This window comes from Dipodomys merriami, unplaced genomic scaffold, assembly GCF_024711535.1.
Source record: "Dipodomys merriami isolate MVZ:Mamm:240054 unplaced genomic scaffold, mDipMer1.0.p SCAF_14, whole genome shotgun sequence".
Lineage (NCBI taxonomy): Eukaryota > Metazoa > Chordata > Mammalia > Rodentia > Heteromyidae > Dipodomys > Dipodomys merriami.
In genome coordinates, this window is record NW_027202715.1 from 32,722,725 (window position 1) to 33,276,818 (window position 554,094).

The following is a 554,094-nucleotide window of genomic DNA, read 5'->3' on the forward strand; positions in this document are numbered from 1 at the left end:
GCTTTGTAACTAAGATCAAAATGTCAGGAATGCTACCTCCCACAGATTTGCAGTGGTTATTTTTGTCTTTGCTGAACAAGAAATCCCCACTCCCCTCACCCCCATGACCATTTCAGATTTGAGTGAGCCATGCTGCCTCCTTTGGAAAATGCTGCCTGAGTCTAATCTCTGACTCAAGTAAGTACCATGCTGATTTGGAAGCATTTAAGGGCCATTTGTCTAGTTTCAGCATTGTGAATACTTTATTTCATTCCTAAACTGCTCTTCAATGCTCATTTCTATTGGTGTCTTAATTCTACCTCCCCCAGCCCCCCACCCCACTTCCTCCAGCAAGGGAAGGAGGGAGGGAAAGTCAGCCTCAGGTTTTTCTGCCTATGTCCTGTTTCTTTTCAGTGGTCAATTCTGTTCTCCTTTGCCCTAATGTGTGACTCCATCTGAGAAGATCTCTGTGTTATTCAAGTTTTTCCTACTTATAAACAGAAATTACTTCTTCCCCCCTGACTACGGTTCCTATAGACTATCCCAAAACTGCTAGCATGGGTTTCTATTCAGCATTTGTAGTCAAATGGATGCTCTTATTTCTTAGTTCCTTTTGACTTCTACTCATTAACACTTCTGATTACATTAATCCACATAAGCTTTTAGCATGGAAGATTCTTTTTGACTTCCATAGTCCATTTCTGTTTTAATACCATCTCCATAGGACTCCATCAGCTCTAACCCTCACCATTTCCCTTCTCATCAGCTCCAAGATCTATCCTCTACTCCAACTCCTTCTCCCCCTCCTTCTTCTCCCACCTTTCCCCCCTTTTACATAGACTTGTTTTTGTAGCCCAGGCTAGTGTTGAACTCATGATTTTCTTGCCTCAGATTTCTGAATTCTGGGATTAAAGGCATGTACCATCATGCCTAGCTCCTTTTGACCTTATATATTTGCTTTTCAGACAAAAGTTAGAAAGGATTAGTAGTGAGCGTGCAGCAGAATTAAGTAAGAAAAGATATCCAGGATGACAGCATTACTTTTTCTCTAATCAATAATTCATTTTTAACCAGAGTGTTTGAGGAACTTGAGACTTGGCCTTAAATAGCTCTTCACAAACAAAAGAAAATGAGCAGAAGTCTAAAACAAAATATAAATTGGGACCTGAACCAAACAAAATGAAAACATCTCACAGAGTGATGAAGACTGTGTAAACTCACTTAGGATTCAATACGATGGCTCTTGCAAGTTGCCAGACATGGCTCATGTTTTGTTTTGAAATGTATCTGTATTACATAAACAAGAAACCATGGCTTTTGACTTGTCCTTGTATAAATGGAAGTACCCTAAAATTTTACATAATTTGAATCTTTAACTTCACTGGAAGTCAGTTCCAAAAAAGGAAAAAAAGAAAAAGAACACGTTAGGGTAGCAAAGAAAATTCCCAGCAAAGAAGACTGCTACCGACATCTATCTATCTATGCATCTATGCATCTATGCATCTATGCATGTATGTATGTATGTATGTATGTATGTATGTATGTATGTATGTATGTATGTATCTATCTATCTATCTATCTATCTATGTTTACCAGGTTAAACTTATTTTCCTGTGCAGAAATTTTCCAGGATCAGAAATTTCAAAACAGCTTCCTATACCCAAGGTGCCCATAAAGTAGAATGACATACACTTTTCCACCTCCACAAAAGGCATCTTTTGTTTCTAAACAAATCTATGTCTTGCTTTTCTGGTGCATCTCCCATGCCCTTATTCTTATTGGATTTGTAGGGGCTCATGGTTAGCTAGTTCCTAGTGTGCCCTAGCCTAACTGTCATGCTCTGAGTTATCATACCTGAGGTTGGTCTTATTTATGGAGCCCCAAAGCCCTGAGGTCTCAAGAACATGTTCCAAGTTCTTCCTGCTCAAGCCTGTCTCAGTAGGACCAAACCTCCTCTGCCCATGTTGTCTATGGAATCTCATTCCCTTCATTACGCGTGCGCACGCACACACACACACACACACACACACACACACACACACTTTATCTCTGAGCATCAATTTAAAAATTTGTTTTTTTAAATAAGTTTTTTATTGTGAAAGTACTGTACAGAGGGGTTACAGTTGCATGAGCAAGGTAATGAACACATTTCTTATCCAGCATTGTTGCCTCCTCCTTTGTTTTTCCCCTACCATCCCTTCCCTCCGGCCTCCTCAGATACACCCCCCCACACCAACACCCTCCCCACCCCCTGCCTAAAGTTCATTTTTCAACATAGCGTTTTGTACATCTCATGTTGCAATGGGTCAATCTGTATCCCTACTTAAACAATTTGCTTTTTCCCTTCCCCTCCCCAAATTATACCAACATTGAATACAGTGAAAACAGGGGTTATACCATGGGGGAGGGACATACAAAGCAACAAAAAATCACCTTTTAAATATGTTAGAAACAATAGCAAGGAAGAAAGAAAAAACACTTGTGTCCCTATCTTGGGGTTCATTTAGCCTAACACCAACTTATCTGACCTTTTCTGCTTGTTCCAGACATATACTAGTTATTGCAAATAAGGGAAACCACGGGACCTATGTTTCTTTGTGCCTGGCTTACTTTACTTAATATAATTTTTTCCAAGTCTTTCCATTTCCTAACACATGGGGCAATGCCATTCTTTCTGATGGAGGCATAGAGTTCCTACACACACACACACACACACACACACACACACACACACACACACACACACACACACACACACACACACACACACACACACACACACACACACACGGTGAAAACTTCCAAAATTCATGACTTTTTTTTTTTTTTTGAACAGGAACATGATAGAGAAAAATAGAAAATTCCATACCTGATCTTATGTAATGGTTCACATTCAAAACACAATAAAAATAATACTGGATAAAATTACATCCAGACTAAGTTTATCAGGTGTCTATTGTACAGTTCAAAATCCAAACAATCTGAAGTCAGAAGCATTTTAGGCCCCAAACATTTCAGATAAGAGTTACCCAATTTATTTTCAGAAGGCTTTGTCAGATATTGGCAGATTTCCTCACCCCTTTTCCTCTCTGTCCTTCAAACTCTCTTTTTGTACCTGATGATTAAGAGCTCATATATGTACTTCAGTTTATATAAAATATCTGCTAGGAAATAGCACTGTCATTTTACAATGAACTTAAAAATTGTTTTTCTGTAAGTAAAGTAAACCACCAGAGCTTGAACTTTTGAAAAAACCTAGAATTTGAGAACAGAACCTAAATGGTAATGGCATGTGGGAAAAAATGAGGAAGAAGGACAGAGCTTGGCCCTACCTGTAGCCCTCTTCCCAGAACTCTCCTATATTATTGCTGCTTGTATGCTACCATCCCTACCCCAACTCTTGCTCTCTAGTTTTGGGATTGCAATCAGGGCCAGGCAATTGTTGGCAGGTAATCTACCACTTGAGCTATCTTAACCCTCAGCCATTTTTGTCTGTAGTTTTTGTTGTTGTTGTTTTTGATTTTTTTTGTTGCTGTTGTTGGTTGTGGGGCTTGAACCCTGGGCCTCGGCACTGTTCCTGAGCTTTGCAGCTCAAAAAGAGTGCTCTACCACTTGAGCCACAGCACCACTTCAGGTTTTCTGGTGGCTAATTGGAGATAAGAGTCTCACGGACTTTACTGCCCTGGCTGGGTTTTTTTTTTTAATTTAATTTAATTTTATTTGTGAACATACTGTACAGAGGAGTTACAATTACATGGGCAGGATAATGCGTACATTTCTTACCAAGCATTGCAGCCTCCTCCTTTGTTTACCCTTCACATCCCTTCCCAGCCTCCCCCCTCCCCCCCAATCCCAATCCTTCTACTTCCTCCCCTTCCCCCCCCCCCCCCCCCCCCCCCCCCCCCCGCCTCCCCGCACCGACATTGTAAAGCTCGTTTTGGCCCTGGCTGGTTTTGAACCACCATCTTAAGATCTCAGCCTCCTGAGTAGCTAGGATTACAGGCATGAGCCACTGGTGCCTGGCTATCTTTAGTTATTTTTTCAGATAAGGTCTTATGTTTTATCCTTGAGCAAGCCTCAGTCTGCTATCCTCCCATCTATGTCTCCAGTGTAGCTAGGATGAAAAGTAAATGCCGTGATTTCCAGTTTCCAACCTATAGTTTGGAAGAGATGCTTCCACTTCTTTGTAGTGCAGACTCTACCCTAATGTCATCTTCATCAGCAAAGTTAAAGCCCTTTCTAAAAACAAATACAGACTAATTTTCCCAGCAGGGGAGGAGATTAATTAATTCAGCTTCCAATGACATTTCTGACTTCCAGGATGAAAGTTCTTTAATTATGTCCTTTTGACAAAGCATTTCCTAAGACCAGCCTCCTGTTAATGACAAGAAGGTTTGGAAGGCTCGAAAGCAATATTCTCTCACTGATGATGATAGGACTGGCAGCACAATTTACTCAAGCAACACACAAAATGAAAATAAATAAAAAATTAATTAAAATCGGTAGTAGAGACATACTAAGGTCGTTGGAAACTGTTCTTTACTACGCCATGTGTGCCAGAGTTCTTTAATTGTGCTTTGCATACCAATGACTCTAGTATCATTCCTCTTTGTTGTCAATGGATGCTGGCCATCTAGTTTCCCATTCCATTCTTACCATCCAGTTAAGAATTTTGACTGAAGAAGAAGATTGCAGATTTCATTTTCTCATGGGAAGATAACTATCTTAAATCAAAATTATAAATTCTAAGTTTTAAGTAATTTTTACTGTGAATGCCATACTTCTGACACTGGGTGACAATTTTTTTTTGTAAATACTTGCATTTTCAGCCACATTCCTTATGAACATCCCTAGATCTAGAAATTATTTTGAGACAAACAAAGATATTTTGTTATTAAGCTTTGTTTTCATGACATCTACTATTTCTGCTTTTTATCACATCTGTATTCCATACACATGGAGAGGTGTTACCATTTTGGTCCTGACTTTTTTGTAACTTGATTTGCTGTTGGCTCTGCAGATCCTAATAATAATTGAAACCAATTTCTACTCCATTTATTTGTTGTCTATTTAGAGTCTGCTAAGAAAACAGCCCTGTCACAGCAAGATAAGCACAAAGATTGTATGTCTGTACAGCATTTAATTCCCCTCCTACTATCTTCACACAGTTATATCCAGCAACATTCATTCCAGTAACGGATGCCTTTTCAAAGTCCAATTTGACATATAAAGGCAACCAGAAACATAAAATCAATAGCTCATATTTTCTCACACTGTTGTCATTTAGAAATGATTCAATAGATATTGTTGCAGTTGAGTTTGTTTGATTTGTTTCTTACCCAAGACCTACTGTCAGTCCTTACTGGTTTTCTTTTTGGTTTTATTTGGCATCATTCTATGGCCCAGCACAAGAGAAGTTTAAAAATAAGTTTAAAAATAAAGCTACAGTATTTTTTTTGTTTGCTTCAACTATTGTTTCTATTTTATTTTATTTAAAAATTAGTTGTACAAAGGGGCTTGAATTCAACATGTCAGTTTATGAGTATGATATATCCTCACCAATGTCACTCTTTTCATTGTTTTCCTCTGTCTTTTCCCAAACTCTCCCATCCCCACAAGTTACTTGGCTCCATTTTAACATAGGCACATTGAATATTATGACTGTATTAGCTCACCTCTTCTCTCTCCATTCATCTTCCCCCTTACTTGGACTTCTTCCTTTACACATGCAATCTTAAGGAGACATCTGTGTTATTTAGAGTGTAAAAATGAGTTTGGAATTACAAATGATGGAGTAAAAAAATTAACAAAAATGAAAATAGATGATCCTAGACAGCAGATTATGGCACAGGAACATTTTTGAAGGGAATTTTTAACTTTTTCAGAAAGACTTAATGTCTGATACTGAAGGCCTTAGCCATAACAAAAAAATATATGCATGGTTGTTCTGAATACATCATAATTCTGCCTAAGGCAGTGACCCTGTATCTCAGAATAACCTACATATTATCTGTTCAACATTAAACTTCAAGAGAATAATATTACTAGTCAAAGGTGCAGATTCACACACATATTTTTTTCTGATTCTTTCTCCCCATCGCCAGGAGTACTTTGCAACCACATGCCCAGCAAAAGTCATCTTCCTTGGATCAAAAGTCTAGACAACATTTGGCTCCTTCTGGAATCCTCAATAACAGATTTAAGGAAGGGCTTGGATCATTTCTTTGGAAAGCTGCAAGTAAGGTATTTTGTAGCTAGAGTTTTGTCCTTAGACTACAAATTTTCAGATCTACTTCCTTAAACTTAAGGCCTAAAGTTCAAAAGGCCAGAACCTTAAGATGGGCACTGGTGCTCAAGCCTGTAATCCTAGCTACTCAGGAGGCTGATATCTGAGGATTATGGTTTGAAGCCAGCCAAGAAGGAAAGTCTGTGAGACTCCAATAAAGTACCTCCCCAAAAAGCTGGAAGTGGAGCTGTGCTCAAGGGTAGAGTACCAGCCTTGAACAAACGAAGCTCTCTCTTTCTCTCTCTCTCAATTTCTCTTTCTCTTTCTCTCTCTGTCTCTGTCTCTGTCTCTCTCTCTCTCTCTCTCTCTCTCTCTCTCTCTCTCTCTCTCTCTCTCTCTCACATACACACACACACACACACACACACACACACACACACACACACACACGCACACAGAGGACAGAAACCCAGACAAAATATTACCACGTAGCAAAGAGCACATAACTTTAGATAGGAGCTAAGATGGCTGTGTGATTTGCCTTGTTTTTCTTTGTCCAACTTGATTTCAAATATACTACATAATTATAAAAATTTGGAAAATTAGACACATTGAGAGAGAGAGAGAAGGAGGAGGAAGAGAAGGAATAGAAGAAGAAGGAGGAAGAGGAGGAGGAGGACGACGATGAAGGAGGGAAGAAAGAAAGATGAAGAAGAAAAAAGAAAGAAAGAAGAAGAGAAGAGAACAAGAATAAAAGAACCCTAAATTTCACCACCCAAGAATAATAACTATGACTTTGGGACATTATCCTTTATCTAGCTCTATGTAGTCTCTATTTCTGTCACTAGGAGAAAATTTGTTTCTTATTTCTGATTTCTCTTTCTATGTTAAGGAGCACTCATGAACACTAACACTACTAGGATCTTATACTACCCTTGCTTGATGCCTGGGGAGGAGGACCTCTATCATACTGACTATTTTGGAAGAAGAATCGGTAATAAACCCCTTAAACTCCTGCTTCTCTTTGTTTTCTGGAGTGTGCTCTGCCAAGATCCCGTGTTTCATTTTCTGCCAGTCATTCAGGAAGCTCAGTGTTAGGTTTATGGAAGACTTGTGGGTGGCCAAGAGGTTAAATTCTGGTTGGTTAGGAGTTCAAGGTTAGGAAATTCACTTACTCACCAATGTAAGCTACAATGTGTCAGAGTTATTTGTTGATCAGCCTTGCCAGCTATGAAGTTACATATTCTCTACCTTCCTCTTCTGTAACCTGATGTAGACATTAGCAGGAAAGAGAATTAATGCTTCTGCCCTCAACACCCAAGTTTTACACCTTTCATCTCACCTTCTGGTATTTTCAATGGGTGGAGCCAAAGACACGATGCAGTTAGGGCTAAATAAGTGTTCCTGCCTGTCTTTTTCCTTGGAAATGCCATCTATTTGCACCTTATAATGCTGAGAGTTTTGCTTTGTTATTGGTAGGGGAGAAGAGAGTTTGAATTGATGGGGAGAGGAGAGAAGTTAGTGTGAATGGTGTAGTATCTTATCCCTGCCCCAACTTTTTTTTATTATTTTTATTGAATTTAAACTTTTTATACTTAGAAGAATGAGGGCCAAAAATCACAGAAGTGTTTGACAGGCTGCCAGTCTCTGGGAAAAGCAGACTGCTGTGGGGCTTAGTGACAAAGTGCGGTACAGAATTGGAAAGGGAGTCATTTTTCCCACCTCTGAAACAAACCCAGTAGTATTTTGGATCTTTTAAATATTGGAAGCGAATTGTTGGCACAGATGGCAGGGTTCTGACTGTAATCAGTGGTGATCCCCATGTTTGATTCAGAGAATGTGGGCAAGTGAACCAGGAGAGGAGGGACGGGGAGGATGCCCTGTTCTTTGGAGGCTTGCGAAAGTTACTGAGGAATATTTTGAAACGACTTCATTTCTAGGAGTTACTATGGCTGAGTCGGCACTGTGGCTGCTGCCATTCATTTATCTAAGAAATACTATGAAATTAAAATAGGGGTGGGGGGTATCCTGTAATCCCACTACTTGGGAGACTGAGGCAGGAGTTGCTCAAGCTGTTCCATTTAAATTACATAAAATTGAAGACCAGTCTGGGCTACACAGTGAGACGCTGTAAGAATATTGAGGTGCACAATGTATACAAAGTTGTTCTTTCCAAGGAACATAAAGAGGCAAGTTTATTATTATTATTATCTTTATTGTCAAGGTGATGTATAGAGGGGTTACAGTTACATAAGTAAGGCAATAAGTACATTTCTTGTCAAACTTGTTACCCCTTACCTCATTTTTTCTCCTACTTTCCCTCCCCCCAATCTCTCCAAGTTGTACAGATCATTTCCAACATATTGTCTTGTATATGTCGCTGTTGCATTGGTTCTCCTCTTGTCCTTTGCCTTACCATTCTGTTGTTCCCTTTCCTTCCCTAATTCAGATAAACATCTATACAATATCAAGGTACCAAAATCGAATACAGTGACAACAGGGGATATATCATAGGGGAAAGAACATAAAAAAGAAACAAAAAAAATTCACATAGTACATTAACAACAACAACAACAAAGAAAAACCTCTTGTGTCCATGTCTTGGAGTTCATTTCACTTAACATCATCTTTTATGGTCATATGTACATAGCTATTGAGCTATTCTGCTCATCTGATAAGATTATCCTAGATGTATACTAATTACTGCAAATAAGGGAAACCATGGGATCTATATTTCTTTGGGACTGGCTTACTTCACTTAATATGAGTTTTTCCAAGTCTTTCCATTTCCTAACAAGCGGGGCAGTGTCATTATTTCTGATGGAAGCATAGAAGACCATTATATATGTATATATACCACATTTTCTTGCTCCATTCATCTACTGAGGGGCATCTGGGTTGGTTCTATATCTTAGCTATGGTAAATAATGCTGCAATAAACATAGTTGTGCTGGTAGCTTTAGTATGGTCTTGTTTGTGATCATTTGGGTAAATGCCCAGGAGTGGGGTTGTTGAGTCATAGGGGAGCTCTATATGGAGTCTTTTGAAAAACCTTCATACTGCTTTCCAAAGTGGTTGAACAAGTTTACACTCCCACCAACAATGTAGTAGGGTTCCCTTTGGCCACATCCCCTCCAGCATCTGTTGTTCGATTTCTTGATTATAGCCATTTTAAAGGGTGAGGTGGAAACTCAGTGTTGTTTTGATTTACATTTTTTTATGACCAGAGAAGCTGAACATTTCTTCATGTGTCTATTATTCTTTTATTATTATTATTTTTTATCTGGTAATGTCTGGGACATCTGTGTATGACATTGTGTATATTGTAAATACATATGTATACACATACACACACATATCCATTTATAGGTCATCCCACAAATGCATTATAGATCTTCACAAATTTAATATATAAAATTCGTATAGTTAACTGCCAACTGAGTACACTATTTTTAATGCTGATATACTATTCCTGCATATTGAATGGCCTACTTTTACTACTTTTACATTAGAGATATTTGGTGCTTTGTATTATGAATTTTGATGTTTTATGTAAGACTTGACTCCTACCTCAAGACTTACCACTTTACATCCAAAGCTGGTGTACTTGTACCTAGAAATGATCCCTTCCCTCAGTCTTGACTGATGCTTAGTTGCCTGACCCTCAGGATGGTGCCCTATATGGTTTGAGCTGTGTCACCATCTTCCCTGCTGTTACAATGCAGTATTTCTTGCTAGTGGTTTCCTAAGGTCCTCATGGGGCCTGAGTTATACTGTCTTGTGGCAGAGTAGGAAGAATAGCTCTTCTCTTCCACATGTCTTACATTCTCCCCAAAGGTTCCCAAGGCCATGCTCCCTGATTCCAGAGAACCAGAGTTCAAGGAAACAAGTCTCTCAGCTTTCCTTTCTACCTCTACCTCTTCCTTAAACATGATTCTAGGTTAGAGGTAAAGATGGATTCCAGATAATATTTTCCATTCTGCCTTATCATCCCTACATCCCCCTAAGGCTGCCCTTGACACGCTTGACTTCTTTTCCCTCTGACGGTGCTGCGGCTTCCTAAGATACTTTTGGTCCCTTGATCACCTTGATTATACCTTACCCTCTACTGCTTCTTTGCCATCATTGGTTTCCTGGGTATGTGTAGCTCTTCCTAAAGCTCACCAGTAAGCATGATTCAAATTGTCTTGCTGCTGGTTTCACTGTGTTCCAACCTTCAGCAATCACATGAAAACAGCCTTGCTAAGATAAACTAATTAATAGCACGTTCATATTCATCTATGTATGGCTAGAGCATATACACACACATAGATATGACTGTTCTTTTGAGACAAAATTTCTCAAAGTAAAATGCTTGAGTCCAAGGCGATGAATATTTTTTAAGGGTTTTGATACATGGGCCAGGCTGATGCTAGCAGGTAGTGTTAAATGAACAGAAAACAGGCACAGTATCCAGTGCCAGGTCTGCGAAAAAATATCAGCATCCATCTGTCTTTGGTTGTTCAAAGATGAACAGTCTCCAAAGACTCAAGACCATTGGAGAAGACAAGACATGTGTCATTGTTTTTCTGTCAATAAAACACCATCCTGGTGGTCATGTGATTCCACAGGTCTTCTGCCTTGTAAGGTGGGAGGCCTGTTTTCAAACCGCTTGGAGAAGGGTGGCTTCAGAGTTACTTGTGCAGGACACAGTCTGAGAGGCAGTCATCCTTAGCTAGAACTGGCATTGATGCTTCCACAGGGCAGCCCTGTGAAAGCAGTCCCATGCATCGATCTAAAGGACAGTCCTTTAATATGTCTTTGTTTTTCTGAAAACATTAGTTAAAGAGGTCTTCTGGAAATAGTATCGAGTGTCTGAGAATGGTGTTCGCATGAAAGGAAGCATGGCTAAAACAGACCCTACTTAGGCTGAAAGTCCTTCCTTGCTATGTAACAAGCTCTTGTGATTGTCTCAGAATAGTCATTAAGCATTGTATAGACTAGAAAATTAAGGCAGTGGGCCATTCTGTTCCGAAATAATTACCAGTCCTGCATTTCTCACTTTTGATGGGCTAACAAGTTAGTGAGAAGGTGGAGATATTGAGTCTGGGGGGGGGGTAGTCTTGGTTAAAACAATGCTGAAATCATCTTGGTTTGGAGACTAGCGCTCAGATACTCTCTTTCTGTTGTCAGGTCTCTGGTCTGGGAGAGGAGAAATTCATATGCCTCCCCATGTTCCATTTTTCTCATCTGTACAACCTGAATAGCAAGCGTTCCTTCCCCGCTTCACAGAATAACTGCAGGGATCAAATGTGGTGTTTTTGCATAAGAATGCACTTTGTAAGCTTTGAGAATTTGGGCAACTAATGTGATTTCATTGTTCTAAGGCATTTGTCTGTGAATGATATGTGGGTCCCCATTATGATATATTCCATTTATTCTGATTTCATTTCTCATCCTTACATTCAGTTGGAGGTAAACAGCCACATCCAATGCTTCAGATAGAGAATCTGAGACAGAGTAGGTGAAGACTGGTGGATTTCAGGGGCTGCTGGCATGCCAGCCTGTGACAATGCAGCATTATTCCTTCGGCTGTCTACAGGTAACTCTACAATTTGTGGGCCTTTTCCTTTCTCATGGGAGGAAGGTTGCATCTGAGGTGAAGGTGGACTGAAGATGAATTCTATTCTGTCATGCACAAAGCAAGCTTTTCTAAAGAGCAATCAGAAAATGAGTCAAGAATGGCAAAAAAAGAGAAAGGTTGCCTTTTTTTCTTGTAGTCTTCTTCTTTTTAATTTTTTTTTCCATTTTGTAAGAGCTCAATTTAGTGAAATGGGCCTTTAATGGGATGCGTTTTAAATGAGACACTCTGTGGAACACAAAACACGATGGGCAATGTGAATTGCTTTTTGTGTTCAGGGTTTTTGGTGCCCACATTTGCCTGACTGCAGTTCACTACTTGAGAAAGAGAGGAATAGAATGGAAAATGCTGTAGGCACTACAGAGGGCCCATTATCTCAAAATAATTCTTCCCTTTTAGAAAGTCACCGCAGCAAGGCTGGGGGCAGAGAACAGATGTGGCTCCTAGTCAAGAATACTTAGAACCCAAACCAGAAATTCAGCCATGGGAATAGCTGACAGTCAGGACAAAAGGCCATCGTTGACATGGTTGGTACTGAGCAATCGCATCTAGCTCCTCAAAATGCAAATGCTGTTTGTTCTTTGCTACACAAAAGCACTGATTTTCCCTTCAACAGAGCTCACACTATTAAAATAGCATGTCCTGTGTGGAGTTGCCGCACATTCTTTCCATTTTTTTTTTTCCTTTATGAGTCAGAGTGCAGCTTCTCGACAAGGCCGAAAAGAAAGAAAGCCATCTAATTTACATGGGCACAGAGTACCCACATCTGGATGGAGTTAGAGTGAGCGGGAATTACTTGCAGCATTTAAATATAGGCGTGTAGGGGCTTCTTTCTTTTGACCATATGAGGCATTCACATATAATTCCATGAAAGCAAAACCTAAAAGCCTATTTATTAAAAGGAGCTGTTGCTAGTTTGATTCAACTATTACAGAAACTGCCCTCCCCCAATTTACAGGAACTGACCCAAACCTAGAGGATGACAATTAATGGAATGAGGCCCCAGCACTCAGATGCCCAGAGTGATACAGACTACCGAAGGCATGCTAGAGCCCCTCATGTCTGTGCCAAGAGGCTGGCAGGATGTGAGATTTGTCTCAGCTGGAGATCTCAAGGATGGTTGTGTGCTGCAGATGCTGGGAAAAGCCGGATGAAAATCATTGATCCTGTCAAGCCCATGCTGGAAGAGTGCTGTAGGCTCTAAGACCAGCACTGACCGACATGTTTCCAGTACAAATAAATGCGAGAAAAGAGAAGATGAATAATAGATACTAAGCATCAGGAAAGAGAATACAAACAGCTGTTCTGGGCGCCAGGAAGACTAGGGGAAAGACAAATGTCTGCCTTCTGAAGCTAGAGGTTCAACAATGCCTAATTACTAGCATCCAAGGAAGAGCTATGCAGACTGATTGATATGTCATTGATATGTAGATAGTGGTGATATTGCTAAAGACCTTCATGAGGAAACTGGCAGATAAATATAGGAGATTATATTTTTAGAGGCTAACCAAGCAAAAAAAATAAACACTGATATATGGAATTGTCTCAAAATGACTCACAAAAGAGTACACCAAGAGTATATTAGCTTTGTGCTAGTATACTTTTTGTTGAGTTCTCTTTCTATATTAGGCTTCTGTCGTGATATTCAATAAAAATGTAAATATCTGGCCTTGACTTCTATCTCCTTTTCTGGGTCCCTTGATGTGCTATGATAATACTGTCTTTGAAATGCTATTAATTACAAAGATATGGTTATTTTGTATATCATATGAAAAATATACATAGTCCAACAGTGAGACAATGCTGAAATGTCATGATTAAAAGATATATCCTTATCTCAAACTTTTTTTAAAATGAAAATCCTTTACCTTTAAATCACATCACGGAGACCTAATAAATTATTTTTGTTTAAGCCACTGAACTTTGAATTTTTCATCACAACAGTGTATAGTTCCTATACCTAAACACAGAATTCATCATCAGAAGTGAGATGCTTCAGAGTGAAGCCCCAAATAAGTGACAAAGAAAAACATTGTGTGTAGTCTTGTGACTTGGCAAAATATTCAGAAAACATGTTTCCAAATGAAACTTTGAAAGGTAGATTGCACAAAATGCCAGAAGTAGCAACTTTCAGAAAACTGGTTGGGACAACTGCGAATGCCCATGTATTCTAGAAACTTCCTGTTAATTTTAAATGGATGACATAAAGCTAGTCATAAAAAGGTGACTCATTCTCAAAGGAGGTCACTGTAGCAGATGATAGTGCGATAGCCCAAATATTTCTCTGTTACTTCCAGATAAAACTTCTGAGTCCAAACACAGCAACAGAAGCTAAAATCAGATTAGGGCTATTGCTTTCCCTTATTGATTCAGATGGTTCAAAGGAAGCCACAATGGATGTGTGTGTGTGTTTGTGTGTGTTTGTGTGTTTGTGTGTGTGTGTGTGTGTGTGTGTGTGTGAGAGAGAGAGAGAGAGAGAGAGAGAGAGAATGCATGCACCAGTGAGAGAGGGAGAGAGAGAGTAAGTGAGAGAACAAGATCACAAAGACCAGTTAATTGTAAGATCAGTATGAAAACACTATTTGAATGGGTTCTTTGGCAATAGTTATGTATACATAGAACCAACTGGTACTAAATAGCCAGAAAACAAACTTTTTTTTCCCCCGAGGAACTTAATTGCCAAAGGAACCACAAATCTAGTATCCAAAAGCCTGTAATTCTTTCATCCTCGAAACAACCCAATCCCTAAATACACGCCAAGCAAGAAGCAAGTTGCAAAATCTCTGCAAACTTCCCAAGGAGGCCATAGTCTTCATCACGTTTTTTTCAAATGTGACAAGTGAGAACAAGGAAAGAGGAAGAACTTCTCAGCAGGATCACATCAAGAATATGTGATTACCTCCCAGTCAAGGAAGGGTGCTTCAGTAATTATTACAAAGCATCGCTGCTGCGTTTCTTCCTTTTTCCTTTCTTAATGCTTGTGTAATCATAGTTCATGGATTCTACTTTACCAGGGTAGACTGTGTGTAGACGCATGCACAAGAGCTTATGCATAGAACTGGTCTGTAACTTTCCCACAGGCTCCCAGGAGCCATATTTAGACTTGATGGAAAAGACAGCTCTTCAGGGAAGAGCCCACATGTGGAGCTGGATCCAATAATGAAATGGAATATTGTGTTGCCCCCTTCAGGGATGGGGCAAGAATGTTCCAACTCAGAAGAGTGTGAATGGATATTTGAATGGCTGGAGAGTGTCTTGTGATAGGAACTGTTGGTGCTCTCCAACCTCCATTTTCTCTTTCCCTTGCTTAAAGGATTTTGGTTTTTGTTGTTAGACAACTCAATCAATGACTCTGATTCCAGCTAGACTCTGATTGCAGCTAGTTATGCAAGGCAACAAGTAAGTACTGTAAGGCAAAGAATGAGCATAAATGATGACTGCCACTTGCACAATGTGACTTTGAGCATGGGCATGAGCTGGGTCTCTTATTCCTCCTTTCTTGCTGCCTGGGACACAGATGTCACTCGAAGCTAGATCAGTCACCTCAGACTCGGCATGAAAGCTGTTCAGGGAAGAATGGCTATACCTTCTTTGTTTTGGAAACATCTGAACCATTACTTACGCTATGTTTAAGCTATTTCTGTTTTGGGCATCTTTCTTACAGCAGCTTAGACTGGACTGCCCCTGCTCCACCTAAGAAATACAAACACTAGCAGAAAGCACATCTTGCAGAGAGTCTCTGAGTTAGGGATCCAGACCAAACCTTATCTATATCTCAAGGAGCAGATGAGGAGAGGAGATAAGTTCTATCTATGTGGGCCATCTAGTTCCCAGAACAGACTAGAAAATCCTAGACAGGAAATAGAGAGGCTAATATTGCCTCAGCAGCTGCTGTCCTGAAAGCTGTCCAAGAGGCAGTGGGAGCCTTACTCTGTCCAAAAATGTGGGTAATTTTTGTAAGTGAGATGTCATCAGGCCCTTTACTGACATTATTTTCTATAAGCCAGTACTTTACTACAGTCAGGGAAAGCTGACAGAGACCCAAACACCTCTTTTCCCAACAGATTAAAAAAAAATGATTCAATAGCTTTTACTGGGGCTTTAATTCAGGGCCTGGGCACTGTCCCTTAGCTTTTTCATTCAAGGCTGGTACTCTACTACCTGGAATGGAGTCACAGCTCTACTTCTGGCTTTTTGGTAATTGATTGGATAAAAATGCCATGGGCTATCCTTTCTGGTCTAGCTTTGAACCACAATCCTCAAATCTCAGCCTCTTGAGAGTCTAAGATTACAGGCCTGAGGCACCCGTGCCCAACTATCCAATAGTTTTTAAATAAAGAGGAATATATATATATATATATATACACACACATATATATATATATATATATATATATATATATATATATATATATATATATATATATATTTGAAATTGTTAGTCACTGGATTAAACTGGGAAAGTTCTGTTATTTGTTTCTTGAGGTTTCTTATACAAAAGTATAACATATGTTGGGACTCTGGGAGCAAACTCTCAGCATATAGGTCGCTGGATTCTCTGCTAGCCACATCTGAAAAGAAAATAAATCTTTACTACCTCCAGGCAGTCTATGTAGGAAGTATTGCTAAGGACTCCTGAGCAGTCAAAACATACAAGTGTCAAATAAATGCTGATATGCCTGTTTATGATCAACCTACAAACAGGAAGTGGAGATTACATATTCACATGAGCCTTAAACAATCACCTGCTTCTCATTCATCAAAAACTTAAGTGTTTTGTTAATTAGGGACAACAGTGAAACTGGGTCATATGGTCTCTTGAAATCTAAACCATTTACTTGCTTCAGCAAGTCTTCTGGGGACCATGTCAGAATGGAGACAAATGGGTGTTCCATTTGAATTACATAAAAAAACTCTGAGTTGGACTTTGGTAATATCCATCCCTCCATTGAGGGTAGTAGCCATTCACTCATGGAACAATATTTATAGAGATCCACTATGAGTCAAATGCTGTTGTAGATATTGAGGATAGAGCATTGCATGCAGCTGACAAAATAATTTCTCTCCTCTTGCAACTTACATCACAGCAAACACAGCAAATGATATTAAAAATATGTTAAAATACAACAGAAAAAACAGGTATGGGGTATGGAAGCACCAAATTTGGGGTAGTGGTGAAATTTTAAGTTGGGTCATCAAGGTGATTTTCACTGGCTAATTATTACTACCTTAAGTCTTGAAAGAAAAAAAAATGGATCATATATTTTAGAAGAGTCATGTGGTCTTGGGAAAAGCCAGGTCTCTCTCTCTCTCTACCTCTCACTCCCATTTCCATTTCTTCTTCCCCTCTCTGGTTTTCTCTTACCAATATGATCCTTTCCATTGTTCTATTACAACTAGAAATAGATTAATGACATATACTGGATGGTGGGTGCTCTAAATGTTCTTATGTTTATTTGATGTGGGTCTCACAACAGTTGTAAGATGTTGGCGATATTATTACAAATTGGGGCATGCAGAAGTGAAAGAACCCACTGATGGTAACATAGCCAGTAAAGGTAAGAGAGAGAATTTGAACTCAAGGAATCTGGACCTCAAAGTTTCAGTATGAGACCCACATTATGGTCTTGATCCTAATACTATCATATGCCCCACCCGTCTGCTACCGGTAGGACATAAGTCTTCAATCGCATTTCAGAAGGTCAGACCTTTTGCTTTGTCTTCTAAGAATGAAGCCCATATTTGGTGACTGACTCTAAGTAATGAGCCAGAGAGTGGAGGTGGATCTTCCATAAACAAGAATGATTGCTGAAAGGAAAAATACCCAAGTTACATGGGAATATACCACATGATTTTTGTGAATTGAAGTCAGTTTGGCACCAACAGAAATAACCTTAGGAACAAAGTTTGTATACAGTATGTTCTTAACGAAACCACAGTTAGAATGTAGAGTAAACTGTTAAAGACTGGCCCTTCTGGAGTTGTATTAACTGTCTGTGGGTGGGGATTGCAAATTGTTTCGTTTATAAGCTTCGTACATCAAAAGCTAGATCTGCTTACACTTTAAAACCAAAAGGAGGAGAAAGACTTATTTTTAGCTATCTGAAATTTAAACCAAACCCAACATTGACATATGGAATTCTCAGCCTGCACCATGTCAGAAAATTTCTCATAGATGACATTAAACAACAGCATATTATTGCAGCTGTAGGAAGCCAGTGAAGTCCGTCCTTCTCTCATAACTCGGTTTAATAGCTCTTGGGCCACTGAGCTAAAGAAAATGGATTTCTCAGATTTGGAATAGGCTGGCTGCGATTAGGATCATCTGTGGAAACTGGGTTCAGTCCCATGAGAAAAAGGATATAATCATATGTAGAAGAGACATTTTTAGTGCTTAGGGTGAGTAAGTTGGTCAGCTAAGGGACAAGCTCCTTCAGTCTGTAAGAGAAAGCATTAAATTTCAATTTACGTGAGAGTGCATTGTAAATGCTATACTTCTTCATTGTAGGTAAGTTCTAAACTATATATTAATTTAAAAATGTTCACCAGAAATCCCTAAACTTAAAATAATCACTCAACAATTTTGGGTAGACTTCTTTGCTTAAATGAGTATTGAATGAATGTGGAGGGATCAATATAAATATATAAACATGCCAAAGTATAGATTTTGCTCACCTTATGAAAAATAGAATGAAACTACTCATCTAATTAGGGAGATCTTTTTTGTTTTGATATTTTTTCCCATATATATTTTTTATTGTAAAAATACTGTACAGAGGAATTACAGTTACATGAGTAAGGTAATGAGTACATTTCCTATAGAGCATTGTTACCCCCTCCTTTCCCTCCCTACCTCCCCAACTCCTCCCTCTCCTCCCCAATTCCTCCCTCTCCTCCCCAACTCCTCCCTCCCCCCCTTGAAATTGTAAAGTTCATTTTCAACATAGTGTCTTGTATATCTCATTGTTACAATGTAGCAACCTGTATCCTTAATTAGGAAAATAAATATACAAGGTTCAGGGGACCAAAATCAGATACAGTGAAAACAGGGATTATACTGTGGTGGAAGAACAGACAAAAGAGACAAAAGAATCACATAGTGCATTATAAGTACCCTGTCTTGGGGTTCATTTTGCTTAACATCATCTTTTTTTTTTATTGTGAACATACTGTACAGAGGGGTTACAATTACATGGGCAAGATAATGAGTACATTTCTTATCAAGCATTGCAGCCTCCTCTTTTATTTACCCTTCCCATCCCTTCCCAGCCTCCCCCGCCCCTCTCCCCACCCAATCTTCCCTGCCCCCCCCCCCCCCCCCCCCCCCCCCCCCCCCCCCCCCCCCCGTCAAAGTTGTAAAGTTTGTTTTGGACATGACAACTTGTACTTCTCATTGTTGCAACGGGTCCACCTGTAACCTTAAACGACTTGTTTTTCCCCTTCTCCTCCACAAATTATACCGACATCAAATATAGTGAAAGCAGGAGTTATACTGTGGGGGAGGGACATACAAAGCAACAAAGAAATAATCTTATAAATGCGTTAGAAAAAAATGCATGAAAGAAAAAAAAACATTTAAATACATATCTAAGGGTTCATTTTCCTAACATCACATTATCTGACCTTTTCTGCTTGACTCATACATATACTGCTTAACATCATCTTATATGGTCATATGTACATAGCTTTTGACCTTTTTTGCTTGTCCTAGACATGTACTAGTTATTGCAAATAAGGGAAACCATGGGACGTATGTTTCTTTGGGCCTGGCTTACTTCACTTAATATAATTTTTTCCAAGTCTTTTAATTTCCTAACAAATGGGGCGATGTCATTCTTTCTGATGGAGGCATAGAATTCCATCATATATATCTCACATTTTCTTGATCCATTAGTCTACTGAGGAGCATCTGGGTTGGTTCCATATCTTAGCTATGGTGAATAGTGCTGCATGGTTGTGCTGGTAGCTTTGGTATGACCTTGTTTGTGATTATTTGGGTAAATACCCAAAAGTGGAATTGCTGGGTCATTGGGGAGCTGTTGTGGAATTTTTTGAGGAATCTCCATACTGCTTTCCAAAGTGGTTGAACAAAATTACACTCCCACCAACAATGCAGTAGGGTTCCCCTTTGGCCATATCCCATCCAGCATCTGTTGTTACTAGATTTCTTGATTATAGCCATTCTAACTGAGGTAGGTGAAATCTTAATGTCTTGATTTGAATTTCTTTTATGGCGAGAGAAGATGAACATTTCTTCATTTGCCTATTGGCCATTCTTTTTTTTTTTTTTTTTGTCAGTCTTGGGGCTTGAACTCTGGGCCTGAATGCTGTCCCTCAGCTCTTCAGCTCAAAGTGAGTGCTCTACCACTTGAGCCACAGTGCCACTTCTGGTTTTCTGAGTGGTTTATTGGAGATAAGAGTCTTATGGACTTTCCTGCCTGGGCTGGCTTTGAATTGTGATCTTCAGATCTCAGCTTCCTGAGTAGCTAGGATTACAGGTGTGAGCCACCAGTGCCTAGCTCTATTGTCCATTCTTATTTCCTCTTCAGAGAAGTCTCTAAGTCTTTAGCCCACTTATTAATCGGGAAGTTGTTTCTTTGAGGATTTGTTTTTGAGGGATTTATTTTTTTGAGTTTTAAGTATATTTTAGATATGAGACCCTTGTCTGTTGCATGGCTAGTGAAGATCTTCTCCCAGTCTGTGGGCTTTCTTTTTTTTCTTTTTTCTTTTTTTTTTTTTCTTTCTTTCTTTCTTTTTTTTTTTGGTCAGTCATGGGGCTAGTACTCTTGGCCTGGGCACTGTCCCTCAGCTCTTCAGCTCAAGGCTAGCTCTCTACCACTTGAGCCATGGTGCCACTTCCAGCCTTTTCTGTTTATGTGAGGAATCGAACCCAGGGCATCATGCATGGGAGGCAAGCACTCTACCACTTAGCCGCCTTTACAGCCTCAGTCCATGTTGATCTTGCTAGCTATGTCCTTTGCCATTCAGAAGCTCTGCAGTTTCATGCAATCACATTTGTCCAACCTTTCTTTGATGTGTTGTGTTTTTGCGTCTTTATTAAGAAAATTTTGGCTTGTTCCAAGGAGCCCTAGAGTTTCTCCTATTCCTTCCTGTAATGTTTTCAGGGTGTCTGCTTTTATTTTGAGGTCCTTGATCCATTCGGAGTTGATTCTAGTGCAGGGTGATCTATAAAAATCTAGCTTTAGTTTTCTACAGAAGTTAATTTTGCCAGCATTATTTACTAAAAAGGCTGTCTTTCTTCCATTCTATTTTTTTAAGCTCCCTTGCTAAAGATTAGGTGGCTATATGTCTTGGGTTCATTTTTGGGTCTTCAATCCTAGTCCATTGGTACTCATGTCTGTTCTTGTACCAGTACCAAGGTGTTTTGATTACTATGGCTTTGGAGTAGAGTTCGAAATTTGGAATTGATGTTCTTTCTGCTAAGAATTGTTTTTGCTATTTGGAGTCTTTTATTGTTCCATATGAGGTTTTGGATTGCTTCTTCGATTTCCTTCAAGAATGAGGTTGGGATAGTGATAGGCATCGCATTGAATTTGTATACAGCCTTTGGCAGCATTGTCATTTTCACAATGTAAATCTTCCCAATCCAGGAACATGGGAGGTTTTTCCACTTCCTTTTTTGTTGTTGTTGTTGTTGGTTGTGGGGCCTGAACTCTGGGCCTGGCGCTATCCTTGAGTGCTTCAGCTCAAGGCTAGTGCTCTACCACTTGAGCCACAGTGCCACTTCCGGCTTTTTCCATTTATGTGGTGCTGAGGAATCGAACCCAGGGCCTCATGCATGTGAGGTAAGCACTCTACCACTGAGCCACCTTCCCAGCCCTTTTTCCACTTCCTTAGTTCAACTTTAATTTCCTTTTTCAGGTTTTTAAAGTTTTTATCATAAAGGTCCTTCAGTTCTTTAGTAAACTCCTAGGTATTTTATTTTTTGTGGGGCTATTACAAAAGGGGTTGCTTTCCTAATTTCAGCAGAGCTCTTCTCGTTATTGGCATACCGGAAAGCCATTGATTTCTGATTGATTTCTGATTGATTTTATACCCTGCTACTTTGCCAAAGTTTCTGATCAGCTCAAGTAACTTGGGAGTGGAGTCCATCAGGTTCTTTAAAGACAAGATCATGTCGTCTGCAATGAGAGAGTTTTACTTCATCTTTCCTTATTTGGATCTCCTTTATGTTTGCATCTTGTCTTATTGCTGTAGCTAGGCATTCTAATACTAAGTTGAAGAGGAGTATAGAGAGTGGACATCCTTGTCTAGTTCCTGAATTTAGAGGAAATGGCTTTAAGTTTTCACCATTAAGTATAATGCTGACTGTAGGTTTGTCATACACAGACTTTATTATATTGAGGAATGTTCCCATGGATTCCTAGTTTTTCCAGAGCTTTTGTCATAAAGAGGTGTTGGATCTTGTCAAATGGTTTTTCTGCATCTATTGAGATAATCACATGGTTCTTATCCTTGCTCTTGTATTTTGATATTTTTCAATGTGATTATCTATTTAATCTATTGATCATCTATCCATGTATGTATCTATGTGTCATCTATTATCTATCTATTTATCTATATAGGGTATTGCTATGTAGCCCAAACTGGCCTCAAACACATGATTCTTCCGCCTCAGCTATTCATCAATAATATTTTATTTAACATTTTTTGTTATTAATATTTTTAATACAATCACTTTTATTTACATTCCCTTTATCTCACTCATAATCTATGCTTTATTTAGCTGATATCTTACTGCAGTAGGCTCCCCCAAATCAGCATGACTTAATCCTTAGAATCTCTGAATATATTAGGTTATATGACGAAGGGAATTTTGCAGAAAGAATTAATAGAGTTAGGAATTAGATAGAGTTTCTTGAATTTTATGAATGCAATGTAATTGCACTGATGTTCACAGTGGGAGAAAAGAGGCAGAACAGGTCAGAGAGAGATACATAGAAAAGACTGCTTTGTAGAGGCTTTGTAGATAAAGAATGGGGGCCAGGAGACATGGAAAGTGCTAAAAGCTGACAAAGGTCCTCAGATAAAAGCCAGGGAGAAAATGAGGAGCTAAGTCCCACTCTAAAAAAAACAAAAACAAAAACAAGGAATTTTTCTCTCCTACAACCTCCATGAGAGAATGCAGTACTGACATCTTGATTTTAGCTTGGTGAGGTGACAAAGCAGAGAAATTCAACAGAGCTACTGAAATTGTGTCCTAGGGAACTTAATTTGTACTTAAAACCTTAAATCTGTGGTAATGTAATATAATATCAATAGAAAACAACCACACTTATAATTGATTATCTAGGATATTTTAGATCACTAATTAAACAAAGTGTAGTTAACAATATACACTAAAATGTACACATTTGAGTGATTCTTTAGAATAGCTTCAGTTAAAGATCAGTTGTTATGAATTCTTTAGGCTTTTGTTGGGAAGAACACTGTCAAATTATTTTCTGTTTGGGACTAGGACAAAGAGATAGAGGGAGGCCAACTTTAAAAACAATTCAGTTATGGGTTTTGGCTATTTGGTTTCCTTAATGTGTACAGCATAACTCTCTTCTCAGCTGGCAATAGGAGCCTTTGTGTTTTCTCTGTAGACTGAAATATTTGCTGCATTAGTGGAATAATGGCCAACCAAGAGCTGTTTGGGATGACCTCTTTGGTGAAGTCGCTCCCTAAAGTTTGGAGCATTAGTCAAAGTGCATCAGAACAGCCTTGGGACTGAAATGGAATTTGCTTTGCTCTTCAAATACCACTTGTACTGGAATTATGTGGGGGGTGGGCCAAAGATCCATTACTGGGCAAACAACTTGAAGTATGTTTATTTTATGGGGTTCTCTCGATATACATTAGTCAGAGTTGGTCAGAGGCTAACTGCCTTTTATGAACCTCAAGGGTTGCTGTGCATAAATACATTCGACCACATCAGAACGCAGAATTGTAGATTGGGAGTTAGTTAATATGAACGAAGGATTTAGAAAAATATATCATCCTAGGTGCCCAGGTGTACCTAAGCTATGTTCCCAGTTCTAAGCCAGCTCTTGTGCTTCATGCTTAGGATGGCTTAAGTTTAAGACAACATTAGGTTTCAGATAACATACTTAACATTGTGACTATTTATTCTTTTCTGGAGCTACGTACAGATCACATTTTGTTTCTTGATTCCAAATGCATGATGATAACTCAGCTAATATTCATACCTGAAATAAGGAATAACCAATATAGAAGCTAGTCACATTAGGAAATGATGCACTTTTGTGCTGTGCCCATGAATGAGAATATCACAATGAGTCCCTCTCATATTATAAATGTATTCAAAAACAAAATAAGAAAATTTTCACTTTACAAAAGGATTTCTTCCTATGTTCTTTCAAATGTTGAGTCTCAGAAGAACATGACATAAGCCAGAATTATATTCAAGAGTATACATTAGAGGGTTCTTTGTCTTTCTATCTCTATCAGTCTCACTCTCTCTCACACACAAAGTCAAATCCATATTTCCCTTTGGATGTAAGTTGTGATGGCTTGAATGTTTTGAACATAGATGGAGACAATCAAAAACAAGGAATAAAGGAAATGAGATGGAGGCAATCAAAAAACAAATAAGGAATAAAGGAAATGGGAAGCCTTTTTAACCAATTGCACTTAACCAATTGTACGGTACATTCATGTCAGCTAAAATATGAAGTTTCTCTAAAAAATAACTTATCAGACAGATGAAGTCTTTTTTACTTTTCATACAATTTCACAGATACTTAGAAAGCTCATTTTTATATGAATAGCCTCAATAAAATCCACATTTTTTTTACAAATATATAATTTCAATCCATTTGGAAAGCTATGAAAGAACATTTTTTCTGATCATCGTCTGATGTATGACTTTCTTTTTTATGTTTTTTATTGTAAAAATAGTGTACAGAGGGGTTACAGTTACATGAGTAAGGTAATGAGCACATTTCTTATTGAGCATTGTTACCTCTTCCTTCGTTTTTCCCCTATCATCCCTTCCCTCCCCACATTCCCAACTCCCCCCGCCCCAAGTTGTAAAGTTAGTTTTCTATATAGTGTCTTGTACATTCATGAAAGAACATTTTTTAGGGGATAATTGAAATTGAATAGCATAAAAACCAAGAGACACTGCTTTGCTAAATATCTTTAACATTCTCTGAACATTTAAAATACTATTTATTGAAACAAATTCCCATGGAAACATGGGTTTTGTTTTTGTTTTTTGTCTTTGTTTTTGGTTATTGTGGTCAGTGGTGGTAGTGGTATTTATTTTTGCTTTTGTCTTTTTCTTTTAAGGGTGGCAAAGGGGGAACTCAGAAAGAGAGGGAAGAGGGGTGAACAAATGTTCAGTAAAATCTATGTAGAAAATGAAGTATGTAGCAAGGCGCTGGTGGCTTATGCCTATAAACCTAGCTACTCAGGAGGCTGAGATCTGAGGATCATGGTTAAAAGTCAGACACTTATCTCCAATAAACCTCCAGAAAATCAGAAGCGGCACTATAGCTTAAGTGGTAGAGAGCTAGCCTTGAGCTGAAGAGTTGAGGGACAGAGTTCAGGCCCAGAGTTCAAGCCCCATGACTGACAAAAAGAAAGAAAGAAAGAAAAAAAGAAAGAAAGAAAGAAAGAAAGAAAGAGAAAAAGAAAGAAAGAAAGAAAGAGAAAAAGAAAGAGAAAAAGAAAAGAAAAAAATAAAGAAGTATGTAACTTGTGTGCATAGATGGGAGGGGGTGACACTGTCCAAAAAAGAGATGTCCTGTGGTGACCTCTCTGTGCAACACAATAACAACAATAAAGTTATTTTAAAATCTTTAGCATTTTCCCATGTTTTGTAGCAAAAATTACTATTTTATTCATCTTGTCCTAATATTCCTTATCATAGTTTTCATTTTTTCATGAAGCTATCTTCTGTTCATCTCAAATTGGTTGCTACACTGCACCTCTCTTGTCTCTCATTTTTGGCAGTATCCAACCACAATCATCTACGGTTTAGCCCCGTTTCCTAGATACATGTAACCTTGGCTGCATTGATGAGTATGTTTTAGCCTCTTGACTGTGATGATGGTTAGCTACTGTTTAGCACTTTCCTAAATGTAAAGAGAAGAAGAGCTAATAAGAGATGGACAGGAATAGTTTTCTGGTTGTGGTGCTTCTTTTGAGATGAACCCTGGAGTGACATAGACAATGAATTCACTATTTGGAGCTAGTTTGAATTAGCTGCTCTGTTTGATCAAGATAGGTATTTTTGATTGAAGCTCGTGGTTTAAAATTTCCAAATATTCTGTTTCTTCTACCCACTGAAGATCTGTCTTCCCTTGAATACTTAATTCAGTTTTTAGGTTGGTGATACTGTTGTATTCAACTACCCAGGCCTTGGGTGGTCCACATCCTGTAAAACCCATTGACAATTTGCATATTACCTTAAACATTCATGAACCATTCTGGGCATATTTCTGCTTTCTGATCTCTCCACTATCTTGCATATTCTTCAATAATAGGTTTTATTGTGGAGTAGAACTGAATAGTCAGTATGTCTCTCTTTTTAGGCTTGATTGGCTAATCATGATAGATGACAGGAAAAGTCTCTTCTCCCTTCCCTTCCCCTCTTCTTCCCACTCCTCCCATTCCTTTCCTTTCCCTTCCCATCTTTCTACATACTTATAAGAAATTGTGGCCTTAAGTTCATTGAAGTACAATGAAGTATGATAACTAGGGTTATTTTGTTTGTTTTGCTTTTATTTTGATATTTTGGAAGATAAAAAATTACTTGTGCAAAAATTTCAAAAAGATTGCTCAGACAATGCATAAAGTTGAAGGTAAACTATAAAATTATTTATGAAGTTTATGCCAAGCTAATCTAGTGAAATCCTAGTTTATTTCCAGAGTTTGACTCTCTGGAACACTTGGCTGCATCCGTAAATCTTCCTGAGGAAGGGTGCCTGTGCAGTCCCAAGACACTCTGCATCTTAAGTGCTTGGGTAGCTTGTTGTCCACCAAGACATCAGCGCTCAGAGCCCAGCGCTCAGATTCACGGTGTTTTTAGTAATCCTATATTCTTCAGCATTGGTGTCTTGCTTGGGCTCACTTCTAAGGCAATTGAGATAAGGGAGAAACTGAGGTTTAGAAATCTCCAGTCACACTACGTTGAAAACGAACTTTACAACTTGGGGGGTGGTGGATGAGTTGCGGAGGAGGGGTGGGAAAGGAAAAACAAAGGAGGAGGTAACAATGCCTGATAGGAAATGTACGCATTACCTTATTCAAATAACTGTAACCCCTCTGCATAGTATCTTTACAATAAAAATACATAGTTAACAATAATAAAAAAAATCCACAAACAAAAAAATCTCCAACACTCTGCAGTCTAACATCAGCTAATTGGAAATATAGTCACCTGCTCTACCTACAGATTATCAATGATTCACTAAATTCAGATGCCATTTGCCAGAAAAATAAATATGGAGGAAAGAAGGGATAGATCTGGAAGTATTGTTTTTGCTTTTCGCTAGCTATATAAAAAAAGAACTTTATTAATCACTTGTCTCTGTCATTTCACTTTCTAGACTGTACTACTTCTAGTTCATCGGTCACCAAAGTCTGTTCATTTCAATTTGAAATACCTCCTGATTTAGCTTTCTCTTCCTTTTTACTACTACTGAACTCTCTTTGGTTTCATTTAAATCTCTTTGGTTTCATTTAAATGTTGCTCTAAGCTTTCTCTCTTATGTTATTTTTCCAATACATTAATAAACACAGGACAGTACATCATCTATGCCTGAGAACTCTGAACAGCTTCCACATGCTTTACCTTTATGTCTTCACAATCTGACTCTGACCTTTTATATCTCTCTTGTGTGTGTGTGTGTGTGTGTGTGTGTGTGTGTGTGTGTGTGTGTGTGTGTGTGTGTGTGTGTGTGCATAAGTGATGTGTATGTTTGTTCTCAGACTTAAATTTAGGGTCTCCAGCTCAAGCTCTCACTTGATTTTGTTTTTAGCTTTAGTTTTAGTTTTTCTGCTTAAGTCTGGTGTTCTACCACTTGAGCCACATCTCCACTTCCAAATGTTTTTTAATTCAATAAACCTTGATTAGACCCTATAAATCAACCAATGTATCCTATCCAAATTATCTTTATCCTGTCCACATTATCCTAGCTATTTCAAGATTATATGATAAGGAATTAGAGGAAAAGGTAGACAGATTTATATTAATAGGGTAACAAGAAAGATAAAATCTGCCTCACTGTATCATTGACCTACAAAAAATTAATATAATACTAATCTTTTAAAATAAAACTTTACCAAGCACATTGGAAAAAATTGTGCAGAGCTGGAGATGTGGCTCAAGTCATAGAACACCTGCTTAGCCAGCAAAAGGGTCCGAGTTCAAACTCCAGTTACATACACACACACACACACTCATACTCACACACATAGAGATGATGATGATGACAACAACAAAACCCCCAACATCTTCTGGCCTTTACTTTTACTAATAAATTTTAATAGAGATACTTTTCTCATAGGTCTGATAATATTCCCAGGAAGGAATATTCTCTTTTCCTGGAAAGTCTTGCTCAACTGTGTATTTCTAATGAAACAAGCCCAGAGATTACAAGGGAAGACCAGAGGAGATAAGGAAAGTAAATAAGTTAAATCTTTTTCTAAAGTGAAATAAAAATGTTTTCCAGCTCTTTCAGCAAAGACAAAGCAGAAAGTGTAAGCAGACTTAAACCCACTACTTTCTAACAGAAGAGCAAAGGGGAAATTAAATATGGAATCCTGGAGCTAAGAGATGATGAAAGATGTTGTGTTTCAAGACCACTCTTTTATTATTGTAATTGTTAATACTTATAATTACATATATTCATGGGCTGCACTCATTTGCATAGGTTTCATATTGTGCTTGAATTGCATCTACCTTTCCTATTACCATCTCTGACTTTCCACTTTCCCCAATGCCTTCTGGTCCCTCTGTCATTTCCTAGTATTTTCCCTAAACAGAATACCACCTTTTGTATCAGGCATCTTAGCAGAACAGTCAGAGTGAAATTTGCTTAAACCATTTTTAAACCAGCAGGGAGTTAATTTCTCCTATAAACGCATGGTCAAATACTCACGCCTCAGCTCAATTCATGTAACACCCCCTCCTTTCCCTCAAAGAGTATGTATTTCACACATGTCATCTCTGTTCAGCTCTCAGCTCTTTGTGGAAACCCAGCAGAAAAACACTGAGTGACTCAATCAAGGTCACAGCATGAAAGTGCTGGGGAGCTGGAAAGGAACACAGACACCACCCAGTGCCATGCATGAGAGCTCACTCTGCTAGGTGAGGTATATGGAGTTTGCCTGCCTGTTTCACTGATATACCCGTGCTAAATGGTAACACATGTAATGCTTCCCACTTAAGATATGTTCTTGGCTAACTCTGTTGGAAAATATTATATAGAGATTTCGCATGGCAATTTTTTTCTTTGAGCAAACTTTAAATAAAAAGAACATGATCTACAGCCCAGAATATTCCCGCCCCCAGTTTTGTTCCAGGAATGGTAGGGTCTCCAGCAACTTACTTTACTAAGGCTGTTAAAAAATGAAGGCAGAATCACACTGTATTCTTTCTAGGGAGAATCATCAAATAAACGTAAACACATACATATCTTGAAATAGAAAGCAGTGGTGCAAAGCAAACTCTGTATGGAACAGAATAAAACTTTTTTTTTCTTTTAGAACATTGAGCACTCCAAGTTTTTAAATGCCTAACCAGAGTCCTTCTGGGGTTAGAAAATGTGTAGATACCCCAGGAGTTGACAGAGAACCAACACAGAAGAGCTGGATTCTTTTGCAGGATTAAAAGCACTGATGTTTGCTGGTAAGGTAGGTGAGGGCTGAGGACATCCCACAAATGCAGAGAGGTTCTTGGGTATTTTGTTGTGGGTATAAAAGAATCACTTCCTGGTACTCATGTGGGCATTACTCAGCCCAATATATTGAAAGAGGGCTGAAGAAACTTCCTGAGGAGAACGCTTGGGATTTGGTTTCACATGGACAAAAGCGAACATTTGTAGTTTTTAAATGTGTATTTAATGTCTATGGATACTTAATATTGACTTTAGATTGAATCCTTGCACTATTGTCCCTGGAATCTCTGTGTGCTATATGCCATGTTCTTTCCTTGAAATTAAAGTCTCAACAATTTCTCTTAAAGTCCTTTAAACGCATGTCAACTGACTTCATGCTCAGTAGATCTCACTCTTTTCTCCTTGTCTTTCTTTCTTCCTTTCTTCCTTTCTTTCTTCCTTTCTTCTTTCCTTCCTTCCTTCCTTCCTTCCTTCCTTCCTTCCTTCCTTCCTTCCTTCCTTCCTTCCTTCCTTTCTTTCTTTCTTTCTTTCTTTCTTACTTTCTTTCTTTCTTTCTTTCTCTCTTCTTTCTTTCTTTCTCTCTCTTTCTTTCTCTCTTCTTTCTTTCTTTCTGGAGAAACTGTTCAGTTGTGGAAGCATTACATGTATTTTACTTAGTATTTTTGATGTCAACTGTATTTTCTTGCAACAGCTCTTTTTAAAAATCAGGCTCTACAATCAGGCTGTTATATCATAAGTTATTGTCAAACAGAGATCACAATTCCATGATTTTTCCCTTTGGGCCAAATTCCAATGGCACTTGAGCTATAAGGGTACTCTGGGTAAATGGTCCAGACAATGAACTGGTGACTGAAATCTCGTACATTTACAGCCTCAGAACTAATTTGTATGTCTTTTGGGGTTTATTGCTGTTTTTTTTTTTTTTTTGTAAATCTAGCTTCAACTTCTAGGAAATGCACAATACAAACAGTCATTACTGGAGCTGGGAAGGTGGCTCAGTGGTAGAGTGCTTGTCTTGCATGCCTGAGGCCCTAGGTTTGATTCCTCAGCACCACATAAGCAAAAAGAAAAAAGCCAGAAGTGGCACTGTGGCTGAAGAGCTGAGGGACAGTGCCCAGGCCCAGAGTTCAGGCCCCACAACTAGACCCCCCAAAAAACAAAACAAACAAACAAACAAAAAACCCAGTCATTACTATTGTCACCAGCTGAACAAGGAAAGTAAGAAGAACAAAATATTTTAGAATCCATTTTTCATCTGATTTTTATCATTATGCTTCTGGAGTCTCTTCTTCACTGTAGCAAGGTGTAAATTTTAACTTTGGACCAAGTCTTAACATGATGCCTTTGGACCCATTTCTTTCCTGGTAGCTCATAGATTTGATTATGATTGAGTGATTAGCCAGAATTCTGTTTTCCTTTCTCAAAAATTTCTTGAAGTATGTCAAGTTCTAACATTCTAATGATCCAGAGGACCACCTGTATGAACATGTGTGTATTAGTGCATGTGTGTCTGTATGTGAATATGCATGTTTATAGGGACACAGATACATGAAAGTAGGTATGGTATCTCAATGTTTAATAGATGACTTTAAGAGCTGTCAAGGGAGGCTAATACTTGAAAGCTATTTTCCTAGCACATTCATCTTACAATTAATTGTATTCTTTTTCTGAGTCATCAGTAACATTCTATTTTGGTATGCAATTTAGGTTGGAAAACAAGCACTAGTAATGATTTGTATCTCTTCAGGAATGTAGCAATAACTTTGGTATCTAGAAACCTGATGAACCTTCCAAAATAAAAAAAAAAATAGGAAGAAAAGAAAGATGAAGGAAGATAGGGAGGTGTCATCTCAAGGCTAGGTGGATAGCTTCACAATGCCTGATTCTTCAGTGCATTCACACCATCTGTCCTTGGGCCTGGAGTGTAGTGGAAAGTCAATAAATATTTGCTGACAGAATGACAATTTTAGAGTTCTGGTTTTAAATCATTCTTAGCTCTAAATAAATCTTTGATCAGGCATACAAGACAGCAAAGCATAAAGAAGAGAATGAACATTTTTTTGACATCTATGTTGTGCTTAAGATGTAAGAAGCATTCTTTGTACCTTCTCTGCACCTTTCAGTTGTGGAGACCAGTGGTGGAGTATCCATCCTCTCTGTAGCCCTCTTCTACAAAACCTCATAGCCAGAATCATGTCTCCTTCTGGGAGTAAGCAATGACTAAATGACATTAGGAAGCCTGCCTGTAAATGAGCTATATGTCTGAGATTTCCGCTGTGTGTTTGGTTTCTTCAACTTTTCTGACTTACTGAGCTTTGGTTCTGCCCAGTCCTCTTCTTGCAGAGCTGTCTCAGTCCTCAAGCTGTATTTGTCTATCTTGAGTTTTCAACCCATTGTCTGCTCTGATGTAGAAGAAATACTTCATCTTTCAACTTCTCAGTCCCGAACTTTATCATTTTCCATGTGTTCTGACCTTGGCAATGCTCCTGAGACACCGAGCCATGTCTGACACCCTAGTTGTGCACATCATTATCCAGAGAGCTTACCTAAGGAGGAGAACAAAGACAAATAAACTGAAGCAATTGGGGAACAAGGAACAGATAGAAGAAAACAATGTGACTTGCAGAGATTAGCGAAGAGTTCTTAGTGGAAGAGGTAGGACATGAAGTGTTGATTGGCTTCCTTTTCCATCTTTATGTTGCTCAAAAACATTGCATGGACTCATATATAATAAAATAGAATTTCTTTACCATGTGATAATATTGAGTTCCATCATTCTTCCTCACCAACCTTTGTAATTTGCAAGTATGATAAGATCTCTGTATTTCTCTTCTGTGCTCTAAGTAAGCACTTTGTGATTAGACTTGATAGAGCAGGATCCTCTCTGTCTCTCACTTGCTCTTGCATACCTCTGCATATCCATCATCTCAAGATTATGGTTCATGGTCTGGGAAGCTCATCACATAGACTGAGTTTTTCTCTTGGGGACCAATGAGTCAGCCATGTTTGCTCTATTGTATGTAGCCATTCACACTAAATACTGAGCAGGCACTTATTTATTAGGTCTAGGGTAGGTCTGGTGGAGGGCAGAGGAAAACTTTCAGGGCCCAGTGAAGTACTGTTCCTGCTCTGCCTGGCCTGATACAGAACTTGGAAGGGGAGGCACAAAACCATCCCAGGAGCTTTCTCTAAGGGTTCCCAGCAGGCCGGGCTCAGTGACAGTGACATGTGTGGGGGCACGATTTATGCTCTTTTCCTAGGGATTTTGGCACTTTCTGCAGCTGTGGGGTGGCTCCCTAGGCTTCTCGCCCACACCAGCCTTCAACAGGGCTCAGCTCTTACCTCCCAGCAACTCAGCAGTGCTCTTCTTTTGGATGATTGTTATAATGTGTGTCTACCTGTGATGGTATATAGCAACATTCCCGAACTCACTGCAGCACTCTTCACTGTAGCCAAGGTATGGAATCAGCCCAGATGCCCTTCAGTGGATGAATGGATCAAGAAAATGTCACACACGCGCACACACACACACTCACACACACACACACACACACACACACACACACACACACACACACTCTGAAATTTTATTCATCCACTAGAAAGAATGATATTCATCATTGGCAAAGAAATGAAAGGACCTGGAAAAAATTATGTTAAGTGAAGTAAGTCAGGCCCAGAGAAACAAAGGTTGCATGCTTTCCCTCATATGTGGATGCTAGAATTGGTTTATAAATGTATAAGTAAATACCTTGGGTTGTATGAAAGTGTACATAAATGTATTAACTGGAATGCAGTCGATTTAGGGGAGAAAAACAGTGCAATTCCAAGAAATCATAGTTCAACAAAATAAACACCAGGAAATGGGTAATTGAAAGGATTGAGTTGTGGTCAAGCAGAGAAGGTAGATGAATGAAGAGAAGTGATGGAGAATGTAGTAAAAAAAAAATCAATATATATCCCGCAAAATTTTAAAAAAGCAAAGGGTTGGGAAGGATGGGTGAGAATATTGAAAGGAGTAACATTGAATTGAGACACATTGTTTTCATAAACTGCTTTGTTGAATGGTAGCTCCTTTGTACAACTACTTAAAGATAATCAAATATTTAAAAAAGAATGTACTCCCTGTACTGGGATCTCAGGGAGCTCTTCCTTTTTGTTTTTGTTTCTACATATATTATTACTTATTTACTTATATTTTAATTAATATTTTTACATGGAAAACAAAATTTTTATGGTATATAAGATGAAGTTTGATATGTGTATGTGTTATGGGAAAATTAAGTCATGAAAATAACATAAGCAATTATCATGATATATCATAACTTTGCTTATGTTGGTTTAATGCTCAGCAGAATATAAAACTGGTGAGTATTAATAATGCTAGGAAATAATGTCCTCTGTCTTCTCAAATATGTAACTTAACAGCTAGGGATAGAATTAACTTTTCAGAGATTAAAAAAAGGAAGAAAAGGGAAATTAACCAGGAGATCTGTAAGATGAAATGTACTTTGCTTTTAAGAAAAATATTCCAGATCTTTTGGGGTTCTTTTCCCCACTCTCACTTAGGGTAACCAAATGTAGGTACTGGAGTTTCCAACAGGAAAAGAGCTGAACTGTGTCACTGAGCTATATCTGTCCATGTTACCACTGTTATCAGTAAGGGATTACTTTAGTACTCGGAGTAGCTTAGTTTAAACGACTCCCAATCTTTGAAATGAGTAACAATATGGTTATATGTAGGAAAAGTTCTTAGACCTGAAAAGAGGAACTCAGTCATACTTAAGCAAGTAGGCAAGACAGGTTCTCTCCCAAGCCCCAAAGGGGGCAGCATGGGTCATACTCTCTGAAGCATTCTCCAAGTTAGTTGGCTTGCAATGAAACAAGGCATAAAATCTCTAAGTTCACTTTGAATAGGATTTCTCAATCTCAGCATGTTTGGCATTATGCCAGAAAATTCTTTGCTGTGGATGGTTCTCCTGTCTGTGGATAGGGATGTTCAGCATCTCCTTGGTCTGACCACTGAATATAGTAGTATTCTTTTCCATCATAACTCACTACCCCTTGACACTGTGCTAACCCGGAGGTCTCCAGTCATTGTTAAACACAGTAGGTTAAATCACTCCTGGTTTAGGAGCACCGGTTTAGATGTCTTAAATATTTTATTCCGAGTTCTGTGATAAGGTGGCTCAAATCACCTTCTCTAACAGTTTGTGTGTCTGTGTGTCTGTGTGTATGTCTGTCCATCTTTCTCTCTGTCTCTCCCTTTGTTATTTGGAACCCAACACAATGAAAGGAGCCAGAGAAAATCAAATGCTTTCTGAAGAACAGGAAAAGGTAGTACATTGTCATTTATGTACTGGCAGGAAACAATCAGAAAGGTGACTTTCAAAGTATTGATGATGAATCACATTTTGACGGGAAGGGATTAAAAATGAAAAACTCTGAGCTATTCTCCTGGCTTACTGAATTGGAACTAGAATTTATAACAAACTCCCAAGAGGATTCTTATGTACCCAAGAATTTTAGAACCATATTGCATAGCAGTGCTTATTTATTGGTTGTTTTTAAATGTTTATTTTTAAATAACCAGAAATAGAGCTATAAATAGCAAACAAAAAGGAAGTAGGCCTTGATATAATAAGTACAGTACCTTAACTTTGTTTTCTTTTTCTCTTTTCTAACCTAACAGCCTCCTGAGCACTAATAGCATCCATATGTTCATGGAAAAAAACAATCCTAGAGTATGAAGTTGGTCAGCATGCTTCAGCAAGTCTGTCTAACTCTAGGGCCTGGCGGACATTGAACCCAAATTCTCTCTTCAGTACAATGTTGGCATCCAATGAAATTACCATCCTCCTCTTCTAACGTGTGGTCTGTGCTTCTTCTTTTTCTTGACGCAGGAGAAGATTATTTTTGAGACTTAAAAGGAAAAGTAAAAAGGAAAGCAAGCTCTGATAAAGTGCTCTTTGGCAAAAGAATAGAATAAAGTGCATTGTAATTGCCTCTAAATTAGTTATCTTATCTGATTTGGATTCTGTGTTTTTATAAGCAAAGCCCCAAACTCTTAACCCCTGGATCTCCCAGTCTTAGTGCAACTAAAACTGCAAGAGATCGGAAGCAACGAGTGGATAGACTGTTTCCAGTACAGAGAACACATTTTTTTTATTTTCTTCCCTTCCTTACCACCCTCTATTGCCTAGCAACAATGTGAGATGCACCATGGGAGATCTACAACCACTTGCTGATTGGAAGGGTCTATAGTTTTGGCCAGAAAGGCTTCTAAATACTGACTTGTATCATACTACAGAAAGGATTATTCTATATTCACAGGAAATTGGGAGTAAGAGAGTACTCAGATGTTGCATGGACCCCAAGAAAGAGCTCATCTATTTCTTTATTTCTTGGAAACTGCAATAATTGGTACTGTAGAGCTTGCCTGAATAAGGCAAAACAAAAAAATGATACTGGGGAGATCTTTGAAAAGGCAGGATCGTTTAGTTTTCCAATGGAACTATGTCTCCCCAGTTCTGTCACAGCTCCCGCAATTGGCAAAGCTAAGCCAACACAAGGAAATCTAAATACAACCATATCCAGTAATTGACACCACTGGAGGCCTACCCTGACTTTCTGCCTTAAAAGCTAGCTCCAGCTCTTTTCTCATTTATGTTTCTACGGACTTCCTTCTTCAGTTTTCTCAGGGCACTCATTCCTAATGGTCAAGCAGTTGGGCTGCTGTCTGTTTGTAGATTACAGAGGTGAAGATAAAATACCAAATGGGAACGCTGAGACCCAAATTCAGGACACATTTCACCCCACCCCCAAGAAAAACAAAAACAAAACAAATTTGCCACACACTTTTATAGATGGCTGAAATTTGAGACTGGAGAGATCTCTCTTTTTAGCCAAGCTTGCCTAATATTTTGGCATCCTACAATTTTGTAGACTTTTTAAGGAAAAGGAAGAGGAAAGTGGGAGGGTGGGAGGGGTTGTCTTTCATTATCTCAGCTGGAGAAATGAGGAAATGTGGTATTTTATTCCTAGGCAAAGCCCTCTGTGGCAAATCTTTTGACAATTAAGTGGGATTTTATAGATCTTCTCTTTCCCTCTCCACTCTCTTTATGTGACCAGCCCCCATTTCTCTTCCCACACCAGAAAATGTCTCTGGTAGATAGAATTATTGGCCTCAATTCTTCACTGGTTCATTTATCCACGATCATTGCCATGTGATTTTTGTAGTCTCTCTTGCAAAAGGCACAGTCAATTTCTACTCGCTCTGCCAAAGATAGTACGGGCGGCAGTGATGATGTGCCAGTTCTGGATTCAAGTTGTGAGCAACAACACATCTCCCCCATCTCTGTTCGAAGTGCTTCCACAGGTGGCTTCTCCTCAGCCTGAGACAATGACTTATTGAGGGGTCTGTTCCCAGCACATTGAGCCAAGCGCAGTCAGATTTATACTGAACTGAGCTCAACTTAGATGAACCAATACCCACTTGCAGACTTGTCAGCAAGAAGAAATGGTTCTTGTATTAACACACTGGAGACAAGTATTGGTTACTCAGCAATTAGGTAATTGATACAAAATCCTTTTTTTCTACCATCCCCTCAATTTATGTAGCATTCTCAGGGATGATTCTTTTTTTTTTTTAATTTAATTTAATTTTATTTGTGAACATACTGTACAGAGGAGTTACAATTACGTGGGCAGGATAATGCATACATTTCTTACCAAGCATTGCAGCCTCCTCCTTTGTTTACCCTTCACATCCCTTCCCAGCCTCCCCCCTCCCCCCAATCCCAATCCTTCTCCTTCCCCCCCCACCCCCCCGCACTGACGTTGTAAAGCTAGTTTTGGACATGACAACTTGTACTTCTCATTGTTGCAACAGGTCCACCTGTATCCTTAAACAACTGGTTTTTCCCCATCTCCTCCACAACTTATACTGACATCAAATATAGTGAAAGCAGGGGTTATACTGTGGGGGAGGGATATACAAAGCAACAAAGAGATAATCTTATAAATGCGTTAGAAACACATGCATGAAAGAAAAAAACATTAAAATACACATCTAAGGGTTCATTTTCCTGACATCACATTATCTGACCTTTTTCACTTGATTCATACATATACTAGATATTACAAATAAGAGAAACCATGGGACCTATGTTTCTTTGGGCCTGGCTTACTTCACTTAATATAATTTTTTCCAGGTTTTTCCATTTCCTAACAAATGGGGCAATGTCATTCTTTCTGATGGAGGCATAGAATTCCATTGTGTATATATACCACATTTTCTTGATCCATTCATCTACTGAGGGGCATCTGGGTTGGTTCCATATCTTAGCTATGGTAAATAATGCTGCAATAAACATAGTTGTGCTGGTAGCTTTAGTGTGGTCTTGTTTGTAAACATTTGGGTAAATGCCCAAAAGTGGGATTGCTGGGTCATAGGGGAGTTCTATGTGAAGTCTTTTGAGGAACCTCCATACTGCTTTCCAAAGTGGTTGAACAAGTTTACATAAAGGGATGATTCTTTTAATTCTTTTCTAATTGTTCAAAAGGTTGCAAGAGTCGATCCTACAATCAGTTTCAGTGACAATATGTTCAGCTTCTCTTACCAGCTAATAATGACACTGAGGGATGGACCACACATTCCAGTCTCTATGTTCACAACGCTGACTTTGTATGTGAGACTGAAATTCATGACTTAAGGCTCCAAATGTACTGAAACTGAATCAAGCTTCCATTACTTAATCATTGTATAACTTTGGCAAGGCCATTTAATTTCACTGAATCTCAACTTCCCCCATCTGTGGAAGAATGTTAGTAGAGAAAATGTGTACAGAGTAAGTGCTACATAAATGGCAGCAGTTTTTGTGTTCGTGGACTAGATCCTAATAAAGGCTATTTCCTTTCCACATATAGGTGACCTAGTTCCCTTTATAAGGTAACTGCATCTTTCTGCCAAATATGTTACCTTTCTTGGCCACTTCCTGAGGCTTGACTACTGAAGTCTGATATTGCATGTCAGACTCTTCTTTTCCTTCCTTGAGTCTCTGCTCAGTAAGAACCTTTTATGGTGAGTGTCAAGTATTTGACTGGCCATCCTGGATAGGTGATACCAGTACTCATAACCACTCCCCCCGCCACACTACAACAATAGCCACATTATTTGTAGACAGTTACTAAGTGCTTTCTAGATCCAAATGTTTTACAGAGGTGATCTCAGATTCAAAGAAATCCAATGCTCAAAAATGGAGTTGTGTTCATTCATGGTCAAGTTCGTACCCCAAATATGATTATATTTGGAGATCAAATCTTCAGAAATTATTATGGTTAAATGAATTCATAAACATTGGCTCCCAATTCATTGGGAATGGTGGTTTTACCAAAGGAGGAGAGATAGAAGAGAATAGCAACTCCTCCTCTCCTCTCCTCTTCTCCCAGCCCATCCCTTCCTCTCCTATCTTCCCGTCCCCGTCCCTGGTTTCACAAAGGAAGAGAGCATGTAAAGGCACAGTGAGAAAGTAGCCATGTACAAGCCAAGGAGAAGGCTCACACCCAAAACCCATCCTGTTGTCACCTTGATCATGGAGTTCTGGCCCTCAGAAAGTGGAGAAAGCAAATTTCTGTGGTTCAAGCCTCCTGCTCTGATATTTTCTTAATGTAGTATGAATGACCGCAGCAGGCTATTCAGTTGATATGATCATTGTGACCATTTTACAGCTTAGGAAGCTGAAGTTCAGGAAGATGAAGTCATTGAACCCTGGGGCCACCTCCAGCACATGTTAGAGTCAGGATTCTTCCAAGCTGGTGCTTCTCGTCTCTCTGTTCCATATATTAGCTCTGGGTCACCTCACTTACTGCAGATATTTTTCAGGCCTCGAGCAGAGAATCCACACAGTCCCCAAAACTGTAGAAAGCCTGAAGCCAAGAATGTATTCCTGTGTTTCAGTGTTGGGCAGACACAGGAATATGGCCCAGGCTACTTCTTTCTAGTAAGGGAAGAACTTTAGGGAGCAGGCCAATAGTGTTAAAGGAGGCCACTTGGAGAAAAAGGTGGTTGCAATAAATTCTTTATAGTGTAAGTAGTTCTACTCAATGTATATTTTATCAAGTCTGATGCCAGGCATAAGGAAAGTAGCTGGTTATATAATATTTATTAATATTCATAAAAGCATAGAAGTTATTTTGGAAATCTCCCTGTTTATCTTCCTACCATGATGTCAGCCTCTCTTTGTGTCCCCAGTGTACCGTTTTGGCCCTAGGGAAGATGACCAGTCCTAAAGGAGAGGAAGGAAATAGTGTTGAGGAAGTCTCTACCATGCAGGAAAGGCTGGGAAAGCCCAGTATTTCAGCATCCAGTGAAAGATCAGTTATCTGGCCAGGAACATGGAGAGTCAGGCAGGGAGGTGGGTGAGACGTTTTCTCCTTATCTGGTATCTTTTTCAGTCTTTGAATATAACCTAGGTTAGATGGAAAGGGAGAACCACTTTGGGGCAGAACTATCTAGGGAAGTTTCAGGAAGATGGAGAATCTTGAGCCTAATGGCTTGATTTCTGAGGGTGGCAGAGGGGTGCCATGAGCCTCTGCACTGATTTTTCTATACTTTAGCAATGTGGCAATTTGGGGTCAGAGAATTCTTCATTGTTGGTCAGCTTTCTCGAAGTGAAGGATGTTAAGTAGGACCTCTGGCTAGTTGTACCTCCCATATTGTGATAACCAAAAAATGTCTCCAGATATTACTACATATCTTCTAAAGGGAAAACTGTGACCTCTTCCTTTATATAGAAACCACTGTCCTGAAAGACTTTCAGCATTTGGCTCAGGGCTAGAACCAAAATGATAAGGAATGAGGAGGGCTCCCAGTTTTCCAGGTTCTGTACACAGCAAGCAGAAAACCAGAAAGTTCCCACATACCCTGATGATAGGCCTGGGAAGACCTATGGCCCTGTAGTGGTCTGGAAACAGCCGGATGAGCCACAACTGACAGCACTGTCAATGCTTTTCCAGGAGAAGGCATAGCTGACTGCAGAGATAAAACAGAGGAGAGCACAGGGGTCTCTGGTCTTCACTTCCTGTTTGCATTCTCACTCTACTTCTGGTGAGGAGCAAAGGGAAGGGAAGAAAATCTAGATGACTTCGATAAGATGAAGTCATTGTCCTCTGAAATGCATGGAAGCCGGAATCACTAAATGAATTATTTAAAATCTTCTGTTCCCACCTACCCAATGGGGTAGGGGATACCTGAGAAATCACATCTCAGTAATGGGCAAAGGAAGGGACTACATTTGCATTAGACATCTGAAGAGCAGACCAAGTCTGTGCTATGGTGGTAACAGGAAAGACAATGGCAGCTAACACATATCAAGGTTGTACCGAATGCCTGGTGCTCCGCAAGGATCCTCTCATGTTTCCAACTGTGATCTATTCCTGACTTATTATCTTATTATCAGATGAAGTGATGAGGCTTAGATAAAAAGCTAAATGAGGTGACTCTAGCCCCTTGTGAGATGCCTCCTGATTCTGCTGTACTGTGCTCTTCTTGCTGTAGCGCTTCTTTGTGTCAACACCCCCAAATCAAATCTATTCATTTACTTCTTTTGTGGTACTTGTAAGGACAAATCGTGCCATTCCATTTCTTTTCCGTAGCTATGTTTAAAGAGCCTTTCCAGCATTTAATTCCGATCAAGTAAGTGATTTCTTTTCTCCCGGGAGCAGAAAGCTCTCAACAGAAGAAGCTAAAGGGAGCATTTGTTGTAGTGGATTATTCATGGTAAAGAATTTGCTACACTCACCCAACAAAGGACTGCTTGTGTGCAGACTGCAAGGGTGGGATCTGTGTCGCTCTGAATACCATAAGCAGAGCCCTGAACAATGAGCTTATCTCCTGGCCCTCTGAAGTGGACCATAGGAACAATGCTTTGTAGAAGGCATTACTGACCACTCTCAGCCTTCCCAGTACTACTCTTTTCTGAAACGGGCAGAGACAAAAGTCAATTACATAAAAATGAATCTGCTTTGTTTTATTTTTCTCCTCAGCCATCCGTATCTATTTTAAAAAACAACACAGCTTTGGGTCTATTTACAGTGTCTTCCTATCTCTGACCTTTGTTAGGAATCAGCTTCTTGTCTGAGTGTGAAAAACAGAGGCTGAGGAATAATCTATTAAATACCCAACATTGTGATTTTAAAAAGGCCGACTCTTTAGAGTTCCACGAAAACAAAACAAAGCAAAAACAAAGGAAAAAAAACACCGCACCACCGTTTTCAAAATATCTCTGGTGTTGATAAATTCAATCATGTTGGACATAAATTTCTATTTTCTATTTTCAGGCTAATTGGGGAGGATTAACGAAGGCTGGAAGATGGGTGGTATTTACTCTGTGAGCAGTGGATTCTAGTTCTTGTCCATTTGAATCTGGCTTGGCTTGTGTTGCTCTCACCAGAATTCAGTGAAAGGCACATGATGCCAGCTCTGAATGCAACTACCCCTGAGTTAGGAGCACGGTGTTCAAGGCCCAGTGACCTTGGGTGGGATTGGGAAGGCTGTGCTGTGAAAAGCAGACGCATTTTGAGAGGGGTCTTAGATAGTGACCTGGACAAGGGGTAGGAAGATGAAAACAGACAAACGACATCAGATGGGTGAATGAAAAAGCTGTCTTAAGCGCTTAGAAATAGACCCTGTAAGTGCTACGGAATCAGAGATGACTCACCAAGAGAGATCTTCCTAAATTCTTGATCTACTGAAGCATGGACAAAACAAGTTATTGTCAATGAATTTGGAGGTCGTTTGTGATGCAGACATACACAACTAACTTTTTCCACTTCTATAGATTGTTATAGCCGAGCTGAAGAAACTTTGCAGGGATAGGTTAGACAAAAGTAATCATTCTTAGGAGGTTAGAGCTGGAAAGAGAGAAATCAGCAGTTCTGGAACCTTAAAAAAAAAAAAAAGACACTGAAACGCAGTGTGAAAACGCCAAGCCACTCTTGGCCACTTAGTCATAGAGCTTTGCCACTGTACCAGGTAAGAAAACCTTTTGGTCTCCAAATATGAAGATATTTGTTGTGGCCACTCAATTCCCAATCTGTGTCTTGATTCTCCATCTTGTCCCACACTTCTCACAGCACTCTACATTCTCCTTCTGAGAAGATACAGCCCATTCCCAGGACCCAGGATCCTTCTTTTGTCCTCCGTCTACCTCATTCACAAGGAAAGTTTATTCAACTTCAAATGTAGGGAGGGCACAAAGGATATGGTGATTCCAGTTAACAAGTGAGTTTCCTTCCTTCAGAACAGGCTCCTGGGATGTTCCACTGGGAGCCAAGAAAGGGCGAACCCCAGGATTTCAGGATCAAAAGCAGGGAAGGCTGCTGCATTATCTGGCTCTTAATCAGGTACCTGGGTCCTTTTGATTTTGATTTCACTTCACATGGAAAGTGGTGGTGTACTTGCTAGTGGCTTACTAGTGATGCACCAAGGCCTGAGTCCCTCTTGCAGCCCACACAGCTGTGTTTCTGTGGACACATTCTGTGAAAAACTTGACCTCATAGTTTTCCACTTAACAGTGAAGGGGAAACTCACAGGGGACCCAGGATACTGTCCTGTTCAAACTGCTCTCCATGAGAGAAAACCTCTAGAGGAAACCTTTCTAGTAGTCTCTGGAATTTCCTAGCTGAGAACCAGGATACAGTGATCACTAATACATTTGTTATTCAAAGAAAAGGCATTTCAGCCTTCAGAGACTGAATAATTGCCTGAAATGGCAGGGGGGGGGGCTGGGACTGGGAAACACCTATGCAAATGATGAGACTCCTCTGCTTAGTGAGAAAACTGGGAAAAGAAGTTAAAAGTTATCCCCAAATGGGCAGGAATAAGTAATATATTTTAATAGGGCAAATCCTAAATCTTCAGTCAGAATACTTCACAGTGCTCCAAAAACCATTTTCATGAAAATACTTGTTAAAAATAAGGATTCCACAGCTTGTGGATGGTGACAACAGGAGGAAAGCAGAGGAAATTGAAGGAAGAGGTGAGATTGTCCAAAAGAGAAATGCACACATTCGCTGAATTGTGAAATGGTAACCCCTCTATACAACAGCTAAATAATAACAATGAAATTACATTAAAAAATAAAGATTCCAGAATTCCATCTTCACCTTAGTAAATCAAGCTCTCTGTGGCAGACATATGCATTTCCAGTGGCTTCCATGTTGCTCTTGTGCTCATTAAAGTTTGAGGAAGATTGCTTTAAATTTGTAATTAATTAATTAATTAATTTGTGTGTAGATACTGGGGCTTGAACTCAGGGCCTCCCTAGTGTTCTGTTGATTTTTTCTTTTTTGCTCAGGACTGGGATGATTCTACCACTGGAGCCACTGCCTCCAGTTCTGGGCTTTTACTGGTTAATTGGAGATAAGAGACTCACAGATTTATCTTTCTAGCCTGGCTTTCAACCTTGATCCTCAGATTTTAACCTCCTGAGTAGTTAGAATTACATGTATGAGCCATGGGCACCCAGCACCTCAGATTTCTTGTGCAAACAAATTTTGTTAAACTCAATTTTTTTGAGGAGTTAATATAAAGCTCAGCTCTCATTTCCTGTACATCTTCCTAATGTCTGCACACACTGCTTTTTTATGCGCTTCTAATGTAGATACTGTGTGAAACACTGAAGAAAGGCGAATGTAAATCTTTATGTGTGTTTTTTAGACCTTCAAGACCCCATCCCCCCCACTCCCTTACCTTATCTTCTTCCTTTAACATTTCTTTTATGCATGAAACGCTCCCCCTTAGGGTTTTCTGGCCACCAGGGAAATTCCCAGGTGCAAGTACGTTCAGTCCTCAGCCTCAGGAAAGACTCTGATGTGGATCTTTGAAGATGGAGGAACTTAAATATTAAAAGATCCAGCAGGTGCTGATAGAGTTGAGCCAGCAATCCCAAAGGGGAATTTGTTTTCAATATAAATACTAATAATATAGTAATTGTGAAGCAAATATTTCTAAGTGCATTGAGTGTTCTGATCAGCTCTGTCCTCACTTCTTAAGGGATTTCAGGTTGAGTAAGTCAGACAAAATATGGGAAAGCTGTGCGGGAGTGGGAATACATGCTGAGCCTGCATTCTTTCTCTCCTTCATCCCTGACAACTTTTCGTTTTGAGTCTCATCTCCATTTAACCATTTCACTTCAGAGACTTCTGCTAGTCTTGTACATTAAAGACTATAGAACTTGGATATATCTAGAAACCTGGAAGGTTTCTAGATAAAAATGTTTACTTTCTTTCCTTAGGTACTTAGTATTGGTTAAGTAAGTGCTCCTCTTTCTTCAAGAGTTAGCTTCTATGCCAATCTCCATGGAGCACTTATCCTATGAAAGTTAGCATTATCCTATTAGTTTTATTGATTGACATGACATCAATGACAGGAATGCACAGATGAATGTAGAGATATACTAACTCTAATATATTAGTAGTGTTATTATGCCATATATGAATACCTATAATAATATTACTATTATCCAGTTAAAATAATAGTAGCTTGCAAATAATAGCAACCACAGTAATAATGGCCAACACTTATTGAGCACTTAATAGACTTTATGTTCAGCCTTCCATAAGTATTTTTTCATTTAATGCTTACTTCTATTCTGTAAGATGAATGGCATAGGAGGAAAGGTAATTTCACCTCGCCTGTAAATGGCAAGAGAACAGTTTGAGCCCAGAGCCCATTCCCCTATCAGCAAGTCATTCCTCTTCACACTTTGAGGTCCAGATCCTAGTCTGTACTTTGGCCAGAGCACTCGATCACATTCTGCTTTTTCCTACAGTGACTGATGAGCTGCCAGCTCCTGGAAGGCAGGCTGGGTTTAATCTCTGAAAGCTTCAGAACCCTGAGCCCTGAGCCTTGAATATACAGATAAGTGTCGTTCAGATGCCTGTCTGAATTGGTTAAAATTCCATGCTCCAAACAGGGTCAGACTTGCTCATGGCAATGATAACCCATTCATTCCTGCATCCAGTTCTCAGATGGAGCTGCTTCTTTATGACACTTCTAGTGAGAGCAGAAGGTAATTCTGATGTGATTTCCATGCTCATTTCATCTACCAACAGCCAAGGCAGTTATTCCTCAAACATCTACAAAATGTCAATCAGGTTTCAGGTGAGTTCCAATAAATATGGTGATAGTGAGAGGGAAGACTGAATACTTATCATAGGTCAAGTACTTATTACATCCTTTGCAAAAAACAGTCTCTTCATCCTATCACAATCCTGTGTGCTAGCTATCATCGTCTTTCTGTACATGAAAATTGAATAACTTGTCCAAAGTCACTCAGCTAGTGAGTAAAAAGGTGTGAATTTGAAATCCAGTTTGACTTCAAGTCTGTACCTTTCATAATTTTACTATATTTTGTCCTCTCTTCAAACCCCTATCCATAGTAGATATGGCGCATGCTTCCCTTACTTAACTAGGTCCCTGCAGACGAATACAAAGTAAACTACATTGAAATGGCTACCCTTCTCTAAGATAGGCAATGTGTTTGCGATTAAGTCAAGTGAAGTTAATTTTTTCTTCCTAGACAAATTGTCATTTGTTATGAATTCCCATGTTCTAGTGTTCCTCCGTGTGAGCAACTCAGAAGACGCTCGTAAGATCATCTGTGTGCCCCAAATAGTTGTTCCTAGTACTGCTATATGGAGTTTGCCAGCAAAATTATTCCTCAGTTCATCTTCATGTAGATTTCAAGCCTGTTTCATGTTGGGTTAGTTGAAAGAATCAATCACTTTGTGTTTGTTGTAGTAAACTGATTAAGAACTACCACTAAATACTCAAGCAAACACAGAGAAGCTTAAGTTTGGGGTTATGAGTGGAAAATCCAGTATGTGAGGTCCATGGAACTCAGACCTTAAGTGCTGATTTGCTGGAAATTAGAAGGTATTTAATGTCTGGGTGCTTTCTTGGACTGCTTTATTTGTTTAATAACAGAAACATAAAGATGTGGAATGTCTTGGGAGGAGCGTGAGCCATCTCTGTGTTAGTAACACTGCATGTGCTCAGAGGAGAGATGATGGGTGTTTAGAACCACATTCTTTTTAAGGACAAGGGGAACTTTCACTTCTCTCACAATGCCATTCACAATGGCCTTTGAACAATCAACACAACAACTGACCAAGTAGCGGAATAGCTAGCTTTATGCTTCTAGACCCAAACTGGCATTTCAGATGTAGTAGAAGTATGTATTTTCAGAGCAATGGAACCCAATGGTCATCAGATCTTCTTTGGACTTCTGATGTTCCATGATGCAGTGATTACAAGAAGGTCCAGGAAAGCTTTCCTCAATACCTTGTTGCTATGTTTCTTGGTCTTTTGTTTTGCTTTTGACTGCCCATGTACAGTGACATGCTTCAACCTCAGGGCTGCCAGGGCATATCACAAGTTCTGAATGGTGTCAGTGTTTTTAAAAAAAGTGTTCTTGTGAACAGAACCGAAGTGTTGATGTTTTAAATAGAAGACCACTCATTCTCTGCATTGTGTGTGGATTGGATTTCCACAAAAATACCAGAAGAACCAAGAACACAGTTTCTTTCTGTTGACTATACAAAAGTCTTTTTTCACCTTTGCCCAGGGACAGAATTTTATCTCTTTTAATTTTTTTTTAAACACTATCCTAGAGAGCCAGTGTTAAGGAAGCACATTTAATTAGTCAAGAGCTTTTGAAACCTTTTTTTTTTTTTTGGTTTTTGGTTTAACATTAAAGAGGAAAGGGCCCCAACTGGCAAAGACACTAATCACCTGAATGTGAAATTTAAACATGAAAGTCGGCTTCCCTGTGTCCTTTCCCCTAATTCAATCCCACCCACATTTTCTCATTAGCGCTCAGTAGTAGTTGGCTACTGCAGTAGATTGTTTATACATCTTGCTAAAATGAATACTATTTTCATCTGACCAAAATTCCAAGCATGTCCAAACTCGAGAGAACTAAATCATTACTTGTTCTTTTGCTCAAAACTCAATAAAAGTACTCAAATAGCTCAATAAGTTTTTTTTTTCTTTTCTTTTTAAGAACTTGATCTTCTAGGTCAGACCAAGATGACTAGAGAAAGACTAACCTCAGATTTACCGCCACCCCCACTTTTGGCAATATGCTGTGTTGTAAAGAAGAACAATCTTGTTCCTCTTGAATGATATCAACTTAGCAATGTGAAGGACTGTCCGTCAAATGAAAGGTGGGCTACAAGCTAGATGGAACTCATAGAGGTCTTCAATTTAACTCAAATAGACCGTTCATTAAATTTAAAATTATTTCTGGCATTTTGAAATGGGGAAAACATCTAAAAGAAAACAGAAGAGAACTTCTATTTTTATACTCAGTGATATCTAAGTAGAACACGAACATCATAATCCACAGGAAAAGAAAAAGAAGATAAGTTAGATTCCCCCAAATTAAAAAGTGATGTTTTTGAAAGACAATGTTAAGAGAATAAGAAGACAAGTTATAGATTAGGAGGGAATACCTAAAAATCACATATCTGATAAAGGGTATGTGCACAGATCATATGAAGAACTGTCATAATTTAAGAATAAAGCAGTCAAATAAAAATTGGTAGATGTAAGAAGATAACTTCATCAAAGAAGATATACAAATAACAACTGAACACATTAAAAAAAACTCACTCAAATAAAGTGGCTATTAGAGAGTTTAAAGAAAGTGAAAAACAAAGTCAGATACCAAATATTCAAGAGACCTTGCTATGTATCAGCAAGCATGCAGAGCAAGGGAGACTCTCCTGAGCTGTTGAGAAGGTAAAATGCCATGGTGGTTCTAGAAACAGGTGGGCAATTTCTTAAAAGGCCATATAGTTGGCTACATAATGCAGCTATTTTGCTTCTAGGTACTTACAAGAGACACTAAGCCTATGTCCCAAAACTTAAAAATCAATTCTTATGACAACTTTATTTTTGGTAGCCCTAAAATAGAAGCAATACAAATGTCCATTAACAGATGAATAGATAATACAAATTGTAGTTGTGTACACATAATGGAATACTACCTGGCAATAAGCAATTGATATACATAATTACTCTGAGATTAAAAAATAAATACCACACCAGAAAGAGTGCATATTCTGAGATTCCATTTGTATAAAATTCTAAAATCAATGTACATAAATGAATCTTTAATTCATATCATAGTCCCGTGTTACCCAGGAATGGGAATGAAAGTAGAAAAGATGGATTATAAAGTGACATGAAGAAATTCTTGGGAGGAGTAATGGGTTTGTTCATTATCTTGATTATAGTGCTGGCAGATTTTACCTCCAAAGCTCAAGCTGACATTTTAAATATATGCAATATATTGAATGTCCATGATACCTCAATAAAATTGATTACATCTTTTTTGTTGTTGTTATTGCTGGGTTTCTCTTAAAATTAAGTAACTAAGGTTTGGGAAGGTGGTTCAGTGGTAGAGTGCTTGCCTTGCATGCATGAGGCCCTGGGTTCGATTCCTCAGCACAAAAAGCTAGAAGTGGTGCTGTGGCTCAAGTGGTAGAGCACTAGCCTTGAGCTGAAGAGCTGAGGGACAGTGCCCAGGCCCAGAGTTCAGGCCCCACAACCAACAATAAATAAATAAATACATAAATAAATACATAAATAAATACATAAATAAATAAATAACTATAGGACTTTTGTTTTCCCCTGCATGCTACTTGTAGGCTAGTGCTGGAGAACCAGTGCAATCGTTTTTTTTCATTCTGCGCATTAAACAAATTCCTTTTTATCTATTAAGGTTATCTGCTCAGCCCTTGCAGGCATTTGGGTTGCTAGCTATACCTCTTGAAAGTATTTCACTTCTCAAGTGCTTTTAAATGCCAGATTAAGTTCCCCTTAGATAAATTTTGCAAATGTAAACCTGATATCAAAGATCAACATGAAGGAAAGGGATTTGAGAACTTTGCAGGGGGTGGGGTGGGTTGGTGGGGCGAGAAACACTTCTTTTGGCTTCCACCCAAAACCTGAGACAATTGTTTCCTCGCCTGCTTGGGAGACCGTCTTTAACTCTTCAACTCCTAACTAATTCAGGATCCTATGAGCCAAAGGAATGTTTTATAAGAGAAGCAACATGGATAAAGCCTATAGGATCTACTACAGCTAAAAAATGTTGCAGAGCATTTTTCTACATGACAGTTCTTGAGTGGAGTTGTTTTTGTTTTTGTGCTTTTTAATGCTGTGCTCTGTTGGCCGAACAGTTCCATGGTGCCCTGTTGCGGATTCTGTAACACCTGTTTGCCTCACTAGGACTCTGAAAAATCTCCTTAGACTCTTTTTGGTACAAGAAATCCAAGACTTTTGGGCTGATCTGAAACAATTATAACCTTTCCAACCACCAGGGCCAGCTTAGAACATCCCAGCTTTTGAGTTTTATGCCTTCTGATTTGACACAGCTGCCTCAGCAGATGCAGAGGGTGCATGTAGGATGGGGGTCATCAGATCTTCTCAGCCTGACATAAGCTATTCCTTTGAGGCTCAGAAATTCCTTTGAAGTGCTGGGACCTGCCTCATGCATGCAAGGCAAGCACTCTACTATTTGTGAAGCTATATCCTGAAATCTTTTTTTTTTCCTTTTTCTTTTCCTTCATGACGAACTGGAATATTGCTTACATGGAAAATTCTCATCATTTTGAAAATGAAAGTTCTATGATACTCTCAGTCTTCCTGAAATATCTGTATGTATCCCAAGTTTACCTTCAATGGAATGGTTTCTTCTGAGATTAGAAAATTTCCTGCTCCATCAAAAGAAGGAAATGTTCTTATTTAGGCAAATTTGTGGTATTTCTGCAAAAGCACACTATAACTACACAAAGTTAGAGAGTGGAAATGAGAAAGGGAATAATTCAGCTTGAATCTTTTCTAACCACATCACTGTTTTGGGGAGGAGGGTTCCTGGTTCTGGGGCTTAAACTCAGTTTTGGCACTCACAGTCCCTGAGCTTTTTAGCTCATGGCTAGCACTCTACCACTTGAGCCACAGCCTTCACTTCTGGATTTTTGTGTGTGATTAATTGGAGATGAGAGTCTCCAGAGATTCTCCTGCCTAGTCTGGTTTGATCCTCAGATCTCAACCTGCTTAATAGCTAGGATTACAGGTATGAGCCACTGGTCCCAGCTTGGGCAGATCACATTTAATGAAGGACTTTTCTTTCACTGCTATGCTCAATGTCATTCTCATTGTGATCATCATCATCATCATCATCATCATCATCATCATCATCATCATCATCATCATTTATCATTGTTAGCAAGATTTTTCTAAACTGTTTCAGATAGGTGTCAGGTGATAAGCATAGACATCCTTGACTATACTCTCTATTACATGCTCATAGTTGGGACAAAAGAGTAATTTAAGCCAAGTTTTAAGAGTCATAAGGACATATACACGAAGTCAGATACAATGGATTTCACTAAATCATAATAATGGCTAAGCCATATTTTCCAAAAATCTGCTAGTTACTACTATCTGAAACATATCTGATTTTTTTCTCTTTTTCTTTGCTTGTTTTATACAAAACTGACATGAGTGATTTTTTTAATGTCCTCAAGAATGATCAAAATTTTGTTCTTCTAGAGTTTGATTTTGTAGACTTGGAGGTGAATACTGTTCTCAAAATTTATGTCCTTTCAGAAATTCAGAATATGACCTTATTTGGAAATGAGGTTTTTGAAGATGTTGGAAAGAGGTCATTTAAGATTAGGGTGGGTCCCAAATCAACTATGACTGGTGTCTTTATGTAGAGAAGAAAAAAGATAAAGAGACATACAGAATGCCATATGATAATGAAGACAGATGTTGGTGTGATGAATCTACAAACCAAGGGATATCAAGCATTGCCTCATTCATCAGATTTAGGAAAAGACAGAGAAGGCTTCTACTTAAAATCCTTTAGGGAGAAGAGAGAGAGAAAGAGAGAGAGACAGACAGACAGAGAAAGAGCAAGAGCAAGAGCACATAGTTTTGTGAGTACCTTAACTATGAACTTGTAAGTACCAGAATTATGACAATACATTTTTTTGGTTGTACTTGGGATTGAACTCAGAGCCTCATGCTTCCTAGACGGGCACTCTATAGCTTGAAGGATGCCCCTAGCTGCTTTATTTGTTTAGGCCACTTAAAGTCTAAGACTTTGCTATGTTAGCTCTAAGAAGCATCACCAGTGGATGGTTAAAGGAGTATGCAAGGCAAGGCATTGTGCTGCTGGTTCAAAAACTTCCATCGTTCACTGAACAAGATTGATTTTCATCCCATAGACCTAAAACTGAACTTAAATGACACCACTGATAATTTAGTCTGTCCTTTGTGGCAAGCTGCCTCTAAGCCTAGATCTTTTATTCTTTATCTCTCTGACCCTCAAGTATCTGTACAGGGGTATCTTACCTCTCCTTACAAGAGAAAAGTCCTGAGGCATGAATTAGGAAATCTGCTCTAGCCATGTAGCTGTAATGGTCAGCATTCACATTTTATACTTTTTTCACTATGCCACATGCTTTTCAAAGCCTGAAGACAGCTTCCAAAAACATTTGAGCAATAGACATATCTGTGAATTAATTTTACCATGCCCCAAGGCAACGGATTTGCAGAACAGCTCTCTTGAACAGTAAATTCTGGTATTTTTGTTGTTGTTGTTAAAAAATTCCCTGTCATTACAGCCACACCTTGTCTATATTATGTTGGATTCTTTGCCTGCCAACTTATATTATCACTCCCTTGGGAAGGACTGAGACCTCTTTTCCATCTTGTACAGAGTTGAAGAAGCTGTCAACACTTAGTAAATAATCAGTATCCAAACCAGCACAGTGATCCCTACAAATTATGACCCTCAGGCTCTGAAGACAAAGAAAAAGTTCCATTGTGCAATTTTCCACTCTTCTAGTAGTCTTACAAATTATGGGTTAAGTTAATTCCAGTTTAATATTATTATCCAAACAATATTTGACTCGATGCAAGTGAGGCTCAGGGATCACCTAGGTCAGTATGTTTGGAAATAACTTTTGGTAACTGGTCACATGATTTTTGACCAGTTCAGTTCTTTCCAGAATAACAAACTGCCTGGGCTTTTTGTCTATTCTCTGGTTACATGATACTTACCACACACATGATAGCAGAACAACGGTGGTAATTTTACATTTTTATTTTTTTTTGTTTTTAATATTGTGAAAAAGGGTCCTCTCAGCCTTTCAGGTTAGGTAGGTCAAAACCAGCTTGCCTGATGCTGTTACTAATGGTGGTAGAGTCAAGCTTGGGAGTATCTATCTCTAGCCAGCTAAGAATCTTCATAATTCTCTGTCCCAAATCAAAGCAGTGTGGCTTCAGTGGAAAGGGTTACTGTCAAACATCCGTGGAGCTTCACGTTGCCTTTTCTCAATGTATGAGGCATGCATCGGAATTTGTCCCATGGTTCACACAGGAAGTTCACAGAGGGAGGTTAGCTTATGTGTGGTTCTGATGACCAGTTTTAGATTGAAGCTCATCTATGAAGTGCTCAAGTATATTTTCCGTCAAGTATTTCTAGACTGAACATTTGATTTCACATCTCCCTTATTGAACCTTTTGCTTCTTTCTTCCTACATATTCCCTTCATATATAAAACCAGTTGTATCTATTCTTTCTTTTGAATCTAGTTGATCATCCTCCACTTTGTCACACTTTGTACTTAAAATTGTTTAATCATTAGATGTTTCAATGCAAAATTCAGAATCTTTGGTCTACTATTCCAGGCCCTTCACAGTGCTGTTGTCTCCCAACTTATTTGTATTATACATAATATCCATCCATTTCTTCCAACAAAATTTCATCAGATATCTAACAAGTGCCAGATTTTGCACTTTGTACTTAGAATAGAATGTGATGGATACATGCCTACTCCATTTCTCATGGAACTCACAGTCTGGTGATGAAATGGGACATTAAATGAAATCGCACAGTGCAACCAAGTGCAAGTGGGAGGAAAGAATGTAATGAGGGGGCCATGAACCCAGGCTGAAAAGCCCAATGACAGTTTTCAGAGGAAGTGGTATCTAGGCAGAAATCTCTGAACAGGACTTATCCAGGTGAAAGGCATAGGAAAAGTTTTTTTTTTTTCTGGTGGACAAGATAACATGAATGAGACTCAGAGGTGTGGTCATGTAGCATACCCCTGGAATTGAAAGAACATCAGAATAGCTGGAGGTAGACTGAGGTAGGGAGGAGAGGGAGAAGGTCAGAATTAGAGGAAGAAAGCATGCACCAAAAACCCTCTGGACTTGAATGTCTAGTTAGTTAGGATTTCCTTCTAAGGCCAACAAAAAACCACAGTAGGGTTGCAATCAAGAGAGTAAGATGATAAGATTTATCTTTTAAAAGCAACACTGTTGCTGCCTGGAGGACAGTTAGTTGATCAGAAGAGATAAAGAGGCTGAAAAATCTACCCAGAGTCTGTAGTTCAGCAAGAAATGATTATGTGACCAGAGCATCGGAGCAAGGACAAAAGATGTAGATATATTAGAGATATTTAGATGTCAGTCTGGCCCACAGTCTGTCATATGCTTGTATTCACATTACACATTCCCTGGCTAGGCACATTTATTTAGGCACATAGGTTCTCCATAGTGCTGTCAATGCCACATGAAGTCTTTTTGGACTCTCAGCCTGCAGAAACTTCTGAATTATTTGCAAGATATGCCCTTTATTTCGACAAGAGAACTAATGGCATAATGCCAGTCAGCCTTGTTTTCATTGTTTACTTCTGTATGGCAAGTGATACAATAAGAAACTATGTTGATGCCTCTTTCTATCTTCTTCTACTACTTCCTGTTCAAGATGTGCTTAAAGTATTCTCTAAGTAGTTTTTTTCCCCCTGTGGGTCATGGGGTTTGAACGTAGGGTTGGGTTCTATCCATGAGCTCTTTTGCTCAAGGCTAGCACTCTACCACTTAGAGTCACAGCACTGTGTCCTGTTTTCTTGTGGTTAGTTGGAGATCAGAGTCTCATGAACTCTCTCTTACCTGGGCTGGCTTTGAACTTTGATCCTCAGATCTCAGCCTCCTGAGTAGCTAAGATTACAGGTGTGACCCACCAGTACCCAGCCAAGTAGTTATTTTCTAGGTCTCATTTTAAATGACAAAAACGAATCAACCAATGTGACTTATTTATTTATTCATTCAGGCTTTTATTCCTCACTCAGTGCCTTCTATCTTCTACAATTGATTCTCTTCTCACGGACTTGCCTATTTTGATGATGATGATGATGATGATGATGATGACCTCTTCTCTGAATTGTCCTTATAAAATAAGTATTTAATGTACTGGACATGTTTTTCTGTTATAAGCACAGCTTAGCATATAGTAACCAAGTGAGCCATCTTATGGCATGGTTAGAAACCAAGGTGTGGAATGATTGCTTTGGAACACTGGCCTTTGTAATTGGCAAATGTCTTGTCCAAAAGACCTAAACCTTAGTATTTAAATGTGTGCTGGACTGAGTTAATCCTGTCCTGTGGTTTAAACAGTTCCTGATGTGAGCCCAGCAGAAGCAGAACTAAATACTGCCAGATATTCCAAATGCATGCTTCAGAAGAATGTGAGTCCTAAGGCAGAGCTCTTAATGTAAAGAAACATTTTGGCTTTTGTCTCTGTTGTCTCTCTCTAGCCCTCAACCTGCCATCATCCTGAGCTCCACTCAGCCTGGAAAGAGCACTGTGGTTGAGTTCCCAGATTCTTATAAACCATGCTTGTCCTAAGTGATTTTTTTTAATGCTAGCGTTGCATCAAAGCCCCCTTTTTTTGTGTATGTGTGTGTGTGGGGGGGGAGCCAATACGTTGCCATATGAGATTAAAAATAATTTTGGGGGCAGGATTTATACCAGGAATTGAACAAACAATGTACTGTCCTGAGTGGGTTCCAAATTCCTGATGCATCTGTTCTGTACAGGCCCTGTTTCATAAAACTACAATTCCTCATTTGTCTGAGTTCCCTCTGCTTGTGTGCTAGAAGAATCACACCCCTTTATTTCTAGCCCTAAGGGCTTCCTCCCAAGTTTGGGAAAAATCTTCTCAAATAAGTAGTCATAGAAGCTTTAAATAATGTGATCATTGCAAGTATCTTCATTCAACGTTAGGAAGTTACCCCATTACTTCGCCTGATTGGGGCAGATGTGAAACAGCTGGCTGCTCAGCTAACTGAGCCTTCTCAAGCGCTACTCCATATTCCTGTCAAAGGTGCCATCTTGAATTCAGAAACCTTCTCTAGTTGCTCCTCCCACTCTTCAATCGAACACATATGGCCACACAACATAAATTGGATGTCTTGTTTAATTGACCAGGGTGCATCATGATTCAGTGAATTGATTTATAGAAAATTTTGGGCACAACAGGCTGTTGAGTTTGGCTTTACTTTAAACACACCTGTAGAAATATCCCTGATTTACTAATGCATCATTTAAAGACAGATATTTCTTGATTTTTTAAAAAATCTGGGTCTTTATATAATTTTGTCACTTTCATTTGCAAATAACAAAATCCTAACCAAAGCATCATAAATTAGAAAGCAGGGTTAAACTCAGCTGGATTCAAGGCTCTGAGAGATTATTAGGACTCAGTTTCTCTTCATTCTGCTGTTGTTGGCTTTAATTTTATGTTTCATGGGCAACAGTAGTAACACATCCTCCAATTTTCAGGTCCTGTCAAAAAAAACCCTGAGTTTCTTCTCCCAAGGTGTTAAATCAACACCCAAACCTGATACCCCTGGCCAGATAGGTTTTCACTTACCCAGCTCTGAAATAATCACTGTGACTAGAGACTAGAAGCTAGGGCAAGACAAAGAATCCTAAATATAAGAACCCACCTCAGCCGTCTTTTACTACAAGATAAACTGGGCAAATGTGACTTTCTTTTCTCTTTCTTTTACCCTCCGTAGCATCCAGGTTTGAGCTCAAGAATGATCTGATCCTGTGAAACCATTTAAAATACAAGTATTGGAGTCTAATCATATAGGAGTAGCTAATAGATTGATATTCATTGCTATTACTTTCTATTCCTGTTTGGTTAACCGTGGCATAGTTTTGTTCAGTATTTAATCTTCATTTTATGTCTTGTTTTTTTACATTATATTTCTATTACCTTTAAGTAGATGTACAAAGGGGTTACGATCTAACATGTCAGTTCAGGAGTGCAATTCATCATCGTCAATACCACCGTTTATCACTCCCACAAGTCTTCTTCCACAAAGTTCATATGGCATTCGGGGTGCAACTTGCAGAAGATGAAAAAATGAATGAATTTTCTTGTGTTGCTTTAGTATTTGTGTAAAGTTTATCTAATCTGGCTATTAAGAGGGATCTGTTAGTATTTACTATATTGAAGAAAGCAGAAATTGGTGTAGATAATCTACATGTTAGAGAAATTCAGTGAAGTTGATATACTTTGTATTAGACTCAAGAGAATTGGCCTAGACATCCTTGCTTTCTTAACACCAGGTTAAGAAGACATAAAAACTTATTTGTGGCAGTTACTTTTAATGTTATTTGCAGGCCTAAAGTTCCCATTGTACTACACATATAAAACTTAAATAGGAGTGAACAAACTTCTACACTTCCTTATTATTACTACAGTTACTATTACCAATTACACACATTATAATTGTTATTAATAAATATAGTAATAATGGATACAAGTTATTTACTGCTTGCTATTGTGGGGACACTTCATGTCCAAACTATATCACTTAAACTATATATAATGTGTCCCTGAGCACCCTTTTGGGAACTGGGTACCTGTTTTGTGCATCAGACATATTCTATGTTGCTGCTTTTCATATTTAGACATCTCATTATGTGTCATTTCTTACAACGATAAACCATCTGTAACTTTTGCTACTTGTCTATTATATGGTCATATTTACCAAAGGAAATACTGAAGAAATGATTTGAATGAGTTGGAAATGATTGTGGAGCTCATGAAACTACATATTTTTAAGTGAGTATTCTAACCAAACAAGAGAAACGAATGTTTATCATGCTTTCTCTGGAACTCAGGGCCTTCATCTGGAAATCATCTCTGGAATATTGTGCTCTTGAGACATTCTCTTAGGTGTGAAGGTCACCAGAGAAAGGTACAGTGTGCAAGCTGATCTTTTGGCATTTCCTAGGGTACCTTAGATGACCTTTGGGCATCTAGCTGTCCAAGTAGGCCTAAAGAGTGTAATATTTATGGTGAGAACATGTATGCCAATGTAGGTTCATGGAAAGAGCAGCCAGTAGGCCTGAGGAAAACCACATTGGTTTTCAAGCATCCTTTTCAGAGGTTTATTTAAATGAGATTTTCAGAATACTTTTAAGACCAAAATTATGCTATATCCAACTGACTTGGATTCCCAAGATGTGACACTGGGCAATAACCTGTGCTATTACTAGTGGCTAGATTAAAAAAAAGAGCAGAGCAACAAACTATACCAAGCAATACAAGACAGTCAAGAACAGGAAGAACATGGGTAGCACTGACATAGCTACGGGGCTTTGGGTGAATAGGAGTTGATACATTTTGCAGAAACCATTTTTTCCCAACAATTGGGTAAAAATATTAAAACTCTCTTTGGTTTTTGTTTCAGCAGTTTTAATTAAAAAGAAAACACAGCTCCAAAGAAAAATATTGGCTTCCCAATGGCAAAAGCCTGATTCTCACCAGGGAAGTATTATCTGCTACAGAAAGTTAAACAACAACAATAACAACAAACCAACAATTATGGCTTACAGCAGGGCAACCTGGGTATATATCACTGGATATCACTGGGTAACTGATAAGCCCAACAAGCTATTCTCGGCTATAAGGAGAAACATGTTGTGCAGAAGCTCTAGAAATAGAACACTGGACAGAGCAAATAAAAGTTCTTATTGCCTTTGTAACTTCAAAATACTTAGTTTGGTACTCTAGAAAAGTTCTTCTTGACTTTAAATGAAAGAAGATGAAGATAAAGAAGAAGACAAAGGAGGAGGAGGAGGAGGAGGAGGAGGAGGAGGAGGAGGAGGAGGAGGAGGAGGAGGAGGAGGAGGAGGAGGAGGAGGAGGAGGAAGAAGAGGAGGAGGAGGAGGAGGAGGAGGAAAAAACGAAGATGATGAGGAAGAAGAAACCTTGAAGATGCCCCATTTGCTGGTTTCCTATTCTATGATCTGTGCCAGAGATCTGGGGCTAACTAAGACCACCTGGGAATGGGTGCCTTGCCTGGCCACTGTGGCCAGCCCTCAGCACGGCCTGCAGACTAACAACCACTCCTGTGCCTGTCCGTATATAAATGAAGGATGACATATGGGATTAGAGAGGGATCATGGAACCTCAGACATTTCCAAGAAAAATGAACAATGTAAGGCCAGGCCTGGAATGGCCTGCATTTCATTAATCGCTCTTCTCCACAATGGTGGGCGGGCTGTGGGGGATGTGCTCTGCAGATGGGAAGCACACTTTGCTGGGGTTTTGTTCTTGTCTCCAGACTTCTTTTAGGCACCATAAGTATTCCTTTCTTGGCATGAGCAGGGATTTGGAGCTCTGGTGTCTGATTTGCTCTTTCCATGGCCTGAAGAGTCTAGCTGCCTTTGGAGTGGTGGAAAAGGCCCAATGAGAACACACTGGTATGACAGACTACGCTTGACTCAGCTTCCCAGTGCTCTCTCTTCATGTTTAAATCTTTGACTTCCCCTTACTCAGTTCTCCTGCATCCAACCATCTCTCCAAACATAGTGGTAAATGCATTTTCTGTTTAAAGTAGGAGCTCCTGCTAGGTACCTGTGCTTCACACCTGCAATCCCAGATACTCAAGAGGCTGAGATCTGGAGAATCATGGCTCAAAGCCAGCCTGGGAAGAAAAGTTCATTAGATTCCATTTCTAAAATAATCATAAAAATCTGGGATGGAGGCATGGCTCAAGTGGTAGAGCAAGCATGGCGTCTTGAGTTCAGACTCCAGTACTGGTCAACAAAACAGAACAAAAAGGTGTATGTTGGTGGGGTGGGGAGGGGTTCTGTCTTCAATATCAGAAAGGTTTTCTCTTCTTTGTGTCCAGGAGAGCATTTGAATAGTTCTGTCTTAGGCTAGTGTCCCATGCCTAATGCTAAACACTCATTCTTCCCTTTACATCATCGTCAATTGTGGAAATCAATCTCTGCCTCTGTCTCTGTCTTCCATCTACTTGCGTTATGTAGACATTTTCTCAGTTCGCAGAAAATTTTTCAGCAGGTTGCTTCAACTCCTTGGGCAACTGGTTGTGTCTTATTGTTTTGTTCCTTTTGGCACATTTTTATACAGCTGATAAGAGTATTTCTTCCTCTTTTGCGCCTATCAGAGGGATGAACATAAAGCAGGTCTCTGGTACTTAATTGCTGAGTAAAATAACACATAAAATGATAAGGGATAGTGCTACATAAACCATTCTTGACTTACAAGTAAAACAAAGATTAGAAAGATGACAACCCATTTCCATCCTTGTTATTTCCAAATCTGATCTGCCCTTAGGTTCACATGCTCTCCCTACCCCTTTATAAGCTATAGCAAGGGAGATTTTTCATCATCATTTTCCTGCTGTCTATCTTCTGCCTAGAAATCTACAGTGATTTCCTATTGGCACTCATGTTCATTACAAGGGGGCTCTTTCTATTGCTGTGGTCTCATGACTCCTTTTATCAGCTCTGGCAAACTAATCTGTTTGATTCCTGTCTCCTACTTTCTAGTTCCTTCCTCATTTGTGAGGACAGTCAATTAGCCTGGTCAAATGCCTGTGTTCCCTGCCTCATGGACATAGAACTACAGCCTTCTGAAGTTTTGTTTAAATATTTTATTTTATTGTAAAGGTGATGCACAAGGGGTTACAGTTACATAAGTAAAGTAATGAGTACATTTCTTGTCTGCCTTATGGGCATAGAGCTACAGCCTTCTGAAGTTTTATCTTTAAAAGCCATGCAAAAGCTTGTCTCAAGTTGAAATACTAAAAGGAAGAGAATCAGAGATCTGATTTGCCATTCAGTGTCTGTAACTTGTTGAGATTAAAAAAAAACAGCCAAGAAAACCCCCAAAACTAACAAAAGCAGGCATATTTAAAGCATTAAAGATACATCAATTACTTCCAGCTTGCGCTATTTCCTTTTGAACTCTCATGCTTGGTCTGGTAGTATCTCCTGTTCCTGAGTTCCTTTGCTTCCTCCTGGAAAGTCTGTCGATTCCTGAGTTGAGCTGGCACCATGACGGCTTAGCAGACCATCCTTCTGGACAGGCCAGTGTCCACCTGAATGTTTCCAGGAAGGTCAACATTGATGGAAAATTGACTTTCATGGTGGCTAAACAGCAAAGCATAATCTCTCTTACGGGAAGACCTTGAGTGGGCTGGAAACAGAAAGAGGATGCTAGTGGTGATACGAGTTCATGGCCATGAGCACAGGCTGGGAACATCTTCAAGCCTCACTTCCATCCTTTGACTACACCTCATTGTAAAATCTACTTCCTGTGGAATCACCTCCAAGAAGGAGCAGAGTATTTAAGGACTTGGGAGAGGGCAGAATCAAGACTTCAGGTGTGGTTTAGCTGAAAGACTCTGGAGGTAAAAAATGACATCCTGTGAACTTCTCTAACACACTAGTATCTGCCTAGGCAGCCCTTACATATTGGATGTTTTAGCTGTTTGAAATGAAGTGGGAAAAGAACATTATTATTAAAAGAAACCTGAAAAAATATGATGTTTTTACATGAATGAGAAAATTGGAGTCTCGAAGTTAATGTAGAAATTCTTCTTGGATTTTCTCATTCATTCATTCAGTAAATATTATTTATCTTACAGTGCACAAGTCAGAAGGTCCAGTGTATTTATTACAGAGCAGGGACTGGAACGTCTTTGTCCAAAATTGTTTCCACAGCAAAATATGCTAGCATGTTAGTTAATTTCATGACTTCATCACGGAGCACCTACTAATAGTCATTGAAAATGGCATAATTATCTCCCTCAACTTATATACCATTCTGAAAGACAGAGTTTTATGATGAAGAAACTGAGTTCCAGGAACTTGCCAGGGCCTTCTGTGTTTAGGATATTGCATTGAGTTAGGATTGCACTGAAAAATCCCTGGAAGGGCAACATCATGAGCTCTTTCCACTACAGTATATTTACTTCTCAGTTGCTCCCAAGTCTTCCCAGAGCTACCATTTGGCCAGAAAAATCTTTGGCTGTTCAGATCTCCTGAACTGGCACCTCTTCCTTTCTTCCTCTCTACCTTTGCTTTTCTACTTGTCCTTCAGGGCTCGCATCTTGATTAGCTCATGCTTCAGGAATGTTTAGAGCTGATGAAATCTAGCCACCAACGTTCACTTTAGCTGAGCTTGCTCTTTAGAGAGCCATCATCATTCCTTCAAATGCCTTTTATTTTGTCAGATTTTACTGACAAGCTCAGGTCAGACTAGCAAACAGTCTCACTACATAAATGTTTGTCACTGGCCCTTCACAAAAAGAATGCAGCCTTTGACCTGTCTTCTTTTCTCTTGTCTGGAATAAATTGCTCCTTGCCTGGAGGAGGGTTATTTGCTCTTATCCAGCCTAGTCAGGGAATGCTCTGAATAATCAGATATTGCGATGAATAGAGTACATTACAGGGGTCAGCAGCTTTCAAGGAATTAGAATGAAACACACTTAACACAAATACTGTTCTAAGCATAATGTAACTTTCTTGCTTTTTTTTTTTTTTTTGCTGCTGATCTTGTGAACACCAATTATCACTTAGCAGGAGCTGAGGTGCCATAGAAAGAGCCAGGTAACTTCCACTACCTTGCTAAGTGATTCCGAGCACTAAAGCTTTATACTTTAGAGTGCTCTTTGTTCCTCTGTAAAATGAACATACTGGACTAGATTCAGCCTCATATACATATTGCATGTGTCTATGGTCTCCGTGCCTGGACCTGTGTCAGGCATCACTAATCTTCCCTGTCCTTTTCTCTCCTCTTCAGAAACATATTTCAGCTTTTGATTTCACTGCAATTTCCTCTAAAGAACATCAAGAAAAAGCATTTAAAGAAAATCAATTTATTGATATGAACAATGAGTTGACAAGGGGCTTACCCCCACATCTCCCCACTCCCTGTTAAGTGTAAGAGTTGAACCATAATGTAGAAGTGAGCAAAAATATTCCCACCAAAGGAGTCCAAAGCATGCTGGGTATGACTGCTGGGGAAAGGGGTCAGGAACATCATATAATGCTTAGTGAAATGTAGAAAGGCCAGAGTTAGGCTTTTATTTGAAACATGATCTTCATTTTCTTGCCAAGTAAAATAAAACAAGTATGAAACATGCACCAACCATGCCTGGAAGGTGTTTCCCCCAAAGACCTGGGCATAATGCAAAACCAGAAATTTATATGTTGCCCTTTTGAAAAAAAAAAACACAGGGGCATGAACCTTTAACGCAGACATGACTTTTAGTTTTCTTTTCCATGGTGGGGAAAGATTTGCGAAGGAGCATTATCAATTCACTGCACAGTTTTCCTGAAGACTAGAACCTACAGTAGTACGTGATAATCATGTTAGCACACTTGGGGGCCCTCACTCCCCACGCTATCGATTCTGTTGTCTAAAATGATCTGGTCGGTACCATAGACTAGTTCAAGAAGACTCGTTCTTTTAGGAATTTTAAGTCACAGAGAAGAAGATCCCAGTGGGCAGAATTACAGAAATGGAAAGAAAATGGGAACAGACATTAAATTAGCTTACAAGAACATTCAGAGACCAAAAGGTAAGGTAAGAAAGAGACAGGTGGAGATCTAAAGAGAATTCTACTTTGTTCAGTTTGCCATAAGAAAATACCTTTGACTAGTAATTTGTAAAATAATTATAAAATAAAATAATTTATAAAATAAATAATAATTTATAAAATAATATAGTGTTCACAGTTTTAGTAGACTGGAAGTACAAGATGCCAAAAGATTCAGTGTCTGATAAAAACTGTACCCTCACAGCTGGTATCTTTTCTCAGTGTTTGAGGAGGGCAGATGGCAAGGTAGCTGCCTTCTATCTCAGTTACCACCTACAGGCTCCACCTCTTAACCATTAGTATCTACAAGGGATTGGTGCCTGAATTCATAGCTACAGACATCTCAGAATGTCTGTTTGATAAAATGGCACAGTATTTGTGTGTCACCTACACACATCTTCCTATGTGTACTAATAAGCTACCTCTAGATTATCCTCAATACCTAACCAAATACAATGTTAAACTAAGCTGTCTAGGGGACAAATGACTAGAAAAAAATGTCTCTGTATCTTTATATGTGCCCTAATTTGCCTTAAATACTCCTGTGTCTTGGCAGACATCTGTTTGACACATTGTTCATGAAATAACCCTTCTTTCTTGGTCTACTTTGAGTAGTCATGCTCCTTACAACCAACAGAGCTTTTACAGCTGATGTAGAGGTTTATCATTCATTCTAACAATTGACTAAATGTTCTTAATTGGAATTTGTGGAGTTCTTTTCATTACCCCAATTAAATGCAATTTTTTTATTATAGAATACTGTACAGAGGAGTTACAATTACATGGGCAAGATAACGAGTACATTTCTTATCAAGCATTGTTGCCTCCTCTTTGTTTCCCTTTCCCATCCCTTCCCATACTCCCCCTACTCCCCCTACCAGATCCTCCCCCCCCCACCAAAGTTGTAAATTCATTTTTCAACATAACGACTTGTACATCTTATTGTTGCAATTTGTCCACCTGTATCCCTAGTTAAACAATTTGTTTTTTCCCTTCCCCTCCACAAATTATACTATCATCAAATACAATGAAAGCAGAGGTTATACCGTGGGGGAGGGACATACAAAGCAACATAGAAATCATCTTATAAATATGTTAGAAACAATTGCATGAAAGAAAAAAAAACAATTTGAATACTTATCTTGGGGTTCATTCCCCTAACTTCAACTTATCTGACCTTTTCTGTTTGACTCAGACATATACTAGTTATTGCAAATAAGGGAAACCATGGGACCTATGTTTCTTGGGTGTGGACACAAGGGAACCTTACTTCATTGTTGGTAGGAGTGTAAACTTGTTTAACCACTTTGGAAAACAGTATGGAGGTTCCTCAAAAGACTCCACATAGAACTCCTCTATGACCCAGCAAATGCAATTTTATGTATATAACAATGGCCATTCTTTGCTTCCTCCCCTCCTCCCACTTCTTGGGAGAATGTTTGCTTTTAAGAATTGTGGAGGGGAAGGGCAAAAAGAAATCATTTAACTAGGGATACAGGTGGACCCATTGCAACAATGAGATGTACAAGTCGTTATGTCGAAAAACGAATTTACAACTTTGGTGGGGGGGGGAGGATCGGGTGGGGGGAGAGGGGGAGTATGTGAAGGGATAGGAAGGGAAAACAAAGAGGAGGCTACAATGCTTGATAAGAAATGTACGCGTTATCTTGCCCATGTAGTTGTAACCCCTCTGTACAGTATTCTCACAAAAAAATAAAAATAATAAAAAAAGAATTCTTATGTAAGTCTTTCTCCATCTTACCTGTGCTCCCACTATATTGGAGAAATCTATGCTTTAAAGGAAGCTTAATATTCTCTCCTCCTCCTGGCTCATATAGCTCCAAGAAGGAAGAGTTTTGCTGCGAGTCATGAGATCTATATGAATTTTTCACGTGGAGACAGAAAAATGGTCAGAATGTGAGTCCAGCCAGTTGGCTTACCTTCTGCTCTGTGAGCTCTTTTGTTTGGTGAAAGGATGTTAACAATAATTGAAACTAATAACATTCAACTACTTCCTGCCTGGAAGAAGGTGCCCCTTATATGAAGAAAGGCAGGTTCTTTTTCCTATCCCAGGAAAAATAAATGCTCACAAGGACCTAAGTCAGTGCCTTTCCGATCAGGAGATCAGGCCCAAAATCCAGGGATACTGATTAAGTCTTCCTTTACCAGGTCTTCTTAACTGACCCTCAGTGGTGACTTTTTGAGTAGGAGAGAATTTGTAATCAACATCCTATCTAATATCTTTCAGCTTCCTAATTGAGTAGGTAAAAATTTAAAAAATTATTAGTGTTTGTAACCAGTCAGAAGCAAAGCTCAGAAGGACAGTTATGCTTATAATAGACAGCTTCTAACCATTGGGTTGGCACTAGCAGATAAAGCAATGTAGGTAATTTTGTTTTCTATTTTAGTGTCAGGGGAAACGCCAATGACTAAATTATCATTGATTTGTTTCATGCTACGATAGGAAGTGTGTGGTCAAGATGTCAATGGAAAAGAATCTGTGAGGATATTTGAGCTTAATCTGTACTTCTTTCATAGTTGGCAAAAAAACCCAATTATTAGTTTCTATACCCACTAAATGAGGAATACTGATATCCACTTCCTACGACCTCAATGATGAAAACTCTTCATGAATGTACACACACACACACACACACACACACACACACACACACACACACACACACACACACACACCCACACCACACCCTTGAGCTTAGCTGTTTACATTTTAGATTCATGGAGGCTTGAAATGACATACTCTGAACTTTGCGGGGAGAAAATCCACAGTTATTACTCTTTATGAAGGAAACTTCAATGGAAGAAATTGAAGTTTGAATAATTTGTTTCTCTATTCTTTATTTCCTACTCAATAAATAGTAGAATTATGGTTTAAAACAATTAGAGTTGTTAATGACCTATTATACTAAGTAACTATTTAACATTATAAAATTTAATTATTTAACATAAAATAAGTCATATTTCAGATTAAAGGGCAGTGATACAAATCAAATGCCATTAGATGTACAAAATATGTATACCAATGTCTTCATTTTTTCATATTAGAAAGAACTGGTTAATGAATTTTGTAAACTATTGGTATAGGAAAGTCACATAAGGTTACAATTAAAAGACAGAAGGTAGGTTTTATTAAAAAACATTATTGCATAGAACCAAAATATGTACAATTTCCCCAACTTTTTTTTAAACTCAATTCTGGGGTTTGAACTTATGGCCTGGGTCTTGACCCTGAATCTTTTTGTTCAAGGCTAGCTCTCTACCACTTGAGTCACTTCTTGCTTTTTTGATGGCTAGTTGGAGATTGGAGTCTCACAGACTTTCCTGCCTGGGTTGGCCTTGAACGGCAATCCTCAGATCTCAGCCTTCTGAGTAGCTAGGGTTATAGTCATGAGCCACTGGCACCTAGCAATTTCCCCAACTTTTGAATTGTTGTACTTCTGCTCCGAGACATTGCTTATAAGTGAAGAGTTTGGAATACTAAGTCACTGCTAGGCATTTCTATATCAGACATTTATTCAGCCCAATGTCAAGGATATCAAAATAGTCAATTTTAGCTTTTTATCTATTCATGGTTCATGAAACCCTTGGTTATCCAGCATAACAAGTATTAATTTCAGTTTTCAATAAGTAACTCAACTCAGGCATATTCACCCCTGCAATTAATGTCTATTGCAACTAACCATATGCTTCTGGATGATGTTGGAGAAGAATTTCAACTAAGACTCATGAGGTCCCAGCTCCAGCTGTGGCTTCAAATCATGTTTTCAGGGCACAAAGAACACTTGATAAAGTCAGAAATATTTTTCAAAAATATGTCACCCGGAAGCTTTGGGAGTAATTTAACAGAACCATCCTACAGGGTATGAATTTAACTTTTGATCTCTGAAATGAAGGTCACAAATTTGTTTTTACTCTACATATCTTATAATCAATTTAATGTCTGGGTAAATCAGTTCCTAAAGAAGAGTCTGTATTTGCAGATAAATGATACTTTCCTCCCTCTGTTTTTTAGCCATTTAACTCTCTTTTCTCTGAATTGCCTCAATTTTGTATGTGTGCTGGGGGTGGGGGGTGAAGAATAATCACTTCAAGTGCAGTATTTTAGAAGGGGAAGAATATCTTTAAAAATTTTTTTTCAGCTAGCAAGATTTTTTTCTTTCAGATATTTCTTTTCTGTATTTCTATATTTCTATATTTCTAATAGAGAAACACATGGAAAGATGCTGTTTTTTTTATTTGCCAGTTCACTTGACACTTTCTTGCTAATGAATACTTTCAGGCAGGGTTGTTGATGTAGAACCCACTTAGTGAAATCCAGCCTATTGACTGTTTAATTGACTGTCTAATAAAGTTTTGTTAGATTACAACTAGTTCATTAATTTAGGTATTATCTCTCCCTACTTCTTCTGCAGTACAAGAAGTTAAGCAGTTGCAACAGAGTATATATCTCAGGAAGCCTAAAGTTTACTTTCTGGCCCTGTCCTTCCAAAACAAAAATTGTTTGATTACTACTACTATAAATAAAAAAAAGAAGCATAGAGAGGTAATATTGTGAAACTATATCCTTAGCCCTTATACATAACAATAGCTTACAGGTAAAGAAGAGTGGACACAATTTAATTTGAACACTGAAACAGATACTTAGCATGATATCAAGCAGATAAAAATAATAATAGTGGTGTGTGTGTGTGTGTTTGTGTGTGTGTGTGTGTGTGTGTGTGTGTGTGTGTGTGAGGAATAAACTATGTTTATTCCTCAGATTCTCCAGCAGCCTATCTAGGAAACATATGACATGGTGAAGATGAACCCCAAGTTCTCAGCAAATGTCAGCCATTTGGGAATGAGAGTTCCTTCTCTGTAGCAGATGTGTGGCTCAAAGTTCATCATGAGTGCATGGAGGAGAGAGCACAGCATGTGTTATTCTGCAAGGGACCAGCACTGGGCTGTCAATGGAATAACTAATTTAGTTAAAGGACATAGGCAAACAGTGGGGGTAGGGAGGTTAAAACTGAGAAGAGCAATAATTTTAACCCTTCCTGAATATGTACTCATTTCTTTAACAATGTTGATTCTGTTCAAGATCTCTCTATAGATTTACACCCACAGAATGAAAAGCAGCCTGTACCAACTCCTTGCCAGTCATCCTACATGGAAGGTTGCCAGGAGGCTGATACGTAAAAGCCATCATTGCACGCATGGTTATTTCAGGCATAGACGCTCGTCATCCCTTGAAATTGTTCCATGCCAAGGATTCCAAATTCCAGCTTCTGCTTGCTTGTCTCAAGAAGTCAAGTTCATGGACCATTGAGGGTGAACTCTCTCAACCTTCCTCTCCAACTCAAACTGCCCAGGCATCCATTGTATTTCTGAACTCCCCCTTCCCTCTTAGAGACAGGGAAGAGACTCACCATACAGTATTACTGCCTTTTCTGGGTTCTTTAGAATATTACCTTTTCATCTTTAATATTATTTTCCTTAGTACGACATTTCCTAACACACATACTGAAGCGGGCATTATTCTCCACAGAAATATGAAACAAAAATCAAACACACACAAAAAAATCTTTGTTCAGGTTTGCTCTTCTCTTTGATCACTTTCCTACTTTTCTTCCCCTTTAGTTCCTAACAGCATAGATAGAACTATGCTGTGTGTTCATAAGAAACAATCCTCCTATCTCCAGCTTATGAAGAATGTATTTCTTGTAAATAAATAGCCATGTATTCATTGCACTCAATGGCTATGTATCAGGCAACTTCAGGGACTTAGCTCTCAAGGGTCTTCATCCTTTGGTTTTTTTCATCTACACACAGAGCCCCACCTTGATCAGTGTGGCAGAGAACCAGGCACAGACTTTTCATGCCTCAGCCTTGAAAAGTGACCCATTTCACATTTCACACAGGAACACCCACATGGCTTTTCTCCTTATGCAAGAGCATGAAGAAGTCCCACCTTTCATGTGGAAGAGAAGTGGGTTCAGATATTGGTGAGTAGAATAACACTTTCCATAGTCACCGAACTTCTTCAATGGGGTTCCACTAACTCATTAGTGTCCTTCCACTTTCTCCTCTTTGTTTGACAATGCTCCACTGCTTGTCTATCTAATTGTGTTGTTTCTGCTACTTCCACTCTGGCTTCTTTGTGGCACAAACACGAATGCTTTTCTTTCTGACTTGAATTCTTGGCTTGTGCTATTGTTTGGATAAGTACCTCTCCCCACCCCCAGGTGTTAATGGCTCAGTCAGCCTTTGGTGCTATTCTGGGAGGTTGTGGGACCTTTCAGAGGTGGAGCCTAGTGAGGAGTCTTTAAATCATTGAGGGAAACATTATCAAAGGGGTGTGGGTCTCTGTTTTTCACTTCCTGTCTGTAAGGAGAGCAGCTTTACTCCATCATGTGCTTTTTTGGGGGGGGGGGCTGGTTGTGGGGCCTGAACTCTGGGTCTGGGCGCTGTCCCTCAGCTCTTCAGCTCAAGGCTAGCACTCTACCACTTGAGCCATAGCACCACTTCCGGCTTTTTTTTCTGCTTATGTGGTGCTGAGGAATCGAACCCAGGGCCTCATGCATGCAAGGCAAGCACTCTACCACTGAGCCACCTTCTCAGCCCCTCATGTGCTTTTATCATGATGTCTTCTCTTCCACAGGCTCTCAAAGAGACAGAGGTAATCAGCCCTAGACTGAAGCCCCCACATCGTGGTGGGAAGCAGAGGTAGAACACAAAACAAAGCGAAATGGAGTGATGTAGATAGAGGGAGGAAGAGAGAGCAAAAAGAAAGGAGGCGTCATGAACAAAATACATAGTTTAAGAACCCATCCTGGGAACCTCTAGCTAAGTTCTGCATTGCAAAAGTTTTCACCACCTCCCAAGAGTCTCTTCAGCTGTGAATCCATCACTGAATCAGTCATGATCCAGTCACCCCCTTCCAACTTTCAACATTGCTATATTGGAGCCCAAGTTTCAATACATGAATGTTGGGGGAACATTTCCAATCTAAACCACAGCAAACAAACTCATAGCCTGAAGGTAATTTTATACAGTAATTTTCATGTGCCTATGTTTGCCACCCATTACTTGAAGTCATATGTCTAATTTTTTTTACTTGTGACATTATATCAGTGCTCAAAAGTCTGAGAATTTGGAGCATTTCAGACTTTGCATTTCAAATGAGAGATTCTAGTCCTATATTTCCAATGAGTAAATCAAGGCTAATAGTGTTTCCTGGGATAACAAAACCAGTAGGATATCCCCTGACAATTTCATTCTTGTGTGCCAACACATTTCTGAGTCTTTGCCTTGTGCCATCTCTCTTTTCTCCTTCCCCTTTTTCTAACCTCTGATCTTACTCATGCTGGTGGCAATCTCTCCCTTTATAACCATATATTACTTTGTTTATATATCTCTTAAGACACTTTCTATTTGCTGCTATATAGGTCTTCTCTGAAGGAAGTCAAAGGAATTAGCATTTACCATGCATTTACTATAGATCTCCTAATCATTTATGTTCCTGTGTCTCTTTTGTCCCTACTGGGTCAGATACCATAGAGCAGGCATCGTGGTACCGGTTGGTGGGATGATTCCTGAGGTTCTGGTTGGGATGAGAAAATGGAAGTTATACAATAGGAAAATGTTGGTCACAGAAACTTGAGTATGAATCTCAGTTTCTCTGTACCCATCTGTATGAGCTATGTTACTTAACCTATTCCTTGTGTCTCTTCAAAATGCACATACTGAAAGTCTTAACACTCATTATCTCAGAATGTGACTGTGTTAAGAAATAAGGTCTTAAGATGGCAAGTAAGTTTAAGTGAGTTCACTAGGGTAGGCCCTTAGGACAACAGGACTTGTCTCCTTGTAAGAAAAGATTAAGACATTGATCTGCATATACAAAGGAAAGACCACAGTGAGCACTTTATCTACAAGTCAAGGAGAGAAGCCTAAGAAAAAACCAACCCTGCTGACATCCTCCAAAACTCTTAGGAAACAAGTTTCTGTTGCTCATACCATCTAGACAATGGCAGTTAGTTGCAGAAGCCCTGCAACACCGATATACTTTTGGAGCCTCAGTCATCTCCTCTGTAAAATGGGTTTGCTCAATCATTTCATGAAATAAAATTTGCACAGTGCCAGCTACTCCCTTGTATAATAACCAGCGGGAGGCATTTTCTCCTTCCTGTTATCCTATGGTAATACCTTGAGAACAGAGTTGGTAGCTTAAGGTTGAAATCCCTGACTTCTGGTAAATAAGAAGTTGAGATGAGCTTAAAGGGTGTCAGAAATTACAAATGGCCACATTCCAAGATCAAGCACTGGGCAGATACAAATTGACAAGGAGCCACTCTGAACTGTATCCACAAATAACAGAAGCCTGTTAAACAGAATGAGGCAAAGAGTGGTATGTGGTTAGCTTCCATCTGAACATCTCAAGAGTGGATAAAGGAACTCAAAATATTCTGAGATCTTCATTTTTTTCTCTCTCAGATGACAGAGTTCCTTGAGCTCCAGTTTTCTTCTTTAATAGACTTCATGTTTGCAGTGGTAAGATGTCCACAGTTAACTCTAAGACCCTACTTCCTTTCAATGTTTAGGAAGAAAAAGTCCATACATCTTTGAATACCCATGTAAGGCTGAGACTAGCTGTCAGATGGATTAGCTTTGTCTGATCACAGGTCTGATTAGTCATCTCTTCATCAGATTGATCTGATTGGCTTAGGCCAGAGCCACGAAGACCTCTGCGGAACCTGAACAACCAAAGAAGGCTTGAGGAGGGGAATAGAACAATTACCAGAAAAAACAGTGACTTACAGGCAGTTGCCCCAAACACATTACCGCTATATCAGTGTAAGCAAAGAAGTGATTGGAAACACAAAGCCAAGAAACTATATCTCTTTCCATCCCTTCTTCTTTCTTCCCCTCTTACTCTTTGTTGTTGGTGTTGGTGGTCGAGGCCCCTGAGCTCTTTTGCTCAAGGCTAGTAGTGCTCTACCACTTTGAGCCACAGTGCCATTTGAGGTTTTCTGATGGTTAACTGTAGATAAAGAGTCTCATGGACTTTCCTGCCCAGGCAAACTTTGAACTTGAATTCTCAGATCTCAGCCTCCTAGGTAGCTAGGGTTTAGTCATGAGCTACAAGTTCCCAGCCCTTCTTATTCTTTATGTTGCTTTTCTTTCTTTTTTTTTGGAGACAGGATCTTACTATGCAGTTCAGTCTGTTCTGGAACCAATGATCCATCTCCCTTGGCATGGGATTATAAACCGCCATTCTCTGAGTACTCTCATTCCTTACAGTAGTCTACTAGTCTACTCCTAATAAAATTTTGTAGCAAACAGTTGGGATAAAGTCTTTGGGAAAGAGATGGAACCATCTTTAAGTTATTTCGTCCTGGTATATATATAAGGGCTTAATATGGTTTCCTAGAAGTTGTGTTCCTACATTCTAAGTCTCAAACTCTAATAGACTCAATTCTAGTTGTGATGTGATACATTTATGAGATAAACTAATAACAAAGTGGTTACTATTAAAGGAGTACCTACCATGGTATGGCATGCGACAAGTATAATAAATACTCTAGTCTCCTGTTACTCCACACACAAATTCATGTTGTATATACAGAAACAGATGTCCAGAGAGGTTAAGAAACTTGCCTGATGATTCACAGGTAAAAGAAATGGCCAAGCCAGAAACCAAATCAGGTCTGCCTTACTTTGAGCCCTACCATAATCCCTTCTCAGCTGATAAGACAGGTTGGACTTCAGTCTGCAATCTCTTAGCAAAAACCCCAGCAAATCCAAGAACAATCCAATCTGTAAAGAGAGGAGAAAGCCATTTTGAAAGAGAAAGCCTTTTTCCTCCCCAGCTGCTACAAGCAGGGGGGACGGGAGGAGGAGGCGGGGCCAGTTTGCCTTAAGGCTGCTGAAGGCATGGAAGTGCAGAATGTTCACTGAATGTTCATTCTCCTGATAATTTTCCTATGCCATGGAGCTCACACTACAGGGTAAATGCAGGGTCTGAGTTGAAATGGCCAAAGCCATTCAGCCAGGGCTTTAAAAGACACTTTTGCTGGTGGAAATCTTTTTATTGCCCTGAATTTCCATGTTTTTAGGACTTCCTGGTTAAAAATAAGTTAAATTAGTTAAATCTGAATTTCAGATAGTTTGGTTACATACCATACGTAACCAAAATATGTTCTGTTGCTTATATGAAATCCAAATTAAACTAGGAACCCTGCATTTTTTTCCAGTCCTAGAGCTTGAAATCAGGGCCTGGACACTGTTCCTGAGCCTTTTGTGCTGAAGGCTAGCACTACCACTGGAGCCACAGCTCCACTTCCAGCTTTTTTGATGCTTATTGAGAAATGAGTGTCTCATGGGCTGTCTTTGAGCCTTAATTCTCAGATCTCAGCCTCCTGAGAAGCTATAATTAGAAGCATAAGCAACCAGTGCCTGACAAGAGTTCTATATTTTTATGTGATAAATTGTCAACCCTGCTTGTTCCCTTTCTGCCTTGCTGTCCCACTAGAATCATTCTTGTCATGGAAAGAGAATGTCAGACACTTTCTGGAAGCTGCACATTTATGCTCATGCTTGCTTTACCTTGTTCCTTTAAGAAAAAGTAAAAAAAAATGATGTGGGTTTTGTAAACAATAATAGTAATGGTAATAATGACTCTCTCAGATCTGGGAAGTGTCTTGGGGGTTTTCAGGGAATCAACTTGTCCACCAAAATTCCCGGAAACTGGTCAGTATAATTTGGATTTAATAAAGAGCAGTAAGCACCGCCACCACAGCATCTTGTGAGAACATCACACAGAGGAAGCGAGAGAGGGCTGGACCTCCCCAGGGTGGAGACCTTTCCCTGGGAATTAGTGCTCAATTCCAAACTCTGTAGTACTAAGTTTGAGTAGAGGACTAGGTGCTGCAGGAAGAGAAGGAAGAACACAGAAGACAAAGAGAAAGGCAGAGGTAGAAGGCTTTACTACATGCTCAACACCATTCCTCTCATCTGTATGTCAGAGAGCACATTCCTGCCACTGGAACCCTCCTAATTGTCCCCTTCTCTTGTTCCTTGGTGCAGTAAATCTGGCCTGTTGCTACTGAGACGGGCCTTTCCAGGGAGCACCTGTCTAAACCAACAGCAGACCAATTGTCAGAAGAGCCTCTTCAAAAGGAAAGTCACCCTGGGAAAGCAAGTATTTGCCAAATCACTAAGTGTCGCCATGTTTGCAGGTGTTTAGTGTATGTTTGAGGGTGTGCACAGGGAGGAATACAAGGGCCTATTGTGTCTTATACTGTGAAGCTGGCTGAGGGCCTGGTAGCCAGGCGTGGGGGTCATGATTCACTGCAACTCAACACATTGTTATTGAGCTCCTGGGATCAACACCCTGCGATCAGCCTGTAGGAAATGTAAAGATAAAGCTGATCCTTGCTCTCAAGTGCCTTAACATCTAATAAAGGATAAAGCAATGAGATAGTCTCAAGTCAATCAGACCAGGAGAAGCATCTTCCAGAGAGTAAGGGCTAAAGTTTTATAATGTCCAAGACACAGAGAAACTTTTCCTTGGGGAGAAACCAAGAAAGACTTAATGGAAGAAGCCACCTCATAAGGTAGTCATGGAAAGTGGGTATATTGGGCAATTGTGTTGTATTGTGTTTCAATAAATTCAAAGTGAATTTCACTAATGGTATATCTGCTGATATCAGAGGTAATATCCAAAGTAGAAAAGCACGGCCAATATTATTTTTTGAGGTTCTTCCTTGTAGAATTCCCTAGGTGTCATTCACTAACACGGACAGCTAAAACAGTACACCAGAGCCACATGCCAGACACCAGGCTGTAAGGTTACATATATTTTACTGGAATTAATTTCAGCATTCTGAATACCACTGTTATCTAAGTTGAGGCATTAAAGGCCACCATGTCAATTGATACAACCCTATTCCATCTACCCAGTCATGCAGGTTCAGGAATTTTTCCTATTAGCATTATGCTAATAGAGAAAATTGGTCTGTTAATTGCCAACTAAGTAAGCAACGAAGTATATTTTCTTCCAATTATTTTCACTTTTCTTATTGTGCATCTTTAGTAAGAATAACCACTAGGGACTAGGATATAGTCAATTACGTTTTTATAATCTTCAATTTATATGATAAAGCAGTGCATAAGTAGAATCCTATTCTATAATTCTATAATAATTCTAATAATATTTTATAATGTAGGGTTTGTAGTTGGGAGTTATGTGCTATTTGAAGATCTCATAACTGTGGCCTGCTCTCTATATAACTGTAACACACTTACTTAAGAATTTAAGGGTTCTAAGAGCCAGAGCTTAAATAAGAAAAGAAAAGGAATATATTATAAATGGTGAGATTTACTAATTTCTGGTCTACCTCTTAGAAAAATTTGATGACCAACTACTAAACACCCATATTATGTAAAATACTTAAGAAATGCAAGGTCCCTCAGATATTCTGAGGAACTGTGGTGTACCATTGTTTGGTGATGGTTGAGTTTTACTGAATTGTATCATTGGGCCCTGGAGAAGGAAAAGCCTTGGTTCCTTTAAGAAAGAGGTGGAGGCTCTGTTGGCACACTATCCTTGTAGAAATGGTTTTCCAAATCAAGGAAGTTTTGATAAAAGAGGAGGAGGTAGAGTTCTGAGCTGGCTTTATGGGGGCCTAAGTAAGCATTTCCTGATTTAGGAAAAAAAGGTCACAGGGAAACACAATTTTATAGGTCTTGATGGCTTAGCTTTCGTTTTAGCTAATTCTCAAGGGATGGAATGAGTTTCTTTAACCTTCCAATGAAAGGAAGGGCTGCTTTTGAAAGTAACTTTTGAGATCTAAAGCAGAGGGTGGTGCAGAAGTTGTTCAGCTCAGAGACTGGTCAGAGAGGCACAAGTTCAGTCTACTGAAATCTCAGATACCTTACTTTATCTCTTCCTACTTCAGTTTCTTCATACATTGTGCTGTTACTTTATAAGGCTGATCAGATAATTCATGGATTTGGCAAAATGTATTGAACACCTATCAGGTGCTGGCATTGTACAAATACAACAGATGCATCTACGAAGAGTCAATAAATGCTGCAGTTGAGCAGCTAATCCACAAGTAACAAGTATCACATCTGCTGAGGTGCATCTCAGGCTCACCCCAAAATATCCCAGGCCCATCCAGATTTCTGTCTTGAAGAACACCCCTACTGCAAGCACTTTTTAGAACAGAGTTGCCTACTAGAAGTTCTAAAATTTAGAAGAACTGAGTTTTCTTAGGCTTAGAAATAAAATGGAATTAAGCAAAGTGGTTATTGATAATAGCAGAAGTTTTATGACAAAGTGTACTCAGTTATATTGCAGCAGTTTTTTTCTTTTAAATTTCCTATATTGATATATTTTAAATGTGTACATACCCATAGTTAACCAGTGATTCATATATATATATATATATATTTTTTTTTTTTTTTTCCCCAGAGTTTCTTTTTGGCGGTGGAGGGGAGAATACTAGGTATTGAACTCAGGACCTTGTGTTTGAGAAGAGCTCTCCCATTTAAGCCATACTCCTAGTTGTTGTTGTTGTTGTCCTCCTCTTCCTCCTCCTCCTCCTCCTCTTCCTCCTTCTCCTTATGTAGATAAGGTCTATGCTAACGTTGCAGGGCAGGCCTCAGATTCTGATCCTCCAAACTCTCTCTTCTAAGTAGCTGAGGTTCCAGGCCTGTGCTACCACATCTGGTCCTCTTTTCCTTCATTCTTCCTTTGTTTCCTTCCATTTTTCTTTCATTTTCTCCTTTATTCCTCCCTCCCTCTCCTCTTCTGCTCTTCTTCCCTCTCTCAAAAACCTTGTTAACTCTCAAGATGGGAGTTAACGCCCCATTCCTTAGTGACCTGAGCCAGGAGTGAAGAGCTTTGGCTCATTAGGAAGGAGGGATTATGGGGCATGTTTCAGAGCCATCCATGTTTTATGAGGCTGGGAAAGAGTTACACAAAATGCCGTAGATGGTGAGAGGAAGATGTTTGGAAAGGTTTTTTTTTTTTTAATTTCTGTTTAAAACTTCGAGATTGCAAGGATTTTCTTAGCTCTATGGGATCTCTCTAACTGCTCAGGGATTTCTAGGTTTCTAAGCAGCTTGAGGTGGCTGTTGACCTAATATACAGTTGAAGGGAGCCAAGATAGTCACCCTATGCCAGCTTTGTGGTACATGTCCTCTTAAAAGACTCTTTAAAATCAGGCATGTAAGGGAATCCTTCTCTTTCCTGAAACTAGGTCAATAGCTCTCATCCTCATTTTCCTGTTTGCTTTGCTAAAGTAAAGTACAGTGTAAGCAAATAAATATCAATGAATAGCTTAATGATTTTCATAAGGCTCCATCTTTTCAATGCAAGGGGCTCTCCTGAAATGTTTGATCTGCTCTGTATGAATCTGTTTTCCAAATGGCCAGCACATGTCGAGGCCTGCTGTCCTCTGGGTTACAGGAAGATGCCTTTGATGGGTTAACCGCAGAGTAACTGAACTCTTTTCAAGTGCTTTTCAAAAGTTCTTTTGTCCTGCTGTGGATCTTGCCACTTGGATTGGATCAGCAGGAGATTGCTCCTGGCAAAGGGTTCTAGTACATTTTCTCTCGCCCCTGATCTGAGTTTGGTCTCTTGGTAATGCCAACTGGAATCTGATGTCCTAAAGACTGAAATATAAGTACCAGGCAGTTATAAAACAGTTACCCAAATTCTAGCTGGGCCCCTCAGAATTTTCTAGCACGTTCCAGCCAATTCAAGCCTAGATAAATTTCTTTGGAAACAAATGATATCACTATCATTTTCTGCCATCTTGGAGAAGACTGGTCATATCATGACAAATCACCTCACTGGCTGCTAGATGCTGATACTTCCTTCAGTGGTATTACTGGGATGACCCTTCCTTATTCTATAATTGTATGCATTCATTTTAGCCAGTCACTGTCTTTGAACATAATAAAACAGTGACTTGATTTTGTTTGTTTCTATAGATTTTGATACACATGCAAGTTATACCATAATGGGTGGGACATATACGGGTATTGTCCATTTGAGAGGACAGTTGAGAGACATGTAGGAGGAAGAAGAAAAAGGAATTCTGGTGGGTAGTGGTATATGGAGTCTAGAATATGGAGGCAGTGTCTTGGGCATAGGAATCCCTGAGGACTGAAGCATTATTATTTTTTATAGAATTAAATCTTTTGCAAACAAAGATTTGTGTTTTAAAGTACTAAAGTTTAAACCCAGAGCCTGTGCATACTAGGCAAATGCTCCATTATGGAATTTTACCTTCCGTCCTTTTTAAACAACATTTACTTTGGGATAGGTCTTGCTAAGTTGCCTCATCTGGCCTTGTATTTGTAATGTTTGCGCCTCAGCCTCCCCATGCCATGTTACTAGCAGGTGCTACCTATCCAGCACAAAGCTTAACTTTCAGTGCAAAACTATAGTATAGAGCAAGAGTTCAGACAGAAATGTCTTTTCTTCTTTGCTTTGTTTTAGTGTTAAAGTTATGGTTCTCACTAACCTGTTGTGGGGAACTACCAGATTCTAGCTTTTTAATATACAGTAAGTAAATCTAAGATAGCCTTTAGTTCTTTTCTTACCTCTGGGTGTCCTAAATCCTCCTTTTGTAACTGATCCATACAGTGATCAAACTGCTGGTTGTTTTGAACTCGTTCAGCAAACATTTATAAAGTGATGTTTCTTTGCCAGGTGCAGAGCTAGTTTGAGCTGGAAAAGGCCATTATGCTCCTCACCTCTTTCCTCTCTTTCTCTTGATACTAATCTAAATCCAGTGATGACAAAGCACTTTTTTTAAAAAAGGTTTCTGGCACACAATCCTCTTAAATTGTTATTTCACTCCTCATGCAAGAAAGCCTTGCTAATTTTGGGAAAACCTTCAAGCTATATTTTCTATTTTGGTTAATTGAATTACCGTCTACCCAGCTACTTAGTTGAGACAACTGAAAATCCTAACAGTCTCCTTTTTCTTTATTATAACCTCCACCCACATCTAATAGAGCATCAGACTTCATCAGTCCTCACTCTTAATTGTCACTGAAATCTACCCTTTTCTCTCTGGCAACTGAAAGGATTTTCTTTCCCACAGCAAATGACATCTCAGGTATCATACCTGGATGAACCACAAAATGACCAACGCTTAATCATCTTCTCTGCTACTGCTCTCATTCCTCCTCCAAGACACTCATTTCCTTTTCCATACAAAGCTTAAATTATTTTCACTTGAATTAAAATATAATGATTAATGATTCAGTGGCACTTGCATGAAGCTCTGGACAATAAAAGAAAAAAACAATTGGAAGAAAGAAAAGGAGAAAAAAAGTTTTATCTTTGAAGCAAGAGGGAGTCCTCATTAGATACTTAGACATGCCTGTGAACTGAAGAATGAACTAGAATTATAATGCTAGAATCTATATCTATCTATCTATCTATCCATCTATCTATCTATCTATCTATCTATCTCAAAGATCTTGCAGAATTTTTGACTTTGGCTGACCAAAACACTGTCATTGTGGAAAGATTCAGAGACAAAAGAAAATAAATCAATACAACTAAATAAATTAATGACTAAGCAATCATGGATCTATAATTCAAACCAGTTGACAGTTGAAAAACAATGAACACTTCCCATTATCTATGTAATACATCAATGTAATAACATATACTTGAGTTTTTAATGTTAATGATTTTTGAATTCCATGTGTAATTTGATTTATGGTATTTCTATACCTAATCAATATGGATTGATAACACTTAGTATTTTCGCACATGTAAAATGAATTTTCATTCCTTAGCTTTGAAATCAGAGTTACAATATTTACGAAGACATTCTAAAATGTTTTTTCTATTCACTGTAAAGTTAAAGGCTATGATTTCTTCTTTTAATTTTCAAAAAGAAAGCTGTCTTCAAACACCTTTGGGATCAGTACTATTTTGTGGCATATTTCTGACTATTGACTAATTTTTTCTCTTTTACTGGTTATAGGTTTATTCCTTGTCAATTTCTTCTCGCTAACATGTATAATTTATGGTTTCTGGAAAGTATGCAATGTAGCTGAGTATGGTGGTACACACCTGTAATCTCTGCACTCAGGAGAATCATGAATTTGAGGCCAACCTGGGCTATAATGGATAAACCTTGTCTTTAAAAACAAAAAGCAAAACCAAAACAAAGTACAGTACATTTAAAATTTCAAATATATTGGCCTAAAGTTGTACATGTGATTATTTTATGATTTTTAAATGTTTAATTTTTTTGTTTCAGTGTACTCTTTCACATCTAGCATTGTTTATTTCTGCCTCTTAAAAAAATCAATCATACCATGAGTTTGTCTACTTTATTACTTTTTTGAAACAATCAGCTTTTCATTTTGTTGATCAGATGACCAGCATTTGGTAATACTAGCACAGGAACAAATTTTAAGGAACTTAAGTCCACTGTTTAAAACCTCTCAGTGCCCCCCCCCCCCCATTATTCATTACATCAAAGCTCCAGTCTCTTTACAACTCCGCTGGCTCATTTCACCTTACTTACTCCTTCCAATTCCTCCCCACAGAGCATCAGATTCCTCCTGAGCTCCCAATGTCAGCCCGTTTTATGTTCTGTCCCTTTGTCTGGACTCCCCCCCACCCCTCATTATCTACTTGGTCAAAGTTTTAAAATGCAGTTTGTATTTTCTTTCTTTGTAAGGAATTTTCTGGCCCTCGCCTCCCCCTCTCCGCCTCCTCATTCTCCTCTTCCTCCTCCTCCTCATCTCCTCCTTCGTCTCCATCTCCTCCATCTCCCCCTTTCCTCCTCTTCTTCTCCCTCATGGCCCCCCAACCCATCTCTCTCTTTGCCTTTATGTGTCTTACCTCCGAGGCAATGAGATCCTTGAGGGCCATCAGTGAAAATTATTTTTCATCTCTGTGTTTATATAGAACTTTTAACTTATTCTTCCTATCCTCATAGCTTTCTTTTTCTGAACAAGAAGAGCAAAACAACAACAATGACAACAACAAAAATAAAAACGGAAGAAAGATTATATTATGCCCCTTACCTTTATTTTAGGGGATGCTGACATTCAACAGAGATGCTAATTAGATTAGCTTTCTTAGGCTGGAAAGCTGTCTGCTTGCCTAGCATTCATGAAGTCCTGGGTTCAATTCCTCAGTACCACATAAACAGAAAAATCCAGAAGTGGTGCCGTGGGTCAAGTGGTAGAGCATTAGCCTTGAGCACCGAGAAGCTCAGGGACAGAGCCCAGGCCCTGAGTTCAAACCCCAGGACCAGAAAAAAAAAATTAGCTTTCTTCTTCCTGCCTGGTTAATATGAACTTAGCACTGAGTCACTTCTTTGCTAACATGTAACTTTCCAATGTTTGAAGCCAATATTTTCTTCTTATAAGATCCAAACTATGAGCCCAGTGTGCTGGGGCATGCCTGTGCACCAGCAATGTGGAGGCTGAGGCAGGAAGGATTTGAGTTTGAGACCTTGTCTCAAAAACTAGCAACCAAACAAAAACAATCCAAACTATTCTATGCAACATGCTTACACATTTTAATAGAGCATAACACCATGGCCAAACATGTGCATATTAAAATGAAAAAAAAATCTAAGGATCAGAAATGCTGTTGAACAGATTATTTATTAACTTATTTAATGTTTAATCAGAAGTGATGAAAATATTTAATAACCAACTTAAATACATTTTAAAGTCTTCATATGTGGGCAAACTATCTTAAGTAGGTAATTTAAAGAAACTTCAGTCTTATAGTTTTTCTCATCTGGGGGACTTTATAACATTAAACTTACCTATGAGAATATAAGACATGGTATCAAATGACTATGAAACTCCAGGGGAGTTAGAAAAGCTGGATTTGAATTCCACCACTAAGATATATACTTTTATCTGTTTAAGTGATCATATCATATGTGGAAAATGCCTTGTACAGGGTGGAACAGAGCAGATACTACTCACTAACCTTAAATTTAACTTTTGTGATGGGGAAGTACAAATGTGCTTACTTTGCCGATGATAAATTCACATTTACAAGATTATTACTGAAGGAGTCAACATCAGCCTAATTAGAGAAAATCCCATTTTCCTTGAAGCTCTACTTGATTCTGAAGTTTTGGACCTGGAGCAATGACCTCCTCTAATCTACTTCATTTTCATTGTTTCAATCAAAGGACAGTTAGGCCCTGGGATCTGGGAGTTTTGAGTTCCATTTTGAGTATATGCAGTTCAGTGACCTTAGAAAGCAAGGAAATTTTTTTGTGTGTGTGAATTTTTTTTTTTTAACATTTCTCCAAAAGCAAAGCCTTAGACTTCTTCCTCTTTTCTTTCTGTTCAGCAGTTCAGCACAACTTGGCAATGTTACTCCTAATCAGAGCATCAATGTTTTAATTCACAAGAAAAATCTAATTCATAAAATATCTTTATCCCTCTGTGAGCAATGGAGGGAAGAAAGTAACTGAGTCTATGTGTTTAGCTCCAAAACATTCTATCTTTTTTAAGTCCAGAAACTCCATGACACTTCATTTTGTTGTTGGAAAGAAAACCTTTTCTCTGTTCTCTTGCCTCCACCTGAACTACCTGGTAATTGAAAGTATATCATTTCTCCAGTTGCCCTCTGCAGCTGTGTGCACACTGCCGATCTGGATGCTCCCCTATCTGAATCAGGGAGATGAGAAAAGTCCCCAAGGGAAGCATGAAGAGGCAGCAGCTGCCTTGGGCCAGGACAATTGAACCTCAGCCTGCAATTGGCCCAATCCCAGGACTGATAAAGCTTTTACTAACTCTAGATTTCCCCAGCATTTGTGTGCAAAATAGAAAGGCTGGTTCTACCTGTCCTACAGATCTCTCTCAGTGCTATTTTGCCTTGTTAACTTTTTGGGCAGGAAGACGGTGAGGTGGGACAATGTTGGGCGAGAATCTGGGTCCTATCTGGGATATACCGGCCTGCATCTTGCCTCAAGGTATCCAGCCAAAGGTTGACCAATATTCTCAGAGATACATGCCAGATCTGAGTAGGACGTAACTGCGTGGGGGTACAGCCTGTTCCTTCCTCGTCTTCCTCTTTTTCATCCTTGTCCTCTTCCTCCTCCTACTCTCCTTCCTGCCTCAGGCAAGAGCGCAGCCAGGTCTCCAGTAAGTTGTGTCTTATCAGCTTGATGATGACAGGGCCCTGGGGTGGGGGTAGGGTGGAAATTGGAGGGGAGCCCACCACAGCCTGAATTTGTGGGCCTTACCTCATTGTATTCACTCCAGGGAAAGCATAAGTAACTAAAAGGGTAGAGGAAAGTTGATCTCTTCTGTTTGAACCTTTTTTTTTTTCTTCTAGCCATTGTTTTTAGAATGTTTTGTGGTGTTTCTTTATAGGGTAGGCAGATGGCAGGATCCCTGAGGTGTAAAACAGCTACAAAAACCAAGATGATTCAAACAGAAGGAATATGTATAAACCCTGCTGAATTGTCTCAATATTAATCAAGACACTTGGCTTTTCTCCTCCCTTTGCATGATGTTTAAAGTTTCATGCATTTTTTTCTATTTCTGGAAGGACATCATGTATAAATAAGGCCACTTTGAGTCACTGGCTGGGAAAATGGGTGTCTTTTTTTTTTTTTTTTTTTTGGCATTCAGCTAATTTTGAGGACAAATCTGATTGGAAGATATTAGAGAAAGACCACTCACTTTGAGTAGATGAGGAAAGGGAAAATGGAATCTCCAGGAAGAAAGCCCCAGCCGAGAGCAAGGATTGGTGCCATGCTAAGTACAGAAACTTTGCCTAAGAGATCATTTCAACTTGAGTTGTGGTTTACCACAGTGTCCTCGTGATCAGTCAAATGGTCAGATGTCAAGGGTGACTGAAAATAAGTTCATGTTCCCACAGTGGAAAGAGAGAAAAAAAGAAGAAGCAGCTTTGCCCATATGAAACAAATCCTTCTCCATCTCAGAATTTGGCTGGAGCAGGCTGGGGAATTTATCATCATCCATGTGACTTTTGTGAAGTAATCTAGAGTAGCAGCAATAGTTGAATTTGATTAGCATAAAATCCCCCCACCTCTCCCCCACCTTCTTTTTTTTCCCTAATGGTCACAATTTGCCTTTCATGGCATGATTACTTAGCCACATAGTTTGTCCAATTCAACAGATCTGGGAGAGAAGATTATGTGTCTAAATTATTATGGAGCTGGTGGGAAGAAGAGAGGGAGGGAGACAGATGCATCTCAGGTGAAGAGCTTGGGATCATGGCATTAGCATGTCAGTATGTCTTCCTAATTCAACCTGTGTAGCAGCCTGGCTTTTGGGTAGGAGCTTCAGGACTATCTTTTTGTGCTGTGTGTATTCAGGAGGACTCTGGGATCCAAAGGGTCAAGGTGACATCTGAAATGGGAAAAATGGTTTAACCACAAACTCATCCTATACTGGCCTAGTTATATGTCACTCTGTGTGTGTGTGTGTGTGTGTGTGTGTATGTGTGTGTGTGTGTGTGTGTGTGTGTGTGTGCAATTTTTTCTCTTTTAAAATATATCCTCTTTCATAATCTCATATCCTAACATGTACCCTTTATAATTTAGCAAGAAGGTTCTCTGGTCTCCAGCAGGAAGAGAACAGAATGTTTTCTTCCCTCACACGTGCTAGTAAGACACTGAAAATGTCCAGGTTGAAAAATGCAGAACATCAAATCGTAGACTGGAAGATAGAAAGCTGAACACCTCAGGCAACTCCAAATCTCATCCACCCTGAAGGCTTTTCTTTCTGTTCATTTCTTTGTTGATAATTCGTGCATCCTAACCTGATCGCCCTCCCTCACTAAGCCTGAAGCACCTTGAGCAATTCAGTGGCTGCGAAAATCTCCTGCTGACTTTGTTTTGGCTGGAATTGCAACCCACATGTGGGAGAATTAAGCTAAAACATCACAGAGCTAATAACACGCCTCTGTGCTGGGGTGGGCAGATCAGTAGAAAAAAAGGTGACATCATGGATATTCTAGGACTTCAGGTCTGCCGTGCAACGCAGCTTCCTTGCTACACATCAGTCAGAGCCTGGATTTGAGACAAAAACAACTCTCCCTTCTCATAAATATCTGCTCTGGGGCTCCAAAATCTTCTAAGTGCAATGGCTCAGAAATGGTCCTTTTCCCTTGGAGACCCATCCGATTTTCCAAATCCAATCACAAACTTTTTAATAGCATGTCATGAACCTCTCAGCTCATTATTTCTCTTTAAAGCGCTCCAGTTTGCCAGCTTAGAGTCTGTGAAGTGTTGTTTGATGATGTGCCGCACCATAAATAAGCACACAGAACATGCTAAAATCCATCCTTCACTACTCCTGAGTTTCCCACCAGGAATACTGCCATATAGCCAGGGATTTGTGATTTGCAGCAATTGCTCTGCTTTGAAAGGGTCTTTCCCCCCACCCCCACCCCCTGAACATGTCCACTGTGTAATGTAGGTAATATAACAGATTTATCATGTTTATATAAATCTCATTTTTTTCTTCCTGTTCCTTCCCCTTTCTTCCTGCTATCTCTAATGGCTAGGATATTGGAAGCAAGGAGAGTAGACATATAAACAAGTCATCTGAAATAGCAGTCACAATTTTCACCATTCTTGACTCCAGAAAATCAATGCATTGGATAATTTACCACATCTCTGATAGTCAGTGTTTCCTCTGAATGTCTGTAAGTTGTGAGCAGACAGCCATTTTACATGTGTAACCAACCATGAAGGTGAGCATACAGAGTGGAGGTTACTGTTGTAATCAAAGAAAGCACACACAAGCTAATCTGACATATGTTTTGACTAACTTTTTACTGTACAGTAATTAGGCAAACATGGTAAGGCACTGATCTAAGTAACCACCATTTATAGTGTTTTTGTTGTGAATTATGGTGAGATAGAGACAGTTTGGGGTCAGGGACATGAAGGCATCTAAATGCTATTCTGCATCAGACCCCCTTACCCTGAACAACATGGAAAAAATATATGCAAGGAAAACAATGTTACACAAAGAGACACTATATTAATGCATAAGGCTGCAGATACAAAAATGGCCTGAGAAGCAACACTAGAAAGATTACCTTGTTTTGGAGTCTTCTTTGTTCCAGAATAGGACCAAAACAGTATAGGTCTTACTACTTGATGTACAGTCTGTATCACTTATGAGCTTGTTAGAAATATGGGTTCTTTCAAAGTGTTTAATTAATTAACAGCTAATTGGAAATGCTAGACCTTGTATTTGTTAAATGATCACTTTACCATCTTAGCCATACCACCAGCCCCAGAAATATAGACTGCTCCTCTCACCCCATATCCCTAATCTCAGGAACAACCAAAATATTTATTACAAGATCCTGAATGATTTCTAGGAACATTCAACTCTGAGAAACAATGGCTTAGCCAATCTATTCTATTCTATTCTATTCTATTCTATTCTATACTATTTGCTGTTCCTGGAAGCTTTCAAAGTGTGGTTTCTGGATTGCAAGTCAGAACAGCTGGGAATTTGTCAGGAATGCATATTCTAAGATCCCAGCACAGACCTATCAGAATCAAGAAACCAGGGGAAGGTCTAGCAGTCTGTGGGCTAAAAGGCCCTCCAAGTGATTCTGTTGCCATTAAACTTTGAGTGTTGCTGATATAAGTCCTTCATGAGTATTCAAATCACTTAAGGAATTGGGGAGAATGATGAAAGGGGTGACATTGAACAAGATGCACTGTACTCATAAACTGATATGTTGAACTGAAATCCCTTTGTACAACTACTTAAAAGTAATAAAACCTCACTTAGGGAGCTTTAAACTTGCTCAGGCAGACTTCAGATCAACCAAGTCTGAATCTCCAGAAGTAAGGCACTAACAGTCATAGTTTTCAAAATTCCCTATGTGATTCTAATGTATAGCCAAGTTTGAAGCAAGTGCTTCTGAAACTTTAGTGAGAGTTGAGAAAAACTCAGAGATCAAAACATTTTTCCTATTTCGACAACCATGGGTTCCAGGTAGTAATGATGAAAGTTTGAGAACCATTCACACTGCTATTCAAAGTGTGGTCCAAACACCAGCATGGTTGGCATCTACACACCTCCTGGTAGGATCTTGCAAATTCCTAATCTAACTCTGATCTATGAACCAAGGAATCTCTGCAGAGGTGACTTCTAGTGATTCAGATAAACAGGGAAGATTGAAACTCACCTTCTCATTTCTTTGTTTTACAGGTTGGGTTCAGTAGTACTAATCTGTGGAGCAAGAAGTAAGAGGAAGTAACCAGCTGGGCACAGAGGCATACACTTGTAATCCCCAGCACTTGGGAGAGTGAGGTACAAGCTTTCTAGGTTTAAGGTCAGTCTTGTCTCATTACAGAGTGAGAATTGGTCACAAAAGCAAACAAACAAATAAGTGGTGGTTATTAAAGCATAGGCTCATTTATCCTTTTTCTGCTATTGCTCATGTGGTTTCTTCAGTGCCTCATTTTGACTAATCTTGCTCATAAAAGTGGAAAGTAAATGAAACATCATAAATTGAGATTCAAAACCTTTTGTACAGCTGCTTAAAGATAATATAAAAAAATTAAAGAGTGGAGAATAGCAATGGGAAGAGAGAAGAGTCTTGAACTTCTTATGAGCATTGAGGGCAAGAATGTCACAACTTCCCAGTATTTCTGAATAGAATTAATTGATAATTTCTCATGTGCCCTCAAGGTAGGTTCAAACTCTATTATTTAACTAATTTAATGAGGATTGGCTGATTCTTATTACTAGATATGGTATAGCATTGTGGAATTTGGTCTAGTAGCAGAGATGATATTAAGCACACAAATGCACAAATAGTCATACAATTACAATCATAATATCATGTTAGCATCATGAAGGAAATACATAGCGAACCAGAAGGTTTTATGCTGGGCCCTCTTTACTCTTGAGTGACATATAAATTGGGATCTGAAGAGTGAGCATTTAACCAAGCAAAGCAGTAGGAAATCCATGTTACAGGAAAGATGTGAGAAAATTCTGAGTTGGAAGGTGTTTGGTGATATTTCAAGTTGCTGAAAGAAGATGAGTATGTCTAGAGCAAAGAAGAAAGCAGACAGAGATTTGGCTAGGGGCTTGATAAAGATGAGATTTGTGTGAAAAGATAGAAAGGCACACAAATATGTAAGCATAATTATATATGTGTGACAGAGGTTCCTGGTTCATTTGTGATATCAGAGAATGCCTCAGAATAAGAGTTTGACAAATGAGAAGAAGGTAGCCAAGTGAAGAACGGGAAAGTGGGCCTGAGCAGGGAGAAGGATAATTACAAAGGCCTTAAGATGGAGAAGAATATGATGAGTTTATAAAACTAGCTAGCAGAGCAGGGCAGGCCTGGCACTGAATTCATGGCCTTCAATGTCCCGGGCCATGGATCTACTACTCTGTCTAATTCCCAGTTTCTTTATTTGTAAAATGAGAATAATAAGAGCACTTCTCTATAGGGCTGAGGTGAGGATTAAATGAAGCACATTAAACCCTAGCATATAACTGCTTGTGGTAGGCACAATAATGCCCTCCCCAAAGTTGGCTATATCCTAATCCCTGGAACCCGAGAACAAGTTATCCTACCTGGCAAGGAGCCATTATGGTTACAGATGGAATTAAGGTTACTGGTCAGCTGACCTAAAAATAAGATTATCCTGATTACCTGGGTGGGTCCAAGATAATCTGACCAATCCTTTAAGTGACTTGGAGGGAGGGAGAGAGAGAGAGAGAGAGAGAGAGAGGGGGGGGGTGACTAGGAGTCAGTGTTGGATTGCTCTAATTGGAGACTCATTCTGCCATTATGGCGTTTTGGATAGACAAGACTGCCAGGCAAAAAATGTAATCAGCTTCTAGAAGCTGGAAACAGAAGAGAGTGGATTTTTACCTGAAGTCTCCAGACAATGACACAGGGAGAACCTATACATGTAGAAAGAACCATGTAGTACTTTTGACTTCTCTAACTGTAATATAATAAAATTTACTTAAAGCTACTTACTTAGTGTGATAATTTTTTAATCAGCTACCTTGATGAATGAATACAGTAACAGTTTTCTAATGTTTTATAGGAGATAACATTGGAGGTCTACTTTTCTTAGGGCTTAGAGACCTGGGCTAAACACTGTTGAATTGAAAAAGTTGTTGATAATAAGAGTTTCAACTAGGATAGTCATAGGAACAGAAAGGAATGGATTCCAGCATCAGGACTCAGAATCTTTCATCGTTGGCCTTAAATACTCACTCAAAGCCTCAGACTGAAGTGATTTTTAATTCCTGGAGCTTTGGTCATATATAGCTTTGCTGGACATAAAAGCAGCGTTTAAGGGAACATTTGGGCAATGTCTCAGGGCAGCCAATGCAAGCAATTTCAAAAACACTGTGTCCCCTACAGGCACTGCTGTGGATATGATTTACCCTCTGCATTTCAGAGCTTCAGTCCCTGTCCAGGAAGGAGTCTCAGGGGTCTGTCTCTGGGGTAGGAGTTAAGCTCTCACAATGCTCACAAAGTTGCCTCATAAGTCTTTGGCTTTAACATGACAGTGACCATCTGTCCTACCCAATCCCTGAGGGAAACATTAGCAGAAGAAGCACACTGACATTCAGGCTAGAAGAAGCAGGGTGCCAAAGACTAAATGGAAAGACTTTTCCCCGGTTATCCTCACTGGGCCCAGGAGTGGGAACGGGGGACAGAATGCCAGATGGGCTCAGAGGCTGCTGGAGTGGGCGTGGGACTGTTTCTATAGAAACATTTCTATAGGATGTCTGTAGGGCCTTTGGAAATTGGTACCGATTTTGCTCTAAAAACCGCCTGGTGCCTTTTCACAATCTTTCCAGTGCCTTTTTATTACCAAAAGGAGTTTTCTAGTAGTTTCTCTGTCTCTGGCCTGGAATGTACGGATGTTCTGTGAAAATCCAATGAGGGTTTCCGAATTTTGAGCCTGGTTTCTGCTTTTCCAGGAAGACAGGGCCTCACTGTCCACACAGTGTGAAGAATGAGGAGCCTGCCCTTGGCATGTTTTTCCCCTGCCTCTTCCCTCCCCCTCCTGGCCTTGGTCTGTCCCCCTGGGGTCTGGCTCTCAGCCAGTTGTCAACTAATCCTTGCTAAGGTGTTAGATGGCAAAGGCTCAAGGGTTATTAATCCTTGTAGGAGCTTTCCACATTCAACAGTTTTGTTATTAAATCAAAAGGCATTAAAAAATCATCACCACTGCACCAAAACCATTTCTTTGTGTTCCCTATAAATCTTTACTTTATACTATACTATACTTAGTATAGTTTATGAGTACAATATACATGGGATATAATTTTTTCACAAAAAACATTTTATACATTTCTTCCTATTTAGAAGCATCCCATTTTTGTGACCATCCCCATTTGAAAGTACCTTTTGCAGCATCTGTCCATTGTGTGATGGCTTCTCCCTCTCATGCCAAACAGCGTTCTGCATCTGCTGCCTCATGGGGCCCATGGTGTCACTTGACCCCTGCTTCTACATGTACCTGGTCCCCACCAGCTGAGTAAGCAGAAGCAGCCCTGGCTGCAAGTATGTCATTGGAGTCTCTCTGATAGAAATGTGGCGATGAGGACAAGGGAAAGGCTCATGCTGGTCTCTTTTGGAGTAGTTCAACTCTCATCACATCACTGTGCTGAGAGCCTGAGAAACATGGAAACTGAGGGAAAGGCAGAGGGGACAGAACTTCCTGGAGCCCGAGGTCCATTCTTGTTCTTTGTTTCAACAAGACACACCTGTAGTTTTTGCTTAAGCCAGCTTTGTTTCATTTTTATCACTTGCAAACAAGAGACCAAACTAATTACAGTCATGATGACAATTTTGACTGTACCGCACATTTGCTATGTGTCAGATTCTTTACCCACATTCATGTTTAATCTTTTCAACCTTAATGAGCTAGCTCAGAGATATCTAGTAATTCTCCCATGGTAATTTACTTCAGTGGTCTGGGGTTTGAATCCTGATCTGTATGATATTACAGTCTATAATTTTAACTATTCCCTAATGTGACCTCCCAAGGTAAGTGTGTGATTACTGAAGTGGGTTGAATAGAAGGAATAATCAACGTGCTTTCCAGCAGTAAACGTGAAGCAGCTTACGGATGTGAGAAAGAAGATATTTTGAGACAGAATCCCTTTCTTGTTCAGTTCTCCCGCATCGCATTCCAGGTAGATGGCTTAGCATTCCTATGTCCTGGTTCACAGGTGTCCTCATCTGTTCCCTGGTAAATCTGCAAGCCTCACCCCTTTCCCAAGCAATGGAAACTTGTGTTGAGTCCATTTCTAACGTGTGTGCACAATCCGCATGTGTTTAACCATCCCACATTTGTAAAGGCTCTCCTCTTGCCGTCAACCAGCTACTTGAGCCACTTTTCCCTGCCTTGAGATGATATATTTTCAAGCAGTTCATATTCGTGCTTACTACTCATGTTCGGAGTCACGATTTCTACAATGACAGTTGGCCACAATCCTGGGCCTATCCTAAGCCTGGAAATACAGAACCAATCAAATATCTTGGTTGTCTCCTTAAGAGCTCTTAGAGGCATTTGAAGACAACATCATATACTAATACCATAGCAGAGGCACACACAGCTGCTTTGGCAACTCCCAAGGGAGGAGTAACTAAGTCTGCTTAAGGAACTGGTGAAAGGCTTAAGGATGAAATTAATGCGGGAGACTGTGAAATTTTGTAACCAAGTAGAGCAAACATAAAGTCTTTGTCTACAGTGATAAATCAGCTTTTGACAACCCATACTGTATTGCAAGGCTAATTCTCTCCTTGACTTCCTTCAAAGGTAACATGATCTCAGAAATTGATAGTATTGGTTCCACCTTGTTATATGCAGGGATTCTCCTTACCAAAGACTTGGTTTCATGCTTCTTCATAGCAGTACATCTTTTAAGAATCATTGATCCAACGGAGTGAAAGGGACCACAAGTTGATCACATGGTGTTTCTTCAAAGGTGGCAAATAAGGATGATTGTATGCAGAACTTTTTCTTCCTTCAGCATGGGTGGATATAACAAAGCGACATTTTTGCCATTTATGAAAGACAGAAAACAGAATTTCAAGAAACTCAGATAAAACCAGTCTGTAGGATTTTTAAAAATTCTAGATGAATGATGGTAGGAATATAGTCAGTGTTCTGGTGTAAAGGATTTCCCTTCTTGCTATTAATCTTGCAGCACTTCAGAGAGCCTTGTGCAAGGAAATGGTCACTCTTTCCTTTTACGTAACATTCATAAATGGACAGCCAAATGAAATGTGTCATAGATGAAATTACCAACCCTAGTACCACCCAACTGTCTCATGTGAGCTTGGCTTATGGAGCCAGTGTTCTCCAGCAAGCATCACAAATCCACATAATGTTCCCAAGTGCTAAATTTGGAGTTCTGATTTAGCTGACAGATGTTTAAAATCACATTTAGTTGGACAAGTCCCTATGGAGGACACAGCTGCAGATGTGAAAGAGAGCAAGTTATTCCAGTTAAGGTTGGCGGGAACTCGGTCTGAAAAAATTTCTTACCATCTCTCCTTCTTCTATGGGATTATATGGGCAAAGGATTAGTTTCATGCTGATTCTATCAAACTCTACCTCCTGTTGAATTGTTGCCAAGATAAATGTGGAGGTTGTATTTTATGGGAAGTAGAGGGTGCTACCCTTAACCTTAATTGAGTACAATAGGGGCTACTAGCTTTTTGCAACCAGACACGAATCTCTATTCCAGAGTCTGTCTTGTTCTTCTAGTGACATCTGAGGCCCACAAATGAATGCAATGCTGGAGTTTTGCTCTTCGGAGTCAGTTATTCAAGTGTCAACCATTCTGGAGAGGTTGAAGGGCCATTTATCCTCCCCCATTCCTCCCACATCCCCAGCAGTTCTTCCTTCATTTTTGAAAAACAAAATTAAAATTATCCTAGAATCTTCTTTGCAAAATCAAATACTTAAGTCTTGTTTGAAGACTCAGACCGAAATGGATTTGTTTTGTAAAAAAAAATCGTCTGTGTATTTGATGTGGGAGACTAGTGACCTTTGGTATTTTGTGTAAAAAAAAAATGTTTGATGTCTAAAATTTCCCCTCTGAGCTTGCATTGTTTCTGGTCTCTCTCTGTGATGTTTTCCATGTTCCATCATCCCCCACATTCAAAATAAGTTCTTTATTTACTCAACAGAGGTTTTGACAAAGTTATGAGCTCATGCTGATGGCAGCTTTAGATCAATGCCATTCACACTATGATGTCAAAATTGAAGTGATGTAAGTAAAATGATTGTAAAAACAAATTTAAGACAGACCCCCAAGAGATACTCTTACACTGTCAGGAGAATGGCAGGGTAGGAATTAATGCATTTATATTAGAGTAAAGCAGAATACAACAAGACTTTCCTCCTAATTTAAAGATTTTATAGTATCATCTTTAAAGACCAGAAAATACCCTTTGAGGAAGTTGTTGGGCATCTGGCTAGGGTAACAGAGTGGGCATGACTCATAATTTTTCATACATGAGGATGGACAGATATGATATCAAATGGGTAACACAATGAGGATGCACCAAGCGTGTCTTGCTTCTATGAAGCTCTGGAATCTTACTTGCATTTGGCCTGGAAAACCAAATCAAGGCAGGGAGAGTCAGGCATGGGGAAAATAGGGCAGGCAGAAATAGACTCCAGGTTAGGTGAGAGAATCTCAGCTGGATTCCTGTGATAAAAACTGTAAAAAAAAAAAAAAAAAAAAAAAAAAAAAAAAAAAAAAGCATACCTACTAATTTCCAGGAAGAAGTATCTTTTACTCCATGATTCAGTCTATGATATTATCATACTATGGATTTGTATAGATTGGGGCGGGGAATAAACTGGTCTACTATTACCAGTAACTTTAGGACTATGTGACTGAAGAAGAGGGTGAGGAAGAGTGACCTCTAAAGCAGATTCATAGCATTTTGTTTATTACAACAAATTCTTATTCTAGTACCTTAAAAATTTAGTAAACTCATAGAACCACCCATGTATAAGCACATATCCCCATTAACAAAAGTAATTTCATGGGATGAATAGTCAGAATACTTGACAACTCACTAGGCAAAATAGTTGACTTCTGTGAACACCAGTTTCCTTATCTCAAAGAAATCATGGTATTTCTGAGAGAATAAAATGAAATAATAGATATAAAAGGTATTTTGAGATGATGAAAGGGGATTTGGAATAGAAATTGTTGTTTTCTTCTGGTAGGACATAAAATTTCTAAGAATGGTACATGGTGCTTCTGATGCTAATTTCTGTAAGATTATTTTAGGCATATATTTTCAGAAGACTTTGAACATTGCATATAAATGTTCAGGGCTATGCATTCTGGATCCTAATCTGGGCTATGGAAAGAGGAGAATTTTTAGATAAATTTGAGCCCTGGCTCCATTACTCACTTGCCCTGATACCATTGAGTAAGTTAGTTCCTCTGAGCTTTAGTTTCAATGCCTGTAATAAGATGATATGATAGCCTTTTCTTTTTCTCAGTGTTGTGGGAAGCATGTGATATGTTGCATATAATCCCTATATCTTAGTATGCATTTTAATTGTGGCTGTGCCCATTGTTGGGAGACCTTCATATGAAATGAAAACATTATTTAATGACTGAAAAATGTTCATGTTTGCCAGTGGACAAAATTAGGCAATGGGAGTATAGTGTATCACAACCTTAAGGTAGTGGTTAGGAACAAATCTCAGACCCCCAAGAGCTGGCCAAAAGGACATGATAGGATGTTTGATCACTCTCTGCTGAGGTACTCTGACATTGATAATTTTAAAATTATAGCCATTTTTATGATGTCTTGACAGTAAGCAGAAAAGATAGGCTCAACCCTTTACCAGAACCCAGGGTGCTGTGCCTCAAAGATTTTGAATACATGGAGAAAGAAATAGTCTTCAATGTTTGGCTCCCTATAAACTCAAATAGCTTTAGCTATAGAGCATCTTAATTTCCCTAAATCCTTATACAATCTCCCAATGGACTTTAATCCTTTTTTTTAGAAAATTAATTCTAAATACTGTGTAAATCATAGCACAGGCTACTATACTCCGATCCTTCTTACTTAAAGTATGTCCCAGAATATATGATTTTAACCATCATTTACAAGGGGATTGATTTAGAAAAGCACGAAAGAGCTGACTTAACCAGTTGGTTGAGAATCATGTCTGAGGGTCTCACCTTGATTCCAGTTTGCAAATGTGAAATGCAAATGACAAAGGAGGAAAAAGCTTTCAAAGATTGCCTTTTCATCAGAGAAAGATAATCCACAGTTCTACTTTGGCAGAAGCCATCATATCAGTGCTACAGCATGCTCATTTTATTATTTATTTAGGTGTTAATGTATGTATGTATTTTGCCGGTCCTGAGACTTGAACTCTGGGTCTGAGAGCTATCCCTGAACTCCTTCTGGTCAAGGCTTACCACTTGAGCAACAGCACTACTTCAAGCCTTTTCTGTGATTTAATTGGAGATATGAGTCTCTCCGACTTTGCTGCTTAGACTAGCTTCGAACCATGATCCTCAGATCTCAGCCTCCTAAGTAGCTAGGATTACAAGCATGAGCCACCAGTGCCCAGCTAAGATGCACGTTTTAATTGGAGCCAGAAGAATGGTTTAATGAACAAAGATAAATATATTCTATCACTGGGCACAGTAACTTCCAGTGCTAAACCTAATGCACATTTTCTTGATATTTATATCTATATCTCTATATAAATTGGCATTGGGTATGTATGCAAGGACAATAAACAAAAAAGTTCTATTTGGAGACATTCTAAATGTTTATCTACAATAAAAAGTTATAAGCATAAGACATAAAGGATAATGCAGAAATCAGTCAGACAAGAAAAAAGAGTGGTTTTGGCTAGAAAGTATGTATTAAATTCTAGCAATCCCTATGCTTGGGCCCTTAAGAGAACCCAATTTCTGCCTCCACCTAACACCCTCATAACTTCCTGACCAACAAACTGCCCAAAAGAACAGGAAATGTAAAGATAAGCAAAGTCAACTTATTTTTTAAGTACTCTAGCCACTTCCTTGTGGCACTATTTTTATTTTATTTTAACCTAAGCTACACAGATGGGCAGGGATTCATTTATGACTTACGTAATATTAATTTTCACATGTCTATCCTAATACATTGTGTCTAGGTATGAAGAGGGTATGATGAAATACTCAAAAGCTATTAAAATATGGGGGAGGGGGAAAAGAAAAACAGTAGAAGGGTTAATATGACTAAAGTATAATATATATTCTGCAGTAATATACACTAGTAAAATATTAGGTTATCTGTAGGGCAATAAAAAGGCTTTTTCTTCATGATGCATGTAATGATGTAATCCTTATAACACTCATATCAAAGTGATATGCTTTACCAATTTTGCAGATGAGAAAACTAGGGTCTAATAGGTTAAATAACCAATTCACAGCCATAGAGGAGTAAGAGACAGAGTTTGGACTACAAGACAATTCTGACTGGTAATCCTTCAAGGAAGATTCCTTGAGTGGAATTAGACCAACAGTGGTGTTTTCTTTAGCTTTAAGTTTGTATTCTCCTTCTCTAATTTTGCCAGCTTAGTGATACCACTGGCAAAGAGTGCTGACTCTCTGCTCTCCTTGTAAGTGGGAAATGTAACTTGGTTCAATAATATCCCAGAATTGGTTCATTATCATGTGAAAGGAATGAGGTTCACGAGCTCTGTGACCATTGCCATCTTACCATTCCAGCTGTAAATGAAATGTTTGAGCCAGTTATTTACAGAGATTCTTCATACATTTAAATGTAAGATATATATCTTGAATTTGTACGCTCCATGTTGTTTTAATCCTAAGAAGTGGTCCAGCCCAGTTTGACTAGGTAACTTTATTCCTCATCTCATGTCTTCAGGTGCCATTTCTGATTAGCTACTAGTTTTCAGTGGGCGACACATCTTTCTAGCATAGGTAGTTTAATGGTGACTACAGAAGTAGAGTACTTATGACAAATCTATGTTGGGACCTGCCACATATATCCTTTGTACTTCAAAATTTGCAACTTGGAATAAGGTATCCTTCATACCATGTCTCAGAATTGCTAATTCAACTCAAAAAATACATTACTGTGCCTTGCCTCCCCCCCCCACCATTATTCAGAGGTATCCAAAAGGAATTCTGAATACAGTCTGTGTTTCACAGAATAACTAGTCTCATACATGGTACTTTATGAAGACATTAGAACCATTTTAGCCTCTATGAAGTCTGCTGAGTTAATGTCTGATGTGCCTGGGCTATTTTATTTATTTTACTATTTTAAGTAGTTGTACAAAGGAGTTGCCATTCAAGGAAACAGTTTATGAATGCAATGCATTTTGGTCAGTGTCATCCCTTTCAACATCCTCACCCCTCCCTCCCAAGCTGCTTCTCCCTCACTTTTCTTAAAATTTGTAGGATGCATATTGAAGTTTTGACTGCATTTTCCTCCTCTTTATTCATCTACCTCCTTTCCCCTTGACCCCATCTCTTCCAACTATCCATTTCTTGGTGTTTATTTTGTTGACTTTTTAAAAATATGTTTTTATTGTAAAAATACCGTACAGAGGGGTTACAGTTACATGAGTAAAGTAATGAGTACATTTCCTATTTGTTGACTTTTGATTTAGCTTTTCTGAGGAATTACACCACCGAGTTCCCAACTGAATCTATTGTATTACTGTTAATATTTGTGTCTACTTGCATACCTCCTCCCAAAGTATTTACTTATATATTTATAGACTAATTCTAGCTTCCATATATGAGCTATTTAAGGCTATTAAGGTGGGTAGACTGTTAAGTCTATTTGACCTACAATGTAGTTTATTTCTGAAGTTGCTTTGTTGATTTTTTTTTTAACCTGGATGATCTATTGGTGACAGTGGCATGTTAAAGTCACTCACTGTTACTGTGTTGGAGTCCTTCAGTTTTTTGTTTTTGTTTTTTTGTCAGTTGTAGGGCTTGGATTTGTGGCCTGGGCACTGTCCCTGAGCCTCTTTGTGCTCCAGGCTAGCACTCTACCACTTAAACTACTGAGTCACTTCTAGTTTTTGTGTGGTTAATTGGAGATAAGAATCTCAGGGGGCACTTTTCTGCCTAGGCTGGCTTCGAACCGTGATCCTCAGGTCTCAGCCTCCGGAGTAGCCATGATTAAAGTATGAGCCACAGATGTCTGGATCTTCAGTGGTTTTTTTCTAGTAATATTTATCTTATGAGATTAAGTATATTGACATTTAATGCAAAAATATTTACAATTACTATGTCCTCCTGCTGGATTATACCTTTAGTCAGTACAACATGATCTTCTTTGTTTCCTCTGACTAATTTTGGTGTGGACTTTCCTTTGTCAGATATGAGTACAATTACTCCTATTTGGTCTGGCTTTTGTTTATCATCTGCTTATAATTTTTCCCCAGTCCTTTTATTCTAAGCTGATGCTTGTTTTTGCACTGAGATGTATTTCTTGTAGGCAGCAATTGGCAATGTTTTACTTTTTAATCCAGTCTGCCAGTTTGTGCCTTTTGATTGGAGAATTGAGAAACTAACATTCAAAATTATTGTTGGAAGGTATGCAATAATTCCTACGATTTTAGTTCTTTTAGTGTTTGATTTTTCCTTACTTATTTGCTTATTTGCTAGTCTATTGAGATTTATTTTTTTCTATATTTTCAAGATTGTATTTATCTTCTTGTTCTGTGCATAAGATTTTTTTTAAAGTAACTTCTGCTATGCTGGTTTAGTGGACATGATTTGGTTTAGTTTTTGTTCATCATGGAAGTATTTTTTTTGCCTTTCTTCAATAATGAATGATAGCTTTTCTGTGAAAAATATTTCAGTGTTTAAAATAAATCTTCCCATGTGCCCATGTTTTTAAGTACCTGTTAAGAAATCTGTTGTTATTCTGATGAGTTTCCCTTTATGCTTTCTTTGGATACTTTTAATATTCATTTCTTATTATGTAAACATACTGTTTTAACTATGGTATGATGTGTGAAATTCTTTTATCTGTTTGGTATGTTAAGGCCTCCTATTTGGATGTTCACCTCAGTCTGGGAAGTTATTTGCCATTATTTTGTTAAATATATTTTTCTATTCCTTTAGCTTTATACTTCTTTTTCTTCTTTCATACACATTATTTATTAGTTTTGTCTTTTAGTAGTATCCCAGATATCTTACATATTTCCTTAGTATTTTTTTTTCTGTTTCCATACACAGGTTCTAATATATTGATTTTCTGTCCTCAATATTGTCCATTTTACCAGACTGGTTTCAATCAAGTTTTTTTTTTTGCCAGTCCTGAGGTTTGAACTCTTGGTCTGGTCTCTGTCCCTGAGCTTCATTTTGCTCAAGGCTACAGCTGTACTACTTCAGCCATACCTCCACTTCTGACTTTTTTCTGTGATTAATTGGAAATAAGAGTCTCACAGTCTTTCCTACCTGAGCTGGATTTGAATTAGATCTCAGCCTCCTGAGTACCTAGGATTAGAGGCATGAGCCACCAGTGCCTGGCATTCAAATTTGTGTATATTTATTAACTTTGTCTTTCATGCTCTGCAGTGTCTTTTAAAAAATCTCACTCAGCATTAATTGGATTGATTTAAAATTATTTAGGCATTTATTTGTGTCCTCTTTAATTTCACTGATTCTTTTTTATTTTTTTGGTCGGTTGTGGAGCTTGAACTTTGGGCCTGGGCGCTGTCCCTCAGCTCTTCAGCTCAAGGTAAGTGCTCTACCACTTGAGCCACAGCGCCACTTCCAATAATTTCACTGATTCTTGTAATCAATTTTTTAAATTCTTTTGAATTCTTTGAGAGCTTATCCAGGTCACTATCAATAGTGTATGTTATTATGGAGTTGTTGAATTTTGAAGAGGTCATGTTTTGCCTTTTTTTTTCATATTTCTCTGTTTTTGGTATTTGTGCATCTGAAGCAAAGTTGTTGGTTGGAAGTTTTAGTTATTTGCAATCTTTCAGTATAAAGGTAGGGTAGTATAGTAGCTGGTTGAAGTGCTATTTGTTTTTTTAAAATTTTTTTTGAAGTGCTATTTCTCACCATAGGACTGGGAAAATAGCTCAGCAGCCAAACATTTACCCATAAACTCAGGGTACTAGGTTTGATCCACAACATTGCTCAGATCAAAGAAAACTAGATGCATCTGTCTAGGCTGTGCTATAATACTCAGAGATGAGGGGAATGAAAGAATATTTTTCTTTACTGGGGTTAGCCATTCATAGATTTAAAGTTTGCAAGTGATGCTTCATTATCTTTCAGGTAGAACTGCCAGTTGTCATCTAACTTATCATGTGATTGTATCTTTAGCTTTTTCTACCTCTCTGGGTAGGTGAAAAGGAGCTTAGAACTATTTATTTCTTTTCTCTGTTGCTTCTTTTTCTCCATACTGTTTTTTTTCCTTTTTTGCTGTTCTGCTGCCTCTTTCATAATTCCTAATGCTCTTCTTCTCTTTTCACTCCAGAATAAAGTCTCTCTTGTATTATTTAACTCTTCTTATTCAGAGTCAAAATGGTTGCCCCGTCTGTCCTAAATTTCTTTTTTATTCTTCTATTAAAGAACAAAAACAGTAATAATCAGTTCTCTTTTCAGATCTTACCACTTTCACCTTCTAAGGGCTTGTCAATGGTTCTCTTGGCATTTTGGGTTTGTTATTTATTGTGAGATGAGTAGTCTCATGCCTTTTTAAACTATTGAACATCCTTGTCCTGTTTCTATCAAATTCCAGTTGTACTCCCACTTCTTAGTCATTATGACGACAGGAAAGCTCTCCATACTGATCCAATTACTTTCCCTTCCTTTAGGGAGGTGGCATCAGGATTAATTAATAAAAAGGAAGAATTTGAGGACTGGGAAGGTGGCTCAGTGGTAGAGTGCTTGCCTTGCATGCATGAGGCCCTGGGTTCAATTCTTCAGCACTACATAAGCAGAAAAAGCTGGAATTGGCGCTGTGGCTCAAGTGGTAGCACCAGCCTTGAGCTGAAGAGCTGAGGGACAACACCCAGGCCCAGAGTTCAGGCCCCACGACCGGACCCCCCCCCCAAAAAAAAAAAAAGAAAAAAAGAATTTCCACTGACTGGATATTAACAGAATATGTAATGGGCTGCTATTTGGGATGCAAACCAATTAGTCCCCATTTATCTTCTCAGTAGAACAAGACTAATGATTCAAAAATGAACAAGAAACTAGATCCAAAACTAGATCTGGCTCACTTAAGCCAGAGGAGAATTTATTGATTCATACGAGTAAAATAGGCAGAAATCAGAGATTGGATGATGTCATCAGGTTTCAGTTTGTATCCATCTCTTTGCACTACGTTCCATGGTGTTAACTTTATCTTGACTTTCCTTTCAGGTCCCTGACAGCTCCAGGCTTGCTCCATATAATGTAATGCCTACAACTCTGGTCTTAAATCTTTCATTTCAGGTCTACTGGGAAACTCTTGTGTAATGTGAGCTTCTATCTCATAGAATAAGTTTTTTTTTTTTTCACAAATATTTCACCCTTGAACCAGTTTGTGTAGTCAATAGGGTAGGACGCACTGAGTAACTCAGTTCTAGAGGTTATGCCTTACCTAGGGCCCAGTGTTTTTTGCCCCATATTGGATCACAAAGACCAAGGAAATGAAGGAAAAGTACTCAAACAAAATCTTTGAAACAAAGGCAATAGATGTAAGGGGGAACAGCAGATAAATGTTCACTGAATCATTGGAGTCTATAATAAAAGATCAGTGAAACTTAAGTTTCCATATCTTTTGGTCATAGGAAGCAATATACTTCAAAATTCAATCCCTCAGACTTCTTTGGGCACTTAACATAATTTGATAACCATGAGATAGCATAGAACTTTTTCATGCACAGAACCCTAGTTTGGCATTCACAAAGGAGTGGATATGAACTGATACTTTTCCAAGCTAAGGAGTATTTGAAATGGGCTTCCTGAAAATAGGTTGCCCATATATAAATAGAACATGATGCACACAAGTGTTTTATTACTTTCCTCCTCCCTAATTTCATTTTTATTTCCCTTGCTTGCTTGATGGTTTGGAAGAAACTCAAAACAATAGCATATTAGGCCAGGTTGAAGTTGTCATCATGCCCATTTTTAAAACGAGGCCTGCCCTATCTCATACCTAGAGGAAGTATGCGTTAAAACAGAAAACTCTGGGTTTTTGAGATTTTGACATGGTGTTTGGATGACTGCTCCAGAATGGGCCAAAGATAAAAGTCATGAATGCCTGGGAGGCATCTTTCACAGGGTCTCAGAACTGTGTAGCAGGAACCTGGCAAGTCCTCTTGTTGGAAGCTTAAGACATTCCTCAGAGAAACTCCTGCTGGGTTCTGAAGAGTTACTCCTCTTTTATGGAATGAATTTTTAACTATAGAAGGTTATGCTGGAAATTTAATTTGAATAATGACTTCCAGGACTACAGAAAGTTCAATATCTGCTTATCTTACTGAAATTCTTCATGTTTCTGATGAAGGTCTAAGAAGTGGAGCCATTTCTGTAGGGATTCTGCAAATATGTCACTTAAACTTTGGGCTATTTTAGGAAGAGAGATTACCCCTTTGACAAGAGGAAAGAAGGGGAAACGAAACAATGACACGTTCTTCTGCCTGTACAGATCTTTGTACTCCATGATTAGTCAACAGATCTTTGCACTCCATGGTGAGTCTTATGGGACATGCAAATTGGATCTGTTGAAATTTCTTGTGTGGTTGATTGGGTCAAGAACTATCTATAGAGCATGAGGTTTCATCTTCTGACTTCTTTCTATACCTGGTCTTGGGGCTTGAACAGAGCCTGAGTACTGTCCCTAAGCTTTTATCTCAAGACTAGCTCTCCAGTCATAGCTTTTTGGGTGATTAATTGAAGATAAGGATCTCATGGTTTTCCTGCCCAGTATGACTTAAAACTTTGATCCTCAGAACTAAGCCTCCTGAGTAGCTAGGATTGCAGGTGTGAGCCTGTCTCTCCACACCTTTTATTCTGAAGATCTAGTTGACTTTGTCTCATTACTCAGAACAGGCACTCTACTGGCAATACAAAGGCCAATTCTTATTTTTATTTATCTTATTTTTTATCTTATTTTTTCATATCAAGAAAAAAAGCCTACAAGATAAAGAAGTGTTTTTTTTTTCAGGGTACTATACAATATGTTTTGACCTAACAGTAAATAGGATAGGATATCATAGTTTTAGAATTCACAAATGCCTTTTGTGACAAATACATATTTGGTCCTTGTCCTTGTTTCTGGCATCCAACTTCTAAACCCTTTGGAATCTCTGTGCTGATGAAGATGAGTGGTTTTTTTTGTATGCTAATGAGGTAGCTAGTGGTTGGGAGCTCTTAAGAGACTTAGGGATGAAGATTGGCTTGATTGGAAGGTTGAGACTTGTAACCTCATCCTTACTTCCAGGGAGAGGAGAGTGGCTGCAGATGGAGTTGTTCGCCAATGGCCAATGAATACAATTCTTGCTTTTAGAAACTCATTCCCTTAAGTTACAATTATGGTCTTGTATCTCAAAGTTTTCTAAACTGGAAGTGGTGGCCTGGGAGCTTTTGAGTGCTGTGACCCTTTTCTAGAAGGGAATCCATACATTTCTCCATAGCCCACCTAGCATCCTCTGAGAACTCTGTGCAATGCTTGTCCCACAGCAAACTCTCCCCAAGTTTTGCTGATTAAACTCATCACCAAAAACTGTACACAGATGAGTTTCCTTATATTTCAGTGCATATTTTGCTTGTTGGCAGACAACCACAAACTTTCAACTGCTAATATCTCAACATTGGACAGGAAATACACAATCCAAACTCCTAAGCAAATGGGAAATGTCTTTTCTGGATTATTTTATTTGGAAGGACTTTCTTCATTTAAAGAAAGGGGAATAAACTCTTATGTTAACAAATAAAAGGACAAATCCTTTGGATTTCTCTCCTGAGTCTTGCAAAGAGCCGAGTCCCTGCAGCCTGAGGTAGCTTCCACAGTATTCCTACGTAAACTGCTTATAGCAGGCTGGTGGCTCCTTTGATAGTCTAAAGCCAAGTAAAGATTCAGCTTCCAGGGGTCACCAAGAGGTCATGGTCTTGATCATTTCCTCTGTTATTTATCTTTGGCTTGTGGTATTGGAGACTGTCTTTGATAGTGGGCATTTTTTTTTCTTTTAACCACAATTGCCTAGAATCAAGGGTTTCAGTGATTTGGCCTAAGGTGGAGGAATTTGGCTTTCGATGTGAAAATGTCACCACATACATCTGAGAATAACTAACTCTTGTCCTTCTTTGATGAACAAATTTGTAACTAGTAGGGTTATCACTGATTCTTCCCAGACTTGGGTCAGAAATGGAATCATGCTGGTGAGGTTTGCATTTGAGTAATCGCATTTTCAGTTCCTTGTGAGCCACTCTTCTTGCTGTGAACCATAGACAAAAGCTGAGTGTCTTCATGTCTGGAGTGCATGTCTACTTTTGCACACTTTATGACTCACCTATGATTTCCCTCAATGCCCCCAAGTGGGCCATTTATGCTGAACTAGCTTTTGGATTTCTTTTCTTAGTGACAGCACAGCTTGTGTGCCAGTTGACAAGTAAACCACAGGAACATCCCAGGGCTACTCAGTTCAGTCAGTAGGCTGTTGAGTTCCCAGAGTGCTTGGGAGGACTCAGTTCATCTCATGTGTGTTTGTTAACCACTTCCCGTTTCATTTTGATTTAAAACAACTGGTATCTCTCATCTGGGTCATCCAGTGTTGGGTGCATATGATTCTGAACGATATGATGGACCTGAATCAAATACATAGTACTTTGGCCTGAAAAACTTGGTTTGTTATGTCCTGTGTTTCTGTTTCCTCACAATGCTTCCTAGAAAATGGAAACATTCAGTCCCAGAAGTCCCCGCTTTGTTTGCTGCTCCATGCCTTTCATGGAGTGCCAGGTCAGAGAGGATGGCATGTTGCACCACGTTTACCAAAGCAAATGATGCAACATGTGCTAGAGACACTTACATCTGTGGAAGATTGCTGCTCTGGGCTCATCCCAGGAGGAAAAGGAAGTGACATCTCATCAGGGTTACTCCTGCTGAGTCAGCTGCCCAGGACAGCCTGTCCCTCCTATTGCCATTCCTAACCCAGCCTCTCTGTGCCTCCAATGTTCGACTAAGGTGAATGAGTTACAAGGGCTACAAGGAAGAACCAGACTAGTGATGCATTTTACAGATCATACATTTCTAGCAAGGGTTTTCTAAATGAGATCAATGTTCACTGTGACACAGGTCAAGGCAACAAGTTTTGCAAAATGATACTTTTTCAGTGTGTCACACTAAAGTTCTGGTTTCATAAATGTATTCTGTTTTTAAAATTAGTGACAAAGTAAAAGCTTCTTTGGCTTACAAAATTGATTTAACAACCTCTGATGGTAGTAGAGCCTACATCTTGAAATATAACACCACATTGGTATAAGAAAGTTGTACCTTAGGAACTGTTCTTAAATGTAGATTCCTACATTTTCTCTAGAGATATCACTTCAGTCAGTACAGGGCCCAAGAACCTGCATTTTATGTTACTCTGACTAGAATGTGACTGCAATGGGAGCAGGAAATAGTTTCTACCCCTGACATATAGCAACTGGTTTGGATGGATAGTGCATTTCAGGACAGACTACCATCATTTGTCATCTGGGTACAGAAATCCATGGAAAAGCACCCTGGGCAATTTTAATTCAAGTAGCAGAGAGATTGCAATTGCTTTTAGTATACTTTTCAATTCTCATTTAATTTTTATTGTGGGGTATTTATGGTATTCTAGTATCTAATTACAAGCTTACTGAAAAGTTATAAAAATGGGACAGAGATCTCTATTTACCTAAATTTTTAGTTTACTACATTTATACATTTATATTTTCTTTCTTGCTTGCTTGCTTGCTTTTTTGTTGTTGTTTTTGCTGGTCCTGGGGTTTGAACTCTGGGCTTGGGCACTGACCCTAAGCTTTTGTGCTCAAGGCTAGTGTTCTACCACTTAACCTACAGCTCAACTTCTGGCTGTTTTGGTGGTTAATTGGAGAAGAGTTTCACAGACTTTCCTGCCTGGACTGGCTTTGAACCACGATCCTCAGATCTTAGCCTCCTGAGTAGCTAGACTTATAGGCATATAAGTCTAGCTATATTTTCTGTATATGTCTTTTTCTTCAACTCATTTTAGAAATAGCTGAAAACAAAATTCCCTTACTGCTAAATAGAGTAATATTTTCTAATAACAAGAACACTGTCTAGTGCAGGATATAAAGGACCCAGACCCAATCAGTAAACAGTGGGCAGTCCTAATTTTCCAATGATTCTATCCTCTGTTTCTAGCCGACCTCCCCTTGTATCTATGCTGCTTTCTCTGGTTGTATGATGCAAATATTCAGATAATCTCTAGACTTGTGAATTGTAGAACCATCTTGTGTCTACATACTGATTTGAATGGATAAATGAAATCTCCAGATTAGACTTTTAAGGCTGCTTAAAAATTGAATCTGGGGATTCTTATCCACAGGAACTCTCTCTCATATTTGCAAATACAGGTCCCAGACTTTGTCTCTGGAACTTAGTGCAGACAGGTAGGAGCTGTGACCTAGGACACCGCACTGTGTCTCTCCCTCAGGGGATGCTGTGGTTCAGCCAGGGGTGGGAAGTATCCTGAGAAAATGCTGGAAGGCACTGGCTAGTGATTTCCCAGGCTATGCTGGAATGTTTTTTGCTATGGCACATAGAAGTCTCCAGAAGTGTATTCCATGTTGCAAACTTAATTTTCCTTTATACCACCGGAAGGGCCCAGTTTTAGCAGAAGTATTTTCCTGATCCTAGCTTCAATATTTTCTTAACACTTCTGGTCTGGTTCTCTCTGGAGTACAGCAAATGACTGTCTTTGCACTTATTGTGAAAATATAGAGAAAGTAAAAAGAAAAAGAAGAAAAATTACTCAAAATCCCACTACGCAGTGTACTGCGTACTGTGTGTGTGTATGCAACTTATAATATATACATATACATATATACTAAAAACAAAATCCACATAAATGTGTACATACATTGTATGTGCATGAACTTTATGTTTGAAAAGGGTGAACAATGTATTGTACTGTGGATTTTTCTTAATGCTGTACCATAAGAAATATTCCAGATAGAGGGGCTGGGAAGGTGGCTCAGTGGTAAAGCGCTTGCCTTACATGCCTGAGGCACTGGGTTCGATTCCTCAGCACCACATAAGCAGAAAGTAAAAAGCCAGAAGTGGTGCTGTGGCTCAAGTGGTAGAGCGCTAGCCTTGAGCTGAAGAGCTGAGGGACAGCGCCCAGGCCCAGAGTTTAGGCCCCACGACTGGACTCCCCCCCCAAAAAAGAAATATTCCAGATAGACAAATATGCTTTGAAAGCACGTTGTAAATGACTAAATTAAATTGAATTCCACTATTCGGATCTACTAGAGCTTATTCAGCCATTTCCCGTGTTTATTTAGGTTATTTCCAGTTTTTGCTATTATAACTAAAGCTTAAACCAATAAATAAATGACTGATAGATCATTGTCTGCATTTTGGTTATTTCTTTAAGAAAGATTCCTAACTGTAGAGTTAGAGTAAAAAATTTTTAAAAGAAAACACACATTGCTAACACACTCTGCAAAGAGGTTGTGGAAGCTTTTAGCTCCACTAGTCTTTTTTTATTTTAAATCTTTTTTTAGAATTGTCTTTTTACAAAAAAGCTAGCAAATTGAGAGGTTAAAAATCCATTTAAAAATGTGATTTTTAACTTGCAAATTTTTGCTTCCATGATGCAGAGATACTTTTAAATATAAAAAGACACACAACCATATATACATATATTTTGATGATTTATGAGACAAAATATGTTCATATGTATTTGTGTATACACGTACATCTCATATTTTTGGCCAATTTCTATTAAACAAGATGAACAAGCTGTTAAATGGAGAAATAGACAAAGTCTGTTTATTCTTATGAAAAAGACCCCACCACAATACAAATCTCTTGTTGGTTTTTAATGTACTTTTCCTCTTATAAGTGCACGTAATATATAAGAATTGAATTACAGCTGATTTTTAAAATAACTTAAATAGCGTTCCAATTTTCTTCATCAATTGTTGAACATCTTTCTTATTGGCTATTACTCTATGGTAGCACAACATGCTACCATTTCGCTATTATTTTCATTGATTTGTGTGAATTCTTGAGCTAGTAGTAAGATTTATCTGATTTTCTATCTTTTATATGAATGAAAGTTCTGTAATTATTATTCTGTTGTTCATGAAATTATTAGTTATTTTTTCTTGCTAACTTTTCTACATTGACTTTAGAGTTATTATTTTTCCTGTCAAAAAATTCTCACTGTGATTATGTGTCACCTATAAATTAATTAGGAGACAATGGGAAAATTCATAATATTCATTACTCCAGATGTTCATATAATGGTAGAACATTCCACCTAGTCAAATCTATTAAAATATAACAGTAACATTCTGAAATATTTCCTGTTTAAAGGTGGATAAATCTTTCTGGGGATATTCCTTTCTATTTTTTTGTTATAATATATGCAAGATGTATGTACATTGGTTATTGTGGCACAAAATTTATTCATCTTTGACTACATATTTATAATTCAGGATTTCTACTCAGTTTTCATTCACGTAAAAGTTCACATGGGCATTCTGAGCACTGTCATAATGATATCAATTAGTAGCTATTTTGCTGCCTTTCCTTTGCTAACACTCACATCTCCTAAGTATTTTATTTTATTTGTCGGTTGTTGGGCTTGAACTCTGGGCTTGGGCGCTGTCACTGCGCTCTTCAGCTCAAGGTGAGAGCTCTTGAGCCACAGGGCCACTTCCGGTTTTCTAGTGGTTTATTGGAGATAAGAGTCTCACGGACTTTCTTGCCTGGGCTGGCTTTGAACTGCGATCCTCAGATTTCAGCTTGCTGAGTAGCTAGGATTACAGGTGTGAGCCATCGGCGCAGGGCTTTCTCTTTTTTTTTTTTTTTTCTTTCTTTTTTTTTTTTTTGTACTAAGTATTTTCTATACCTTAATGCATATACTAGAGGTCTTAGAACATAGATATAGGAATCTGACTTCTCCCTCATTTCCCATGGAAGGTTGTAACTTATTTTCAGTTGTGATATTTTTTACAGATTTATAATAGTTTTTTTTAATCTCTCTAGGCTAATTCATCTTTTCTAAATTTTTTATATTTTGATGTTTACTTAACTTTACCACCTACTTTTTCATCATCTGTTGAAATCATTTGAAGACTTCTATTATTTCAACCACTACTATTTATTTTTTAGCTCTTTCTTATAATACACAACTAATTTGTTAGAGTTCCCTGATAAACTTGTCTCAACAGAGTGACACATACCATATCATTTTTTTCCTTCTGTAATACATTCACTAACATTCTATTTTTGACAGCTTATTCATCCATTAATTGTAAATAGTTTTATTATTTTACTTCCTTGTTTAAAATAAGTGGTGCAGATTTGAGGTTGGCAACTGTCTTACAGAAGTGACAAGCCTAACTCTTGCTACCTTTAGAATCAATAAAGAATCTCAAGAAAGTAAAAATACTAGCCAATAAACCCTGACTTCATATTGCTGGTAAGTGATAAATTACAGTAGCAAAATAACAGTGCCAAGGAATTTTGCGAATAAACATTTGCATAGGGGCTGGGAAGGTGGCTTAGAGATAGAGCCCTTGCCTTGCATGCATGAGGCCCTGGGTTCAATTCCTCAGCACCCCATAAGCAAAAAGAAAAAAAAAAGCCAGAAATAGTGCTGTGGCTCAAGTGCTAGAGCGCTAGCCTTGAGCTGAAGAGCTGAGGGACAGCGCCCAGATCCAGAGTTCAGGCCCCACGACCGGACACCCCTGCCAAAAAAACCCCAAAAACATTTGTATAATACCATCTCCCTTCCCTCCCTCTACTCTAACTCACATGTGCAGATGCAAACACATCAACTGCATATATAAGGATCATTTTTTTAGTATTGTAGCTCTAGCATAGTTTTATTTTTTGTTCTTATTTTGTTGGTCATGGGGCTTGAACTCTGGGCCTGGGTGCTGTCCCTAAGCTTTTCAGCTTAAGGCGAGCGCTCTACCACTTTGAGCCAGAGCACCGTTTCTGGTTTTCCGGTGCTCAATTGGAGATAAAAGTCTCACAGACTTTCCTGCCCAGCTGGCTTTGAACCACGGTCCTTAGATCTTAGCCTTCTGAGTAGCTGAGATTACAGGCATGAGCCACCAGTGCCTGGCAAGTTTTATTGTTTTTTTTGTTTTGGTTTGTTTTAAGCTCTAAATCGTGAAACACTCATTTCACTCAGACTTCTTCCAACTCTTTCAATCATTTAATCATTCAACAAATTTTTTACTCAAGGGACTAATGTATGATATTCCCTATGCTAGAATTGGAAGATACATTTTAGATAAGTTAGATATGCTTCTCTTCTCTGTAGAACTACATACTCACATGAAAGACTTATTTCTTCATATATTTGTGCTTGTCTGACTTTATCAAGTGTTAGTTTTCTATTTCCTTTGCTACATTATTTAATCACATTATGTATGGTGTTTCCTGATGGGTGATGGTTTGAATATACCTGAATTAATCATTCAATAAGCACTATTCTGGATACTACGGATTCTAAGGTAAATTCCTGTGTCATTATGTGGTTTCTCCCCCTCCTCCCTCTGCATACACTCCCACTATTTGTTTTGTGATGTCATCTACAATGAAGCTTTCCTCAGAGCCAAGCCCTAGGTAATGCACTTTAACTGACCTCCTCTTACCTGGGTCTTGCCCTCCCTAGGTTTTTGGGGGTGGAGATCACTAATTATATTCCCTATGTCCACCACAGAGTGTGGTAGCATGCTTTGTATGTGCACAGCAAGAACAGTAAAGAATAAAATAGAGCAAAGAAACAATACACATCATTCGTTTTAGGTTATTAGCACTGAACTCCCTGAAAACTAGAACAAATTTTAAATTCTTGCATCCTTTTTGAAAATTGAAACAAAGGTTGTCCAATCAACTTAAATAACAATGACATCAAGTTCTTTAAATTGTAGGAAAAAAACCCACCAAACCCTGGAAGATTAAAAGAAGGAAATTCCAATATTAGGGACCACAATGTGATTGCATTTATAGTCCAGGGTTTTCTGAGAATGGAGTATTGAACATAGGATAGGGGAAGAGCAAGAGCAACAAATAAAAGGAAAGGATCTGGAAGAGGAGAATGAACCAAGAGAAACAAAGAGACAAAGAGAAATACAGAAAAGATGAGAAATGCAGAGTGAGTCTGTAGGCTAAACAGCTACTGCTGAGTTGAAATTCAGTGTCATTAGGATGCAGCTATTTCTCACAGCAAGTGCCCCCCAAAGAAGGAAACAAACCAGCAAATGGAAACAACAAGAGTATAAATCACTTAGCCAGTACTTATGGAGTCTTTATTCCATATTAGACTCCTAAATATATCACATCAGGATTAGTGTTAGCTCTTAGAAATGAAACATCAATAAGAGGACCACATGGTGCTGACTGTACCCCCAACTAATATTTCAGCTCAGCTTTAATTATCATGCTCATCTGGTAGCAGCGTGTTGCCAGTAAACAGAAATGGGTCATGGGAAGCCTGGGTTCTTGTTCTGGCTTATCATTATTATGACCTTAGTTGGTTAAGCTGTGGTCCTTGGTTTCTTCATTTGTTAAATGTGAATAAAAATTCCCCGTTTGCTTGTTTCACAGGGATTCTTGGAGGATAAAATGTAGATAGATAGACAGACAGACAGACAGACAGATAGATAGATACATAGATAGATACATAGATAGAGATATTTTCCTACATGCTTGGATAAGTATAAAATGCCAGATAAATGTAAAATTGACCTTGTTCTTTTCACTTAATGAAGTTAAGGGTAGGCGGGAGGTGGGTTTGATGACATTTTGCACAGAATTCTTGGTGACTCAATGAAGTGTCTTTTTTTTTTCTCCTCAGTAATATCTGCTGTAGGATTATTACTGCTTACTTAATGGATTTTTTGTCGCATACTTTTCCCCTTCAGAAATGCCAAAGGTGAAAAATACTATTCTACTGCTATAATTTGTCACCCTTGCTGCCTGAGCAAGACATGCATAGACAGTTTAGTAATTAAGCTTTTCAACACTGCATCATAAAGTTTTATTCTGGCAAAGGCTATATTTATCAGCTAACAAGTATTAAATCACCCCACTGCTCAAGCCATTTCTCACTTGAATATGTTCCTTTCAAAATAGAGCAGCTTTCTCTGGCTGGCAGGATTAATAAAAGCACCTATTTGGAATATGGTGATGATGTGTGGTCTTGTGGGGCAGAAAGGCACACACCTCAGCCACTGTTCCAAGTGGTACTGACCCTTAATTTCCTAGGGAATGTTGATACCTTCACCCCGTAGTCTTTTAGAGCATCCTTCCATTTGACTTCTTTGGCCTTTGCTGAGCAGAAGATAAGAGTCTTGAATCCATTCCATTTATAAAGAAGAAGAAGCAAATGAAAATGTGAATGCAAAAAAGGGTTTTCAAAATGGGTTAAAATAGCAATGACAATGTCAACATAGTTTTTCCCTCCTTCTAATGTCATCATAAACAGAATCAGTAGAATATGAAAAGTTGTTAGTAATGGTTAAGGAGAGTGATTTCTCTAAGTGACCTGCCTGTTCTCTTTATAAATCTGTTCTTTTTTGACTTCCTTTGTAGAGGATAAATTCATGAAACAAATAACAACACTGTTCTTAAATTTAAAGTTCAGCATGCTCTCAGATAGTTCATTATAGAATTTAAAACCAAAGTTGTAAATATATTTGAATCAAATGTAAAATCCAAGTAAAGACAAATGCTAATCCATGATGAAATACATCACTGTATTTTTCTTTATTTTATGCCAGAGATTGCATTAGTTTCCTTTGTTTTGTTTCTCTACTTCAAAGTAATTTTCTCTGTTTCAAAATAAGTGACATTACCCACATGTAGGTATTCTTTGAACACTTTATTGCTAAAAGAATATACTAATATGGCATAGGATTACAAAGTCCATTTAGTGGGCACACGAACACATTCTGCCTATCCCTGTGTCTGTGTGACTAATGGCAATGACTATGAATTATGAAATACCACCAGAGTAAGGAGTCTTTTATTGGACTTTACTTACTTTGGGAAATTGCAACTATTTCTTTCCTGAGGAAGTGCTACAATAGAACTAACTCTTTTGCATTTCAAATTAGCCTCAAGTAACTTGTTTGAAAGGTTGGGGATCAATTTCTCTCCACCCAGAGTCACAGGGTCAAGTCACTGAAGCATGTGGGTTGCCATGTTGAATCACTAAGTTGACAAATATTGACCTCTTTTAAGTCCATCTATTTTCTGGTTCAGTAAATCTTTCAGTTAATTTTTTATTGTCCAATAAAAATTTACATCACTAGACATGACACAGGTCTAAGTGCCACAGCACATACTGGCGAGCAGGTAAGCAAGAAGCTCCAGCCACAGGAGATACAAAAGCTAGTGATCAAGCTGGGGTTTTTTCTTTTATTTATTTTTTTATTGTGAAAATACTGTACAGAGGGGTTACAATTACATGGGCAAGATAATGAGTACATTTCTTATCCAGCATTGTAGCCTCCTCCTTTGTTTCCCCTTCCCATCCCTTCCCATCCTCCCTCTACCCCCCTCTCAATCCTGACCCCCCTCTTCCTCCCCACCCCCCGCACCAAAGTTATTGTAAAGTTTGTTTTCAACCTGACTTGTACATCTCATTGTTGCAATGGGTCCACCTGTATCCCTATTTAAACGATTTGTTTTTCCCCTTCCCCTCCACAAATTATACCGACATCAAATACAGTGAAAACAGGGGTTCAAGGTGTTTTCTTTCAGCTTCTATTTCATTTTTTTGTCTTGCACACAACGACAGAAATTTGAGTGTTAGAAAGTACTACGTGATTTGGGAAATCAAGGTGAATCTTGTCAGTTCGGCAAAATCTGCAGGTTCCTTTGTCAATCAAGCCATCCTCCCAATGACTGTTCTGAGGATATGTGTGCCTTACCACTCAGATCTTCTAAGAACTTGGGGAGTAGATGAGAGGCTTCATTCGTACTCTGTGATCCAGGGTGGAGAGATCTTGTATTTGTGACTTGTGAAAGTATTCATTCAAGCACACATTGGAAGACTGACAATGAGGCTTGATAATCATTATTCTTTATTCAGAAAGAAAGTTTTTAAAATGATACTCAGAGTTTTAGCACATGTACTTTTACTTCATTTGGAGATGATTTTTTTGGGGGGGAGAATCACTTGTTAGTCTTCAGCACCAGTTTCTTAGCAAAGATTGATTATGGTAATTCAGAAAAGTGGGGAAAAGGTCTAAGGAGTAAGAAATTTTCTTTTTAATATGGGATATAACTACCTAAATTATAAATTGTTTTTATATTTTAAATGATAAAATGACAATTAAGTGAAGCAATGTCACTTCACAAAATAGGAAACAAAATAATCCATAACAGAAATAATCCATAACAGAAATCCATAACAGAAATTTGTGAGAATGAAAATTCGATGTAAATACTGAGAGCAGGAAGATAGACACTAAGTATGATTCTTTAGAGCTTCCAGAACACACAGAGCAGAAGTTACACAGCCATCAAAGTTGGACTGAGTAAATCCATCCCCTCCACACACAAGGAGGGGGTTGCAATGCAGAGTCATCTGGCCAGGGTACTTGGCAGCAGCATTTGTAACCTGAAATGGTAAAAAAAAAAAAAGAAAAAGAAAAAGAAAAAGAAAAAAAGAAAAAGGATTACATTGTGCACTCTACTGTGCTGGCATAGCATACATCCCATGGAAAGCTAATCTGTCTTCAGACATCAAGAATTCTACCAAAGAGCACCAGAAAGCATAAAAACAAAACAAAGACCTCGAAACTTCCTCTAGCCCAAATGTTTACATGGGCATTCTTACATGTTTAAATTCTCAGTTAGAGCTAAGACAAGCAGAAGTGTATTGAATGTCAGGATTACTAAGTGCTATGGTCTTGAGTCGACTTCTCCGGTCCAAAGTTCCTATGCTGCAATACCCACAAGGTGATGGTGATAATTGGAGTAGAGGCCTTTTGGAATGTGATTAAATCATGTGGGAATTAGAGTCCTTATAAAGTAGTCCCGGGGGATCCACGTGGCTCCTTCTTCCATGTGGCAACACGGCCAACTATGAAAAGAAGGTCTTCACCCAACCCCTCAAGCTATGGTATTGTGCTGGAGCACAAGAATACTGTTTTAGGCCAACACCTAAAACATGTTCCTTCCTTCCTTCCTTCCTTCCTTCCTTCCTTTCTTCCTTCCTTCCTTCCTTCCTTCCTTCCTTCCTTCCTTCCTTCCTTCCTTCCTTCCTTTTATATTTTTCACATATTTCCTAAATAGTGCTCTGAGTTTCTAGGCACTGGAAGAATCACATTTTAAGACCTTATAGCCCTTTGTTAAAGGAGTTCTTAGTCTCAAATGTAAGACTGAGCCAAGAGCAGTGAGTGGCTCCCTTCTATTATTTACTGAGCACCTCCTCTATGCATTTGCAAACTGCATTGTGCAAATGAATCAATCTACTGTAATATATTCATGTAGGTGATTATAGAGGTCTAATGAGTTTGCTAGTAAAGGTTATTCTAAGAAGGAACATTATGTATGTATAAGTGCCCAGTTTATGTGCAAAGACAGAGTCCAGTGTGCTTAGGAAAGCATGAAGCAGGTCATACTGCGTGTGTGTGTGCGTGCGTGCGTGCGTGCGTGCGTGTGTGTGTGTGTGTGTGTGTGTGTGTGTGTGTGTGTGTGTGTGTGTGTTAGGGAAGGGGCTGAATGAGGAAAAGACATCATAATTGAGATGAGTTAAGAAGGATTTAGTGGGGCTGGGAAGGTGGCTCAGCGGTAGAGTGCTTGCCTTGCATGCCTGAGGCCCTGGGTTCAATTCCTCAGCACCACATAACAAAAAAGCCAAAAGTGGTGCTGTGGCTCAAGTGGTAGAGTGCTAGCCTTGAGCTGAAGAGCTGAGGGACAGCACCCAGGCCCAGAGTTCAGGCCCCACGACCGGACCCCCCCCCCAAAAAAGAAGGATTTAGTATCTCAAAATTTAAAAATAGAAACACTAATAAAAATGTCCATTGAAAATATAGAATTAGCTATTTAAAGGGGAGAAAGTGATCTAAAGGAGATTAATTTACTTTTTAGAGCAAGGTTTATGATACAGGAAATAACATGAAACAGAGGTTATTTCCTGGAGAAAATATTCTTAAGATTAGGATATGATGGTGGCTCAGTGGTAGAAGGCTTGCCTCCCATGCATGAGGCCTTGGGTTCAGTTCCTCAGCACCACATAGACAAAAAGCCAGAAGTGGTGCTGTGGCTCAAGTGGTAGAGCGCTAACCTTGAGCTGACAAGCACAGGGAGAGCACCCAGACCCAGAGTTCAAGCCCCATGACTGACCGAAAAAACCAACAACCCCCCATAACACGTGTTTAATGATGCTGCTGATAACATTCACATGAGGGGAACAAGAGAGAGGTAAGTGTAGTTATCTTGGACACCGAGATAGATAGCCACCGAATCACCTCAAACTCCCTCAAACACCAAAATACACAACTTTCTTACAATGGCAGTGTCACTCGACATTGCTCCACAGCACAACCTCAGGGCCATCATTCACGTAGACTACTACATGGTGGTTCTCATTCATGTACAGTATTTTCACAATATTTTCATAGAGAGTAATAGAGTAAGAGGTATGAGGACTTACTTGTTTCCAAATCAAGAAAAGGTAAAGATACATAATAAATACTATTTGGAAGTGTTCTACCCCTGACCCATATCCCTAGTGCTTTGGTTTTGCTTTAACAAAAGAGGTAGAACTATTGCTTCTTGGTTGAACTACAGAGACAGGCCCCTAGAACCCTGTGTCACTCAGATATAAACACAATGTTCAGAGGATCCTCTCACTTTAGGAGATTACTTTATAGCCATATCTCTGATACACACAGCATTGGCAGATAAGATCTTTGAGAGGCTAACATAGACAGTAAGAACATAGCAGGAAAAGTGAAGCATAGCCTTAGAGTTTTTTTGTATTTATGTGCCTTCTTTGTGTTTATATATATATTATTGTTATTGTAGAGGTGATATACAGAGTGTTTACAAATACACCAGTCAGGTAATGAGTCCAATTCTTTGTGAACTATGACTCTCCTTCCCTTGCTCTCTCCCAGTTTTTCCTTCCTGTCCCTACCTAGAAGATGTACAGTTTGTTTTCCACATAGTATCTAGTGAGTACCACTGTTATATCAACCCTGTTCTACCTTTTCTGAGGAACCCTCCCAAAGACAAACAAACTAAATAAACAAATAAAAGGAAAAGAAAACAAAGAACAGCAACAACAGCCAGTAAAAAAAGTCTCGTTTTTCCTTTTTGTGGAGTTCATTTTATAAAATATTATTTTACATTATCACATGCACATAGCTGGTCTGTAGACATTCGCACACTGGGGTCAAAGGAAGATATGCATCGGGGCCTCAGATGTTCAATCAGAGCTTTGAAACTTTTGCTTTAAAAAGAATTTTAACAACTTGGGATTTGCCAATGAAATACTAAGAAAGGAAGAAAACTAGGTTCCTAGATATTAGCAATTTCAGAACATGTCAAATGATCGTTTGAAAGCCAGGGATGTTACATAAAAACTCAAACAACAGACAAGATGGGGAAGATGTCTGGCATTCTGGGGCCATTTACTAGAGAGGCAAATAACTTTTTGACTTTTAATAGGACCCCAAAGTATCAGCTGTTAGTTGTCCTGCATCATTAATGTTCACAATGATGGCCCTAGTTTTCCAGAACCAGTTCTAATATGCATAAAATATTCAGTGCTAGCATTTCTTGAATGTTCACTGCATGTCAAATGCTTTACATGCATATCTCATGCAATTTGCACAGCAACCCGATGAGGTAGTTACTATTATTCTCACATTATAGATGTGAGATTCAGCACTATTGCTATTTGCCCAAGACAGAAAGCTTGTAGATGAAAAAAAGATCAGGCTGACTCTGGAATTTACATCCCCAGCACTTTTAGTAACATTTCCATAATGCTTTCATTTAAGAAAAGCAAAACAAAAAAATGTCTGAGTAGTCATTTAGCTTTAGGCATCTTGAAAAATCAATATGCATGGAATTTATATAAACTATATATAAACTAGATATAACTAAAATGTTTTAATAGTTATTTAGTTTTATGTATCTAGAAAATTCACACAAATGGGAACATTGATCCATATTCATATAAACACATACATATATGTGTCTGACTATGTAGAATATACACACATGTCCAGGTCTCCATTTGTGGTGAGGTTTTGATATATTCCATTTGACATCCCCATATAGATAAACCATGGCACCATTAGACATACAACTATTAAGCAGGATGGCGCTTAAGCTAAATATGTTCTGGTAATTTATCAGTGTTATGTAATTTAATTTGATGAGTAGTAAAAGCTAGATGCCAGATCACATGGCTAGAAAACTGGGCCACTGATTAGCCGGCCGGCAGTTTGGATGAAATCAATCTCACTGCAGTTAGATGGAATTGCCCATTTTATAATTACCCAATGAGGAAAATATGAAAACATGGAGTATGTGTTGGCAAGCTCCCTCAGCCATGTGAAGCAGAGAGCTCTGAAGTGCAGGAGCACCGAACTGTCAAAGCCACAATCTCTCTCAGTAATGCTGCCTCTGGCTGTGCTTCCAGCCACAACGAGGAACCACATCTCAATGACTGTGTTTAAAAGAGATGTCAGGACTGAAACAACCCCTTCGAAATCCAGGTTGCTTTGGATTGCATGTGTGCCAAGGTCAGTCAGAAAGAACCCTTGCCTGCTCTAGGTGGGAATCTTCTGTAAGGTTAGATGATGGATGCATGGATTTAAAGTAGAAAAAGGTGTTTTATTTCTAAGTGATCTAAAACCATGTGGATGAGCTTTGTGATTGCTCTCCACCTGCAGAATAAAATGGAACCCTCTAACCTTCACAGGTAGAGATTTTCATAACAAGAGTTCTTATCTCCATTCCTGTCTCAGAGCCTGCCATGGTTCCTACGTTTGCTGCATGTCCTTAGGATCATTCAAACTAAGGTTCTTCAAACACATCTTTCTTGGTTGTGTCTCTGTGGCTTTGGACAAGCCATTCTGCTGGGTGAAGTAACCTATTCCATTTTCTGACAAGTAAATTGTTCATCCTTCAATACTACTACAAATGTTACCTTTCTGAGGTGTCATTTTTGTCAGGCAGGGTAAGTGGATTTTCAGCATGTTATTTATAGCTATTATGCTGTTTGCTATTTTGCACCATAATTATGTCCATACCTATCTCCCATTCTAGCCTGAATGCTCCAAAGAGTAGGGTCTGTGATTCACTAATCTTTGTAGTTAAGGCTAAAAATAGAGCCCAGCCCATAATACAGAGTTCTAGAAATGTTTATTGAGTTAAAATTATATGCAGAATTGATCAAATGAAGTTCTTCACAGGGATCCTGTGAATCCTGCTGAGCTGAGCAGAAGTGCAAATGGAAGAGCTACTGTATCCAGAAGGTTCTCAGTCATGACAAACGAAGGGCTGTTCTTTTGTCTGATTGTAAACTTCAACTTCAACTGCTTTATGTGACTTTCTCATATACTATTTCTGCATGTCAACAAAATGACAAAATGTGGTCAATTTTTATGTGCTACAGACTAATAATAGCTTTTGCTTTTTTTTTTTTTTTTGGTTGGTCGTGGGATTTGAACTCTGGGCTTGGGCACTGACCCTGCGCTCTTCAGCTCAAGGGGAGCACTCTACCACTTGAGCCACATAGCCACTTCCAATAATAGACTTTTATGTCATGATAATTAATGGTAGAAATTCACACAAAAAGTCTCTTTGGTGTGAGAATGAAATAAAAAATGACAAGAAAGGAAATAGATAAGTACATGGAGTTTTTACACAAGAAACAAATTTAATGCCACACATGAAATTAACCATTTTTTTCTTCTATGCTTATGTTGAGACCTGAAGTATGTCAAACTATAAGACATTTATTCATACTGAACCATCTCATTGGCCTGGCATTAGAGGAGGTGAAATTGTAGGCTGACCCATTTAGTTAAGTACCCAGCCTATAATTCGGTTACTTAAAGCCAAGCTTTCTGAAACATGGTGTTAGATGATGTTCAAATGGGATGGTCAAGAATTAAGGTCTCCTAAATTCTAATCCTAGGTTTGCAAGTAAAATGGTGGGAGAATGTATACAATTTATGAATAATTAAGCTCTTGCAATTGCATTTACCTTACGTGTTATATTATAGTTGCAAATAATTTTGCACATTTCATTGAATCCAAAATATCACCAATTAGAAGAGGAATTGATATTTTATGTACAAAAGATAAAGCAGAGAGCTGGGCACCTGTAATCTTAGCTACACAGGAGGTTGAGATCTGAGAATCACTGTTCGAAGCCAGCCTGGGCAGGAGACTATGGAGACTCTGATCTCCAACAAATTACTCAAAAAAGCTGGAAGCTCAAGAGGTAGTGTGCTTGCCTTCAGCAAAGAAAGAAGCTCAGGGACAATGTGTAGGCCCAGAGTTCAAGCCCCAGGACCAGCAAAAAAAAATAAATAAATAAAGATAAAGCAGAGAAATGGTGTCAACATGGCCCAAAGCTTTATTTACTAAAAATGTTCTTTTAGACTAATTTACATATGATTCTTTTGCAAGCATAGGATATAAAAGAGAAATGTGGTAGAGAATAGTGGTAGAGTACTAGCCTTAAGGGACAATGCCTCTGCCCTGAGTTCAAGCCCCCGAGACAGAGAGAGACAGAGAGAAACAGAGAGACAGATTGAGAGACATGAGACAGAGAGGTAGACTAAGAGAGAGAGACAGAGACAGAGAGTTAGAAGGAGAAAGAGAGAGAGAGGGAGAATACATGAGCAGAGATTGGCTGAGTCTTTCCAAAAATGTCTTCCATCTTGGAGTTTGACTTCTTTGAACTACTCTTGAATTCAGAGCTGTTTATGTCTTAAAGTTCCCATTCTTCCTCACATGATCTGTGCTCCCTCTGTGCTGCCCACAGCACTGGCAAAGTAGCAGATCTTTCCAGAAGGCTCCATTGAGTTATTCTTTTGTGGTTTTCTTTCTGAGCTACTGATATTTGTTCTGCAAGTTCATATTATGCATTTTTGTTTTCAGTGGGAAAGAAACCTTTCTAGACAGAAAACAGACCTCATGCTCTTTCCTTTAATCGTCTTTAAATAATTTGATAATTAAAATATCAAGCAGCTTCCCATTGTAAGTCCATGAGAAATGAAGTGCATGTGTACAAAGATAGGCATCTTGCCTGTCTTTGAAGTGTGGAAAATCGTAAATAAATTAAGAGGAGAGATACAATGAATACCTACTAGTAAGCATAGTGAGTAAAAGGATAATGGAGGAGTTTCAGAACTCTTAAGACAAGGCGTGCTGGGTACACAGCATTTCAGTGTCAAGGCTTCTGTGTCTTCAGCCATGCTGCCCTATCTGTTTCATTTTCTCAGTTTATCTAAGTGAACAGCCTCAGGTGAGACTGACAGAGATAGACAGGTGATCAGAGAATCGATTCATACATTTACACAGGTAAATGTACCAACTCCAGGACTAAGTCTGTTTTTCTCCCAGACCATTCATCTTGGCAGGCAAATTTCCCAAACTGTGTCTTAGGTTATTGGAGTGACACATGCACAGTAACTGCTAACAGACATGACTAATCAATTGTGGCATTATTTCCCACTGAGCCCAGAAGTGGCTTCAGCATCCTCGCTTCAGTGCTTCAGGCAGCCACTACCAGTCAATGAGAGCTAGCACTGGGGAGAAATTCTATATTACCAGCGTTAGATTATACTTAGACTACAGAGCAAACATGCAATTAGAAATAAAGGAATTAAATATTCTTTATTTTTTTCCTTTTCTCTTTCTTTTTCCATTCAACGAGGGAAACTTGAAGCACAGCTTTTCTCCACACTGAAGCTATTTCAATGTTAAGAAATGGACTACATAAGAAGCATTTCCTCCAGATGATGCGGGAAGCCCAATTACAATTTCTTCCATGGGTCACATCAGGGCTTTGACGACACATGAAAATAAAGTACAGGTGTTTTGGTTGCAGCTGTAGTTCTTCAAAATGGCACACTAAAAATATCAGGGCTGGTGGGAAAAATAGAGCTGGAGAAGATGACTCAAAATCGATGGAGCTCTGAACCAAGAACTAACAACAACAATAAATACCATTTTAAAGTGACCAGCACAGCTACTTCTGCTCAGCCTCTGCGTTTCGCTGAAATGATCCATTCTTTACAGCCTACACTCTGGGCTTTGTGCTTCCCCTTCAAGTTATAGGTCTTGAAGAGCAGTTGCTCTAACAGTGACTATTTTGGTCTAAATTAAAAATTATGGTCTAGGGTGCAACCTCTCTCAGCAGTCCACCATTTTGGTACAGAAGTATCATTGTGGTTTCATCACTAACACTTGTACCTTGCAGATCTTATCATGGTGAAAAACCCCAAAGTTTGTCAGTATTTATTTGCATGAAAGGAAGCCACTTCTGTAGCTTTTCACTGTTTTCATTAAGTTCTTCACATTGGGTAAGGTTTTATTTTTGCTTGTGAGACTCCCAAGAATCCAATAATTCAAAATATAAATAGGCATATGAAACAAATATGGTTCTCCCCTCCCCCCCAATGCTGGTACTTGCCAATTACCTTCAAAGAATGTGTTCCTCGGATCCCAGTGGCTGACTGAAATTGTAGTTGGTACTGAGCCCTGTATATACATTAGTCTCCTATTATTCATGGTTTGGGTTCACATGCTTTTGTTACATTCAGAAAACAATAAGTAGAAAATTCCAGAAATAAATCATTCATAATTTATAAATTGCATGTTATTTAGCATATTAGGACCTCCAGCCCTGGAGCTGATGCTGTACCTCTCCATTTACTCAGAGGTGAATCATCCCATTGTCCTGGGTAGCCATCCTGGACAACATTACTTGCCTTATTAGTCACAAAACATTTTTTACAGTCTATTGATAGTCATTCTGGATTTAAAATTGTTTTTTGTTGTTGTTGATAGTAGGGCTTGAACTCAGGGCTTGGGTGCTGTCCCTGAGATTTTTGCTCAAGGCTAGTGCTGGAGATCTTGCAATGTAGCTTCCATGGACAAGGAAGGGGGAAGTCTGAGTAAAAATAAATCATTTTACTACGTTCTTATATTCTCCTTGGTCACTTTAATTAGCTTTGCGTATACCTGTGTCTTGTTAGCAGATAGAGCTGTCTAACCCTTTACTTACTTGGGATAATCATCCAGCTTCTTTAGAAAAAGAACTTTATCCCTTCCAGTATGTGAAGCTGACTTTTTACTTATATTGTATTTGAATTCAGGGAAATCTTATTGTTTCTAGTTGCACATTCACTTGCTTGGGGCAAATTCCCAGTAATAATCTCCTTGCTTGGCATTTCCCCTATCCATTGTGTGTGTGAGGTATTGACTGCACTGGCAATAATGAATAGCTATGAAGGCTGAGATTGGATGGGGCTGATTCATACATTTTCTCACTTCCTGGCCTTCCTCTACTCTGCTGCCAAGGAAAACCTAAGCCCATGCCATGGTCCATAAACAGTAGAAATTGAATATTTGGTTAGCTTATTCTTTTATAGCCCCTATGTAAATCTCAAACATAGTGGTTCCCCAAAGGCAATTTATGGAAAGATGAGAAAAATCAGGGGTATTAGGAGGTTTTCCATAGAGCTGAATGTCTATCATGTATAATGTTTATAAATCAGTTACAAGGTTTTACTTTTTTTGATTGCTCTTTTCTTTAAATTCTTACCACTGTTCTTTTCCTTTTTAAATGTTTAATGCAGGATTGCTGTAAATTGCATTTCCTAAAAGCCTATGTGTTAAAGTCTTGGTCCCTTGGTGCACTGTTGGCAGGCAGTATGAACTCTGGGAGTGGGAGCTGGGTGGGATCCTTAGATTACTGGGTTATAGGCACACAAGGGGATTATAGGATGCTGACCTCCTTTTTGTTACTGTTTGCTGTTGGCTATGAGATGAGTGATTTCTACTTTGCCATGTGCTGTTATGGTAGTACTACCTACAGTGCTACCTTGCCATAGGCGTGATGCCAAGCAGGCCAGTGAGTCATGGAACCTTCAAAACTTTGAGCTAGATTAATCCTCCTCTCCCTCTCCCACTCCCTTGCCTTCCCTTGCTCCTGGTTTCCCCCTCTCTGCCAGCCCAGGCAGAAAAGTCTGTGAGATATGGGCTCCAATTACCCCTCCCCGCACCCCCCCCAGAAAAAGCTGGAAGTAGAGCTGTGGCTCAAGTGGTAGTACTAATGTACTTGAGCAAAAGAAATTCATGGATAGTGCTCAGGTCCTGAGTTCTAGCCCCAGGACCAGCACACGCATACACACACACACACACACACACACACACACACACACACACACACACACACACACACACACACACACACACACACACACACACACACACTTTGTGGTGGTATCCAACTGGTACATTTCTGTATTAACTGAAATAGGATAGATTCAAGGGAGAACTCAAATAGTGCAATTCTTTAGAAAGGCTCACTTACAGTCCAACAAAATAAACACCAGGAAATGGGCACTCTACAGGGGTGGGGAACAGAGGAGGAGGGTAGACACATGAAGAAAACAGCGGGTAGGGAAGAAGACAGTCATAAAATTCAGTACATATCCGATAGAATTAGTAACATTGAGGAAGGGGTGGGATTGGGAGGGAAGGGGAACAGTAATGGAAGGGGTGGCATTAATCAAGATGCATTGTATTCATAAACTGATTTGTTGAATAGCAACTCCTTTGTATAACTACTTCAGAATTTTTTTAAAAGTTTTTTGTAGCTTCTGAAACAGCCAGCCATGGAGGCCATGTGCTGGTCTTTGTACCTATCACTCCATTGTAGATGGCTTGTGAATAAATGCTTGCTCAAAGACTGGATGCATGTGAGTCAACAAAAATAAAATTCCAACTTTGGAAAATTTTAAATATTCAATGTTCAAATGGTCTCTAAATGTAGTAGACTTCCTACTCTATTAATTTTTTTCTCAGTCTCTAAATTTGGCTGCTTCTTTCCAAAGAAGAAAATAAATATTTCCAATAATAGAAGAAACCACTTTTTTTTGTATGACCTTAATGTGAATATCTTAAACTTCTTTCTTAAAAAGTTCTCTTTATGTTCAGACTTTTGGGGCTCCACAGGAACTTATTTGCTATTATTAAAACAAGTGATGCTAAAATTATTTCTGAATGATATATTATTGGAAATGAGTCATGGTGGATTAATAATACAACTTAGGATATTGATTAAACCATTTAACTACTTTTAGGAGTATTTCTCTGAATCTTTTACTTCCTTGGGGCACTGATTTTCTAAGGCTCAGGGTTCTCTATCAACACTGGATGCTTTCCTGCGAGAAGGTACATTTTTAATTGGTTCTTATGTGTTGGTATTCATCATTCTTCTCTGTTCCCACCATCTCTCCTGTGTTCTATTCAATTTAATGGTGATTTCATAAGCCAGTTTCTTTGTTGCACTGGAAGGAAAGACTTGCATGCATTATAGATTCCTGGCTGCAGAACTCTGTGTGAAGTACTACAGAGAGCTGCTGTAAAATTACTATTGGTGGCAATTCTCTAGGTATGATGGAAGTGATACGGTTTGCTCAGTTCTCAGTGGAGCCTTTCACTTTATTGGTATTTATCTATTCTATTTTAATAAGCCATTGGATAAAGGCAGGCAGAGTGGGCCACAAATCAATTATATGATCCATGTAGCAGCTTTAGAGGGCTCAAGCTGCAAAGGACATACTGTGGTGAAATGGTATATTTAATTGTGATGTCTGCATTGAATCCATTCAGTTCAATTGTATCTTTTAAAGTCCTGAAAACACTAGAACAGGCGAATTGGATGAGCACTTGCTCAGAACAAGCACATAATGAAGAATGAGATATGGTTTTCCCTAGTACTGTTGCAGTCATAGCGGTCTAAACATTAGTCATATTACATTTCCCTTTAGAGTTTTTAACTTAACAGGAGATTCCTCTGCCCTTCAGCAAGTTTTATTATGCCCATTCTTTCATTCTCAAATATTTGTTTTGTACCTAGCAGTTGCTAAATACCATGAAAGGTGTGAGGGTACAAAGACCACTTCCTTCCCATAAGGTAATGTAACAGATTTGGAATCCTTTGGTTTTCTTTCTTTTTTTTTTTTGTCGGTTGTGGGGCCTGAGCCCTGTCCCTCAGCTCTTCAGCTGTAGATTAGAGCTCTACTACTTGAGCATCAGCCCCGTTTCTGGCTTTTTTCTGCTTATGTGGTGCTGAGGAATCGAACCAGAGGCCTCATGCATGCAAGGCAAGCACTCAATCACTGAGCCACCTTCCCAGCCCCACTTCAGTTACTTTTCAAACTGAGTGCTATATTTTTTCTTGGGCCAGCCTGAACCTCCATCTCCTATTTATACTTCCCAAATACTTGGGGATGACAGGTGTTTGCCCACACATTCAACTTTTAAGGGTTGAGATAAAAACTCATCAACTTTTTCTCTCAGGCTACAGTCCTGACAATCTTAACCTCCAGAAGTATGGGCCACCAAGCCAAGATAGCCCATTTTTACTTATTTTTTAAATAGGATATGAAAGTTGGGCCTTTTGGGCTGGGAAGGTGGCTCAGTGGTAGAGTGCTTGCTTTGCATGCATGTGACCTTGGGTTCGATTCCTCAGTACCACATAAGCAGAAAAAGCCAGAGGTGGTGCTGTGGCTCAAGTGGTAGGGTGCTAGCCTTGAGTTGAAGAGCTGAGAGACAGCACCCAGGCCCAGAGTCCAGGCCCCATGACCGACAAAAATAAATAAATAAATAAATAAAGTTGGGCCTTTTGATTTAATATGTGCAATATGTATATATATATATATATATAATATTTCACATTTTATTTTATTGCTACTAGATGCATCACTTTAAGGGAACCTCAGTTTCCTTATTTAAAACAAAGATAATGATTCCCAGATCAGTCAGAACTATTGTGAGGATCAAATGAAAACAAATATAGAAGTACTTATTAAAATTGGACATCAGGAGAAGAAAGATGATATAAAAATGTGGTGTAATTGGAGAAAAACCAGAATTCAAAATATTGCTTGCAATAAAGTGAGGTATATAAAAGCACTAGCCTTGAAACAGGGTTGTGTTGGAAGAATTTCCTGTTTTATTGCTGTCTGGCATCCGAACCTCACACAAGAGATCCTTGGGTTTTCCAGTTCTCATTTTTCTCATCTAGGTGATAGGAGTGCAGAGTACTTGTAGGCAAAAGTGAATTATATACAGTGCCCAGTAAGCTGCACACACAGCAAGGGGTTAATAAGTAGTGTTTTTGAGGAAGGGGGAAGCGGATGAGACAAATGCCTTTGCCCATTTACCCAAATGATCACAAACAAGACCACATTAAAGCTACCAGCACAACTATGTTTACTGCAGCATTATTTACCATAGCTAAGATATGGAACCAACCCAATTGCCCCTCAGTAGATGAATGGAGCAAGAAAATGTGGTATATATACACAATGGAATTCTATGCCTCCATCAGAAAGAATGACATTGCCCCATTTGTTAGGAAATGGAAAGGCTTGGAAAAAATTATATTAAGTGAAGTAAGCCAGGCCCAAAGAAACATAGGTCCCATGGTTTCCCTTATTTGCAATAACTAGTATATGTCTGAGACAAGCAGAAACAGTCAGATAAGTTGATGTTAGGTGAAATAAACCCCAAGATAGGGACTCAAATGGTTTTTCTTTCTTGCTATTGTTTCTAACATATTTATAAGATGATATCTTTGTTGCTTTGTATATCCCTCCTCCATTGTATAAGCCCTGTTTTCACTGTATTTGATGTTGGTATAATTTGTGGAGGGAAGGGAAAAAACAAATTGTTTAAATAGAGATACAGGTGGACCCATTGCAACAATGAGATGTACAAGATGTTATGTCGAAAAATGAACTTTACAACTTTGGTGTGGTGGTGGTGGTGGGAAGATGGGAAGGGATGGTAAGGGGAAACAGAGGAGGAGGCAACAATGCATTGTATTTTCACAATAAAAACTAATTAATAGTCATGAATAAATAAAAATGCCTTTGCTCACATCTTTGCCACCTCAGTGCTGATGTGTGCAATCATGGTACTCAGAAGGGCTATAACTGATGATGACAATGACAATGGCGAAAATAAGCAATGCGAAAATCTAAAGTATTACAGAGCCTCTCCATTAGGTACTTCTATTTGTGGCCACAGCAATGTCTCAGCCAGAGGACATTGGAAATACCGTAACTAGATGAATGTACAAACAGCTTGGCCTGACAAACCAGACGCACTGGTTCAGAGGTTCAGTTTCTCTCCTCAGATCCATTGTCCTATATTACGGTTGTACCCTACATCTCGGCCAAACTAGATCACTGACCCTTCCTCAAATGCACCTTCATGCCTCCTTTTTTTTCTCTGATTACCACTGCTCCAACATCTCTGCCCTTAGTACTTAGTTCAAACCACATGTTTTAAGGAACTATTTGTTTGTTAACCTTTTCTGCTTTATCACAATTATCTGCTTATTTATCACCCTTGCTGGGGAAACTTCTTGAAGGAAGGGAAATGTCTTTGAACTTTTACAATGTAGCACATTATCTGGCACAAAGTAGGCATCAACAAAAAATGTGTGTTAAATGAAAACATGAGTATGTGTTACTAATTTCCAGTGTGAATGTAAATAGAATATATCAACAAAATTTACTTTGGTTTGTAAGCTTTATGGAATAATAATGTCTAGTCTCCATGAAAGTGAATTTACTCTTCATGAAATAGTACGGGCAGGAATAGGTCCTATTTCTCTGTGTGTCTAATTCCACACAATAAAATCCATCATCTACTTTTAGGCAGTAATTCTGGGTGAGGATGAATGTAAATACAATACTTTTTCCAGGACAAATGTCATCAACTCCTTCTAAAAGTTTTCTCTAAAGTATTACTCTTCAAAATAATTAGTTATTATGAATAAATATGATACTAACTACATACATCTGTCAGTCCGAAGAGTGCTTGAGAAAAAGTGACTTCATTAAACACCTCTGTGTTAAAACATTAAATAGTTCAGACAATATGGAATTTTTGAGAACAGGAAGTATCTACTCATATAAACTTCAATTAGCCTGTGACTGTACATCCCTAATTCAATGATTAGAATCTCCCAGCTGGATGATCTCATACTTGGTGCTACCTCATTAACAAACTGGAGCAAATAGCTAGTTATGTGCCAGGGACAAAGAAGGTGGCAGATTACTCAATGTAACATTTAAGACTGACACCTGCCAGGTTCTTGTTGTTGACAATTTGGATCATACCACCATTTACCTACCCCAGTGGTCATGTTTTGGCTGGCAAAGGTCACTACAAACTTATGGTACATAAGCAGTATTCTCTTATGGACATAACTTTATGCCAGGAAATGTTGACTCACTGCACAAATGTGTTAAGTTGTCAAATGCAAGTTAGTTAAGCAACATGCAAGTTAGTTTAGCAATAAATGAAGATGCTGGGAAGTCTTTAGGCTTAAAAAATACCAAACCAACAATTGGCAAGAATTCCTTGTGTCCACAAGGGTCTATCACTTTGGCTTCTCTGTTCTGAGGTTATTCAACGGTTCCTTACAGGGATGACTAAGTGTCACAGCCCCTGGCACTGAATCAGTTCTTCTGTAACATCTTCCTGTAACTATATATGAGGAATGGAAAAGAAACTCTCAGAAGATAAAAGAGAAAGGAAAAGAAAAGGTGAGGTATGAAGAGGCAGACACAAAAATGAAGGAAGGAAAGGCCACACAGAGCCAATCCGCCAATAAACAATAAGCATCAAGGTAATTCTATGTCACATTTGTGTCATCTCCCTTCCTCTTACTAGGACTGAGTAGTATTGAGAAGCTACTTTGTATTAGTGTGTGTACTAAATGTGTATTTTTATTCTCTAATTTCACCCTAACTATGGCTTAGATGGTTTATAGATGAGGTTTAAGGCCAAGATCATAATCACACCGTCACACCACACTAATAAAAACTAAGGAATTATAAAGTTCAGATATGAGAAAAAAGTCATAGGACCAGTCACAGAATGACTAAGAGAGCCTAACTTTATTAAGGAAAGAAACATAGGTGTGTGTGTGTGTGTGTGTGTGTGTGTGTGTGTGTGTGTGTATACATATATATATATACACACACACACATATATATACACACACACACACCAGTCTCTGTCTCTGTCTCTGTCTGTCTCTCTGTCTCTCTCTGTCTGTGTCTCTCTGTCTCTCTGTCTCTGTGTCTCTCTCTGTCTGTCTCTCTATCTCTCTGTCTCTGTCTCTGTCTCTGTGTCTGTTTCTCTCTCTCTCTCAAGTACTGGGCTCAAACTCAGGATCTGGGTCCTAGCCATTAGCTTTTTCAGTCAAGGCTGATGCTCTGTCACTTCTGGTTTTTCACCAACTTTTCTGCCTGGACTGGCTTCAAATAGTGATTGGTAGATTTCTGCCTCTTGAGGAGCTAGGATTACAGGCATAAGGCACCAGCAAACAGCTCATATGTAATATATTTTAACTGGCAGATACATTTGATAATTGTCTTTCAAAGAACTCAATGTAAAAGCCTACATATTTATACACATGCCAATATACTAGCTAGCCTTTATGCATTCTAGATGAAAACTGCTTTTAGAATCAGCTTACCCATCACAATAGAAATGGATTAATGTGGATCAGCCATATTTTTAGTTAAAAAATTCAAGAGACTTTTAGTTAAAAATTTCAAACGATGGGTCATTCATTTAGAAATATTTAAGTCCAATTGACTTTGCTTGTTTTTTAAAATGAATCCAAGTTCAGATTTTAAAAACCTGATTTAATAGATGGATGATATTTTGAAGAACACATGTCTGGCCCAGGCTTGGATATTAATTGGATATTAATGTCTCCCAAAGACCCCTGTGTTAAATGCTTGGTCCTCAGCACTGATGAATAGTAGTAGAACATTTAAGTCTCCAGGTCTAAATAAGGTCCTCAGATCATTGGGGATTGTGAGATCCCAGGCCCTTCCTTCTTCTCTTTTATGCCTTCTGACTTGGGATATGAGAGGTTTTGTTCTTCCACCTGCACCTGTCATGGTGTGCGATTTCATCACTGGGCCAAATCAATGGAGCCAATAAATCATGCACAGTAATCTTCAAAACTGTGAGCCATCTTTGGCTGGGGGAAGTAAGAGAGGATGGGGAGGGAAGGGATAGTGAAAGAACACAAAGGAAGGGATAACAATGCTCGACAAGAAATGTACTCATTACCTTACTCATGTGACTGTAAGTCCTCTGTACAGCATCTTTTCAATAAAATAAAATAAAAAAAACCCTGTGAGCCAAAATGAATCCATTTTAAGTCAACTACCTCAGGTATTTTGTTAAAGAAATGAAAGATGACCAACAGGAAATGATTTGATCAATATTGTTGAAATAAAGATGTAGCTTGTAAAGGTGACAAACTACTTTGAAGGAGACAGCAATCATATAAATTTACGTTTTGTATATCCATAAGATCATTTACTGCTTTCTAGTTCCAACTTACTTCAAAGAACTCAGAGCAACAGTGCAAAATACAAAAGAGAAAGAAAAAAATGTCAATTACTGCCTGAACACCCAGTTCTGAAATCAGATACAATAACTGACCCAAAATTAATCTCCTCAGAGTAATGTAAGCCTCTAGTTATTGTGTGTGCATCCCTTTCCCCTAATTAACCCATGTCTGTAAGGAAAAGTCTTAAACTGTTGGGTATTTCTTCTTTTCTCTCTAACTCCTTCTGACTCCTGAGCAGCATTATGCTAATTGTGGTGATCAGTTAGGGAAGACTTGAAGAAGCAAAAATGGGGATTTCTTAGTGAAAAGAACAAAAAGAATGGGGGTAGAAAGAGCTCATTCAAAGAATGGTATTTGAAAGGTGTTTAGGTGGACATAGTTGTTTGTTTTTGGTGGTAATGGGTTTTGGACACAGTGCCCCGTGCTTGCTAGGCAGACATTCTACCACTTGAGTCACTTCTCTTCCCTTGTTTTGCTTTATTTAGTTATTGTTTTAGGTAGGGTCTTGCATACTTTAGGCCTGTTATGAACCACAATCTTCTTTCCTATATTCCTTAAGCTAGAATTATAGGGCCTCTAACTTTTTTGGAACCAAAATAAGTTGGAGAAAATGTGAGCTAAACCTGAACACAAATCAGACATTAGGTGCTACTTGAGAACTGCACCGTGACAGGCACTAAAGCAGTGAGAGGCGCAATTTCCACACTGAAGGAACATTCCGTGTCATGTTGCACAGAAAGGCATTTTCAGTGACTCTTTTACTGCTGAAAGTGTTAATATATCCCATTTGTTACAGGAACCATGATGCAATGCACCATGGACTAAACTTCATATTATACTAACCGAATAAACACTTAAATTATGAAGGGCCTATGGCTGAAAAAGGAAAAAAATGAAAACCATAAAAAACTGCAAGTGCTTTGCTAAGTATCTTTGAACCACCTACTTAAGCATTTTACCCAAACCTAAAATAGGAGGCACAGAAACAGCTCCCAAGTTACTCAAAGACACAGTCTTTCTTGCTGTACCCACAAGAATGCACCACTGTTTTACTCAAGACAAAATTAAATTTAAAAAAACTTTGGAGAAGGCCTACAGCAAATATTAATCTTCATGGCTCTATGAGCAAAATACTAGACATATTTGGGACATTGATGATAGGCTTGGTTGAATGAGTGAATGAATGAACATATTTTATCTTCCTACTGCCATTGTGGACATGCGACATTAAAAATGGCACTGAGCTTTGGGAGAGCAACACTGAGGAAATGAGAAACTGCTCTCCCCCTCCCTGCCAACTCCAGATACTCCCCTATTTCTTTCAGAGAGCACATACTACTTTACTGTGGCTGGAACCTTAAAAGGCTGGTACTTTCCCCAAAGATTTTATAAGGGGAGAAGGAAACGTGGTCTTGTAAAGGGAATCTTCTAAAAAACACAAAAGAAAGGAGGGTGTTATAGATAGAAATAATGTCCCAGTAAATATGCTGATATGCTAACTTCTGGAACCTGTATCTATGTCCTGGTACATGGAAAGGAAGAACTACGTGCCCAGATGCACACTGATCAGCAGGACCAGGAATCTGGGCTGGGGAGATTATTCTGAATCACTCAGGTGGAGATCAATGTTCTCAGAAGGGCCCTTAGAGGAAGACTGAAGTGGAAGCACAGGCCATAGTGGTCCAATGTGAGAAGACTTGACCTGCTCCGCTGGCTTTGAAGATGGAGGAAGGGGCTCAATCAACACTTCTCCAATATAGAAGGCAAGAACACCGATTATCTTCTAAAGCCTCCAGAAAGGAGTGCGGCCCTGAAAGCAACTTGATTTTATCCCAGTGGCTTCCATTTTGGACTTCTGACCTTTAGAACTATCAGTTAAAAAATCTGTATGGTTTTAACCTATGAAGTTGCTGGTAATTTGTTATAGCAACAATAAGAAACAGAAGGTGAGTGATGAAGGGGAGGGACTGAGAGGTAGGTAGACCGTCTATAATATTATGAGCGCTTAAGTAAGGGAGTTATCCCTTTAAGGCTCTGATTTTCTCATTCTTACCTTTGAATAACATACTTACGGTGGGATTTACCAGTAGGTATAGCTACAATTGGAATTTTTTTTGGGGGGGGGGCCGGTCATGGGGCCTGAACTCTGGGCCTGGGCGCTGTCCCTCAGCTCTTCAGCTCAAGGCTAGCGCTCTACCTCTTGAGCCACAGCGCCACTTCCAGCTTTTTTCTTTTTTCTTATGTGGTGCTGAGGAATCGAACCCAGGGCCTCATGCATGCAAGGCAAGCGCTCTACCACTGAGCCACCTTCCCAGCCCCACAATTGGAATTTTTATTTTTAATTTCTTATAATGACTTTTTAAGAGCTGTGCTATGGCTTAGATAGGGTTTGCATGTGTTCTCGCCCCTTAGTGGTCTAATTGGGTGGGATTAAAGCAGTTATTATGGGACTCTTACTTCCTGTGAGAGGGAGTTTTTACAAAAGAGCCCCTCCTGTCTCGCCTGTGTTCTTGCCATTGTCTTTCATCATGAAGTGACATAGCTACTGGGCTCCTTACCTGGTAAGGAGCTACACTATAGTGTGCTACACTATAGGTACTCACCATTGCCAGCCCCCTCCCTCACAGTACTTGGTGTTAAGATGTACTATGAGGATTCCGAAAGAAGAGAGCAAGGAAACAAATAAAAAATTAACAGAGAAAAATGTATCAAGTATGAAGTGTCTAGGATGGGGATCCACACCACTCACCGCTCTTTGGGGCAAAGTTGCTGTCTCTGAGTTCTATAGGAACTTTCATAACACAAGAGTTGCAGGACCCTATTGTTTCAAACTATGAGCTGAAAAGCTCCAGTGCTGCTGCCTCCTCCTCCCCCTCCTCCTCCTCCTCCTCCTCCTCCTCCTCCTCCTCCTCCCCCTCCTCCTCCTCCTCCTCCTCCTCCCCCTCCTCCTCCTCCTCCTCCTCCTCCTCCCCCTCCTCCTCCTCCTCCTCCTCCTCCTCCTCCACCCCCTTCTTACTCCGCCTCCTCTTCTTCCTCTTCCTCCTCCTCCCCTCCTTTTCCCCATTCCTCCTTCTCCCTTTCTTCTTCTTCTCCTCCTCCTCCTCCTCCTTTTTACAAGTTGCCTAACCTTAAATGTTTCATTATAGTAATGGGAAATGGATGAATGTAAACAGTTTCAGGTCCATCAAAAATTTGAGAAGGTACAGAGATTTCCTATGTATCCTTTTCCTTCAATATAGATAGTATCTTCCATTATTTTCATCTTGCAGGAGTGAGAGGGCTATACTTCTTACAACTAATTAATCTGTACAGACAATATTGTCACACCAAGTTCACAGTTCACCTCAGGGCTCAGGTTTTGGTGTTTGTACTTGGGCCAAGTGCACAATGACGTATCCATCATTATAGAATCAGATGAGTAATGTTATTACTCTAAAAATTTCTTTACTCTGCTTAGTCATTTTTTATTGTCCCGTTAGTGTTGTCTTTTCCAGAATGTGATATATTGTTGGAATCATACAACATGTAGCCATTTTAGATTGGCTTCTTTCACTTAGTATTAAAGTCTTCTTCTTATCTTTTTATGGTCTGATAGCTTACTTCTTTTTAATGCTGAGGAATATTCCATTGTAGCACAGTTCATTTTTCCACTCATTTACTGGACACTTTGTTAACTATTAAGTTAGGGCAATTGTGAATAAATGCCCATGCGCTGGTTTTGATCAGACATGTTTTCATTTATCCTTTGCTGGATATATATATATATATATATATATATATATATATATATATATATATATATATATATATAAAGTGTAGATCTAGTTTCCTATTGAAACTGGTAAATTCTCCTCCAACACTTGTACTATTTTGCACTCTTAACGATGAGTGAGTTTGTTACTGCTCTACATATTCACTGCCATTTGATGTTAGTATTTTGGGTTTGTGGAATTCTAGTTGTATAGTGGTATCCCCCTGTCAGTTACAAGACTATTTGGGATATTAGATGAGATCACTTCTTTGAATTGCTCAGCTCTATATGTGCTACACTATAGGTACTCACCATTGCCAGCCCCCTCCCTCCACAGTACTTGGTGTTAAGATGTACTATGAGGATTCCGAAAGAAGAGAGCAAGGAAATAAATACAAAATTAACAGAGAAAAATGTATCAAGTATGAAGTGTCTAGGATGGGGATCCACACCACTCACCGCTCTTTGGGGCAAAGTTGCCATCTCTGAACTCTATAGGAACTTTCATAACACAAGAGTTGCAGGACCTTATTGTTTATTTATTTACTTTTAGAGGAAAAAGGAAAAGCAGGAGGTGGATTATGAGTGTGAGGCGGAGTGTGAAGAGCAAGAGAAGGAAGAGGTTAAGGGAGAGAAGGGAAAGAAAATGAACACAGGGTGGGACTTAGGCAGGAAGAAAATATGGGGAAGATTTTCCCTACTAGAGAAGTGTACCTCTACTGTGAAAGGAAGGGAAGCTACAAATGAGCAGGTTGCTCCTCTTTCATTTTTGTCTTGATCCTACATCATTTCTTCCATCAGTTTGGCACTGTATAAGGCCATACGCACAAACAAACATACATGAATTCATTGAAAGTGTACTGTGTGTATTGGGATAGCAAAGGTTGGGACTCATGCATTTCTGATAAATTCCAGAGGTTAAGATGAATATTTAAAGAGTTAGAGAAATGGTCTTTTGAGGAGAGTAGCTTTAAATCTGTTGACCTTTCATCGATAATTCCTTCTTCAAAGGAGATGTTATGCTGGGAAGGTGGCTCAGTGGTAGAGCACTTGCCTTGCATGCATGAGGCCCTAGGTTCGATTCCTCAGCATCACACAAGCAAAAAGAAAAAAGTCAAAAGTGGCACTGTGGCTCAAGTGGTAGAGCGCTAGCCTTGAGCTGTAGAGCTGAGGGACAGCGCCCAGGCCAGAGTTCAGTTCCCACGACCAGACCCCCCCCCCCAAAAAAAAAAAACAAAAACAAAAACAAAAAACAAAGGAGATGTTATATGCATATAAATTGTCTGTAGGTAATATCTTTGCTATTTGTTTTGCAGAAAGATGTTCAAGATATTAGAGTATCTTGCACAGTGGAAAATGCAAAATTTTAAGTTTGAATGACAATGTATTTCTTTTTAGTCTTTGTAGCCAACGTAGATTTAATATCCACAGAGTTATAAGCATAGTGGAATAATTTCAACATCCAAATTATAAAGATCATTACCAGACTTTGGATGTGCATTGTGATCAAAATAATTTTTTATTAAAAGTGATATAGAACTGCTAATAGGCCATTTTGTGGCTAGGAGAAATTTTAAGAAATAGGTAGATTTCAAGAGCATTCTTTCAGTTGAGTAATAAATGATTTTAGAAAGGCACAAAAAGAAACCTCATGAACTATTATTCTTTTAAAGGAATTGTAAATTGCAAAGTAACTTAGTGCATGACATAACTCGCTTAAAATTATAACAAGATTACTTCCTTGGCTTCTTCTTAAAGCCGACCTAAAATTAAGTTAAATATCATTTAATGACATTAGCTATTGAGCTTTTTCATTGCTTTTAAAATGAAAAAGTAAAGTTTTCTAAAGTGACCATGACATGTTTAAGTAACTATTTCCCAAAAGATTCACTGTATAATTTCACTTGAGAAGATATGAGTAAACATAGGTCTGCTGCAGTATTGTAGGAAGCAATTTACTGTTTCCTCTGATTTTGGAAAACCTTTTAAAATACACAAAATATGCTGCACTTGGCCACAAACTTTTTTTAAGTTTTCAAAACTGGATAACCAGTAGTGCTGATAGCTGTTCATCAATGGGCTTAGAAATGTCAGGGGAAAAAAATGAATTTTTTCCCATCTACCCTTTGCCCTATTGGCTGCTAAACAATATTACAACTGATCTGTAACAGGGTTACAGATCTAAAGATTTTTTTTCTATGAGCATACACAAGTTTCTGTTAGAAGACGCTGATTTTTTTAAAGTAAACAATTACTTAGTATAAAGAGCTTTATGTTTGACCCAGTTGAGCAATCAGCAAGTTTATCTAATCCTGAAAAACAGCTCAACATGATGTTCGAGGCAGGTATTCATCTTTTCCCCTAAAGAGTTTTGCTGGCAGCAGTCAAAACCAAAGTGGGAATTTAATAAAAATGAAAATTGTGGTAGCAAAATATACTTACAAGGTTAGTTTTGATCTATTACAAAAAGTTGGTAGGTTATAGTGGTTTCTATATAACCACAGTACCGATTTAGAAAATTCCCAGAGAAACAGCTGCATTTTGATATATAACCTGCATTGCCTGCATAGGAAACCCAGAATTCCAGGGCATTTCTTCAGATACCAGAATCTGAATACATAACACTGGTAAAAATCACATGCACTTCTTGTTGAGAAACAGTGTAATAAAACCATAATGAGTCTGGGGAGTCGGGGGAGAAAACAGACAAGATGGGGGAGAATGGTGAAAGGTGAAAATAGGTGAGGGAGAATAATTATCAAGAATTGCTAGACACTTAGATGGACAACTCATGCACAACTTTTGGAAGTTCAGAAAAAATAAAGCTATACCTATTCATTACAAAACACATTATTTACTCTAAAGGCCCTATTGTCTATTATTTTCACTGCAGGTTGGAAAAAAAAGTGAAGTCAGTTCTGTAGGGCCACTCAGAAAACTGTGGTGCTCATACCACTGGATTCTCATACCTGTGAATGCCTCCATTTCTGGCATTTGATGGCAACTGGATGAGGCAGACCTGGAAGAATTTTTTCCAGATGATGGAAGATTAATTCCTGCACATTTTCTGCACTGTGCTCCAAGTACTTAATTCCAAATGGGACAGTGGTGTGAATCACCAGGGAAGGGCCGATTTCTGATGACTCTGTAGTGTAAGAGGAACATAATCATCTTAAAGGGGGAACATGGAAGCATCCCCAACACTTCAACCTACAGTTAGAAGTAGATCATAATCATTAGGCAATAAATGGAGAATAATCAGATTCTAATATTGAAACATAAATGAAGCTATTTCAGAAATTCAAAATCAGCTTTAGCTGATCTTGTATATATCATGGAGTTATTATACATCGGTAAAACTTATAAATACAAAAGTACAATTATGACTAATAGTAATGGAAACTAATAATAAACTAATCATAACTTGAAAAAAAGATGTTTTAGAGAACAAGTGGTCAGGTGTTGCCAAAGGACTGGAAGGAAGGGTAACAAGAACACTTAATAGGTACTGATTATGATATATTTATTGGTGTTTTAATTTTCTCTGATCCACTAGAGTGCAAGTTCTTCAAGGCCAAATATTTTTAGCATCTTCAAGACCAACTCCAAACTCTTTTTTAAAAAATAGAATTGTTCCCATATTTTTTTCATTTTTTAATGGTGATACTAGGGTTTGAACTCAGAGAACCTGGACTTATCCATTTTACATTATAATACAAGGGAACAGAGTATTTCCAAATAATTTTACATGCATGAAGTCAGAAATATGAATCCAGATATGTGAGTCAGCTGGTGTGTCCAGCTTGTCTGTTCACCTCACTATAGCTGGAGCAACTTCACGAAGAAATGGAGGAGCCATCATGCTGAATGTTAACCAGGCAGTGGGGACTTTACTAGTTACTAGTCCTAGCAGGATGCAGCTTTAGTCTGAAATATCAAGTTCTTTTAGATAATTCTATCATGGTGAGAAACTCACTGCATATTGCCTCCATGGATATTATTTATGGCATCAGTTAATAAACTCAGGGAGGGAATATCAATGATAACCCTTTCTTGTATAGTACCAACTATTCTCAGAGACAGAGAAGTTGGTCATCATTCTGAATCCCAGAGCTGTTCTCAAAAATATCTACACAGACTTCCTAGGGACAAGAATGATAGCTGTGCACTGAGAATCAAGAGGTTGCACTGGCCTGCCATTTGTTCTAGGGAGAACTCATAAAGTTACTAAGACCAAAGATGGCAAAATGCCAAGTTCCTCCCATGTACATTATTAGCCACATACTCCTAGAAGAGCAGTAAAGACTGAAATTTAAAAACTAAAGTGAAACGGCTCTTATAGAACAATCAGAGAGCAACCAGGTTCCTTGTTGTTCTTGGAACTAGACAACATTTTTTTTGAGAATTTAAATTACAATTTGAATAGTTACAACCTAAAACAATCACTTTAAGGGAAAGTGCTCACAACCCCCAAATTAAAGGGTATTTTTAGTGCCCAAATCCAAAATTACAAAGTCATCCAAAGTTTAACATGACCAGGATTTGGGAATGGAGAAGTACAAAGCTCACAAATATATCAATAGGACAGACAGAACAAACTTAGTAGAACCATTATTACTTAGTCACTGAGAAGGTAATAATTCTGTCCTTCTACCTTTTCCTCCCCTTCTTCCCTCTCCCCCTCTCTTCTTTGCTTTATTTATTTTAACCAGTATAGTATTTTTCTTTTGGCATTTCAGACTGCTTATACATTTAAGCAACCATGTTAAATTTAAACTCCAAAGTAAATCACCATCATTATCCTTTTCTCAAAAAATATTAGAGCCGTAGATTACTCTAGGTGTGACTTTATAAGCTTTCATTGATTATAATTATTTCACTTCTTGGTTTTGTCTTATGCAGTCATTGTTTATCTTTATGAACAGCTTCCTTCTTGCATCTCAGATCCTCCTTGGGTAATTTTTCTCTTCTTAAAGTATCTTTTTTTTTTTTAAGTTCTATAAATGAGGTCAGATTGAAGGTTATCTGTCAGTTTTTGTTTTTGTAAAAATGTGTTCACTTATCATCCTCTGGGAAGTTATAGATATTCTTAGTATGAAATGTTAGATTGAAATTGTTTTCTCCGGATTTAAAAACTGTGATTTTTTTCTGATGTAACTTAGCTTCTATTGAGGCAGTTGAGAAGTCAACTCAACTTGAATGCAGGCTTGTTTGCTGGTAATTTTTATTTTATATAGGGCTGATTTTATGATTTGCTTTTTGCCTGTGGTTTTTTTGTACTTTTTCTTAGGTTTATCCTTCTTTGGCTTTATTGAGTTTTTGGAATCCAAAGTCTCAACTTTGTCATTTAACCTAAAAATTGGTCACTTCTTAAACCTGTCCACATATCCTTTATCATTCTATTTTCTTTTCACAGAAATTCCCCCAAATATGTTAGTTATCCTTGTCCTGTCAGCATATGCTTGATTTCCTTTTCATATTTTCCATCACTATCTCTCTGCTAAATTCTAAATAGTTTCTGATTTATCTTTCAGTTTACCATGCTCTTTACATCTGTGCTTATCTATTCATTTGCTTTTTGAACTTTGAAATAATTTTATTTTTCATCTGTACAAGTTCAATTTGCTTTTTAAAAATCTGCACAATCAATTTTGATGGTCTTTGTCCTTAGTAATACTCCTTTCTTTAGATATATTAAATATGGTTATCTTATATTGTGCTGGGTAATTCTAAAATCTGAAGGGTTTAGAAGGTTGCTTGTGGTTTCTATTGTTGTTATTCTGTAGATAACTATTGCTCATGATGAGGATTATCCTAGTGGATTTGGTAATATGCTTCTATATGGTTACGTGTTCCAGACATATGAACATATATATGTATGTTTACACATGCAAACATGAACACTATATATATATGTGTGTATATACCTATCAATATCTATATATACAAAGATATATATTTTCCCTACGGTGGGGTGAGCTTTGTTATCTACAAATTTTATCTGAGAAATTCTTTGGGGCCCGAGTTTACAATGCCCCTTTAGAGATTTGCTTTTGCCTCTTCTAGATACCTTTGGGCAGTATTACCCATGACCACATTAACTAGATTTATACAGTCTGATGTCAGAATGAATTCTGGCACCAAATCTGCCTAGGGGTAGATTTGTGGTTTGGCATCTCAGAGAAAACATTTTCTTTCTTTTTAAAACACTTGTTTCTTTCTATTCCACTGAAAGACAGTGAGCAGCCCCATTGTCTTCTCTGGCACAGAGTATATGTCAAGATACAGAGAAGCTCCTAAAAGCTATGAAAGTGCACAAACCATGTCACAAGCTTGTCAATCGTAAAAGAACGAAAATATTTTTTCTACAAAATCAAATTCATCAAAACTGAATTAACCAAAATTCATATAAACCCAATGACATCCAGTAAATTAAAAACATAGTCAATACTTTAATTAAAGAGAAAAATGAAAACAAAACCTTCAGGGTCTGGTTATTTTTGTCATGATTTCTTTCATATTGCTATAATTCTTACTGCAGACACACACATCACATTTATAGAAATAAATACATATGCCAAAAAATAGACCACCCATCCATATGATTATAGAGAAAAGTCATAATGTTCACAAACCATATTTGTTTTTAAAATTCATCAATAACCATCAGATTTTCCAACAATTTATCTATTATGCTAGGAGATTCGATTAAATAAAATGAATTGATGGCAATTTAAAATATTTAAAAGTCAGGCATTACCACTTAATATCAACACAAAAGAAAAAAAGACAGGAGAAAAAGTTGACTTTCTCAAAATGAGATGGGAAATCTTTCTTACACTGATGACTTCTATTATTCCTCATGAGAAAAACTGAGAAATCTTAGTGGCAACAACAGTATTTAGCATTGCTCAAGCAAGTTCTTAAGCTGAAAACAGAAAAATTACTATAATTTCAAAGCAGAAGGAAAAGTTATGGTATTGAAAACAATAATGAATTCCATAAGAGTTGATCAAATTAAAACTGTTTTCGGGTAGTACTCGAGTTTGAACTCAGGGTTTCATTCTTGCTAGGTAGGCACCCTATTGCCGAGTCATGCCTCTAAAAGCTGCTTTTTCTGGTTATTTTAAAGACAGGGTCTTCCTTCCTTTGCTGGGTGTGCTCCTGGACTATGATCTACCTATTTTTAGCTTCCCAGAGTTTCATGACAGGCATGAGCCACCATATCCAGTTTCCCTTCATTGAGTTGGAGTCTTACAGACTTTTCTTCCTAGACTGATTTGGAACTATAATCTCCCTACTGAGCTTTCCACTTACCTTAGGATAATGATTGAGATATATATACACACGTATATGTATCAGTTGAGTTTTTGTATATTACATAAACTTTATTTATTTTTGTTGGTCTTGGGGCTTGAACTCTGGGCCTGGGCGCTGTCCCTCAGCTCTTCAGCTCAGGCTAGCACTCTACCACTTGAGCCACAGCACCACTTCTGGTTTTCTGGTGGTTTATTGGAGATAAGAGTCTCACGGACTTTCTTGCCTGGGCTGGCTTTGAACCATGATCCTCAGATCTAAGGCTCCTGAGTAGCTAGGATTACAGGCATGAACCACTGGTGCCCGGCTTATTCAAACACACACACACACACACACACACACACACACACACACACACACACACACACACACACACACACACACACACACACACACACACGGGGCTGGGAAGGTGGCTCAATGGTAGAGTGCTTGCCTTGCATGCCTGAGGCCCTGGGTTCAATTCCTCAGCACCACATAAGCAGAAAGAAAAAAAAGCAGGAAGTGGTGCTGTGGCTCAAGTGGTAGAGTGCTAGCCTTGAGCTGAAGAGCTGAGGGACAGCGCCCAGGCTCAGAGTTCAGGCCCCACAACCGGACCCCCCAAAAAATATATATACATATATATATACACATATATATGTATATATAAAGAAAATTAATTAGATCTATATGATTACTTGAAATTGTAAAATGTTCCTAAAGGACAAATATGACAATAGGAATATTTGAATAGTTTTTGAAAAAAATGTCATATATGATTTGAGACTTGCTTTGTCCTATACTTAAATATATTATACAAGCTGGGTACAGAGGCTCACATCGATTAGAGTCCCAGCTACTTGAGAGGTGGAGATCAGGGGGACTGTATCTCAACAAGAAATACTGGTGTGGTAATATGCATTTATAACCCCAGCTACTCAGGTGGGCTGTAGTCTAAGGCCAGAAGGCCCAGTGTTTAAGTCATAGAGCACCTATCCAGCAAGTGATAGGTCTTATATTTAAACCCCAGTACTGTCAAAAGAAATGTATTCTACAGCTACAGAAATTAAGAGTTTGGTGCTATTTAAATAACAGCCAGTCAATAAGAAAAGCTATCATTGAAAAATTCAAACCCATATTAATTATTTAATGTAGGGTAACAATAACTTAAAGTAATAGGGAAAGAATGTATTTTCATATTGTATAGATAGATGGAAAAAATTAACTCAGATAGATGGAAAAACTTAACTCAGATATTCTATCCACTATTGAGCCAAATTCCTCAACATTGCTGCTTTCCTATTTCTGTTCTTTCTCTTTTTTGGGGTCCACAACTGGGAATTGAATTTCGTGGCTGATGCTTGGGCTCACTGGCTATTGCTCTACAAACTGAGCCACGCCTCCAACTTCCACTTTCCTACTTCTGTAATCATGGGCTTGATGTATACTCTTATGTTACAGAGCATTTGTATCCCCATGTCTGCTCTCATACCTTATGCTACAAGTTCAAATGCACAAGACACACTTATTCACATGCAAATACATCAAATAAATGTTGTCAGTATTTAGTATTTTTTTCATAAATTTATTTCGTATTTATTTCATAAATAATAAATAGATAGGGTTAATCAAAGGCTAGTTGTATATCTGACAGGGAAGTGGAGGACTAAAGGAGTAATTGACATAGTTGTGGACTAACAACAAAAGAAATGTGTGGGAGCTGGGTGCTGATGGCTCATGCTTTTAATACTAGCTACTCAGGAGGCATAGATCTGAGGATTGTGGTTCAGAGTTTTCCCAGGAAGCAAAGTCCATGAGACTCTTTTTATCTCCAATTACCCACCAGAAAAGCCAGAAATGGAGCTGTGGCCCAACTGGAAGTGGAGCTGTAGCTCAAGTGATAAGAGCACTAGCCTTCAGCAAAAAAGCTCAGGGACAAGGTCCAGACCTTGAGTTCAAGCCCCCAGACGGGCACCAAAACAACAACAAACAACAACAAAAGAAGGTATGGAAATGTTTCTTTGATCATTGATATCAGATGGGCATATGGATGTCCAGCAGGTTGTCTGGTGTCATCAGACACATGGCTGAGGCATTTCAAGACTTTCTATCTTAGAGAAGACAAAATATAGGCACAATAATTACAGAGCTATTATCCACTAAGTGGCATAGCACTGACGGGATGTGCAAATGAAGTTCAGAAAAACAGATACAGGTAAGAAGATGAATTGGACAGAAAGCTGAGGACCACAAGATTGAGCCAGTGGAAGTCAGTGGTAAGTTTTCCTCTTCTCACCCATGTGGAACTGATTCTACTCTTCTTGTCTTCTAGCCGCCTGAGCTCTTTATAGTTTAGCTCTTTTATATGGCTTAGGCTCCAGGGCCAAATATCATGGAGAATAAGCCAACCACATCAGTAAATTCAACCTAGAATCTACATCTTTGATGATGTGGAGGGGGAAGGGAAACTGTCAGAAGGATACATGTTCCTGATGTCTTTTTCTCTCCTTCCTCCCCTTGCTAGCAGAGCCAAGCCAAACAAGTCTATAAGTAGTCTGCCTTTGGCATCCCACCTTCTTGGCAGCCTGTGTGCTGTTCTATATCTACCACAAGCCTCACTATAGGAGAGACCACCTTCAGCGTGTATTTGTTTTGTAACAGATTCAAGCCTCGTTCTTATTATATAGGTTACAAAAGCCAAAATTTAGCCTCAAGAGCTGTACTTACCACAGGTCCTGGGCAACATCATTACTTCCAACTCTATCTACTGCAGGCACTTCTGCAGTACGTATTTATGTTCATTCAACACAATTTTAGAGTTTTAGCTGAAGTAAAGTTCTGGAAATAAATAATTCTAAGATGATGGCTTGGGCCAGGCATAGAGAACATCTTTCTTTCTTTCTTTTTTTATACTGTTGCCCCTTTACTTATTTCATTTTTATCTTGTCATCTTTGAGAAGAAATAATTGTTTTATTTTCCTCCATGTTGCTTTTCTGATGTAGGGGCTGCGTTGGTACCAGCACTTGCTTTAAAGATCCAGTTAAAACAATTTTGAACAAACAGCTTCTCTTGGGAGACAAAGGTAAGAAAACCTGAAGAAGTGATACAAGAAGATAATTGGCCTGAAAAAGATCCAGAAAGAGGAATAAATGGAGAAATTGTGTTCTTGTCTGTAATCAGACACCAAAATTACCTGGCAAGCTCCTCTTTTAAAGGTCTATTAAAAAGGAAGAAATAATAAGTTTAAAACGGCACTCTTTTAAATGACAAGAAATATAATTCAAGTTTAAAAGTGACTTTTCTCCCTTTTTTGCAGAAGATTATTTCTAACTCTTACTAGGAAGTTATGATGCATCATCATCTAGGATGTACGGAAAATACTGGTTGTTATTCTCTCCCAAGAAACAAGGAATGTGGCAGAAATTGCTGAATGTGGATTAGTCAATAGTTTCTTTTTTGCATTTTTTTTTTCCAGAGCTGAGGACTGAACTCAGGGCCTTGTAGTTACCAGGCAAATTCTCCTCTATTGAGCTAAATCCGTAACCCTAGTCACTGATTTCTTACACATAACACCAAAAGCATAAAAACAGAAGAAAAAGTGAATTGGACTATATTGAAATTTTGGACTATAAAAAATTGTGGTATATCTGTGCACTGGTGTCTCACTCTATAATTCTAGCTATTCAGGAAGCTGAGATCTGAAGATCATGATAATTCTGGGTGTGCTGACATACAACTGGTATTGAATATCTAAAGAACCCCAACCTTAATAGTAAAAAGACAATCCAGTTGTAAACTGGCAGAGTTTGCATAGACATTTCTTCCAAAAACACATATAAATTGTCAATATCTACATAGGAAGATGCTCAGTATCAGTAGCCATCAGTGAAATACAAAACCAAAACATAATAAGAAACTCCTCCACACCCATTAGGATGACAAATAGAAAGACAGGAAATAACAGGTGCTGACAAGAAACAACAAACCCCGAACATTGTTGCTGGAAATATAAAATGGTTCACAAAGTTAGGCAAAGAGTATGCCAGCTCTGCAAACTTTTGAACAGAGTTGATGTTTATCAACAGCACTTTTGTTCCCAAGTACCCAAGAAAAAAAATTCTGCTCCCAAGTACTCAAGAGAAATGACAACATACATCCACATAGAGACTCTCGAATGACTCTTCATAGCTGTGTTATACAGAATAGCAAAGCAGAGATAACCATCAATAGGTAAATGGATGAACAAAATCTGGCTTGTCTATACAATGGAAAATTATTCACAATAATAAAAAAATAAAACCTAGACACATATTCCAGTGTGGCTATATTGAAAATTGGCAAAGTTATAGAGAAAGAAAATAGATTAATGGCTGGCTATGGCTGGGACTAAGTTAAAAGCAGGAATGAAATGCTAAATGGGCAATCTTTTGAGAGGATCACGGTATTGTAACATTGGATCATGGTTAGTACTTGTTCAACACTAACAATACAATAAAACTCTTGCATGAATACATACTTTCAGTGGATGAAGTTTATGAATTATAGTTCAATAAATATATTTGTAAAATGCCATTTTGTATGTTTTTTATTGTAAAAATACTGTCAGAGGGGTTTCAGTTACATGAGCAAGGTAATGAGTACATTTCCTATAAAGTATTGTTTCCTCCTCCTTTGTTTTTCCCCTACCATCCCTTCCCTTCCCTTCACCAACTACCCTCCCCTCTCCTCCCCCAGCCAAAGTTGTGAAGTTTGTTTTCAACATAGTGTCTTAAACACAATGGGTCAACCTGTATCCCTACTTAAGCATTTTGTTTTTTCCCTTCCTTCCCTGAAATTAGAGGCACTGACATCAAATACAGGGAAAACAGGGGTTATACCATCAGGGAGGAACATACAAAGAAACACAAAAATCACATGATACATTATAAATACGTTAAGAAACAATAACAAGAAAGAAAAAATATTTGTGTCCCTATCTTGGGGTTCATTTCACTTCACATCATCTTATATGGTCATATGTACATAGCTTTTTGATCTTTTCTACTTGTCCTGCACATGTACTAGTTATTGCAAATAAGGGAAACCATGGGACCTATGTTTCTTTGGGCCTGGCTTACTTCACTTAATATAATTTTTTCCAAAATGCCAATTTTAAAAAAGAAAAATGCTCTGCTTTATTTAGCATGAATGATTCAGGTCCTCTAGTGAGGAACCTCAGTTGGGATTTGGAACTAGAGTCAGAAATTTGTTTCTCTACTCATTGGATGAATGACTTTAGGCCAGTAATAATGCTTCTAGTCAGTGATGTATCAATAGTGATCAGGCAAAACCAAAACAATTTTTTTTTTGGATAAGGACATTTTCTATGCTTGTTTTACATGAAATGAAATAGGACTTCTCAGCATCTCTAATGTGATTAAAAGGAAGATAGTATGAAATTATTCTAATTTTATGACTAATTTTACCTAAATGACAAAAACATAAAAAATAAAGTTATTGAAATATAGTGAGAGGGTAAGAAGTAGAAGGTGGAAGTATTGTGTTCGATTTCAGATGTGGAGGCACAGTTCATCCCTATAGCTATGGTAAGTGGTGTCACAGGTATCCTGTGAGACATTTGTCTACACATATTTGCTCCATTAAAATGGAAAACAACCTTACTAAATCTACTGTTTTTTAGCCACTTTTTTGACTATTGAATCAATTAAATTGTTGAAATGTTTAAATCAAGATTAAATCTTATTCGTTGAATAGTAAACCCTTTGTTCAAGTACTTAAAGATAATAAAGGTATTTGAAAAAATGTTAATAATCATTTAGAACTGAACACACAGATGAAATATCTGTTTCCCAGTTTGTTGCAATTACAAACACTGCTGAAATGAGCACACTTATTCTGCTACAATCTGAATATATCTCTACAAAATTCATATGATGAAATGTAATCCCCAATGTGATGTTTTAAGAGGTGGGGCCTCTGGGAGGAGGCTGGGATTATTTTTTATATACGTTTTTTATTGTAAAAATGCTGTACAGAGAGGGCAGGCTGGGTCTTGGGGACAGAGTTCTTGTGAATGGGATTAGTGTCACTGTAAGACACTTGAAAGAGGAAGGTACCATCTTCTACCCATTCAGAATGAAGACAGAAGGCATCATTTTTGAAGTTGAAAGCAAACCCTTGCCAGACATCCTATCTGCTGGAGCCATGATCTCAGACTTGTCAGTCTCTACCTGTGAGCAGTAAAATTGTTTATAAATTGTCCAGTTTAAGGCCTTTTGTTAGAGCAGCTCAAACAGACAATTCCTAACTCTTTGTTGTACTTAAGTGAGACTGCCTGCAGTAATTTTCCAAGAAATGAAATTACTGTGTCAGAGTAAGCACATTTAAAATGACTGTAGATATTGCTAAATGGCTTTCTAAAATGACACTACCCAGCAGTATACCAGAGCTTTTATTTCTCCACATTCTAACCAACACTGGGTAATTTTCACTCATCTGCTAAATTTAATGTATCTTATGGTATTTTTCATTTTCCATTAGCTACTTACAGTTGGTATTTCCACATCCAAATCTAAATTGCACCCTCGTCCAGAGATCTCTCTGTGCTTGTCTTTCCCAGGTTCACACTGTTCACTTCAGGATCATTGTTTGCTTTAAATTATGTAGATGAGAAGTTTAGGGTTTGATGAGCATCAAATGCTCTACCAAGCCTGACCCACTTCGGAGTTACTAAGGATGCATTCTTTCATTAATGAAAACTCTAAATCTCGGAAAATGCTGTTCATGAGAAGGTATTCCCCCAACTTCCAGTATTTATCATATGTGTAAAAATATTGACATTTTTGTCTATCTTTTCCCTAGATTAAGGGGTGCCTGGGTTAATGTAGTATGGCTTCTTTCTTTTTTTATTTCTTTTTTTCTTGAGTTGAGAACATTTCTGCTAGGTGGAATTAGTACAATCTGAATCTACCCAATTAAGTTTAAGACTGACAACATCCAATCTCTCAAAATACGTTTCTTTTTGTGATTTTTTTTTCACTGTGGTGGCTTCAAGTTCTTTTGTTCAGGAAGGAATAAATTGCAACCTTGTTAACCACAACTGACCATATTCTGTTAATTAGTAAATTAATTAAGCTGAGATACTGCCATGGTAAAATTTCAACAATTTATAGAGAATTAACAAAGTTTTCACAATCATCTTTAAACATTCTCTAAAACTGATTTTAAACAGTAAGAATATAATAATTTTTCAAACTTTGTAATACAGAGCAATGAATCTGACATACAAATTTACAGCACAACTTATCTTCTTTGATAAATAAAGAATGCAAGGGCAAGTCTGGCACATTGGCCCTTTTGATGTGAGTTCATTTCAGATGTCCTACCTGAATTGCTTCTAAATTTAGGCCCTAAATTTTATATTACTTACTTAAAGGTGGGTACAGACCTATCCCATTAGATATAATTCATCAGGCAAAAACACACATAAAAATAGAAAGAAAGTTGGGTGCCAGTGGCTTATTCCTATAATCCTAGTTATTCAAGAGGTTAAGACCTGGAGGATTGAGCACAGTACACACACACACACACACACACACACACACACACACACACACACACACACACACACACACACACACACACACACACACACACACACACACACACACACACACACACAAGCAGATGAAATAGTGGCAGGAAATCAGATTGAAATTAATGAAAATAACTTCATCTTGGTCTTGGGGGTACCCAAAAGGTTGTTTAGTGATCCCTTACTGACAATCAGAACCTCAGTGTGGTTTGATTTTTAGCAATTACAAAAAAAGTGATTTGAAAGCATTAGTACTTTAAAGTATGAATGTTATTCAGTGATTTTTTTCCTTTAAGTTTTAGAAATGCTGTTACATATTTCTAATATTTACTTCAGAGGCTAGCAAACAGTAAACAACCAATATATGTTGAATACTTGGTTGAACAGATGGATGTGTGAAGTAACAGTGAAATAACAGTTATGTTCTTGCCATGTGAGGAGTATGGTTAGATAAAGCAAGCTTTCTCCCATCCACTGAATAAACAGAATGGGGTCAGCAACACGGGACAAAGCCAAGGCACATTTGCAATCTGACAGCACTGAATGCTCACAGCTGAACAATTACAGCTCTGGTTCCATATGTGACCTAAGAAACTTTTCCATCATGAGCTGGAAAGACTAGCCTTTAAAAAAGTAACATACCTGTTAGTATCTTGTCTTTTTGTGGTCTTTGACTTGTTTATTCTAAGCCTGAGAGTACTAATAGGTCAGTGGATATATGCATTTGCTATTTTAAATAAAAGCTTCCAGGAATGGAAGTTTTAAAACATATATATATATATATATATATATATATATATATATATATGTATATATATATATATATGTATATATAATCCTTGTTAGTCAAGACTACATATGTTTGGATATCTTATGTTTAACAAGACCCACAGACATCCTCTAAACAAGTCTATATAAGATAACCATTCTGATGGACATTTAATTAAATATAAACAAGTGTGAAAACCCCACACGATGAACTGAAAATAGATCTCTCAAGTTCATACTTCCAATTTCAGAAGATTTCCCATAACTCCAGTAGAAGTAAATGTATACAAATTTAGGAAATAATCTTTTGGTAAACAATGGAAACTGTTCACAGAGGAGTGTGTTCGGCCTTCTCCAGCCAGCTGAGAAAGTAGATAAGGTTAACTAGCAGTGCAAATTTCCAGAATAATAAACAAATTGCTTATTTCTCCAGTATTTGTGGATGCTGCATAAACGCTGTGGCAGGGGTCAGGAAGGGAGCAGTGGAGTATAGGTAGGGCCACTGAGGTCATTTCCTACAAATCACAGGAACATCTGCAAATCCCAAGAGTAGAATGGTGTAACACTGAGGTATTGAGCTTAATCTCAACAAATAGACAAGATGATAAGTGGCAATGTCCAACTAACACAGGGGTGAGGAGGGGTGGTGACAAGCAGGGATGGACTTTGGGCTATGGAACAGGGAGCACTTTCAACTTTAAAGGGAAATAAAAAGCCACTCTCTGCCCATACAAGTTCATTTTTATATTTATTTCTCTAGTAGACTGGATTTGGGTTTCATGAGCTGAATCTAACAGTTCACAAATGGCAAAGGCATGACAGGGTAGAACGAAATACTGACCTCCAGGCTAGTTAGGAGGATCATATGAGAGACTATCGATGTGGTGAGTATATCACCTGCCCAGCATACACTGGATCATCTGTGGCAACAGTGCCTGAATTAGGTTTTATGGGATCTACCTTTTCCTCCTTTCAATATTGATGAACAGGACATGAGTTTGACTCATTGCTCTTGACCCTAGTATTTTGCTCATAATGCAGAACTAAAGCCAGGCATAACTGCCTCAATTTTAGGGTTAGTGTTGAGCCTTGGAAGAAATAAGCTTTTCATTTGTTTATTTATTTTTGATCAGGCTTTGTACTGAAATGCTTGGTAATACTTGCTGTTATGGTAAATGAATCCAACTAGTCCTGCTGAAGGTAAAGGGGGAAAAAAGGACAAAATCAATGTTGATTCAAATTCTCCAGCCCGCTTATTTCTTTTTTTAAGTCATTGTGTAGGGTTTCTTAAGTAGTGTATTATGTCACTTGTAACTTAATGTATTCTAAATGTGTGAACCTCTAATGCCATGTTTGACATACATATGCCTGCTCCTACCACATATAAGTTTAGGTTGTTTATTTCCCTTTTCCTTTCTCTTCCCCCCTCTCTTTCTATTTGCCCTAAATCGTATTTATATACTTTAGACCTGCCCCTTTTCTTTAGGAAGCATGACCAAATAACCATGAGATAAAGTCCTCCTCTGGCTCAGGTTCTTAGTATATAAAGGGTAAAACCCACACTATTTCTGTTCTGTTAGATTTAACTTCCTACAAGTCACTAAAATGAATACCCAGTCGGCAGAGATGATTTGACAGGAAAGCTCATCTTTTTCCTAATCACTAGTATATACTAAATATAAGGGTCTATGGGGACAACATGACCGAAACATGTTTCTCTGAGCTTTCTAATCCTTGAGTTCACCCTGGGTTTTAGGTTCTAACATCCATCTTAGTTTGAAGTTGAATATAATGAGTTATTTTTTCTCTTTTACTTTTTTTGTGCATTTTTTATTGTAAAAATGTTGTATAGAGGGGTTACAGTTAAATGAGCAAGGTAATGAGTACATTTCCTATTGAGCATTGTTGCCTCCTCCTTTGTTTTCCCCCTACCATCGCTTCCCTCCCACCTCCACAACTACTTCCCCCACCCCCATAATGAGCTATTTTGTAGTATGGTGAGAAAACATCTCATTATTTAAGAAAGCCTTGGTTTAATTTCAGCTCTGCTATTCCCAAGAATAGTTTTGGACATACCATCAATACTATATTCAATACTATATGTACTGAAATACACAAATAATTACAAAAGTCACAGCTCCATGGAAAGTCATGTATAACTAACAATAATTAAAATTAGTATATCCAGAATTGTGAATTGCTTCCTTTAAAAAAACAACATTAGAGTCGATTCAACTTTACTACTAACATAACATTATTTCCACTCACATTTATTAATGTATGAGTGAGAAAGAATGCTAGGTTTCTTAGGGATTCTTAATACCTTGAATTATCTTAATGGATAATGCCATGAGTCACTTATAATGTGATTGATAATAAGACTTCCAGATCTTTCCATTTTCAGGATTCTTGGTGGTGGAGTTGGTGATTGCAGTGGAATACAACAGCCATAATAGAAGTCTACACTGAGACTCTGTTGATCTTATATCTGAGAAAGGGGTGGGGAAGCAAGTGAAGTTGAAAATAACATTTAGTGACACAATCTTATCTTTAGGAAAATAAATCCTAAAAACCACTGCTTTCATAATACAAATGACAGAAAATAGAGGTACAGAGGAATATGAAAGAGAAGAGACCTTATATTCTCAATGTATTGTATGGTAGGTGGTAGGACAAGAAGTAAATTTCTCTGAGGAGTTTTTCCTTCTTTCCTTCTTTTCTTTCCCCTTCCTTCCTCCCTCTCTCCCTTCCTCCCTCCTTCCCTTCCATCTTTCCTTCCTTCCTTCCTTCCTTCCTTCCTTCCTTCCTTCCCTCCCTCCTTTCTCTTTCTTTCCTTCCTTTCCTCCCTCTCCTCTCTTTTTCTTTCTTTCCTTTCTTACTTTTTCTTGCTCTTTCTTTTATCTTTCCCTCCCTCCCTCTCTTTCTTTGTTTCTTTCTTTCTTTCTTCCTTCCTTCCTTCCTTCTTTCTTTCTTCTTTCTTTCTTTCTTTTTTTCTTTCTTTCTTTTTTTCTTTCTGTTTGCTTTCCTTTACCTTCCTTCCTTCCTCCTTCCTTCCTTCCCTCCCTCCCTCCCTCCTTCCTTCCTTCCCTCTTTCCTTCCCTTCCTTCCTTCCTTCCTTCCTTCCTTCCTTCCTTCCTTCCTTCCTTCCTTCCTTCCTTCCTTCCTTCCTTCCTTCCTTCCTTCCCTCCTCTCTCTGTGTGTCTCTGTCTCTGTCTCTCTCTGTTTGTTTGCTTTCCAGTCCTGGAGCTTGAACTCAGGGGCTGGGCTGTGTTCCTGAGCCTCTTTGTCTTCATACATGCTAGGCAAGCACTCTACTACTAAACAATACTCCCAGCCCCTCTGAGAGGTTTTCTTAATATATGCAGGACAGAAACTTCTTACTTTTATCAGAGAACTATGTACTGGATACCAAGCTCAGGCTGATGTCATTGCTTTACTTAATTTCTAAGCTTTAATTTCCTCATCTGAAAAAGAATGCTAGTTGCCTCAGAGGGTTGCTGTGAGGACTAAATGCAACAAAACATGTAAAGCACTTAGCACATTGCTTGGCCCACAATGACTGGTTTAATAAGATTATGGGTGTGGAGTTGGAAAGGTTGAGCAACCTTGTTCCAGATTTTAATTTCATTACTTTATACTTTCTGAAGTCTTGACGTAAGTTGTACTAAATTTGGTCTGTAGACACTTCCTTTTATTTTTTTTTTGATGTGGAATAAGTTCTAATAGAGGATAAACATATTCTCTTGTAATTTGAGAATCAGCACACACTCATGTTGGAGTTCATCCTTCTCTAGAATTTCTTGGGTTCTTACCTCTATTTCATGTGCACATAGTGGATCTGGTTTTGTGAGACAGCTCTTTGTCGAGAAATACCTTTAGGTCATGCAAGAAGTAAAAAGGGTAAACCTCAGGACATGAATTTTAAATTAGAAGATAGTTTATATGGATCAAATATGGCCTTAGAACTTATAACTATCTCTTTAAAAGAAGGCACATTATATTCTTGTGAATAAAACTCAAAAACTGCTAAACTAGATGAAAAGACAATGTTTCATTGAGGTACCCCACTTCAACTTCAAAAAAAATGAGCATTTTAGCTTATTGCACACCAAAGTGAGATAGTAGCATAAGTGAATTAAATTCAAAGGTAAAATAGGCTTTCAAAATTGCTAAAATATATAACCTATCGTATGACAATCTATTTGGGCTTATAGCATCTTCCAATATCCATTTTAAAAAAAAATTAGGAAATATCTTTGGACTAGTTTTTACATCTGCGACCAGAAAACTAAGCTGGATAAGGAGAGAACATTTTAGTCACATTCTAGCTTCAGGGGTTGACCAACTATGATGTTCATGCTAAATCTGTCCGGTCATTTGTGTTTGTAAATAAAGTCTTATTGGAACATAGCCATGCCTATCTGTGTGGCTTGTATTACATCAGAATATTTGTTCAAGTAGTTAGTTGCAAGTTAAACTGTGTAGCTACTATCTGACCGACACTATCTGTGTATTTACTATCTGGCCATTATTGAAAAAAAAAAATCTCCTGGCCCCTGTATTAGATCATTCAGTACTTGTAAGTCATGTTAAGGATTTGAGATTTAATCTTATATGCACAGGGAGGTATTAAAGGACTTGGAATAGGAAAGTGAGTGGCATGAACAGATGTGGGTTTTGGGAAGACCAATCTGGCTGTGTGAAGACTGAATTGGAGAAGGTAAGCATGGTGAGACCAGTAGAGATAAAACAGAGCCTGTCACTGACCATGGCAATGAAAAGAAGGGAGTTCAAAGTTTATTTTGAATGTAGAAAGTATAGTTTAGTTGAATAGTGATCATTAAAATGAAGGACAGGAAGAAACCAGAGGTGAGTCTTGGGGTTTGCTCCCAAGCAATGAGGAGATTGGTGATTCTGTTTTCAGAAACAGGAAAGACTAGAAAAGAAAAAATATTCAGAATTACAGAACTGAGAAAGTAAGCTACTGAGAACCAGTAAGGAACATGTTTGGTTTGATTTATTTATTTATGTATTTATTGGTGGGGCTTGAACTCTGGGCCTGGGCGCTGTTCCTCAGCTCTTCAGTTCAAGGCGAGTGCTCTATCACGTGAGCTACAGTGTCACTTCCGGTTTTCTGGTGGTTTATCGGAGATAGGAGTCTCATGGTCTTTCCTGCCTGGGCTGGCTTTGAACCGTGATCCTCAGATCTCAGCCTCCTGAGTAGCTAGGATTACAGGCTTAAGTCACCAGAGCCCCACATTTGGTTTGATTTTTTAAAAAATAAAATCAAACATCTCTCACAAATATTTCTGTCCTGGGATGGACAGAAATCTTTTCTATATTTTCCCTGCAGTAATCCCTTTTAAAATTTCATAGTTCTGTTGTGAACCATCAGCCCTAGTGGCGCATGACTGTACTCCTTCTGTTCAGGAGGCTGAAATCTCAGGACTTTGGTTCACAGCTAGCTGTGGCAGAAAAATTTGTTCTACTCGAATTAACCAGAAAGAACTAGACTGGAAGAATGGTGTAAGTAGTAGAACACCAGCATGAATAGAATAAGTTGAATGGGAGTTCCCAGGTCCTGAATACAAGTCGTGATAACCCCAACCTCAACTTATAATTCTGCCCATATTTATTTAAGGTTATATTTGTGAGTCTGCATGTTTCAGGATCTGTTTCAGACAAGTTTTGTCCTTTGGCTGAGACTCCCCAGGTTTTATGAAAACATGTATTTATTCTGGGATGCAAGGCATTTTTTTTTCAGCCTGTTGCTGTGTTTATTTGCACTGTCAAAGGAAAACCAGAAGGGTTTCAATGGTCTTTTAATTGGGCCATACTTGGGTCCCTAGAGCAGAGGATTTGTCTTGAGTCACATTTTGTTTTCCAGTCTCTTAATGCTGTTCTCCTTCCACAATGTGTAAAAGGCAGCTTGGTTTTCTCTGATGACAGTGCACTAAAATGTTCCACTTTCTCCATCCTCCTCAGCAGTGTGCAACCACCCCTTATTATACATTGTTTTTCTGGCCTACTCAGCTTCGTGCCCTATATGGAAATTTGTGTGTTAAGTGGTATTATCATTGGACTATTTTCCTCAATTGAGCAAGGCTATCCCCTTGAGCCAGCACGCTGGTTTGCCTGGAAGGGTATCACTTTATCACTGTAGTTGCATAATTGGATTCAGCTTCAGATTTGTAACTGTTCAAAGGATGAAATATTTCTGGGCTAGAGAATTTGACCTAAAGCTTTGCACTAGCTCATTTGGTTCATTAAAGAGCAGTTATTGCTTTGACATTATAAAATGTTGAATTTTAAAAACCTAGTCTAATCAGATGGTGAAGTTTTATTTATGGTAATGTCAAAATATTCTCATCTCCTTCTGTTGAAGAATTCTACAGGGTTACTGTGGTCAATCTTGCCTCCTTTACTAATAAGATAGATGAAATTACCTTTCTTGTTAAGTTTTGACAGAAAAAAATAGGTGTGAATATTTTGGTAAAGGTTGTTAAATCAAAGCGACTATAATATTTATGATACTTTTATCTACTTTGGAGAAAATGGTCATGCATGGAAAAAACAAACCAGCATTTGATTTTTAATAAAATAGAATGCATATGGTTCAGTTGAGATTAAGTTTCTAAAATGTTTTTCCTAACAGTTAAATAATATAAGGACAAATAACCACAGCAACAAATAATTCACTAGTTATATTTATACTATAAATCTGTTTTTGTGTGAAAACTATATTTTAAACTCAAGGATGCTTCATTCTTACAAATATGAATTTGGAATATCTTATACTGAAGAACTCCCCTATTCCCACACAGTAGTTATAAATATTAATGCAATTCAATATATTCTTTTCATTTATGATATTTAATCTTCATATTATGGAGGTAATTCAATATGAGTACATATATGAGGCTTGTAGGGATAATGATCATTAAAAATACCAGGACCCTCAAATGATCTTAGAGAGTATATCAAAGCCTTCTTAGTTCATTTAATAACTCAAAAATCACTATAATAAGCCAAAGATCTTTTTAGGCTGAATGAGTTAATAATGTCATATCTGAATATAAATATGGATTGGTAATTCTGGATGGAGTTAAACATGCTGATATGAAGTATTGATGAAATGCAAGAAAGTGATTTCTTGTAGTAGGATTATGCTCTTGAAGTAGGCTCAGTCCTTTGATTTACTCCATAGTGTCTTCTTCTTTTCAGATATTCTCTACTGTAATTAAAAATTTTACTCAAAAAGTGATAACATTCCATAAAAAGAACTGAATCTAACTCAAATGTTCTCTGTTTAAGGTAGAAAGATACTGTTTGGCCATACATTAATGTGTCAGTATTGTGGCTTTTAACAAAAGACAATATTTATACCTGTTCTTTTGACAGTTTCTTTTTCTCTTCTTATTCTCAAAATGAATAAGTGTGTATAACTGATAAACCGAGAATATAAAATAATTTATGTGACAGCAGTTATAAAATAACATTTACTATGTGCATACTGTGTGCCAGGTGTAGTGCCAGGCGTTTGGGATATACTATGTCATTCAACTTTTAATTAACATTTCTGAGAGACATCACATGTACAGTAGAGTTAAGTAAATCTCAGAGAGATTAAGAAACTCATTCACGGCCATAGGGCTTTTAGTCAATTCACATGAAGATGCTGGTATTAAAACATTTTTAATCTACAGAAAAAGCAGCAGCAGTTGTGTATAATTTAAGTAGCATATAGTTTAACCTAATTCTTAGTACTGAATTACAGTGTGAAAGTAAGTCTGTGTGATTTCAAAATCCACAGCCTTTGCTGGTTAATGCTAGTTATTTTTGACCAGTAATTAAAACATAATCATGAATTATACTATAAAGAATTCATCATTCACTTAGCTTGAACCTATCATTTATGACACGATTCTTATCATTTAATATCATTCTGATATAAAAATGATGATGGCCAAAGTGCGGTAGAGCAATGGCACATTTGCAGAACTTAACACATATTTCTAAATTAAATATCTCAGATGGAGCACAGTTGTTCTTCAACCAAATATTAAAAAGAAATATATTGCACAAAGAGAACAGCAGGGTTCTTTGAAGTATAACTAGGATCTGTGTTGCAGGACATCATTCAAAGCAGATGTATGTTCCCCAGGGACCAGGGTAAAATTGCTGAGGGTAAAAGTACTAAGAATGCTTGTACCTCTTCGAGAAGAAGGTTTGATAACATAGTCAGATATTCCCAATGTTCTAGGCATGATACTGAGGATCCAAAGGGAGGCCAAGAATTCACATATGTTCTTCATTGGCTTCCAGATTTAGCAATTAAACAGAGAGCTCATTAATTTTACATAATTTAAAGGGTAATGGTTACAGATACCTAAACCGTCTGAGAGATAAATAATTTTCTGCCAGGCCATTACTTTGCTCTGTCTGCTAAGTGCATGACCAATACTAAAATTTTACTTTTCAAATGAGGGCATCAGGACCAGAAAGGGGGGGGGTATATCAGGGTTGAATAAAAGATGATTATCTCAGAAAATATTTATTAAGTACTGAGTAAACCCTCAAATTATGCCACAGTATTCTATTTTGATCAGATAAGAAGGGCTATTGGATGTATAGAACGCAGGATGGATAGAAATGTATATTTCCACTGAAGGAGAGAACTAATTTTGGACAAAGAGGAAGATTTTGCTGTTGGGACAGGTCAGTTCTTTAGCGATGAGACATGTAGATTGATCTAAGGAGGAATACTTGACAGTGAGAAAAATGATGAAATCCTTCCCGGGGGAGCTCTAGGTAAAGGAATGATCCCATCTCTTTAGAACAGTGTTGTCATGGTGACAGATAAAAATGGACCACAGTGAAGACTTGTCAGATTCTCATCCAGTTCAAGTCTTTACTATATCCCAGGACCTCAGGCTCACGAGTTGTCTTGAGTTTTACAATACTCTTCTTAATTTGCAAAGACTTTGAGATGCCTCCAGAATGATAAAAACCAGGCACTTGTCTGGGAAGCAGAGCAGTACACATTATTTTGAGCCCTGGCTTACAACTCAGAGTGTTGACAGCCTTTGCTTCAGACTGCAGTAAGGACTTAACTTCAAGATCCTTCAGAACAGCTCAGTCCCACAGCGACAGCCTTTTTTGCTTCCATCTCCCTTAACAGATTGACATCGTTATAGGTATTATGGAGATTGCAAGCTGAGTTTTCTACATTTGCAGTTCAGAAGATGAGTTCTGTCTTAAAACAAGGATGGAAGGACTCAGCGTTCAGCTGATACAAAATTTCTAAAGAAACCATAAAATTCTACCTGATTTCATTTTAGATATTAAAAAAAGTGACTAGGCTACCATACTCTGTATGCCAGCCTTTCATGAAAAGGAACCATAGATACTAGCAATTGCTCATATCTGGGTCATGCGGAGGTTGTAGGAGTTGTTAAGGAATCATACAGAGGGGGGCTAGGAAGGTGGCTCAGTGGTAGAGCGCTTGCCTTGCATGCATGAGGCCCTGGGTTTGATTCTTCAGCACCACATAAGCAAAAAGAAAAAAAAAGCCAGAAGTGGCACTGTGGCTCAAGTGGTAGAGCGCTAGCCTTGAGCTGAAGAGTTGAGGGACAGCGCCCAGGCCAAGAGTTCAGGCCCCACGACCGGACCTCCCCCCCCCAAAAAAAAAGTCAAACAGAGTACATAATAAACAAATTATAAACAGTATACTAATCCTGTAGCTCAATCTGGAGCCTCTTGTCATCCAAGTTTCTTTCCTTCTTCTTTCTTTCCCTCCCCAATTCCCTGTGATGTCTCAACTTTTCTGCTGAGAGCAAATTAGTTCTCCTTTTTCTAACCCCTAAACTGTTATCTATCTTTTTAGGTGCTTAGAAGACAAAAGAATCATTGCATTAAAAGGACTATGATTATAAATGGTAGCAAAATAGTTGACAATACATTTAATGTGTCAGATTATTTCTTATGGAATGGTTGCATATCTATTACTTAACCAGAGGGATGGTGTCAATTTCCACCTGTTTACCTTGCTGATATTTTCCTCTTTCTTTTACACTGGCAAGCTCACCTCCTTACAAAGCTGGTAGGCACTGGAGTTTCTCCTTGTTGTTTTCTTAAAAAAATGGTGGCAGTGTTTTCTGTTGCTCTCAACTATGACCTGTACATGTCAGGTCAGTGCATTGATTCATTACAAACAGTGATCTAATTCTCACTCCTGCTTGAACAGTGGATAGAAAGCTATTCTAAGTCACCAATATATCTGGCTTTTAATTTCTGCACCAATTCTTGGCCAATCTGAAGGCCTTTTGTAAATCTTTTCCTCCTATCCAGGCCAATACCACAAGTGAAAATATCATTCTCAGAGAGCAGTGCAGGCAGAAGACAAAGGTGGAGTGTTGACTCACAGAGAGACTTGATGCATTCATTGTTTAGGCCTCATTTCCTAGAGAAGATGCTGATAAATCTATAATTGGGAAAGGTTTATAGCTATAGAAATGTCAGGCAGCTGTAAACTCCAGATTTTCTTTATCCTTTTCTTCACTGCTTCTTGGACATTTCATGACTCATTTGCATTTATTGAAATTTTTGAAATTTTTGGCACCCCCAGGAGAAAGTTAAGTACTAGGTCATGCTAAAGTTTCTCATTTATTTGTGGATTCCAATGTTCCAAGCCTGGGATATAGCCCAGTGGTAGAGTACTTGTGTTTCATACAGAAGGCTCTTGTTTGATGCCCAGGGTCAGACACACACACACACACACACACACACACACACACACACACACACACACACACACACACACACACACACACACACACACACACACACAAACACACTTGCTTTTGTTGTTGTTGTTGGTCATGGGGCTTGAACTCAGGGTAGTTCAGGGTCGTGTTCCTGAGCTCTTTTGCTCAAGGCTAGTGTTCTACCACTTTGAGCCACTGCTCGACTTCCAGTTTTCTGGTGGTTAATTGGAGATAAGAGTCTCAGGGACTTTCCTGACCAGGCTGACTTTGAATCACAATCCTCATATCTCAGCCTCCTGAGTAGCTAGTATTTTAGGCGTGAACCGTAGGCACCAGGCCAAAATACTGTTTTCTATTTAGAACACTTACTGAGTCATTTGCTATGCATTTTGTTAGATATATAAGTACTATACAATACTTGCACATGAAAATATTTTAGTCAGACATAGTGGCCCATGCTTGTCATTCTAGCATCTTTCATTTTCTCACCTAAAAGGAGATTATTTGGTGCATCTTGACAAAAGGTATGTATGTATGTATGTATGTATGTGTATATATATATGTATATAAATATATACATATATATATATATATAATTTATTTATTTGCCAGGCTCCAAGCCCATGCTTGCTGGGCTGGCTTGGCTGGCAGTCTTTCATATAAGCCATGCCTTCAGTGTGACTTTCTATTGGTTATTGTTGGAGATAGGGCCTCCAGGATACTTCTGCTGGGTCTTGCCTCAAATCTTGAAGATCAGCTTCCTGAATAAGTACGATTATAAGGATGAGCGATCAGTGCTTGGCTTAAGTATTCTTTTTAAAAAAGTGTGATATTGTCACAAGGCCATATGAACTTTTGTGGTTTTGATTGTAGATTTGAGTTAACTGTTTTTTTTTATAGATCAATGGTCTGCTTTACTCTTACAAGGAATTTCAGTGGACTGCATTGCACCATGTTCAACAGAACCTCATGTATCTGTTTCCCTTACAATGTTTTACTTGAACAAATTTCATGAGGGTGGGGACTATGGAATCTTCAGTTCTTAGCACAGTGTGTGGCACACAAGGCATTGAAAACATTTGTTCCATTGAACCATTTGAGAATGGACAGTACAGAATTAAGTATTTGTTGAAAGAACCTGCCATAAATAAGAACATATGTCCCAGTATTACAGTGCATAAGGTATTTTTGATGTATATAGTTAGCTAATTCCCCACTTTCTTTCCATACTTGTTACAAATTTTCACTCTGAGTTAAGGATCAAGTGGGTGGAAAGTGCTGTCTTAGATGAAAATCTGTCCCATTGAGATCAGCCTGACAGGCAAACCAGAGGTTCAAAGTCTATTTTTCTCTAAACTGGAAACTTGACAGTTTTTCATGGCTCTGTTTTTTCTTTATTTCTTTCTTCTTCCCTTTTTCACTTTATTTATCTTCCTTATTTTATTTATAAAATTTTACTTTCTTCTGAAAGTTCAAGTAATTCCACATTTATTATAATTCTAAAGCAGATCATTTAGCTTCACAGAATCACATGATTACCTGCTTAATAATAATAATCATGAATACTTCTTTAAGTCAAAAAAGGGTTTTAAGGCATCAGGTCTATACCAGCATAGGATTTCATATTATGTCCCTGTCTTTCATAAGAAGTTGATGTAACAAATAGCCAAATGGAATAACATTTCTGTATCTCTGATAGAACAGTTAAATAGTTATTAAGTGAATTATATTAGTGTTTGCTATTCAAGAACCCCAATAATAAAGTACTTGAAAAGATAAATTATATGTGATAAAAATTTTTAACTTGTCTTCTTTTTTATTGTAAAAATAGTGTACAGAGGGGTTACAGTTACATGAGTAAGGTAATGAGCACATTACCTATCGAGCATTGTTACCTCCTCCTTTGTTTTCCCCCTACCATCCCTTACCTCCCCATATCCCCAACTCCCTCCTCCTACCTCCCCCCCAAGTTGTAAAGTAAAGTTCATTTTCAACATAGTGTCTTGTATATCTCATTGTTACAATGGGTAAACCTATATCCTTATTTCAGCATTTTATTATTTCCCTTCCCCTCCCCAAATTAGAAAAATGTATATACAAGATGCAAGACACTGACATCAAATACAGTGAAAATAGGGGTTGTCTTCTTCTTTTAATTATCATCTTTTATCAGATATTGAAAACTACATAGTTATGGCATTGGCCATTACATTTCTAGATTTCCAGGTTGTATTAACCTCTTCAATTGCTTCCTACTAGCTTTTTTATTGATCATTAATACTCTTCCAGATGGTGACTAGGGAAGCATACTAAAATTCTGATAATTTTATTTGTTTTATTTATTTGATTTCTATATAAACTAGTAGCAGAACACTGCATTCACCTAGGTTAGACTTAAATATCTATGCCCATTGCTTTGGGAAACACAGCATCTAAATTGCTTTGCTTTGGAAAATTTAATATCTAAATTAAAGGTTCACTGATAATAATTTTAATGGTAGATACTACAGATGCTGACTAATTTGCTAAATGCCATGCCTTTTTTTTATATGTTAAAACTACTCCTCAATAACCCTTTGGGATTACTCCTTCCTTTATCATGTTGATGAGTGCATAGATAGGTTAAGAAATTTATTTTATGTTATACAAGTAGTAGGTGGTGGAAATAAATTGAATATGTAGTTTAACTGTTGGCTAGTGTGACTTCAAACCTTGGACAGACTTATCCTGACAGAAGACAAATGTTCTTCATTAGTTAAATATGTTCATTAGAATATTAATTTATGATTCAATGAAATACCTCAAAAAGTGGTTGTGGGTCCGGTGTCAGTGGCTCACGTCTGTAATTTAGCTACTCTGGAAGCTGAGATATGAGGATCGCAGTTTGAAGCCAGCCCTGGCAAAAAAGTCCCTATGAGGCTATCTCCAATAAATTACTCAAAAAAGCTGGAAGTGGCACTTGGCTCAATTGGTAGAGGGTTTGCCTTGAGTACAAAGAGGCTCAAGGACAATGTCCAGGCCCTGAGTTCAAACCTCAGGACTGGAAAAAAAAAGTGGGTGTAGGGTAGTGGCATAACTGGCCTACTTAAATATTAGTATTAATAAAAGTCAGCACAGTTACATTATATAACATTTATATTTTGTGAAGGCAACTTGACACATTTAGCACTTTGGCCGTTGATAGTGAGAAAAATTATTTAAATGGAGGCAGTTAGATTTAATGAAAGGAAATGTCATAACTGGAGGCTTTACCTAATTTAAAACATACATAAGAGAGGAGAATTAATTTTCCATGCAAATGACAAAGAAGGAAAGTATTATCTTGTCAGTAGAACTGGCACCACTGTGAGCTATAGAAAAATATATCTTCTAATTCATTTAGTTCTACAGTTTTATAAAAGTGTGTCTTTGAACATAAAAATTTTAAAAACTCTGATATTACAAATGTTACCACATGTCTTAGCTGAAGATCAAAATAGCTCAATAGCTATGTATATATGACCATTTAAAATGATGCTAATTGAAATGAACTCCAGGATATGGAAACAAGAGGTCTTTTCTTTTGTTGTTGACCTTGTTGTCATCTATGTACTGTATCAAGTTCTTTCTTTTTATTTTTTTCTCCTCTTCCCTCTGGTTTACCCTTGGTAGTCAGTGTTTTTGATTCTTGTACCTTGCATCTTGAATATATGTTTATCTGATTTGGGAGGGAACGGGAATGGCAAAATGGTGAAACAGGGACAAAGGCTGAACCAGTGCAACAATGATACAAAACACGAGATGGGAAAAAAATTTACAACTTCCGGGGCTGGGGAAAAGTGGGGGAAGATGGCAGAGGGGGGTAGAGGTGGGGAGGGATAGTGGGAAAAAAAGGAGTGGGTAACAATGTTCAACAATAAGTACTCATTGCCTTACTCATGTAACTGTAACCCTCTGTACAGCACCTTTACAACAAAATAAAATAAAAAAATTTAAAAGGAATGTATTTAAGATTCACAATTAAATGAAAGCACTGATGAGATTAGCAAATGTTGATAACTGTAAGTTTGGCAATGGGTACATGGGCTGTTATATACTTCTTTGAGTTTGCATAAATCTACTTAAAATTTTTTAAATATATTTTTTTATTGTAAAGATACTGTACAGAGGAGTTACAGTTACATGAGTAAGGTAATGAGTACATTTCCTATTGAGCATTGTTACCCCCTCTGTTGTTTTTCCCTACTATCCCTTCTCTCCCCACCTCCCCAACTTCTCCCTTCCCCACCCCAAGTTGTAAAATTCCTTTTCAACATAGTGTCTTGTACATCTCCTTGCTACAATGGGTCAACCTTACAACTTTTTAAAATGTAAGAAAAACAAATGTTGCCACTTGAGAATTTCTGGATATTCTTATTCTTCAACCTGCAGTTTTATAAACTGTTACTGTAATGTGGTGAGTGCTTTCAAATTCACCCAGTCCATTTGTGTAGAGGATTTAGTCTTTTAAGAGATATGATTACGATTTCTTTCCTCCCTGCATGTCTTTCATAGTGGAAAATACCACTCTGTCCTAAAAAATGCAAAGCAACTGTTTAATCTATCCTTAGCCACAGAAACTGAAATCTACTAAGATGCTAGAAAAATTACTGTACAAAACTTACAGAAAATCATTTTGTCTTTCTCCAAAACATCATTCTTTTCTTTATGTGCCAATTTTAGAACTCAGCTTCCCACTTAAGATACAATTGAGCTGGAAGATAATGGGCATTGCTGATAACCAATACAACAATAAATGTTACTCCTTTTTCTCCCACAAATTCCTTTTTTTTTCTTTGCCAGTCCTGGATCTTGAACTCAGGGGCTGGGCACTGTCCCTGAGCTTCTTTTGCTCAAGGCTAGCACTCTACTACTTGAGCCACAGTGCCACTTCTGGCTTTTTTTGTTTATGTGGTACTGAGGAATTGAGCCTAGGGCATCATGCATGCTAGACAATCACTGTACCACTGAGCCACATTCCCAGCCCCCACATCCTATGATCCCTCACAGGACTAACAGGAAGATAATCCTAATATAACAGATTTGTCTAGGCTTATGAATTGGGGTTGGGGTTGGTTGAGTAACTCAGTTCTGGTCTCATATGACATATAAAAACAAGTCTTTTAAGGGGCTCTTGGAAATATTTACTGGATTCTTAGAAAGTCAGTGAAAGTTCCTTCTTTCTAAGTATGATTTTTTGGGCTTCTATGGGATTCCAATGGCTACTGCCATGTGCTCTCATTCCTCCAATTATGTCAACATCAAGAATGGAGGAGATAGCTGGGGATGTAACTCAGCAGGCCATGAACAAGACTCTGGGATTGTTCCTAAAATAATGAATAAATAGAGAAGAGAAGAGATGGATGAACCATAGAAACTTGAAGACATTTGTCAATTTCTTAAGTCTCTTATTTTACTTAGTCAACTCGGGTAACTTTAACACAATTTGAAAGACTAGGTGGATCAAAGAGCCAAAATTTCTCACAGTTCTGGAGCCTATGATGTTCAAGTTCAAGATGTTGCTGGATGACTGGGTTCCTGGTGAAGGCTCTCTTCCTCGCATATAGCTGCCTACCTTCTTGATATGTCCTCAATGGCTTTTGGTGTGTGAGCCTTACAAAGAGTGCTCTTCCTTTGTAAGGCTATTTATGCATTTGGATTTGGATCTCATCTACAACATCATGTAATCTTAACTATTCCTAAAAGTTCTATCCACATTTTATCCCTCAAATGCCACACTGGAATTAGAGCTTTATGATGGTTCATTTTTACTTTCAACTTGATTAGATTGAAAGCTGCCAAAGAGATTAGTAAAGCATATTTCTGAGTATGTCTGTGAGGGTATTTTTAGAGAGGATTAAGACCTGTCCTGAATGTGGGGAACACTATCCAATAGGCTGGGGGCCCAGACAGAAAAGGAAAATTAGGAAAAAGCAATCACATTCTACTTCCTAGTTGTTATGAGGCAAGCCAGGTTCCACCATATACTTTTGCTGCCATATTGCTCTGCCTCTCAGCAGACTCTGAGCAATAAAGCACTGGCTATGAAGCAAAACTTCTGACTCCTATAAGCCAAAATCAATCCTTACTCCTTTTATGCTCTTCTCTCAGGTATCTATTCCAGTGGCAAAATACTTAATAACTCAATCTTCAGAATATGAATTTGCAGCTGATACAATTCAGTATATAGCAGATAATATGACCCATGTCCTGTTGCTACTTAAACAAGTTTATTTTTTCGGTTATGACCCAAGTCCTGTTTTTACTTAAACAAGTTTATTTTTCCTGTTACATACAGCTGGATATACCCCAAATCAATATTTCTTATGAAGCAATTCATAAGAGATAATGTCTATTTCATGGCTTATAACTTGAGAAGAAGTAGGGCTATTTTCCATTCTCCAGAACAAAGCATTTGTAGAATTAAAATGGTTAGTCTATTGCTGTGATTGGGCATTTCATGAACTGCTGTAAATATACGTGGTATCATGTTAACATAAACAGTTCAGCCCTTAGGGAGTTTTAAGTAATAAAAGAAACATTTTTTTAAGATCATGTGCTCTGATAGAAAAACCACACTGCAGCCCAGTTCTATCATTATAAAGTTCTGGCAAGTCAAGAGACATTAGCTGGTGATTTTATCAAGAAAGGCTTCTAACTAACAGCTTGATGAATCCATCACTGTGCCATAAAATCCTGTAACAATTTCAGGCAACAATTCCTTTGGAGAATTCAGTCATTTTAAATCATTATGGCTTACTCATGGAAAGCAGTCACCACAGTCCTACAAATAAGAATACCCTCTTACTTTTTTTTTGCCTGAAGTAAGTGAGTTATATTTTTTTCTTTCAATTGAAATTTAGGACTATCTTGAGCAAAAGAAGGTGAAGTATAGATGTTATCACATTGGAGGAAAGTTCTCCTGAAATATTTTGCCTTACATTTTAATTACTGTCTATACAGAGTAATTTACCCTTTTTTCCCTCTAAATGAAACCTAAACAGCAAAATTATACTGGAGTAAAGAATTTCTTACTTTAGTATATTTACCTTTTATTTCTAGCCAGAGAGGTGAAAGATCATCACTTATCAAACTTACAAAAATAAATAAACCAAATAAACAAAAATCGAGTTCCATCAAGCATGGATGATGAATGATACATTTGCATATACAATGACCCCTATTAAAGCAATCGAACACGGACCATTTTGAAATCTTAAACTCATTGACATTATTTTCATGAACTCAGTAATATGAACCATGTGGTGAATGATTTCTGAAAAACTGCTGGTTTCACTGTGTATTTTATGACTGGGCAAATGAGACATTAAATTTTATCCCCTGTGGCTTGGAGTTAAATGCTTGCTCTGTTCAGAATGGCAACACTCAATTACACAGCATTTTTCATGATCTACACCCACCATTGTTACTGTATTTAAGGCAAATAATGGGGGTACTGACCTATATTGCGCTTCTTATTATCAACGGAGATGAAGCGTACGCAGGGATTACTGGTGATGTACTTCCCAACCCAAGGGACATCAATCTTCGTGCCAGCTTCATAAAAGAGGCCCAGGGCATAGCGAGAGGAGTAGTTCACGGACTCTAGTTGCTGCCTTTGGCATTCACTAATGACTGCAAAAGAAAAAAATAAAGGGCATCAAACTTGAAAATCATCTTTTCTTTCAGCACACCAAATACAGTGTTTCCTTAAACCAGTTATTTCCACCAAACTTCATCTTACTGAGTATTGCTTTTGCAAGGTAATATAACCTCAGTTCTAACTTATTTTCAGAATGATTACTAATGTCGGAGGAGCTATTTTTTATAAGGTGAAGGCTTAGACTTGTTTGATTGGCTATCAAAGCGAAACCTGGCTAAGTGGCTTTTCTGGACTGATCCTATTTCTGGACCTTGATCCTTGGACTGTCTGGAAACACATATATTTGGTGTACTGACCACCTACTATGTGACATAGTATTTCACTCTATCATCACAACATTTCCATGAGGTAGAGTATTATTTCTATGTTACAAGCTAGGATACTGTGTTCCACCTATTGTGACTTTTTAAATATTCTCATGTCATATAATGTTGTTGTTTTATTTTTTTGCCAGTGGATTGTGATAGATCCTTCAGCAAAAGGATCACACCATGGTCATTTTTGTGATAGACACTTTCCTACTCACTAATAGCACAAGGATAGACCTATAAAAGGACAGAACTATAAAAGGACAGAAAGGTAAATACAGATATGCACTGTGTTGATATGATTAATCCATGTACTGAATGTCTAAGCAGTAATGAAAAAAGAAATTGCACAGACCTGGGGTCAGTCTTGACTCTGCCACTTACTAGCTATGTAATGTTGATTAAGCTACTTAATCACTCTGAATATAGTTTTTTGTCTATAACTGGCAATAATCAGACAGTCTGCATTATTGTGTTGTGAGGATGAGAAAATGATGCATAGCATGGTGCTTGGTTCATAACAAATGTTCATTAAATAGCAACTTTTTCTATAATAGACAAACATGTTTAGGAAAATGAGACAGATTACAACCTGGAATAGAAAAGAAGAACATGTCCCAATGCTTAAATTCTCATCTTTACCCTGACCCCTGAAATGTCTCAGTGGCTGTTTACTCTGAGAGTAGGTCACAGTTCTATTTTGGAGTTCAGGCAAGTGAGTTCAAATATGGAACATACAAATGATTTTCATTTAATTAGTGACCTGAAAGAGTAAGGGATAAACAGATCTCAATAATGGGAAACAACTTTACTTAAATCTTTGCAAATGGTTTTAAGTGTTGAGAGAGGCAGGAAAGTATATTCAATCAGTTATATAAGCACAGTAACCATTCTATTACCACCTCAAATACATTTAGGTTGTAGTTAACAAATATTTTAGAACCAGGGTCTCACTTAATTTTAACCAAAGCCCTGCCAAGATAGGTATTTAATCATCCTCACTTCATATCTCCAGGAAACTGAGTTTTGGAAAGGTTAGTTAACTTGCCCTGGGTTCCACAGTGCCTACAATGAGGAGTCATAGAGAAATGTTCATTACCTCACAGTTGCCCCTGCTAATCTTAGTTTCAAAGTGGACTCAAACATTGCTTTATTCTCTGACATTAATACGTATCTTGAATATACAAGTAAAAGTCATTGTTCCCTTTAACCATCATTTTCTGCCTTTCAAAAAGGTTTAACTACTCAATGAATGCACACTCTTCTGACATTAATGTCATTATAATCAACGAATTTGGGGTTTTATTTTCATTATTAAAATTTTGTTTATTATGTTTATTATTTATGTTTATTATTCTTTGGGAATAGGTAAGAGACAAAGACATTAGCAATTAAAATTAAGTTCACACCATTAATTTTCCCATTTTTAAAGTTAACAACCAGCCAAATAAAAGCTAACAAAACAAACAAGCAAACAAACATGCCAAGTGCCTGTGGCTCATGCCTGTAATCCTAGCTACTCAGGAAGCTGAGAACTGAGGTTTGTGGTTTGAAGCCAGCCCAGGAATGTCCTTGAGATTCTTATCTCCAATTAATCACAGAAAAATCTGGAAGTGGTGTTGTGGCTCCAGTGGTAGAGTGATAGACTTGAACAAAAGCATCTCAGGCAGGGCTCAGGCTCAGAGTTCCCCAGGACTGGCCAAAAAAAAAAAAAAAAAAAAATCAGCTAAATACAACTGTGTTTAGTGAGTGATCTAGAAAGAGAAAAAAGCCTCAGGTTTTATTTTTAAAGCCAAACTAAGGGACCAATCAGATTGATCACCAAACTGGACCTTCACCTATCCCCATCAATATTTGTTCATTTAGCTAATATTTAGCCAGAATGTCCAGTGGTAATTCTCATTGGGCAGCTCTTTGAAAAGGTAATAAGCACCTTTATAGAAAGAACAATTAATCTCTAAACATCTTTCTTTGGCGGCGAATAGCTACAATGGATGCTGAGAACAGGAAGGTGAGATTTCTGACAGAAACAATCTCAAGAGTTAGGCCATATTTAAAGTTTGTTATTGTTATAGTAGCAAGACCTAGCAATATGGTCTCGTATGGTATGAAAAAGGTCTTTATGCAGAATGATGCAGGAACTAGTCTTAGATCCCCAACACATATACTGGTAAGCAAAATAATTTTACTATCACATAATCACAAAGCATGTTTAACTCACAATGGGCTTATTAAAAATACCTAATTCCAATATAATAAAACTTTACCTGAATGTCATCCTCATTTGATTCTGAAACAATGGAATTATGTAATCTCAGTAATTATAGTATATATTTACATATCACATAATGCCTGCAATTATGTATTATGCGTTATATATGTATGTGTGATATACACACATATATATACATGAATTATAAAACACATTTTTATGTGTTATGGTGAAAGTAAAGATTGAAAACTGGAACAAATCAAGTAGTTTATATTCATAATTCCAATAACCAGGAGAATTGTTCCCATTTCAATCTTCTTGTGTGTATGTTCTATGTGTATGTGCATGAGTGTGTCTATGTGTATGTAGACATTGTTAAATAACAATATATTCATTTATATTGAGCTCTGGAAGGAGGTACAGCAAAATACCAAACTGGAGTCAAACAGGACAATTTTCTGAAAAAACAAGGAATTCAAAGAAATGAATCAAATGGGGCTCAGTCAGGATGACAGGGTCCCCTCTGCTTGAACTCACACAAGGAAACTAACCTGAAGAACCCTGATGTTAGTTAATATTCTTTCTGCATTCTATTAATAGTTTCTTTGTCGCTGCTCAAGCGGCTTTGGTAGGTATATAAAATGTATTGTGAAAAGTATTTGATTCTCTGGGGCATATATTTAATACTGGAATTTGTTTGAATATATTCAATATTAGTGGCAAGTGCCAAATGATTATACCAATTCATGCCTTTTACAAGGTATATGAAAGTTCAGTTGCTCTCACACCATTGTCAACATTTGCTACTATCTGCTTTTCTTCTTCCTCCTATCTGCCTTTATAATTTGAAGTGTCATGGTATCATTACGTTGTAGTTTTCATTTTTATTCCTCAATAATGAATATTTGGGAAATTTTTCTATCTTCATCATTTGGGTATCTTTTTATAATTACCTATTCAAGTCGTTGCTCATTTTCTTTTGAAATGTCTGTTTTTTTAATTGTCAAAGAAGGAATTCTTCATTAATTTTGGATATAAATCATGTGGATAAATGGAACGTATTTTTTCTCTCCTCAGGAGCTTCTACCCTCCTTTGTTTGTTTTCAGAGTTAGCATATCCAGCCTCCTTAGAGGAGTAGCCAGTGCGTCAGTCTCATAAAAGTTAGCATACATTGATTGTATAAAGGTTTCATTGTAGTGATTTCATACTCGTATGAAAAGCCTCTAAATTGTTCTTATCCTCCTCCCTTTAAATAATGCTACCAGGTTTTATTAATTTATTTTCATAGTCACATAAAGTACCTTGATCATATGCATTCCCTCTTCAACGTTCCCCTCCCAATGGGTTCAACCTCCAGTTTTGTCATTGATTTTTCTTAAGGTCTAGAAAGATGAATATTGTTCTCATATAGAGCTTGCAGTTAATTTGCAGGAAATTTGTTTTTTGTTATTTTTGTTGTCCTCAAGCTATTATGCATGTTTCTATGTTTAGACCTTTATTGATATTTCTAATTATTTCCTTAAGATACAAAACTATATATATATAATTTTATTATTTTTAAGTAGTCCAATTATTCACTGTTCAATTGATATCATTTTTGTGCCCCATTTAATAGCCTATGAAAATTCTCTTTTAGGTACATAGTGTTTTGTATTTTCTTTATGGTTATGAAAGCTTTACTGACTTCTCTACAATGGGGTTCTGAATATTATTTTGAAGACCAGGATGACATATGACATTGGCTTAGAAAGGTTGTGCAAGGGAAAGAGATCAATGGAAAGGCATGTGCAACATTATTTGTTACCTGCTCTTACTTAAATAATAACATAAAAATTACAATGAAAATAAGACACTACATTGAAAGTAACTGGAAAGACTATATCTCATGACCTTTGTATGTCCAGGATCCAGATATACTTATACTACAAAGTCAATGGACATATATATATGTATGTTTATACATATACATGTATAAACATACATATATATATATATATATACATATCTACACACACAGTTACATCGTTCTTTTAGAAAATTTGGTAGGTACATAAAAATATGACAAAAAAATCAAAAGGAATGCTACTACATTGTTGATGGGAGTGTAAACTTGTTCAACCATTCTGGAAAGCAGTATGGAGGTTCTTCACAGAGCTAAACATAGAGTTCCCCTGTAACCCAGCAGTCCCACTTCTGGGCATTTACCCAGATGACCACAAACAGGCTACCAGCACAACTATGTTCACTGCAGCATTATTTACCATAGGTAAAGATATGGAACCAACCCAGATGCCCATCAGTAGATGAATGCATCAAGAGCATGTGGTATATATACACAATAGAGTTCTATACTTCAATCAGAAAGAATGACATTGCCTCATTCATAAGGAAATGGAAAGACTGGGTATATTAAGCAAAGCAAGCCAGGTCCAAAGAAATGTTGGTTGCATGGTTTCCCTCATTTGTAATATTTAGAATATGTTTATGATATTCTTAGCAGGGAATCACAATAGCCCAATCGCTAAGTGCATAAGACCATAAATAATGAAGCATATCAAAATGGATGCCAAGAATTGGAAACAAGAGGTTCTTATTATGTCTTGTATGCAGTTATTTCTATTTTTTCTTTCTGTTTTAGTTTTCTGTACTCTCTTTGTCTTATAAGCTTATCTGATCTGTGGAAGGGAAAGGGAATCACAGAAACAGCAGGACAAAGGATGAACCAATGCAACAATGATAATCACTTGACACTATGTTGGAAATGAACTTTACAACTTGAGGGGGAGGAGAGTGGGGAGTGGTAAGCCAGAGAACATGGGAGAGGGGTAAGAGTGCTTAAAAGAATGTACTCATTACCTTACTTATGTAACTGTAACACCCCCCCCTCTTCATCCCCTTTACAATAAATTAAAAAATATATATTCTTATTATCCAGAGAAACAACAAGTAATACTTTGATAAGAAATATCAAAATGTTTTTTTTCTCTAAACAGGATTGTGATCATATTGTATATATAATTTTGCATAGAAAATTTTTACTTACTGTATGACAGATAAAACCTTACTTTTAAACACAATACTTTCATAAAATCTGATGAAACATGGGGTGCAATTTGTTTAATTGTTTCATTCATGTTAGAAATTTGTTTCTTTTTGTTGTTGTCTTCGGGCTATTATTGCATATTTTTTTGTTTAGACCTTTATCTATGTTTCTAATTGTTTCCTTAAAATAGAGTATTACAAGTAAAGTTATTTTTTTATTGTGAAAATACTGTACAGAAGGGTTACAATTACATGGGCAAGATAATGAGTACATTTCTTATCAAGCATTGTAGCTTCCTCCTTTGTTTACCCTTCACATCCCTTCCCAGCCTCCCCCCCCCCAACTCCCCCACCCAATCCTCCCCGCTCCCCCCCCCACCGCACCAAAGTTGTAAAGTTTGTTTTCGACATAAAGACTTGTACATGTCATTGTTGCAGTGGGTCCACCTGTATCCCTTCCCCTCCACAAATTATACCGACATCAAATACAGTGAAAGCAGGGGTTATACTGTGGGGGAGGGACATACAAAGCAACAAAGAAATAATCTTATGTGTTAGAAACAATCACATGAAAGAAAAAAAAAACATTTGAATACATATCTTAGGGTTCATTTCCCTAACATCACCTTATCTGACCTTTTCTGCATAAAGTTATTTTTAAATTGACTTTTAGAAAGACAGTATAACAATTTATATTTTCCATTAAAAGTATTCAGAAACTTGATTTACAATATCCTTGCCTATCTTAAATATTATATTTCATATAATGCTATAGGAAAAAATTAATCTAATTTTGATTTTAAAATAATAAGAACAAACATTTTTCATATGTCTAGGAGCCAATATGTAATTTGTCTTTTGGGAAGAATATTTCCATGTCATTTGCCAATTGGTCTACTAGATTCTTTGGGATATTAAGTTAATTTTTGAAATGAGTGATCTAGAGATTCTCCATTAATTGCATGTTAAAAACTTTTCCTATATGATGTTTGTGTTTTAGTATTATATATGACACTATATTTATGTAAGTAATCTGTTTTTTCTTCTTTTTTCCTTACCTCCTCTCCTTTTCCCTACCCTGTTCTCTACTCCCCTCCTTTCCTCTTCCTTAACTTTGCCCTTCTCTCCTCTTCTTTCTTCTTCATTGTCCTCTCTTTCCCTTCCTTTCCCTAAACACTTAGAAATCAGATGAGTTGTACTCACAAACTTATATGCTTAATTGAAAGCCTATCGTACAACTACTTAAAGATAATAATATATATTTTAAAAAGATTCCAGAAATTTATGATATCCACTTCAATTCTGTTCTACCTAGACTGTAGGCTGAATTCTTTGGATCTCTGGTTTATTGAGGGTTTGGGCAATTAGAGACATAGGCAGATTTCAGCATAGAAGACAACATAGACTGGAATATGGACTCCTTGGGCTCCTTCTTGCTTTTCTGGTGCTGGTAAATGCTGAGCTCCTCCATAGTTCCCTGGTTCCAACTCTGCCAGGATGCTGCAAACCTTTCCTTCCCTCATTCATTTAGGCTGAAGGAGAGCAAGGCTTCCGGCTGTTACTTGTTCCTGGGTGCTACAATATCCTTTGTTGGTTGCCTTAATTCTGCCCTGATTTTGGCTTTGTAAATGCCTCTTCAGCAAATTCTGTCAGTAAAACTCTTTCAAATGCACAGTCTATTTCTTACTGAGCTCTTGACTGAAACAATACTTACTTTTTTTTTTTAATCTCTCCTCTAGCTTCAGAAGCTTCTGAAGTTTCTGAAAGCATTCTGAAGGAAAGTATGACATATTCTGTCCTTATGTAGTGGTAGAGATTAACTTTTTAAAATCAAATCCTTGGGTGTAGGGATGAACATATTGATTGAAAATATTTTACAATCTACGAAGGTCTGTGTTATTTTAAGAGGAAGCAAGGTACTAGTTTCAATTGTTTTTCTCTTCATCTACTACAGATTTTTGGAGCATTATATTAATATTTCAATGTTGGTAATAAAACAAACATCTTTTAGTATTAACACGTCACTTATAACAGATATTATAGTTCATGGTAAACAATGCTCACATTGACATTTTGTGGCCAAAATCTTAGCCTCCTGACAGAGGTTTGTTGTATGTTTATAGTTAGTTACAAACCATTGCTAAATTTCCTGATTTGCCATCATATGTAAAGGATTTAGCACAAGGACAGTTGAAGTTAGGAGTTCAATTATCACAACTGATGAAGGGAAATAGCATCTTAGCCAGAATATCTGGTTCTTCTTTATTCACAATGGCTGGAGAAATCATGTTAAAGATTCATTTTCCAAAAGTAATGCTCACAGAAGAGTTTGAAATGTTACCATTCAAGAGCATTCCTTTTGTGTAAAAGCATCACAGAATCATCTTGTTTCACTTCACCTGGAATAAATTGGACGTGCGCTTGGACCCTGTAGGTATAGAAGTCATTAAGCCTGGGAGCACAGTTTCAGAAATAGTTTTGGCAAGCAATAAATCTAGAGTTTATTGGTGACAGACTTTAGCAGTTTTATCTCTGTGGTATTTCCCTGGGGAAATATATGTTTTATCCTGAGAGGTATCTCTGGAGTCAGGAAAATTTAGGTTTGAATCCTGATTCTGACATCTGTATGACCTTAGTCAAATTACTTAATAATTTTCAGCATTAGTTTTCCTGTAAAATACAAATAATAGTGCCCCTCTTAAAGGATTATTAAGAAAATGAAATTAGAAAATAGAAAGTATTCAAGACAATACCTCGTACTTAGTATGAGTGTTATAACACCCCAACATTGTAGTACTTGACTTTAAAAAACTGTAAGAGGAAAAGTGTGAGTGATTGGGGTGGGGAACACAATTGAAATATAGTATGTATGTATGAAAATAGCATACTGAGGGCTGGGGAAGTGACTCAATGGTAGAGTGCTTGCCTTGCATGCATGAGGCCCTGGGTTTGATTTTTCAGCACCACATAAGCAGAAAATGAAGTGGTGCTGTGGCTCAAGTGGTAGAGTGTTAGCCTTGAGCTGAAGAACTGAGGGACAGCACCCAGGCCCAGAGTTCAGGCCCCATGACTGACCAAAAAAAAAGAAAGAAAGAAAGAAAGAAAAGAAAAAAGAAAATAGCATAATGAGATTTGCTAAAAACAGTTTACAAAAAGAGGAAGGGACTAGAGAGTGGTTAAGAAAAGGCAAGAGAGATGGGGTAAAAGTGACTAAGTATGCATGTATACACATATTATAATAAAAATCCTCTGTACAATTAATTTTTGTTAAAGATTTTTTTCAAAAGTTTTTTCAAAAGTATCTGCATATGTTATGTGCTAAGGATCTATGAAGGTCTTATTCATGTTAAGCATACCCTCTGTCACTGTATTATACTTCTAGCCTTGGCCATATACTATTGTTCAAACATATCAGAATCATACTAAAGCAAAAACATTTCTCCAGCTCACAAAGCCATTTTGTTTTTCTGTTCAATGGATAAGAACCATCAAAACAAAACCTAAAGGATATTAAGGGGTTTAGTAAATATATTTAAAAACAATTCAAACCAAATTGTAGGATTCTTTAGCTATCTAGTTTGGGAGACTCGTCTTTAAAACTGAGTAAAACCGCATATTTTGGATCTTCAGTCTAACACTGAGACATTGAATTTTCTCTTCCTCCTCCCACAGCCTTTTTTTAATTTTAGATAAATGGTTTCACTATGTAACCTAGGCTGGCTTCAGGATTATCATCTTGGCTCAGCCTCCTAAATTTTGGTTTGGGATTAGTGTTGTGATCTAGCTATCTATATAGATATAGATATAGATATAGATATATAGATATATAGATAGCTAGATATATAGATATATAGATATACAGATAGATAGATCACAACGCTAATCCCAACCCAAAATATTCTTGAGATAGGATAAATAAATATATATATATATAAATGAGATAAAAAATAAATATATACATATACACACATACATATAGGTACCAAAGAAATAGACTTGTCTGCATTTTCCTTTGGTAACTTGGAATTGTATTTGATGAATAATTTAGGATTAAACTGTTTATATACTTACATCTTTATGGAGAATGCTAATCCTTATGTGAATACAAAATTTAACAGGTAAATTACATCTATTTGTTATGCATAGCTGTTTCTTTTGGAAATCAATGGAACACATGTAGAAAGTATGGTGTTTTAAGGCAAAAAGTTATCTGGTAAGAGAAATTCATCTTAATGTTTCTCAAATTTTGTGGGCCTTAACAATCCATGTGTTAAATAATATTTAAAAGATACTCAGAATTTGTAAATATAATAAAACTTAATTGATCCTGCCTTCATCTTATTTTGTTCCTTGCCCTGAGTAGAGAAATAAAAATAACCAAGACACTTTTTAGTAGCGTGCTTTTAGGTTTTGGTGATTAACCCTGCCACACTGGGTGCTGATTTCATGCTAAAAGGGCTTTGTGGTAATGTGAAGGCCCAATCTGTGAGCCTATAGCCAGCATTGTAATGAGCCAGGTCTGGTCTTCTTTTCCCTTCAGTCATGGAGAGTTTTCTATTCCCTATGATTTCCTATCTCTGTAATAATATAGAACAATCTGTCAAGGCAGGGGAAAAGACAACGTTTTCTTTTCTGCTCCCTACTTCTAGTGCCTACTTGGTATTTTTTTCTCACTTGCCGGAGTAAGAGTATGTAGTTGTGCAGAGATGGCTATAGCTGGCTTTTCATAAAACCTCACAAGTTGCAATCACGTGAAGTCTCTGCTCCATCACAAACTTGCCACTTACCCTTTCTTTATCTGAAGGTCCTATGAAACTAAAATGATATTCAGTTGTTTCTATAGCAACAAGTTCTAAGCACAGGATTAGAAAAATAAACACTTTGAAATGCAGAAATGGTTTTTGAACAAATGAAAGATTAGTTATCTCAAGCAAAGTTGAGCATCGGCTGACTATGCATGTAGCACTGTGCTAGCCACTGTTAAAAAGCTTTCAATCAAACACCCAGCACAATGTAGTAGATTTCAGACTGAGATGTTAAATAATTTCACCCTAGTTGTTGTTAATTTTATTTTTAGGGACCTTTTTTTTTGAGCTTCAGAATCTAAATAGAAATTGGCTTTCCCATTTTCTTCTCAGAACACACACAGCAAGTCTGGAAACCACAATAACATGGTTGGAAAATGCTTGCCTTATTTCTATGCATTCTGAACTTTTTGGACCATTATACCATTATTCTTTTTGAAGGAAAAGTGCTGAGTTTCAGATGGGAAAGAATATGAAAATAAAGCATTGTGTGTGCAAAAATGTCACAGAATATCATGCATATTTTACAGCCTTTCTTTTCAGCCTATCCATTTAATTACTTTTTGGCTATGCCATTCGTGAGCAATATAGTTATTTTAAAATTCATAACAATAAAAACTTTATTACATGTCACTTCATATTTTATACAACTTTTTATATTTATGGCTAGAGTGACTTTATATTGAGGCAATGAGTGGAGAATTAATATTCTAATTAGAAACTTTTATAGTTTTGAAAACCATAAAGTCATGTTTGCAAAGTCCTAGAATCTGTGGTATGGAGGCAGAATGTCAGAATCTGGTGGTATACTCTAGGATACTCAAAAGTATGTTCATCTTGTACTCAGAAGATATGCTAGCTGCTTTTTTGTTTACATAACTGCAACTTCTCACAATGCTCAGCTAAAGCCAAAACAAATAAACTGAACTGGAGCCTAAAATATTTAAGTGGTACTAAGCTTCATTTAGTAGAAGCCTATAGCAGTTTACTTATTTTAAAATCATTATTCTTTCACAGGTAACAAAAATCATCATTTGAATAAAAAGCACAATTACATTGGTCATTTTTTGTTCTCTTTGTTTGAGTTTTAGTTTATTCATATTATTGAAATATAAATGTTAAATGCCAGGTATCAATTATTTCCCCTATTTCTCATCCAACTGTTATATCACTACAGATGTTCAATGCCAACAAGAGAACTTATCTTTAACCAGGCCTCTGTAATTCTGAGCCTCAGTGAAGGCTTTGTATTTGAGTACAAATAAGTAGGTAGCAGTATAATGTGATACATATTATATTCAGGTTCCCTGTCTGTTAAGTAGTGAGAGGATCAAGAGTAAATGGCTATGAGAAAGATTAGAAATTATACAAATATACAGTTATTATATATGCAGATACCTACCCATTCTTATCAGAAAACAGGTAAAAGTAAAAATTTAATAATTATTGTTGTCACAGAAAAAGTTTTCTTCCTTCTTATATTTTCCAGATCGATATTTCTAACATTTATTGAGGCACAAACACGAATTCATTTTACTTTCCTGTCTTAACACATCTACTTTGCACAGAGATTTAGTCTTTGCTTGAAGGTGAGTGTATATATCTGCTAGATTGTCATCTCCCTGGTTGGATAACAAGTGAAATGTCATTCCATTATTTAGAGATCAAATTCCAAAGTTCAAACTTCTTTATACCTGAGAGTGCTAACTAGATCTTCTTAGGGTCTTTAAAATGGAACTAAACTCATTGATTACAAGGAAATCTAGAATAAAATTATTGAGTTATCTGGTAAAATCTTTCAGACACATCACATGTGGTTTCAACCTCAATGATGTATACCCTATGTAGATGGTGTTTACATTCACCTCCTGGCTCTTATCCCACAGCACAGACAGCAAATAAGCTATCCTGGTGGATGATATCTGTCCCCATTGTCCCACCTCTTGTTCTATCCCAACCCAAATCACTTCCTCTCCATTGGCCCTTCTTATCCAGTTTTCTTAGTTAACAACTTACTGCTTTGCCAATCACCTGCTCAGTCAGTTGTATGTATCCTTCCTAAATTTCCAGCCTGTGCACTTGCTGTCTCTCTCTATCTCTCTGTGTCTGTCTGTCTGTCTTGTTCTCACAGGATGGTCTCTTTGTCTTTTATTCCACTTGTGAACAAGACACCAAACATTGCCACCAGAACAGAATAACCACGCTTGCCTTGGGGTGAATAAAGCAGAAGACAATTCAATATAAATTGAAAATGGCTTTCATATTGGGTGATGCAGGAAAAAGAAAGCCACATATTTGTGAAATAAAATTAGAAGTGAAAAAGGACTCTTTACTTGGAAGAGATTCCTGAAGTCCTCTTCAACATCTTATAAAAGAACTCACAGATCTCATTATTTGTTTTTCTCAATAGCTAGTGTCTGCTTCCATTTAATTGTATTGTTCGCTATTTTATTTGTGCAAATGGGCAGTATTTCTATTTTATTACTAACAAATAAGCTTTTGTGGGCAAGAGTGAGAGAGCAGATTAGGGCAATGTTTCTATGGAAATACACACTGCTAATTTGAAACAACCAGTTTACCAACCCAGAGTTCATACACTAGAGCTGCCTGGAGTAGAAACTGATTTACACTCTGCTTTCTCACTCAGTAACAATTTCACAGTGCTAGCTTCTCATTTGTACAAAGGTTCAGGGACATGTGCAAAAGTGGAAAATATGAACAAGGCATCCCATAAAAAAATTAATTCACCTCTATTTCAAATAATGCATGTTGAGAAACTGAAAGGAATGATGCAGCAGATTAAGTATTTATTTTTTATATGCAATATAGATGAGGCAATGTCTCGTGAGAAATTTAACTTTTTAATTTGCTAAGTTGGTGTTTGTATTTCATTAGCAATTGCAAATGAATAATCTATTATCCTCTTGCAAGTGTCAAAAAGATGATAGGGTGGGGAAAGCAGCTCTAGTATGGATGGAAAGACATGAATGAACCCTTTGTTGTTTTCTGCTAGCCAATCCTTGGCTTTCTTTTTACTACAGCAAAAGCCCAAATCAGTGAGATTATGAAACTTGGGTAGCAGCACATATAGCAATATGACTGTGTGAAATATATACCCATTTTCTTATACATACCATAATGATAATCATGCAGTTAACAATAAATAAATATTATGAGACAGCAAATAAACACAAAACCCCTCACTTACCTTTATATGAAGAGCTATCTAGATGGTTTTGTTAAAGTATATAATATAACACACACAAAATCCTCTGTTCTAACAGTCTTGGTAAAAATACTATCTTATAAGGAATATATCCAATATATAAGAAACATATAATATTTAGTTTCTCCCAGAACTTTTAACTCAGTCGTTACAAATGATTTACTTAATGTAATGATATCTTTTATATAAGAAAAAATTTCCATAAAAGGGTATTTATATAGCTTATTAAAATCAGAAATGGCCACATTTGAGTATTTTTCTTTCATACATATAACACAAAATATTCTATTCCCAGGTATAGTGGCTTGTACCTGTAATCCTAGTGACCAGAAAGGATGAGATTAGGACTGCAGTTCAAGGATAACAAGGAAAAAGGTCAGGAAGACCTTCGCTCAACCAAAGACTTGGTGTGGTAGCTTGCATCTGTCATCCCAGCTACATAAGACATAGAAGTTAGTGGTCCATGCCAACCTGAGCAAAAAATAAGAGAACCTATCTGAAAACTCACTAAAGTAAAACAAGATTAGGGTCATGATCCAAGTAGTAGAGCACTTGTTTAAGCAAACATGAGGCCCTGAGTTCAAACTGTAGTACTATATACTTTAGCTAAAGAATAAACATATTCTTTAAAAATAACATATAAATATCAAATAAAATAAATGTAAAAAATTAAAAACTATTCAAGTTTACTCTTTTTGCCCCTTTCCCCCTCCCCCCAAATCCTTATTTTTATTCTCTTCTACGCTTTTTCATACATATCGCTGTAGAAGAAAGTCAAAAGCTACAGGAAAACAATGCAATTTATGTTCAATAGTGTTCTTATGTTAAAGAATGAATTAAATTAAGAATAGAAAAATGTTGGCTTTGTTTATGTAAATCAAAAACTGGATTTCTGTTTAAGCAGTGTGCAAAATAAGTAACTTGCAAAATAAAATGGGCAACTTTAATAACATTTTGAGCAAATTAAGCTCTTCTAAGGCAAAGTTAATTTTTTAAATAGAGTAACTTTAAATCTTATATTTTGTTTCTCATCTGTTTTAATTCTTCTTACTCAATCAAAGAATGAGTGGGGCTAAAAAACATGATCAATCTCATGTGTAATACAATAATTTTAATTTATTTAGCTTGCATTTTTCAGATAAGCAGTGCAGCAGATAGATAGATTTTCTTAAAATGATTGCAACAATATCCCTCATCCACTATCTCTTCAATGAGAAGAGGCAAGGACTATATACCCTGGTTTTGAATCTTGGAGGGCTTATGACTAGGGCAGAACTGGTGGTATATGGACTTTCCAGCTAAATTGTAAAAGATGATACAAGTTAAGCTTGGTTTGCCTGAGAGACTCAAACTTGGAGTGTAGCCACCATGTTCTGAAAAATCTCAGACCACTTGTAACATCTACAAAAGTTTCTTGCCAACAGCCTCAGCTCACAGCCTACTAACCTACAAGCTGGTGAGTGCTGATGCCTCTGCCTGACATCAGAATCCAGCTGTTCAGGTACCCCTCAGACACTGTGAGTAGAGGCAAGCTGTCTAGATTGTATCCTGTCCAAATCTCTGAGCCACAGCACTCTTGATAGAATGCAGTGGTTGTGTTATGTCACTAAATTTTAGGGTGGTGTTACATTACAATAGAAGACTGCAACAACCGGGAAGCCTAGCCATCTTTTAAATGTTTTTTTGACCATTTGGATTTCTTTGTGTTGCCTTTGCCTATTTGGTGGGCATTTTTTTCTTGCTGATAAATTCTGCATGCTAATTCTATTTTTGTCATATATATTAAAATACATCCAACTAATTGCTTGCTAGGTGATAGAAATTTAAATTTGCTGTAGTTATATATTCAAATTCCTTTCATTTTTTAGTTTTTAGATTTTATGTTATTTTTAGGAAAATAATTTTCCAATTGAAGATTATACAATTATTCTATATTTACTTCCACCATTCTCATACTTTTCCATAATGTATCTATAATTCATCTTAAAAGTATTATTTTATATAAGTTAAGGACATCTAAGTTTTATAAATGTCTAGTAAACTATCTTTATAACATTTAGTTAAATTATCCATTTTTTTCATCTACTATAATGTCTCCTTTACCAAACTAATTCTCAAATAAATATGTCTATTTCTGGACTCTATTGGGACCCATTAACCTATTTGACCATTTTCTTTTAATATTAGTAGCTTCTTGCTATGTCTTGAATCTGGTAGAAGTAACTTCCCTTCATTTTTTTGCCCCACAACATTTCCTGAGAGAATATCTTTCAAATAAATTGTACAATCAATGTTTCTATGTGATTTAAGAAAGTGTTTTGCTTTACAGATTAATATGGGGCAAGCTGATATATTTATCATATTGTATGGTTTGTACATGAACATAGTATATTTTCCTAAATAGGAAAGTCCTTGTATGTCCTTTGGTAATGTTTTAAGAATTCCCTGGCAAGGTGTGATGACTCATGTCTTTGAGTTACTTGAAAGGTAGAATAGGAGTACTACAGTTCAAAGCCAGTTTAGCAAGACTTATTTCAAAAAACTAAGTGGGCACAGTGATATACCCTGTAATCTAATTTCACCCCTACAAGCCTCTCAGGAGGAATAAATAGGATGATTATGTCAGAGGTCAATCTGGAAAAAAGTATAAGATCCTATCTAAAAAATACTAAAGCACAAAGAACTGGGGTATATATTATACATTCAAGTGGTACAGTGCTTGTCTAGTAAAGTCAAACTACAATTCAAACCCTAGTACTGCCAAACAAAAATGTTTTAAAGTTCTCTTGATCTACGTATAATACAATTCTTTAAAATTTATCTAAAATAGTTCATTGTTTTTGTTATTTTTAAGAGAATATATAAATAGATAAGCTATACAGTGAAAAAAGGCAGCACAAATAGAAGGCTCACAGTCCAGGCCAGCGTAGGCATAAAGCAAAAACCATATTTTAAAAACGGTTAACCTAAAAAGGGACTGGCAGAATGGCTTAGGTGACAAATCATCTGCTTGGTAAGTGTGAGGCCCTGAGTTCAAAACCCCGTATCAAACAAAAACTATGTATTTCTCACTAGTAATTACTCTTTCATAGTAAAATATTGAATTGTATATGTGTGTATTTGTACCTATATGTATCAAATTTTTATATTTCTTATATTCAGCTTTATTTTTGTTCTATTAGTAATGCTCATTTTTTGGGAGGGGGAGGATTGCTGGGTCTCACACTTACCAGTCAGGTACTCTATGGCCATACAAGCACTCTTTGGTGTTAGTTATTATGTCTGGGCTGTGATCCACCTATTTTAGGTATCCTGTAAAAGCTAGGATAATGAATGCACATGCCTTTATCCCAAATCTACATACCACTATGCCCATCCTGTGTTGAGCAGGGATCTCAAGATCTTTTCTGCCAGGGCTAGACTCAGATTAAAATTCTCCTCCCAAACCTAGTTTCTAAGTGTTTAAGGTTATTGGTATGTGCCACTGGCTTCTGTCTTATAATAAGATTTCAATCTGTTCTCTTGCATTTTCTGTGATTAAACAAAGATTAATATGTTCTGAAGAATATCAATTGTAAAATTTAAATTGTGTTTTTAAATTTAAATTTTGTTTTGTGTCATTTTGTTTTGTGGTGCTGGTGACTGAATTCATGGCCTTATAATTGCAAGGCAAGTGCTCTTCCACGTTAGCTACCTCTAGCCCTAGAATAATTTTCAGTAGATTCAAAAATCCATTTAGTTACCTATGACAGGGCTTGAAAAATCAAACGAATATTTTTTGACACATGCAAATTAAATGAAACTCAAATTTCAGTATCCATAAATAAAATGTTTGGCATTAACCATTCTCCCTCCTTTATGCAGTGCCTATGATTATTTTTGTACTATAATGACAGAGACTAGCTGCCTCACTGTTTTTTACTGCTGCTTTTACTGTTTGCAGTGCTGCTATGTGTACTATGAACTGTTAATGCCATCATCATTTGACTGTATTTCAAACTATAGCATATTATTATTTTTTTAAGTGTTACTTTATGCTCCATGCCAAAATAAGGAAAATGGATGTCAATTGTTATGTACAATGGACTGTGTCTGATTGCTATCATATGAGACAGAAAAACATTGTGTCATTTGCTATCCCATAATATGTTCAAAATAAAGTGTGCATAGACATTACTAGATGGGTGACATTAATCCCACCTCACTTGGAAGCAACAGTCAAAAGATTTAAAAAAACTATTAGTATATCTCATTATAGCAGATTTTTTCCCAAAATAAAAGTAAAATATAAAAATAAAAAAGTAAAATGAGGTCATATGCAAAATAATTTTTCTGAAAGGCTCATTTATTTCTTAAGCAAAGAAAATCATTAGTAAATGGTTTACTCACTATCAGTAGTGGTGAATAAATTATATAACATTGGGTTATACTTGAAGAAACGATCCAGAGCAAACAAATTTATTTAATACTAGACCTTTTCGGTGAAAACAGTTGCTTGAAAAATTGAGCATGTTGGATAACATATCAATTGTCAACTGAAAAATAACGCAAATGCTTTTGAGTTGTTTCTCTTTCCTCTTAAAGAGCTGACAGATGTAATGACACTTGCTAGTTATTTAAAGAATTAATCTTGAATTTGAGCTTATTGAAAAGTTAGCCTCTACGAGTAGCTGTATTGTAAAACTATAGGCAAGAATAATGGGATAAATTCAAGACAACATTAATTCAGTACAACCTGAAGTAGAATCCCTAAGATGTACTCCAATTAATTAATGTTTATAAAAATATTTGTTTTGAAGCAGATGCAAAGCTTAGTTGTATAAATTTACATAGCTTGTGAAAATGTAAGGCATTTTCAGCCTATGGTTACTCACTGTATTATTCATCAGCAGGTGCTATGTGGAAAATATTTAAAACTATCATGTATAATTGAAATGGTGCTGTAATTGGTGAGATTCATTCACCTTTGTGAATTCAAACATCATTAGTTGGATGAATTTTGTCAGATTAGAAACCATCGCTACCACAGACCAGATGAATTGCTAAGTAATGACAATATTTTGCTGTGATTTTTTTTGAGATCATGGCCAAGATTGAAATTTTTATGAATGAGATATATTACTACTATTCCATGTTTTTGAAACTGAGTTTTCTTATAAATTTGACAAGTCTATAAGAAAAATGTCTGAATGATATGAAATGCCAAGCAGTTTTTCTATATTTCTTATTCTGACAAAAGTTAAAACAAGAAATGAGATGAGACCTTCATTTCCACAGTAATGTGTAGGAAATAGCTATTTTTGATATCAAATTATTATTATGGCAACATGTTTTTTTGAATCTTGATGCAACTAAAGGTGAAATTTACATATTTCAAAATCCATTTGATGGATGGTTAAGAAGTTTTCACCTACCCTGCAATTGAAAGTAATTCATGCAATGACATACTAAACACAAAATACCAGAAGAATCTAATATAATTCTTTATATACCTTCCCAGCAATAAATGTGCTCAATTAAAATCAGAGGCTTAAGGACAGACATTAGTATAGCAGAGCCTATCTGTGTGAAAAGATATTTTAAAAATGAAATATATAATATTTCATTATGGATCAATATCAGTTGCTAGACTGATACTCTACTACTTGAGCTGTGCATCTAACCCTGTTTATCACTGGTAAACTTTGATATAGGTTTTTTTTTTTTATCCCACCCAAAAACATGCCGGAACCACTATTTATTTATTTATTATTTATTTATTTATTTAATGCCCCTCCTGGGGCTTGAATTTAGGGTGTGTATGCTGTTCCTGAACTCAATGTTAGTGCTTTTATTACTTGAGCCACAGCGCCACTTCTGGCTTTTTCTGAGTAGTTTATTGGAGATAGGAGTCTCACCCACTTTTCTGCCTGGGCTAGCTTCAAACCAAGATCCTCAGAACTCAGCCTCCTGAGAAAGTAGGATTACAGGCAGGAGCCACCAACACCTAGCACATTTTATCTACTTTAAGGATCCTGTCATTGCTGGGAAACACAAGTACATACCACCATGTCCAGATTTATTCCATGGATATAGAGTCTCACTGGCTTTTTTGCCCAGGCTATTCTGAAACTCTGTAATCTTCCTGATTTCAGCCTCCTAAGTAGTGAGAAGTACAGCATGCACCACCCACTGGCACCTGGCTGAAGTTAGTATGATCCAATCACCTTTCAACAATTCCATTGGCTGGGGATGAAGTCTTGAACATATGAATCTTTACAGTTATTTCATATCTAAACTATTAAGCCTAGTAATAATAATTTTCAAAATGATTTTATAAACACATGTTGGTTGAGATTTTACAGTGTGCAAAGCTCTTCCTTGCGTGAGAGAGAAACACTATTCAATTACATTCTGGAGCAATGCAAAGGCAGAGACTTTCCTAAGACTACACAGGTAAGTGCATTAACCATCATTTAAATCTGGTTTTCTTAGCTTAGGTTGTATAACTTTGAGAGAATTGGTTAACCTTTCTGAACTTCAGTTTTCTCATCTGTAAACGGGGTTATAATAATAGTCATAGTTATATAACCATAGAATTACCTATATTGTAGGGTTGATTTAAACACTAACATAGGGAAAAGCACTTAGAATAGTTCTCAGGAAGAGCAATCAGAAATGGCTTGGACTTCAATCCACTTGGAGATTAATAAGATTGTTCATTATTTAGCAAGAGTTGATGGAAATCAGTTCCCATAATAGCTGGCCATTAGATGCATTTCACTTATGTGAAATCTGTGCCATTGGAGTTTGTTAAAAAAAATCCTAATACATAATAATCATTTAATATAAATAATGTAGATACACTAAAAGGTTGAGACCACTAGTGATGTCATACTTTCTTGGGCTTATGTTGGCTTTGTACCTGTTATCTATATGATCGTAGTCAAGCCACTTAACCTCTCTGAGGCTCAAAATCCTCCTCTACAAAATGTGGATTATAAGAAGCCTATCATGCAGAATGATGTGAGGATTAAAAAGATGATAAAGCAGCAAAAGCACCTCAACTGTGAGTTCATCTAAGAATGAACTCAGTGAATGCCCGTTCATCTCCCTTGACCCCTGGCTTTCTAATTGATCCAAGATTTAAGTTGCAGAGTAAAGCAAAACTAAATAAAATGTGAACAAACCAAAGTTAAAAACTCTAAGCAAACAAGTAAAAACCCACTTGTTCACTGAATACTGGAAGATAAGGAGACTGTGATGAAGGAAAAAAATTAAAACAGTTTACTAGAGGTGTCAAATAAACTGCAGGACATTCTAATTTGAATTTTATATAATGATATTTTTAAGTAGACCCAAAATACTGCGCAAGACAAACTTAAATAATGTTTATCTGACATTCTAATTTAACCAGATGCTACTATATGAACTCGGATAGCCTAGACATGACAGAATCTCTCAATCTGTATAACTAACACTCAACAATTCAAGAGACCAAGGTTCACCAACACTGCCTGTCTCTGCCAAGAGCCCACACAGGAACCCCCAAGTGGATGACTCTGAACAACTTTGCCTTCTGTATGCAGACTATTTGAGCCTGGTGCAAAAGCTGCTGGGAAAACTGTGGCAACTGGCTCCTACCCCTCTTCGGGCCCTAAGGTTTTCTTTGGGGTGGAGCCTTGTGGTCACAGTGAGGTAACTCTTTGTTTCTGTGCCCTTGCCACGCCCTGCTTAGCCCACCTGGAGAGGGGGGGTGGGAACTGTCTGGGGACAGGGGCAAAAGTCTTATCAATTTAACATTTTTCTTAGTTGGGTTGTGCTTTGCTGTTTGGACATGCAGAACTTTAATTACTGCTTTGATGCAGCCTGGCTGAAGATTGTCATTGCTAGGCCTGATTTAATAGCCTGCTTGCACAAAGTCCGACAGAGATTGCTTTTGTTGCACTTTCGAACAGCTCATGAAGGTGGCTCTTTTACGTTGAGGAGGAAATTCTGTGGTTAAACTGTAGCCTAGGTATTTTTAGAGCTGTTGCCATGTTAACCGAATTTCGTACATTTCACCTGCAAGATATGCAGTAGTGCTTAGGGCCTTCCTTAAACTAACCAATGTTTATGATTTATCACTTGTTAATATTGTGTTTAGGGCTAACTCTATGTTTTCAGAAAAGCTACTCCCTGAATATTGGGCTACCAAGAATCCTTTATCTTATTTTTGATGTGGATACTATGTCATTAGAGAGTACTTTTTTCCTTGATTCAAGTGATTTGAAGGAACACAACCAAAAGGCTAAAATAGGTTAGTTCTAAAGGTCAGACCCTGAAGGCAGTGACCCATTTGTTAATCATTAAGCTTTTTCTAAGCTGCCTCTGACAGAGTTCTGGCTTTCTGCCACTTCTCTGGTCATTTTAAACAGCAAATTCTTGTACTGTTTCAGCTTTTAAGAAGGTAGCAAAGGTTATGAGAAAGGCATAACAAGTCAGGTTTCTTTTTTTCTTTTTTCATTTTCAAATGTCTTTATGTCTTTGGAAGGCAGAGCTGTTCGGTGTTAAGGGACTCTTCATGCCATGCCCAGCTAGAGCACTGAAAGATGGACCCTTGGGTGCTATAAAGGGGAGGGCTTCTAGCTATTATTCCCATGTCAGTTAGTTTCTACAGATAAGCCAGATGCGAAGGAAGGAATACCCATTTAGTGATAAAGGAGGAGTTTCAAAATTACTGCTAACCAGTGTTTTCCTCCAATATTCTCAGTACTGAAAGTTTAAAAATCATAAAGCATAATATCCATAATGTATTTATCATTTGTCACCAGTTAAAAACTAGAAGCATTTAAAAATATTTTGAATGCATTTTGTAAAGCCCAATGAAGTTCAAGCTATAACCATGTTTCATTGTCAGATTTAATGCCATCTGAATAAAAGTCTATTTGCATACTAAAAAGCTCCCTTAAAGAAAGCTGAATTTTATGTAGCCAAAAGATGGTAAACTGCTAAAACGTTTGCTTTAATATTGAACATGTCCAGTATTTCTCAAGGGAAAAAATACACACTTAAACCTTGCTTATCCATAACCTAAACTTATGGAACCTTAAGAGTTTGGAGTTTTTCTTGACTCAGAAAAGAGGGACAAATAAAGAAATGAAGGAGAGAGAGAGAGAGAGAGAGAGAGAGAGAGAGAGAGAGAGAGAGAGAGAGAGAGAGAGAGACAGACAGACAGACAGACAGACAGACAGACAGAGAGACAGACAGACAGAGAGACAGAGACAGAGAGAGGAAGAGGGAGAGAGGGAGGGAGAGATGGAGGGAGGGAGCGAGGGAGGAGGGGGGAAGGGGAGAGGGCTGAAGGGAGAGAATATGAGAAGGAACTCAGAGAACGCAAGCTAGTCAGCTTTTAGAAGTAGACCTGAAGCCTTAGCAACACTGAAAAGAGACCTGGAGCTTACATCTGATTGGCTTGCCAGCCAGAAAAAATGATAAGCTCTGATTGGCTGGTGATGATGTCTCCAAATAAGCAGCCTTTTTCAGGAAAGCAAATTTATGTGGCAGAAGGGATGAGAGACAGAAGAAGCAGGCAAGAAAAATCTGGAAAAAAACAGGGCAAAATAAATGACAGATTATTTGCAACAGAGGTAGTAACTGAGATGAAAATGAGAATAACAATATTCATTTACATAACTGCTTATGGTTTACAAAGTGCTGTTATGTGTAATCATTGAAATTGTCATTAGAAAGACCTTCAGGGCTCCCCAAAGTTAAATCATATTCCCTGAGTTACCAGGTTAGTTTTTTTTTTTTTTTAAATAGCTGAGCTCTTCTGGCTACCACCTGAAGTTTTTGATACCACACAGGGGATATGGAGGTAATGATTTGCAGTTGTCCTAAGGGACAATTAGCAGAAAATATTCTGATCCCAGAAAAGAGAACAAGAAGCCACATAAGCCTGTAGCTTGGTGGGAGATGCAGAAAGGTATGACCACAGACCTTCAAATCACACAAATAGAGAACTTCTCTGTGTGTATTTGGAAAGGGAGAGAGTTGTGATTTATAAAGAGTATTGTCTTTTGAGAGTTCAGAAGGGAGGCTTGGATATATTTCACAGGAATATATTAGTCACCTTATTTTTATTGTGTCAAAGTTGCCTACCTACTTATTTCTTCCACCTATGCTTGAAATCCATTTATTTTTCAGGCTTAGTAAATAGCATTGCCAATTATCCAGATCTTTCCATATTTAATTTATCACCAGGTCCTATCTATTTTTTAGTTACCACTAGTTTAGACTCAAGTAGTAATTAATTTCTCTGCTTTTTTGAATCCTTTTTTCCTCAATTCTTCTTCTTCCCTTCAAAGTCATTCTCTGTTAACCTGCTTAAAACTTTTCCTAACAGAATTGAAAGTCCTTCCCACAGCTTCTTTAATTTGTCTCTGTGCCTAGGGCCCACTACTCTAGCCATGGAAATCTCCTTTGAGTTACACCCAGTCTTTACAGATCATGAGCCTTCAGTTTGTCTGCTCCCTGTCTTCATGTCATCTCACGGCTGGCTCCTTCTCTGATTTCATGTAATCTACACAGATAGGCTTGACTCAGAAGTGGTATAACTAAGGGCTCGCCTCCATTTTCTCTCATAATCCTTTTTTATTAGCTTCCTGTGATTTCTCAAGCTAAAATTATATGTTTTTATTTGATTCCTTATCATCATCTTTTATATGTTTCTCTCTACCAGTCATCAAATTCCATTAAGGCAAAGATCCAGTAGGTTTCCCATACCACTATATCTTCAGAGCCTGGAAGAGTGGTATATAGGAGATACCCAATTACTATGTATACAATGGGTGAATGGATGGGTGAATGTCATTAATGTTACCTATGCATCAACAAAGCCATGGACAGAAGATATTGTGTTTCCTATTTGTAACCTGTTATTTGCTAAATCTTATTGGAGTTGTGAGTTCTAATAAAATGCTATCATTTAGGAAGTTGTATGGAAACCTAAGATCACAATTTCTAGACAAGGGAAGGAAATCTTGTTTAGGCTGTGATTTAAGGGATGATACAAATTCACTCCAAAGGTTTTTTAGCAGTAAACAACTGAAATCCTTCCTGTGATTGGAGCTTTACTACAGATAGTTATTTTGTAGTATTTAAGGAAGCACGACACTGATTTTCCTTCTGGGATTCGAAAAGTGTGTGTTCTTTAAAAAAAAATTAGTTGTAAGAATAGAGGCCTTAGTCCTAATAGAGCTATGTTGATTTTTTTTTTATTTTTTATTTTTAGATAGTCAGTGCAGACCACACATTGGCCATTGGCCATAACAAAGGCTGTTATCTATTTTGGATTTGTCAAAAGTTGAGCCTGTGGTAATTAACATATTCATTGTAAAAATGAATAGTTTGTAGAGTTCTTAAGATCTCAATAGAATCAATATCCTGGTCAAAGTTATTATTGTTTTTATTATGTTCACTTTTGTTTCAGCTTCCTCATTTGGGAATTTCTTAGCTGACCTACTAAGTTTTTCTTTGAAAGTAAAGTTTACTATGGTGCCCTCTGGTGGAAAAATTATTGAAAGCCAAACTTTATCTGGAGATAAAAAATGACTATGGTACAGATATAAAAGGGTAACTTTAATATAAATGTCTATAAATTATAAGCTATTAGGTGACTTCAAGAAATACATGCCTCAGAATATCTGTTTGCAAATTTAGGAATACAACAAGTAGGTGCCTCAGAGGAATGGCTTAAAGGCATAATTAGGTTTTTATTTATTGCATTTTTATCTTATTTTTGTGTAGAGGATCAAATCCATATACATGGATTTGGACATGCTAGTCAAGTGTTCTATCTACCATGTGCTACATACCCTGCTCAGGGCATATGTAACTCTATTAGAATAAAGTCCAGGAGCCATAGTATTTTATGTCACCTCCCAACACCGAAGTGAATTTGGTATTATAATATAGAAGGTAAAATGGAGCTAATGGCGATAGCATTTGCAACGATAATTGTAAATAGTCATGAATACTAAGAAAGAAGTAGAATTTGGTAGTAGTCTATTAAGAATAAGTGAAGATTCATTTGATAATATGTTTGTCATTACACTCATCATCAAAATTGATAAAATCATGATGTAACCATCAAAATAGAAAGGGTCACAATTTTGTCTCCTTGAAGTAGGTTGTGACCGTTTTATGACTTCTTTTGTAGGGAAACTTTCACTTATCTTCACAAGGGAATAAAATAAGCTTCTCTTGGACACAATCTGGGTCACATACCAAAAGGGATCCTGCTAAAAGATTGGTCCAGCCAATCTTAGAAAAATTTCAAAGCTAAGTTCTAAAGATGGAAAAGATTGACTTCCATATTGTTTATCTGAACACATTAATTAAATTCTCAATCAAAAGAAAAATGAAAAAGGGAAAAGAAAACATGTCTGATCATCCTATCCATTAATCCATTTACAAATTATTTGATGATTATTTCATTTATCCAAGTTTCTTGAAAGAGTGTGAATAGAAATCAGCTTTGAGCATATCAATTGTATTTGGTCACCTTATTATTATTTTTTAAATTAGTAAGCTGCCCTTGAAATTTGTTGCACTTTAAATTAAAAGGCAAAAACAAAACAACGAAGAGCTCATCTGTAGCAGTGGTGCTCAAAGGAGTCGTGCTGCCCTCTAGGGGGAGTTTTTTAAGTTAGTGAGGGCTTTTTATTTATTTATTTATTTTTCCTTTCAGGTATCTTAAAGTGTCAGAAAGTTTATATTCAATGGATAGTGACAAGTGATGTGAGGATCAATTATATATCGTTTATGTAGATAAAAATACACATGTGCTGGCCTAAGTGTGGAATCAAATTCAGATGTATATAAGATAAATATTTTTAATAAGCATTGATTTTTTTTTCAGAAATGCTACTGCAATGTAAATTGAGGGAAAGCTGAACTTTGTTTTGTTTCAGCTTACCTAGAATTAGTCAACATTTTTGAAAAGTAGACTATCATCATCCATGCTATATGTGCTATTTTAGAGTCCTCCAAAAGCACCACTGTAATAATTTTTATTTTTAATGTTCCAATTCAAAGTGATACTATAAAACAGGTATGTTTGATGTCATTTATGCATAGTTGCATTCAATCATTATTATTACTATATTCTTTCCTTCTTACCTTCCACTTGGAATTCCCAAACTACACCGGTAATTCTGAAGTTACAGGTATTGGTAGGTTTTATTATTCATGAATTTCATTTTCATACAGCAAAGGACATTGGCATGGTATAAAAAGGTACAAGTGAGAAATTCTGACAATCTTTTCCTCCACAAAAGCAATGGAAAAATGTGGCAAAATGGCCATAATGTACTTTTTTAGAATTTTAAAAATGAACCAAAGGTTTGTGACAATAATTAGAGGAGCATTGGCTCAAAAATATCTATCAGTTAAGTTAGTGAGTTTGCTTTTATCTTGCTCTATACCCAATGACCCATTTTGCTCTGTACTAACTTTGAAAACCAACACCTTGCAGGAATGATAAAAACAAACAAACAAAAATCTAAAATAACAAAAACTAGCATCATGGGAAACACAATAGAGGGCTGAACAGGGATTGGAGCCACCCTCTAAACAACACAAACACCTTCAGGCTAAAATGAAAGGTTAGCAGATAAGTTGAACACATATGAATGAATGAATGAATGAGCAGGTAAGGATAAACTGTAGATATATACACAAGTATAACTATGTTTTACTTAACTCTGATCTAAATTATAATTTCATAAAGTAATAATCATAAATTTGTGTTGATGTGTTCAAAAGTCATTAAACAGGTCATCTATATGATGAAAAGTAACCAATGAAGTGGTAGGAAATGCATATTTATAGGAGAAACGATTTTGTCTACTCTTGGAGTTATGTTGGTATTAATTCATCAAACTATTATAAAATAACTTTTCAAGACACAAGCAAAAGAAATGATAAGGGAATTAAAATGATAAACTATAAAATATCTGTATAATATAGACAAAAGCAGTAATGAGGAATAGTGTAATAAGAACTTAAGACATATAGAAAACTAAATAGCAAAATGGCAGATGTAAGTTCTACTATATCAATAACTAAATGTAAATAAATAAATGTAAATGGATTAAGCACTTTCATTCATAAGCTGCAATTGGGAGAATGGACAAGAAAGAAAGGAAAAATACTAGATCTAAGTCTATAATATCTACAAGAGATACAGTGTACTGAAGAACTTAATCTCTGGTACTGTAAAGGGTCTCTGATTCATTGAAGTCTGATTGTGCTAGATCATTCTGGATCAAATAAATACTCAAAATTAAACAACCAAACCTCTCTAACAAGAGACTTTTATCCCATACTGCAGAAATAGGAGAAGACTCCAAACTAACAAATACTACAATAGAAGGATAGAAAGAGGAGACATTTACTTAAAAGTAGGAATAGAAGATAGGTTTCTGAAAGCATACTTTAAAAATTATGCCGTATAAAAGAGTTCTATACAGTTTTGCATCAATAAAATCTTTTCTGGGTCAAACTTCCTTTATCAAAGTGAAGGAAAATTTATTCACTCAAATTAGGTGACCAGCAGAAGGGACAAGGCAAGTTTGCTATGGTTGATGTAGCATAGCAAAATGATTCTTAATAGGAGATGCAGAAGAAAAAACAAAGAAATGGTAGAGAAAAATGTAAATATGACTTTTTAAAAGAAATAAAATAAATTAAACCTAGACATGGTACCCAGGCCTGTGATCTCAGCTACTCAAAGGAGGAGGTAGAAAGATCATTTGTTTGAGGGCAGCCTGACAAAAGCAGTGAGAGTTTATCTCTGAAACAAAATACAAATATGTATTACGCGGGGAAGCAGGGGGCGGGGGAGGCATAGATCAAGTGGTAGAGTACTTGCCTGGTATGCACAAGGTCCTGGGTTCAATCCCTAATAGGAAGAAAGAAAGATAGAGAGAAAGAAGAAAGGAAGGGCCAGATAGAAAAGAAAGGAAATATGATGATTGTTAAGTTGTTAAAAAGAGGTAGCCGAGTAAGAACAGCACCAGCACATGGTATTCAGGTAAGGGGTAGGTTTATTCAGTAGTCCTGCTGGGACCAGGCAAGGTTGGCACTCCACGCAGCTGGCAAAAGAAAGAGGAAAGAAAGGAAAGAGAGAGAAAAGAGCTAGAAAAGAGCAGAGAGAGCAGAGAGAGAGAGCAGAGAGAGCTAGAAAAGAGCAGAGAGAACAGAGAGAGCTAGAAAAGAGCAGCGAGAGAGCAGAGAGGAACAGAGAGAGCAGCAAGAATAGAACACAGAGAGAGAGCCTGGGCCTCCGCTAGGCCTTATCTAGGGTATGGGCGGGGAAAGGTGTGGCCACATCAGGTTAAGATGTGACCTCAGCAGATGCAGATGTGACCTCTTCCAGGTGTCCCAGTTGCCTAGGTAACGCAGGTACTGGGTGGAGACTTTGCTGCGAGGAGGGTGGAGTCTGCTAGCCATCCAGGAGCCGACCTTACAATGATCAGAAGATCAGTATAGCCTACTGAAAGAGCACATCATGTTCCCAGAAAATCAACCAAGAAGAAACATTGCTAAGACATATAGACTACTAAAAACATGGTTTTAAAGCTAAAAGTGTCGTATTGAATACTAATAAATCCTTTGGTTACAAAAACAAAAAAGATCAAGTCATTCATAAGAAAAAGAAACTCAGATTATGACCAGACTCTCACAACACTGTTTTTCTTTTCAGAAGACAATGGAGTATCACGTTTATGACACTCAAAGGAAAAAACATGTGAGCTATGGAGTTGATGTCATCACAACTATCTTTAAGTAAAGAAGTACATAGACAAACTATTATACACACAAGAAAGGAATGCATATTGTTTATCCATACCTTTACAATGTAACCTCTAAAAAAACAAGTTTTGGACAAGCCATTACAGACAAGATACTGATGAATGACCAATAGTTAATGAGTATAATGTTTGCTAAAAATTTTAGCTAAAAAAGTTAAAGTGCATCTTTTTCAATCTCAAATAACTTAATGGATCTATGCAACTCTTATCACTAGTTGAAGACAGTCATGAAAGAATAAAAAGCCACTGGTGAAGTGGTCTTCTATATACCCTGCCAAAGAACTTTAATATGATTAAGCACCTGGACTTGACCAGCAATTTATAGAAAATAAAAGCTCAGATAAGCATATTAAATGACACTATCAGTACGCTTTCAGAATAAGGAAGGAAACTATATAGGATAAACAACTCTTGGTCTCTTACAAAAATTGCAAGGGGGTGGTAGAGAAAATTTATAGTAAAAAAGTCTTATATTTAAATTAATAGTTACATTGCAAAACTTTTTTGTGATGTCCACTAAACATGGAAACCATTATATATAATGCACATATGAAAATTAAGAGAAATGTGAACAATGGCTAGTCATCTGATGATATATAGCAGTGAGGTAACTGCACATTTGCCTTTTGGAAATTGTTAACATTTGTGACTGTGACAACTATTGTAGTTTAATATATACTCTGTTAGGTTTACACACTGAAATATTTACAGATAAAAAATAAGGAAACTTTCATCAACTAAATAATTGAAACATGCAGGAACTAAAGATAAAACAAAACTGACTACATATTGGCAATTTCTGGATTCATTATTCTGCATTCTCTGAATCTGATTACATTCAGATATCAGAAAAAGCAAAAACGACAATTCTGTGAGGGAAAACCTTTTTTTGACTAATGAAGGATTTTTGTAAAATTTCTGTCCTGGTTAACTAAAACCATGTTTTAACTAAGGCCATTTTTAATTGAATATAACATGATGCCCTGATCTATGGTACATATGTTATTCATTGATTATGTTGTAGGATTACAATAAAATGATGTTCTATTAAACTCTTTCAAGCTTAGGAAATCACATCTTTCTCATTAGCCACTCTTAGCTTGCCACCTTGGTTAGTGTACATAAATCAGGGCCAAAGGGCTTCAGTGTCATAGACAGAGGACAAGCCATTGAGAATCAGTGAACCTTGGCTTCAAATCTGCCTCTACTCCCTATAATGTTTGTGAATGTTTGTGACATGGAACAAATTGTTTAATCATCATCTAAACCATGGTTTCATCATTTGTATAATAATGGAGTTGGGTTTACTTTTCTACTATTCAGATATTTACTACCTCTAAGATTTTTTGGCTTAGATATTTTATTCTCTGAAAAAGACTATAACATTTTCCAAAATTAACTAGGTAAGGGGTCTGAAATTATGTCTTGATTGCTAAGTCACATGTACAGTGTCATTCAAAATGAGGGAGTAATTTACCCAGGAAACATAACTTTGAATTAGAGGATAGGAAAACCTGACTCAAATATACTTGAGAAGATTACAATTGATCCCAAACCCACAAGAAAGTAAAAAACTGTGGTAAAGGCAAGCTTGGTTCCTGTAGCCAACAGAAACCATGAGGCAATGCATGCTTTGACTCAGCACTGTCCAAATGCCACCTTATTTTAGGTAAGTTAAACAAAATGCCATATGTAGAGGATCATTGAAAAGACAGGCCTGAAAGTGTGGAAAGGTTTACAAAATAGGCAAAGGCAAAAGAACTAAGATTATTTGGCCAGTGGAATGTTGGAGCAGAGGGAAGCTGTAATAACAATCTTCAAATAGGCAAAGAAATATTACCCAGATACAGATAAGGAGCTGTTTTACTCAGCTGGATAGAGTCAAGGCTTATATTACAGAAGGAAGAATTATAGTTAGGCTTTCGAAAAACTTCCGGGCACCTGGAAAATTGGAAATGTTCTTTCTCGGAGGATCTTAAAGCATAGAGAAGATGACTACCTAGAGATGATTTTAGCATAGCCTTTTTGAAGTTGTAAGGATAACTAAATGATGTGTTATCTAGTGATTTATGTTCCAATCTCATAGATGTGGGTAGAAATAATTGCTTTGGTGTGGACTGCAGATACAAATCTGGCAGACATATATCAAGACTCATTTCCTTCTCTGATTCTTTCAATTTCCTGCTCCCTTGAACTATCATAATCATCAACATCAACAATTCTTATTAAGTTCTAGGTGTATGTGTTGTATGTCAGTCAACAACTAATGAGAAATATTTAACATGTATCCTCTTGACTGTCTTGTACCTCTCCCCGTGGGGGGAAAATACAACACAGAAAGGCTAGCTTAATGTTTTTGCTGTGGATTTAGTTTGATTTGAGATTCCTATTGTTACTGTTATTCTCTGGGTTTTCTTTATAATGAGAGGGGGAAAAAAAGAGAAGTAGTTGTGTTATAAGTGGATGGTGTGTTGCAGAAAATTGGCAATGGTACAGAGAAGAGGGAGTTAGAATTAAATGAAAATATTGAAAGGACTAACATCAATCAAGATAAATTATACTAATAAACTGATTTGTTGAATGGTAACTCCTTATACAACTACTTATACAACTACTTAAACTACTTAAACTTATACAACTACTTTACTTAAAGTAAAATTATCATAATCGGAAAAGGAAAGGAAAAAGGAAGGATGAATACTAGCTCTTTCAGTAAGTTAAGAAATATTAAATTCTGAGGGTACAATGGCAAACAGAACAGTCACCCTCCAAAGTGCCTACTGCTAGTTGTTGAAATAAGAGGATCAAGGTGATGAAGGGAAGATAATGGTATCTCCTTGAAAGATAATGGGCTCTCTGATTCAGTATTAGCATTTTTTCCCATAACACATGGGAATCTGTTTTTGTGTGTAAAACATGAATGGCCTTGGTGACTTGACTTGTAGACAGGGTTGACATATAATGTAATAATGCTTCCATGTAGGGAAATCATTACTAATATGAACTTTGACTCTACCATCCTCTCCTACTTTACTGGATGTTTTATATGCCTGTCTTTATGCCTACCCTCAGTCTCAGCAGTGAATTGATGAAAAATAAAATAAAGGTCAGTTCTTTATATATATATATATGTATATATATATATATATATATATATATATATATAGTATTTTTTTTCTTTTCTTTTTTTTTTTTGTTGGTCATGGGGCTTGAACTCTGGGCTTGGGCACTGTCCCTGCGCTCTTCAGCTCAAGGCGAGCACTCTACCTCTTGAGCACAGCGCCACTTCCTAAAGGTTAGTTCTTAAAAGAGATAGTACACATACTATATAAATGTAATTGTTAAATTTGTTTAAACTGTGCTTCCCTCAACTTGGCTAAGGATAATGTCTGGAGAGTGCACAAAATATTTCATAAGAAGGTAAGTTTGTGGAGAAGTATTTATTGAGATATAGAGGATTCTACTTTTTCTATTTCTTCTTATTTGTGTTTAATCTATAAGCATTATGAACTGAGATGAAACTTTTCTCTTACCACATTTTAGAGGTTGAACAATGCTATTGCTGTGATCTGAATGTTGCTGTTTCCTAAAACTCATTCATTGGAAGCCTTCATCCATAGTAATGATTAGCACTCTTACAGAGGAACTTCCTGCTATGCCATGGGAGATGTAGTGAGATGGTGCCACCAATGAAAAACAAAGCCTCATCAGCATCTACTAGCTCTTTGACCTTGGACTGCTCAGCCTTTTGAACACTAAGGAATATATTTCTATTGATCATGAATTACCCAATCTAAAGTATTGTGTTAAAGCAGCCATAACAAATAAAGACAACTGTCTTTGCAGTTTGGTGTTTTATAAGATGTATTTTTTTAATTTAAACATTTGTTAGCTTACTAGTTATTCTTCATAATCCTCATTATTACAAGAAAGGATTTTAGTTGGCTTATTAGTAAATTATATTTGTCTATAAAAATATTGATTTAATTGAGGATATACATATATTTTTAAATAGTGTGCCAAGAATAAAACTTTAGTGGAGACTCTTCTGCAGATGTATTTTAAATAAAGAAGTATGGCTTTCAGTTCACAAAATGTTTTATACCAAGTTGTTCAATTGTTCAAGAAATTGCCTACTTTTAAACACATCTGGTGTAGATAAAATAAATGAAAATTAATACACAATATCCTTTAGTCATTAATTGAATGTACACTGAAGCCATCATTTTCAATCAATGACTTGCTCATTTTCAGGTACTACATGTGAAAAATTCCAGAGTGATACAATTAAGAACTTAATTTAATTAGCCTTATTTTCCATTTGGGATCCAAAATTCCAAATGGAAGGGAACACATTCAAGAACACACACCTTAGGGCTTTAAAAATGCATTTCTCCACCCTGTGTCATTAGAACAAAGCACATCTACTAATGTTAGATGAATCACCATTCCTTTCTTAATTCTGCAAGAGACATCACATATATGAATCATTAATTTCCATTTCAAGTGATTTAAATAGAACCCAGAAAGATTTTCTGAGTCATCAGGGTCTCTGAGTGTGATAACTTGCACTCTCCATTTTCTTACGAAAAATTAGTTATTGACTAAAGGCCATTCCCCTATATCTGAAAATGCATGTAACCTATGAAAGGATTAAATAAAGTAGTAGAAGAAAACAGCCCACTTAAAATGAACACAAGATTCCTGCCATATTACACTTCTAAACATATTTGGATATGAGAAAGTCAAGTTAAGTTGTTTAAAAATTGCTCATGAATTCATTTTTGATAATTGACAATGTTTTGTTTATAAAAATCTACTTTTTCTCTAGAAATTGATCTAAAATTTGTCAGCTTGGTAGATCTGTGTTCTATACTGTGGATTTCAGGCTCTATTTATCTTAATATCTGTTGCTAATAGCAAAAGTCAACCAAGTTTTTCTTTAAAGATTTAGTAATATTTCTTTGTGCTGTACTTCCTTAACTTTGAACTTGACCTTAACTCTGAACATTGACTAGGATTCATTGTAGTCATAAACTGAGATGTTGACATAAATTAACATGTGAAAACACCTTTATACAATTACTTAAAGATAATACAAAAAAAGAAAACATGTAAATGAGTGCATGGGTGCCCTTTAATCCAACTTTATTCTAGCAGAGGTCTGGCTATATTTGGCCTATTGTACTTTATAGTTTGCCAATTTTTCATTAGTAGCATGACAATACCAATAATATAAGAAATATTCCATGCTAAATTTCATAATGGAGAAAAAATACAAAGAGGAGGCTTTTTTTAGACTGTATAGAAAATTATTGGACATATTTATAATTTGATTAACTCAGAGAACTTAAAATTTTGATCATAATTTAATAACATTGTTAATGATTTTTATCATATGATTATTTTATTGTTTACTGCTTTCTTCCTTTTTGGTTGTAACTTTTGAAGAATCAAACTTGAGTTTGGAAGAGTTAAATTTATGGAATTACCATTAGTGCCCTCTATATATTATGTTACTAAATTCAAACCAGAACAGTGCTGTGTAGCAACTGAGGTGAAATCATAGCTACATTTGCAGGAAGCTGCAAATGAAATGAGTCTCCATAGAAATAAAATAAATTCTAAGAATTAATTTCTATGATGTGTGCCAAAATATAACAGTTTGAGACATTTAATAACACAATAAACTAGTTCATTCAATTGTAGTTCAAGGTAATCTTTAGAAGAGAGTGAAAAGTCAAGAACATGCACTAAAAGCATATAATGTTAACACTATTCTCTTAGAGCTATAATGAGACGTGGTTCAGAATTCTCTACAGAACACACTAATGTCCCATGATTCCCAAAGACAAGTCTATTTTCTGCAATGACTTGTGTTATTTCTCATCTCAGGCAGTGAATTCTACAGGAGCTGATCACTGCATAGCCCATGGACCAGACCCATGGCCTCATTGTAATCTGTGTGCTCCAAATAATTCATTTGTGAGCAGTTGATCATTGGTCCATATTCTAAAATTTTCATATACACCTACATATTTCTTGACATTTTTTTCCAGTATTGGGGTTTGAATTCAGGGCCTCAGGCTTGCTAGACAGATGCTCACTACTAAGTTAGTTTTCAGGAAGGGTCTAACATTTTTGTCCAGGGTTGGCCTGTGATTCTTCTCTGTACCTTCTGAGTAGATAGAATCACAGATACGAAAATTATGCCTGCCTTATTTTGTTGAGATGGGTCTCAGTATCACTTTTTGCTCAGTCTGGCTTTGAACTGTAATCTTCCATATCTCTACCTCCCAAGTAGCTAGGGGTGAGTAACTATGCTTAGGATCTCTTGGCTTTTAATAAAACAAAATCTGTTTAGTTATTGGACCACAGGGAAAATATACATGTGGTACATATGTTTGTTAGGCAAATTCTGTTTCATATTGCTTTCATTGTTAATTTTGAAAAATCTTACTTACTTCTGGTTGATTCACTTGCACATTCAGATGGGCTCAATTTGTATATTCTGTATTTTTTGTCACTCTGTCTATACTAAACACTAAAATTCATTTATCTAAGTAGGCCAACAAACACATAATAAGCACAGTAGGTATCTGGTCCTATAAAAAGAACTAAGATCAAAGACATAGTTCCTCCTGGAGCACAAACCTAATTGGAAAGACAGATACATAAAAGAAATGGTTGAAACATGAGAATGCATTAGGTAATACTGAAGAACTATAGTGGAAAAGCTGACTGTTTCTGCTCCGGGAAGAATAGGAAAGATGTAATGATGAGCTGAAGCTTGAAGAGTGCACAGAAAGAAGTAGATCAAGTGTCAAATGCCAGGGCATGGGACTGGATGGACTGAGCACTCTGGAAAGTCCAAATTGTTCAACACAAATGAAGGGTAAGGGAGGCTGTTGTGGTTGACAAGAATGTAGAAATGAGGTGAGGTCATATCATACCTAGAAGTATGGAATTTATCCTATAAAGCAGTGGCTCTACTGATGAATTTAAGAAAGGTATGACCTAGTCATAAAGCCAATGGGTGGAAAATGGAATGGAGACATGAGATGTTGAAGGCAGGAATAGGTGAGAAGGCCACTGCACAATAGAGAGCAGATGAAGAGGACCTGAAGTAAGGTGGAGGGATGTAGATGGAAGGGGAAATATGAATAGAACCATTATGGCGATCCCATTATTTTACTATGCACCAGGTACTTTACCTTCCTTACAAGGATACCAGGAGGGCACTGAAAGAAGTCATTTGGACCTCATTTTACAGAGGGAGAGGTCTTGGGGTCAGGTAATTGGCTGAGATTTATAAAATTAAGATTTGCATTTACCTTGCTGTGATTCCAGGCTCACTTTATACATTTTGGGAATACATTACCTCATTGATATATGAAAGCCAGGTGTCTCATTCTATTTTGGTTGCCATGACAAAATATCTTGAGAATGAATAATTTAAAACAAAAAGTGGCTTATTTTGGTTCACTGTTCTAGACGTTGGAAAGCTTACAACTGAGTGGCTGCCTCTAGTCATCTTCTGACTCTCCATGGCAGAAGATATCAGATGGCAAAAGAAGAAGCCAGAAAAAGCCAAAAAGCTTGTTTTGTATAACAATCGACTTTCAGGGTAAGTAGATGAGTCCTGTGAGAACCAGAAGTCACTCTCACTAGAAAACCTGAATCAATTCATGATGCTCCTCCATCTCCTGAACATCTCTTCAGGCCGTATCTCCCATTCAGTGTCACAGAAACAACCTCAATGTAAGTTTTACAGAGAAAAAAAACATATTCAGATATAGCACTGGGGGAAGTAAAGTGAGAAGTGAGGGGAGAGTTCTAAATGAAGATGAAAAAAGAAAGACCAGCCTACTTAGGATAAGGCAGTCAAGGATGACCTTGGAGGAGGGTAGTTTGAATGTAGCAAGAATGCTGGAGATCAGATGACAAAGAGAAAAAAATGAGAGAGGTGAGTAGGAATGAAACCTTAAGATAATTAACAATAATGGAAAGAAAGAAAATTCTATATATTCTGTAGCTTTCTAATTGCTTTCTACAGAGTATGTCTCAAAATACTTCACCATTCAACAGAAGGAAAACTTTACCCATGCCTACAATGGTGTATGTCAAAAGTAGATACTCTCTAAGTAATTGTTGAATAAATAATTTTTATGCTTAGCAGTGAATCTAAAGAGAAACTAGAACTATTTAAAGCATATGTTTTGACAAAGATCTGCTGCTGATGTCTAAAAAGGCAGGAGAAAATGTCAATAAGAGGACAATAGGAAGTCAGAGTCTCTGTCTAAGATCACATAATTCATTGAGGCAGAGGCTGGAGGCAAAGGTCTCCTAGTTCCCACTCAGATGCTTCTTGATATTATATTCTCAGCCCTCTGCTCTGGCAGCAAATGCATTTTTCTTTTAATCATTTCTTCTACCCTATTCTTCGTTATTCTAGATCATAGGCTCCAGTTCTGTTCACAGCTTTTGCTGGCTTGCAACTTATTTTACTCATTGCATGTGTAGGACTTCAACTTCCAACATAGCCTGACATTTATTCCACAGATATTAGGTACCTATGTTCCCACATTGTTTTGGGAGATGCATATTCCTGTCTTTGATAGAGCAGAGTCTACTTTTAAGGATTTCTCACTAACTTGATTTTATATCAGTTCAGTCCTATGTCACATCTGCTTTGTGTTAATGGTCTTCCTCCAAGATGCTGATCAAATGCTTGGCTCAAACTGTTAGACATCACTGAGGTGGAATGGTTGTGTTTTCTTTTCCATTTGAGTTTAATCCTCTTGTGGATTTCTCTTTTATATACCTTAGTGATTTTCATGGTTGCCAATCAGACCTGCTCTTCTTTGTCTCTGATCCTCAGGCTCACATATGTTTCGTATGACTTATGTGAACAGGTCTGACTCATCCTACTCTCTATTCTTCTTGCAGACACTGAGGAAGCTTCTCCTTATCAAACCTTCTACTCTTTTGAATTTGATTGGTAGTGCACTAAGAACCCTAGCCTTATTCGGGTTCTCTAATCTTATATTTCATATCAAAACTGGCACCATCAGCACATTAGTATAAAATGATAAGGATGAAAAACACTTTCTATACAAAGACATTAATATACATAGAGTTAGTCATTTTCCTATTTATGGCTTTATGCATATATATCTTCTATTTTAAAGGAACTATAAGAGAAGATGTTTGTTTTTGATACCTGGCTACCATAAAGCAAATATTCTGAAGGTACTTAGAGAGAAGTACACAGAAGGCTTATAATTTGGCCTTCTGTTAATTTAAGCTTATCCTGAGAGACTGTATCATTAACATTGCAGGGTTGTAATAAAAACGAGCTTTCCATATGCCTAAAAAAAGATGGTCAAGAAGTCTTACAGCTGAAAGGAAATTAGAGATTAGCAAATTCAAATGGCTTAATTTTAGGGATGAGAAAACTGAAACACAGAAATTTGAGGTGGTCATTTAGATTGTTTTCTTATCTTTGACTTATAACTGCTTACATTATGGAATTCTAATATCCGTGTGTGTGTGCATATATTCATGTGTGCATACACGATTCTTTTGAATTCTTGAGGAATAGAACAACTTCTTGAGACTATTGGTTTTAGAGGTTCAACTTTGACTATAATGACTTCTTATGTGAAACACAAAAATACATGTAAGGATTCTATCCACTGTGCATAAAGGAAAAATCACAAAAGTAGAAGGCTGTTTTGAAGTTTAAAGTCAAATATTTTGGAATAACATCCTTTTAAACTTTGTTGATCCTTATTTTAAAAATACATAGGGAAGGGCTGGGAAGGTGGCTCAGTGATAGAGTGCTTGCTTTGCATGCATGAGGCCCTGGGTTCAACTTCTCAGTACCAGATAAGCAGAAAAAGCCAGTGGTGGCATTGTGGCTCAAGTGGTAGAGTGCTAGCCTTGAGCTCAAGAGCTAAGGGACAGAGCTCAGCCCATGGCTGACAAAACAACAACAACAACAACATAGAGGAGGAATTAGGTTGGATTCTGGTGACTCACAGCTGTAATCCTAGCTACTCTGGAAACTGAGATCTGAGGATCACGTTCAAAGCCAGCTGGGGACGAAAAGCTTGAGAGACTCTTATCTCCAATCAACCACCAAAAAGCCAGAAATGAAACTGGCTCAAGTGGAGGGCTAGCCTTGAGCAAAACAGCTCAGGGACAGTTCCAGGCCCTGAGTGCAAGCCACAGAACCAGCACAAGAAATACGTAGGATAGGATTACACTAATATTGAGATGACTCTCTTGCTTAGAAATTGTCCCTTCCATCAATGTGCCTATAAACAATCTATTTAGTGAACTGAACTTGTCTTTTAAGCTGACCGTAACTAGTTCACCAGACTGCTTTTGTGTTTATCAGATCTACTGCAATAAAAAAAACCCTCAGCAAAACAAAAAAATCAAAATCAAAACCAAAAAAAACCCCAAAGCAAAGCAACAACAACAAAAACAACAACAAAACAATGGAAGTTTGATATTGGATCAGGAGGAATACTTTTGAGAATGGTAGGCAGGAAGTTAGGCTGTAGGAACTCTGGAAAAATAGATAGAGAGAAGACTGGAAAAAGTGCCCCAAATCACTAGATTTCAATTCTTCCTTCAACCTAAGTACCACTTATACCCAGATAGAAAGCACACAGATGTTGTGTGGTATGTGTGAGTTTTGGGGCAGACCATGCTCCCTAATTGGAAAAGAAGGTCCAGCTTTGAACAAAGATAGTCCAGCTTGTTAGAAAGGCAACAGAATCACTGAAAATCAGGGTGAAATTTAAGTCATATGGGTAAATAAACCTGAGAAATGGCCAAAGCAAAGTTAGCTTTCTCCATATAAATAATCCATACTGAGCATAACTATTAGAGTTTAGAAAAGGCATAGGGAACTTAATTTAAAAGTCAAGAAATGGTGGAAAAGTAGACATTATTAAGGTCTAGTAGCTCTGGTTCTAGGTGCTCTGTTCCTATGAATGAGCTGACATTTTTACCCCAATTATAAGTGGTCATTGGGGCTCCTTTTGCTTTGCTCTCTTCCTACCCTCAGTTTCCTGACAGTAGTTATGACCAGGCTTATTTTTGATCTTCCATGAACTCAACTTTCATTCCTGTTACTGTTTTTGCATCATAGAAGCACTACTTTATGAGTTAAGGAATACTGAAAATTCCCACTCCTCTTTGGATAGCGATAATGATACTGTGAATTCTAAGTAAGAAAAGGTTTCAAAATTACTCAATCACCACCAGATAACTTGACCTTATTCTCTGTCTTTGCTTTACAAAGAGAAATATGTGAATTATGTTCATTGGCAAAGCCTATTAAATATGTTTGCTTTTTTTCATTTTATGTGGTGCCTTTTGAAATTTATTTCTTTAAAATTTTTTTTTAATTTTTAAATTTTATTTTCAGGGTGATATACAGGGTGGTTACAGTTATATAAGTAAGGTAGTGATAAAATTGCTTATAACTATGCTTGATTTTTGTACTTTAAACTGATGCATGAACAACAAATCACTTATTCTACTAATTACTCTATTATTCTAACGTTTGATTCATCCTTTGTGCTCTTGCTCTCATCATACTGAAAACTAGATACAAAAGGATGGGGCCTTTCACAAATATCTTTATACCCCTTTATGGCAATGCAGTTGTTGCATGGTTGATTGAATTCTTGTGAATGCAGGAAACAGAGTTCTGGAGCCCCCAAGATTATATTTTCACGGTTAACATCTGGGGTTTAATGGATGTCAAAGATCAAGTCTGAAAGAATTTAATGTTTATTGTTTATACAGTAGTTTCTCATCCTATGTAGTTCTATGAGAATTTCCGCAAGGATGGTTTCTGAATTCTTTCACAGATTTCCCTATGGGAATTCTCAGAGAATTGTATAGGATGAGAATCTGGCCTTCCTAGATTTTATAAAATGTTTGGATTGGAGAATGGGAGGTTATTTAAGTTATTTTTGTTTTCTGTTGTATTCTTCTGGGGGATGTTATACTTTTGGAACCAAGATTTTATGTTTTAAAATTCCAGAAGCTCTTGACGAGCAAGGTCTTAAAACTACACAGCCTTGAAGTTGGATTTGTTCATGTGGTTTAAGAATTATCTTCTCAAATACAAAGGTGTAATGCTCAACTAACTCTTAATGTTTATATAAACTAATATACATATTGAAACAAACTCTAGGATATGGAAACGAGAATTCTATTCTTTTTTAATTTTTAATTTAATTTTTTATTTTTGATGATTCTATCCTTTTTATCTTATGTATGTAATATTCAAGTGTATATCTTCGGAAGGGTTGGAGGAGATTCTAGAACTGCAGGGAAAAAGGATGAAAAAGTACAGCAGTGGAACTTACTGGACATTGATGAAAATGAACATACAACTCATGGGTGGAGACAAGAGTGAGGGACTGGTAGAGGGTGAGGGAATAGAAGACACTGTACAGAAGGAAATATACTCATTACCTGACTCACGTAATAGTAATCCCTTTATATACCACACTGTATACTAACAATAAAGTAAATTAATAACAAAAAAGAATGATCTTCTCAGACCTTTTCAATCTAGTGTTTTCTTTTATGTCTCCTATAATTAAAGAATTTTGGTATAAAACACAATATCTAAGTTGTAATATAGATTTTAAAATCCTTTCATTAATGAAAAGGTTCTTTCATTGATAAGAGTCTATATTTACAGGGATTTTTTTAAATCAGTAAAACAGCTATGAAGAATCCACTACATTGATCTGTCAGGCAAATTAAAAAGTAGTATTGCAGTGTGGAAGATAATATAGGAAATTTCCCCCAGATAGTCAATGCATCATCAATGCTGAATTAAATGGTGCTCTGAGGGCCAGTTCATGCAATATGAATGACTAATCATCAAATGTCCAAGTTATTAAGATAATGCTGAAGCCAATAGCATCAACATCCAGCCCACCAGATGAGAATAGAAAAAGTACATTAAAAACATACTTCACTTTGGCTTCATGAAATTTCAATCTTATGATGTCAGCAGGTTGCTTTCCCTAGAATATGTATAATTTTGGCTTTTAGTTGCTGATGTGTCATAATTTTATGTACTGGAGAACACTTTTTTCTTAGACTGCAAGTATGAATACTGTTTTACATGACAGTACTATATGTATATGTTTTATAATGACTTGCTTTCAATTTCAGAGTTAACAATCTAAAATTCATTTCTATGGAATTAAAATATCTGAAATATTCATTTAAAATTATGTCGAGGTTTAATAATCATGCAGTAAATTCAAAGAGAAACAGTGAGCTTTCATTTTTTTTTCTTCCGGTTGTGGGGGCCTGAACTCTGGGCCTGTACGTTGTCCCTCAGCTCTTCAGCTCAAGGTCAGCACTCTACCACTTGACCCACAGCACCACTTCTGGCTTTTCTACTTACGTGGTGCTAAGGAATTGAATCCAGGGCCTCATGCATGCAAAGCAAGCACTCTACCACTGAGCCACCTTCCCAGCCCAGCTTTCATCTTTTTAAATAAGTTTAATAAACTCATTGGTGGACATGCAGCCATATTTTAGTCTTGATGAAGCTAAAGATTTATCAGGAATTTTTTATTACATATGGGTGTCAAATGCTTTCATGTGTTATCTTATTTGCTTCTTGCATAACTCTGGTAAGTACCTAAAATGAATTCTGGTTTACAGTTGAGGAAATAAAGGTTTGGCGGTAAGGGGTAAAGCAATTCATCCCAAATCCATTGGCTAGTATGCAGTATATTTGGGACCTGAATCCAGTTCTGAGTTTTAATAATGGGCTCTGTTCACTGTAACATAACACAAAACTTTAAGAGAGCCTATGAGAGATAGTTCAGAAATCAGGGACTGGGAAGATGGCTCAGTGGTAGAGTGCTTGCTTTGCATGTATGAGGCCTGGGGTTTGATTCCTCAGCACCACTTAAGCAGGTAAAGATGGAAGTGGTGCTGTGGGTCAAGTAGTAGAGCACTAGCCTTGAGCTGAAGAGCTCAAGGCCCAGAGTTCAGGACCCAAGGCTGACAAAAAAAAAAAAAATCAATCCACAGATATGATACCAGAAAAGCCTGACATGGGCCAGATCTTGGAAGCTAAGCAGGACCAAGCCTGCTTCATATTTGTATGGAAAATAGTTTAGAAATCATGTTAATATATCTTATTAATATATCTCATTGTGTTATATTTGTGAACACATTTGATCATAATGTTACAGAAAATAGCAGTGTCGTCTCAACTCTGGCCATCCAACAATGGGAGTGTTGGTTTCATAAAAAAAACACAGCAAAACAACTTATAAAACCTAAATGAAGGTCTATAAAGGCTCTCATTTGAGATAAAGATCAAATACACACCCTCTTTCTCTGTCTCCATTAGCAGGGCTCTTATGAAATTGCACAAGTAGTTCAAGCAGTCAAGTTAAACAGCTCCATCTCCTAATATTTACTGTTCATTCTCAGGGCTCGTGTATATAAAGTGAAATATAAACTACACATGGTGTTTATATTTTGGGGATAAGAATTCTCTACAATGTTATAGAGAACTCCAAGAGTATAGATTGAGACAGATAATCTGTATGATCCCAAAGAATGAGTCTTTATAGAAAGGGCTATTCTCTGACGCACGCTCTGAATGTTTCCTTAAAAGTGATTTTTCTAAATAACTTTAAGAGGATGCCTGGCTCTCTTCTGCCCTCCTTTGCTAAACCTCTACTTCAGCAGAGTTATTCTACCACTCCATTGGTCAGTCTTCAGGGAAAGCATGGGGTAAGGGATGCCTAGATTCTTCAGGACTCTGACAGTGCCTTAAACTGTTTGCCAAAGTTTACTTTAGGCTTGAGGTGGTTCAAGAAGGGACATTAGAATTTCCCTACCACTCATGTACAAGCCATCTGAGATATGCAAAAGATAATTCAAGGTGTGTGGTCCTCCAAGCTCTTCCACCCAAGTAAACTGCTGTTTCTAAAACCTCTAAACTCAGTTCACTCTATCCCATAGGGACCCAGGACCACAATGCAAACAAAACAAAAAAACTGTCAGAGAGATCATATGGCCACTGTCAGAAGACACTGGCAATTGATCTGCCAGTGGCTGCTGTCTCAAGACTGAAGTGTTCTTTTGTCCATCCAAACATATCCTGACCTCTCCATGGGCAGCAGGAGGTGTGGGAAGCAGAAGAAAATATGACTAGGTCCAAGCTTCCTTTTTTCTCAAGTCAGTGTCTTGACTTTTTATGTTTAATTCTTGTTTTGTCTTACTTTTTTTCATTTTAAAAGATGAAACATCAGAAGAAAATAAGTTATGAAAACATTCAGCTGTTCTATCCCTTCTCCTCCCCAAATTAGAAAAATGTATATACAAGATGCAGGACACCAGAATGAAATACAGTGACAACGGTTGTACCATGGGGGAAGAACTTACAAAGAACCAAAAAAATCACGTAGCACATTGTAAGTGCATAAAAAAGAACAACAATAAGGATAAATGCTGGAAAAAGGATGCATGATGACCCATTGTAACAATGAGATGTACAAGACACCATGTTGAAAACTAACTTTACAACTTTGTGTGGGGGGGGTGGGGTGGGGAGGAGTTGGGGAGATGGGAAGGAAAGGGATGGTAGGGGAAAAACAAAGGAGGCAGTAACAATGCTCCATAGGAAATGGACTCATTACCTTGCTCATGTAACTGTAACCCCTCTGTATAGTATCTTTACAATAAAAATATATTAAAAAACATTCAGATGTCTTAAAAACACAAATGTGTGTGTGTGTGTGAGATAGAGAGAGAGTGAGAGAGAGAGAGAGAGAGAGAGAGAGACAGAGAGACAGAGAGACAGAGAGACAGAGAGAGAGACAGAGAGAGAGAGAGAGAATGAGCACACTGGAATTTGAACTCAGGGCCTAATGAATCCTAGGCATTACCCAGCTCTAGCACTAAAGCTATACTTCCAAACGCCTTAACCTTTTAGGTTATTTTTTTAAATAGGGTGTTAAATTTTGATCTGGATGCATGTAGCTTAGATCATAGGGATGAATCACCACATTTGCCTTATTTGTTGAGATGAGAATTAACTTTTGCTTGGGCTGGCCTTGAACCATCTCTAACTCTCAAGCACCTGGGATTGTAGGTGTAAGCCACTATGCCTGATCAATTTTCAGAGTTTTATGACTATTTTCATCTTCTTTGTGATCACTCTCTGCTGCACATATGGCCCTTAATAGAATAACACTAGATTAATGTCAGAAGGTCTAATCTTGTCCCTTGCTAGATATGTCAGATTCTCTTGGTCCTTATGCCATTCTTAATTACATTTGTAAAATCCATTTTCCAAATAAGGTCACATTCATGGTTTCCAGATACTAAAATGAGACATACTTGGGGATTTGGAGAAGGAGTACTATTCAGTCTTCTATAGCAGTAGTTGGGTACTAATACTATTTAACACATCAGGGTCATTTTAGCTTTGGCTGTTTGGGGGTTACTTGTGCCTGAGTTCATCACCTGAATGCCTGGATACATCTAAGTAGATGAAAAATGTTACAGAAGCAACCCCACAATAGAGAGGGCCAGGCATCAATATCTTCAACAAATTTCTCCTATGTGTCTATTTCACTGCTATCTCCCTAGTCTGTGAGGTCTACTCTCATCTGGACTTATGCCATGACCTCTCAATTAGATCTCTTGCCTCTCATCTCTCTCCTTTCTAATCTGTATGACTGGATTAATCTTCCCCAAATACTTTGCCCCATTACACATATGACCCATCAAGATATTCTGATGATGGTTTTAGTATATAGAGAAAGCAAATGGCATTTTTTTTGTATGGCATTAAAGACGCCATATAACTTAGATATACTGTACAGTTTCTACCTTTTCCTATACTAGCTAATCTGGCCACTTGAATGCATCCCCAGCCAAGGATGTTCTTTATCTTCCATTCTATTAGTGACTAGTTCATCCTTTGTAAAAAATGTTCATTTAAACTCCACAAGCAATTGTTATCTTTACTCATTATAAAATTTACTCATTATAAAATGTCAGGCTGGTTTACAATTCACCTTTTGATATACCTGTCTTGTTATACCATCTTGACTTAGTTCCTCAAGGGCAAGATTATTTTTTTCTTTTTAATATCTTTCTAGGACCAACACTTTTTTTTACTGTCCTCTTAACTTATTTAACTCTTGATAATATGAAGCTTTTGAAGGGAAAAAGTCTTTCTTTCATTAAGTTGTGTTCTGTCTGAAACTCACTTATATATTAAATTCTAGCTCCAAATATTAAAGACAGTCTTCCTATAAAAATGAGTGTACTATTTCCTGATACATCATCTTTTTTTTTTTGCTAACACTGCCTTGTTGAAGGTGCTTAAGTTTTAAAGACCATCTTGTATTGTAGAATGGGAGATATGAAGTAGAGGCCTGGGAGAAAAAGTAGATTACAGGAGAAGTATAGTTTTATCTTAAATGGCTACCCTTTTAAAATCAATCAAAGCATTTTGCATATCACTTAAAATACATTTGAACCTTACAATTTCCTTCAAGGGTTTAGGAATACACACACACACACACACACACACACACACACACACACACACACACACACACACACACACACACACACACACACACACACACACACACACACACACACACTTAGTGGCCTGCATTTTTTAATGGAATATCTTGTTTCATCTAGGTACCTAGAAATTGAAGATTAATTTGATCTTTCAGTTTACTATGAGCAAACCTCAAAATATGTATCTGATTTTAGCTTCAAACATATTCAGTTTTATGATTTACCCTCCATTATATGAGAAGCTTGATAGAAATCCCATGAAGGCAAAGATGAAAGAAAGGAAATAATGGGAGAATCACTTCTTTTATCTTTGTTGCTATTATACAGTTATTCTTAGATTTTAAACTGGATGATTCTTAGCAAAAGCATACTCTTCAAAATGTGAGGAAACTTGGTGATAAATCTCAGATCAGTGAACACTGGTTGTTTTAAGGTAAGGCATTTCTTTCTGTCCTTGTTTCCAAACCATGTTCTCTGAAGTCTAATTTCTATTTTCCATGGGTGTTGCTAAAGACCTTGATTTGTAAAAGGATGGCAAGACTGGGCTTGCCTTGTGTTTGCAGATATGCTATGCAGTTGCTGACACATGACCTGTCAGCATTTTCCCTATCTCTTATATTGTAAGAACATGTTCTATTTATTTGGTCTCAGGAGCATTATTAATAAGCACTGTGGTACAGCCAGTGCTCTTAAACCTCCTTTAGAAACCAATTTCATAAAAATGAACGAAGACTGACTTTATTAAGGTTAATTACTTAGTATTTTCCACATGTGAAGGAACATTGAGAGAATTGCTTTATTGAACAAGGAGACTGATGCTGTGTTTATAGGTCTGAGTCTCTTGAAATTATACTGCTTATAATTATAATAGGCTTAAGTCAGATGCAATAATTTTAAGATAGAGACTTTTAAGTAGATGCTTACAAAGCTTGCTGATTGAATTTTTTAAAAATAAACTGACTGTATTGGCAGTCTTGGCAGTTATCAGCCAAATTTTGCTTGCCGACTTCTTTGTTTTCAGTTGATGGGATATGCATTGATATTGCTCATTCTCCACAGAGTCTTGGGTTCTTTCATAGTATTAATTCTTTTGGAGATGGCAGTGATGTCTACAATAAGTATAGAACTTTTTCCTGGAAAACCTATCGATTGTTGTACGTGGTTTGGCACTAGGTCAAGAGCATGTGTGGTATATCGGCATTTGAGCTTGATATGCAATTTCTGAATTTCCCTAATATGTGATTTTGAATTACCCTAAGTGTGTAACCTCAGGTCAATGACTTTTCCCATTAGTGTTAGGCCTTTGTCCTGTTCACCCAGGACATATACATGCAGTGAATCTGCATAAGGTGACAGAGGGATTACTGAGGAATGGAAGTCAGCAACCTGTAGTGCCTCTGATAGGCTGACCAGAGTAAATAGAAAAATGGAAAGTTTAGCACTAGAATATAGGAAATAAACAGAGAAGAGTTGGACCAAGTCATCCTGTGAATGATAACTGATTCTTGAACCAAGTGTGAGATATAAAGCTAAAATCGAAATAAGACATGATCATTGCTCTCAGGAGGTTTATAATCCAGTTAAGAATTTTTCTTATAAAATGATAATCACAAGTAAAAAAAACAGTATGTATAAGTTAGAAGAAGAGAGATATAAGTTGCCTTTAATATAGTTTTGGGGACTGTAAGTCTGAGACACGGACCAAAGGAAATGCATCGTGCCAAAGCACTTTAGTAAAGGCTAGCTGGACGAGATGGCTCTATGCCTAGCTGAGGACTTGAAGCAGCCATGCCAGTCCTAGAGTGTTCTGTCAGTAATATCCAACTGGGACATCATTCTTTCATATGAGTATACAATCAATGGCAAATGCGGTGTGTGGAGGATCATGAGGGAAGGAAGCAGCTGATATTCTTTTTACACAATGCTGACATTTCTTAGGTAGTAGCAGTCACACAATGAATAGATATAAAATTTTTTAACACAAGAATACAGAGCAAGGAAAATGTCTGGTACCAGACTTCTCTTGATCTCTGGGATAAAAGAAGTATCTGCAGTCAAAGACAATCTTGGTCCTTGGCACAAGACTGCACAAGTCTCTTGGTTGCTCTAAGATTTACAACAATGGTCAGTAATGCTTCTCCTATTTATTAGCCTTAAAAAAACTCAATTACCATACTGAAATATGTAACAAGAATTCACATATCTACCAGTATCTGGCTCATTTAGGTTTTATACTGCTTTGGGACTGGTAGTTCCATATATTGTGCTAATCAAGATACTCAAGTACATTGCTACATACTGTAAACTTGGGTGATATCCACACTATAGTCATTAGCATCATGTTCTTGAAAAGTATGAAAAGGAAAGAAACCATGTATCTAACACTTCACCCCCGGCTCAGCCTTCCACACGCTTTATCAGGACAGACGGCAAAGATGCATTAGTTGTATCCTGTTTTGTTTTGAAATGCTTGTTGTAAAATAAACAATTTTGCAGTTGAGTTTTTGTTAGGGTATGAAATAAGACATACATTAAATGCTTTTACCTTGCCATCCTTGCTCCCCAAAGCACAAATAAAACAAAGTAAACAATGACACATTAATCGAGGCAAAAGTAAAGTGCAGTCAAAAAGAACTGATATATCTGAAACTCTTACTGACAATCTAGCTTTTTGTGCCAATGTGTGTCAGTACCTTAACATTTCCTATTTAGCCATAAGTTACTGTTTTCATTGTGTTCATTTTCAGTATTTAAAGTTGTTTGTAGCGTGTCATCTCATTATGATTATTATTTGTTTATTGTACAAAAGGGGAGGCATAAAATTAAGCAGAGAAGTAAAAGACATAGTGATTGTTCTCAAGGGGTTTAAAATTTGGCTAGGTATTTTGTTTGTAAAATAATAGGTAAAAATATAATATGTGTAAAATAATAGATAAAATATAATATGTGTTAAGTGATTTCTACTTGATTTGGACAATAACAGCTATAGGAGGTCAGAGGTAAAATGAACTTCATGGGAAATTTCTGTTGAAAATTCATATAAGAAAAAATGGAGAAAAAAAGACATTGTAAAAACAAAGGATGGTAAGAGACAGGTACAGAGGCAGGAAAAAAAAGTGTGCTTGAGATGATGGGTGCCAGTAAACTCTACAGCAGGGATGAGAAACTTGAGAGTTAGAAAGGGACAGGAGAGGGTTCATCACAGCAACTGAAAATTTCAAAATTCAAATATCATCCTCAAGTAAATAGAAAGCTCATTTTACTGCTAAACAGATGGAAACCAGCTACGTGGCAGTTCACTGAAGACCTCTGGGTATAGGACAGGTATTAAAACCAAGCTCAAATCTGTCCTCTGCTTATTTTTGGAGCACAAAGACAGACAAGTTTATTAGAATGGTGAAAGTCACAGCTGGTAACGACTGGGGCACTCATGTTAAGGCATTATAATCCTATGCCAATGAAGTAGGTTTATATAAATAGTGAGGAAAGTGAAAATATAAATCAGAGAGACACATGATTATTACTATCTTTAATACTGCAATATAGAACAGCAGGATAATGGTATGTTGTGTGTAGATAACATTATTCTCTGGTTTACTGTGGGGAAAAAAGAAAAGGAAGAATTCAGTAAGAATATATTCCATAGCACGGGGTTTTCAGAAGAGAAAAAGATGAATGAATTTTGCCACTCCTATTGTTAGCACTGAGTCTAGGTAGTGCTCATTGATGACATATCATTTGTCTGGTACTGTTCAAGGTGCTTTTTATGTGTTAACTCAATCATTACAACAGCTCCATATGTCAGGTTCTGTTATTGTCACCTATTTTGGCTCAAGTTGGTCAAAACATCAAAATCACTAAGAAGAGGAGCCAGGATTCAGGCTCATTCTCTATTCTGCACTAGTTTGCAATACAGCTTTCTCACATGTGGAAAGATCCTATGGGGGGAAAAGGGTGGTTCAAGGAAGGAGGTGGCCTTAGAAAGATACAAAGTAACAATCAGTTACATCTAAGAAAACTAATAATGGATATAACACAATGATGCAAAGAATCTACCTTTAAAATTTTTTATAGCACTGTTATTGAAATAAATATAAACAGAGAATGGTTTCTTTTGTAACTGAAAAATTAAATGGATATAGACTGAGCATCTTTATGTGTCCTGTATTTCCCATAGGTACAATTCTTATGGAGATTTTACAAAATTAAAATGGGAGAGATTCTAGTTAAACAGAGGAAGGTATATTTAATCAATTTGCACAGTTAGTAAGGTTGGTGTAGCTGACATACCTTTAGTGTAATCTACATGTTAGTTATATTTACAGTTCTCTCAAGGTTTTCAGCCTAGTGGATGCTCTAGTCTTTTATATTTCTTACACTGAGGAGCCTTCTCTTCACAAAAGCCTTGTCATAATCAGCAGAGTGAGGGGTACTTAGGGAATAAGGCTATATTTCTTTGACCATAGTGCCTGGGACTATAGAACATTCCAGAGCCAAAATTATTTATTACTACTACTATTATTTTTTTATTTATTTTTAAATTTATTGTTAAGATGATATACAGAGGGTTACAGTTACATAAGTAAGGTAGTATGTATATTTCTTGCTTTTAAAATTTTTTTTAAGGTGAGATACCATATAGAGGAGTTACAATTACATGGGCAAGATAAGGAGTACATTTCTCATCAAGCATTGTTGCCTCCTCTTTGTTTCCCCTTCCCATCCCTTCCCATACTCCCCCCTTCCCCCCACCCGAGCCTCCCCCACCATCAAAGTTGTAAAGTTCGTTTTTCGACATAATGACTTGTACATCTCATTGTTGTAATGGGTCCACCTGTATCCCTAGTTAAACGATTTATTTTTTCCCTTCCCCTCCACAAATTATACCAACATCAAATACAGCAAAAGCAGGGGTTATTCCATGGGGGAGGGACATACAAAGCAACATAAAATCATCTTATAAATATGTTAGAAAAAAATCGCATGAAAGGATAAAAACCAAAAAAATTTGAATACTTATCTTGGGGTTCATTCCTCTAACATCAACTTATCTGACCTTTTCAGACATTTAATAGTTATTGCAAATAAGGGAATACATGAACTTAGAAAGTGGCAAAAACTCCCATGCTCCTGGATTGGAAAGATCAACATCGTGAAAATGGCAATACTTCCCAAAACTATCTACAAATTCAATGCAATACCTATCAATATTCCAACCTCATTCTTCAAGGAAATAGAAGAGGCAATTCAAAACTTCATATGAAATAATAAAAGACCCCGAATAACAAAAACGATCCTTAACAGAAAGAACAGTGCTAGGGGAATATCAATAATAAATTTCAAACTCTACTACAAAGCCATAGTAATCAAAACAGCTTGGTACTGGCACAAGAACAGACCCCAGAAACAATGGAATAAGAATTGAAAACCCAGAAATGAACCTAAAGACTTATAGCCATCTAATCTTTGATAAGGGAGCTAAAAAATAGAATGAAAGAAAAAGAGCCTCTTCAGTAAATGGTGCTGGCAAAAAAGGTTAACTACTTATAAAACACTAAAGCTAGATCCTTATATATCACCCTGCACCAGAATCAACTCCAAATGGATCAAAGACCTCATAGTCAAAGCAGACACACTGAAAACACTACAAAATGGAATAGGAAACCTTAGATCTTCTTGGCACAGGCCGAAATTTTCTTAATAGAGACCCAGAAACACAAGAAATCAAAGAAAGGTTGGACAAATGGGATTGCATGAAATTGCAGAGCTTCTGCATGGCAAAGGACATAGCTAGCAAGATCAATAGAAAGCCCATGGATTGGGCTTCACTTGGATCTTCTTCACTAGCCATACAACAGACAAGGATCTCATATCTAAAATATACTTGGAACTCAAAAAATTAAATCCCCCAACAACAAATCCTCAAAGAAACAACTACCTAATAAATAAGTGGGCTAAAGACTTAAAGAGAAACTTCTCTGAAGAGGAAAGAAGGATGGCCAATAGACACATGAAGAAATGCTCAACCTCCCTAGCCATAAAAGAAATGCAAATCAAAACAACATTGAGATACCCCAGTTAAAATGGCTATAATCAAGAACTCTAATAACAACAGATGCTGGAGGGGATGTGGACAGAAGGGAACACCACTGCATTGTTGGTGGGAGTGTAAACATGTACAACCACTTTGGAAAGCTGTATGGAGGTTCCTCAAAAGACTCCACATAGATCTCTCCTATGACCCAGCAATCCCACTTTTGGGCATTTACCCAAATGATCACAAACAAGACCATAGTAAAGCTACCAGCACGACTATGTTTACTGCAGCATTATTTACCATAGCTAAGATATGGAACCAACCCAGATGCCCTTCAGCAGATGAATGATCAAGAAAATATGGTATATATACACAATGGAATTCTATGCCTCCATCAGAAAGAATGACATTGCCCCATTTGTTTAGGAAATGGAAAGACTTGGAAAAAATTATATTAAGTGAAGTAAGCCAGGCCCAAAGAAACATAGGTCCCATGATTTCCCTTATTTACATTTTTTGTTGAACTCCCCCTTTTCTCCCACTTTCCCTCTTCTCTAACCCCCCTATTGAACAGCTCATTTCCAAATTATTGTCTTGTGAGTATCACTGTTGCATTGGTTCCCCTTAGTCATTTGTGTCACCATTTTGTTGTTTCCCTTCCCTTCCCTAATTCAGATGAATGTATACACAATACCCAGGGTACCAAACTCAAATACAGTGACAATAGGGGATAAATCATAAAATGTGATATATCTATATACATACATACATACATATACAATAGAGTTCTATGTTTACATTAGAAAGAATAACACCTCTCCATTTGTAAGAAAATGGAAAAACTTGAAAAAAAACACATTAAGTGAAGTAAGACAGACCCAAAGAAACATAGGTCTCATGATTTCCTTCATTTGTAATAATTAGTATGTGTCTAGGATAATCCTAGCAGATGAGCAGAATAGCTCAATAACTATGTGTACATGACCATATAAGATGATGCTAAGCAAAATGTACACCAAGACATGGACACAAGAGGTTTTTCTTTGTTGTTGTTTTAATATACTATTATTATTAATATTATTAAGAACAATCCATGCCTCTGTCTCCATCGTTAGTATGGAAATGTGTTTATTTCTTTTCAGTATCTAATATCTATATATTAATTACTTTTACTTTTTACCTGTTGACACATTTCACATTATCAACTTCAGAAGCAGAAGTAAAATTATGTCTCATTTCAAGTTCTAGAAACTGTGAATTAATCAGCTAAAGCATAGAATTTGGAGACTGTATTCTTCCCATTAAATTTCTGATGGCCAAATAAAAACTTATTTCATGCTTGATCTCAAGGAAGGAAAATGCATTAACAACTTTACAGAACAGAATGAAATTAGTCATCTAGAGCTCATTAAAAAGATGAAAATTATGGTTATTGGATATCTTCTATATGCTCACCATTTACATATTTTATAGTAACTCACGGACTCTCATTTCATATCAAAATGACCTGAACTCCAGCATAGTATGTCAATTTCCTACGATCAAGCAGCTAATCTGACAGAGGCAGCACAGACTCCCAGCTCCTTAAACTATGTTAACTCTACTAGAAGACAATAGAAGAACCAACTTTTTGTTCCTACCAGAATTATTACCAATAGTAGACAAACCCTGAATATAGGAAATAAATGGAAGTTATTGGTAGAATTAATGTAAAGCAAAAATGGCAAAAACTGTTACTGTTGTTAGAGTAAGACGAAAGAACAACCTGTGGCACTTTGTGCAAACTGTTTTACTTCTAATCAGTTTTTCAAACCTTTTGCTCCATTCTTCTTGGGATTTTGTGTTACTATAAATCTGAATTTATTTTCCTAGGTAAAATCTACTGGAAAAATGCAATGTTGTGTTTCTATAGATAGCTTTATAATGGGCCCCTCCTCAATGTGATACTCTTGGGTATAGCATGAATGTCTCATTTTTATTCATTTGTCTTTCTCAAGTATTGTCTTTTGCATCGAATGTACTGGTGTGCATGTGAATATTTCAATAACATGGCACTTAAATGTTCAAATAGCCTACTTGTCTCATAGCACAAGTGAAGAATAATCTGACTAAAACTGACAGGATACTCCATGTGGTTTAAAGAGAATAGTCTGAGGATATTATCTTTTTTTTCCTTTTCTCAGTGGACAGTCATAAATATGTAAACAAATGTGAAAGAGAAATAAATGAGACATCTAGATTGCCAGAGATCCATTACTTTACCCCTGGGGCATGTGGCTATTACAGAACTGGGGGAAATGCCAAGAGCACCAAATTCAAAGGGAGGCTCCCTGATGTGAGTCATCTATTTAGACAACATCAGAGGAATACTGGGTCAAATCCTACTGGGTGAAGAGGTTACACTATGGCCACTTGGTAGTATTTTGGGAATTATATTCATTTATAGCAGCCTGAGTACAGGCTGGCCAAATGGGATGGGAAGGGGAAACAAAGGAGGAGGCTACAATGCTTGATAAGAAATGTACTCATTATCTTGCCCATGTAATTGTAACCCCTCTGTACAGTATTTTCACAATAAAAAAAAGACTATGGTAGAACTTGTTTCTATTTAAGATGAAAAGGGTAGTTGGTCATGCATCTTTCCCTTCTGGGAACACTTGCAAACACAAATGCTAGCAATGTTAGATTCGAAAGATAGGGTTGCCAAAGTAATATCTTGATGTATTGAAATGGTTAATGATGTCATAAATCTCATCTATCAAGAACTAGCTTAAAGAAGCAGCTTCTCTTTAAAAATCAGAAACCAGTCAACTATGCTGGCTCATCCCTTTAATCCTAGTTACTCAAGACTCAGAGGTTAGGAGAAAGGTTTGAAGCACCCTGGTAAAAAGCTAGGAAGACCTCGTTTCTATTAATAAGTTTGGTATGGTAGTTCACTCCTGTGATTCTGGCTATGTGGGAGGCCATTGATAGGAAGATTATTATCTGAGGTTGATCCTGGGCTTAAAACCCAAGAACCTACCTGAAAAATAACTAAAGCAAAAAAGAATTGGGGATATAATTCATGTAGTAGAACACTTGGTTAGCAAATGGGAGGCCTGAGTTCAAACTGTTCCTTCCCCCAGAAAATTAGAGACTGATTCACCATTCTGTATAGAGGGACAAGAGAGAGAAAAGAAAAACACTAGAAATTTGTTTTGAAGCCAGGCCCCATAACTTTATAGCAATGAAATCTTGGGCAACTGAATCTCTCTGAATTTCATTTTTACTCACATATGAGTACTTCCTAATTATCATAACTTCCATATTATTAGGTATTAACTGAATATCATGATATTCATTTTATGATGTTTTGACAATTAAAAGAGAAAATTTATAAGAAGTATCTATAATTAATCAATATATAATGGAATTAGTATTCATACTTTTTTTTTGGGGGGGGGGGTCCAGTCATGGGGCCTGAACTCTGGGCCTGGGCACTGTCCCTCAGCTTGTCAGCTCAAGGCTAGCACTCTACCACTTGAGCCACAGCACCACTTCCGGCTTTTTTCTTTTTGCTTCTGTGGTGCTGAGGAATCGAACCCAGGGCCTTGAGCATGCAAGGCAAGCGCTCTATCACTGAGCCACCTTCCCAGCCCAGTATTCATACTATTTACTTCACTTTGCTTTTTATTAGTGGAACAACAAAAGTTAGGTGATAGGGATGTAAAAACAGAACTCCCAGCCAGGCCCCAGTGGCTCACACCTGTAATCTTAACTGCTTAGGAGGCTGAGATCTGAGGACTGCGTTTCAAAGTCAGCCTGTGCCTGAAAGGCCCTGAGACTCTTATCTCAAATAAACCACTCAAAAAACTGGAAGTGGTGCTAAGGATCCAGTGGTAGAGCACTAGCCTTGAGCTGAAGAGCTGAGGGATAGTGGCCAGGCCCAGAGTTCAAACCCCATGACCAGGGGTGGGGGAGGGTGGGGGAGGGTAGGGAGGGGTGGGGAGGGGTGGGGAGTAGAACTCCCTTATTGGAGTCCAGATATTCATCTTGATAGTTCTGTGAGCATATGGTTATTACTGTTAGTACTAATGTCATGAGCAATAATACTTAAGAGAATAAGGATTCTTAGAAGAGGCAATGGAATTTCACGTCATCTGTACCCTTCAGCATTGTTATTAACAACTTACTACCTTTGTGCTCTTCCACCCAGAGGGAAATGACCAAAGTAACAGTACCCAGATAAGAATAATGTAGAGCAAGGTGATATTTTTTCCTCTATCTGGGGTTGAAGGCTTCTGGAAGTTTATTGTTCAATGCAGTTGCTTAAGAGAAGTTTGGTGTTGGTAAGATACATCAGTAAGCTTCTCATTTGTCAATGTTTTCTCTTTGATATACTTGGTTTTCTCTTTTATTTCAAAGCACATTGCACAGCCAATTTAAAACAGGGATGCATAACTTTTGGAGCATTGAGGCCATATTGGAAATCTTTTGCAAACCTTAGGGCTAATTCTTTGATGTATGCTTGCAAGAAACATCAATGCATTAATGGATTTAGTCATATCAAAAGCAAGCCAGGTCTTGCCATTTTCAATCTCCCAACAGAGTAAGGATGTGTATGCACATGTATGCGTGTTAATAAGGCGATTTTGAAAAAGAGATAGCAGGATTAAGGCTTAGGAGAAGCATGCTTTAGTGAGAATTAGGAAATGTGAGCTCTCCTGCAGGTTTTAGGCTGTGAGGTTTGGAATGCAAGAACACGAACACAATCTTTTTTGTGTGTGTGTCCTCAGTTCTTAATATGTGTCAATTGGGTGACTGTTTGCTTGTGTAGAAATACTTTCTCTATGATACTATTAGGTATAAATTCCTGGGCTTGTACCCTAACACTTCTGTTTCTTTGCCAATAAACTGAGGACAACAGTAATAACATTATACAAGTATACTGGGTGAATTAAATAAGTCATGCTATGTTATTGTAATAAACTGAAAGCCTGTATTAAAAATCAAAATATGTGTTACTTAGGACTATAGGGTCTGTCATCAGAAAACCTGGTGTGAAAGCCAGAATTACAGATTTGTGGATATATTCTGTAAGATAGTTAATTAATTAATTGTGCCGGTGTTCTGTGCATGTTAGGTGGGTGGGTGCTCGGCCACTGAGCAACCTCCAGACTGATAGTTCTTTTTGTGAGTTGGAAGAATATGTCTTTTACAAAATTATTTTATTTTATTGTACGGGTGATAATCAGAGGGGTTATAATTACATATGGAATGTAATGAGTACATTTGTTGTGGAACATTGTTACCCCCTCCATTGTTTTCTCCCACTTTCTCTCCCCGACTCCCCTCCCTCCCAAGTTGTAAAGTTTGTTTCCAACAAAGTGTCTGGTGAGTATGGTTGTTGCATTGGTTCACCCTTTGTCTTTTGTCTTATCATTTTGTTATTCCCTTTCTGTCCCCAAATCAGTTAAACATATATACAAGACACTGGGTACCAAATGAAAAACAGTGACAAATAAATCAAAGGGAAAAAAAGAAAGAAAAAGAAATAACTTTATAGTTCTTTAATATATGAAACTGGAATAATGATTGGGTCAAAATGATTGTTTGGATGCAGATATTCCTGCTCTTTACTATAAAATACCTATTGAAATGATAATAAATTTTTTTTTGGTCGGTCATGGGGCTTGACCTCTGGGCTTGGGTGCTCTCTCTGTGCTCTTCAGCTCAAGACTAGTGCTCTCCCACTTGAAGCACAGTAGCACTTCTGGCTTTTTGTTTATGTAGTGCTGAGGAATTGAACCAGGGCCTCATTCATGTCAGGCAAGCCCTCTACCACTGAGCTACCTTCCCAGCCCTAAATATTTTTTTAAAATTATAAACTATATAGCAGTGGCAAAAAGTCTGGACATTCTGAATCATTCTTGAAAATTAGAAATCAGGTGAAGTCTAAAACTGGAGGAAACCTTTTAACTAAATACAAATAGGACAGCACATTGTGATGGCAAAAGACTGAGCACAACGAACATGTATCTTTCCTTTTCCTTTTTTTTAAATTTTTATTTTTTGGGTCCAGTCATGGGCTTGAACTCTGGGCCTGGGCACTGTCTCTCAGCTCTTCACCTCAAGGCTAGCACTCTACCACTTGAGCCACAGCGCCACTTCTGGCTTTTTTTCTTTTTGCTTATGTGGTGCTGAGGAATCGAACCCAGGGCCTCATGCATGCAAGGCAAGCGCTCTACCACTGAGCCACCTTCCCAGCCCTTTCCTTTCCTTTTCTGTTCTCATTGCTCATACCCTTCCTTAGTGTTTTTCAGACACTAAATGAAGAGACAAATAAGTATTACATTACTAACTATTTGGGGTAAAAGAAAAAGGAACAAAATGAAAATCATTAAAAATAAAACAAAATTTTCAGAATTAATCAACATAAACACTATTCTAAGCAAAACTTTCAGGAATACAGAATCATAAGGTAGGAAGAAACTGTTATGAAAATGAAAAGAATCTGGAATTAAACAAATTTGGAGTTCAAAGAAAAGAATCTAGAGTTAAAAATTTCCAGGTAACATAAAAAGCATCTTAGTAGTTGGCTAGATAGCAAAAGAAGAATATAAAGATAGACATTCACAGTGGCTCTTCATAGTGCTGCTGAGATGATTAAAAATGAGAAAGTAGTTAAGATTGCCTGGTATAGAAGGAAGGTTATACTAAGAAACTATTTTTCATTGTTGTTGTAGTTGGGACCAATCTCCATAACTTTTAGTTACTAATGACTATAATTGTATTATAAGTAAAATGAGAATGTCTCAACAGGTGATCTAACATTCTAATAGCTGATGATGCTAAGGAGGAGGGAGAGGCCAGGTAATAACACTCATTAAAGTTTATGTAATGGAATTTAGGAAGCAAGGAACAAGATCAAGAAAGAAAATAGAGAATTCCTTGCCTCATATTTAGAGAGGAAGAGCTAGTGGACTGGTATGGGCTCACTTTAGGTTTTGAGGTCGTAACTTGCTATCCCCACTGAATAAAGCATTATGGTGCCCAAGGCTAGATGGAAGCTTTCATGCATAGGATGACAGTTGATTTTCATGGTCAGTAGATTTTCATTATCCTATCCTTCAAAGCATCCCGATTGCTCCTTTGCATCAGAAATAACTTTGGGACTGCATGAGTTTCCCTGGGAAGCTCTGAATTAAGACAAAAATTTTAGTCCTCTGTCTTATAAGGAAATTCACAGGTTTAAGCATATTTTATGCTTTGTTTCAGTCAAGGTTGACAAAGCCATGTTTGTATTATTAATATACTTATTGATCCAAGTAACCACCATTTAATTTCAATTTGCTAATGAGACATGTTGCCAGGCCAACATACAAAACCAACACACAAAGCCCTAAATCCCTCATTGCCTTTTTATTTTTTGTCGGTTATAGGGCCTAAACACTGGGCCTGGGTGCTGTCCCTCAGCTCTTCAGCTCAAGGCAAGTGCTGTAGCACTTGAGCCACAGTGACACTTCCAGTTTTTCTGCTTATGTGGTGCTGAGGAATCGAACCCAGGGCCTCAAGCACTCTACCACTGAGCCACCTTCCCAGCCCCCATTGCCTTTTAACAGAGCTGATTTTCTGAAACTATCCTCTGAGCTTCAAGTTGATCAACTTTGTCACTCAGAATTCTGTTATTTACACATTATAACAAGACAACTGTCTTCATTTTTAAAGAGAAAACATCAAGACATCTAAAGAGCCATTTCTATATTTTTATAAAAAAAACTCATCAGACTAAATGTGATACTTCATTACCAGTAAGGAGGGTAGTAATAAAATCCGTTTGCAGATACCATTTATATTTCCATATATTATTTATACAAGCTTGAGGTTTGTAATTTCAAGACCATACATGTTGGTAGGAATTTGCATATTATTGAAATGGCATAATTTATTAATGAGGCATACAAATAATAGAGGTGATGCTTTATAGCAGTTTGAAGGCTAATGTATAATTTACAACACTAAACAACTTCATGAACAAGGGTGAAAATTGAACATTGGGCTCTGCCTGAGAAAATCCTTAGCCATAAAACACAGGCATTTTAGCTTTATATTTTATAACAAGGATGTCTTGGTGTGAAATGAATAAGCTGTTGGCTTCCAATGTGCCAATGACATAAAGAAGCACCAGTCTTCCTGAAGAGAGAAGGCAGTCCTCCTTCCTGTCTGCCCCTCTAGTCCTGAAGTTTAAACCATCTTTTGCTGCCATTGTTGTGTCAAAAAAAAAAAACCATAAAAGATTCATTGAAAGCCTCAAAATAGATGGAGATGGTTTTATATTAGGTATGCAAGTCAGAACCAGATGAATTTATAGATTAAAAATATATTGCAAAACCAAGATATTTATGATAAGAATTATTACAATTATTTTATCTAAGGTTTATATCTCAGAAAAATTCAATTCAGAACACCCAATGTACCAGTTTTCTACAAACAATTTCCAGATTTTGGGTGATGGACTGTCTTGGACACTATTGGAAACTTTTCTAATACTTATTCACACATTCTGCTTTCTAACAAAACCTTGATTTCATGCAAATATCTAGTTAACTATCATGTGATTTATAATTTGTATAGGCTAATTGCATCACCACTCAAAGTGAGTGATCTCAGACATAATTTAGTCTAAGCCAATCATAGTGATGCTGCTCCTGGTACTTATCGTTTCTCATGGGGACCAATTCTGAAATGCAAGAGAAAGTTTGCTGGACTGAATCTGGGAGAGGTTTTCTCCATGCTTAAGAAGAAAGGTCTGGAAAAGATGGTCTATTCTCTCTCTTAAGTTTGTCCTATCTGAATATTATGATTACAAAAACTGTAAGCATTTTGTGCGCAATCCAGGAGAGGACAAAATCAACACTGAAGATGACAGAGAGAAACATGGAAACAACTAATTCTAAGCTTTTGGGAAGTTGAAGCAGAAGGATTGAAGAGTTGAAGCCAATCTAGTCTATAAAATAAGCCTTTGTCTCAAAAAAGGAGACTGTTACAATTCTGGATTTATTATAACCTATAAATTCTCTTCTTATTTAAATATATTCAAATAAAAGTTTATGGTAGCTGTGACTATAAATATTGTAACTTATGGGCCATGTGTCATTTTTTGGTGCTTAGCATCTGTTCACTCCTTCTACTGCTACCTTTTGGGAATTTGCTTATTATTGATATGTAAAAGTATGGTATGTTTTCTAATACAGAATCATAAAAGGTCAGACCATTTCTTTCTCTCCTTCTTGGAACTCTGGAGAATAGGCAAGTAATCTTAGTTTGGACTAGGATGTTTCACATCTTGCCTGTTTAATCCTAAACATCAGTTTAAGAATGAACAGAATATAGGTTGAAAACATTTATAAGTGTGGGAAAACTAGAAGTAGACTAGAGATTTGTGTTCTTCCTCCTTGGCTCATCGTATGTTCTTCAGTTTCTTCCCATTCGCACATTCAGTCTTCTAGTCTTTTTCATTCTTTGAGCTGTATTAATATTCACAACCATAGTTTCAAAATAAATAAATTCCCTTTTATGTAAGTAAACTAGAATTGATTTCTGTATTTTCCAATTCAGGGGATTTTATTCTCAGCACCAATAGCCAAAAGTGAACTTGTATGATAAATACAGGTCAATCTAAGCATCCTTTAGCACAATATAATGTGCTTGCTCTCTCTGTCTCTCTGTCTCTGTCTCTCTGTCTCTGTCTCTGTCTCTGTCTCTCTCTCTCGTATTTTTTGATTTCACTTTCATCTATACAAAAACCCATTTTAATCTCCAAAAAAAATCTCAAACTCCAAACTCTTTCAGTCATAAAACAATGACTGCAGTAAATGAATCTGAGGTTGGATAGTGGAGACTTAAGCTCGTATGTCACCACTGTCAGCTAACTTAATCTTCAGTGCTAAGAGTATAAACCCCAACAATTCCTGGTGGGTTTGATATAACAAATGACTTTGTTTACCTCAGACTAATTTTAGGCCCCAAGACTAACAAAACAATGTCCTTCAACCATAGCTCTTAGTTGGTAAAACATTTTTGGGAATTAGGATGGTATCTAGGACTGATTTGAACAATACACACTTTTAAAAGGAATATAAAGTTTTTATATATACATATTACAATTAAGTGCAATTTCTGACAAAAGAATATTGTAACAAGGTTCATGATTAAAAATGAGGTATGTCATGTATAGTATTGGTATCTTTTGAGGAATTTACAGAATCAAGATATGTCAGAGTCGGAAAACTTCTTTCAGATGACCTATCCAACTTTTCAACTTACCAATAAGAAAACTAAGATCTAAAGTAGTATACAGTGATGTGCCCAAAGTGTCAGAGATATCAAACCCAGGAAACTCAGTTCTGAGTCTTGTTTGATTGTTTCTTTCAAATAAATATTTCAACTGTCTGGGCTATTTTATCCTTACTTCTTGAAATCCTATTTATGCAGATACAGGTTGAAATGCCATTTCTTGAAATGTTTAAAATCTCTAGTTCTTCCTGTAAGAAGTAATCATATGTTCTCAAGGTTCTCTATATCACATAATTGACTCTTTTGTTACCTGATCCTTATATTGCTATATGCATATTGAACACTCTTGCTAGATGACAAATTCTCAGAAAGCTATGATTGTCTTCATCTTATACTTCATTGTTTTTATAGGTCTTAACTATGTATGTGATAATACATGTTTGAATATACTGAAGTTTATATAATAAGCATATAGTATCACAAATATTTGTGGAAATTCATAGTTTAAGGTACTGTTTGATACTTTAGCAATCTCTTTCAGGGACAGTGCCTTCACCTATGACAGTCAGTAACTGTGGGTATGATATTAGACTGGTAGAAGAGATAATCTGTGGTTGATAGTATTCCAATCTATTCAGAGGTAGGCATTGATTCATTTCATCGCAGTGTCTGCCCAAACATGAGTATAATCAAAAGTGTATTATTCAGGATATATTCATATGTGAAAAAGAAAAGCCCCACTCGTTCTGATGCAAATAATGATAAAATAAATTATCTGACACAGTGGGAAGTCTACAAGGTGGAAGGACTTCAAGTGTGTCTTACTAACTGCATATCAGGTTTCACAGGGAAAAATTCCTGTTATCTCCATTCTTAATAGTTCTTGGTGTTGTTTTTTTCTTAAATCTAGTTCCTTCTTCTCTTGGTCATTAGATATTTATTATAGCAATGAGGAGCAAATGCTTCCTTACTTATGTTAAGTAAGGGAAAGAAAATACCTTGAACAATAAAATTCATTTCCTTTCATATATCCGGGATGAGAGAATCAAAGTCACTGTAGGAGAATCAAATCCTTTCTGATATTCAGTAACTACTTACCATCTCCTCAGTGTCCTACAGTGCTTGTGGGAGGGGTGAATATTAAGATTCAGATTCTGTTTGAAAGGATGTAGGACAAACAAATGCTGGGTAAGGAATCATCAGAGTATACTACCTGAGACTGAGAATTCTACAAATGGTAAATTAGCATAAATACCCATTCATGGAATTTTGTTGTTGTTGTTGTTGTGGGGCTTGAACTCTGGGCCTGGGCACTGTCCCTCAGCTCTTCAGCTCAAGGCTAGCACTCTACCACTTGAACCACAGCACCACTTCCAGCTTTTTCTATTTATGTGATGCAGAGGAATCAAACCCAGGGCTTCATGCATGCAAGGCAAGCACTCTACCACTGAGCCACCTTCCCAGCCCCTCCCTTCATGGAATTCTGAGTTGTGGCAAAAGAAAGAAAATTATACCTTCTTTTTTAAAATATCATAAATAATAGATACTTCAGTATTATCTTTGCATTGTGTCAAATGAATTATAAAGTTTTATGAAATAATACATCAAGGGGGAAATTATTATTTTTTCATTACCATTCATGTACTCATGCCTATTCTAGAAGCCCATAACAATTATCGAAACTTTTAAACAGTTTCTTCATCAGAAAATTTGCTTATTTTTTTCTCCCAATATTTTTGAGTGGCTCTTCCTTGCCCACTTACTTATGCCAAGTTTGATAGTGATTCACTGAAATTGTGCTATGCTGACCTTGGTGATTAAGGAAGGAAAGAAACATGTTGTTGTACTGGGATGTGGGCATTTTTCACATGATTAAAAACTAATAGTACAGAAAGGCAAATTGCTTAGGTGTCTTAAAAGTTTCCCTGCACATTTACAGTGTTCAGCACTGTCCTTTCTGTCTGGAGGAGGTAAATGCTAAATTTGGATGCCTAGTGTTTCTTGATTTTAAATATTCAGAAGTGATTCTATTTCCACACTAGAGCATGGGTGTGTGCTCTTCTTCACATCTTGCTTGGCAGGCACAGCCGTGCAGGCTGTCTTTCTATGCTGGGGAAAGTAATTCAGGAGGTATGTTTCCTGGGAAATAAATTGCTCTTGAAACATCAGATGTATAATCAAAGAAACATCCAAGATGAACTGGGTATGCAACAACTGCTTTCAAATGTTGCAGTGTTTATTCCATGATTAACAAACACAGAAAGGAAGTGGGAAACCTTGACAGGTCTTAACAGGGCTCTTAAAGAGGACAGCTCCTAGCTATGATGCTTTCCCTTACCCACGCAGCCAACTCCAAACTTCACGTGTGCAAGGAAGAAAATAGCTCCTATGAGGCAGAAGCAGCCAGGGGCACATTACACCCTACAGCGATGCCCTCCCAGAAGCTTCTCTGAAACAGAAGCCACGATCTCACAATGTGTCAGAAGACTGGAGCATTTCTTTGAAATGTGGAAGTGGTTCAGAAGTCCTTCTGAAGAGATGGGGATCTTTAGAAGAGCAGAATCACGTGACACAAACTATGAAGAGGTTACAATTCTTTTACATGAAAGATAACGTGCTTCTGCATAGAACTTTGTTAATTTTTTCAGAAAGTAAATAATTTACTAAAGTAAAATATTACTCTCATCTACATTGCATCATATGTGTACACACACACACACACACACACACACACACACACACACACACACACACACATACATAATAACAGCAAAACTTTATCTATGACCTACCAAAATGAGTTTCCCTTATGTTCATATGTCATGATTGGGTTATTTGATTAAAACTTGATTTTCATGGAAAGACAATTCAGTACTTGTTTTTCTTTCTTATTAATCTTCTAGAAAAAACAAAACTCATGACCTAATCTCTCCATCTGCTACAGACCTCTGCTACTGTAAATTGTCACTGGTGGCTCTGTTACTTTCTTATTGGCATACAGAGCTTTCCTTAGCACCTTCTTACTTGCATCTGGGTGTTCCTTTCCCTTGGCCTGCATCATGTCCCACAGCATTCTCCTCTCTGATTTTCACTTCTCCACATTCTCCTGATTGATCATCATGTCCTCATGCCTGTGGTGAGCAATCACATTCATAGTAGCTCACACCAACACTTCCAGTTCCGATGCTTGGCTAAACTACTGATCCTTACACGAGGCTCTCCACCAAGCATCTCTACATTATGTCTCGAGTATGTCTCATTTAATACAGTCAAATCTGATCTTGGCATTTCCCCTCAGATGTGCTGTTCTCTAATTCACTGATTTTTCTTTTAGAGAAAGACCAGGATTTTCACAATTCTTTTTTCTTTTCCTCAGCCCTAATTCAAGGTCTGAAAATCTGAACTGTTAAACATCGATTTATCTAGAAAGACTGGAATTTTCAGAATTGCTACTCCTTTTCTTCAGCCCCAACATACAAGGTCTGATAATCTGAACTGTTAAACATCTATTTATCTTCTCATGTACTGTATTTCATTGTCTTCATCTGTGTTCTCAGCATTCTGGATGAGTTTGTGTTCTGTTGCGAATAGCTCGATATTCCAGATTGAGTAAACATTTTTAAAGAAGTTAATTGAGCTCACAGTTATGGAGGCTTCAGGTCCAAAGAGCATGTATAGTGTCAGCTCTGGCTAAGGATTCTGTAATGGATGGTAGGTGATAAAGTAAATATGGAAGGAAGAATGACTTCTTAAAACAGAAGCCAGAGAGATCTAGTTGGGCAAGGCTCAGGCTTTTATAAAGCTTCTCTCTGAGAACTAACCAGAGGTTTTCTAGGAAGACCTTAACATCTTCTGAGGGCATGCTTGCATTGACCCAAGTGTCCTCTCACTAGGTTCCACACCTTAAAGGTCCACATCATCTTCTTAACTTTCAAACTGAGGACCAACATCTAATATAGGAGCATTCACAGAAACACACTTAAACCATAACACACTTCTTTTTTTATTATTTTGTTGGGGGGTTGTCCTTCAGCTTTTTTTTGCTCAAAGCTAGCATTCTGACTTGTACCACAGCTCCACTTCTGATGTTTTGGTGGTTAATTGGAAATAAGAGTGTCATGGACTTCCCTGACCAGGTAGGCTTTGAATAATGATCTTTAGATCTCAGCCTCCAGAGAAGCTAGGATTCTAGGCATTATAATTTGTTAAATTTGTCCCTTCTAAATGCAATTCTTGCCCTACATTTTCCACACTGAGGCTAGACCAACTTTCCTAAAATGTATATTTTATATGACAGTACTTTCCTTAAAATCATTTTCCACTTATTATTTTAGAAGTTACATCCAAGCTCCTAATAAATATAAAATGTCTTTCTTGATCTATTTATTATTAATCTTGTCTTCCTTTGTGACTGCACAAAAGTATTTCTGGGCACAACTGAGCACTGTAATTCTTAAATATTTTTTCATACCTGCAGGTGTCGATGGATGGAGTCAAACTCCCTTCCATGTGCTCAGTTCCTTGGAGCTGTAAAACACAGCTGTGTTCTCTTCCAGGAAGCTGCCTCAGATTCCTCATTCTGATGCATATTCTCCTCTGCCTTCTCCATTTACTTTCTTCTTTCTTTTAATTACCTACTAGTTCTTTTTTTAAATGTATGTCTCATAAAGGACAAGGATGGATAGTCATCATTTTGTTAACAGCTCTTAGTACTCAATAAATGTTTGACTAGTAAATGAATGAATGAATCTAGGTGTTCTGAGGAATACCAAAATCTCTGAATTTGTTCTATGCTCAAAAGAACCCTACATTTAGAATACTATGTTTATGAAAGTAGAGGACTGTTTTAAAATAAGGAATATGATTAAATTTAGAAAATTGTTATAGTCCACTATTTCAGAAAAATATGATATAAGCAAACACTTTTCAATATATTATGCAACCAAATGTATTTTCCTTTTTATTAAAAATGTGAATAATGTGTTGACATGGTGGGCTTTTTTGTCTGTTTCTGTGAGGGTACGACACAAAAGCTGCATCAAGAACAAAAAGTTCCATTTTGGGCTTTGAGTTCTCTAATAGGTCTTTCAATTCCTGGCTAACTTAACTGTTTTGAATGCCAAAGAACTTTTGATTCTTAAAAGCTGGGCCTATTGAGAGAGAGAGAGAGAGACAGAGACAGAGACAGACAGAGACAGAGAGAGAGAGAGAGAGACAGAAAGACAGAGAAACAGAGAGAGACACTGATTTGTAAGTTTCAGTAGAAGACTTCCACTTTTGAAAGTACTGAACTTGATATAATTGGACATAGAGAAAACCAATACTTTTCCTAGGACAAAGGTGGGCTTGGAGAGAGAAATGTAGAGAGTAAAAGAAACTGGGCAAGAGATGTCTGCTGTCTGATTCCTCTCTAGCTGAAGTACTTTAAAAATAGATGACAGAAAAAGTTGGAGGTGTGTACACTAGAAAAGAATGCCAAAGTCCAATCCTGGGAAGCCTATTTGGAAATTCTATGCCATCTGAAAGTTAGTATCTGTGAAGATGGAATCTCAGATATGGTTCACAGGATTTGAAACACTCAGCAAGCAAGGGGGTGACAGAGAATCTGAGAAGTTTCTGAGTCCTTATGGAAAGCCAAAAGTACTGAGAGGCTATTAGAATGGAAGTCATAACCATTAGAAGATGATAATGTAGGATGTATACAGACCACATGAAAGTGATCAGTAAAGGGGTCAGGAAAGACTAATTTCCTTCATCGGATTCACATTGTCATCCAAGAAGCAGACTATGTTTGGGAAAAGACTCTTTCAGTAGAGATGTGCCTCAGTGGAAAGAGAGTACCTGCCTTTTAAATTGCAGCTGTCATCCAATATGCACAGTTCCTGCATATTTATTCACAAGAGTTCTGGAGTGGGAATGGAAGTGACTGAGAAATGTCTTGGCTAGGCCATTTCCTGTGAGAAGAAGATGCACTTCCTGGGGTTGTGTAGCATGTGTCTAGACCTCAGCTTTTATAGGGAACAGAGCCATGTGAGACTTTGGGGAGAATTCAGATGTCTCAGAACATCTCCTTATATTGCTTTTTAGGTGATAGGCAATGTAAGTTTCACTCATCTAACTTCTATATCATCTTAACCCAAATGCAAGAAGTACTGCATGCCAGTTTCAAAACTGGCTTATGTAGAAACTGTAGGTAGCATAGAACAATGGGTCCATTACCTATTTACCTCCCAAGATTTAACATATAACTTAAACCCCATTGCCCATTTGGCTAAGGGCTCAACCTCCCAGGGGTTATATAGACTCACTACCTTCAGTTCTCTTTTCTCTTCTCATACATTTATTTATTTATTTATTTATTTATTTATTTATTTATTTATTTATTTATTTATTTAGATTTGGCTCATGGACATCATGAAAATGGAGAGAACAAAATCTTTGGAAATAAATGTTAGGTTTCAGGTGAAGCACTTTCCAGAATCATAAAACAACACAAGTTGCCTAAATGGACAGAATCACTGTTTTCTCATCTGGAAAATGTGGGTAATATGTATCTCACAGTACCTTTGTAAATATCAAATAAAAATTTGACCTATTGGGAGATATAATAGAAAGGGTCTCAAATTTAGAGGTAGTTATGAATCCTAACTCTTATAGTTATTATGTTGTATGACACGGAGCAACAGAGAACTCTTGAGACTCAGGGTTTTCATTTGTAAAGTAAGAATAAAAAGCCCACGGATTGGGAGAAGATCTTTACTAGCCATACAACGGACAAGGGTCTCATATCTAAAATATACTTGGAACTCAAAAAATTAAATCCCCCAACAACAAATCCTCAAAGAAACAACTGCCCAATAAACAAGTGGGCGAGAGATTTAAAGAGAAACTTCTCTGAAGAAGAAGAAAGAAGGATGGCCAATAGACACATGAAGAAATGCTCAACCTCCCTAGCCATAAAAGAAATGCAAATCAAAACAACATTGACATACCACCTCATTCCGGTTAGAATGGCAAAAATCAAGAACTCTAACAACAACAGATGCTGGAGGGGATGTGGACAGAAGGGAACCTTACTTCATTGTTGGTGGGAATGTAAACTTGTTCAACCACTTTGGAAAGCAGTGTGGAGGTTCCTCAAAAGACTCCACATAGAACTCCCCTATGTAAAGTAAGAATAAAATGTGTCTTTTGACAGACTGTTTCAAAGGTTACAAGTGATTGTCACATTGTTAGGGCTATGGTGATGTAAAATAGTATAATTCCTGCCGCACTGAAGGCATAAATAAATTAGATATAGTGATGTGATTTTGATGTACTGCATGCTCCAGAAGTTGCTAGACTGACAGTGTGAGAAAATAGCCTATTGAGAGTAGAATTTGGAAGTAATGTCATGTAAGGAAAGGATTCTAGCCTCTAGGTTGTAGTACACATTCCAAATGAATATGTACCCAGTAAGTATAAAACATGAGAACCAAGGGTTAGAACCATAAGTAATCCCATTTCTATCACTCCAAAGATGTTCCAGTAACTCTAGGCTCTATGATTTAGAGATCCTGATTTCCAAACAGGAAATGCTTCCCATAGATGATATAACCATAATCCCATGAAAGACCCATGGGTACTGCCAGTTGTTTCATGCTCTTTGAAGAAACTTTGGTTTCTTGCTTAGTTTTTGATGAACGAATGAGTTCAGCAGCCATGGTCTTAGAAAGACTCATGATAGGCTTAAAAAATTAAGAAATGAGGTCTGGATCATTGTGCTTTCAAGCCTTCTAGAAAGGCAGATATACTAATTGATGGTGAAAGGAAATTCAAGCAGATGAAGAAAGGGATGATGCCCATCAGTTATAATCTTGATACTAGCTGCAGTGGCCAAGACTGTAGTTCATCCAACTAACCTACCTGAAAGCCCAGAACCATAAGGAGTGAGTGAAATGAGTGTATAGGAAGTATCCTGTAGTTTAAACCACGCTATGCTGCCCAAATTTCTCACTCCAAACTAAAGTTTATTACTTATACCCTCAACCAGAGGAAGTTTTGGAAGTGATACACTCTTAGAGGAGTGGGTATATATATAATATTATATATAATATGTATTATATACTCTTTCTATATATATACATATACACACACATATATATACATATATATATGTATATATATATATATATATATGTAAAATACCCTGAGTCAAGGGACTGCCTTACCCCCAAACCTCTCTGCATCTAAGGATTGTTTGATATGTGGCTCTGAGGTATTTTTGCCCCTCTGGTTTCTGTCTGGGGAGCTTTAAGAAGTCACTCCAGCTGCATAGCTCTTTTAGCCTCAGTGGCCTCAGTGACCTACAGACCTTTCACCAGGCCTCACTTTAGTGGTCATACCGCTCCCCAATCGCTCCACTGGGAGACAAAACCTTTCACATGGGGGCCTTCAACGCAACATCCAAATAAGAGGTTCTTGGTGGTATCTCTCGAAATATTGGTGGCATAGTGGGAAGAAGTGTAAGCTGATGTTGTAGATCTAGCTTTTCTAAGAGGTAGCTGTTTCACTGACATCTGGGGAAGTAATAGAGAACACCAACTTCAGCTGCTGGTTTAAGCCATGTTCTCACATCCCACTTCAGCAAGGCTTCATTCTTTAGGAGTCTATTGGGGTTCTATTAATAATGCTGTAATGGCTACATGGCTCTTTGTATCTGTTTTCAATGGTTAGAATTGAGGGAGGTCAGGTATATGATTATAACCTTCAAACCTCCCACAAGGTCAACTCCTTATTGAAAGTTATAAAGCCTACCCAAGATTATTCAGAGCACAAATAAAAGCAGAGGTGGTTAAGTCACTCAAGGGAAACATACTAAAGTCAATTACAACGCAATATGGGTAGGTTTATCAGATTTCTTTTTGTAGTGACAAAGAAGCAAGTAGTGGGACTTGTTCCAAAGCATGGATTAAGCAGAAGTAGCAGAAAAACAGACACAAGTAGCAGACAATCTATGCATTATTTCCCTGAGAGTTACTAAATTGTATCTGGACATATTTCTTTCATTGAACTATTAATTGATCTATATAAATACCCATTTAAATTAAATTCAACACATATTTATTGAATGCTATTTACTGCTAGATACTATTCTTGGAACTGGAGAAAAGTTTATAAAAAATAAAACAAATACAAAAATAAACATGTCTTCTGACCTCAAGGAATTCATATACTGATAAGTAGAGACATGGACAAAATTATTAGATAATGTATAAAGCACTATGGAAAAAGCAGAGGAAGGGGAAATTCAGTGAGCCTGGGAAAAGAGATTGTTTACAAGCAATACCACAGGTGCAGAAGTAGCTCTTGAAGATTCATCAGAATACAGTGAGAGGGAAAATCTGACATTTTGTTTGAAAACTGATAGAAGCAAATGTTCTAAACCTTCTAAGGCAGTAAGTTCAAGTATTTAAAAAATCCATGGAGGCAAGAAATTATTGTTGTTACCTCTAACCTCATGGTCTTAGAATTAAATTTAAGCCTCCCACTTTTGCCTTTACCTTAGAGAAAAAAAAAAACCCTCCTAAACCAGATAGTCAACATGTTAAACCAGATAGTCAACATGGTATTCATATTGGTTACAAAAAATTACCCAACAACTTTATTATATTCTAGAAAACAAACAACCCTCCCCTATACTGTTATATTCAAATACTAATCCTGATCTTTTAAAAAGTTCCCAAGAGGTCTTTGCTCCAGTGAATTTGAAATGATGTGCTTGCAAGATAGAAGAAGCTGTACAGATGTCAGCGAGAACATTCCTTGATAAAGTTTATCCTAACTATAATTCTTAAACGACTATGTTTATTGCAGCATTATTCACCACACTGAAGATATGGAACCAATCCAGATGCCCCTCAGCAGATGAATGGAGCATATATATATGCTCCATTCATATATATATATATATATATATATATATATATATATATATATATATATATATATATATGAATTGTATGCTTCCATCAGAAAGAATGGAGCTGGGCGAGGGTGGCTCACGCCTGTAATCCTAGCTACTCAGGAGGATGAGATGTGAGTATTGTGGTTCAAAGCCAGCCCAGGCAGGAATGTCCTTGAGACTCTTTTCTCCAATAAACTACTAGAAACCCGGAAGTGGTGCTGTTGTTCAAGAGATAGAGCACTCACCTTGAACTGAAGAGCACAGGGACAGTGCCCAGGCACAGAGTTCAAGCCCCATGACTGGCCAAAAAAAAAAAAAAAAAAAAAAGAAATGGAAAGTCTTGGATATTAAGTGACGTAAGCCAGACCCAAAGAAATATGGGCCCTATGGTTTCCCTTATTTGCAATAATTAGTATATGTCTAGGATAATCTTATCAGATGAGCAGAAAAGCTCAAAAGCTATGCACATATGACCACATAAGATGCTGCTAAATGAAATAAACCCCAAGATATGGACACAGAGGTTTTTCTTTGTTGGTTTTTTTTAATGTAGTATGTGAATTTTTTTGGTTTCTTTTGTATGTTCTTCCTGCTATGGTGTATCCCCTGTTGTCACTGTATTTGATTTTGGTTCCCTGCATCTTGTACATACATTTATCTAATTTGGGGAGGGAAAGGGGAATAACAAAATGCTGAAACAAGGACACAGGATGACCCACTGCAGCAATGGTACTCATAAGACACTATGTTGGAAATTAACTTTACAACTTCTGGGGGTGGGAGGAGTGGGAGGTGGGGAAGGGAAGGGATAGTGGGAGAAGGAGGGAGTAACAATGCTTGACAAGAAATGTACTCACTACTTACTCATGTAACTGTAACCCCTCTGTACAGCATCTTTACAATAAAATTAAATTTTAAAAAATTGAAAAGAGAACCATACTTGTCTTGCTGACCAGAGGGTTCTCTTATTTCCTATTTCAACTAAGTGAATTACAAATGATTATTTCCTACTTTTCACCCCATGCTGGGCCCTAAACCTCACAGCACTCCAAACAATGTTTCCAGAGGGATTAAATAAACAGCTAGAGCGTTACTAGAATCTACAGCTCTCTAGAGATCTCATTGCTCTGGAGGTATACTTTACTTGCACTCACTTTTGTTCCTCTGACCCTTTACCCTGAATACATACACACACACACACACACACACACACACACACACACACACACACACGTGTTTATACCTAACATATTACACATATACATTTTTACAATGAATATTGATAATGCTTAGGAAATTTATTTTCAAAATTTCTCAAATACCACTGAGAAAGGAGTGGAAAATGACTATTGGGGTAATTTTAGAAATTAAAGAGATTATAGATAAGGCAAATTGAGGTTTAAGGTTTCCAAAGTATTACTGGGAATAGAATTCAGGTGAGCGAAGCAGCCCCTCTGCTTACCAGACAGGGCTGCCCACTCTATAACATTAAGGAAGCATTCATGGAATGGACAGTGAGCTTTGTACGAACAGAGCCATCATGATCTGGAACCAGTCTTCTGCAGAGCTCTGATCACGCATAATGCAGCTGCCTCAGAGCCACCAGAAAATTAAAAAAAAAATTCACAGTGGGAGCAGGGGGCCTGTGCCTCACGCTTGTAATCCCAATAATTCAGGGAGGCTGAGATCTGAGGACCATGGTTTGAAGCCAGCCTGGGCAGGAAAGTTTGTGAGATCCTTATCTCTGAATAACCACCAGAAAACTGGAAGTGACATTGTGGCTCAAAGTGGTAGTGTGCTAGCCTTGAGTGAAAAAGCTTAGGGACAATGCCTAGGCTCTGAGTTTAAGCCCTATGACTGACAAAAGTAAAATACATACATACATATGTAAACAAACAAGCAAACAAATAAATAATTTCACAGTGAAAAGTATGCTGCCAGCCTTGGTCCTTACATTATGTTGATTTCCTCATAAGAAGTCTGAGGCTTTGTGGTTTACCAGCATACTTCACCATAATAATTATGATTTAAAATACTTTCTTAATTGCCTTCTTGCTCACTATCAGCGGTTTTGGAAGGATCTTATTGAGCCTTTTTTGTACGATTGACATAGTATATATATATATAAGCCTTCTGCATGCCTTGGGAAAGCAGAACAGAAAACAAAGGCAACTTCCCTCCTCACCCACATTTTTTTAAAAAATCGATGAGTTTTAGGAAAAAATGTGAGCTCTGTCTAAAACCCTTAAAGCTCTTGTGGAGAGACATTTTTCTTCTCAATTCCATAACAAAAATTCGTACTGGGTGGTACAACAGTAGCCTGGGGAATTTTAACTTGAAGCAGCCCTCACTATTTTTGCTGCTGTTTGAGTGACTAGAGTTGATACCATACACCATAGTTGCTAAGTCCACCAAACAAACACACATGATTATTTTTGTGGAGTTGGGATTTATGTGGCTACAAGAGGTAATAAAGTGTAACAAAATCATAATAGTAAATGTGAGTTCATTATCTGAAGCACTGGTCCATCCCAATGAGAAAAACATCAGCAGGGGGTAGAACAATGAAGATGAAGATGATGCAAATCATTAGAGAAAACCATTTGCTGCTGCCTCAACTGCACAATAGAGACAACAGTCTACTGCAGCCATATATTCATGGAAATCGAATGGGACTTTTGCAGAATGAATGTCACTATTCAAACTAATATAAGGCGCTGTCTCTGGTGTGAGGTACCTTCTTAGAAAAATGATACAGGGTCTCTGGGGTTTCTATTGATACATTGTAAATTTTAATAGCATTTGCATTTTAACTTGGACTTCGAAGGTATATTTCTTTTCTTTCTCTCTTTCTCTCTTTCCTTCTTTCCTTCCTTCCTTCCTTCCTTCCTTCCTTCCTTCCTTCCTTCCTTCCTTCCTTCCTTCCTTCTTTCTTTCTTTCTTTCTTTCTTCCTTTCTTTCTTTCTTTTATTGTGAGAATACCGTACAGAGGAGTTACAATTACATGGGCAAGATAACGAGTACATTTCTTATCAAGCATTGTTGCCTCCTCATTGTTTCCTCTTCCCATCCTACATATCATCAGAGCAGAGTCCCACTCAGAAGTTCAACCTTCCTTTCTCTATACCAACATGATTTCTGCACTATGAAACAACTGTTCTATGTTGAGGACCAACTACTTGGAGCAGCCAATTTTTCTATATAGGTGTCTTGAGTTCCATTTGCTATATAAACTGAAAAAACTGAGACCTTGTCTGATATATCCTCTCTACTATAGTGTCTAAAAGAATGCTACACACGAAAGGTATTTGTGTATGGATTATGGCAGAGGAAAAAAATCATGAAAATGTTCATTGACCAGACTTTAAAAAGAGCAAATATGTTTCTCAATAGTTGTTTTGCCCTGGTTTATATCCTAGGTAAGAGCTTCTGGCTAGAAGTTAAAGGGCTCACTTCCCCAGAGAATACTGGACAAAAGCTTATGAAAATGGGTTGGAGAAAAAAAAAACAACTTTTTAAGAAAAGAAGGAAAGTAAGAAGGAAGGAAGAAAAGGAAGGAAGGAAGGTCAGATCTCATGATAGCAATCTTGGAGTTAAAATTTACAAATAATGTTTTCAATATTTTTTCATAAACTAAAAATTCACAAATTCACTTTCTAATAGAATCATATGGTGTGAAACTTTACTTCTTCCTTTTTTGGAGGTTAGAAAAGTGGGGGAGAAAAGGCAATCTGGCAGTAGGTGGGGGCGGGGTGGGTGAGAGAAAAAGAAGAGGAAGTGATTGTTTTCAATAGCTTTGGGAAACATAAACCACTCCTCCCCCTTTTAATTTTTTTATTTGGCTGTTATAGTACAGTTTACAGCTTGTCTGTTTCCCACTAGTTATGACTTTTAATAGAAACATGTCCCCATGTTTATAGTGATTAAGTTTGTCAGTAGGTAGTTAATATTCAATCTAGAGAACACACCACAAGGTTAAACTACTACCTTTCATTGGAAATAATAAAAAGGATTGATAGAGATAATTCATTCATACTATGCCTATATGAAGCAGTTTGCTCTTTTTGTCTGTTTTGGTATTGTGCCATTGCAGAACTGAGTGCTCTGCTATTAAAGTCATCCATGTACTCCTGGGAGCTAATCAATTTTGGTTTGAGTCAACAGTGCCCCAGGACACTGTTAGGGAATTCAAGGTTTTCAGTGATATCTGGGCAAACATATGACTGAACTGGCTCCTTTCTGCATATCCACTGCTTGGCAGAGGACAAGCACTGCTCACTGCTGATGGAGAATGCAACGCACCACTGACTTCTTTCCAGCACGAATGCAGCTGTCAGGTCAGCCCTCTGTTCACTGAAAGACACAAATGTGCTTGCGATTAAGGGCACCAGATCATTCTAGACCTATAACAGCTCTAAATGCACTACTAGGCAGAATTGAAATTGAGGTGACCCTACAATTCACAGCTCAGGAATACATGGCCACCAAATAATTACCTCATAATCCCAGACATTTTATGGTACTTTAGTGTGACACTGGTAAAAGAAGGTAAAAAGGATGTCAGCTAACACTGATGGGAGATTTATTGCATTCAGCATGGTGCTAAGCAGTTTATTAGTTTATTGAATCATCTCTAGATTCCTCTAATGGAGTGTGTTTAAATGCTTTTTTATTTATTAAACAGAAGTGAAAATCAAGGCTTAGGTAGGTAAAATAATTTTTATTACTCTGTGAGAAAATGATGTAGCCAGGCAAAAAACCCTAATCAGTTTACTTTTCTTCTTTTCTTACTTTGATTTTTTTGCTAAAGAATAATGCACCTATATTAAGCTATTGTTACAAGGTATAAATAAAATCTCTCTTGTTTTCTTTACATTTTCAGTTTACTCTATCTAATTGTTTGCTCAGTTGCTCTTACTATCACTTAATGTCCCAACTTAAACATTATTACCTACAACAGGCCCTCCTGGATTACCTATGGAATATCTCATCAGTCATCCAACTTCCTACCAAAATCTACCTAGCCACAATCTTCCTACCCAGATAAATATGTAATTACCCTACTACCATTCTGTCTAGAATACAACCTCCATGATGAAAGAAATATTTCTGCTGCTAATGTTCTGTAATTAATGTCAAGCACATACAATTGCTACTCAAGAATACTAAGTTCAGTGAATGCATTAATGACTAAGATTCAGCATTTATAACTTTTATAACTTCAGACACCAAATTAAAGTTTCATTTTATTTCCTACTTTGACCACCTTTGGGCTGATTTCCATTTTGCCTAATTTTTCATCTCAGTCACCGATGATCCTCTATCATGTTTGCACTGAGTTATAGTTGATGCAGGAGAGCAAAGCTGACTTTGTTTCTCTGTAGCCAACCTGGACCTGTGTTGGGCACAAGTAAGTGGGTAGAAATCCACTGTGCCTGTAGAGTTAGTTAACAATGGGTGGGAAGCAATGGCTTCTATGGTTCAACTTGCTCTGCCCATTCCCCCATCCTCCCTGGAAAACAGAAAATGTCCACCCTTGGACCCTGAGCTTCAAAGATTTGCTTCTGGCTCTTAGGTTCAAAGTCTATCCAGAGTTCATACAGAATGGAAAGGTTGTTGAGTCTTGGGCTCAGACACTGGGAGTAGCCTGTGTGCTTTTGACTAGGCTTTCTTCCTCTTGGATGAAATTTCTCACCTTTTAGCTGTAACTCAAAACACAAGAATAAAAAAGGGACATTATGACCATTCTTTTAAGGTCTATCAAGTTTAAAGCCAGTAGGCCTCCATAAAGTATTTTTTTATTCCTTATGAAAATTTTTCTGGCTTAAGCAAATAGTTTACTCCACTTTTCCTTACTACCTTCTCTCTGCCTCTGACAGGAATTACTTATCTTGTGTAGTAGTCACATTCTCATGCTTCCTGGAATCATGTATAGATTCTGATTCCATGGAAGGAATACATCTCACATAGTTTTGGATACTTCAGTCAAGTTCCTAGAATCTTGTAAGATAGTTGGAACATATGAGGTATACAATACCTTAGAATCTTAGGAGATATTTGGATAATATAATTTTGCAGTTAAAAGAGACCTTGACTAGTTGTTTGATCTTTCATGAAGCCCAACAGAAGAGAAAATCTGTTGCCCAAAGTAGCAACAAAGTGGAAGACAGGAATTACACACACACACACACACACACACACACACACACACACACACACACACACACACACACACACACACATTGTTTATTATTAATTTCCTAGATTGACATCCTCATGATAAATGCTTCTTAAAGTTTTAAATCTAAAACATTTGGAAATATATTCTAATTAGAATGAGTACATTTTATTTAAAATTATGTACAGGGTTTCAAAGGACCATATGTTCTGTCAAATAAAAGTTGTTCTATGAATATTAGTTTTTCTATTATCTTTGAAGATATCTGCTTCACAAACACTTATTTGGGTTATTTATCATTTTTTCTTTTTTATTGTCAAGGTGATGTACAGAAGGGTTTCAGTTACATAAGTAACGAGTACATTTCTTGTCAAACTTGTTACCCCTTCCCTCAATTTTCTCCTAATTTCCCTCCTAGTTTTGAGAAAAAACTGATTAGACAGTAGTTACATGGACTGTATTATGTAAAATTTGACACAAGAGCAATTTTAGTCTTAAAATAAGCTTTTCTATGAACTTTTCTATGCGGAATCCATCTTTAATGAATTTATATTGCATGTTTAAAATATTCTAAGAATTATGTTCCAGACGCAAGCTGGGTACTGAAAAAATAAATAACATACTGTCATATAAATAGGATAGGCAACCCTTGTTCTCCAGTTATTCACAGTCTAATGGAGGATGCAGACATGAAAACAAATGATTTTAATGAATGCAAAATATTATAATGGAAACATGTATTTAATATAATGGAAGCACAAAGAAAGAAATAATAACCTGCTTAGGGGAGATGGAATGTTGTCTTCTAAATGACCTTTAAAATACACTGGAGTTGGAAGCTGAGGAAAAAAATCTTATCAAGAATTCACTCAGTGTAAATGAAAATATTTGCTCTGCTAAGACAAAAATATAGACAAGAAATTCTGTAAAAGCCAAGACAATATCTCAAGGTGATAAAGCAATTCATTATATTCTTACTTTCCAGGTAATGTGATTTTGAATTATGGGGGATTTCTTTAAAATTATATGATAGATGTAATAGCATTTAATGATTCATTTAAGGTAAATTCTGGCTACTTACCTTTTGTTTCCCATTCTAGATGAATGGAAAACAATATTTTGCATATTTTTTTTCCTCTTTGTTGTGGAGTATTATGGACTTAATTTATTCATTCTAAGTCCCATTATCTGGAAGTAGGCCTGCTGTAAATGTAATTAGTTAAGATGAGGTCTTACTAGAGTAGAATAGGCTACTAATTCAATATTACTCATGCTCTTATATAAGAAAGTGGACATTTAGACACAAACCTATGTACAGGGATGTGAAGATGAATGCAGAGAACTAGAGTGATACTTCTATGAGAAGGGGGTGACCAAGACTGCCAGCAAGGTACATATATGTGTGCAATAGATTCTTCCTCAAAACTTTCAGAAGGCACCAATACTGCCAACATCCTAATTTGGACTTCTAGCTTCCAGAGATATTAATTGATACATTTCTATTGTTTAAGCCATACAGTTACTGATATTGCTACAGAAGTTCTGGGAAACTGCTATAGATTAAATTTTTGGGGGTGGTATGATGAAGGACTATAGGGATTTTAAACTAGATTCTATGTAATGCTTGACCATTAATTCCATTAAGAAAAAAAATTCCTCTGTTAACAGATTTATTATTTAAGTATCTCTATGTAGTAACTCTGTGCTAGCATTCACATATATAATATTTACTTTTTTTTGCTGGTCGTGGGGCCTGAATTCTGGACCTGGGTGCTGTTCCTCAGCTCTTCAACTCAAGGCTAGCGCTTTACCACTTGAGCCACAGCACCACTTCCACCTTTTTTCTACTTTTGTGGTGCTGAGGAATTGAATCCAGGGCCTTATGCATACGAGGCAAGCACTCTACCACTGAGCCAACCTCCCAGCCCCAATATATACTTTTGTTCAACCTGACTGTAGGATATGCTTATGTTTGGATAGAAAAAAATATAATTTGTATGTTGTTTTATGCTAGATTCTTGGAAAGCTATTTGTTGTGGGTAATTGTTATTCTCTGGAAACTTAAATCTATAAGAACTTTAAGTTCTTAATTGTCTTTTAGAATTGAAGTTTTAAAATTCTCTTTTAAAGCATGAAACTGACCATTATTTCCAACAAACTTTGAGAATACAAAGCAATAGAAGATACTGAACTGAACCTCTGAAGATCTAACTTCAGCTTTTGTCCTAACAAATTATGGCCTTGGGTCAAGTGCTTAACATTTAAATAGCTATCACTTAAAAACAAAACAAAACCCAAAAAACCTTGGGCCAGAATGTTTTTAACCTTGGTCATGATCTACTGTTTGTGAAAGTTGTGAATATCTATGCTGAAAGATGAAAAAGAGGACAGTAGACAGCTTACAAGAATACCACTGCAAGTCACTGCAAGTCAAGGATTATTAGGAAGAGAAAGAAGTGACTACAAGAAAACTATATCTGTATTTTTTCCAATTTAACAAAGGAATCCTTTAGCATTTTCTCTTTCTCAGTATAAAAAGGCAATCTTAAAACATGAGTTAACTCAAGCAAATGATTCGGAGCTAATGCTTTGCTGTCTTTAAACTTATAGTGGTATCAAATGATTTTATAGCCCTCTTGAGCCAGAAAAATCACTTGGAAGCCAAGTGCACCTACATGAGTAAGTCCTACTACATAAAGTGGCAAATGATCTTGGACAATTACAGAAACCTTTATGTTGCTATCAGGACCCTGGAGACAGCTGATAATGTTTGTATACCCTGCTAAAGCTGTCAGCAATATTATGTGGGGAAAACCTAAACCAGAACTTTTAAGGAATTATGAGGTTCTAAAACAGCAGAAATCTTTGTGGTAATGACTTACATTAACAAATCAGATCCCTTTTCTAGTCATAAAATGGTAACTGTAAGAAGCTAAAAACAAAGCATGTGTACAGTCCAAAGAAATGGACATCAGAGAAAAGAGATTTCATGATTATGGTGGAAGCCAAATGGAATGTCTTTGACTTGTATTCCCTGATGTAAAATCAGACAAATTCATGACAGACTCATGGGAAGAGCACCAGTAGGCCAGTTCATCTCATCCAAATAGTGTGGTATCTAGCCATTCAGGTTATTGTGAAGATTATCTGACATACTAAATAAAGGTGATGCATTTTGAGTCATGCTTGGCAATAGAACACTCAGTGAATGTCAGCTGTTACTATTAACATTACTACTAGACAAAGAAACTTTTGTCAAATAAGACTAGACCATATTCACCTGAATGTTTGCTTAAACTCAGAATGTATTAACAAATATCAAGAAATGTATCCAGAGCTGTTAGGTACAAATCACCGTGTTTCAATTTTGTTGACTTACTCATTTTGCCACTGATTTGCACATTATCGAGGGTTCCAGTAGTATATACAATACTTTGAACTCAAGGTAGACAACAGAGAAATGGGAATTCCCAAGGAGCATGCTTGAGCTGCACAGTGAGGAGGGAGATCCACATAGCTGCAGAGAGGATGTAAGATATCATTTCCTTGAGATGCTATTTTAACTAAAATGTGAGATGGTGACTGTTTTCATTAGAATAAAGACTGTCAAACAGATGACAATAACCGAGCACTTTGGATCCCTTAATGTCATTGACAAGGGGGGAAAGTGTTTTTAATGACTACTTTGGTTTCTCCTATTATTGGTACAGTAGTTGCTTACAGAACTTTTATGTCATGATCTTTATATTACCACTTGTTTTTTTCAAAGAACATATTACATTTAGTGATTACTGCATTTACTTGTAAATGATACTTATTCTTTTTATAGTGTTTATCAGCATTTTTATTAAAAAATTTAAAGCTACAACTTCAAAATAGATATTTTTAAAAATAACTCTTGTATTTACTATTATTTGTTTATTTTTTCAGTCATTTTTGTGTAGAGTATGTTATAACATACAAAGTCCTGTGTCGACAGTTGAGCACTATTGACTAATCATAACTCTCTCTAGACTGGAGCCTGAGGTAGAGCTACTCAGAGGCATTAATGTATAGTTGGGTCAGGCATGACATAAAGATGATTACCCATGCATCTACTATCAAAGAAAGAAAAGCAAGGGGGCAGGGGAACATCACCATGCATAGATGTAATGCCAATGAGAGATGATAGGTGATCTATTATGAAATTCTAATAGTGTTTTGTCCAATATACCCATTCGAAGGACAAACTAAACCAGAACACGGCAATTGTTACTTTATGAGAATAGGGAAGAGTTTCCAAGAAAAAAGTTCCTATAATATTTTTGTTATTAATTGGTCAATATTTACTTTAACATTGGCCCTCTGCAAGCATCAGAAGTATCTTAACTTTTCACTTATTTGTGACAGACAGCTATTTTAGGAACCACTTGGGAGTATTCAGTGAAAGCATAAAGTCATGAATATGGCCCTAGTGTTCAATTCAGATGTTTTATTTTGTAACCTCTCCCATTAAAAAAATCAACAACAGATTCAATTTTTCCAAAGAACAGAATCCTGCTCCACCCTAGTTCTGCATATAAACAAAAGCAAAGCATGTCTTTCTCCCTTCTTATTGAGTTACGACCTTCAAAATTCATTTACGTAATTAAAACAGTCTCCCAAACATTTGGTAATTTAAACAGTTGAGTTTAAAATATATGAACAAACCATGTATTAAAAACCAAGAGCACTTGGAATAAAACAGAGATGCAAAGAATGGACAGTTCATTCCTTTTGACTACACTCCACTTACTCAATGAAAAAAAAAAAAAACTTGCTATTGTTTTTAAAATCTCTTTTAAGCTGCAAGTGTCTATGGCCAAGTCATAGCCTAGAGCACAATTTTACAGCTAAATAACAAACCTCTTAAAACTAAAACAGATTTAACTAAAACAGATTTAAAATGGAAATGCTCTCCTAGAGTTAATTACAGTGGGCTTCAGAAGGGTATAATTTTTTTTAATCAATTTAGAGTTTAGGGAGAATACCAGCCTGACATGTTCATATTTATCTCAAACCTTGGACTCTCTTTATTTCATTTTGTTATACTATAAGGCAAAGGCCAGTGAGTAGTTTTTACTTTATACCTTAGTTTGCTCAAAGGTGTCAGAAAAAAAGTTCTTTCAAAAGAGTATCAATAACAAGAGTTTTAAATCAGAACAGCCTAAGGGGAAAAAAGAACTCACACTTGCTTATAGAGGAGAAAGCACAAATATACTCAATAAAAACAAAACCAAAAAGAAAAATTAAGTGTTAACAACTATCTGTAGACTTCTTTTAGGACATTGAAAGATAGGGTTTGCTCTTTGTAGGAGGTCTTTCCCCTAAAAGCAAACTTGGTGTAGCATCAACAACCATAGCATTTAGCCTGTGACCTAAGAAACTAGATGAGATAATTCGCTAACCTTTTGCCCTAAACCAGTGCTTCTCAAATAAAGGACTTACCTAGGGGAATTCAATTTTTTTTTCTCTTTCTGAATTCTGACACTCAGATTTAATTAGCTTGGGTACTGCCTGGGTATCAAGAGATGTTTTAAAAAGTTTCCTAGTGGATTCTGATGGGCAGCCAAGACTCTGACCTAGTGCTCTATGCCCTACTTTAAGTGGGAACCATGGACCAGTGGTGTCAGCACCACCTGGTAGCTTATTAGAAAGATAGTCAGGCCCAGACCTGCTGAAGTAGATTCCGTATTTTAACAAGATCTTCAGGGGGTATGCATGCATATTAAATCTTGAGAAACTTTGCCCTTTATTACATCCATTCCAAAGAGTCTCCTGGCGGTCTCACACACAAGAGTTCCAAAATACTCACTGGAATAAGCTCTGTCTTATATTCCATAAAATAAAAATAGACAGGGAGTGGTCCTGCATCTGATTAGCAGTTGTAAAAGAACAACACGCTAGGACTAATGAGTCTGTTCTCTGTAAAGCTCTCTGTGTAAAGCTCAGTTCTAGAACGGGTTCAGAGACAGGGAGTGGGATGACTGTGGGAATTCAGGTAGGGAGAGAGAAACAAAGGCTGAAATGAGTTATGATTCATTAATCTTCCTGTAAAAAACTAGGCATCAAATGTTTTTTGAAAGTCATCTTTCTTAGTGCCCAACTCAGAGATCTTTCCTTTTCTGGTGTTTATTGAGTATTAGGACAAAAAGATCCAAAGGTATTTTAGTTTTTGGATAAGGCAAAACTGTCTGCCTTTATCTCGAACATGCTAGACAATTTCCATCATAGTATTTGCACTAGGTTTTATATCTGCCCTGAATCCCTTTCTCTATTTTTTTTTTTGGCATGGCCAACTCCCTCTGAGTACACAGATTACAACTTGCCACTTCCACACCAAAACCTTCATCATCTTCCCAACCTAAACATACCATTCTGCATTTTATAACACCATCCTTAATTTAATTATTTTCATTTGTAGCATTTATTACATATGGTAATTTTTATATCTGTCCATAAATCAATTAATAACTATTAATAAATAATTATTAATAAACATGAGTGCATTTTGTTTGCTTTGTAGATATGTATGCATGCATATGTTTACAAAGCAGTAGTATACTATAAAAACAGTTTCATAGTTTAATTTTGATTTTAAAGTCATATGTCATTGTCATCTTTCCATACAAGCATAAAGATCTCTACCACCCTTTACTAGCCACTGTCTACATTAATTGTATGGACTTATTCACTATAAGTTAAATAGATCTTAGCCATGCACCCTCACACTGAGATGCCTTAGGGTTTGTCTAAATGGTTAGCACCTACCTACATAGAACAATTACTGTAAATTTAAATAAGATATTAATCAAAATAGCATGGGACTATAAGACTTGATGAACAGTGAAAGATTCATCACTATTTACTATTAAGAAAGTTGTATTCTCTTCGTGTAGTGGATAATTGGATTATTTCCAATTTTTGTTTTAACTAATAAGACAAGAATACACTCATTGTGTCCTCATGTGAGAACTTCTACTGCTAGTTATGTATATTGTTTTTAATGGTACTGAGGTTTGAACTCAGGGCCTCATGCTCACTTTTGCTTGCTTATGTGGCTAGTGCTCTACTATTTGAGCCATGTCTCCAGCTTTGCTTTTTATTGGTTACTTTGGTGAAGTAGTCTTATGAACTTTCTACTCGGTCTGATTTCAAACTCTGAGCCTCTGGATCTTATCCTCTTGAATAGCTATAAGTATAGTGCCACAAGCACTTGGAGTAGGTATGTTCATTAAGTCTTGCTATCATGGACAAATTTCTTTTTCAGAAAGGCTTTTCTGGCAAGTATTTTCACCAGCAGAGGGCTTTGCTTGATGGCAGTCTTTATGAAAAGGCAACGTGAAAGAGATTTTAGTAGCCTTTTGAATAATGTACAGTGGTCTTCTTTTCTGTTCCAAGACTCCCATGGATGTCTGAAACCACAGACTGAAGCTATGTACACTGAGCATCCTATACATACCTGCTTAAAACATTAAAGTTTAATTTATAAGTGAAGCACTGTAAGAGATTAACAGTAAGACTAACAGTAACTCAACAAGATACAACACTTTTGTCAATATACTATAATGAAAGTTTTGTGATGTATCTCTTTTACAAAGTATCTAATTGTACCATAATGATCCTTCTCGTGGTGGTGTGAGATGATGTGGTGCCTACATGATAAGAGTGAATGATGTAGCTATTATATTGTTAGGTTACTACTGAGATTTTGAGGTTATATCGAGTATCATTTATCTATGACGATGCCTTTCGACTGGGTATACATGAAACCATAGGAAGTAAAAGTGTGGTAAGAGGAGATGACTGTATGGAGCATTGTGTGAGAGAGGACAGACTTTTTGAAGGGTGCTACAGTTTCCCAAGAAGTCAATAAGGGTTGATAACCTGTAGGAAAGGCTCAGAACCCAGAAAAGCTGTTGTATTATGAATTATGGTATATTGTAGTGACAACTAGCAAAGAGAAAAGGTTCATGGATACAAAGACAGAAGAAACCAGTACCATCTTCCCTCTCCATAATCTCATAGAGACATGCAGAATTCTCCCTGCATTGATGTCTGAAAACATGTAAGCCAACCAAGGAAGCTCAGTATCCGGGGTTGTTGAGTAGGAACATTCACATAGACAGGTAAAACCTACCTGATTGCTCTCAGCTATTCAGGCTCTTCCTCCATACAAAACAGAGCTAACTATAAATCACCTTGTCAGGATACATTGGTACAGCATGGCCATAGGCCTCAGGCATTCAAAAACACTCTAATCAAGAAGAATATTACAAGGGCTCAGCAGTTATTTCCCAATAGCTGAGCAAAGGCTAGTCAGGCATTTATTTGAATATGTAGGGTTTGAATAACTCAGGTCCATTAAGTTAATACTTTCCTTCCCAGAGCAGAGTTCAGTATCAGATACAAAGGCAGGGAGGTAAGAAAGCCTAAAGCATAATCAGGAAGAAGAATGTGTACCAGTGCATCAAATGAGATGGGAGATTAGGTGGAAAAGTGAGTGGGGTCATGAAGAATCTTAAAAGCAGGTAAGTACGGGTTTGGGGAAGATGATCACGTAGCAGTTTTGAAGATGAGTATGCAGCAGGAAGTGTTTGGAGCCTGGGGTATCTGGCAACAAAGCAGGGGACAGCAGGTCCTGAGAGAATGATAGCAAGACAATGGAAAATGCCTGTCTGCATTATGTCCTTAGATATTGCTGAAAATAGATGGACACAGGTGAGGTAAAGAAATAGGTGCAATGTAGTTGTGGAGATGGGAGGGAAGGTATGGTAGGGGAAAGACAAAGGAGGAGACAACAATGTTTGATAAGAAATGTACTCATTACCTTGCTCATGTGATTGTAACCCCTCTGTATAGTATTTTAACAATAAAAAAAAACTTATTTAAAAAAGAAAAGAAATAGGTGCAAGCTTGAATGGTTCAGATCAAAAGTCCTTGTTGACAGAAACAGATATATTCAGATATTCAATAAATTCAGATATTCAACAACTGTGAAGGACTTAATGCCAAATTTTCTTCAAAATGGGGCCCATGAATCATATATACCCTGAGATACTGGCTAAAAAGAAAATCTTCCTTACCTCAAGACTTACTGAATTCTAGTAGAGAGTTTGGAAATCTCTTTAAAAAATTTTGCTTGGTGGTCTGAGATTTGAATTCAGAGCATCAAGTTTGTTAGCAAGGTACTCTTAAGACTGAGAGTCATGTCTCTAGTCTTAAACCTGACTTCCTAAAAAGTTCCCTAGATAATATTATCACTGAAGTTTGAGTTTCTCTTGGTCTCCAAGGGGCTTTGAAAATCATTTGTAGAGTGAGAACTAAAAAAAAAGTCAAGTTGTGAAAAATAGGAGAAAAAATAGTTTCGAGAGAGTTTCTTCTCCATGAGTGTTTCTTATGGGTGATGCTGAAACTACAATTGCATTTTTGTAGGGGAGGGAAAAAGATGGTACATGGGCCTCAATGTTGCAAAAAGGTGGCTAAATCCTTTAGGCTCAGGAAATGTTCAAATGGACAGTTCAGATTATGAAAGGCAAGAGTAACAACATTTTTGTTTAATACAACCTATAGATGATATTGATATATATGGCATTAATTTTGTAAATAAACACATTATAGAGATGCTATCATACAAAATAGAGAACCTTGTTTAGATTTGAATAACTCTTTAGAATTCAAAATATGTCTGAAGACAGTTTTAAGAAATTAACTTCTAAAATAAACAGACATTACAATGGACAGCTCAGAGTTCAGTATGTAAGATTAATTAAATAAACATCTGAGTAATTTTTCCTTTCATCCTCTTCATTTAGCTCTCTTTCATTCCCCTTTTTCTTTCTTTCCTCTCTAAATAACTCCTTTCCATTCCTGGGTAATGGTGCAGAAGATAGCATGTTCCAGAATATGCGGGCTGTTTTATTTAATATATTTTTAATGGTTTCTTTCATTAAGTTTTAACATTCTTCTGAAAATCTAGCAAATATTATGATACATACGATCTCCATTAAGTGTATTAAAAGAACAGTCAATCAGGAAATTAGTTAACTATTCTCTAAATAAATTATATTTGAGATGCTGCATATAAAATATAATTCTGTGAGCAAATCAAATCATATATAATATTTTAATGCTCTGTTAGGTGAAGTTGATTTGTGTGAAAAAAGCATAAGCTTTAGAGGCAGACAGATCTCAGTTTGATTTATGGCTCCAGATTCAGGGAAGTTATTTAGGCTTTCTGAATCCATTATTAGATTCTCATCCATTATCATTGTCTCTAAATGGGGTATTATAGGCATTTGAAGCAGGATAATTCTTAGGCGTGTGAGGCAGTTCTCAGCATTTCAAGACAGTTCCTACTGCTACACCCCTTCTGTCCATAATTAGTAGAGCAGCATGCTCATCTCCAATATCCTCACAAATACCCCTACAAATGTGCAAGTGACCCACAGAAAGGTAGTGACTGGTAATTAAGGACAAGAGCCTGAAGTGGATTATAATAATACCTCTTCAAATTGGGAAGTTAAATGAGAGCATTTTCCTGGCACCTTTGAGTAAACAAAGAGGTAGTTAAGAGAATGAGTTGAGGTCAGTCAGACCTGGGCTCTGTCCCAGCTCTGTCAATACTTGTCTATCTGTAACAAATTGCTTAATCTAACCCTGAACATCTAATGTATAAAATTTCAATAGCAGCAGTACTGACTCAGAGGACTGTTCTAGGACTCTATGGAGTCACGTGTGCCAAGCCCTAAGTATCTGTCCCGGTGCAGAGTCAGCACTCAGGGAAGCCAGCCTTCATGGCTGCCATCACTACTATTAAAGCCAGATGCTTAGGACTAAAAAGAGGAGAGGTGGCAAGGAAATGGGATACCTTGTTCAAGAAGTTTTAGCAAAACTATGAAAGGGAGAAATAGAAAGTAGTTGGAAAAAGTAAAATAAAAAAAACTACCTGCTCCTCATAGTAAATTGTTGTATATATTTTGAAGATAAGGTAGGGGGAGGAGGGGGAGACAATGGGAAAGGAAACTAAAGCTGGTATCCAAGAGGATAGAAAACATACCTCTTAAGATGCAATGGGAAAGTCAAGAGGCCCTGGGCACACAGAGGTAAAAAGAGCTTACAAATGTTCCCCTATGGGTTTCACAATCAGGAATCTGTGTTCACATGTGTTAATAATCTGCCCAATATAATGGGATTTTCACCAACTTCATACTTATTAATGCCTCATTCTAAAATGATAGCTACCCACAGAGATGCTTTAATGTTATCAAACAAAAGAGAAAGGCATCCAGAATTGGATGTAATGCTGAAAACAACTAAGATCATTTTACTAGGAAGTCATAGCCCTGTCAGAGCCCTGATATTTTATAGCATTACAAGAACCACTTTTTCATTTTCTGCTTTTTTAATGGTAGCATATACATTTCTGTGTTATTAGCATATTAGCTATGCAAACTAATTTCATCATGTTTCCATACATACAAATAATGGACTCTAATCAGATTTCATCATTCTATTTTCATTCATATCCATGATTCTATTTCTCACCTTTTCATATTCTTTAAGCACATTTTCTGTGATTTTTTAAAACCCTCAGTTGACTTTTGTTCCACTAACTTTTATAAAGAGCTCTCAAAGCTAGTCATTCCATATTCACTAAACTCTGTGTTCAATCTCTAATATTACCTTCCCATGCCAAAAGGTATCTTTCAACACAATTCATTTCAAGATTTCCCTCAAGGGAATTACAGAGATCCCAACTGTATTCTTTGTGATAATCCAGAGATCCTAGAAAATAAAAGGTGGTCTCTGGCTTCTAGAGGGTGGGATTTTCACTCTCTTGTTTTCTGTGTGTCTGGCATTAAAGGCTTCCACATGTGTCATCCCATTTACTTTTCATGACCTTCCCACCAGGCAGGTGCTACCACAATCTCTGTTCCACAGCTGGGAAGATTCAAGGTCACAAAGGTTAAGTATTTTGTGGAATTCACAGCACTCCACTTCAGAAGGTAATTCTAAGCCCAGTTAGTCTGACTGTAGCTGACATATGCTCTTGCTTACCGCGTTCCACCATCATCTACTCTGCAGTACTGGCTGTAGGTGAACAACACACATCTGTATGAAACCCTATGAGACCATGTGTTCAAATGCCTATATCATATATATATATATATATATATATATATATATATATATATATATACTAATTAGACTTTTATTTGGTCAATTTAAAAAAGCCAATATTTAGTATAACTTGAGAATTAGATGTTTGGATTTTTGTGGACTGAAGTCTATTATCAATAATGAATCTAAAATCCATTTCAAAATTATTATCAGTGAAACATTAAAATGATTATTTTTTCTTGCCTAAATGCATTTCTTGTTGCTCATTTCCTAGCATTTGGCCCCAGTTCTCATAGTTTTCAAGAGTCATAGGCTTGAAGCATGAACTCCTTGGACTCCTCCCTCTCTTATTCCTTATATCCCATCTGTTCTGGATTCTTGGTAGTACATCATAAACATTTCTGTTGGATTCATCATTTCCTACCTAGCCCAACTCCCAGCTTGCCAGTATTTCATCATCTCAGGCCCAGCTGCTGATTGGAACTATAAGGCTGGATTTAGTCATGACACATGGTTTCCCATTACCTATCACTTCAGGATCAAATGCTTCCCTGTTATTAAAGACCCTTTTATATGTGGCCCTGATTGATCCCAACCTTACCTCTTGTTATCAAAAAGATACTTGGGGAGATTGATATTCTTAAAGTCTTTCCACTGTCCTCCCTTCACTCCACAGATTAAAAAAATATCAGAGTTTTATGCCCTCACCTTGAAACCTTCATTGCTTCAAGTCCCTAGGGCCTTCCCATGCTCACAGCTACCAACACTTTTGTCACTCTGGACACATGGTAGTGCTCACATGTCCTCTTCTCCTACTTCCTCTGTAGCCCTTGGCAGTGGTGGGGATTGGCTCATTCCCACTTCTCCATTCAGATCAGGAATAATGGGCTTCCTCTGTGAATCTTAACATGCATAATCCACTTGCCCTCAACTACTCTGTTCTAGTGCTTCTCACCCAATATAGTCATTGTTTATTTTTGTCAATCTCTGACCTGTTACTTTTTCATATTCTAACAAATAGTACAGGGCATGGCCCCCAGTACAGCTTTAAAAGCTGTCTTCTGAAAGAGTGAACTAATAAATTACATCAAATACACTCTGTTCCTTCCTGTGCAACCCATTTATCATGTACTCTCTGAAGACCATCTCTTTAAAGACATTAAAGCTACTTGTCCAAACTGGTTCAAACGAACTTATTTCTTTTTCTGACAGAACACAGCCTTAATTACTTTACCTCAAACCATTTCTATCTATCTGTCTTATCTGTCTATCTGTCTTTATATTCATCCATCCTATTCTTCAAGCCACTATGAGAACCTGGGTTTAATTCCAGTTCTTTCTCCAATTCTTTAGTTTTTTTCATCTACAAAATAATGGTGATTGTGGTCAGAATGTAGGATTTTCCAGACAATTAAATGAACACATAGTAAATGTTGAATAAATGTTAGGTACAATTATGATAAGACTCTAAAATGTATTTTACTTTTTACATTTGATTATTTACTTTTTTTTGGTATGTCCTATTGTGGCATCTAAAACCATGGTAAGCATGCAGCAAGTATCCAATAATCATTTTAGTCGTTGTTGGCTTTAATCATATCAGAAGAAAAGTCCATGACCTGGCTTTGAAGCTGATTTTACCTTATTTGGTTTTTAACAATCATTGAGAAATGAATTCATATAATTTCCATAAAACAAACAAATCTTGGCAGTGAGTGCTGAAAAGCATGTTTGTGCTTCCACCTGATGTAGTAAGTAGGGCAAATTTTAATGGCCCAGTTTTCACCTGAGGAAAATTATCCCGCTTTCTAATCTGAAGATGGAGTTAATTTAAACATTCACCTCAGAGCATGATTGTGAAGGGTAAGTAAGGTAATTCATGAAAATAACAAGCATCAATCTTTTCTAAATGATCATGTCAATTTTAGAACTATCACATGCCATCATCATCATCATCACTGGGTTTGTCAGAGTAAAGAAGTAAAACTTAGAGTTGTTAATATTTGGCCTAATTTAAAAAATTGTGCTGCCATCTTTTTCAGCCTTTCCCATTTAGGGAAGTAACATAAATTCCTTTTATCTTCCTTATCTTCCTTTATGAAGGGCTCATTCATTATTTTTTCAGATCAGTCATTCTTTGCAGATTATTTTAGTTTCTATTTTTTAAAGGAATAGAGAAAAATTATGCAACATATGAATGCAAATTTACTGACAGATTGGAATAAAAAAGTTCTTTCTTAAAACTTGTATGGCACATTCTTTTGAAAAAAATATTTGCATTAGTTTCTTTTTTTTCACTTCAGTGGATTCAGTTTATTATGGCAGATAGTCAGGAAGAACAGAGCAGTTTACATAATGTTGGTCAGGAAGCAGAGAAGAGGATGCCTTAGCAAGTAGCAATTTCTTTTTTTTTAAATAAGTTTTTTATTGTGAGAATACTATACAGAGGAGGGGTTACAGTTATATGAGCAAGGTAATGAGTACATTTCTTATCAAGCATTGTTGCCTCCTCCTTTGTTTTTCCCCTACCATCTCTTCCCTCCCATCTCTACAACTACACTCCCCCCGCCCAAGCCTTAATTGTAAAGTTTGTTTTTTCACATAGTATCTTGTACATCTCATTGTTGCAATGGGTCAGCCTGTATACCTGTTTAAACAAGTTGTTTTTTCCCTTCCCCTCCCCAAATTATACCAACATCAAATACAGTGAAACCGGGGTTATACTATGGGAGAGGGACATACAACGCAACAAAAAAATCATGTGGTACCTTATAAATAAGTTAGAAGCAATAGCAAGAAAGAAAATAATCACTTTTTTCCTTATCTTGGGGTTATTTCGCTTAACATCATCATATCTGACTGTTTCTGCAAACAAGGGAAACCATGGGACCTATGTTTCTTTGGGCCTGGCTTACTTCACTTAATATAATTTTTTCCAAGTCTTTCTATTTCCTAACAAATGGGGCAATGTCATTGTTTCTGATGGAGGCACAGAATTCCATTGTGTGTATATACCACATTTTCTTGATCCATTCATCTACTGAGGGGCATCTGGGTTGGTTCCATATCTTAGTCATGGTAAATAATGCTGCGATAAACATAGTTGTGCTGGTAGCTTTAGTATGGTCTTGTTTGTGATCATTTGGGTAAATGCCCAAAAGTGGGATTGCTGGGTCATAGGAGAGCTCTATGTGGAGTCTTTTGAGGAACCTCCATACAGCTTTCCAAAGTGTTTGAACAAGTTTACACTCCCACCAACAATGCTGTAGGGTTTTCTTCTGGCCACATGTTAGTTTCTTACAGATAAGTTCTTTTTTTGGTTAAACTTGATCTGATTCTCCTACAGTGACTTAATTCTCCCATCCTGGTCATATGACCTAGATTCATCTGTGAATCTTGTTTAATAACATATTTGAATTCTGCTTCTGTCTTTCAGAATATTAGAAATGTCATCTCATATGGGACCTTAGAACCTGACAAACATATTTTGAATTTTTTTGCCTTGGCAATCAATTATATGCAAGTTCTTTGACCCAGCCTTGGGTTGAATTTCATTGGTTCTAACCTGATACTTAGTTGCTTATAATTACCCTTTAGGAAAAATTACTCTCTAGGGAAAATTACCCTATAGGGAAAAAATTCATTCTTTCCTTAAATTTTTAGACACTACTAAATTCCTACCTTGCTTTTTTTTTTTTTTAGCACATTTTTATTTCTCTAGGGTGAAGAGGAACCTTTAGTCAATCTACTGCATAGTTTCTCAAATTGATTAAAATCAGAATTGTCAATTCTAGCATATTTGTATATCTATGTATGAAGATTAGCGTGCATGTGACATATAGTATAAATGGAACTTATGTTGGTCTGATACATTATTTTTTCAAAGACATGACTATTAACATCAACATTTCATTTTAGTTCTATAATTTGTGTTATTTTTCCTTTCAATTCTGTTAGTTTTGCTTCATGTATGTTGGGACTCTGTTTCTAGCTGTGTTTATATTTATAATTGTTATATACTCTAGGCCTACTGATTCTTCATTAGAAAACATTATTTTCTAAGCCTATTTTGCCTAATATTAATAGAGCCACTATGGATTTGATAATGGTTACTATTTGAATGACATATCTTTTCCTCTCTATTTACTTTAAACTGATTTGTGCCTTTGAATATAAGTAGCATTTTGCATTTTTTAAAGTGTAATATGCCAATCTCTTTATTTTAATTGAGATGTTTAAACCATTAGCATTTAATTAACATGGTTGGACTTCAGTCTGTCATTTTCTATGTTTTCTATGTCATTTAACTTTTTTTTTCAATTCCTGCTTTGTTGGCTGGTTTTAAAATATATTTTTAGTGTGCTATTTTGACTTTCATATTTGTGTGTGTGCAGGTGTATGCTGGTAATGGAGCTTTGAACTCAGAGCCTGTCAATGTCCTTTATCTTTTCTACTTATAGCTTTTTGCTGGCTAATTGGAGACATAAGACTCACAGATTTTTCTGCCTGGACTAGCATTGAACCAAGATTCTCAGATCTTAGCCTCTTGATTACAGGTGTGAACTACTGGTGCTCAGCTCCATTGTCACTTTTAATGATTTTATAAAGAATGCTTTATAATTAAAATACACATCTTAAATTATCATACAAACAAATAATGATTAAAATGAAATTCAGATAATTGCTTCTTCATGATTTTGTCCCCTTCCCATTCTTTGCTCTGTTATTATAAAATATATAAATATCTATGTGTATACCTATGTATTCTGCATATTGAATACATATTTATGCAAACTAAAGAATGATACAGTCAGCAATAACTAAAACAATTATTTTGCAGAATTATTTCTACGAAGTTATGGTATGAGCCTTTTACACTAACATTTTTTACATTTAAATTTTTTCTATCAATTTGAGTATCTTTTTATATTATTCCCTTTTAGCTTGAATAAGTTTCCTTGATATTCTCATAAGCAACTTCATTAAGAATGAATGCTCTCCATCTCTTTTTATGTGGGGATGTCTTTATTTTACTTTCATGTTTTGAAGGCTAGTTTGTCTTGTCAGTCATTTGACATGTGCATTTAACCAATGTCTGCCCTCCATTTTTCAGTTGAGAAGCTAGTCATTAATTGAATAAATTCCTCTCAGTGTCATGAGTTGGTTTGTTCTTTCCACTTGCATGCTTTCTTTTTACCCAAACTTTGGCTGTTATTATTATGTGTCTAAGTTAGGATGACCTGTATATACCCAACTTATACTTCATTGAGTTTTCTGAATCTGTAAAATATCAGAGTTTTTATAAATTTGGAAAGTTTTTAGTTATTATTCCTTCACACATTTTCCCCCTGTGCTTTCTCTCTTTTCTCCTCTTTTAGAACTTCCATTATACATATGATCGATTATAATGTCCATGTGGTTAAAAGGCTGGTGACTCTGGTCATTTTTCTTGAGTTATTTTTTTTTCTGTATTCTTTGGATTGGGTAATTTCTATTGACTAGATTCAAGTTCACTCTTTTTCTTTCTTACCATCACAAACCTGCTATTGAGATAGGTTTGAAATGTTCTATTTTAAGCCTTATAATTTCTGTACTCTTTTTATTGCATTTTTTTATTGTGAAAATACTGTACAGAGGAGTTACAATTACATGGGCAAGATAATGAGTACATTTCTTATCAAGCATTGTAGCCTCCTCCTTTGTTTCCCCTTCCCATCCCTTCCCATCTTCCCCCCACCCCCCAATCCTCCTATCCTCCCCCTCCCCACCCCACACGAAAGTTGTAAAGTTCGTTTTCGACATAACAACTTGTATTCTGTACTCTTTTGTCTCAATAGTAACACCACCACTGTATCAGATAATTTGACCTATTTCAAAATTCTAAATCTTTTATTATTATTCCAAATTCTTCTTTAAAGTAGTAGTTTTTCCTCTTGAGAAATACATTTGGCATATGTTCTGAGAACTGACTGATAAAACACATTAACAGATTTGCAAAGCAACATTTGATATTTAAATGTGCATATTTGCACTTTCTCAGTACGTCCCATCCTCACTCAGCTAAGGTAATGAGAGACACAGAAAGGGACCAGAAGGGTGAGCAAAACCTTGAACACAGCTTTCAATTTCTTCTTCTTTTTATTGTAAAGATATTGTACAGAGGGGTAACAGTTACATGAGCAAAGTAATTCTCCATAGGAAATGGACTCAATTTCTTCTTTTCCCAAAGGTTTTTTTAAAAACAGAGCAGGAGAGTACTTATATGTTTATTTTTGTTTCTTTTCTTATGTAATACAGAAGACAAAAATGAGAAGTACAAATGCCATAAGGAAAAAAAAACTGGAAGAAGAGAAAGAATAAAGTGCCTAAGTAATACAGAGCAGCTAATGATTCCATGAATAATTTATTTATAAATGGCACTTTTCAAAAGCTTTCATCAATCATTTTTCAGTTGTGATTGAAGGTAGAGGCAAAGAACACATCTTAAAAGTTATTACATCTTAATTTCTTTGAAGTTGGACTATTGGACAGAAAAAAAGGGGGAGAGAACATGGAAACCTAAACAATGATTGAGTTATATATCTTCCAGTGCTTAGGTGTGTATTTTGCTCAGTAATCATTTGTAACCCCTTTGTACGGTATTTTCACAATAAAAAAGACAAGAATATATATATATATATATATATTCAAGAAAATAAATATTTATAATATTAAAATAAACAGCATCAGAATGAAAAAATTTAAATTAATGTGAAGAGAGGTTGAAGGCTAATAGAACGAAAGTACCAAATTTCCCATGACTGCAGCCAAAACAATGGGTATGCTCTGTAATCTGCCTTCAATTAAACTTTTTAGAAGAAGGAATTTGGGTCATTGTTGTGAATGGCTAAACTGCCAACATTTTAAATAAAGCCAATGCATTGGGATATTTATAGGACTTTATAAACATATTATTTGCTATCAGTTTCAGACCATAGGCCTCTTTCAAAATACCACACATTCTTCAGGAAAGACATGACACTAAATTGTGAAGGAATGCTTGTAATAAGACACACTGTTCACCACGGCCTTACATTACAAGTCAGGAGTACTGAGTCTCCATTCTCCTTCCATCATGGTTCCAAAGTCTGTGAGAACAAATAATTTGCCTTTTCTATATTTTCCAATTTTCAAATGAGATAGACTTTTGTTCTATGTCCAGAGAGGTCAATTTAGGTTCTCAATACTTTCAGACTTTGGAGCCAGTCAGTACCTAGACAAAGTTACCATTTATAAATGGCATCTTGGCATTTATCATTGCTTTTCTCCTAAAGTAAATGGTAAGTGCTCTCCTATTCTCATTGTTTCTGAGAGCACTGCTGTTCTCTGTTCAGAAAAGGAAAGAAGAAAAAAATCAATCTTCCTGCTCACTGCCTGATTACCATTGTATTTCAATGGCACTTTATCACTATAGTACCCAGGTCCTTGGGACCCTGGCAACAAATTGGGAGGAACATCATCAAAACCACAGCTCTGTGTGATGAGGAGGGCTTGAGTGCCAAGGTAGGAAGTGTGTGTAGCAATCCCAGTTTGTGTAAATGCATGGAAGGAAGGCCAAATGACATGGACCCTACAGTTCCTAAGTTGACTCAAATGAAGACTTAATCGCAGACTTCACCAATTTGAGTCTCTTATTTTCTCATAAGAGCAGATCCTTCTTTTTTTTTTTTTGAGCAGATCCTTCTTGTAGAGAGGGCCATCTAGGTCTCTGTATCAATTCTGTTACCTGTATGCACGTGACAACTCTTGCTTCCTAATGGCTATGTCTTTTTAGATCCACAAGGTTCAGTTCATCATCTGAGAACAAGCATTTTTATCTTCAATTTGTATTCTAGAGCTTTCACTACCTCAGAGCAAAACATTCAGGCTGAAATGTTTTTGTAAGGCAAGGAGGAAAACTCACAAGTCTGGCCTTGATTCTTTTATGAATTGCTGATTTTCTCTGTTGAGCAACTAGAGATGAGTTATTGCTAGAAGGCAATGTCTCATATGGCTACAGGGACCAGCTGTATTGGCAAATTGACTACAGTAACATAAAAAGGCTCTGTAACTCTTTTAAAAGTAAACTTTCTGTATAGATTTCTGCTTGGATTTTACAGGGAAAACTAAGTGGCAAATGCTAATTTCAGTTTGTTCACTTATTAGGCATCCAACAGTCACGATTTAGACTGAGTTCAGAGTATACTGAAGCAAAATATACACCTGTGAGAGACTGAATTAAGGAAGTTAATTTGTCATGCTGTGAGGTAATTCTCTGATATGTAATTTGTAAGTTGAAAAAATAATAAATAGTCTGAAATTATCTTAAAAGAATCAAATGTAGCATTCAGTTTCCTTAATTGTATGGTTAAATTCTCCATTGTGTAAGGTTTCAAATGAAAGATTTTCTTTATTCTTTTCTCTGAGCCATTAATATCACGAGTAGGAGATTTTTACAGTCCAATTGTAAAAGAATTATGTACACAGGAAGAAAACATTACCTACAACTCTGACAATAAATTACACAAAACAGATCATCTAACACAGAAGGTTGGCTAATTTTTTTTAAGGTCAGAATTCCTGATTATTGTTAGCAAATGTAAGACATATTTTTTGCCAGAGTAATGTCTTCTAGCTTTCTCCAAAATAGCTTTATGGACTACAAACTATAATAACAACCTACTTAAAAATTACTTTTTTTTGGTATGAGTGTGTGGGGCTAGGGCTACTACACAGGCTTGAATTCAGGACATCATGTTCTCATTTGTCTTTCTTGGTTATTTTCTGCTCATGGCTGATGCTCTACCACTTGAGCCATGCTTCTAGTCCAACATTTTGTTGGTTATTTTGGAGATGGAAGGAATCTAGTAGACTTTTCTGCCCTGTCTAGCTTCAAATTGATACCTTCCACTTCAGCCTTCACTGGTACACAACTTTTACTTTTTATTTTTTTAAACATTCATGCATGCATGAATTTATTCACTTGTTCAGTCAACCAATCAATCAAATATGCACTCTGTTCAGATTCCCATACATTTACGGTTACACAATAAAATACCCAAATACTAGTTCCTTTTTTCTTAAAACAAGGATTTTCAAAATATGCAGTATATTTTTCTTATAAAATTCCTCAAGGTGAATAACACTTCCACGATTAGCTTATAAACCACCTAGATGTTGTGACATATTAAAGCCTAAAACAGGAGAGAAAAAAGCAAACAAAACTTTAGGTGTTTTAAAATACTCTGGTAATATTTTCTGGTAATATTTTCCTTGGCTGTGGCCCACAAGATAAACTGAAATGGACTTTATATTATGAATTCCTTTCAGCATTGAGAAAATGGCTAGTATTTGTAAGAAGAGTTTAATATTCCCCAAAGCACCGTAGTCTTGGGAGCCAAGTGTCTCTAACAAAACACAATGCTGCATACACTGGTTCATAAAAAGTCTCATAATCTCCCTTTTGGGGAAACTGAGTCAGAGAATGACCCTCCCTCCCTTCTCCCACTGTATGTTTCAGAAAACTTCCTGAGCTAGTGTGTGGTATTTAACACTTCACATTCCAGGTTTCTCTCCAGGATTCCCAGCCCTACTCTACTGATGAGTGTAAACATAGTAAAGACAGGAAAGGACACTAGATGTGGATGCTGCTCTGCTTTAGAAAGTGATGTCCAAGGGACATTGCACAGTTTGGTATTAGAAACAGCTTTGGGAAATGGTACACAAACTGCTAATGTTTTATAGGGATAAATTTAAGTTACTGGTCTGATTTTAGTTTTATTGAACACACTTTCCCTCCCTTGTTTTGCATATGTTAGTTACCTAATTCTCGGTTTTCAACCTTAACATCCTCAAATATTTACTAAAAGAGGAAGTGAAGATGGCTTCTTAAAGTGCCATATAGAATGACCCAATATATCTTCTCTCCCAGTGTTTACAGAAGCTCACTTTTTACTTCAGATACCGCTCTCAATATGAGATTTATATTTTATTGTTTTAGTTTTGGCAGTATTGAGTTTAAACTCAGGGCCTTTCTCTTAGTGAGTCATGCCCACAGGTCCTTTTACTTTAGTATTTTTCAGATAAGTCTCATAATTTTTACTTGGACTGCCTTTACTTCTTCTACCTCTGCCTTCTGAGTATCTGGAATTAAGATAAGTACTAACATGTCTAGCTTGTTCTTTGATATAGGGTCTCCCTAGGTTTTGGGGCTGGATTGGCCTTGACATGTGATCATCTAGAGTAGGTGGGATTTTAGAAAAGAGTCTTAACATGCTTAATTGACAATTTTAATACTTGAAAGTGAAGACATATATGATGCTATTTAGCTGTGCTTTATAACTTAAAACATTTGTGGACAAGTGTTACCTATGCTGACATTTAGCAGGTTGGTTGACATACTAATAAAAATTTCTTGTGAGGATGAAATCAGTATAATGGACTTCTAGGTTTTTACTGTACTACTAACATGCATAGTCCCTGTATCTAGCATGTGTTTATTTGTAAGACAGCTTTAAATGAACCATTATGATAATCTGGTGTATAGTTAGAACAGATAATAAATGGATATTTAATAAGTCACATGTATTATAATAGTTTTCCATCAGTGATGGATATTCTGATATCCTGGTAAAGTAGATCATAAATGTAGTAATGGATATTTAATAGGGGTTTAAGCAGATTATAATCTTGTTTTTCCCCATCTCATCTGGAGTGTCTTCTGACAGTTACAGAAATTCTACAGAACAGGAGGATGCATGAAGTTGAGCATCAGCTATTGGTCAATGTAAAGCTATAATTACTCTTGGATGTTTTTAAACACTCAGCAAGTTGTATTCTCCTAACTCATTTTTCTAACTTAAAAATTTCTCTCTCTTTTTTTGTTCTGAGTGTTTTTCCTTTTTGTGTGGGGAAGGATTGGTGGTTATGTTGTGGTTTAAAGTCAGGCCTTTGACTATAAGCAAGCTCACTGTCACTGGAACCACGTTTCCAGCTCTCTTTGCTTTAAGGATTTTTGTTGTTGCTGTATGTTTTATGTTTTTATAGATAGGGTCTTTCATTTTTCCAGTTAGGCCAGTCACCATAATTTTCTACCTATTATCCTATATAGCTAGGATGGATTATATATGCAAACTACTCTTCCCATCTGTTGAGAAGAGTTTTCTCTACCTTTTTGCCCAAGCTAGTATTTAACCATTATCTTCAAGATCTCTGCCTCCCAAGTAGCTGGGATTATAGATATGTGCCACCATATCTGGCCTGCATGTCTGCTTTCCAAAAGATGAGTGACCTACCATTTTATTTTATTTTATTTTAATTTAATTTAATTTTATTTTATTTGTGAACATACTGTACAGAGGAGTTACAATTACATGGGCAGGATAATGCGTACATTTCTTACCAAGCATTGCAACCTCCTCCTTTGTTTACCCTTACCCTTCACATCCCTTCCCAGCCTCCCCCCTCCCCCCCAATCCCAATCCTTCTTCTTCCCCCCCCCCCCCCCCCCGCACCGACATTGTAAAGCTCGTTTGGGACATGACAACTTGTACTTCTCATTGTTTCAACAGGTCCTTATCCTTAAACAACTGTATCCTTAAACAAGTGGTTTTTCCCCATCTCCTCCACAAGTTATACTGACATCAAATATAGTGAAAGCAGGGGTTATACTGTGGGGGAGGGACATACAAAGCAACAAAGAGATAATCTTATAAATGCATTAGAAACACATGCATGAAAGAAAAAAACATTAAAATACACATCTAAGGGTTCATTTTCCTGACATCACACTATTTGACCTTTTCCACTTGACTCATACATATACTAGATATTACAAATAAGGGAAACCATGGGACCTATGTTTCTTTGGGCCTGGCTTACTTCACTTAATATAATTTTTTTCCAAGTTTTTCCATTTCCTAACAAATGGTGCAATGTCATTCTTTGACCTACCATTTTATAAATCAGCTCAAAACTGTTGTCAACTTTGAGTACCAGGATATAAGCACCAACTTAGGCTTTTTGATTGTGGGATAATAATGATTTCCCTTCTTCTGCTCTCTCTTCTTCTCTGTCCTCTCTTCTTCTTCTCTGGCCTCCCTTTACACTATAAGACCAACAAACAAACTGAAAATCACAAATCTCAATAATCATACTGTCTCCTTCGATGTATTGGGGGTTATGAAGTGTTTTTCAGAATCTCTTTGTACCACTGTTGACAACTGTGTTGTACAATTTTCTAAACAGCTCTGAATAATGGAAGGCAAAAGGCAGGATGGGGAACACCACAGATATTTAAGGGACAACATCTTGAATTCTGACTCTGAATATAAATAAAAAGAAAACTGGTTATCCTCTGCCATGCCAAGAGCTGTGCCTGACTAATGTTTCAGATGCTAGTCCAATGAGAGACATAAAGATTCTGATAAGTCACATACATTGAACACTTTTGAAAGGAACAGAGAAATAGGGATGTTCAGATTTTAAACAGTGCTACAACTAGCTTCAGAGGAAAGAAAGTTCCATACTACAACGATGAATGGAAATACTGAAGATTGTAACAAAAAAGGTGAAAGTATGAACAAACTTGGTGGCTTTCACTTCACTAATCATCAAAATACAAAAAGAATATATGCTTTTCTAGTGAAATACTGTCTTTAGGTTTTCTGTGAATAGCTTCTCTTTGGAGCCAGAGAGGTAAAAAGCTTAAATGTGAGTGAATAAAATGAATAAAGACTTTATGATGTTATGCGACCATAATTTTTGCTTTCTTTAAATTTTGAAGGGGAAAAGACATTCTATTCTTTTTCTGTTATATACCTGCACCTACAATAGATATAATTCCGAGTGATGACAGCAAATTGTATTTCCATGATTATTTTTAGGTATGTTATGCCACCCTACTCTGCTTTGAAGAAGCAATGTTAGGTAATCAACCAGTATCAACTTCTGAACTAAGATTTTATACAGAAACTTTTCAAGTGCTGCATGTTTTATTTATTGCAGAAAATGGGATGTATCTTTCTGAGAAAGTTGCATATAGCTGTTGAGATGATGAGAAAAATAAGATAGCAGTCTTAATTTAGTATCTTTATATTTAGTTGCAAGAGGGATAAGGGAGGTCATCAGATAAATTGATATTAACTGGGGCTTTGGATCTACAGCTTTTATGGCAAATGGTCTAGACTTTGCAAGGCATACTTTGCAAGTTTCAGTTATTATGTTGTAAGATAGAGTATATAATATATCTATTCTCACAACCTCATAGGAATTGTGTCAAAATAAATAACCTCCATTTAACTGGGTAGGATACACTGAGAAGAAAGAATCAAAGGCGTTGTCTAGCAGTGGGTGGGCAGGCTGATGTAAGAGAGGAGGGAAACTGGAAGAGAAAGGAAAAATACAGAAAAAGAAATGAGAAAGAGCAGTATGTGGATGCAAGAGGGAGTAGTAGGGGGGAGCCAGGAAGGAATAGAAGGGAAAGGTAAACTTTGGAATTAGCTAGGCCAAAGCCTACATGACAGGAAATGCAAGGTTCAGGTCAAGAGGAGTGGAGATGAGAGAACAGATTTGTGTATCTAAGCATTTTCTTTGGGCTCAGGCTTTTGATGAGTGTCAAGTGTCAGATTTGGGTGCAAATTCTAAAAGGAGGAAAGACAGAGCATATTGGAAAAACTGGGGCAGGCTAGAGGACACAGTTTAAAAAAGTTGTAGTGGGGGATGCCAAAGACAAAAAGGGAAAGGAGGAAAACATTTTTAACTTGTCTGTTTGCATTCCATATGGGTTGCAGAAGGCAAAGGGACAGACGGAAGAGGGGAAAGAACATTTAGGCAGTTTCTGGAAGAGGGAGAAGTGCCACAGAAGGAAAATTTTAAGGGAAAAACCACTCGGAACTATCTGTCTACATAAGGACGAGAGTGACTGCTCAGTAGATGGGATGACTTAGGGAAGAGTATCTGAATCCAAGTCAGTCACCCGCAAATGGAGAAGTTGTTAAAATTATAAAATGGGGGTCCTTTGGAGGATCACATAATGAGGAAAGAATCCAGAACTTCCAAGAGAACATTATTAATGTGGGAAGGTCTAAACCAGATGTTTACTTTAGGAATGGCAGAGCAGAAGGAAGATTCTACAGTCTTCAGACTTTGAAATGCATTAAGCAGTCTGGGTAGCTTTTATACTGGGAAACATGAACTGAAACAAGGATACAATGAAAAAGAGACATAATGCTTGGGAATACTGGATGAAACTATGACTCTCTCTTCAACGGAATATACAAACATGTGATTTCAAAGACTTTGTAGCTGCGTGCGGTCATGTACCATTCATCTCTTTCTATACATGGCTATATGGGAGGAAAGAGTTAAAGCTGGTACAATCAAATCCATACTAAACAGTTCAAAAAGTCGTAGATACCTTTTTCATGTAAATATATCCCTGTGATATGCAGCCAGGGAAGGTTGTTTGAGAAGTACAAGGCATCTAGCATTTCCTCTGTGGAAGTTCGTGGGAATACAGACACAATGAAGGAAGAAGTCCAGGGAAAGCATCTAAGAGGGAAAAAAGAAGAGGTACACTTAAGTTTGAGAAGCTCTCAGTGTACTGTTACCTTGGGAACTGTATGAAATGAAAATCAGAGAAGAGAGTAAGGTGAATGGGCTACGTAATGGCATCAGTAAGAGGGAATCTGACTGTTGGCAGCAACTACTTGTGGGGAAGGATATGGAATCAGGTAATGGAATCTGAGAAAATGAGTTCAAAGTTGTTTTGGAAGATAATCTGAGGTTATTAAAATATTACACAAACAGAGAAATATGGTTTAAAGCAAAATCAATAACACAGATAATGGCCACAAATCATTTCCCTTGAAGCACAGGGTCTAAGGAACCATACAGAATCAACTTATTAGTTTTAATGTTTAATAAATGATCATTGGGAAGCAGGATTCAAATGATAGTTGTCTATACTAAGTGATTTTTAAAGGCTTAATGTCAGTGATTCCCAAAAACTAAAATGGGAAACAGCAAAAGAACACAATAAAGAAGATGGCAACTTGGAGCATAAAAGCCATGTCTCTAAGAGAATAGCAACAAGAAGAACCTGGCACAGTGGTACATGTCTTTAATGCCAGCTATTCATGAAGCTGAACTTTAAACTCCTAGAAGGCAGTATGATGAACATAGTAGGTCACTGTCTCTCAAAAGATAATTTAAAATAAAATAAAACAACAAGATGCAGGGCACCAGTGAATACAGTGAAAACAGGGGTTATACCATGGGGGAAGAACATACAAAAGAAACAAAAAATCACAAAGTACATTATAAATACATTGAAAACAACAGCATGAAATATAAAATCTCTTGTGTCCCTACCTTGGAGTTCATTTCGCTTAGCATCATCTTATATTGGGAAGGGGAAAGGAAATAACAAAATGCTAAAAGAAGGATTCAGGTTGACCCATTGTAACAACATAATGTACAAGACACTATGTTGAAAATGAACTTTACAGCCTTGCAGGAGGGGAGGAGTTTGGGAGGTGGCGAAGGAAGAGATGGTAGGGGAAAAACAAAAGAGGAGGTAAAAGTGTTTGATAGGAAATGCATTCATTACCTTACTTATATAACTGTAATCTCTCTGTACAGTATCTTTACAATTAAAATATGCTAAAAATGAAATAAAACAACAAAACTGAGATTCTTTTACAAAAATATCAAAAGCCTAAATTTAAGAAATAATGGGTATGTCTGAGGATGTAAACATATATATACATGAAGTGTATATATATATATATATATATATATATATACATACACATACACATATATGTACATATATATATATATACATACACATACACATATATGTACATATATATATATATATATATATATATATATATAGAGAGAGAGAGAGAGAGAGAGAGAGAGAGAGGAGAGAATGAGAAGTTAAAATCTGAAACAGGCAGAGAAAAAACTAGGACAAGCAGAAATGTCATGCAAAATACCTTACATAACAATCTGATGGGTTAAGCCAATAGAAGTTCTAGGAGAAAAGAAGCACCTGCCCAAAGGAAAGGTGTGAGGAGGAGGAGACACAACAACACCTGGCCTTGGAATATATCATAGAAAGATAGGGGTTTTTTTGAGTGAACTAACGGAAAGTTTGGAAGCAAGACTGAGTAGAGATATAAAATAGAGCTTGTGAAGTTATTTAGGAGAAAAAAAGAAGTCAGAAAGTCATGGTAAAGAGCCCAACTTTAACTGAATATGATTGGGGCAAGAAACACCAATGAATGCTAAAAGTAGGAGGTAAAAGTTTGATGACAGACAGGATGTTCAAAGTATCTTCCACAAATCATTTATTAAGAAACCAAGGGGATAATAGTGGCTTATCGGTGCAGCAGTGGCAGCCAGGCATGTCCTTCCTCTATGTACGGTATTTAGTTTCTTAACTAGTCATGGCGTTTTGCGCAAGCCTTTGTCTCAGTCCCTCAGGGTACCAAACCTCTCATTTGTTTCATACTGCTGGAAGGGTTTGGAAGTAGGACCTTTTAGTTCTAATAAGTACCAAAATTACTGAAAATGACTTTCTTAAGATGTTTTATACTCATTTTTTTTCTTTAAAGTCATCATAGGCTTGCATTTTTTAACTGCTAATATGTCATATACCCTAACAAAAGTGTGTGTAATTGTGACTGCTTTGACAGGTTTGAGGGGTTTCCTTGTTGGTTTTGGGGGAGTGGGGCTAAAGCACAGGATGCCTGGTCTTCTTGTCTCACTAGAACTGTTCTCAGCTGCTCTGTAGATCTCTTCATACAACCCCCACAGTAGACCAGATAGACATGAATGCCAGAAGTGGACACAGACTGAGTTATTTTTCAAGTGGCTTTTCAGCTCTTTTCACCTCCTTCCCATCTCAGCAATCAATTTCTTTTAGCCCTGACCCAGCACATCTGTCTTCACATGCTGTGTCCCAAAAGTGGGCCCTGCTTATCATCCTGCTGTGATACCAAAAGAAGTTCACCTAAGAAATAAGCAGACAAGTGAAGAAGAATACACTGCGGTCTAAAGACAAATGTCAACCAGGAAAGAGGCTAAGAAATAGTTTTTGTAAACTATGTAGCTTTTAAGAAATTTTCCTATTGGCAGGTGTGTAATACAGAAAGAACTGCAAACATGTGCAATTATAAAATGTCCTTTACAATAAACCTGTAAAGATTTAATGACAGAACAGCTCTGCTTATAGTCAGAACACAATTTTAATAGTGTTTTCTAAATAGTCATTTCTGTTGATTTACTAAACAAAGTTTTTTTTTATTAATGGGACAACAGTTGAGGGTTTATTCCCAAATAATTTAGCTCCTGATTACTCTGAACAGGCCATGGATTCATTATGTCATGAGAGCAGTTGTTTTCCACATTAATTCCACTGATGGAAAAAGAAGGGCCACAAGCCTCATTTAAAACATCAAAAGTAAGACCAAATATATCACTTGCTCTGACTAAGTTAATTCATCTGCATATTCTGCCTAAAGCAGAATGCTTTAGGACATGATGCTAGAAATTTCCAGAATTCCTTCTAGACCATTAGAAACACACAACCAGTTGTTAATCTCTGGTTAGTTGGGTTGTTTAAATAGCATTTCAACTATTTCTTAAATACCATTCAAGACAAAGAAGTTCTTCAAAATTTATTACAAACCAGGGCAAGAGAATATATGTACTAAACACCATACTTAATTCATAACAGGTGCTCATTAAAATTTAGCCATTATATTGTTGTTACCAAACAAGGAGTAGTTTTTCTTATTTACCATTGGAAAAGCTTAGTATCACCAATATTAATTTAATTTTTTGGTATGGGTACTGGGACTTGAACTCAAGACTTCTTACTCTTACTTCATTTTTTCACTCAAAGTTAATCAATATTAAATTTATTCCATACCAAAAAGCAACTCATTTAATTTCTAAGGACACATTGTACATGACCAACAGTAATTAACTAGCTATAAAAGTCATTGTCTTTAAATGTATGTTGTCATTAAAATGAAGGATAATGCTTACCCTCATTTGTTTGGGGAGACAAATGAAGATTTCACAGCAAACATTTGATTAAATGATAGTTTTCTCCGTAAATACCATGCCTTCCCTAGAAATGTAGAGTGGACATAGTCCTATCCACAAAACAGGTTTTAATTGATGAACGAGACAGACACATGGTAACAGCTGGGTACTCAAGAGTCTAGGTTCTTAACAGTCTGTCAATATTCCTGAACAGATGCCAAGAATTAAAATGATGACTTTGCCCACTGCATTCCTGAGCTCCCTTAAGACCTACCATGACATTCAAGTGAGTTCATCTAAACTGCAATGTGTTAGTTCTTTTGCCACTTTCACATTGTATATTCAAAGTGATCAGGTTGAAACTTATGATTCTTCAGAAAACCAAATCAAATGACAATATATTTCTCTGCATTTTCAAGGCTCTCTCAAATTCTGTTCATGTACACAAAGAATTTGTTCCCATATGATCATCACTCCCTGCTGAGAGCTGTTAGGATAATATACTCAGCCCAGTTCAGTTTACTGCTATTGTAACACATACTGCAAGTCTGTCACTTACACTAATTTACAAGTCTCAGAAGAAACATTATGTTCATCTTTGTTTCTACCATACTGCCTTACTTGTAACTGCAAGTGTCTTAATGTAAATCCATAGGAAAATATATGTTGAATTGGCCTCTACTTATCATTACATTCAGAAACATCAAAGATGTTTGTTTAAAATATAGATTTTTAAATTCCATCAAGACCTTCTAAGTAATTACCAGTAACACTACTTCTATTATTACTACTACTTCTATTGGTGGTAGTAATAACTTTTGTAAACTTAGGGCCACATACAAGCCAGGCAAATAATCCACTAATGAGCTAAATTCCCATGCCCGCCCACAAAACTAGTGATATTTCATCGGCTCTACTGATTTTTTTAAGTTTTCCTTATTAGTGTTTATTAATTGTACAGTATGAAGTGGTTCATTGTAATGTTTTCACACACACAAAAACAGAATGTATTCACACTGCTATCATTGAAGATGTTCAAGAAAATGAGATAGCTATCAGAAAAATACCAGAATTTTTTTTGTCAGTTCTGAGGCTTGAACTCAGGTCCTGAGTGCTGTTCCCAAACTTTTGTTCTCAAGACTAGTGCAATATTACATAAGCCACAGTTCTACTTCTAGCTTTTATTTATTTGTTTCTGGTTATGAACTAGAGAACAGAGTCTCATGGACTTTCCTTCCCTGGCTGGCTTTGAACCATGATCCTCATATCTCAGCTTCCTGAGTAACAAGGTTTATAGGCATGAGCCACTGGAACCCCTTACCATAAAAAAAAATCTTTAAGGACAGAAAATTGAACTAGAGTTTTTTTTAAATTCCCCTTTTCATTGAAAAAGAAAATTGAAATAAAAAGAGGTTTTTTAAAAAAAAATTCTCCCTTTTCAACAAAAAAATTTAAAAATGATATAAAAACATGTTGAGTAATACAGTATGTCTTCAAGTACCTGCCCATTACCCAGATTTAATAATTATCAACCATAACCACTCTTTTTAAATAACTCTATCCATATTCCTCCTCTAAACAGACTTTATGTTTTCTTATCTTTATGCCTTTTCTCTATTTCTTGCAGAGTTGTATGAAATGATCGACTAAAATATATTCTAATATTGGTTATAATAATATTGGAGAACCTAGAACCATGAAAACTAAGTAATTGTAATTTCATATACGTGTTATTCTATTCCTGTGCAAGCACAGGATAATTGTTAGGACTCAATGAGATAATATGAGCAACTGCATCCAGTATGAGTGCTGTGGAATATAAAATAAGGGTTAATGGGTCTCCGATTAGAGAATGTGGTCATCTTTGAGACTTGTTCATGCATTGTTTAATACTTCTCTATCCAAGAGGGGGAGTTTGTTCCCTTGCATTCCCTTTAATTTGTGTTGGAAGTAGTAAGTCACTGCTTCTTTAATTAAATACAACGAAATGATTGGATGTCAGTTCTAGTTCTGTGGTTTCTTCCCATTTCTACTGATTTCTTCCTAGTATTGTGGTTTCTTCCTCTGCATGCAGAGGTGGAGGCATATTTTTTTCTTTCTCATCACTCATTCTGGAGAAAGACAGCTAGCCTGACAGAAAGTGGTGGCTTCAAGAAGGAGAGAGCCAACTTCCCTGTTTTAAGGGATCTCGGATAAAAAGGCAAAGGAATACCAAAAATATGCAACATGTAAGCTAGAAAGCACATTCTTCCCCCAAATAAGCCTTGTGATAGTTTCATTTGAACTATTCATGAGAGACCCTGAATAAAGTTGAGTGAGTTGTTTACATATCTTACAATAATAAAACTTTGGGAACAACTCAAGTGCTCACCCAAAAGAGTCTGGTTGAATTGCCTACAGCATGAATGTACAATGAGCTATAGGTCCTCATGAGAAAGACTAACATCTAATATAATAATAAACAGATACTAGGGAGATCTCTAGGATATATTTGTAAGCAGGCTAACAATCAAACAAAAAAGGTGCCAAAGGATAACTATAATATGCTCCTTTCATGTAAGAAAGAAGAGTAGGATTAGTAGCATAGTTCAAGTGGTAGAGCATTTGGTGAATAAGCAAAAGCACTCAGTTCAAATCTTAGACTCATCAAAAATAAATAAAAGGGCCAAATGTATATGCAACTATTTTTATCAAAAGAAACACAGAAGACTCAACTAATAACTAGAAATGGATATAATTTTGACTTTGATCATATAAACATTTTCTATATTCAAAACAAAATTAAGTTAAAATTAAGATATTTGAAAATGCAAACTCTAAAGTGGAATAAAAACAGAAATAATGACAACAAACTATATTAAATTGATAATACAAACAAAAAATAATTGGAGAAATCTTTGAATATAGCACTTGAATAATATGAAATCTACTCATTTTTCAGGACAAAAAATTGGGACACAAATCCACCTTTCCTAGGATTTTCCTTATTGCTGATTGAAGCACTATGGCTATGACTCTGAGTTTATTTCTAATGAATTGGAACAAATGAATATGTCTTGTCTATTGACATATTTATTTGAGACTCAGGATTTTCTCTAGGAATGTGTATGGATAGCAGTGGGGACTGTAGAAAGATAAGGAAGAATTGTGTTGAATTAGAGATATTAAAAACTAAAGGTTTCCTTACTTTCTTAATTATTATGTGTTAGCTTTAAGTTAGAAGTCATCATTGTAACCATACAATCAAACTTGTCATCAGTTGTACAAGTTGCTACCATATACCCCCTGATGTGCTGTTTGGGAGGTATACTATAAAGCAATCTCTCTCTCTCTCTCTCTCTCTCTCTCTCTCTCTCTCTCTCTCTCTCTCTCTCTCTCTCTCTCTCTCTCTCTCTCTCTCTCTCTATCCCTCGCTCTCTCCCTCTCTCTCTCTCTCTCTCTCTCTCTCTCTCTCTCTCTCTCTCTCTCTCTCTCTCTCTCCCCCCCCCCCCTCTCTCTCTCTCTCTCGTTTAACCCAAAAAGTTCTGTGTGTGGTCATCAGTAGCCTTAGTTATGAACTGGCTAAAAATAAAAGACTGAGCTCCAACATAGACCTATTTATCAGAAAGGCTCAGGGTTGGGCCCAGTAATCTGTTTAACAAGTATGTAAAGTTTGAGAACCACTGGTTTAATCTGAGTCAAATGAGGAAACAAGACAACTCAAGATCAGCAGAGATCCTACTAGTTTAAACTCTTCAAAAAAAGTCAAGTTCACAAAAAAAAGGAAAATATAGCTAAGGGAAATTATGGGAGGAAACAATGCATAAATTAAAGCTCAAGATACACGATAGAAGTAATATATTACAATGAATGAATTTTAAACAAAAGGATAGAAGTAATATATTACAATGAATTAATTTTAATTGAATCCTAAAGTTAAAAAAATTATAGTTTTTTTTTTGGGGGGGTCCAGTCGTGGGGCCTGAACTCTGGGCCTGGGCACTGTCCCTCAGCTCTTCAGCTCAAGGCTAGCATTCTACCACTTGAGCCACAGCGCCATTCCGGCTTTTTTCTTTCTGCTTATGTGATGCTAAGGAATCGAACCCAGGGCCTCAGGCATGCAAGGCAAGCACTCTTCCAGTGAGCCACCTTCCCAGCCTGTAAAAAATTATAGTTATTTTTTGAAACAACTGAGAAAATTTCAATAGAGTTGTACGTTAGATGATAGTATTTATTACTACTGACCATGTATAAAATCAGGTATTTGGATTATAAAAAAGAAAACCCTTATTTTCAGGGTACTATGGTAAAGTAATTAGAAATAAAATGTCATGATGCCTGTAGAATTCACTTTCAGATGATTCAGAAAATTAATCAAAAACAAGCAACAAAAGGCCAGGGAATATAGCTCCATTCTAGAGTACTAACATGTGTAAGACTCTAAATTCTGTCCCTTATAAACTTCCATCTCTTTATTCTAAAAATCAAAACACAAAGAATTCAAATAAACAATTTCTTAAATTCATTTTGGCAATGTAAAAGACTTTACATTCTGAAGCAACCAGAATTCTTGATGAATGAAGAGACAGAGTTGAGATACCTGGGGTAGTCACTTTCTGAGCTCTGACAGAATTTTCATCCCTGTATTTTATAGCCACCCACACATGGGCTATATTAAAAAAAGTGCTGCCTTTCTACTTTTTCCTTGACTACAGAGGAAATGCAGACAGAGAGTTAATAACATCATCAACCATAAGCTTTTAAGGTTCAGCATCCTAATAAAACTGATGAATCTTGACTTGCAGCCTCAGCAGTTAAATTACTGCTATGAAAATCACTGCCAATGGCCAAGTTGCATGAAAGAATAATTATACGTGTTTACTGTTAACCATCAGTCAAGTCCAAGAGCTCTGAGCTGAAATATGAAATGTAATTAAACGTGAATGCATAATCCTAGTGTCTACTTGCCCCAAATACATACAAACACACACACACACACACACACACACACACACACACACACACACACACACACACACACAAAAATGTTCGTCTCTGAATATTTTCCTGGTAATTAAAAAAAATCAATTGAAAAAAATACAAAACATCAAGCCCTAAATGATATCTCTAAAAGAGGTAGTCTGATCAACTTCAAACAAATCAATAAAGAAGTGCTATGATAGGTGAAGTTAATGGAAGTACTAAACCTTTCCTTTCACATTTATTTGTTCTTTAGCAACTGTACTATAGCCCCAGCAAGACATTCTCCCCATATTTAAAGTTCATGATTTATGGCTGACTTTCTTACACAGCTTTTATGAGAAGGAATTTTTTTAGCAGCCCCTTGTGAGTTGCTAACATCTGCACTGATGAAAGAATTGTAAAGAGGCAAAATGCACAAAGGATCACCATTATCAGATTTCTTAAAAGAGAAGCAATACATTATAATTTGATGTACTGATAGTTTTTTGAAGTACTTTCCAATGTAAACTTCAAAAGATCATAATGAATATTTAATTTCAATGCAGCACACATTGAGAGTTCAAAATTATTGGCCCCTAGGAAACTAAATCCACTGATAAAAGAATGTAACCACTTATTATATCCACAAGCATGATTTTGAGCTATGATTATATGTAAATCTAATGTCACTACAATTGATAACTGTGGGATTAACTGAATATTTCTCTGACTTTAAAATAGGGTAAATAGTCAATAGAGGGGTGAATCAGTTAATTGTTAGCAGTTGCAGCTTCAAAGTGAATCATCATTCTTTGAATATCTTAATTTTAATCTCGAATGGTCTCTATACGATAAGTAAGCACTATTTTGAAAGCTTTTATTATTAAGTCTCATCCTGCCTTCAGTTGCCAGCTGTGTATGTATTAGACTTGAGGAAAATAACAAACTCCAACTGATGAACAGCTTGAAATTGAGGGTTCTTGCGTAAGGCAAAAGGTCAGAGCCTCTAGAAAGGAATCATAGCTGTGATTACGATTTTGTTCTATTCACACAAACAGACCTGTATTTAACTCTATCTACACATAACACTGTGCATCCTAATGAACACGGTGTAAACTGTATTAATGAAAACTGAATAACCTTTATTTTCCCTTCTGTAAGATGAAAATGCTGTGTGGATTCTCTAAGGCAGCGTATATTATCTGGCTGCCACAGTGACTGATGCATTTAAGTATTTGGTAGATGTGGCAAGGATTACTGCTTCTGTTGTTATTTAGTAGTGTTTGATACAACCCCACAGGTCTCTATGTCTTCTTGATCATGTGTGACTGTTATTGGTAATGGTGGAATCTGGTCTTAATGGCTGCAACTAGTGACAATGGGAATAACTGACATCATTGAAACAGTATTTATCAAACATTGATGCAATTTTTGATGTAGAGTAAAATAGCAAAATCCTATTTTCCATAATTTCCTTCCTGTGCTTACCTAGTATTCTACCCTATCCAGAAATATATATTTGAGCTATTGTTTTTACAGGAAAAAAACAAACAAACAAATGAAATGTAAGGAAACAATGGTACTGAAAATATCAACCTCTTCCACTGTTTGCTTAATCTTCTAGTATTCTTATGATTTACTACCATTTTCACCCATTCCCAAAAGTCCTGCACATGTCTCCAAAGGTCTCTGGACGCAATCAATAGATTCAGAATAACCAAAGTCCTTTTAGAAAAACACTCACATTCATTTATTCAGTCACTCACTTACTCATTCATTCGGAAAACCTTCTTTCAAGATCACTCATAGTGTTTCCTTCATGCATCCCTAAACTGATTTGCTCAGTTGCTCTGATTTAGCTCTTTTCTTAGCACAGTGACACTGAAGAAAATTCAGAATTATGAAGCTCAGTGCTATGACACTAATAAATGTCTAGCTAATAATGTCTTGCTTAACTTTTTTTTCTGTTCACACAATCATGATTTTTGTGACAGTCTAGACATTATAGTGGCAAAGGCAAGCAATTATCTCCCATTATCCTAAAGTAATGACAGAAGTAGATTTGTCTGTACCTCTATAAGTAAATGGACCACGTGTGTCTTGTTTACCACTGCTTTCCTAACACTTTTCACAGTGGCCTGAGTTGGTTGGTATGTTTGGGAAAGCATTTAAAAGATGAATGGCAGAGGGAGGGAGAGAGAAGGCGAGGCAAGGAAGGAACTGAAGAGGAAAAGCAGAAGAGACAGGGAAGAAAGAACAAAGGAAAAAGATACTTCCAATTTCAGTTCTGAACACAAAATAAATTAGGACATATGATGGCCTTTCTTTAGAGCCATAAAATGGTAATAATAGGTCTTTAAGAAACATTTATCAACAATTGGAGAGTTAGATAAGTAATCTGTTTTCTACCAAGGACACAGAAAAACTGGGTGTAGGGTTATATGGTAACATCTATAATAAAATGATTTCCTCACAGGATTATTACACAGTAAAATTAGGTATCAATTGAGCATATAATCTTTCTTCTTCACATATACTCAAAAGGAATAAGAATAATACCCAGTTGCCGATTTATTTCTGCCAAAATGACTTATCAAGCCTGATTCTAATTTTGATGAATTTTTCATAGTCTCCTTTCTCATGATGTCCAAATGACCACTGCAAGCAATCCCTGAGGATATTAACGTTTGGATTACATGTGCCTACTGAGGCTTTTAATATAAATATTTAGAAAATCATTTAGTATTGCAAGTTGACCATTTCATATTTCATGACAGTATATCAAGTTTACATTACACTTTTAGATAGATATTCTACCCAGTAGAATACCATTGTATGCACATAAACTGAATGCACACAGGGGATAGTATTCAACTGTATGATACGACAGAAGGGAGAACTCTTCATTGATTTTTTTTTTTAATTTGAGGAGATAACTCTTACCACCTATGTAAACTTGCAAGAAAATAGCACAGTAAAGGAATAAAAAGTCTTTCAAATATTTCCATTATTCAGATGACTGAGAAAATATTTAAGCATATTGACCAAAAAAAAATTTCACCAGCTCACATTACAAGCATCTTTTGAATAAAACTTTTGCCAAAGTTTGGCAAAAGTGCCTTATTCGGTAGGTATCAATGAATAGCAATATTTCTGTTATAAAGAAAATATATTTCTCTTACCAGAAATCAAAATAAATGACATATAAGCAATAATCAATATGTATTAAAGCTTATTATATGCAAAGAAATATATCAATTAGCTCTTTCGATATATTTTCAAATTTAATCTACATAAATCTATATGAGATATATTAAATTATTATGCCCCACTTACAAAGAAAAGCAGATTGTAAATGGAAACAATGTGACACATAAGAATATGGATTAGGATGAGGGTAAAATCTACCTAGTCTGAAACTCACCAGTCACTGGTGGCTTTCTGGCTTTCTGCACCTCTCTGAGACGCTCAGATTACTGATTTACAGGAGAATCATCTCTTAATAAGAACAGACCAGGAGTGATTGCAGCTGTTTCCCCACTTCTGCCTAATCAAGATGCAGAGTACAAAAGAAGAATCCATTATAATACCATAGTTTGGAGTTTGGGTGAATTGAGCCAGACTTCACATTCTTTGACATGGGGAAAGTGTGGTATGAACTATTTGTGAAAGGAGAAATCAGTAGTTTTTCTCAGATAAGTTCAGTCTGAAGTGATTATTAGTCAAGCAGGAGGTGCTCATAAGCAGATTGGAGGGGAGAGACTCAAATTGAATGTTGAAACAAAGAAGTCCTCAAAGCCTCCAAGGAGGAGACAGGTGGAGAAAGAGCATTAGATTGAGTGCAGAGACTTCCAACTTTTAGAAGTCTAGAGGTATGAGGAGCCCGAGCAAGATAAGAAGAACAAAAGAGAAAGGGGTATACTGGAAGACAAGACAAAACTTCCTACAAGGAAAGATCATGATCTACATTCTGTATTGCAGATAGGTCAAGTTATGGTGGTGGTTGAGGATAGACAGGATTTAGCAATACCCTAACCAAGGTGTAGGTATAATTTTGTCTCCGGTTTTGTCATAAAAATTTCTTCAAAATATTATTTTACTGTATAATATCCCATAATATCATAATATAAGTGTACAATGACTTATGTAACCAAATTAAAATGGTGGATATTTCTATGGATTCCAGTTTTTTACTTTTATAAATAACAAGGTAAAAAGCATCCTTGAATGTAATTCAGTAATAATATAAACTAAATGATGTAGCATACCCTAAAATTCAAGGGACGCTGCATAAATATGTACAGTTTTTATGTGTCAATTAAAATAAGGGGCTTAAGTCTCAAAGAATAAATAACATGCACAGGGAATTTTGCTGCTAAATAGTATGCATGCACAGTTTGCAAAAATTACAATTAATAAACTGGGATATTTTCAGTACATAGTAATTTCATATTAGTGCCAATCACTTTATTAGTTATGATTACTTTCTTTTAAAAGGCAGGATGAGAGTTAGAGAAAAAAATGTTGGAAGCAGTTTGTTTACACACTTCTATGGCAGGAATACGTCCCCTATGAGTATAATTTTTTGTAGTGTATTATTTGTGGATATTTTGTGGGATGTTTTTATTACATATAAGTAGAATCTGCTTCATAGGTAGAATCTTCTACTTCATAAAAAGTAAATGTGACAATTTATATAAATGTGCTTTCCAGTTTCATTTATTACTTTACTGATGCTAAGAAAGCAACATGGGTATCAAAGCCCCCCCCCTCCGTTAAGCCAGTTACCAATCTCACCATTTGTAATCCTTTTCTATCCACCATATATAATCCAACATAATTTGAAACTATTTATTAATAATGGCTCCTAGGTGTCCATAAGATAGAGTACACATTTCTTAATGTGGCATTTGAGTTTCATTTACAATCTGGCCTGCAGTTTCCATCTTTAATCGCTCTCACAGATTTTCACAAAGCATTTAACACTCCTACTTTTACTGCTCATGGTTGCCAGTCTCCCATCTCTGTGCCCTGTGCTCAGGCTCTTTTCTTTGTCTACAACACATTGTTTCTATTGTTACTGCCAATGCCAGAGTTTTAGAATTCAAGATACACATGTCTCAACCATGCCTTATTTCTTTACTAGTTACATGATCTTGGCAACTACTGAGATTCTCAGAACCTCTTTTATTCATCTACAATTAGTAATAGTAATAATATATACCCTGGAAGTAGGCAGTGATAATTACATAAAATAAAACATCAAATATATCTACTCAGTAAATAGCTATTATGTTTTTAACTGTACTTTTGTGTAGCTAATAAATACATTTGATTCAATTTTTTTACATGTACAAAAGAATGGATCTCCATTCACCCTCCAAATGAAATTCTCCCAGAAGTCTATAATTTTTGCCATGTACTTTTGAAGGTATTTTATTAAAATGGTAATGTACATACAGTCATGACAGCTTTCTTATTTTACTTTGCAAAATATAATGCAGAACCTTTCCTAGCTACATAAAAATATCTGTCTCATTCTTTTATTGTAAACAGCTATAGTGTTCCATTACACGGACCCACCATTGTTAAGCCATTTCCTTAGAGTTACAGTACAATTATTAGCCATCTTTTCCCCTACTTTACTATAAAAGTTTTCAAATGTATATAAGTTAAGGTACATTCAACACTCATACTTTAACTAGTTTGTATAAACATTTCATTATATACATGCATTTTCTATCCACTTTTTCATACCTCTATCAATCCATCATCCATCACTTCAGAATAAATTGCAGAAATCACAATACTACCTTTGAAACACTGAATATCTACCATTTATTATTAGACATTAAGTTTTTACTATTAAAATGGGTTCTGTAATGAAAACATGAACAAAAAACATTTCACATGTATGTGGATGTTGCCTAGAGAATGAATTGCTAGGAATGCACACTTATAATTTTGAAAAATGTTACCAAATTTCCCTCTCTCGGTATATTTAATAATTAACATCCCCACCAGCATGTATGTGAAGTCCTGTATCTCTTTACCTTTATGATTATTGTTTGCAAATATTTAAGCTTGCCGCTACCAGAGATAGAGGTTGGGGCTTTATATTTGTTTTATTTAAGTAAAGTTCAATACTTTTTTAATGCTGAAGAAATACTTATCTGTATTGATGTATTTTTCATATTAAATAGTTCTCATTACTTTTAAATGAGTTTTGTTGCATATATTTGTTGTTTATAACATGTTAATAAAATAAAATTAGCACATCTATCTCTCACATAGTTGTATTTTCTGGGTTTTTTGTTTTTGGTCAGGGGCTTGAACTCTGGGCCTGGGCACTGTCCTTCAGCTCTTCAGCTCAATGTTAGCACTCTATCTCTTAAACCACAGCATCCCTTCCAGTTTTCTGGTGGTTTCATGGAGATAAGATCTCATGCACTTTCTGCCCAGGCTGGCTTTAAACCATGATCCTCAGATCTCAGCCAGAGTAGCTAAGATTACAGGCATGAGCCACCAACACCCAGCTGTATTTTCTGTTTGTGACAAGATTATATCAACTTACCTAACAAAAATTTCAAATATAATTTTCTTAACTTCAGTCTTCATGTATACTGTATACCTTAGGTTTATAAAGTTGTTTACCCTACAAATTTGCTATTCTGCATCCTTTAAATTACATCTCCCCATCAGTGGTAATCACTATTTCATTCCCTATTTCTATGTATTCAAATCCTTAATATATATGCATATATATGTGTGTGGATATACACGTGCACATATATATGCATACATATATATTTCTCACATAACTGAATCATGTAATATTTTTCTGTATGCATATAGGATAATGTTCTCCAAGTTCATATACAAGGTGACAAACAAAATCTTCAAAGCTAAATACTATTCCATTGTGTATAATCTAACCACATGTTCTTTACATTTCCATATCTTGGCTATGGCAATTAATATTCCAATGAAAATTGTATACTGGATATCTCTTTTGAAATCCTGACTTAATATTTTGATATAAACACAGAAATTTATTACTGGATCTCATTTCATTTTTAATATTTTGAGATCTCACTGTAATTTTTCATGATGGTCATAGTAATATACATTTACATGAATAGTGTACAGGGTACCAGTTTTCCCATATTTTTGCCAGTGTTTGTTATCTTTTTCTTACATAGAATTTATTTTTCTTTCCAGTCTATTCCATTGTTTATTTCTGTATCAGACTATGGGCCTTTTGCACTGATTTGTAGGACTCTTTGTCCAGTTAGAAAACTAGCTTTTTCTACTATGAGTAGTTCAAAGACTACTTCTCCAGCCTGGCTGGTTTCAATGGCCTTCCCCTGTTCTTCATATGTGTGTCCTGATTACAACATTATGTTTCTACAATGAAATTGAGTGCTTCATTCTTTTGTTCCTCAGACCCTCATTCATTAATCACTGTTCCTTATCCTCTTGCCCTGTAGTGCCTGGCCAAGCAAATGAATGCTCAATAAATGTTTAGGGGATGGAGGGAAAGAGACAGTAAAGCAATACATGAGAGTATTATAGGCTAAATAGAATACCTTTCAAATTTTATATTTTCAAGTCCAAACTCTTTGAAAAAAAAAGTCCTTTAAGGAGATAATTGTGATGAAATGAAGTCATTAGGGTGGGCCCTAATCCAATCTGACTGATATTCTTATAAGAGAGGGAAATTTGGACACACAGAGACACAAAAAATACGCATACCAGCAGAAAGAACCACAGTGAGGATACCAAGGGAAGATGGCCACCTGCAGGCCATGAAGAAAGGCTTCAGGAAAAAAATAAATTTTGCCAACACCTTGATCCTGAACATCTAGCTCCAGAAGTGTGAGAAAATAAAATTCTGCTGTTTAAGTCATCAAGCCTACAGTATTTTGTTACGGCAGCCTTAGCAAAGAAAACCAGAGACGTAGAAGATACAGAAGGGAAGATGGCTGTACTGGGATTATCTAAACATGGATCATTAGAAGCATCTGGGAACATTTAGAACATTTATGTGTACTGGCAAGCATGTCACAACTGAGAAAAAAAACCCAAAGAGTCTTCATTTTCCATTCAGGACAAAGAAATGAAACTCACAGTAAACCAAAGCTTCTGTTCTCTGGATTATAATGTGAACATATAATTAAATTTGATTTTGATTGGGAAAGGCTCTCTCTGTTATAATTCTCATGGATTTAAGTCATAAAACCATAATGGATTTACATGGTGTGAGAAGTTAGCCTGATTATAATAAGCCTCTTGAGCTTAAGGAGGCATATGCATTCATAGAAATATTTCACCATTAGGACTATTGAGAAATCCCTGTAATTTTTAGTCTGTCTAGAAAGTTGGTGTCTTTGGATTTAGTATTTCCCCTTTCTACTGCATTAGTTTGTTTCAAAGAGATGCTCCCCTTAGAAAATGAAATTTGACACAAAAGTACACTCAATAGAATTATGAAAAAGGGGAAATTAATCACAGGCCATGAAGTTCTTGAGAATGCTCTTGTGGTCATATTTCATCTCTAATGGAGGCTGTATTTCTGTATTAAAAATATATACCGACTTTGACAAGCAGTTCATTTCCCTTCAGATTTAGGAGAAGTCAATATATCTGTAACACTGCACAAATCATTAGGCAAAATCAAGTAATGTCTAGTTTTCATTTAAAAATATGATTGAAATGTGTAAAATTATATTTTGTGTATTTTATTACAGCTGTTATCTGTCTGGAAGTGACATGGTTAATTTCCCTGACAGACTATAAAATCACCCAGCTACAAATGGTAAAAGCTGTTAATCAGGAAGATAACCTTTGAGAACCTTACTCCTTTCATAAATGGTTACTAGTTAAACATGAACATCTGGGAAGCCATTATAAATTCATTGTGCATAAATCTATTGCCCTACATATAGTATTCTTTTTATTACAGATTTTACATAATAAGGAAAGAATAAATGTATCAACTGTTTGTTTCCACCATGCATTTATTTAATGCATCATTTATTAACAAAATCAACTCTGTCCATGGATGGTCATAACATTGGCTATAAAATGGGGATAATAATATTTAGTTGAAAATATATCTAAAAGGTTTATGTTTTAGCAATGCTTTCAAAATTTAAATGGTTTGAGTGTGCAGGCTTTTATGATGTTGTCCCAGAGGCTCACTTTGATATTTATTATGTTTTATATAATGTAAACTGAGAGAACTGGTCTTTTGTTTCATACATACAAATACACAGAAATGTTGACAAATTTTAAAAGTAATTTCCACAAACCATTTTTATTCTTATAATATTTTTTACTGTTATTTAAAAAATAATTCTTCAAAATAAGCCCCTATTCCATTTAGTCAAGAGATGTTTTTCTATAGTTTTTACAGACACAAACGTCCAAATGTCCAAGTTATTTATGAGGGAGTAAAAATGGTAAAAAGATATATTAAAAACTTCTTTGTTCAATTAATTATAATAAAATAAGTGTATATTTACAATAAAAATAAAAATAAGGTTAAAAGGAAGACAACTTCACACAGTGGGAAAAAGTAAATAGATTCAGCTCCAACAGTGTGAAAGCACTATGATTCTTTCATTATGAATCCAGATTTTCTGAAGCATGCAAATGGGACAGGCCTTAGTCCAAATAAAACTTAATTAAAGATAAAGACATGGCAAGAGAAATTTCTCTTTTTAGTATATCCAAATAGAACCAACTATTGATGCCTTTTTTGAACTCACTTCAGCCAAGTTAGACCATAATGAGAGCCAGTAGCTAATCCAATAGTTAAGTAAAATTAAAGATCCAGATTCTTTACTGAAATATTAGAAAAGGGCTTGCAAAAATCTTGGAATTAAGGATACACATATTTATTTGTACCAGTCAGTAACATGCATATGCATAATATAATCACAGGCAAAATATAGTACACATCTGTTCATTTGTACTGAGGGATTTCTATTCCCTACCATAAGCTGTCCTGCATTAACATTGGAGAAAAATTATGAACAAAGACTGTAGCTAAAACAGAAGGCTAAAATACTATTATGTAAATTATGTTTAAAAATCTTGTTAGTGACCTTAATAACTCATAATTTACATTTGTGACACAACAAAGCTGTAAATGAGTAATTATTGGTATAATTGGTGTGTTGTTCATCTCCCTTATTAGACTGAACTGCAAGAGATTTATAATGAGTACCCAAAAAAGCAACTGGCCCACAGCAGGTACTCGAATACATGTAGGTGGAAAACTAAAGGTCAGTGTTAAACTGGGGTCCTGAAATATTTGTTTTAAAGAATTATTGGTAACTTACAAGGAAAATGGAAAAATAAGAATAACATTTATTATCTGTTTACTACAGGTGGACTCCTAAACCACAGGATGCATCATTGAGTTGATGATTTATTACCAGCCCACTATTCTTTCCATTTGACCATGGATGCATCCTCAAGAGGAGAAAATGCAGTCGTTTGGCTTTCATTCTCATAAAGCAGAAAACAGATACTTTCCCCGTTCTTCACACTAGTGATTTTAAAACTTATCAGTTCATCTGAATCACATAACATTCAAAAACTATCTTGTGAGCCAAGAAGGATGCTGAATCCCAGTAATCCTAGTGCTTGGGAGACTAAGGCAGGAAGGTCAAGAGTTCAAATATCAATCTAAGCTATGTGGAGAAACCCTGGTACAAAGCAAGAAAGCTACAAAGAAGCAAGAAAGGAGAGGAGAGTGAGTGGTGCAGAGGGGAAGGGAAGGAAGGAGAGAAGAGGAGATGAAAGGAGAGGAGAGGAGAGGAGAAGAGGAGAAGAGATTAAAGGAGGGGGAGGAGGGGAGAGGAGAGGAGGAGAGAAGGAGTGGAGAAGAGAGGAGGCAAGAAGAAAAAAAAGTATCTTGGTTATCTTGGTTCTATAGCCAGAGATCCTGATTCAGCTAAACTATCCTTCCGCAGGGTTTTCTATATTCAAAACTCTCCAGCCAGGTGTGAAGGCACTTGTAATTCCAGCACTCAGAAGGACAAGGCTGTAAGATTGCAAGCTCCAGGGAAACCTAGACTATACAGCAAGACCTTTTCTCAAAAAAATAAAACATAAAAAACAACCACCCAACAACAACAACAAAAACAAAAAAGAGCTGGGAAGAGATCTCAGTGGTAGACTGTTTGTCTGACATGTGCAAGTCCCAGAGTTCAATCCCCAACAACACAAACAAACAAACAGTCTTCACAGATAAATATTATATATATTTAGCCTTGACCTATTGTTCTTTTCAAAGCCTAGCAAATGTTCCATCCCTGCTTTTTTCCTGATTTATAAATGTCTTTCCAGTTGAGAAAGATCAGAAGTGTTTACATACAAATATTTACTTGCCATTTATTAAACCAGATTTTGCATAATAGGGTTCGTATATATTACCACTCACATTATGTCACTTAGTACACTGTAGATATTAGATGAATGCTTACTTAGGCCCAGTTACCATTCCTTTATTCTTACAGAAACACTAAATAATTTATTTCTAAAACATACTTTATATTTCTCTTAAAAACATCAAATATCATTGTTTATTTAAGGCTTTTAAAAATAAGCAAATTAGGGGCTAGGAAGGTGGCTCAGTGGAAGAGTGCTTGCCTTGCATGTATGAGGCCCTGGGTTTGATTCCTCAGTACCATATAAGCAGAAAAATCTGGAAGTGGTGCTATGGCTCAAGTGGTAGAGTGAAGAGCTGAGGGACAGTGCCCAGTCCCAGAGTTCAGGCCCCACAACCCCCCCCAAAAAAAAGCAAATTAAAAAAGTTAACTAAACAGGAAACAAACTCTTTCAGTAGAGTGGTAGTAGCTTATGTCTATAATTCTAGCTGCTCAGGAGACTGAGATCTGGAGGATCTAAATTTGAAGCCAGCCCAGACAGAAAAGTTCATGAGAACTCAGTCTCCAAAATAACCAGAAAAAAATAAATTGGTCTGCAGGCATAGCTCAAGAGGTAGGGTGCCAGCCAAGCAAGTGAAAGTGAGGCCCTGATTTCAAACCCCATTATTAAAAAGAAAAAGAGACAATGAATTAAGGAGAAACAAATGAACTTTATCTAAGATGAAATTTTTTTTTAAAATCTGGATTTTGTTGCTTCCCTATCCTATCTATTAAAATATAATAGCATCATGTTTTTGCAAAGCCTTTGACAAATACTTACGGAGCTCTGAGAATTATTTAATGTGTGCTCTGGAATAAGCCATCTCAATAATACAGATGCCTGACATTTCCTTCTTTTGGTATGGAGGAGCATCTCCCAGCACCACAGTGTCTAAAACTCAGCCTATGCAGTCTTCAATGTATCTTATTGTGTTTGTTATTTGCCTTGACTGGCACATAGATTTTTATTTATCACTGTAACTTGCTGGATATTCAGCCCTTGGCCAAACATTGTGCTCATATCTTAAGAATGCCACTATTGTCTATTGTTTTCTTAACATTGAACCAGAGTCCTCAACCAGTTCAGTTGCTTTGGGACTTCTGAAATTAAAATATGTTGGATTTACTTTTTGTTGCATGAAACCTGAGTGGCAAGGGGCCCTAGGAATGTCACATATCTGAATTGAGTGTAATTTTTTTCCTTATGGGTAATGAAGTAGTATTACTAGAAAGACTGCCTGAGCTTTAGAGAGAAATTGTTCATTTTTCTCTATGGTTACCTCCTTCCTATCTCTCTATAGGATTTATGTGTATGTAAGAGAAATAGCTGTTAACAAATGAATTAATATTCTCAGAGGTGTCACTTTCAACATTTATTTGTTCATCTTTGTCATATATCATCTTCCCTGTGAAGAAGATCTCTTCCCAGATATGCTACAGAGTCTGTCCTAGGAATTGTCTTTTAGTAGATCCATTCCACCAGTCTAACATAAGGGCTTAGAACTACAATAATTTTTCACTGATACACCTCACTTTGTTTAAGCAAGGGACCACCATGATATCTACATAAATGTGTCCTAAGGTATAAGACAAGTAAACAAAGAAATGACTGATGAAGGAAAGGAGCAGATGATCCTCCACCTGACCTTTTATTTATCCTCTTCTACTTCCCACATGTAAATATCCATATCTGAGGAAATATTTTATATAATGTATGCAGAAAAGCCATCATTGGGAGGAAAAGGTCTAAATCCAGAATAGGATCACATCCCCAGAATAATGTGCTATTGAAAAGTTAAAGAAGGAATGAATAATCAGATGGCAAGTTAATATGTAATGATATGTAATTTATAGTAATTTATTAATTTACTAGTAGGATCTGTCCTCCTCTCCTCAACCATCATAGTCTTGTCTAGGTTTTTCTGTTCTTCCTCAGGGAGTATCTTAATTCCTGTCCACTATGTTGTCCTCTTCAGGACTTTTTGGAAAATATAAATTTTAATCTCTATTCAGTCATCCATTATTTTTCTCATTCAGATCTTAACCATGAATATCTTATTTATTTGACACAAATTTCAAAGATATTGTCCTTTCCAGAGTTTTTCAACATCTCCATGAAACTATATGCTTCCACCAAGTTGAAATGAATTGGTATTTAATCAGGTTTTGCAATGCCTATGTTTGTGCTGCTGTCATTCTTTTATCCACCATGCCCCAATGATGTTTGTTTCCCAGGCTATACTTTAGAAGAACTAACTGTATGATACTGAAAGGTGGGTTGGGACAGTAGCAAAAGCAGGACTCTCGAATAATTGTATCTAATAGTCTGACTTGTTGTCTGCAGATCTGTATGGTCAGAAATGTTGGGACTTTATCCTGTAGATAGTGGGAAACTATTGGGAGTTTTAGAGTTTAGAGTTTTCATATGTATGATATCATGAATCTAGACTATCCATAATGGGCAATATAAATTAACAAAGGGAGATACTGAGATGGTGACTTAGGGTACAGTAGAAGGAAGGGAAATTTAATTTTAAAAAATGAATGAGGTTCTAGGTGAAGGATGTCAGTTATAGAAACATAGCCATTATAATTGCTACATAATTTGGAAATGAATAAAATGTACATAGTTTGAGATAATACATAAACCATAGTGTTTGAAGAAGCTAAAAATACAGTACTATGGCTTGTGGAAAGAAAGTAGGGTACAAAAAAAAAGAATTAAAATTGTGGCAAAGGATCGTATCACTAAAGAAAAGAACAGAAAGAACAGAACACCAAGGACTAAGCCAACACTGGAAACATCCCTGGTTATTAGAATGCAAGAGGGGAAATAAGGTTTGGATTTTAGACAGTACATGAACTTATTTACATCATAAGTCTTGTTAAATGCTATTACTCAAGAAACTAATTCTTGCTTCACTGCCAGCCTGGAGCAAATGTTTTAACAAGCCCTGGCAGGCTCAGCTCACTGGCTGGTACTATCTCAAAACATTGCTCTAATACTGTCTTTGAACAGTCATTTTCTAATGAGGACTTTTTTCTTCTTTTTATAGATTATTAACTATTACTTCCCTGAAATGGGGCCAAGTCAGATTTGCTTTGGCCTGAAATAAGGTTGTAATATGACTCTTAAGTATTTATTGATACATTCATAAATTGCATGGGAGTGCCTAAAATATTGAAGAATTAATAAACGGGTGAACATATGTTGAAGGAATAAATGAATGACTAAATGTGCAAAAATCTAAGCCAGCACACACTAGGTATGGAAATTTGAGCTGAAGATCCTCATGATGAGTGAGATAAGCCAAATTAAAAAAACCTGAATTATAACAAGTTCTTGCTCATTTGTGGGTTATAGATTTAGAATGATGGTGATGGTGAGATTAGTAATGGTAATAAGACATGAAAGCAAAAAAATAAAAGAGGGTCTCACTAGTAGATCAGTGAGAGGGGAGACAGAAGGAAGGGACACAAAGGAAATCAAAAGACCTTACATACTTGTGTCTGTATGTCTGTCTGTATGTATATGTAAATACAGCATCATGAAACCCACCCAAAAAAAGAAAAGATACAAGAGATGTGAGAAAGACCTTTGAAGAGCCATTTTTTTCTTAAGATTTCTAAAAGAAGGAAGGAACTCTGTTGGAACCTTCCTTATAACAGTTTTTCTTTGTAGGGTGATGGATGCTGTCTATGAATTTTTTGCCCAAGGCTAGTGGCTCTACCACTTTGAGCCACAGCTCCACTTCCATTTTTCTAATGCTTAATTGGAGACAATAGTCTCATAGAGACTTTTCAGCCTGGGCTAGCTTCGAACTGTGATCCTCAGATTGCAGCTTCCTGAGTAGTTGGGATTACAAGCATGAGCCACCAGTACATGGCAGAAAGTATTTTTGAAAAAACAAAATAATGCTACTGACTGACTTAAAGGTCTGATTTCCACATGTCTCACGGTGTCATTCAGAAAACCATTCCATTCAGTTATGTATTTTTCTAGCTAACTGTAAAGAACACTGTACTTTTTTCTTCACAAAACTAAATACTGATAGAGTTTCTGAAAGTAAATGACAACTTCTCTGAAAAAGAATTAAACATCATCATAAACATGCAAAACAAGGATTTGATGATGGCATGTTACCATTGTCTTGCTTTACTTCCATTAAAGAATCCCTTGATGGATTCCTCAGGTTCCAAGCTCAAGAACATTTGGCTATCGTCCATGCTTCCTTTGGGTTTATTGAATTACAAAGAACAAAACAAAAGATGGCCCAGCATTCTTTTTGGATCTTAAAATCTTGATATCTAGGAAAGTATCATTATAATTTTTTGGTGAGAGAAATATCAAACCTAAAAAGAAACTAAGGACAATCCTTTGTATAGACTGCATAGAAATGTAGGCTCTAACTGGATCGCAAGCCTAGAGTGGTTTCAGAATAATTCATGTAATAGGAGAATCACTGCTCAAATGACAGATTCACTCCTTCCCCTCACATTGAGCCAAGAATTGGGTGAGTGGCAGACCCACACCTCCAACAACCTGCATCCACTTGCTTAGATGGATTTCTGCCCAGGGCCTGCTATCACTTATTATACTGCAGAACATTACAATACCTTGGTTGACTAGCATATTCCTGTGACTTCCATTATACCTTTCTAAACTCTATTTATAGGTAATTTTATATCATGTTACCATTAAAAAAAAACTTATTAGAAATGTTAAAAATTGCTTTAGGTCTCTGGCTTCTCCCTGATTGTAGTTAAGTGCTTGGATGGAATCCTGGGTCTGGGTCTCCTATTCTGTTCATGACAATATCAGAACTATTTCTCCCACCAATCTCAACTGGTCATCTTCACATAATCATTTTAATTCTGAAAATATTTTATTTGAATCCTAACTCAGTAACAGAAAATATGTTTAGTATTATATTATAGTGGGGTTAGAGGGGGTATAATAGCATGTGGTAAGTACTTATTTGTTAAGTAGATATGTGAATGAATGAAAGTGAACCCTATCTGTACCACAGTCAAAGTACAAATAAATGGCTTGGTAAACTATAGTTTCTGTGAAAATAATTTATTTCTGTTACCTTTACTACCAAAAGATTGCAAAAGAATTCCCTATTTCAATGCCAATTAAATTAATTGAAATTAAACAAAACCTCAAATTCAGTCCCTCAGTTACACTAGCAACGTATCAAGTGTTCAATAGCCATATAAAACTAATGTCTACTGTACTCAGAATATAAGTATAAAACATTTCCAGCATCATAGAAAATTCTACTGAATAGTAGAATATGACTTTTCTCATTTATCAGTAAAGACATTGACCCTATATATGCCCTTTTATCAAACTCTGGCTAAACTTTCAGTCAACTTCAAATATTTCTTGATACAAAAGTAGGTCAAACTAGTGTTTCTTTTTGACCAATCTTGAAACACAATAAAAATCTAACTTCCACATACCACATGCAGCAAGGAGAAACTTCCATCAAGTTTTCAGACAAAACTTGTATTATATAAGAGATACATGGACTACAATTTTAATGCTATAATTCTTTCATTCCATATCCCATTTTATAAAAATCCTATTGAACATTAAATGTACAAGACATAAATGTTCTTTATTCTCCCCTCCCAGCTTCCACTCCCCTCTCCTCTTCTTTCTCCCCTCCCCTAACTCCTTTTCCTCCTCCTCCCCTTCCTTTCTTCTTCTCTCTTTCTCCTCCCCCTCTTCTTCCTCCTCCTCTTTTTCTTTTGTGCCAGTACAGTACTAGGGCTTAAACTCAGGGCCCGAGTGCTGTCCCTCCTCTTTTTTGCTCAAGACTGGCACACTACCACTTAAGCCAGTATTTGGTGGTCAATTGCCTTTCAGAGTCTCATGGACTTTCCTGCCCAAGGTAGCTATGATCCTAAGAGCTCAGCTTCTTGAATAGCTAGGATTCCACGCATTAGCTACTGATATCTGGCTACAAGACATAAATGATAAATCTCTTCTCACCGTGGTATAAGCTATCTTCATGTTCATATAAAGTGCATAGAAAGGTCCCAAATAACTACATGAAGAACATCTAAGTAATGAAAGTTTAGATAGCTGAAACCACAGAAAAGAAATGAAGATGGACATTCAGAACTAAGGGAAGGTTTATTTTTTCTAAGTAGGTTATTAACATGTCTCAATTTTAGTTGTGATTATTGCTTATTTAGTTAACACAGATCTTTTACAAATAATGCTCATGCTTTAATTGTGGTTTAGATGTTAACTTCTATACATGTGAATACATATTAATAATTAAATTGATCCTGTGCTAAAGGAAAGGATCCTCAGATCTTTTAGATCATGTATCTTACTTACATAGATCTTACAGAATATTCAGATTTACTTTTAATGTCTTGAAAACAGCAATTCACCTACGATGAATCATTCAGGTCAAGTAAGGTGGTAAAAAAAATAACATTTTTCATTTATTTGACTCGGGTATTGCTACAGGGTACAGCTAGACTAGTAAAAAGACAATATGGTCTGATATATTTCTGTATTCCTTTGATAAATCAGTTCTGGCACACATTGGAGATTATTATTCCTCCCAGTAATAACACAAATATGTATTAACTTCCCAGATATCCACTGCCCCTGAGGAAATTATGAGGTGAATCAGTGAGAAAACCTGGCTCAATGCTCATAAAAACCAAAGAAGATTTATGGCATGATGTAAAGTCCAAGTGAAGTTACTTCCCAAGTACAATGAATCCTGCAAGTCTGCTCTTTACTCTTCCTAAGTACATTTCATCTTCACAATCTTCCAAAGGTCCACAGAACCTCAATCCCTACCAATGAAAATTAAAACCAGATTCTGCCAAACAGGTCTTTTGATTGTATACAAAGATCACAAGAGCAACAGCCATGCAACAACATCTACCTTGAACGAAATAGAGCAAACCCAGTAACTGCCACATTAAGAAGTCATATTAAAAGTTGATTTATATAAATAGCTGTGAATGTAGATCCCCATTTCAAATGATAAAGACCTGATCTTTTGTCAAAATGTGAGGAAGTATTGTTTATTTGATTTTTTACAATTTTCCTAAATATTAACAAACACATAAAACTGAATGAAAACAAAAGGGAAAGAGAAAGTTAAAGAGACAACAGCAGACAAGACATCAATAAAGTTATGGAAGCAATTTAATAGATAAATGAAGAGTTCCTAGCAATCTATGTGTTCTAAGTTTGTGATAGTGGGAACCCAGCAGAGCTTCAGAATTCCAGAAAAGTTTGAGAACTGGAAGTGTAAGGTACTTCTGATGGCAGACATAATAGGGTAGAAAAGAAAGGGATCAGTGAAATCACTGAGTTCTAGTGATTCCAATTCCTCCATCATTTACAAATAAAAGATTCCCAACCTCATCATGGCAAACACTGAAAACACAGTCTGTGAAGATGCAGAATGAGATAGGCTTGGAAAGCCAAATGATGGAGACTCCTTAGTGAAACTTGGAATTAGTGTAAGTTCACATTAAAGTAGAGACACTATTGGCTCCAGCTTCCTTCCTCTATTTGACTTATACTCTAGTAGCCAGACTTTTAGCCATTCCCCCTATCTACATCCAAGCAAGTTACTAAAGGGCTTTCTCTGAAAAACTGACCAGCTTAACTCAGGAATAATGTCTCACAGTTTTAGTCAGGTAGGGACTTTGTTAGCCCAAGGGTCACCCTTTCCTAAATCCCATAAAGGAACCAACTGGCAAAACTATTGACCTAGAGAATATTTTTATTGAATTTATACCAAGAAACATGTTCCTTGTAGCTCTATTGTTAAGTCTTTCAGTGACATGTCAGCCCATAGCCACCCTTCTCCATACCATAAAGTTTCCAATGAGCACTTTAGTAGTGCATATTCAAAACATAAATGGTCAACCAAGTTGTGAAGAAAATCTCAAACAACAAAAGCCCAAACTCACACAAACGAAAAAGAAGGAATTGGTAGTGAAGAAAGAAAAACAAACGAAACACGACATGAAGAATATGGACTTACTGTTCCACAAGGTTGATATTAAGAGTGACTAGGAAAACACATTTTATAATACTCAGAGCAATATGGGGCAAAAAGCTAAGTATCGGGAGTGATTGTGATCTGTTTATAAGATGTTGATTACTAACATATTGAATTTATTTCTAACATTTTACTTATGGATTTCTGTTCCTTTTGTTGTTTGTTCTCTCTTTGCTTTGCTCTTTTCTTGACTTTTCTTTTGAAAACCGTTGCATGCTCTTCCCACTTTCAGTTTAGAAGCTATACATATACTTTATTTCTTAGTACAAAAAGTTAACTACTTATCAAATTTATGTGTGTAGAACCTCTTTATTGCTACTTATTTTTTCTTTATTGCTATTTAGTATTTTAGCAGGAAAAGCTACAAAAACTGCCACATGTTTATAGTCAACAACTGGTCATATTACAGATCTTTCTGTGGTTTTACTCTTTCCCTTTGGTTTTGCTTTTCTTACATCTATACCTTAATAACTCTTACAGTGATTACATGTAAATGATAACAAACTCGTTAGTTTTTATATAACTAAAGATATGTTGCTTTATAAAGCAGGACTTTGGTTCTAGTTCAATACAATTCCATTTTCAGTAAAAGTTTCCTCATAATAAGTATGTGTCAAATAAATAGATCTAGAGGAAATGGGGGGAGGACACCAAATAAGACAGAATCATTTTCAAAAGCTAATGAACTGATGCCATCTTGGCATCTTGGTAGATGATGGGGATTTCCCCAAAACTCCTAGAGGTGAAATTCTACTTCCCCAACCCTAGATGATAGGACCTAAATTTCTAGAAATAGGGGCAGCAACTTGGGCAATAGGTTCCCAGACCTACCAGTCCTGTATCATGGACTCAAAAGAATCTTTGAGCTCCCTGTGACCCTGCCCACAACCATGACCCTATTTAGGCCCCACCATCTCTGCTGCCATTGTACCATGCCTGTGTCTCCTGACTCTCCTCTGGTCACCATGGTGTGTGTCCCTCTTCAACTCTCCATTAGAGTTGATCTGATTTGTTGAGATTGTTTGTCTGCTCTTTTTTACTCCTATTGTGGCTCTGTTTCCTAATAGTATTAATTGCATTTGAGGCTACAAGTTTTTTGGAGACATGTGTCTTCTTGTAGTCACTAGCTTTCTAATAAAGACTCCTGATGCAATCTCTCAACAACAACAATAAAACTAATGAAATATTAATGAAACATTAATAAAAGCTAACAAATTAAGGACATGTTGGTTTACTCCCTAATTTAAAAAGAATGAGAATTTGCTTCAAACTTTGCAGGACAGGGGGGCGGGGAGAAGTTGGGGAGGTGGGGAAGAAAGAGATGGTAGGGGAAAAACAAAGTAGGGGTAACAATTCTCTATAGGAAATGGACTCATTACTTTGCTCATGTAACTGTAACCCCACTGTACAGTATCCTTACAATAAAAATATATATTAAAAATTTGTTTAAATAGGGATATAGGTGGCCCCATTGCAACAATGAGAGGTAGAAGACGTTATGTCAAAAATGAATTTTACAACTTTGGCACTGGGGGAGGGTGAGGGATGGGAAGGGATGGGAAGGGGAAACAAAGGAGGAGGCAACAATGCTTGATAAGAAATGCACTCATTACCTTGCCCATGTAATTGTAGCCCCTCTGTACGGTATTTTCACAATAAAAAAATTAAAAATTAAAAAATAAAATAAAAATTGAAAAAATGTTTAACTGAAAGAAAAATAAAATTAAAAAAAAATTAATAAAAGGTGAACTGAGCAAATGTTCTCAATACATGTTCCTAAAGCAACTGGTCCCAGTGCCAAACCCAGCATATAAGTGACATTTATAAAACTAGATGAACTACTGCATTTTGCTGGCAAGGCTCAAAGAACAGCATCTGATTTCAGTTGTCATGATTACATGGAGATGGCAAAGTACATCAGAGGTCAGCTTTCCTCTGTCAATTCCATGCAGGTTAAAAAGCATTGCTAGGCAACAAAGAGAAACAAAAAGGCAGAAGGTCATCTAAGAACACTAAATAGCAAAGCCTAGAAGCATGGATTCTAACTTCATCTTTTGGACAAAGTTGTGTATATTTTAATTTATTGCAACTACAAATCAAATTTAGCACAGCATTTGAAAACTCCATGTTGCATTAGGTACAGTATAACTCTATTTAGTGTAGAAAAAAGCTTTATAGAGACAGCAAGGGCATTCAACTGTGGAGGAAATTCTTTTTTTCTGATTTGATGTTGGCATTGTCAGTAGTTTGCATATCAAGCCCCTTCACAGATCTCAGTGTCACTCAGTCATAGCTGCTACTTCCCACCACTTCTGGATTTTTGCCACCTTTATTCATCCAGTGATTTTTATTATAATAGCACATAGTAAGTCATGGCACTATCTTCTGCCAGAAATTCCCTTTAAAAGCCTATTCCAATATGGTGCTAATAGTTTTTACAGCTTTCCAATGATGTGTGAAGTAGTCTCATGGTGAAATATCAAGAAGAATGACCTAAGTATTTTTATTCTTGTGTAAAATTGTTCAGACTTTGAATAGGTTCGTATTGAAAGGGGAAGATGAATGGGGACATTTTCAGATTCACTTTTTAATGATAGAAGCAATAATAATCATCACTTTCAAAACTAAATAATGAGCAATTCTTATAATATGATGAGATCAATTGAATACTTTCTTTCCCTAACTCCCATCTCTATTTAATTCTAGTTTTAATTTTTCTTGGAGTTATCAGGGATTGAACTCAAGACCTTACACTTGCTAGGCAGGTGCTTTATCATTTGAACCATGTCCCCAGACCTTCCCATCTCTATTTAGAAGTATAAAGTTTTAGTTTATGGCCTCTAAGAAATCCTTTCAAAGGACTGGACTTATCAAAATAATTTTCCAAACCCCTTCTAAATTGTAGAGAATTGTCAGTTTTAAATTTGACAGTTTTAAAGTTTTTTTATGTTAAATGTATAGTCTAATTTGCATCTTTTAATTTTATGCACATATACACACATAGTTCCTGTACATGATATACTGATATACAATCTATAAGACAACCTTGAAAATTTTACTTATTATAACTTCTATTTTATGAAACATCATTTGTTATATCTGCAATTCAATTTTGGTTTGGAATGGAAGTATTTATTCATAAGCTGCTCATGTAGGAAAATAAATGATTCATTTTTCCATAATCTAGTTCTATAATACAGTTGCTAATGATGAAATATAACAAGATGTAGCGATTGGTTCTGTGGGAAAAACAAATCAACAATAAAATTTAGCAATTACTTATTAAGCTTTTACTCTGTACAAGTTATTTCTATGAATTCTGTGGAGAATAAAAAGAGAATACAGCACAGTTCTTGTCCTGAACTGATACACTTGGACCATGGTAAAGACCACAGAAAACCGAGGGATAAAATATTAAGAAATTATAGCAGATTGTCTAATGATCACAGTGCTGATGCTCATCTACCACAAAGAAAAATTATTGATAGTGAAAAATCTGAATGTTTGCATAAAGTCAGTGAAAGAGATGTAGAGGCCCACTTAAATCACATGCAATCACGTTAAAGAAAGAACAGTTATCCAAAAATGAGAAAAAATTCTGATATGATACTTATAAAACCAAGTAATTAAAGATGTTTCAGGAAACATTAAGTTTCTAGAATATTTTTAAAGACATATGCCCAGATTCAAAATTCAAAATTATATGACTAGATGATCACATAATATCAGAATAATTATGCAAAAATCCAAATAAACACTATAGGTACTCTTTTACATTCTGAGAATTAGCTCACAATTTCAGGTATTAACTAATTTTTCTTAGTAACAGGTAATTAATCTTTTGTTTGTAATTTATAATCTTTGCTTTTATTTTTTCAAGTGAGGGTCCAACCAAAATTTTTATTTTTATTTACTATGAAATTTTGACTATTGTTTAAAGTGGATTCTCTTTTGTCTGGCATTTTCTTTTTTTTCTTTTTTTTTTTTGTGGGAGGCATCCAGTCGTGGGGCCTGAACTCTGGGCCTGGGCACTGTCCCTCAGCTCTTCAGCTCAAAGCTAGCGCACTACCACTTGAGCCACAGCGCCACTTCTGACTTTTTTCTTTTTGCTTATGTGATGCTGAGGAATCAAACCCAGGGCCTCAGGAATGCAAGGCAAGCGCTCTACCACTGAGCCACCTTCCCAGCCCTTGTCTGGCATTTTCTTTAGGGTCCAACATCTTCACCGAAAGTGCATCACTAAGTCATCCTTCTGGATAAAGATATAAAAAAGAGATATGAAGAAATAATACAAATGATGAGCTGAATCTTCTAAAAATAAGAAAACACTTTATTGGGAAGAAAAGAATATTGGGAAAAATGGTACAAAATGGGAAAGTTTACTAATCTTAAATGGTCTTAACTACAGATGGAGATATTTAAAATAAAAGCAAAACAAGAACTGTAAGAAACACTTAGGGGATGCTTGAAGTCTTTATCATTTCATCCTCTGTTCTGGTTTTCATACTAAGGGACCTATTTTAGAAAATGTATGTAACACTGACTTAGATTACTAAAGGCAGTAATAACATCTCCTTGATGGAAAATGTTTAAGAAAAATTAACTGGTGCTCTTAATAATTTGAAATCACTTTTCTCCAAAAAGAGGTAGCCAAATAGGGCACTACCAGATTTATGACTGCATTTTATTCTGCTTCCATAAACAATATTGTGAGCCTCTCTTTAATGGGGTGAGATATTGCATGCCTGCCAGAAAATGTAAGCTCTAAACTACAGTAAACATAAACTATAGTTTCAAGGGATGTAGAAATTGTTTCTATAAAGACTAAGTGAGGTAGACAGATGATAAATTTACCAGATAACTTAGGCCAAACTATCTTATTTTTAACAGGGAAGATAAGACAGATTATTTTCTTACTATCTATACACTTATACAAGTCTATATTGTACTCTGTATTCACATAAATCAAATGTCTTTGTGTGTGTGTGTGTGTGTGTGTGCACGCACACACACACACACACACACACACGTGCTCGTGCATGTGTATGCGTGCATAGTGGTATGAGGACTTGAACAGAGGTCCTTGGACTCCTACCCAACTTTCTTGTGCATAGCTGGCATTCTGTAAGTCACATTTATGCCACAGTTCTGGCTCAGTGTTTTGCTAGTTAATTGGAAAAAAGAGTCTCATAGAGTATTCCTCCTGGGCTGGCTTTGAACTGAAACCTTCCAGATTTCAGCCCCTTGAGTAGACAGGATTATAGGTGTAAGCCACCCACTCAAATGACTTTGTTGATTAACAACTATCGTAGAGTTAAAATATTTTTTATACTTTCACATATTGACACATAGCATCATATATCAAAAATAATAAGACTCTGGTGCATAGGAATATATCAATTATGATGATAATGGATAATTCAAAAATCATCAAAAACTAGGACTTGAAAAATTTTAGATTCCAAGAGCCCAAATCCATAGCATTTTAAAATAAAGAACAATCTGGGCACTAGATAGCAGGAGGCTGAGATCTGAGGATTGTGGCAGGGAAGGACCTGAGACTCTTATCTCCAATTAACACCAGAAAAAGCTGCAAGTGGTGCTGTGGTAGAGGGCTAGCCTTGAGCAAAAAGCAGCTCAGGGACAGTGCCCAGTGTAAGTCAGGAAATCCCCCCTCGCAGACCTAATCTCCGCCCTCCATGGCAGTGCTTGTGTGGAAGGTGAGGCACCTACCACCTCTGGTTCCCGACTGTATTAAAGGGTCCTTCCAGTGGCGCCATTTTCTCCACTCCTGGTAAGAAGAACTCGTCAGCTCTGCTGACAAGCAATCTTTTCTCTCCTCTACCTGACTTTCCCCCACGTGGTCTTTCAGGCACTTTTCCTTTCACCCAGGCTCAGAGTTTAAGCCCCAGGACTGGCAAAAGATAAAATTCAAAGAAAGAACAAAACGCAGCCATTTAGAATGAGAGCTATCACAATGGCTTCCAGTATGGTGTGTTCCCCTTTAGAGAATTTTCTATACTATGGTGCAAAATTATAAGATCATATAGTCCTTCAATGACAAAAGACAAACATGCCATATACAATAATGGAGATAACTAGAATAGTAGTTGTATTGGCATGCAATATCAACAATGCACCCAGTATCTCACTTTTAGAGGTGTGTTTATAATTATTACAGTACATTTCTCAACAAATACATAAAGACTAAGACATCCAGGTGACTGCTGTTTCAAAAGTCATGCTACAACATATACAGCTATTTACACTGTTTACACAACTATTACACTATTTTAAAAAATAGTTGTTACTATTGCTATAAGCATTTTGAAAAGTCCCCTGCTTGAAATTGCTTTTAGTGAATTCAGATTATTCTTCTGAATATTTGAAAGCCTAGTAAATGTTCTCTCTTTGAAAGTAAAAAATGGTTTTTGAAGAGTGAAAATTTATTCATTTCATAAGTAAATTAGGTGTGAATTTCCAAAAATGTGTGACTACACAGCAATTTGAGGAATTTTTCTGGAGTGGATACAAATTTCCAAGTCCATTCTTCTGTAGCCTAAGAAGATTTAAAAAGGTGTATTTTGAGAATTGTGGAATAAAGGAAAACTTTCAAAAGAACTTTCTCAAGACAGCACACATTTAATAAATTAGATATGTGATCTAAAAACCAAATCTTGTTACTTTATAAACATTTCACACATACTTTCTGTCAAATCTATGTTAAGCAATATGTGTGCCAATTTGCTAGAAAGAAGATGAAACTGGGCTGTGCAAAATCCAGGTTTAAAAATTGTTTTTATCGTGATAGAGTCACATTCTCATATAATGTAGTTATTGTTAAGTTTCTCCTTACTACCAAGGCATGTTATAAGCTTGAAACTAAAATTCTAAAACAGGTTTCAACAAAAACTAAATGACAATTTCTGACAATAAACTGTTGGTTGTAGCTGGGCATTTCTATTATATGGTCATTTGCACTTTGAAAATGAATATAAATCATATATGTGTGTGTGAGTATGTGTGTGCTTTCTAAGTTTCAATTAAAAGCTCAAGGCTCTTTTATAACAATACAGATAACAACAGAAAGAATGGTGTTTCCATGTGTGCGCATTAACTCTTTTTCATTGCTCTGCAATTCATTTACTTCATGTTGATTTTGGCAGATTCTGGCCCTTCTCAATAAAAAGAGATGCTTAGACATGATGTGAAATTAAATAACAGGATGAACCATACCTATGAGTTCCCTCATATCTTTTTTGAAATTAATAAGTGGTATGTCATGCAAGTGACCAAGTATTCGACACATTCTACCTCTTGGTCCTTTGACAAGAGGTAACAAAATAAGAAGCACATCAAGCTCCCTAGACTGTTCCAGCCATTAGTCCTGAGAACATGCTGTACTATGGTACATTAGAAAATCAGGAAATCGGGGAAAGAGGATTTGGTTTTTAAAGGAAAATAATGCTAACCTTCTGTAGTTTAGCAGATAATTGACTCTTAATAACAGCTCCTTCTTAAGCTTTTAAAGTTAAATGTATTCTTATCAAGTCCAGGTCTGGGTCATATTGACCCCTGAGAGAAAGAGAAATATTCTTGTTGTGTTGTGAATCAGTGTGGGGTCCAAACAAGGATTTCCTGCCTTTGGTGTTTATTTGAGGATTCTTTTCAGAGGGTGACTCCTCAAAGGCTGGTGTCTCTCTGGTGAGGATGGATATACAAGGTACAGGATAGAAGAGAAGAAAGAGGACTATGAGATGGAGCCCTGCATGTGGCACTTAGTCTAAGAATGTGATAAAGTACTCAGGAAAGAGGATTAAAGTGAGGAGTGACACCTTTTCATTTTGCTTCATTTTGCTCAATCTCCTTCCATTTAGTTTCTGCTTAATTTTATGCCTTGATTAAAGATAGATCCCTATGATTAAAAAATTCTAGAATTCAGTAAATGGAGAATTATTACATTCAACTAACGTAGGACCTTGTCTAAATAACATTGTGGAATCAGGCCTGAGTGCCTAAGTGTGTGGCTGAATTCAAGGATGATTGTCTAGGGTGTAGGCATGTATGTTTCACTGAGAAGATAAAGAAGTCAGAACCAAACACATGACTGGGGATAAGGAGCACTGATTTCCCATTTTTGTTCTGTTGTGGATTCATTAGGTACACTTGAAAAAAGGGCTTCTGGCCTTTGTTTCATCAAAAATGCAATGTGTACATTTTCTAGAAGGGATGCACATTCACAATTTTAGACCAAACTCGTTTCTTTCAAGGTGAAGCCATGCTTGGTATGACACTAATGACCTCACAGCGGGGCCTGTACACAGGCCAGAGAAGGTTAAATGACTCATTTACCAAATTCAATTGCTAGGAAGAGATGGGAGAATTCCAGGCAGCATAAATCAGCTAGGCATTCAGAAACTATTACCAGGAGCACTAGGCAGCATTGCATATGGTCTGCAAACCACAGTGATATCAAAGCTGCAAGGCTGCTAAGCTGCCAGAGGCTCAAGCATGGATAATAGATGCTAAAATTACTGCTGAAGAAGCATATTTGATTACAAAGAGTCTCAGGAGCAGTAAAGCCTTTGGAAGGCTTCCCTCAGAATTTTACAAGAAATAAGATAAGCACTATCTTATCCAGCTGTAATCACAAAATATAATAAAAACATCAGGGAACTCACGAGACTTGGGGGTGTATCTCCCTTGAAGGATATAAAACTGTTTCTTTCCTAATACTCAATGGTGAGGATAAAGTTGCTGCCAAATTCAGGCAACATCTAGCTGGTGACATACACAACTCCATAAGGAGTCTTTTATAAAGTGTGATTTTAAAAGAAGTAGGCTTGTTTATACTGACCTCAACATGGGTCTCCCTTCTTTCTTACATTCTCTTTATTCTCATAAGCTGCTCATATAATTCTTTCGCTTAATATTTCTAGTCTAGTTCTTCATCATATTCGTTAACCCCTTGTTATACTAACCTCTTTCTTGAGCCTCACCATCCCTCCTCCTTTGAACAACTTCCTATTCTAATCCCAGTTCCACAGATTCCTAACCAATATACACCCAATATCTTTCTCTTTTAATTTGGGAACCACAAAATTCAGATACTGATAATGGTCAGAAATACATACATGAAAGTAAATTCACTCTATTATCTTTGTGTGTATACATGCTTGCGGGACCTAAGGTTGAATTTAGGGCTTGGATGTGGTTCAAAGCTAGCGCTCTATCACTTAAGCCAAAGCTCCATTTTTGGTGTTCAATTGGAGATAAGAGACTCAGAAAGTTTCCCTCACTGGCTGGCTTTAAACCATGATCCTCAGCTCTCAGCCTCCTGAATAGCTAGGATTACAGGTGTGAGTCACCTGCACTTGGCCACTCTATAGCATTTTTTAAAAAAAATTCTAAATTAGGCTATCAGGGAGTTCATTTTTTCTGAAAAATTTAAAATGCCACTTCATACTTTCTATTAAAAGGTCTGCCTACTTGTTGAATTCAAAATCCAAATGATCTTTTCAAGAAATAATGTCTGGTTAAGAAAGACATGAAAGGCAAATATTTAAAATATCCCAATAAGAACAAAACTAAAGAGACAATCAAAAGATACTGAGTATACCTAGCAACCATGTATACACTCCGTAAAATATTTATAAATTACTCATACTGCAATGATTTTTGAATGTAATAAAATGACAAGAGAAGGCATCTTTTTTTTGGGGGGGGGGGTCCGGTTGTGGGGCCTGAACTCTGGGCCTGGGCGCTGTCCCTCAGCTCTTCAGTTCAAGGCTAGTGCTCTACCACTTGAGCCACAGCGCCACTTCTGGCTTTTTTTTTCTGCTTATGTGGTGCTGAGGAATCAAAACCCAGGGCCTCATGCATGCAAGGCAAGTGCTCTACCATTGAGCCACCTTCCCAGCCCCCAAGAGAAGGCATCTTTGAACAGTTGGTTCCAACAAGACAGTCTATATGAGAAGTTCTTTGTAACATGGGTCCTAGTAACCACCTGATTACATAAAATCTGAATGGCCCCAAAGAGTTTTGAACTCTTAGATAAAATGTATATTGTTTCTTTTGTTTCAAACACCATAAGAGGTTTGCTTTTAATTGGATAAATTGTGGGATTGTATAATGTGACTATAGAGACAACATTCTGTTCAAAATATCTATATTCTACTCAGTGTGAAATTTTCAAGGCACAACCTTATAGGGAGGCCTGTAACCAGATGGTCTGTCTATGAATCCTTGTTCTGAGGCAGAGTTTATGAGCTCTGTGACCTTGCACAAGTTACTTAGCATCTCCATATGCCAGCTTCACCTTGTAAATGGTGACAACAATATGAGGATTGTTAAAGAATCAAGTTAGTTAATATATATGAGAAGCACTGTTTAATTGTTATTCTTTTCACTTCTCCTTTCTCCTTTCTATTCAGAGAGACAGGATTTCTCTAAGTTTGTTTCATTTGCAAGTACCCAATGGAATAAAAAGGACAAGTGTCTGCCTATTCTTTTCTCCTTTATGTTTTATTGTGGCAGAGATAAATGCACTGTGGTCACCTACTAAAAATACAATTTAGTGGTTTCTTCTTTTCATTCCTACTAGTTTGAAGAACTGACATTTGTCAGCCTTCTATTTGGCTAACCCTGCTCTTTGCCTTTCCCACCCCAACACCACACCCTTGTTTTCCTTCCATTGCCTTCTTAATACAATGTTCCAAAGTTTGGTGTAATTTGGGTAGAGACAAACCTAATGAGGCACATCTAACCATTTGACTATCAAACTAAATATTTTTACTCTCAAGAATCTTTTCCAGAGTTACTCTACAGTCTCACAATCCAAAATTAACTTTAAAGTGTCAGTTGTGGCATATGGACAAGCATGTCTGAGGAGAAAATGTATCATTCCACTCTAAAATGACAAATAGCATGAGAAGTCGAATGTCGTAAGTCTACCCAATGAGGCTGAACTTCTATTACTTAGGTGCATTCATATGAATGGTAAAATGTAGTCTTCTTTCACACTTTCATTGGATCCTCATGGAAAACGTAAGAATTTGTTTGAGATTTTTTTTTTTTTAATTAGAAACCTGAAAGAAGATGTATCATTTGGCTCATATAATGTAGAATGAGTGTTCTAACCATGTATCAAACATACTCCTGGGATAATCCCATTTGACAGTAATAGTTAATGAGACTGAGGTCCAGAAAAAGAAGTTAGATTGTTTTGTATGTTTACAAGTTGAAATCTGTTTAAAACTTCTCCATAGATAAAAAAAATTACTAGTAAAACAGCCAAGTTTGGTATTTATCACTAGACGTCGCTAAATGCTTACTAAATACAGAAGACATACAAATAACTATCCAAACATTTTTTAATGGTTGCTATGTTCCTTTGTTACTTTATAGTCCTTTTGAAAACTAGGAGAAATTCCTCACTGAATTTCTGTTATATTCTAATCAGTGGTTTGCTGTATATTAGGAACTGCTTAATAGAAATAAAGATTATTTATGTTTGTAAAACTTCAAAAAAATCATTCTGCTAGCCCCAAGAAAAGCAAAACTAATAGTTTGTGTTTCTTAGAGGTCAGTGAAAAGACAGAATGTGAATTTTGTTTTCCTTTTTAAAAATTTTACTTTATACATTTTATTTTTCATTAAAAAGCATGTGGTCCTGTTCAAATTGAATTTCCTTCGGTTAAACCCTTCAACCTTCCAAATGTACAATTTGTAGGACCATATGAAAAATACAATTTAAGTGTTTTAAAACATGTGATTTTAAATATCATCAATTATCGTGGAGCATAATTATGTTCTAACCACTAATTAATCATTTGGCCCAAGATAATAATTCTTAGCACTTATTTATGCCAAAACTTGAAAATGCTTATACAAGAATCCCTTTAGCAAAATTATATGTAGTCATGAAAATTGTTTTCCTTTCTTTTACTAGTTTGTTACCATTCAATAAAAATAGATATAAGATGATGGGACAGTTGAGACCAAGAAGGAAAATTGAGGAATCTTACATTCTCCTAGTAAGTTAAAACCTGTAACTTAGTATATTAGGAATTTTCCTATTCAATTAATAAATCATATGGTTAAGAAATATTTATGTGGGACAATACAAAATGATGGAAGAGAACCTAAGAAACTCAAGTTTTCTAATTTGGGGAGGGGAAGGGAAATAACAAAATGCTGAAACAAGGATACAGGCTGACCTACTGTAACAATGAGATGTACAAAACACTATGTTAAAAACAAACTTTACAACTTGTGGGGGAAGGGAGGATGGGGAGGTGGGGAGGGAAGGGATGGTAGGGGAAAAACAAAGGAGGGGGTAACAATGCTCCAGAGGAAATGTATTCATTACCTTACTCATGTAACTGTAACCCCTCTGTACAGTACCTTTACAATAAAAAATATAATAAAAAAGAAACTCAAGTTTAGTAGGTAAAAGAGACAAACTGGACATTATTTTAAAACACAGTTGAGTCATCCTGGTTTGGATATGAGTCTTTTTGGTTCATCCCAACCAAATCTAAGCTATTCAGGACAGATTTAAGCTTGTTAATCAAAGTGTTTGAAACAATATTTCTCTCACACGTACACTCAAATTTTATAAACATACTTTATGATCATATGACCTTATGTTCAAACAGCTCATAGTTAAATCAGTGATCTCTCTCCTTCCCACCCCCCTCACACACACACACACACAGACATATATACACATGACCCACTACCTTTTCAGAAAATTTTGGCTTAAGAGGTCTCATTTAACAGAGGAAATTGAAATCCATAGTAATCATTTGGCCAATGTAACCACTTAGAGAATGATATTTAGAATTCTATATAGAATTATAGTTGACATAATTTAATTCTACAATTTGGATCTTCAATGTCCACCAAAGACCCACATGTTCAAGTCTGACCTTGTTTGTGTTACTATTGGCGGGTAGTAGAACCTTAAAGGGGGTTGGATCTTGTGGAACACAGTTAAATCACTGGCAGCATGCTATTATAAGAGCTATCAGAACATTGATCCTCCTTCCCTGTCCCCTCCCCCTCTTTTTGCTTTCCAACTGCCAAGAAGCAAGCAGTTTGTTCCACCACATGTTCCCATAATCTACTCCCTTGCGTCATACCCACGAACAACAGGTAAATTGATCAAGGACTGAAACATAACAAATTGTGAGCCAAAAGCCTTTTTTCCCTTCTTTTAGTTAATTTATCTCATTTGTCACAACAATGAAAAGTCAACACATTTTATGTTTTTCCTTACTTTTTCCACAGAAATTAAACACTCCTACAGACTTAATTCATGTTAAGTCAGATGCTACGTCAGATTCAGAAGCAATGGCTCAGAAATTGAGCCTCTAGAATTAGTGTCCATCTCCATGTCATTAATACCTCTTTATGCCTAGCATTCTCCAGTGTTTTTATAAATCAAGAAATAGAAAAAGAAAAGAAAACTATCCTATGGAAGTCAGTATAGGTTTTTAGTTTACCCCTTGCAATTAAAGTCAAACTATAAAATCAAACAAAAAATGCAGTAATAAAGTTTTCAAAAATTTAAAGATATCCTGAAAAGTCTACAATAGGAAAACCGTTCTCTCTCGCTTGAAAAGAATTCTACACCCAATTTATATAGAAAACTAACTGATACAGATGTGGAGACCTGGGGACTACGTAAAGAAGACTTTCTGTCCATGGACTAATAGTCACACTTACAAAGATTCTGCATTTGTAGCTTGTTAATGCCATCAATGATGATATCACCATGATTTGAGTCTGCATACAAATGTAAACATCTGCTGCTTATGCATATCCTACACATTCCTTTTGCAAAAACTTTTAAAACACTTTAAAATTAGAAGGGTCTTTGTAGAGAATGTCCGATAGCCTTTCAAGTCAGTATTAGGGTTTTTCTGGCAGGTAGTAGTTTGTAGGGTTAAACAATCATTTTTATATATTTCTGGCCTTCACCTATATACTGGGGATAATAACAATGCTGGACCACCTGAGGACTATTGATAAGCTATAGAAAAGGTCCTGCACATAATAGATGCTTCTAAATTAGAGCTATTGTACTTATTCAAATTCTAAACTCATATTTGACCATATATTTGAAGAATAAACAGCAACAAGAAAATGAAAGGGAACTAAAGCATGCTTCAGAATAATTAAATGTCAGGCACACAGCAGGTATAAGTTACATGGAGGCAGCAGTTTCTTTCATTGAGCAGTCATCATTTGCCAGAAGTGCACTAAATACTTTCCTATGTTATCTTATTTAATCCTACAGTTCCCAGGTCCCTGTGAGGCAGGAATCATCACCTCAATTGCACCAAAAAAGAATCAGAGACCCAGAGAGGTTAAGTTAGTAAATGTGTTCAGGTCATATTGTTAACAAGTACTAGAGCCAAGCCTAGCAGGAAGAGCAGAAGAAATAATAAGAGACATCTCTAAAGCCTAGCTGTAAACAAAAGCAGCAATGCTGCGAAGCAGCTGGAAGGAAGTGCAAGGGACAAACCCTCCCACGATGAGCTCCTTAAGAAGCAGAGCCAAGGCTCATTAAGTGGTGTAAAGCTAAACATCTCAGACAATGGCTGGATCACAGTGAGTGCTTAATAGATGTGTGTGTAATATAATTAAGTGGGATGCAATGTGGACAATAAGAAATGACATTTTCTGAAAATAAAGAAGTGCAGTAAGAATGTTCATGTTTAAGGACAAATAATCACAGAATAAAATTCAGCTATTACCTGATAATAGCTACTGTGTTCCAAGAGTTTTTAAAGATTTAAACTGAAGTCATAGACAAATCAATTCACAATTTATTAAGTAAATATGTGTGACTTCATTTTTTGCAGGTGACCCCTAATAATCTAATACTTTGCTCTTTTGTTGATAGGGGGCTTATGAAATCAATGAGAATTTAGGACTCTCAGAATTAAAAAAAATACATTTGGCCAAACTAGAACTCCCCAGAGCAATAAACTGATACATCCATAACCAGTGGCTAACTTGTGTTTATGCTTCCTAAGCGATGGAGCTTTTTCTGACAATTTGGCTACTAAGCATTGCCCCATTTGTTAGGAAATGGAAAGTCTTGGAAAAAATTATATTAAGTGAAGTAAGCCAGGCCCAAAGAAACATAGGTCCCATGGTTTCCCTTATTTGCAATAACTAGTATATGTCTGAGACAAGCAGAAAAGGTCAGATAAGTTGATGTTAGGGAAATGAACCTCTAGATAAGTATTCAAATGTTTTTACTTTCATGCTATTGTTTCTAACATTTATAAGATGATTTCTTTGTTGCTTTGTATGTCCCTCCCCCACGGTATAACCCCTGCTTTCACTGTATTTGATGTTGGTATAATTTGTGGAGGGAAAGGGAAAAAACAAATCGTGTAAATAGGGATACAGGTGGCATTGCAACAATGAGATGTACAAGTCGTTATGTTGAAAAACGAACTTTACAACTTTGGCAAGGGGGGCAGTGGAGATGGGAAGGGATGGGAAGAGGAAACAAAGAAGGAGGCTACAATGCTTGATAAGAAATGTACTCATTATCTTGCCCATGTAATTGTAACCCCTCTATACCATATTTTCACAATAAACAAAACAACAAAAAAAAGAATTGCATCAGCAATCTGTCTATTCATGTTTGAAATTCTGTTTGGCAAATAAAGCATGGCACACAGCAATATAAAATAAAAATATAATCCCTGATAGACTCACAATCATTGTGGAGAACAGCTCTAAATTGACATAGGTCTGTGAAAGGGCTTTCAGAACGGACAGACACTGCCACATGCAGTTCATCTGTGTGTCCTGCAGTCTGAGAGCACAAGGAGTCCCCTCAGCCTAAAAAGGTCAAACAAAATATAGTAGCATTATGTTAGTCCCTCAACAAGTACCAATTACTCTAGAAATGGGGAGCTAAAGCAATCTTAATAATCAAATTTTGATTTCTGAACAGTCTCCCTGAGTATATTATCATCTATTAAAGGAATAAAGACCCTACCAGAAAAAAATAATTTATACAGTATTAAATTTACTTTTCTGGATGGGGAAGTATTGAGGCTTTAACTTAGGAACTCATACTTGCTAGACAAGTGTTAGTAACACTTGAGCCATGCTCCTCACCCTTTGGGCTTTTAGTTCATTTTTCTGATGGGGTTTGGCTTTTGCCTGGGGTCAGTCTTGAACTATGATTCTCCTTACTTCCACCCATCTCTTCTCTGCTGGGAAGCATAAGCATATACCACCATACCCAGTTTGTTTGCTGAGATACAGTCTCACTAACTTTTCCCCATCTGTCCTTGTACTGTGATCCTCCTATCTTCATCTTCCAAGCAGTTGGGATCACAAGTATGTGCCACCATACCCAACTTGAGTTATTTTTATAAACGTTGTAACGTTTTCTCATTGGAGCTAAATCTATATGGAATACCCAGAAAGCTACCTCCCTAAATAAAATAATATGAATATATATTTATACACTGTGAAGAAAGGGTATACAGGGCTGGGAAGGTGACTCAATGGTAGAGCGCTTGCCTTGCATGCATGAGGCCCTAGGTTCGATTCCTCAGCACCACATAAGCAAAAAAGAAAAAAAGCCAGAAGTGGTGCTGTGGCTCAAGTGGTAGAGCGGTAGCCTTGAGCTGAAGAGCTGTGGGACAGCGCCCAGGCCCAGAGTTCAGGCCCCACGACCGGACCGCCCCCCCCCCCAAAAGAAAGAGTATACAATCCTCTCATAAAAATAGTATGAAGCCGGGTATGGTGGTACATGCCTTAAATTCCAGCAGTGAAGATGTGACAGGAGAATAGAGTTTGGGCCCAATCTAGGCTACACAGTACTATTTTGTCTCCATAAAGCCAAAAATATAAATAAATAAAATATTATGACATTCAGATGCTTATAAAATGCTTCTAAGCAGAAATCATGTTTTATTTAATTTTGTCCTTGCTGTGACTAGGAAGAGAACAGATACTAAGAAGATGCTTGCTGAATGAATGAATGGATGGATTCAGGTACATTAAAGTATAGTTCAGAAATATGTAATTTCTATTCTATAGAAATGTACTTCTACTTCCATTTTGTGTCTATATGGAAAGATTCAAAACATCACTTTCATATCCTTCTCCTCAAATGGACAACATAACTAATGAAAATAAAAGCACTGAGGTCATCCTTGATTTTAACTGTTGATGAGTAGAGATAAAGTAGAATGTTCTATTTTATTTTATCTGAAGTCCTCATTTTTAATATCATCTGGTATAAAACAGTGCAATTAAAATCACATAAGTAATAAACTGAAGAAGAAAAGCTTACTTGTAGGCAGCATAAAGTGTACTAAATCAGTTTTGATTCATTTATTCAATCTCTCTAATATTTAAAACGTTTGAGGAGATCAAGGAAAGAGAGAGAAGATATATATTGACAGCTGGTCTCATTTTAAAGTCATGATCACTTACTTCCAGTGGATTTTAGTGCTGCCTAGTTCTCTTACTACTTCCTATTCAATCCATACCATGAGGTGACTGACATCTCTACTTTCTGTACAAACCTTCAAGATCTTCACCTCCTTCTCAACCTCCCATCTCATACAGTTAACTACTTATATCCCCTCCTCCCATTGGAATAAAATAGCAAGGACATTATGTCAATACTATTATAATCTCATGTAAATAATGACTTATTTCTTGCACAGGCAGGAAGTTCCTTTAACTTTTCATTGTTAACCTCACTGCTGCACCTAGGGTATCTAGCATATAGTAGATGTTCAATAAATATTTGGATAAAATGAAGTGAACCTCTGAGTAAAAGATAGCAGCTACTATCTATAAGAATAAAACTAAAATTTTATTTCTTTTGCTGGAGTTAAATTTCATATTCTCATATATGTTTGACAAGTAAAATTAGAATATGTAAAAAAATAAAAAGTAACAGCTCCCAGAAATTGAAGGAAAACTCTGCTTTGGATCGAGTCGGGCTATATCCTGTAGCAAATTGAAGGCCAGACCAGTATTTAAATAGCTTTCTCAATCCAACAGAGATTCTGGTAAAAAGTATAAAATGTTTTGTCATGGCTACTCAGATGCTTTTTAGGTTTCTGTTCTGTGCTAGGAGCAAATATTTAAGTCAGAATGAGAAAATACCAGATTCTGGAAACAGGAATTCAAAAGAAAAGATAGATGGTCAGAATATCTGACCAGAAGATAGTCATCTCTTGTATGCAAAACTAAATGTGGAGAGACCTTATGCAGTAAAACAATACATGGGTATATTACCCATTTTTTTCTTTATTCTTCCTTTCCTCTCCTTTAATGCTAAATGGAGATACTTTCTTATTTGGTTTCAGCACATTTATTTGAATCTTCAGAGATTTATGCCAGAAAGCTAAAATCACAGTTCTCAAATTGCTTCTCTCTTGAAAATGTCTTTGCCAGCTCAGATGGAAAAAGTTTAATTCAATTCAACCGATGACTCAGTTGGTGATAATGACGCAATTCAATAAATTATAGCTCTCTGCTCTTTCATCTCACCCTATCTCTACTATTGACATTTCTTTTTAAAGCCTTTGTGTTATCAAAGAGGTCTGAATATAAAAAAAATAGAGTTTTGAGTTGTGAAAGAAATAACAAGTCAGTAAGGCAACCTTAAGAAAGAGCCTTTTCTTCAGGTATGGTGACAACTACTAAGAAACTATATACTTACTGACAGCATGGATGGAAAAATGAAAAACCCCTGCTTACATCCATGATGTGTTTGTACGAAACCCAGGAATGTACACACTGGATACAAAAGGCAAAAAGCCACATCAACCAAATTACTAAAGCTTGGAGAAGATTTGAATTCCTTAACTGGCTTTGTCTCTTTATAGAGAGGTAACTGAAGAAAGACAATTTTATTTATCTAAGCTTTGCTTTTCTTTTTTGTAAAAAGGGGGAAAATAAATTTTAGATGGTAGCTGTAAAAAATAAATCAGATAATGTAGGTAAATGCTCAGTAAACATTCACAAAATGGTGACTGGTGTTAAGATGATCACCTTCCACTTATCCTCAACTTTATCATTACTATTATTATTACTACTACTACTATTATTTTGCCCATATAATCAATCAGTTCTCCAAAGGAGCACTTTAGAAGAGATACTTTTCCTTTCTCTACCAAGATTGGTGATGTGTGATAAGCACAAGTAATAACAATCCCAGATCCCCTAAATTTCCAAAATGATGGGCATCTCTGCTGGCTCTCACATCTGTGGAGGATAGCAGAAGGCAAAGATAAGCTTTGGATGCTACTACTTGGTTACTTAGAGAAAATAAGATTAAGTAGAACCGATTTCCAATATCTGCCATTTTACAAATGATGTATTTAAAAACTCAAATAGGTGAGGTAAATATAAAAGTTGAAGATAGGTCAAATATACTGGCTCACTCCTGTAATGCTAGAGACAGGGGCAGAAGGACTGCAGTTCGAGGCCAGCCTGGGTAAAATGTCAGTGAGACTACCCCCATTTCAACCCAGGCAGGTTTCTTCATACTTATAATCCAGGATACACAGGAGGCCACAAATAAGAGAATAATGATCTGAGGGAAGTACTGGGCAAAAAGACAAGGTTCTACCTGAAAAATAACTAAAAACAAAAATAGCCTAGAGCATGGCTCAAGTGTTGGAGTGTCAAAACCCTGAGTTAAAAACTTCAGGACATGGGGCTGGGAAGGTGGCTCAGTGGCAGAGCTCTTGCCTTGCATGCATGAGGCCCTGGGTTCGATTCCTCAGCACCACATAAGCAGAAAAAAGCGGGAAGTGGCACTGTGGCTCAAGTGGTAGAGCGCTAGCCTTGAGCTGAAGAGCTGAGGGACAGCACCCAGGCCCAGAGTTCAGACCCCACAACCGGACACTCCCCCCCCCCAAAAAAAAAAGAAAAAAAAAACTTCAGTACCATCAAATAACAAAAAGTTAAAAAAAATTAAAAGAGTAACACCATTAGGCCATAGTCATATATGCCTTTAATCCCAGTTATACCTGAATCATAAAGAGGACTGTGGTCATTTGCATAGCCTGGGCAAAAGTGTGAGACTCTATCTAAAAAACTTTTAAAAACAGCAGTGTTGGAGATGTGGATCACATGATGGAATGCTTAACTAGTAAGCACAAAGCCCTGAATCCAAACCCCAATACTGTTTCTCCTTGTCAAAAATGGTGAAGATCAAAAATATATAAATAATTTTAATGGTGACATTTCTTCTCTGAAGCTTAGATCTGAGTTCATAAGTTTGTAGATGGCTCAACACAGCAGGGTGTATCAGAGGTTAGAAACTGAATTATTATCCCACTTTTGGAGCTGGTCTGCTAGAAAAAAAATTAAATATGTTCTTTGAATCAAATATTTTGTTTCCTGTGCTTTGAATCAAAACATATAAATTTATTTTATATGTTTTCCAAACATATAAAACATATAAATTTCCAAATATATAAATTTCTTTTAGTCAAAAGATTTGGCTCTTAATTTTTCCATCAAGGATGATGGTAAGTTCTAGACATTGTAGAAAGAATATATTCTAGAAGTAGACAGTACTAACTAAGGTCAAATTTTTCATCCTACTTCACAGTGAAGAGTAAATTCTGAGCACATGTTTTCCATGGTTTTGCTTACTAATATCTTAAAAATCTGTTTAAGGAAATTCTTTAACATTAGAAGCCTCTTGAGTGATGTTTTCCCCAAGTCCTGCAATGGTTTTCTTTCTTGTAATTCAATTATATAAGGTTATGCAACATTGAATGTACCCAGCCAAACTTTGAAAGGTATATTCAGTATTTTTGATGAACCTGTTTTTTGTCCAACATATGTTCATATTCAAGGCTCACTAGAGCCTGCCTCTATCCACCTCTGCTTGTATCTCCTAAAATTCCCCACTACCAAGTCTTGCCAAGCTAATCTATTTTCAGTCTTCAAAGTTTCACATACATTTAAAATTAACTATACATTTAAAACATACATTTATATTCCAACATTTTTGCTAAGACTTTTTTTTCTCTCGTTTCACTTATTTTCTTCCTGAATTTCCTTCATGATGCAACTCCAGATTCTGTTTTATTAACTTCTTCACTAGCATAGGTGAGGGCACAAAGAGAAGGAACTCTGGGCAAACTAGATTGAGTCAGTCAGAGAAAGGGACTGTATTTGTCTTCGTGTATTCCATAAGGTAAAACACATATTACTCAATGGGCTCAACCATTAGTTAATCACAAATTTTGGTATATATTTATAAAATAAAGCACAGGAAACTAGGATAAGATGTAATGAGAATAACCGCCTCAACTTTGAGGTCAGAAAGAATTTATTAAGGAACTGGTTTTTAACTGCCTTTTGAAGATAAGCAGACAAGGAGTTCATACTAAAATTTGCTGATGGAAGGCCTGATTATTATTAAATTATAACACCTTAATAAAGATATGGTCAGGAAATTCTTGCCTTCCAGATATTAAAACTTATTCCAGCCATATGTTGTATTGGGAATCATTGTACCTGCTACTTAAAAGATTGAGGTGGGAAGATCATTTTGAGTCCAGGAATTTGAGATCAGCCTGAGGAACACAGGGACTATCTCAAGACTAAAACAAAAAAATAAAAGAAAAAGAAAGTATGTTCCCTATTATCTTTGCTGTCTGTAAAGTGAGGAAACAAAAACAACGAATAGTCTCACATTCAAAGGAAAAGGTGTTGGCTCAGTGCTTGCCAGGAGTTCTGAGAACTGACAGTCAGACCTGGCCTTATTCGTCCGAGCTCCAGTGCCCAGTGAAGACAAAAAGACCCAGTGGGATAGGAAAGCTCAGTTCTGAGGAAAATTTTACCCTCCAAATCCTGCAAGTAGAGAGGAGATTATATTTCTCCTTAGGACCTACCAAAAAATGATTCAGAAGAAAAGCCACAAAAGGGAGCGACCAGAATTAATGAAGAAACCTCATTTCCTGTCTGGATATTTGCTGAGTTGCAAAGTCAGCAGGACATAGGGCAAAGTTCTGGGGTGAGGGCTGCTTAGGCTAGACATGGGTGTTAAGCACAGAAAGAAAAAGGTTCATGTGAAGCTGAACATTGTACACTAGGACGAGAAAACACACTATGCACTATCTACATATAGACTACCATCTAATAAACAAAAGAATAAACCACAGTAAAGTCAAGCTCACATCCTTACCACCAATAATCGGCCAATAAAGCAAGCAATGGATGGTTCTGTGAGCACACACAGACTGAAATACTGACAGGATATGTATACAGCCAGAAAGAGAAAAGTAGAAGAGGTAAATCTGATAAGTACCTTATGTGGATGTATGAAACAACACAATAATACCTTCTTTGCACAATTGAATTTCGGTAATATTTTTTTTTAAAGAACAGTCCCAATAATCCATTCTTCAAGAAGCCTCTGCCACCATAGAGTTTTATCTGAAATTAGTGGTGGAGAGAATGAGCTCTAATTCTGAGTGAAACTGAAACCTAAACACAGCTAAATATTAAAAACCAAAGTGAGACAGTCATTCAAAACTCACTAGGAAGTTGTATTAAATGACCAAGATATCAATAGGGAAGCTTCTCTAGAAAGATAGGGAGTTCAACACAGAGAAGTTTGAGGGTAGTTCTGGGAAGCATTAAAGCAGTCTCATGTTTAAACTTGTAGTACTGGTTCTTTTCAAATGAGTTATGACCACTAACTGACTAAAAAAGAAAGAACAATGGTATTAGTAGGGTAAAAAGCTAGTAAAGGAGAACAAATATACAGAAAACAGACACAAGTATATATGGAAACTACCATACTTTAATGAGGAATCTTTATTTAGTAGGAAAAAGAATTTCTTAAAAATTGAATGGTACTTATATAATGTGTGCCACTCTGCAGCGGGGGAGGGTGGACTCCCTAAAGCTACAAACCTATTCCATACCTTACATAAGCATACATTCCAAGTAGAGTTAAGATTTAGGCCTAAGGATAAACTTTAAATTATCATAATTTTATCAAGAACATTTTAATGACTTTAGAGTGTAGGAGACTATTCCTAGGAAGTCAGGAAATCAATATTATGGAAATGGCTATAATATAAAAAATGATCTACAGATTCAATATAACCCCATCAAAATACCAATGACATTCCTCACAGAAGTAGAAAGATCAATCATAAGATTCATATCGAATCATTAAATACCTCAAAATAGCCAAAGCAATCCTGAGCAAAAAGAGTAATACAAAAACTTTCAGTTCCTCACTTCAAACTATACTATAGAGCCACAATTTAAAGATAAATCATGGTTTTGGGAGAAAATAGAGACACTCAGATATCCATTTTTTCATGGAATTATTTCCAGTAGCCAAGCCATATAATAGCCTTGGTATCTGTCAACAGATTAATGAAAAAATGTAATGTGGTATATGTACATATTAGAGCATTATTTATCCATTAAGAAGAATGGTATTTTGTTGTTTGCAGTAAAATAGATGGAACTAGAGAATATCATGTTAAGCATAATAAGCCCCATTAGGAAGACAAATTCACATTTTTTCTCATATGAAGAATATAAATCTAAACACACACAGGATGTATTTTGCACATATATACTAAATATGTGGAATAAATTATATTTTACTTAATACAAACATATAAAGTGTATATATTTATATATGTGTACACTTATATTCATAAATATATGTGTGTATATGTAAGTAAAACATGCCATTTATCAACATCATACTCATAACATTGTACATAGGGAATTGTAACTGCTTTGTACAACTACTTAACAATAAAATTTTAAGAAAATGAATATAAATGTGAGACTCTGGTGGGAAGAACCAGCAGGAGAGGAAAGGGCAAGAGGGCAAGGAGAAGGTCATGGAGGTCAATATAATCAAAGTACATTGTATTTGCTTATGAAAATTGCCTAAGGACAAAGAAATAGGAGATGGTGGATGGGAGGTGACAAAGATTAATAGAGGAAATGAATTTGATCAAAGTACTGTGTGTGTGTGTGTGTGTGTGTGTGTGTGTGTCTGTGTGTGTGTGTGTGTGTGTGTGTGTGTGTGTGTCTGTGTGTGTGTGTGTGGATGGATAGATGTAGCACACATACATGGAGAATGAGCGAAACACCACAAGAGAAATCAGTAACAAGATGGTCAAAGAAAACACTAGAGCATCTGGAGTATTGGCCAACTACTGTATTAGAGCCATACTAAAAAATTCCTGTCTCAGTTTTACCAGCAAGAAAGGAGATGATAATGCCTAGAGTTTCTTTGGAGATTAAATTAAATAAAATTTGCAATACTAATATGAACACAATAATAGAGTAACGCAATAAGAGAGACAGATGGTAAATCATAAAAGATTCAGTATATAGTACTTGAAGCTTCTCTACTTGCTCAGCTTAGAGAATGTAATAAATAATTATCAAAAGGAGGAAAGTAGTTTTGTTTTATCCATAACTAGAAGTAAATAACAGATAATTCAGGCCACATTGTAATTAAAAATAAATTCTTTAAAAAAATGAATTGGATTAGTATCAAAGTTTAGAGCTGTTAAAGTAATATAATGTTGGAATGATCAAGGAGAGTCGGTATGCTTTTCTAGCACGTACTAAAGTATCTTGTGTTTTAAAAAAAAAAAGAAAAATAAATTCTTTCATGTAAGATATAGCACTTCCATAGATTCAGAGAGATAGAGGATACAAAGGAAAACCAAAGACTATGGGGCTGTTCAGTTGGTAAAATGTGTGGCTTATGGCATATCATTATTTCTCTAAGTATTAGCTCTATAGTATGGGCTTAAAGTTGTGTGTGCTGTATGATTTTGGGAGTTATATTTAGTCATAGTGTTATACTATATTCCAATCACATTCAGTGTTCTCTGATCTAGGAAGTTGCAATATACATTAAAACCACTAGATGGCAACAAAGGATTGTAAGTGCATGTCTTTAGTATCACCTAATTTTTAAAAAGTATATCTAATATACTCCAGGAAACACCGAAAAAGAATAAATATTAACTGATTTGTCACAAAGAAGTCATTTTTTTCAGATTTATAAATTAAAGGGAAAGTAAGTATTAAGTTCAATTCTCACTACCTCCAAAAATAAATAATACATTAAATGAGAACGTGATATTAATGCAGTTATTTTTGTTTGCTTCTTTTGATTTAATTCTAGGCTGGCTTTAAATAAATTCTGACCTATATCACTTCACTGTTTTTTTTTTTTTTAGGGGAAGGGAGTTCTTGTCCTGGGGCTTGAACTTGGGGTCTGGGCACTATCCTTGAGCTTTTGTGCTCAAAGCTAGAGTTTTGCCACGTCATCCACAGCTCCACTTCTGGCATTTTTGGAGTAGTTTACTAGAGATTAGGGTCCCATGGACCTTCCTGCCTGGGCTGGCCTGGAACCATATCCTCAGAGCTCATAATATTACAGGTATGAGTCACCAGCAATCAGCAAGCCTTGCAGTCTGGCATTTTTAGTAGTTAATTGGCAAAAAGAGTCTCATGGACTTTTCTGTCAGGGCTGGCTTTGAAATATGATCCTCAGATTTCAGTCTCCTGAATAGCTAAGGTTACAGGCTTACGCGGTCAGTGTCTGGCTTGTTCACTACTTAACGTCTTCATTTATATATAGTATTTTGATTGGCTCACATGAAATTGCAAATATATAACCATTTTTGATTTACAAAAATCACTTTTGTATATATAACCTAATAACAGTTACTATTGAAAAAAATTGTTGGTAGTGGGACTTAAATTCTGGGCCTAGGCATTGTCCCTGTGCTCTTCAGCTCAAGGTGAATGTTCTACCACTTGAGCTACAGCACCACTTCTGATTTTCTGGTGGTTTATTGGAGAGAAGAGTCTCAAGGGCTTTCCTGCCAGGGCTAGCTTTGAACCATGATCCTCAGATCTCAGCCTCCTGAGTAGCTAGGATTACAGGCGTGAGCTACCAGTGCTGGCTTAATATTTTTTATCTAAATATTCATGAGATAATAAAATAAAATGCCAAATAAAAATATCCTATTTTGAACTATTCCCAAAACATAAGCTATATTCACATGTAAACCATGAAGACCAATAAACATGTAGTGTGCGATTGGAAAGCAACTTTTAAAAATATCTTGCTTTATTTTGCAAATTCTGATCTGCATATCAAATATGCTAATAATAATTGTTTGTACTCAATAATGCTCCTCAGTAGAAAATTAGGAATAAGTACCAGAAATTTCCAGGGATTACTGATCGCAAAATCTGAATGGTAATTCCTCTATTATTATCATTGCATGTAACAATAATGTGAACAGCATCACAGCCATTTGAAACTCTGGAAAGGGCTACTTCATGAAATACCACCTTATCAAAAACTAGAAAGTTCCTATCAGGTTCTTTCAGTGTTGGAATGCAATTGAGTTAGATAGCAAAGTCAGGTTAAGTGATATAAAGAAGCTGTAATCCGTAACAAAGATATCCCTCCCTTGTTTCCCCTGTCCTCTTCTTGTACACATTCTAGCTCTTTTTGAGAGCAACTGAATCTTTTTACAGTGCTTTACTCTTCTTCAAACAAATGAAATTTGAAACCTAAGACAATCTTCCCTAGGAAATAACACCTGGAACCCTCAGGACAAGATGAAAATCATTCAGGGGTCTGTTTCTTTTCAGACTCCCAGTTTATCAATTCCTGGCCTGGTCAAATAAAAATTGGGTTCTGTAGATAGACCAAGATTTCTAAGCTTAGTGAAACAAAAATTCTTTCTCAAAAAAATTCTTTACAATTTTGGGGGCCAGGGGCACAGTGGGAGGGAGGAGTTTGGGAGTGGGGAGGGAAGGGATGGTAGGGGAAAAACAAAGGAGGAGGTAACGATGCTTAATAGGAAATGTACTCATTACCCTATTGATGTGACTGTAACCCCTCTGTACAGTATTTTTACAATAAAAAATATATATGGAAAAGAAAAAAATTCTCTATGGTGATGTGATAGTTTCTGTGAAACATGATTCAGTATTATAAAATTGTGAGCTTAGACTTGCTAAATAAGATACTCTAGCTATCAGCCCACCATATTCTTCCTTCATAATACTTTTGTTCCTTTTAATGATGACAGAATATTTATTTATTTTTCCTTTACCAGAGGTATTTCCTTTTGACTATACCTCTGGAAAAGGTATAAATTCCTCCTAAATTCCAGCATCAATTCCTCATCACTTCCACCACTCACAATTTTATATGCCTTTCACAATGGACCCATACAAATGGCAACTCAAAGGGCAAAAATATAGAAATTGTGGCACTGCTAATGAGACAACCCAAGTAGAAGTGGTATAATAAAACTTCTTTTCTTCATAGTGGGTACAAAGATATACTCTTAGGCCACACCATTACACATCTATCAACAACAATGAGTTCATGAAGCCAACAGCAAAAATAAAAAGTTTATAAGTATTGTTTCAGTTTGGCTTTTGCTGATATGAAGAAGTGGTCCAAAAGCAGTTTGGGTTTTTTTTTTTTTGTTTTATTTTTGTTGGTGGTGGGGCTTGAACTCTGGGCCTGAGCACTGTCCCTCAGCTCTTCAGCTCAAGGCTAGCACTCTACCACTTGAGCTACAGGACCACTTCCGGTTTTCTGGTGGTTTATTGGAGATAAGAGTTTCACAAACTTTCCTGCCCAGGCTGGCTTTGAACCATGATCCTCAGATCTCAGACTCCTGAGCAGCTAGGATGACAGGCGTGAGCCACTGGCGCCTGGCTCAAAAGCAGTTTTTAGGACATTTAATCAACAGGATCTATATAATATTCTTCACTAAGAGAGTTAAAGTCATAGTCTATCAAATAAAACCCATTCCCTGAGTAGGTAAACAGCAAGGCTACTCACTGTCTACAATGTCACCCTGAAGCTGCAGGATCTCAGGAACTGGCATGGTGAGGACCACAAGATCGAAGCTCTCCGGGGAGCCAGTTTCCTTGGAGACTTCCCATTTGTTATTGCGCAGGTTGATCCGGGTCACACACTGTCTGAAGTAGACTTCTGCTCCTGCTCAAAAAGCAAAATCATGTTCAAGCTATCAGGATTTTCCATAGGAGTGAGGGAAAGATGAACAGTTAAAACTAGACTCATCCAGGTAGACAAAATTATCGTTTCCCTTCTTCAGTCACTAGAACTCTTTATTTTTAACTTGGTGGCAATTCCTCTCCTCCATCACCACCAGCATGCTTGTATCTTGCTATCAATGCCTTTTTTTTTTTTTTAGAGAAAACAAGAACAATTAATGATAATAACAGTTACCATAGCCACCTTTCACTATGCATCTACTATGTCAAATATTTAATCAAAATTGTCTTAATATCACAAATAAGGAAACAGGTTTAGAAATGTCATATGGTAAGGGTAAATATGATCAATGTTCATTACATACATATATAAAAATTTCATAATAAAATCCATTGTTTGGTACAATTAATGTATGCTAATAAAACACTAAAAAAATACATGCCAGGCTTTATAGAGCTCCTCAAGTATATATTTCAGTAAAGTTGTTAACAATTCACTCCAATATTAGCAAGAAGGGCAATATTCTCTATTAAAAATTAGCCTTTCATTAAAGGATCTGATGAAGGGTTCTGTAGGAGAAACTTAAGTCTCCATAAATAGATCATTACCTTCATTGACAAGAAGCAGAGGTAAGAGACACATTGAATATCCTCTCATCACATTTTTCCTCTTAGCATTTATCAAAAACCACTTTTTTAATTATTTGCATAAAACTCTGTTGTTACTATCTTCCCTTTTATTCTCTAAGACCCAAGAGCCACAAATAATTGACTGTTTTGCTTCGCTATACAACGTGTAGCAAATATAGCACACTTTTTAATACATACTAAATATTTAATCAGTTGTTTAAAGAAATAAATTATGAACCTTAGACTGAAAGAAATAGGTCATTAAGTCATCATAGTAAATTAATACATCAAATACAGATTTTTTTCAAAAAACAAATTGGAAAGTAAATCCACTTTTATTCAGCCTTATGTACAAAAAGAAGCATCACATAACATTGGAATGAGGAAAATCAAAAGCACATGACAGTTCCTGCTCATCTTTACCTGAGACGTTTCAAGGTCCTAATCACTAATAACCCAGCTCTAGTCCAACTTAGTCCTTAAGGTTTCCTTTCTTTCCAGCTCAATGTGCTCTTTCCGACATATGACAATCCAGCCTTTACCAGTTGTTCCAATATTGATTCAAATATCTGCATATGTCAGTAATATTTATTGATACTCTTAAGATCTCTATATTAGGCAATCTCATCTTAAATGTATTTTATTGTCTCTTCACAATTGCCACCAAAATTTTTCTAGGAAATGGAAATGTTAGAATGGACATGATGCCAGCTAGGTCAAGGGATCAATCTGGGTTTGAAAACAAGGCTAACTTACCCAAGGGCTTTGCCAAGGTCTGAGCTAAGGGGAAGAATAAATCAATGGGGCTCTTATTTCATACCCACAATCTCCTTTATTCCAGCCACAGCATCTCTGCTTCACTTATTATTATTATTAATATTATTATCATTACCATCATCATCATCATCATCATCATCATCATCATCATCATCATCATCATCACCATCATCATCATCTGGGAAGTGTCTCCCCACTGACCTCATTTACTTCATGACCTTGTTCCAGACCCCAATTAAATCAACTGATTCTCTTTTATATAATTTTACACAAAATAGTCTTTTGAAAAGAACAGTTCTATTCTTGTGTGTGTTTAGAAAAGAGTAAAGCCTACTGGCTTGAAAAATGCTCCATGCCCCCACTGAATTTCTTAGAACTGAATCCTGATGGCCTCAAATTATTCTGTAGTTTATTCCAGTGGTTCTCTAAGTGTGATGTCCCAGGCCAGCAGTATCATTACACTCTACACTAACAGAGGCAGCACTTTGTCTTTCATTTACCCTGTTTCCCAGCACATGGTTTCTAATGAAAAATTAAAACTCTGAGATAGCTATCTCTAAAGAAGCACAAGACTACGAAAATTTAAACACCTTATAAGTGTAAATGTATTTCTGCTATACATTTCATCAAATTTATCCCCAGCCTTCTTCCATTTTAGTGACTATCCAAGTTAAATTTTCACTGCAATTTCCCACTGAAAAGTTTTAGTGGGCTTCAGATACATTACTAGAAAATAAAGAGAGTCATGAAGCTAAATAGACAAATGTTGGTTTGTTGTTTTTTTTTTTTTTGGAAGCAGTCATTGGAAAATTATTACTGCTTATTTTGTAAGAAGAGAAAGATTAGCTATCAAGTGGCAAATAAGGATATAGTATCTTACAATTTCTATGTGGTATTACATTTAATTATGTGTATAACATCACTTTAGAATACTAGTTTTAAAAGAAACAAAAAAATCCAATTCCCACCTGATTTTTTCAAGTAATGCTTAATAATTGAAGAAATTCCCTGAGGTGCCACAAAGTTGTAGTCTCCTTCATTCACCCTCATGCCTTCTATAGGAGCAGCCAGAGGTGCCAAAATCCCAAGAGCTAACAGTTCATCATAGAAACTGAAATCAGTTAACATACATAATATAAGTAATTACTATATTTCTACAATACTTCATTCTTTTTTTTTTTTTGTCAGTCGTGGGGGCTTGAACTCTGGGCCTGGGCGCTGTCCCTCAGCTCTTCAGCTCAAGGCGAGCGCTCTACCACTTGAGCTACAGCACCACTTCCGGTTTTCTGGTGGTTTATTGGAGATAGGAGTCTCACGGTCTCTCCTACCCGGGCTGGCTTTGAACCGCGATCCTCAGATCTCAGCCTCCTGCGTAGCTAGGATTACAGGCGTGAGCCACCAGCGCCCGGCAATACTTCATTCTTTTCTAACTATTCTTGAGATATTATATTTCCAAATCCTAAGTCGAAATCTTCATATGGTCAGCTCAACATATATTTTCTGCTAAGCAAAACTTGCAATTTTGGAGGAAAAGTTGATCTTAGCCAAGGTTTCTAGTGTTCCATATAATTCAAAACTAAAGACAATGACAATATAGACAAAGGTGTTTTGTACACAGATGTTAGCTTTGGTTAATATTAACTTCCACTGTGGATACTTGTCCTCTCATCCAGAAGTTATATTTATTGAGGTCTGCATTTGTTTCATGTAGCCTCTTATCTGCCTAATCTATACAATGCATGAATTGGGTATTTCAATTTCCTACTTTACTCAAAACTGACCTTTTATAACTAACAAACGTCAACAATGATGATAGCATAATTTCACTGTTACAAAAGGCAAAATGTAAAAATGTACTTAAGATCTTTTCCTTTAATACCATACAACCATTAAGACTGATTCCATCCGTGGCAAATAATGGCAAACTTACTTTTGGTGTTGTTTGGCGTAATGAGGAGTGCAAGTGATATACTGAGCACCCAGATCAGCCGTGCACTGGGGATTATGGGGACTGCTGGCCGTAGTCATTCTTCCCCCTTGAATTAAGTCACAGGTAAATATCAATGCATTAAGAGTCTTTCCCAGTACAATTCACCCCATGATACTCCCATGGATTTTAGATTTAAGAAAAAATACATTAAGAAACATTCTTTTTATCATGAAGCAGATGACAGGTACAATTAGATTACTTTGAAGACTGTCAAATATTGTTTTTACAGTCTTCAAAGTAATCTAACAAAGGAATAAGAGGGACGCATGTGCAACGCACCAGTGTCTCGCAGTGTTGTTGCACACGTGCAATGTGAATAAATGGTATCAATAAGTGAATGGATAAATCCAAGTGATGGATGAAACGCCGGATGGCCGAATCACAGGAAGAATCTTTGGGGTGTCTTTAACCGGATCCTCTAAGCTAGCTCTCTGGAAGATCCTGGTCTCTGAAGACTTTGGGATCCCTAAGTTTGTGGAGAAAGCTTCAAGGTCAGGGACATAGACATCCATCCATTTACTGGGTCTGGGCAGGCCGAGGCGGCGCGGTTACCAGGCCCACTCCCCCACCCACAGTCTAAAGAGAGGGAGGAACCGCTGCGGTCAGGTGACGACGCGCGCATGCTCAGGAGCGGCCCGCGGTTGCGCACCGACCGGGCTGCCTTCTCACGGGCTTCTTCCGCCTGGGCCGGCTTGGCCCGGCCATGTTCATCGCTGGGCACTCGCCAGCCTCTTCCCCCCTCCCCACCCACCCAGGGTTTGGCGGACAGACAACCCACCTGAGTCCCCAGCCTTGTCCCACACGGCCAGGTGCAAGGGACCTGTCACCTCTTTCCTCAGCAGCGCGGCGCACAAGCTTCCTGTCAGCCCGGCGCCCACAATCAGCACCCGCGCCATGGCGGTCTGGGCTTCACGGAGGCTCGCGGCGAGCTTTGGGGGGGATGGCGGCCCTGCCTGCCCGCGCCGGCGGCACCCGGCCCGTCTGTCTTCGCCGGTCCCCCGCGCCCCACCTGCCTGCGCCGGTCCCCCGCGCCCTGCACGCCCGGCCCCGGCCCGCGCCCGTCACCGCGGCGCTCCGGGCCATCTCCTCGAAGGCCTGCAGGGGGCGCCGCCATCCGGGCTTCCCGCCGGCTGACTGACGTCCCAGGGTCTGAATGGCCACCTCCAGGCAAGTGAGGGAAAGAGCATGTGCGAGAGAGACACTTGTAAGTCCAGCCATCGCAAGTCAGACTCCCTCCTTGGAGTCCCGTGAAGTGAGGATGGTAAGGTATCATTTCAGATGAGAGATAATTCGCGTGCTGGGACGTTGTACGTCACGGGGTCTCTCCCTCAGTTAAGTTCTGTATCCCACAACCATCCTTGTGCTCCCAGGGATGATAATGATGACCAAGGGAAGGAGAGTGAACCTTACTTACTCTGGTCCCTTCACCCAGCAATCTTAGAAGTTCTCAGGGAAACAGCAAAAAGCAACGTGAGGTAGGCAAGTATTACCACCATCGTTGTTTTGGGTCCAGCTTCCATGAAGGAGCATGTGATATTTGGCTTTCTTGAGCTTGGCTTAGGTGACTGAACATGATTAGTAATATGGGACAAGACTCTATAGATGAGATGTCTAGGTGAGATGAATGGGAGGGAGCAAAGGACCCTGAGGGGTGTAGAGGATCAAAATATGCTGTAAATATATGCATACACGTATATATATATATGTACATATAAAATATATATACACATATATGCTAATACTAAAAAGCAGTCCACTTTTTAAATTGATGATGGATTGATGTTAGGAGAAAGAGATGAAGAGAATGAGAAAACTATGGATGAATACACTGTCCTCTGAGAAGACATTCAAACTTAAAAATATAGAATTGCAAACTAGTGTTTCTTGGATACAACATTATCAAATTATAGAACAGAAAAGTCCAACTTACACAATGAATTGTATTGCAGTGTATTAATATGCCTAGCAAAATTTACTCATTGCATTCTTGCTCACTTCAGCACGTTGTGAGATAATTGTCAATAATGTAATTCATCCCTTGAGCTCAGGAGTTTCTGAGCTGAATTATTACAAGAGCTTTTTCATGGTTTCCTTACTCAATCTACATTCTACACTTAACATGTAGATCACTTTTTGTCATCTTCAAAAACATTCATAGCTTTCATGTTCATACAGAATCAAGTTCTTCTGTACAAGTAGAAAACTCGGAATATTCAGCAGTATTTGCACAACCTATGTTTGTGTTGTGATTAAGCTAAGTTTCTTGTCCTTGGAATATATCCTCAAAGTTCTCACTTTCTGTGGCAGTGGAAAATATTTATTTATGCCACTATAAGCATAGAACATACTTGACTTTGGCTTGAAATTTATAATAATCCTTCATTCTCTGTTTCTATGTCCTTGTCATAGATAGGATGATCTTATAAATCATTTATCTAAACTTTTAGTTTGTTAAGGCCTAGAGTAGCATTGTCTTGGTGTCTTAGTATTTTCTATTACTCTCAGCCTAAGGGGTGGGTTATGGTTTAGTCCATAGCTACACTAGCTATTGGTTCCATTGGCACTAGTGAATCTTTATGGAGAGGTGGGAATGACTGGGTGACCCAAATAAAATAAAAACTGCAAAACAGCTGCAATAATCCTTTGTTCAAATATTTATTCTGTTTAGTCACCTTTACCTTTTTCTTTAACCCACCTCTCTTCTTATTTCCCATCTTTGTAAAGCTGTTCTCATTCAACTTCAGGCTTAAAAATCATATAAGAGAAGTCTATAAACTTGACCTAATCACACTTAGATGTTATCATTCTTTTTAACTTGTTTTCTTAAGTAGTTATTGCTTTCCTGCTATTAGAATTTAATGCCAGTAGCCAGTACCATATCCAGTTCAGTATCCCTGGCAACTAGAATCAAAGTTAGAACTGTCAGGAATTAAAGGTCCACTAACTGCCAAGAAAGTATAAATGACTTTTGAGGATAATACTTAATACTTAAGGCAAAAATAGGTTGGTTGGTAACTCCTTGGATGATTTCAGTAATTTTCCTTTGACAGAAAGTGATTTTTATAGTATAATCTGATTGTAGTAATATAAAATATGTCAGCTAAGTGTATAACTTGGTCTCTCCTCACTTTATTATTGATAACTATAAATAATTGATGGAACACTTAAGGTATTTTAGGGGGTCTAAAACCAAAATGCAAAGCTCCCTTGTAAGTGGTAAAATCAGAATTTTTAAAGATTTTAACTGGCTGTTGGTGACATAAGTTTAATCCAAACAAATTGATTGAGGATATTCAGTCTTAATTTTTATGTTTAGGAAATAGTTTTATAAAATTAGGAAGAGCACTTAGGCCATTAGTAAGTCCTAAGGTCATTATGAGTTAAGAATATAATGGAGATGCCAATTAAAAATAATTACATTCATAGATATGATCTGAATATAAGCTATTATGATTGAATTATAATATACACAATGAGAGAAGTAATAGTTCCACACTATCTTGGTCAGGTCATATGGTGATCAGAGCACGATCCATCTTCAAGGTTCCCTGTTCTTGGAATCTTGAAAATACCTTAGTTTCTCTTATTGTTTCAGTTTTCTAGGAGAAACAAAATTAGGGTTACTCAAGCTCACCAAGGTAAATCTAGAGTTAATCAACATCATGATAAAGGTCCATGTGCAGAATTAGATGGGAATCTGACCCAGAATTTAATGTAGCAAAAACATCTCAAAGTGAAACATTTTAATTTTAGCAAAAGCAGCCTTTAAATCCCAGTTACAAAAGGAAGTAATCAAGTTTCCATAAATTAAAATTTTAATTTAGCAAGTTTAAGAAAAATAAATTCAGAGCTGGGCACTGATGGCTCACGCCTATAATCCTAGCTACTCAGGAGGCTGAGATCTGGGGAGGTTTGAAGCCAGCCCAGGCAAGAAAAGTCCCTGTGACACTCTTATCTCCAATAAACTACTCAAAAAACAGCTGGAAGTTGTCCTGTAGTTTAATTGGTAGAGTACTAGCCTTATGCACAAAGAGGTTCGGGGTGGTGCCTAGGCCCTGAATTCAAGCTCTAGGACTGGCAAAAAAATAAAAAATTTAAGTACATATTCTATATTTGCAAAACTATCTTCATTTTATATACAGATTCCAAATGTGGTGCCTTTTCACGCTGATATATTCCATCCTAGTTCTTGGCAGTGCTCATGATGTCTTTCAGGATCGAAAATCTGTGAACCCTGAAGCAAATATGAATATTGTGAGTTGTAAACAAATCTAAATTACTGGTATAACAGAGAATGATACTTTTCAAATCTTAGAATTTTTAAGTCAATAGGCTTATAGGCAAATATCTGTCTCTGCATGCAAATATTTGATAGAGATTACTGTTTCTCATCTACTGTTCTGTAGTAATCCCAGCCTTAATATGATTAAAAAATGTAAGTATACATATGCCTTCATAGGTGATGTGCAATTTATTTCCAATATATTCACATACATACAAATTTGAAATGCAAGATTAGATATATACATTGACATGAAAACATTTATGGATGTACATATTTTAAAATTGCATGTGATGAGTAGGTACAGGTGTGAAGAAATAGTATATAGAAAAGAAAAATTAGTAGGCTGGTTCTTGAGATATCTCTTTAAGAGTAATGTTTTGGAAGAATTTTTCTTTGAAAACCTAGTGTTTAAGATTAGTGCAGAGTACGTTTCATAAATATGTACCAGCTAAACAAATGTCTAATGGAAAAGTACATAAGCTGGGTCTGGGTTTGTTGGCACCTTACTATTTCAGAGGTGGAGACAGAAGGTTTGTGGTTTGATGTCAGCCAGGGCAAAAGAGTTAGTGAGACCATATCTAGAAAAAGAATCACAGCATAGTGGTGCTTATAGCAGTAATGGCAGCTACACGGAAGGCAGATGTAGGACAACTGGGGTCTGATTCAGTTCTGGAAAACTTAGGAGATCTTATCTGGAAAATAAGGCCAAATGGTCTAGGAGGCGTAACTAGAAGTTAAGTGAACTTTCATAAGTTATATGAGTTACAAATGGCAAATTTAATTGAAATTAATCACAATTTTATGCTGAAAAGATTTATTTTTCTTTATCCAGAGCCAAATAATTTCCTACTGGGGTTACCCTGATGAAGAGTATAATGTTGTAACAGAAGATGGTTATATCCTTGGCCTTTATAGAATTCCTTATGGGAAGACAAACAGTAACAATTCAGGTAATATTCATTTGAGGATAGATTAATGAAGTTATTGAGTCATTTCTTTTTAATTAATCTGAGAACATGGTGAAAGGAAGTATTTTAAGATAAAGAGAACAGTTAATTTCTCATATGTCTTCATGCTTTTAGAAGATAATCAGGTTCCCCATTGGGTCCTTGTTTAAGTAGTTTTAAGTATGTGAAGCACAAGTTTTCTTCATGAAAAACTTAACTCATTCCTCCACCATTTAATCACATTCAGCATCAGAGCTATCAATCAAAATGATCAGATGTTGATTTTCTAGAATTTCTTTGTTTTAGGAAGTAGAACCACATTGTTACCCTCCTTCTTTGGATTTGAAAAAAGCCAGTATATAATTCTTTCTTTGTGTGCAATTCTCTACTATAATAATAGCAGATTGATCAAATTGGATCTTTATCACCATAGTAAGTATATTGGCATGAGAGGAATATGGTGAGAAATACCCTTGAATTTGTCACCAAATTTGGGCCATCATCTTAAATCTGCCAATTATTAGTAGAACATGTATTTGATTACATTTGCTTGTTCAGCTGATTGCCCCCAATAAATGACAAGAGTCTTTATTATTTCCTAAAATTTTCTCCCTGAAAAAAGTGTTTCTCATAATTTAGGACAGTCTTCATACTCTTATTTTGAATATGAAAATATTCTTCAGAAGACCTTAATTTGAAAGCAATCAGTGTAGGGTTTTTGTTGTTGATTTGTTGTTGTCTTATTTGTGGCGGGGGGGGTAGGGGGGGAGAGGAGACAAGTACTGGGGTTTAAACTCAGGGTTTTATGCTTACTAGGCAGGCACCGTACCATTTGAGCCACATCCCTAGCCACTTTTTTTTGTTTGTTTTTTGTTTGTTTTTTGTCTTTTGTCAGTGGTGGGGCTTGAGCTCTAGGCCTAGGAGCTGTTCCTGAACAATTCAGCTCAAGGCTCATGCTCTACCACTTGAGCCATCGCGCCACTTCTAGTTTTCTGGTGCTTTTTTTTTTATTGTGATTAAGTGATTACATAATTTCCCAAATTTCACAGTATTGTGGAATAATGATGCTCATTTAAAGTCACAAGCTCATTCTAACTTTCCGGGAGCAAATTGCCTATCACGGTCTATAACATATAACAGTGTACACATCTAGACCATACATGTGATCAGCAGCATGGGGATATTTAGTAGTGGTTCAACCAGATGAGTGAAAGTTCTTTGTTTCTTAAGTCCTGTTAATTTTGTCGTATCACCTAACATTTTGGATTTAACATCCACTTATCAGGGAGACCATATACCGTTTGTCTCTTTGTTCTTGGCTTACCTCGCTCAACATGATTTCTTCTAGCTCCATCCATTTCCCTGCAAATGCCATTATTTTGTCATTTCTAATGGCTCCTAGCCACTTTTGCATTAGTTATTTTACAGGTAGGAGAAATTGCTTTTCTTGTCCAAGCTAGCCTATGCTGTTCCTCTATTGTACACTTCCTGCATAATGCTGTGCCCAGCTTGAAGTCTTGCCAACTTGTATGCCCAGGGTTGGCATAAACCAAACCCTTATCCATGAGGCTACCATGTTTGTTTGTATCAGATCATAGTTGTAATTTTTCACAAACAGTTGAAGCAGCATAGAGTGAGCCAAAGATGCCTCAAGTCTTAAAATGAGTTCATGCAGAAAAATCTAAATTCAAGTTTCTGAAGTTTTTCTCAGATATTTTTGTAACCGTACTGTGGTCCTCAATATGGTAGGAGTTCTACCCAAAACACATAATTCACTCTTCCTCAAATTACTTTCTTACAACAGAAACTAAGGTTTTTGTTTTGTTTTATTTTGTTTTCACTGCCCAGGAAGCCTTATGACTTTTGCCTTGAATTGGTGACAGCAAAACTTTGACCAGTTTGTTCTTCAGAAATGTTGTTGGCACTCAGCAACAGCTGTCCCTTTCTGCCTCCTCCCCTATTTTTTCTATCTTTGTCAATTATGGGATGTACTGTTAAAGTACTTTGTGTAATTTCATTTCTGGATTTTATTTTAGTTCATTACAGATGAACTAAAGTTCTATGGGGAACACAGAAGAGATCAGAGCAAGGATGTGATCTCTACTGAAGTGTAAGCTTTAGCTTGGTGGCTTGAGGTGATAAAGAACTTGAAGTGAATCAGAGTTGATCTAACCTTGAATCAAATGATTTAGTCTTTTGTACCCTGGTGTCAGTTATTCAAAGTGTAGGTTTGTCTGTCTTTGAACCCCACTATGGAGATTCCCTTCTAGCCAAAATTACATTATCCAAAAAGGTAATATTTTTAAGAACCTTTAAAGTACAGATTGAAACTCTGAAAATTCTGATAACATGTTGAATATGTCTGAAAAATGTGATCATAAAGTTCTAAAAATGAAATGTGAAGGTGAAAAAAAGCATGGAAATATTTTATATAATGTTATATAAATTATCCAGGAGTACTCAAATCATTATTAGATATTTAATTTAATTATTCACTCTTTCTAATATTTATATAAGTGGGATGTGACTTAATTGCTTATTTGTTTATTCTTAAAAATCAGTACATGAATATCTATCAGTATATGAAATAACTATTGTGGGCTTAAACATTAGGGATTTACCTTCATTTGTGTAGTATTTAAAACTTCCAAACCATCATTATTAAAGGTTGCATTTTAGTTACTAGCTTTTCATTTAGATGCTACACAATTTAAAATTTAAATTATATGTATTTTCTCCCCAGCTCAAAGGCTTGTTGTGTACTTGCAACATGGTTTACTTACCTCTGCCAGCAATTGGATTTCCAGTCTTCCCAACAACAGTCTAGGCTTCATTCTGGCAGATGCTGGTTATGATGTGTGGATGGGAAACAGCAGAGGAAATACCTGGTCCAGGAAACATGTATACCTAGAAACAAATTCCAGTGAGTTCTGGGCTTTCAGGTAAATGTAAAATGAAGTAACTTTCGATTTTATTTTTAAAAGTCTGTTGAGAAATTTCTTTTGAATGAAATAATATAAAATTTAGGTGTCACATTTTTCTCAGGACTTTCCAGAGATCATAAAAATTTATATTTAAATTTTTTTAAGTAGAGCTTGAAAATTATAGAGAGCTTGTTTAATTTTGAACTAGTTTCCCATTATTCAGCAGTAATTTCGTTTTCTCATTTGGTACCTTGCCAACTACTTCCACCCTTGCTTTACCAACTTTTGCCCTCCATGACTGATGTTTAGTCCCTCCAGTGTATTCATAACATATACACAATTTCATTATAAGACACCTGTGATTACGTTTCCTTCACTGGGTTCCTCATGAAGTCTTTAATCCATATAAATTTTTGATAATGCCCCAAATGGTTGAGAATTGCCTTTATTCATATTCATTACATATTCCATATCTTCAAATATTGATATACTAATAGTAGAAAGTGCTATTATCTCTCTTTTTGTTTTATAGTTTTGATGAGATGGCTAAATATGACCTTCCAGCTTCCATTGATTTCATAGTGAAGCAAACTGGACAAGAAGAAATATTTTATGTAGGCCATTCACAGGGCACTACTATTGGTATGAAAAAAAAAAGATCATTGGGGCTGGGAAGGTGGCTCAGTGGTAGAGTGCTTGCTTTGCATACATGAGGCCCTGGGTTCAATTCCTCAGCACCACATAAACAGAAAAAGCTGGAAGTGGAGCTGTGGCTCAAGTGGTAGAGTGCTAGCCTTAAGCCAAAGAGCTGAGGGACAATTTCCAGGCCCAGAGTTTAGGCCCCATGACTGACAAAAAAAAAGATGATTGCTATTTGTACATTTATTACTTTAAATAATAATGTCTAAAACATTAATCCTAGCTCATGAGGCTGAGGATCTGTGGATTAGGGTTGGAAGCCAATTTGGGAAGGAAAATCTGTGAGACTCTTATCTCTAATTATTCACCAAGAAGCTATAGCTCAAGTGGTAGAGGATGACTTAGAAAAAAAGCTCAGGGGCTGGGCGCGGGTGGTTCACGCCTGTAATCCTACCTACTCAGGAGGCTGAGATCTGAGGATTGTGGTTCAAAGCCAGTCCGGGCAGAAAAGTCTGTGAAACTCTTATCTCCAATAAACCACTAGAAAACAACAAGTAGGACTGTGGCTCAAGTGGTAGAGGGCTCACCTTGAGCTGAAGAATACAAGGACAGCTCCCAAGCCCAGAGTTCAAACCCCACGACTGACAAAAAAACAAAACAAAACAAAAAAAGCTCAGGTACAGTGCGTAAGCCCTGAGTTCAAGTCCCAGGACTGGCACAAAAAAAAGAAAAGAAGGCAAGGAGTTAAAAAAGACATTCAAATTAGGCTGAGTTTGGTGGTCTAATTTACAGGCCTGTAATCTGAGGAGGCAAAGACAGGAAGAACACAATTTGAGGTTATTATAGGTGAAAATTAGGGAGAGCTCATCTCAGCAAACAAGTCAGGCATGACAGTAGACGCCTGAAATCCTAGATACATGAAGGTATAGGCAGCAGATTCCAGTCTAGCCTGGGCAAAACAAAACAAAACAAGGCTTTATCTAAAATAACCTAAAAAGCAAAAAGACTAGAGGCATGGTTTAAGCGGTAGGGTGCTTCTTGCCTAGCACATATTAAGTTCATGAATTCAAATCCCAGTACTGGCAAGCATATTAATATATGAAGTAAAATAAGTCTAGAACAAGTTTGCTGATTCTCAACTAAAGTATATAATTCATTAATGTGAAAATTTTATCTCATTTTTATCATTCTAAGTTATACAAATGTTCAATATTCCTGATTTTATTCAGTGTAATTTTCATTAGTTTCAAGCTATATTGTTTAAGTCAGATTTGTTACTAAAATAATTCTTTGTGGCTATATGTAAAATTCTAATTAAATGTATTATGCTGTGACCAATAAAGTATCACTGCTAGTGATTAAAATTGTTGCTAAGTTAAGAAATGCCTGGATGTATTAATGAATTGTTGAGACTGATTTTGAACTTTATTCTCTATGCTATCATTTTTTACATTCTAGTGCTTCTTTAAACTGCCTTAGTAATTTATATCATTTTTTCTTTCAGCTTTTATAACGTTTGCCACCATACCAAAGATAGCTGAAAAAATCAAAATATTCTTTGCCTTAGCACCAATTGTTTCTATTAAACACATGAAATGCCTTTTACTTAAAATGGCAATCAAGTGGAAGTCAGTAATCAAGGTATGTTCTACCTTTCTTTTCTATAGTCCATTACCTAAAATGACAATGCTTTCAAAATAAGAAGACTTCACTATATTTGTGCAGCCACATGTATGAAATGGGATGTTTAGCTTCATTTATACTGGAGTCTTGTCTTTGTAAAGGAATGGAATATTACTTTATCTTTGGACACTTCATTGTGAGAGGAAACCCAGTGATGAAATTACTACTCTGTTCCCAACGTTTCCCTTAGTTTTTCTCTTTATATGTACTGAGGATCAAATATGCTGGGTATAAATGTGATAGATTTAAATTTCTTAAACTCTGGTGAGATGATTCATTTAATTTTATGCACAGTAAACACATCAAGCCATTTCTTTTTTATACATTTTTTTGTAAAAATACTGTATAGAGTGGTTACAGTTACACGAGCAAGGTAATGAGTACATTTCCTATAGAGCATTGTTGCCTCCTCCTTTGTTTCCCCTACTATCCTTTTCCCCCCCACCTCCCCCACTATCCCCCCTCCCCCACCAAAGTTGTAAAGTTTGTTTTCAACATAGTGTCTTGTACATCTCATTGTTACAATGGGTCAACCTGTATCCCTATTTAAGCATTTCGGTTTTTCCCTTCCCCTCCCCAAATTAGAGAAGTGTATATACAAGATGCAGGGCACCGGAATCAAATACAGTGAACAGGGGTTATACCATGGGGGAAGGAACATATAGAGAGAAAAAAAAATCACACAGTACATTATAAATACATTAGAACCCCCATCTTGGGGTTCATTTCGCTTAACATCATCTTATATGGTCATATGTACATAGCTTTTGACCTTTTCTGCTTGTCCTAGACATGTTCTAGTTATTGCAGATAAGAGAAACCATGGGACCTATGTTTGAGTCTGGCTTACTTCACTTAATATAATTTTTTCCAAGTCTTTCCATTTCCTAACAAATGGAGCGAAGTCATTCTTTCTGATGGAGGCATAGAATTCCATTATATATTTATATACCATATTTTCTTGATCCATTCATCTACTGAGGGGCATCTGGGTTGGTTCCATATCTTAGCTATGGTAAATAATGCTGCTGTAAACATAGTTGTGCTGGTAGCTTTGGTATGGCCTTTTTTGTGATCATTTGGGTAAATGCCCAAAAGTGGGATTGCTGGGTCATAGGGGAGCTCTATATGGAGTCTTTTGAGGAACCTCCAGACTGCTTTCCAAAGTGATTGAACAAGTTTACACTCCCACCAACAATGCAGTAGGGTTCCCTTCTGATCAAGCCATTTCTTAATTACTGTGGTCTTTCAAATGCGATAAAGGTAAATTTATTTTACAGGCACTTTTTGGAAACAAAGACTTCTTCCCTCAAACTTCATTTAATAATTTCCTTGGTTCAAAACTGTGTCCACGACGGATTTTGGATAAGATTTGCCTCCATACCTTGTTTACAATGTTTGGACATGATTCAGATAACTTAAATATGGTGAGAATGACTTGTACTTAAAATTTTTTCTGTTGTAGTTTGCTTACATTTTGCCTTGTGGGTCATTTTATGATTCATCTACATATGCTGGTAGATTTTTATGGCTAAGATTATATAATTAATTTGCCTTAGCAAGCTGAGATTATTTACTTCTGTATTGACTTGCAATTGTGATGGAAAACTTTAGTAACTGTTGCTATTGTATGTTACTTTGTTGAGACTTAATACTTAAACGGTTACTATTTCCCACAATTCTTTCTCTTATAGTTTGGTTCCTAACAATCTTACACCTCCCTTGTTGTTTCTTTAATAATTATAATTAGTGCCTGCCAATTATCTTTAAGTTTCTAGTATTCATACATATTCCCACAGAGGCAAACAGTTGTGGAATAGCAAGAACTGTTGGGCAGAGTTAGGAGTATATAGATGTAGATGTATATAGTAGTATATATGTATATGTAGTATATAGATGTAGAATAGATGTAAACATCTATTTGAACTTGTTAATCACAGCAATTTAAAATCCAGATTTGTCAGATGCAGTTGCAACATGTTAGGTGGTGGTTGGTTCTTAAATTTAGGCTTTCAAAAAGGCTTCTCAATTTGAATCAGTTTATACTCAAAGATCTAGTGGGTTTTTTTCCTAAATTTTCGTATACATTTTAATGCTACAAGGTTAGGTTGATTTTATTCAACCTTATGAAGGTCTTAACCCATTCTCAGCTATACAGACAACTAAAAGCATAAGAAAGAAATGTTTTACAATATGAGACTTTTTAGTTCTTACTCTTTTGCTTAGTATAGTATTAAGAAATCGATTTTCTGCATTTAGATAAACAGTAGCACTTTTATATCCTCCTTTTTTCATACTTTACACACATTTTTTGGGGGGGGGAGGTCGGTCGTAGGGCCCGAACTCTGGGCCGGGGCACTGTCCCTCAGCTCTTCAGCTCAAGGCTAGCACTCTACCACTTGAGCCACAGCGCCACTTCCGGCTTTTTTTCTTTTTGCTTATGTGGTGCTGAGGAATCGAACCCAGGGCCTCATGTATGCAAGGCAAGCACTCTACCACTGAGCCACCTTCCCAGCCCTTTACACACATTTTTATGCATCTATTATGACAAGTTTGGAAGAATTGAAAGTCTTTATTCTTTAGCCTTATCCATCCAGTCTACAATTTGGGTATTACATTTGCCCAGTACTATATTTTTAGCAATTATAGTATATCTCTGAAATTTATTTTTCCATAAATTATTGAAAAACTTAGAGACTATATTCTTAGTCTTCAAATTTGTGGGTATTTCTTCTGGGCCAGAGGTGAAAGCATTATTGGTTATAATATATTTGTGCTCAACAAGCAATCCAGAATTTTTACTTTTCCCAATTATTATTTTTTTTTGATGACAGAGATTTCTCATGACATATATTCTAACACTCTGAAAAAAATTGATGGTGAAAGAAATTCTAACTAAGATGAATGGGAGTGAGCCTGAGCTGTCTAGGTACAGTTATCAGGGGATTGTGATTTTGAGTTATTCTTTTTTTAGTTTTAAAAACTTGATTTTAGAGTGGGTTAGGAGCAATGGGTGACATTGTTATCAGACACTTTGTATTCATATACTGTTTTGTAGAATGGGAACTTCTTAGTACAACCACTTAAAGATAATAAAAATTTTTTTAAAAAATGTTAATTTTATTGTCAAGGTGATGTATAGAGGGGTTGCAGTTAAATAAATCTAACTTGTTACTACTTCCCTCATTTTTCTCCCTTTTTCCCTCCCCATGTTATCTTGTGAGTATCACTATTGCATAGATTCCTACTTGTCCTTTGTCTCAGCATTTTGTTGTTCCCCTTCCCTTCCCTAACTCAGATAAATGTATATACAATACCCAGGGTACTAGAATCCAATACAGTGACAACAGGGTTTAAACCATAGAGGAAAAAAACACAAAAGAAAAGAGAAATCATGTAGAACAACACCAAAGAAAAACCTCTTGTGTCCATGTCTTGGAGTTCATTTCACTTAGCATCATCTTGTATGGTCATATGTGCATAGCTATTGAACTATTCTGCTCACCTGCTAAGATTAACCTAGATGTATACTAATTATTACAAATAAAGGAGACCATGGGACCTGTGTTTCTTTGTCTGGCTTACTTCACTTAAAATGATTTTTTCCTAGTCCTTCCATTTCCTCAAAAATGGAGCAGTGTCATTCTTTCTGATGGAAGTATAGAATTCCAATATATGTGTGTACACACACACACACATATAATGTGGTATAAAGATCCATTCATATACTGAGGGACATCAGGGTTGGTTGCATATCTTAGCTATTGTAAATTCTTTTGAGGGATGGTTTTTTTCTTTACATTTCTGACCAGGGCAGAGATTCCAGAAAACATCTCGGATTCTCTATTGATAGGCATGGACATTCAACTTTTCATGCAGAAGGATCAATTCTTAGTGTGCTTTGAGTTGTGAAAGATTCTAACTCAAATTAGGGCATAACAGAAGGAATTTCTACAGGTTCCATCCAGAAAACTAAACAATATAGTGGACCTTACTTAACCATAGGGAGGAATTAATATTAGAGAGTGAAATACATACCTTCTCAAGAGTTTAAGTTATAGAATCTTTCTTTTAGAAAGGTTCAGTCCATGTTTAAATTTTTCTGTCAGAAATTTTGTCTCTAAAATTTTAAGCTCTCCAGCTTCAATGGAAACAAAATAACTTACTTTTTCAGTTTTACTCAAGTACTATTGGCAGTCAGAATTATTTTTATTTGAAATTCATAATGTAATGATTTGGTATATGTATGCACTGTCAAATGAATACCATAATCATTCTCAAATATTTCACTTTTCCCTATTCACTTATCCATTTGTAGAACATTTAGCTTGATATTCTGAATCTTAAGTATTGTCAATAATATTGCAATGAACATGGGATTTCAGGTATCATTTGGGCATACTGATTCCATTTCCTTTTGATATATGCTTAGTTGTGCTAATTCTCAGTTTTATGGTAAGGCCTCTATCCTGTTTCCTATCATAGTTGTGCTAATTAACATCATCAACAGGGTACAAAGGCTCTCTCTTCCCTGCGTGTTATCTTTCATTTTTTTATGACCATTACACCAGTGTGAAGTCATGTCTTATTGTAGTTTTAATTTGTGTTTTCCATGATGATTGACTTGGGCATTTTTCATTAACCAGTTTGTCAATTGGTATGTCGTTTGAGGTGTTCAGAGCCTTTGTTCACTTTTTAATCAGGTTATTTGTTTTTATGCTATTGAGTTGTTTCAGTTCATTGTTATTTCTTCTAACTTAAGCGTTATCCATTTGTGTCTAAATTGTATAAATTTTTATAAATTTAAATTTTGATTACTTTTATTTGTAGCTTTAATTTCTTTTCCTTTAGTTTGATGGTTTGGTTTTTTTGAGTTTTGATGCTATTTCTTAGAGATATTTTAAGTTTTTATCCATATTAATTCTAATGTGCATGGTATTTTTAAATGTTTTACTAATCCATTTTTAACTAATCCAGAGTGGTGACACTCAAATAGATTAGTCAATAATGGTACAATAATTTCTCTTGAAAGTAGGCCTTGCTGATAACAGTATAATTTGGTCTATTTCTAAGGGCTTCTATTTCCCTCATCCTGGAAACACGAGGACATTTTCCTTTTTTCTGTTTGTTTATATTTTTCATTATTGCTATATATTGATTATATTTTTTATTATTGGTATATACTGATTGTACAATAAAGGGCTTCATAATGACTTTTATCTCTTTGTATACACACACATATACTTGATCCTGTTCACCTACTATATTACTGCTTTTTTGTTTTTTGAGACAAGCTCTCTCATTGTGTAATTCAGGCTGTACTCAAACACTTCAGCCTCCCCAGTGCTGGGATTACAGGTGTGTATGAACACACCCAGCTCCATTACCCTTGCTAATTCTCCTTTCTACCTCTTCTTTTCTTTCCATATTTCTAATAGTTCTAATAGTCCCACATTTACTATCACCCCAAGTTCCACATGTGAACAACAAAAACCCCAAACAAACATGTGATACTTATCCTTGTGAGACTAGCTTCTTTCACTTAACATGACAATTACCAGTTCTACTCATTATCCTTCAAATAAAAATATTTCATTCTTCTTTATGACTGAATAAAGACATAAGCATATATCCATATTTTCTTTTTTCATCCATTGATACAGGGGGAAAGGAACAGCTGTACATTATTGGCTGGTGAAAATGTAAATTAGCCAGTCCAGCTACTATGGAAACCACTACAAAGGTTTCTGAAAAAAATTAAAAATGGAACTTGTATATGATTTAGCTTTATTACTTCTGGGTCTAGATCCAAAAAAAATGTTGTGTTTATCGCTGCACTATTCACAATTCAGCTAAATCTTTAGGAGTTTTTCTATGATATTCTTTCTGAGATCCTGCTAAAGCTCCACAGATCTGTAAGGATGTCCTTCCAAGACTGCCAAGGCTCTGCTCAGACTTTTTGCACACTGTTTAACAATTTATCCATTTCTTTTCATTTCTAACCTCTCTACTGGTTTTCACTTGGATATGTGCTTATGTTTTAGTAAGTTGTGATTCTCTATATTCACCTACTAGTGTCTCCAATTTTCTGTGGGAGGAATAGACTAGTTTGTACCTTGAGATCTTAATTCTTGGATATATGCAAGCTGAGCTGCTACTTTTCAGGATGTTTAACCTTTTACTTGTTAAGATAGAGTGGTGACTGCTGAACCCCTTTCATGCTGGACCAGAAATGTGAACTCCTCTGTGTTCTTCCTTGTTTTGAAAGATATTTACTTACTGTAGTGTGTGTGTGTGTGTGTGTGTGTGTGTGTGTGTGTGTGTGTGTGTGTGTGTGTGTGTAGAGTTAATCAATTTTTGTTGGAGATTACAGATCAAATAAGTTAGAAATAAATTATAGTTTCTCTAAAAGTTGTAGAATTTAGTAAGTGCATAAGTATATTATTGATATTTATTAAAATTGACTTTCCATCTTTTCAAGTAATTTTAAATACCAAAATTATGTTTTCTCATTGAAATAAATATAAACGTTTATTTTTAACCTTTAGAGTCGTTTGGATGTTTATTTTTCACACAATCCAGCAGGAACATCTGTTCAAAATATTCTCCATTGGAGTCAGGTAGTAACCATAGTGGATTTCAATGTGATTTATTTTGGACCATTCATGGTTTACTCCATTTTTTAGATACCATGTTATTGCCATGTAATGACACATTAGAATGATAAAATTATTACATATCTTTTGTATTTCTTTATTGTTTAAAAATGTATTAATGTCATAATCTATTAGATCTTCTAAATTTAAAGAATGTAATATAATATATATTTATGAGTAAATGTCAGTCAAAATTAGTCTTGCCTTTTTGGGGATGGGAAAAGAAAGTTTAAGTTGTAGACTGGCAGTTTCCGTGGTATAAATATTCCTATTATGGCTGGTTTCAACCTATCAATGTGGTGCCATTGTGTTGAGAGTTGGGAAAAGAAACCTGCAATTAATTATCTCTTATAAACTGGCTGTCACATGGCACTAAATGAAGACATAAGGCTTACTGGAATAAATTTAAAAGATGGTTTTAGATGGATGCAAAACAATCTGAACAAATGACATTGACATATACTTTAAGTGATTAAAATGGTAAATTTTAATTTTATATGTATTTTACTATAAGTCTTAAATAGATAATTATGGAAAGTAGAGGTTGTGAAAAATCTTTTTTGGAATTTTTCTGTAAAGAGAATAAAGCTATTTAAAAGAGCTGGGATGGGAAATGAGAAATTAAATCTGCCTTAAGAGAAATTAATGTCATTTTTTTTTTGATTAATGAAAATGCCCTAGTAAAAAGGAAATGAAATAGGAGAAAGGGGGAAGAATTCTAGGATAAACAACATCTGGTGGGCTGGGAAGGTGGCTCAGTGGTAGAGCGCTTGCCTTGCATGCATGAGGCCCTGGGTTCGATTCCTCAGCACCACATAAGCAAAAAGAAAAAAGCCGGAAGTGGCGCTGTGGCTCAAGTGGTAGAGCACCAACCTTGAGCTGAATTGCTAAGGGACAGTGCCCAGGTCCAGAGTTCAGGCCCCACGACCAGACCCCCCCCCCAAAAAAAATCTGGTATAGACAAGGAATATTTAAGCATTCATTGAAGATAGAAATATATTTCCTGATAGAAATTTTCTGATAGAAATTCATTTTCTGGTAAGTGTATTGGTACAGTAGACTCTATACTCAGTTATTTTCCAATAGTGTAAGGATTTTTATTAAAATAAAAAGCAAGTTTTAATAAAAGAAATTATGGCCAGATGCTACTGGCTCATGTCTGTAATTCTAGGTACACAGGAGGCTGAGATTTGAGGATCATGGTGTGGACCCAGCCTGGACAGAAAGTCTATGAGCCTCAGATTAACCAGCAAAAAAGCTAGACAAGAGGAATGGCTCGAGTAGTAGAGTACCAGCCATGAGTGGCAAATCTGAGCAAAAATGCAAGGCCCTGAATTCAAGCTCTGTTTACAAAAAAAAGGAAAAGGAAGGAGGAAGGAGGGAGGGAGAAACTAAATATAGTCTGTTCACTTTTTTTATTCTATTTCAGCTTCAATATTCTACTCACTTGAAAGCTTTTGACTGGGGGAGTGCTGCTCTGAACATGGTTCATTTTAATAAGGTACATTATTATATATAAACTAATAACCATTATCTTCCTAATTGGTTCAAATAATTTTGTTATAGATCAAGGATCATTTGTAAACCTCCAGAGTATAGTAACACATTGAAAAGTACCAACAGAGTGCAGTTATATTAATTCAGATTCTTATTGGCATTGCCAAACAAAATAATTTTTAATGTTTTTCTATATTTAATCATAAATATACTTGCACTAGTCTAGAGAAATTGAAAAATAGAATAAATGATCATACCTGAAGATGAAAAATAATTGCATTTATAATACATACAACTCTATATTTAGTTGAAATAAAAGACACTATGTTGGAAACAAACTTTACAACTTTGCAGAGGTGGGGGGAGGAGTTGGGAAGGTGGGGAGAAAAGGGATGGTAGGAGAAAAACAAAGGAGGGGTAACAATACTCAATAAGAAATGGACTCCTTACCTTGCTCATGTAACTGTAACCCCTCTGTATAGTATCTTTACAATAAAAAGTATATATTTAAAAAAGACATGAGAAAATTTTTACACTAAAACCAGGTAGTCTATTTGGAGAGAGAGGATTATTACATGTAATAATCCAAAACAACTGAGAAGTTAATGAGAAGGTGGTAAAAAGAAAAAAACCAAACTATATAAGTATGATGGCAAAATTCTCTTTGTCTCTCAACTCAAGTCTGTGTGACTTTAAGTTTTTCTATCTCAGCTGAACTTTAAGGCCCAATATGGTCTTCTCATACGTAAAAGGAATTGAATATCAAACTCATTGAGGTGTGAGAGTTAACCTTGACTGGCAATATTTATAATTTATTAATATATATATTGATATTAATCCAGACACAAAAACTGATCAAAATAACTGCATGCCACTTCATTATTACTTAAAACAATACTTAAGAGTTTATATAAACTATAGAATATTTTCATAGTCAGAATTAAAACAAAACTAGTTCATACCTTCATATTTTATATTTATGTTTGTTTTTTTTCTAAGTGAAACTTGTAATGCTTTTGCTTTCATACTTATTTCCATAAGTCCACTGTTGAGCTAATTAGCTGTAACTTATATTAAAGTAGTATTTAAAATGCATCACTCACAAACAGTAAAGTTTCTAATATATTTTGTGAAAACCTTTTATAATTATTTTTAGACAACTCCTCCATCGTACAATGTGACAAATATGAACGTGACAACTGCAACTTGGAATGGTGAGAAGGACTTGTTGGCTGACCCTGAAGATGTTAAATTTTTGTATTCTGAAATCACAAACATCATTTACCACAAATCCATTTCTCATTACAATCACATGGACTTTTTGTTTGGATTAGATGCCTATCATCAGGTTTACCATGAAATCATTGATATTATCAAAGATAATCTATAAACATCCCTGGTATTTTGTATTTAAGGACTTAAATACTTCCTATTCAAATCTAATTATTTTTCTCACTTTTTATTTTTTACATATTTAAATAAAGAATTCAACAAAGTAATCTTTTTCAAGTTTTTCCTTGCTCTAAAGCCTTCTATCATTAAATCAGTGGTATTCATCATTGCAGGATAATAGCATATTATAAATATGTCCAACATCTATTGAGTTCCTTAACAGAATTTAATTAGCTGATATCAGGACCAATTTTAAAACAGAAGAGGTGGAGTTTTTTTTTTTGTTTTTAGTTTTTATTGTCTTCAAAAGAATATGTACTCTCTTTATCTATAAAAAAACTTGGAAAGCTAAGTGATGACATGAAAGAGATAGAAGCCCTCAGAAATTACCAAGCAGAAAACAGAATTAAACAATAAATTAGAAAGTCTCTTTGGCAGAATAGATGATGTGGAAGACAGAGTCTCAGAGTTGGAAGAGGAGACCAAATTGAACAAGTAGAAGTAATTATGTAGAAGAAATTCAAGAAAACATGAAAAGAGCTTTCTGGAACTTCAGAAATCAATTCCAAGTATGAGGCTAATAAGTATCAAAGAAGGTGAAGAGGAAATAACCAAGCAATAGGAAAAATATTTTTTGGAATCCTAGCAGAGAACTTCATACATATTCTGAAAGAAAGGACCATTTGGATACAAGAAGCAGGCCAGACCAGAAAAAAACATCCTACTGCAATATTATACTCTGCACAGGATCAAGAGAGACCAAGGAAAGGATCCTTAAGCCTGTCAGAGAAAAAGGACTGATTACTTACAAAGGAAAACCAGTCAGAACAACTACAGATTTCTCAGCTGAGACCATGAAAGCAAGATCCTGGCATGATATATTCCAAACCCTAAAATTAAACAATTACCATCCCAGAATACTGCATCCACCAATGCTTTCCTTCATAACCAAGAAATAAAGCATTCCATAACAAAGAAAAACTGAGATAATTTATATCCACCAAACCACCACTATAGAAGATAAAGACTTCATTCACACAGAAAATCAACAAGAATACAATATTGGCAGAGAAAATGCTCCTCACCTGAAAAGCAGTTAACTATAATAAGAATAGAGGAGGCACATTCCATAAGGAGATAAATGACACGACAAGCATTTCCAGACACCTCTCAGTCTAATCTTCAATATCAATGGAACTTAACTCTTCAATTAAAAGATAAAGAATGACTAGTTGGATGAAAAACCAAGATTTGTTGATCTGTGTTTACAAGAGACAACTCTTGTTGATGAAAGCAAACACATTCTTAAAATGAAAGTTTGGAAAAAAGTCTTTCAGGCAAATTTCCCCAATAAACAGATCAGGGTAGAAATCCTAATATAGGATAAAATAGACTTCAAATTAAAATTAGTGAGAGGCAAAGAAGAGCATTACATATAAAGGGAACTCTACTACAGGAGGATATAACAATTCTAAATTGATGTTTAATGTGAATATCTTTGGGTGAAGTGTGTGTTTGGAACCCTAAGTTTCTGTTTGGTCAAAAGCAACTAGGGATATATGTACATAAGATGATGTTAAGCGAAATGAACCCCAAGATAGGGAGACAAATATCTTTTTTTCTGTCTTGCTTTTGTTTCTAATGTATTTATAATGTACCATGTGATTTTTTTTTTTGTTTCTGTGTATGTTCCTCCCCCACGGTATCACCTCTGTTTTCACTGTATTTGATGTCGGTGTCCTGCATCTTGTATTGTATATACTTCTCTAATTCGGGGAGGGGAAGGGAAAAAACAAAATGCCTAAATAAGGATACAAGTTGACCCATTGTAACAATGAGATGTACAAGGTTGAAAACAAACTTTACAACTTTGGTTGGGGGGTGGTTGTAGTTGTGGAGGTGGAAGGGAAGGGATAGTAGGGGGAAAACAAAGGAGAAGGCAACAATGCTCAATATGAAATATACTCTTTACCTTGCTCATGTAACTGTAACTCCTCTATACAGCATTTTTACAATAAAAAATGTACAAAACAAAAAACAAAAACAAACTAGGGGGTTTCTTGTGACAATGCCACAATCTTCCTAGAAGACCCTGGATTCTTAAACTTTGAGCTCTACCACTTGGGCAATAACTCCACTTTTCCGGGATGAATTGGAGATAAAAGAATCTGATGGAATTTTCTTCTTGGGCTCCCTTTGAACTGTGGTCAGCAGATCTCAGTCCCCTGAGTAGCTAGGATTTACAGGCATGTGTCATGGGTACCATGACAGAATACACAGAGAATAGGGTCATCAAGATTAACATTAACATTTATGATTGATAAATTACCGATAATGATCTGTGAAGATGTCATGAAACTATTTACATCTTTGAGTTGATAGTTTATGCAATAGTTGACTTCTTACAAAAATATATAAGTGCACTATAAATGTATCAACTGCATGTTTTTGAGAAAGGCTGTCTTAAAAACACATACACACATACATATGGGTATATACTGAAACAGAAGAAGAAAGAGAATTTAAAATTTGTTCAACAAATTGGAAGGCAGTAAGTACAGGCAGGAAGTAACAGTAAGTACAATCCTTTAGATTAAATATATTATTTAATATAATATGCAATTAACACAATTACATATGAATTTTGTTTTTACCTTAGGTATAGGACAGTATTCCATTATTGATTGTGTTGTATTAGATATGTTTTGGTAAAGCCTAGTTACTTCTTTTCTGTTTATATTTATATACTCCATTATGGTTTGATTTTAAAGAATTCTGAAAAATGTTATATAAAAAATACCCTCTTCATGTTAAAAAATCTGGGCACAATGTTCCTGGGCATTATCTCTCCTATGTTACAATTATTAATTTGAACAGAAGGATACATTATTCTTTAATCATTTAGCATAGAAATGGTACTTTTTCAAAAATTCTCCTTATTGTAATGAGTACAGTTTTTTGGAACAATATCATGCCTTTCCTGTTCTATACCGATTTTTTCCATCTCATCCCCATCCACAAATTGTACAATTCATTTTTAACATAATGTCTAGTGAGTATCACTGTTGCATGTTCATCCTTTTCCTCATCATTTGTACCCTCCCTTAGACAGCTAAGTGAACAAACAAGATAAAAGAAAAGAAAAAAGCAGGACACAGAAAAAAGAAAATCTTTTACTTCCATTTCCTGCACTTCATTTTAATAAATATTATTTTATATGATCAGATGCCTATAGATGATGTGCCTTTGTGATCCTCTCCTAAGAGTTCGCCTCCTTTGGTCTCACTCTCTGTGAATGAGAAATGGCCCCATAATCAGAACCAGGCCAGATTCTGCTTTACTTCAGGTCAGACATACAAGAATGGTAATTATTATGTGTGTGTCTGATTTAAAGTATTAAAGAGTAAGAAATAGTTCAAAAGTGATCTGGGAAAATAGATTCATGTACAAAACTATGAAAGAGTAATTACAATAGCAGAAATGTTATAAAGAGGGTGTAATAGGGTGGTTAGATACATTGATGACCCAGGGACAAGATTACAAATGGAAATTTTGTGATATACCATAACATAACATACCTTCGCATTGTAATATTTACTGCCTTATGCTAGTAATAATTTTCCCCTCCAGGTTGAACATGTGGTGGTTACTGAAAACAATGTGCTTTGTGCATATCCTTGGCAATACATTGTGTCTACCTCATTAAAAAAAGAACCTGAAGCCAATATGAATACTGTAAGTTATTTTTATTGCTAATGAAAATATTTCCATTAGTTTGAACACTACTGAGTTTATTCATCTTTTTGAAATGCCTTGTATTATTACAATCTGAAAATTGTCTTTACATCATTTTCTTCAACCCAATAAAAGTTCTATATTGAGCCAGCAAACATGTGTCTAAATACTTGACACTTTCTCCATTCAGAGTCAGATGGTCTCTCACTGGGGATATCTAAGTGAATTGTATGAAGTTTTATTGAAGATGGTTTACATCCTTCAGGTTTTTGAATTCTTCATGGGAAGTATGAATCTAGTGGTTAAGGTAATATTGAAAGGAGAGAAACTTAAATCTCTCAGACCTCAAACCAAATATATTCCATACAAGGACTTCCCATAAAAAGGAGGGTATTTGTAAAAAGCCCTCAGACCTCTGAATCCCAGAGACAAAGCTGAGGTTCCGAGTGGAAGTTGGTTGACTTTGCTGCTATGTGTGAAGGAGGAGCACAATTTCCAAATGTTATGTAGTTTCCTTTGCTGAACATAATACAATTACCTGTCCTTTCAAACACACAAATACTCTGGGATGCTTTAAGCTTACTGCTGGGAGTGGTTATTACTGCTTTTGTTCTAATAACATCCATGATTTGGTTCTTTAAATGATCAGTTCTTCTGCTTGGCATCCAAGTGTGTATTTGGTATTAAATTCAGAGGTGAAGTTTTGTCTTAAAAAAGTTACATATGATTTTTATCACTCTCATTTAGTACCTATACATTTCAATTTTGCTTCTTTGTTGTTGCTACTGATGTTCGAAGCCAAACAGTATTTGCATATTCAAAGCAAGATCTCAACTGCTAGTCTATACGCACAACCTTTAGTTTTGGGAGACAAGGTCTTACTATGAAGTCAGCTTGGCTTCCAACTCACTATGTAGTCCAGTTTGGTCTCAATATAGTCAAACCTCTTCATCTGTCTCCTGTCAGTTTAAATACAGGCCTTCATTATAACAGCCAATGTATTTTGTTTCTAATATAGTTGGAACTTTTTATTTTCAAAACTATGACTGCTCTAGGCTAGTGATTCCTGCCTGAAAACTAGCTACTTAGGTGGCAGAGATGTGAAGATCGTGGTTCAAAGTAAGCCTGGGCAGAAAAGGTTGGGATACTTACACTTTTAAATAACCAGCAAAAAGCCAAAACTAGAATTTGACTGGAAGAAAAAAAAACATGAGAGATTGAGTTCAACTGCAGCACACATCCCAAATTTAATAAAAACAAATTTATAAATTAAGTACATCCACAATGAAGATTTAAGTTTGATAGTTGAGACAGAAGGAAAGCATTGAAACATGCAGTTGTAGAAATTATTTTGCCTTGAAAACAACAGAATAATAATACCTCACATAGCATGAATGTGATGCATGGGTGTGGCATTATGGAGTTCCAAGATAGTAGATTTAGCTACGTCATTGTGACCTGAACATTTTCTTTTCAGGTCATAAGCCAGTGGTATATTTACTGCATGGTTTCCTTACAACAGCTGGTTTTTGCATTGCCAATCTCCCAAACTACAGCCTAGGCTTCGTTCTGGCCAATGCTAGTTATGATGTGTAGGTGGGAAACAGTAGAGGAAACATGTTGTCCAAGAGACATTTGTACTTAGACATAGATTCCAAAGAATTCTGGACTTTTAGGTAGGAAAATCTGTATTTTTATTTAAGACTTTACAATTTTAATTGTCTTCACTGAACTAGAATTCATGTATTTCACTAGTGTATCTACTAAATTTTATCTTGAAAAAATAGAACATTAGCTTGGACTTTGTATTTTTTATTAATGTGCTTAAGAATTCAGATGAAAATTAAAAAGTCAATCTTCTCATCATTTACTATTTTTATTTTGGGTGTAGTTCAACTATTTTTATTTTTTAAAATGGAATGAGGATATAAGACAGGGGAAAATGCACCTGGGTATTTTATTCCTAAAGTAGTTGAAAAATGTAGTTGACTGTCTTTCTACCCTTTAAGTATGTGTGAGCAAAGTCATGAATTTTATCTCAAATATATGTAATTTTTCATAATTAATTGATGTGATTTATGCATAATAATTTATACAAATTTTGCATGCTTACAGTTTGATATTAAAGGTATTTTGTGGGCTTTGAATGAGGTACTGTTGATAAGCTGGTAAAATAGTTCCTAAGATATAGAAGTGTTTGATAAGGTTAGTTAGAATGTCCAACATATCTCTTGGGATGACTTTTAATGAATGATTAAAAATAAAGATATTGTAAAATTCAGTTTGTGTTCCTACCTTTTATATATGAATATTAACAAAAATACACTTTTTTGTTTTTTTTTTCTAATTGTATTAACTTGTGGTATATGTGTGGTATGTTTGCACATTTGAGTGTGTGTGTGTGTGTGTGTGTGTGTGTGTGTGTGTGTGTGTGTGTGTGTGTGTGTGTGTGTGTATGAGTGTATGTATGTGAGGTTGTCAGGCCTGGGGCTTGAACTCTGAGCCTGAGTAAAGTCCCTGAGATTTTTTCCTCAAGACTAACTCATTAGTACTAGAACCACAGGTCCACTTTCATCTATTTGATAGTTATTTGGAGATAACAGGCTCAGAGAATTTCCTGGTGGTTGGGTTTTAAACCTAGTTCTCAGATCTCAGCCTCTAAAATAGCTTGGATTATTGGCATATGCCATAGAAACCTGCCACTTGTGTGTTTTATAAGTGATGAGGTCACATTCATTACAATGTTTGTTTATTCCAGCTACACTGATAAAAAGTACTTCCAACATGTTCTTATATAGACAGTTTTGTCATAGTACATCATCTTTATAATTATGTCACAATTTTGTTTTATATCTCTATTTCTTCTTGTTTTTAATTATATAAAATAAGTTTTCCACATAAGCATTTCCTTCAAATACATTGTTTCAGCTCATATTTGGTGAAAAAGAGTTTTTCCTCAATTCAAATTTCAGTGATGTTAATCAGAAACCATGCAACTATGAGATATTTCATATGATGTGTAACAGTGTATTTACATTTGGATACGGCCAAAAAATATGAAGGGGATATGTGTTATTTTTGTTTAAAGTCAGTCATTTTATATTATAATGTTTGTGATGTAACATAACTATAATTAATAGTTAAATATTAAAATCTAGGGCAATTTACTTGTCCAATATATAAACATTTTAAGATGTACATAAACTAAATTATAAATCTGAATACATTCTGTGCATTATTTCTAAATTAACCTTCATGACCTATAGGTAATTCCTTATGTATGTGTGTGAATGGAAATTTAATGTTATATTTTGATGGATGTTAATCTCATTTTCACATAACTGATGTTATTATGTAGTTACTAGTCATTCAAATTTGACTTCTTTCTCAGAAAAATTAATTGCTACCAAATAGTATCATATACAGCAGGAATTTATTTAATTTCTTGCAAAGCTCAAAATCCAATTTTCTCTAAAGTGATCAGAGAAACATTAGTCTATTGATTTAATGCAATTATAGTATTTGGAAAGATTCCCATTCTTACAAAGATTTGAATTACTAAAAAAATGCCACCAGGTTAATTTTTTTTCTCATAACGTCACTCTGAGGTGTATGTACAACTCATACCAGCAGGTTTATCTGTTCAAAATGTGCTACACTATTTTCAGGTATAACATTTATGACCTTCCTTCATTTCCTCTTTCTCTCTTTTACAATCTTTTCTCTTTGATAGAGCTCTTCTATTCTCTATCTGTTTGGTTTTATGATCAATGTGTTATATCCTGTTTAAGTCTTCTATCTTCTCTAATGCCAAGAACACTTTCCAGCCTGTGCAGGAAAAGCTAAAATGCGATGGAAGAAGAGCTGTCCAATCATTTATTCTCAAAAGTAATATTTATATGCAAAACAGAAAACTGGTATTTGTACACTTCCTGTCAATTGAGGACAAGTTTTACACTCTGAGGAATGATGAGAAGATGAATGAAGAGGACTTAGCATGTGTGTAGTAATGATGGTGACTTTTCAAGGCTGCTTAATCAGAAGCTCCTTCCATGGGACAGCCAAATTATTGAGGATAAAATTACTTCATCTTCCTAATGCCATGGCCCCCTTGGAAGCCAATTGCCACACATATACTGCAAGATCATCCTATTGAGGTTCACTTTTTAAATCTGTCCATAACATAGATACGAATAAAATTCAAGAGATTGGAAGTACTCATCATTTTCTTTGTCTTTATTAGCAAAAAATTTAGATTCCATTGATGCATAATAAAGTGGCAAATGTTACATTATTAAAATATTATTGCATATATTACTTTTTATAGAGCAACAAATTTAAGGTACTCTCATTACCATATCATTCTTGTTTGTGTGGGGAAGTCTTACATTGTTCCTATCTGACCATTAGAATGCTTTGAATGGCCCATTTCTCATCCTGTACAGCTCTGTTACTGTTATCTTCTCAACAAAAATCTTAGTATTTTTGAAAAAGTGCATTTGAACTGGGAGGAATAAGGTTTTATACACAGGAAATTCTTCTACTGAATGGATAAATTTTCACAGTATCAATGTCATGTGCTTCCATATATAAGGACAAAACATGAGGTCCTAAGTACTGGCAACATGTTAAACCTAGTATAGAATGCAGTTATTTGCATATTATATATAGTAAATATTACAAGGAAATATCATATTATGGGCTGTCACATTAATTCAGTTTGTTACTTTGTTCCTGGTTCTTGATGTATATTAGTATTTTCGTTTGTTAGGCTGTCTCCACAATACCTCTTTTCTTCTACTCAGTCTTTTCAGTTTGTGCACATGAATCTGTTTCCCCAGAAAGCCTTTTGATCTATCACTTAACGTTTGAAGACTTGTGGTAAGAGTTTCTATTTATTATGAGTTTGGCTTGAACTTGTCGTATCAATGAACACATATGTTTAACTTCTTATGTCAGTCTTTCAGAGTGGAGGTCTATTTGAACAAAACATCATTCCAGATATAGTTACATAGGTTAAGATTAAATAGTATGGTAGTAATGATCTCTGATATAATGGGATTGAATTCTCTAAAGAAGAATGCCACTTGTAAGAAGAAACACAGTGCCAAGTGATGGTGAAATGGTGATAATGTCAAACTGAAGTTATGTAGCTGCAAGCCAAGGAAATTTAGAGACTGCCAGAAAACCGCAGAGACTAAGAAGTCAAGCATTATTTCCTGTATGTCCCAGGATGATCATGTCATCTCTTGATTTCACACCATTAGCTTTAGGAACTGTAGGACAACATCATCTATTCTACTTAGTCATTATTATGTGCAACTTGGTTATAGAAGTGATAACAAAGCAATATACCATTTATATTTTAATGTTTTTTCTTGTAAAGATACTCTACAACGGGGTTACATTTACTTGAGTAAAATAATGAGCACATTTCCTATCAAGCATTGTTACCACCTCCTTTGTTTTTCCCCTACCATCCTTTCTGTCCCCATCTCCCCAACTACTCCCCCCACACCTAAAGTTGTAAAGTTTGTTTTCAACATAGTATCTTGTATCATTGTTACACTATCAACCTGTATCCTTGTTTCAGCATTTTGTTATTTCCCTTCCACTCCCCAAATTAGAAAAATGTATATCCAAGATGCAGGGAATTGTAATCAAATACAGTGACAACAGGGGTTATACCATGGGGGAAGAACATACAAAAGAAACAAAAAATAGCATAGTACATTAAAAACAATGGTGACAGGGGCTGGGAAGGTGGCTCAGTGGTAGAGTGCTTGACTTGCATGCATGAGGCCCTGGGTTCGATTCCTCAGCACCACATAAGCAAAAAGCCGGAAGTGGCGCTGTGGCTCAGGTGGTAGAGCGCTAGCCTTGAGCTGAAGAGCTGAGGGACAGTGCCCAGGTCCAGAGTTCAGGCCCCACGACCGGACCCAAAAAAAAAAAAAAAAAAAAACAACAATGGTAACAAAGAAAAAAATCTCTTATGTCCCTATCTTGGGGTTCATTTCACTTAGCATAATCTTATATGGTTATATGTATATAGATTTTGATTTTTTTCTGCTTGTTGGTAAGATTATTCTAGATGTATACTAGTTATTGCAAATAAGGGAAACCATAGGACCTATGTTTCTTTGGGTCTGGTTTTCTTCACTTAATATGATTTTTTCCAAGTCTTTCCATTTCTTTTTTTTTTTTTTTTTTTTTTAATTTTTTTTATTGTAGAGATACTATACAGAGGGTTACAGTTACATGAGTGAGGTAATGAGTACACTTCCACTTCCTCTTGAACATTGTTACCCCCTCCATTGTTTTCCCCCTACCATCCCCTCCCTCCCTCCCTTCCCCAAGGTTCTTTTTTTTTTTTTTTTTTTTTTGATCGTGATTAAGTGATTACTTAATTTCCGGAAATTCACAGTATTGTGGAATAATGATGCTCATTTAAAGTCACAAGTTCATTCTAACTTTCCTGGAGCAAATTGTCTATCACAGTCTGTAATATATAACGGTGCTCATATGTTATATACCATATATGTGATCAGCAGCATGGGGATATTTAGTAGTGGTTCAACCAGATGAGTGGGAGTTCTTTGTTTCTTAAGTCCTGTTAGTTTTGTCATATCACCTAACATTTTGGATTCATCATCCACTTATCAGGGAGACCATGTACTGTTTGTCTCTTCGTTCTTGGCTTACCTCGCTCAACATGATTCCTTCTAGCTCCATCCATTTCCCTGCAAATGCCATTATTTTGTCATTTCTAATGGCTGCATAATATTCCATTGTGTATAGATACCACAATTTTTGGATCCATTCATCTGTGGTGGGGCATCTAGGTTGTTTCCATATCCTAGCTATTGCGAACAGTGCTGCAATAAACATGGAGGTGCACGTGTCCTTGTATATTGGTTCCTGTTGTTCAGGGTAGATGCCTAGAAGTGGTATGACTGGGTCGTAAGGGAGGTCAATCTTTAGCTTTCTAAGGACCCTCCAGACTGCTTTCCAAAGTGGTTGTATGAGTGTACATTCCCACCAGCAGTGTAATAGCGTTCCTCGTTCTCCACATCCCCTCCAGCATTTGTCGTTGGCTGATTTGTGGATGTGGGACATTCTGACTGGGGTAAGGTGGTATCTCAGGGTTGTCTTTATTTGCATTTTCTTCACCACCAGGGATGATGAACATTTCCTCATGTGTTTCTTTGCCATTTTTATTTCTTCATTTGAGAAGTCCCTCTTTAGTTCCCTTGCCCATTTAGTAATTGGTGTGTTGGGTTTGGGAGGGATTAGTTTCTTGAGTTCCCTGTATATACAGGATGTTAACCCCTTGTCTGATATATTGCTGGTAAATATTTTTTCCCAATTAGTTGGTTGTCTTTCTAGCTTGGTTGCGATAGCTTTATCTGTGCAGAAGCTTTTTATTTTAAGGTAGTCCCATTTGTCGAGTCTCTCTCCAATTTGTTGTGACCCTGGGACTCTGTTCAGGAAGTTCCTTCCTGTGCCTATTAGTTCAAGTGTCTCTCCTACTCTGTCCTGCAGTAGTTTCAGAGATTCAGGTTTAATGTTAAGGTCTTTAATCCATTTTGAGTTGATGTTGGTGCATGGTGATAGGCTGGGGTCCACTTTTAGTTTTCTGCATGTGGCTGCCCAGTTTTCCCAGCACCAACGGTTGAAGAGGCTGTGTTTCTTCCATTGTATGTCTTTGGCTCCTTTGTCGAATATCAGCTGGCTGTAGGCCTGTGGATTTATTTCTGGATCTTCTATTCTGTTCCATTGGTCTTCGGGTCTGTTTTTGTGCCAGTACCATGCTGTCTTTGTTATTATAGCTCTGTAGTAGAGTTTGAAGTTCGGCATGGATAGCCCTCCCATATTGTCTTTATCCCCTAGAATTGTTTTGGCTATTCTAGGTCTTTTGTTGTTCCATATGAATTTTTGGACTGTTTTCTGTATTTCAGTGATGTACGTCATTGGGATTTTAATAGGAATTGCGTTGAATTTGTATATTAGTTTTGGAAGTATTACCATCTTTACTATATTAAGTCGGCCTATCCAGGAGCATGGGAGGTCTTTCCATTTCCTAGTGTCTTCTGCAATTTCTTTCTTTAACTTTTTATAGTTCTCATTAAATAGTTCTTTTACATCTTTGGTTAGGTTAATTCCTAAATATTTTATTTTTCGGGAGGTTATTGTGAATGGGGTTGCTCCCTTTATTTCCCTCTCTTCCTGTACATTATCAGTGTATAGGAAGGCAACTGATTTTTGTGGGTTTATTTTGTATCCTGCTATTTTGCCAAAGTGATTTATGATTTCTAAGAGTTTGGGGATGGAGTTTTTGGGATCGTGGAGGTATAGTATCATGTCGTCTGCAAAAAGGGATAGTTTAACTTCTTCTTTTCCTATGAGGATCCCTTTAATGTCTTTTTCTTGCCTTATTGCCCTGGCTAAGGGTTCTAGGACTATATTGAAGAGGAGTGGAGACAGTGGGCATCCTTGCCTTGTTCCTGATTTTAGGAGAATTGGTTGTAGCTTTTCCCCATTAAGTATAATATTGGCTATTGGTCTGTCATAAATGGCTTTTATTGTTTTTAGAAATGTTCCTTCTATTCCTATTTTCTCCAGAGCTTTTAGCATGAATGAATGTTGAATTTTGTCAAAGGCCTTTTCTGCATCTGTAGCGATAATCATGTGATTCTTGACCTTGGCTCTGTTGATATGTTGGATTACATTTATTGACTTACGTATGTTAAACCATCCCTGTGTCTCTGGGATGAAGCCTACCTGGTCATAGTGAATTATTTTTTTTATGTGTTTCTGGATTCTGTTAGCTAGAATCTTGTTAAGGATCTTTGCATCTGTGTTCATCAAGGAGATTGGCCTGTAATTCTCCTTTTTGGTTGGGTCTTTGCCTGGTTTGGGGATGAGTGTGATATTGGCTTCGTAGAATGAGTTTGGGATAGCTCCTTCCTTCTCTGTTTCTCTGAAGAGCTTGAGGAGTATGGGTATTAGTTCTTGTTTGAAGGTCTTATAGAATTCTGCTGTGAATCCATCTGGTCCTGGGCTTTTTTTTGTTGGAAGACTTTTGATAGCTTCCTGTATCTCATTATAGGATATTGGCTTATTTAATTGGTTAACTTCTTCTTTGCTCAGTTTGGGCAACTTGTATTTCTCTAAAAATGCATCCATTTCTGCCCGATTTTCTTCCTTTAGAGAGTATAGCTTTTGAAAGTAGTCTGTTAGAATTGTTTGGATATCTTGGGTACGTGTGGTGATGTTTCCCGTGGCATCCCTAATCCTATTAATATGGGTTTCCTCTCTTCTTTTTTTAATTAATCTAGCCAATGGGCCATCAATTTTGTTTATTTTTTCAAAGAACCAGCTTTTTGTTTGGTTTATTTTGGTTATGGTTTTCTGATTTTCTAATTGGTTAATCTCTGCTTTTAATTTGGTTATCTGGCTTCTTCTAGTAGCTTTAGGTTCCATTTTTTCCTGTTTTTCTAGCTGTTTTAATTGCAACATGAGATTATTTACTTGGTCTGTCTCCATTCTCTTGATGTGGGCACTGAGGGCAATAAATTTGCCCCTCAGGACTGCTTTTGCTGTGTCCCACAAGTTTCTTTGTGAGGTGTTTTCATTTTCATTGAGTTGTAGGAAATGCTTTATTTCTTCTCTGATCTCTTCTGTTATCCAGGCATTGTTAAGGAGTGTGCTGTTCAATTTCCATGTATTGGAGAAATTTCTGCTGTATGCTTTGTTATTGAGAGCTAGCTTGATTCCACTGTGGTCAGATAGGATACAGGGGATTATGTCGATCCCTTTGTATTTGCTTAAGTTCCTTGCATGAACTATGATATGGTCTATTTTGGAGAAAGTTCCATGAGCTGCTGAGAAGAATGTGTACTGTGTTGTTTTAGGGTGAAATACTCGGTAGATGTCAGTTAATTCCGCTTGCAGTATGGCCTCTCTTAATTCGGTAGCTTCTTTGCCAATCCTCTGGTTGGTAGACCTGTCCTTTGGTGAGAGTGGTGTGTTAAAGTCTCCTAGTATTATCGTATTGGGATCTATTTTATTCTGTAAGTTTGAGAGCATTTGTTTGACATATCTGGGTGCACCAATATTTGGGGCATATAAGTTGATGATGGTTATATCCTCCTCTTGGATTGTTCCCTTTATTAATATGTAGTGTCCGTCCTTGTCTTTCTGTACTGATTTTAATGAAAAGTTTATTTTGTCAGATATCAGGATAGCTACACCTGCTTTCTTACTGGGGGCGTTTGATTGGTAGATCCTTTTCCACCCCTTCACTCTGAGTTTGTTTGTATGTTTGGCTGAGAGGTGGGTCTCCTGAAGGCAACAGATGGATGGGTCTTGTTTTCTTATCCAGTCCTCAGTTCGTTTTCTTTTAATTGGCGAATTCAGCCCATTTATATTAAGAGAAAGTATAGAGAGATGCATTGTTGTCCCTGCCATTCCGTTTTCCTAAGTTTTTCTTTTTTCCTTTCCTCCTGTGCTTGCTCAGTTAGACTTTGAGTAATGCCTGTTTGGGGCAGGCCCCAGTTCCTGGCTGCTTTCTTCAGGTTGTGTCCCCCCTCTTAGAATTCTTTGTAATGCTGGCTTAATGTTTGTGAATTCATTTAGTTTTTCTTTGCTATTAAAAGTTTTCAGTTCTCCATCAAATGTGAATGCTAGCTTTGCCGGGTAGATCAGTCTGGGTTGGCAGTTATTGGCTCTCAGGGCTCGTATGGTGCTTTCCCAGGCTTTTCTTGCATTCATTGTTTGTGTGGAGAGATCTGCAGTAATTCTTATTTTTTTCCCATTGTAGTATAGCTCCTTCTTCATTTTTGCTGCATGCAGGATTGTTTCCTTATTATTCAGATCTATCATTTTTACTATAATGTGTCTAGAGGTGTTTCTCCTGGGGTCTTGCTTGTTGGGTGTTCGATAAGCTTTTGTGATGTAGTTAAGATGGTCGTTTTTGAGGTGGGGAAAATTTTCATTGATTATCTTGTTAAATAGGTGTTGCATTCCCTTGCTCTGGAATTCCTCACCTTCGTCCACTCCAATTATGCGAAGGTTAAATTTTTTAGCATTATCTGCTTGCTCTTGAATATCCCTTTGGTTTAATTTGAGTAATTTTTCCATATCTGTCACTTTTTGGTCCAGTTGGTGTATTCTGTCTTCTGTATCTGACACTCGACCTTCCATTTCATTCACTCTGTTGACAGTGGCTTCTATTGTGGTTTGCATGGAGGAAATGGATCCCTTTATGGATTCAATGTTGGTTCTCAGAGTACTGATCTCACCTCTCAATGAGGTATGCATTACCTCTAATTTGGCGTTTATCTCACTTCTTATTGAGGTTTGTGCAGCTTCTATTTTTGCATGCATCTCTTGTTTGATACCCTGTATCTCTTTGGATAGTTCATCCTTGTGCTCTTTCAATTTCTGATAAATTTCTCGCTTTATTTCTTGAGTCATTGCCTCCAGCAACCCTTGGAAGTAGCCTTTGTCTTCCATTCCTGCTTTGCTCCCACTGGGGCTCTCCCCTGTGTGACTGCTGGCTTTTGGGGTGAGCTTGCTGTCCTGGGTGGTAGTAAACCTTGTGATTTTTCTCTGTGATTTTCGCATGGAGGTTCAGGAGACTGCTCTTCAGTTTTGTTTTGGTGTGTCTGTCTTTGCTTGGTTGCTGATTCTGTATTGGTAGAGAGAGTCTGTGCCTGATCTGGGTTCTGTTGGGAGCCTATTTCCAGCTGCTATTCTGACTTACTTAGGATTCTCAGCTCTCTGCTGTAGATTGCTGACAGTTCCCGCCTTTGGAAGGGTTGAGCAGCCTAGACTGCTTGTGTTTGCTCCTACGGGTGCTCTTGTGAAGAACAGATGCTCTGGATGCACTCTCCCAAATGCTGGAGTCTGCTATGGGCTCCTGATGTGTTTTTGTTTATTTGTTTTGGGCTGGTTGTGGGCTTGAACTCTAGGTTTGGGTGCTGTCCCTCAGCTTTTTCAGCTCAAGGCTGGCACCCTACCGTTTGAGCCACAGCACCACTTCTGACCCTTTTTGCTTTTGTGATGCTGAGGAATCAGATGCAGGGCCTCATACATCCAAGACTATCACTCTATTGCTGAGCCGCCTTAACAGTCTGAGCTCCTGCTTACTATCAGGTGCTGGCAGCCTGTGTTGCCCAATTCCCAGTCTAGGGTATATGGGTGGAGTTTTGGTGGGGTTTGGGCCTCTCTTGTCCTGGGCCTCCAGGTCTTTTGTTGTCACAGGCGTGCTTCCCGGGGGAGTGTTGTTTCCTGGTTTTCTCCCCTCTGTTGAGGCGTATGCTAGCTTTTTACTTCAATTGGGAGGAGTTGGTTGTGTTGTTCAGGCGCCGGATCCCCGGGCTTGGTTCCGGCCCCAGCCTGGAGCGCGCTTGTTAGGCCTGTGCTGATGTGTATACCCCCTAGGTTATACAGCCTGGGGGACACAGTTCAAATTTCTTCTACTGTTGGTAGTCTTGACCCAGGGGCGCTGTTCCTGGCTTGGGCATTTAAGCTCCCTTCCAGGGGTGCTCTTGCTCTAGCCTGGCCAGCTGAGTGTGCTCCAAGGGCTGGTGGAGCTCTCAAACAGTTCCCAGTTTTAGTGGGTCCTGTGGTCCGGGTGCTGGGGTAGGGAGTCTAGGTCAGGGTCTGGGGATTCCCTCCAGCTCTGGTCTCCCTTGAGGGATACACTTCCCCTGTGGGGTACTCACCCTGGAGCTGGTTGTTTCTGTGTGGTGTAGGTCGTCAGTTGTTGTTGCAATCCGGGCTGGGTTGGGCGGTGGTGGCTCTGTGTGATTCTTTTCTGTCTCTGCCTCTGTCGAAGCTGTTGGGTCAAGAGTGTCCACGCTCAGGCAGCTTCTTCTCGGTACCTCTGGGGCCCAAGTGACCCCGCCGGGTTCTTGCGATCGTGATCGGGCGGGCGGGTGGTCTGCAGACAGGACCCTTTGTCGCGCCGAGCCGCTTTGGCGGGATGGAACCTCTCTGCTCGGGTGGAGAGTGCTGGATCGTTGCGATCGCGATCAGGCGGGCCGGGTGGTCTGCCGCAGGTCCTTTTGTCACTCTGCTGATGCCGAGGGGCTTTGGCGGGATGGAGCCTCTCTGCTCGGGTGGAGAGTGAGGGGTGGGGGTGGGATCCTCGTGGAGACTCCCGGCTGGTAGGTTTCTCTGTTCCTGGCGATCTGCTGTTCTGCAAACCAGTACCTGATGTTCTGAAAGTGGCCCCCTGTGTCTCTGCTGTTTCTCTGGGGCTCCCACAGCCCCCGCCAGGCCGGCTGGCCGGCGGCTTGGCGCGCTGCCGTGCGGCCAGTAAAGGTTGGGGGAGGGGTCTTCGCTTTTCTCTGTTTTGAAATTCTTTTCCTCTTTCTTTTTGTTATTCTCCGCCTCTGGTTTTTCTCTGAGTGTTCGTCTTTTTGTTGTTGTCGGTCTCTTGGGGAGATTAAGCGTTGGAACTCGAACTCTCTTTTTGGTTGGAGAGAGCTGTGGCGTTTCCCTACTGCCCCGTCGCCATCTTGGTCCCCCCTCCCAAGTCTTTCCATTTCTTAACAAATGGGACAGTGACATTCTTTCTGATGGAGGCATAGAATTCCATTGTATATATATATACCACATGTTCTTGATCCATTTATCTACTGAGGGGCATCTGAATTGGTTCCATATGTTAGCTATGGTCAATAATGCTGCAATAAACATAGTTGTGCTGGTAGCTTTAATTAGGCAGCTTTTGTTTGTGATATTTGGGTAAATGCCAACATGTGGAATTGCTGGGTCATAGGGGAGCTCTGGGTTTTGTCTTTTGAGGATCCTCCATACTGCTTTCTAGAGTGGTTGAACAAGTTTACACTCCCACCAACAGTACAGTAGTGGTTTCCTTTTAGCCATATTCCCTCCGGCATCTGTTGTTATTAGATTTCTTGATTATAGCCATTCTACCTGGGGTGAGGTGGTGTGTCAATGTTGTTTTGATTTGCATTTCTTTTATGGCTAGAGAGGTTGAGCATTTCTTCATGTGTCTATTGGCAATCCTTCTTTCCTCTTCAAAGAAGTTTCTCTTTAAGTCTTTAGCCCACTTATTTATTTTGGCAGTTGTTTCTTTGAGGATTTGTTGTTGGAGGATTTAATTTTTTGAGTTCCAGGTATATTTTAGATATGAGACCCTTGTCCGTTGTATAGCTAGTGAAGATCTTCTCCCAATCCGTGGGCTTTCTATTGATTTTGCTAGCTATGTCCTTTGCCATGCAGAAGCTCTGCAACTTCATGCAATCCCATTTGTCCAACCTTTCTTTGGTTTGTTGTGTTACTGGGTCTTTATTAAGAAAATTTCGGCCTGTGCCAAGGAGACCTAAGTTTTCTCCTATTCCATCCTGTTTTCAGAGGGTCTGCTTTGACTCTGAGGTCTTCGATCCATTTGGAGTTGATTCTGATGTAGGGTGATATATAAGCATCTAGCTTTAGTTTTCTACAGGTGATTAAACAATTTTGCCAAAACCATTTACTGAAGAGGCTGTCGTTATTCCATTCTATTTTTTAGCTCCCTTATCAAAGATTAGGTGACTATAGGTCTGTGGGTTCATTTCTGGGTTTTCAGTTCTATTCCATTGGTCCTGAGGTCTCTTCTTGTGCCAGTACCAAGCTATTTTGATTACTATGGCTTTGTTTTAGACTTTGAAATTTGGTAGTGATATTTCTCCAGCACTGTTCTTTCTGTTAAGGATCATTTTTCTATTTGGGGTCTTTTATTATTTCCTATGAATTTTTGGATTGAAGAATGAGGTTGGAATATTGATAGGTAGCACATTGAATTTGAAGATAGCCTTGGGAAGTATTGCCATTTTCATGATGGTGACCCTTCCAATCCAGGAGCATGGGAGTTTTTTCCACTTTCAAAGTTCTGCTTTGATTTCCTTTTTCAGGTTTTTAAAATTGTGATCATCTTAGGGGTTCTTGACTTCTTTAGTTAATTCCCAGGTATTTTATTTTATTTTATTTTGATCAATCATGAGGCTTGAACTTTGGGCTTGAATGCTGTCCCTGTGCTCTTCAGCTCAAGGTGAGTGCTCTACCGCTTCAGCCACCACGCCACTTATGTTTTTCTAGTGGTTTTTTGGAGATAAGAGTCTCACAGGCTTTCTGCCCAGGTTGGCTTTGAACTGTGATCCTCAGATCTCAGCTATGATTGCAGAGATGAGCCACCAGCACCTGGCATAATGTATTTTTTGTGAGGCTATTACAAAAGGAGTTGCTTTTCTGATTTAAGCCGTGCTCTTCTCATTGTTGGCATACAGAAAAGCCATTGATTTTTGAGGGTTAATTTTATACCCTGCTACTTTGCCAAAGTTTCAAATCAACTCGAGTAATTTGGGAGTGGAGTCTGTCCGTGGGGTTATTTAAATACAAGATCATGTCATCTGCAAAGAAGGAGAGTTTTACTTCATCTTTCCCTATTTGGATCCCCTTTATGTCTGCATCTTGTCTTATTGTTCTAGGTAGACATTCTAATACTAAATTGAAGAGAAGTGGAGAGAGTGGACATACTTGCCTCGTTCCTGAGTTTAGAGGAAATGGCTTTACTTTTTCACCACTAAGTATAATGCTGACTGTATGTTTGTCATATACAGCCTTTATTGTATTGAGGAATGTTCCATGGATTCCTAATTTTTCTAGAGCCTTCATTATAAAAGGGTGTTTGATCTTGTCAAATGCTTTTTCTGCATCTATTGAGATAGCCATGTCATTCTTATCCTTGCTCTTGTTGATGTGATGAATTATATTAATTGATTTGCATATATTGAACCAGGTTTGCATCCCTAAAATGAATCCTGTTTGATCATGGTGTATGATTTTTTGGATGAATTGTTGAATTCAGTTGGCCAAAATTTAGTTGAGAAGTTTTGTATCGATGTTCATCACAGAAATGGGTCTATAGTTCTCTTTCTTTGATGAATCCCTGCCTGGTTTTGGGATGAGGGTTATGATGGCTTCATAGAATGAGTTCGGTAGTGAACTTTCTCTTTCAATTTCATTGCAGAGTTGGAGGAGTATTCCTGTGAGTTCTGCTTTTAAGGCCTTGTAGAATTCCACTGTAAATCCATCCAGTCCTGGGCTTTTCACAGATGGGAGGTCACTTATTGCTGTTTCTATTTCAATGCTTGATTTGGGCCTGTTAAGTTGATTTAACTCATCTTGGTTTAGTTTCAGCATGTGGATATTTGCTAGGAAATCATCCATTTCTTCCAGATTCTCAAAAATATTAGCATAACTGTTTAAGAAGTATTCCCTTATAATGTTCTGAATCTTGGTTGTTTCTTTGGTGATGTTTCCATTCTCATCTCTGAGTTTATTTGGGTGTGTTCTCTTCTTTTTCTGATAAGATTTGCTAAGGGTCTGTCAATTTTGTTAATTTTTTTGAAGAACCATTTCATTGTTGATTCTTTCTATGGGTTTTTTGGATGCTAATTCGTTTAATTCTTATCTCATGCAGCCCTGAAGAACTTTCTGCTTTGTAGGAAGGATATATATTCCTAATTATCCACATAGCAGACTCCAGGCACAAAAAGTTGAAACCACTTGAATGTGGTTATTAATGCAGGACATCTGAACTTTTAGTTAAAAGAATTCAAATTCAAATTTAAATAACCACACATGACTATTGGATTTGTGTGTATAACACAGATGGTCAGATGAATGAAAGATGTCCAGGGACTTGGATTTCAACTTCAGTGGAGAGACTATACTGTGGCATCACATACTCAGAATTAAGATCCTTGGGTCTGGGAAGGTGGCTCAGTGGTAGAGTGCTTGCCTTGCATGCCTGAGGCCCTAGGTTTGATTCCTCAGCACCACATAAGCAAAAAGAAAAAAGTTGGAAGTGGCGCTGTGGCTCAAGTGGTAGAGCACTAGCCTTGAGCTGAAGAGCTGAGGGACAGCACCCAGGCCCATAGTTCAGGCCCCATGACTGGACCCCCCCAAAAAAAAATAAATAAAAAAAGAATTAAGATCCTTTTATATCAGTGTGTGAATGGAAAACATATGGAACTGCAGGAGTAAACAAATGTTGCCTTCTAGCCTTGGACAATTTAAATGATCAATTGGAAAACATTCTAGGCATGATTATTCTAGTGAAAAATTATATAAGATGATCTTAAAACTTTTCTACTTATCTCTAACTACAGAATATTGGCATAAGCAGATTCCTCCAAACAGATACTGATCAATTTAGATTCAGTGACAGGAGAAGTCCTCTCCTGCAATTTGTGTAAAAAAAAGTGCTTTTGCATTCCAGGGTAAAGGCCTAAGTGATATGATCCTCACGATCTCTTGTCAAAAAACTATACGAAGCAATTTTACAGTCCTTTATAATAATATTATACAGTCCTGTATAATAATGCACCAACAAACCCTCCCCCCCATAAAATCCTGGTTTCATCCTTCATCAATATTTGTGGATATTCTTGTTGCCAACAAAGATCAAACATACTGATCAGGAGCTCCTTTCTTGTCAGACAACACACAAAGACTCAACATTATCCATGAATTGAGAAGCCTTATTAGGATGGATAGAATATTTGCAATTTATTGGTTATTATATTTTACAGACAAATTGAAATAGTTTAGAAGAAAAGTGATTGAAAAATACAAAATCAAAGGCACTTGGAAAGAAAAAGTGACAAGTAAGAAAATCATAGATGCAAGGAATCAACATATTGCACCCCAGAAGCTCATGCCTGTAGTCTAAGCTACTCAGGAGGCTGAGAACTGAGATCATAGTTCAAAGCTATTTAAAGTATTCAAGTATGTAAAACCCTCATCTCCAATTAAGCAGTAAAAATGTAACAAGAGAAGTTGTTACTCAAAAAGTAGAGAGCTAGTTTTGAGCAAAAAAGTTCAAAAACAGCACACAAGCCAGTACCCGTACACATTGCACACCGAGAGGAAACTCTACAAGTGGCAGAAATATATGTAAAACCAAAGAAAAAATTTCAATCTCCTTTAGTTTCACTGAGAATTTTGAGGATACCACTAAAAACTTGTGTAGGAGCATCCTTACCTATGAGAAAATCGTTATGATTATAGTAAGAGATTTCCTTATTGTAAATTAGATTAGAAATTCTGTGTTCCAGATTTTGAACATCCCTGGGATCTGCTAAAGTATCTCGTCCACCACTCCACATTGCAGTCGGGACCTTCATGTTTTCCACATTGTACTCTGGAGGAGTGGACTACAGGAAAATGAGGAATACCAAAGTTTATGTTAACAATATATCACACAGTGAATTTTAAGTTGTTCTATTAAGAAATGGCAAAAATAATGTCATGTTTATGATAATTGAAAATATGGAATTTCAACCTTAGTCATAAAGAACTGGATTTTTGATCAAGACTTTTAGCCAATACTAAACAAATGACTTGTCAAATCTGAAGCTATCTGAACCTCAGGTTCTTTCCATATTAAATGATATAGATAAATCATGTAAGGTTATTGTGTTGTTTACAATAATGATATATTAATTACAGGATATAAATCAATTCCATTTATGTATGAATGTGTATATATTTCTGTGATCTATATAAATATAGTTATATCAATATATGTAATTATACATTTATGTACATATGAAGATATGCATATGACTACCAATATATTTATATAAATATGCATGTAGATATATAAATATAGTTATCTATATAGATGTAGCTCAGTAGATAGATAGATAGATGATAGATAGATAGATAGATAGTGTTTGGATCATATTATGACAAAAATTCATAATACTGTTATGATTACAACCCATTCTAGATTTATCTATGCCAGTTTCATTGAAATACAAAGTATTTAAAAATACAGTCTTTAAAAAAACAAATGATTGGTTAGAACTTTAACATCTTTTCAAAAGGCCAAATCAACATATTTTTTACAAAAGCTTACCTGATTATAGTGTTGAAAATTTAGAGAAGCACTTCCATAATCATAAGCTTGAAATGTACCTGTATGAATAGCCTTGAATAAGGATGAAATAAATTATTATTTCTAAAATCTTAGTGAGTATAACTAAAAACAGCTGATTTTATCTTCTTATTTTATATTGTGGCCCAAGAATTCATATTCAATATCCCCTATATAAATCTGGGATTCAGCCTTGAGCTGAAGAGCTGAGGGACAGCACCCAAACCTAGAGTTCAAGCCCACAACCCGCCAACAAACAAACAAACAAACAAAAAAACATCAGGAGCCCATAGCAGACTCCAGCATCTGGGAGAGTGCATCCAGAGCATCCGATCTTGCCAAGAGCACCCGTAGGAGCAAACACGAGCAGGCTAGGCTGCTCAACCCTTCCAAAGGAGGGAATTGCCAGCGATCTACAGCAAAGAGCTGAGAATCCTATGTAGGTCAGACCAGCAGCTGGAGGTAGGCCCCCAACAGAACCCAGATCAGGCACAGACTCTCTCTACCAATACAGAATCAGCAACCAAGCAAAGACAGACACACCAAAACAAAATTGCAGATTAGTCTCCAATGATCCCCAAACCCCCATGCGAAAATCACAGAGAAAAATTACAAGGTTTATAAATCTGGGATTCTTTCCAGTACATTGGTTTTTACCCCTTGAAGAACAACTACTAAAGTACGGTTCTAGATAATTTCATATTAGATATGTAGGCATACATGTACTTTTAGGGAAAATGTGTAATAAATTTTATTCTACATATTTTTACATAAACTGAAAACTGTTGTAAACTATTGTACTATCCAAGAGGAAAAGATGCATAGGAAAAGATAATAAAGAAACTCCCTTTAGTTTCATTAGAAATGAATATATCTCATTATTTTAAAATGTAAATTTATTACATTATACACCAGAACTTGCATTCGTTTGTAAAGCATTTGTCTGGCAGGCTTAAGAAATTGAGTTTGATTCTCTGATCAAAACTCAAAGTAAAAATTATTTTTATTGAGACCAGCAAATAAATCCATAAAGAAAAATAAATAAAAAGTGAAAAATAAAAGAAATGGAAATAAAATTCAACCCTAATAAGATGATCTTGCATGTGTGCAGCAACTAGCTTACATGTGGACAATGGCATTAGGAAGATGAAATAATTTCATCCTCAATAATTTAGCTGGCACTTGAAAGGGTCTTGATTAAGTAGGGATGAAAAGCCATCACCATTACTACATACATGCCCTTGCCTCTTCCTTCCTCTTCTCAATATTCCCCAAAAGTATAAAACTCATCCTAAATTGACAGGAAGTATACACATACAGTTTCCCATGTTGGATACAAATACTACTTTTGGGAATAAATGATGGGACAGCTCTTCCTCCATCACATTTTAGTTTTTCTATACAGGTTGGGAAGTATTCTTGGCATTAGAAGAATACTTAAACAGGATATTGGCCACAAAACCAAATAGATAGAGAATAGAAGAGCTTTATCAAAGAGAAAAGATTGTAAAAGACAGAAAGAAGAAAATGAAGGAAGCTCAGGAAGATTATACCTGAAAATAGTGTAGCAAATTTTGAACAGATGAGCCTGATGGTAGGAGTTGTAAATACACATCATAGCGACTCTATGAGGAAGAATAACAGGGTGGCATTTGTTGGTGATTCAAATCTTTGTAATAATGAGAATCTTGCAAAAATAATGTAAATGTATTACATCAATGGATAAATCTTTCTTCAACCATTTTAGAGAATACTAGATTTCAAGAAAATAAATGCATTTGTGTGTTGTATATGATACCATTTAATAACAATAAATTTTTCTGAGAAAGTCTAAACCAAATGACCAGTAACTACATAATGACATCAGTTATGTGAAAATGAGATTAACATCCATCTAGATAAAATAATAGATATTCATGCACACACATATATAAAGAAATTCCTATAGGGGGCTGGGAAGGTGACTCGGTGGTAGAGCACTTGCCTTGCATGCATGAGGCCCTGGGTTCGATTCCCCAGCACCACATAAGCAAAAAGAAAAAAAAGCCAGAGTGGCACTGTGGCTCAAGTGGTAGAGCGCTAGCCTTGAGCTGAAGAGCTGAGGGACAGTGCTCAGGCCCAGAGTACAGACCCCATGACCGGACCCCTCCCCCCAAAAAAGAAAAGAAATTCCTATAGGTAAAGGTTAATTTAGAAATAATACACAGAATGTATTCTGATACATAATTTAGTTTATGTATATCTTAACATATTTATATATTGGGCAAGTAAATTGCCCTAGATTTTCATAATTATTAATTCTAGCAATGTCACATCACTAGCATTATCATACAAAGTCATTGACTTTAAATCAAAATGACACATACCTCATTCAAATTTTTTCGATCATATCCATAAAAAAATGTAAATATACTGTTACACAGAAAATGAAATATCTTATAGCTGCATAGTTTCTTAGTAACATCATTGAAATGTGAATAGGGTAAAATTTCTTTTTCACCAAATATGAGCTGAAATGATATATTTGAAGAAAATACTTATTAGAAAATACATTTCTTTTTTATATGTTGTTATTGTAAAAGTACTGTACAGAGGGGTTACAGTTACATGAGTAAGGTAATGAGTACATTTCTTATTGAGCATTGTTACTTCCTCCTTTGCTTTTCCCCTACCATCCTTTCCTGCCTCACCTCCCCAACTCCTCCCTCCCCGCAAGCCCAAGTTGAAAAGTTCATTTCAACATGGTGTCTTGTACATCTCATTGTTCTAATGATTAAACTGTATCCTTATTTCAGCATTTTGTTATTTCCTTTTCCTTCCCCAAAATAGAAAAAATGCATATACAAGACGCAGGGCACCAGAATCAAATACAGTGAAAACAGGGGTTATACAAAAGAAACACAAGAAACATAGTACATTATACATACGTTAAAAACAATAGCAAGAAAAAAAACCCACTTGTGTCCCTATCTTAGGATTCATTTCACTTAACATCATCTTCTATGGGCATATGTACATAGCTTTTGATCTTTTCTGCTTGTCCTAGACTTATACTAGTTATTGCAAATAAGGGAAACCATGGGACCTATGTTTCTATGTTTCCCAAGTCTTTCCATTTCTTAACAAATGGGATGATGTCATTCTTCTGATGGAGGCATAGAATTCCTATATATATCACATTTTCTTGATCCATTCATCTACTGAAGGGCATCTGGGTTGGTTCCATATCTTAGCTATGGTAAATAATGCTGTGATAAACATAGTTGTTTTAGTATACCCTTGTTTATAATTGTTTGGGTAAATGCCCCAAAGTGGGATTTCTGGGTCATAGTGGAGCTCTATGTGGAGTCTTTTGAGGAACCTCCATACTGCTTTCCAAAGTGGTTGAACAAATTTATATTCCCACCAACAATGCAGTAGGGTTCCCTTTTGGCCACATCCCCTCCATCATCTGTTGTCTTGATTATAGCCAATCTAACTGGGGTGAGGTAGAATCTCAATGTTGTTTTGATTTGCTTTTCTTTTTTGGCTAGAGAAGTTGAACATTTCTTCATGTGTCTATTGGCCATTCTTATTTCCTCTTCAGAGGAAAATATCTTTCTTGTAACAAAAACGCCATTCTTATTTCCTCTTCAGAGGAAAATATCTTTCTTGTAACAAAAACAAGAAAGAATAACAGACCAAAAACAAAATTGTGACATAGTTATAATGGATGTTTTAACATCCATTAGACAAAACTCTTGTCTATATAAGAACACATTGGAAGTACTTTTTTTTAATCAATCTGCCTGTAATAAACAATTTGATTGTAATGAATTTGATCTCATTACCTATAAAACTCACAAATGGAAGGTTTCTGTGGCATATAGTGATAATCCAGGCTACTTAGGAGGCTGAGATCTGAGAATCAGGTTCAAATCTGAGACTATTACCTCCAAAAAGCCATCAAATAACTGGAAGTACACCTGTGGCTTTAGAACTGATATGCTAGTCTTGAAGAAAATAACCCAAGGACTTTACTCATGCTCAGCATTCAAGACCCAGGCCTTCACACTCACACAGATACACATACACACACACACACACACACTCATACATATACACTCACCCCACAACTTAATAGAACTTGAAAAAAGTGAAACAGTGTATTTTTTATATTGTTATACACAGAAGGTAGGAAAGCAAACCCAAACTTTTAATGTCTTGAATCAGTAAGTAGATAAAATTTATTCATTTGAAGAGCAGTAATATAAATATATGAAAACAGTGATTAATTAAAAGTTGAAAGATTAATTTGAAGAGATGGTAGAAAAAATCAGATAAAATATGTCACTAGAATTAAATTAAGAATAAAATATTACAAGGTGTTTGAAGAAAACTTCCATGTTATTTTTACACAGAGAAAAGTCTGAAATTGTTTAAACACATAAAATGAGAATATCTGTATTTATAGAAATTAATTCCAGGAATAAGAAGTCATCTTAGAAACCACTAATAGATCTAATCTCAGATAGAAAAAGTGCAAAATAGAAAGATACACATCTTTGAGATAAAAAAATGAAAGAATGAAGTCAATAAATAGAGAAGTACATATTCATATACAATTAATGAATCCTTTGGCAAGAATTTCTAAAAATTTAGCCACCATTTATGCATGTCCAGAGCTAAAGAGATAAAATTATTAAAATGTGTAAGTCCACAAATATATAAAAGTTAGTATTTATCAAGTCTGGGGAGAAGGGATAGTAATGCATTTCTTTTTCAAATGATGAAAATACTCTGAAACCAGAAAATTGTTATAGTTAGAAAAATAAACTCAAAAGCATGAAGCAACTGTTTATAAATATTGATATCAGGAACCCAGAACTCAAAACCATCAAGCACATAAACAGAGTTCTAGAATTACCTGAAAGAGATTACCAGAATATATCATATTTCAGGGACCCATACAAAACCTGGCAGCCTTCCTGAATTAGTGACATGGGATTAAAATTTTGAAGAAAACAAGATAAAGATTTTATGAAAAAAATAAGTGAGAAAGGAGATAAAAGAATGACATAAATATATACAGGTCCCACAGTCTGTTCAGTTTAGTTTTAAACTGCAGATGCAATTGAAGAAACAAAAGTGACTTGGCAGCCAGGTGCCAGTGGCTCATGTCTATAATCCTGCTACTCAGGAGGCTAAGATTTGAGGATCACTGTTCAAAGCCAGCCTGGGCAGAAAAATCCCAATGAGACTCTTATCTCCAATTAACCACGCAACCAGAAGTAGTGCGGTGGCTCAAGTTGTACAGTACTAGTCTTGAGCACAAAGAGACCCTGAATTCAAGCCCCATAACTGACAAAAAAAAAGTGACTTGGCATAAACTATCTGCAAATGAGTTGCAGCTGTGTTACCGTAGGCAAACATATACTAGATAACCTACAGATAAAATGCTAGGAATATAGAAGATCTTGCCCCTTGCTGGCAGTACATGAACAGATCACAATAGAAACACCTTTCTGATCCCATCACTGCAAGTTGAAAATGAGAATAAGAGATTTAAAATGCCTACAAATGTCAAAATATCATATGAAAAAAAAACTGGACTTTAAAAATGTACTTCCCAAAATGGTTTAAAAAATGACATCCAAGCTAAGTCATGTGATAATCCTCTGAGGAGTCAAGATAGAATTTATGTACTTTCATTTTATGGATGTTGAAAATCTTAAGTGACTCACCTACATTAGCTTAGAAACAAATTCAAAGAATTCAGGAGTATTTTGACTCTAAAAAGAATTACATTTCCACTATATTTTGCAGCATACCATTTTAAATATGAGTACAATAATGCCAAAAGTGATGACTATGATCAAGATGCATTGTCTTCATAAACTGCTTTGTTACACCTTCTTAAAGAACAAAAGTCTACAACCATACCACCTAAAATGTGCTAGACCTCATTTGATCCAGGAACCACTAAATATAAATACTTAAAATGATTTCATTTATAACCTCATCCTATTCCTATATCACTATTGGGAAAGTGGATGGAAAGTTCTAGATATTAAGAGTAAGAACAAGAAACTTCTCTTTAGTGATGTACTGGTAAATGTTTGACAGTGGGTTCTAACGAAGTACTGAGTGAAAAGTACTGTGTGAAAAAAAACTTTGCCAAAGAAATAATCATTTGAAAGCTCCAGACAATTTTAGAAATTACTACAATATCTAGAATAAGCATCTCTTCCTGCTGAAAACTAAATAATGGCCAATTTTAAGGTAATTAGAAGATATTAGTCAGATAGCATGGTTTGTTCTGGTTTCTATTAACCAAGCAAACAGGCAATGCTTAACCAGGTAGATAGTGAGGGCCAAGATGGAGAACAGAAAATCAGCAAATTTTATTTGATCCATGAATAAGACAAAAATCCCATTACCCACCAAAACAAAACCCAGCTGCAGTATCCAGAGAGGAAGAGGGAAAGACAGAGAATCCTACAACGAGTTGGTCCATTCACAAAGATGCAATCCAGAAGGAAGAAATCATGCAAAAGAGACGGAAAGCACTACCAAGCCACCGTTGGCCCTTCTCCCAGGGGGAAGAACCAAGAATTAGGCAGTTAAACTCAGAGGGTCCCATCTAGGGGTCCTCAAAATTGGCTGTGTATAACACAGTAAATAAACAAAGAAAATGGCTGAGAACTTTACAGTCTGAACAGGGATGAGGGTGGCTGGACTGGTCCATTGGGAGGGCCAGACTGGAGGTGGAATCTGGGGGTTTGGCATCCTTTAAGCCCCATCACTAGTGAAAAATTGCCCTCTAACAAGGTTTCTCTGGGAGCCTTGTGAAATGAGGTCATCCACGTGACCAGGATGTGAACTCGGATTTATAGACTTATAAATAATTAGCCAGTAAATGCTTAAGCTGCCTTGAGAAGCCATCATCAATCCACACTCTTAAGTCTGGACCATCTGCCCTGAGAAACAGGTCCCAACAGGCTTGGTTTTGGGTTCCACCATTGATGGGGTCAGGGTCTGAGAAACTTGGATGGGTCATGTAAACACCCACAGCAGCTTAAGAAGACTGTTAGAGGAGACCACCAGTAGGTTAGGAAAACTAAATTAGAAAAATGGATTAAAATGCATGTCACTTTGTCATAGATCTGGGTTAAACAACGAAAGAGATGAAAAGCATAGTGGTCACAAACAATGACAAAAATACAGGAATGAAGACTAATTTCTTTTGAGAAGTAATGCAAACAAGAATAGAATAGTATATTTAACGAGCCAGAGAAAAATCTAACATAACCTGGAAATCTAGAACTCTATCCCCAGTGAACATATATAAAGACACAATTAAAATGTGATTGAATTCTCCTGCAAAGGCAATGGCTTATGCCTGTAATCTATCAGTTGAGAGATTAAAAATAACTAGCAGATCTGCTAATTCTAGGACTCTATCTGACATAAGCCTAAGGTTAAGTTGATATTGAAAAGGCATTGTATCTGATTAATATTTTCAAAAAAACCCTGGACCACAAGGTAACTTTCCAAACCTAGAAACGAGATATCTAAGAGGAGCATGTTTCAAACATTATATGAATAAAATACTATATGGTTTTCACTTGAATGCCAGACTGGATGTGTCCATTTGCTATTTCTATTCAATAATCTTTTATAGGTTCTAAGTAGTGTGATAGGATACATACAAAAAGAGTAAGATTTTTAAAAAATGGTACACAATACGAATGTTGTCCTTATTCATCCATGGTACTTGAAGTAGAAAACATTAACATTTCTGAATTTATTTAAAAATTAATGAGAACTGGTAAGTGACTTTAGTAACATTACAGGATATAGAATTAATATTTTTTAAAATCATTTTGGTTACATTTAATGTATAAGGAGACATTTTTCCATGTGAAATAGAAGAGAACATAAAAGTTTTTCTGATTTAGAAATCTTGAGGACAAAGACAATGTCTGATACAAGCGAAGGAAATCACAAACCTTGAATACTCCTGGGGGAAGGTATGAAAGTGCTTTCAAACCACCTGCTATGTATTTAGCAGTAGCAATCGGACCCAATACAAAAGAGACCTTAATTTTTTGGGCCAGTTGAGGATTTGTTGCAAATGCTCCAAAAGCTGGTAAAACAAAGCAAAACAATAGGTTGGTTTGCAGCTATTTTCTCTTTGATCATATTTCCTATACTATTGGGTTAACCCTAAGATTTTGCATCTATTCTTCTTTGCTGTACTCTGCATATATTTTAGCATTTTAGTCTATGACTAATAACTTTTGGCCAACAGATTTTAATTTCCCAAAAGTCCAAATACACTTTTTCTGAAGATGAACATAATTTGTTTTGTAGGTCATGGGGCTTGAACTCTGGGGAACATAATTATTTTTTTAAAAGTAAAAGAAAATGCCACTATTATCTTTTAAATTTCCACTTGTGAAGAACTTCATATATCCATGATACATTGATGGTCACTATATTTTATGTTTTTTAACACATGTTAATATTTGCTAGTTTCATAGCTTATTGGAAAATGTTTTACTTATCAATGATTGTATTGTGAATTTTGAAATGTATATTTATTTGTATCAAAATAAGATAACTGTATTCACTATCATTTTACAATTTTAAATTCTTAGCCTGTCTCATCATTAAGTAGTTACAATTATACGAATGGGTTCTAAGATGAAATTATTTTCAAAGAAATTTTGTTTTTCCTGACAGTAATCCTAATAGGATCCCTGTGTAGAATCCCTTAGCATACCGATGAGGGTGCCCTGGGAATGGCCCACATAGTAAATCTGCTTCTGTCTTGTTTCCTCCAAAATGAACTCAATGGTAGCTGGAAGATCATACTTGATCATTTCATCATAACTGCCCAAAACACAAATGAGCAAAACTTGATTTAAATCTTTATAACAATAAAATTATAAGTTTATTTTTTAATTATTCCTTAAAAGTCCTTAGAAAAGAGATATTGGGCATTCTAACTGACTATATAAAACACTTACATATCTTAGGAACAATTTTACCTGCTTACCAACAGTACTCATTCAAAGCCCACAAAATATCTTCAATATCTATCTGTAATTATGCACACTACATAGAGTTGAGAAAAAAATCATAATTATGATCCCACTGAATTAAAAGGTGAGAACAACATTCCACTACATTTTTCTACTATATTACGTATAAAATACCCAAGTACATTTTTTGTCTTTGTCTTCTATCCCTGTTCCATTTTGTAAAAATAAAATGGTAGAAACTGCCATCGAAATAAAAATAGTAAATGATAGGAGGAATGACTTTTATATTAGTTTTCATCTGGATTCTTAAGCACATTAATAAAAATTCAAAGCCCATGGCAAGTGTTTCTATGTTTACAAAATAATATTTAATAGGCACATTAGTGAAAGACATGGACACTAGTTCTGTGAAAATAATTAAAATTTCAAATGTTGAATAAAATTTGAAGGAAAAAAATAAAGATTTTACCTACCTAAAAGTCCAGAATTCTTTAGAATCTGTGTCTAGATACAGGTGTCTCTTGGACCATGTGTTTCCCCTGCTGTTTCCCATCCACACATCGTAACCAGCATCGGCCAGCATGAAGCCCAGGCTGTTGCTGGGGAGATTGGCAACCCAGATGCCAGCAGTTGTAAGGAAACCATGTTGTAAATATACCACTGGCTTTTGCCCTGAAAAGGAAGTGTTCAGGTCACAACGATACAGCTATATTGACTCAGCTTGAAACTCAGCTTGAAACTGCATGTCATCTTCAATGTATCACCTTCATGGTATTTTCTGTTGCTTTCAAGGCAAAAGTATTGCTGCGGTGGTATATTTCAATGTTTATTTCTGTCTGAAGTTATCAATTTTTCACTGTGAATGTGTTCAATTTGTAGAATTTGGGTCTTGTTTATTTATTTTGGATCTGTACTGAAATTGAAATCAATCTCTCATGATTTTACTTCGCTTTTCATTCAAGGCTGCCAAACTCTACTTCTGTTTCTGCTAGTTAATTGAAGGTCTGAATAGCCTGGACTTTTCTGCCCAGGCTTACTTTAAACCATGATCCTCATATTTCACCCTCCTGAGCAGCTTGTGGTCCAGGTAGGATTCACTAGCCTAGAGCAGTCATAGTTTTGAAAATAAAAAGTTCAAACCATATTGGAAACAAAATAAATTGGAAGTTATTAAGAAGGCCTGTATTCGAAGCCTACAGGAGAGAACAAAAGGGTTTTGCTACATGAAGACAAAACTGGGCTACCTAGTGAGTTTCAGACCATACTGACTTCATAGTAAGACCTTGTCTCGAAAAACTAATGAGTAGGCTTGTCGAATAGCAGTCAAGAGTTTGCCTTGAATATACAAATGCTATTTGATTTCCAACATCTATAACAACAAAAAAGCAAAATTGAAATGTATAGATATTAAATGAGACTGAAAAGATTCATATGTAACTATTTCAAGACAAAAATTCACTTCTGAATTTATTACCAAATACACACTTGGATGCCAAGCAGGAGGACAGTGTGTGTAGAGAACCAAATCTTAGATGTTATTGGAGCAAGACCAGTAAAAACCACTCACTGCAGTAAACTTAAAGCATCCCAGAGTATAAGTGTGTTTGAAAGGAACAAGTAATTGTATTATGTTCAGCAAATGAAACTACACAACTGGTAGAGATTGTGTTCCTCCTTCACATATAGCAGCCAAGTCAGCCAAGTGTCATGCAGAACCTCAGCTTTGTCTCTGGGAGTTAAAGAGGTCTGTTTTCTGAGTGGGAAGTTCTTGCATAGAATATATTTGGTTTGAGATTTGAGAGCTCCAAGTTTCTCTCCCTTCAATCTTACCTAAATGAGAATCTTTGTTCTTCCCATGAGGAATTCGGCAGACTTCAAGGATGTAACCATCTTTAGTATAGACTTCATATACTTCACTTGGATATCCCCAGTAAGAAATTATCTGCTTCTAAATGGAGAAGGCATAAATTGTTTAGTTACATGTGTTTTTGTGCTCAGTTATTTGTATCATTTCAATATAGAACTTTTATTGGATTGGGGAAAATATGCAAAACCATTTTTCAGATTGTAATAATGCATGACATTTCAAAAAGATGAATGAATTCAGTAGGGATCAAACTAATGGAAATGCTTTCACTAGCAGTAAAAATTACTTACAGTATTCATATTGGCTTCAGGATTCTTGTGTTTTTTATAAGGTAGACACAATGTATTGCCAAGGATATGCACAAAGCACATTGTTTTCAGTAGCCACCACATATTTAACCTGGAGGGGAAAATTATTACTAGCATAAAGAAGTAAATATAACAATGCAAATGTATGTTGTGGGATATCACAATATTTCCATTAGTAATCTTGTCCCTGGGTCATCATTGCATTTAACCACCTATTATACTCTTTTTACAACACTTCTGCTATTGTGATTTCTCTTTCAGAGTGTTGTACATGAATCTATTTTCCTAGATCACTTTTAAACAATTACTCACTCTTTACTACTTCAAACCAGAAACACACAAAATAATTATCATTGGTGTATGTCTGACCTGAAGTAAAGCAGAATCTGACCTGATTCTGTTTAAAATGTCATTTCTTATTCACAGAGTGAGACCAAAAGAGGATAATCTTAGCAGAGTTTCACAAGTTGCAATCGCTATGTGAATTGGATCATACAAAATTACATGTGTCTTAATGAAGTCCAGGAAATGGAAACGAGGTTTTTTTTTCTTTGCTGTTTTAGTTTTCTTTTCCTTTTGTTTTGTCTGTTCAATTATCTGTCTTTGGGAGGGCAAAGGATGGCACAGAAATGGTGGGACAAATAGTGAATGCAGTAGTGATACTCACTAGACACTCGGTTGAAAATGAACTATACATTTGTGGGTAGAGATGGGAGCAAACAATGGAGAAAGAGAGGGAAGGGGTGATATTGTCAAAAATAAATGTATACATTACCTGACTTATGTAACTAACTCAACTGTACATCACCTTTATAGTAACAATGAAGAAATTTTTAAAAAATGTTATTTCTATTCAAAATAATTAAAGAATAATGCATTTTCCATACAAATGAATAATTCTAACATAGAAGAGTCTAACATAGAAGGAACAGTTTGCTCTGATTTTATAACACCTAACAGATATTGTTTAGAATCTATATTTTTTTTCAAAGGTCCTTAAAATCACACCACAAAAAAAGAAAAGAAGGAAAAATGGATTTTACCAAATACAACATAATCAACTTGGAATGTTGTCCTTTACCTAAGGTAGAAATAAAATTCATATGTAAATAAAATAAAATAAAATAAAATAAGGTAGAAATAAAATTCATACTAATTGCATTTTATATAAAATAATGTATTAATGTAAAGAATTGTACTTACTGTTACCAAATGTAACCTCTGCCTTCTGGTTTGTTAAATGAATTTTAAATTCTTTTTCTTCCTTCTACTTCAACATATACACATATGTGTATATTTTCAAGATGGCCTTTCTCAAAAATGGTCAGTTGCTATATTTATAGTGCAGTTATCTTATAGTGTACTTATATATTTGTGTAAGAAGTCAAGTATTGCTTAAACTATCAACTCAAGAAGGTAAATGGTTTCATAACATCCTCAGAGATCATTATCTGTAATTTCTCAGCTATAAATATTCATCCTCTTGATGACTTTCTTCTTTGGGTATTCTGTAATCCATATATTATTTTTAAAGTTTCTTAATATTTGAGTAGGATATTAATGCTGTACTAGTAGGAAGTGATTTCAAGTATTGGGTGTAAACAATGTTTTATAGGCTTTTAAAGGCTATTGAATTAATTATTATAAAATAGTCATACAAAATTGCTAGTGTCATTTTAATTTGCTATCCTTTTCTATGTGGCACTATTTATATTGGCAGTGACAGTGAAGAGAATTACAATCTCCATCCATCTAAGAGACAGCATGCCTCATCCAAAGAAGATTTAGACCACTCAAACTTTAGCAAAAGCTTTAAAGAAATTATGGCACCAATGGCACATGTCTGTGAATCCTCACTATTCAGGGGACTGAGATCTGAGGACTACAGTTCAAAGACAGCTCAGGAAGGAAAGTCCTCTTATCTCCAATTAACCCCCAAGTGGAGTTTTGGCTCAAATGGTAGAGAATTAGTCTTCAGCAAAGAAGTTCAGGTGTAGCACTCAAGCTCTGAGTTCAAGCCCCAGGCCTGTTATGCATGCACACACACACACACACACACACACACACACACACACACACACACACACACACACACACACACACACACACACACACACACACACACACAAAAATCCTGGCTTATAGAGTGCTAAAATGGCAGGAATGTAGTACTAAAAAGAAAAAAAAGAAAATGTCAATTCGTTCTAAATATAGAAAAAGAGAATGTAAAAGGATTTTTGTGTTTTTTATTGTAAAAACACCATACAAAGGGGTTACAGTTACATGAGTAAGGTAATAAGTACATTTCCTATTGAGTCTTGTTACCTCCTCTTTTGTTTTTCCCCTACCATCTCTTCCCTCCCCACCTCCCCAATTCCTTCTCCCTCACCCAAAGTTGTAAAGTTTGTTTTCAACATGGTGTCTTGTACATCTCATTGTTACAATGGGTCAACCTGTATCCTTATTTCAGCATTTTGTTATTTCCCTTCCCTCCCCAAATTAGAAAAATTTATATACAAGATGCAGGGCACTGACATCAAATACAGTGAAAACAGGGGTTATACAGCAGTGGAAGAACGTACAAAAGAAACAAATAAACAAAAAATTACATAGTACATTTTAAATACTTTAAAAACAACAAGAAGAAAGAAAAAAAAAGTTTTGTCCCTATCTTGGGTTTCATTTCATTTAACATCCTCTTATATGGTCATATATACATAGCTTTTGACCTTTTCTGCTTGTCCTAGACTTATACTAGTTATTGCAAATAAGGGAAACAATGGGACCTATATTTCTTTGGGCTTGGCTTCCTTCACTTAATATAATTTTTTCCAAGTCTTTCCATTTCCTAACAAATGGGGCAATGTCATTCTTTCTGATGGAGGCATAGAATTCCATTGTATATATATACCAGATTTTCTTGATCCATTCATCTACTGAGGGGCATTTGGGTTGGTTCCATATCTTAGCTACGGTAAATAATGCTGCAATAAACATAGTTGTCCTGGTAGCCTTGTTTGTGATCATTTGGGTAAATGTCCACAAGTGGGATTGCTGGGTCATAGGGGAGTTCTATGTGGAGTCTTTTGAGGAACCTCCATACTGCTTTCCAGAGTGATTAAATAAGTTTACATTGCCACCAACAATGCAGTAGGGTTCCCTTTTGGCCACATCCCCTCCAGCATCTGTTGTTATTAGATTTCTTTATTATAGCCATTCTAATTCTAACTGGGGTGAGATGGAATCTCAATGTTTGATTTGCATTCCTTTTATGGCTAGAGAATGTAAAAGGATTTTGACAACATGAATAGCTCATCCATTGATGATTTTGGTAGTTATTTTATATTGATAGAAGTCACTTGTGAGGGCTGGGAAGGTGGCTCAGTGGTAGAGTGCTTGCCTTGCATGCATGAGATCCTGGGCTTGATTCCTCAGCACCACATAAGTAGAAAAAGCCGGAAGTGGCACTATGGCTGACTTGGTAGAGTGCTAGCCTTGAGCTGAAGAGCTGAGGGATAGCACCCAGGCCCAGAGTTCAGGTCCCATGACTGGCAAAAAAAAAAAAAAAGAAGTCACTTGTGAAGTGACAGTTTCCATGGCTATATTCTTCCATTTCATTGAATATAATAAATGTGTGATTACTGGATTTGAGAGATAGGAATAATTCTTTCAGGATGATATAACCATGCTATTTCCACATACCACTAGAGAAATGCTTGGTTGTTTGCCATGGAAAAATGAAACAAATGAACCAAAGAAAATGATACTGATCAACTGGAAAATTTTATCATCACAAGTAATATTTATTTTACCATTTGGTGATTGGTTATGGGAAAATAAACATTTCTAATATTTATATAAACATTCATGAATTCAAAACACAGGATTTCTACAGAAAAGGCTGTTTGATTCAAGCTGTCAATTGTTCTTTGAAGCTATCAAAGAACTAGACCTATTTTTGTGTATTTTTTATTTTACTACTTTTAGCATTGAGTTAATTAAACAAAATTTTTTTGAAGTTTTAGGTTTATATACAACAGGCATTCTTGGTATGATGATGCAAATACATGTGGCCTTTCTGCTGAAACTTAGAAGTTGCTGTGCATAGCTTGTACAGTACGGTGAGTAGGAAACCAATCATGAATCCCATACAAGTTAATTGACATTCAGAACCTTCAACCTCACCACAATATGAGAATCTCTGTTACTCAGAACACCTGAGAAGTTTTTTGTTTTTGTTTTTTTGGGGGGGGTCCGATTGTGGGGCCTGAACTTCTGGGCCTGGGCGCTGTCCCTCAGCTTTTCAGCTCAAGGCTAGTGCTCTACCACTTGAGCCACAGCACCACTTCTGGCTTTTTGCTTATGTGGTGCTGAGGAATCAAACCCAGGGCCTCATGCATGCAAGGCAAGTGCTCTACCACTGAGCCACCTTCCCAGCCCACACCTGAGAAGTTTAGATAACTACTGAAGAAGTAGAGTATCAAGGGCTCCCTGACCCACATGGCTTTGTTGCATAACAACTAACCAGTGATGTAATCCAAGTCAAAAGAGAGATGGGTAGAAGTTGTCCAAAGACAACATTAAAAGGAAAGAGAATAAAGTGAATAATACAAGAAAATAGTTCTCCAAATGAAAACAAACCAAAAATCTCAATTTACTCCAGATTTACTTCAGATAATTTTCCATTTTTATTTGTATTTCCTTTTTCTGATTTGAGAGTTTTGTTGTTGTTGTTGGTGGTGGTGGTGGTGGTGATAGTGGGTGTTTTCTTAAATTATTTTTTGTTTGTTTGTTTGGTCAGGTGAAGCTTGTACTTTGGACCAGGGCATTGTCCCTGAGCATTTCAGCTCAAGGCTAGCAGCTCTACCACAGTGCCACTTCCAGTTTTCAGGTGGTTAATTGGAGAAAAGAGTCTCATTGATTTTCCTGCCTAGGCTGGCTTTGAACTACGATCATCAGCTCTCAACATCCTGAGTAGTTAAGATTGCAGGCATGAGCCACCAGTGCTCAGCCTGTTCCTGAGCTTTTTACTAAAGGCTAGCACTCTACCACTTTGAGCCACAGCTCCACTTCCAGTTTTTTGAATGGTTAAATTGTAGCTAAGGATATTACAGGGACTTTTCTGTGTGGGCTGGCATTGGACTATGATACTCAGATCTCAGCATCCTGAATAGCTAGTATTACAAGTATGAGTCACTGAAGCCCAGCTATTGCTTTGATTTTTGTTGAGAATCACAAACAAGCTAGTAAGCATCAGCACAGAGAGGGTGACATGGATCAGAAAGGCTTGCCCAGTAAAAATGTCAGAGAGAAAATGTCAGAGAGAAAATAAAAACTATTAATTTTAACTATCCAAGCATTATGGTTTGTGAGTCATTAGAAAAAGGTGTCATATAAAAGACCCCAACAGCACAAAAGAGTCCATAGCAGAAGGAACAGTATTGGAGGAATATCGATACTTCAAACTCTATTACAAATCTATATTAATCAAAATGGCTTGGTACTGGCACAAGAACAGACCTGAGGACCAAAGGAATAGAACTAAAGACCTAGAAATGAACCTGCAGACCTATGGCCATCTAATCTTCAATATGGGAGCCAAAAAAAAAAAAAACAAAAAAAAACAAAAAACAACAGGGTGGAAGAAAGACAGCCTCTTCAGTAAATGGTGATGGCAAAATTGGTTAAACATCTGTAGAAAACTAAAGTAAGATCTTTATATATAAGCCTGCACCAGAAACAATTCCAAATGGATCAAAGGCCTCGAGGTAAAAGCAGACACCCTGAAAACATTACAGTAAGGAACAGGAGAAACTCTAGGGTTCCTTGGCACAGGCCGTAATTTTCTTAATAAAGACCCAGAAACACAGCATGTCAAAGAAAGATTGGACAAATAGGATTGCATGAAACTGCATAGCTGCTGCATAGCAAAGGACAGAGCTAGCAAGATCAATAGAAAGTCCACGGATTGGGAGCAGATCTTCACTAGCCATACAATGGACAAGGGTCTCATATCTAAAATATATATCTAAAATGGAACTCAAAAAATTAAATCCTCCAAAAACAAGTCCTCAAAGAAACAACTGACCCATTAGTAAGTGGGCTAAAGACTTAAAAGAGAGACTTCTCTGAAGAGGAAATAAGAATGGTCAGGAGACACATGAAGAAATGCTCAACTTCTCTGGCCATAAAAGAAATGCAAATAAAAACAATATTGAGATTCTACCTCACCTCAGTTAGAATGGCTAAGTCAAGAAATCTAACAGCAGATGCTGAAGGGGCTGTGGCCAAAAGGAAACACTACTGCACACAAGTTTACACTCTGTTCAACCACTTTGGAAAGCAGTATGGCGATCTTCAAAAGACTACACATAGAGCTCCCCTATGACCCAGCAGTCCCACTCTTGGGCATTTACCCAAATGATCACAAACAAGGCAACCAGCACAACTATGTTTATTGCAACATTACACACCATAGCTAAGATATGGAACCAACCCAGATACCCCTCAGTAGATGAATGGATGGAGAAAATATGATATATATATATATGTACACACATATATGATGGAATTCTATGCCTCCATCATAAAGAATAACACTTCTCCAGTTGTTGGGAAATGGAAAGACTTGGAAAAAATTATATTAAGTGAAGTAACCCAGACCTAAAGAAACCTAAGTCCCAAGTTTTCCCTTATTTGCAATAACTAGTATATGTCTAGGATAATCTTACCAGACAAGCAGAAGTCAAAAGCTGTACACATATAACCATATAAAATGATACTAAGCGAAATGAGCCCTAAGATAAGGCCACAAGAGAGTTTTCTTTGTCACTGTTGTTTTTAGTGTACTATGTGATTTTTTTTGTTTCTTTTGTATGTTCTTCCCCCATGGTATAACTGCTGTTGTCACTGTATTTAATTTCAGTGCCCTACATCTGTACATACATTTTTCTAATTAGAGGAGTGGAAGGGAAATAACAAAATGCTGAAAGAAGGACATAGGTTGACCCATTATAACAATGAGACGTACAAGACACTATGTTGAAAATGAACTTTACAACTTGGGGGAGGGGAAGGAAGTTTTGGAGAAGTGAGGAGGGAAAAGATACTAGGGAAAAACAAATGAGAGGGTAACAATGCTTGATAGGAAATGTACTCATTACCTTACTCATGTAACTGTAGCCCCTCTGTACAGTATCTTTACAATTAAAATATCAAAAAAAGTTGATGCTAAGAAAAGTGAACCCCAAGATATGAACACAAGAGATCTTTCTTTGTTGGAGTCTTTCATGTACTATTTGATTTTTTTTGTTTCTTTTGTATGTTCATCTTCCTATAGTATATCCCTGTTGTCACTGTATTTGATTTTGGTACCTGGCATCTTATATATACATTTCTCTAATCTGGGGAGGGGAAGGGGAATAGCAAAATACTGAAACAAGGACACAGGATGACCTATTGCAACAATGGTATTCACAAGACACTTTGTTAAAAACTACAACTTCTGTTGGGGGGGGTAGGGGTGGGAGAGTTGGGAAGGAAGAGATAGTGGGAGAAAAACAAAGGAGGGGGTAACAATATTGGATAAGGAATGTACTCATTACCTTTCTCATGTAACGGCAATGCCTCTGAACAGCATTTTTACAATATAATAATTTTTTTAAAAAAGAAATCAATTGTGAGAAAATCATTTGAAGTATTTTCATTAGCAATACAAATAAAATATTCATACTGACTTCAGGATTATTGGAGTTTTCAGGTACTAGAAAAAATGTATTCCTTCACCTTGACATAAAATATTTTAAAAAAGGAAAAAAATGTATTCCCAAATATATGGATAAATAATACTGTTGTAAGTAGGAACCACATATTGAACCTGCCGGGTACAATATTATTAGCATAATGCAGTAAATTCTTATATTAGAACAAAAAGCTATTTTATTGATTATTGTAGTATTTCCACTTGTAATCAGGATCTTGGTTGTCATCACTGAATATTTCTGTCTATTACACTCTCTTCACAAATTTGCTATTGTAAGCACTCTTATATATGTATATCAAGCTATTTTTCCAGAGCACTTTTAATCTATTACCCTTGAGTTCTCTAAGTGAAATTTACACAAATAATTGTCATTTGTTTAGAATAGAAATTTTTGAATAAACAAAATACTAACATTAGCATCTCAGATTGGGAGTCTGAGTAAGAGGAAGTTGTAATTATTATTTAGGTGAAGGTGTAATGTGCAGGAGTAAAACAATCCAATCTAACTGGTGAGACTTCAGTGGATAGACATTAGTAAGCAAAAACATGTGGGAAAGATGTCATGTGATGCTGGAAACAGACTGAAAACCACAAAGAGCTATGAAGAGGTTAGGTAGTATTTCACTATAGGTCTGAGAATGTCCCTGTTTTTTCCAACACCTTGATTTGAAATGCTGGGCTTCCAGAATTGTCAGAAAGTATACCTCAGTTTAGGATACTTTGTCATGGCAAAGTTATAAAACTCATAAACCATCTGTAAGGTTACAGAGAAAAATAATACTTTAGAGTTTGAAAACAAGCAGTCCATGACACATTATCTATGCTTCTTTCAGTTACCTCGTAATGGTACCTGAAATTCTAAACATGGACAAGAAAATTGTTTCATTATTGCTTTAAAATAGCACAATGTCAAAATAAAATAGCACAAATCAGCACCATAGAGATATTCTACTAAATAATTCATTGGTTCACTCAGTATTACACCCGATGTCTATAAGAACAGCTAGTTTATTTCAAATGTTCAGGGCTCCTAAGTTTCTCTCTTTCTATTTCAAAGCTCCATTCCATTTCTCTTTCATTTGACACCTTGTTACTCAAGAACTTTTGCACTCACTGAAATCAACCTGATTCTCACTTTGGAAATTCTCAATCTGTCCTTTCCTTGGACAGCTGTGGATCTCTATACTCCCTCCTTTCCATGCACAAGTGTCATTATAATGCTAAGTGTATCCTCTTATGACCACGAGCTGTTGTTCTCTAACATTGATGCATTAATGCCTTAGTTAAAGGTCTTCTCATGAGACACTAAAAAATAATAACACATTCTTTCTCTTCATTGTCTTAGAATGTAGACTAGAGTTCAAACAGCAAAAGCTCTTTCTGTGTGTTTTCTTGCCAATTGGTTTCATGGTTTACTCATTTCCATTCTCAACTTACAATGACTGAGGCCCATGTGGGTCTACTCAGCAATTATATACTTGCCCTTAAAATCCCTTATGCAAGGTAATACTGAAGACATAGTAAAAAAGAAAGATGCCTGAATGTCATAACTTTCTTACTCCCTGTCTCTAAAAACACTTGCTATTGAACAGTTGAAAGTTGATTAAATTATGGAATACCTCTATTTGGAATAGCTTTAAAGTTTTCAAAGAATTTAAATAAAAGTACAAACAAATGTTTCTGCTCTTTCTGAAGCTACATTTATCTCTGTCCTAGTTTCTTTTCCAATTTTAAATTTACCAATTCTTTTTCACTTGCTGCACTAAACTTTTTGTAAGACACTTTAGGGATTTCTTACTAGACTAGACATAATGCTACTGGTTTTGGAGAAAAGGCTATTAAAAGGAGTTAATTGAGCCAGTGCAGGTAGTTCACGCCTGTAATCCTAGCTAGTCAAGTAGCTACTATCTGAGGATCACAGTTCAAGCCATTCCAGGCAAGAAAATTCCTGAGACTCTTATCTCCAATTAACCAGGTAAAAGACAGAAGTAGAGTTGTGGCTCAAGTGCTAGAGTGCTAGCCTTGAGCAAAAGAGTTCAGGGGAGAGTTTAAGGACAGGATTGCCCCACCTTACCCCCTCAAAAAAATTAACTGAAGAACTATCAGGCTTTGATAAAATAAGATAAGGGATAGGCTAATGAGTGGATATAAGAAATAAACATTCAGATAACAGTAACTCTGGTGAAGTTTAAGAGACTTACTTTAATCAAAAGTACCAATCTTTCCTTCCTTACATAACTATGAAAAATCACAGGTATTTTAATACTGTTCTTAGAATTACTAAAGTTCATTTTTATTTTAAACATGAATGCTTGTAATAAATATTAAATATGCTTTCAAGATCTCCTTGTGTCCTTCTGTAGAGATTCTCAATAAAGTGCCATTTTATGCAAAATAATTTAAGAATGAAACATTTTTTTCAATTTAAATTAATAACTTTAACATAGAAGAGATAATGCCCAGGGACAGTGTGCCCTGTTATTCTAATAAATATAAGGTATTTTTAAAATTATGTTCTTTTATTTTTCTCCAATTCCTTAAAATTAAACTAAAAATAATTAGAAAAGCAGTATAGATATATTTTTAATGTAAATAATACATACAATATTCTGTTTCAATAAAGAATTACATTTTACCTAATATAGAAATAAAATTCATATATAATTATATTAGTTGTGTGTTATAATCAGTAATGTATTTCCAAGGAGTCATACTTATTGTTACCCAATGTTAATTCTGCCTTCTTGTAGATAAAATGAAATTTAAATTATCCACTTTTCCATCTCCATCACTATATATAAATTCATGTGTCTATGTGTTCTAAGTGACCTTTCCTTCAAATGGATGATTGCCACATTGCTAAATTTCCAGTGTGCTTCTGTATTTGTTAGACAAGAGCTCAAATATTTTATAAACTAGAAAGTCAAGAATATTGTTCCAAAACACCCTTAGGGATTCATTATTTCTGATTTTCACCACTAGAGTTCCCTTTTCCTTATGTCCTTGTTCTCTGTGTTCTATTTTCTAAATTTTGGCAAAGCGTTTGAATAGGAGAATAATTATATAAGTATGACCCTGTGAGATGTTTCTTAAGTATTTGGGGTAAACAATGTTTATGTCTTTGAAGGTCATTGTACATAGAGTTACAAAATCATATCAACTTTACAAAAGTATGTTTCCAACTGAACCAAGAGAAGACAATTGCAAGAATTGTAAGATGATATTTTCAAAATATTTAAAAACAATAATAGTATATGTATAGGAAAATACTGAGTGATGCAAAGAAAACCAGTTCAATAGGAAAGAAAAAGACTAACACAACAGAATAAACCTCTTACAAATGCCAACAAATATATACACACTTCCATTCCCTAAATGAGTAAATATTAAAATATTATCTTTGGAATGTAATGGCATTATCCAGTAAAGCTCAGATATAAAAATTCCTCATGCAGAAACATTTCCCAAGTATCCTATAAAACAACCTGACACATACATCAATATAGGCATGATTTTTCCAGCCATGCAGCCTGGCTCTGGAAATGTGTGGAACATATCTGTACTGAGGAATTTTCTTATGTTATGAGACTTTGTATTAGGGAACAAGAAACATGCAAGCTATTCCAACCCGTTGACTGGCCAGAAGCAACAATAAAGGAGAGAATGAACAGACCGAGCCCTTGCTCATTGAAAAGGGCTCATAGCTTATCAAGATAAGGATTAAAGGACAGATTTACATAATGTCCACATAGCTGTTTGATATTTTCACTTTTAAGTTTAATTTTATGTTTATTTAGTTATATATACAGTTATATGTATATATATTGCATATATACAGTTGAAAAGAAGCAATATACATACAAGTATAAACATACACTATGTATGTACTTTATTTTTTATTTTGTATATATTCTCTTCATTTTCTTTTTATTCTCTTCTCCTTCAAATTGTCAAAATCTTATGCTCAGTCTCTGCTGTTAAGGTTTTGGCAATTACTGTTTGCTTTTTTTTTTTTTTTCCTGCTCCTGTATTTCCATTTTTGAATGTTCTGACTTTGCTTTAGTTTTCCATTTTAAATATGATTTTATTGAAGAATTTTCCATTTTAATTTTTTTATCATCTTTTAAAACATTGTGGTTTCTCTGTTCCTACTACCACTATTTCTGTTGCTATTGCTGCTAGCGTTATGGGTAACTTATTAGTTCATCTCCGTTCTAGGTACACTGTTATTTGTGGGAATCCTTGTAATTTGATACCTTTTTCATGTTGGCAGAGGCACCAAAGAGAACTACAATCCCAGTCAAGTATCACGTGTTGTTCTAAACAAAAGGCACATCATATTCAAACTTCAACAAACACCTTAATTCATGGAACCACGAACATAAATTCTCTGGTACAAAGTAAAATGGTGGTACAAAAAGAATCAGGATTCTATTACTAAATAAACTAATATGGCAGCAAGAAAGTGCACCAAGAAGGTAGAAACTGAATCTCTGAATGGCTGCACACAGGGCATAGAAACGACCTTGCAGAATCTAACTGCTGAAGAGGAAAGTTACGATCATATAAAGTGAGAACATATTCTATCAATGAGATATTGCTCATCTATTGTTCCCTACAGAGAATATGGAACCTCAGGTACAGAATGTAACTGTATCAGAGTATGCTAAGTACTATCACAAAAGCAGGTGGGAAGATATGCTATAAAATTGCATCCAAAATAGAATCAAAACTTTACAACAATCTATTGCAGGACAGATTATCAAAGATAATCCCTCATTAGTGCTTACATAAAAATGGGGAAAATATCCCAACAAATATGCAAAGCTCAACATAGAAATATAAGAAATACAAAAAAAAAAAAAAAAGCCAGGCAACACATGTCTTCCTACAGTTCATAAATGCTCTAGTAACTGAGTGATGAAACATGTAGATGGAAAACCTAGATAAATAGTTACAAAAATGTTTAATAGTCATTGAAAGCAAATCATGGTGGCCCAGGCGCTAATCCTAGTGAATTAGAAGGCAGAGATTAGAAAGGTCACAATCAAAAGCCATTTGGGGAAAAAACTCAATGAGATTCCATCATGATAATCAAACTGAGCATGCCAGCCCTCGTTTCTAATTCCAGTTCCACTTCTCTGGAAGCCATAGAGAGGAGGATCATTATTTGTAACCAGTCTTAGGAAAAAAAAAATGAGAACTTACCTGAAAAATAAGAAAATCCAAAAGAAGGTGAGGGTGTGGCTGGTTGTGACAGGGTCCTTGGGTAGCTGGACTATAACCCTGAGTTCAAACTCCAGTACCAACAAGAGGAAATCTGAACAACTTGTAAAAACAGGGAAGTGAAATAAATACACCCCAAAATAAAGAGTTGGGGCAGCACAGTCTGCAGCCAATAATGAATTTGCTAATAGTATTTGATTGACAGAAGTTATTCATCAATACTACACGACGCTGAGGAATATCTGACTTTGTAACATGGAATAGAATAATTGAATATTGAAGGAGGTAGTGTCTTAATTTCTGAATATCATCACAGTCAGTGAGTATCTCATTAAGGAGTTTCCCTGCAAGGGAGCCAGGCAATTTACTACTGTTGTTTGGCAGTTGTAATAAAGTCTTAATTTTATGCAAGGAATGTAAAATGGATACATCTGAGAGTGATGTGCAATTATATTTCTTTCATACCAGTAGAAACTATGCTGTCTCTAACAGGTCACAGGAGAAAGACCAGCCAGAGTTCTTGCCAGTGCAAAATGAAACAAAGGAACCAAAAAAGGTGATTCCTGTCAACCGGAAAATTCTATAAAGCCATAGTATTTCATATCATCTGGCACAAATAGTATTCATTTTGACACTTGCTAATAGGTCATGAGGAAGTAAGTGTCTATGATTTTTATTTAAACATGCAAGTCACTGGAACCACTAGCAAAACATCAACTAGGACATTGTTCAAGAATTGTTATGCTTGTTTTATTGTCAAGATGATGTACAGAGGGGTTACAGTTACATAAGTAAGGCAATAAGTACATTTCTTGTGAAACTTGTTACCCTGCCCTCCTTTTTCTCCTACATTCCCTCTCCCACTCCCCACTTGCAAGATGTATAAATCACTTCCAACATACTGTTTTGTGTATATTGCTGTTGTATTGTCTCACCATTGCTGTTCTTTGTCTCACCATTCTGTGTTCCCCTTCCCTTCCATAATTCAAATAAACATATATATATATATAATACCAGGTTACCAAAAATCAAATACAATGGAATATACCATAGGAGATATACCATAGGGAGAAGAGCATACAAAGAAAACAAAAAATCACATACTCCATTAAAAACAACAACAACAAAGAAAAACCTCTTATGTCCATGTCTTGGAGTTCATTTCACTTAGCATCATTTATATGGTAATATGTACAGAGCTTTTGAAATTTTCTGCTCATCTGCTAAGATTATCCTAGACATATACTAATTATTGAAAATAAGGGAAACTATGGGAACTATGTTTCTTTGGTTTTGGCTTACTTCATTTAATATGATCTTTTCCAAGGACAAATGGGGTTGCATTAAACTGCAGAGCTTCTGCATGACAAAAGACATAGCTAGTAAGATCAATAGAAAGCCCATAAGTTGGAAGATCTTCACTAGCCATACAAAAGACAGGGCCTCATATCTAAAATATACTTAGAACTCAAAAAATTAAATCCCCCCAAAACAAATCCTCAAAGAAACAACTGCCCCATTAATAAGTGGGCTAAAGGCTTAAAGAGAGACTTCTCTGGAGAGGAAATAAGAATGGCCAATAGACACATGAAGGAATGTTCAACACGACTGGCTATAAAAGAAATGCAAATCAAAACAACATTGAGATTCCACCTCACTCCAGTTAGAATGGCAGGGGAGTGGGTGCAGGTGAAGATGGGAAGGGATGGGAAGGGGAAACAAGGGAGGAGGCAACAATGCTTGACAAGAAATGTACTCATTACTTTGCCCATTTAATTGTAACCCCTCTGTACAGTATTTTCACAATAAAAAATAAAATAAAAGCAATCTAACAACAGATGCTGGAGGGGATGTTGCCAAAAGGAAACACTGTTGTATTGTTGGTGGAATTGTAAACTTGTTAAACCACTCTGGAAAGCAGTATGGAGGTTCCTCAAAAGACTCCACTTAGAATTCCCCTATGACCCAGCAATCCCACTCTAGGCATTTACCCAAAGATCACAAAAAAGACCACATTAAAGCTACCAGCACAACTATGTTTACTGCAGCATTATTCACCATAGCTAAGAAATAGATGAATGGATCAAGAAAATGTGATGTGTGTGTGTGTAGTTTAAAGCCATTATTTCAAAGAATCATTGAAAAGTCATGACTATGATATTTTTTATCTTGAATAGTGTTTGTTGGGATGTAAAATATTCCTGCTTATTGATACATTTTATTGTTATTGTTTTGGAGCCAGTCCTGGGACTTGAACTCAGGGCTTCAGCACTTTCTTGAACTTTTGTACTCAAGGCCAGTGCTCTACCACTTGAGCCCCAGTTCCATTTCTAGCTTTTCTTAAATATTATTTTCTTGTAAAGATGCTGTACAGAGGGGTTACAGTGACACGAGTAATGAGTACGTTTCTTGTCGAGCATTGCTACTGTTATGGGGAAAAGAATCCACCACTCAGAGACAGCCTCATGTAAAAAGATTAATTTGTTGGGCAAGTGGATGGTTAGCTGAATGGCCAGGGATGGCAGCACAGACTTGGGAGCTGAAACTGCGACCTCGAAAAGCCCACAAGCTAGGGTTTTAAAGGCAAAATCCATGCAGTCAGGGCTGGCCACGCACAGGTGGCCAATGGAGTTACAGCTTACAGTAGCTGCTTAAACTAACCAGTCATTTTGGTTTGAAGTGGTGCGCTGAATTTGGCGGGCAAAAAGCGGGGTTTACCTGTAAATTTGCCCATGTGCAAACCCCTGGAAACAAACAGGACTTCAGGGTTTTTAACAAATTACAGATTTTACATTTCCCAGAGGTATTTGTGGGAAACTGGGATTTTGATTCTCAGGGGCAGGGCAAACTCCAAGTGCATTAAAGATGGAGTCAGTTTTGGGTCCCCTTAACATTAGGAGACCCTCCCCCTCTCTCCTCTCCCCCGCATGGGTCCTGACTCTGAGAAGGAGTCTGCATATTGGTATTTTAGGTTACCATTATCTGATGAGACAGGGACTAGCCTGGCAGGGTTGCTGTTCCTAAACCAACCCCAAGAGGAAATGGGTTAGATGTTACTTGTTTGGGATGGATAGGATGGCTGATGATGTTGTTTCTGCCCTTGATATCCTTAGTGCCTGTTGTTTCTGTGATGCAGGAGTGACTAGATGGAGCCAAGTTGGCTTGTCCAGTCTGGTAGACTCAGGAATGAGAAGGCTCATTAGGCTGGCAGCACTTGATGTGCTAAGATGAATCGAGTAGGGGGAGGCAGCCTTGGACCTGTACAGACAGGGACTCACGCAGGGCCCTTCCCAGGTGGATCTAACATCTCCAGCTCTTTGATACGGAAGAGGACACCGATTTCTGCTGGCAAAGGGCATTGACATTAGGGTAAAAGGTGGAGATGTGGAAATGTGGCCCTCTGGGAGAAGGCAGCAAGCAGCAGCTGTCCCTTGGTGGTAGGTGTGAGTCTTTGAATGAAGTCTGGAGGAAATCTCATTAGGCAGGGGCAATAATAAAAATAGTAAAGAGCACACAAACAGCAAAAGGAAGGATTTGGGGCAGAAAAGTTTTAAATTGGATAACTTGGCTAGACGAGCTAGTTCTTATTTCCTGCATTCCAGGCAGTCCTGGAGTTGGTGGAAAATGTCCCTAGCTTCTTTGGACATCTGACAACTAGGTAGGGGAGAGCATGCTAGATGGGTCAGTAGCGAGAAGCTGGAGGTGGGTTGGGGTGGTTAAGGGGCTTGACTGGAGGCGTTGGTAGATGTCTGGATTGCAGGGTGTGTATGGGAGACCCAGGGAGCTGCCAAGGCTAACAGCCCCAAGTCTAAGACTCACTATAAATACAAATAGCAGGTAACAGATGTAAATGCCTGTCTAGTTAGAAGGTAGACAGGTATGGACATTAGATGGACAAGCATCTTATCTTACTTACATTGACCTCCCAGCTCTGGATAATTTTGAAAGGGCAGGCACCAAGTGGCTGATGTGACATCATCTCCTCTTACTCCTGTCCACAGTTCCTTGTCAAGACTGGCCTCATCCTAGGGTTTGCTCATTGCTGGGATAACTCATCCCAGTTGGCATTCATGGGCTTTGAACTCAAGGATGAGGTACTGTCCCTAAGCACTTCTGCTCGAGGCTAGTACCCTACCACTTTGAGTCACAGTGCCACTTTTAGCATTTGGATGGTTAATTCTTTTTTCTTTTTTTTTTGGTTAGTCATGGGACTTGAACTCTGGGCCTGAGTGCTGTCCCTCAGCTCTTCAGCTCAAGGCTAGCGCTCTACCACTTGAGCTACAGTGCTACAGCACCACTTCTGGTTTTCTGGTGGTTTTACTGGAGATAAGAGTTTCACGGACTTTTCTGCCCAGGCTGGCTTTGAACCAATATCCTCAGATCTCAGCCTCCTGAGTAGCTAGGATTACAGGTGTGAGCCACTGGCGCCCAGTTGGATGGTTAATTCTTTTTTTGGGGGGGGGTCCAGTCGTGGGGCCTGAACTCTGGGCCTGGGCACTGTCCCTCAGCTCTTCAGCACAAGGCTAGCGCTCTACCTCTTGAGCCACAGTGCCACTTCCGGCTTTTTTCTTTTTGCTTATGTGGTGCTAAGGAATCGAACCCAGGGCCTCAGGCATGCAAGGCAAGCGCTCTACCACTGAGCCACCTTCCCAGCCCTGGATGGTTAATTCTTGAGCTATGCTTTCAGCCTGGATCTTTGCTGGGGATCTTAGTTGGGGAGATGGGGTCTCAGAGGGATTGTTCTGCCCTGGCTGGCTTTGAACTGCAATCTTTGCCACAAAAATCCTTTATTATTTCCAATTCAAGCAACAAGGAGATCAATGGGAACAAGTAGAGCTTACCTGTGCTCTGTCCAGAATTGACCAACAAATACTTGCCAGAACTCTGCAATGACAAAACTCAGTAGATGGGGATGAGAGTTTTAGCACAGATATAGTATAGCTTGGCTGTCTGGAAAACCTGATAACCAAAGTTCATAAGAGGCTCCCCTGGCCTACACCTGTTTCAATAGCATAACAACATAGCCAGCATTTTCAGGGCAGGCTGGGTAAGGTTTACAGAGAGTGTCCCACAAGAGTCTTAGTTTGTGTAAATCTAAAGCAGTCTTTCACCAAGAATCAGCTGTGTGTAATGGAGTCAGGCAGGCGTCCAGTCTACCATGGTGGAGATGGGCAGGATGTGGGCTAGACTGCATCTCTCCAATCTCCTGCTCAGTTGCTTATGGATTTATAAGCAGACTGGTTAAAGACACTTGACTTTAGATGGACATAAAGAATGACATGTTGGTTTTACTTCAGTATTTAAGTCACAGCTAACTTAATTACATACCAATTTTAATAAGCTTTATCTTATAAGACTTTATGACATACTCATACAATCTGCCACCTACTAGAACCTTCTGGAGTTTGTCTTAAGTACTACCTTTTCTACTTTGGAACAAACATTTAAGACAATTCTTACTTTCCAAATACTTTCTTATCCAAAAGTGTTTCCCCAGTTTCCCTTTTCAAGGCCTTTTTTTACTAACTTTCCTCTTGGTTTACATTTCTTTATCACAGCTGGTTGGACTCCCTCTCTTCTTACATCATGCTGACAGTTTTTATCTTGAACATGTGCACACACTTGTGAATAATTTTTAGTGGCAAGAGATTTTTTTTACCAGTGATCAAGATTCAAGACAAAGCCTTATTTAACAAAGCACTTTAGCTGGAGCTCGTTTTTGCAGGGCTTGATTGTATCAGCAAGGCATTTGGTTATTTGTTTGAACCAGGCTCTCAACTACCTTAATACTCCCAACTTCCATCTTGCATAAGGACATATAGCACATAGTAGACTCTGATTTTCCCCCTAGAGACACGAGTCCAAACAGAAGGATTGATCCCCAGGTTTTTGGAAAAACATACAAATATAAAACAGGACAGAGACTCCAAAAGATGTTTGGATGGCATGTCTGGCATCAGTGAGCTGGCTGTCAGACTGGTGGAAAGACCACAGGGCCCTGGAATTTGTCAGAGGTGCACCTCCCCTGTAGAGATTTCCATCTCTACATCCATCTACACTGAGATTTCCATCTCAGTGGGCAGCTGGCCCACTGAGGCCACCCTTTAAGGAACCCAGATGTCCTCCATGGCTTTGAGATTTTGGCAGGACTTTTATAATAAGGTGGGGAAAAGGAGAAGTCACATTTTGAAGGATGGAATGTTGGAGCCCGTTGATACACTTAATACAGTTAGAAAATAGACCAGAGAGGATAGAAAGAACAAAAACAATTGCAACAAACCAATTCAAGTGCAGAGCTGAAGTGAGATGCCATGGTGACCAGAGAAGAGTGAGCCAGGAGACAAGCCACAGGATGCAAACACCAAGGTATATGGCATGTCTTCTTGATGCCTGAGCTGTTCCAGGCCTAAATAAAGTATATTTAGAGGCTGGTGATTTGAGCCATTGAGGAAGTTAATTAATGCAGGATCAGAGCACTGGGTGGAGAATTTCCTCCCAGCAAGAGGTACCAGGATGGCTGTAAGTAGTTGAACTAGGCCCTGAGAGGAGACTCAGCTGGGACAGCTTCTTTACAGGTTTTGTTTTTGTTTTAGGGATTTTAGAAAACAAAAACAAAAACCTTGGCTCCAGCCAGCCCAGTTCTTGGAATGAAAAGAATGCCTCTGGGTCCCCCTCCCCTTAACTTAACCCACCTTCATTGTTCTGTTAAAGAGTGACCAATTAAACAGGTAGCCAGTAATCTGGCTCATGTTGGCATGCTGGCTGGCATGCTGGCGACATCCTGAGTTTACTATAAACTCCACCTTTTTCACATACTTATGTTAAACTCCACTAAACTCCTTTGTGTATGTTTACCTTAAGCTCCACTTTACCCTTGAATTCATCAAGAGTCATTTAAACCAAAAGTGACAGGCTGGTTTAAACAGCCATTATGTGACAAAGTGTAACCTCACTGGCCACCTGCGTGTGGTCTGGTATGACTGTGCAATCTTTTGGGTGTGTGAAAATCTCATTGGTCACCTACGTGACCAGGCTTCACCTTGTGATTTTTGCCTTTAAAAACCTAAGCACGGGGGCCGCTCGGGGTCTCAGTATCAGCCTCTGGAGCCTGTGCTGCGGCCCTGGCCAGTCAGTGTAGGAACCTTCTCAATAAAGTTGCTTCTTTAATATCAACTTTGTTGCGGTGGGCTCTGTCAGTCCAGACGACTAGGTGAGCTTGCCTGCCTGAGTAGGGGTCTTCCTACTACATTTAGTGGGGGCTCATCCGGGATAGAGCTCTTAGCTGCTCCAACCTGAGGGGGACTGGGATCCCCAGCCGGGAGGACAGCCGGGAGGCACTCGGCTATTGGAGAGAAGTTCCGAGAAAAGCCTCGAGGTAAGCACGGTCGACCTAGGTAGAGAAGGTGCCAGAGTGAGGCCAAAAGTAGGGTGAGGCTGGACGCAGCAGAGTGCCCTATAACCGAGGAGGTCCAGGGATGCCTGGACCCCTCAATTCCACCAGTCCTAGCAGTCCTAGTTGGGCAGGGGCTTGCTTGTGGAGAAAATAGGTTGAGAAAAAAGTAACTTTTGGTTTTGGGATCCCTCCTCGTTCTGTGTATAATCGTGTTTGTCTGTGTCTCATTGTGCTTTTGCTTGCCTTGTTTGTAATTGGATTTACTTTACAGGAAAAATATGGGGCAAAGTGAGTCCACTCCTGGAACACCCCTAGACCTTGTCCTAGTTTGTTTAAAAACAAAAACAAAAACTGCTGGTTCTGCTTTTTTAACTTGCTTGTTTGTCAATTATGAAATTGCCAATGACCACCTGCTAGTGGCCCCAATTAGATCTAAGCCTCAGGCCTTGGCTCAGGGGGTCTGAGCATGGGGGAGAACCTGTCAGTCTGAGGGGATGGCCGCTAGGGACTTTTGTCCCTTGCCCCAAGATGACTGGGAATTCTCCTCTGTCTTGGAAGGCCCCTGGATCAATGTTTGCAGGAATCTAAAAGAAAAATCCTCCAGAGGTGAGTAGGGGGGGTTGAGTCCCCTGGTAAGTGAATGGTGGTGAGATGTAGCCCCATTCACTGAGACCTGATTTTGTCTTTGTGGCCTTGTCTGTCTTGTTTACTTCGGTGTGTTTTCTGTTCTGTTTCCAGAGGTTTTGGGTGAGCATGGCAGGCTCATTAAGCAGACTCTGGATTCAGCTTGCTGAGTGGGAGCAGCACAGAGTTCCGGTAGGAATAAACTGGGTCCCATTAGTTCTTGTGTAGTTCTGTTTTAGAATTGGCACCAGTTTTAAATGTGGATCCTTGGTTTTTGTGTTTCTCTGTGTTTTTGTTATTTATTTATTTGAACATCTCTGGGGGAATAAAAGTTCCAGCTGGGCTCGGTCACAGACCTTCTGTGCCTCCCTCCCTGTGAGGCATGGAAGGTTACTGGGCTAGTTTGGTTCCCTTCAAGCTTCAGGCTGCATTTTCTCCTTGTGGAGGCTGCCGGCAGGGAGGATGTAGAAGGCTGTGTGCCTGGTTTGGACTTTCTCAGCTAGTCCTGACAATGTAACAATTTGTAAAGTGCTCTTGTCTAAAATTGGATAAAAAAATCTGGCCAGTTTAGTTTTAGGTGACCCCCTCCCTCAACCCTCCTTCAACACAAGGGATTCAAAAGACTAATTGGTGAATTGCCTTGCTAGACAAGCAAGCTCTGGGAAAATGAAGCCCAACAAAGGTACCTAGTTTAAAAGAAATACTGTCTTAAATTTTTGTTTAACAACTTTAGAAGGTGTACATATGACTGATTTTGATTTTTGCGCGCTTTAAGATCTGTGTGAGTGTTTTGTGTGTGTCTGTGAATGTGTTCAAAGATAAGAATTGTCAGCATGCTGTAACAATTGGGTGAGTTTAAATTTAAAATTCAAAAGGTTATGAGGTTTTGACATTAACAAAATTTTTAAAGAATCTTCATAGTGTCTTAAATGACTTTTTTAAAAGGATTTTTTAACTTGAAAAATAGAAAATCTGGTATGAGTATGTCTTGAAATTGGAGCTTATGTGTAGAGCTGGTATAAAATTAAGTTAGCTGTGCTATACATAAAGTCAGGATTGGTGTACTGATGTGGAATATTCTTTGTCTTATCTATATGCCTACTGCAATCTAGATGCTGGTTCAGTTAGAGCCACCAGGTAGACTCATTGACAGAGGGAGTTCTCTGAAATCGCCAGGGACTGGACTTCTTCTCATGAAGCAAGGTAGCCTTTGTATTAGGGAAAGCTTGGCCTCACTTAGAAGAGTCTGAGGGACTGAGTCATGTTATCAGCCTCTCTTCTCATGGTTCCCATGGACGACAACCCTAATAACTGCCCTGGCTGGTGTAGTTCTCTTGCTTCTGACATTAACTGTAGGTCTCCATGGATGATGACCCTGATTTCAGCTATTGCTTCTTGATTCTTGATTCTTACCTTCCTGATGCTATAAATTGGCCCTCGTGTAATTAATGCATTTATGTCATTCATACAAGAGAGGATTGGGGCCATAAAATTAATGGTAATGAGAACTCAATATGATTCCATCCCAATGGAAAAATTGAGTCAATGATTTGACTCAGGAACAAGTCAAAGGGGGGAATGAACTAGGCCCTGAGAGGAGACTCGAGCTGAGCTGGGACAGCTTCTTTACAGGTTTTGTTTTTGTTTTAGGGATTTTAGAAAAAAAAAAAAAAACCTTGGCTCCAACCAGCCCAGTTCTTGGAATGAAAAGAATGCCTCTGGGTCCCCCTCCCCTTAACTTAACCCACCTTCATTGTTCTGTTAAAGAGTGACCAATTAAACAGGTAGCCAGTAATCTGGCTCATGTTGGCATGCTGGCTGGCATGCTGGGGACATCCAGAGTTTACTATTAACTCCACCTTTTTCACATGCTTATGTTAAACTCCACTAAACTCCTTTGTGTATGTTTACCTTAAGCTCCACTTTACCCTTGAATTCATCAAGAGTCATTTAAACCAAAAGTGACAGGCTGGTTTAAACAGCCATTATGTGACAAAGTGGAACCTCACTGGCCACCTGCGTGTGGTCTGGTATGACTGCAATCTTTTGGGTGTGTGAAAATCTCATTGGTCACCTACGTGACCAGGCTTCACCTTGTGATTTTTGCCTTTAAAAACCTAAGCACGGGGGCCGCTCGGGGTCTCAGTATCAGCCTCTGGAGCCTGTGCTGCGGCCCTGGCCAGTCAGTGTAGGAACCTTCTCAATAAAGTTGCTTCTTTAATATCAACTTTGTTGTGGTGGGCTCTGTCACTCCGGACAACTAGGTGGGCTTGCCTGCCTGAGTAGGGGTCTTCCTACTACATAGTTACTAAGTATTCAAAATTTGACAATAGACTAGGTTTAGACAGCTTTGCTAACAAAATAGATGGGCAGTAATTCTGTTAGCAAGGCATATCAGATTATGAATTGAATCATTTAACACCTAGAAGAATGAAGAAGAGTTAGCTTGGTGGAAGAGTGGGGGAGGGTATATAAAACCCACCAGGTATCTTTTGTCTCTTCCTAGTTATCAGTCTCCAAGGCCAGTAAAGAGAATTGGGGGAAGGGCTTGTTGAGCAGGATTTTAATGATAGGAGATGATTGGATAGTGGTATCCGGATAGGGAAGAAGTGAGAGGGAGGGATTTTTATTTTGTAGCCTCCTAGAGGAGTTTGGCTTAAGGTAGAATTTAAGAATTTAGATAACAAAGCAGGTGTACTCAGGAAAGAGAAAATAAATGAATTATGGTATGAGTCCCAAAGACGTTTGGGGGTGGGAAAAAGAGAGCAGTAAAAGGAAAAGCAGTAAAAGAGAGAAGCTGGTCCAGTGTGTTAGCCAGCCAGCCACTGTCAGTGATGGATTAATGAGCAACAAGGCAGAGGCCCATTTATTTAGGGTCTAGAAGGGAAGAAGGTGTTAGCAGAGAAGGGGGTTGGGAAATGTAAGTGTATGCCCACACAGAGAGGCAGGCAGGGAGGCAGGGACAGAGGTTAGCAGAGAAGTTTGTAGTAGACCAACAGTTTTAGTTTAGAGGCTCCAAACCAGCTACAGAGGAGAAGAATGTACAAGAGGAACCACTGATCCAGGATGGCTAGTCCTTGAGAGGGAATCTAGAGGTCGGGGTGAGACTCTACCTGTAAGTCAAATGGCTGTCAGCAGGAGTGGAGGTAATTTAGTAGGAAATGATCTCCAGTCTGGAGAGAGACAGAGACAGACAGAAGGAGATGGAGCTGATACCAGACAAGAAAAGTTAGAGGAGATGGTTGGGAGATTTATAGCAGAGGATTTAGTGGGCAGTGTAGGACAAGTGGGGAAGGGGGTGCTGGAGGAGAGTGAGGAAAGGAGAGCTTAGGAAGGGGAGGGGCAGCCAAAGCCCAGAATGAAGAGAGGTGCCATGAGCATGAGTTAACCTTGAGAGAGAGGAGGGTTTGGTCTTGAGAGCTTGATGGGAAAGAGAAACCATTGAGAAGATGGGAGGGAGTGAGAGCTGGAGTGGGAGGGAGAGGGGAGCTGCTTGGTATCAGATGGGATCCCTAAGTTGGAAGGGGAGGGGTTGAGAAATCAGAGGCAATGGCAGCAGTGGCAATAGGAACAGCGGGAAAGGCAGGAAGGAGAGGGACTGAAGACAGTTTGGCCTTGAGAGGGAGAACTTAAATGATTTTTAGTTTGGAGGTAGTTAGAGAGAGTGAAGAAAGGTGAAGGCCCGGATGTGCTCCATTTTCAAGCACTCACAATAGTATAAATCCCAAATAATGATGGGATTAAAGGTGCCATTAAAGCAGCCTTTGGATGAGCTCCCTAGGTCATAATCAGGCCATGCTCAGTTGTCCAGATCAATGAATGCAGGTGTTTAAGGCCAGGAGCTAGGTGGAGAGAAAGCATATTGGCCAGTATGCGCCCCAGGCAGGGACTCAGATGGGATCTTAGACTGAGAATTACCCATTGGTGACATGCTCTAAGGCCAAAACAATCAAGGCATCCCAAGAACGTTTCTGTCTTAGGGAGAGTGTGGCAGGAGACAGTGGTAGATCCTCACCTGACCCCTGTGTCTCAGAGCCTCAGGTCTGGGTTCTAGGCCCATGACTCAGACCCTAAAGCTTCAGCTGGAGACTCGTAGTAGCCTGTTACTAGGAATTTGGAGTGTGGGTTAAAGAAAAGTTAGCACTGTGAGTATGAATAAAAGAAAAGAGCATCACCATAGGAATCCCAAGTCCACTTACTTGAATGAAGGCTGGTGAATTGGATGTGGGAGAGCGAGTGCTGGGTGGCAGGAAGGAGGCTATGTTGGTCTGGCAGGAGTCCAGACCCCTGGGGTCGCAACTCTCAGGGTGAGAGAGCCACTAGCACTGAGGTGAGTGAGAACCAGGCTTCCAGGAAGCTCGGATGAGCAAATTCACAGAGAGACAAACCTAGTTCCGGCCATGCACCACTGTTTGAGAAAAATAGACTCAGCCAGAAAACCATGCAGATATCCAGGTAGGAAGAACCAAGGACCAGCAAGACCCCATCTCACCAGGTGAGAGGAGATGAGAAGTGCCAGCTATTGTCTCAGGTGACCTTTTATAACCTCTGGGATTTGGGTGAATCTCTCTGACTTATATAGTCATAGTTATCCCAATAGGGTGCTCTATCAGGGAAAGGTGGGCGGTAGGGGCTAATCATCTGCTGCCTTTACTACATGGGCCTAGTGTTGCCTAGGGAAAGAGCATGTTAAGCCATGAGGGGAGAGGCTTCTGGGCTAACATCCTACCTGTTTACAAATATCTGTAAAGTTTCTCTTTCCCCGATGCTGGATTGTTTTCCCGGTGTGAAGTACAAAGTCCCACCCCAGTTGTAACAGTCTAGTTATACTCCTTCTCAGAATGTGATTCTCCCCCCAGTTCCTGTAGTCCACATAATACCTTCATAACACATCTTCTCTGAACTGACCCTATCCCCAAGTTTCCATAGTCCACGTAATACAACCCATGTGACTGCCTGTGTGACCCATGTGACTGCCCCCTAAAACTTTTGTTTAAATTCAGCCTACACCTGTCCATGGCAGCTACCTACATTGTGCTTGGAGCAGTCTGGCAGGTCTGACCCCCAATAAGCCTTGAGCTCCTATTGGTTGCTCTCCCTCCCCTCTCATTTTTTACATCCTGGTGCCAAACCTTGGAGGAGAGGTCTGGGTTTGGACAATCCCTTATAGGGGTTGATTGGCCCCCTGGCCCTTCTCCCCAGACCTCATCAGAGCAAGTGACCTTGACCTTTACTCTTCTCTGCCAGCCATTTCAGACTTCTGCATGCCTCACGATTGGATCTGCAAGGGTGAGCATGGACCTCCTGTTTCTATGAGCCTCCCTGCCTACTCTCCATTTGTTTGACCAAGTGCCTGGCCTGGGAATGCTTCTGTTGACTTGTCTCACTGGGTGACAACCCTTTGAGGCATTGTCCTACTCTACTAGGAATTCTTCTGTGCTCCTGGGGATGTCCAGAGCAATAGAAAATTCCTCTATGGGGTTCTCAATTGCCACCCTCTGCCTAAAATTGGTACCTCTCAATCTAAACTGCTTTGAGACACCCCTTTGGGCTGTCTTGGCTAATCCCCATAAACTGGGTCTCTCAGACATTATTAAACCCAAGAGTCTCATTTTCTATTGTAATGTGGTACGGCCTCATGGACTCTTCCCTTCTACAGTCCTCATGGACTCCTTCCTCTATGGCCTCATGGGCTTCTCCTCCTTCACATCCTTACCAGACTGCCTTTACATACATAAAGCCAAAATGGCTCATTTTTTAAATTGCAATAAAGTCTGACCACCGTACAATACTCTGAGAGCCGGGCAATTTTTGCCAATGCAATGGTAGATGATCAGAAGTTACATACATTCAGGCTTTCTCTTTGTTCCTCCTTTCTCTCTGTCTCTCTCGCTAAGCAAACTCCTGTTTGTAAGGTCCGCTCCTGGATGGTGAGCAGACTCTACCCTCCTCACAGCAAAGTTTCCACCCAGTACCTGCATTACCTAGGCAACTGGCACACCTGGAAGAGGTCACATCTTCATCCCTTGAGGTCACATCTGAATTTGATGTGGCCATACCCTTTTCTGCCCATACGCTAGGTAAGGCCTAGTCCAGGCCCTGATGCCCTCTTTCCCAGTTCTTTCCCAGCTCTCTTTCCCAACTCTCTTTCCCAGCTCTTTCCTAGGTCTTTTCCCAGCCGCATGGAGGGCCAACATGGCCTGGTGCCAGCCGGAAAGATGAATAAACCTACCCCTTACCTGAATACCACATGAGTGGTGTGCTTCTTACTTGGCCACCTCTTTTTAAAAGCCTAACACTGTTAAGCTTCACCTCTGACCCTGCCAGGCCTGTGTGGCTGACACAGGATGGGGTGGGCATAAGCCATGAGCCAACTTTTTGTTTTGAAAATGTAGTAGGAGCAGTTCAATCTCTCTCTCTCTCTCTCTCTCTCTCTCTCTCTCTCTCTCTCTCTCTCTCTCTCTCTCTGTCTCTGTCTCTCTCTGTCTCTCTATCTCTGTCTCTCTGTCTCTCTCTCAAATTTAGAAGTGCTGCCTCCTCCCCTTAAAAATCTGGTTTGGGTACCTCCCCCAAGCCTCTTTACAGGCCCTGGAAATTCATACTTAGAAAGAGACAAAGGCCACATGGTGGGTTTTTATGTGACCCCCACTGTTCTACCAAGTTTACTCCTCCACCCATCTAGCAAGTATTTAAAGGTTAATGTGTCTTTTTACCAAAATAGTTTTAAAGGTTTTCTGTTCTGGTTAATCAATGTTTAAGTGTGGAGATTCTATTAAATTTTGTTTGTTGCTGGCAAAAGTTTTGCCTCTTGTATTTTGTTTGGTGTTCCCTGTTTTTCTAGCATTGACCAAGTGTTCTATCATGCAATGGTAAAAAGTCTTTTGCCATTGGAATTCAAAAAAAAAAAAAAAAAGACGTGGCCACCTTTCATTTTTAAATCTAAGTGTGTGTTAAAGCTTTTGGTACAAAAGTGTGTATACATAAAAACTGTCATAGTGTAAGAAAAAGTTGTCTATCACAGTGCTTTTGTTTTCAACATTGATATTTCTTTAGTTTTGGTATATATATATATATATATATATACATATATAATTTTTATTTTTTATTTTTTTGTTGGTCATGTGGCTTGAACTTTGGACCTGGGCACTGTTCCTGAGCTCTTCAGCTCAAGGTGAGCACTCTAACACTTGAGCCACAGTGCCACTTCCGGTTTTCTGGTGGTTAATTGGAGATGAGAGTTTCACAGATTTTCTTGCCTGGGCTGTCTTCAAACCATGATCCTCAGATCTAAGCCTCCTGAGTAGTTAGGATTACAGGCTTGAGCCACTGGCACGCAGTTAGTTTTTTTTTTTTTTTTCCAGTTAGTTTTGATATTTTAAAAAATTATTTACTTTTTGACTTCTCTTGTAACTATTGTTTGTGCTGCCTATGGTAAAAATTGGGGAAAATCCCTCTTGGTAATTAATTATATGTAGAATGTGAGCCTAAGTCCTTAACAAGGGGGAAGGGTTGGGATAAAAACCTAGTAAGCTTCCTTGCCCAAGCAGCATGGCTCTGGATTTTGTAATAGTAAATTGCCTTGAGCAGAGTCATTGTGCAGTTCTGAGGTAACCCAGACTTAACTGGCTCATCAGGCCAAAAGAAACAATGGCCAGTTTTGATCTCAAACCACAACGTTCATTAGATTTGGGTGTGAACAAATGTGTGTTTCCCAAATATGTAAGACACCCTGGATACAGCGTTGACAATGGCTTTAATTTTAGGTAGTATTCTAAAGTGGTATATTCAATTAATCAGTTGCTGATTTGAAACTCTTGTTATGACAGATTTGATCCTCTGAAGCATTTTCAGTTAGACCTATAGAGGGATACATGTAACTCTAATTCTTAACAAGTTGCAGGTAGGTCCTGCTTCAGAACTATTTCTATTGATCTCCTTGTTGCTTCAATTGGAAAGAAAAAAAGGACCTATTGACAAAAACTCTCATTTAATGTCAGTCACCCCCCCTCCTGCAATGTTAGATATGCCATCAGTCAACTGGGACATGCTATCCCAGCAACGAGCAATGCCAACTGGGACAAGCCATCCAAGCAATGAGCAATGCCAACTGGGACATGCCATCCCAGCAATGAGCAAAAATGCCAAATGCAACATCATCCTAGCAAGAAGAGACCTCCTGGCAATGAGGGTCTACCCAGAGGCAGTTGGGAAAACTGCACAGATAAGAGGGAGAAGGTGTCAGATCCTAAATGGAGTTACTCTATGCTTGCCCTTTCAAAAATTAACCACAGCCAGGAGGTGGTTGTAACTTTTCATTATTGACTATAATGCTGGCTGTAGGTTTGTCATATATAGCCTTTATTATATTGAGGAATGTTCATGGATTTCTAGCTTCTCTTGAGCTTTTATCATAAAGGAATGTTGGATTTTGTCAAATGCTTGTCATCAATCTATTGAGATGAACATGTAGTTTTTGTCCTTGCTCCTGTTGATGTGTTGAATTACAGAATCAATTCTAATGGACCAAAGACCTCAGTATAAGACCAGATACTCTGAAAACATTACAGGATAGTATAGAGGAAACACTATGGGTCTTGGCACAAGTCAAAACTTCCTAAGCAAAGATCCAGAATCACAACAAATCAAAGAAAGCCTGGGGTAATGGGATTGCATCAAAGTGCAGAGTTTCTGCATGGCAAAGGAAATAGCTTGCAAGAAAAATAGAAAGCCCACAGAATGGGAGAAGGTCTTTACTACCTATGCATCAGACAAAGGCCTCCTATCTAAAATACACATAGAGTTCAAAAAAGTACCCCCCCAACAAATTCTCAAAGAAGCACCAACACCATTAATAAGTGTGCTAAAGACTTAGAAATGTTCAACATCTTTGGCTATAAAAGAAATGCAAATCAAAACAACATTTTAACACCAGTTAGAATGGCCATTACCAAGAAAACTAGTAACACAGATGTAACCAAAAGGAAATGCTACCACACTGCTGGTGGGAATGTAAACTGGTTTAACCACTCTGGAAAGCAGTAAGGAGGTTCCTCAAAAGACAAAACATAGAGCTTCCCTATGATCCAGCAATCCCACTTCCTGGGCATTTATCCAAATGACCACAAACCAGGTTGCACTAAAGCCACCAGAATAACCATGTTCACTGCAGCATTGTTTACCATAGCTAAGATATGGAATTAACCCAGATGCCCCTTAGGAAATGAATTGATCAAGAAAATGTGATACACACACACACACACACACACACACACACACACACACACACACACACAATGGAATTCTGTGCTTCCATCAGAAAGAATGACATTAAGCCATTCGTACAGAAATGGAATGACTTGGAAATAACTATATGAAGCAAACTAAGCCAGTCCCAAAGAAACATGGACTGCATGTTTTCCTTCATTTGTATTAATTAGAATGTACCTATAACTACAAGTAAATCCAATGGCTAGTAAAAGACAAATAATTACACTTGGGTATGATTAATTAAACAGCACTCTAAACATTTACACAGTGAGAACAAAGGAAGATATTCTTAGGAGAGGATCACAAGGGCTCAATAGCTATGTGTATATGATCATATAAAATGATGCTTATGGGGGCGTAGTTGTGGAGGTGGGAGGGAAGAGATGCTAGGGGGAAAACAAAGGAGGAGGCAACAATGCTCAATAAGAAATGAACTCATTACCTTGCTCATGTAACTGTAACCCCTCTGTACAACATTTATACAAGAAAAAAATGTACAGAAAATGATGCTTATCTAAATGAACTCCAAGAAATTGAAACAAGAGTTTTTTAATTGTACTGTTTGCAGTTCTTCCCCTCCCCCCCATTTTATTCCCTTCTGTCACTATTTTTGATGTCTGCACCCTTTGTCTTGTATATAAGTTTATCTGATCTGGGGAGGGGAAGGGAAGCACAGAAATGGTGGGACACAGAGAGAACCAATTCAGCAGTGAATCTCACTAGACACTATGTTGGAAATGAACTATACAACTTGGGTGGGGAAGGGGGTTGGGAGGGAAAAACTGGGAGAAAATGAGGATGTGACTCTGTTCAAGGAAATGTATTCATAACCTGACTTATGTAACTGTAACCCTTTGTATATGACCTTTACAAAAAAAATTTTTTTAAAGAAAAAAAGAGGAAAAAAGCCAGGTATGAATAACAAGTCTGTGAAGAATGTAAAAGGGGCTAAAAAAAGGTTGGGTACATTTTTGGCAAGGAAGCCAATGCGATTTTGTCAGTCTATTAACCTGAAATTCAAAAATGTTTATTCATTATTCAGTGCAAAATTTCTCCTATTTCAATATGTTATATAGACCACAAACTCCTTTGAGTAAGCTTCTCATGTTAATATTCTTCAGTATGCATTGAAGTTTAAATATTTTGGAAACATTTTCTATATACTGTTATGGGACCAGAAATTCCTAGAAAAATTATTTCAATTGGGCACCTATAATTTGTTTTAAAAAAACCCAATAACATTTATAAACAAAACTGACATAAGTTTCTCTCAAGTTATTGAAAAAAACTAGAAGACAAATTCTTCCTAACTCACTTAAGGCCACAATTTTCCTGATGGATATCAGGACACAAAAATAAAGAACATTATCCATAATTGATACCAACACAAAAATAATAAACATGATATTAGCAGAACATTTCCAGAAGTATATTATAATATTGTCCATGATAAAATGTTAAGAAGGCAAAAAGGATTTATCATATGAAAATCAGTAAACATTTTACGATTATGTCAATAGATGTACAAAGGGAACTTATAAATTCTTCAAAGTTTCTCTACATATTAAATGCCTAGGATACTTACTCCAATCATATTTCTTCAAAACACTACTGTCCACCATAGCCAGCACAATTAGGGAAATTGTGCTGAAAAGGAAAGAAAGGGAATCAATGATGTAAAAATAAGAAATGAAATTCTTAAAGACAACTTATGGGCTATCCTCCATTCATCTCTGTGAATAAGACTCAGGGTAACAAAGTAAAGATGGTATTCTGAAATGAGAGAGAAGATCATTACAATTTTGAAAAGGGTGATAAGATGGCTAAAAAACATGGAAGAACAGAGAAGCAACTAATAAGAGTAGAAAAATTTGGAACTGTAAATCCAGACTCTTAGGGATGGGAGAGAGTAAAAGCCAAAATCACAAAGGTAAGTCAGATGGCTTGGTCATATATTGGCAATTCTAGTTACAGAAAATGAGACCACATGTCCCATATTGCATAAGCCTTAAACTCAGTACTGAAATTTGGTTTGGTACAGATTGTTCATGGGTCACAGGAAATAGCTTTAGAGAGGAAAATAATTTTGTCACTCACCTTGTCACTGTCTTGGGTAACTTGCTATTGTTTCAGAGTGAACTACTTTAAGTTCTTGGGAACAAGACCCTAAGGGTGAACCTATGTCTTGGTATAATTGTAAATATTTCATCAGCAATATGCATTCAGTGCTCAAGCCTTACTAGTGACTCCTGTAAAATACTTCACAGGAGCCCTGAAGGTAAGATGGACAGTGGGAACACGGAGGGAACTCTGAAGCTGAGCTGTGAGACATGGAAATGGTTAAGAAGCTTGAAGGCTGCTTCATCAGACATGCTGGAAGGGCTAAGAGCTTGAAAGACTATAGATAAAGTAGAAAACATGTGTGAACTGTGCCTGGGTTACAGTCTTCGCTCCCAAAATGATTAGGAGCCAGTTATTCACCCAAACTCTGTTTTATCCTATGATTGTAATGACAGTATAGATGCGTTTTTACTGCAGGTACCCATGTGATCTTCCCTGTACTAAACCTAATAAATAAGCTTGCCTATGGGAACTTGGGGTTTTGAAGTCAGTGAATACTTAACTCCCTCGTTCCCTGCTCTCTCATTCTGTCTTTCTGTCTCTCTGTCTCTCTCATTTCTTTGGCTCCAGTACCCTGTCATGCTGTCCCAGGTTGCAGGTAGAAACAAAAACTTACTGTTGTTGCTAGAATGAGTCCTTTCGTTTTCAACTTAAAACTCATACCATTGAGTAGCACCACCATCACTGTGGTAGAGTTAACAGGAAACCCCAAGAAAGATACAAGCTCTGACCTTTGGAATATACATTGACAGGATGAAGCTGGCTTCATGGATCATCTTTTTCCACTCTGGGAGATTTGGTGTTCAAATTTACCTATAAAAACCACTTCACCTGAGCAGCAACTGCTCCACCTACAGGTATATCCTGAGACTGCAACCTATCTTAAATCTACTTGAAAACTGAAAGCTGATGTGGATTTGGTACCCTCTATGTACAAAAATAGAGCAGTAGGGGTGATGGGTCACTCTCTGTTTACAACTTGGTCATTCCATTGAGGTAGCATGAATAGGAGAGATAACTTTCCATTCAAAGAAATAATATCCTTTCAAGAGTGATATCTAGAGCAATTTAGCCATAGGACTACAGACAATATTACCAGTTTAAAGCATTGCATACTTATACAAGATTTGATCGGTATTAATTATTTCATTCAGAGCTTCTACCTGAAGATACTGAACACTACACCTTTTTTTTCCCCCTGTCATGGGGCTTGAACTCTGGGCCTGGGTGCTGTCCTTCAGCTCTTCAGCTCAAGGCAAGCACCCTACCTCATGAGCCACAGAACCTCTCCTGGTTTTCTGGTGGTTAATTGGAGATAAGAGTTTTCAGGTTCTTTCCTTCCTGGGCTGGCTTTGAATCGTGATCCTTAGATCTCAGCCTCCTGAGTAGCTAGGATTACAGGTGTGAGCCACCAGCACCCATCCACTATACCCTTTTATGGATGATTCTCAATGTTTCATCAAAAGCATTCTTTGTAATGTATCCCTTTGGAGGAAAGATCTCAATTTTTGTTAACATTTGGAGGCAACACTCTGATGATCAAATTATTTTCTTGTTATTGTTGGGCAGTGTTGGCAAACAGATTTAAACATTCACCTACTCTATGTAGGGAAAGCCTATGAAAAGATTTGTGGGATTTTCAATGAGATCAAGAAGTCTTCTTGCAAGACCTCTTGTGAATGACCTCATAGTAGCCAGTCTTGTTTCTGAACTCTGCCTTGCCTTCATTATTACAACACTGGGCTGGTGCAATTACAAGGTCTCATCTGAAAAGGCCACTATTAGTAAGCAATTGGTGGCCCGCTTAAGCAAAATCTTAAGCACTAAATACAAACACTATGGGAACCTCAATGTCCGGAGCAGAGAATTATAGATGAATCATACATTGAAAAAGGTTACAGCTAAGTTATACCATGAAACCATCTTATATTAGAATAGGGTACTAACAACTGCTTTCTGCCTAGCTTATCATCAGGTTCAAATTAAATCATTATGAAGGGCTGGGATGTAGCTCAGTGGCAAAGCACTTGCCTAGCAAGTGCAACATCCTGGGTTCGATCCCCAGTACCAAAAAAGAAAAAAAAAAGACAAAAAAAATACAGTTAAATCATTATGAAACATGGGAGCTAACCATGCAGGTTTTCAGGCAAAAGGTGAAAATAAGAATAAAAGAGAAAATTATATCAAGTACTATCAGATGCATATAAGTTGCATATAAGTTCCACCCCACCTGGAAGAACTCCCTTTAGAAAATCTGGGAAATAAAAGTCGTTGCCTGCATCATTGCCAGTCACAGCAGGTCCCTGCTTTGTTAAATGGCAACACCTTTGTACAACTACTTAAATATAATAAAAGAAATTTTGAAAATTTGAAAAAGAGCATTAAACTTTCAAAATGAAGTGAGGAGTAGAATGTAAGTTCAGATATTTTAGTATTTTTGAGTCTATTTCTTTGTGTTACTTCCTATCATTACTATCAATGTTACAGTGCCCCATTTGAAAATAGCTTGTTGTAATCACAAGATACTTTTGTAAGCCTCAACATAACTACAATACCAAAATTTATACTGGATATGACACAAATAATAGACAAAATAAAAGGGACAAATTAGTACTAAAAATGACTTTAAGTATAAAGAATTGCTGTTCAAGAGGGATAAATGAAGAGAGGACTTACCATAAAATAAATGAAGTACCTTCAGTGAAATAAAGAAATCTGTAGTTAAAACATATGGCAGTAGAATGGTTGCTAAACATAGATCTAACTATTGCTTGCAATAAATGCACATCATCTCTATGGATATATATCCACTGAAAGTTAAAGGTTGGGAAAAGGTATTCCATATAGATTTCAAAGAAATCAAGAGTAACTATAATTACATCAGATAAATTTGACTAAATCAAAAGCAGAGAAGAGAAATAAAGTAAATCAATGTTAATGATAAAAGGGTTTTTTCAGTAAGAGGAAATAAAAGTTTTAAATACATGTGCACTGACATCAGTGTACGTAAATATGTAAAGCAAACACTAATAGACCTAAAATAGAGAAGGAGAAATTGAATCTACTGTAATAGTAGTAGGTGAAATTAATCAAACTTTCAGAAGTTTATAGTTCATAAGGACAGATAATCCAAAAGCAGAACTGAACTGCCTTGTGTATCAAATGAACTCAAGACACCTACAGAACACTCCATTCAAGCCTTGCAGAAGACATATGTAGTTGTCTTTGTGGAACTGGCTTGTTTCACTTGATATGATGAGTTCCAGTTCCATTTGTGTTCAGGCAAATGAAGTAATTTTTTATCCTTATTTTTCACATACTGTCTTGTGGGTTTTTCCTGAGGTCAGCCTTGTATCACGAGCCTCATACTTAGTACTCCCCTGTAGCTGGATTCACAGGTACATGCCTCCATTTCCAACTTGATAGTTGAAATATAGTCTTTCCCACTTTGTGCTAACTGCCCTTGAATGATGATCTTCTCAGGCTTTGCCCTCACTCTGTGTGTGGATGTGTGTGTGTGTCTTACATGCATTCATTAATAGGCATCTAGACTAATTTCATTATTTGGCTGTTTTATTATTAATAAATATGGATATATAGATATCTCTATAGCTTGCCTTATTTTGTGTGTATGACCAACAGTGATATGGTTAGATTCTAGAGGAGTTCTATCATTTTTTTGAGGAACATACATGTTGATGTCCATAGGGCCTTCACTAATTTATTATTCTACCATAGAGAATATAAAATTATATCATTTTCAGGAAAGTTATAGAAGTGGAGATAGTCATGTTGAATGAAATAAACCAGGAAGATGATGATATTTATTGGATATTTTCTTTTAATGTGAATATTTTGTAAATGATGACTTGCAATTGGAAGAAGCTTTAAGAATAAGAGAGTGGAAGATCATAGAAGAAGGAGAAGAAATGGTAGAATAAACATGACCAAAACCATAATATATGCCTGTATTGAAAAATCACAGAGAAATCCATTAATTAGTGCCATTTTCTTTTCTTTTCCCTGACCTCAGGGGTTGATTGGCTTCTGGAGCCAGAGTATAGATGAAAGGAAGGAAGCAAAAGGAGAAGGTAGGATTTGGATAGGGGACTATAATGTCAAATTAGAAAAGTATATAAAAACCAAATAAGATTTGAGTTCACTTGAGGTTACTCAACTTTTTATATAAATATGACAATCTAAATATAAACATAAACCACAAAATTAGAATTCTCTTCCTTTAAACACATTTGTATGTAATCATAAGGATATACTTGTAAATAGTTAATATTTTATCTTTCAGCTAAATTATGTAATCCTAGAATTAAGTACTGATTTCAGAACACCTTACACTGATGCAAGCAATGTTCATCACAATATCTCAAGCCTGATCATTATACAGTAATAAATGTAGTCAATAGATATAATAGACATAATTTGATAAGTTTTGCTTTACTTAAATACTAGTTAATTTCCTTAAATAAAACTTTTAAAAGTACATTTAAGATTTCATTTATTTGTTTAAGTAGCATTCCAAGCTGGACATTGTTGGATTAGGTATAGGGATAAGAGTAAAGGAAAGTAACTCATACTGCTTTTCAATATTAACCACATCTCAGAATAGTTACAGGCAATCATATGTAACTCTATTTGACAGGTTGAGAGAGGATCATGTTTGGAGATCAGCCTTAAAAAGTCCATGAGACCCTTTTCAACCCATAATTGGATATATTCCAGTGACATATTTCAGTTATTCGAAGTTATGTGGGAGGCTGAAGTTGGAATGATTACAGTTCCACAATAGCATAAGCTGAAAAAGCCCACAAGACTGTATCAAGATCTACAGTACATCATGTAGTAGATTCTATAAGCCTAAAGTTGTTAGACTGAAACTTAAGTGTTCCCTGAGCAAGAAATGAGGCCTTCACCTAAAATAACTAGTAAAAACAACAACAAGAAGACTAGAGGTGTGGTTGAGTAGTATTGTACCAGCTTACCCTTAGCAAAGCCTTGACCAAAATAAATTAATAAATAGATAAATAGATAGATAGGTAGATAGATAGATAGATAAATTTCTCCAACTATATAATATGAGTAACTTTGCCAATATATTTGTTTTTGTTTGTTTGTTTTTTGTTTTTGTTTTGTCAGTCGTGGGGCTTGAACTCTAGGCCTGCGTACTGTCCCTGAGCTCTTCAGCTCAAGGCTAGCATGCTACAACTTGAGCCACAGTGCCACTTCCAGCCTTTTTTTTTTTTTTTTTTTTTTTTTACTATTACGTGGTGCTGAGGAATTGAACCCAGGCCTCATGCATGGGAGGCAAGTGCTCTACCGCTGAGCCACCTTCTCAGCCCCTGCCAATATATTTGAATTGATTGTACTTCCCTATTTTAATAGTGCATTGCTCAACATAAGAGATGTCAGGATTCCCTAAAGTTCTCAGAGGACACAAACATTTCAGTAACCATTCTTCTTAGTAAATGTAAAACAGAAAGTTGAAATTCTTTGTAACATGGAAAATATTTCTGTGTTTTCTGTTTTTGGTAATCAATGTTGTTTCTCTAGTACTTTCCAGAGAATGAATATATCACAAAATCTTAGAAGACTAACATTTTATCTCATTCATTTCAAAGGATTAGGCAAATTTGGTCATTACAGAATGCTTCAAGTATGTACTGAAGAACACAGATAATCAAATAAAAGTTATTTGACAATAAATGCAGTATTAAGTGTCCTTCTCAATGTGTGCTGTGAAGTTCTTATTTCAGTATTCAACATCATTTGTCTTCATATTACAAACAACAAATTTGCCAAGTTTAGGATTTTACCAGCTAGCCTTCTAATGTGTATCACCATCCTTTGTGTCTCTCAACAGGACATATTTGATGAATCTAGACCTGAATTCCTCCAAATTATAGAATTTCTAGTCCATATATTTCAAGTACTAACAATGGATTTTTTTTTATAAAACATTATGTATAATCATTAAATGAAGTCAATCATCCTTTTGTAAATGGTAACTGTTAAGGACAGAACAATGTTCTCTAAAATTCATCTGTTGAAGTTGTTGCACATGGTACTCAGAATGTGATTATACTTCAATTCTAAGGCTTTAAAAATATAAATAAGTTAAATAAATTAAATAAGGAAATTAAGAGGGAAAATCAAGAAGGAATTTAAGAAGGAAAACAGTGTAAAGATAGAGGGAGAAAATGGGTATTTATAAGTCAAGGAGAGTGGCCTTTATATAGAAACCAACTTTGTTAAAACTTACCCTCTAGAACCGTAAGAATATAGCATTGTTGTTTACAATGTCCAGTCTGTGGTATCTGGTAACAGGAACCCTACAAAACCAGTGTGGTGATTTTGATAGGTGTTCCAGAGAAACCCAGGGTAGATCCAAAGGTAAATTATTACCATGGTCAGAAACCTAGCTTCAACCTCCTCCAATTGCCAGAGCATTGGTTAAGTGAATCTTTCTGAGTTCAATTTCTTATGTGCAAACTAAAAATGGTAGCTATAGGATACTCATCTGGCTCTAAAGATGACACATAATAATGCAAAAAAAGCATACGAACGTGGAAAACAAAAATTTAATGGAATATTAATGTTTTTATATCTATTTGACCTACTCAAGTCATCAAGATGACAATGCAAAATAAAATTGTTAATTTTTTTTATCATATTATGTTGGTATTGATCTAAGTAGAAATTTATGGCTAGGAATTCTTAAGAGTTTTCTTCTTACAAAAATCATACCTCATCTGTGTTAGCCTCTTTAGCATCCTTTGGCTCTTGATTTGCCTTTCAGTGTCAAGGAGTCCTTTAAAACTTTTCTTACCAAAGTGGAGGTAGGGGCTAGAGAGGGAAGGTGGACTTCAGCCCAGCTATGACTGGAATGTATTGATTCAATGGTAGGATCAACATCCTAAGCCTAAGGCTTAAGGGATTAAGTCAAGACCCATTAGTCAAACCAGGAGAGTAGCCAACTATTCAGAATGGTCTTTGTCAAAAAACTATAAAACACACTTATCTTTCTTTCTTTAAAAGATTAAGAAACTCAGATCCGGTTTGAGTTTCAGTAATCTCTTTTACTGTTACTTTAAAGATTAGGAATAAAAAGATTAAGAATAAAAAGCTTCCTAATCTCAAACAATATTAAAAGGGCAATCTGATAGTCAGTTTTCCATCAGTGTGTCAAACACCTGAGAAAATCAGCTTAAGGGAAAAAGATTGGTTTTGGCGAATGGATTCATTTGGCTCTCGTAAGGGTTCACCTCATGGCAGACAGGAAGCAAAAAAGCAACATGGAGGAATTCTAGGAGGAGGTGTGAGTTTCAAGGATTTAACAGAATGTTATAACTTTATCAGTGGATTAATTTGATGAAATGATAGCCATCATGATCCAATAACTTCTCCAAAGCCTACCAGACAGCAGCCACAGCTTTAATACATGGGCCTTTTAGACATTTCAAGCCATAAAAGGCCCCAAATAATTTTCTGATCAATATTTACATTTTGGTTAGGCTTCTCTGAAAATGTGTACATTTTGATAATACACAAGTGGTCTTTCTTCCAGAAGCTATACATTAGTTAAGACCACTCAATTTTCAGTGATATAATAGCATACATTCAATCATAACAATAACGTATAAAAGTCCATTCTTTTATTTGTATGAATCCTACTGTACCATATGTAAGGAAATAGAAAGACTTGGACATTATAAGAAATATAATAAAACAATTATTTTAAGCCAGACCCACAAAAATATGGGCAGCATGGTTTCCCTCATTTGTGCTACCTAAACATACCAGGAAGTAAACAAAGGGTAACAAATAAATTAACAGAAGTATAAATATAGACTCTTTGGAGAGTGCAAATCTTATAGCTCTTTAAAAAGACTAAGTCCGGGTTGGGAAGGTGGCTCAGTGGTAGAGCACTTGCCTTGCATGCATGAAGCCCTGGGTTCGATTCCTCAGCACAACATAAGCAAAAAGGAAGAAAAAAAGACTAAGTCTAAGCCCAACAAAATAAGTACCAGGAAACAGGAACTTGCAAGAGGAGAGGTAGGTAGAAGAAAAGCACAGAAGGGAGGAGACTGTATACTGGGAGAACAACAAAGGAAGGAATAGCAATTCTCCACAAGAAATGTGCTCATTAACTTACTCATGTAATTGTATCCCCTCTGTACAGCATCTTTACAATACAATAAAATTTTAAAAAAGGAATTCATTGTGTATACCACTGGATTGAGAAATGTAAGGGAAGGGTTGGGTCAATGTGGGATGAAAAGGTTTAAGAGGTAGCACAGATCAAGGTGCATTGTATATTGGAAAATAGCAAGTCCTTTGTACTTAACTATAATAAAAATATCAAAAAATTAATTAAAACATGAAAATTTTATTCCCTAAAAATGTCACAAAATGTTCTATCAAGTTCCTGTCCTCATATAGCACTCCCTCTCTTTCTCTCTCTGACTTTCGACAATCAATTGAATTTAAGAACATGATGGGGCTGGGAAGGTGGCTCAGTGGTAGAGTGCTTGTCTTGCATGCAGGAGGCCCTGGGTTCGATTCCTCAGCACCACATAAGCAAAAAGAAAAAAGCCGTAAGTGGCGCTGTGGCTCAAGAGATAGAGTGCTAGCCTTGAGCTGAAGAGCTGAGGGACAGCACCCAGGCCCAGAGTTCAGGCCCCACCACCAGACCAAAAAACAAAACAAAACAAGAACATGATACGTATTAGAATATTTACTAGCAATACATTTAAACATAAAAAACCTTACTAGATATAAATGTCTGTATTTTATTAAAATAAACTTTCATATGATTACACATCATTTATATTAATAAGATTTTTTATTGTGAAAATATTGTACAGAGGGGTTACAATTACATGAGCAAGGTAATGAGTACATTTTATCAAACACTGTTGCCTCCTCCTTTGTTTCCCCTTACCATCCGTGCTCCCCCCACCACACCAAAGTTGTAAAGTTCGTTTTTCAACATAACATCTTGTACATCTTATTGTTGCAATGGGTCTACCTGTATCCCTATTTAAACAATTGGTTTTTTCCCTTCTCCTCCCCAAATTATACCAACATCAAATACAGTGAAAACAGGGGTTTTCAGTGGGGGAGAGGCATACAAAGCAACAAAGAAATCATCTTTTTTTTATTATGAAAATACTGTACAGAGGGGTTACAATTACATGTGCAAGATAATGAGTACATTTCTTATCAAGCATTGTAGCCTCCTCCTTTGTTTCCCCTTCCCATCCCTTCCCATCCTCTCCCCGCCCCCCATCCTCCCCACTCCACCCCCACACCCTCCACCCCTTCACCCCTCCCCCCGTACCAAAGTTGTAAAGTTCATTTTCCACATAACCTTGTACATCTCATTGTTGCAATGGGTCCACCTGTATCCCTATTTAAACGATTTGTTTTTCTCCTTCCCCTCCACAAATTATAACAACATCAAATACAGTGAAAGCAGGGGTTATACTGTGGGGGAGGGACATACAAAGCAACAAAGAAATAATCTTATAAATGTGTTAGAAACAATCGCATGAAAGAAAAAAATTTGAATACATATCTTAGGGTTCATTTCCCTAACATCACTTTATCTGACCTTTACTGCTTGACTCAGACATATACTAGATATTACAAATAAGGGAAACCATGGGACCTATGTTTCTTTGGGCCTGGCTTACTTCACTTAATATAATTTTTTCCAAGCCTTTCCATTTCCTAACAAATGGGGCAATGTCATTCTTTCTGATGGAGGCATAGAATTCCATTGTGTATATATACCACATTTTCTTGATCCATTCATCTACTGAGGGGCATCTGGGTTGGTTCCATATCTTAGCTATGGTAAATAATGCTGCAATAAACATAGTTGTGCTGGTAGCTTTAGTGTGGTCTTGTTTGTAAACATTAGGGTAAATGCCCACATGTGGGATTGCTGGGTCATAGGGGAGCTCTATGTGGAGTCTTTTGAGGAGCCTCCATGCTGCTTGCTGGTTGCACAAGTTTACACTCCCACCAACAATGAAGTAAGGTTCCCTTCTGTCCACATCCCCTCCAGCATCTGTTGTTATTAGAGTTCTTGATTTTAGCCATTGTAACTGGAGTGAGGTGGTATCTCAATGTTGTTTTGATTTGCATTTCTTTTATGGCTAGAGAGGCTAAGCATTTCTTCATGTGTCTATTGGCCATCTTCTTTCCTCTTCAGAGAAGTTTCTCTTTAAGTCTTTAGCCCGTTTATTTATTGGGCAGTTGTTTCTTTGAAGATTTGTTGTTGGGGGATTTAATTTTTTGAGTTCCAGGTCTATTTTAAATATGAGACCCTTGTCTGTTGTATGGCTAGTGAAGATCTTCTCCCAATCCGTGGGCTTTCTATTGATCTTGCTAGCTATGTCCTTTGCCATGCAGAAGCTCTGCAATTTCATGCAATCCTATTTGGCCAACCTTTCTTTGATTTGTTGTGTTTCTGGGTCTCTAGTAAGAAAATTTTGGTGTGTGCCTTCAAGACCTAGGGTTTCTCCTATTCCATCCTGTAATGTTTTCAGAGTGTCTGCTTTGACTCCTAGGTCTTTGATCCATTTGGAGTTGATTCTTTTTTTTTTTTTTTTTGCCAGTCATGGGGCCTGAGCTCTGGGCCTGGGCGCTGTCCCTCAGCTCTTCAGCTCAAGGCTAGCACTCTACCACTTGAGCCACAGCGCCACTTCTGGCTTTTTCTGCTTATGTGGTGCTGAGGAATCGAACCCAGAGCCTCATGCATGCAAGGCAAGCACTTTACCACTGAGCCACCTTCCCAGCCCTGGAGTTGATTCTGGTGCAGGGTGATATATAAGGATCTAGCTTTAGTTAGAAATCATCTTATAAATATGTTAGAAACAATAGCAAGAAAGAAAAACCATTTGAGTCCTTATCTTGGGATTCATTTAGCCTAACATCAACTTATCTGATGTTTCTGCTTGTCTCAGACATATACTAGTTATTGCAAGTTATATTCTTTTTTAAAGCTTTTATTATAAAGGTGATATATAGAGGGGTTACAGTTACATGAGTAAGGTAATTAGAGTTTTTTGAAAAATATTACAGTCTCCCTCATTTTCTCCTACTTTCCTCTCCCCACAAGTTTTTTTTTTGTTGTTTGTTTGTTTTTGTCAGTCATGGGGCCTGAACTCTGGGCCTGGGCACTGTCTCTCAGCTCTTCAGCTCAAGGATAGCACTTGAGCCACAGCACCACTTCCAGCTTTTTCTGCTTATATGGTGCTAAGGAATTGAACCCAGGGCTTCATGCATGCAAGGCAAGCACTCTACCACTGAGCCACCTTCCCAGCCCTCCACCTACAAGTTGTAAAGTTCATTTTCAACATGGTGTCTAATATCACTTTTACAATGGTCCACCCTTTGTCCCACAATTTCTGTGATCCTCTTTCCTTCTGCCAAATCAGATAAACTTATATACAAGACAATGGATATAGAAATCAAAAACCAAAGGGGGAAAAAAGAAAGGAAAAATAACTGCAAACACTACACCAAAAACAAACAAACAAAAATCTCTTGTTTCCATTTCTTGGAGTTTGTTTCTCTTGTTTTATTTTGATATTTTAGTTCTCTGAAATAGAAATAGAAATTATCATAAATGTGTGACCTATATCACATTGTTTCAATGTTGATCTTGGTTTCAGATACAAGTAAAATATCACTTTTGTGTTACATTGTTTACCTATAAAAATCCTTCCATTATCATGAGTAGTCTTCCTTCAGCTTTTCATTGCTTTTCAATTTCATTCATGTGTTTATTGAACAAATGAGAATTGTTATATAAAAAATGTTGGGACCCAATTTTAATGGCTTTTAACTTTTATATGGATTAAAGACAAATTTGAGACTTTTTACATGCATCAGTTCACTACTACAAAATTTCTATTTGGTGTGACTATGTACAAGTGTTTGCAGATGACTTTTCACCTTTTTTGTCAACATTTTACATCAAATATTTATTGATCAAGTGTTTTGCTCAATATATATGTACATATAACTTTAAAATATATAAAATACAAAATATGAAATATTAATATGAGTGAGCAAATTAGTGCTGTACTTGAGTATAAATGTGTGGGTTTATCTGCTATCCAAATGAATACATATAATCAACTATGAAGTAGTTATGTCCTACAAAATGAATAAAAAGGATGAAGAATAATGTCAAGATTTACTATATCTTAATAAGGACCATACATCTCTTTCAATGACTAAGAATTTTCATTATTCTGGACTCCTAGTCCAAATTTACTTCAGTTATAGTAAAAGACCAGTGGGGTATAGTTTTACATTCCATTGCTTAAATTGAAGGAAGCAAATACATTAAAAAAAAAAAGAAATGCAAATCAAAACAACATTGAGATTCTAATTCACTCCAGTTAGAATGGCTATAATCAATAAATTTAATGATAACAGATGCTGGAGGGGCCAAAAGGAAATGCTACTGCACTGTTGGTGGTAGTGTAAACTTGTTCAACCACTTTGGAAAGCTGTATGGAGATTCCTCAAAAGACTACACATACAGCTCCCCTCTGATCCAGCAATCCCACTTCTGGGCAATCACAAACAAAGTCGTAATAAAGTAACCAGCAAACACACTTTTAAAATAAAACGTGTATTAAACAAAGTAAACCAGATCCAAAAAAACCCACAATTTGCATTGTTTCCCTCATTGTTGTAACTAGAATATGCCTATAAATCCTCAAGTAAACACACTAGATAGTAAAAGACACTTGGACATGATAAATTGTACAGGACCCTAGGCATTTACATGGTGAGACCAAAGGAAGGATATTCTTGGGAGAGGATCACAAAGGTTCAATAGCTATGTGCATTGGATCTATAAAATTCTGTTTATCGAAATGAATAGAAATGGAATCTAAAGATTTTATGTTTTTTTTCCTCCTTGTCTTTTTCTCCTTATTCACTCTTTTTGATTGATTTCTATATCTTTTGTATTTAATAGACTCTGATTCTCTAGTGTATTTGAACAATGTAATTGCAACTAGATCTATTTGGGAGGTTAAGAGAAAGATGGTCATTTTGCTTGTCATTTTGTTCTTTTCAACAATAATTTTTTTCTTTACAGTTTCTGGTAGGTATTTAAGTAGTTATGGCAAATATGAATATCTAAAATTAAATTACAAATGATTTTAGCAACTCAAAATATGATTCTATTTTTCTTTCCTCGGGAGCTATAAGTACTTGTGGTTATTTTAAAGAATGAGCTATATTTTTAAATAGTAAAGCTTTAGTTCTACAATTTACTCATAATTGCATTCAGATTGTTCAAAAATCTAATCAGCATAATTTAAGTTCATATTTTTAAAAAAAGTACTACTGTGTTCTTAAAGGTCAGAGGCTGAGTTTAGTATATTAAATAGACCATTGTGTGCAGGACAAGCCCCTGATGAAAGGCCATAATAAAACATTATGCTTGGCTGAACACATTTACTAATCTAACCATCTCTCCACAATAGCATTTCTAAAGAACAAGAGGTAGAGCCTTACCATCTCAATCCTTTTTATCTGAGCCAAATGTTATGATCATTTGTCCTGAACCTTTGGCACCTTAGTTTTTATATATTTAAGCAATCAAAAATTATCTTAATGTTTCCTAAACCATTTTAATGATTAAAGCTCCTTTGTCCAATATTTGAATTTTTCAGGGCCAGTATTTGCTTATTAGGTTGGCCTTTTAACATGAAATGATGTCCTTGATATTAAGAGTCTCTGTTAATTTTATCAGAGGATAAATAAGTCTGGCCATTGTTGAAGATTTTGTATATAAGCAGTAAATGCACCATTACAAAAATAAGCATCTAGAGAAACATTTTCCTGTTTCTGAAGAGCCTGTAAGTAAGCTTTGTGATGAACAAAATTTTGAATTCTTAGATTCATGTTTTCTTTCTTTAACCAACTGTTGCATTTTAAAGGCCAAGATATTGGTACATAATTTTGTCTGTAAATATACCTATCTGCTGTACAGTTTTATTTCTCTAGAATTTGATTTTTTTGTTTCTTTTTGTATATACTTGAAATTCTTCATTGTTGGCTGACAAATATGATTATTAATGTAATGAGTGCATACTTTCTTATTTTCCCTTTGGAGAAACAATAGCCACAGCTCCATTTTGTCATGCATTGTGATATGGATAATTCAATAGTATTCAAACCAATTGAGATTTAATTAACTTTTACTAGTAACATTTGTGTGTGTTTCTGTGTGTGTGTGTGTGTGTGTGTGTGTGTGTGTGTGTGTGTGTGTGTGTGTGTGTGAGAGAGAGAGAGAGAGAGAGCTTGCTGATCCTGCTGGGCTCTATCCCTGAGCTTTTTGCTCAAGACTAGTGTACTACTACTTGAGTCACATCCCCATTTCCAGCCTTTTAGGGGTTAATTGGAGGTAAGTGTCTCATGAACTTTTGAGCCCAGGCTGCCTTCAATGAGTGATCCTCAGATCTCAACCTCCTGAGAGCTAGGAGCCACCAGAACCCAGCTACTGATAATATTTTTAAGGCTGGGCTTGGTGTTTTTGGTCTGTAATCCCAGCTTTCAAGTAGGCAGAGGCAAGAGGAGGACTATATTCTTGAAAGAAAACTATAAATGTTAGTACTAGACAACCTAGTTTCAAATAAAGGTTGTATGCTTTGTATATAGTTATTAGGCCTGCCTTTGCTCATCTTCGAAGTTTGGAATATGATGTCATCTACTAAGTAGAATTGTTGCAAGAATTAAATGAGATGATAGTAGTAATATCTATGTTCATTGTTACTCGATATTCACTACTCTGTTAAAAGCTTAATCATAATGAATACTGGTAATATCTTGTAGAATTACTGTTATTGTATAGAAAAGGAAGCTATTTCAGTAAGATTAGTAAGAACTCACTTGCATGTCTCACATGCTGTGTACACTACCCAACATACAGTGATCCTCTGAGAATATTTGCTCCTGCTATTATACTAGAACTTATAATCAGGTATTTTAGGAATTTACCCTGTCCAGAACCTATCTGAGCCCATGTTATTGACTTTATTTATTGGGGTCTCCCATAAATCACACCATAGTTTAAGTACCCTCACTTTTCAATGACAAATTACTTATGAAAATTGTATAGAATAAAAAAATTGCAAGTTCCTGGAAATTCTGATCAAGGCTTTCCAGCTGGAACTCTGATGATTCATCTTTATATATAACTTGTCCTTTCCTAAAATTTCACTACAAAGACAAGGTTTAATAAAACATAATTTTGTAAAGACACTGCTAATTCTAATTAATCAACCAAAACTTTAACACAGATTATCAGATGTAGACTTTAAGAGTTGTAGGCTGGTTTTAGTATAAGTCAGGATCTATATTAAATGTTCTATAAGATTTATAGATAAATGATTTTGAAATATCACTGGCAAATAAAAACATAATCCTCTTCAAAGAGTCTCAATGATATTTAATGATATAAATCTTACAAATTCTTCACTCTACAATTAAATTTTTCTATATGAGATCTCTAAATATTATTCCTAAAATTCAAGAGTTTCTTAATAAGTAATTATTGAATGATTTAGGCACATAGAAAAATGATTTAAAACCACAATTCAACAGGGCACCATTGCCTTACATGTAATTCTGGCTGAGATCCAGAGAATAACAGTTGTAAGGCAGTTTAAGGAGAAAAGAAAGAAAAAAGCAGGCAGGCAGGCAGGCAGGCAGGCAGGAAGGAAGGAAGGACGGACGGACGGACGGACGGAAGGAAGGAAGGAAGGAAGGAAGGAAGGAAGGAAGGAAGGAAGGAAGGAAGGAAAGAAGGAAAGGAAGCAAGCAGCACAAAGCAAGGCTAGAGGCATGGCATAAATGGTAGAACTTCAGTTGAACAAACAAGATGAACAAGTAAGAAGCGTTGACTTTAAACCCCAGTTTAAAATAAAACAGCATTCCTTCAATAGTTGGAGACTTTGAAAGCTTTACATCTTAAGATTCTCAAATGTAGAGTTGGTGGTTACAACACAAAAGTATCTTTAGATTTAGAGTTTAGTATAACATATACCCACACAGAAAGCAAGGGACTATTATAATCACAGTATGAGTCCTATGGAAAGGAAATTTTATAAATAGGAATTTTAATGAAAATGTGAAAAATCTTAAGAACTAGAACCTTCTTGCCTTTTATGAAGAGATTAGATCTAATAGAGATTATTAGTTAGGTTATTTTAAAACCAAAAATTTTAATTCATGTTATGACATGCATATTATTATCGCTGATATATATTGCTTTTCTCCTGAATTAACTTACACCCGAGCAACAATTTTGAAGGGCTGGTTTTGTAAAAGGCTGGCCACTTAAATACTAGCATTACTTCAGTTTACTTGAGAATATTATTATTGAAGATATGGCCTTCTATTTCTCACATACAAAATATGAAAAGATTGAATTTGAAAAAAATTCCTTAGATCTCTTTCAAATGATTTTGATTTTCTCTGTTTTATTATTGAACCCTTAGTAAATAAATGTATCAGATCATGCACTATATTGCTGATTTATCATCTTCTAGGCTTTTATAAGTAATTGTAATCAAATAATATCCCAAAAGGAAATTAGAAGAGAAACCACTTTCTCAAAATTAGGTTCACATGTTACTCTAGATATGGTAGCATTTTGATAAAGTAATGACAACCTTTAAATCCATATAATGACTTCAAATCAATAAATCTTGATGAAGCAGCTTTTTAAAATGGTATTTTAAAAATTTGTGATAGGGTTAAATAGACCTTATATTGAGGTTGCATCTAGAGAAATCAAAGGCCCATGTGATCTTCACTTCCCCTTTAGACTGTCAAAATCAATAAACAAAGATACCAACCTAAGAAATAAGAATGTGAAGGGTTACCTGACAGTGTTTTTGCAGATTATGTTTTCTTTGATAAGATTTGAAACCCCACAGAGAAATGCTCTTAAACAAAAGGAATCAAGCAGTGAAAATATGCTAAATATTAAGGTAAGCATGCAGATAGCTGTTGGTCTCAGCGTGCACAATGCCCAACATAATGGAATCAAGTTCAGGCATTTCTCTACATACAGTTAAAATTTCCACAAAATATAAGTATCAGGAAAATGCAGTATGTTAACCATGGCATGTATTCTTTTTGTTTGTTTCAGGCCAGTCCAAAATGTGGCTACTTCTAACGGTGACAAGTTTGATATCTGTAGTTGGAACTACACATGGTTTCTTGGGTAAAATAGCCCCTGAAAACCCAGAAGCATATATGAATATTGTAAGTTACTCTGTAAAACTCAGACAGGACTGTGATGTAGAACCATGGTGGGTTTAAAGTTCAAAGTGACCAATTAAAACTCCGTGTGCTGGTGGCTCACGCCTGTAATCTTAGCTACCCAGGGGTTGAGATCTGAAGATTGTGGTTCAAAGCCCATCTAGGAAGGAAAGTCCATGAGACTCTTATCACCAGTTAACCAGCAGAAAACCAGAAATGGTGCTGTAGTTCAAAGTGGTAGAGTGCTATACTTGAGCCAAAAGAGCTCAAAGACAGAGCTCAGGCCCTGAGTTCAAGCCCTACAACCGGTAAAAAAAATAATACTTAACTGTATTTGCTCACTAAATACATTCTAAAAGTCAACAAAGAAGTTGGCGCTATTGGCTCACACCTGTGATCCTAGCTAATCAGCTATTCGTGATCTGAGGATCATGGTTTGAAGCCAAGGAAGTCAGTGAGATTCTTAACTCTACTTAGCCACCAAACAGTTGGTAGTTGAGATGTGACTCAACTGATAGGGTGCAACTGAGAAAAAAGCTTAGGGGCAGCACCCAGGCGCTGAATTCAAGCTCCAGGACTGGCATACATGTACACTCACACACAAAGTGAATAAATGGCTTGAAGCTGGGTGCTGGTGGTAAACGCCTCTAGTCCTAGCTACCTAGGAAGCTGAAATCTGAGGATCATGTTTCAAGGAAGCCCATGCAGAAATGTCGGTGAGACTGTTAGCTCCAATTAACTACCAGAAAAAGCCAGAAGTGGTGCTGTGGCTCAAGTGGTGGAGTGCTAGCCTTAAGCTGAAAAGCTGAGGGACAGAGCCAATGCCCAGAGTTCAAGTCCCACACGGACAAAAAACCAAACCAAAACAATGAAGGGCTTGATATGTAGCATTTAGGCAACAGAGTCTAATTCTTTATGGGAGGCATATGTTTGTGCTCTAACAACTGTAACCTATTGGGCCTTTTTGTGGCTAGAATTTATTTTTGCACTGGTATACAAGCTCACCGTGGGTGAGTATCATAAACCATGCCCACCAGGTTAGTATGTTTTGAGACATCTCTTAGCAGTGCCATCTTTAAGGTCCTAAATGAGCATTAACTTCATAGAGTTGATGGTTCATACAAGACAAAGAAAACTTCAGGGAAAATAACATAAAACAGTAAAGATAAAACGTTTTCAGAATTTTGAGGATCCAGTAGAAGCAAAAGCAGGGCTGGTTCCTTCTATGTCATGACAAGTAAGAAGTAGTTAAGTAGGTCTCCCAGGGGAACCAATAGGCTATGATGAAGAACAATTCAGTAAGTGCTATTCTGCAGGGGACCGAACAGTAACAGCCTGATAGCAAAAGTCAATACGCAGCTGAAAAAACTTTTTAATAAAATAGCTAAAAATCAAAATGTACATAAAAACAATTCCTTTGTAAAAATAACATGACTAAAATTTGTCACTTGGGACTTACCTCATCAGAGTCAGATGATTTCCTTCTGGGGATATCCAAGTGAAAATTATGATGTTGTGACTGAAGATGGTTATATCCTCGGCATCTACAGAATTCCTTATGGGAAGAAAAATGCAGAGAATAAAGGTATAACTTCATCCCTCTTCCCTTTATTACTGCTACGTCTCTCCCATGCTTCTTTCTTTCATTCATTCCAAAGAATTGGATACCTCTTGCTCATTCTGAAAAATGTAACAAAGTCATAGTTCTAGTCTACAAGGAGATCACATCATATTAGTGAGAGAGAGCAATAAAACATATAATGATAATAAAATTTGATAAACTAAGTGATTATTATTTAAAGGCCATTAAACTGGAGATCATGATAAAGGCACCAATCTTTGCTAAAGAACATTGCTTTTGCACACAGCAACTGTGCTAAGATTCAGTGGGTCAAAAAAGTTAGCCAAGTGTTACAAAAGGGGAAATCAAGGAGACATCTGAGACACATTTCTGAAAGAGAGGAAGCTCAATTTCTGCTAGCACTAATTAAATTATTTTTATCATTTTCTAATTGTACAAAAATTATGAAGTATGAAAAGAATAAAAAGTTTAGATAACTACTTATAATTTTATCATTCAGAGTCCATCTATGTTAACATAATGCTGAATTTATTTAAATACAATTTAATAGCTTTATTGGCATATAGTTGACATACAGTAAACTGGACATCTTTAAAGTATATAGTTTCAGTAACTTTTGGCACCTGAGAAGGCAATCAGCTGAGAACAGAGAACTAAGATAAGATTGTCAAATATATTCAACTTCATCATGCAAATGTATTTAATTCTATTTATATGTGTATCTTAGTATAAACAATAGGCTTATGACTTTTAAACAATAAGCTTATGACTTTTTAAAATAATTTTATTTTTTAGGAAAGAGACCTGTGGTGTTTTTACAGCATGGTTTGCTCGCATCAGCCACAAACTGGATTGCAAATCTGCCCAACAACAGCCTGGCCTTCATCCTGGCAGATGCTGGTTATGATGTGTGGCTGGGAAATAGCAGAGGAAACACATGGTCCCGGAGAAATTTGTACTTCTCACCAGACACAGTTGAATTCTGGGCTTTCAGGTAAAAACAGACATAATAGGCCCTTGTAGCTCTTGCCTTTAATTCTAGCTACTTAGGAGACTGAAATTAGGAGAATCATGGTTTCAGTCCAGCTCAGGCAAAAAGTTTACAAGATGTCTTTTCAATGGAGAGAGAAGCATAATTGTTCATCCCTGTCATACTGACCACTTAAAAAGCATGAAGCAGGTGAATTGCAGTCCAAGTTACCTCTTCATCACCAGCAGGAAGCAAGACTCTACCTAAAAAATTGATCTGTTAAAAAAAGTGATGGAAGCCGGGCGCTGGCGGCTCACGCCTGTAATCCTAGCTACTCAGGAGGCTGAGATCTGAGGATCGCAGTTCAAAGCCAGCCCGGGCAGGAGAGACCGGGCAGGAGAGACCGTGAGACTCCTATCTCCAATAAACCACCAGAAAACCGGAAGTGGTGCTGTAGCTCAAGTGGTAGAGCACTCGCCTTGAGCTGAAGAGCTGAGGACAGTGCCCAGGCCCAGAGTTCAAGCCCCACGACCGACAAAAAAAGTGATGGAGGCCTGATTTAGTGGTAAAGTACCTGCATAAGGAACACCAGGCTCTGAGTTTAAACCCTAGCACTGCAAATAAGTATAAATATGTTTGGAGGCTTTAAAAAATATTAGAGGGTATTCTAATCCCTTCTTGAAGTCTTCCATACACCTCATTGTAAGAGTAGGTTGGTAGGTTGTTTTTGTTGTTGTTATTGTTTAAATACTTTCTGTGATCTCAGTAACCATGATATAGGGGTATTTTTTTTCCAATTGGAATGAACAATTGGCGGATGCAAAGAAACAGATTGTCCCTAAAAAGTTCCAAAGACAGCATCCATGAGTTCAAAAAAAATGTTAAAACATGGCAGAGCAGTTACCATCACCATGAAAAATGAACTTTACAACTTTGGCGAAAGGCAGGGCTGAAGTGGGGAGGGATGGGAAGGGGAAACAAAGGAGGAGGTAACAATGCTTGATAAGAAATGTACTCATTACCTTGCCCATGTAATTGTAACCCCTCTGTACCGTATTTTCACAATAAAAGAAATGCAAAAAAAAAATCCACACAGCATGGAGAGCTTAGCAAAGGTTTCTTAGCACCCATTTTCTTGTGCCTGGAGGTAGAGAAAAGAGGAGAATTTGAACACTGCCTGCTGGAACTGAGGCAAACCAGCTGTCTTGAGTGGTTGGAGAAAGAAGGAGAGGCATAAAAGGAGACAATGTACTGACAAAAACAGCTCCAGCCAGGCTGTAGGGCTGAGGAAAAAAGGCCATGGAGATGATTCAAAGACTTTGAGGAGCCACTGATAAGAGTTAAACTGGGAGGAAGGAAGTTCATATTCATAAGGTAATTCTGGTGTACTTTTGGAGAATAAAGCAGAGAGGGATAGAACTCATCATAGAGGGCACCAAAACACAGAATGCAAATGTCCACTTTAGCTGGCATTCCATTTGAGGGATGGAAATAATTCCCACTTAGATACCATCTTGTTTGGGTTAGGCTGCAGCTGTAATGCATCATTCTGAAATGATGTCAGTGGTTTACAAGGATCCACCTCCAAGGTCACTTGCCAGTCACTTAGAGTTTATAAGCCACAATGTTCAGATAACCCAGTTTTCTATTTCTCAAATAGAAAGGGTCTTATCTATGAGTATGCTTGAATCTCTGAAACCACAGCAAAAAAAATTATAATAGTACATTCAGTTTTACTTTTTATTTCTTACAGCTTTGATGAAATGGCAAAATATGACCTTCCTGCTACAATAGACTTTATTGTTCAGAAAACTGGTCAGGAGAAAATTCACTATGTTGGACATTCTCAGGGCACCACCATTGGTAAGCAAAGATGCTGAGAGCAGGCAGGTTATAGCTGCATTATCATATAAAATGCTTCACATTCATTACAAAACCTAGTGCCTATGACATCCCAGTGATAAAGAGACAATTGTTGCAGATGGGTGAACAAAGCAAGGGAATAAGGAATTTATGGAAGGTATCATGGACTTATTACAGGGAGGGTGAATAAGGTGGCCCCAATATCCCTTGAGAATAGTTGACTATGCAGTCAGCACCTTACAAATTCTGAAATGAAATAGTCTGCTTAATTAACCAATCTTATGATGCAGGACATCTGGCATGTCCATAAATAGAAGATGTCACTGCTCCAGTAACATAGGCAACATCAACTCAAAACTCCTTTGTTACACCAGGCACCAGTGGCTCACAACTGTAATCCTAACTACTCAGGAGGCTGAGATCTGAGGATCGTGGTTCAAAGCCAGCCAGGTTAGGAATGTCTGTGAGACTCTTATCTGCAATTAACCACTAGAAATCTGGATGTGGTGATGTGGCTTAAGTGGTAGAGTGCTAGCCTTGAGCTGAAGAGCTCAGAGACAGCACCCAGGTCCAGAGTTCAAGCCCCACAACTAACCCCCCCCCCAAATCCTCTGTTTTAAAGTGGGGACATTTTCAAGTTTACTAAAAGTTAATCCCCCAACCTGTACAAAGTATCAGCATTTGTTGAGTGAAAACTATCAATCCTTGAAGAATATGAGCTGTATACTTATTGCATTAAAGCTCAATGCAACAGTTCCCTTAGGATCTATTGAAATGAACAAATTGGCTTGTCCCGACTCCAACTAACCCCAACAACTATCTTTTGTTTTATGTGAATGTTGAACATTTCAGTTCTTTTTCTTATAGTGGATGGTATTAAATTGCCATCACCATGATTATGAATATCTGAGCTAGCACAAGTATCCATTTCATAGCTTGTCACAGATACCACCTTTAGTAAGTCCCAGATAATACTGTATTCATAACAACAAAACAACACACTCCATTTTTTCTCTGTTTCATGTTCTTGTCCAGGTTTTATTGCCTTTTCTACCATTCCCTCCGTGGCTAAAAGAATCAAAACCTTTTATGCATTAGCTCCTGTTGCCACTGTGAAGTATACAACAAGCCTTTTAAAAAAACTTTCATTTGTTCCTACATTTCTCTTCAAGGTATGTCATTCTCTTTTGAGCTCTTCAGTTCTAGGTGAGCCCTCTGCCACTTGAGACACAGTACTACTTCCTGTAATTCTCTTTTATTAATTGAATCTGAGGTGTCCAATTGCCCATGGATTTCAAATGTGATGGAAAAAGAACAAAAAAACCCATACTGGACAAATACATCTATAATCTATCTCCAAAACTGTAACTGTACATGTGTATATTACTTCTTTCATAGTACTGAGGTGTAAATAGTCATTAGCTTGTGAGATCAACATTTATTTCTTTGCTCTTGATTACATTTCTGTTGACTACCAATGACTATGATTATTATTTTTTTTTAATTTTTTTATTGTGAAAATACCACACAGAGAGGTTACAATTACATGGGCAAGGTAATGAGTACATTTCTTACCAAGCATTGTTGCTTCTTCCTTTGACTACGATTATTTTTGCTTCTTCATAGATACTTTAGTGGGCAAACACTGTGACACATGTAAGTCAAGGCTACAATTCTGCTATTAAAGCAAGGAATGAAGGCAAAATAGCTACCTAGATAATTGACATGATTTTTTAATTCTATGATGGAAAAGGCTGAAAAAATATCTAAGCACTATTATTATAAATATTTTAACGCAGCTAGGCATCTCTATAAGTTTTTATTTAGGCTTTATAATAACAATAAGGAAGTGATTAAAAAGAAAATATTATTCTTAGGCCTTCCTTGAGTCAGAAATTTGGGTCAGGATGTTTAATATAGTTCTAATGAGCCTAAAATGCTGATTTACTTCATGTTTTCCTAAGGAGGAAAAATGGAGGGAAGAAAAAATACCTCTTCTTCCAAATAATTAGGATAGATTTCTAAAGTTTTTTTTTTTTCTGAAAGCATAGCTCAGAATCATTGTTTCCTCTCCTAATTGTTTTACAATTTACTGCTGAAAACGCACATGTTGAATGTCATGTTGTTTCATGACTCTATTCCATAACTGATTGGAACTTACCTTGTCTTCTACTTCTACAAGCCAGGGCAATTCTTCATGCAATCAGTAATAAACACTTAATCTGGCTACCTTTGCATATAACAACTTCATTCTGGGAATTATGAGGAAAAACTTGGAAATCCCCCAAAATGCTGTTAGTCTAATCACATCTGCAAGGTTCAATAATGAGTCTTTTGTGCATCTTGATTGCTGCAATGCTCTAAAAATGCTTTCATTTTTCAGATTATATTTGGCAACAAAATGTTCCTCCCACACAACTTCTTTTATCAATTTCTTGGTACTGAAGTATGTTCCCGAGAGATGATGGATCTCCTTTGTAGCAATGCCTTGTTCATCATGTGTGGGTTTGACAGCAAGAACTTTAACACGGTTTGTATGCAACACCTTTGATTATTGTTTCATCAGCACTTAGGAAAGGAACTGTACAAGAACTAGGAATTGTTTCAGAATTCATAAGAAATCATAAGTCATTAGTCTATTCCAATTTTGTCTCCTACTCATTTGCTTGTTTGGTTTTGTTGTTGTTGTTCATGGTGGTCCTGGGGCTTGAACTCAGTGTCTGGGTGCTGTCCTTGAGCTTTTTAAAATCAAGACTAGTGCTCTACCACTTTGATATTTTCAAGATAAAAATCTCACCAACTTTCTTGTCCAGGCTGGCTTTGAAATGCAATCTTCCTGAGTAGCTAGGATTACAGGCACGAATTACTAATGCCCAGCTCCTGCTCACTTTTATTAACAAAATTGTCCTTAAAGTAAATAGCATGCAGAAATAATGAAAGCAAACTCAGGACTCATCCATTACCACCTAAATACTTGGCATTACTTAGTTTTTCCTGTGGTGGAAGGGACTAAACCATATACTTGGGCAGACTTGTATACAGGAAAAATGTCTAGTCTAGGCATTGAATAAGTGTATGTATTTTGAATACTTTAGTTTTCCCATATATTTTGTAAATATATTTTAGAGAAAATTCTAAAATGACACACTTCTATTCTCCCAGTAAAAGCTGCTCTGAAAACTTGACCTGAATCAGAAAACTCAGATGTTGTGTGTTTTATTGAAGCTGAGATATATCTAACTATGCAAATGAATATGTGTTGGATTTCTAGAGTCGCATGGATGTGTATCTAGGACATAATCCAGCAGGAACTTCTGTTCAAGATATCCTCCACTGGGCCCAGGTAAAATCACTTCATTACTGTTAAAACTTAGTTTACATTTGACCTAATGCACATTCTTAAAACGTTCTGCTCCTGGTAAGTAATTTTTCTGACACATGGCTACCATATGGAAATAAGTACCAATCCATGTAAATAAAAATCTTATGAGAATAAATACTTTGGTACAAAAGAAATTATTTTATTTTTATAACTTGGTATGTAGTAAGAGTTATATTAAACACAATTGAACTTGGATTTTTTTTGGCATTCCCAGGGCTTGAACACAGGGCCTAGGCATTGTCTCTGAGCTTCTTTTTGCTCAAGATTAGTGCTCTACCACATGAGCTACAGTGCTGCTTCTGGGTTTTTCTGAGTAGTTTATTGGGGATAAGCATCTCATAGAGTTTCCTACCTGGGGAAAACTGTGATCCTTAGATCTCAGCGTCCTGAGTAGCTAGGATTACAGGTATAAGTCATCAGTATCCAGCTTACACTTGGATTTCTATAAATACCTTGTGTAGGCAATTGGTAATTTTTTGGAATCTGAAAAATAATTTGATAACTGAAATTACTAGTTATCACATTGAAATGGAGAACAAGAAACTGGGAATGTTTAAATTTTATTTTTCACATGGCAACAATACATTGATTACCCTTCTGTCTTTTTTAAAATTTCTCTCCATTAGGCTGGTAGGTCTGGAAAATTTCAAGCTTTTGACTGGGGAAGCCCATATCTGAATACGTTACACTATAATCAGGTGAGTACCTTAACGTTGCTAGCCCTCACATTTCTTAATGCAAAGATATCAAAGGTGAAACAAATCCATGTATTTGTTTCTCAAAGGAATGTTGATACATCCTGTACTCCTACATAGCTATGCCCTTATGCTCCAGTGGCTGCATTTATTCCACCTACTCTTAAAGCAGGACGCCCCCAGATGTGAAATTTCCCAGAGTTTCACATCCCCATTGTCCTTGCACAGAGTGCACCTTGACTGGGACATGGAGATGGAATCATCATTCTAGCCATGCGTGAAATAGAGCTGAAGGCTCTGGTTGTCTCAAATGATAAGTTGTCCTTTCTTGATAGCTGGAGGAATACATTGAAAGGAACTCATTTTCTTACAGAAGAAAAAGACAATGTGCTGGCAGGTCAAAACTGGAAATATTTCTCAACAGTCAGGAATCTTGTGTTCCAGGCAGCCACACTGAGAAAAGCTTACATTTGTTGTAATACAAAGAAATTCAATCTTGAAATCTATGGTTTCACTTGGCAGTAAAAATATGAGCAATAATTTCTGTATTTCTCTACCCAGGATTTAGTAGGTTGTTACTTGGCATAAACTTAACTTGGCATAAACTCGCCTTCCAAGACAATAACAAATCAGATTGCCCTTTAACTAACTGAACTAGTGACATTTAAGAGCCACTGCTAGCTCCTAGGAAAGGGACAGTGGGGTACAAATAAAGGAAAGATTTATAACTGTATAAGACTATGTAACTATCTATGATACTATATATAGTCTCTACAATATTCTCTTATCTCCTATATAAGATAAAATTACTATAACAAGTGGATTCTTTTGAAAATTAGTATGCTTGAAAATGTGATCTGAAATAAAACTAACAAAATTCTTTCCAGATGGAGGGAAAATTTCCAGGTCATTTGCTTGCATCTCTTCCTGTTTTATGAAACTCCTCACTATCTCCAGGGTAATGCTGGCTTTGTAGAAATAGAAACTGCCAATAGCATACCTTTCCTCAGGCTTAAAGAAATGCTTAATAAATTCATGTACACACTGAAAGAAAGAATGTGCAGCTCTTAAACAGAACTATGTAAAGATTTATACACTAAAAACACTGAAAAGTCAATACAACGTCAAAAATAAATGACTTGGCATTCTGAATATATACTTCAGAGTTGGTAGAAACAAGCTACACAGAATTGAATCAAATCCCCTACTTTAAGCTTGAGCTGAGGTCTAAGTTTTTAGTTGGTAACAATTGTTGCTCAAAGCCATGCTGTTCTGATCGGCATTACCCACTTACCAGTGCAGGATATCAGGCTCTTATCTTAGGTATGTTGAGTCAGTCATTTCAGCCCAATTGCCAAGTGATTTCTAATCTCATTGGCAGAGTTTGAAAAGCACTTTTCTCTCTGTTCTCTATGGATAATGTTGACATTCTCAGAGCAATCATTGTTAGAACTTACTTATAAAAAATACATTAGTTAATAGTATACTATCTACCCAAAGAGTCGTTATTGGATTTAAAGAGTGTGTTGTGTAAATTCTGGTTCTTTCTCTTGTGTTTTATAGGACACACCTCCTTACTACAATGTGTCTGCCATGAGTGTGCCAACTGCAGTATGGAATGGAGGCCAGGATTTGTTAGCTGACCCCCGAGATGTTGAAATGTTACTTCCTAAAATTTCCAATCTCATTTACCACAAGGAGATTCTTCCTTATAATCACTTGGACTTTATCTGGGCTATGAATGCACCTCAGGAAGTTTACAATGAGATTGTTTCTATGCTAGCAGAAGATGATAAATAGTTCTGGATTTTAGGGATTAGCCACCTAATATTTTCCAAAGTTATTTCTTCTCTCCTATGTAGTTTTCTGCACTGTGTAAAACAATACTTCTTTCTGTAATTTTGACTTTTAGAAATATATTGGCATCAGCAAACTTCCATTTGTCATTTTAAATTCTTTTTAATTTAAAGAAATCCAAGTTTTCACTCAGAAATTGTTCTAGAAACACAAAAATCAGTCTCCAGGATGTGAAACTTCACTGGATCTTTTGAAAATTCTCTTCTAACACAAAGTTTATTTAGTACCATCCATGGTAGGAAAAGACAGCCTTGGGATTGAATACTGACTCTTTTTATGTGTACTTGATCCTGAGTACATTTCTTTCAATTTACATTGTCAATTGCTACTGCCCGGGAGCCCAGTCACCTGTTCTGCATGGGGCAAATGTCACTTACTCTTTTGTTGTTCAACACATCAGAAAGCCAACTGGGCTATAGAATAAATGGAGCTTAAGTTGGGAAACAATAAATAACTACACTTTTGATCCAGAAATTGGGAAGTAAACATTCTGATCTAGTATGTCCCTCTCTCTTTTCTAAACCAATCTCAACAAATTGCATTTTTGCATGTTCATACAGATACCCAAAATATTTTGACTATATCCATTCTGTTTTGGAAAAACCAATTCAGTAAAATTCCTCTCTTCATTCTCCTAACATCATCTCCTTCTCTGTTACATTAGTACCATAAGACTTTCCCATTCAACTTTATACATGAAAGCCAAAATATCTTAGCCTCAGGGTTGCTATTGCATTTTTTTTGTCCTGCATTGCTAACTAGCTTTTATTTGGTCACATTCCTACTCATTGTTGAGGATTGTTCATATTCACAAAGTCAAATTCAAAATCTCTGTTCTTTTTTTCCTTTTTAATTATTTATTTGTTATTAATAAAAGTGATGTACAGAAGGGTTACAATTATGTAAGTCAGGTTATGCGTACATTTCTTTTTGAACTTTGTCACCTCTTCCCTCATTTTCTTCCCTCCAGTTTTTTTCCCCTCCTGGTCCTGCTCCCTCACAAATTCTATAGTTCATTTTCAACTTAGTGTCTAGTGAGTAGCACTGCTGCAATTGTTCACCCTTCCTCCCACGATTTCTATGCTCCCCTTTACTCTTCCCCAAACAATAAACTTACACACATTCACGACAAAGGGTACATGAATCAAAAACAGCAACAAGGGAGAAAAAAGCAAAATAACAAAAAAGTCTCATTTCCGTTTCTTGAAGTTCATTTTGGTAAACATATTTTATATGGTCATTTTTATGGGCCAAATCCAACATCATCTAATACTACTAGTTTTTCATGTAATCAGCAGAGAAGTGAATTCCAAAATTAGATTAGTTTATTCCTGAGTTCCTTTTTGAAAAATGTTCTGTTATGATATAAGTATTTAATATTAATATCCTTATGTTTTAAAGAACTTGTTTCCATTCCTGAATTGCCACCTGTGGCATCTATCACATGAGCAAGGTATGCCTCTGTGTGGGATGGGAGGGTTTTTCTTCTTGCACTTATTGGATTACTCAGAGGCCCATCCCAATATTTCCTGTCATTAACACCATCTCCAAATGAGCTAACTCATGAACAATTAGGGACTTTTTCTAGAATCTACATTAGATTTTATGAATAGATGTGATGAAATCATAGGAACATTTCCATCCTGAGAAGATGGGTGTTTGCTAGAGGGAAGAATAATGGTTCTGCAAAAAATGAACCAATATAACATCATTCTGATTTGCTCCCTGGGAAAATCTCATTTAAAATTACCTCTTGAACTCTAGTTGGCAATGGCCTAAAATATAGTTTCTATAGTTGAAAGCCAAATTCAATACATAAGTCAGGTAGGAAAATAGGCTAGGAACCAAGCTATTGATTTAGATAATTATTTTCAATCTAAAGTGATGAAGATTATTAAAAAGTTTAAAAAATCTACTAGCAGAGTTAAAACTTACTCCTAATAAAGATTTATTATTAAAATATCTTAAAACACTGATTTATCTTAAAGTCTTGGCTAGTTTTGGCTTGACACTCGTGATTCACACCTGTAATTCTAGCTGTTTGGGAGGCTGAGACTTGGAGGATCATGATTTGAAAGCAGTCTGGGTAAAAAAAAACTCTGTAAGACTAGAGGCCCTGATTTTTTTTCTTTTAAAAGTCTTGGCTAGTTTATGTAGAAGACATTGTAGATTTTTTTCTCACTACTTTTCCCTTGATATTTGTTTTTATTGTAAGTCTGTGCAAGTTTGTGTAATAGAACATAAATAAGAGTGTAGGGGTTGGTACTTATGGAATTCGAACTCAGGATGTTACACTTGGCAGGTAAATATTCTATTACTGAAACCACACCTTCAAAAGAAGAGATTTTAAACAAAGCTCAGTCTCAGCTAGCTTCCAATTAATGACTAATTATATCAATTTAGGATTAGTTCCTTTCCTGTCTCAAAATTTGAGACTGTTTTATCTTGACTCTTTCTGCTATGAGTAATATTTCACTGTAAGATCAGAAAAATCTATCCATTTTTTCTCATGATAGCTTTTAACATTTACCATTTTCTCTGCTAGTGTGATATAACTTTATTATATATTAAGTAACATTCTATTTTCTCCTGTCTTAATATATATGAAACATTTCACTTGAGCCACAGCACCACTTCCAACCTTTTCTGTTTATGTGGTGCTGAGGAATCGAACCCAGGGCCTCATGCATGCAAGGCAAGCACTCTACCACTGAGCCACCTTCACAGTCCCTAAAATCTTTTAAAAATATGGTTGGGTAAAGTTACTTGTTACTCTTCTTTAAACTAATATTCTTAGATGGTTTCACTATGCTGTTCTTTTATAATAATTATTTTTCAAGAATTTTGCAAAAAACTCACCAAAATTTTTATTGAAATTGCATTAAACTTCAATAATTCTGAAAGAACTGAACAATTTTTGAGAACTAAATTCCAGTTAAGACATAAAATGACTCATAAAAGCAGAAATTTTATTCTAGTATCTATTCTTAACAAATGCCACTATTAACAGACACCTTTTAAAAATATTTTTTATTGTAAAGGTACTGTATAGAGGAATTATAGTTACATGAGTAACTATGAGTACATGTCCTATTGAGCATTGTTATCCCATCCTTTGGTTTTCCCCTACCATCTCTTCCCTCCCCACCTCCCCAACTACTCCCTCCCCACCCCAAGTTGTGAAATTCATTTCTAACATGGTGTCTTGTATGTCGCATTAGTACAATGGGTCAACCTGTATCCTTGTTTCAGTATTTTTTTATTTCCCTTCCCCTCCCCAAATAAGAAAAATGCATATACAAGATGCAGGGACAGAAAGAAATACAGTGACAACTGGGGTTATACCATTGAGGAAGAACATACAAAAAATAAAAAAAATACGTAGTACAATAAAAACAACAGTGCCAAAGGAAAAAAACTCTTATGTCCCTATCTTGGGGTTCATTTCACTTAGCATCATCTTATATGTTCATATATACATAGCTTTTGATCTTTTCTGCTTGTCCTAGACATATATAGTTATTGCAAATAAGGGAAACCATGGGACCTATATTTCTTTGGGTCTGGTTTTCTTCACTTAATATGATTTTTTCCAAGTCTTTCCATTTCCTAGCAAGTGGGGCAGTGCCATTCTTTCTGATGGAGGCATAGAATTCCATTATATATATATATATCTATATATATCTATATCTATATCTATATATATATATCACATTTTCTTGATCCATTCATCTACTGTGGGGCATCAGGGTTGGCTCCATATCTTATATATGGTGAATAATGCTGCAATAAACATAGTTGTGCTAATAGCTTTAGCATAGCCTTGCTTGTAATCATTTGGGTAAATGCCCAGAACTGGGATTACTGGGTCATAGGGGAGCTCTATATGTAGTCTTTTGAGGAACCTTCATACTGCTTTCCAAAGTGGTTGAACAAGTTGACACTCCCACCAACAGTGCAGTAGCATTTTCTTTTGGCCACATCCCCTCCAGCATGTGTTGTCATTAGATTTCTTGATTATAGCCAATCTAACTGGGGTGAGGTAGAATCTCAATGTTGTTTTGATTTGCATTTCTTTTATGGCTAGAGAAGTTGAGCATTTCTTCATGTGTCTATTGGCCATTCTTATTTTCTCTTCAGAGAAGTCTCTCTTTAAGTCATTAGTCCACTTATTAATGTGGTGATTATTTCTTTGAGGATTTGTTGTTGGGGGATTTAATTTTTTGAGTTCTAAGTATATTTTAGATATGAGGCCCTTATCTTTTGTATGGCCAGTGAAGATCTTCTCCCAATCCATGGGCTTTCTATTGATCTTGATAACTATGTCCTTTGCCATGCAGAAAGAAGCACTGAAGTTTCATGCAATCAATTTATCCAACCTTTCTTTGATTTATTGTGTTCTTGGGTGTTTATTAAAAAAATTTCGGCCTGTGCCAAGGAGCCCTAGTGTTTGTCCTATTCCTTCCTGTAATGTTTTCAGCGTGTCTGCTTTGATTTTGAGGTCTTTGGTCCATTTGGATTAATTCTATTCAGGGTGATATATATGGGATCTAGCTTTAGTTTTCTACAGGTGGTTAACCCATTTTGCCAGCACCATTTACTGAAGAGGCTGTCTTTCTTCCATTCTAATTTTTTGGCTCCCTTATCAAAGATTAGATGGCTATAGGTCTGTGGGTTCATTTCTGGGTTTTCAATTATATTCCATTGGTCCTGAGGTCTCTTCTTGTGCCAGTACCAAGCTGTTTTGATTACTATGGCTTTGTAGTAGAGTTTGAAATTTGGTATTGATATTTCTCCAGCATTGTTCTTTCTGTTAAGGATCGTTTTTACTATTCAGGGTCTTTTATTGTTCCATATGAATTTTTGGGTTGCTTCTTCTATTCCATTGAAGAATGAGGTTGGAATATTGATAGATATCACATTGAATTTGTAGATAGCCTTTGGCAATATAACCATTTTCACAATGTTGATCCTTCCAATACAGGAGCATGGGAGGTTTTTCTACTTCCTTATTTCTGCTTTAATTTCCATTTTTTTTTCAGGTTTTTAAAGTTTTCATCATAGAGGTCCTTCATTTCTTTGGTTAAGTTAACTCCTAGGTATTTTTTTTTTGTGGGGCTATTACAAAAGCAGTTGCTTTCTTGATTGCCACATTCTTCTCATTATTGGCATACAGAAAAGTCATTTATTTTTTAATGTTAATTTTACACCCTGCTACTTTGCCAAAGTTTTGAATCAGCTTGAGTAGCATGGGAGTAGAGTCCATGCAGTTCTTTAAATATAAGATCATGTCATCTGCGAAGAGGGGGAGTTTTACTTCATCTTCCCTATTTGGATCCCCTTTATGTTTGCATCTTGTCTTATTGCTCTAGCTAGGCATTCTAATACTAAATTGAAGAGGAGTAGAGAGAGCAGACATCCTTGTCTCATTTCTGAATTTAGAGAAAATGGTTTTAGCTTTCGCCATTAATTATAGTGCTGGCTGTAGATTTGTTGTACTCAGCCTTTATTATATTTGGGAATGTTCCATAGATTCCTAGTTTATCCAGAGCCTTCATCATAAAGGCGTGTTTGATCTTGTCAAATGCTTTTTTCTGCATCTATTGAGATAACCATATAGTTCTTAACAGACAATTTTTGATGTCCATTGTGGATGTTCTAAGATTATACACATACCATCATCTGGGATTCTATCACATCTTCCAAAAAAGAAAGAGAGAAAATGATAGAGAGAGAGAGAGAGAGAGAGAGAGAGAGAGAGAGAGAGAGAGAGAGAGAGAGAGAGAGAGAGAGAGAGAGAGAGAGACAAAGAGACAGAGAGACAGAGAGACAGAGAGACAGAGAGACAGAGAGACAGAGAGACAGAGAGACAGAGAGAGACAGAGGGGAGAAGGGAGGGATGGAGAGAGAAACCCCAAATCTTACTGGTAAAAAAGTCATCTTCAGGATTGGAGAGAAAAGAATGCTGAGTTCCATCACAGTAAAGCAAATTTATTTGTTTCAATGTTTTTTCATCGTATCACTTTTTCCTTATTGTTTTAAGAGCTTTTATTTAACACTGAGGTAGAGCTATTTGTTTTCTAGAGTATATCCCATGCATTTGCTTGAAGAGGAAGAGAGAAAACTGCCTCTGCCGATCAATTTACTATGTGTGAAAAAGCATGGTGAAAGTTTCAGAAATCCAGTTGTGAAAATCTGAACTTTGCTTTTGGTTAGTCATGATGGGAGGGAAGGAACACTTAACTGAGCTAAGCTCAACATGGAGAAACACATACATTAGACTATGTGTTTGCACAAACCTTACTAACCTCTGTTCTAAAATGAAAATATGATACACTAAATAGGATACTATTGCAAGAATAAACTTATTTTCTGTGAGAGATAAAAAGCACTCAAAATTCAGCTCTTCTGCATTACCAGCCTATCCTGTCATCCAATTAGATGCATAAGGAAACATTTATTTGGCCAAAGGATACACAGATAAATAGTTACCTTATATCCATAGAAGTGGAAATAGGGACTCTGTTCCTTGGAGTTATCATGAATAGCCATCTGTTGTAATAAAGGAGATGCTTTTTTTTTTCTCATTTTGAAAAGCCAGTGGCGCTAGAACTTAATGATTTGTTGTTTCTAAATGTTGATTTCTAATTTGTTTATTTGGAACTTGAGCATCTTTTCATATAAAAAGGGTGCTTTAGATGAGAGCCATCACCTTTTAGGAACTATCCTTGACAGCTTAGCATGTCTGGAGAAGAATCCAGGGAAACTGCATTTTAACATGGTAGTAGGAATGCATCCTGTGGTGCAAACAGTGATTTTAAGCTGTCCTTACCTTGCATAATGGCTGAATTCCTACCTTGGCTCACCTAGGTTGTTTCAGTTATCAGATGCTACCATGAGCTATTAAGAGTCGAAACCTGTACTAAAACTTGCTCACAGGACACTCCAGGAACATGTTTCTTCCCAGTAGACCCAGTCCATCAAAACCAGAAAATAGGAACTCATACATTGTCATAGAAAATGTGACCAAAAAAAACCAGCTTTAGACAATCATTGAGGGACAAAGTAAAGATCCAGTCAGTGACAATTACCAAGGCCTATTTCAGGTAAAGAAAGAGGATTTTGATAATGGAAGGCAATGAATAAAGGTACATTTACCTTTTTGTAAGACTAGTAGGAGAGATCAGTCCGTGAGGTCTCATGGGGATTGGACAGTGAGAGTTTGTGGTTTATTCCCACCTGGAATGAGTGACTTTAAGTGATTACTTTCACCATTTCTTCATTTGTGAGGACAATGGGTTTTAATTTGTAAGATTTTGTGATAATTAAAAGATATAGGTAAGAGCTTTGCATGCTGCCTAGGGGATAATTGATTTTTAATTACTCTGTTTTATTGTCAAACAAAACAAACAAACACCAGAAGAGCTTGTAAAAGCTCTTAGTAAGCTAAAGAGTCAGAATTCAAGTTTAGATGCTTTATTTTTAACTTCATTGTTTTACCTTCACAACTACTCAGATTCTGGTCCAAGTTTCAGCAGTGTTTTTTTTAAATCACTCAATAGTAGACTAAGAAAAGAGACTCTTGGATCCTTCTCTGAGATACATGAAATCTGAGAATCTATATGGTAAAGAAAACCACTTGACAAGAATGTATATTTTAGAAATATCTCCCAGTTGTTTGATTTCATATTAGAATTTGAGAAGCACAAATCTGCAATAGTTGTATCTGATAGAGTGTTAAGCTCTGTCAAAAACATGGTGACAATTAGTCACATACCTACCTGCTCGTGACTATAGTATTTCTCTTTTGCCTGGAAAATTACCTGGTGCATATAAATCATAGGCAAAATTAGAAGCCATTTTTGGAAATATTTTTATAAAAAGTGAGGTATAAGATATAACAGTCTCCACCCAGCAGCATCAGAATACACGTTTTTCTCAGCAGCACATGGAACGTTTTCTAAAATAGATCACATTTTAGGCCACAAAGCAAACTTGTCTAAATTCAGAAACATTGAAGTTATACCTTGCATCCTCTCTGACCACAAGGGAATAAAATTAGAACTCAACACCAAAAGCCACCAAAGAAAGTCCGGCATCACATAGAGGCTGAACAACACACTGCTGAATCATGAGTGGGTCATGGAAGAGATTAGAAAGGAAATTCAAATGTTCATGCTATTCAACAAAAATGAACACACAAATTACCAGCTCCTCTGGGACACAGCAAAGGCAGTACTCAGAGGCAAGTTTATAGCTCTGAGCTCCTACATCAACAAATTGGAGAGATCTGAAACTAACAATTTAATGACACATCTAAACCTCCTTGAAAAAGAGCAGCAAGTTAAACTCCAATCCAGTAGACGGAAAGAAATAATCAAAATTAAATCAGAATTAAATGAATTAGAATCCAAAAAAACTATAGAAAGAATCAACAAAACAAAGAGTTGGTTCTTCGAAAAAATTAACAAAATTGACAGACCCTTAGCAAATCTTATCAGAAAAAGAAGAGAACACACCCAAATTAATAAACTCAGAGATGAGAATGGAAACATCACCACGGAAACAACCAAGATTCAGAACATTATAAGGGAATACTTCTCAAAACTTTATGCTAATAAGTTTGAGAACTTGACAGAAATGGACCTTTTCCTAGCAAATATTGACATGCCAAAACTAAACAAAGATGAGTTAAACTATCTTAACAGGCCCATATCAAGCACTGAAATAGAAACAGCAATAAGAGACCTCCCAGCTAAGAAAAGTCCAGGACCAGATGGTTTTACAGTGGAATTTTACAAGGCCTTCAAAGCAGAGCTCACACCAATACTCCTCCAACTCTTCAATGAAATTGAAAGAGAAAGCTCACTACCGAACACATTCTATGAAGCCATCATAACCCTCATCCCAAAACCAGGCAGGGACTCATCACAGAAAGAGAACTATAGACCCATTTCTTTGATGAATATTGATGCAAAACTTCTCAACAAAATTTTGGCCAATCGACTTCAACAATTCATCCAAAAAATCATACACCACGATCAAACAGGATTCATTTCAGGGATGCAAAGCTGGTTCAATATACGCAAATCAATTAATATTATTCATCACATCAACAGGAGCAAGAATAAGAACCACATGGTTATCTCAATAGATGCAGAAAAAGCATTCGACAAGATCCAACACCTCTTCATGATGAAGGTTTTGGAAAAATTAGGAATCCATGGAACATTCCTCAATACAATAAAGGCTGTATATGACAAACCTACAGCCAGCATTATACTCAATGGTGAAAAACTAAAGCCATTTCCTCTTAACTCAGGAACAAGACCAGGATGCCCACTCTCTCCACTTCTCTTCAATCTAGTATTAGAATGCCTAGCTACAGCATTAAGACAAGATGCAGACATAAAGGGGATCCAAATAGGGAAAGAAGAAATAAAACTCTCCCTCTTTGCAGATAACATGATCTTGTATTTAAAGAATCCCATAGACTCCACTCCCAAATTACTCAAGCTGATTCAAAACTTTGGCAAAGTAGCAGGTTATAAAATTAACCCCCCAAAATCAATGGCTTTTCTGTATGCCAATAATGAGAAAAGTGTGGCTGAAATTAGGAAAGCAACTCCATTTGTAATAGCCCCACAAAAAATAAAATACCTAGGAATTAACTTAACTAAAGAAGTGAAGGACCTCTATGATGAAAACTTTAAAATCTTGAAAAAGGAAATCAACACAGAACTAAAAAATGGCAAAGCCTCCCATGCTCCTGGATTGGAAAGATTAACATCGTGAAAATGGCAATACTTCCCAAGGCTATCTACAAATTCAACGCAATACCTATCAAAATTCCAACCTCCTTCTTCAAGGAAACAGAAGAGGCAATCCAAAAATTCATATGGAACAATAAAAAGACCCTGAATAGCAAAAACGCTCCTCAATGGAAAGAACACTGCTGGAGGAATATCAATACCAAATTTCAAACTCTACTATAAAGCCATAGTAATCAAAACAGCTTGGTATTGGCATAAGAACAGACCTCAGGACCAATGGAATAGAATTGAAAACCCAGAAATGAACCTACAGACCTATAGCCATCTAATCTTCGATAAGGGAGCTAAAACAATAGAATGGAAGAAAGACAGCCTCTTCAGTAAATGGTGCTGGCAAAATTGGTTAACTACATGTAGAAAACTAAAGCTAGATCCTTATATATCACCCTGCACCAGAATCAACTCCAAATGGATCAAAGACCTTGAACTCAAAGCAGACACTCTGAAAACATTACAGGATGGAATAGGAGAAACCCTAGGTCTCCTTGGCTCAGGCCGAAATTTTTTGAATAGAGACCCGGAAACACAACAAATCAAAGAAAGGTTGGACAAATGGGATTGCATAAAGTTGCAGAGCTTCTGCATGGCAAATGACATAGCTAGCAAGATCAATAGAAAGCCCACGGATTGGGAGAAGATCTTTACTAGCCATACAACGGACTAGGGTCTCATATCTAAAATATACTTGGAACTCAAAAAATTAAACCCCCCAACAACAAATCCTCAAAGAAACAACTGCCCAATAAATAAGTGGGCAAAAGACTTAAAGAGAAACTTCTCTGAAGAAGAAAGAAGGATGGCCAATAGACACATGAAGAAATGTTCAACATCCCTAGCCATAAAAGAAATGCAAATCAAAACAACATTGAGATATCACCTCACTCCAGTTAGAACGGCAAAAATGAAGAACTCTAACAACAACAGATGCTGGAGGGGATGTGGACAGAAAGGAACCTTACTTCATTGTTGGTGGGCATGTAAACTTGTTCAACCACTTTGGAAAGCAGTATGGAGGTTCCTCAAAAGACTTCACATAGATCTCCCCTATGATCCAGCAATCCCACTTTTGGGCATTTACCCAAATGTTTACAAACAAGACCACACTAAAGCTACCAGCACAACTATGTTTATTGCAGCATTATTTACCATAGCTAAGTTATGGAACCAACCCAGATGCCCCTCAGTAGATGAATGGATCAAGAAAATGTGGTATATATACACAATGGAATTCTATGCCTCCATCAGAAAGAATGACATTGCCCCATTTGTTAGGAAATGGAAAAACTTGGAAAAAATTATATTAAGTGAAGTCAGCCAGGCCCAAAGAAACATAGGTCCCATGGTTTCCCTTATTTGCAATATCTAGTATATGTATGAGTCAAGCGGAAAAGGTCAAATAATGTGATGTCAGGAAAATGAACCCTTAGATATGTATTTTAATGTTTTTTTCTTTCATGCATGTGTTTCTAATGCATTTATAAGATTATCTCTTTGTTGCTTTGTATGTCCCTCCCCCACAGTATAACCCCTCCTTTCACTATATTTGATATCAGTATAACTTGTGGAGGAGATGAGGAAAAACCAGTTGTTTAAGGATACAGGTGGACCTGTTGCAACAATGAGAAGTACAAGTTGTCATGTCCAAAACGAGCTTTACAACGTTGGTGCGGGGGAGAGGGGTGGGGAAGGAGAAGGATTGGGATTGGGGAGGAGGGGGGAGGCTGGGAAGGGATGTGAAGAGTAAACCAAAGGAGGAGGGTGCAATGCTTGGTAAGAAATGTACTCATTATCCTGCCCATGTAATTGTAACCCTTCTGTACAGTATGTTCACAACTAAAATAAAATTAAATTAAAAAAAAGATATAACAGTCTCATGAATTGGGAGAAGATCTTCACTACAAGGGCCTCATATCTAAAGTATACTTAGAACTCAAAAGATTAAATCCCCAACAACAAATCCTCAAAGAAATAACCACCCCATTAATAAGTGGGCTAAAGACTTCAAGAGAGACTTCTCTGAAGAGGAAATAAGAATGGCCAATAGACACATGAAGATATGCTCAACTTCTCTAGCCGTAAAAGAAATGCAAATCAAAACAACATTGAGATTCTACCTCACCCGAGTTAGATTGGCTATAATCAAGAAATCTAATGACAATAGATAGCCCTCAAGAAAATTTTATGTGTGTGTGTGTGTGTGTGTGTGTGTGTGTGTGTGTGTGTGTGTGTGTGTGTGTGTGTGTGTGTGTATTCTTCTATGCTTCCATCAGAAATAATGGCCACTGCCCCACTTGTTAGGAAATGGAAAGACTTGGAAAAAATCATGTTAAGTGAAAGAAGCCAAATCCTAAGAAACTTAGGTCCCATGGACTCCCTTATTTGCAATAATTAGTATATGTGTAGGATAATCTTACCAGACAAGCAGAAAAAGTCAAAAGCTATGTACATATGACCATATAAAATTATGCCATGCAAAATGATCTCCAAGACATTGACACAAGAGGTTTTCCTTTGTTGTTGTTATCTTTAAGGTGCTATGTGATTTCTTCTTTCTTTTGTGTGTTCTTCCCCTCTGGTTTATCCCTGTTGTTACTGTATTTGATTTTGGTACCCTGATATTGTACATTCATTTATTTGAATTATGGAAGGGAAGGAGAATGATAGAATGGTAAGACAAAGAACCAATGCAATAGCTATATACACAAGACAATATGTTGGAGATGATCTGTACAACTTGGGGGGAGGAAAAGTAGGAGAAAAATGAGGGAAAGGGTAACATGTTTGATAAGAAATGTACTTATTACCTTAGTTATGTAACTGTAACCCCTCTGTACATCACTGACAAGAAAAAAGAAAAAAAGATATCACAATCTCACAGGTAGAATTCATTATTAATCAAAGATAAGGTGGTGCTCCTCATTCTGTGTGTCACAAGCTGGAGCATAAATGTGGAAAATGGGTTATTTTGTTGCTTTTAAATGCAGATTCATCTACTTATGACCTTGGAAGTTCAGAGTTATCTGCCTACTGAGATGTTCATTAAACTCTTTCCAGATTATTTGGTCTATCTTACCAACATAAAACTTTTTAGAATGATTTTATTAGTATACATTAATTGTACAAAAGGGAAATGTCATGGTGATACAATACTATGTATTCCAATCAATTTCATCACGTTTATCACTCTACCTTTCCTTCTCATACTTCTTTCATCACTCTTAACAAGTTTCAATGTTCTATTTTTATACTTGCAAGTTAACTACTTCAACCATATTTATTCTCATCCACCCTCTCCAGTAGACGCCCTCATACACACACTGGCTTGGTACCCACACCCTCAAACATTAGAACCTATGTTCTATTGATGGAGAGAGCCACATCACACTCACTTTTTAAATGAGAACCTTAGACTTAGGAAAATGTATAAACAGGACAATTAAGTTCTTTGTAACATGGATAAAACGAATCTTTTCTGAAAGGTTAGTTTTCCATTATTAAATAGACTCAAAATATATTCTATATAATTAATATAAATGATAAAGGATGATGACACTCTGAACACCTTAAATATAGACCCAAATTGAGGAGCAAAGATGATTAATTCTATTATCCACCTGTCCAGACTTTCTTCCCAATCGCCTTGTAAAGCTCTCACAATATGAAAAGAAGAAAGAGGTCTCTGAAGCTTGCAGACAATAATTTTGCTTTGTATACTAAATAAAAAATGAGTATTAAAACCTACACATGAAGTCTGAATCACTGGGTAAGCTCTTACACAAATTTAATGGCCCAGAAATGGTCATAAATAGTATATTTTTTTAGTCAGTTGTGGGGTTTGAACTCTGGGCTTGGGCACTGTCCCTGCGCTCTTCAGCTCAATGCAAGCACTCTACCACTTGAGCCACAGCGCCACTTCCAGTTTTCTAGTGTAAATAGTATTACATTTATTTTCTGTGCATTATTTACACTTTTACACCTCTCTACTCAAAAATACTTCTTACAATTAGGATCTCTGCAGAATTCAAATCGATGGGGATTTTCCCCCTAAGAGTATATAATGTAATGGTATGTTTTATAAATGGAAAACATCTGAGAGTCCATAGAATGCTATGATATCTTCCACAATCCTTTTCAGTTTAAAACCCCTTTCTTAAGAAAATTCACATGCCTCAAAGAATTACTAGACTCATTAACAAAGGGTGTCATTTTTAATGCTTATCTGTCTGTGACTCATTTTCCTCTGACTCATAATCTTCAATAAACTCTGTTGTTCAAGATACCACACATATCTACTCAACAGATTCCTGCATGCACACAAAGGCTCAATTAGAAACCTCAGACCTCAGACACCATAGCGTAGGTCCCTATCAATAGGCCAATAAAAGGCAAACCTCAGGGGATGATACCCCAAGGCAATTTGCCAAAAGAAGAGAAGTCATTTCACAAACATGAAGTCCCTTAACCTGCTTAAGAAAACATCAGATTCTTGGTTCATACCGCAGGCACAGATTTTAAAATGGATTCAGTCTGGGAATAGATCTCAAATATACTCTAAATCATACACAAACCCTTTTAGGATACTCCTAATCTCCAGAACTAAAGCAGTGGGAATAAGCCACTGGCTACACAGTATTAGCAAGAGGAGTCAAATGGAGGATTTTCCTAGTCTTTCCATTATCCCACAAAAATATACTGATGGACATAGAAACTTGATTGAAACACCAACCCCCACAGGATGCTAAGTCAGAAAGGAAAAAGGAAAGGGGGAGATGGACAGCCTTCTCAAATCCTTAAATCGTCTACTAAGACAGAGTAAGACAGAGCACATTTGCCCTTTTATTTTGCAGTCCAAACAGTGAAGAAATGATTTTACAGGACTCCAAATCACAATTACTGATAGAAAAGCAAATATGTAAACAAATGGGTTTCTATTCAGTGAAACCACAGATGAAATGATAAAAGAAACGCTACACTGACCATAGACACTTTCAACGTCACAATGTGAATAGAAAATACACAGACAAATAAGGCTTGCTAGTGCCGTTGATGAGCGCAAACCTCCTAGAACATCTGTCAACATATGGTTAAATTGAACAACTATTTCTTCGGTGAACAAATTCAATCATGCTCCTACATGCATGTCTCAAAAGAGATTTTCACAGAAATTTTATACTTCCCATTAAGGAATTGAATGCTAGCATTTGTAGTGGTGCAGCTTTGGAGGAAGATGAAATGATAAAAGAACATACTGGAATTTGCTGTGTTCTCACACGTGGGGCTGAATTTACAAGTACAAGAAATATCAAATGCACAGCACACTGAGGTTAGAGCTGCACACATTAACACTGCTGTCACCCCCTGGAGGGTTCTAGTAATATTCATTACCAGAGTCCCTTCTCTAGGTACCAGTGCCTTACACTATAATCCTAGCAACTCAGCAGGCTGAGATCTAAGGATATCAGTTCAAAGTCAGCCCCAGCAACTAGATCCACAAAGCTCTTTTTATATGAAAATGGCATCTAGTTATTTCTCCCTGCCCTCTCTCTCTCTGTCTCAGTCTCTGTGTCTGTGTCTGTCTCTCTCTGTCTCTCTGTCTCTGTTTCTCTCTCTCTCTCACACACACACACAATTTTGTCAAACTTTAACCTTATCACTTAAATGAAGTACTCTTACCATATGGCTTTGCTTTGGCATATACAGATTACCAGGATGACTATTCCTGTGCTGTGGGGCACACGCCATTACAAGGGTAGCATAAACACAACTCCCATGGCAGTTGATCTAATAACTGATATGACTACTAAATGACTAACAGGTGGCTATCGTATACTACACAAAGAGATGATTGGCATCTCAGGTGGGACAGAGCAAGTAGTATTAGATGACATTGTGCTACAGTAGACCCTTACTATCATAAATACATAGCTCTAAGAACACTTCTGAAGAAGAATGACAAATATACATAGTGCAGTTTGTGGCACTATGTATGGGTTATTCGTTTTTCCTATTACTCCACCCAACTTCCACTAAAAATGTGTCACCTTCCAATAAGCCTAAAATCTTCACCTATCACTTAAATCAAGCACATAATGCCTTTTTTTTGGCTTGAGATCACCATGACTTTTACCTTGCAGTTGGGGGAGGCATATTTTCACAAAATTAAGGGCAGAGAAACACATAATCCAATTCAACTGAGTTGAATAATGCATGTCCAGGAATTTTAAATTCATGTATTCAAAAATTCTCTAAATTATATATAAATTCTATCTATCTATCTATCTATCTATCTATCTATCTATCTATCTATCTATCTATCTATCTATCTATCTATCTATCTATCTATTTATCTATCTGTCTGTCTGTCTGTCTGTCTGTCTGTCTGTCTGTCTGTCTGTCTGTCTATCGTGCTTGCTTTGGTCAAAACCACATGTAACAAATCAACCAATAAGGTGGGCTTGTTGTTAAAACCTTATGAATTTGTTTTATCATTGGAATTGTTCCATTTAATATCTTTGAATTGCATTTGATTAACAGTATCTGAAACTATAATAGTGAAAGGTCAGATAACAGGGACTATTCTATTGCCAACACATGAATCATCTCCAGTCATGTTTTTCTTTTAGAAACACATGAGTAGAGCATAATCTTTGTAAATAAAATTGTATGTTCAAATATAGAAATGTGAAACTTCCTATAAGTTAAATAAATCTATAAATAAATATGAAACTACCAAAACTATCATAGTAATTGAAGCAAAACTACCTCCAACAACAGTCTCCAAACTGGCTCTAATGTACTTCCCAATATAAGCCAAAGAAATAAAATATGTAATCTGTCCTATTTCATTAAGTTCTAGTCCTAGCAACTTAGCTAAAAGAAATGTTGGGAGCTAATTCTCTTAGAATCCTATTGTATACCCACGAGTCTAACCTAATGATTAAAGTTCAAGAATGCACTAAGAAATAGTCTTCATCTAAATAGTCTTCATCAAAAATGTAAAATGATAGCTTTGGAATCATTTTAGAAGGTTGCTTTAGCTTAATCAAACTAGCCAGAGAAAAAGTTTCCATAACTGAATACAGAATTCCAAATATTTCTAAGATTCTTTTCAGTTTCTCTAATAGCAGTTCTCTACCCAGTACAGACACCAAAACTAGGCGTTTTAAAAGTGCACAGATTGAAGAGTACACTTATTTGTTGTTATTCAAGTTCTGTTTGGTTACTAAATGGTTGTGGGCTTTGTATTTTCCTGTCAGTTGTAGAACTTTAACTCCAAGCCTGGGTGCTTTCCCTGTAGCTCTTTATGCTTAAGGCTAGCACTCTACCACTTGAGCCACAATACCATTTTTTGAGTGTTTTATTGGTGATAAAAAGTCTCTTGGGGACTTTACTGCCAGGGCTGGCTTTGAATAGCGATCCTCAGATCTCAACCTCTTGAGTAGCTAGGATTACAGGTGTAAGCCACCAGTGCCTGGCAGTTGTTTATTTTTTAATGTTCTTTTTGTCCTTTTTGGTTGTTGTTTCCTTAGCTATCTGTAGACTTTAGGGGATATGCACTGTAGGAACAAGACAAAATTCTGTATAATGCATGCTGTGTTTTCTGTCAGTTTTTGTACTTTATTTACATATCAGTATAAGAACCCAAAAACAATAATGAGGAACGTAACATTGAGGTATTGCAATAAAATGGACAAGGAATTGCAGAGATGCTTTGCTTACATGATGAACATTATTGCAGCCACATAGGGGTGTGAGTCTATATTGTGTTAAGAAGCTCTAGTTCATCTGTTCATTGAGGCACAGAGCTGGAGGAGTGGCTTGGCAGGCAGAAGCATTTTAATTCCATTATCACTCTTTTCTTCATCACTGGCTCAGAACTCACCCAACAAGAGTCTCTCCTTAGCATCCACGATATTCAAAGCCATGATTCATGTGCCTCCAGTTGTGAAATTTCTGATTGCAACACTCTCGGAGCTGTTTAGAACTGTGCATGTTTCACTGATAGACACCCCTGGAAGAAAGGAGCTGGGTCAGTCCGAAGCTCTCTCAGAACTTTAAGGCAGACCTTCAGAGAAGTGAGATCTGGTAATAATGGTTGTTCTCTTGTAGGGAGGGTTGGTCATGGTGAACCACAAAGACATGGGAAATCTTTGGAGTTAAAGAACTTTAAATATTCACGGGGAAGCTTGAGTTTAAAATCTTCCAAGTTAAGCAAGTGATTGAAAGGCTACTGAATCATTCAGGAGTGTGAGTTTATGTTGCAAAGTTTTCTAGACATTTTTGTATGTTTTCCTTTTATAAAGCTGTAACATTTAGAAAGTAGGTATCACTTTATCTAAATCTCTACAATACAACATATTACAGTATATACCAGGGAAAAACTAGCCATAGATAATTTTATGGATCTTTCCTTGGGATTGTGCATGTAGAGATTCAGGAAATAATGTTCAGGTGATATTTTAATTATTAAATTATCCAATTTAATTGTACAATAATAAAATGGTTGAATAATAACAATAAAATATCAGACTAAGTTAATTATTTACTATCTTTCGAGTCTATTTTGGAAGTCTCTAAAAAAGTATTTATTTTTTCAGTTTTTTTAAGTATTGAATTTGATTTCAATCTCCCTACTCTTAGTCACAGCTGATACTCTACCATTTGAGTCAGGCCACTAGTTCTAGCTTTTGGTTGATCAGTTGAAGATGAGTTTCATAGATTTGTCTGCCTAGGCTGGCTTTAATTTGAAATCCTCAGATCTCAATCTCCTGATAACTAGGATTATTAACATGAGCCACTGGTGCCAGGGTAGAAATTTTGTTTTTAAAGCTCTTTATTGTTTTCTTCCTATGACCTTGAACATGAATATTATTTATTAAGGTTAGAATCATTGACATGCTAGTGTGGGGTTCAATGACTGGTTAAAAAATTCTTGATCTTCCTCCTTGGAAATTATCAACACCCTTCTAATAATTTCTGAAGGACACATCATTTTGAGTGACAAGTGACAAGCTGATTCTCAATAATGTAGATGATATTTAAAAGTTACATGTTCCTCTCACCTTGTGTTTGCAGACTTGAGTAGAAAGCTATTTGTAGAAATGAGGACGAATCAAAGTGATAGGGTAATACTCTCCCAAACATAGGCAGTTCAAGCAATTGATTTTTAGTTTTATATGTGAAGGCCAAGTAGGTGTGGATTTTGTTTTTACAAACCCTTCTTTATTTTCTGTTTAAAATTAAGAAAGCTGTTTTTGCCAGACATTCTCCATCCATGAAATAAATCGGATAGAAATAGAGGAAAAAGTTATTTTTTCCACAGCTCTTTCTCGGTTACTTATATTTCCTTTGATAATTTACCATTTCAAAGCAATTATCTTTGACAGCCTATTGTGCAAGGTAAAACAAGTGCCTTGCCCTTTGTGTGATAGAAAACATATGGAATATTTACTTTTTAGTTGTTTACTATTCATTTTTTGTTTCATTGGGCATTGTATTACTTATTCATTCATCCTAAAGTCCTTTTTATCTTAACTTGTGCTACTCTATCCAGAGGATTAGACCACAGAGGGACTGACCTCTGACCTAAGAGAAGATCCCACCAAATCTGTCTGGTCTTCCTTCCTTCAGTGTAAAGATGTGATCCTAGATATCCTCTTGTATAGAGTTTGACTCATTCTCTTGTAAATAGTATCCTCAGTCTTTCTGACTCACTCAGTCTTTTGCTTTATGGGCTAGGGAAACAGAGTACCAATTCAGAAAGAGTTTCTCACTAACCTAATTATTAATAGAGCAAAATATGAGTTTCTGTTTTTGAATAGAAGGTTAATAATACCAGTTTTGTGAGACACCTAGGAAGGGAAAAATAGTATTTAAGTTTTGTAAATGTCCAGAGGGTTTCATATTGAAAATAACATGCAAATAAGAGTAAATATGGCAGACACTAAAATGTGCCAAATAATCTAGCTACTTGTATCACTGTCAAAAATCTGTTAACTAGGCAGAACTGATTAATTGATTATTGTAGGATGGGAATACTAATAGCTGGAAACTGCAGTGTAACAAAATAAAAATGCAGCCATTAAGGAAAAATACATAAACTCTAAGTAAACTAAGGTATAAGTTATATAAAATATATAAACCCTAAGTAAATTAAAGTAAGAAGAAACACTTATTTCTAGTAATTAATATAATCATTCTAATTTTGGATTGATAGGTCTAGTTTTTTTTTTACAGATATACTTTTTTTAGCTCTTATTTTTCATACATGAAATTTTAATAATAAAGGCAACTATTTCTTAAAATTACTTTTCCTTTTTATGTAAGATAACTTGGCAGAGTTTTATTAAGTAAACAAGAAAACAAGCAGACAAACAGACATAAAAGGAAAATAAACAAAAGGCTAGGGACACACTCTAGGAGAGTATGGGTAGTCTTATAGGGAGATAGAGACAGAGAGATAAACACACACACACACACACACACACACACACACACACACACACACACACACACTCACATGCAGAGACAGACCCAGGAAGAAACAGAGAGACAGATACACATACAAGGAGACACACAGAGAGACACTATTTTTGCTTTTTGAACCACAAATAAATGATAGAAACCTTTGTAAGTGCTTACTAATTTTAGATCTACAAAAGGAACTCTTTGTCATAATTTTAATAAAGATAAATTTCATAATAAATTATAATCCTGGAAATTTACATAGTTTTGTAATAAATCCTACAGAACAATAATTTAATACCTAAAATCATTCAATGAAAAAATATCACCTTATTCAACTGAACTCCTTTATTTAATGAAATTTTATGTCTTTTCTTGTTCTCTTTATATTCACATACTTATTCTACTTTGTTCTATAGGTGTTTGAGGTATTACTAGAAATATAGAGCTATTGTAATGTATTTGTATGCTTGTACATTTCTTATGGATGAATAGATCCTTGTCTGTGACTAAAAAGTGCATGCATTGAAATTAATTTTTATTTCCTGAGACTATAAAGTTTCATTTTCTTTCATTTTAAGTGACATTTTTACTTTAATTTTATAAAATTAGTTAATGAATTACAGGCAATAAAATTTAATGTATAATGATTGGGCATTTAAAAGTAAAATTTTATTAGCAATGACTCTCCTGATGTTGTTACTGGTTTGTAACTCATGTGTTCGAGGGTGATAATTGTTTATTTTGACATAATAGGAAAAATTATCATTAACATTTTCCATATTTTGAGTAGATATAAATGCTGAGAAGCTATGCTTGTGAATTGCCTTTCAATTATTTGAACTCATTCCAGAGCTTTCTGTTATGAATAACATAGTGATGAATCAAGAACTGTTTTTATGCTGGGCACAGTTGTACATGCTTATAATCCTAGCTATTCTTGAATATCTGATTTTGAGATCAAGATCAGTATACCCAACATGCTCCACCACAAAGCAAATACTTCCATTACTGTACATTCATAGGATCTGTTTTCAAGATACAAGAAGGAAATACAGAATATTTTTTCCTTTGGGGTCTAGTTTCTATTCCTCAGTGTGTTTGTAAGATTTATCCATACCATTGAGTATGTCAATAAGTAATATTCCATTACATAAATATAATGCAATCAGATATCCATTATTCTGTTGTTAAATGTCTGGATTATTTCCAGTAATGTATTATTTCATTAAGCTGGTATCTGAACATAGAGCTTCTAAAAAAAGTTTTCTGTTTTCCGTGTTTTCTTTTTCTAATTTGACTTTCCTACAAATAACATTAAGGCCATTGCTTAGGCAATTTCAAATAGACATGTCTTTCTAATTTACAGGAAAAAGGCTTTTCAATATGTTCCAATAGCAATCCAATTCAATAAATCTTTTAATAGAAACAACACAAGATAATTTTTTATGTTGAGAATAAAACATTTCTGTGAGTCAATGGGTATTCTCAGGGAAGGACTGAAGATAGAGCACTCATGATATCAAAACTGCACCTGCAGAAAGACTAAAATAGTAAAAGATCCTTGTGGCAATGATGGTTAAAGATGGCATTTTGTGAACAGCATTCCTCACAAGAATCTGGAGACAGTCTAAATACTCTGCCTGAAGTCATCATTTCTAGTAGTGGACTTTAAAGTACCAACCACTCAACAGTAGCTAAGATTTAAAGGTCCTTTATTAAGACAAGGAAGGAGCATGACCCAAAATAGAGAATGTTGTTTGATAACTCCTGTGCCCAGAGTCCTTGAAGACTGGCTGCTAGATGGTATGCACTGGATGTGGCAAACATCGGAAAAAGTTTGCTTCATCATAAAACCAAACTCCTAGGATATAAAACAAGATGAGAAAGATATCACTTGTGTTTTTGTTGTTGCTGTTGTTCTGATGATCTAGACCATAGTTTGTCCACATAGACTCTGGCCTAGTGATAGCCATGAACTCACACTCTATGAGGTGGGTGTGAATACCATACTTATAAAGGACTTGCCCTTTGATTCTCCTCCTGTGACAAACTACACAAAAGACAGAGAAAAAGAGAAAACTAAGGTGAACTTTGAGGAGAGAAGGAAAGTTAAAACCAAGGAATTCTTTTTTTTTAATTTAATTTAATTTAATTTTATTTGTGAACATACTGTACAGAGGGGTTACAATTACATGGGCAGGATAATGTGTACATTTCTTACCAAGCATTGCAGCCTCTTCCTTTGGTTTACCCTTCACATCCCTTCCCAGCCTCCCCCTCCCCCCCAATCCCAATCCTTCTCCTTTCCCCCTTCCCCCCCCCCCCACCGATGTTGTAAAGCTCGTTTTGGACATGACAACTTGTACTTCTCATTGTTGCAACAGGTCCACCTGTATCCTTAAACAACTGAAAACCAAGGAATTCTTATCAACCACGTGTCAGCTAGTTCATGAAGTGGTTTGCTTCTAACAATATGCATTGTGAAGGAAGAGATAAAGATTTGTATGCCACTCTTGGCTATGCACTATAGGCAGAGTTTGGTTTACCAAAGAATTTTACATTTTCTTTGCCAGCTTTTACTTACTTGGTAGGGGATCTCATGTGCAAGCTCTGGAGTGAGAGCGAGACATGTGACTCCCACTGTTAGGGCTGGCAAGTTGTAGAATTTCGTCACTCATCATAAGGGGCATGGCCAACATACTCACAATAAAGGACAGGTTGCTAAGAGAAAAGATGAAAAAAATGTATGTACTTGATTGAAGTGTTATGTGACATGAGAGTTTGGGGAAATGAATCCCTTGAAATTCAGGGAAAATTCTGTTTGTATGAGAGAACTCAATGAAAAGTGAACATTTGTATAGAAACAAGACTGGATAAAAGGGTATAGTGTGATGTTAATAGATTTAGGACAAAAACCCAACAGGGGGTTGTCTGTTCATATTCTTCTTGGACTGTCTATGTAGCTTCCCTTCCTCAAGATATAATGTAGATGTGCTCTGAATGATAAATGAGAAGGAGAGACTGACTTGTTCTAGCTTACTTTACAGGGTAAGTAAGTATCCTGGTTCCTATGACTTCCCTTAGGAAAGAAGAACTTTGTATTTTGTAACTTGCTTCCAGGCAGAATAAGGGGAAGAAATAGAAAATCAGGGGGCGGTGAGTCATGCTTTGCTTGTGTGTACTGCTAAAACCTTCCAAGTACTTTTAGTCTGAAATATGCAGCACTCTAGAGCTTTACATTTTGAGGTATTAACTTCAGCACCCCAAATCTGTACATTATTGAAAGAAAGGTATAAATTTTAATGATGAAAATCTGGGTTCACATACAGAAACATGCACACTGTGTACATAGTATATATTTTACATGGCATGTATTTTATTGCCTTCACTTTCAATACTTGATAGCCAAAATGTGTTGCTCATTGAGAGCATGTGGTTTGAATTCACTTTTTTTGTATAGTCTGACAAGTCCTGTCCTTTAATTTTCAATTATTACTACTACCAATATAGTTCAGTATCTCATCCTAAATACCTGTGTCATTTGACACCCTGCTTTTGGCTGTTTTCTTTCCTCTGTTCTCTGCACAGCTGAAGAAACAGTGATGTTATCTTATCTGCAGAATGAAAATAAACTGAAAGCATTGTGGTCATAGTTTTCTGCCATTATCTCACTAGAAAATATAGAGAAATACATAGCTCAAGTGTTTTCTATACCTACTGATACCTTGTGTACCAAAAGCTAAGCATACGACATTCTAAATATAGGCAGAAAATAAATGGCTGTTATTGTTTCTAAATAGCCCACAGATCAGTTAGAGAGCCAAACATAACATACCTGAAAGAATCACTGAATAGTAGAGATGCTATATATATATATATATATATATATATATATATGTGTGTGTGTGTGTGTGTGTGTGTGTGTGTGTGTGTGTGTGTGTGTGTGTGTGTGTGTGTGTGTGTCTTTGTTAAGAGCCAGGAATCATCAGATATTTTATAGATATAGATATTATGTGCCATCTTATTTGTCACATCATTCATATAATCATATGCTAACCTTACAGGTAGATGGTATTATTTCAGTGACATAGCTAAAGAAACTAAGTTTCAGGAAATTAAATGGACTTCCAAAGTCACACAACTAATAACAATGAGAGCCCGCACTGGTCGACAGTGCAGTGATAGATTTGGGAACTGTAGAGCTGTGGTCACTGGTCAGTCAGTTCTGCTCTCTGAGGGTGAGAATCTGAAAGCTCTGAAAGACAGAGCCCAAATTCAAGCTTAAAATCTATCAGAAAGCAATTCTCATTAGCTTCTTGACAAGTGAGTGAATTCAGATTCATTACAGAGCCATCTGTAGACACTGCCTTTATGTTTGTCAAACCAAAGTATCTGTGCCTGCCTAGTCTGCTCAATTCTCCCTTTCATAAGTGAGAATCCTAGAGAATTAGAATGTGGGATAATCATGAATGCTTCCTGAGCATAGTCATAAGCTCTAATTGCATATCTCATTGACAAATCTTGTCACAGAAAAATGAAACACAGGCAATCAAAAATCGTTATAATTTCCGGTAATGTTTCATTGAGAAATAAGTGTCACTGCTTTCCTCATCAATGTCTGTGTGTCAGAGGCATTTCTTCTGAGAACTGCCTACATATGAGCTATCTGTATTTGATCTAAAATATATAAATTCAATATGAAAACAAAGATGCAGCAAGACAATATTCTTTTGACAGTTGCACAGTTCACCCTGGCTATCGTAGTTCCAGGAAAAAAAATAGTGATTATTAGAGAAGGGAGCTCTCTGAACAATTGTAGAATCTTATAATTTGTCACATTCTTCATATTCTGTTTTTCCATATAAATTCAGATATGTTCATACAGTGGTCTCCATTATGGAGGGATGTGCCTGAAGAAACTTTTGAAAATAGGGTTCTGATTTGGGGTTACTCCTCTTTTTCCCCCTAAAATGTCCTGTATGTTTAGTTGGTTTCACTTAAATAATAAATGATAAGGGCCAATAAAACTTGAAAACAGAATGAACAAAATTAACAACTGAATATTAACACTTTACTAAGCCTTACCTGTGACATTGTAAGTCTCACATGTGTAACTTTTATATACACAAGTATAGTGAATGATGTAGATGCTTATGCACACATCTATGTGTGTATGCATATATGTGTAGTCTAGCACATTTTCATATAAGACCTTTGAACAAATATCCCTAGGAGTCTATTTTTCAGAGAAGCAGTATGAATTCTGTTTCAGAGTGATAAAGCCATATAACTCATTACAGAGTATATGTATGATAATCTATATTGGCTCAGTTTGGGTACAGAGGATGGAAATCTCATAATTAAAGATTGATGATCTCTTCATAATATCTACTCTTTTGGTAGTTTATCATCTTTATAGACCTACTGTGAACCAGAAGTCCATTGATATAGGACGCTGTAGAGCACAACCTTCATCAAGGAGCTGTCATGGAAATAAGTCAAAGAAATAAAAAGGACATCATTAAGAAAGTGGACATCAGTCACCAGACTTTACAGCTATAATAATTATAGTTATTATCGTGACACCCAGATAGGGCCAAGCTGATCATCACAACACTAGAATGAAAAGGAGCTGTTTGGACTGGGCCTACCACTCCTTTAAAAAATGGTACACAACGGCTCCATTACCCGAAAGATTAAAACAAAGATAGCTGATAGAATCTGTGTTGTGGCTGTAAAAGACAACCTGCCACAAAGACTACCTTTCTGGGTCACTGCCTAAGGCTAGGTTTCAGTTCTTACAAGCAGTATATTGAGCAAGCCAGTGGATACCTTTTTCCCTGCACCATTACAAATTCCCATGGGCTCTCCAACTGAACCATTTCAGAAGAGAGCTAATCTGTACTACCGCAAGGACCCTAACTTCACTTGCCAGTGATTGTGACTCAGAAATCTCAAAATAAATTGCTCAACAGAATACCAGAACACCTAAATAGTCAGTGGCATTTTTAAAGACATTACTATTACCTGACCTTAAGATACAGTACTGAGTTAAGGACAATTTTCAAAGCTTATGGTCAAGGAGGAACCCATGAGGAAAGATTAAAATGAAGTCAAGTGAGAAAAAATATGAAACAATCTGGAATCTATTTGACATAGTAAGATTAAATAAGCTAATCATATACTCACTTATCTATTTATTTGACAAACATTTATAAATACCTCCATGCTAGATCTTGTACAGAGAAGAATGGAAATGAAATAGTTGATCTTCTCCAGGAGTACAATCAGTCCAGTTATTTTTCAAACTTGGGAATGCATAGGAACCACCTGTAAGGACAGTTTAATATATAGATTACTGGAAACTTCTGCTTGTCCTGCCCCAAGATGATTTTCACTCCATTGATCCACTATGGTGTCTAAGAGTTTTCACTGGGTTTGAGACTTTGTCCATATTTCTTATTTAACATCATACAAGGGAGTTCTTTTTTGATAAGTCCATATTGTATACAATGTATTCTATTTAGACTCATCTCCTCCAGCATTTTTACACATGTATATAAAACATTATAATCAAATATATTCTTCTTCAACCTCACCATTCACCCATTGCATTAATGATAATTTTGCAGATGTGGTCTACTTATTACAGAAAAACACTCATCCAGCATGTATCTAGAATGCCTTAGTCAATCCATATAGAATGTGCAAACAAACATTTCTTCCAAAGCCAGGCAATCTGAGTTGAGTTTACTTCCATGACTGTTTACCTCCAACAAATTACCTGACCTCTGTAGGAGCCAGTTTCATTTTAAATAATATAAGCTAATATTTTTAAATACTTTGAATTATCTTGAGAATAGAATTAGATATTATATGTCTGACACAAAACTTGGACATGAGAGGTGTTAACATATAGTTATAATAATAGTAAATGTTATGGTTCTATTTTACCAATAATGACCACAATTGAGCTATGTTAATCTATGCTGACATATTAATATACAGTTGCATATTGTATATGGAATTTAAATATCATTCATTATGTTAACTGTAGAATATCTCATGTACATTAGTATGTATTGGTATATTTAATCGATGGATATTGTGACTTTGGCAAAGTCTGAGAGAAAATTATGAAACAAAATAGTGAAGACCATTATATCAGTATATGAAAAATTCATCCATTTTCTATAGGGTGAGACTTCCATTTTCCCTTACTGGAAAGGAAATGCATAGATAAGCAGAATAGAGTATATTCACTAACATGATATCAAGATCTGAATCTTCTAAGATAACAGTACAAAAGATTTTTCTCTTATAATTCTGTAAAGTGATTGGGTTGTTTGCTGTTGACTTTCCCCCATTTCTAAGCTCAGGAAGAAATAATCATAATCTATTTCCCCATAATGGCCACAATGTTGTTTCATTTTTATTGTAGCAATAGCTTCTTTCTTACAACAAAGTAATATTTGCAATAACATTAGAAAATATGAAAGACTTTAAAATTACTTTATCATTCAAATAGTCTCCATCTAGATGTGATCATAATTTAAATTAGTGTTCAGCCTTTCTATATGATGTTTCCTTTCTTTATAATTTGTTTTGTTGTTGAAAACAAAATGAACATATGATATGCATTCTGCTTTCCCCTTAGAAATACATATTGAGATTCCTAACATATCACACATAATTATAATAATTCTCTTCTTTCTCATCTTTCATATATTGTATAATATTGTATTTTGGAAACCTTTAATACACTAAGACATACTATAAATAATAAGTTAATATGTGGTGCTTATATAGACCTTTTTATCCTTTAAACAGATTTCTCAAAATAAAACTATTGAGTGAAAAACATGAATGTGCTTAAATTTGTAAGATATGTTAACACATTTCTTTCCATGAAGATGTTGCTTATTGTTTCAGAGAAAATAACAGCAACAAGTTATTTATTGGTTCCAGAGTACTACTCAGTGGTAAAGTATTTGTCTAGGTAGCTTGAGGAAGGTCCTGGGCTCAATACCTAGCATTTCACACACACACACACACACACACACACACACACACACACACACACACACACACACACACACACACACACACACAATTTGAATCTGATGGCTAGTAATAGATTTGTATTTAGCCACTAATATGTCCTTCTCTGAAAACTATGTATGTCTTTCTTTTCCACAGCTGCTTGCTGATCTTTTCCTCCCTCTCTTTCTCTCCTTTTTCTTTCCTTTCTTCCTATCTTTCTTCCTTCTTTCATTAATTTCCTTTTCTTTTCTTTTCTTTTTTTTTTTTTGGTCGGTCATGGGACTTGAACTCTGGGCTTGGGCGCTGTCCCTCAGCTCTTCAGCTCAAGGCCAGTACTCTACTACTTGAGCCACAGCACCACTTCCGGTTTTCAAGTGGTTTATTGGAGATAAGAGTCTCATGGACTTTCCTGCCAGGTCGGCCTTTGAACTTCCATCCTCAGATCTCAGCCTCCTGAGTAGCTAGGATAGCACCAGTGTCCGGCTTTTCTTTTCTTAAAAGGTTACCATTTAAGGTTTTTCATGGAATAAATCCTGGATAATTCAGTATATTAGCTGCTAAAGCACAGTCTAGAAGTATATGTTTCTTTTCCTTCCTAAAGCAGGGCTATAAAAAAAAATACACCGAATTTCATTTTGTGGAATTTCTCTTCGATGACAGTACCTTAATCTTTCCTTTCCCAGGCAGACTCCAAATGCGGCAGCTCTTAGCAGCAACATGCTGGATGCTTCTTCTTGGACCTGTATATGGTTATAAGAAAGGAAGTATCACAAATCCTGAAGCTACTATGAATATTGTAAGTCATTGATTGAGGAAAAACCCACAAACAAAGGGAATTATCAAGTTATCATTATTTTAGATACAATTGGTATAACCTGTCTAGTTTTCAACAGTTCCCCCTACGACGAACTCTTTGCTTTCTCCCCATTCCTTGGCATGATTAACCTAAGAGTTAAAATATTTGAGCTTAGTTGGAATGACAAATTTTCATCTCCTGGCTTTTTGAGCTGCCATCTAATTATGGATTCATGGAGAGAAGATTATTAAGTGAATGTTAATTATTCCTATAGTATATTCTTGAGTTAGTTCTTTGATTTTTGTGAGCTATAGTTTTTAGGTTTTGTAACTCAAGTTTTGATATTCCAGCTTATAACCAAAGTGTCCTAAGTAGAAGGAATTTTTCATGTCAGAAAGGGAGTGGAATGGTACTGGGAGTCAGTGAGAAGACAAATGACAAATATCTACTATATGTTTTTGTTTTTGATTTTTTGTCGGTCATGGGCCTTGAACTCTGGGCCTTAGAGCTGTCCCTCAGCAATTCAGCTCAAGGCAAGTGCTCTACCATTTGAGCCACAGTGCCACTTCTGGGTTTCTGGTGGTTAATTGGAGATAAGAGTCTCATGGACTTTCCTGCCTGGGCTGGCTTTGAACCGCAATCCTCAGATCTCAGCTTCCTGAATAGCTAGGATTACAGGCATGAGCCACATATAATACTCTGGTGCCCAGAGTATTATATGTTTTATTTCAAAGAATAATTAAAAGGAAAGGCAGGCATTCAGCCCCATGCCATCTGTCTCCAGAATCTGGGCTTTTAACCATTCTCCTCTGTAACCCTTAACCTATGCATGTACTTTTATGTTGACATGAGCAAGCATAAACTTTTTATAAAGGCATGTCTCACTTTATCATTATTGTTGTCTGTATCTCTTCCTAGTGTGCAATCAGGGACAAATTATTAATCTTCCTGAACTTCAGTTTACCCATTTTTTCACTCTCTCAGAGGTCTCTCATATGGATGTTTAAGACATTACCAGTTTGCAGATGGGGTAACTTCTGTTGACCTTTCTAACTCTTTATTGGTTCCCCCCGTCCCGCTCAAGAGGTTAACCTGTAAGAATTCGATCAAATAGCTCCCTTTACCTTTGATTTGATTCTCAGATCCATGTAGTCAGTGAAAATCTTGAACAGGACATGAGAGGGCACAAGGAGAATGAGATCAGATTTATATTGCCCTGTATCTTTCTGTCCCTGGGACATCAGTGTAGACAGGGCATCTCTTTGGATATGACCCTCTCTACTTCAGTTTTTTTAGATTCTGAAAAACACTTCCTTCCATCTCCCTTCCCATATAAATTGTTAACAGTTCATGGGTTACCAGCTGCAGGGTACTCCATAATCCCTGTGGTCTATCTCACTAGATGGCTATCAATCTTTGTCTAAACATGCTGACAATAAAGTCATTTTGATCACATTAAGCCAAACCAGAGGTTATCTTCAGTTATCTTCATCATACCCCTCCTTGCCCACACTTATACATACAACTAGAAAGTCTGTCAGATCATCCCAATTTTCCATTATGTGCTGTCCCAACACATTGATTGATGAACTAAACTGTAATTCAAAGTATGACCGTGGATGTATAAACACTAGAAGATTACATCATCAAGTTCTACATTTTTCTCCCCTTTTTAGAGCCAAATTATTTCTTACTGGGGTTATCCTCATGAAAAGTATGAAGTTGTGACCAAGGATGGTTATATCCTTGGAATTTATAGAATTACTCATGGAAGAGGATGCCCGAGAAAAACAGGTAATGATTTGTTTTGTTACAAAATAAAAGTATGCTGAGCAGAGATGTCCTGAGAGCAGCGCCAAAGCTTTTGTTCTGAAATAGGTGATGGTTCTTTCACCACTCCCACATGTCTATTTAATCTGTAGAACTCTGAAATTTTAAGTCATTTTATAGACTCTCTTATTTGGTCTTTTGTATTCCATGTCTTTCTTTTTTTCTCCGAAGAATCATAATAATAAAAGAAAATATATTCTTATTCTATTGACACCTCTGTAAGAGTCATCCTTAAAATCATTTTCACCCATCTCCTGCATGTGGTCTATTACCAATATCTATCCATTTTGCCTTCTAAAATTTCTCTCTAGTCTGAAAACTTTTACCAGATTCAAGTTTGGACATAATCTCTTCAACTGCCATGATGATTTCTAGCTATATCAATCCGTGTATAATTATTTCTCTGCCCATCACTGGGATTTTATTTTTCAGACCTTAATAGTTTTTGTCATAAATTTCATTAAAGAGCCTTATGATACATTTATCTTTTAGAGTAAATATGACCTTAATAGTTTCATCATAAACTACATTAAAGAGCCTTATGGTACAAGTTGTTCTCTGTAGAAAAAAAGAGTGATCTGTTTAGCAGATCACTCACACATTTTAGCTTTTTAAAAATTTTTTTGGAATATTTGAGAACAAACCCCAATATCAAAAGAGTGAAAGAAAAGTCTAGATGTTTCAAAGAAGAGAAAATTATGAAGGTGATGTTGACTTTGTAGAACCCTCCATTTCCCAGAATAACGAATCAATTTTGTGAATATTCATGAGACTATTTTAAATCTTTACATTTGTAATACATAGTCACCTAAATGTACTGGACGAAATCACTTCAATGGAAACATGCAGAATACTTCAGAGCAAAGATTCTGGACTATGGCAGCTACTTGGCAGTGCTTAACTTTATCGGGGAATAACATCTACTTACCCTATCTAACTGTAGATCAATTGATGGAAACTCTGAGTTCCTAGCTTCCAGAAGGCTGAAGTCACTCAGAAAGCTGAAGTCACTCTGAAAATTCAGTTAGCCTCCTTAATCTCAGGATGTCAGTTGACAATGAGCTGACATAGAGTCTTCTTCCTTTGGGGGCAGACTGGGGTAGAGGAGCAGTGCTGTGGCTTCTACTCAGGGGGAAACACTGTACTGCCAGAGCCAGGTCTCCAGCTCCTGCCATAGAGTCTTGAGGTACCAAAACTAGTTTGTACAAATGATTTGTATACAAATTCAAACTGCTCATATGCAAATAATTTACATAGGTCCCAGCAGATTTATAAAGGAGAAGAAAAACTTAGTCCCTCTTTTTCCCAATTTCCTTATTTTTTCTTTAATCTTTCTTAAGGTATTAAAATTCTACCTGGGGAATGAGCATTAACATCAAATCAACAATTTTACATTGTGTGAAATTCTATATATAACCTTGCACTTTGTTTTCTGGTCATTCAAATGAAATGTAACAGTACCTATAAAATCTAGCACAGTTGCCAGGGTTTTAACAAATGGCATTGTATTGTTGCTTTCAGAAAAAAAATTAAAATTTGGCAATAAGCTCCTTCTTGAGAAATAAAATACCGTAACTACAAATAACAGTTAACATTAGTTTTTCTGTATTTTACTATCATCGGATTCTTATAACAACCTATCAGATAGTACTAATTATTATTTCCCTTATATAAGTAAGTTGATTGAAACACAAAGGGGTAAATATATAGAAAAAAGGATTTGAACCTGGTCACTGTGACTCCAATACCTTCATAATAAATCATATGTAGTTTCAATTTTATAAAGGGGAAAAGTAAGATATAGAGAAGACAATTATCTATGTAAAGCAGTCAGAAAAGACTAGATCTCAAGTTTTTCTGGAACCAACTTTTCTCTCTTAAGCTCTCTTCTGTAATACAAGAAGTGAAAGTTCTCATGCAAACAGTGAGGAAGTTCAGACATGAAATCCTTGTTCTCTTTGTGTTGCAGCTTCCAGGCCTGTTGTGTATCTGCAACATGGCTTACTTGCATCTGCCAGTAACTGGATTTGCAACCCGCCCAACAACAGCTTGGCTTTCCTTCTGGCAGATCACGGTTATGATGTGTGGTTGGGAAATAGCAGGGGAAATACCTGGTCCAGGAAACACGTAACACTCTCACCCAAATCATCTGACTATTGGGCCTTCAGGTAAAAGGGAACCAAGTAAATCAACTGTGTATTTTGTTTGTTTATATACATAAACAGATGGTGCTTTTTTAAAGTTCAGAAGTGCCCTTATCATGTATTGCTGTTTGTTTTCAAATCCTTGCTTCTTTCCTGTTGTGGCATGGTGTGTTATGTGTGTATTCTGGGCACAGAATAGTTCAATACCAAGAGTGTTGTCCACATGGGTGCCTAGGGAGCTATCTGCTTTCCTGAGCCTTGATTACAGAGACAAAGCCATGTGTTTACCCAGGAGCTAAAAAACAAGCCTTCTAGGTCACTAAAACCCTGTGTTCCATGGCCTCATTTCTATTTTCTTTCTGGAAGCCATTTTTCATTTCTCAATTTCACACCCTAGTGTGTTGTGTCCTTGCAGTTTTGCAGATGACAAGGTAATTCTGGTAATTGTGTAAGTGAGTGTTTTCCAAACTATATACGGGATCAGGAACACCTGAGGCCATTGATCAATATGAAGATTACCAAGACTCTGTCCTGAAAATTCTGACTTAGTGGATGAGTTCTTCAAATCCATTTATTTGTTATTCTGTTTTTAGATGAGGATTCAAAACAATTAGGTTTTGATAAATAGACTATGGAATTACATGACTTAACCTCACAGAAAAATCATCATCAATAGGACTTTCAAATCAGAACACATTTTTATTCTAACTTCCTAAAAGTGTTAGGCATTGCAGCCAAAACCTAATTGGAAAGCTTGCCGAGATACATAGTATCACATTTATTCTTCTCTCATTTTACCGAAGCAGAATGTCTATGAGTGCAATGACTGTATTTGAATCTTATGGGTCTAAAATAGGTATCTCTTTTCAGATTTATTGTTTGTTTTCTTAACAGTTTGGATGAGATGGCAAAATATGACCTTCCAGCTACAATCAATTTAATCATAGAAAAAACTGGACAGGAGCAGCTCTACTATGTGGGCCACTCTCAAGGCACTACCATAGGTACTTTTGGGGAAAATGTGATGGTCTGATGTTGGGGCCCTTTTCCAGGGTCAATATTTCTATCTAGAGACTCTACCTTATGGAGCTTAACTAAAAGAATCGATTTATAAATATATACTATAGTATAAATATAAATATAAAATATATGCATATAATGTATTCGCATGTATAATATATTTCCTTTATCTGGTTAATCCAGAGTAAGTTAAACAGGGATGATAGCAGGAAAGTTTTCCCCCAACGTGAATTTGGAGGTCTATAGGCCTGAGAGAAAATTATTTATTTATCCATTTCTATATCCAACAAATATTGTGTGCCACTAGTTTACATACAGGGGAAATAGAGATAAATATGCCATACATTCTCACTGTGAAGAACACCTTTTATAGATGTATATACATATACATAAGTATTCATACATGTCTTTGTACTATAAAATATTTTATGTACTTTTATTGTAAAAATACTGTACAGAGAGGTTACAGTTACATAAGCAAGGTAATGAGTATATTTCCTATCAAGCATTGTTACCTCCTCCTTTGTTTTTCCCCTCCCACCTCCTCAACTCCTCCATCTCCCTGCCCTCCCCCTCCCCCACCCGCCTAAATTGGAAAGTTCATTTTTTAACATAGTGTCTTGTGTATCTCATTGTTACAATGGGTCAACCTGTATCCCTTATTTAAGCATTTTGTTTTTTCCCTTCCCCTCCCCAAATTAGAGAAGTGTATATACAAGATGCAGGGCACCGACATCAAATAGAGTGAAAACAGGGGTTATCCATGGGGGAGGAACATGAAAAGAAACAAAAAAATCACATGGTGCATTATAAATATGCTAGAAACAATAGAAAGAAAGAAAAAATCACTTGTGTTCCTATCTTGGGGTTCATTTCACTTAACATCATCTTATCTAGTCATATGTACATAGCTTTTAACCTTTTCTGCTTGTCCTAGACTTATACTAGTTGTTGCAAATAAGGGTAACCATGAGATCTATGGCTCTTTGGGCCTGGCTTACTTCACTTAATATAATTTTTTCCAAGTCTTCCCATTTCCTAATAAATGGGGTGATGTCATTCTTTCTGATGGAGGCATAAAATTCCTATATATACATATATATAGACACATATATATGTATCTATATATACAGATATAGTTTTAGAAAGCTATAGAAAAAATATATACTTGTATATTATATAATATATTATATGTAATTATATATTATGTATAAATATATTATATAATATTATAATGATATAACATTATGTATTATAATAATATAACATATTATAATATATTATTATATTATAGTATTACTGTACAATATTATAAAAAAGATATATCATTTTATATCATATATACATAAATATATATTATGTAATTACATATATAATACATATAAATATACAAATATATTATATATTATATAATATATAAATAATATAAATATATTATATAATATATAAATATAAATACCACTTTTTCTAAAGCTATATCTGTATATATCACCCTGCACCAGAATCAACTCCAAATGGATCAAAGACCTCAGAGTCAAAGCAGACACCCTGAAAATATTACAGGAAGGAATAAGAGAAGCCCTAGTCTCCTTGGCACAGGCCAAAATTTTCTTAATAGAGACCCAGAAACACAACAAATCAAAGAAAGGTTGGACAAATGGGATTGCATGAAGTTCTAAGGCTTCTGCATGGCAAAGGACATAGCTAACAAGATCAAAAGAAAGCCCACGGATTAGGAGAAGATCTTTACTAGCCATACAAAAGATAAGGGCCTCATATCTAAAATATACTTAGAACTCAAAAAATTAAATCCCCCAACAACAAATCCTCAAAGAAATAATCACCACATTAATAAGTGACTTAAATGACTTAATAAATGACTTAAAGAGAGACTTCTCTGAAGAGGAAATAAGAATGGCCAATGGACACATGAAGAAATGCTCAACCTCTCTAGCCATAAAAGTAATGTAAATCAAAACAACATTAAGATTCTACCTCACCCCAGTTAGAATGGCAAAAATCAAGAACTTTAATAACAACAGACGCTGGAGGGGACATGGCCAGAAGAGAACCCTACTGCATTGCTGGTGGGAGTGTAAACTTGTTCAACCACTTTGAAAAGCAGCATGAATGTTCCTCAAAAGACTCCACATAGAGCTCCCCTATAACCCAGCAATGCCATTTTTGGGCATTTACCCAAATGATCACAAACAAGGCCATACTAAAGCTACCAGCACAACTATGTTTATTGCAGCATTATTTACCATAGTTAAGAAATGGAACCAACCCAGATGCCCTCAGTAGATGAATGGATCAAGAAAATGTATTATAAAATATTATATAATACTTTTATATATGTATGCATATACATATATACATGTATATATGTATATATTCATGCATACACATACATGAATCATCCTCTAAGGATTCTATTATCCCCACTGAAAGATTGAGAAGCCTGAGTCTTATATAGGGGAAGTAACTTTTATACAACTAGTGAATAGGAAGCCCTGTGTATAGCCCATTGAAGACCATCATAGCCCAGTGATTCATGGAGTTTAACCAGACATGCCCCATAGAGCACACTCAACCCAAAGACAAAAATGACTGAGTTTATTTTGAATTAGCCAGTACCATCCCTGAGAAATTTACCAATACTTCCCCATACATGTTCTGAGTAGTTTTTGCTTGGTAGGGTCTTTTAATGTGACTACGTTTATTGTCACAATGAAGACACAATTACTTTAAATCTGTTAACTAGTGCATTCTTCCCTTTAAATCTATTAACGAATGCATTCTTCAGCTTTCATAGCATTTTCAACAAACCCAGAACTGGCTAAAAGAATTAAGATATTTTTTGCATTGGCTCCAGTTGTCACAGTAAAACACACTCGAAGTCCTATGAAAAAACTCACAGCCCTTTCTAGGAAAACCATCAAGGTAAGTGAACTCCCTGAATTTCATTCTGGAGTAAGTGTGAGTATTTCTGTTTCCCTGGGTTTCGAGAGAATGGCATTTTGCAGATATAGTTATGTATTCAAGGAAAATGCATGTGGTCCTCTACTGAGGAAATACCGTCGGTGGGGTTCAGGGAACTCATTCTCATGCCATTCCATGCTGGTGTCTTCATCTATGTCTGGAATGAGCTCTTTTAGTTACTCTTTGATCACAGTGAATGGAGAGATGATTTGAGTGACTGATATCATATTTTTTAGGAGTCTCTAGAATAGCTTGCTAATTTGCATGCTGACCAACAGTGTGTAAAGATACCCCACTCCCCACATCCTCATAGTGGTTTATTGGAGATAAGACTCTCACAGACTTTCCTGCCCGGGCTAGCTTTGAACTGTGATCCTCAGATCTCAGCCTCCTGAGTTGCTAAGATTACAGATGTGAGCCACCAGCGCTCAGCGACCCCATTTTTCAGTATTGAATAGATGGCAACATTCTATAAAAATAAACTTACTCTAGGAATTTTTATTATCATTATCAAATTATGAGGATAATCACATAGGATGAATTACATTTGGTGAGTAAGTTAACTCAATTATCTGGCACACTATCCAGGTGCTCAGTAATTATGCCATAATGAAGAAGATAGAATGAATTAGTATCTGTAATGGCTTATTATTACTTTCCAGATCTGAAGAATTGAGAAATATAAACCAATTTAAATATATCAGATCTCTCCACTTGCTTTTCTTTGACTTTTCCTTTTCCTTTCCCTCTTTTTCCTATTCACCTTTCCCTCCATCTCTTCCTTATCCTTGGCTCTTTCTCTTCCTCGTTCTTTCTCCCCACTCTCCCTCCTTCTCTCTCTTTGATATTAACAGGAATATTAATTAGGTACTAATATTTTATATTTTATTAAAGTTTCATAGAATAGTCAATGTTCTATTAACTAAGAAATGCTTTCAATCCTACCACATACCTATCTTTGAGGCTCAAGATTCAACAAAGTATACCTCTCAGAAATTTACTGAATCTAGTCTACCAAAGAGAATGTGGAGTCATACTGCAATAATAATAAATGTGCAGTAAAATGAAAAGCTAGTTATTGTGCTTGGTTATAATCATCAATCGATACAGAATTTCACAAGGAATGTGTGCTAGTTAATATTGTAAAGGGGTATTTCCAAAATTTTAAGAACTAACAATGCTCTTTTCCCTTTATGTCTAGTTTATTACCAAGATTATTAAATACCTATTGTGAAATAAAGAGTAGTATGCACAGGTTTCAGATAATAACTTGTCCCTACCAATTTCCCATAGAGATTATTCTTCTCTCAGGGAACATGCCAAAAGTTCAGTGAAAGATTCTTGGGGGAAAGTATCAATAGCTGAGTTGGAAGGATGACAAAGGCAAAGTTGAAGAAACTTCCTCATCTCTGGGAGGGCAGACAGTGAGCCAGAGGTCCTCCTGCCAGAGTCCTGGTCTAAATTACAACAGATTGGGCTGGGAAGCTGGCTCAGTGCCTCGCATGCATGAGGCCCTGGGTTCGAGTCCTCAGCACCACATAAGCAAAAAGAAAAAAGCCAGAAGTGGTGCTGTGGCTCAAATGGTAGAGCGCTAGTCTTGAGCTGAAGAGCTGAGGGACAGTGCCCAGGCCCAGAGTTCAGGCCCACAACCAGCCCCCTCCCACAAATAAAATTAGAACAGATTCTCCACTTTTGGTATCCAAAGGACCTTGATGCTGCTTTAAATTGATCTTTCAGGCACTGTTTGGTGACAAAAGCTTCTCCTCTCACACATTTTTTGAACAATTTATTGCTACCAAAGTGTGCAACCAGAAGATATTCCATCTCGTGTGCAGCAACTTCCTGTTTACCCTAACTGGATCTGATCCAAAAAATTTAAACGTGGTATGTATAATGGCCAAGTTCAGGAAAACAATGGTTTTGTGGCACAAAAATGGCTCAAGAACTCCCTGGATTGTGTGGAAAGTGCTTTTCAATGTCTCCCTGTTGACCTAGACAACATAATTAGTGTGCTTGTAGCTTTCAACTACAGATAAGAAATACCCAGGTTTCATGAACAGAACTTGTGAAGAAAACTTTCCTGTCATGAATTCTAACTCATGGCAGTAGCTAAAATGCTACCATTAAAACATTCTTCATTTAGGGTAGGGTTTCCTTTTTCCACTTTGTCTTGCATATCTAAGCCTGACCTCAGACCTACTGAAATAAGACCTTAGAGAGTGACTCTGGAAATCTATGTCAGTTCTTCATAATCAAGAATGATTTGTGGAAATATTTATAACCTATGCCTTAATCAAAAGAGACAAGGAGATAGCTTTGCAGCGATAGCAATCGATTTACTGTTCCAGGGGTCTGAGCGGGATCTGTGCTGTGGTTTTTATCCAGTCATATCTAATGTAGCTGAATTGTTTTTCCTCTCTGATTAGCACTAGCTGACTGGAAGAGTAAGAAAGGGAAGAAAGTCACTGTTCCCCAGCTAGAAAGAAGTTATGTTTGAAACCAGAAGTGAGACAGAGCTGAAGGTGGTTTCTACTTACCTCACAGACTTCTGTTCAGTGTCTGTTCTGCTTCTTTCAGTGAAAAGCATGGATGAAAACTTTCCTTGCTTTCACAGCTTTCATGCTTTTCATGCAAACCATGACTGAACTACTGACTTTCCATATTTCTCTGTCACTGAATCAATTTTCTAGGTAAGTAATGCTTGCTTGGATAGTCACATCACATAGGTGAAAATATGTAAGCATGGCTAAATAAAAAGCCTTTTAGGCAAACACTAAGAGAGAATTTGATGAGAAAGGCTTCACAAAATAATGTGTTTGGCTATGCATTTGAAATCCTCATTGTCCTTCTACATAATCAGATCATAGTTTTTCTTCAAAGACTACTAGATTATGAAACATTGTAGTTTCCGAAAGGTAATTTACTTTAGCACAACATAACTAAGGGAACATAGAAACTTCTGTAGAACTTGAGACAAAAGTAGAACTATCTTGAAATCCTAGAGATTTAGAGTTTTATTCAGTAACTTCTTTCCAGTTATTCCTTTTAATCTCCAAAATGATTCCAATGCTTACTCAGGTAGGAAACATGACTATTTTCTATTTAAAAAGGCAACTGAAAATTTGAACAAAATTAAATTTTTAATCCAGAAGAAATCTAAATACACTGGAAGTATATTCCTGCAAACTTTCAAAGTCCCATTGAATGTTTAATATATTTTTTCTAAATTCAATCAAAGAGAAACGAAAGCACTTACGTCTGTTCCCAATGTGTTATGTTCTAAGCTTTTTCTGAATGTCCTTTGTCCTTCACCTCTTGTACTCTTGCCCCTGTGCGGTGGGATGTGTCTGGAAAGAAAAGGTGTATTACCATCTGTTTCCACCAGGGGGCGCCCTCCGTGGGCCATAAGTAATCACTGCTTAAGTTAGACAAAGGGCTGGGGAGAAGAGAGCTCTCTTAAAGACAGGCTTCTTTGTTCAAACTTCCTTTGATTTGTTGTGTTTCTGGGTCTCTACTAAGAAAATTTCAGCCTGTTCCAAGGAGACCGAGGGTTTCTTCTATTCCTTCCTGTAATGTTTTCAGAGTGTCTGCTTTGACTCCGAGGTCTTTGATCCTTTTAGAGGTGATTCTAGTGCAGGGTGATATATAAGGATCTAATTTTAATTTCCTACAGGTGAATAACCAGTTTTGCCAGCACCATTTACTGAAGAGGCTGTCTTTCCTCCATTCTATTTTTAGCTCCCTTATCGAAGATTAGATGGCTATAGGTCTGTGGGTTCATTTCTGGGTTTTCAGTTCTATTCCATTGGTCATGTTCTTGTGCCAGTACCAAGCTGTTTTGATTACTATGGCTTTGTAGTAGAGTTTGAAATTTAGTATTGATATTCCTCCAGCACTGTTCTTTCTGTTAAGGATCTTTTTTGGTATTTGGATCTTTTATTGTTCCATATGAATTTTTGGATTGCTTCTCTCTTTCGTTGAAGAATGAGGTTGGAATATTGATAGGTATTGCATTGAAATTTTAGATAGCCTTTGGAAGTATTGCCATTTTCACTATGTTGTTCATTCCAATTCAGGAGCATGGGAGGTTTTTCCACTTCCTAAGTTCTGCTTTGATTTCCTTTTTCGAGTTTTAAAAGTTTTCATCATAGAGGTCCTTCACTTCTTTAGTTAACTTAACTCCTAGGTATTTTATTTTTTTGTGAGGCTACTACAAAAGGAGTTGCTTTCCTGATTTCAGCTGTGCTCTTCTCATTGTTGGCATATGGAAAAGCCACTGATTTTTTGAGGATTAATTTTATACCCTGCTACTTTGCCAGAGTTTCAAATCAGCTTAAGTAATTTGAGAGTGGAATCCATGGGATTCTTTAAATACAAGATCATGTCATCAGCAAAGAGGGAGAGTTTTACTTCATCTTTCCCTATTTGGATCCTCTTTATATTCTGCATGACAAAGGACATAGCTAGCAAAATCAATAGAAAGCCCACTATTGTATGGAAGTGCCATACAAAAGACAAGGGTCTCATATCTAAAATGTACTTGGAACTCAAAAAAAAATCACCCAACTACAAATACTCAAAGAAACAACTTCCTGATAAATAAGTGACTAAAGACTTAAAGAGAGACTTCTCTGAAGAGGAAATAAGAATGGACAATAGGCACAGGAAGAAATGCTCAACCGCTCTAGTCATAAAAGAAATGCAAATCAAAACAACATTGAGGTTCCACCTCGCCCCAATTAGAATGGCTATAATCAAGAACTCTAATAACAACAGATGCTGGAGGGGAGGTGGCCAGAAGGGAACCCTACTGCATTGTTGGTGGGAGTGTAAACTTGCTCAACCACTTTGGGAAGCAGCATGGAGGTTCCTCAAAATATTCCACATAAAGCTCCCCTACAACCCAGCAATCACACCTTTGGGCTACCTAAACGATCACAAACAAGACCATACTAAAGCTACCAGCACAACTATTTTTATCACAGCATTATTTACCAAACCTGAGATATGGAACCAATCTAGATGCTCCTCAGTAAATGAAAGGATCAAGAAAATGTGGTACACATATACAATGGAATTCTATGCCTCCATCAGAAAGAATGACATTGCCCTATTTGTTAGGAATTGAAAAAACTTGGAAAAAATCATATTAAGTGAAGTAAGCCAGGCCCAAAGAAACATAGGTCCCATGGTATCCCTTATTTGCAATAACTAGTACATGTGTAGAACAAGCAGAAAAGGCCAAAAGCTTTGTACATATGACCATATAAGACGATGTTAAGTGAAATGACCCTAAGATAGGGACACAAATACCTTTTTTCTTTCTTGCTTGCTATTGTTTCTAACGTATTTATAATGTACCATGTGTTTTTTTGTTGCTTTGTATGTTCCTCTCCTATGGTATAACCCCTATTTTCACTGTATTTGATGTTGGTCCTGCATCTTGTATATACACTTCTCTAACTCGGGGAGGGAAAGGGAAACAAAACAAGATGCTAAATAAGGATTCAGGTTGACCCATTGAGATAATGAGATATACAAAACACTATGTTGAAAACAAACTTTACAACTTCACTGGGGGGTTGGGGGTAGTTGTGGAGGTGGGAGGGAAGCGATGGTAGGGGGAAAACAAAGGAGGGGGCAACAATGCTCAATAGGAAATGTACTCATTACTTTGCTCATGTAACTGTAACCCCTCTGTACAACATTTTTACAATAAAATATGTACCAAAACAAGAGGAAATAAAATAAGACAGGCTTCTTTACCTGGGCATCAGTGGCTCCTGTCTGGAATACTTGGGAGTACTTGGGAGTCTACTTGGGAGGCTGAGAGTGGAAAAATCATAGTTTGAGATTCACCTGGGCAGAAAAGTTCGTGTGACCCAATCTTGAAAAATAATCTGAAAATAACAAAACCAAATAACCCACAAAAACCAGAACTCAGGCTCAAAAGCTAGAGGCTGGAGATCCTGACTTCAAACTCTAGTACGTATCATACCATTTTGGTTAGTATGTCTTCTGAGGGGATGATGTACATTATTCTTTTTGTTAAGGACAAAGAATAATGCTCTGCTGTATAATGTTGATCATGGGAATAGGGATGATGAATTAACAATGAGAACTTTATAGTTCTTAGTGACTTACGTTGTGAACCTTAAATTGTTCTGAAAGCTGAAATATTTTTTAATCCTAAACGTAAAATCGAAGACATTTTCTGTGCGTCAAAGGTTGGTGTGTGATAGGATTCCATGATCTGGCTGTAGATGAGAAATACTCTACTTGCAGAGCCGCCTGGACGTTTACCTGTCACAAAGCTCCGAGGGAACATCTGTTCAGAACATGCTGCACTGGGCCCAGGTATGCTTCCTGTTCCTGCCACAGCCCTACCTCTGCGAGGTCTCTGAGGGTCGATCTCAGAGAGGCAGGCACCTGTCAAAGATGTGTGAGCATCAACTCCCCTTTTCTCCCTGACTTCAGAGTCTTGGTGACAAGCTGGGTTCCTGCACATTCTGAAGGAGTTCTCATTCTTCCACATTGCCTTTTCAGGGAAGGTTGACCCCCTCTTCTGGGAAATCATCATGGGTTCAAATTGAACGTTATGTAAATGATAGCATGGACCAGCAAAACTTGTCTTCTAGTTGGCACATAGGGCATTTCAGAATGTGGAAATGGAGCTGGGAAGGTGGCTCAGTGGTAGAGCGCTTGCCTTGCATGCCTGAGGCCCTGGGTTCGATTCCTCAGCACCACATAAGCAAAAAGAAAGAAGTCAGAATGTGGAAATAATTTTACATTCTTAGCAAACTTCATGCTAAAGAGATATTAATAGTGGTTTGGATTTTTACCCTCACTTTAAAATTGTCTCATTTCTCAGGTTTGAGGCTCAATCTTCATTAAGCTCTGAGATAAGTCAAAGGCAATTGATACAGCATTGAGAAATTTGTGCGTGTACATGTGTGTGTGTGAGAGAGATAGAGAGAGAGACAGAAACAGAGAGAAATACAGACAGATATGTGGGGAAGGATGTAGAGAACTCTAGTCACGTATAATTCAATATGTATACTAATAAACTTATTCCTTGGGTTCAAATCGATCATCACTATTACAGAGAGAATGAAAAATTCTGCTTCAGGATTTCTGAACAGCTCTGAAGCCCGTGTCTCCCAGCGGATATGTCCGGCAAGTCTAGGACAAAGGATGTTCTGGGCAATAGGGCCTCCTGCTGGTGAGGCAACAAGCTCTAAGGAATCTGAGTCATCCAGATTCAGTTGTTCACTTCCTCGCTGAACACTCGCCTTATATTCATACTGTTCATAGAAGTGATTCCTTTTACTCCAATAGAACTTCACCAACAGTCTTGCAATGGGGCGTTGGCATTCCTTCCCATTCTAAACATGTCACAGCAAACAATCTTATACTTCCCAGCTCATTTCTCTTTCAGTAGAACTCTTCTTCTTATACACAAACTATTTTCTAGGGCAGAAATAAGTAGTGTTGAGGATAAGACATTTGGTTTAATGTTAGGCAAATGGGAAATGGAAGGTTGTTGTTGTTGATGATGATGATGATAGTACTGTTGAACCTCTTTAATTTATCACTTGTGTTTAAAAAATCTGGGATTTAGAAAAGCTTAGTATTTGGGATTTTTCTGAACAAAGAAAATTGATGACGTTTACCTCAACTGAACAAAGCTATAAAAATATTCCCCAAACTCCAATGTTGAAAATACTTCCAATCCCAGCATTTCAGATAAGGGAAACTCAACACAGAATAATGCTAGTAAGAGGAGTAGTATTTGTTAAACACTAGAAGCTATTTTGTGTTTTATATAATTATTCTTCTTAATCTCACCATCTTATGAAAAGAATGTTATCATCATTATCTTTTCACAAATATAATATTGCCCTGGATAACAAAGTCAGGCCTCCAGCAAGCCTGAATACAAACCAGATTCTTCGATAATAGTGCCCAAGTTCTGCAACAGTATATTACCTCTCATTTCTGAAAGCTTGCAGACTGCTGCCTCTTTAAATATAATTTAGGATAAAATTAATTTTAAAAATTATCATTCAGGATTAAATCAATAAGTGGGGAAAATATCTGAGGCCTAAGTAAAGAGGGAAAAATTTATTGGTATCTGTACTTACAGTAAACATAAAAACCAATTCAATGTGGGCAACAAAGAATAGAGAAAAGAAAACCCCAGGTTTCTGAAAATTTCTTGTGAATTGTGTAAACATCACAATGTAAAAATGAGCACGCTCCTTGTCTCCAACACCCAGCCCAGGATGGCTGGTCCTACTGAGAGTTAGTAGGTAGCAGAACACCTCCCACTGAGAAATAGGGAGACTCAATGGGTGAATATTCCTTTCCAGGTGACAAGAATGTTTGAAGACAGACAATAGAGTCAATATAGTTGAGGCCACTTGTTGGGGATCATAAGCCACAAACTTGTTTAGCAGAAATACTGGGAATTTTTTAATATAGAAGTGTTAAACCGGGACTTTAAAAAATAGATGTTTATAAATTCCTGAAGCCAATGTATACAGCATCTTTGTAAAAGTTTTCAGTGTGGACCTCTGGATATAGCCCAAGTTGTAAAGTGCTTACCTCGCAAACATGAGACTCTGAGTTCAACTCCCAATATTGCTTATATATGAAGAAAGAAATAAAGGAAGAAAGACAGGAAGAAAGAAAGAAAGAAAGAAAGAAAGAAAGAAAGAAAGAAAGAAAGAAAGAAAGAAAGAAAGAAAGAAAGAAAGAAAGAAAGACAGGCAGAAAGAAAGCCAGAAAGACAGAAAGACAGGAAGAAAGACAGGAAGACAGGAAGAAAGACAGAAAGAAAGACAGGAAGAAAGACAGGAAGAAAGAAAGAAAGAAAGAAAGAAAGAAAGAAAGAAAGAAAGAAAGAAAGAAAGAAAGAAAGAAAGAAAGAAAGAAAGGAAGAGAGAGAAAGGAAGAAAGGAAGGAAGGAAGAAAGGAAGGAAGGAAGAAAGGAAGGAAGGAAGGATAAAGAAAGAAAGAAAAAGGAAAGGAAGGAAGGAAGGAAGGAAAAAGGAAATCAGTACTCTTCAAACAAATTTTCAGTGTTGCTACATTGATGTAGGAGGATTGTCAGTGGCAAAGTATTGGAAGAAAGCCAAATCCTTTGAAACTTATGTACATTAGTATCCATTTTTAAATACTTATTAATTAGCTATATGAGATGGCTTCAATTCTAGAAGTCGGGCTGTGAGCACAATGTATCTGGATCAGTGTCATCACTTCCATCATTCCTTCCAGCCCCCATCACAGCCCTTCCTTCAAGTTATAGCGTTCAATTTTTACATAATGTTCCTTGAACTTAATGACTGTATCTGCTCACCTTTCCTCTTTATGTTTGTCCATGCTCATTTGCTTCCCCCTCTCACCCCAGAAATGTTGCAGCCCCCTGATATTCCTTTTGCTGAGTGCTTTGTTAGTCGTTCAAAGGAGTTATACTATTGGACTCCTTGTATTCATGTTTAATTTTTTATTTGATTTATCTTGGGCATTATGCTCACTCAGATTGTTTCCTCATTTCTGATACTCTACCACTTGATGCACAGTTTCAGCCATTGCTTTTTGCTAGGTATTTTGGAGACATAATCTCCCAGACTTTTGTATCTTAAATGGCTCTCAAGTATAATCCTTTAGGTCTCATCAGCCATTGGCTCCTGGCTTGTCTGATTAATCTTTATTGAAATGCAATTCATGTGCCTGAGGAGAAGGGTATAAAATCAATTCTTTTGTGCATTTCTTACTTGTAAACTCTCAGTGTGTGCCATCTTCTCATATCATTTGAATATGTGTATTACTTTTGTTTTGTCTTAGGCTGTTAATTCCGGTCAGCTCCAAGCTTATGACTGGGGAAGTCCTGACAAGAATATGATGCATTTCCATCAGGTACAGTTATGATAACCCCAATCAGGCGCATACTACAAATTAATCACTAAAAATAATGTCCACACGTTAGTTCCCTACCACTTCCCATTCACTAGGATGGCAATTGTTTATTGCTTCTATCCCATGCTGCTTCTTGGGGCTTACCATGTGCCAGACCGTTATTTCCAGTCTTCTCAATGACTATGCCTGGTAAATATCATAATCCTCATTTTTTTGCCAGAGGTTCAAGAAGGATAAGTAAATTGCCAAAGTCACTTAGCTAGCAAATAAACAAAATATTGCCTAGAGATTCTTGGATCTAATAGCCATACTTTTTCCATCACAGAGAAATAAGAAGAAACCCTAGGTTGAGTTCCACTGTATTTAGAAAAGGGAACTTGAAAATACATAATTCTTTCAAAAGGGAATTCTCTTCCTTTTTAATCTATCTCTATTAAAATAATTTTGCTTATATAGTTCTTTAGGAGGCCATCTGCTAATTACATTTTTACAAATCCACTGTTTGGATCATGAAAGCTATATCAGAAATATCACCTCAAAGAAAAATTGTCACTACCTGCTGGGAAGTGAGTGTCATGATATTTTGTTACAGTATCTATTCACACTTTTAGAATAAAATTTCCATATCCAAAGGAAGTAGATATTGTTGTTCTTATTTTCCCCTCTGTTGGACGATCCACTGGTTGTTTTGACATCTTTGCATAAATACTAACTGAACAAGAAGTCATCTGACATAGATGAGATTTTGAAATTGGTAATGTGTAGATGTGGAAATTTTTAAGTTATTTTTTGTTTTTGCTTTGTGTTGGTTTGTTTGTTTTGGAGACAGAGTATTGCTATGTAACCAGTGCTGTGCTGAACTTTTATGTGGCCAGACAGGCTTGAAGCTCACAATTCTTCTGCCTGTCACTTGAGTGCTGGAATTACAAGCATGAACCTCCATACCAGTGCATATTTTTGTGTGTTCTTTTCTTGTTGTTTGCTTGTGGTGCTGTGGATCAAACCCAGGAGCTTACCTCTTCTTTCTTCCTTTTTTTTTGTCGGTTGTGGGACCTGAACTCTGGGCCTGGGCGCTGTCCCTCAGCTCTTCAGCTCAAGGCTAGTGCCCCACCTCTTGAGCCACAGTGCCACTTTTGGCTTTTTCTGCTTATATGGTGCTGAGGAATCAACCCAGGGCTTCATGCATGCAAGGCAAACACTACCACTGAGCCACCTTCCCAGACCCATTTCTTCCTTTTAAGTTATACTCGGGCATTGTGTGGTAGCAATGGAAAGTTAATATAGTTCTTAATCTTTATAGATCAGTCAATGTATATCGGTTCTATACTTTGGGGTTTGAAAAACTTGTTTAACACCTGATCATTTCGCTTCTTGTATCTTGCTAACAAGTTAGGTTTACTTCTGTTGTGTGGATTTATTTCTCTCCATTTTTTTTCTTACATGTAGTCTACGCCTCCATTTTACAACATTACTAAGATGGAAGTTCCCATGGCAATCTGGAGTGGTGGACAGGATGTCGTGGCTGATATTAAGGACACTGAAGAGTTACTTCCTAAAATTGCAAACCTTATTTATTACAGGAATATTCCACACTACAATCACATGGATTTTTGGCTTGGAAAGGATGCACCACGAGAAATTTACCAAGACCTCATTAGAATGATAGAGGAGCATTAAAAAAATTAAATATACCTTCTTTCTTGAAGCTAGTGGATATTTTTTCACAAAAAATCAAAGTCAACAGACCCTAACATGACCCTAACATGATTTTCACATCCTCTGCCCTGGAGGGTGGGTAGAACCTGAGTCTCACATCTTGTCAGAGGAATTGACAAAGGTGATCGATGTCACAGCTGATTAGGATTGTTACAGTTGGTGAAAGGTGAGGGCTATCATTTCCTAACTATATTATATGGCACAAAATATATGCAAGAAAAAATATATGCAAACATAACGTATGTGCAAGATGTCACAACTGGTTAAAGGTGAGGGCTATCATTTAATTACATTATATGGCATAGATATATGCAAGCAGATTAGTGGTAGAGGTACTTCTTGTTAGCTTACTAAAGCAAATAGATATGTTGAAGAAGCTCATGTTGTAAGAAATGTTGTGCAGCTTTTAAGATCTGAAGATGGAGTCCAGTATGTGACCAGCAAGAAAAACAAAAGGATGCCCAATTTACAACTACAAGCGAATGAATTCTTGAGCACAGAAGAGCATTCTCTCATAGCAAAACCTCCTTTTCTGAACTCCATAGAAACCATGATATAAATAAATGTGCGTAATTCTAACAGCTTAATTTGTGATTATTTGTTATCAGCAGTTGTAAATCACTGCTATTCACTTATTGTTAAGATGCAATAATTTTATAATTACAATTTTATAATTTTGCCATTTCCATGTCAATTCTATATTTAATTATGATTATTAGATATTATATCTTAGTACATGATACTACTGTATGTATAACATTATATTTACATTGCAGTGCAATGTAAATGCTTTAGTTAAAGCTTGATAGACTCTGTTCTTTCTCTTCTTTCACTTTGGCCTAATGAACTTCCCTGAGTATTTGTTTTCTAGATCTACTGCTAAGTGATTGATTTGGGATGTCTGGCTTTCATCCTCATTTCAAAAAGACTTTTTCTGAAGGTAGAATTTTATGTTGCCACCTTCTTTAGTTTGTTATTACTTTTTCAATGTTTTAAAATATTTGGAATCATTTTCTGGCATTCATAATCTCTGATAAATATGTGATTCTCATCTTTTGTTCATATTATATGCCTTTTATTTCATTGTCATCAAAAGTTTCTGTTTATCAATCATTTTCAGAAATTTGATTTGGATGAGGCCTTGGTGTGGTTTGGATGTATTTGCTGTTTGGAGTTTGATGAACTTGAGCTCCTTGGATCTCGACTTTATTGTTTTCACCAATTTTTGACATGGTAGGATCATTGTTTCTTCAAATGTTTTGATACCCTACTTTCTCTAGTTTCCAATTTTATGTAAGTAGACCACTTGATCCTCAGCCACAGGCCACTACAACTGTGTTCCCTTGGTGACTTTCTTCTATGGTTTTCATATTACATCTATTTTCTTCCATATCTTCATTCATAGATTAAACAAAACCTTACAATGACTAAATTTCTCTAATCATATCTGGTGCATATTATAATTTTAAATACCAACTTTATCACCTGTATAAAAATCCCATTTGGGAAATTTTTTTTATGCTTCTCTGCTCCATATTTTCACTTAAAAAAATCTTTGACTATAGTAGCCATTTTATTTTAATATTTAACATTCTGTTTATGCAATCATCTTTCCCATGGTGAATTTGTCCTACACATATTTTTTTTCTCTTGCTCCAGTGAATACTTAATAATATTTTACTGGATGCAAGAACTGAATTTTGCATTGCTGCATGCTGGATTTTATTTCATTCCTGTAAATAGGGTTGGAAAATTTCAGATCATTTCCTTGAAGGTAAGCTTGATAGCTTTGAATCTCTTTAAAAATCTTCTTAAGGACAAGTTTAGTCTAGAGTTAACTTGCTGTGAGGAAGTTCAGTCCTACAGATGAAGACAAACCTTTCTAACGTCTCTGCTGAATCTGTCATGTGTTTACAGAAGTCTCTCTGCACACACTATTGGGAAATCAAAATAGCCGTGGTGTGTACTGTTTACTTGCTAGAGCGTGTTTTGCATGCAGTTCTCTGATAATGTTCTGATAATGTTCTCATAATGGTCTTTTTGAAAGACCAATTTTTTCCCCACTTTATAGATTTTACCCTTTGGAGGTACAGATTATAATTTAGCATTTACAATGCCTTTTGTGTTTATGGAATTTTCCACATTGTTCCTTTTTTCTTCTAATATAGTAACCTACAAAATCAATTGTGTTCATCCTCTGTAATTTAATCTTCCTCCTTAAGTCGACAAACCACTGAATACTGTTTGAGCTTCTTTTCTTCTGCTTTATTAAAAAAATGTTTGCAATTATCAGGCAGAACTTCAAGGTTTTCCTACTGCTCATCTCACTATGTTTGCTTCATAAACTTTTTCAGGGAGAAATTATTTTCTTGAGGAAGAAATTCTGAGCTTAGGTATGAATATGTGAACAAAGAGAGTTTATTGACTTTATCAAGTTTGCTGAATACATGTATAAAATGAATTAATTTCATTATTCAATTTTGTTTTTGGTTTCCACATAAGACCAAGAATGTGCAATACTTGTTTTTCTGAATCTAGCTTATTTTACATAACTATGTCATCCATTTTCATTCAGTTACTTTTGTTGCAGGTGACAATATTTCATTCTTATGGCTAAATAATACCCTCCTGAGTGTGAGTGTGTGTGCGTGTGTGTGTGTGTGTGTGTGTGTGTGTGATATTTTCTCTGAAAATGGATGACATTTTGAAAACTCTATATTTCTATTTTGCTCAATTTCTTATTTGTATTCTTGTTGTATTCTTTATTCTCCTAACTCTTTATCTGTATTTTCTCATGTTTCACTGGGCTTTTAAAATAATTTCATACTCTGTGACATAATTTCATATTACTAATAATTTTATACTCTGTGAGCCGTGCACAGACATACTACAAGCATAATAAAACAAAAACGCAATAAAATTAACACAAAATAAAAAATTAAAATTATTTCTCAGCTGAGGTGCATCTATAGTATAAATTGAGTAAAATTTCTCTCTGAGTTTTTAAGGCTATGTCCCCAGGGGAAGGGTGTTGGTCAAGGGTTTCCCTATTCTTTCATTTGCACTATCCTCCAGGTATTGAGAGAAAATGAGTCACTGTTAAAGTAGGTTGAAATTCCTCTTAACCAAGGGGCTCAAGGAATAAACTAGGGTGGAATATGTGGGCATTAGATAGGGTTTTTTTAATTTGTGTGTGTGTGTGTGTGTGTGTGTGTGCGCGCGCGCACGCGCGCGCACACGCGTATGGCAGCTTGGGAGTTTTGTTTGTTTGCTTCTTCACTCCTTAGGCTATGAACCCTGGATGTTGTTACAAAAGCTGAACCTGTTCAAGAACCTCACAGAACTTGTGGGCTGGGCAAGTAGCAAAGCCACAAAGTTCAGCACTAGGAAAGAAACAGCAGGAATTGCATGGCCCACTTCCTCCACCATGGTGTGAACTCAGTCCTGGCACCCCAGCAAAATCAGATGCAATTGCCTCTGCCCTCAGACTCAGTGTGCAAGCTCTTCAGTTCCTGGTTTTAGAGGATGATGTCCCTCCCTCCCTCCCTTACTCCCTCCTGTTCCTCAAGATGTAGCACTTTCAATGGGTCTGTGTCCAAATCACCCCACCAACCCAGGTCTGTATCTAATTCCCTTGCCCACTGAGAAAGTGCAGTGCAACATCACAGCTATCTCAAAGATGGGAATATACAGCCTTAACTTGATTAACTTAGTTAACATTGCTTCATCCCACCCCTCCAAAAGCAGTCTTAAATTACTTAGACTATAAAACCCTTCTCAAAATAGTTTCTGGATATAACAGCATGGGAGTTTGTTGCGAGGTATAGCTTATTTTTTCCTCCAAAATTGGGTATTCTGAAGACACTAAGTCTCTTCTCTAGATCATGTGGACTGAACCTAAAAGTGGGGAATCTTACCTGCAGAACTAAGAAAAAAGAACTAACATGATTTCTTATGTGCCAAAAGCATGATTAACTAACTTTGCTTTAATATTAAAAATTTGCAACCTATGCAAGTCTTAAACTAGAGTTACCTGAATCCAAACCACAGGCTCTTAATACTTCCTTATGTTATCATTTGCATGATACTTGTAAAAAATCCCAGACTAGCTTGCTCAAATTAGGGAATCTCAGTGCACTTGAGCTATATGATAAGTAAGAATAGAATTTAGGGTTGATTTCAAATGAGTAAGTATATTAAAATAGAATCATGTCAAAAGAACTAGATGGAAAAAAGGAGTGGCTGAATCAACAACTGAGATTGAAGTGGGTTTTGCCAGTTCTGAATAGGAGTGTACATCTGTATGTAAAAACAGGCTACCCAAGTTCTGAGTCAAACCAAGTGGGCAGAGCAGAGCCAGGTCTGCCAGCCTGGCTGGTATTTATCAAACTATTCGATCCACAGGTGTGTCCTGATGGCTCTTCCACAGCTATATCACCTACGTAAAATATCTGCTAGTCCCCTAGTTGACTCTAGCCAACACAAGTCATCACAATGAGGTTCTTCCCTGAAACATTAGAGTATTACACAAATTTCAGCAGAATACCCTTCCATATGAGCACGAAACTTTGGAAAGTCAGGAAAATAAGCACCTTCCCTTGTCTTCCTAACTGAGATCTCTTTCCTGTGGCTGAATATTTCTATACCTTTTCAGTTCGATCTTCTATACCCAGCCCTGGCAGTACTGTTTCCAAATGCTGCATTGGGCCCACCAATAAAGTCTCACATGGATCTGGAAAGTTAGTGAAATGAACCAGTTCTCCACAGGACCTTCTTCTCTAAAATATTATTGAGAGTACCAGTCATGACAAAGATCATTGTGACAAAAACATCGCTTGTTTCTAGAGCACTTTACATTGTTTTGGAATGCTTTTACCCTTCCTTTTTAGTGTTTGTGAGGTTTAGTATTTGAGAGGAATCACTGTGAAAAGACTGTCCTTATAATGTTTAAACAATGGGAGTTCCAAAAGTTGCTCAACTCTTTTTTTAATATATATGTTTTTTATTTTAAAAATACTGTACAGAGTGGTTACTGTGCTAGTCTAAAGTTATTCAGTTTTGTTTTTTGTTTGTTTGTTTTTTTGTTGATCATGGGGCTAGAACTCTGGGCCTAGGAGCTGTCCCTCAGCTCTTCAGCTCAAGGCTAGCACTCTACTACTTGAGCCACAGTTCCCGTTTTCTGGTTGGAGATAAGAGTCTCACAGACTTTCCTTCCCCAGGCTGGTTTTGAACCACGATCCTCAGATCTCAACCTCCTGAGCAACTAGGATTATAGGAATGAGCTACCAGCACCTGGCAGTCATTCAGTTTTGACTCTAGCACAGTTATTTTCTATAAAGCTATCAATTTCTGCCTACTCCATATGCTGGCATGAAGACTGAAGATGTATGCAACCCGTATTTGCATTGCATAGCATTTAAACATAGGCCATTAGTTGTTTAAGTTTGATTCATAACTCCATTATTATATTTACATCAGATTTGTGTCCGTAAATGAAGACTATGTGAGTGCCATTATAATTGGGAGGTCTTGAAATCATGCATTAAAAGAATTTAATTTTATAATTTATATTTTATTATCTTTAAATAGTTATACAAAAGGATTTTAAGCAACTAGATTAATAATACCTCTTTAATCATTCTCCCCCATCTATACAACCCCACTCATTCACATTGAATAATTTTAGCACAATGCCAGTTACAAGAAAAGATATCAATAACTGTTATTGCTTTAAAATACTATGTAAACCTGGGCACCGGTGGCTCACACCTGCAATCCTAGCTACTCAGGAGCTGAGATCTGAGGATCATGGTTCAAAGCCAGCTGGGGATTTGTTGTTGGGGGATTTAAGTTTTTGAGTTTCAGGTATATTTGAGATATGAGACCCTTGTTCATTGTAAGCCCAATCCATGGGCTTTCTATTGACCATGCTAGCTATGTTCTTTGCCATGCAGAAGCTCTGCAACTTCATGCAATCCCATTTGTCAAACCTTTTTTTGATTTGTTGTGTTTCTGGGTCTCTATTAAGAAAAATTTGGCCTGTGCCAAGGAGACCTAGGGTTTCTCTTATTCCTTCCTGTAATGTTTTCAGAGTGTCTGCTTTGACTCCGAGGTCTTTGATCCATTTGGAGTTGAGCCAGGCACAAAGAAACATAGGTCCCATGGTTTCCCTTATTTGCAATAACTAATATATATCTGAGACAATCAGAAAAGGTCAGATAAGATGATATTAAGCAAAATGAACCCCAAGATAAGGACACAAGTGTTTTTCTTTTCCTTTCTTGCTATTTTTTCTAACATATTTATAAGGTACCATGTGATTTTTTGTTGCTTTGTATGTCCCTTTCCCATGGTATAACCCCTATTTTCACTGTATTTGATATTGGTATAATTTAGGGAGTAGAAGGGAAAAAACAAATTGTTTAAATAGGGATACAGGTTGACCTATTGCAACAATGAGATGTACAAGATGCTATGTCGAAAAATGAACTTTACAATTTGGGCAGGGGTGGGGGGTGCAGGGGAATGCAGTTGTGGAGATGGGAGGGCAGGGATGGTAGGGAAAAAACAAAGGAGGAGGCAACAATGCTTGGTAAGAAATGTATTCATTACCTTGCTCATGTGATTGTAACTCTTCTGTACAGTATTTTCACAATAAAAAACTTAGTAAAAAACCACCACCACCACCAACAACAACAAAAAAAAACAAAGCCAGCTGGGGCAGCAAAGTCCATGAAACTCTTATCTCCAATAAACCACTCAGAAAACCGGAAGTAGCGCTGTGGCTCAAGTGGTAGAGTGCTAGCCTTGAGCTTAAGAGCTGAGGGACAATGTCCAGGCCCAGAGTTCAAACATCATGACTGACAAAAAAAAAAAAAAAGATAACTATGTAAAGATAACAGATTACTTTATTTCTTAATATATTTTCATCATGACCATAATCCTATTTGGAAAAATATAATTCCTAATTTACATAGGAATAAAATTTTACCAAGATATAAAGTGATATATACAAAGTCATTTATGTTTGCATGTATATGTGCAAACAAGTGTATCTGTGTATATTGCTGATTATTGAACTCACTCTTAAACAAACATGCTAGACAAGTGCTCTACCTATTGTGCTACACTGCTGGTCCTTTTGTTATTTTAATTTTTGAGATGTGTTCTCATGGCTACATTATTTTCTTAGCTTTTCTTTTCTTTGTAGCATTTTTTCATGCATTTTTAGTTTTATTATAAAGGCAATGTACAGAGAGGTTATAGCTATATAAGTCAGATAAAGAGTACATTTTTTGAACAATATCACCTGCTCCCTCACACTCTCTCCCAGTTTTTCTCTCCTATCCTCTCCCACAAGTTTTATAGTTCATTTTCAAAATGGTATCTATTGAGTACTACTGGTGCATTTGACTTGGCTAATCTCAAACTCAAGATCCTCTGCCTGTACTTCCCAAGTAGCTGGGATTAAAGGTATGTACAAACCTCATCTGGTTTATAAAGTTATTACTAATCACAAAATTTGTTTCTTTGCCTTATTAGATTTGGATATAGTTAAATCTTAATCTTAATAGAATTCTCTCTAAAATTTTTAAGCTCTAAATTTTACCAAGGGCCCAGGGATATAGCTTAGCAATAGAGAACATACGACAAATAACAGACCTTCAAACTTGATTAATTCTGACACTATCCTATCTTTCACAAGGCAGTTTTACCAATACAATACTTTTTGACTAATGTTTTGCCATTGATTTAGTCAATTAAAGAAACTAATGCTTTATCCAGTGGCGTGATACCTTCTGTGGGAGGAACAGATAAAGTAGTATGGAATGTTTGAATGGAACTGTGGGATTCATAGCTCGTGGTTTCCTGCTGTATGCCAAATTTTATATAAGACGCATTATCATCTATGGTCCCTCAATTGTCTATGAGTTAGATATTTGTATCCTGATTACTCATAAGCAGAAGCTAAGTACTAGAAATGATTAAGTCAAGGGCAATTCAAGTTCAAAGAGCAAATAGCTAGCTGTTTGCTCTAGTTGCCAATAGTTTTTCTAAATGATCCTGAGGTAAGGATCTAAATGTAGATAGAATCATATGTGTGTGAAAGGTGACAGGATATAACAGATTCGAATGGTTTAGGTACAGGTGTTGTTTAACCTCAAAGCATGAGAAGATCATGAAAGGCTGAAGATCATAGAAGACATCTCAGAGGAAGAATAAGATGAACTAGATTGTAAATGAAGTCTTGAGATGTCAGTAGACCAAAAAGGAAAGTAGCGTATGATGTCTGAAGAGCATCCACATGAACTTGGTTGGATCTCAGCTTGTGGTTGGCAGCGGCTACACTGGACTCATATCACAATTTCATTCACCATCACCCAGGTACACAGTTGATGATCAATAAATAATCAAGGCTTGGAGTGTCCTCTCTGACAAAGCAGTGACTGGATCTTGTAGAAGTTGGAATGTAACTTCATGATATAATTAATATATCTTTGTCAAAGACTCATTTCTCAGGAAGTTCTTAACAGAAACAATGAGGCTATGGATGTGATCATAAAAATAAAATCTGAGCCTTATCAGTGAAGGCTGGCTGGCTGCATACTAAAATATTCACAGGAAAGCATGGTAGGTCATATCAGCACATCCTGGCATTAATCTTGTCACCGTTCCAAAAATGACTTAACTGCATTTGTACATGCTGAGTCTTGAAGCAAAACTTACGAAAATCTACAGAGATAGATTAAGATGCATGTCTATAATTAAAGTTAAAACATGTAACTAACAAAAAGAACAGGATATTCTAGTATGAGAATACTCCTCGTATATATGCACACAAACCACGTAGGAAAGTTTATGGTTTGGTTAAAAACTGTCACCTCCATAATCCTTGAACTTCAGTGAGCCTCTTCTATAAGGAAATAAGAGTCTATGAAAAACACTCTCATTTAATATTCATGATAACCTTCTTCATTCTTCTATATAGATTAGGTAACTGAAGTCTAGAGATACAGAGAAAATGTGTCCTAAACTATTAGTACTCTAGAAACTTAGGTTGAGATGCCCAAGCTCTGAATAGTTATGCTATAATGTTATAAGTGTCTATTAAGAACTAGCTAGGTATTTAAAACAAGAGAAAAATGCAAGCATTATTTCCATGTAACACAACTTACATAGTAATTTTAGAAAGCAACTAGATACTCTAAAGCTACTTACCTAGCTAAATACTTAATTGTAATTGTGATGAAGTCACTAAAAGGGAGTTACATTGGAGTGCACAAGGAAATTTCTGAGGACCTGATTTTTTTCTCAGATAAGGTACATCTGCCATATATTATATGACAAACAGGTGACAAGTAGCTAGGCTTAATGGAGAATACTCCATGAGCCAGAGGAGAAATGGGGCTAGATGAGCTTAAACAAGTAGACTTTAGACCTTGTTGGCACGTATAAGGATTTTTATTGCAGTCATTGAAGGGTTTTAATTTCAAGAGTAGTTAAACATAATCTTATGTGTAATTTAAAGTGATGACAGTAGCGTCAATGTGGAGAATGAATTGGGTGCTTCAGGAACTGGAAGAAGATTGAAGTGGTGTTAGCAGAGGTGACACAGGACAGCTTAGGTTACTATATGGCCACCTGTAAACACAAAATTAGTCACAATTCTGTATTGGGATAATTTGTGCTGAGATTTATGGTCTCAAAGCAAAAACCCTCAGGAAAGCTGCTACAGATATGTATACATATCTCACTATTTATAGAGTTAGCCTCACTATTTACAATCTAGAAAACTGTCAAACAGATAAATGACAGCATAATAAAGTTAGTCACAGGAAATGTCAAATCATTTCCAGAAAACTGTTAAATAATAATTTAATGCTTGTTCTTTACTACTGTCAATATGACTGGCTATTTTTTAGATCTGTTGATCTCAATAATTGGTGAATATGGTACTTTGATAAAGAATTCTAGTAAAGTCATTTATACAAATACAGTTTTAGCTGGACATTAAGACCCTGATCTCTATTTCCAAGCCTGAGTCAAGTGGATCTAAAGATGTGCAACGATTCAGAGAGAAAGAAGTTTAGGATGTGAATACTCAAATCCAATTAAATATATGATACAAATTGGAGTGAAAACTATGAAAATTTGTCCAGTGGAAGAAAATGGTGAGGGGAAGAATAAGGGAAGAATAAGAAAAGAAAGGCACAAGAAATTGTGTTGTCTGATCTACAGCTACCAGTCAGACATGGTTATCAAATATTGAACATGTGCCCAGTACTCATTGAGATGTGCAGAAAGTATAACTTTTTGTGCCAAAGTGTAACTTCAAAGACTGAGGTTGAATAAAGAATGGTCAATATCTTATTAATGATGACATTATTATGCAAAATATACTTTTATACCTCAACATAAAAGTACCAATTTATTTTTAATAGAATTGGTTTGAACAGCATATATTATTAAATTTTATTTTACTTAGTTCTGTAGGCTTTTTAATGTAAAATCTAAATTATTGATGTAGTTCATATTTTATTTTTATTGTATAATGCTGGTATAGTCAAAAGGGTAAAGTAATTCTCCTCTAAATCATGGGTAGAATGATCATTTGTAGAAAATTTTGAGTAATTGTGTTTGTAAGATTTTTTTGACTTTATGATGAAGTGAGCAAATTCAAACTATATGGAAGAAATGAACTTCTTTCAGTCTTTTGAAAGTTCATTTTCGTACTAATAAACTTTACTATCATTTTTATAAAGAAAAGAAGGAAGGAAGGAAAATAGGAAGAAAAAAAGAAGAGAAAATAAGAGTAAAACAATGAAAAACGAAAGCAGAAAATCGAAGAGAAGCACCAAAGCAAAGAACAAGGCAAAAAGGGAAAGGAAAAAGGAAAAGAAAAGAAAGCCACTTCTGGGAATCATGCCTGTAATACTTGGGAGGCAAAGATCTGGAGGAGTGATTTGAGACCAGCCCAGGCAAAAATCTGACTCACAGTTAAGTCCTCAATGAATAATTAAGATCAATTTTATTAATATAATTGTCCTTATTACTAGTCCACTATCACTAAGCCATATTCTCTGAATGTCTAGATGTACCCATTATTTATATATTCACTTATACATAGTGGAAATGAGGCAAATATGAAATCAATATTCTGAGACTAAAAGTCATTTACTTATTTTTAAGAAATTGTTGAGATTGGCAGAAATTGTTGAGATTGATTTAACATTAATTTCAGAAAACAAAGTATGAACTTGGGAAAAACATGTAGCCACTGTCATCTCTCTGCATATTCTTTACTTCCCAATTTGAGTGAGACTATACCTAAATCCAGATTCAACTTGATTGCCTACATAAGTCTTTTGTGTGTGATATTTTTCTCAAAGAATCTCCATGTGAATATACCGCCTACAGATATTTATATACGAAGCATGCTATAAAGAATACCATTCATGAATTGTCCTTATTAAGCAAGATGAGTGGGTAAACCTGCTTGGAAGAGAAGAGAAGATGACATTGTTTTCTTTTGATTCAATGGAATGATCCTTCCTCTTTGTTCTCAAACGGTTTTGACTTTTGCCTTAAACACATCTAGATCCTGTGTGTTACTGAACATGGATGCCAACATTTGGAGAAATAACTCCTCTTTAAATGTAAGTGCTATCTTTTTTTTGAAGCTGATCATTTTGGACTGCCATGGGTGTGTGTTCAACTAGCTCTTTAAAAGAAAGTTGTAGTATGTTGTTAATAGTTTACTTGATATTAATATTTTACTTTCAGTCCAAGTTTTTATCCATTTCTGTCTTCTACTTCTTTATGGTATCCATAATGTTTTTGAAGATGGGTGTAGATGAATGGTAGTGAAATGCTAGTCTCATTGTTAGCAACACTTAAAATAAGATAATAATAATGATCCACTGAAAAAGCCAATCTCAAAATAAAAAATTTCTTATAGCAATCATGAAGATTGATAATTTTGCTTGATGAGTAAAGGAATAAAATCTTAACATGTATTTTAAAGTTTTTCCATAAACCAAAATTTACTATTAATCCTATTCACGAATTGATATACTCATACATTAACACATATTCAACTATGTATCCTTATAATTTTATTAAGCCCTATTTGAATTAAAGAATGAAAACCTGATTTGATTAATTTTCTAGGGAGAGAGTGAGAAATTCTAAGATTTTGTTCATTTATAGTCTTGCAGGACAAAATTTGTCTCAAAGGTACAAGGTTTTAAATTGTATGTTCACTTTCTCACTAGTTTCTATGTTGTTGTTATTGCCAAATATTTTTAATACATTTTATTGTAAAGATACTGTACAGAGGAGTTACAGTTACATGAGTAAGGTAATGAGCACATTTCCTATCGAACATTGTTACCCCTCCTTTGTTTTTGCCCTACCACCCACTTCCCCAATTCCTTCCTCCCCCACCCCCAAAGTTGTAAAGTTCATTTTCAACATACTGTCTTGTACATCTCATTGTTCAACCTGTATCCTTGTTTCAGCATTTTTTATTTCCCTTCCCCTCCCCAAATTAGAAAAAAATTGTATATACAAGATGCAGGGCACTCGAATCAAATAGAGTGACAACAGGGGTTATACCATGGGAGAAGAACATACAAAAGAAACAAAAAAAATCACATAACACATCAAAAATAACAACAACGAAGATAAAACCTCTTGTGTCCCTATCTTGGAGTTCATCTCACTTAGCATCATCTTATATGATCATATGTACATAGCTTTTGATCTTTTCTGCCTGTCTGGTAAGATTATCTTAGACATATACTAGTTATTGCAAATAAGGGAAACCGTGGGACCTATGTTTCTTTGGGCCTGGCTTACTTCACTTAATATAATTTTTTCCAAGGCTTTCCACTTCCTAATAAATGGGGTGGTGTCATTCTTTCTGATGGAATTGCCAAATATTTTTAACTTTGTGTTATATTCAAGGTAAAATTAATGCTCCTTTAACACTAAGTCACTTGTTAAGAGACAATATTCTGTATATTAAAATTAAACTATACAACTTGTGGGTAGGGGTGGGAGAGAAAAACTGGAAGAGAGGGGGGGAAAAGGTGACATTGTACTCATTATCTGACTTATGTAACTGTAGATTCTTTGTAAATCAACTTTATAATAACAATGAAAAAATAAAAATTTTAAAAGAGACAATAGTCTTTATCTGGATGTGGTAGTGCATACATTTAATCCCAGTACTTCAGAGTTAGAGAGAGGACCATGACTTGTAGCCAATCAGAGCATAAAGCATAAGAATTTATGTGAGAAGACAGCCAAAAAGGCCTAACAGACTGGGAGCCCAGTAGGGCACTTGCACAGTAAGTAGTAAGCCCTGAGTTCAATCCCTGTACCGGTAAAAAGAAAATATTTAGAGAGAACAAAGTAATCAATCAAACAAACACATAAAAAGGACAAGACATTGTTAGAGCAAATGTGTTTCTAAATAGAAGATTGGTAGAAAAGTATCAGTCATTTTCACTGCTAAAGATCCAAGTTCAACCATGTATTCTTATCCTTCCTGATACATTGTTTGAGCAATAGTAATTAAGTAATTTGCTCACACTGATAGACTTCTACTACTACCTAGTTTTATGAGCAAATAAGTAACTAATTGGGCTTCTAGAGAAAAGAATCTATTTTTATTACATAGACAAGGAAGAAAATTCAATTTATTTCATTTTAATCAACATGAATATTAACTATATAATATATAATATTAAATACAATGGCTCTCATGACCTATAATGATATTTGTTATTATATTTTATGATATTGATATCTATACATATATTGTATGCTATAATAAAATGAATAATATGTGTTACCTATAATGACTTATGCATTAATAGACATTATACCTAATATTACATAAACACTACTACTATTGTAATAATATACAATATTTAATAATATAGTAAATACTTGCTATAAGAACAAGCTTATATGTGAGAATAGTGGTGATATATTGTTGAAATGTTAGCCTTGTTTATTTAATATGACTATTTTTATACAAACTAAAGAAGCTGGAAGAATTCCTCAAGTTATTGACAGCCCTCAAAGTTGTGAGAGGAATATATCAAAGGCATAGAAATTACTTTTGTGGTTTGAGCCTGTCCACAACTACAAAAGCATGAGAAGTGAGGTATGTTTGTGTTATTTGTGCCTTAAGTCATGACAACAAATCAACACGAATGGTAATAGTTCATTCTACAACTCGCTAAGAGTTCACTAGAGTTTTTTCAGAAGGGATTGTTTCAAAGTCATAAGCCATGAGGAATATTCCAGACAATTCTATACACTTCAACTATCACACCATCAATCAGAGCAAAACCTGTTTTGAATCATTCCCCAAAAATTGCATATATAGAATGGTGTATAAAAACTGGAATTGAGTGGTATATAAATTTCCCTGTTAAAGAAGCTTAATGGTTCCTTTTACTGCACATTTATTTTAGTGCCAGGAAATTTTCAACTCACCTGGAATAGATCTAAGACGGGGTAAATGTGGATACCTTTATTTCTGAAAGGATTTGAGGATGGCAAATAGAACTGAAACTCCTAAAGCACTCTGGGTGACAACACAATTTTCCCAAACTCTCATTGCTCAAAAATGGAAGCAGCTGAGTTAGTGCCTTCAAGCCTTTGCCTCTATAGGCATTAAAAACGTGGAACAGAAAAACCAACGCGTTTATGCCTTTATTGTGTGACTGTTTGTGTGTAATTGAGAGCTAAATGTTCCTCATCTTTCCACATCTCCATTTCCACCTTGTTTAAAGCAGAGTGGTTAAATCATTTCTGGGCGAAATCACAGCTGATTGCTGCCAAAGTCGACCAAGATTCAACTCCTTTAAATATATGACTCAGTTTCCTCTGTCACTGCTAGTTGCAAGCTCTTTCTGGTCGTTCAGGATTCACACGGCCTCCTTGACTCCCTGAGTTTCAATCATGCACTTCCCTGCACGCTATATAGTTGACACCAATACTTTCACATACGTTCCTGTAGTTTATCCACATTCTTGAGTTGTAGGGTTGGGATCGTTCCTGTTGTTTATCTGCGGGGTTGTCCATTAGGATCCTGAGTGCATTCTACTGCCCGTTTGATATACTGGTTTGAAAATGTTACTGAACCCTCCCAATAATGACAGACACTTAGTGCAAACGTGGATGACTCAGCCAAACTGGTTACTTGGCCTCCTGTAGTCTTGTTTCCCAACTCCAAGTGCCTCACTGCCTGTGGTATGTCAGGGAGCCGCCCTGGGCAGGGCGCAGCCCCAGCTTTCCTCATTTCCACAAGCTTCCTATTTCCCCATCTCTCTTAACTTCTAACTGTCACTGCAGCCGTAGCTCACTCGTCAGCCTGATGTCCAAAGCAAAAGTTTGGAGATTCCTAATCAGTGTGGAGTCCTCAGGAACAGGTGAAGGTCACCTGACTAGGTAAGACGGAGATTCATTGCACTGGACAGGCAGGATAGAGCGGATGGAAGGAGCATCCTAGACTTGGCATGGTGGTTCTGTGGCCGTAGGCAGATCTTAGTTTTCTCTCAGCCTTTTGTTTTGTTTTGTTTTGTTTTTAATTGATAGGATGAAGATAATATTAGTAACAACATCATGGAGTTTTTTTTTTGTTTTTTGTTTTTTGTTTTTTTTTTTTGTCGGTCATGGGGCTTGAACTCTGGGCCTGGCGTTGTCCCTCAGCTTTTCAGCTCAAGGTGAGCGCTCTACTGCTTGAGCCACAACACCACTTCCGATTTTCTAGTGGTTTTATTGGAGATAAGAGTCTCACGGACTTTCCTGCCTGGGCTGCCTTTGAACCATGATCCTCAGATCTCAGCCTCCTGAGTAGCTAGGATTGCAGGCCTGAGCCACTGGCACCCGGCATGGAGTTTTTATATGCTCAAATAGCATAGATGAAGCACTGAGGACAATGGCTAGCAAAAGGTAAGCGCTCTAGATACTATGATTAGCTTCAAAAATTGTACTGTTTTTAACATTGATGGATGTAAGATAATTTTTAAGTATGTATTGAATATATAAAAAACTATACAGCTTCAAAATTTAACTATGTATGGGTACTAATTTGTATTGATTTACTCTGATATTAAGCTCTTGCTCCTCAGAACAAAAAAAGAGAGAGATTTTATTAAGAACTCACACTGCAATAAATGTGCTATTTATGTCCCTTAATCTTTACTGGTAACACCTCCAGGAAGAATCTGTTGTTATCTTAATGATGCTAACAAAGGAACCAAGACACAAAGCTCTTAAATAACTTGCCCAAAGTCAGAAATTTTATTTGTGGTGAGGCTAGACTTCAAAGGTCATGCCTGTTGGCAATAGCAGTACTCAGATGCCCTCATGCTGTGGAGCCTGCTATGAAGAGTCAAGCTTTGTTTAGGTGTCTATACCAGGAATAATCCCATTACTAGAAACAGAACCTAAATTTGTTTGCTTAGTGGAAACTCCATCTGTTCATTGTTCTTGTTTGCTTTTTGGGCACTGAGCTACACCACTTTCTCTCTCTCTCTCTGTCTCTCTCTCTCTGTCTCTCTCTCTATATATAGATATTTAACTTTGAAGCCTCAGCTATAAATAATTTCATTTGTCCCTTTCTTTACAGTTTTAGCATGCCTACAATACTGTTCAGGTTTTCATTAAGGAATGACTGTTATTTCATTAACACTGGTAAATTAAATTAATCTGTGAATATTAAATGCTTTGTGCCAGGCATTCCTATGATGTGGCTATTTCTGACAACAGCTTGTTTGATTTGTGGGACTCTAAATGCTCATGGATTCTTGGATTTGGAAAATGAAGTAAATCCTGAAGTGTGGATGAACACTGTAAGTCATAGAAGATTCCAAAGAACATCAGATAAAGCAGGATTAATGAGGTGGGATCACAAAAGACCCGCGTATTACAGAATCGCTAATAAGGAAAACAGGTAGATGATTTTTAATATCATTGTAACAGTCTGACTAGATTTGCTCCTTTGTGGCTGAAAACTAAGGTTTTCAAGTAGTAGGAAATGGAATTGTATTTTGTCTTTTATATTCATTAGGTCCTCATTTTAATTTATACCTTAAGAATGTTAATTCAAATACTGGTGGCTCCTCTAACTCTAGCTAATCAGGAAGCTGAAACCTGGAAGGTTGAGGCTTAAAGCCAGACTGGAAAAACATAGCTTATGAGACTCTATCTCCAATTAACCAGTAAAATGGTAAAATGGCAGTGTAGAGCACCAGCAGTATACAAGAAAGTTGAGTGAGATTGTGATAGCTTGAGTTCAAGTCCCTGTACTGACAAACACAAAGACACACACACACAGAGACATACACAGACACACATACACACACCAACAACCATTTGGACATATATATATATATATATATACATACATATATATGTATATATATATATATATATATATATATATATAAATGCCTTCTGTTTTCTATATACCTTTACTAAAGACATGTGCCTTTAAAAATGAAACTTTATTGCTGAGAATGAGGTCCTGGCTAAATATTCTAAATCCTCACCAATAGTACATGTTTTTTGAAGTCTTTTTCTGCTTTTGAGACAAAATCTGGATTCAAACTTCATCTTCCCTTCTCTACAATTACAAGCATGCACAACCACACCCACCTTAGTTATTTTTATTTTATCAAGACTTTATAATTTTATAGTTGTTTGGAGCAACAGATTTCACATAATTTATCCCAATAAGCACATGCCAGGTGCTTTGTTCTACTTCTTTTTATGACCTTTAAGACACAAAAAAGAATATAAACATCTTAATGCTTTTGTTTTCTCTGGGCAGAGTGAAATCATCACGTACAATGGCTATCCCAGCGAAGAGTACAATGTGACCACTGCGGATGGCTACATACTCGCCCTCAACAGAATTCCCTATGGGAGGAGACACTCTAGCAACACAGGTATATGATGGACTGTGTTCTACTGAAATTTATTGCTGGTAATCCATCCTGACAGTGACTCGTTTATCAAAATTGACTGAATTTCTGGTTTAAATGGTTAAAAAGGAGGAGAGTCATGCTTTTCCCTCTAATTTTCTAAAGACAGACAAGAAACTAAACAAACAAATGACAAGCCTCATCTTGTAGACTTTCTCCAGGCTTGTTTGCTCCGATGTAAATGCAAAGGTGGGGCCCACAGTTTGCTAACTCAGGTGAGTCCAGGAAGTGGATTTCCTCACTGTTGGAAAGAGACTTGCTGGATTGAATGCAGCTAGCACCTGTGAGGTACCCAAAGGAGTCTTCTGTGAAGATTATAGGGTTCGTCGCTGGATTTGAACATCAAACAAGCAAGAAAAAAAAAAGTACCTTTTGGATAGAAATTCCATTTTAGGACATAGTAAAAATTAATTCATTCACTGCTATCTTAATTCCAAATTGTATGAAGCCTTGGGGATCATATTCATTTTTGTTATATCTGTCAATTTCAGCCCCAAGGGAGAAGATACTTTGAAATGTAAAGGAAGAAAAGATTAAAAGTAAAAATACGTTTAAGACAAGAGAATTTTAGCAGGATTTAGAATTAAAAAATAACTTGTTGATGGGCTAGGGGAGGTAGTTCAGCTGTAGAATGCCAGTGTAGCAGACATGAGATCCTGAGTTCAATTCCCAGCAAATAAATCAGTAGCTTACTGCATTGTACTAAACAAATCCATTAAAACTCCCTGCAATTTTAATATTCTCAGATCATGAAAGTGATACAGAATCAAAACAGTAACTAGTGACAGAAGTAAAGTTTAAACTTGGGCAGCCTGTCTCCGAAGCCTGTGCTATTAGCTATTAAATTGCAGTATATATTTTTCAGTTTTTCAACCCTAGTTCTTCTCACCTCACTGAGCACTCTTTTTCTTTCAGAACTTTGAGAAACAATGAAAACATGGTAGAATGGATTAATTCTGTTACTGATTTTTGAATGTTCTATAGTGAGCAAAGGCTGGGAATTTAGGATCTGGGTAAAGAACTAATCAGGACCCTATATACTCACCCCTATACCTTCACTGGAAGCCTAGGAGATTAACCCACATTAAGCTTGTACCCCTTCTTCTGCTGAGTAAGTTTACATTGAATGACATGGTACATTTTTTTAATCAATTGAACTCTTGATAAACATTTGGCTTATGCCTAATTTGTAGCAGATATAAATAAATCTGTCATGCACATTCTCTTCTCAAGAAAGATCAAAATTCAAAAACTAAAGTATGCGTTATATTGAAACCATATCAACTGACACCATCGTAAAGGTGAAAATCATAAATGGAACTGTCAGTAAGTTGCTGATGATAAATGAATGCAGAGTAGAGAGCACATATTGTGATGTAAGACCAAAGTGGGGTTGAGTCTTGGCTTTCTGCATCATCAGCTAGTCAACTCTCTGGAATTGGTTTTTATAACTGTAAAATGATTCTTAAAGTAGCAGCTACTTTTTTCATGCCATTATTTGGGCATGAACTCAGGGTTTCATTTTCTCACTTGCCTATGCCGCTCAAGGCTGGAACACTACTACTTCAACCACAGCTAAACTACCATCTTTTTCTGATTACTTGGAGATAAAAGAGTCTCATTGCCAGAGCTGGCTTCAAACCATGACCCTCAAATCTCAAACTCCTGAGTAGCTAGGGTTACATGTGTGAGCCACCAATGCCAGACTAGTAACTACTTCTGTGTGTACACATGTGTATTCATTTGGGTGTGTGTTTATCCCATGTAGATACGTGTTTCTATAATGTTTCTGGCATATACTATTTGTTATAATTTTCTTCTATCTCGACAATCCCTTCTCTAGGTCCCCGGCCAGTTGTGTACATGCAACACGCTTTGTTTGCAGACACTGCTTACTGGCTTGAGAACTGTGCTAATGGAAGCCTCGGGTTCATTCTGGCAGATGCAGGTTACGATGTATGGATGGGAAATAGTCGGGGAAATACTTGGTCAAGAAGACACACAACACTTTCTGCAAATGAAGAGAAATTCTGGGCCTTTAGGTAAACTGTATCTAAGAAAAAAACAAGAGCAAATTTGGAGGTGGTTTCTTTAAAATAATAGATATTATTCAGAATCTGTAATACTTTCTAACATCTTCAAAGAGGAAAAATGATGAGAACCTTTGATTTTCTTTGATTCTTGATTTTAGAAAGATCCTTTGACCATTCAATCTGTCCAGTCCTACACACACATCACTAGTTTGTCCAGGAAACAGCTCAGGAAATTCCTATTTCAAATTTATGAACTAATTTAAACAGTGTTTTTGAATGCCTATGGTATGTGTATTTCAAAGGTAAACACACCCAAATAAGCTTACTTTTACTCATATTTATGCAAATCTTTTCCTCCAGGACAACCAATTACTTTTGCAACATTTATTTAAAGAAATTATGGTTGAAATTGTACAACAAATTCCAATATTAGGAAAATTCCTATGTGAGTTTTTACAAACAATGATCGTGGACAATGAATAAGAAATTATTGACCATTTCTCTTAATGAGTGTGCTTTGCTGTTATCAGAGATCTTCAATTCTTCTGGCTTCACTTCCCTTCCGGTTTTCTAAACTACTGCTAGAATTGAGTATGCATTTACCTCATATCAATCATATAGCTAGTGCATACTAAGTCTTTAGTGAAGAAAAAATATAGAATAAGTTGTCGAGGTTCACAGCTCTGTGGGAGGGGAAAAATAGAAAAATATTTTTGTATTCCTGCTTCTTGACTGAGATCTTGAAGTTCCTTTGTTTTAGTTCTGCTAATATTATTTTAGAAACCATTCATGTGTGCTTTACATAAATATCTTTAACTGTACTGAATATTATATAGGCCTTTTTATCCTTTTATATTGATGCTGGTGTAACTGGTATTATGGAATATTGGTGCATATGTCTGATAGGCATCTGTATGAACAGAAGAGCCAACAATAGCAACATCTAATTTGGTGCTTACCTGCAGCCAACTTGTTTCTTTTTTCTACTATTTAATAGTTACAGCAGCTCTATAAACCAGGCACTGAACTATTTATTTCTCAGTTGAGGAAGCTAAGGTTCAGAGCATGTAAGGTACCTAAATAGTAAATGGTGCAATCCTAATTGACAATAGTCGTGTTTTCCAAGTGCAGGAATGGGTATTAAATAGCTACACATGTCAAGAATCCCATCAGGCAGTGTGAGAAGCAGAGGCTTGCAAAGAATTCAGGAAAAGGAAGGAAATAAAGAGGAAGAAAAAAGAAGAGTGAACTTTAAGTAGCATACGCAAATCTTGAAATTGTGCCTCTTATTAGGAAGTAAACTATAAATGGGGTGAGCTAAAATGCTTTACATTTACTTGAGTAAATAATGTGATACACACTGACAGCACAGAATTCTATATATATAGCAGGCAGGTATCTGAAGGGTGCTGTGCTTCTTTTGCTTGTAAATGTTCACTCAGAAAGAATGACAGAGGGAGAGCGAGAGAGAGTGAGAGAGAGCGAAAGAGGGGGGGTGTCAATCATGCTATGGAGCCCAGAATGAACTCCACTCACTATGGAGCCCAAGCCTAAATTCACTATCATCCTATCTCAGCATGCTAAGAGCTAGGACTATAGCTATGTGCCACGGTGCTCAGATTGTGTGTAAATTTTAAAATTATAGTTGTAAGTATTAATAACCCCTTATCTTATCTTGCAGTTTTGATGAAATGGCCAAATATGATCTACCAGGAGTAATAGATTTCATTGTAAATAAGACAGGCCAGGAGAAGTTGTATTATATTGGTCATTCACTTGGCACTACAATAGGTATGTTGACAATAGTCAATTTTATTAGTATATTCCAGGAGGAATGCACCCAGAAACTGAAATGTAATAAATTCTAGTTATAATGCTTGTCACTCTCTATCCTATGCTGGAAACAACCCTATTGCACTAAGTGCTTGTGTATCTATAGACCAGAGACTGAAAATTAGGACAAAATCTCTCCCTGATTTCAGATTATAGATGCATATTTCTAATGATGATATCATTTTTCAGAAATAACATGTGCTCCAAATCCAAGGATGTAGTCTAAAGAGAAATCTTGTAGATTCCTTCTGCTCTATTACAGTAAAGCTTCATGCTATGAAATATCCCTGAATCATTATAAAATACAACAATCATATCCTCCTTAAAACAGATTGAATTTAAATTAAATTTAAAGGAGGGGAGTGTACTTATTTATTTTTTTAATTTTTGCTGGTCCTGGGGCTTGAGCTCAGGGCCTGGGCACTCTCCCTGAGCCTCTGTGCTCAAAGCTAGAAGGCTCTACCACTTAAACCACAGTGCCATTTCTGGCTCTTTTCTGAGCAGTTTATTGGAAATAAAAGGTTCAAGGACTTTCCTGCCTAGACTAGTTTTGAACCATGATCCTCAGATCTCGGCCTCCTGAGCAGCTAGCATCACAGGTGCAAGCCATTGAAGTCCAGCTTAAGTTGAATAAATGAGGGGTTGGTTACATCTGTTTGCAGGTTGAAACAAAATAATATAACCAATCAACTGGACGTCCTTATTCAGCATACGGCTTAATGTTTATAGAATAGAGTTAAATGGAAGCACCATGTAGACATCTTTAAGTTTTTAAAAAATTATGTTCTTTAAAAAATTCTACATCTTAGCACTGGTCTCAAGTGGGCCTAAGGTGAGGAAAGTGGAAAAGTACCTGCTTAGTAAGAATGATGTTCTGAGTTTAAACTTCAGAGCTACTAAAAAAGCACTCTGTTAATGATTTCCTAGAACTTTTGTAAAGAAATTAGCAATCTAATTCCACATAAAAATTTACTATGCTGATAAAATATGAACTTACTATTGATCTTATGCTGAATTTTCTAACATAGAGAATAGACATATAAAAATAAACAATATTGTGGTTGGATAAAACTGTACACAGTTAGTGACTTTTCTTATATTTCTACTAGCACCATTGTCAGCAGTAGCAAACCAATACTGATCAGTAATCATCAATACAGGCAGTTATCAGGCTTAGCATAGGCAGTGAACATCAGGAGACATAGACAAAAGTAGTATCCAAGTACCAAGAGAAGAACCCAAAATCTTCATTAACAGGCAAATCATTGTACAATTATAATATCTAAAATTATATTATAAGATCAATGCTGCTGAATGTTCTTTCTATATGTTATAAACTTTCCTCCCATCAGTTTTAAGAATAGCCCTTCTGTTAATACTACTTCACAGAGAAGGAAACAGAAGTTCAGAGAAACTGACTTGTACAAGGTCTCTGAAGACATCAGTGGCAAAACAGAGATTCAAATCAAGTCAGTCTGACCAGTAGAGTGGATGGGCACTGTGTAGAGAATTTTCAGAGAAGAAATTATTCAAGTTGGGTCTGGAAAAGAGGGCAGGGTTTACCCATGCTCGTACTAGTTTTCAAAGGAGACAGAAGAAATGTTACCACCCGTGTTCCATATTATATGTAGACAGAAAATGTTTTAGTGATCACTATTTACATTTTAGTCAAAGCATATTTTTTTCATTTTGTGGAAAGAACCCTATTGTTTGTACTATATTTAGTCCCTAAATATTAATAGAAGACTGCAATCACTGTAACCACCAGAAAACACATCTTCTCACATTTCCAAAAACCCTCTGATGAGAGATAATATACCTGATTCAGAGTCTTTCTATGAATTATTCAGTTGATTTACCTACCTAATACAGCTTTAAATTTTCAATAATGTATTTGTACACACACACACACACACACACACACACAGGTCAAGGGAAGCTTAGAACGGCACCTTGGGAAATCAACATACATAGATAGTCTCATGGCCTCTCTACCCCCCTCATCACCATGGAACTATAAAAATTTCAACACTGCTCCTGAAAGAGCAAAGTAAAGGAAGAAAGTTGATCCTTACTGAGCCTTCCTCCTCCTTAATGGACCAGGCATAATTTCTTCTACTTTGCCAGTTGGAAGGTTTCTGAAGGGTTTGTGAATATCCACGAAGGAACTGAAAGTAATGGCAGTAAAATTTCATTCTGTACTGAGAAAGAAAGCCTTTGAAATGACTGGATTATACTGAAGAAAGACCTGTGTGAGCCATGCTTTATTAATTTCATGGCTTACTTTGTTTTGGGAAGCTCTATGAGTCATTTTGGCAGCTCAGAGTTGGGAGTAAAATGAAAACATTTCCAGCACTTACCCAAAGTTTGGGGAGTGAATTCATCTACAACTTAGCCAGTAGTAGTTGTTTCAGCAGCTCATCCCTCACCTTCCACATTCTAACTACTCCATGACCCCAACAAGGTCAAATTGTCCATCAGTAGAATATGAGAAAGTTGTGCTTTGGGGAGTGGAAAGAAATGAAGACAGAAACCCTTGCAGAATACTAGAAAACATTCCAATTTTTCCAAAACCATTGCAACAGAAAGACAAAATTAACTAAGTAGTACCCCACTTTGGTTAGTAGAAATATTGCATAAGCATTTCTAATGTTTACAAGATTGTCTTGTCTCCTGCTTTCTCAGGGTTTGTGGCCTTTTCCACCATGCCTGAACTGGCACAAAGAATCAAATTGAATTTTGCCTTGGGTCCTGTGATATCATTCAAATATCCCACAAGCATTTTCACAAGTTTTTTTCTACTTCCAAGTTCCATAATCAAGGTAGGCTTTTCCTTTTTGCTAAAACTCACCCAAGGATCTTATGTTGGACCATAGATTGTTTATTAATAAAAAAAACTTGTATGAAGTAAAGAGGAAATTTAGATCAAACTTAAAACAAATAGACCCTATGAGCATGTGTTTGCCTGTTCTATGCATGTATGTCTGTGCCATTGTGGCTACAGGTACTATATATAATTTACCATAGTTAGTTACTTATGAACCATAGTTAGTTACTTGTATCTATTTGAATTTCAAAGTGAGCTGAGTACTATTTCACTATAGCGTCTACTAACAAATTTTCTATTTTTAAGCTTTTTGAATTATCTTTCAGTAGCTGTACAAAGAGATTTTAACTTAATGTATCATGCAGCTTGATCATTCATGTTGATCAATATTATTCCTTCCATTGATCTTCCTCATCTGTCCCAACCATAATTTTTTTAATTCTATTTAATTGAACAGTTCAAAGGATTCACATATCCAACTGGCAGGTACTCTTCAAATTACAAATGACCATGAATGTCCCAAGTTGAACATTAGAAAACTTTGATGAACACATACTCTTTTCCATCTTGAGAGCTTACTTTAATTTACTAAGGCTACATGAAAAGGTCTCAATGTCAGATACTCAAGTATTCACTAAAATAATAATTTGCATTTTAAGAGTTGCTTTATTGACAAGTATGGATTTGGAATTTTATTCACTTAAAGGTCATTCCAGCTTTATTTTGAGTTATTTCTGTATGAATGTCTTGGCCACAAAGAGCATAACTTTGAGCATACTCTTGAATTACCAAAATTTCCCTTTGAATTTGAGATAATGGTAAAAAATACATTTATACTAAAGTGAACATGAGGAGACAAATTAGAGTTTCACAATTATTCATATGTAAGACAGCAATACCATAATCAGGAGTCAACTGTCAGGAAAGAAAGGATATATGTTTATATAAGCCCTAATCATTGGTTCAACAACAGTCTCGTACTGTTAATCATGAAGATAAATATTGTTACTCCTGTGTGATTGATAGCTCTATTTTAAAATGTGTTTGCATCAGCTCTATTTCAAAATGTGTTGACATCAGTTGAATTCATTTGGAATGTTATCTTCATTTGTGGACAGCTAAGTAAACTCATTTGTTGATTTAAACCCATCATCTTGTATGTATGATATTTGTTTGTCTTATACATCAGATATGAGACAAATTCTGTTCCTGGCTCATCTCAGTTCACATCATCTATTGTGAAAATTCTTATTACTTTGAATACTATTCTCTGGCTCTCCCAGTCTCTTGTGGAGAGCTTCAGAACACCTAGAGAAAGTTACCAAGTTCTAGAAGTGTTATCCAAAAGGCTGCCTTGTTTTCTTCACATCTTGCTAATGTATTTTAGATAAGCAAGAGGGTTTTTATTATTCTGTTCCCCTACATGCAAACCATATTCTCTGACCAAATTCACCCCTTCTATAACGTAACCTCCTCTCTTTGCCCTCATCCCAAAACAATCACAATAAGGTTCACTGTTCTATTTTCACACTTATATAGCAAGTATTTTGACCGCATTCATCTTCCCTCATCTTCTGTTTTCTCTTCTCCTCCTCCCATTAGTATTCCCACACAAGACAGTCTCTGTTTCACAAACCTCTCATTTACGGTTTTAAAATATGCTAAGGTGTTTTTTTGTTTTTTTTTTGTTTTTTTTTTTTTTGCCAGTCATGGGGCTTGAACTCTGGGTCTGGGCGCTGTCCCTGAGCCACAGTGGCACTTCTGGTTTTCTAGTGGTTTATTGGACATAAGAGTTTCACGGACTTTCCTGCCCAGGCTGCCTTTGAACCATGATCCTCAGATCTCCGCCTCCTGAGTAGCTAGATTACAGGTGTGAGCCACGGGCACCCTGCTTTAGAATATGCTAATTTTTATAATAGTTTTTTGTGATGGTATTTCACACGTGTCTGTATTATACTTTGGCCACATTAACACCTTCTATTCTGTATTTCCTAGTCCCTCCTACCCTTCTAGTACTCATCTGCTTTCAATGAAGTTCCTTAAACTACCTGCACACATAAACGCAATGTATTTAGCTTGTCTTTACCCTCCACCATTTTCTTTTTACTCTCTCTCCTTTCTAATCATCTCCTCAGAACAGTTCCACAACTATAATCATGTTGAAGATAAGATTTCTTTCAGGTCTATATTCTACAGATGAGCAAAAGCTTGTGACCTTTGTCCTGAATTTGGATTCACTTTATATGATCATCTGGAGCTTCATCCATTGCCAAAGAAAAAATAATCCCATTCTTCCATGAACATGTTAAGTTGTCATTTTCCCAATGCTTGGATGACTTTCTTCAGTGATTTATGCTTTTTGTTGTAGATGGTTTTTACTTCCTTAAATTTATTCCCTGGAACTTTTTTCTTGAGGTTTCTGTAGAGGTGTTTGTTTTTTTTTCCTGATTTGTTTTTCAATCTGTCCATTGTTGGACATTATCACCTCTTTTATGTCTGGTGCCACTTTCTCTTTGGCAACTCATTCTCTAACTTTTGTTATGAGAACCAGTGAACCTTGGGGAACACTAGAAAGCCAATGTGTACATAACGTAGGAAACATTTCTTTTCCTTCCTACTTAATGTAATATTTCACCCTAATGAAAAAAAGGTTTTTACTTTTCCTACTAATGAGCAATCACTGATTCAACAGAGTATAAAGGAAGTTCACTATGGAAGCATGAATTGGGGGTTGTAGATTCTTTATTGGAATCTGATGACCTTGTTCATTTGGAAATGGACTCCTAAAACATTTTCTCTAAAGGACTTAGATTGCTTGACTGAAACAATTAATGTAAAAAGAAATAGATAGAATGTAATGTAAATAGAAATAGATATAATCCATTCCTAGAATGAAGGGAATATAGTCAGAAGATCTTGAATTATATTTATCCTTTTTTTTTCTTTTACAGGCTATGTTTGGTACCAAAGGTTTCTTTGTAGAAGATAATAATAAAAAGATAGCTTCTACAAAAATCTGCAATAATAAAGCACTCTTACCAATGTGTATTGAAATGTTGTCCCTATGGGCTGGATTCAACAAGAAAAACATGAATGCAGTATGTACAAGAATTATGAACCATTTGATACTTGAATATATCTCACCTCTCCTTTGATTCATTTTGCCTATCATACCACATAAATTCAGGTAGTATTCCAATTCATTAAATGTAGATATTTGTGATGCCTAGAGAAGTAAGTACTCAGACAGACCATAACTAAGAAGACTGGGAAAAGGAAAGGCAACTGCATCTTTCCATCCTTAGTAAAAATGGGATAAGGGGCTGGGAAGTTGGCTCAGTGGTAGAGCGCTTGCCTTGCATGCCTGAGGCCCTGGGTTCAATTCCTCAGCACCACATAAGCAAAAGGAAAAAAAGCCAGAAGTGGTGCTGTGGCTCAAGTGGTAGAGCGCTAGCCTTGAGCTGAAGAGCTGAGGGACAGCGCCCAGGCCCAGAGTTCAGGCCCCACGACCGGACCCCCCCCCCCAAAAATGGGATAAAACGTTTCATAATGGGTATCAAATTCTCACAAGTTTACAATCAGTTACTACTATGATAATAAATTTAAACTTATTGCATTTATACTCTGCATTAAAAACAAAACTCTAGAAAAAGAGAGACGCCTATATCAGCATAACATGTATTTACTGTATGTCTTCCTTTATATGTAACATTTTTTAAAATTTCAAATAAAATTTACCACTTGAAAATCTAGGATAAAATAAAAGAGCATTTGAATCCCCTTCCTAAAGATAAATAGCAGTCTTAGCAGTCTTATTTTATAACGTGCTTATTCCTAGTTATTGGAAATTCAAGAAGGAAAGCAAGAGGAGGAGGAATTTATATTTGTAGACTAGTATGGTTAAATAGTTATGTCACAATCAAGTCAGTACCAAGATAGCTGTTCTCCAACAGTTCATCTGACTGCTATTATCTTAGAGGTTGAATTATATTATATTGAACCCATAAGACCCATTAAAAGACTTTTCCTCAAAAAGTATACTTTTATTTTTATTTTTTGCTGGTCCTGGAGAACTCTGAGCCTGGGCACTGTCCCTCAGTTCTTTTTACTCAAGGCTAACAATCTACCACTTGAACCATAGCACTACTTATAGCTTTTTCTGTGATTAATTGGAGATAGGAGGTTCACTGACTTTCCTACATGGGTTGGCTTTGACATAATCCTCAGAGGTCAGCCCCCTGTAATCTAGGATTACAGGCATGAGCCACCAGCACCTAGCAAAATAAATAAATAAATAATAAATAAATATTTACTAGATTTCTTTAAATGTGGTCATTATATTCTAAGACATATAATTTTAATTTTGATTACTGTTGAGTGACTAATTTTTGTCTCTGATATTTACAAAAATTGAAATTATCTTTGGAAGGAATTGAATTTTAGCCTTTATTTTTGTAGCACATTGTGAATTTTTCCAAGAGCCCATCAAGTTAGCAGTATGATTTTTAATAGATGAAAAAATGAATCCAGAGATAGTAAATAAATGGACCAAATTTATAAGGCTGATAATTAACATGAGATCCTAGGCTCAGATTTTGTCACCTATTGTACTATAGCAGTCTATGCGCCTGGTCAGAACACCTCTTTCACATTTGCAACTAGCACCTTTTCACATTGCTTGGCCCAAGGATATCTACTACTGTATATATAATATATAATACATGTTATATAATATATCTTAGGGTAATAAATAATATACATATTATATAATATGTTGCATATTATATATAATATATATCAAAGTAATTCTGCCTCATCATTTTCAAAGTACCAGTATACATTATTAATTCTAATCATAATTGTTCTCTGCTTCTGATAGGAATCATTTATTTCATTAAGTGGTTTTTGCTGTAACATGGGTTTAATTTCTCTAGAGTCGAATAGATGTGTATATGGCTCACGCTCCCAGTGGATCATCAATACAGAACATTCTGCATATAAAACAGGTAGATATTATCCACTTCAGTCCTCATTTTCATTCTATATGGAAGGGCAAAATTGCACGTCTTGACAAGATTATCCTGAGAAGATTAGCAACTTGTTTCCAATTTGTCCTTTTTGCTACTCTCATATTTTGATTTCCCTGGACTTTAAGGGAAAGAATTTTGTGGTGGAAACCAAATGGAAGACATTAACAACTTCCATATTAGATAGAGACTATAAAACAGTTCCTTAGTTAAAGAGGTAAATAGAGCGAATCTCAAGAGGGCTGAAACCCTCGCAGACAGAAATATCTGCGATTTGGTTTTCTTTTCACAAGTCTTGGTTTTCTATATGATTTTTGTTCAAACTAAGGGAAATCATTAATTTTCTATCAGACCCCACTTTTCAAAATGAGAATGTATTTATTTCCTTCTAGTGATACAGAAACCCTACTTTCTTCCCAGTATAGTGTTTTTCCATTATTGTCCCCATAATTGTTCCATAATTGTTAACATACAAATTGCTTTTCTAAAACTTGTTTATTTCAGCTTTACCGATCTGATGAATTCAGAGCTTATGACTGGGGAAGCCAAGCAGAAAATATGCATCATTACAATCAGGTAAGCTACATGGAGAGACCACAGAATGAAGTTCAAGAAATTTTAATAGCAATCATTTAAGAATAAGAAAAACTCTACTTACTAATTGGTGGCATTTGCACAACTAGATTTTTTTGGAAAAAATATGCAATGTATATACTAACAGTAGAAATTTTAGAAATAAAATGAACTTATATAAAGGAAATCAAATATTTATAATCCCTCTATCCAGAGATTACTATATGCACTAATGCTTTCATGTATTAATTTCCTCAGCATTTTGTTGATTTTTACAACTTTTAATCTTGCTTTCTTCATTTCAGGATAAAGAAAAAATACTAAAAATTAATGGAGTGAAACATAATTATAATACAAATAATGAAAACTATGTCACAAAAATCTTGACAGACTAAAATGACAACTTTATTATACTGACAGAAAAACATCTAAAACTCATTCTGAAAGTATAAAAACTGTATTTCAACATTAAGAATTGGGTCTTGGGCTGGGCAGGTGGTTCAGTGGTAGAGTGCTTGCCTCTCATGCATGAGGCCCTAGCTTCAATTCCTCAGCACCATATAAGCAGAAAAATCTAGAAGTGGCACTGTGGCTCAAGTGGTAATAAAAAAAGAATTGGGTCTCAAAATATCTTTTTCCCATATCACTTTTTGTGTGAAAATCTGTAGACTTAACACTGTATTGTTAATCAACTCTTCTCCAATTTTTCTATTCATAATCAGAGCCTTGAATTCTAAGTATGAATTAAGTAAATTAAATTAAATACTGTCCTTGACTATATTTTTCTTTCTTTGTTGGTTGTAGGGCTTGAACTCAGTACCTGGGTACTGCCCCTGAGCCATTTTGTGCTCAAGGCTAGCATTCTTCCACTTGAGCCACAGAGCTACTTCTGATTTTTGAGTGGTTAATTGGAAATAAGAATCTCATGGAGACTTTTCTGCCCAGTCTGGCTTTGAACCATGATCCTCATATCTCAGCCTCCTGAGTAATTAAGCATGAGCCACTGGTGCCCAGCTTAGGCTATGTTTTTAATAGATATTAATGCCAGCATATCATTTAAATTGTTTCTGAGCATACAAACAATCAGACCAGTGGATTTCTCAACAATAAATCAGAAGATTAAATTTATTACCCCTTGCAGTAAGTCTAAGACCTACATTGTGAATATTTTATTTATTTTTAATCATTTTGAGTAATGTGATTTACATAAAGTAAAATTTGATGATTATAGTTTTTCAATTCAATGAGATTTGACAAATATATTCATTTATTTAACTACATAATAATCAAATTACAGAATGGATATTTTTCTGGCCAAATGTTCTCTTGTCTCTTACACTGTGTTTATACACAAATATGCTTTTTTCTAGGGCCTCCCTCTCCCTCTCCCTCTTGCTCTCCTTCCCCTTCCCCCTCTCCTTCCCCTTCCCCCTCTCCTTCCCCTTCCCCCTCTCCTTCCCCCTCCCCCCCTCCCCCCCCTCCCTCTCCCCCCTCCCCCTCCCCCTCTTCCCCTCCCCCTCTCCCCCCCCCTCCCTCCCTCCCTCCCTCCCTCTTTCTCTCTCTCTCTCTCTCTCTCTCTCTCTCTCTCTCTCTCTCTCTCTCTCTCTCTCTCTCTCTCTCTCTCTTCATTTGCTTGTTCATGGCTGGTACTCTAACACTTGAGCCACATCTCCAGTCTAGCGCAAGGTACTATTTCACTGGTTAATTGGAAATATAGTCTCATGGACTTTTCTGCCATGTTGGCTTCAAACCACTACCCTCTGGAACTCAGCCTCCTGAGAAGCTAGGGTTACAAGCATGAGCCACTGGCACTCACCTAAATGCATAAGTTTAGAAAAGGCCCAAGAAAAGCAAATAACAAATCTTCAGTTAAGTGAAATAAAGTAGATGAACGCAAAGTAGTAAAAACTTCTTGTCTTGGACTTAACACACAGTACTTTTTCTTTCTTCCATTAATGTTAGTGAACAAATATATTTATGTGATGTTTACATTTACAAGACAACAGATACACACACACACACACACACACACACACACACACACACACACACACACACACAATTATACACCTAAAAATAATAGTCAAGTTCTGATGTATGTCAGGGTATCAGCATTCATCAACATCTAGCTGGTTCTATCCTGCTCCAAGTCAATCCTGATAGGGTTGTTTTTGCTGTTGTTGTTTTGGTTTTTATTTTATGTGGTTCGAAGTCAGTTTCGTTCCATTCCCTATGAGAAGCTATTCTTATCAATTAACCTCCCCCTGAAGTCACCAACAATATCTCTATTTCCCCCCAACCTGCACTTCCCATGAAAATCAACCCACGGAGGTTGGTGGCAAGGCTCAGTTGGTAGAGTGCTAGTCCATGAGCAAAAGCTAGCTATGAATCCTGGTCTTGGGTCTAACAAAAGAAGATCAACCTGTATAAGTTCCAAGAGGGTAGGGATTTCTCTCTATTTTGTTTCCTATGTTTTATTTTTAATCTCAGAAGAATACCTGGAATGTCCCAGGCCCAGATTCTCAATATTTATTTGCTACATGAATAAAATCATTATTTCCTTCTCATCTGAATCAAAATGCCGGTGTCCTTCTGACTCTCCCCTGCCTTTCTCTATCAGAAATTAATTTGCTTCTGTGCCATTTGTCCTGTCTTTCCTCACCTCCCTTTCTTCCTAGATGCTTTTTTATCTCACCTGAACCTTTGTCTTTAATGAAAAACAAGCAAATTTTCTCTTAATCCGCCAATTCTAACAAGATATCAATCTATTTCTACTGTTTAAAAACACTTTTAAAAATTTTGTTTCCCTCTTTTACTCACTCTTGTACATTTGAACATCCAGTTTTAATCTTCATCTACCTATTGCAGAACTCCATTTAAAGTCATCTGTGATATTGAATTGCCAGATTCAGTTGTCTGAAATGTGCTATGCTAGTTATAACAATCATTTCACAACTAGCTCCCCTAATTCCGTAATGCAATGATGTCTGATTTCCTTTCCATTTCTTATTGTTCCCTTTGTTCTCTTATTTTCCTCTCCCCCCTTCCCAATTGGGAGCACTCTCACAGTATTTCTCACAACTTTTTATTACCCTTGGAGAATGTAATCATGCCCAGAGCTACAATTAGGAACATCCATTTGTCTAGATATATTTAGGACTTATCTTCAACCCACTCCTTCAAGTCAAACCACTCACTGATGCTCATGTAGCTATTTTAAGATAGAGTTTCAGAAAAAAAAACTCTGTATTTTTTCCCACAACTTCTGAAAGATGTCCAAATGCCTTACTCAGCTTGACACTCAAACCTTTATGATCTTCCTGCTCTATTTTACTATATTCCCTTCCTTATCATGACCTGCTCATTCTTCCTTCCCTGTGAAACCTTCCCATTCTATCTACCATTTTTATCTGTCAAAATTCAACTGCTCACAAAAGTCATTTCAAATTATTCCTCTTTCCATTAAAGCCGAGTTGGAAAGAATTTCTTTTTGCCATCACTTCTCTTGCATTTTGAAAATACCTTATGGCATACAATCTACATTACTGTCTATACAAGTGTTCATTTAGTAATCTTGCATGCCCCCTTCTTCACAAACTCCTTGAATGTAGGGGACAATATGTACTTTCTTTGCCTCTTACTTGGTGCCCAACAGATCTACGGCCACGGCAGATACTCAGGTTGCTAAGATTTTTCCATTTGTTTAAATTCAGTTATTGCTATGTCTAACTTCAGACCATGACTGCCCTGTTTCTCTTCTCACAGAGTCGCCCTCCACTATATGACATAACCACCATGAAGGTACCTACTGCTGTTTGGGCCGGTGGACATGACAGCCTTGTGACACCCCAGGATGTGGCCAGGATACTTCCTCAAATTAAAAATCTTAGTTATTTTAGACTTTTGCCCGATTGGAACCACTTTGATTTTGTCTGGGGCCTTGATGCCCCTCAACGGGTATATACTAAAATCATAGCTCTGATGAAGGAGTATCTCTAAATGCAATATATCTCTAAGTGCAATGGTTTTACAGTTAAAACAAACAAACAAACAAAACCAAATCAGATTTCAAGCCCAGGAGAGTTTTTAGGGGAAAAATACTCATCCATTATGAAGTTGAGCTCAGTGCTTCTGTGGATGTTGTTGACATGTTTCTGTTTCTGTATATCCAAACTAGAAATTATTTGAATTGTGCTGTTCTTATTTTAGGGAATATCTTTGTCTGGCATCTCAAAATCTCATACCTTTAGTTAAGGCTTAGGCCCTTTTAAATCCAACTTAGCTGCTCAATGTTCAATTGAGAAAGTAGGTAAAAGAAGGCCTTCTTTAGCCAGTTTTAATTTGAGTGTGTATAAACACATGTACAAACACATAATTTACACAAACAATACACCCCCTCCCCATTCCCTTTTTCATAAGACTGATTATAAGCATAGGAGAGTCATTGTCAGAACAGTTGGTTAGAAGCACATTCAGTGTCACTGTAACCTCCAGCTTACCTAGAATTAAGCCAATAGTTATTAGGGTACTCTATATAAACCAGTCATGAAATAAATCTTGATATATATCTGGAAGCATGAAAGAGAATAGCAAATAAAATGTAAGTTTTCCAGGAGCTTGTTGTACTATTAAAAGATAGGTTTAGATAGAGACAAAATTAAGAAAGAAAAAACATTAGGATTTGCTAAATTATTAATTACTAAAATTATTCACTCTAAGCTCCCTCCTTTGAAACAAAGCCAGATTAAAGTGGCTTTCTTATAACAAAGTTTTGTAAATCAATGACAAAGAAGTAGCCTCGAGTTATAACACATGAAAAAGAATCCCCTCTTGTTTTACTCTGAACAGCAACTAGACAGATCAGTCAGCATTTTCAGAGTAGAATTTATGTTACTGTATTTGTATTTGTATAACATGTAATAAAACTCCTCCAAATAGCTTCATTTAGAATCAGCAAAGGAAACAAGGCATAAAAGATAGTGGATATTGATTCTAAGGTTAGTACAGAGTTCAAAGAGTAATGTGAATTTTTTTCGTTCCTGCACTTCTGAATGGTGTGAATTAGGAAGAGTTCTTTATCTTTTTACCTTCTATGAAGATGTAATTAATAAAGTAACTGTTGATGGTCCTCAGGGAAACATCCAAAATGATGCACATACATTCTTTTAGTAATGTACTTAAACTTAAAACAAGTGAATGCAAATTGGTTCTGCATGAAGAACCAAAGTCTTTTGGATATCGGATAATATATAAACATTCTGTAATTTATAGTCCATAATTTGTCATTCTTAATTTTTAGTGTCTTTAAAGTAGGGTAAGAAGTCAGGCACGTTGCTATAATCTCAATACTAGAGAGACTGAAGCTGGAAAATTGCAAGTTCATGGATAGGCTGAGCTACATAATGAGAGCATGTCTCAAAAATTATACATATATATGTATATATATGTGGTGATTAAAAACTCTTGACAATTTTAACTTCGATAATTTTATAGTTCTTATTTAAGAAAATAACTAACATTGATCTCAATTTTAATGACTTTTATTGAACTTTTCAAAGAGCGCAATGTGGTTTTTGGTTGTTTTTTTTTTTGGGGGGGGAAGGGTATATTTGTGCCAGTACTGAGACTTGAATTCAGTGCCATGAACTGCTTGGCTTTCCTGACTCACGTCTGGCATTCTACCCTTTGAGTTACACCTCTAGTTCCCATAAAATAGTTTTCTTACAATATGTTCTTCATCTCATCAAATTGTCCCAACTAAATGAATTATTTTAGTTTTTCTAAGAAGAAACATAAATGCCCTTGGGGTGCTTAGTGAGCATGTCATTCAACCAGGAGGCACAGGAAGGAAGGCACAGCACACTAAATTGTCTTACTACTAGCTATGAATATTGAAGCGGCATTAATATCAGTAAATTGATTTTATGGGGACACTGAAAGACAGTGGTAATACAGGAATCTGGTTAAATGGGTTGGTTAGAAGAGCTCCCTATTACAATTACAATGCAGTTAATCATCATGACCAATTCAATGGCTTACAACATCAAACATCTGTTTTTCATGTTTACACACCTATCTTTAGGCATTTCTAGTACATTCAGGCTGAGATACGGGTGTGCTTGGCTCAAAACCATCAGTTGAGTACTTGTCTGTTCCATACATACATCTTTTCCCTGGAACATCAACCATCAGGTGGTTCTTCATAGGACATATTCCAAGAGGGGAAAGGGCTAACTCAACCATACCAGCATATTTAAACCTCTGCCTGTGTCACTTGCACAAGCTAACCTCAGTGGAGTAGGGTAGTCTGTTTAATCTACCATGGAAGAGTGTAACTCATATGGCACAAGAAAAGTGGTACATACACTGTTAGATAAATGTAGCATAATATACAGCCTTTCCCATACTTTCTTTTATCAGTTCATTTACCCTGGACATCATTTCCAATGAACTCAGATCATTAGACTACCTGACAATTAATTATTAATAAACATTTTAAGGAAACAGCAAAGAAGAAAAACCCAAAGATATTGGGATGTCCTTTACAAAGCAGGATCAATGAGTAAAAAATTGCCAGATTTTAGCAGTTTTATAAGACACTTATTCTCTAGACTCAAGTAGTATGGAATAGGTAAGGCAAAACTTTTGTCTCAGTCTAAGTTACAATCTCTTTAGATGGTTCTATTTTAAAATAATAAAACTCTCACAATACATAAATAAATAGAACTCTCACAATTCTCTTTTGGAATCATTATTATGTAAAACATACAGTGTACATTTAAGCCATCAGATACTTATAACTTTACTTTTTAAGCAATCTGTGATATCACAATTCTAGGTTCCTTTTCTTGCTCTTTCCCACAGTGGATACGCTTTTAGCAGGCAGCAATGGTTCCTGACTATATTCTTGGATCTTGCCTCTTTTCAGCTTACATATAGTGTTCTTTAAAATTAGTTGTTAAAATAAGAATGTTGAAAATCATATAATCTGGTGGTTTTCGTGTAATTTTTTAACCTTTCATCTAGGAAAGAACTTGTGGAAGAGCAGACTGAATTTTAAAATGCAGTTTCCATTAAGAAAGAAGAATATACCTATTTCCTGGTTTTTATTTTGTTGGGCTTTGACCTAGACTTTCTAAAAGATTATGTCATTTGAGCTCTCCATGGAGTCTATTATACTTCTGATAATTCATTTGTAACCACTTTCATACCACCCGGTGTATTTACTTATAGATTTATAGGTACGTTCAATCTCTCAATAGATCCATGCAGCCTTTGTTTCTCTGGGTCTAGCTTACTGCACTTAATAGAATCTTTTTCTAAGTCTCTTCATTTCCTTAGGAATGGTACAATACCAGGAAACTGGTATCTAAGAACAAGAGGCAGGACCAAAGGGAGAGGGGTAGAGGAATGAAGAGGGGAAGAGAGGGAGAACACAGTCAAGAATTCATTATATATGCCTCAAAGTTCAGAAAAGTACACTGAGGAGGGTTGGAAGGAGGGTGAGAATGTTGAAGAGATGACATTTATCTAGATGCATTGTATTTATAAACTGCTCTGTTATATGGTACCTCCTTTGTACAACGACTTAAAGAAAAGAAAGAAAGAGAGAGAGAGAGGAAGGAATGAAGGAAGGAAGGAAAAAGGAAGGAAGAAAGAAAGAAAGAAAGAGAAAAAAGAAGAATATTCAGAGTAGTAGATCTGATGAACTCTTTATAAAGGAGTGTTACAGGAAAAGAGTAATTAAGTGGATTTTAAATTGTATTGAAGTAGAAGGAAAATTAGCATATGACTCAGAAAATCTTCTAGTGTCTACAGCTGTTCAGACATAGTATCTTGAATAAGAGAATGAAAGTTCAAAGAAATGCAAACGTGGTTTTCTCTGCTAATCGAACTGCATTAGTCTTTAATTTGTGTTAGGAGGCATCTTTGCAGAAAGCCAAGTATAGGTTCTTGTGAGCAACGAGATAAATTGTGCAAAATAAAATTACATTGCTATCCTATTTTGATTTAAAGCGAATTAAATTTTAGTATATAACATGGAGTAATGAAAGATCTAAAACTTTAGACAAAAGTTGAGATTCCTCTACAGTCTTGTCTAGATTCTACCTATTCTTGGATTTTTATTAATACAAGAGACAAATATGGATTTGGGAGAAATTACTTCTTTTTTTATTAATGAGTTTTTTAATGTGAAAATACCATATGGTAGGGTTACAATTACATGAGCAAGGTAATGAGTACATTTCTTATTGTTGCCTCTTCCTTTGTTTCCCCTCACCATCCTTGCCCTCTCATTTCTCCCCTCCCACTCCACCAAAGTTGTAAAGTTTGTTTTTCAATATAACAACTTGTACATCTCATTGTTGCAACGGGTCCACCTGTATCCCTATTTAAACAATTTGCTTTTTTCCCTTCCCCTCCACAAATGATACCAACATCAAATACAGTGAAAACAGGGGTTATGCTGTGGGGGAGGACATACAAAGCAACAAAGAAATCATCTTATAAATATGTTAGAAACAATAGCAAGAAAGAAAAAACATTTGAGTCCTTTTTTTTGGGGGGGGTCCAGTTGTGGGGCTTGAACTCTGGGCCTGGGCCACAGCGCCACTTCTGGCTATTTTCTTTTTGCTTATGTGGTGCTGAGGAATCGAACCCAGAGGCCTCAGGCATGCAAGACAAGCGCTCTACCACTGAGCCACCTTCCCAGCCCTTGAGTCCTTATCTTGGGGTTCATTTTGCCTAACATCAACTTATCTGACCATTTCTGCTTGTCTCAGACATATACTAGTTATTGCAAATAAGGGAAACCATGGGACCTATGTTTCTTTGGGCCTGGCTTACTTCACTTAATATAATTTTTTCCATTTCCTAACAAATGGGGTGATGTCATTCTTTTTGATGGAGGCATAGAATATATATAGAATAGATAGATAGATAGATAGATAGATAGATAGATAGATAGATAGATAGATAGATAGATAGATATCACATTTTCTTGATCCATTCATCTACTGAGGGGCATCTGGGTTGGTTCCATGTCTTAGCTCTAGAGACCCAGAAACACAACAAATCAAAGAAAGGGTGGACAAATGGGATTGCATGAAGTTTCAGAGCTTCTGCAAGGTAAAGGACATAACTAGCAAGATCAATAGAAAGCCCACAGATTAGGAGAAGATCTTCACTAGCCATTCAACAGACAAGGGTCTCATATCTAAAATTTACCTGGAACTCAAAACATTGAATCCCCCAACAACAAATCCTCAAAGAAACAACTGCCCAATAAATAAGTGTGCTTAAGACTTAAACTTCTTGGAAGAGGAAAGAAGGATGGCCAATAGATACATGAAGAAATGTTCAACCTTTCTAGTCATAAAAAGAAATGCAAATCAAAACAACACTGAGATTCCACCTCACCCCAGTTAGAATGGCTATAATCAAAAACTCTAATAACAACAGATGCTGGAGGGGATGTGGCCAGAAGGGACCCCCTACTGCATTGTTGGTGCAAGTGTAAACTTGTTCAACCAGCACAACTATGTTTATTGTGTTACTTCTCTATGAAGCTTTTTTTTTTTTTTTTTTTTTTTTTTTTTTGTCAGCATGGGGCTTGACCTCTGGGCCTGAATTAAACTCTGGGCCTGAACGCTGTCCATCAGCGCTTCAGCTCAAGGCTAGTGCTCTACCACTTGAGCCACGGTGCCACTTCCAGTTTTCTGAGTGGTTTATTGAAAAGTCTCATGGACTTTCCTGTCCAGGCTGGCTTTGAACCAGATTCTCAGATCTGGTTCTAGTAGCTGAGGATTATAGGCGTGAACCACCCGTGTCTGGTGGAAACTTTTTAAACTATTCTGGCCATGACTACTGTTATTCTTTCCTCTTTAGGCATTTTTTAACAACTAAATCCAGGAAACTCTCCAAGGATTCTTCCAGGCAAGCCTCCTCTTACAATCTTATCCCTTCCTGTAAGAGGTAAACAATATTTCATTCACTATAGAATAAATGTATAAAATACTTTTGAGTGTAGCAGAAATCAGCTCTTTAAATTACAGCAAGCCTTCTTATTCAGCATGCCCTACCTACCTTCATAAGATTTTTGTTAGGAGTTTGAACATTTTATTAAAATTTGACAAATGAGAATTTGGTGAGAGATTATGCTAGCAATGGAAGCATAGACCATATTAGGTAGTGTTTAAACCAGACCTAGGGAATATCCAGCCAGTGAGCAAAATCCTTTGGTCTAGCCCTGTTGACAAAAATGGAGTTGACACTCAAAATTCAACAAATCTACAAGCTTTTATTATAGGTACATAAATTATATTAAGTGAATCATAGTAATAATATAAATTTTGAGGAACAAGCATGGAATGTCTATTACAGGACTGACAGGACACATGAATATATATATACACATATATACCTATGTATATATATATATATATTTCTCATCTACTATCAGCCCACCTCTATCTATCTATCTATCTATCTATCTATCTATCTATCTATCTATCTATCTATCTATCTATCTATGCCCCATCTGCTATCAGCCCATCTGCCTGTATTACATCGAGTTAAAGGACACTCAGTGTCAATGCCAGGCAGGCTGGGAGTATACATGATGCAAAAACATTAACACACTTTGGCAAAACTACAGCTATCAGGTGATGTGATAAGAGACAAGGAGATGATCTTGCTTCTGAAGACTGGTAATGATATTTCTAACAAAGATAACTCCAATCCAACTTTTATCCATATGTTCACAATCAATAATCCCTGCAAAATGGAATCCAAGATAAAGATTGGGGAAATTAAAATACACAGAAAAGATCCTGCCCTTCTGAGTAGCTAGGATTATAGGAATGAGCTCTGAAGGATGTATTGAATATTCTCTGTATCTTTGTGTGTCTGATAATGTCTTTTTCTTGTCTTAATATAAAGGTTAAAAAGATCTTCCCTAAAATCATCTTAGCTTCCTCTCCTGTGTAGCTAACCTGCTGACATTTTCTAAGATATGATTACTTCTGTTTATCTGCTTATTTTACACCATTGTCTTCTTGTTAGGTTTCATTCCTATAACTTTAAAGATTGGGTAAGTTTGTTCTGTAAAGTATCATTTTGCTTTTAATTTTGTAGGAGCTTTTTCATTCTACATTTATTAAGGTTTATATTTCCCAATGTGAGATTTCATCTTCCATGCCTTTGAAAATTGTGTATGTATTTCTTTGTTTCAGTCTTTGATTCTAATCTAGTCAAGGATACTCGGTTATCTGGATATGTTATCCTAAGTGTCTGACATCTTCTCTGCCATTAGTTTTATCTCTGCTGTTTTCTTTGATTTATGTGCTAAATAATCAACTCATTTCTCATGATCACTAATGTATTTCGATGCAATTCTATTTAACTGTCTCCATCAATATTAGCTCCTTACTTTCAGTTTTCTTGCAGTTTATTTTTACCCTTTTACTCTTTATTTATTTTCTATGTTATTTTATTGTTAATACAAAAAATCAGACCCAGAAACACTGTCGAATATAATATAGTGAACACCAGCACTTACTACTCATGTTTGGAAACAAAACATTACAAATGGAATTTCTTTTTTTTCTTTTTTTGGTACTTTGCTATTGTAAAAATGCTGTACAGAAGGGTTACAGTTACATGAACAAAGTAATGAATACATTTCCTATTGATCATTGTTGCCTCCTCCTTTGTTTTTCCCCTACCATCCCTTCCTTTCCACCTCTACAATTACCTTCCCCCACCCCCCCACCAAAATTGTAAAGTACATTTTGTACATCTCATTGTTACAGTGGGTCAACCTGAATCCTTATTTAAGCATTTTGTTTTTTCCCTTCCCTCCCCGAATCAGAGTATATATACAAGATGCAGGGCACCGACATCAAATGCAGTGAAAATAGGGGTTATACCATGGGGGAGGAACATACAAAGCAACAAAAAAAAAATCACATGGTATTATAAATACGTTAGAAACAATAGCAAGAAAGGACACAAATTGTGTCCCTATCTTGGGGTTCATTTCACTTAGTATCATCTTATATGGTTATATGTAAATAGCTTTTGGCCTTTCCTACTTGTCTCAGACATATACTAGTTATTGCAAATAAGGGAAACCATGAGATCTATGGTTCTTGGGCCTGGCTTACTTCACTTAATATAATTTTTTCCAAGCCTTTCCATTTCCTAACAAATGGGGCAATGTCATTCTTTCTGAGGGAGGCATAGAATTCCATTGTATATATATATATATATATATATGTATATATATGTATGTATGTATATATATATATATATATATATATATATATATATATATATACCACATTTTCTTGATCCATTCATCTACTGAGGGGTGTCTGGGTTGGTTCATATCGTAGTTATGGTAAATAAGTCTGTGATAAACATAGTTGTGCTGGTAGCCTTAGTATGGTCTTGTTTGTTATCTTTTGGGTATATGCCCAAAAGTGGGATTGCTGGGTCATAGGGGAGCTCTACGTGGAGTCTTTTGAGGACCCTCCATACTGCTTTCCAAAGTGGTTGAAACAAGTTTACACTCACACCAACAACGCAGTAAGGTTCCCTTCTGGCCACATCCCCTCCAGCATCTGTTGTTATTAGAGTTCTTGATTATAACCATTCTAACTGGAGTGAGGTGGTATGTCAATGTTGTCTTGATTTGCATTTCTTTTATGGCTAGAGAGGTTTAGCATTTCTTCATGTGTCTATTGGCCATCCTTCTTTCCTCTTCAGAGAAGTTTCTCTTTAAATCTTTAGCCCACTTATTTATTGGGCAGTTGTTTCTTTGAGGATTTGTAGTTGGGGAATTCAATTTTTTGAGTTCCAAGTATATTTTAATTATGAGACCCCTGTCTGATGTATGGCTAGTGAAGATCTTCTCCTAATCCACGGGCTTTCTATTGATCTTGCTAGCTATGTCCTTTACCTTGCAGAAGTTCTGCAGCTTCATGCAATCCCATTTGTCCAACCTTTCTTTGATTTGTTGTGTTTCTGTGTCTCTATTAAGAAAATTTCAGCCTGTGCCAAGGAGTCCTAAAGTTTCTCCTATTCCTTCCTGTAATGTTTGCAGGGTGTCTGCTTTGACTCTGAGGTCTTTGATCCATTTGGAGTTGATTCTGGTGATATATAAGGATCTAGCTTTAGTTTTCTACAGGTGAATAATCAGTTTTGCCAGCACCATTTGCTGAAAAGGCTGTCTTTCTTCCATTCTATTTTTTTTAGCTCCCTTATTGAAGATTAGGTGGCTATAGGTCTGTGGGTTCATTTCTGGGTTTTCAGTTCTATTCCACTGGTCATCAGGTATGTTCTTATGCCAGTACCAAACTGTTCGATTACTATGGCTTACAAATGGAATTTCTTTCCCTGTATAGTTCTAGTAAACTTTTTCACATCACTGTTTTTTAATCTACATTTATATATCTTTTTGTCTCTCTTTCCCCATCTATATAAATGTATATAATTATTAATACCCATGTATATCATTGATAAATGTGTGTATATGTGTAAAATCTTACATATAAAAGTACTTTCTTCATTAAGTTAGTGATTGTGAAGTGGAACATTTATCTTATAATATCTGGGCTCAATGTAATTACACAGGGCCTAATAAGATGGAGCAAGAAGTTCAAAGCCAGATAATAAAGGTACAACAGAAGCAGGGATTGGAGTGGTGAGCTATGAGGCAAAGAATTTAACCTAGAATTGTAACCTGGAATCTCTCTCTCCCTCTGTCCCCCACCCACTGTCATTAGAGGTCATTAGAGGAAGGCTTCCTGCCATCGTTACTGCCTTGCCACAGGTCCAAAGCAATGGGACCAACTACAACCATAGGCCTTCAAAACTGTGAGCTAAAGTAAATCTTTCCATTTCTTTAAGTATATTACCTTAGGTATTATTTTGTTGCAGTAATGGAGGGTTAAGCAATTTACTTGTATATTAATGACACTCTTCAATAGCCTCAGTGGTGAACCTCGTCTACATAGGAAAACGTTCCTCTGAACTCTACCAGGGAAAAAGGTATCCAAAGAAAAAAGCAATTGCAGAAGAGTAATGGCCTGAGGCAGCAAAGCTGGATGTTAAGGTGACGGATGATTAAAGGGAAGTTTTGCATGCTCAATGTCCTATTTCCTCCACAACCTGGGCCTTCCTTCACAAGGCAGCATCTGATCTGAAAAGTCACCTCTCCTGAATCAGCTCTCCTTCAACAAAAGGACTCTGCATTGAGGTAGGTCATAATGTTGATAGAGTTCTAATCAGAGAATTTGATAGCATAGTTATAAGAATCACATCAAATCAAATAATTTAAGGAATTAATTGAATGTTATAGTGAGTAAAAAAGAGGGAAGTAATTAGTAACATTTTGTGAGGAAAGAGAGGAAGGAAAAACTTGTTTTCATGTCCGGTGAGACGACAATATGCTTGTCTTCTTGAACTGACGGGGCATAAGAAAAAAGAAAGATACTCTTGAAGTCGAGTAAGGGAAAATGGAAGTGTGAATTTTTTCTCTCTAGAGATGTTTTGGTGTCAGAGTTATAAGATTTCAGAAAGGTTATGTGAATAAACAATCCTTATTATAACCTATGAGACACTTAAAAAGTCTTTACTTCTGTCAGAAAAGCCTCATCAAATTCTGTCACCCAAATATTGCATGGCTTTAGCAATGCCATCTATCTGTGGAGGAGACTATCTACATGGTTTGTTGAGTAGAAAACCTGCATGATTCACTTGTTAAGTGTCATCATGGCAAAACCACAACAGCCAAGTGTAGGCCAAGCAGTGTTAGCTACACTGCCCCAGCCCAACAAACCGAAACTATTTCAGACCATGTCTACAGTTGGGATCAGCTGTTTCATGCTCCCTGTAAGTTTTAACTAAGATATGAGACAGATTTGCGAGTAAGCAGGTTAATTATCAGTCTTTTCCACTGCAAGTTGACAAGCTGATACTTTACCCTGATAATAATAATAATAATAATAATAATAATAATAATAATAACAACAACAACAGCAAATGACAACAGTATGTTAAACAGCTTCTGTGTGCCAGAAACTATGCCATCTACCTCACTCACATGTATTTGCCTGTACCAGTATTACAAGAAGATGTTGCTGGTATTATCAGTCAGTGTGCTCCTACACTGAAAAAAGAGAACATTGTTCTCCTTGGGGAGAGGCATAGCTAGGATTTGAATGTAGGTATTGGATTCCACTGTTCTCCATTCCTGCTTCTAGATGAGACTCTTTGCTAGGTAACCCCTGTATCTTTAAGCTTCAGTTAGTATCAGCAGGTCGTACAGTCAAATGAGAACAGATATCTGTGCTTATCCCACTAATGAACCTGGGAGAGAAAAAGTTTGGAGAAACCCAGTGATCCCTACAGTCCTTCCTGACCACTAGTTATCCCATTCTTCATTAGCTATATTCCAGCTTTGAGAGGGGATGAGGAGGAGTGGAAGCAATTATTCTTCTATATCTTTAAGGTCATTATTTTAAATGAGCTTACGAATTTTCTGAACTGTTGTAGTTTATTTTGATTTATTTGTTCTGGCATGTATTACTGTGATTAGGAATAGGCTCCATTTTTTTCTTGTTGGAAAGCTAAGTCATGTACATCACAGACAATGAAATAAGCACTCAAGGAAGAAACTTTAGGGAGAGGCTCTGGGAATGATATAAGATATCAGTGATGGAGTGAGCCAGGTAAGCTGCTGGTATGTTCTGGAAATGATCATCCAAGGGAGCAATCCAAAAGCCAGAATGCACAAAAGGATGAGTTCTTCTCTCAAGACAGATATTCTTGTTTAACAAGTTCAATTACGAGAAAATGGATGTTGCTAGAATGTCCTGATATCCTAGTGATGTAACACAAAGGCTGTCCCTTTACCCTTCATCTTCTCCATTCTTTGTTTCTTTTCATTTCTTCTACCCCTTGCTCATCTAAGCCTTCACTGTGCTGAAGCTGATTTTAAACATTTGGACAAGTTGTTTCCCTCTTTTGGGTTGAGGCTATTCATTTGTAAAATTACATGCTGTCCTGCCAGGTCTTTGCCAGCCACAGCCTGTTACTGTCCTGTAATGTGATCACTTTACAAATCAGGGCAAGCACAAAGCAAAGCTGAACATACTTCCCAGTACTCTGTTCCTTCATGCTGCTCCTCGATGACCACAAATCCTAATTTTGAGGCCATCCAACTCTGACTCTCCTCCAAGTACTCAAGGCAGAAGTAATCTCAGCCATTTTTCTACTGCTTACATCAACATTTCTGAAATAACCAGGACAATATAAATCGATTTTTAAATATTTTAAGTAGTTCCTAGATCTAGTACCAGAGTAAAGAGGGATTATGGATATCATCTTCCTCCATTTTATGTATTACTAGAAGCCAATTGGCATTCAAAATATTACACAACTTTCCACATGAGGAGTACAAAGCTAGTGGATTTTTATGATATAAAAATCAAATGTATAATGCTCTGTATCAGGAAATACAGTGATAGAGGCTGACTTCCCAGAATTAGACATGGGGTTACAACAACAGTACTCTGACTCAATTTATACTTTTAGTAAAAGTTGTTGCTGGGTATAATAAAATCTGTACAGATAAATAATTGAAGTCATAATTGTCTTAAACAACTAAATGTTGTAAACAACTTCAATTTTCTTCAACTGTACACGAAAACAGGAAGTTTCACTGTAAGGTTCTAGCAGAGGTTAATGAATATGTGGTCAATTATTTGTTGCAATTTGATATATAACATACATGTGTGAGATTACATGTGAAGAAAAATGTCTGCATGGGTAGGTGACATCAGGGGATGGATGGCACCTATTACTGCAAATTGAATCTATATGATCTTATTTTCTAAGTTTAGCTGTATTAACATAGTAAACATTTTTGTAATGTTTAATTGTTTATACCCATTAATTAAATGTTACCTTAAATCATTGAGATGAGAGAAAATAGGATCAATATAAACTTTCATTAGCCCTTATAGAAATTAATAATCTACATAAATTCCCTGGACTTTCTTCTTGTCAGAATTTGTCTTTTTGAAAAAGTTTCTTTAATGGCTCTTATAAGCCATCATTTTACATTTTTATTAAGAAAACTTTAATCCTCCACCACCCCGCCCCCAAGAAAAGTCTTATTTCAATTTCTGAGACCAAATTCCTCTCTGGGAAAGAAACCAACCTAAAATTGGCCTTGCAGAAATCAGAAGATCTCTCCCTTCAATCAGGATAAGATGTCTGGGAATATATATCTCATCATTGGCCACCAAATCCAGCTCAACAACACTGTAATCACCCGCTTGGCTTCATTAATGTAGAAATTATCTCTTAAACCTGATCTGAGATCATTTTCACCAATTAGACCATTTTGTTTGATCATGAATCTGATGTTTTGATCAAAGACAAGAAAGCTTTAAAAACTTCACTACTGGCTGGGAAGGTGGCTCAGTGGTAGAGTGCTTGCCTTGCATGCATGAAGCCCTGGGTTCGATTCCTCAGTACCACATAAGCAAAAAATGCCAGAAGTGGTGCTGTGGCTCAAGTGGTAGAATGCTAGCCTTGAGCTGAAGAGCTGGGGGACAGCATCCAGGCCCAGAGTTCAGGCCCTACTACCGAGAAAAACAACAAAACAAAACAAAACAAAACTTCACTCCTACCTGGCCTGATTTAAAAACAAAAACAAAAACCAAAAAACAGTGTTTTGGAAAGAAGGTATTTGTTATGTGAACAAAGCCTTTATCATGAAGAATAGGGAAATAATCTGACATTGCTCCTGGATGAACAATTAGGGAAAAATTCTTCTTTCTCCTGGAAGACCAACAGCTATTTCACCACTGTGGCAAACTACACAAATGACCTTTGAAAGATTTTCAGCAGATACCAAAACAATAACTTAAAATATTATTTTAAATACATATAGATATGTTTTTTAAGTTAGTTTTTTCTCAGATCTATAAATGTATATGGTGACATAGCCATAATTCCTCATCCTCGGCACTGTAGACAGTTGGTAAGGGAACCTTTGCTATAGAGGGCTGTCCTATGTATTTCAGAATATTGAGTTGCATTTCTGCCTTCTACCACTAGATGCCAGCAACACTCCCTAGTAATGGCAACCAAACTTTCTCCAAACATTTCCAGTTGTTTATTGCAAAAGTTGTTTATGGCAAAAATCTCTTCTAGTTCAGAGACAGAGCCTGAGGAAAATCATCTCATTGCTCTGGAGCTTCAGATTTCTGTAATATAATATGAGTGAGGAAAGGCATCATCTCAGGGGAAATAGGAAAGATTTATTAAATGGTATGAGAAAAATACAATTCTGATAAAATTTCATCCAATAAATTTCAAGTAGTCTAAAATCCAGTAGGAGAAATAAATACTCAGATTTAAGAAGACCTACAAGTAAAACATTGATAACCTAGAAGTTAAAACTAAAAACCTCAAGAGAATTAATTCTGTAATATTTAGATAGGATAATGTTAAGAGGAAAAAAAAATCAACCTAGCATGTGTGACAGGCTGAAGACCAATGTCCATGACCAAAATGCAATAAAAACAATCAATAATATAAAGATAAAAGCAGGCTAAATTTGTCATGAGAATCTGCGCTCTTCCTATATGTGCTCATTATATATATGCCACTGAGCTCACTAGACAGCTTCACTAGACAGAGGAAAAAAACTCACAAATAGATCTCCTGACACTAAAGAACATAAAATGCAGTCTAACAATTTAAAATGCAATCCATAAAGGAAAATTAAATGGCTGTATGTTACAATTCATAATTCCACAATAATAAGGGTCAGCAGATAGAATGGAGACTGAGGCCAGTTGATCATACCACTGGAAAAAAAGACCTAGTCCACCTATCTCCTAATGCTGGCATATTTGCAGGCTTAGTAAACGTTGGGACCCATCATAAAAATGAATTACAGTTGTAGGAGTACTGAGAAGAATTATGTAGAGTCCTTTCCATTTAGGTGAAAGTTGATTAGAAACAGTGTAAAACCCATTTTTATACAGCAGGCCAGGGAAGCCTGTTTAGCACTCCAATTTCCAAAAACCTATTCCTGTCTGACTGGGGAACCTGATCTTTGGTGACACTCACTATGCATACTGTTATCTGTGAAGGTTTTCAGACAGCTTTTAATAGGGACACAATCTCTGGTCCATGTTTTATTGGGGAGTCATCATTAGCTAAAAGCCCTCTTTTTAAATGCAGGGGCATGTAATGCCAAGGAAGTATATTGAGAATCTGTATAGAAATATATTGAGAGCACCTTACATTTGTGCACGAGGTCCATTAGGCTCAAATGGTCAGATGTCCGGAAGTGTGGTTTTATTTGCTAACACTCCAGCCTTACCCTCTTTTCCTCAACTAATGAATTCATATGGTTGGTACCAGACCAAAAATTTTCTACCAGTTATGGCCTTGAACCAATCCTGGGGCTGTGATTTTTCCCTTATAACCTGCTGTGACCCCTTTGTTACTTCTACACCAATTTCAGACAACCCTGGAATTATTACTACCCACTATAACAAGTGACTGATAGGCACAAGTGTAAGTTTCTGCCCAGTTACAAAGTAGATAGGTATGGGCATTAGATAGAAATGCTTAGGAGCTATTATCTTTTGGCCTCCTGGCTTTATTTTTAAAAAGGCAAGCACAAAGTGACTCTATTCAGGATCTGACACAATCCCCTCATATCTGAGCAGATTTTTCCAATTACTTCTGGATGATCCTTTGTCACCAAGCTCTATCATCAGCCGGACAAGCTTTGTCCCAACAGGTGTCTTCTTCTTGCTGGGATAATGCCCCAGTTGGTCAAATCTCACATTGGAGAAGGTTGACTGACCAGTGGAGTGAGAATCATTGCCAATAGACCCTTTTATTTCCAACTTAAGCAAAAAGATCAATAGAAATAGTTTTTAAGCAGGGCTTACCTAAAACTTGTTAAGAAGCAAAGCTAAATCTAACAAACTTGTAAGAGTCATCTATTTCTCTGTGGGTCTGATTGTAATTATTACAGAAGCTCTATATTCAAGGCAGCTTACATCTTTGGGAAACAGACATATGAGACAGCAAATAATAGCATTCTAGTTTTAAAGTATTCATTTGAAAGACCTTGACATAAACAAAAACTTCATGAATTTTGGTTGAGTTATTATTTAGTTTTATATCATTAAAACCTTAACAATATTAATAGTACACAAATCATTGATGGACACAAAAAATGAAATTCTGGTTTTATATCAATGTATTAACCTTGACCTTATTTAAATCACAGCCAACTCAATTGCATACCAATTTCACTAACTTTACTAATAAGCTCTATCTTATAAATTCAAGCCATACTCATACCCTCTGCTACTTACTCAAAACTTCAGTAGTCTTAATTTCTCCCTTTCCCTACTTTGAAACACTTAAGACAATTCTTACTTCCCAAATTCTTTATCTAAAAGAAACCATTTCCCCTCAATTCCCTTTCCTGAGACTTTCTTTACTAACTTCCCTCTATTTACATTTCCTTGTCTCCTACTTTTTTATTCTTTTATTTGTATCTTGAAAATCTTAACAAAACTTCTGAACTCAAATATCACAGTTTTTAGAGTAAGGTAACATTCTTTGAAACATTTGTTAATACCCAAATATGATGACCTTCTTTGCAGTTTGAGTTTAAAACTACCCATGTTTTCCTTTTGGCCTGTGGAGCCAATTAACTCTTGGATACCTTAGAAGGGTGCAATGATTCTCTGGTGTCAGTAATGAATAAATAGACATATAATAGACACAACAGATTTTCCTTAAGAGAATTTTGTGCAAAAGAGTGCAATACTATTACTCTACCTAGAGCCAATCTACTCCAGCCTACCAGTTCGCTAGGTTTTTATCTCAATGCAAAGTGCCCTTCCTCCCTGTCAAGAAGTTAGGCTCAAAGTCTAAATGTAATGAATTGTCAAGATTAGAAAGGGGACTATTAAAGATTTATTCCCTATCTTGGCTTCTGGTCACAAGCAGCAGAGATTCCAGTAAAACTAAAGTGAAAAAGCAAATAATTTCAGGAAATATTAATAACAAAAAATACCACCATATAAAACCTAAGCACTTTAGTATGATAGAAAAGACTGCTTTTTCTTACACCATGATGACAGAGTTTTGTTTGTTTGTTTGTTTGTTTGTCAGTCATGGGATTGAACTCTGGGCCTGGGCACTGTCCCTCAGCATTTCAGCTCAAGGCAAGCACTCTACCACTTGAGCCATAGCACCACTTCCAGTTTCCTTGTGGTTAAATGGCGATAAGAGTCTCATGGACTTTTCCTGCCTGGGATGGCTTTGAACTGTGATTCTCAGATCTCAGCCTCCTGAGTAGCTAAGATTACAGGCATAAGCCACCAACGCCTAGCTGATTACAGATTTTTTAATGTATTAAAATACCAGATTATTCTGAACATACACACACATACACACATATTTGTGCACAAATGTCTTAAAGCATACTTAGGTTTCAAAATTGAAAACTTGCTGCAAGTTTTCTGGAATTCCAGTGGCAAGAGACATTTTGCCCATACCACTACAGGACTAGAAAGCAAAGACTAACTTTTGCCAACAACCAACAATAAACAATCTAACAGAATCTCCATTCTCAAACAAACTGATTAGCAAGAACAGAAAATCTTTTCAACAATTTTGGTAAGGACATGCCAAGCTGATTAGGGGATTCCTGGAGGAAGATGGAGGCATTCCCCCAAATTATTTTATCAACTTTCTAGAATTTTAAGATAGTTCTAATGACCTCCATTCTATATCCAAAGTGGGCATTCTGAATCACACAGGACTCTGGATTTTTTTAGGAGTTAATTGTATAGTTTTCCATAACATTTCTTTTTTTTTGTAAAAATTTTACCATGTATTTTAAGCAGTGGCCTTATTTTGATCTTCACCCACTTTAGAGAATTTTATATACCAGCTTACATTGAGGCCACATTTTATTACACAGATAGATTCATTTTGTTTCTTCTTAAGCCCCCCTGCCCTTTTAAAGTCTTTAATCATGTACTGGGGACAGTGGGAGTACTAGAGGAAGAACCATATTCTTAGAGACAGATACAAGAGCAGTTGGGCAGGTGACAGGCAAAATGACATCAGATATCTTCCGAAGACTATCAAAAATGACTAGGAGTTACAAAGAACAAGGACACAGAAGACAAGAATTTATATAACAGAATGGTACCAGTTTCTAAGAAAAAAAAAAAGCAGAACCAAATCAAACTAAAATCCTCTGTTAATGTCTCAAGTATTGAGGTCCTGTTAGGGAGGTATTGATCATGTCTGCTACCTTTCCACAACAGTCCAGATCAATCTACCTCCAGAAAACAGAATCATCAACTTACTTACCTCCAGAAGTCTCCTGAGTGACTCCAAAATGATTTAGTGGCATACTAGGCATCCATGGTCTGGCTGTTGGAGTGGCAGAAAGGCCACAGGGCCCTGGAATGTCTCAGGGGTGCCTCCCTATGAAGTTCCCATCCTACAGAAGCCCAATTGCTGAGCCCATCCTCCAGTGGTTTCAAGGAACCTGAATGCCCCTTGGCACTGGCATCTCACCAGGGACTCCAAATTTTATATGGGAATTTGAGCAGCGAGATACGGTGAAGCCATACTTTGAGAGGTGGAATCGGGAGTCTGGATTAGAGAGTTGGTAACTATGAGCAGACTCAGGTCCCTTCAAAACTTGCAGTATAGATTGTAGCTAAAATAAAACTTATAAAGGCAAAAACCATGGTTGGTATGAGGAACTCAACCTAACATAATATGATGTGCATAGGCAAAGTAAGCTAGGGAGAACCATCGGGCTAGTTATCTAGGGGGAACAATCAAGGACAATCAAGTGCAAGTATTCTCTGGAGCAACCTGTGACACATCTGCAGTTCAAAGAATGACCTTCATCACTTCTAGAGTTCTTGGAAAAAGTTCCCATCATCTATTAAGATGTCAAGATGGTGGTGAGGACAAGATGGCCTTACTTATACCCAGTATCCCTATTTCATTGTGGGGCAGAGAACAGCAGCTAAAGTGTGGATAACCTCCTTGCAGTGAAATTGCTGAGCTGGGATGAGTGTTCATTCCACATCACCAGCTGTGCCCTTCTCCTGTTACCCTGTAACAGCCCAAAGGAGGAGGTAACATTACTGTTTGTATCTTGCAAATTAGGACACCTAGGCTCAGAGACTGTGGGAAAATGCCCAGAGCTACGTGTGCCTGCCTCTACAACTTACCTTCTTAATTACAATATACACTGAATAGTGTTTAAATTGTTGTAGCTAGAATTGGAGGAGAGAGAACTGCAAACCGAGATCTTTGATGTTTGATCAACACAGAGACCAATGCCAAAAGTCAGAGATAAAGTTGTCTGTGCTTCTTTGACTACGAAATGAATATGGAATAAAGAACCATGATAAATTGATTGGTGTTGCTAAGCTAGGGATTCAGGTCTGAGAATCAAGCATGTGGAGACCAATTGGAAGCTGATTAAGCAACATTGATCAAAAGGGGAATCATTGAGGAGAGAAATAGACTCTGTAGGTGGGTAGGGAGGTACTAAGTAGTTGGGGTTGGGCTGATTGGAAGGATAAAAGAAGTTGAATACTATCAGAAGAGATCATTTGCAACTATGTAAACAAAATAAAGGAGCCTGTTGTAATGTTAATTCTGAAGTGGGAGGGGCACAAAGGGTGTGATTCAACTGGAACACACTATAAACATATGTGGAGATGTAACATGGAAATCCCACATATAACCACTATAAGCCAGTAAAAGTAATATAAGTAAATAAATAAACAATATGCAGACCTGACTTTCCTGGCAGGATAATTTATAAAGACCCTGTAGGATGAGTTTGACTCTACACAACCATTTTGCTCTTTTTACTATACAGTGTTTCTGATGAGATCTTTGGCTGCCACTCTCTGATGGGTTCTTTGGCATAGCCCCCAAAACCTTAAAGTAGTAGTGGTAAAAATGGAAAGATTTGCCTTAACAAAACTCAATTCAACACTTGCAGCACTAACTTACAGCCCCTTAGCTCTCAAGATGGAGTATTAGAGAGGGAATTGTAATCTCATTAAAAAAGCCAGGGCTTTTCCCCCCCCTCAACTAATCAGTTTATTACCAAAAACTATCTCACTAAAAGTCTCTACAGAATTTAAAATTATTAATAATTTGTGGCTGGAGCTATGACTCAAGTAACCAATCACATGCTTAGCAAATAAGAAGCCTCAGAACTATACATATACATATATACATATACACACACATACACACATATATATGTGTATATGTATGTATGTATATTTAATATATATGTACAACATATATTACATATAATACATTATGAGTATCAGGTGTATATACATCTATATATAATGTGTAGATGTATATACACATATAGATATGTTCTCCAGTGTGACAGTTTTGCTTATCTGAGCAGATTGGAGCAAGCATGTGGAACTTGTATCTTTTATTTATGATAAAATCAAGACTTATCCACTTAAAAACCAGAGGAGGATTTCTTAAAGAAATCACTTATAGGCAGAGGACATTGAATTTGTCTTCTGTGTTATCATCCCAAACACTGAATTAAAAGAGCTGGATTTTATTTCTGTCTTCTCCACAAACTCACTAAGCAAAATCATTGAATGAGCCATTTAAGATACCTTCACATTTCTGAAAATGAAAGCAGAGTGAGACTTACTTTATTCTTTGCTCCATATAATTTTGTTGACAGAAAAGTTTTGTTTTATTTTCTATTCTGAATGGCTTTAGAGTGAACTCAATGGGCTGTGAATATGCAGGACCCTGCAAAGAGAGTTATCCTCAGCCTTTTAATTAGATCAGACTTCTCCACTGTAGCATGCAACAGGCCAGCAGTGATGGGGAGTTTTGAGATGCATCAAGATAAGGATGGCAGGTCTCCCTGTTCACACCTATCTGGCCTGGCTGAGTCACCTGGGCCCTCGCTCAGACTCATCTTTCCAGTTTCAGCTTCCTCTCCTTCACCCACCACATTCCCAA

The 554,094-nt window shown here is 36.8% G+C and overlaps 6 protein-coding genes across 14 annotated transcripts; 4 read left to right on the forward strand and 2 right to left on the reverse strand.

Annotated features, from left to right (window-relative positions):
- Nucleotides 1-26,165: 26,165 nt before the first annotated feature.
- On the reverse strand, nucleotides 26,166-336,828 carry Rnls (renalase, FAD dependent amine oxidase). 4 transcript variants are annotated; one of them, XM_070021136.1, is made up of 7 exons: nucleotides 336,711-336,828; nucleotides 335,873-335,978; nucleotides 334,911-335,053; nucleotides 332,360-332,518; nucleotides 170,093-170,266; nucleotides 139,158-139,333; nucleotides 26,166-26,232 (listed from the first exon to the last, which is right to left on the reverse strand). In XM_070021136.1, exons 1-7 carry the CDS (start codon nucleotides 336,826-336,828, stop codon nucleotides 26,206-26,208), a joined length of 903 nt encoding a protein of 300 aa, XP_069877237.1. In that variant the 3' UTR covers nucleotides 26,166-26,205. The 4 variants fall into 4 exon arrangements, with proteins under 4 accessions (XP_069877237.1, XP_069877234.1, XP_069877236.1 ...); XM_070021133.1 differs by lacking the exon at nucleotides 26,166-26,232 and adding an exon at nucleotides 114,830-115,391; XM_070021135.1 differs by lacking the exons at nucleotides 26,166-26,232; nucleotides 336,711-336,828 and adding exons at nucleotides 114,830-115,391; nucleotides 336,212-336,492.
- Nucleotides 336,829-336,896: 68 nt separating this feature from the next.
- LOC138826098 (lipase member J-like) lies at nucleotides 336,897-356,052 on the forward strand. Of its 4 annotated transcripts, none has more exons than XM_070021129.1 (10): nucleotides 336,897-337,198; nucleotides 340,075-340,186; nucleotides 341,050-341,167; nucleotides 343,908-344,106; nucleotides 344,621-344,730; nucleotides 346,232-346,368; nucleotides 347,691-347,837; nucleotides 352,959-353,030; nucleotides 354,496-354,567; nucleotides 355,720-356,052. In XM_070021129.1, the coding sequence occupies exons 1-10, from the start codon at nucleotides 337,086-337,088 to the stop codon at nucleotides 355,951-355,953; spliced, it is 1,314 nt and encodes a 437-aa protein (XP_069877230.1). In that variant the 5' UTR covers nucleotides 336,897-337,085; the 3' UTR covers nucleotides 355,954-356,052. The 4 variants fall into 4 exon arrangements, with proteins under 4 accessions (XP_069877230.1, XP_069877231.1, XP_069877232.1 ...); XM_070021131.1 differs by having other exon boundaries at nucleotides 337,105-337,193; XM_070021132.1 differs by lacking the exon at nucleotides 336,897-337,198 and adding an exon at nucleotides 338,910-338,985.
- Nucleotides 356,053-377,462: 21,410 nt separating this feature from the next.
- LOC138825872 (tear acid lipase-like protein) lies at nucleotides 377,463-389,939 on the reverse strand. Its single transcript, XM_070020506.1, has 9 exons — nucleotides 389,838-389,939; nucleotides 389,511-389,628; nucleotides 388,154-388,352; nucleotides 387,419-387,528; nucleotides 386,643-386,779; nucleotides 381,018-381,161; nucleotides 380,205-380,276; nucleotides 378,634-378,705; nucleotides 377,463-377,926 (listed from the first exon to the last, which is right to left on the reverse strand). The coding sequence occupies exons 1-9, from the start codon at nucleotides 389,937-389,939 to the stop codon at nucleotides 377,687-377,689; spliced, it is 1,194 nt and encodes a 397-aa protein (XP_069876607.1). The 3' UTR covers nucleotides 377,463-377,686.
- Nucleotides 389,940-409,994: 20,055 nt separating this feature from the next.
- Nucleotides 409,995-449,995, forward strand: Lipf (lipase F, gastric type). 3 transcript variants are annotated; one of them, XM_070021139.1, is made up of 11 exons: nucleotides 409,995-410,218; nucleotides 410,975-411,052; nucleotides 439,458-439,573; nucleotides 441,038-441,155; nucleotides 441,948-442,146; nucleotides 443,876-443,985; nucleotides 445,021-445,157; nucleotides 446,369-446,515; nucleotides 447,257-447,328; nucleotides 447,994-448,065; nucleotides 449,626-449,995. In XM_070021139.1, exons 3-11 carry the CDS (start codon nucleotides 439,469-439,471, stop codon nucleotides 449,860-449,862), a joined length of 1,197 nt encoding a protein of 398 aa, XP_069877240.1. In that variant the 5' UTR covers nucleotides 409,995-410,218; nucleotides 410,975-411,052; nucleotides 439,458-439,468; the 3' UTR covers nucleotides 449,863-449,995. The 3 variants fall into 3 exon arrangements, with proteins under 3 accessions (XP_069877240.1, XP_069877239.1, XP_069877241.1); XM_070021138.1 differs by lacking the exons at nucleotides 409,995-410,218; nucleotides 410,975-411,052 and adding an exon at nucleotides 435,946-436,158; XM_070021140.1 differs by lacking the exons at nucleotides 409,995-410,218; nucleotides 410,975-411,052 and adding an exon at nucleotides 436,624-436,706.
- Nucleotides 449,996-474,369: 24,374 nt separating this feature from the next.
- On the forward strand, nucleotides 474,370-499,233 carry LOC138825873 (lipase member K-like). The gene is made up of 10 exons (XM_070020507.1): nucleotides 474,370-474,457; nucleotides 478,946-479,058; nucleotides 480,735-480,852; nucleotides 482,858-483,056; nucleotides 483,927-484,036; nucleotides 486,859-486,995; nucleotides 488,772-488,918; nucleotides 493,320-493,391; nucleotides 496,884-496,955; nucleotides 498,402-499,233. Exons 1-10 carry the CDS (start codon nucleotides 474,370-474,372, stop codon nucleotides 498,630-498,632), a joined length of 1,287 nt encoding a protein of 428 aa, XP_069876608.1. The 3' UTR covers nucleotides 498,633-499,233.
- Nucleotides 499,234-514,064: 14,831 nt separating this feature from the next.
- Nucleotides 514,065-534,433, forward strand: Lipn (lipase family member N). Its single transcript, XM_070020444.1, has 10 exons — nucleotides 514,065-514,142; nucleotides 515,433-515,548; nucleotides 516,529-516,646; nucleotides 518,526-518,724; nucleotides 520,397-520,506; nucleotides 523,234-523,370; nucleotides 526,327-526,473; nucleotides 528,310-528,381; nucleotides 528,907-528,978; nucleotides 532,741-534,433. Exons 2-10 carry the CDS (start codon nucleotides 515,441-515,443, stop codon nucleotides 532,972-532,974), a joined length of 1,197 nt encoding a protein of 398 aa, XP_069876545.1. The 5' UTR covers nucleotides 514,065-514,142; nucleotides 515,433-515,440; the 3' UTR covers nucleotides 532,975-534,433.
- The last annotated feature ends 19,661 nt before the right edge of the window (nucleotides 534,434-554,094 follow it).

Bases quoted from the DNA above. Each gene is read 5' to 3' on its own strand.
- LOC138826098 (XM_070021129.1), top strand. From the start codon at position 337,086: ATGGCCACCTCCAGGCAAGTGAGGGAAAGAGCATGTGCGAGAGAGACA. The intron at 337,199-340,074 runs GTATCATTTCAG...TTTTATATACAG, and splicing joins CGTGAAGTGAGGATGGTAAG to ATTCCAAATGTGGTGCCTTT. The intron at 344,107-344,620 runs GTAAATGTAAAA...TTTGTTTTATAG, and splicing joins AGTGAGTTCTGGGCTTTCAG to TTTTGATGAGATGGCTAAAT.
- Rnls (XM_070021133.1), bottom strand. From the start codon at position 336,828: ATGGCGCGGGTGCTGATTGTGGGCGCCGGGCTGACAGGAAGCTTGTGC. The intron at 335,054-335,872 runs GTAAGTTTGCCA...AACTGATTTCAG, and splicing joins TACGCCAAACAACACCAAAA to TTTCTATGATGAACTGTTAG. The intron at 115,392-139,157 runs GTATGAGAATCC...TTACCATTTCAG, and splicing joins AGAAATGGAGGCATTCACAG to GTTACAAATGCTGCTGCCAA.
- Lipf (XM_070021139.1), top strand. From the start codon at position 439,469: ATGTGGCTACTTCTAACGGTGACAAGTTTGATATCTGTAGTTGGAACT. The intron at 439,574-441,037 runs GTAAGTTACTCT...TTACCTCATCAG, and splicing joins CAGAAGCATATATGAATATT to AGTCAGATGATTTCCTTCTG. The intron at 443,986-445,020 runs GTAAGCAAAGAT...GTTCTTGTCCAG, and splicing joins TTCTCAGGGCACCACCATTG to GTTTTATTGCCTTTTCTACC.
- Lipn (XM_070020444.1), top strand. From the start codon at position 515,441: ATGATGTGGCTATTTCTGACAACAGCTTGTTTGATTTGTGGGACTCTA. The intron at 516,647-518,525 runs GTATATGATGGA...TCCCTTCTCTAG, and splicing joins GAGACACTCTAGCAACACAG to GTCCCCGGCCAGTTGTGTAC. The intron at 528,979-532,740 runs GTAAGCTACATG...CTCTTCTCACAG, and splicing joins ATATGCATCATTACAATCAG to AGTCGCCCTCCACTATATGA.
- LOC138825873 (XM_070020507.1), top strand. From the start codon at position 474,370: ATGAGAGCCCGCACTGGTCGACAGTGCAGTGATAGATTTGGGAACTGT. The intron at 479,059-480,734 runs GTAAGTCATTGA...TCCCCTTTTTAG, and splicing joins CTGAAGCTACTATGAATATT to AGCCAAATTATTTCTTACTG. The intron at 486,996-488,771 runs GTAAGTGAACTC...TTGATCTTTCAG, and splicing joins TTTCTAGGAAAACCATCAAG to GCACTGTTTGGTGACAAAAG.
- LOC138825872 (XM_070020506.1), bottom strand. From the start codon at position 389,939: ATGTGGTGGCTACTGAAAACAATGTGCTTTGTGCATATCCTTGGCAAT. The intron at 389,629-389,837 runs GTAAGTAATTTT...TTCTCCATTTAG, and splicing joins CTGAAGCCAATATGAATACT to AAGCAGATAATTTCTTACTG. The intron at 378,706-380,204 runs GTATAATCTTCC...TCCTTATTCAAG, and splicing joins ATTTGCTACACTATTTTCAG to GCTATTCATACAGGTACATT.